At 37.5% G+C, this 542231-nt stretch overlaps 4 protein-coding genes, 1 long non-coding RNA gene, 1 other non-coding gene and 1 pseudogene across 16 annotated transcripts; 2 read left to right on the top strand and 5 right to left on the bottom strand.

Annotated features, from left to right (window-relative positions):
* Window positions 1-56878: 56878 nt before the first annotated feature.
* LOC150008624 (uncharacterized) lies at window positions 56879-88732 on the bottom strand. Its single transcript, XR_016511327.1, has 2 exons — window positions 88294-88732; window positions 56879-57074 (listed from the first exon to the last, which is right to left on the bottom strand). It is a non-coding gene; the product is annotated as an uncharacterized LOC150008624 (long non-coding RNA).
* A 93212-nt stretch (window positions 88733-181944) lies between these two features.
* Window positions 181945-416373, top strand: SSBP2 (single stranded DNA binding protein 2). 10 transcript variants are annotated; one of them, XM_090276438.1, is made up of 17 exons: window positions 181948-182107; window positions 254158-254230; window positions 263785-263846; window positions 272315-272399; window positions 329920-330009; window positions 355833-355892; window positions 364821-364887; window positions 365185-365255; window positions 371033-371124; window positions 376907-376955; window positions 391089-391124; window positions 393051-393105; window positions 396812-396882; window positions 399836-399914; window positions 402478-402506; window positions 408829-408927; window positions 410863-411098. In XM_090276438.1, the coding sequence occupies exons 1-17, from the start codon at window positions 182046-182048 to the stop codon at window positions 410875-410877; spliced, it is 1095 nt and encodes a 364-aa protein (XP_090132564.1). In that variant the 5' UTR covers window positions 181948-182045; the 3' UTR covers window positions 410878-411098. The 10 variants fall into 10 exon arrangements, with proteins under 10 accessions (XP_090132566.1, XP_090132564.1, XP_090132571.1 ...); XM_090276437.1 differs by lacking the exon at window positions 410863-411098 and adding an exon at window positions 415788-416373 and having other exon boundaries at window positions 181954-182107; XM_090276439.1 differs by lacking the exon at window positions 410863-411098 and adding an exon at window positions 415788-416373 and having other exon boundaries at window positions 181956-182107; window positions 371057-371124.
* On the bottom strand, window positions 276561-276667 carry LOC150008623 (U6 spliceosomal RNA). The gene has a single exon (XR_016511624.1). It is a non-coding gene; the product is annotated as a U6 spliceosomal RNA (small nuclear RNA).
* Window positions 416374-427393: 11020 nt separating the features above from the next.
* Window positions 427394-428213, bottom strand: LOC150008621 (vesicle-associated membrane protein-associated protein A pseudogene; annotated as a pseudogene).
* A 20645-nt stretch (window positions 428214-448858) lies between these two features.
* On the top strand, window positions 448859-491327 carry ACOT12 (acyl-CoA thioesterase 12). Its single transcript, XM_090276436.1, has 15 exons — window positions 448859-449150; window positions 454714-454783; window positions 460852-460912; window positions 461469-461570; window positions 468385-468520; window positions 477038-477194; window positions 478899-479018; window positions 479880-480030; window positions 480886-480941; window positions 481226-481289; window positions 481926-482009; window positions 487130-487263; window positions 489013-489141; window positions 490411-490537; window positions 490798-491327. The coding sequence occupies exons 1-15, from the start codon at window positions 449024-449026 to the stop codon at window positions 490945-490947; spliced, it is 1668 nt and encodes a 555-aa protein (XP_090132562.1). The 5' UTR covers window positions 448859-449023; the 3' UTR covers window positions 490948-491327.
* Window positions 491328-495047: 3720 nt separating this feature from the next.
* Window positions 495048-503180, bottom strand: ZCCHC9 (zinc finger CCHC-type containing 9). Of its 2 annotated transcripts, none has more exons than XM_090276435.1 (6): window positions 503138-503180; window positions 501923-502371; window positions 499120-499270; window positions 498785-498877; window positions 496853-496921; window positions 495048-495591 (listed from the first exon to the last, which is right to left on the bottom strand). In XM_090276435.1, the coding sequence occupies exons 2-6, from the start codon at window positions 502343-502345 to the stop codon at window positions 495473-495475; spliced, it is 855 nt and encodes a 284-aa protein (XP_090132561.1). In that variant the 5' UTR covers window positions 502346-502371; window positions 503138-503180; the 3' UTR covers window positions 495048-495472. The 2 variants fall into 2 exon arrangements, with proteins under 2 accessions (XP_090132561.1, XP_090132560.1); XM_090276434.1 differs by lacking the exon at window positions 503138-503180 and adding an exon at window positions 502769-502924.
* A 16157-nt stretch (window positions 503181-519337) lies between these two features.
* CKMT2 (creatine kinase, mitochondrial 2) lies at window positions 519338-534264 on the bottom strand. Its single transcript, XM_090276432.1, has 10 exons — window positions 534182-534264; window positions 530472-530643; window positions 528985-529183; window positions 527553-527648; window positions 526840-527061; window positions 525020-525105; window positions 523960-524083; window positions 523615-523749; window positions 522468-522593; window positions 519338-519591 (listed from the first exon to the last, which is right to left on the bottom strand). Exons 2-10 carry the CDS (start codon window positions 530621-530623, stop codon window positions 519472-519474), a joined length of 1260 nt encoding a protein of 419 aa, XP_090132558.1. The 5' UTR covers window positions 530624-530643; window positions 534182-534264; the 3' UTR covers window positions 519338-519471.
* Between the last annotated feature and the right edge of the window lie 7967 nt (window positions 534265-542231).

The raw sequence follows: 542231 nt of genomic DNA, 5'->3' as shown, positions 1-542231 counted from the left end.
AACACTGATCAGTGATGACCAGGGGAAAGGGTTACCAAAAAGAAGCACGAGGGAAATGGGGGTAGGGAGGATGGCATTATGGAACTTCTATTATCTTCATTATGTTAGTGATTACATCAGTTTTGTTTACCAAAATTCATAAAAAGGATAGATTTCAGTGCATGTAAAATAGTTTTAAATTCAATTTTAAAAAAAGATACTGCTAGTCGAGATGAATTTCCTAACATGTAGCAGCAGCTATGGATATAAATTCGACGTTTTGTGATCAATATGGAAATCAAAACTGTATTCTGTGATTATAATTTTAGATCATATTCCTTAGCTTAGAACTTGTCTTATTTGAAGATTCTAATGTAGAGAGAATTTTGTTCTTTAGTGTTGTATAGCTATCTTTACTAATCAGAAATTAATTCTGATTGTAGGATTCACTGTGTATTGATATTGGTGTGTTATGACGATGTGTTTACATTAAGACAAGTTCAGTTTGCAGCTCCGGAAGACTTTGTACAGATTTAATTCAGAAAACTGCCCTAAATTCAGGCCAGATCAGACGTTGCTGCTAAGGCAATAACTCCCTTTAGGCTGTCTCTTAAAATAAATAACAATAACAAACACTTGCAGAGCCTCTTCATCTGCATTATCTCATTTGAGAGACAGGAGATACACTGTGGGAAGGGCACCAATCTGGAGTCAAGAAGTCGCAGAGAAGCTTTATTTCTGACACTTGCTTGGTATGTAAATTTGGTGTACGTAGTCACCCTCTCTGATCTTAACATCTATATTTCTATAAAATGGAATTAGTAATAATTCTAGCTTTGAAGAGCTGTGGAGAACAAAAAGATATACGTTTTCAAATTTATTGGATTGATACACAGAAGCAATGGCATAATACAGACATTAATATGATCATATAATCTGTGTTTTCCTAACCCAGAAAAAGGCCAAGTGCAAACAATGTGTTAAAGTATGACCTCATTTATGATCCTATAGAAAAACAATAAAGGTTATAACAAAAATGAATAATGGCTGTCCCTAGGTAAGGGGATTATGGATGACTTTTCTTTATCATACTTTTTTTTTTTTTTTGTATTTCAGATTTAAGAAAAATAATGTATTATCAATGTGTTACTTTTTATAATAAAAATGAAGAGTGCTCTCTTCAATATAAAAAATTAACATTGAGGCCCCTGGGTAGCTCAGTTGGTTAGGGCATAATCCTGATATGCCAAGGTTATGCGTTCAGTCTCCTGTCAGGACACATATAAGAGGCAATCAATGAATGCATAAATAAGTGGATCAACAAATTGATGTTTCTTTCTCTCTCTCCCTCCCTTCCCCTTCCTCTCTCTCTCTCTCTCTAAAATCAATAAATTTAAGAAAAAAAACAGGAAAATGAAATAAATAAAAATATTGATATCTGTAATTTTAAATGACAGCAAATTATTTATGATCTTAACATTACTGAATATGTATTTCACACAAAGAAAGGAATGTTAATGGTATACAAATTATATCCTGTTGTCCTATAAATGGAATAACAATGGAGGTAAAGAGGTCAACTTTAAAGGGAGAAAAGCTAAAATGTGATGGCCGTCAAAGGATGATTATAGGACATTCCAAATGTGCAATTTCCTACTTTCTGCAACCCAGAGTTGGCCATGGAGAATGCCCCTGCATGATTCAGTCTTTTTCAAATTGTAACAGTGGAAATTGTAACCCACCCCACCATTTTTTGACATTGTTTTCATTAAGTGCTGACTCTGACTAATATGTAGCTTGCAGATGAATAACATGTTTGTGTAAGAATCCTAGGGACTAATTTCAAAAGATACAGACTCAGACCTTCAAGCATCTCAATTCTGGGAGATTTGCTGACCTTCAGCCATGGAGCCAGGATGACGTGAAGTCAGGATGATGTGAGCCAGGATGACTAAACCAGGGTGATGCACACCGGATGATCACTTGCTTTATCACAATGGACTGTGCTAGTCTGCATGCAGAGAACTTTTCTACCCCCTCCCTTGATCTCTTTATACCCTTCTCCCTCCTGATGGAAAACCTCTGCCTCCACTGAGATGTGGAGATGGGCTTTGAGACATGAGTCCCCCATCTTCCAGATGGTCAGCATTTGCAGGTAAACTACTTTCCTTTACATCAGCACCTGCCTCTCGAGTATTGGCTTTCAGAGCAGCAGGCAGCTGGACTTGCTTTTGGTTACAAAATCAAAGGGCTGATAGTGTAAATATGTAGGCATAGATTGTAGGAAGATGTAAAGAAACACCCTTATTCTATATATACTCAAGGTACATTATGGACCATAAGTAATGACAGGAAGAAAGAGGATAGCATGAAAGATGTCTAGTCCCATTGTAATTGTAATGTTGTTAAAATGCTAACTGTGGTGTGAAACAGGCCACAGTTGAGTAGTGTGGCTACATTTTTTTATGTAATGTTTGCTTTGTATTATGATGCTTTTAATTATTTTTTAAAGATTTTATTTCTTTTTAGAGAGAGGGGAAGGGAAGGAGAAAGAGACAGAGCGAAACATCAATGTGAGAGAGACACATTGATCAGTTTCCTTTTGCACACGCCCCAACTGGGGACTGGCCCACAACCTAGGTATATGCCCTGACCGAGGATCAAGCCAGCGACCTTTGCAGGAGGATGCTCAACCAACTGAACCATACTAGTCATGGCTCATGCTTTTAAATATTTATGCTGTTCTGTATGTGTGATAAAAGAGGAGGTAAACCTTATTTCAATATAGACTTGTCTCTGATATTGGCTCTTAATACACCACATCCTGCTTGGGTTAGTCAGATGTTTACTCTGGTCAGTGAAGAAATTCTGGGATTTTGCTTAGCTGATTTGTCACGATGGTCTCATGAGGATGCTCTATAGGGTGATGTAACAGCTCATGGGTGAAGTACAGCACTTGAAAGGACCAATAAAAAATTGAAATGATTTCTTATATGCTAATTCCAATAAAGCTGTTCAGCCAGAGGTTAATGACTTGTGTGTTGCTTGGCCTAGAGATTCCACCAATCTGAAGCTGCCTATGGCTCCAGCTGGGAAGACAGGTGTGTGGACAGCTGTATGGTGCTAGAGGACATCTCCCTAGAATGAGAACATCAATCCAGATGATATGAAAACAATCCACATGTGAGCTGTATCCTTGTAACATCACTGTGTGCTTTCAATAAATGCATTTGCTAAGTAAAATGTAAGTTATCTTATTTCTTCAGTTTTTAGAAATCTAACTAAAACAATCTGGATTAACATATCCAAAAGGCAACATCCATTCAGCAGTTTAGTGTATAAGTCCAAAACTCATGGAAGAGGTCAGGCTGGAAATATATACAGTGGAGTTATCTCCTACACTTACTTAACTTATATTCTGTCTACTATGTATGCTTGGCAAAAAAACAAAAACATATTTTTCTTATAACTTGGCCCTTAAATGCAAGCCAACAACTTCATCTGGTATGCAATTCAAGAAACAGCCTTCTGTTCCAATAGCATAGGAAAGCTGGCTGTGTAGGATTTCTTGATTGATAGTATATATATTCAAAATCATGTATACAGTATTCAAAGGAGACTTTTCAAAGGTAATTTTAACTCTACTCTATTTTTGTCTTTCACACTGACTTTAGATTCTAACCCTTCTCAGAAAAAGTCACTCCTCTGTATTTGGGTATCGTTGATATTCAGGTGATAGTTGAAGCTATGGTATCAAAAGACACTATTCAAGGATGGTATATAGACTGAGAAGAGAAGAGATCTGAGTGGGGTTGGAATCTTAGAGAACATCAATATTTTAAATGGGGATTAAGAAGTACAAACTTCCAGTTATAAAATAAGTCACAGGGATGTAATGTACAGCATAGGGAATGCAAGGTCTGTCCAGAAAGTATTCAGCCATCTAATGTGAAAAAGAGACATTTTTGAAGAAGATACAAGATACAGTAAACATTGTACATGGGACAATGATGCTTCAGTCCCCTTCTAAGTAGGCACCTTGGGACCTCACACAGTTCATCCAGTCGCTATCAGCTACCACATCTATTTTCCTGAATCTCATTGACAGTCTGAAATATTTTCCCTTTCAAAGGTGATTTTAGTTTCGGGGAAAGCCAGAAGTTGCAGGGTGCCAAATCTAGGCTGTAGGGGACCTAAGTCACTCATGTGGTTTGATGTTCAACCAAAAAACTCTGCATGAGACATGATGCATGAGTGGGCACATTGTCATGAAGAAGCTGCCAATTACCAGTTGCCCATAGCTGCAGCCTTCTGAATCATCTGAATAGCTTCTGTGGAAGAATGTTTGAGCTTCATGCAAAATTTGGTGGGGATTCGTTGCTCTACTTGCTCAGTCATTTTGAATGTGATGGCCATATAGTACACATGCTCACTCAATGGTGTCTACTGACCCCACTGACTAGTACAGTGAAGTCATCATTGTTCATGCATGCACATTCTAGTCCACTCTCCTTGGCTGCCAGGTTACATTGATATTGTGCAAACCATTCTTATTATATTAGCAATGGCTGGACTTTTACCAGATAGACTTTTCTATAGTCAATACTATCATAATAACTTTGTATGGTGACAGATGGTTACTAGACTTATTGTCGTGATTACTTTCTAAGGTATATAAATGTTGAATCACTATGATGTACACCTGAAACTAACATAACATTGTATGTCAAGTATAATTTTAAAAATAAGATATAGTAAAAGAAAAGGCAAAAAAAAAAAAAAAAAAAGAAAAGAAAAAGTAGAAAACCCCACAAGGATTCTAAGAGAATTAGGAGAGGGACAGAAAAGACTAAGCAGTAAAAAATTTAAAAAAAAAAAAAAAAAAACAGAAGAGGAAGAAGAAGAGAGTTTCTGGAGAGTGGTTAACAGTATCAAAAATAAAGCAAAAAAATCAAGATAAATACTCAAAAGCGACCATTGTATTTGGAAATTAAGAAGACATTGATGACTTACAATGCAATTTTGATGATATGGTGGTGGTCTATGTCAGCGTCTGATGGGTTACAGGGTGGATGGGTCTTTGAAACAATAAATAAAAGCAACAGAAAGAGAAGCAGTAAGAAAGTAGAGGCCTCATGGTTTTCCATAAAGAGAAAGAGAAGATGGCAGTTAGCAGAGAATTAGAGCCAAGGGGGCGGAGTACATTGGTATTTCATTTTTTAAGTGGGTGTGACTCAATCCAGTCTATAAACCAAGCACATAAACTAAAAGGAAAGAGTAGATAACTGAGGCAACACAATCCCCTAGGAGAAAGAAAGAGGTTGAGTCCAAGTCTAATTTGCATAATTGGAAGGGAGGCACAGGAGAAAGATGTAGTGTTAAGTGGAAACTAATGCCTTTGTACTTGGGAGGGAAGAAATGCTGCAGAAGAAGAGTTAAGGAAAGTTCATTTCTGATAGTTCGACTTCCTCTGTGAAATGACAAATTAACAGAGCCATTTTCTGAAAGTGAGAGAGGGGCTTAACAGTCTTCAAAGGAAATAAGAGAAGCTGGGATACAGTCTATAGGATTTGAGAGTATAGTTAAGACTGAATTTCTATATTCATGGAGATACTAATTCCCACATTTTGTGTGATTTTTTTTCTGTACCACTTACCCTACTTGGGTAAAGAAGTATAAAATATAGGTGAGTGACTGAGTCCAGAATTACAGGTTTGCTAAAGGGAACTGAACAGGTCGGGTAAATTATGGTTACTGGTAGGACAGGGAGTGGTGCAACCTCTTCGGCATTATGCGCACCTTGCTTACCACGAGGGCATGGTCCGTGTCACAGTCTGCACTGTGGTAGCTGCGGGTGAGGAGGGTGCTGCCAATATCCGTTCTTCTGGTGATGACGAGGTCAAGCTGGTGCCAGTGGCGGGAGCGGGGGTGCCTCCATGACACCTGGTGGATCTCTTTGCACTTGAAGAATGTGTTTGTCACGCACAGGCCGTGGTGACACGAAAGCTCAAGCAGTCGCTGACCATTCTCATTGATCTTTCCTCTCCCAAAGTTTCCGAGGCAGGTGGGCCAGGCCATGTGGTCGGCTCCTACTCTTGCGTTGAAGTCTCCAAGGAGATAAAGAGCGTTACTTCTGGGGATCTTGGATAACGCTTCGTCCAGTGCATGGTAGAACTGTTCTTTCTCTTCGGTGGTGGCGCAGAGGGTTGGGGCATACGCACTAAGAATGCTGACTGGGCCGAAAGTTGTTGACAATCGGAGGGTAAGTAATCTCTCTGTGCCTCCTGTGGGTGGCTCTATGGAGTTAACAAGCGTGTTCTTCACAGCGAACCCAACACCGTGCTGTCTTGGTTGGTCCGGAGACTTCCCTTGCCAGTAGAAGGTGTAGTTGGTTTCTCTAATAGTTCCGTTGTCGGCCAACCGGGTCTCCTGTAGAGCCGCAATGTCGATGTTTAGTCGTGCCAGTTCCCTGTCGATGACGGCGGTTTTCCTGGCACCATTGATCCACGGAAGGTGTGCAGTAAGTCCGGGACACATGGTCCTGATGTTCCAGCTAGCGAGGCGAAGAGCTGGAGGCTTCTTTCTTGTTGTTTGCTTGGAATTGCCTGGTGCGAGTGTTTTGTGGCCCACTTTTCAAGAGACGCCTCTCTGATCCCCACGCACCCAGTGGGGCAGGCGAGCCATGGCGAGACGGCACCTAATTGGCTGGGGGCTGCCCAGCTTGAGGCGGGCGGTAGCTGTCCAGTGAGGTGCGATGACCTCTCCCACCATCAGAGGAGACCCCTGGCGCTCGTTTCCTTCGCCAATCGGATGAGCTTATAACCGGTAACTGTCTCTTCCCGTGTTGAGTCGACATCTTGCGATGACGCTGGAGTGTCCTCTCCAGTGAAGCTACAAAGCCTGGGCAGGGTGATATGGAGGGCCAGCTGTTGCCCATGCAGCAGACCCCCCCTCTCTTCGCAGCTGAAGGATCCAAGGGGAAAGACAGAGTCAATACAGCTTGGCTTCAGGTGCGCCGCAGGAGTTGCCGGTGTTGACTACAACGTCAAACCGCCTTAGGGACTCCGGCTCCGGATTTTCTGTCGTGGTTTACTCCCTTAGCCTTTCCCCTGAGGAGGTATGCTGCAAGGCAGCGGAGGTTTGGAGTCAGAGTTTCCCTTCTCCTTAGCCTTTCCCCTGAAGAGGTATGCCGCAAGGCAGCGGAGGTTTTTTGGAGTCAGAGTTTTCCTTCTCTGGTGTGCCCTGACTGGAAGATCGAACCAGCGACACTTAGCTCGCAGGCCGACGCTCAATCCCACGCATCAACACCAGTTGTGCCAGCAACCCAGTTAAGACCCAGCAATTCATCAACAGGATGGAAGATGCACTCGGCGAGGGAATGGCGGCAGATGACATTATCGAATCCAATTGGCCACATCTCCGCGACGCCATATACAACTCCGCCATTATTGCTTACGGGAAGAAAGAGCGGAAGAACGCTGACTGGTACGAGGCTCACTGGGAAGAAATGGAACCCGTGATCGAGGCTAAGAGGAAGGCCCTACTGGCTTACAAGACCACGCCCACTCCCAGTACACTTCAAGCTCTACAGGCTGCCAGGAGCAAAGTCCAGAAGACCGCCCGCCACTGTGCCAACACCTATTGGCTAAACCTGTGCAGAAGCATCCAGGAAGCCGCCGATATAGGCAACGCACGAGGAATGTATGAGGGTATCAAGAAGGCAACAGGCCCAATCCCCTCCAAGATCGCCCCCCTTAAGTCCAAGACAGGTGAGGTCATCATTGACCAGGAACAGCAAATGCGGCGGTGGACCGAGCACTACCTCGAGCTGTACGCGACGAGGAACACCGTAACAGACACTGCTCTTAACGCCATCCCAGACCTACCAGTCATGGAGGAGCTAGACACCCCACCTACTGCGGCAGAGCTCGGCAAAGCCATCGACCGCCTCGCTTGCGGGAAAGCACCAGGAAGCGACGGAATCCCTCCAGAAATCCTAAAGAGCGGGAAACCAGTCCTGCTACAGCCGCTCCACCATCTACTCTGTCGCTGCTGGAAGGAGGGTTACATCCCCCAGGATATGAGAGACGCCAACATTATCACCATGTACAAGAACAAAGGAGACCGCAGCGACTGCAACAACTACCGGGGCATCTCTCTCCTCAGCGTCGTCGGCAAAGTATTCGCCCGGGTCGCTCTTGCCCGCCTGCAGACCCTTGCTTCCCGCGTCTACCCAGAGTCCCAGTGTGGCTTCAGAGCTGGCCGATCAACAGTGGACATGATCTTCTCCCTACGCCAGCTGCAGGAGAAGTGTCACGAGCAGCATAAACCACTCTACCTCGCCTTTATCGACCTCACAAAGGTGTTTGATCTGGTCAGTCGAAGCGGACTCTTCAGCTTGCTACGGAAGATTGGCTGTCCACCACATCTGCTTGCTGTGGTCATGTCCTTTCACGACAACATGCACAGCACGGTGTCCTACAACGGCGCAACCTCTGAGGCCTTCCCAGTCAGCAGCGGAGTAAAGCAGGGCTGCGTCCTCGCACCTACGCTGTTCGGAATCTTCTTCTCCATGCTCCTCCAATACGCCTTTAAGGACTGCAGCGAGGGTGTCTTCATTCACACCAGATCCGATGGCAAGCTCTACAACCTGGCCCGTCTACGAGCCAAGACCAAAGTCAAAGAGGTGCTCATCCGTGAGATGCTCTTCGCCGACGACGCAGCCTTGACATCACACTCCGAAGAGGGACTCCAGCAGCTAGTCACTTGCCTTTCCCACGCATGCAAGGAGTTCGGACTAGCCATCAGCCTGACGAAGACGAACGTTATGGCTCAAGGCATGGGGACTCCCCCATGCATCACCATCGACGGATACACCCTGGAGGTTGTCAACGACTTCACTTACCTCGGGTCCACCATCTCGAGCTCTCTGTCAGTTGACTTGGAGGTCAACCGGAGAATCGCCAGGGCAGCCACAGTTATGGCCAAACTGAACCGGCGAGCGTGGAACAATTCCAGCCTCACTGAGAAAACCAGACTGCGCATCTACCAAGCCTGCGTACTCAGCACTCTCCTCTATGGCAGCGAGACATGGACCACCTACGCAAGGCACGAAACGAAACTCAACAGCTTCCACATGAGGTGCCTGTGACGCGTCCTGCATGTCGCCTGGCAGGATAAGGTCCCCAACACCAAGGTGCTGAAGCGAGCCAACATGAGCAGTTTGCATGCAGTTCTTAGTGAGAGACGCCTCAGGTGGCTCGGCCATGTCAAAAGAATGGATGCAGGCCGTATTCCCAAAGACCTCCTCTACGGCGAGCTAGCAGAAGGCAAGAGGATGACAGGGCGCCCAAAACTGCGGTTCAAAGACATCTGCAAAAAGGACATGACACAATGCTCCATCAATCTCAACACATGGGAAGTTCAAGCAGACGACCGCCTAGCCTGGAGGCTCGCGGTCAGGCAAGGTACGTCACGCGCAGAGGCTGCACGCAACGAGGAGGTGGCCCAGAAAAGATCAAGGCGGAAGCAGTGTCAACAGCAGCAACAACAGCCATCTGCCTTCACCTGTAACAAGTGCGGCAGGGATTGTCACTCCCGAGTCGGACTGCACAGCCATTCTCGGCGGTGCAGATAGACTCTCAAGAAGCTACGCCATCGTCTCTCGAGACGGACGGCTGCCGATGGGTAGGACAGGGATACCAGTGAGATTCATGGAGTCTGGAATGAATGGTAAGGAAGTGACTTTAAGAGGGGACACAACAGAGTTGGGAAAAGGAGAGGGAGGAATCAAGGAAATAAAGATGATGGTAACAGTAAGAGGGGAAGTAGGTTGTGGAAATAGGATATGTTTAGAGGAAGGGATTGATATTTGAGATTCCAGGTGTTAAGGATAAAGAAACAATCCACTGACTCTCAAACCAGTAGAAGATAATTAACAGATGAATCATGGAAAAGGGGTGAGGAAATGACATTCTGCAGCTCCTCACACATATCTCTGGGATCAAAAGGAGGAAGATTGTTGTCACCAAACAGAGAAATGGGAAGATGTAGCTAGATAACTTTGTAAATAAGTTGGAGATAGACCTATAACTAGATTACCCTTACTAAATCACACCCTGAGCTAAGTAGTTAATTGCGTTAGATTGTGAACCCGGATTAACCAGTAATGGAGAAACTGGGAGAAGGAGAGGGAAGGGGGAGCTAATCGCATTAGGGAGGGGGAGCTAATCGCATTACTATAAAACCAGTTTTCTTTGTCTACTCTGTGTGCACATTCTCCTGGCTGGTGGTATACCCAACTCTTCAGGCTCATAAATAAACACCTCGCTTTGCTCTCAAGTCCTGTGTCCTGGTTTTTATTGTGTTTCTCACACAGGTATATAAGTTAGTTCCAGGTGAGGAAAAGGTCCCAGAGATCAATCAAGGTGGGTTGCTGAAGTAGAGAGGAAGAGAAACCATAGCATTGACTAGACCACAGCACACCCAAATCTGTAAAGAATTTTTATGAGTTTACTTAAGCCAAACTGACAACATATGCTAGGGAACAAGATCTCAAATGTTCTGCATTTGAAATTAAGGAGGAAATGAGGAAGATTACATAAAAGTGGGAAAAAGCAAGGTGGGGATTAGATTACAGGATAGTTTATAAGACTATATGTTCTTTTGAAGATGATTATGGCTTATTTCAAAGATTTGTTAACCTAGATGTACAGAAACCATGGATAGGGCTTGTTTAAGGCAAAAGTAAACCTTTTGCTAAAATGTTATATGCCTGGAATATGGCTGCCCACCATGACCTACCCTGTTAGGAATTTATGATCATATCACCCTGTTAGTTTCTATAGAACCGCTTTTTAGGTCCATACTATAGTAGTCAATGGGCTCATTCATGAAGGTATTGAAATTTCTGCAGTAATTCAGTGGGAGAGAAAGGTAGTGAGCATGGTCCCCAAAACCTAGATGAATGTGGAGGATTAAGAAAAAGATGATGATGAGGAAGGTAGGAAATAGTACAAATGAATTGGTATAAAACCAACTCAAGAGAAATTTTGCTTGATGGGAAACCATAAAATGATCTGGAATTGGCACCTAGTGAATGCTAGTGATACATTTAGACTATAAGGAAAAGAACCAGGCTAAAGTAAATTGGAGACCTCAAGGAAACCTGTGTTTCAAATCGGTGAGTGCCATAGGGGAACTCAGGAGTCAAAGATTTTGACTTCAGTCATAGTTGATAGGCTTAAGTGATTAATGCATATGGAAAACTGTTATTCCAGGAGCTGGAATACATGACTACTGACTCCAGGAGGTGGACAAGCAATTCAACCTTCTACTCCAGGGGAGATGGTATCATTATGTTCCAGGGAAGGAGAGCTAAAGAATTGTTGATCAATAGATAAATAAGTACTAGGAAAATCACCACTGGACTGCAACTTCTATCCAATTAACCTTTTTTTACATACCATTTACCTACCTTTTCTTCTCCTTGTATAAGTATTGGCTTGAGATGAGATTTAAGATGATTTTTGAGGGTACATAACCCACCATCTTATCAGATCTCCAGCATTTGAATAAAGCACCCATAAAAATTCCATCTTTGTCTCTATTTGTTGGTTCTGGCAGTGATAGGCAGCATGAACACTGACTTTTCTGGTCTCAGGTGTATTAGTCAGGGTTCCCTTGAGAAACAGAATCAATGGTAGATGTATAGCTATGTAGAAAGATTACAAGTGATTGGCTCACATGATTATAGAGACTGAGAAATCCCAAGATCTGCAAATTGGAGACTCAGGAGTGCAGTGGTATATTTCCATTTGAAATCTAAAACCTTCCCTGGCTGGTATGCCTCAGTGGACTGAATGCTGGCCTACGAACCAAAGGGTCACCAGGTTTGCTTCCCAGACAGGGCACATGCCTGGGTTGAAGGCCAGGTCTCCAGTTGAGGGCGTGCAAAAGGCAACCACACACTGATGTCTCTCTCTCTCTCTCTCTCCTTCTCCTTCCTTTCCCCTCTCTCTAAAAATAAATAAATAAAATCTTTAAAATTAAAAATAAATAAATAAATAAAACCTAAAGCGGAAGGAACAAGGGGAGTAATGGTGTAAGTGCCAGCTCAAGTCCAAAGGCCCAAGAACTGGGAGCTGATGGCCAAGGAAATGATGAACGTCCCAGCACAAGCAGAAAGAACAAATTTTCCTTTCCTCAATGGTTTTGTTCTTTTGGGGCTTTCAACAAATTAAAGGAATCCTACCACATTGGTTAGGGTGATCCTCTTTATTTAGTCTATGAATTCAAATGCTAATCTCTTTTGGAGACACCCTCCTGTGACACACACCCAGAAATGAGGTTTTATCAGCTATCTGGCTATCTCTTAGCCCAGTAAAGTTGATACATAAAATTAGCCATCTCAGTGAGTCTACATCATACTGGCTCCCTTTGGAAAACTGAAATTGGTAAGCCTGTTAACATTTATCCATTCTTTTTGAAACCGGAAAAGCCTGTGTCTGTGCTGCCTGTCACCTACCAGACCCAATAAGCAGAGACAGGAATTAAATCTTTATGGGCGCTTTATTCAAATGGTTGGTGATCTGAGAAGATGGCTTGTACCCTAACAGACCACCTTAAATTCAATTATAAATGGGCCCTTTTTTATAAGGAGAAGAAAAGTGTAGGTAAGGGGTTTGGAATTCAGGGAAAAGGTTAATCAGATGAAAGCTGCAGCATTCTTTCATCTGTGTCCTGGGTGGTGGTCCTTGTGTCCTGGGGGTGGTCATCTCACCCCCAGGCTCAGATACTATCTTGATTGCTTGCAGTCCTTCTGAGGCACAAAGGTAGAACTTCTTATAGTTTCCTGGAGTCAAGGTGAGTCATACCTCCAGCTCCTTAAACAATAGCTTTTTACATACATTGATTACTAAGCTTACAAGCTGTTACCTGAAATGAAAATTTTCTAACTGTTGAGTCCCCCACCATTTTCACAAACTTATCAAGAATCTAGTATATGCCAGGCACTGTGCAGGGTGTTGGAAATACAATGACTGAGCAAGCATTACCCCTGCATTAATAGAGTTTCTTTAGTCAGTAAGGTCCCAGACAAATATGCAGAAAAGACTTTTCAACCTGAGAATTTTATAAGACTATATAGATCTTGTTGTTGGAGGAGTATTAAGACTAAATCAACCAAAGCTTTTTCCCCCCCCAAGAAAAAAAAAAAATATGTACACAATCTGGCAGATGTTGATATTGATAATGTTGGTAAGCCTTCCCACTCTTCAAAAAAGTCACAGATAGAGAGCTGTTTACTAAAGAGCAAACACTAGTTTACTGTGTCTTTAGGGGTTATTTACATTACAACAAGACATAGAATTGATTGATATGGAAATCAGTTAAGAATGCTTTAGTAGGAAAACAACCACAGAACAGTATAATGTTATTCTAAAACAGAATACCTATGAACCACATGAAAGTTAAATTTAAATGTTATATGCATGTAAAATGGAAATTTTCTAGATGCTTTTAGAAACACTATTATAGATTGCTGTTCTACAATGAGTACCAAATGATAAGAGCATGTGAAAAGAACTACAAATGAATTATAGGTAGGTAATATGTGACTTATATGTAAGTTAGATGTAAGATCATTATTCCTTTGACAAACTTTACCCAGTAATAGTATTTTCAATTACAATCAATAAATTTCAGAGAAAAACAGTCAACCATTTTAGATCTACTTTGAAAAAAAAGTTTCTTACATTGCCGTATCTACAAATGCAATCAATATCTTAATAATTTTCTATAAAAATAGTATTGAGTAGATAAAATGTAAACTAACAATGTTCACATTATCAGAGATAAAACTTTCCATAAGGAAATTTATTAACATAATATGTAAAATTGAAAACAAAAAATTCAAGACCTTTAATAGATTATAATGTTCAATAGAACACAGGAGAAAATAGAAGAAAGAACATAAAGCAACAAGAACTTTTCACAGTACATCCATATTCCTAGAGTACAAAAACGTTCAAGCCTCAAATCCTGAAGCCAACAGTTCCCTTTAGCCTTCTCAGCACATCCTCACAAACCTGAAGCTTGAACATAATCTTTTAGGGCTGAGTGAAATCTTTGGGAGGCTTGCCACCCCGGGTTTCACTGTGGATAAGGCTCAGTGAACAAACACCAGGCTGAAACACAAGCTGTCCTTCCCTTAGGAAGAGGGATTTGGCTTAGAATGGGTTTGGGGATTTCAACCCTGTGTTTGCTTTCCCAAACTCCATGTGATTTTGCCAGAGACCCCCACCCTTCCTGCTGCACTGCAAATTTTTCATTGGTATCACTTTTCTTACAGAACATATGCATTCCAGAAAATGTTCATTAATATTTCATAATATAAATGTTATTCCGTCTTATATTAAATGAAATCAGGAATATGATCACATAGAAAACATACCTGGGCAAGGTATTAAAAAATGATAGCTATTAGTCATTCAACAAATATTGATACTTAGGCAGTAAGCACAGAGCACTTTGAGCAAATCCATATCAAGATGAAGTTCTTGGTCATAAGAAATTAAATTGACTGGCTAATTTTGGCAAGAAAGGAATTTATTGGCAGAATATCACATAGCTCATAGAATCAACAGGAAGACTGAAGAACCAGGCTAAAAAATAAGCAGGAACTAAGGGCAATTAATAGTAAAATGTGACCACAACAAGGTCACATCCAAGTTTGGTTAGGGTGTTACCGCTGACCCCACCACAGGTAAGGGTACTTGCTAGATGCCATGCCAGCCCCACTGGCTGCTGGGAACATATTTTCACCATCCTAACCCATTTAAATGATTCACTTCTGATTTAAATTCCCAGTTCTGATTGGCCGAACTTGGGTTTCATGCTCGTGCCCTCACTGCTGGATAGGGGAAGAGGGAATATTTGGCTTACTAGGCTTTTAGAGAGGGATCTAGGGCCCTAGTGTTCATCAAGATTCACGCAATGGAAAATTTCCCTCAGATAAGAGAGTTTAGATGCTCAATAGCCAAAAAAAATTATAAATGTCTAATTCAGTCCACAACTTTTCTCCATACACCCTTTTCCCCATACTTCCCCAAAGAGATGCGATAGTCCTTGGTCATCACCATTGCAGCTGGTCAGTATTCTGTATTTTTTAAAGGGAGGTTGGCATGAGAGTAATTTTTTCTCCATAGAGACAATTGCTGCTGATCTTGATTTTGAGGTAATATTAAGGTACGTATTCTATATAAGCATTTAGGGAAAGGGTATTATAATGAGATCATGTTCCTACCAGTGAAGAGATCAATTTAAAAAGCATACTTTTTTCAAGGTGATAAAGAATATAATAGTGATCTATAGTGGAAAGGCAAGCCTAAATTATGCAATAAAAAGAGTACAAAAGGGTACTTACACTAGGATTGTGTTAGAATTGCAAAGACAAATAAGATATAGCCCTTGCACTCCGAAAGCTTAGAGTATAGCAGAGTGACAGACTTTTGAACAGACCATTTGAATGTAGTGTGAGAAGTACGGTAATGGAAATATATGCAGAGTTTGATGGAAGCATGTAGGAAGGACCCTAGTGGTGAGCAGGATGGTGAGTGGCAGGGAAGACTCACTGGAGGATGTGAGGACATAACAACCTGATCTGTCTTCTGGAGGATGAATATCTTTTGAGCATATTTTATAATCAAGAGCAATAAATCACTCAGACAGCAATTATGCTGCATTTTTTATTGAGAACAGTTCCAACAGTGCCCTTTATTTCACCTATCATAACACTTAACATGCTATATTGCAATCACCTGTGCTCTTGTCTATTTCTCCACCAACCTTTAAGCTCTGTGGTGATAGGGATGATGTCAGTCTTGGTCATAGTGATCATGTAACACAGTGCCTAGCACAGGGTGATAAATAAATGATTACTAAAGAAAAGAACAGCATCAAAACAATTTACCTATGGGCAAGAAATAATTGCTGGAGAAACAATTCTGACAATTAGTTAAAATATTATTAAACACTGCTTACTAAATAGAAATGCAAAAGAGATTAAAAGTAACGGTGTTCTTATCTTTTTTTTACATAAAAAGAAGAGTTCACTTCCAAACTCTTTATTTTCCCATTAAGTTAAATGACAAAGACTCTTTAAAAAATGTTTTAAAAAGAGTATTATATGCTGCAACATAATAGGAAGAAGTTGAAAGGGAATCTAATAGCACTGTTTTAGCTAGAGAGGCAGTAAACTTAGCCTGGGGGCTAATGCTTTATGATGCATGGAAACGTGCTGTGGTCACCTGGAAAACAACATCCCACTCTATAAAAAGCACTGGTATTTGCAATAAATTAAAACCTAAATAGATGATGGCAGTTTGTTTTCAAACATTAGGGTGTATCAGAATTGCCTGAGAAATTGTGAAAACACAGATTTCTGTCTTCCATCCCTAGTGTTTCTGATTCAGTAAATCTGGGATGAAGCCAAGAAATTGTAACTCTTACAAGTTCTCAGGTATGTTGATGATGCTTATTGGGGGGCTATACATTGAGAACAACTGGACACAGCAATTCCTTACCTTTTACCATAGCTTTAGTGACTTCACTTACTATTATATCCGTCCACTCTTCACTCAGGTTTAAGCATCTCTCCTCATCTTAGAAAATTCAAGATTTTCTTTTACAAACTTCTCTTTTGGGAATCCCTTAGAACTGCTTAAAAATAAGTAGTCATGGACCATAGTAACAAACATATATTTTTATTGCATTCCCTTAATAATAAGATGGGAAGATGAAAGTTCATAAATATTAGAGTATAATTGTATTAGAGTTCTCCAGAGAAACAAAACAAATAGGATTGATTGATTGATTGAATGAATAAATGATTGATTTACTTATTAGGAGAGATTTAGTATGAGGAATTGGGTCACAAATTTTGGAAGCTGAGAAGTCCCATAATTGGCAAGTTGGAGACTCAGGAAAGATTGGTGGTATAATTGCAGTCCAAGCTCGGAGAATCAGCGAGGCTGATGGTGTCAATTTGAGCACAAGGACAGGAGAAGGTCTCAGCTCAGCAGGCAGGCAGAAAGCAAATAAGGTGAATTCCACCTTCCTCTGTCTTTTTGTTCTGTTTAGGTCCTGCACAGATTAGATGATGCCCACCCACATGGGAGAGGATGATTTACTTTATTGAGTCCACTGGTTCAAATGCTAATCTCATCTGGAAATAGCCTCACAGACAGTCAGAAATAATGTTTAACCTGGTCGCCCCTTGGCCCAGTCAAGTTGACACATAGATTTAACCATCACAACGATGAAATGTTAAAGTCAAGATTTGGTATTTGCTTTTCTGGAACTATGATGATTGAAATAACCTGAAAACTCCATTACTTCAAGAAATACTGAAAACAAAATATTACTTTAAATCCATAATTAAGAAGCAGAGTTTTTTTTAATGATTAATGCTCATAACTTAGAGTTATAACGTCTGGATTTGAATTCTAGGTCTGCCATTTAATAGCTGTGTGAGCTTGCGTGAGTTAATGAGCTTACCTGTAGCTCTGTTTTCTTATCTGTGCAGTTGGAAAAATATTATTTCATAAAGTATAGAGGATTATATGAGGATTAAATATAAAATGCTTCAAATACTATCTGGCCCATTTTCTTATTCTTACTGTTGTTGTTAATATTATTTGTTACCTTTCAAGAAAATATACAGATGTTCAAACTAAAATACAACAGAATATCAGACTAGGTACCATGGCTTGCTTGTCTCAACAATCTAACTTCTTGAATTTTTATGCCTATGTAGAAAAATCTGCCAAAAGCTGTATCTCCAATAAGAGTCAACAAAATTTCCACTTACCAGATAAGTTTGTTTACACTGGGCTGAATTTCAGGTAGAAATGTCTCCCTCAAAAATTTACAACCATAGGCCTTTGACTCACATGACTATGGAGTTCAAATTTATACCAACTCTGCTCCTGGAGCCTTTCAAATGGAGAAATTAACGTAAAAGTTAATCCTCAGCTATCATTTTCCCTTGGGTGCCTCAAAAGGAAAAACATAAAACCTCTGTAAAGAGATATGCTTTAACCAGATTGCTCAAGATTATACATATCAAACCCCTCTCAAAATGGGTTTAAAAATATAAAATTACAAAACATGTATGGAAATAATCCACCATGAGTTAAGAGTCAGCAGACACAATAAATATTAAGATTCAGTCCTAAGAATTTTATATAACAGAACAATCTAACAGAGTAACCTACAGTATAAAAATACAGTCATCTTAAAGATATTTAAAATCCAAATTCTTTTTTTTTTAATTAAGAAGCTATAAAAAGAAAAGTTGGATTTGAAAAATAGAACTTCAGGAAGTGAAACATACTAAAGTTTTTAACAGTCATAGCTAAAGACAATTAATGAACTGGAAGATAGACTTGAAACAATTACAGAAAATGCAGCAAGTACAGACATAGAAAATATAAGTTAACAGTGAAATGACAGACCACCCTGCTTTGCTTGGTACATTCCTGGTATTAGTACTGAAAGTCTCACATCTTGGGAAATTTCTCAGTCCTATGCAAGCTAAATGATTGGTCTCCCTACTTAACAGATGCAAAGAATAGAATGAGAAAGGCCAACATGAGATTTGCAAGATGAAAGAATATTAAGAATGGGAAGGAGAAAATACTTAAAGCAATAACTGTCAGTTTTCCAGAATTGATGAGCATGAACTCTAAAAGTAACAGAATAAGAATCTCAATATTCAGGGATCACAGATACCAAGAAAGATAACTTGAAAAACAAACAAAGAAAAAAACCCCAGACATATCAGAGTGAAATTGCAGAATATCAAAGACAGAGGGTAACTGTTCAGAAAGAAAACATTATCTACAAAGGAATAAAATATAGAGCCTCAGGAGATAATACAAATATACAAAAGTCAAGATAATAATAATTATAAAGGCTCAAGATGAAATAATTTGTCACCAAGAATTTCATACTCTAAAAATTATTTACAAGTTAAGGCAACATGCACTCTCAACCTATGAAAGGCTCTTCTCACACTTACCACTATAAAGGGAGGCAGCATCCTTGCCTGTGACCGAGCCACAGGGTACACCCCAGACCAAGCTTGCCTCTTCACCAGATAGTGAGGTACAGTACTTGCTGACCACCTTTGTGATGTGCTATAGCTGGCATTTACCTTGAGCCTATTTGTACAACAAAGGGAAATCCACAGCTACCAAAGCTGAACAGAGAGCTGGAACCAGAGTGGTAAGGAAATACCACAGGCTACTTGGAGGGATTTACCAATCAAAGGAACCTAGAGACTCCTGATATAATGGCAATGTAGGAGACAGGAGAAAGCTTGTACCCATGAAATGGAGAATCGGAATTGGGGCCTTTACAACCACTAGCCAAAATCTTAAAAGGGCTACAGTGAAAAGATAAGAGAGAAGAAAAATCACTGCATGAAAAAGAACCATTGAAGGGAATCTGTCTCTCACAGGCCTTATCATGGGGTAAGGGGGGAAAAAAATTATCTGGTGAATTCATAAGCTCAAACCTGCCCACACATGGGCTTGGTATTCACATTAATTTGTGTGGTCTAGAAAAGCTCATGCCAAGTGCTGCTGGTTCAATAATGCCCCAGGGCATCTGGCAGAAGCAAAGACACTAGAAAAATGCACCTTCAATTCCGGCTTTGCCATTCTCAGGTCTACCACAAAAAAATATTAATGCATGTGTGTATGTTATCCATGTAAATTAATGGTATTATGAAACTTTGTTATTCAAGCAGCTCATTATATCATTAGTGCTAATATTGAATTTCTTTTAGAATACAGTAGCAACCGACTTAATTGCCCAAGTATACATTCCTAAAATTTCTTCCTCCACGTTTTATAAAGGCATTATATTATGTTCGATAAACTCCTTCATTTGTGACAATCAATGTTTGACATTCTAAAAGCTTAAGTCATTTGATCTACAGTTAGATTTTAATAAAATTACACAAGTTTCTGGATTTCTAATTGTATATTTTCCAATCCATATATAACTAATGCTTCCAAAAGGCTTCTTAAATAATCTTATTTTTAGTGTTTCCTTAACATCTACTGGCCACTAATAAAAGTTGTCATGATTGTTGGAGTTTTTTTAAAAATTATATTCTGATACCCCTTTTAATACCTAGCACAGTATGAATTATGTGATGAATTATTTTCTGTCTATGTGATTACAGAAAGACAAGGAAGGAGGAATTCAGTGTATGGATGCAAGTAAAGACAGGTATCAAGGTTAAATGAGGTCATAAGGATCAGTATTCTAATAAAAAGAGGAAAGGACACCAGACCAGACCTCTCTAACCCCTCTGTGACCTCAAATGAGCACAGGGGAAAGACCATGTGAAGATGAAGCAAGGACGTGGCAGTTTGCAAGCCAGGAAGAGTCTCAACGGAAACTGAATTTGCTGGCACTTTGGTCATGGACTTCAAGCCTCCAGAACTGTGAGAAATGAAGTTTGTATAAATCATTCTGTGGTATTTTATTATGGCAGTTCAAACAGACTAATACAATCTTAAAGGGGATTCTGGAGAAAGAGTTTATAAAACCAGTCTTATGGGTCTTTAACCACCTTCCTTTGTTGCTGGTGTGACACCCCAAAATGGACACTGTGTCCCGATGTCTCAGCAGCAACACAGAAGTTCTAGAGATGTTGACAACACAGTCAAAAATTCAAGACTGGTGAATTTCCCTACCCTGAGAGGTTATATTTTGAAATTTTTAAGTTGCTGCAAAAAGACTGCTGTGATATCTATATGTTCCACAGGACCTTTCTAAAAATTTTCTTGCAGAAAAAATACCTCAGAAATTTCAGGAGAAGCATAAAACCATAGCTATAGATGTTACTCTAATGAATATTAAGGAGATACTTATCTTGTTCTTTACTTTGTACTCAAACTAGCCCTTAATTTAATACATTTTCACCTAAGTAGCTCTCATTAATAAGAATATGCTCTAAAATCAAGCCATTATCTATACTAAATTAATGCAATGGAGCATTTTAATTCTAGACAGGTGGTTATCAAACTTTTCTGGCCTTATGAATCATGCGTGGAGATTGTTAAAAATGAAGATTCTGGGTTCCCATCACCTGGGGATTTTGACCAAGGAGGTATCTGCGGTGGGATCAGATTTTTATATTTAAAATATACCCCAGGGGATCCTGATCTAGGCAGTCCCTAGACCACACATTGAGAAATACTATTCTAGGTTTCAAGTAAATTTGAAAAACAAATTATCCTAGTTTAAATGGAAACACAATGTTGTCCACATGCTTACCGTTAGTGTAATTATACTTTGAAATGTATGTAGGCTCTTATTTTTTAACTCTGTTATATCCACAGCAATGGCAATTTTATTTTTATTACTTTTTAAATTACATTTTATTGATTATGCTATCACAGCTGTCCTGATTTTTTCCCCCTTGCCCCCCTCCGCCCAACACCCCCTACTCCCTCACACGATCCCTCCCACCATTGTTCATGTCCATGGGTCATGCATATAAGTTCTTTGGCTACTCCATTTCCTATACTGTACTTTTTACATCCCCACGGCTATTCTGCAACTCCCTAGTTGTACTTAATCCCCTCATCTCAACCATCCACCACAGCCCCTCCCATCTGGCAACCATCAAAACACTCTCCGTATCCATGATTCTGTCTCTGTTCTTCTTGTTTGCTTAGGTTTTTTATTATATTCTATTGCTGATAGATATGTATTTCCTGCTATTTTATTGTTCATGGTTTTGATCTTTTTCTTAAATAACTCCCTTTAACATTTCATATAATAATAGTTTGGTGATAATGAACTCCTTTAGTTTTTTCTTGTCTTGGAAGCTCTTTATCTGCCCTTCAATTCTAAATGATAGCTTTGCTGGGTAGAGCAATCTTGGCTGTAGGTCCCTGCTTTTCATGACTTTGAATATGTCCTGTCAATCCCTTCTAGCTTGCAAAGTTTCTTTTGAGAAATCAGCTGACAGTCTTATGGGAACTCCCCTGTAGGTAACTAACTTCTTTTCTCTTGCTGCTTTCAACCTTTGGCATTTGAATTATGATGTGTCATGGAGTAGGTCTTTTTATATCCATTTTGTTTGGGACTCTCTGTGCTTCCTGGACTTGCATGTTATTTCTTTCACCAAATTAGGGACGTTATCTTTCATTATTTTTTCAAATAGATTTCCAATTTCTTGCTCTTTCTCTTCTCCTTCTGGTACCCCCAGGATATGAATGTTGAACCTCTTGAAGTTATCCCAGAGGCTGCTTATACAATCTTCATTTTTTTTAATTCTTTTTTTCTTGCTGTTCTGACTGGTTGTTTTTTGCTTCCTTATGTTCCAAATCGTTGATTTGATTCTTGGCTTCATCCATTCTATTGTTGTTTTCCTGTAAGTAATTCTTTATTTCATTACAACCAGTGTTTTGAACTCTGCCTCTGATAGATTGCTTATTTCCATTTCATTTAGCTCTTTTTCTATAGTTTTGATCTGTTCTTTTATTTGGGCCATATTTCTTCATCACCTCATTTTAGCAGTCTCCCTGTCTTTGGTTCTATGTATTAGGTAGAGCTTCTATGACTCCATGTCTTGGTAGTGTGACCTAATGTAGTAAGTGCCCTGTAGGGTCCAGTGGCACAGCCTTCCCTATCACTCAAGTTGGGTACTTGAGGTGTGCCCTTTGTGTGAGCTGAGTACACCTTCCTCTTGTAGTTGAGCCTTGGTTGCTGTTGGCAGATCAATGGGAGGGATTTACCCAGGCATGTCAGTTGCAAAGATTGGCTGTGACCACTTATCACTAACCTCCACTCTCCTTGGAGGATCAGCTGTTCAGGGACAGGATGGTGGTGCTTCAACATGGTCTGTAGCTGTCCACTGGGTGCACAGGCTCTGAGGTTTCCAGGTGATGCAGGCCAGTTCAGCCCCCACCTGTGTTTTGCCTGGGGCCACCCTGCCTGAGCTATAAAGCAATCTGAGATGGCTCCTACTTGTGCTGGGCTTGGAGATTCCCAGGCAAAGCCAAGCTATGAATCTAGGCTGGCTGCTGCTAGTGCTGAGCCTGGGGCCACTTAGCAATAAGTATGGGGACTGGGGACTGACTGAGGCCAGGCGTTGCTTGTTTGAAAAGATTTAGGAAGTTGTGAAGCTTGAGCCAAGACCAGCCTTTCATATGGAAAAGCTACTGTTAACAGTTGTATGTTGGGTGGGACTGAGCCTCAAGGGATCACCAGAGTGGGGTAAACAGTATTAGCCAGGTTGAAGGACTCTCAGATATGGCTCAGTGGCTCTGCCCACCTTTCTGTCTGTGAGAAAGCTGTCCCCCAGTTTTCACCTTGATGTCAGACACTTCAATTCCTCCCTGTGTGCCACTAGTGCCTTTCAAGCTGCTACCCCAGTGCTGGAGCTCAGAGGGAGTGAGTCTGGGTAGGTGAGTCTGTGTGTGGGTTCTTTAAGAAGAACTGCTTGGGGCTCCACTGACTCAATTCACACTGGTTTTTGCAGCCAGAAGTTGTGGGGACTTATCTTCCTGACACTGGAACCCTGGGCAGGGGGACCTGGTGTGGGGCTGGGACTCCTCACTCCTGAGATGTCCCTCCCTAAATTTTATCCACCAGAAGCGGGTGTGGGACCAGCCCATTCCATGTCTGCACCCCTCCTATCAGTCTGGATGGATGTGGTTTCTTTAGTTCCATAGTTGTCAGTTTTCCATTCAACTTACTTTCTGAGAGTTCTGAGTGATGGTTGTTCTATATTTTAGTTGTAATTTTGATATGTAACAATGGTAATTTTAATGAAAAGTTTATATGTGTTAACTTCATTTACTGTTTCACACACAAACTATGTACTAAAAATCGTCAACACTCCATCTGAAGAGGCAATTGAAAAATGTGTAAAGAACATTTGCATTCTACTATAAGTTTTGACCTAAAATGAACAATGAAAGGGAAAGGGAAATGTATTTATTCATACAAGTTTATATTAATGATGACATTAGTGAAATGTATTCACAAAGGCAACAAATTTATATTGTGGTGTTGTGCTAGCACCGTGGGAGAAAGATGCATTGGGGAGAGATCTGTCTTCAAGAGGCTTACAGTCTAGCAGGAGAGGTAGGGCCTGGCCACAAATGATAACACAGAAGGTAGGAAGCACTACACCAAGTACAAATTTTAGGGGAGGGTATTAGGGGTGATTGCAATAAAGGCTGAATGTACAGAAATGGTAGAAGACCAAGCCAGAGAGGTAGGCAAGGGCCAGATCATGAAGACTCTTGTTTGCTGAACTAAGGGGTTTGATATTTACCCTAAGAGTTATGGGGACCGGTTGTCAGATTTTAAGGAAAGTGGTGACACACATTCCCTACCTCAATAATTACTAACACTTGCTGCCTGCCGAGCACTGAGTGAAACTTTTGACCCATCACATAAGGAGCTTTCAAACCGTCTCTGAGCCCAGGCCTCACTCAGACCTACTCAATTACAACCTCTAAACCTGGTGAGCAGCAGTGTGTTGTTTAAAATCTCTCTCGGAGATTCTGATGCACAGCCAGGTTAGGCAACCACCATTGAAGGGTGTATTTAAGTACATATATTCAATATATATGAAAAAAAATCTTTGCTTAGGGTGAGCATTTAAGCAAAAGAATCAAACCAGTGACAAAAATCACTTATGTAACACAGAGGCAGCAACAGAAATGCTGGATGGGTGAGGTGGGTGTCAATGGATTGAGCTGCTTAATTCTTGAACAAGGAAGACACTCTGAAAAAAATATTTTAAGAAACTGGTTTGTCTGTGATGTCCAGATAGATTAGAAGAAGAAACAGGAGGCAGAGACGTCAAGAAGAGCTGGACAGAGTAATCCAAGCATAGTATTATGGCAGATGGCTGAGGTGACGACGGAGGGGATGGAGAAAAGTAAATGAAACTGAGTGACAGTGTTAGGAAACGGCCACATGGCTTATAATGTGTGTCACTAATGAGAAAAGAGAAAGACACAAAGGGAGTGGGGGGAGGAAATAAGGCAGGAGAGGAAGAAAGTACATGAGATAATGATACAACTTAATTGTAAGAAATGATAGCACAGCATGAAACATCTAGAAACATAAACTGCTACTTGTTTGTATAGAATACAAGGTATTTGAATCTGCACTGAAAGTTGCTATTGTGTTGATAGAAACCTGAAGCATAAAATGGCAAATACTCCAAAATGTCAAGTAAAAGTGGCAACTTGTTTTGAGACTCAGACTTGAGGTTTACTCTTGCTATTATTTAAAAATAAATACCATACCTGCTACTGATTTATTTTTAAGTTATTGGTATAAATGATTACTATATTACTTTTTTTTTATCATTAAAGAGCTAAAACTCGCTCTCTGTTCCCCTACCCCTTGCATTGTCAAGGTGTCTCTTCATGTCCGTGCTTTGGCCAGAAGTCAAATATGATAACAAGGGTGAAAAGGGAATAAGGAGCTTTTGCCAGGGCCTCCTGCCAGGGACAGATGCACTGACTCTCTGGTGCTTCCTATGCACAAAGGCCGCTTAAGCTTTAAACTGAAAGCCTGAAAGGAAACAAGGCCACATACATGTGTGCCGGCTGTGCACTGCACAGCTCTGGAGTGCTGCTCACTCCTGTAGAGTTGTATATTCAGTGTCTGGCAGATGGAAATCAAATGTGTGAGGGAGGGGTGCCTTTTTCCAGTTCCCACTAAGGCGCTGTATGGGCTAGCAACAATGCTGAAGGAAATCCCCTTTTTTCATTGTTTCTCAAACCATAGTCTTGGCTCTACCTACATTAGAATCTGTTGAGAAGTGATTTAAAAATTCAGATTTCTGTACCTCACATCAGACTAATGAGGTGGGCCTTGGAATATGCATTCTTAAATAAACTCCCATCAGGCAATGCTCACATTTTATTTAAATACAACTTTTCAATTACTTGGCAGATGACCTCATCTTCCCTCAATCAATCACAATGGCATAGAGAAAATATATGAAAAAAATATGAAAAATAATTTTACTACAATATAAAACAAAAGAAACAATATACCAGTTCCTAACTGCCCTTCTGTTGTAGAATAAAAATGATGCTGTAAATGGTGAGAAGTGAGCTTACAACATCAATGTCAGAGATATAAAGAGGGACCCCAAAATAATGTAGAAAATGCTATTCTAGGGCATATGTTTGATCTGCTCAACCCAAAATGTCATATTTATCCCTCTTTCTGACCTCAAAGTCTATACCAGGAATATTTTAAAACACCCCTAACTTGTTTACTGTGGATCATTGATCAATGTTTACAAATGCTCATCAAGCATATTTATATTTTCAGTCTGCACAACACATGAAATAATAGAGTTCTTATTTATTACTTAATGTGTAAATGTCTCCCAGTTTTCTGAGTCCGGAAAGGAGTTTAAATGTCACTACAGTTGCTACACTGTGGATCTGATGGACAAAGTGGTGTCTGTCCTAACTTTCTATTCCTTCCTGATTTATAGGCTTTGGTCCAAGCCCCTTGCATGATGAAGAGACATAATCTCCTTAGTCTGTTCTCATAATGAAATTGCCATCGACCTTTAGTCATTTTCTTTATTTAAAATTTTATTGTATTTTTCCATTACCATTTAACCTCCTTATACCCCTCTCCCCTTGCAATTATCACAGTGTTGTCCATGTCCGTGAGTCCTTTTTCCTTTTTTCTTGATCCCTCTGCCTCCTAATACCTCCTCAATAGCTTTCATCCTACACTATCTGTGAGTCTGTCTCTATTTTGCTTGTTAGTTCGGTTTGTTCATTAGATTCCACACATAAGTGAAATCATGCAGTATTTGTCTTTCTCTGACTGGCTTATTTCACTTAGCATAATGTTCTCTAGGTCCATCCATGCTGTTGCAAAATGAAAGTTTCTTCTTTTTTACTGCTGCATAGTATTCCATTGTGTAAATGTACCACAGCTTTTTTTATCCACTCATCATTTTAGTTGTCCCTGTAACAATATATATTTTTAAATCCATGTCATCTTTTTTAAGGTTTGGTGAGCTGAACTATATAGTAGACCCCCCTTAGAATGGTTTTGCTTTCTGTGATTTCAGTTACCTGAGGTAACCATGGTCCAAACATATTAAATGGAATATTCCAGAAATAAACAATTCACAAGTTTTAAATTATGTCTCATTCTAAGTAGCGTAATGAAATCTCTCACATAACTCTCTGCCCCTCACAAGACGTGACTCATCCCTTCATCCCTTATACCTATGCTGTATACTCTGCCCACTCATCAGTCACTTAGTTGAGGTGTCTGGGTTATCATGTTGCAGTATCGCAGTGCTGTGTTCAAGTTACTCTTATGTTACTTAATAATAGCCCCAAAGCTCAAGAGTACCCATGCTGGGAATTCAAATATGCAAATAAAAAAACAAACAAAAAACATAAAGTGCTTATTACATAATGTCAGAAGGTCAATAGTAGTCTAATTCTATGAAAAAATGCCTACCTCATTCACCTCACTTTTTCTCATCACTTAGGCATTTTAACATCTCACATCATTACAAGAAGAAATGTGAGTACAGTACAATAAGATATTTTGAAAGAGACCACATTCACATAACTTTTATTACAGTATAATTGTCCTATTTTATTATTAGTTATTGCTGTTAATCTCTTACTGTGCCCAAGTCATAAATTAAACTTTATCATAGGTATGTATGTATAGGGAAAAAAAAACAGTATATGTTGGGTTTGAAATTATGCTCAGTTTCAGGGATCCCCTGTATTGGAACATAATCCCCGTGGATAAGGGGCAACTACTATACACAGTCGTCTATATGTATACATATACACCAAAGTCTTCTCACAAGAATAAGATTATGCATGTGTTCCTTCTAATATTGCTTCTCATTATATCATTTTCTTGATATTTTGAGCTATCATTTGTGTCCTCAAAAGCAATCTCAGATATTGAAATATCAGATACTGAAGTTTGAAAAAAATGGAAAATTACCCCTGTAGAAGAGCCAAGATGAATAGAATAACATTAGCCAGCTGTCTTCCCCTGAGCAACACCACCTTCCATCTTACCTAGACTCATCCTCAGCTGCTTGGCTTCCATCCAAGCCCACAGTTTGGCCAGGATTGTCCAAGGCAGAAAACTGCACTGCAGGGACCTGGTGAAAGGGAAGCATCTAACAAAGCATCATCTGGACAGTGATGATACTGCTTCTTCCATATGCCTCATGATTACTTCAGAGATTCAGGTCCTGACCTCTACAGGCATTTGTCCTGGGCATGTAGGGATTGATTAAGTCCTACTTTGGAGGGGAAAAATGGCTGAAAGAACAACACAAAAAGCCCATAACCCTGTGTTTTCAAGCCTTGCTTTACCAGGAGATGTAGACTTAGATGTAATTCATGTTGAAGGTCACTGTGGCTTGCAGTAACCACACCAAGCCCCTGAGACAGCAGCAGTCAAACCCTGTAATCCCTCAGCAGGGTGCCTGATGCATCTCCCTCCCACTTCTGCTCACACACTACTCTCATCTGAGATATTGGTCCATCTGATTGGCTTCCCTATGAATAAACCCCTTGATTCTTTACTTGGTTTCCCCTTTCCACACCTCCCACCCCTCCACCCTAATCTGGTATGATTTAGGAGGCCTCCTTACATGAACAGTAACCAGGACACCACTGTCTCTCTCCAGGCTGCCACTACCCCAATCACAAACAAAGCCTCCAGTAGACAAGCACACTGTCCTAACCCACTTAGTAGGCCCCATTTCTTCTGGACTTATTTGCTCCAGGATATAACTTTTGGATGCTGTCGGTGAACCAGAAAGTAGGCTCTCACTAGACCCTTAACCTGCCCATCTCTTCATCTTGGACTTGCCAGCCTCAAGAACTCTGAGAAATAAATGTCTGTTGTTTATAAGCAACCCAGGCTATGCTATTGTTGTTATAGCAGCCCAGACTGACAAAGACAGAGGCTCAAAGCAGATAATTCAGAAAATTAATTTCATGTGGAAGTGTAACAGAACCTTTGGGCCGCTCCGATTGAAACAGAACCCACGGGCTGTTTAGTTAGGGGCCCGATTGCCCGCCGCCAGAATCATAACTCTTAATACCAGAGTTTGGTGAAAAGAAAAAGAATTGTTTATTTACAGAGTCCTGCCTCCCCCTCCCAGACCTGGCCAGTCTTAGGAAAGTCAGAAACACCGTTTCCCTACTTCCTAGGCACAGTTCAGCTTTACCAGTAGCTGCCAATCACTCAGTTCTGATTGGGGAGGTCCTTTCTGTGCTGTGGTGCCCTTCAGCTCTCAATGCAGGACCGCCTTGAGTCTCAGCCTCCTTGCAAACTGCCTTCTTCCTGCAAACTGTGCGGATCCCCTCTCCTCAAAACCGCGTGGCAAGAGCTTCTTCTTCAAGCAGCCTGGAGACCCCTTCTCCAAGCCACATGGAGGGAGCCCACAAAAGCCAGAGAGTGAGGGCATGAGGGCCAGAGAGAGCCTGAGAGAGAGAGCCTCCTCGAGCCAGAGCCAGCCCAAAATGTCCACAGCTGCTTCTCTCTTCCTCCCTGCCAACTCTCTCCCCCTGCATCCTCTCCCGCAGTGGGTGCTGCAAACAGTCCTGACCATTCACAGAACCCTAGGTAGGCTCTGTCTGCTTTTTCCGTATCAGCCCACAGTCCAAGATCCCTCCCATCTTCCTGAGTCTTGGAAGTAAAGCGGATCTTTGCAACAATGTTTCCAGCCACTAGCTCCAGGCATGCAAGGGCATCCTAAAAGCTGCTTCCTGCTCCCTATCTCCCAGCTGCAAACTGCAAACTCTGGGGTTTGTTTTTGGACTCCCCTGTTTCTGTAACAGAAGGAGAGGTGAAATCAGAAGCAAGGGGGTTCAAGAGGAGGGGAAAGCACTGAGGCAGTGAATTAAGATAATGGGGAGCCACTTTTAAAAGGAAGATCCCCAGGGAGTCCCCATGCTATATAAGCAGCACCTTTCAGGGTTGGTCCCCAACCCTCTCCCAGCCTGAGTTTTCCTCCCTTTTTCTGGATGTCTTCAGCACCAGTCCCTTGCCTCATTGCCTTTCTACGCCTCTCCCTCACAGTTTGTATTTGACCCCGACACTATGGATGTGGTTCTGAACTCTGACTCTCTCCATCACTACAGTTCACATTGATCCCCTTCTGTCACCCAGCTTAGCATCTTCTCCAGGACCCTGGCCTAAACTCAGGCTACTGAGACCAGTATTTTCTCTAGGTTTGTGCTGGTTTCAAAACCAGAACTCAGGTGCCTGACAGATTGGTCAGGCATGAGTGGTAAAATATTAGGAAGCAAGATATGGTCCCGGGGCGTAGGACGTGGGGTTGAGGACTAGATGAACCAAATTTCTCTGTATGGAGGTAGAAAGGTGAAGAAAAGCCATTACTCTGGGAAGAAAGGTGAAGTAATCACTTTTCACACACAAATTAGAAGTGAGAGTGGAACATGCAAATGGAAATGTGCAGTGTGTGCCTACCATGCTGGATAAAACTAAAGAGAGAGATCAGGACCAGAACATAGCATACAGACACAGCCTCTGCCCTGCATAACTCCAGCAGGGTGCCATTCACATAGACTAGGATGTAGTGGCGCCCCCTGGAGTTATACAGAACTATAATCTTGGGCAGGTTAAGGAATTACCACATGGAAGAGATAGGTGAAGCCAGGACATAAAATGTGGGAGAGAGAGCAAACTAGGAGAGGAGCACAGGCTAGGATCACATTTTGGGGAAAACAAAGGGCGCAAAAGAGAATTTCCACATCAGTGGATAGAGAGTGACTTAGAAGTATCGTGAGTGAAGTAGGATTTCAAGGAGGAAATAATCATCTCAAATGCCACAGAAAGGTCACAGAGGGGAGAATCTAGAAAGGACTTTAAGATGAAGCACTGTATAATGCGGAGAAAAGAGGATTGATTTGGAAGTGAGGAATCAGGCGTCCAGTCTTGGCATGGCCACACCTCAGGCAAGGCTCCTTGTATCCATGAAACTTTCTCTTGTCTGTGGGTTGTTATGGATTAAACATTTATCTTTCATTGAATGTTCCTATAAGCACTATATGTATTAACACATTTATTCCCCACAATAATTTTGTTATAGGCTTCCCATTTTATAAGCAAAGAAGTCAATGCCCAGAGAGCACTGAAGTAAAGCCTAAAGCTACACAGCCAGCAAATGGCAGTGCTGGAACCTGTCAAATGGGATGGCCTGGCCTGGTGTAGGAGGACCTTCTAGCTCTGTTATTTTAATAGAGACAGACTAGAAGTTTGCTCATGACCTTCCAGGATGAGTTTTAGATAGAAATGAGAGAGAGAGAAAAACATGATGATAATGCAAGAAAGGGGAAGTGTGGCAGTAAAAGGGAGAGAAAAAGGATTGTGAGCATTAGAGACAACAGGGTCAAATGACCGTTGTTCAGGATAGATGAGACCTGTGTAAAGTGTTCCTTGAGGGGAAGGAGCCAATGTAAAGAAAGAGATTGAAGATGCTGGGGACTGAAGAAAATTGACAGGGCAGGATTGTAGAGAAAATGAGTTAGCCTTGAAAAGGGAGAGAACACCCCAGATGGCATAGAGAGGATAGACATTTAGAGGCAGAGAGCAGGTAAGGTGGGAATATTCATGTCTGAGGTCCTTGCCTTTAAGAAATAAGAATTAAAAGAGCAGTCAACTCAAAGTAGACATAAGGTCCACTGGAATTTTTTCACATTTTTATTATATTATAGAAGTGAAATATACTCGTAGAAAATTTGGGGAAATTGCAGAAAAGTGGAAAGAAGCATCACCTAAGTCCTAGGAAATAACCACGAGAGTGTATTATTACTTCCAGACAATTAAGTGTTTTTACTTCCCTCCACATATTGATATTTATAATTCTAGCTATTTAACTTTCATAATGCTCCTATTTAAGTTCATTTAATATTCTACTAAGTGAATATGCTATAATATCCTTAAGCACTTCCCAGATTTGAGCTGCTTCCAATTTTTTACTATTTCATAAATAAAGCTGCACTGAACATCTTTGCATATAAAATTTATTCTATATTTAGAATCACTTTCAAAAATAGAAGCCTAAAAGTATAACTCCTAAGTCAATGACTTAGTATAACTGCAAACATCTTTAAGACTTTTGACACATTTTATTAGCAATGGATAGGAATAGAACTTTCCTAAACCTTTGCCAGAATGCATCATTTAAAAAAGATCTTTGTTAATTTGACAGATGAAAATAGTACCTTATTATGTGATATTTATTTTACTAATAATGGGGCTGAGTAACTTTCTGTATATTTGTTAATTGTTTTCTTCTCCTTCTTAAAGTATTTTTGTCTTTTGTACATTTATATTTTGGGTTCATAGCATTTTACAACTTTAGGACTTATTTATATAATATAGATATTAATATGTTCCCATTTTAGACCTCTTAACTACTATTTTAACTTTATACATTTTATAAAATATATTGATGAAAATCATTTTCTTCTTATTATAAAATGTAGTATGTATTATGAGCCTAGTTTCTCAATCTCCCTTTAATCACATGAACTCTCCTATTTGCTTCTATTCAGTTCCCTTTTGACTTAAGTTGGTCAGTTGGTATCTGTGGATTACAACAAAGAACTCTTAACAAACCCAGCAATAATCAATTAAGAACTGCAATAAAAAGAAGCTGATATATGTTAGCAACCAGAACCATAAAATATCTAGGAATAAACTTACGAGCAAGCATGCTAGACCTCCAGGAAGAAAACCATAAATCTTTGCTGAGGACATAGGAAAAAACCTGAATGGAATGGGAGCATATCCTTTTCCTGGGGATAAGGACTGACTGTTATGAAGACGTCAATATTCCCCCAGATGGTTGAGTAAATTCCATGCCATTCCAAGGGGGTTACTTAAATATGACAAGTTGATGCAGATCTGGAAAAAATAACGAGAACAGGCAGAAACTTGAAAATTACAACCTAATGTATGGCAGTGATTGATACAGCACTTTGTGCTTAAGGCAGAATAAACGAGTGGAAGAGTCTGGAGATAAACTGGGTAAATATGGAAAATAAATATGATAAAGGTGGCACTTCAGGTCAATGGGGAAAGGGGTGGCTTGTTCAATAAACTGTATTTTGGAATAGTTGCCTCATCACTTCCTAGATACCACACTCTGAGTTTTCCCCGACTTTTATGGCTACTCATTTCCTGTCTCATTTATTGTCTTCTCTGCCTCCATCTCTGCCTCCATTGAAGTTTAGATCTGCCTTATCTAGGAATTTGGCATTAAATACCAGCTCTCTAAAGATGAGTCCTAAATTACTCTTTTTAGCCCTAACATGGCTCCTAAATCCTAGTGTCATACATTAAACTGCTTGAGATATGTAAAATTTAATATTTTTAAATCAGAACAAGAAATTCTCCTACTATTATCAGTCTCTTCACCCTCACCAAACACACATGTCCACATGTAGAGTATAGCTTCACTAATATTTCCAATCTTAGTAAATAATACTATCCACCAAAAACCTAAGTCATCTCTGATTTCTGCTTTTCCTTCAATCTCCAATATTCACTCTACCAGCACATCCATGGACTCTGCAAGAGAGAAAGTAAAAATGAGTGTTTAAAAACACGAGTCCTGGGTTCAGATCCTGACTCTACCATTGACCAATTCAGTACAAACAGCTCAACAGTGATGCCGTATGGCTGTGAAAACAGCGGGGCTGTAGAACAGCTCTGGGGCCACGCGGCCCTGGGGCCAGGCCCCTCTTCCACTAGACAGCTTCACTCTGCTCCTTGATGGTCTTCTCTTCTCCAGTCTACACTGGTCTGCTTCACTCTGCTCTGGTGAGACGTCTTCGATGTTTCAGCTCAGCCAGGAAGATGCAGTCTTCATTCTTCGGTAGAAATCAAAAGTGTACTCCAGCAAAAATCTTCTTTTATAGTTCAAAACTGAACAGTTTCTTCCTATGATCAGAAACATGGCAAAGATGCCTGCTTTCACCTGTTCTGTTCAACATAGTACTGCTGGAGGTTCTAGCCAGTGAAGTCATGGAAGCAAAAGAGATAAAAGGTGTCTATTGAAAAGAAAAAGTAAAACTCTCTCTATTGCAGAGGAAACATTCTTTATACAGAAAATCATAAGGAATCCATTAAAGACTAATAAACAAAAAAGTTCAACAATATTTCAGGATACATGATCAATGTAGAAAAATCAATTTCATGTTGATACACTATCAATGAACTATCCAGAAGTAAAATTGCCCTAGACAACTACTTATCTATTATACCTTCTGTCTTTATAGATTGGCCTATTCTGAGAATTTCCTGTAAATGGAATTATACCGTGTGTGGTCTCTTGTAACAAACTTTTTTTACTTGGCATGATGTTTTCAAGGTTTTTACATCTTGTAGCATGAAATAGTTCTTCATTCCTTTTTATTGCTGAGTAATATTCCATTGTATGAATATACCACTTTTGTTCATTTGTCAGCTGATTTGGGTTGCTTTCCACTTTTTGGCTATTATGAATAAAGCTTTATGAACATTTACATACAAGTTTTTGTGAGGACATATGTTTTCAGTTTTCTTGTGTTTATACCTAGAAGTGGAATTTCTGGGTCATTCGGTAACTTTATATTTAACTTTGTGAAGAAACTGCCAAATTGTTTTCCAAAGTGGCTGCATCAGTTTAAATTTCCACCAGCAGTTATGAGGTTTTCAGTTTCTCTATATTCTGGTTTTCTTTTTTCTGATTCCTTTCTTTTTAAATTATATTTTATTGGTTATATTGTTATAATAATTTCAATTTTTTCCCTTTTGCTCCCCTCCACCCAGTACCCCACCTCCCCCAGCAATCCCCCACCAAATCCATGCCCATGGTTTGTACATACAAGCTCTCCCGCTTCACCCTTTCATATATTCTTTTTTTTAAATAAATAAATGATTAATTATTTTAACAATAAAAAATAATTCCTCCCTGTCAGATATTAAGACCCTTTATAATCTAATAAAGGACAATGGGTGAAGGTCTCAAGTTCCTCTAACTGCTTCAAGCTCTCTATATTCTTATCAACGTTTGCTATTATCTATCTTTTTTATGATAGCCATCCTAATGAATGTGAATTTGTATCTCATTGTGGTTTTGATTATATTTCCTGATGGCTATTCATGTTAAGTACATTTTTATGTACTTATTGTTCATTTGAATAACTTATTTGAAGAAATGTCTGTTCAGATCCTTTGTCCATTTTTAGGTTAGTTTACATTTTATTGTGAGTTCTTTATATATTCTTATGATATATACAATCTGCTAACATTTTCTCCCACTTTGTGGGTTGTCTTAAAGCACAAAAAATTTTAATTTTGATTAAGTCCAATTGATCTGATTTTTCTTTGGTAGCTTGTGCTTTAGGGTCACATCTCAGGAAGCATTACCTAATCCAAGGCCACAAAGATTTGCTCCTATGTTTTCTTCTAAGACTTCTGTAGTTTTTACTCTTACCTTTAGGTCTAGAACCCACTTGGAGTTAATTTTTGTACATTGAGGTAGGGGTCATTTTTTTGCATGTGGATATCTAATTATCCAAGTACCTTTTCTTGAAAGAACTATTCTTTCCCCATTGAAGTGTCTTGACATACTTATTAACAAAAACAAAAAACAAAAAAAAACAAAACTCTACTTTGAAAGCTCGATATTTTGTTCTATTAAAAAGCAGTAGGGACAATGGGTATCTTTCAGCCTCTTGGCAATTTTCTTACATGAAGTTGAATAGTTGTCACAGGTGTCATTAAATCTGTAGATGGTTTTCATATAGAGAAACTGCCAATCTTGCAACTCATCTAATTGCAATGGGATTTTAAATGGGATTCTGTCTCGGTTTCAACAGGGCTCTAAGGCAATAGGTATCTCTGTGCAAATTAACAAAAAAGCAACTTTACTGGGTAGGTGAATTACAATAAAGTGCTCTTTCTGGCACCCTAAGTTGCTAGAGGAGCAAGGGCTGGAATTTAGCATTCATTCATCTCTTTAATCTTTGTGTAAGGTATGGACTGCATAATCAGTTGCAGTGGCCTTGGATTCCATCTATAGAAACATTTCAAACTGAGTGTCAAGGCCATCTAAGAGACTTGCAGAAGAATTGGTAAAATCTACCCAACTCTACCCTGAAAGAAGAGGTTAGACAGAGCAAAGGTAGGGGAAAACTAGTACTACAATGTGGGTTTGAATAGGCAATGTTCAAAGGGGGGAGGAGGAAAAAGTAAAATTTTATTTGTATGCACCTTAACAGTGCCACTTGTTCAATCAATATGTTCAGTCCTGAACTATCAAAATCAATAAACGTTAATATGAAAAGAAGCCATGTCTCTTTAAATCAGATAATGCCATTTCAGAATCTCTGTAAAAATAACTTTGATTCAACTCAAACAATACTTTAAGTAGTTCCCTAAAGAAATAACTGTGATGTAATTTGGGCATTGATAGCTGTAACATTATTTAAACACAGCTTCATTTTTTGTCTTAATAGGATTCCACCCACTGTATCCTTCTGTGTGTTGTTTTGATGATCCTGTCACTTAGGGATCTTTGAGCTCACTTTTAAGGAGTCAACAATGAATGAAATAAACTCAGCACTAGAATACATTTTCAAGAATTATTCCCACAGTATTCATAGACATTATTTGACATGAAGTTGCTTCTGTGTCATGATTAGCTTTCCTGTTTCTACTCATGCTATAATAAAAAATGATGGAATTATATGGAATGATAGAAACCCTTTTTCTAAAGTTAACCACAGAAAGAAGGCTGTTCCCCTTTTTCTCTATCCCAGACCTTATATCTGGTTATTCATAAGGATAATTTGATAATTAATGCAAAAATGACGACCCTCTTTTGTACTATTACTTCATGCTGAGGACCAAGAGGATACAGGAAAATTACTCCTTGGCCCAGGGGTTTATTAAAATGCTAAATAAAGGTCTGGTGAAAGCATCCCATATAATCCCATCATACTTGATTATAACATAATCATGACATAAGAAGCAACTTTGTGTCAAATAATGTCCATGAATGAGCCAATTTAGTAAACTCTGCATTTACTCAGCCTATTTGAACATCCATAAAGGGGACTTAGCAGCAACAGTCTTCCAATATGCCAGGTGAAACCCTCAGAGGGACTAGGCCTCAGTTTAATAATGAAAGAGAAGGGAAAGGGCTGATAATTATTCTGTCTAAACAGTGTTTTGCGGCCTAACATTGATTGTGTCTTGAAATCCCCTTTGGGAATGGAGCAAGCAGCTTTTCTTTTGCATCCCCAAGCCTCATGCAAATTATTTAAACATTTTTGCAATTATTTTCCTGAAACTGAGTTTTGGCCCAAAGCCTAGAAACACTAAAAAGTGACATCACACTGTACCCAGAGAGGCAGGTTCCAAAAAATTCTCTGGGGATCCTTACAACTAACTGTCTTGGAGGCCGATTTCCCTATCACCATGTAAACCTGGGAGACTACTGGTACTGCCCTTAGAGAGACTCCAGATAAGGACATAAGTAAGCAAGCATTTAGGCAATTTAATTCTGGTTATCATGCTATAACTTGACTGCCTGTGCAGTTTCTTTTAATGTCTTTTCTAACTATCTGTGTGAAAAATATTTCTGTTGGCAGTTTCTTAAATACTTGATGTGTCTATGACCCTCCCCTTTCTAACATTAAGCACAGAAAGAAACCCGCTCCCCTTTTTCTCTATCCCAGACCTTATATCTGGTTATTCATAAGGATAATTTGATAATTAATGCAGATGACCGGCCTAAAAATGATGACCCTCTTTTGTACTATTACTTCATGCTGAGGACAAAGAGGATACAGGAAAATTACTCCTTGGCCCAGGAAGTTTATTAAAATGCTAAATGAAGGTCTGGCAGCAGCTCAAAGAACTTTAAATAACCTTGTGGTGGAAAACCTCCAAAACCTCTTTTTACCATCAGCTTAAACTAGGCTGAATGTGACAAACAGTAAGAAAATAAGTAGTTTCAAGAGTGCAAAAACACGTCTATTTTTAAAAGGTAGTCCATCCAATAGTTGCAGTCAAATATGGAACAGCCTTCTGAGGACTGATGATAACTGATTGTTGTATCATGGTTTTGCAAGGTTCAGAGCCAGTCCTGGGCAGAATCCACATGTCAGGCATGGCTGAAGTTGTGCAGAAGGAAGTGTAACTATGCTGTGGTCAATGCAGTGTTTTTTCGTTAGGCAGTACAAAACATGCCACAGAATCTGTGAGTAGCAGTCTTGTGGCTAAATTCCACAGAATGAAAACACAGTTACATGAAGAAGAATGACAATTGCTACTCCGATTAATTCCACTCTAGTACCTGGGGACCCTAACGCCATATATGGTTTGGCTCTGCTTTGGATCCTTCCACATTCAACATGTTGCAGACTATCTGAAAGATAAGAGTCTCCAGGGCAAATTCGTTGAGCTGTGATATCTGTAAATTATTCTGAAATCTATATTCGAATTTTCAGGAAACCCATAGGGATTGCAACATACAAATTGACAGGAAGAGAAGCTCACCTTTTAGTGGGGTCCCGGGGAGAACAAAAGAGGTAGATCTCCACAGGCTCAGAAGAGCCAACAAGGATGGAGAGAAGGCAAGCTTTCCTTGGAGCCCTCATATGGAGAACCTGTGACCTTTCTTTCTGGTCCCACTCCCTGATACAAGATCCAAAACCCCAGCTAACTGAGCTTGTCTCCTGGGACCTTGTTCACAGTCCCTGATGCTGTCCTCACTAGGGTGTTATCTGGCCCTCTGGTTCTGGTTTTTCCCCCAAGATTGGTTCTTAAGGCTTTCCTGTGAATTCCTTTTTACTTAAAAAAGTGACAGCTCTTTCTGTTGCTTGCAGCTAAGAATCCTGACTAGTATATCAATGGTATTTAAAATGCAAAAATGGAAAGACTTACTATGCAGCAAATGCTAATAATGGTTGTCTTTAGGTGTGTGGGATCACAGATCTTTTCTTCTTTTCTCTGACGTGCATTTTCTAAAACTTTAGCAAAATGATTCTACCTTATTAGTCAGAAAAGAAGTTTTACAATTTGAGATTGCTTTGGATCTCTGATGTTTTTAATTGTTGGAAAACAATAAACTTGATTACTCAAATGAAATTCATGTTGGTTCTGTTAGAATAAGGTAGCTGGTGACTTAACTTTGGCCTGGGCAAATGATAAATATTGGGGTAAGAGAAATGCTAATATATTGTGTAAAAAAAAAAAAATCCTTGAGACCAATTCTAAACTCTCAATTTTGATTTACATATATATTTTTTATTTGTTTGAAAACTTGATAGTCCTTTGAAGGACTGAGAAAATTGTACTATGTTTAGGAAACTTTAACACAATCCAAAGCAATAAGAATTTTCTTCTTAGCACTGATGTTTATAAAATTGTGTATTAACCCATAACTCTTATGATTGTCAGTTTCTGTTAAACAAGACATTCTAATAGTTTTGTAAATACTAAGAATAATAGTCTAGACACTAGGGTATTGAACTTATCAGTAATTCATTAATGGTTACCAGCAGTGGTGTGAGTAGCACAGAGGAAAATGTGTAATAGTCTCCTTCCTTAGAACAAAATTCCTGCTACAAAGAGAAAACAGAGGCCACCATTGTTAGGAAGCAGAAATAGTCTTGTTTCTTCCTGTAAGAGTACACAGAGATTGTCTGTATCTCAGCCTCACACTAGGAGACTGTCTGCTTTTGACCATGGGTGAGAGATCAAAGTTACATGGGATAAGTGTCTTCTGCCCTTCTATCAACACTACTGAGAGAGCAGTCAAGAAAACTCTGTGAATCTGAATCAGTTGTAGTCAGTGGGTTTCTACCACCCTCAGAATGTGGGATCCCCATAAATCATGCCAACTGAAGCAGCAAAGCATAGTGGAGTGAAAGGAGAGTGGAATTTAGTCCAACAGATTTGGTGTTCAATACAAGACCAAACATCCATCAATTGATTGCATGAGGTACTTGACCTCTCTGAGCCTCAGTTTCAGCATAGAATGCAGATAAAAGAAACATATCAAGGTGTTAAAGAAAATAATGTATATAAAATTCCCAGCACTCAGTAAATGTAAGTTCTCTTCCATCCATGACCCCTGACCTCCTTATTTTACTGGGAAAATCTTCATCTTTCAGAAAGATTGACTTCACATACAATTTTTGCAATAAGATAGTTATTTTCTTTAAATCTCTCAAATGTGGTAAAATGCTATACATAGTTACCTTCTAATTGTTCCCTGGAAAGAGACACCTTGCCAAAACCAAGAAAAATTATCGATAGAAGTATTCTCTACTAGTTGAGTAAAAGATCTATGTCAATATTGCATGTGACAAATGGATTGTCATTTAACATGTAGGAAAAAAGCATTAAAATTTAGGGAAAAGATATTAGAGCTCATGAAGTTAAATAGTGCAAAAAAAGAAGAATTAACATTTCCTTAGTGGACATGCCAAGGTTTGGTAGACAACCAACACTTTCTTCTGTTCAGTGAGTAAAGAAAATATTCCATATTGAGCAAAATACTTCATAAATTTGCCCTGGCTGGTTTAGCTCAGTGGATTGAGCGTCGGCCTGCGAGCTAAGTGTCGCTGGTTCGATCTTCCAGTCAGGGTACATCAGAGAAGGAAAACTCTGACTCCAAAAAACCTCTGCTGCCTTGCGGCATACCTCTTCTGGGGAAAGGCTAAGGGAGTAAACCCCGACAGAAAATCCGGAGCCGGAGTCCCTAAGGCGGTTTGACGTTGTAGTCAACACCGGCAACTCCTGCGGCGCACCTGAAGCCAAGCTGTATCGACTCCGTCTTTCCCTTGGATCCTTCAGCTGCGAAGAGAGGGGGGGTCTGCTGCATGGGCAACAGCAGACCCTCCATATCACCCTGCCCAGGCTCTGTAGCTTCAGCTCCACTGGAGAGGACACTCCAGCGTCATCGCAAGATGTCAATTCAACACGGGAGGAGACAGATGCCGTGTCACTCCCGAGTCGGACTGCACAGCCATTCTCGGCGGTGCAGATAGACACTTAAGAAGCTACACCATCGTCTCTCGAGACGGACGGCTGCCGACGACGACGACGACTTCATAAATTGTGTAGGTGTGGCTAATTAGTTTGAACATTAAGATACCACTTCCCATGTCCTTCCAAACAGCACTTTTCTTGCCAACGTGTAAATGAGACTCCAGTCTCTGAGAAGGTGACACAAGAACAGAAATACAGAAAAGAAGAAAAATCAAACTGGAGAAGAAGCTCTGTCAAAAAGAAAATCAATAATACTGCTACTGAGAAATTGTTACCCTCCTTATCCAAGAAAGGGGTGGAAAGGTCAGACCAAACTAAGTTGTGTGATAAATGAGTTTATAAAGTAGCCTGTATCAGGAGACTAATTTAAATTGGTTGCTTTAAGTGTGATAATATATACCACATTTCCTACGGATTTTTTCTTTTATAAAAATTTTACCATTAAGCTGAGTGTAAGGCACATCAATGCGTGTCCGCCTTAATGGGACAGCAACACTAAGGACTGCTGGGGCATAAAAGCATTCACTGTTATTATTACAGTATCTACCCAAAATATATTTTAAGTGAGATTTTTTTTCCTTCTTGACGTCTTAGACAACTCCAACTCACACAAGGACAAATAAAAAATATTTTTGAGCCCTGGATGGTGTGGCTCAGTGGATTGAGCGTCGGCCTGCGAACCAAGTGTCGTTGGTTCGATTCCCAGTCAGGGCACGTGACTAGGTTGCACGTCAGGTCCCCAGTTGGGGGCGTGAGTGAGAGGCAACCACACAGTGATAAAAAATAATAATAAAAATTTTAAAAAATATATTTTTTTCTACAACTTCCCCACCCCCACCCCACCACCAGCAACCCAGGACATTTGGAGCCTTACTAATGACCTAACTGTTGTTGCTGCCAAATGAAAATTAAATAGAGATTTAAATTAAGGAGTTTTGACTACATATATATGTATAAACAACTAGATGTGTGTTCTCAGGTTTAAAACTCAGTTACCTTCATCTCTACTAGTTGTGCATTATCAATGTAGTTCATATTCCACTAGCTGCCACTTTCTACATTAGGAGAAAGATATTTGGAAGATGTCAATTTTATACAATTTTACACATATTTCCTAGCTTTTTTATAAGACTAACGGATAGAAGAGCTCTGGATTAAGGATACATTAAAAATAGTATAAAACAATGTAATCCAGACATACGCCTCCTGGAAAGTTAAAAGAAGGAATAAAGGGCAGTGCAAGGTTAAATGCTCACCAAGTTCTCAGGAAGAACTGTCTTGGTGCACTCAGTAAATGATCCTGAGCTCAGGACCTACGAACCTAACTTCCATATGTAAGCGAAATAGAGAGAAACAAGAGGAAAGGCTCCGAAGCAGTATTAGATCATGTTTTCTGGCGATGATAGAGATAATTATAGATGTTGTAAAAAACAACGACCAAAAAATAAATAAATAAAAAGTTTGACTAAAGTTAGGGAACTGCACTTAGAAGGGCAAAACAAGCTTCTTCTCTCCTTTTTCTTTCAATTTCAATAATCTTCCAAGCTTCCAATAAGTAAAGGTTCACTGAAATCTTCAAAACAGGTAGCAATAACAATAGCATTCTTCTTGTGCAAGAAAAAGCTAGGCTTACATATTGAAACAGGTAGCCCACTGAACACTTTCCTGTTTTCTATAGTGAACATGGATTAAGTTTTTCATCAGAGTAAAACAAAATCTCTCTTCTGTCCTTACCCTTATATTCAATCTAATAGTAAGTTCTGTCAGCTTTACCTCCAAAGTATATCCTGAATCCACCTACTTCTTAAGAACTTCCAAGACCACAATCATAGTCAAAGCCTCCATATTCTTTCTCCCAGATTGATGCAACACCCCAGAAATCATCATGGCCACCATTCTTGCCAACCCTCAGCGCATCTGATTCCTCCACAGATCAGCCTGCTGGAGGAATCTCCCTGAAGCATAAATTAGATTACATATTTCCCCTGATTGAAACCCTCTCAAGATCTCTCCCTGAACCAGAATGAAACTCAAACTCCTGCCCTTGGTCCTCAGAGCCCTACCTGATCTGGCCACGGTCTGTCTCCTGTCCTCATAGGACCCTATTCCTTGGGGCCTGTGCTTCTGTCATTAGGACTTCTCACTTTCGCCACACACAGAGCTCATTCCATGCTCTGGGCCTTTCTGCTGTGAAAGAGCTTGTCAGGGCTCCTCACCTGACTTCCTCATTTTCATCTTTCAGAATTAACTCATATGTCACCTTCACAGAGAGCTCGTTCATGACCACTCATTTAATTGAAGCAGCCCCCACCCTTAATCCTCTTCAATAGCGCTTGTTGCAGCCTGAAGTGATCATATTTATGATGCTTATCATCTTTTCTAGAATATTATTAGAATATAATCTCCTTGAGAACAGGGTTACTCAGCTGTGTGTCCAGAGTGCTTAGAATGAAGCATAGCACATAGTAGGTGTTCAACACGCCTTGGGAAGGGAAAACTTAGGAAAAAAGGACATTTATTATACCTCATATGACACAGTGCTAGAAACCTAGTCCTCTGCATAGACTTGTCAGCTGTACAAAACCCTCACTTTACAGAAAGAGAAAATAAGATTAAAAGGTTAAGCAACTTGCCCAGCATCTCACAGCAAGTAGCTGTATGTTATATCAATAACTGGAGACAAGATATCCACTTCAAAATTTTTACTTCACAATCCCCCTAAAACTTAGCAATATAAACTCCCCAACCCCTAATAAATGGTGCCAGAACAAAGCTTGCAGTTTCTCTATTTGTCTATATCGACATTTAATTTATCAGGCTCTTGACTATTCTAAATAAGTGAATTCTTCAGATAACTAAAACTTACCTGTTAACTGTCAGAATTTTACTTATTTACATCATGTTTGGTAAAATGTTTCTAAAAGGTCCTGTATATTTCTCAGTCTTCTTAAACAGAACATATTTAGAATTTCATGTTTTCTGAATAGCACACGGTCATTTTTAGTAACATCAGTTATTGTTCTGAACAAAAAGAACTTCCTATTCACCTAACCAGATTGGCTACACAATGTGCAGGGCCCAGTGCAAAATCAAAATGCAGAGCCTCTTGTTCAAGACTTAGTAAGAATTTTAAGATGATGACAGCAGAATGCCAAGCCAAGCACTGGCCTTGCATGTCTGCACAGGCCACATGCCGTGAAGCCAACCCTGTACCATACGCCACATAGTGTCTTATACAGAATAGGGATTCATACACATTTACTGAATAATGAGTAGTGTCTCTAAGGCATACTGAGTGGTGTAGAGATCTTTTCTCTAAATGAATTCAAATATGATGAAAATAATAGTAATAACACTGAGTTATGTATCAAGCACTGTTCAAAGTGTTTTACATGCATTATCCTTATCTGATCCTCAGAAAACCCTATGAAAGTCATGCAATAAAGTCAAATGAAGTGGCTTAACCAACAGAGGTTCTACTTTCATATATTTTATAAGGGTCTAGTATCCAGAATACATAAATATACACAAAACTTTAACAATTTATGTCAGTCAGGGTTTTCTAGAGAACCTGAAACAAGATATATTTGTATATTGTGTGTGTGTTATGTGTGCATACACAAGGTGTGTCAGAAAAAGTCCAGCCATTGCTAATATAATGACAATGGTTTGCACATCATCAGTGTAACCTGGCAGCCAAGGAGAGTGGACTGGAATGCACATGCATGAACAATGATGACCCCGCTGTACTAGTCAGTGGAGGTGGTAGATGTGATTGACCGAGCATGTATATGGTGTGGCCATCACATTCAAAATGATTGAGTGAGCAGAGCAATGAATTTGCATGAAATTTTGCATTAAGCTTGAACATTCCTCCACAGAAACTATTCAGATGATTCAGAAGGCTTCCGGGGATAATGCAATGAGTGCAGTGCAAATAAGAGTGTGGCACAAATGCTTCAAAGATGGTTGAGAACCTGTTGAAAGTGACCCACATTCCGGAAGACCTACAACAAGCAGAACACCTGAGAATGTTGAACATGTATGGGCTGCAATCAACAAAGATCAGCAACTGACAGTGTGAGAACTAGAAGCTGATCTGGGGATTCCAAAAACTACTCTGTCTGAGATTTTGATGCAGGATTGTGGCATGAAAGGTATCATGGCAAAATCTGTTCCATGGCTTCTGCTACCAGAGCAGAAGGAGCATCATGCTGCAGTTGTTAATGACTTGCTTCAAACCACTATTAGTCAACCAGATTCCCTCAAGAAGCTCACAACCAGAGATGAATTGTGGGTCTACAGCTATGATCCAGAAATGAAGGCCCAGTCATCCCAGTGGAAGTTGTCTGGTTCTCCACACCTGAAGGAAGCATGGCAAAGTCACAGCACGATCAACACCATGTCAACTGTGTTTTTTGATTGGGAAGGTGTCCATTATAAGTACTCCCCTCCAAGCCAAACAATTAATAAGGAGTATTGCCTCAATGTTCTTCATAGGTTGAAAGATGCAATACAACAGAAATGGCTGCAGCTATGGGCAACTGGTGATTGGCAGTTTCACCACAACAATGTGCCCTCTAATGCATCACGTCTCATGCAGAGTTTTTGGTGAAACATCGAATCACCCCGGTGACTCAGCCACCCTATAGCCCAGATTTGGTGTCCTGCAACTTCTGGCTTTTCCCAAAACTAAAATAACCTTTGAAAGAAAAGAGATTTTGGGCTGTCAATGAGATTCAGGAAAACATGACAGGATAGCTTATGGTGATTCCAACAACAGATTTTGCAGAGTGTTTTGAACAGTGGAAGAGATGCTGGGAGTACTGCATGCGGTCCCAAGGGCTTAATTGTGAAGGGAACTGAGGTGTCATTGTCCTATGTACAAAATATTATATTTAATTATTTATCGCTGATTTTTCGCTATACGTATTGCGGGATTTTGCGGTACTATATACGTATGTTGTTAAAGTTTCGTAGGTTTAAGAGTGTAGAATAAATGTAAGGTTCCTACTTCATGGGGGGTTCTAGATTGTAATACCCACAATGAGTAAGGGAATACTGTAGTTGCCTAGAACTGAGGGGGTGGGGTGATGAGAAAGTTCTTGAATTACATAATGGCAGTGGTTGTACATGTACAATGTATACATAGTAAAAACCACTGAATTGTACACTTAAAAGTGAGTTTTGTGACATAAATTATATTTCAGTAAAGCTGCAATCAAAAAAAAAAAAATGAGTCATAAGCCTAAATAGCATGACATTTTGACAAGTTTGGGAGTTTTGAGGCCTTTCTTTCCTCAACTTCTGGGTACAACAAACATGCCAATTGATTACTGTCACTGTATAAGAGGGCTCCAGATAAGGGAGCTATTTCATAATAAAAGTAGGAAACTCAGACAGAAGAGGCAAGAGAAGAAACCAGTTCCTTTTGTTGGAGTCCTTGTCTCCGCTCCTCTGGTTTCTATAATGCCCTCTGAACTGCCTGTTGACCTTTCCAGGTCCTAGAATTCAGTTTGAGAAACACTGGTAAAAGCCATCTGGTATAGCCGAGATGATGTGTATCAGTGCTTCATATTTAATCTGAAGGACTATAATAGGTCATCTGATAGTCCTAGGAAAGGTCTTGCCTTGTTTGACACTCTTGTCAGAGACATAGTGATGAAGGAAGATGTGTTGAAGAAATCTAATTGCCTAGAGGTGTGAAATGCTTTTGTAGATAAATTATCTTGGATCTATACTTTAAAACTAAAACAATCTGTAAAGTCACTCACAAACTTTATAGAGGAACTTGAATAATTTGAAGCCCAGTGATACTGCTGGAGACATATAGCATAAGAGGAAAGAGAAAAGCTCAAAGAAGTGACTCATTTCAGGAAAAAGGTCAGAAAAGATGATTACTGATAATGAGCATAAGCTTCTATGCCAAAACCAAGCTCAAGAGGAGAGATCTGCGTCATCAACAAGAGAGGTGTTGACTGGAAGAGTGTTGTTTTGGAGGCTACTTCTACTGTCCCAGAAAAAGAGACGGCAATCCTGTTATTTGAAAATTAGAATTAAGGCAATTTGAAACTATGTAATATAAAATAATGAAGTCTTCATGCAAAAATGGAAAGAATGCAAATTTTGAAACTCCTTCTAAATTTACCATGAGTCTCAGTTTCAAAGCTAGTATGTCAGGGATTTATAAATTGGGTTTATGCTATTACTCTAATGGTGCTACTTTTAGCTGCTAAGTAGGAATACCTCCCCTGTTTTTGTCACGATTAGGCTAAAATTAAAGGAGGTTTGAATTGCACAAGATCTTTATTCTAAATTTCCTTCTTTATGAAATGCTACTCCCCTCGAAGAAGAGATTGATTATGGGAATTCCTAACCCTGAGGATCTCAACGAAATAATAAATGATGAGATAGGAAGTTCCACAGAGATCCCCTCATCTGATATTCAGGACAGACAGTTGGTTAATGGAGGCTGTTGGTTAAAGAGTTAAATCATAAAAAAATCAGAGCTACGTACATCAAATTTGTATTTTAAATTAAAACAACTGTATTCTTGCATCTCATCTTTCCTGCATATACCACTAAACAACCTTTACTATTTTTAATAATAATTCTTGAAAAGAAAGCAAAAACTTAAAGACACCTGCTGGGCAAACTGAGTACTGAGATTTTTTAGATTTTTATAATTGCTTTTCCACTTTTACCATTGCCCAGAAACTTATTTTCATTGAACCTTTTCAGAATATTCAATCAACTTCATAGAAACAACTTCCTTATTGCATTCACATTTTGTATGTTTATATAATATTTAATTTATTAATAATGACAAGCTTAACTGGCATGAAGTAAGCTGAGGAATAAATAACCTGGGTTTTGGTAGGTCTAGAACTCAGCTGGTCAGAGCAGAAGTGAATGCTGGGTCTAGAGAGCAGCCTCTGGCTGTGAGCACTCAGATTCAGTGGGCATGAGTCAGTACATTCCCCTGCATCACTGGGCATGCTCTCAACATGTCTCAGGGGCACCTGGAGCAGCTCTTCACCACCAACTCTGCCCTGCCCCACTGCCCCCTCCCTCTCACTGCTGAAGGTTTATTTGCAAGCCCAGGCCCCTCCTTCCTCAAACAGCTTAGCTACCAGTGGTGGCCAGTCCAGACCTTCCATGCTCAGTGCCCCTTCCGCCTCAAGACCCACTGAGCATATGATAGCATGTGTCCACACACTGATCAACATCACAATGTGTACTATAAGCTGTTCATGTACATACCCAGTGTTATTCTATTATCTCTGGCTGGTGTGGACACATAGTTCTCCAACATATAAGAAACTGTTTCGTAAAACTGAATGTTAGGTTCAGATGATTCAGCTAGCCCAGAGCAGTTTTGCCACTAGATAAAGCAATTTGGTTGGAGTCTTAGGAGGACATGGTTAAGAGGCACAAATGCAGTGAGAGCCCCTTTTCAGTACTCTTCACCCAGCAAACTTCACATCCTGGACAACTGACCTTTATCACCATCTCAATAGATTTCCCTTGGTGGAAGACAAACCTGATAATCATCTCCCCTCTTCATTGACTACTGTATCATTTAAACTTGGAAGGGTAAAGTCAGTTCGCATAGTGACAGAGTATATGGCTTGCAACCATCCTGAACCCTGGTGCTTGGGGTAACCACTAACTTCCCTTCCTTTTTTCTAATTCCCTTACTGGTCAGTTACCCTAGATTTAGGGGTGGGCTGGGGTATGAAGGGCGGGAGGGAGACTGTTTTTGAAAGGTTTAATGTGAAAATTAAAGAAAATGGGAATCCAAAGGACATGTTGGGCCAAAAAATTATTGAATATCACCAATATTAATAATGAAGTCAAAATTCAAAATGGTGTATGTATAGTAGAAAAGAGGTTAGAAGTACAAAAAAGTGACACATTTCAGAATTTCAGAGGGAGAATAACAGACTTTGAGAAAATGAAGAGACTTGGAAAATGCATATGCAATTGTTATAAAAAAATAACAAGGGCTCCTAGGCCAGAGGTGACCAAGTAAATGAGTCCGGAGGGCCCCATGCCTCTCTGTGACAGAAAGAGGACAGCTTCAAGGTCACAGGACAGGGTGGTGCTGATTTGGGAGTTCAAGGTCCTCTTTCCATGTTTTCACGTTATCAAACTCTATTCAAATCACAGTGTGATTTTTATATTGCCCCAAGTTAGGTAACACAGTACTCCTCTCATGTTACCAGATAATGTTCCTCCCAAATTCTTAGGTATTTGTTCATCTAAGGAGAAAATTTCTTTGTCTGGATCTTTTGACTAACAAATTACAAATTCCCTATTCCTGTCACTCCTGGAAGTAACTCGGTGAACGTTCTACCTGTGCTCTGAGAGAAATTCTTCCAAAAAATCTTTCCTCATGTGATACTCCTCTCCTAGCCCACCTCAAGCTAGACAAGATTCCTCAGGCCTCATCTGGTGTGTTTCAGGGACTCTCACTGACCTGCATTGCCTCACATACCTCTGGGACGTGTTCAGTCTCTCCTCTCTACCTAGTCTTCTGCACCTTCAAACTCTCCATGCATCGTACAACCCATGTAGTAGCGGTCCGTTCTTGTGCAGGGGTTAATTTAGCACAGATGACACTAGTGCTACTGTCAGCCCCATCCTCACTGGCTTTCTGGTGTCTGGAAGCCATCACAGAGTCCCCTCTCAGACACTGTCTCCAACCCCGCAGGACCTCTTCTAGCTCCTTCTCCTGGTTCTACAGAAGGGCTTTTCTCCAGCTTGAAATCGGGCCCTGAGGCTTCCTTCCACCCTGCAGCGGGTTTATCAAAGCATCTTCTCCACAAAAGCTGGTCTCTTCCTACAGGGAAATCTCTCCTGGTAACCACTTGGGAGACTGAAAACACTTTCTTCCTTCAGCTCTGGTCAGAACTGAATCAGATCCGCTCCTACCTCTGATTTCCACCGGTTGCCTACCTTCTGCTTTGCCCACAGTGTCCAATTCTTACCTGGTTCCTCCTCAGGTTCTGCTTCTCTCTCCACTGCAGTATCCTGCCTTCCCCGGGGACTTCTGATTTGGGGCAGCTTCCTGTTTCTACCTCTATCGGTTTACCTTAAGTTCAACCCAAACTGTCACATACTGCCACCTTAATACTTTCTGTGATAAGATTTATCAGCAGTAAGAACTGGCACTCAACCATCATTGAGAAATTACCGCTTACACCTTTTATATTGCCTTCCTACCTTCCCTCTCCTGGGCTTGCTCATGCTTTGCTTCCTCTCAGCCTCTCTGAGTCGCTCACTCTCTCATCTTTATATTCTTCATACTGTTGAAACTGGGAACACACTGTACATATAGATTTTCCATTTAAATTTTTTTTACACTTTGCCATGCTATTAGTCTTTTAAAAAATTATAGCAATGGTTTTACAACATTCCAGCATAGAACAGTAGTTAAAAGTATGTGGGCCAGCCTGCTTGGTTTCACACCTGGGCTCTGTCTTGGGTAGATTATTTAACTGCCCTGTGCCTTAATTTTCCCATTAGAAATAGTAGTGCCTAACTCATAGGATTGGAGTACTCAGATAAAATACTTAGAACAGTGTCTACACATAGTAAATACCTGAGAAATTTAGAGATTATTTTCCTATGTGAATTACCACATTTAAAGCATTCCTTCAACATTTTTTTTTTTTTTTTAATGCTTCATATTCTTTAGAATCTTTGTGGTTCCTATAGGACCTGATTCTGGACTCTGAAAATTTACATATAATAATTTAGAAGGAGCAAGAGATCATATGTTCACTAACACTCGTGGCCTGCCTGCTTCGGCTCTTAGATTTACATTTCTCCTGACATTGACTTTTGTTGTTGTTGTTCAGAATGCCTTCCCATTCTAGCTACTAAGTCTGGCTCAAGCAAATATAACCATTCTCTCACACCAGAGGTTGGACGTTGTGTTCCATCATACATACTTCTTATTGTTTTGATTCTGTGACACAGACAACCCACACAGGTGAGGATTATTCTTTTAAATATGATTTTCTGTCTGCATCTTCTCTTTTTTACTACAACTAAAAGAAGTTTTTAACTTGAAGAAGAGAATTACTACACACAGTTTGGCCAGTCTCTAAGACAGTCACTCTCAATTATTCTACTGAAGAGGGGGATTTATCTTAATCAACCCTACAGGCAGCAAGTCAGCCTTAGCCACTCTGTTACACTTTCTTGCCTGTGTATTTTCTGATCTTGTGGTTTGGACTGTACCCTGGTAATTTTCCTAATATGAGGACTCCCTTTCTTATACTTGGATCTTGCCAACAAAACTGTTGGTGAGATGAGCACAGAAAACACCTACACTCTTTGTTATAGAGACTAAATTTTCCACAGTGGTAACATGCCCCTTTCATCACAGCAGTTACACCTTGTGATTCTGTTGATGAGCTGCGGGGATTTGCTGCCCTTGCTCACCGAAATCTCCTTGGGGAAACCTACGGCAGAGCAAGCTCTGTCTCCATTTGACCTTTTGGCCTGTTTGGTCAGAGACCTTCTGCTAACTTCTGAGTCTTAATCTGCTCAGTGATGACTGGTATCATATGATTGCCATTTATTGTATTTTCTTTTGTGATTCTTATGTCAGATTTATGACCTATTTATTTCTCCTAATCTTCTCAATGATGTATACTTCAGGCTGAAGTATTGCATAGTGAATCCTGGCGACTAGCTTAATAGTCCATGTAGTTAGTGGACATGCTAGCCAGTACCCCTAAGGCCCTGTCAGAAGTCCTGCCCTTCTCCATGTCTGTTCCCACTACCAAGTTTTGTTAAAATCTGCATATAATCTACTTAAAGGTATTGAGGCTGCTTCTGCTTTTTTTTGCAAGAGAAAATTCTTGGTTCTGCGTGTTCTGCTATAGGTGGTAGACATGGGAGAGACTGCATATGACAAAGCAAACTTATTTCTGGATGACAGAGGACAGTGGTGCAGATCTACATCATTGCAAATTAGGAAGAGCACCTAGACCTAGAGCTACAGATACATCTTTATTTCCCTTATCTTCTATTTTGCAAAATTAGAGAACTAGAGAAAGTTTCCAAGAACAGTACAATAAATATCCATATCTTCAGTTATTAACATTTTGTCACATTTGTTTTCTCTCTCAGTACCTGAGTATTTGCTTATGTGTATATGTGTTTGTATACTTTTATGTAAACACACATAAACATATGTTATGTTTATTTTTTGCTGATACTTTACCCCTAAGAATAAAGATATTCTCTTACATAACCAAAAAACTGGAAATTCAACATTGATAACATCATATAATGAACAGGCCTTATTAAATTCCTCCAATTGTTGTTTTTATCTCTTAATGTAAATGAGTTCTCAGTCTTTCTCTTTTGTAACATTGATATACATATTTTGTTGGTGATATTTTTGTATTTTTTTACAGAACGTTTCTCAATTTGGATTTGTTTCATTACTTTCTCATAATTAGATTCAAGTTAAACTAGGATTCGGAGAGTTGGGGCAGGAACACTACTAGATGACACTGTGGACATCAATTTAGGGGCCTTAAAATACTGAATTATTCCTCATTGGTGGTGCTAAGTATGGTCTCTCTTGCTGAATGTGGTATTCACCAGCTTTCTTTATTATTAAAGAATACTCTTTCTTTGTGATAGAAATCTATGGATTAAAATGGTCTGAAATCCCATTTCCTGGTGTTCTTTTACCCAGTGGTTTTAGCATTCACTGAAAATTTTTGACTGAATAATCGTAACTGCTATTACTGTTGTAAATGATAATATTTCTGTTATTCCTTCTACATTTACTAGTTGGCATTTTTCACTAAAGGACTTCTTCCCCTCTCCTTTAAATTTATTTCCTATCTGTATGAGTTCATAGATTTTTAAAACATTCAATGTGTTTAATCAATTCCTGTCATTGTTAATTCTGATGCTCGGTTTGTCCAGTGGAAACTCCTTCAAGTTGTTTGATAGGCTTTTGATGAAGACTCTGTACTCAAAGTGTGAATTTTGGACAATTACATTCAAAAGTAAAAGAGAAAGAGGGCTAGACCTCATCAGCTCTGTGATAAATACCCTATTATTGTTTCACTAATTCTCACAAAGGCCTATAAAATAAATGTGTGTGGTGTATGTGTGTGTGTGTGTGATTGAGATATTTTAATATTCTGCAATTAACATAGAAGTCCTGATATATAGATATTATAGCACAAAGGACATTCCGGATAGAACACTCAAGAATATCAACAGGCAAATAAATAGGAGCTCACAACAGGGCCAGAACCAACATTTCCTTCATCCACACCTGATAAAACTATTTTTGCTTTTAGGTATGTATGTCTGTGTGTGTTTAATCAATTCCTAAGTAATGTTAGTCCAGAATCAATTAGCATTTTCTGGGTAATTAAATATACATAAATTAGCTGCTTAGCTAACTTTCTTCAGTAGAAGCTCTCAACTACTTCCACTTAACTAACTTGCTAGATTCACAGATGCTCTCCATCCGTTTCCTTTTCAAACCAAGTTTTCTGATAAGCACAACATGCTGAGCACTTGAGGGCAGTAACTCCTCTCCAATATACCCAAGGACGTTCTGCTCCCACTGTGGTTTTACTTACTGTCGGTTGTATCTGTTCCCAAACATGTTTAGGGTACGCTACTTGTGACCATGGTATTTTAATTAATTAAATTAAGCATATTTTAGTTATTATGAACATCAACAAACTAGGAGATCTAAAAACAAAGCAGTTATTCTAAAAATTAAGTTGAATACTTTGGAAAGCTTCAATAACCTCAAGTCACTAAAAAAATTACTGTTACAATAGGTGTGAGAAAAAAAGTTTAAAAAACTGCAATAGGAATCATAAAAAGTCCCATCAGAGTCTAGACTCAGATGGCCTCAGAAATAAACTTTAAATAAACTGAAATTAGGAAATAAATAATTATGGATGTTATAGTTTCCAAACTATAGAACTATACCCAATAGGGAAGAAGGCCTTGACTCTGCATAAAAATATTATCAAAGCATGTTTTATTGTTTTTTATTTAGGATTTTAGGCTTTAACCAAATTTTGGGATTAATTGACCCATTCTGCTTTTGGTCTTATGAACTAGTTTCTACAAACTTCTCATTCTACAAGGGTTTCAGGTATCTTTAATTAAGGTTTCTATGTCTTTAAAAAGTCTCAAGTGAAAGAATCATTTCAGGTACTGTTAAAAGTCTATATTTATACTGCAGGAGCCCAGACTACTGCAGCCTGGCTTCTGGTGCCCAGAATGGACAAATAGGATGTACAGTCATCCAGTAAGATGGTCTCTAAACAAGGTTTGTGTGTACTGAACATAATAACACAGCAGAAAACATCCTGGGACTTTATATACTACCTATATATCATGTTATATGGTATATTAGTATATTAGTAATAGATTAAAATTCCTATTGAATTTCTGTGTCTTAAGAATGACTACCACTTTTTTTTGTATCTCCCTAAATACCTAACACTGTTTCTGCTTTTTCTAAATTAGAACTTCAAAAAAATTAGCAGAGAAGCTATTATACAATAATACAGTATTCCATGACCTATCTACTGGCTGCACCATTCTCGGCCTTTTCCTGTTCTGATAGGCGCCCCGCTTTTCTTTGGCTTCTGGCTGGTACTGCTTCTTTGCCACAACCTGGAACAGGACAAAACTGCCGCTGTTCATCTAGGAGGCATTTAAATATTTGTGGATGGTGATTTTTTTTCATTCACACAAAAATGTTCAGGAGCTCAGATGACACCTAAGTAGCCAGATTGTCCCTTGGAGGGTGAAGAAAAACGTATCCAAATGACCCCGACTACACTCTGCCCTCCAAGTAACTCTAGTACAGAACCAATCTTTCCCCCAGGGGCCAGAGGACCAACCTCATCCTTTCAGCAGGAGAATGCGACTGAGTACAAAAGCATGGGCATCATAGCAGAAGCAAAGCTGTGTCATGTCACATTGTGTCACGTTGACTTGGATGGAGCCCCACTGCTGGCTGAATCTAGTCCAGACTCCTTGGGCTGACACTTGAGCCCAGAGACTCTGTGACAATAGCCCACTTTCCCACCTTAGTCTCACAACTCCCATGTATGTGCAGCGTGTTCCAACAAAACAGGAAGCTCCCTTCTCAAATAGGCCCTTGTCTTTCCCTGAATTCCCTTCCACTATACGCAAATCAACCTCATTTCTGCCTCCTGACATCCTCCCCATCCATCATGACCCCAGGTCAAATGCTGCTTTACCTTGAAGCTTCCTGGATTTCTCTAACCAATGGTCATCTCTGTCTCTCCTTTGAACCCTCGGGACATAGAACATATTACACATCACTGTACTATTATTTTTTACTTTATCTTCTATGTTTCCTGGGGGCAGACACTGGGTTTTGCTCAGTTTATCTGCAGTATACCTTGCCCAATGGGTGCTTTGCATATAAAAGTTGCTTAATTTCTAAATAAATGTTTAACGGCTGTTAGTTGAATTGTACATTCTTGACTCTGTAACCAAGTAGTGCAATGCTGGAAGAGTTTAGGGAATATTTTTAGACATTAAAAGGTACACAAATTTGGAATAAAAATATTCTACTCTAAAACATGAAATCCTTTGAGCTGAACGATAATGCTGAAAATTCAGATAAAACATTTGACTTCCAGAGATGTTCCTTTTTGTATTTTATAAATAGATTTAGTGCTTATTCCAAGAAAATTTTTATTTATTGACTACTAAGAAGTATTATTATCCTTCCATTTTTGACATTAAAAAAATCATTTTCTCAATATTTTTGACTCATATTAATTTAATTATTAAAATATCAATAGACTTAAAACAACAAATGACTTAAGAGTGTCTATGGTTTGTTTGTTTTTTTTTTGGCTTTGGGTGGTTAAATACAGAGCCCTTAAGATTCATACTTCAAATAAATACAGGGAACTCGTCGTCGTCGGCAGCCGTCCGTCTCGAGAGACGATGGTGTAGCTTCTTAAGTGTCTATCTGCACCGCCGAGAATGGTTGTGCAGTCCGACTCGGGAGTGACACGGTATCTGTCTCCTCCCATGTTGAATCGACATCTTACGATGACGCTGGAGTGTCCTCTCCAGTGAAGCTGAAGCTACAGAGCCTTGAGAGACAATGGTGTAGCTTCTTAAGAGTCTATCTGCACCGCCGAGAATGGCTGTGCAGTCCGACTCGGGAGTGACACGGTATCTGTCTCCTCCCGTGTTGAATCGACATCTTGCGATGACGCTGGAGTGTCCTCTCCAGTGAAGCTGAAGCTACAGAGCCTGGGCAGGATGATATGGAGGGTCTGCTGTTGCCCATGCAGCAGACCCCCCCTCTCTTCGCAGCTGAGGGATCCAAGGGAAAGATGGAGTCAATACAGGGAACTACTCCTTATATATAAGATATTCTTTTAATTTATTACTGATATATTCTATAATGATATATCTATTTCCTCCTTGCTTTTCTGACACAGTGGCAGGCAGTTGAATAAGCACTAAAGAACTTTCCCTATTAATTTTATTCCGCTGTTCAGGATGGACTGTGACATTGACAGCATTCTGGATCACCCAGCATCCTCCCCTCCCCTTTATTTTTTCTAGTACTTTGTTCTCTTGGGGCTGAGGGGAATTTCAAGGTGGGTTCAGTGGATTAAATATGTGTGTGGTCTAACTACTTTAACAAGAGGGTATACACTCGTGATCTCATTCCAGATGCTGGCTTTATTTTTACCCCTGTGTGTGCAATGCTTTCAGCCAGATCACAATCAGACCGACATTCCCAGTTTCACTCATCTTGCTTGTCTGTGAAAGGGTTTCCGCATGCTCCATCAAGCCAATGTAGTATCTCTTCAGTTTGGGGGTAAGCTCCCTTAAATGTGGTCATCATGTAGAGATATCTGAAAATAAAATGAATGGTTTAAAATTACAAAGGAGACAAAGAACTATATTCTGTTGGTTTTGGCATGATAACTGGGCTCACTGCTTAAATGCAAAAAAATCACTGGTCTTGAGTGACAGCAGAAAATAGCTTAATTACCTCTATCCAAAATTCTGGCCCTGCACACTTTATAACAGGAGACCTTATTCCAGCCTGTTCAACTCAAATATTTATAAACAAATGACTAGAGGTTCTGAAAGACATATAAGAGGTGATCAGCGTTTCTTTGGCTCAATGCTACCCTCATATAAATATGGGAATTTAAGTCTTAAATTCCTGTCTTTTGTCATCTTGGGGTTTCTAGAGCTCTCATATGAGACAGAGTGCTTTGCACTTGCCATTCTTTCCACCTAAAATTCTTTTTGCACAGATCTGCACGGATAACTCCTTCAGGTCTTTGCTAAAAAGTTTCCTTCCTTCTCAGTGAGAGGTTGGTTATATTATGTAGGGTTAAGTGGCTGTCTGATTGCAAAGATTGGATCTATCTTTCTTCTTTGCTTTATTTTCTCCATAGCATCTATCACCACCTGAATGGTGATATGTGTATGTATTTCTTGTTTATAGCCTGTCTCCCTCTACTACTTGAAGCTGCATAAGGGCAAGGATTTTTGACTATTGACCTAGTGCTGTATCCTCAGCCCCTATTAGATGCCCAGCACATAATAAGTACTCAATAAATATATGTTGGGTTCAAATAAGTAAACTTAGCTTTTTTATACCTTTATTTTCCCCAGTCATTTTTGCAAAATATAAATCTGATCACATTAATCCCATGCTTATAAACTTTCAATAGCTGCCCATTACCTACAGAATACAATTCAAATGCCTGAGCTCAGCATACAGAATCCCAGCCCACCTTTCCAATTTTTATGTATTCTTAGAACTTAATCATTTGATATTGTCCAAACCTGCTCTGCTCCTCACATCTCCACACTTCTGTGCACATTATTCTTTTCACTTCCAGTGCCCTTCCCACCTTTCTACTTGGTCCACCTCTGATCTACCATCAGGATTCATCTGAAGGCTGGACTCCTGTGGGATGCTTTCCTCATCTATCCCAGGCAGAATCAGCCAGTCCTTTATCTGGGCCCCTACTTTTATTATAGCACCAATGACATGGGGTTAGTTATTGATACATTCATGTCCTTCTACCGAACTGTCATCCTTAGTTCCAATAATTAATAAAATTATAACTGTAAAGCTTGCATAGCAGTTAAGACGCAGTTGGTGCAAAATCTCCCTTCCCTCCTTTCTCCTGGACTATGCCTCAAAACTGAAATCTGCTCAAGTTATCACATGTAAACTCTTCAATGACTGGAAACATAATAATCTTTGAATCCTAGTTAGTTCTATAGAGATTGACACTTTGTAAGAGTTCTGGATGGACTAAAGGATGGATGGACAAATGGACCACCAGAGGCCCATGTTCCCAGTCCTTTCCAAAGTCCCCCATTTTTATTGCAGTGCTACTTTTGTACGTAACTGCATCATTACCATTCTTTCTTGTGTGCTCATTATCCCCTCATGTGCCCAATTAGGTAATTCTATCACATATATTTGGGGGCTATAAATGATTAATTGCATACCCAAGTGTTTAACTTTGGGGACCTAAAGTTTACATGTTAAAAAAAAAAAAAAAAAAAAGGTTCATCTGAGGCTATGCTGAAAACCTGGATAAAAAAAATTAAAGGCACTGTGCACAAAGCAGCAGCTTGCGATTTTTCAGCTTCTAAATGTATTATTCAGTCTTCAGGGAATAAACAATAAGCAAAGAAAGTTAGAGTTGAATGCATTGGAAATTGTTTCATACTCGATTCCAAAAAAGGATTAGAAGGAGTTGACATAAAATAGAGCGATTTTATCAAGGCAGAGGACACTGTGGAAGAAAGGTCATAGGATGTAGCTGAACACACAAGGACTGCCATAAATCACACTAGCAATCAACACACCCAGCATTCTATGTCCACCAGCAGTGGCCTGTGTTTGAAAGAAAGTATAAATCCCTCATCCAGCACTAAGTTTTGTAATCCTATGCTTGTAAAAACTCTTTCTTTCTAAGACAACCCAGGGATCAGAATATGACCTGATAAAGAGCCCTGATTTTATTTTAGTTAAATACACTGAATGGGAAAAGCAACAGCATATACAATGCAGGATCAGCTGACAACAGTTTTCTGTACTAGTGGCTCCCACATATGAGACTTGTGGCCCAAGGGCCCTGGGCCTCCTTTGCTCTGGGAATCTCATCTATCACCACTTGATTCAGCCAAGTCAATTCCTAGCCAACTCCTACTCCGATACCTGGATCACTGAAAGAGTCCTAACCACAGAGTTCTTTCCTTCCTCATCTACTATCCCTTTCTTCTTCTTGAACCTATCCTCCTCAGGACCTCCAGCACCTCACCGTGGAAAGACAATAAGATGTTGTGGCAAAGAATGCCAGTTTTCCTCCAATATTTCTTTCTTCTTCCTCATAACAGGAGCCCCAAGTTCCATCAGGGCACATAGCTGCTCACATTAAAGGCCCCATTTCCTTGCTTTTCTTGTGACAAGGCGTGGTCTTGTGACTAAATTAGGGTGGGAGTAGACATGATGTGTGCAATATCTAGATTGCTTCCCTGAAAGGAGAGAGCATGCCATTTCTAACTAGAATGTGGACTTAGTGGTGAGTTGTTCTAAACCATGTGGAAGAGGGCAAAGCGACAAGATAAAAGGAGCTTTGGCCTCTGATAACTTCTCAGAGCAGAGATGCCTCCCAGCTCAGTGTGATACATGTGAGAAACAACTTTTATCTAATGTAAGCCACTGTTATTTTGGATCTCTGTTACAGCAGCCAAACCTGTAGCCTAAACTGTACTGTCCTTCACACAGTGACCTGCCCACCAAACATGTTTTCCATCTTTGGTTTACAAATTCTTCCTTACACCCTTCACACCCAACTCTCTACTCATAGAACTTCATGCCTTTTCCCAAGCAAGGTGCTCAAGCATCTACCCTGTCTGTACATGCTATACCTTCCAGCACCAATATCTCAATTTGTCAAGCTCTCACTCAACATCTAAGGCTCATTTTAAATATAGCACTGTCAATCTTATATTGTAACTATCTGTGTTACCTGATATTGTTCCATGTTTTCTCTCTGGCTCTCCAAATCCGCTCTCTACCCTTCTCCATCCTGCTCTGTGCTAAGGAAGACTGTACAGATTGCATATCCCTGAGTCTTTTTTTTACCTCTGGCTTCCAGCTGGATTTGGCCAATGGAATTCAAGAGACTGAAAGTTAAGTGGGGAGAGGGGGAGATGTCAAGGTATTTATTTTCCCAACTTTCTCTCTGTCAGGCCACAAGTTGACAGCTTCTGCCTTTCTCTACACAAGTAAGCCAGATCTTTTTCATAGCTCATTTCAGGTAGCCCCTCTCTGTGGACATCACTCTCATCAGGGTCCAGAAACAGCTGCTAGGCAGTAACAGCTTCTTGCTGCTGTTAGTCTCTGGGTGCTTCATCATATCTTGTGTTTTTTCTTAATCCTATTCATTTATCTGTAAATGGTTTCATCACTAAATTCTCTTCAACTAACCCTTTTGAATCTGTTAGTTGTTTCTCCTAGGACTGTGATCCATACTATATCTCATTAGAGTGCCACTAAACTATGAGAATTTCAAAGGCAAGGACTAAAACTGAGAAAAGAAAAAGAAAGAAAGACAGAAATTTTCCATCCATAATGCCTAGTTCATTCAGCACCTAGTTCATACTTTTTGCAATCATTCTTCATAGAGTAAAAATCATTTCTGTTCATTTAAAACTCTTACTTTCCAAAGAGGAGGACTGTTGACATTGATTATAAAGTTTAACTTACATAAGTCTACACTGTGGATTTAAACTCACTTTAATTTAAAATGAATATAAAATTGTTTTTCCTTTCTCACTCATATAGTCATGTAGCATCTAAATTCCACTCTAAATATTCACTTCATTCATTTCTTCGAGCTTGTTTCATTTGTTTTTCTGATACCTTGTCATATATTAATATCTTCCAATCAAGTCTCCATCTAAATTTTTGACCAAAAATACTGAGCCAAGGACATGGCCAAGGATTGAGATTTGTGAGGTGCCACTAAAGACTTCTGGCTAACACTAACCTATGTAGTAACACTGTTTCAGTACCTTTGAATGGACTTTTGGATTGCTCAATGCTAATATGTAATAATATAGCTGATTTTTAAATATTGATCTTATATCCTACAACCTCACTGAACTCTTTTATTAGTTCTAATAGTTGTGTGTGTCTTAGAATTTTCTAGGTACAAGGTCATGTCATTTACTAATAGAAATAATTTCTTCTTTTACAAACTAGATACCTTGTTCCATCTCTTTGAATTAAACAAATAACTGGTATTCCTTCCAAAATGGACCAGAATGAAAGACTTGGAAAATAGTTTGCTATAAAAATATTTTACTTGATATTTGGTTGGGGGTGGGGGGGACAGTGATATGCCTTATAAGACTTTCATATATATCCTTCCATTCACTTACTAAAGATAAGCAAGGAAAGCCTAAGGGTGTGACTATCCACAAAATAAAACATGGCTTCTTATATGGGAATTAAAAAAAAACAACCTGACCAGATAATAAAGCTCCTATCATGCAGGGTACAGTGGAGAGAATAGATTTCCAGCTCTACCAATTCATAGCTACATAACCTTGAGTAAAATAAGTGAAATGGTACATACTTTCTATGACTCCTATGACTGTTCTGAGAATGAAATGAAGGTAATTTATACATAAAGAGCTCAGAACCCCAGTGTACACTCAAATTTCAGCTCCTTCCTTTCCACCTCATTTATAAGAATACATAGGATTCTTATTTAATTGACATCTCATATTCATATGAGGTGAACTGCCAATAAGAAAAGAAAGATGCTTTACTTAATTTTCAAGAAAGTCTAATTTCTTCCTAACTCCCATCCCTAAATTAAAAGCAAACACTAAAAATACTCCATTCTCTAAGAAGAAAAATAACTAGGATCATGTGGTATCAAGAGATCACTGCGTCTAGAGAGGGGAAAGTGCTGTAGAGAGCATTCGAGAACTTAAAACACGCAACCTGAATAAGTCCTGGAGCTCCATGTGGCTCAACTCTATACTGAGTTATATTTAAAGTCCCGATGCCAAAAGGGATCTTTTTTAAAAATCTGTTTTTAATCTAAATCTTCCAAAAGAGATTTAATTCTTAGTTCATGGAGTATGCTTCCAGGTCTCCCTCCTCTTCCTCTCCAATTATCTCATACCCTACAGATTTAGAATTAAAATCTACTCATCAAATTCTAAAACACCACTTCACGAGAGTCCACCAAATGTTCTGTCCATTCCCACTGTATTATGTGGGTCAGCATAACCTCCTTGGTTATGTCCTTCTCCTTTACTCCTTCCTGTCTATTGGGTCTTTTTTTCTATCCATTCTTCCAATTCCATAGTTCAACAGATCCAGAAACCAGGCTGATAATGTATTCGCCTTAGGGTGAGAAAGCAGAGAACACTCACACACTCATAAATCGTGGCCCTATCATACCACTTAAGGTTCTCTTATAACCCCTCTTCCACCTTTCTTGCCTTTTTCTAAATGCTCTTAAATAAAAATTTATCTGAAATCACAGACTGTGTCCCACTTTTTAATTTTAGTTATTCACTTATTCAAAAATATTTATTGAGAACTTCTGTGTGCTCTTCAAACACTGATAAATCAGGCTCTTGGAAGGAAAGTCCATAAGACTTATCATTACAATCTAAACTCTTCTAATTACTCTATTTTTTCCCTTCCAACTTCTTCTAAGGAGTCTCTGAAGGTATCCATAATAGATGATCAGTTAACTGATTGGGAAGAGAAATTTGTCCCCCTCCTGAGTAGTAGAATTCAACAGAAGATAAATTATTTAATTGGAACTAGAACAGGTTCAAAATCACATGTTAATCTCTACTGGCCACTGTAGATTATAAACATGGATTATCTCTGGCTTAATTTGCTTTCAATTCCATCAAAGCTGCCATCCACTCTCCTTATTTAAATATTGCACTGGTGTAATGGATAATTTTATTTGTCAACTTGACTAGGCCACAGGGTATCCAGTTATTTAGTCACATATTATTTGGGATGTCTCTGTGAGGGTATTTTTGGATGAGATTAACTTTTGAATTGATAAACTGAGTAAAGCAGATTGCCCTCCCTAAAGTGAGTTGTCCATATTAAATCATTTAAAGGATTTAATAGAACAAAAAGACTGATTTCCCACTAATAAGAGAGAACACTGCCTGCCAGACTGTTGAGCTCGGACATCAGCCTTTTCCTGCCTTTAGACTTGAACTGAAAAATTGGCTCTTCTTGGGTCTCAAGCCTGCCAACTTTCCCATTGGAACTTACATCATTAGCTCTCCTGGTTCTCAGATTGGAACTACACCATTGAATTCTCAGCCTCCATAACTGCATGAACCAATTCCTTAAAATCTCAATCTCTCTCTCTCTCTCTCTCTCTCTCTCTCTCAAACCCTAATAGGTCTTTGTTTATTCTGATCTGGCAGAACCTCTAAAAGAACATGTTAAAAGTGGAATAATTAAATCTCTGTGCTAAAAAAGTGGCACCAATAAATTACATGGCTTCAGGCTGGTAGAGGTTAGAAAATATTGAGATTAGATCAATGGTTCTCAACTTGGATTGCTTATAATCACCTTGGATTTTTTTTTTTTTTTTTTTTTTTAATCTTGATGCCTAGCCAGGGATTTCTGGAAGAGACCCAATCATCAGAATTCTTTGAGATTCCCCAGGTGATTCCAATGTGTAGTCAAGGTTTAGATGGTTACATGATCAGTTGGTGTCTTGAGAAGTAATAGAGATCATTTCTACTCTGAAGTTGAAAGGAGGAAAGGAGTTAGTAGAAAGTAGTAAAGTAGGTAAAGAAGAATGATAACTCTTCATACCTTATGCTTCAGAACTTGATAGAACTATTCACTACCTTGCTTGAAGTTTTCAAACTCTCAGTTTACCACAGTGACCATAACTGAATATAAGTAGGAAATACATTCCAAAACAATGTTTTGATGACCTCTTTATTTACTCGTTTGATCTTTCCATGAATCTCACTTCTTTCAAGGGCAATATGAAGTTGAACCACACAATTAATATCTTGCAGAAAACTACACAGATAAATAGAGCCTTTTACCAGGGAGGACTAGATACCAAGCACCCCATTGCCTGAAAAAAGTGAAGTTTACCCCAAGGAATCATTTAAGTACTTGGGAGAATTTTTCATTCAATATTAAAAACATACAAACTGCCTCCTGTTAAGATGATAGGCCCTCATGCTGAGAAATCTGTAAAATGAGAGAGATGTAAAGAGAATAAGAATGGGGATAAAAGTAGAGTGAGGGAAGAAAGAGGGGGTTGCAGAGAGAGGCAGGGAGATAGATGGTTATAGCTCTTAAGAGGTCATTACAGTTCAATTCCCTTGCCACTTACCTCTCCTTCCATTCACTCAGCACCTGTAAATGACTTTCTGATTTACAGAACAGGGGAGGAGTTATTCATTTCCTGTGTATTAGCCCATTACTTACTAATATCAGTAACCAAACTGAGAGATGGTATAAGATGAGAGGAAAGACGGTAAAAAGTTGTAATCGTATGAATTTATCTTTTTTGGAATTTTTGCCAATGGGCTCATTTCATCTGTTATCTGGTGTGACAAAACTACTATTGCAATTTATTAAAACTGTGAGGGAGGAAAATGAAAGATTAAAAAATTTTTAAGTGCCAAAATAAATAAGCAGTCAAATGTGATTCATCACATAAACAAAATAAAGGATTAAAACCACATATCATACCAACAGATACAGAAAAAGCTTTTGATAAAATCCAGCACCCATTTATGCTCAAATTTTTCAGTAAAGTGGGAATACAGGGAACATAACTAAACATGAGAAAGGCCAAATATGACACACCCACTGCCAACATCATACTCAATGCACAAAATCTACAAGTGTTCCCTTTAAGACCAGGAACCAGATAGGGGTGTTCACTTTCACCTCTCTTATTCAACAGAGTACTGGAAGTCCTAGCCACAGCAATCAGACAAGAAGAAGAAAAAAAGGCACCCAAATTGGAAAGGAAGAAATAAAGCTGTCTTTATTTGCAGATGACATGATACTGTACATAGAGAACCCCAAAGATTCCACCAAGAAACTACTAGAACTGATAAATGAATTCAGCAAACTAGCAGGATACAAAATTAATATTCAGAAATCAGTTGCATTTTTATATGCCAATAATGAACTAACAGAAAGGGAAATGAAGAAAACAATACCACTCACAATTGTTTCAAAAAGAATAAAATACCCAGGAATAAACCTAACCAAGGATGTAAAATACCTGTACTCAGATAATTATAAGGCACTAAAGAAAGAAATTGAAGAACATACAAATAAGGGAGTACATACCATATTCATGGATAGGAAGAATTAACACATACTACTCAAAGCAATCTATAGATTTAATACAATTCCTATCAAGATTTCAATGACATATTTCACAGAACTAGAACAAATATTTCAAAAATTTATATGGAACCACAAAAGGCCCCACATAGCAACAGTGATCCTGAGAAAGAAGAGAAAAGTTGGAGGGTTCACTAATATCAAACTATACCACAAGGCCATAGTAATCAAAACAGCCTGGTACTGGCATAAAAACAGACACATAGATCAATGGAACAGAATAGAGAGCTCAGAAATAAACCCACACCTTTATAGTCAATTAATATTCAACAGAGGAAGCAAGCACATACAATGGGTTAAAGAATTTATCCAGTAAATGGTGTTGGGAAAATTGGACAGACGTGCAGAGAAATGAAATTAGACCACCTTCTTATTTAACACACAGGAATATATTCAAAATGGATCAAAGACATAAATTTTAGACCCACAGCCCTAAAAATTCTAGAAGAAAATATAGGCAGCAAAATCTTGGACATTGCTCGGAGAAATGTTTTAGCATTCCCAGGCAAGGGAAACAAAAGAAAAAAATAAACAAACAGGACTACAACTAACTAAAAAGTTTTTGCATAGCAAAGGAAATCATCAACAAAATTAAAAGACAATCCACAGAATGAGAGAATATATTTCCCAATATATCTGATAAGGGATTAATATACAAAATTTATAAAATAGTTACAAAACTCAACACCAAAATAACAAACAACACAAATAAAAAATGGGCAAAGGACCTAAATAGACACTTCTCCAAAGAGGACATACAGATGGCCAATAGACATATGAACAGATACTCAACACCACTAACCACCAGAGAGATGTAAATTAAAGCCAAAATGAGATACCATCTCCCACCTGTCAGAATAGCTATCATCAATAAATAAAAAAACAGCAATTGCTGGTGAGGACATGGAAAAAGGGAACCCTTTGCACTGTTGGTGGGAATGCAGATTAATGCAGCCACTGTGGAAAGCATTATGGAGATAACTTAAAAAATTAAAAATGGATCTGCTTTTTGACCCAGCAATTCCACTTCTGGGAATATATCTGAAGCAACCCAAAACACTAATTCGAAAGAACAGAAGCACCACTATGTTCATTGCAGTGTTAGTTACAATCACCAAGATATAGAAGCGGCCCAAGTGTCCATCAATAGATGAGTGGATGGATAAAATAACTATGGGACATCTACACAATGGAATTCTACTCAACTATAATAAAGAAAAAATTTTTACCTTTTGCAACAGTATGGATGGACCTGGAGAGCATTATGCTAAGTGAAATAAGCCAGTCAGAGGAAGACAAACACCATATGATTTCACTCATATGTGGAATCTAATGAACAAACTGAACTAATAAGCAAAACAGAGACAGACTCATAGAGAGCAGGCTGACAGCTAGTAGGGGTTAGTGGAGGTTAGAAGGTGGAGGGATTGAACAAAAAGGAAAAAGGACTCATGGACATGGAAACTGTGGTTATTGCTGGGGGAGGGAGGGTATAATAGGACTAAATGGTAATGGAAAAATATATAATAAAGATTAAATTTTTAAAAAGCAATAAACATTGAGACTGATCACTTTCTAAAATTTAGTAGGGATTCCAAGTCTGAACTAATACACATTGTCATCAACTTTCTAGGCTGTTCCTCAGCTAATGTTCCTTCTGAAACTAATGTTCCTTCTCAGAGGATATTCAGTGGAATCATGAGATGATGTGTTTCTGTGGCTAGATACAGTGGGGGCTGAAGAGATGGCATTTATTTAAAAAATCAATTTGTCACAACTTAGATCTAGCTTTACCGAAACAGAGAATGATATAAAGTCTGCTATCAATGAGATATAACATAACATGAGAACAAATAGCAACAGCCTTCTCTTTGAGTTAGTAGACAGGAGTTTAATCTTAACTGTTTTTGTTTGTATTAACAGAGCCCAGCCTAGGTTAGGAAACAAAATTTTAAATGGCTTAAGGGAAAAGGCTGGTGGGTTGACAAGAGCTATACACCATGTAATTAATCACAGAACTGATACTTGGATGGGTAAAAACTTGGCTCAAACACTAAAATAACCATCCCAGAGGATCAGTACTTCACAAGAGAGAATGCAACCACTGCATCGCAGCGTGGATGTGTTTCAGGGGAGATAGAGGCAATTGGCTTTTAGTCTGAAAGTATTTTGCTGTAATATATATTATTTTATTTGCTGCCCTACTGGGCTTTCTTTACCAGAAACTTACAATTCAGGTTGTGGTTTTTAGAATCTCCATTTCAAAAGGCAAAACAGTATTTCTTCTAGCGCGTTAACTATTTGTATACATATATTCAAAGTATCTCAGAATGACATCATCAGGGAGTTTTCCAACTGTCTCTCCACTTTACCTTAATTATTAAAAACCTGAATGTGTTTGGCCGCAATGTACCTGGCCCTGGGAAATGAATCATGGTTGGTCTAGGGCCCTTACAGCCATAACCTCTGTTGCTGAATATTTGTTTTCTCAGCTTCCCCTGCAATTAGCGGTAGTCATGTGACCTTGTTCTTGTCAATCAGATGTAAGAGGGACTCTCCAGGGGCTTTCTGGGTAATATTTTGCTTTCTGTTACAACAGGGATAAGTATTTAAGGAGATTTTCTTGGAGTGCTCCTCTTCTTCCTGTCTGAGATATTGATGTACAGGCCTGAGGCTTGGAGCTGAAACATACATCTTGTGACTGCCCATGAGGCAACAACATGATAGAAGATGAAGATAATGTCAATGATGCTAATCCAGAGCCCTAACATTGTTGAGCCACTGAACAAGCCCTGAGATTGCCTACAACTAGACTCTTGTTAAAATAAACAATAAATATCCCTTTGATTTAAACCAATGTTTTTTGGGTCTTCTGATATTTGTAATCAAGAACATCCTGACAATACAAATCTTTTTAGGACATAGTTTTTGTTACTTTGTCATGTGATTATGGAGATGATTCTTGTTTCGTTTGTCCTTTTGGTTTATTAACCCAGTTTTATATAAATTTTAAATAATTGGTAATCCCCTCAAGAATAAAATCTTTCCTTCCATGAAATCAAATAGTTATTACTTAAAAATGTTAACCAGCCATATGGTAACATTAGCCATGAACACTCAAAAGTATTGCAGTCATTTTCAGTTAGAGATTCTGGCAAACTACACAAGCATTCTTCATCTGAAAGGTTGGTAGTATGACTACAGCAATATTGTTTTCATGCTGATGAATAGCCATATTGTGTACTTGTTATAAAAAATAATTTTTTATTGGACTTCAAATTTTACAGAGTGCTTTCACATATATTAAGTCAATTGATTCTCACAACAACCTCACGAGGCAGGTAATATTTTTAGCTCAGTTTCATACATAAGGACACTAAAACTAAGAAAAACAAAGTGACTTGCTCCTGTTAATTCAATTAGTAACTGGAGAAATTTGGATTTAGCTCAGAACCTATGTTCTCTCTATAATATCATGCCATGGAGAACAGTGACTTGGCTACTCTGAGGTTCTTGCTTTTTCAGTCATCAGCCTAAATGTTTCTAGATCTCATGATATATTATTAGTATATTATATTAAACTTCATAGAACTTAAAAATAGATATGATATCAGCCATACCTATAGATTTTACTATTCTAATGTAAGTTTTGGTAGAACTGGCTTAAAACAAATTTTGCAAAACCTTAATAGGGCACCAGGGTGATATTTAGAGGCATTCCCTCTCCTGAAACTTTCACAGTAATTTTTCTTACTGTCTATTATTATATAAGTCAGTCATAATATAATTAATACGTAAGCCCATCTAGGGCAATTAGCCTATATTAGTTGTTTCTGTCTAGCACAGTACCTACCACATAGTAAGTATTCCATAATATTCATTAAACAAACAATGAATTACTGATCTAATCATTCACAGACACAGACACACTTTCATCTTCTCTCTTTTAAGTACATTAGTTTATTACGCAAAAAAAAAAAAAATGCTTTGGAGACCCAATGCTCTCTGAAGTTTCAAGAAAGAAACATTGTAAGTAGCAGCAAGGGAAAGTTTCTTTACACTTTGTCCTTCCTGAACTGGTGGATATATCCAAAAACTAGAGGAAAGCAATTAGTTTTTCAGTAGTGATAGTAGTTCCTAGAAATAGCTTATCCATCTTTCATTGGGAACTGTCTCCTTTCTAATCACCCTTTTCCTCATGCTGGATTAGTTTAAAATATTATCACCAGAGTTTAGTGCATGCCTTTGGTTTTAAATGTTGCAACCACATCACCACAGGTAGTGAAGGAAAACAGTTGGAATGAGGGAAGCGATACATCTACTGAAGTGTCAAAAGAGTGAAATTATAGCTCAGATCATCTTTTTTCTAAGAAGGTTTTAAAAATTTTAACAGAAATTTATGCTCTTGGTATTTTTGAAACATATTTCCATTTTCACAAAACTTAATTGTTCTAATAAAGGAAAGAACCTATTACTGGAATCCAAAATGTTTGTGAATTATCATTATGCAAACTGAGTTTGTCTCAATGGGGAAAACAACCACTTCAAGACATGTTTATAAAAAAAAAAAAAAAAAGTTCATGCTTGGATTTTATTTTTTTTAACCTGTTCAAATTTATTTTGGTGATCAAATCTTTTTTAGGGTTAAGGTAGGATTAAAAGACTAATGACAAATTTTGGTCACTAAATAGTCTGAATTAACTTTGAAAATATCAATTAACTAGAAAGTCAGAAAGCCTACAAGGACTAAAATATAGGTCATCCAATGACCCCAAGAAGACATATATAGCTACAGTCACCATAAAGTTAGAAAGGGGAATATTACTATTAATAATAATATGCAAGATAACTTAGGAAAATATGTGCTATTATTAACCTGATATGAATCAGCATTTGTATTCCTAAGGAAGAAATCCTTGCAGAAAAACAGACCTGTGAAAATAAATGTTTCTGCTACAAAATACTATGAATCTGATAGGCTTCTAGCCATTTATACACAACAGTACATCAGGCTCTCACCAGGTGAGAGCCGGGCGAGTTTATAGAAAACTAAATTTGCTTTAAAAAAAAAAAAGTTTTATCTTATGCCCAGTGCCATATTTTATTTCTCTTAATTTTAAAATAGCTAGGTAGCATGCTGGCTGAGTCAAGGAGAAAGTCACTAATTGTGAAGACAGCAAAAGAGAGGATTTAATCATTTTATCTGCATCTGCATTTTTAAATATTTGTGATGAATTTACTTAACAAATCAACTTAAATAAAAATATATGAATGCAAAGAATGAATATTCTAATTCATAGTAATATTGAGTCGTTGCTATAGAGAAACTTTTCAATACCGTTCAGATAGATAAGGCATGGCTACTAATTTTTTATAAAATATATACATTTTAACACTAAGCTTCTTTCCTTTAATTAAAATTTTTAAGTAGAACCACGACACATAAACCACAATACATAAGTAGGTGAAGAACAATCAATTCTTTCCCCTAAGGTAGTCCTAACATACCTCTAGGAATCACTAAGCTCCCAGAAAGTTTGAAAATCATCGGGTAAGTTGCTTGACCTTAAAACCATGGTCTAGATTTTGCTTAGTCACCAGAGATGTATGACTTTGGAAAAATGATTTTGCCCCCTTGGGCCTCAATTCTCCTACTTACAGAACAAATGATTGCCAAGAGTCCTTCTAGTGCTAATGTTTTATTCTGGTTTCTAAACATAAACATTCACATTAAGATCCTGCAAAGAAATCATTTGGGAGTAAAATATGAAGAAAGGCACCCATGATTTTGATTTACATTAACATTAAAAGCATGTTGTTTTGAAATATGATATACTTACTTACTCTTAAAAGTACAATTAAAAAATCTAAAACCCTACTCAGGTTCACACTTCTTGATCTATGATCATTGTATTCCATCTCCAAAATAAACCATAGCACATCATGGTACATCAAAGGATATATTTGTTAACTCTCATGTCTGTAGTACTCTATATTTTAAAGCCTTTAATATTATATACATAATATTTTCAACAGCAAATTGGCAAGTGTTTCATTTTCACCTGGAAAAGTTACCATTATTATTCTATATGAATAGTAAATTATTTGGTCAGTGGTATTTGCTTCATTATGTTACAGTGTAGTTAAAACATATTTTTATTCTAAAAAGTGTACAACACCTGACAACATTCTTCACAAGTTGAATTTTTGTTCCCCTGCACAGTTGTTCTATACTATGCATCTATGTTGTACAGTATTTGGCATATAAATAAACATAAAAGTACACCTGGTATAATCAGAAATGCTGTGAGTGTTAAGGAAGCCGTAAGGACAATGCTGAAGTAATCAGCCAGGGTGGACAAAAGATAAATACAGTCATAAGGAATTGGTGGATTAGATAAGGAGAAAGGAATGTGTCCAGGGATTTTTATATCCTAATGTGATGCAAGAGCAATGAGAAGGATGGGAGAGATGGCTAAAGGGAGGAAGAGCAGAAGTCCAGATCTCCTGGGCAGACAAGAGCTGAGCTATGAATTCCCAGGTACAGACATGCAGGGCATTGCTGGAGGGGAGTGAAGGAAAGGATGTCTGGAGTCAAGAGAAGGTGATTGCTATATGCTAAATATTTGTGTCTCCCCAAAATTCAGATGCTGAAATACTGATGCCTTTCGAAAGTGAATAGGTCATAAGGGTGGAGCCTTAAGTATTATGTATTGAATGAGGTTAATGTCATTATAAAAGAGACCTGAAAGATCCCTTCTCTTCCCCCATTTGAGGATACAGTGCAAGCACAGCTATGATCCAAAAAGAGGGCTCTCATCAGGCTGCAATCATGCTGCTGTCTGACCTTGCACTTCCCACCCTCCAGAACTGTGAGGAATAAAATTCTGTTGTTTATAAGTCACTCATCTATGATATTTTGTTATAGCAGCTCAAAGGGGCTAAGATATTGAGTCTAGAGACTTTATGAAGCATCACGAAGGATCTAAATGGCTGAGGCAACATTTGAGAAAATATATATAGGAACACTTTGCTTCAGGTACTTACTATTTCATCACCTAAAGTGCTCAAGCACAGGCTAGATGGTGACAAACAGGATGGGATTCCCACATCAGGTAAATGGTTAATGGAATGATTGGAATAATTTCCATCATTCCTTCTTATTCTCAAAATTCTGTTATTTCCACCAGGAAAAAAAAAAAACATTAAGTTAATTTGATCTTGCACAAGGCATAAACATTTATAATTAGGAGTCAAAATTATACAGGGCCTATGGCAGTTAACTACAGGTATGAATGAAGTTTAAAATGCTATAATTCTGAAGATCCGAGAATCCTGTTTCTCCATTCCACAGGAGAGAAAACTGAGGGCCAAGAAGAGCACATGATTTGTTTAACGTACGAGACAAGTTTGACAACTCTGGATTCTGGGTTAATCTCTTTTGTCCACTACACCATGTTGCTTTTAAGCCATTTACATTTTGTACTGATATGCAAATTGGTAATAATAGATGGCATTAGCTGGCTAGATCTACATGAACAAAGAGAATTACAGATTTGAGACAGGAGTGCCCATAATTCTTTTTCCTAGGATGCTAAAAATGTTTTAATGAAAACATCCAGATAATTGAAACCTGGCCATTTTATTTTTAAGGTATTTTAAAAAATAATTATTTATTCTTGATTTTACTTTACTGAATATTCAATAAGTAGAGATATTGATCTCATTTCTATGAGGTTCTCAAAATAAATGATTCACTTGAGAAGTGTATTTTAAAAAAAGAGAGAAAAAAAAGTGATCATACCTAACATAACCAATAATGGAACAACCTTCTCATGCTCTGCACTGAGAAGAAAACATGTAATTTTTAGTATTCTTGCCAACAATGCTTAACCTGAATCCAACCATACACAACAATCAGATATATGTTGTGAGACATTTTACCAAATGATGGGTCTGGGTTTTGCAGAAATATTAATGTCATGAAAAAATTTTGTTAAAGTGGAGGAATTGTTTTAGATTTTAAAAAGACTAAAGAGATATAACAACTAAATTCACTGCATATCTTGATAAGATCCATGTGAGAAAAAGCAAAATCAGATTGGGGACTATTGGAAAATTTGAATATTAACTATAAATTAGATAATTTTATTGTATCAATGTTAAATTCTTTGAATATGACAATGTTGTTGTGGCTGTGTAGAAGAATGTCCTTAATCTTAGGAGATAATCCTAAAGGATGAAGGGGTAAAGTGATAAAGTCTGTAACTATTTTCAGACTGTGCAGCCATTTTAAAAAAAAAAGTGGTATGTGTGTTCCTGTTGGGGAAAGGTAAAGTAAAAGAAGGGAGAGATCACTTATATTGAAAAATATTGGTAACTGATGATTCTAAGTGAAGTGCATTTTATTTTACTTGAAATTTTTCAAAATAAAAAGTTAGGGGAAATATTGAAAGCTTTGGAGGTTATTTTTCTCCATATAAAATATATATGATAGTACGTAAATAAAACGGGACCCTTCATACTTTGTTCAATAAATTATTACTTGCCCTGGGTAAGCATCTATTAACAAGTCTATTACGAAATACTTTGTAAGTGTTGAATAAAATGAAAAATAAATGACAAATCTAGTTGTGTGTGCTTCCTAAGGGAGTCCCTCTGTAGTTATTTGGGAATTCAGCTTTAGGGACCACATGTATCAGAAATGCTGCATACGAGATAATCAAACGTCTAGAATTGCAAAACATCAAGGTTCCATAGTCACAACTAATCAGAAGCAATGAATATGGCTTTTTTTCCCCTTTTTCAAAACCCCACCATACCCAACTAGGTCTACATTTAGCACGTAGCATATATTTTGCTCCCTAAACTGTAGAGGTTTCCCTGACTTTAACTGGAGAAAGAGTAATATAGCAGCCAGCAGGCAATGCTATGTGTGTGTGTTTCCTTAACAAAGGAAGGGCTTCTAATACACCCGGTGTTTAACGGGGTGAGGTTGACTAGGGAGGTTTTCCAGAGAAAGTAGTGATGCCTGTTGAGCTAGTGGAAGGGTAAAAGGATTTTGCAAAATGTGGATAATCAGTTTATCCAAATATAAAACAAGATTTACTGTTCTCTGAATGTCTGATGGGGAGTGGTTCTCCCTCCACCCTATAATTCTTATTACTTTGCCTTTATTCATTGACAACAATCTAATGACTGTTTCCCTCATACATGAATTAAGTACTTCTATGCAGATAACTAAATATTTCTGAGTTATTCTTTGACAAGAATTATCATGGTTGGCTTAGAGCAGACAAATCAAGACTCATCCTTCGGCGCTGGGACAGAGAAAGCCAGCTTTCCCTCAAGCACACGTCTTGACAGAATCATGTGGCTATCTGAGCAAAACAGGGATTCTGTTAGCAAGGAAGAAGGCAAGGAGGATGTATGTTGGGTAGGTGACCATCAATGTCTGCTACAAGGGAACAGACTCAATACATATTTTGGAAGGCCAACAGGTATTAGGAGATGAAGGTCAGAAGACAAAAATGGTACTAATGAATTTGGGCTTGCACCTCTGGGAAATGGTGGTACTATAAACTGAGATAGAGAATATAGCAGAGAAGGCATATTTGGGAATAAGATAATAAATTCTGGATTTTTAATAAGTTAAATCTGAGATATCTTGGAATATTAAAGTGTAAATATATAGCAAACATTACAAGTTCCAGGTAGAACACTGAATTGGAGATATATATATACATACATAGAGAGAGAGAGAGATTTGCGTATCATCAGCATATGGTAAAAATGAAAACCATAGAGTAGTTAGGGCACTCAAGGAGAGTCTATGGCATGAGAAAAGCAGTGGACAGAAGAGGAACCTGTAAGTAAGATAGAAGAATGGCTAGGAAGGTTTCACAGAGGCTTCAAGAGAATAGTTTCTCATTTTGGAACCTAAATAGAGAGCTTTGAGACATAAAATAACAGATGCTGTCAAATGTGGAAGAAAGGTCCAGTTAGCCACCATTTAAAGATGTCATTGGATCTGCTAATATGAAATCACTAATGACTCAGAGGTAGTGGAATGTGAAAGCAGTAAGCAGAGAAGGAAATGGAAAGTAAGGAAGTAGAGAGAATGATATAAACTAATACTCTGAGTCGTTTTGATGAAAGGGGAAACAAAGATGGAGTATATTTGAGAAGGGGGGAAATTAGTATATTATAGGTTAAGAGTAAAGAATCAGTAGGAAGAGAAGAGTTGAAGAGAGAGGAGAGAGACGAAATATGGGATTATGTCTGGAAGGCACCAATGAGGGTGAGATGGGGGCAAAGAGGGAGGGGTGAGACTTGAAAAGGGGGTGGCATTCATTCTCTGGGCCAAGAATAAATGATGCAATAGAGAGAATGTACTGATGAAGCAGGCATCAAGGAAAGCAATTGTATTGCCCTCCATTTTATCAGTGATTAGGAGGCAAAGTGTATTAGTCAGGACATTTTCAAGAGCAAATAATGGAAACCAATCTCAAATAGTTTAAGCAAAGAAGGAAATCATTAGTTCATGTAACTTAAAAGGAGTATATTGGAGCTGCTGGAAAAAAAAAAAAAAAAAAAAAAAAAAAAGGAGTATATTGTCATTAGGTGCAGCCAGAATCGAAACTCAAAGCGATGTCATCAAGATCTGCCTTTTTCTTGTGTCTGTTGTCCTCCATTTACTGTATTTCACTTCCAGGCAGGCTCTGTACATGTGCTCCCACCTCCATTTTTTTTTTCATGCTACTTAGCACCAATGATCTCAAGAGGAGAAAGTGCCTCTTTTCTAATTATGCTTTCAAAATCCCCAAAAAAGATTTTAATTGACTCACATTGGGTCAGATGCCTACCCCTGAACCAATCACTATGGTTATCCACCCAAACCACAGATATAAGAATGGTGAATGGAAGGTTTTAGTATCAGAATAAAAGGGCAATGGATACTGAGCAAGCAATAAGAGATATCCACTTCCAAAGGTATTAGGAGTGAAGACTTGTGAGAAACAGAGATTTGCGGTAGTCCTTTTAAAATATAAAGGAAGAGGACTTCAGGTCAAGATGGTAGCTAGGCAGACATGGCTCGCCTCTTCACACAACCACATTAAAATTACAGCTAAAATATAGAACAACCATCACTCAGAAGCTTCAGAAATCAAGTTGAATGGAAGTCTGACAACTACCAAAGTAAAGAAACCACATCTCTCCAGACTAGTAGGAAGGGTGGAGATACCCATGCATGATGGATAAAAATTAGGGAGGGACATCTCAGGAGCAAGGAGTCTCAGCCCCACACCAGGCCCCCCAGCCCAGGGTTCCAGTGCCAGGAAGATAAGTCCCCATGACTTCTGGCTGCAAAATCCAGTGGGGATTGAGTCTGTGGCAGAAATTGCTGGAGCCCCAAGCAGTTCCTCTTAAAGAACCCATACATGGACCCACCTACTCAGACTCGCTCACTCTAGGCTCCCGGACCAGGGCAGCAGCTTGAAAGGCACCAGTGGCATGTTGGGAGAAACTGAAATGTATGGCATCAAGGTGAGCAGAGGCTATTATCCCTTTTCTAAATCCTCCCCTGGAAACAGAGCCTTAGAGCCAGCAAGCTGGTGCCATATCTGAGACTCCATCAACCTGGCTAACACCATTTGGCCTGCCTTGGAGATCCCCACAGACTCTGCTGCACCCAACTTATGGCCCTATCCAAGCTGCTTTTCCATATGAATGGCTCGGTCTTGGCTCCTGCTTCACAACTTCCTAAATCCCTTCAAACAAGCAACAATTGGCCTCAGTGAGCCCCAGGCCTGGCACTAGCAGCAGCCAGCCTAGATTCACAGCATGGCTTTGCCTGCAAATCTTTAAGCCCAACACAAATAGCAGCCATCTCAGATTGCTTTATAGCCCAGGCAGGGTGGCCACAGGCAGAACACAGGTGGGGATGACCTTGGCCTGCACCACCAGGAAACCACAGAGACTGTGCAACCAGTGGACAGCTTTAGACCCTGACCCTGCACAACTGACCATTCACTGAAAGTGGAGGTTGGTGATAAGTGGTCACAGCCAATCCTTGCAACTGACTGGCTTAGGTAAATCCCTCCCATTGATTTGCCAACAGCAACCAAGGCTCAACTACAAGAGGAACGTGTACTTAGCCCACATGAAGGACATACCTCGAGAACCCAGCTTGAGTGAAAGGGGAGGCTGTGCCACTGGACCCTACAGGACACCTACTACATTATGTCACACTACCAAGACATGGAATCAAAGCAGCTCTACCTCACACACAGAAACAAACACAGGGAGGCTGTCAAAACAAGGAGACAAAGAAACATGGCCCAAATGAAGAACAGATCAAAATCCAGAAAAAGAGCTAAATGAAATGGAGATAAGCAATCTGTCAGATGTAGAGCTCAAAACACAGGTTATAATGGTGCTCAAGGAACTTAGTGAGGACCTCAACAGCATAAAAAAGATCCAGTCAGAAACAAATGATACACTAATTGAAATAAAGAACAATTCACAGGGAAACAACAGTAGAGTCGATGAAGCTTAGAATCAAATCAATGATTTGGAACATAAGAAAACAAAACAACCAATCAGAATAGCAAGAAGAAAAAAGAATACAAAAGAATGAGGATGGTGTAAGGAGCCTCTGGGGCAATTTTAAGTATTTCAACATTTGCATCATGGGGGTGCCAGAAGGAGAAGAGAAAGGATAAGAAATTGGAAATCTACTTGAAAAAATAATGAAAGAAAACTTCCCTGATTTGGTGAGGGAAATAGACATGCAAGTCCAGGAAGCACAGAAAGTCCCTAACAAGATGGATGCAAAGAGGCCCACTCCAACACACATCATAATAAAAATTCCAAAGGTTAAAAATAAAGAGAGACTCTTAAAAGCAGCAAGAGAAAAGAAGTTAGTCCCCTGTGTGGGAGTTCCCATAAGGCTGTCAGCTGATTTCTAAAAGAAACTTTGCAGACTAGAAGGTATTGGTAGGACATATTGAAAGTCATGAAAAGCAGGGACCTACAGCCAAGATTGCTCTACCCAGCAAAGCTATCATTTAGAATCGAAGGGCAGCAGATACAGGGCTTCCCAGACAAGGTAAAGCTAAAGGAGTTGATCATCATCAAACCATTATTATCTGAAATGTTAAAGGGTCTTATTTAAGAAAAAGATCAAAACTATGAATAATAAAATGGCAATAAATACAAATCTCTTAACAATTAAATCTAAAAAACCAACTAAGCAAACATGAAGAACGGAGACAGAATCATTGATACTGAGAGCATTTTGATGGTTGCCAGATGGGGGGGGGAGAGGGGGGATAAAGAAGTACAAATAGGTAGTGGCAGAACAGCCATGGGAATGTACAGTATAGTATAGGTAAAGGAGTAGCCAAAGAACTTATATACATGACCCATGGACATAAACAACAGTGGGTGGATCACCTGAGGGTTTGGGGGGTGCTGGGTAGAGGGGAGCAAAGGGGGAAAAGTCAGGACAACTGTAATAGCATACTCAATAAAATGTAATTTTAAAAAACTAAGAAAATATATAATGGGAGCTTAACTTTCTTTCCCAAGTAAGAAGATTGACAAGCAGAAACATAAAGAATCCACCTCAGGTTGACTAAGTCATCACAGACATGATTTCATCCAACAGTGCTTGGCTACTCAGAGGGTAAACAAAAACACTAGTGCTATGTAGGTGCTAGGCATTGTTCTTAGTGCTTATACTGACTCATTTAATCCTCATAACATCTCACTGAGAGTTTTATCAGGATCAAATTGTGTAGGAGCAGAGGAGGTTGATCATGGTATTGAGATCTCACTGAAGAATGCAGTGGAAGTAGAAGGCTCTGAGGGGATCAAGACTTCATGAAAGCCAAGGGTGGAGGAGGGGTCAGAAGGAGGGCAATGGATAGAAGAAGTTGGTGTTCTAAGGGTTAATTGGGGCTGGGGAGTTAAGAGAGAGACTTGGAAGGACAGGTTGCGGTCAGAGAGTAGAATATTGAGTTTGATATTTTAGGGAGATTTCAGATTCATTTCTGCCTGATTTTTTTTTCCCTGTCACTAGTATCATAAAATACAGCCTTAACACTCATCTAGACCAGAGTCTCTGGTTGAGTCCCAGCTTTAGATGAATAATCATGAGGAAAAAAATGAACTTCTTTGTGGCTCCTATCTCTTCAGCTATAAACTAGATGTGATAAAATGCCTACTTCATTATGTGAAAATGAAATGAACTGGTGAATGTAAGGTGCCCTCAACATACTATGTCTGGTATATAGTAGATGCTCAATCTACTATACACATTAACTATCACTTTTGCAGTATTATCATTGTTATTATCATTAGCTTATACATAGTTAAGAGAAACTTTAAAGAAACCTTTATGAGTGCAATGCTCAGTGTCTCATCATGTATTCCTGAGACTTAGCACAGACCTGACACACAGAAGGGACGTAGTGAATGGATGTGGTACCCAAATTATCTGTTCTTTTTCATTTCAGGAATTATCTACTCTAACATCTTTGAGGGAAAATCTTTTTTTTCACATCTTCTTCTGATTCAGTCCACATTGAAACCTGTTTCTCTGCCTGACTTCATTAAACAAGTATTTACTGAGACCTGCTTTGTGTCTGGCATTATTCTAGGAACTGGGGATATTAATAGTGGCTAAACAGACATGAATTTGCTTTCATGGAGCTTACAGCCAGAGGAAAAGCATATCTTACAGAAAAACCTTACAAAGAAATATAAAATTATAACTATGATACATGCTACTAATGAGAGGCTATCGAGAGGAGAGAAAGTTTCTCTGAATAAATGATAACTGAGCTAAGAATGAAAAAGAACTAATTTGACAAAAGGGACTGAAAGAGCCCTCTAGGCAAAGGGAACAGCATATGCAAAGTCTCTGTAAGAAGGAGCCCATCAAGAATAAGAACTTCTGTGGTTGAAGCAGAGATAGAGAGACTGTGTTGTGCTGGATAATGCTGGAAAGGAAGGTGATGGTCAGAGTAAGCAGGGCTCAGAATTTCCACTCATTCTACCACTAGTGACCACACTGGACTATAGGATATCATTTTCCTTGATAAAGTGCTAGTCTAAGCCATGAACACAAGGCTTTACTTTACTCTTTCCTTAATATCCCATTCACCAGTAGCCCAAGACTACTGAGGAGAATTTTTATAGAAAGTTTAGGAATAAGGGAAGGGGAAATATGGCATAGTTTAGAAGAGGGGACAATTGAAAATGAATAAAGACCATACTGGTCTTAAAATGTCCCAAGGCCATCTTTCCCTCCAACCTCAGCTGTTAGGGTGCTAAGCCAAGGCCATCTACTCTGGGTTTCTACCTCTAGTAATGCACTTGCAGCCTTTATTCCTGCTGGTGTTTGTTCTCTTTAACCTGTCCAGGGTTCAGGTTGTTAAGCATGACTTCCACCACTACAGATGAGAACAGAAAGAACGTTTATACATGAAGGCAGGTCCATTTCTTTGAGTTCATTTCTTCTATCACAATAAATGACCCAGGACTCCTAGGTCAGAAAACCAGTCAGGTGACTTTATACAAATTCTTTTTAACAAAAGAATTCCTGTGCTACTTGAAAACTTTTCATTCACTTAACAAGCATTTATATAGCACTTTAAATGTGCCAGCGGCTGTGCTGGTCCCTGACATACACAAAGATGTGTAAATCATGGTCTTCAGCCTGGAAGTGCCCACAAGACCAATGATTTCAGCAAAATATCTTGTGGAAGGTGCTATAACTGAGGTGTAATTGTGTTTTGTGGGAGCGCAGTAGAGGATAATTCTCCTTAGGGAAGTGGGTTGGCCTGTCTATGCCCAAGTTTCCCCAACTGTAAAATGGGAATACCCGATCTAAGCACTTGGAAAAGTGAGCAGCATAGTTTTTTGCTGTTAGGATTATTTATGCCCAGATTAAAACCTCTCAGTTATCTACTCTGCTGCCAAGTATTAACCAATGTAAAATTCCTAGGTGAAGGCAACAAGGAAGAAAAACATGCCACAGAATGACTACAACGCTTCCAAAAATAACAGAGAAATGACTTTAGATGAAGTCTTTATTCGCCTTCATGATTCGGGGTTAATGGAAGAATGAAATTGTTCTCAGGCTGTGTGGCTGCAGCTCTCAAATTCAGCGTGTATAAAAATCACTTGTGAAACTTGTTGAAACTTCAGATACCTAAGCATATCCCTCCCCTCCCCACCTAAGATGCTGGTTCAGGGGATCTAAGGTGACTACTGAGGTTTACCGTCATGTCTTACTTAAAGAGTGGGGGAGATGTTTTTCTGCTTTTGTTTTTTCTCCTAATTATGTGAGCCACACGCTGAAATCCCTACTATTAACCTGAAGCCCATTTGGGTTCCTGCAAATCCAAAGGTTAATTCTGTTGCTTGTTCACTTGGCTCCAATGCAAGGCCTGGGTTCCTCTGAGTCCAGAATTCTCTAATAAAACTTGGAACTATTTTACCTTTCTCTGGGAGTAGGGAAGTGGGACTGACTTCCCAACTTTTAGAAATAACTGCAGTGGTTTAACGTATCAAAAACATGAGTATACTACAGTAACAGGAGGAGATGGATCACAGTCCTTGGTTTGTATTTTTCTTATAAACAGGGTAAGCACTAAATAGGAGAAATAAAGGAAGAGGCTAAGAATATTCTGCTCTTCACCTTTCTCGAAGAAACTCCTCGAGATAAATTCAGAGGGAAGGATATTCTAACATTTTACAGACATTATAAAGCAAGAGAACCCACTCTCAGAGGGCACTCCAGAGCCCAGACAAAGCTGACCTGGGAATCCTGTTGATGAAGGGTTTCTTCTAGCTGGGTATATGCCAGATCTGTCCTCTGTATCTTCCCGTGCTGGGTCCTTGTGCATGTATACTCTCTGGACTCTGTCCCACCCCCACCAGCACCCCAGGCAGGATGAAAACCAGAATCTGCTCTACCCTGGGTTGCCAATGACAACTGGAAACTCTTGGCTGGGAAGACAGCATCCTGGGCAGCTTGTTTTTGCTCTATTCCAATCTGTTCAACTCAGTTTCCTGCCGGCAGAAGTGTTCTTTTTGTGCCAGCTTCAACCACTGAGTGCCCCAGGCATGGGCCTTGTCCCTGGAGCCGTGCCCAGTGCATGGCCCAGTGCTTGGACCTCTGCCCAGGATTTGTCAAGTGTCTGCACCAGGTATCTGTCCCTTCAACCATCTACCCTCCAATCTTCTCCTTGGAACAATGGGATGAGAAGCATCCATCCTTATCACTTTTCTAAGCTTCTTCATGCCCTTGTTAAGGGAATGGGCCCTGTGTGGTTGCATGCCCTGGTTCAATCAGAGGGCGGGTACTGGGAGTTATAAAGGCATTTAAGGATTCCTTCAGAGCCCTCAAGTGGTCATAAAACATTTAAAGGGCCTTTGGGCCCTGGGCTGTGGATTCTTGAGGAACCAGGACCTGAACGCAGCCTTAGCTTACAGGACCCTTCTAGAACTTCTCCATCCTTGAGATCTTTTGGCTAAATATAGCCTTTCAGAGATGGGGGAGGTGGAACCTAGCTAATTATAGCCTCAAAGAGCTTGTATGTGAGGCTGAACCTATCAAACTACACCCCCAGGATATTATACAGCCATTCAACAGCTGCTTTCTGGGTGCTCTAGACAGGCCCTAGGGGTGGGGGCATGCCACAGGAGAATGGCCTAAAGGGAGAGGAAGAGTCAAATATGTGGAAGGAAGAAGAACCATCCACCACCCACCACCCAGACTGACAGGACTGGAATTGATGCTGGGAGCTCCTGCTGCATAAGAATTCCCACACCAGGTTCCCAAGTGCAGAGATTAATGCCATATTTAAATCTCTATAGTTGAATGGGTTCAGAAAATTGTAGGAAAGTAAACATACTATTCAACCGTTACTAGGTGGGTAGCCATCACATATGTTACATATCTAAAAATTTAAATCAGAACAGTTTGAACCTTTCCATATCTAATTCTTAATAGTAGTTCCAAGCTGGGTTAGTGTTATTTTTAACAAAACCAAGGCTGCTCTTTCCACCTAAAAAAGGTAGTTAGCCCTTCGACATAAATATATATATATATATATATATATATATATATATATAATGCTTTGTTTCCAAAACCATAAGCAAGAGAGCCAGTTTGTTTTTTTTTTCTTCTAATTTAGGAATCTTTGTTTACATATGTAAACAGAAAGATGGGCCCCGTCCGGTTTCTGGAAGCAAGTCTAGTTTGCAGAATAGGCAGTTAGAAAAATCTCATTGGTACCTTCATATACAGCAAATTTGGAAAGAAAAGCACTAGTGGACCAAAAGCCATATTAAATGCTAAATGTAATTGCCATATGACTGACTATAGTCACAATAAAAAAATAGTCTAAACTTTAGACCCACAGTTTCGTTGACAGCTTCTTTTTCATGTCTAATCATTATATAATAAGTCCTGGAGTAAATGGTCATTGACAGCATTACTTACCAAATTCCCACATTCACATTGAGCTGGAACTACTTTCCACATTCCACTTTTAAAAAGTCACTAAAAATTCTTTGGGTCACAGGAGTAAAATTAAACATACTTCCATGGATAATGGTAAATAAAATTGTAATCTCTAGTCCTGGGTGTAAAGATAAGCTTTACTCCAAAGCATTTTCAAGTCAAATAACTTCAAACGATAAACTTTTCTTTAATATACTTATGGACAAAAATATTCCACAACAACTTTAGGGGAAAAAAACAACAAACTACACTTATATGCAGTATGAAAATGTTCAAAATATTTTTCCATAAAACTACAGTTATTATCAAGGGTTTACTAACCATTTAGGATTTTAGAATATTTACTGTCTAATCTTGGCATACTACAGTTTTTGGCTATACACATAAACTCATAATATCAACACAGAATATTTTTACAGCAGCAGCAGCACTTTTAAACATGTAAAAACATGTTACAGGTTATAAAACAGCAATAGAGTCCAAGTACAGTCAAAGTAATCTCAGATTAAAACTGGCATCAAGTTCTAACAAACATATTCACCTACCAAATAGCACTAGAGATTGGATTGATTATTAAAATTAAAAAAACAAGTAGGATACCAGACTATTGTGTAGTATAATGTGTGTTTGTGTGTGTGTGCGTGCGTGCATGCACTGAAAACTCCAGCAGAAAATAGACAGAAAATCCCAACCAGTCCTATGAGAAGCAGTAACATCTTCCTATCTCTCTCTCTCTCTCTCTCTCTCTCTCTCTCTCTCTCTCTCTCTCTGAGAACTGCTTTCATTTTGACCCAAATTTGCTGGCACACTTGAAATGATTTTACCTTTCTCATTACAAATTCATCTGAAGTAAAACTGTAGAATCTTCAAATTTAGAGCATCAAAAATTATTTATCTTAAGGAAATGGATTCTGCTAGTACTTAATTTTATATACTATTTCTTTTCTTTTGTCATTCATTTGGTATTAAATTTTACAAATTTAGTCTAAGGCCAACCAGTGATCTGCCTGGGAAACTTGCCTTAGCAGGCAGATGTCCAAATCAGAAAATAACCCATCCTCATAGAAGAAATATGCACAAACATTTACACATCATACAAAATAAGGTTGAAATGGGCGGGGCCACTTGACTGACATCCATTTGTCACTTTCATTGGAAAATTTCATGGGCAGCTTCCAATATGCTTAGACAAATTTAGATGAATGGAAGCATTGACTAATGATGCCATTATCTATATACCAAATATAAATGAAGGCCTGAAAATCCTGAGTCATTCATGTGAGCTACTAAAATGACAAGGGAGGGAAACTTAGAAAATGATAAAATGTCTTGAGATGGCAAATTAGTAAAAAGAAATAGCATTTAGATATGTAAAAAGAAAATATGCTTCATATCTGGAAAAAGATATAATTCTAGTGAAACAGTCTAGTCTTATGAATTGCAAAAACTGCATTACGTACAATCTTTTTAGCAATAAAATTATTTTAACCATTAGTAACTAAGGGTTGTTATTTTAGGAGAATGAAGCCAATACATTTGTTTTCCTGAGGCAGACAGGGGCGGTATGGTGCTATTCATGAACTTCATTAATATTCATTAATTTTTAAAGCAGTTTGGTTAGCTTTGGTCATTATCTATACAGATATTTTATCTTTAAATAAAAATAATTATAAGAATTTCATTATATAAAAATGTAATTAGCATGAAATTCCAAACCTATGTTTTCATTAGAGGATATTATTCATAGGAGGGCCTATATTTTTCATAAGGGTTTGTTTTAATTGAATTCCTGGAGTAAAATTCTAAAAATCATAGTGACTAAAATAACCTAAAGGTAACCAAAAGTAAACCAAAAATACTTTTGTAAAATTTCTGAATTCATTTCCACTTTAAAGAATACCATAGCTGACCCAATTAGCTCTGCAAATGAATTTGGTTGTTTGACATTCTTTTAGATTTCACAGTAGACTATTTTCACCCATCAAGCACCTTAGATTCCCAAAGATCCCAGTGCACATTTAGAGGTTATTTACCTTATGAAGTAACTAAATCCAGATGAGCATAGAGCTCACATCACTGTAAAAAGAAATTGTTTCCTCATGTTTACCACTCCCATTCAGGGACAAGAAACTGAAAACTCTGAAAATTACCCTTGTGCAACCAGGAAATTGTGGAGAGAAATGCAAAATAGTTTTATAGTTTTATTTGTAAATAAGCCCAGCCATAGAAACCATATAATACTATGCTCTGCAGAAGTCCTCTGGCCTTTGTACATCAGGCTTTTTACACTAGAACAGATTAACAACCAGGGCAAATAATTCATGTGCATGGAGTTGGAAATGGAATCTTCCACATCTCCTTGATTCATGTCCACGCTAAAGTACAATGTTGAGCAGTACTTTGTGGATTATAAGAAAATAAATAAGTAAAAATTAAAATTCAGGGAAATTTTTGAGGCATGGCCAACGGAAAAATTCACTATAGCGAACAGCTAAACTTACAAGAAAACACATTTCTGTGTGTGTGTGTGCATGTGTGTGTGTATGTTAAAGACTGCCTGCTCTGTAACTACATTTGAATTTGTTTTACTTGTGTTTGTCGCAAGTACCTTCTAGTACCTTAAAAACACCTCAATTGCATTTTCTTTAGATTTTGTTTAGACTTTTGCTTTTTTGCTTTGTGTTCAAGTAAACTGGCCCCTTGGGACTAGCACATTTTTTTTCTGTGTAGGGCACTTTGAAAATTAGGGGAAAGCATCTTGCTTCTTGTTATCAAAGATACATGACTGTAGACGTACTTTTTCTAAGAACATGGTTACTAACAGCTGACCAACAAAGAGCAAATCCAGTGCCTGGCTCCCTAAGTGCCTAAATGGAATAAATCTGCCTCCCCACCCCTCACAATATTATAGTGAGATAATGAACAGCATTCTCTTCAAAGATATGTATTCACTCTGACTTATTGTTGAAGAGTAGAAAAGAATGTTGTTGCACCCACAAGTGGGCAGATTTCCAATTCAAGGGAGCAGGCTTTGGTTTGCCCACTTTAGGGGTACTGAACCCTTTGAGTGATCCATATCTGACTTAACATTACATGGGGGATACAGCAACAGTCTCTGATTTCCTGGGTCTGACCGTAGTTAAGGGGCCTTCCAAACTATACACAAAGTTAATGTCAGTGTTCAGCTCCTCCACGAAAACCTGTGGCCCCCAAGTGGCACTACTTCATGAACGCCTACAGTCACAACTCTGCAAGTCAGGCAGGCCTTGGCCTCTCCAGCAGTCTGAGCAGAATGAAAGTGTCCATATGGAAATACGGAATGGAAAGCGTTAATCGGAGTCCCCCAACCCTGGGAGTGGGGGGAGGGCGCCAGGAGCATCTCAGCGGGAGAGCAACTGGAAACCACAAACACCCAAACTGAGCAGCAGCGACTTAAACTGAACCTGGAAACCTGGCTTAAGGTTAAGAAGTCAGTTAAGTTTAGACTCAATGGTGTAATCAAGGTATCAGAACAGACTCATTAAAGACAGAATAGGTGGTACACCACTGCCTTCAAATAGCAAAGACTTCTTTTAGGTTGCAGTTGAAGCCTCAAAATACATTTTATGACTCTAATGCCCTTTATTCCGAATGATCCCTTAAGTGTCTCCAGAAAACCACCCCGCCCCACGCCGCCCCCTCTGGCTTTGCCCTGCTATAGCTTCCAGGTAACCTTTGTTGCATGGTCGGGAATGCAAAGCAACAACCTTCGACCCTGTCTGTGTGTGCATCCTCCCACCATCCGCAGCCAACAGGCTGCAGGACCAATTCACCCCTCCGCAGCCCTAGCCCCCTCCCCCGCTACGCTGCGCCCAGCCCCAACCACCCGCGCGCCCCTCCTCAGTCCTTTCTGCACTCGCTACCCCGGGGGCTGTCCCTTATCTCCCCCACAAAACCCCCGGGCGCTCTTAGCGCCCACCAGCAAATTCCTAACAGCCCCAGCCTTCAAGGAAAACGAGGGGGGGGGGGTAAAAAAAAGGCCATGACATCATGGCAGGTTTATTTGGGTTTGTTTGTTTGCTTGTTGGCGCGATTAAATACTCGTGGAAGGTGAACGTACCCCACACAGGAGAAGTTTGATGTTGACAAACTTCTGGTGGCAGCGAGACTGTGTCAGCACAACTTCCGGGATAATGAGAGCTGCTTTGCAGGGAGCGCGGCAGCGGCGGCGGGAGGCGGCCGCAGGACGGAACAGCAAATGCTATTCAGCCCGAGCAGTTTCAAGCCGCCCGAGCTGGGGAATTACTGTAGTCGAGCTACGGCTCTTACCACCGGCGCTGGATCTGGGCGCGCGTTAGGGGGGGAAACTGCAGGCACAGGGCGCCGAGAGGAGAGCTTTCAAGTTACTTTGCTCCATCCTTGCACTCGGCTGAGGCTTGCAGGCTGCGTCGTAACTGCAAACATCTTGTTCCCTGCTTCTTTGGGCGGCTGCCCTGGACCCAACCAACTTTTTTCTCCCCCCAAACTCCCTCTTTGTTTCAAATAGGACTCTCCAAAATTTATTCTTGGGAAGACTGACAGCCGGGGTCAAGAAACAGCTGTTGAAGTTAATGTTTCTTCCTCCCACTTCGTCTGATGGTTGTGCCCTGCCAAGACAAAGTGAGAGGCACTGCCTGGTGGCTTCTTTAAACAGACATGCATTTAGCCAAAAAAAAAAGGGGGGGGGGCGGTACGGGGGTATTTTCCAGTGTATCATACAATTTGATCAGAAATGCAACAGCATGTGCCTTTAAACTTGTGCTGATTACTTGCTGAAAAGATGCTGCAGCTTTTAGTTTTCAACACTGAGCTTCGGGGGAGGGTATGGCGGGAGACAACGTTGACACTTTCCACGGTTTGGTAAAGGGACAACTATTTTAAACCTTCCTCCCTCTGATCCACCTCTCAACCTTCTTAAAGGTAGAATGGCACAAGGGAGGGAGAAAAAAGTTGCATTCCTTTGCAAGGTTTAATTCACATTTCAAAATTCAAATTATTGTGCAGAACAGGGGTTTTCCTGGAATTAGGTAAATTGTTTCTTATTTGGAGACTTAGGCCCAACCTGGAAGGTGCTTCTGCAAGCTCTTGGTGGCTCTTGGCTTTCTCTAGCTCCTCTTCCCTTCCCCAAAACAACTCCTTCCTGTTTGCCCAGAAGACCTACACTGGGGAAAGCTACCCTGTTCATTCCGCTGCATTCTCTAGTATGAAGGCTGGTTTGAGTCTAGTCCTTCCTCAGTTCTGCTTTTTAGAGTTCCCTGTGGACTGCTGATGGGCCCCTTCGAGCTGTCCTGAGTCTCCATCCCCTTAGACCTCCCCAGGTGTCCATCCTCTGTAGTGGGAGTGGGCAGGTGGGGACTCTATTCCTTCCATATCAAGAGGGTTTAACCACACCTCCAATGAACCCATTCTCTTTTGGGAGCGTTCTGCTTCCTGAGCCTCTTTCATACACAATCATAAAAGGATATAAAAGGCCCTCCGTCCACACCACCAGGTTATCCTGTCAGCACATCGCAATGCGATGCCATCACAAAGTGATATTGCATCAGCCCCAAGGATATTTTAGGAAGCTCTCAAGCTAGGTCCAACAAGCCTTCTTGCATGCATGAGGCCCACACTGCCAAAATCAGGGCTGCAGAGCTGCCAGACCCGTGGCTATGATGCCCTGTTGCTCCCACCCCACCCCCCAAACCAGTGGCTACCCAAGCCTCTCTTTGCCTTGCTCTCATATCACCACCTTGTTTTTCCTCATGTCTCTGCAAAGTGTTTTGGTCCACCTTTTGATGTATTTCCTGTTTTTCTGCCTATCATGGTCACTCGCTGAAGCCTTAATTAGTATTTCTTCCTATTAACTACAAATCAACTGACTTACACTTGGAGTTGCAGTGGCTGCTGCACATACAGCCTGCAACTTGGGTGTGTACAGGCCTCCTTGACTTGTTTGACTTGGGTGAACTTTTCTCATTCTTCAGACTCTGGATCTCCCAGTAGGTTGGCACAATGGCAGCAGCCAAGAATCTGCACTACCCTCAGCAAGTGCCCCCTTCTCTGAGTTCTGCTAATGCAATCCAGCAGCCAACTGACTGAAATTCCTTCTGCTTTATTGTTCTCAGTCCTTAGAGAGGCCAATGCTCAGCATTGAGCAGGGCTGTGAGGCAGACCTCCACTGATTCTGGAGTTGTAATTCCCCACTGCTGGCTCCTGCAGTTTTATTACAGCCTCTTTTTTTTCCCCATAAGATTGACAGACATAAACCTCCAGTGTGAAGGCCTGCAACAGCACCCTTAAAGGCTTCTTTGTGTGGAAATGTAACCTTAGGGCAAAGTCGGCCCAGCTCCAGGAAAGGCACATTATCCTGCTACAGGGAAGTACTGTGCTGGGACAAACCTCAGGATTTCTCCTTCTGGCTGGCTACCTGGGATCCTCTCAGGGACAATGCTTTTTTCCTCTATTTTTTATGGAGGGACTTGGGGGTATTGGTAATGCTGTAAGAGGAGACCTGGAGTGGCTGTCCAGGGAACTCTACATGCGATCAGAGTGATCAGATGTCCTCCCTTCTGTGAGTGGGTCTCTAAATGCAACCGTAGATGAAGGCATCCCCTGGCGGGGTGGGAGTTAGCACCATTTGTTCCTCTTAGACCTGATGCTACCATGCTCAAACGGAATGCCTTTGGATCACTTAGAGGATCTGATCTATTTCTGCAGGTTTCGGGTTAGACAAATTACTCCAAAAGGCAAGGGTGAAAGGTATAGAATCCTAATTTATCATGCAGGATTAAAGTCAGATTTAAATCAGGTAGAATTATTAGAAGATTTAGAGCCGTGTCTTTTTCCAAAGAGAACAAGGACTAAAGAATGCTCTTCGTTTAAGTATAGTGAGGTTAGGAATGTAGCATCTTATGTTTGGAGTTTTTTTTCTCTACCTATTAAATGTTTACTCACATTTTCAATCCGTCAAATAAAATAGTAATAGGAAATTTGATTATTAGATATATATGGATAGGCATTAACTGTTCCATATAGATAAATGGAAAAAAACAAGAGACGAAGGTATACACTTATCATTACAGAGGGCTCCCAGTAGGAACAGAGACTGTGCCTGAATTAAGGGACAGGTGAGATATAGCTAGTTAGAGAAGATGAAATTGGAATCAGGGAGAGCTGAGAAAGACACGAACCGTTCATATGGAATCCAGTTGATATGTGATCATTCAGTCTTATAGCCTCAGGAGCTGGAGTTATTAGTATAGAAAGGTTCATACAATGCTTTTACTCAATGTTTTTGGAAAATGTATTCTCACAGTCAAGAACATGGACAGTGAAGGCAATGAAAACAAGGAGATGTCTTTAGATCAAATTCAAGATTGCAGAATATGAACAGAAATTTTTAAAAATACACATGCAATTCCTCTCCCTACTTCCCCCATTCCTAAATCTAGAGTGGGGGGAGTTTAATTTAGGATTAAAAGGTTCCCTGTTGTTTCTCTTCTAGCTTTTCCTCCAGTTATCCCATCCATACTCCAGTTCTGGTTTTGGGCAGAACTGCAATTATCCTTTGTAGGGAATTTCATGAACTTCTGTGCTGGTTTTCTAGTGTGGGAAAATGTCCAGTGGGGAGGCTAAGACCACCAAACTAGTTTCATTATGACCCAAGGTACACTTAAACTCAACCTTTCAGTGGTACGTGACTGGCCCAGAAAACCCTTCCTCTACAATGCTCATTAAAATGTTATTTACATTTTACAGTATGGTCCCAAGCCATAAATTGGAATTTTATCTTGGCAAATAGAAAAAAACAAGTACTCTTGTGATATCTAGGCCTGCAAAGTTTTAACTTCTACTATGGACCTGCTGGTGATTCGCAAAATAGGGTCAGAGCATTGGAGAAAGCTCTTCCCATTTCAGTTCAGAAGAGAAGGCAGCAAAGTGAAGAACTAAGGTAAAACCCAGGGTCACATAATTAAATGTATTAGTCAAATAGATTTTAACATTTATTTTCCTCTAATAAGTACAAAATCAACAACTGTGGCAAAAGCACATTTTATACTTTGGTCCAGAATCTATGGCAAAGGTGGAAAGTGTTCATAACTGCGCTCCATCTCCTTGCCTTGGAACTCTGTTACGTGACCAGAATTATTCCAGATCAAAAACAATATCATTAATCTCAGTCACTTTTAGATGAACCAAACTGTCTGGATTCTTACCTCAACAGGCCAAATTAAATTAACATTTTAATGATGTGTTTCTGGCATTGTTCATGCTTCATAAAGAGTAACTCACTTTATTTGACTCAAGGCAACAAGGCTAAACGAGTGATTCAAAAAATGGATCTTTTCCAGATCTGGAAATTAAGTTTCCTGCATTCTTCTGAGGCAGCTAAGATTCTTCAGAATCTACAAGTCCAGCTATATGATGCTACCACCTTTCCAAGACAACCATTAAAAATTACAGCTAGAACCACTTATGAAAATAATTTTTTGCAACATCCTCATGAAGGCCAAATGAAAGTTAGAGGACATCTCTCAAATGGCAATAGGCCAAACATCTAAGATCTCTTGAAATGCTTGACATCTTGCCACGTTGTCATCACATTCAAATCCTGGAGAAGGTATTCTCGTCTGAGTTTCACTGTCTACCAGTAAGGGGCGTGTGCAGAATAATAAGTGATCCAACTTTTAGTGCTCCAGTTAGATAGAACCCAACATGCCAAATAACATTCCCAGGAAGAGGGTTTGGGAATGTACATCAAAGATGGTATCAGCTCTTCACTTTTCTACAGCCTGATGATATCAGGTTGGGGAATCACCTTAATTCCATGCTTTGAAAAATTCTGGGATTATTGTAATTACTATATGGAACGCTCAACTGAAGACAATGAGCCTGGTTCTCAGCTGCAGGATGGTGAACAACAAAGTCAACTACACAGGGTATTTTAATAGCAAAATTTAAGTGAAGGCAATCACTTCACTGTCCCAAGAGAGCTTTTGTTGCCAAAGAGCAACCTCAGACCCTAGGATTTACACAGTACATTTTGTTTCCAAAGGTGCTTACCCCTGACAAATATCATAGTAATAAATACTTTATTTTCCTTCTAACAGGTGATATCAGAAGGTGTCTTATCATCCTTGTTCAAGAAGCCACATGCCCATCTGCAGAGAAAAGCCCACATACACAGAAAACCTTCAAATCTGTATGTCTATCAAGAGGCCTTCAACGTCACACATCTAATTATAATCTAAATATAAATATGATCATGCAATTGTCTAAATATAATCATGCAAATTAATAAATGCCATTACTTTTCAGCACTATACAAGCAGTTGACTTTTTTCTTCCAGGGCCATTTTTCAAAAAGAAACAAAGTTATTATCTCTTTGCAGGATTTATTGCAGGTATGACAATTAGAAAGAACCATAAAATCTTGCTTAAGATGTGAATACCAGGTGGATGTCTGGGCCCACTCACTAATCAAGTGATTTCTTCCCAGGCAATAATATTTGGGATTCTGATGCTTGCCTCAGCAACACTGCAAATTATTATTTTTTATCGACTTTTAAGGTTGTCCATAAGTCACTATGATGTTCAATGCCAACTCTTCACATTCTCAGAGATAAAGAGAACAAAAAGGAAAGAATGTGTAGCTCATTATCCACAAGTTATTTTCCTATAGTTTGGGATGTTGAGAATACTTTTTAGAAATTTTTCGAGGCAATGACTCCCAGACATACTTCATAAGAAAGGGATATTTTTGCATTTTATGTACTATCTCAAGAGTACATGTAAGAAGCAGTTTGTTTTCACTCTGAAGCAAGGGAAGTGACCTAAATAACTTATCTTATATTTTATAATGACTATATTTGGTTCTTCTATGATACTTTTTTACAAGCTAATACAAATATAAACTGTACCTAAAAGATCAAACAATTTTTTTTCTTTCAAAAAAATGTACACTTTAAAAATATTTTAAAACTCTTTGTGAATGGTTCATGAATCCAAGCTAAACTATAATGGTAGTTAAGTGGTACTTTCCTTATAGTTCAGAGTTCTAAAAAACCAGTTGTTACAATTAAGTGGTAAATATTATTGCACACTACATTATCACTATAGGTTATGCTATATAGCAAATATAAAGCACTTTTATCCTGGGAATTGAATATGCCATACAAAGAGAGTCCATAACTGAAGTATCTCAATAGCAACTTTTTAAAAAATGATTCTTTTATTTATTTATTTATTTAATGTGTTTTATTGATTATAATGTTACATTTGTCCCAATTTCCCTTCCCCCTTCTCCCCTCCACCCGGTGGCCCCCCTCCCTCCAGTTGTCCCCCCCTTTTAGACCATGTCCATTAGTTGTGCATATAGTTCTTCTCGACCGGAGGGAAAAAAATGATTCTTGTTGCAGCTGAATTCAGAACTCAAAGCACCTCTAATTACCCACAGTTTAGGCACAATACAGGCAGAAGAGAAAGTGTTACTCTGCTAATGTGCTTCAACTCTGCCCTGAAGGGATTACTTCCAAGAGTGGAAAGGAAGACCAAGTCTACAGAAATCTTGGCAACTTCTTATCCAGGAAGACTATAGAGCTTTCATGGATATTTGTTGTTGGCCAGGAGGTATTACCTTTCTCCAAATTCCATTCATGCAGCGGGTTTCCTCTTTCTTCCTGGGGTAAACTGCACAGTAAATACACACATTAATGAGTACCATGTCGAACATCTCTTCATTCTATGTGAACCAGGGCATGATGAACCTCTAACCTACAATGAGGAAGGAGTGGGTCATAAAAGTTACGAGTGCAGGCTCTAGAGTCACAAGTGCTGGGTTCAAATTCTGCTTCTGTCCTTAGCAGCAGTGTAATATTGAGTCATTCTCAGGTTCCTCATTGATAAAATGGGACAGAAGATTTTTAAAAATACACACCTCATGGTTCACTATCTCACCTTATTAGTATCCCCATCAAAAATACCCTGAAGCTCTCATAAGATCTGAATGAAACTCTAACCAGCCTTAGGACTAATTTGTGAATTTCCTTTCCAGTAGAGGTAAAGGGTTGCATTTTTTTCTGAAGGTTAATATCTTATCCTCAGTGTTGAGTCTCATACAATGCTTGACTCAAAAAAACCTAAGTTGGGGCAAAGACTGAGAAATCATCTGGTCAGTTTCTCTGCCCTCATACAGTTGTAGCATTTTGCTCAGAGCTTGGTTACTGATGGCCAGGTGTTGTTTCCGAACCTTATTCACTGAGGAGCTTCTTACCTTCTCCACTGGACTGTTAGGTTTTGGAGGGAAGGAGCTAGCAGGCCTTGTATTCCTCTGAGCGTTAAGGTAACACAGAACCTTGGAAATAACAGATACTCAGCAAATGTTCCTGGATTCATTATTTTGAGAAAGAATTTTGGAGTATTTATAACAAAACCGATCTATATTGAAGAATTCTACTATGCTCCTTCAAAATGGGTCTATAAGATTCTCTTTCTAGGAGTACCGTTTGGACAGTAATGTAGTATGACAGCTGTCTTCTTTTCTCCCTTCTTTCCTTCCTTCCTTCCTTCCTTTCTTTCTTTCTTTCTTTCCTTCTGGTCCTATACTAGTTAAAATATTTTTGATTGACTTTTATCATATTTCAAAGTATAATAAATAGTCATTAAAAATGAGGCTACCAAGATGGAATTTTCCCATTCCCCACACACCTATTAGAAATGACTGCTAATGGTCTGCAGTGAACTCTTCCAGGTTGTTTTATTTATTTATATTTTGATGCATATATACACTTTTATTATTAATTCATAGAAACATAGTTATACTATTCATAGTCTTTTGGAATTGGCTTTTTTCATTTAACAACACATTGTAAACATTTTTTCCACGTCAACACACACCTCATTCCTTTTTAGCACTGCATAGTACAGAAGTTTCTTATTATCCAATTATTCATTATCATTATCTAAATGCCAGTAGTTGCTAAGTTGTGTAGGGAAACAGAAATTGGTCTTATGGGAAAATGCCCACTAATGAACTGGCCACTTAATAAATTAGTCCCCACTCAGCCCTCCCAACTTAATACCAGCAACTATCCCCACTCAGCCAGTCAGTTTTGTTGTTGTAGATGTTATAAACATTCAACAATACAATGTAAATAAAATGCATTTCAGTTGCCATGTAAAATTGCTAATCTTGCAAAAGATGCAGGATTTTATGAAGTCATTGAAAGTGATTTTGGAGAACTGTTCCATAAGTAAATGAGTATCTGGCAGTGTTAGCCCAGTTAACAACTAAAGATGAGAAAAACAACAAGGATGATAAGAGAATAAGTTCTTCAAAAGGAAAATTATTTGAATATCAAAGGATTAAGAGAAGCTCTCAAGAAAACTGATGAAACCCTCACATCTTTTTTCAAAACGACCTTTGTATGATTCTACTACAAATGTCAGTGTGAAGTGAAAGGTGTCAAAATTTGCTATCAAATAATTTTGTTAGGAAATTATCCCCCTCACCAAATCAACACTTTATTCTTCCTTTATTTATTCTAAAAATTACAGCATTGTTGCAATTAGAGTTGTTATATGTATATCTTCAAAGATAAATTATATTTAAATATAAGATAATCTTTATTTTTATTTTTTCAAAACAAAGTCCCATTCAATCCTTTTTTCAATTCTTTATTTTGCAATGCCAGACTCTATTACTTTTGCAGCTTTCAACAGATATTATGGCAAACAGAAACAACAGATGCTGAAAATAAGGCTCCTAAATAGACTAATCAGATTCCCTACTTCTCTCTCCATGAGGCATTTAGAAACAGGACCAGCCACTTTGCAAGGAGAAAAGCCCCAGGGTTCTGGGATAATTCAAGGGAGGGAAGAGACCTTAAGAAAGGAGATAGGCAATGGACTTCCTCTGGCACTAATCCGGCCTATAGATGTTGGGGCCTAATGTAATTTGAAAAAATAAAAAAGATGTAACCTTATTTGTGTCCAAGCTGGTAAAGCAAGTTATACCGGTTAATTGTGGGCATAGCAGGATTTATTTTTAGCAGTTACCTAATATTTGGGTTGTTTCCAATTTTTTGCTACTACAAGCCATGTGGCAACAAACAGCAGTGTACAAATATATCTTGGTGCACTTGTACAAGCATCTCTGTAAGAAAAATTCCTAGAGGTGAAATTCCTGGGGTTGAAAAAGGTATATTAAAAATGTTAATAGGAGACTTCCAGTCAAGATGGCAGTGTAGGTAAACATGGCTCACCTCCTCACACAACCACATCAAAATTACAACTAAATTATAGAACCACCATCACTCAGAACTCTCAGAAAGTGAGATGAATGGAAGTCTGACAACTACAGAATTAAAAAAAACACATCCACCCAGACTGGTAGGAAGGGTGGAGAATCAGAACAGGCTGATCCCACACCCACGTGTGGTGGGTAAAAAATTGGGAGGGATATCTCAGGAGCAAGGAGTCCCAGCCCCATACCAGGTCTCCCAGTCCAGGGTTCCAGTGCCAGGAAGATAAGTCATCCTAATTTCTGTCTGCAAAAAACAGTGAGAATTGAGTCAGTGGAAGAAACTTCTAGAGTCGCAAGAAGTTCCTCTTAAAGAACCCACATATGGACTTACTCAGACTCACTTCCTCTGAGCTCCAGTACTAGGGTAACAACATGAAAGGCAACAGTGGCATACAGGAAGGACCTGAAGTGGCTGGAATCAAGGTGAGAGCAGATGGACAGCTTTGTTCCAGACAGAAAGGCAGGCAGAGTCCATTGCTCCTTTTATGAACCCTCCCCCATACAGAGCCACAGAGCCAGCAGGCAGGTGCCATATCTGAGACTGCATCAACCAACCTGGCTACCACTGTTTGCCCTGCCCTGGACATATCCTGAGGCTCCCTCCCACCCAATTTACAGTTGTTAATTGTGGCTTTTCCATATGGATGGCTGGTCTTGGCTCATGCTTTACAACTTCCTAAATCCTTTTAAACAAGCCATAGTCAGTCTCTGTAAGTTCTCAGCCCCTGTACATCTTGCTAAGTGGCCCCACATGCACTAGCAGCAGCCAGCCTAGATTCACAATGTGGCTTCACCTGGAATCTCCAAGCCCAGCACAAGTAAGAGCCACCTCAGATTGCTTTATAACTCAGGCAGGGTAGCCCCAGGCAAAACATAGGTGGGGGCTGACCTTGGCTTGCACCACCCAGGAAACCACAGGACATGCGCACTTAGTGGATAGCTACAGACCATATTGGAGTACCAGCACACTGCCCTTGCACAGCTGATCCCCCAATGAGGGCAGAGGTTAGTGTTCAGTGGTCACAGCCAATCCTTGCAGATGATTGGCCTGGATAAATCTCTCCCATTGACTTGCTAACAGCATCATAGTTTCAACTACAAGAGAAGGATACACTCAGCCCACATGAAGAGCACACCATGAGTATGCAGCTTGGGTGACAGGGAAGGCTGTGCCACAGGATCCTACAGGACACCTACTATATTAGACCACTCTACCAAGACATAGAGTCATAGCAGCTCTACATAATACATAGAAACAAACACAGGGAGGCTGCCAAAATAAGGAGACAAAGAAACATGGCCGATATGAAAGAAGAGATCAAAACTCCAGAAAAAAGAACTTAACAAAATGGAGATAAGTAATTTATCAGATGCAGAGTTCAAAACACAGGTTAAAAGGATGCTCAAGGAACTTAGTATGGACCTCAATAGCATAAAAAAGATCCAGTCAGAAACAAATGATACACTAATTGAAATAAAGAACAATTCACAGGGAAACAACAGTAGAGTCGATGAAGTTTAGAATCAAATCAAGATTTGGAACATAAGAAAGCAAAACAACCAATCAGAATAGCAAGAAGAAAAAAGAATACAAAAGAATGAGGATGGTGTAAGGAGCCTCAGACAATTTTAAGTATTCCAACATTTGCATCATGGGGGTGCCAGAAGGAGAAGAGAAAGGATAAGAAATTGGAAATCTACTTGAAAAAATAATGAAAGAAAACTTCCCTGATTTGGTGAGGGAAATAAACATGCAAGTCCAGGAAGCACAGAAAGTCCCTAACAAGATGGATGCAAAGAGGCCCACTCCAACACACATCATAATAAAAATTCCAAAGGTTAAAAATAAAGAGAGACTCTTAAAAGCAGCAAGAGAAAAGAAGTTAGTCCCCTGTGTGGGAGTTCACATAAGGCTGTCAGCTGATTTCTAAAAGAAACTTTGCAGACTAGAAGGTATTGGCAGGACATATTGAAAGTCATGAAAAGCAGGGACCTACAGCCAAGATTGCTCTACCCAGCAAAGCTATCATTTAGAATTGAAGGACAGATAAAGAACTTCCCAGAAAAGAACAAACCAAATGAGTTCATCATCACCAAACCATTATTATATGAAATGTTAAAGGGACTTATTTAAGAAAAAGGAGATCAAAACCATGAACAATAAAATGGCAAAAATACATATCTATCAACAACTGAATCTAAAAAACAAACTAAGCAAGCAAGAACAGAGACAAAATCATGGATATGTAGACTGTTTTGATGGTTGTCAAATGGGAAGAGTGTGTAGGAAATGGGTGAAAAGGTGAGAGGATTAAGAAGTACAAATAGGTAGTTATAGAATAGCCATGGGGATGTAAAGTACAATACAGTATTCCCTCACTTACCACGGGTATTATGTTCTAGACGCCCCTGCAATAGGTGAAAATCCGCGAAGTAGGAACATTACATTTATTTTAGTATTTATATATATTTTTAGGCTTTAGAAACCCTTCCCACACACTTATAAACCATTCCCAGTCCCTTATTAACCTTTCCCACTCCCTTATTAACCTTTTCCACTACTTATGTTCTTAAACATATTCTACACTCTTAAACCTATGTAACTTTAACAACATACATATACAGTACTGCAAAATCCTGCGATATAGTGAAAAATCCATGATAAATAAATAAATATAATATTTTAAAAATTCTCGCGATACAGTGAGGCCACGATAAGTGGACTGCAATATAGAGAGGGACTACTGAAAGGGAGTAGCCAAAGAATTTATACACATGGCCCATGGACATTAACAATGGTGGAGGGATTGCCTGAGGGAGTTGGGGATGGTGGGTGGAGGGAGGCAAAGGAGGAAAAATTGGGAAAACTGTAATAGCACAACCAATAAAATATAATTTGAAAAAATAAATAAAAATTTTAATAGGCATTAGAAAACCATTTAATGCCACTTAGTGTCTGAGAATGTCTGTTTCTACACACCCTTCACAAATGAGATTATTATAACTTTTTGTGAAACTGATTGCAAAAATATTCTAGATACATTGTTTTCATTTTCAATGATATAAAGTCTTGATCTGCAAGATAAACTTTGCTCACTGTCTGCTAGGCACTTTAGGGAGAGAATTTGCATAATAGATATAGGGGGAGACTATCTCTGGTAATGGGCAGGAGCTAAAAAATTGAGCACAACATGCTCTTTTCTGTTCAAAAATCCCTCTTCAAAACTACTGTAGTCATTTCTTTCACAAGATAAAATGTTTATTGTCAGTAGTGGAAAATGGGAATAATTATTTTTGCAAATTCCTGATTTCAGGACTTGTGAGGTTCTTTCCATCATGATTTCAGGCACAAAAATTGTTAGCATTCTAACTGAAACACTCTTACCTATATGAGGTCCTAAAAAAGAAACAAAAATATTCACTAGAGTATGCATTTGTCATGACCCATCAAATGGTAGATTAAGATGTGTGCATTTCACTGTTTAAATTTTACATAAAATAAAAATCAGAGGGTGCTCAAAAAATTTAACATATGACTACCATATGATCCAGCAATTCCACTTGTGGGAATATACCCAAAAGAAGTAAAAGCAGAAACTTAAACAGATATTCATACACCTAATGTCCATAACAGCATTATTTGCAATAGGCAAAAGGTGGAAGCAACTTAAGTGTCCATCAGTGGATAAATAGATAAACAAAATGTGCTGTGTACATACAATAGAATATTATTCAGCCTGCAAAATAGAAGGAAATTCTGACACAAGCTCCAACATGGATGAACCTCTAGGATATTAGGCTAAGTGAAATAAGCCAGTCACAAAAGGACAAATACTGTATGATTCCACCTATATTGGTGCCTCAGGTAGTCAAATTCATATACAGAAAGAGTAGAAGGGTGGTTGCTAGGGGCTGGGGAAACGAGAGGTTGAGGGTTTAATGTCCAATCAGTAGAGAGTTTCAGCTGGGAAATGATAAGGTCTGGAGTTGGGTGGTGGTGGTGATGGTTGCACAACACTGTGAATGTACTTAATGCCACAGAGCAGCATACTTCCAAATGGTTCAAAAGTAGATATTACATTATGCATATTTTGCCATACTAAACAAAAATTTTAAAAACACATAAACAAATATTGAACTCTAATGATACACATGCTGAAGTGTTTGGGGGTGAAACTGATGTCTGCAACTTCTTTTGAAATATACAAAATGAAGATGAGTTGACATATTGATAGAGGTATGTAATAAAGTAAATATAGCAAATGCAAATTGTACGTGGTAAATGTGTGGGTGTTCATTGTGCCATCCCTCCAACTTTTCTGTATGTTTGAAAGTTTTTTTCTTAATAAGATGTTGGGGGGGAATGACTTAGATTAAAATAATGACTAGCAAATGAAAGATTCTCTTTACCACAAATTGATATTTTGCTTTTGTTAATTATGGGGAAATAATTTTATCATGGAGAGATCTTCAAGCAGAGGTAAGAAAATAGGACTTTTTTTTTTTTTTAAAGAAACAATGACCAGACAGGTACGTTTATTAAACAAGCATTGAGCACATATCGATTCACAAGTGGCTCCATGATACTAAAAATGAACACAATATCACCAAGGTGAAAGTATCACACTCTACATATCAAAAGCAAGGGTCATAGTTCAGCTTTGTCTTCCATTTGTAGAATCTGAACATGTGTAGAAGGAAAGAATCCCAGCCTACTTGGTCAAATGGAAAAGATGACACAAATAGATCTGCTTTGATGACATGCAACTTTAGAGCACTTGACGGGCTGGAGGTCCTCCTCATAAATATTAGCTCATCGCAGAAGTGTGTAGTAGGTTATAAATAGCAGCTCTTCATTTCCTCATAGAAACATGGTAGAGAGCTCCACATTCCTTTTCTTCAGTTTGTTAAAAAAGTAAACACAGAGAGGGCATTCATTTCTGGGATCTCTACATTGCAGGCATGCTTAGACAGTTTTTAAAAATAATTTTAGAAACGTGATCATCCTGTCCCAGTAACACTCTTATTGCATTGGAGCAAACATCCAAAGTTTCAGAGGCGCAAACTTATTGCCTACTGGGGCAAGCAAGTAATCCTAGTAAGTAATTCAAGTCAGTCCAAGTGGGAACTATGAACTATGGCCTATTGCCTCTTGGAGACTCTTATTCATGACAACCAAAGGAGGAATCCATGACTCAGTTTTAGACAACAGGCCCAAAAAAGCCAAATATGTCTGTTTTTTAAGAGCAATCTAAAATTATATTTTCCAAATTTAAATATGGTCAACAAATTCAAGTATTTTTCAAAAACATTGTGTTGGTTAAACAAAAGATCTTTGTTGACATTCTGGGGCCTGTAGGCTCCTCATGTGTGGCCTCTAATATAAGTATACAAGATGGGATAGACCAACTCTCTTTGGTGCTAACGTCCAGTAGAGTCCAGACTAGCATTGTTTTAACTCTTTGGGTTTATATGCTCATCTCCAGTATCCTCAGTTTCTTCCTTGTAACAGTGGAATATAAATTGTTTAGGTCTTTATCACTTTAAATAGAAAACAAATATTGGACCACTGTGAAATTTACAATATCTATGTAGTAAATGTGTTTTGAAAGTCTACTTTGTGTCATGAACCTTTTGCACCACCACCCCAAAAAGGTAAATCAACAAAAATATATAATTCATGGAGCCCTCAATTTATTTAGATGTAAAAATCAGAAAAACATATTGTTCAGAATGAAGAACATTTTTTCATAGGATGATAGTTATCATTTAATGAGTGTTACCTCATTTGCTGTCTGAGGCTCCTTATATATTTAGCTTCTTTAATTCTCATATCCTTATGCTGATTTTACAGGTGAGGAAACAGGCTCAGAACAATGGCATGACTTGCCAAGCTGGTAAGCGGCAGAGCCAGAGCAGGGTCAGGCTTTAAGGCCTATTGTTGTTTAACTCTTCATCACCATGGTGCATATAATTCAGTGTTCTACTTGTTAAGGCCATCAGGACAGGCTACAAAATACTATTATAGCCATAATATGCTTGTAGAACTATATTCCCAATACATTAATTCCCACAGAACCCAGACTCAGATATGATTATGTTTCATTCTTTCTTTCTTTCTTTTTTTTTTTTTTTTACTTCCCTCACTTTTATGTCAGAAAAATATAATTAATTACCTAGGTGATGCATATAGGGACATTCTCAGTGTGAAATATCCAAACAACACAGTTTCTACACAGCAGGAAGATTCTCCTCGGCTTCCTCCCCAGCTCTGATTCCAATCCCTCTTCTAGCCCTGGCTCTATCACTTTTAATAGTATGGCATGTTTCTTCCAGACTTTTCTGGTCCATTTACATACATATATGTACATATATAAATGCATGGAGCTATGTTTCTATGGTAAATACATTCAGAGTTCCACCTAGGGATGTCAGAACACTTTCCTGCCACAGCCCTGGCAACCTCCCCAACTCCAAGTCAATGTGGGAGGTCCTGGGTGCGGGTTGATAGCTGTATTCGTTATCTACTGTTACACGAAAACCTTCCCCACAATTCATCAGCATTAAACAATGAGCATTTGTTATCTCACACAGTTTCTGAGGGTCAGGAATCTGGACACAGCTCAGCAGGATGCCTCCAGTACAAGGTCTCTAATGCGGTGACCTTCAAGATATCAACTGGGGCTGCAGCCTCTTTGCGGATGGACTGGGGCTGGGAGATTCACTGTTGGTTTGACTCACTCAATGGTTATTTGCTCCAAGGCCTCGGTCCTTCACTGGCTGTTGGCAGGAGTCCACGGTTCCTTGCCATAAGGTCCTCTCCACAGGGCTATTTGAGTGTTCTTATGGCATAGCAGCTCGATTCCTCCAGAGCGAGCACTCCACACCAGAGCAAGCGACCCACATTTGTCACGGCAGGACCAAGAGAAGCCGCAATGTCTTTTATGACCTGGTGTTGGAAAGCACAGACCATTACTGCCACCAAATTCCATTCCTGAGAAGAGTCATTACATCCAGGCAATGCTCAAGAGGAGACTTTGGCTCCACCTTTTGAAGAGAGGAGTGTCAAAGAATTTGTGAACATGTTTTAAAACCACCACAAGGACCATTTTGTGTGGGAAGCAAAAGGGAGCATTGCAGATTCTAAGGTTAGGGTGGAATGGTCTGAGTAACAGGGAAGAGAGGAGAGGTAACAGGGCTGTGAGAAACAGGATAGCACAGAGAGCAATTCTGGCTGCTCATTAGAATCACCTGGGAAAATTTTAAAACCTACTCCTGCCCTGGGTCCCCCAACAGATCAATTAAATCAGTATTTCTGGGACCGAGGCCCAGGCCCAGGTATCAATATCGTTTAACAGCTCTCCAAATGATTCTAATGTGCAGCCTGGGTTGTGAACCATATTAGAGAAGAGGTGCTGGAGTCCGGCTGTGTCTGGGCGCAGGTCCCAACTATGCCAATTAAATAGCTGTGTGATCTCAGGCAAGTTAATTAGCATTTCTGTGCCTCATCTGTAAAATGGGGATATTAATAGTACTTCCTCATAGCGTTGTTGTGCGGATCACCTGGATTAATAACCCATGGAAACGTCTTTGAAGAGTTCCCTGCACAGTAAGTGCTGTGTAAATGTTACTATTGTGATTATCAGCAGCATTCAATGGGCTTTTCCTCCCTCTTGCTCTCCCTTTCCAAGTGCCTAAGCCCAGAGAAGAGTGTGGCTTCCTGTGCCTCACCTCCCTCCTTTCCCAGGAGAGGAAGGTATGTGGACCCTCAGATTACTTCTCAGCCCCTGCAAGCTCTGCTGGGTCCTCAGACAGGTTCCAGGTGAACTAAGAAGCTGAGCTGTTGCCCCTGACATGGTGGAAGTAGCTGCAGAAGGGTCTCCTGCATCTTGGGACATGGGAAGAGAAAGTAGCACCCAGGGGGTAGAGAGAGGAAGGGAAATTCCCCTGCAGCTTTACAGATAATTGAGATACAACCTATTATATATTACAGGAGCAGGATCAGCACACACACCTAGCAATTCCTTCTAGAAGCCTTTCCTGATCTCAATGTCTCTGAACTTTTATGATATTGGCATGGTCCCTAAATTACCGGCTGCCTTTTATATTTATTCATCTACCTCGTGTGTTTTTTCTCCTTCAAACAGTAAGCTCTTTTAGAGGCAAAGACTGTATCTTCTGGGAGAAGTATCAGTGGCAGGAGGGAGGGGAAGATGAAGGGAAAAAAGATGTCTTGCTCAGATTATAGATTCTTCTTTAATCTTTAAGAATTTATATATGCGTAGTGGGAAATGTACCCTGCTTTTTTTCACTCCCTCTCCATTTCCCCTCATACCACTACATCCCTACAACATCCCTTCCCCTAACCACCATTTTCATGGAAAAATAGCCTGAGTGTTCTTTCTCTTGCTTTTATACAGCAGAGGTTAATAGATTACCACTATTCCAGGGTATTCCAGCTGATATTGATGAGGTAGGTACAGAAATAAGCTAATGGGTTAGTTCCTATAAAGAAATGTGTTTCCCAAGCATAAAAGCATTACTCTGTAGGAAAGTAGATTTCAGTTTTTCAAGCCTTCTAGGATAGATGAAGGCGGTAAAAAGAATAAAGAATAAAATAATTAAACTATAAACCAATTGTTGACTAAATTCCTACACAAATTTTTTCTTGTTCTGCAAAATTAAAATAAATTAATGATTTGAATAGGTTAAATCTTTAGTCTCTGTGTTTTTTAACCCCTCTATTCTGCAAATTTATGATTTGACTCCTAAAAGCTAAAGATTTTTTAAGTAAAATGTATTAAACAAAAACATATTTAAAGCTCCTGCTGTTTATTAAGTGTGCTTTTGCAGTAAATGTGGATAACAAAAAACACATTATATTAATAGTTAAAACTATAACATAAGGTGCCTCAATTCAATCACACTTGTATTGAGTTTTAAAATATAGAAATGAACAACATAGCTAAAGAATTTTGGGTAGGTGGGGCTTGATCTCATGTGTATTAGTGGTCTCAAAACATGAAACTATCTTCTAGCAAGTATCTAGACACTAAAAAGAGATCACTCTAGATTCTGATTTCTCCTAGCTGAGTTCATTCATTTCTGCCAATTCAGGGAATCCTGGATTTTAAGCCTTACAAGCTAGAAATAAAATTAGCCCTAAACCTAAAAATTATTTGAGAAAAATATGGCCTTGATGGTTGTGGTTGTAATAACAGTTACTTACATAAATAGCTGATTTTATTGGTCTGGTTAAATGATTCCCATGTGTCCTTCTGAAACTTTCTGCAGTCATTCTTCATTGACTGCCATCTCAGCTCTTAGAGAAGAAAAAAATGATGAACTCAAGGCTTCTTTATCAATGAGCTCAGCCAGTGGGTAGCACCGACCTTCCCAGGAAAGCTACCAGCCTGAAAACCAAAGGAATGTGGCACAGATACACAGCCATGAAATTCAAGAGACTAAAATAAATTCAGGGAGCCTGCCTGGTCGCTAAACACTGAATACATTAAGTGCTATTCTGACAAGAAAACATGGCAGCTTTTAAAAATGTTCATTTTTAAAACTCCAGTATGATTTTGTTCTTCTCACAGCATCATCCTGTGTCTGTGTTTGTTCCCAGTGAGGTCATTATTAAGTGAATTGAATTATTGTTTTGTTCAAATGACCTGTACATTCAACAATGTGTGCCGAGCTCCAGCAAGAAATGTTTTATGTATTATTGGGAGATGGCCATCTGTGGCAGAAACCGGGCCTCCCAACATGCAGAAATGTTGGGAGATAGTTTATGTTCAGTTTTATCTGTGATCAGAATTCCATTTATAAGCTTTTTTCATCCACTTGTCAACACCGTTCACTATAGCAACACTGAAAATGTCCAGAAATGAACAGATTTATCAGAGAAATGTGAGGTCAGACTGTATGTTTCAATTACTGTATATTGGATTTTTATCATACATTTAAAATTTTATCCATAAAAATGGTAACAACGTAATAAAAATAAGAGTAGTTTTCTTGGATCAACCTCCTGTTATTATAAGTTACAAACTGAAAAAGTTAGATTTCATGATTTTTATTAGATATTGGGTCTCACATCATATATGTATATTTTAAATATAACATTGGTTATCCATGCCAAGAAACAAGGATTAATTTCTTTCAAGTCTAAAGAATACTGTTCTTCTCTTTTCTGTATATATAATAAAACAGCATGGTGATATGTAAAATTAAATTTCAAGATTGTAGATTATATTTAAACCACACACTCCCAACCTTTTCTTATCTTTTTAAAGTGAACTATTGGTGATGCCAGGGGCATGTTGGACCAAATGAATAATTTCATCTAGGTAAATATACCCAGATATTCTGTGTTACAGAATGAAGTGATTTTTGGTAGCTTTTTTGTTTGTTGCTGTTATACTGCAACCTCATTTAACAATAGAAATCTCTTTTATAATGAAGTATAAAATCTTACAGGTGGAAAAGAACTTTTACAAGTGATTTCCTTCTTTCCTTCCTTCCTCCTCCCTTCCAACCCTCCCTCCTTCTCCTTCCATGTTTCCTTCCTTCCTTTCTTTCTTCTTTTCTTTCTTCCTTTTTAAAAAACCTTCTAACTGTTTAAAGTAGTGTTCACTTTGGACATATAGCTATACAATTTAAATATATTTGGATTTTATTTTATTTGTAAATGAGAGATGTTGTCAGAAAAATGACTAGTATCAGTAAACAAGTAGAGATAAGCTTTGTTCACAAATGTATCCCTGGAGTCACATTAATTTCATTCACCTTGAAAGTATCATAATGAAAACGATGATGGTAATGATGATGATGATGATATAGCGGTGATAACTAGCATTCAATGAGCACTTTATCTGTGCCTGAAGCTAGGCTATCAGTTTCACAGGCATTGTCTTATTTGCTCTTACAGCAACCCTACGAAAGCAGATAATGTCACTTCTGTAGATGAGAAAACAGAGTCTTCAGAAGCTAAAAAACTTAGCCAAGGTCACTTATTAGGACCCTCTCCTAAGTCTCTGTGACACCTCAGTCTTCTGGAGAGATGGTGGAAAGGGTAGAATGCATGTGGGACTATCCTCAGTTTCCTCCACCCGGTCAATGCCGTAGAAGTCAAGCAAATATGTGGACAGTGGCTTCGCTGGGTCTGTGAGAACCTCAAGCTTCTGAGCTGAAAAGTACTCACCCTGCTCTCACTGCCTCTCCTAGGACATGAAGCCCTTGGCTGTGGCCCAGATCATCACAGCAGGTCTTTTTCCTGTATCTCCTCCACACCCACCTCCCGGACACACTTTCAATTTTCCGGAGCAAATGTTTTTATTTAATATTTGTTTGGTGTTTCATACTATGACTTTTCATTGCTGGTATTCTGGAACACATCTCTTACAGTGGGCACAATGGAGTGTCTGCCTTATCCTAAATTCCCCAGCTTCTGTTATTGTTGTTCAGGGTTGGAACCCTGATAGGACTAGAGATGAAGCCTCAGCCAAAGAGTGGCCACAAGTGGCCAGGAACAAAGAGCTCTGCACAATAGGAACAACAAGGTAATTAGCTGACCTCCTGGGATTTGGACTAGAAAGTCAGGGAAGTATTGATAAGATAGGAGTAAATAGAGAATGGAACAGACATTCTGAGGACCAGAGGTGACATGGGATGAGAGGCCAGGGGAGTAGCTGGCCCTAAACCTGTCTCAGCCTTTGGTGGCTTTATAGTCTCCACATATGTGTCCTTGCACTTTTTCTTAGGAAGACCTGAGAGATGTTCTGTTCCTTGCAGCTATAAGAGCATGACGGTCCATATGAGCATTACCCCCACCAATATCCTTTTGTTGCTTATTTTTCCTACCTCTGTTCTTGATGGATTGATTACAAGAAGGATTAGTCAGGATGCTTTCCTTTGCAACGGACAGAAACACAGCTAAAACCACATTAAGCAAAAACAAAACAACAACAAAAACAAATGCAGGGGTGGGGAAGGGAGTTGGGAGAGGAATGGGAGTGAGAACTATACTGATAGAGAACGCAGAACTGAAAACTTGTTAGAGAACCCAAATAGCTCTGAGCCCTTTGTGACTAAAAGCAGAGGCACTGCTGACACAGTCTTCTTCTGCTCCTTTTCCTCAGCTTTTGTCATTTTCATTCTCTCGTACAGTCTACATGGTGGATGGTATGGCTGACAGCAGCTCCTGAACCCATTCTTATAGCTCTGTGACCAGACCAGAAATAATTGAGAGCTTTCCCTACCAGTGAAACTTACAAATTTCTCAGGGCAGGAACCCTGGCTGGCTAGGCTTTACTCATGTACCAAAGGAATACTGTCCATGGAAATAAGGTCATACAACCACCCATTTGGCCTAGAAGCATAATGGTCTGATTCTAAACCCACAAAAAAATGTATGATTGAAATGGGGAAAGAGAAGTTCTGGAAAAGAACAATATCTTGTGCATTTATGAGAAGAGGTGTATCTATACAACTTTACTGTACCATTTACAACAAAGCAGAAGAGCAAGTGGAACTTTTTAATCTAATTTCTCAAGGTCTCCATACGGATGTATTCCACACTGCTCCCATCTCAGATTATTGGTTCATCTCAGGACATTAGATTTATTCCCCTGAAGACATCCACTCACCTCCACCTGGTAGTCATCCTCACCACTGGGCCAGGCAACTTGAATGAAATTGAAGACCTCAGAGGGGGTGGTGGAGTCTCTCTCTCTTTACACCATGGGTTTTCAATGTGTGATCCCTAAACCAGCAGCATCAGCATCACCTGGGAAGTTGTTAGAATTGCAAATTTTCAGGCTTTCCCTAAAATATGCTGAATCAGAAACTCTGGGGATGGGGCCCAGAAATCTTTGTTTGAACAAACCCTTCAGATTAACATTTGAGAATGTCTGCTTTAAGCCATCCTTTCTACAGCCTCTTGTTTAGATTGTTTCTAAAGCTTTCCTGAGTGAAGACCATTGGGTCCAAGGATGTTGGCCTATTATCATCACATGTCATTCAGCAGACCTCTATGTGCCCACTTTGTGGTGCCACTATGCTTCCATCCATTGCCATTTGGGTCATGCAAACAGATCCCAGAGTGAGTATAAGGAAAAGGGGAGGGCAGATGAAACCATTCCATAGGATTCTCTCATATGGCTCACTCACGGCAAGGCATTCCTGCAGTGAGAATGTACCCTTTCCTGTGCAGGCACAAACACACCTACAGTGCAATTGGGGGAACTTCTTTGTGTCAGCTACAGAGGCTCATCGTAGCCCAAGAGGCTTTAGGGGTGACTCTTGGAGGAACACTGTCTTCTCTATGCACCCAATGGAACTTTTTTAAGAGACTGCAGGGGCTTAAAGAGGAAACTGAGCCCCAAGTGTTTTTCTGCCCTGTTTTTCTTTTTGTATTGTTAGAAATCTAAGATCATGTTTTCTTCACACTTTGAACATAATTATGGTATCTTGTAAGTTCTAGGTATAAAGTAAATGTGAAAGAGATAAAATCTGATGGCATCAAACCATTAGTACTGGTTTCTGGCCCATTCAGTCAGAAGCAGATACTTCTTTGCATATCTGAAAGTTTCTAAGATTAAAATATCCCACTTACTATCCAACAAAAAAAAATGTTCTTAAGATTTCAAAAAGCTTTATATATAGAATGTGAAGTCATCAATATGTACAATATAGAGCCGTATTTTGGGCAAGCAAAATTATTCAAAAACCAAAGACCATGAATCTTAAAAAACAAACGAGTTTTAATTTTTGTCCTTAGAATCCTCTGGGTGCAAGAACCCTTGTACAATCATCTAATCTACAACTTCACCTTCAAGCAAAACTGCTTCTGCCAGGAAGGAGTTCTTATCCCAGAGTGAAAGGATTTGCAAGCAAGGATTCAAAACCGAAGTGCCATTTTAGCCTTTTTGATGGGATTGAAAAGTGATAACTTAATTTAATTACATGATAATTTAATATCCCTTGTGTTGCCCTGCAAGTACTTTGAGGACAGTGTTTGGAGTCGCAGCTAGGACTTTGACAGCATAGTTATATTAGTGGAAGGGAAGGTTATACCACAATTACTAGCTAGGATTTTTTAAAAATCTAAATCTCTGAAATATTTAACTCATGGTAAAAAAACAATTTTCTTTTTATATGAAATAACAACATTCTTTTTCAGGGTTATTCACTTGCATTCTTATAAACAGAGTTGGACTTCCAGAGAATAGTTGAATATTTATTTGCCCAACCAACAACTCAAGCTTTCTTCTCTAAAATAGGAAAAAGAGACAGCCACTTCCCCATGTCTTCGTTTTACCAAACCAGGCCCTAGAAACTGCCTAGAAATCTGTTGTTTTGGCTTCTTCAGTAATTCAGGGAGTAAAAGACAGATAGGACTTATGCCAGATTTCACTTTGTAGTGAATTATTTAAAATTGCTTAAAATGATAAATATGCTGGAAATTAAATGTGACAGACTGTTAAAAATCGCCCAAGGCAATTTTTAGAAATCTTCAGATCTCTATCTACTACCTTGGGTAAGGAAAAATGGTGATGCTGATAACAAAGAGAGGAAAGTCAGAAAGAAACTTTAACTTCTTAAGAGGAGGCTGAGCTTAGTTCCCACATGGTGCATTTGTGGCGTTACCCAGGACAGTGGGCTCTGTGGTGTTCCTCTCACACTTACTCTCCCAACTAGCAGGGCATTACCTGTTGCTGGCTCACAGCTGTCTCTCTCTCTCCAGGAAGTTCCCTTATAGCCCAAGGAGCTGTCTTGCCCAAAGTTTTGTTTTCTCCCACAGGGGTAGCCATTAACCAATGACTGGTCGATGAAGGGTACCCGGTCCAAGCTCCCTTGTCTCAATATGGGGACCTCACTGACAGGCCGTCTACATTCAGATCAGACTCCCAGTGGGACTGGTTGAGACCTTGTAACTGCATCGCAGTTCAACCAACTTCTTCTGCCCAATCCTGCTTTCTTTACCCACTTACAAGTGTTGTTTTTCAAAGCACACCCTGATAAAAATGCTTGTATACATATCTTCATCTCTGTTTCCTGATGACTCAAACCTAGGATACCCAGGAACTAAACAAAGATCTTAATATGGTAGGGGTAAAGGGAGGGATAAAAAGAGTTACTTCTTCACCGTAAGCCAATCTTAATAAATTTCTTTTAGGTTATAAGCTTTCAATTTGTAGCATCCCTTAAGGCTGATTTGATGTATTAATGTAAATAATGCCAGTATAATTTGATTAATCAAATATTTACTAACCACCCATAAGATAGCTAGTTTCTGACTGACTACCCCTATTAACAATCTAATTGGTTTATAGCATAACCTGTTGGTACTATTTGGATGATTTTCAGTTTTGACAATAACAAGCTTGTTTTAAAAAACTGCATTAATAATAAAATCATGTGATTTCAAGGGCTCAAAAGTGAGTTAATGACCCAGTGTGGACCTCATCTGATAGAGTCCTGTAAGCAACTAGTCATATACAATTAGCTCCTCACAAAATCTGTTAAAAATGTACTTTTTTGTTTTTTAATCACCTAATGGGACAAAATCCCAGGTCAAAGTCCTCTGTGTAGTGACTATATTCACTGTGATCAAGACATGCAGATAATATTGTGAGAACCATGCAGGAGCATTGAGCGGCAAGAGCCTGGACGGAGTCTCTCTTATTTCCTAGCCTCTTCCTCATTAACGCTTGTCCCAGGGCAGCAAGAGCTGCCCTAATGTTCTCCTGTTACCTCCAGCAATGGGAGCCCAGCGCAGCTGGCACAGCAGGACTAGAGAGGCCACAGCGCTGATGCCCAAAGCTTACAACCTCCAGAATGGCTTCCCTGAACCATTTCATTTTTGTAAGCCCAGCTGCTCAGGTTTTGCTAGCTTTGCACTGATGTCCTGCTTGGGTTTGGAAACCCAGAAAAATAGCTAATTATCCCAATTTTAAAAAATAATGAAGAAGCTCATATTTCCTAGACCTCCGTTATTTCCTGGGACCCCCGGAATCTGTGGTATTTCCTGTGTAATGCAGTACCTCTCAACCATGATAGAGCACGTGCACTAGAATGTTGCAGAGCAATACACTGCACGAAAAATGAATTTTAGCAGTTTTTTTCTCTCTCTGTGTGTGATTTGATATTAAAATAGTGATTTAACTTTTTAATGTGGCATGGTTGACAATGCAGGTTTGTGCAATGAAAAGATAATTGCTATAATGTTTTAAAATATTTCATTATGGCATTTTAAAATAATAAAAACAGTAAAATGCTTTTGCATTTTAGACTCAGCCTAAACTTTAATAATTATTCTTATTCAAATGACAGGATGTAGAACACTTGAACGTTGGATGTATACCCATGAATGATTTAGGGGAACTATGAAATTATATTAAATTCAAAGAACACAGTTTAGTGTAGGAAGGAAAAACCTTAATGACTTCACAAGAGAAATATTTATTGGAATATCATGTTACCTTTGTTTGTAGCATAATGGCCTCAGAGGGACCAAGTGAGATTGTTTTGATGGTAAATTTATTACATAGTTTTTAGGGGCCTGGGCCTGAGGGATCTTGTTGAAAAGGGTTTTGTGATGCCAGAAGCTATAAGAAACTTTGGCCTCTCCCAGAGAGAGTCTCTCCAGAGTGAATCAATGTCCTTAGAGAACCAAAACAGATGCCCAGGGGGGAGCAAATGTTTCAAGTTGGTGTCAGCTCACCAAGGAAGGGAGCAAACAGCACATATTTCACTCCTGTCAAAATGCTGTATTTCCCTTCATATGGCAACTCCAAAGCTTTTTTTTCATTTCTTCTCATTAAAAGCTCAGCCTCAAATATTGAATTACTTGAGCTGGAATTCTGGATGTATTTACTGGCCATTTGACCTTAGCAAGTTTCTTGACCCTCGCCTGCTTTCTCATCTGCAAAATGGGAACAATAATAGGACTTCCCTCACACTGTGGTGATGAAGACTAAATGAGGTAGGTCATCAATATGTGGCACTCAGGTCACAGACACATGATTAAACTCTCCGATAGTAGCCTTTATTATTATTACAAAGAACTCTTTTTTAAAACCCTGTTTTGTCTGTAATGTGTATGAGAGGGATTCATGACAGCATGACTTGTAAAATCGAGTCTGTATTCTGTACTTTAATGCCTGCCTCAAACTCCATCTCCACTTTGGGGCCTGTGAGTCTACCAGGAGGGTCAGCGGGAGGCCAGAGGCAGATGATCTGCCTCATAGCCACTGCACGCCCTGGAGGTTTCAAGGAGCAGCCTCTGGCAGAGTCCCCAGGATAGCAGGTGGCCTTCCAGACTCTTCTTTCCCACTACTCACATCCCTAACATGACCCCCAAGCCAGAGATTCTGGACAGGCCATAGGGCACAATGTCTGTGCATCAGTTTGCCATAAAAGAAAGTGCCACTCTTCCAACTGCACTTACAAGAATTTGCTCCTTCCTCTGCAGATATCTTTTCATTTTATGACCCCCATCTGGCAGCTTAGCTTCACACTAGACCTGTGACCCATCTTGTCCTTACTCAGAGAAAACTGAAGGTTAAGAATAACTTTGGTGATTCCATATCAGGAGCATCCTGTGACTTCTGCTTTGATTGTGCCATTTCTAGTAGTAATAACTAATATTTTTAAACACCTACTTTGTGCTAGCCCTGTTCTAAACATTTTACATATGTCAGTTCATGTATTTCTCCCAAAAACCCTATAAGGAAGGCATTGTTGCTATTCTCATTTTAGAGATGAGGAAACTGGCCCAGAGAGGTTAAATAACTTGACCAAAATCACAGAGGCAGTGAGTGACAGAATGGAGATTTGAACCCAGGCAGATTGACTGTACAGACCATGCACTGAACTACTTCGTCCCTGACAGACTTCTTTATTCCTCTGTCTCAGCCTCTTACTTGCTCTCCCATTCTAAAGACCAAGTCTCCAGCTTGTTTAGTCAGCCTCAAGCACTATGGTGATGAGCTTGCCTGGGTCCTTAAGTCCTCAATAGAGACCCCTTAGGGCTGTTGCCTGATCCCTGATCCCTTGGCCAGTAGCCCTAATCCATCTACTCAAGCACAGGCCTCTTTGCCTAGATCCCTGCTTTGGATGCTGCTTAAGGCCTGTCTCCAAACATTCTAGACTCTGCCTTTCTGGCAGGATCCTCTCTATCACCCACAGGGACTTTGGTTTCCCAAGCCTCTCACTCACCTGCATTGGAGGTCCTGAATCTGAACTCCAGTAACTCCATGCAGAGTTTTTACCACAATGGCCCAAGGTTCATTCCTGATGGTGCCATGCTGGGGCTTCTCTCTTCAGGGGAGTAACCTGGCTGTGAAAGAGCATGGTCACATCATTTTCACACCTGCTAATTCATCCCCCTTTTTCCACAGCTGAGTCTGAACCATTACAGGGAGCCAGCGTTTTAGCCTTTTTTTAGACACGCTGAATGAGTCAAGAACCCCCCAGAAGCTCCTGTGGACTATCGGGTATTAAGGGTATTGGTCTGTTCGGTATGTGCAGACAGGACTCTAACCATGTACACACGAAGAGCAAAGATGACTAAGCCCTACAAAGACCAGTAAACAGTATTCAAGATGTGATTAAGTTAAGGAATTTGAGAAAAAGGCATCATCCTAGGATTACTGGTGGGCCCTAAATACTATTATACAAAGTATCTTCATGAGAAAAAGAAAGGGGGAAGTAATATACACACAAAAGAGAAAGTACTGTGAAGATGAAGTAGAAAAAGAGTTGAAGATTGGAGTGATGAGACCACAAGCCTAGGAATGCCAGCAGCCACCAGAAGCTTCAGACACCCTGATTTCCATCCAGAGATACTGACTTCAGATTTCTGGCCCCCAGAATTGTCAGAGAATAAATTTCTGCTGCTTTAAGTTACCAAGTTTGAGATAACTTATTACAGTGGCGATAGGAAACTAATACACACTCCTAATTTTTAGATTATTATTTTGGATTATCCTGGGAATGAAATTTTCTCTCCTACTAGAGGTATCCCAGCTGTCAAAATGTCTTAATTTTCAGTTAAGCTTCTTATTTTGAGGTAATTGTAGCTTCATATGCAGTGCTAAGGAATCAGAGACCCTGTATACCTCTCACCCAGGATACTAGGGGCCAGCCTGCGAAATGCTAGTCTACTATCACAATGAAAGAGTCAATGAACATCGTGTTTCCTTACTTTGCTTTCTCTGACCCCTCTCAGCAAGAGTATTGGGGTACCTATTACAACCTCATGAGGGTAAAAGTCTAGGGTCCTACTTGACTTTCATTGGTATGGGTATGGGTTACTTCTTTGTTTTTTGGATAGAGTAGCTGGATCATTGTTTAAATTTTTTTTCTTTCCTGGGTACTTGTTTTCTTGCCCTTTGGCTAGAGGGAGCAGGCTTTTGCTGGAGCTTTTCTCATCTGTGCTTATTGGTGTTTCTGGATTCCTGGCTTCTTCAATTCCAAGTCTGGAATAAATGAGCAAAAAGAACCCAGGGCACCCACCACCACATTATTTCTCAGATTCTGACATCCTTATTAAGTCCATCTTTTTCTCTTTGCCTTTCAGAGTCTTCTTATCTCTGCTTTATATACAATGTCCAGGGCTTTTAATTGTGTTTAGTGAGATGAATAGGGAAAAGTATATCTACTCCATCTTCCCAGAAATGGGAAATTCTCAATATCTTTGAGTGTTTTATTTGAGGTTTTCCACATATAAAAAGAATATAGAAATAGAATATTCAGAAAGCTCTGAAAAGCATAAAAAGCCACTTCTGTTCAAGGTTTCCAGTCCTACAGTCATGCTGGCCTTCTCTTAATACTTAGATGCATAGTTTCCTTGTATAATACTGAACTTGCACATGTTTTTAGCTCTTTCTTATAAGCTCAGTTCCACTGTGAAGTCTTTGACAAAGACCACATCTTACACTTTTTTTTCCCTCAACATTACCCTGTTCTCAAGACCCTTAAAGTCTAGAACAGAATGAATTACCTTTGGCCTCTCTTTTATGTCAAGTTCACCAGCTCAACTTTGTACAACAGAAATGTAAAGTTTGTCCACTCTATGGGATAGGAAACCCAATCCTTAATCATAGCATGTGGTATTCTGGACTATTTCATAAGTCAACTGGTGCTTGGAAGTGATGAGACTGGCAGATCCTATAGGTTCATTTGCATAAACATATTTTTAATAGAGATTTTGCTTTGAAAAAGGCTCAGATATTCTGTGATATCTGAAATAGGCAATTCTTAGAAAGTAAGCTCTTTAACATGCAGTGAGGCATGTAGGCTAATCCATAGTTTAGTTCCATAGAGTACTTCTGACTGGGCCTCAGGAAGACCAGAGCAGATGGACCTAAATGTAAGCCTTGTACTTGATCTTATTCTGCAGACTGAATTTTTAAAAAATTCTCACTGGAGGGCATGTTTCTTTTGATGAGAGAAAAAGAGAGAGAGAGAGAGAGATGAATGTGAGAGAGAAGCATCCATTGGTTGCCTCCCACATGTGCCCCAACCAGGGATCAGACCACAACCTGAGTATGTGCCCTGACTGGAACTAGCAGCCCCTTTGGTGTATGGGATAATGCTTCAACCAACTGAGCCACGTGACCAGGACCAGACTGAATTTTTTTTGAGCAGTGGCTGACAGCTTCAACAGGACCTCAGCAGTAGAGAGAAATAACACATGCCTACTGACCATCTGTATGTCCTCTTTGGAGAAGTGGGAATGCAGATTGGTGCAGCCACTGTGGAAAACAGTATGGAGTTACCTCAAAAAATTAAAAATGGATCTGCCTTATCACCCAGTGATTCCACTTCTGGGAATTTATCTGAAGAAACTCAAAACATTAGTTGAAAAGAATATAAGCACCTGTACGTTCATTGCAGCATTATTTACAATAGCCAAGATATGGAAGCAGCACAAGTGTCCATCAGTAGATGAGTGGATATCACCCCTTGCAATAGCATGGGTGGACCTGGAGAACATTATGCTAAGTGAAACAAGTCAGTCAGAAAAAGACAAATACCATATGACTTCAATCATATGTGGAATCTAAGGAACAAACTGAACTAACAAGCAAAAATAGAGACAGACTCACAGACAGCAGGCTGACAGCTCTGGGGGTGGGGGCAGGACTGGAGGGTGGAGGGATCGAGCAAAAAAGAAAAAAGATTCATGGACAAGGACAACAGTGTGGTGATTGCGGTCGGGGGGCAGAGTTGATGGAGGTAGAAGAGGGTATAAAGGGAACAAATGATAATGGAGAAAAATACAATAATAAGAAAAAAGAAATAACACAGCAGTAACTATAGCCTTCAAAGTTTCTTTTTGAATACTAAAACCCCATTGATAATAACTTTCTGTCTCTGAGTTTTTAACGCTGAAATGTCTTATCCGTTATAGACATTATCACAAATGGGCAAAGGGACGAATTATCTTTGCATCTAGAATGCAGATAATGTCAGCACTGGGGCCATATTATTCTAATTTGGACTCCTCCTTGACTTTTGTATAAATTGTTTAACCTTTTTGTACCTTCTCATTGGGCCATCACAAAGATTACCTCCTCACTTGAATGTTGTAAATGAGACATATATATCAGCAGAGATTTTTTTGAGGTGGGGTATACTCGCAAGAAAAAGTACTGTCCTTGGGTTTCTAAACTATGAAGTTTAATCTTCAGTCCCCAGTGTCTGAACTCTTGGTTGATTAATTCATACAAAATCTTCACACTTTCAGCAGTTTTCTCCTTTTCATTCCCAATCCAAATCTCAAGGACAACATACAGAAATTAATTTTTGAGTCAGAATGAGAGAAGTTGTGTTAAATTTCTTCAGAGAATTAATGTGGAGTTAAATGTAATTTGTCGAATCTACAATGCTTTTGCTAGCAGTTGTCCTTGTCATTTTAATTTTTTATGTCTGCTTTTCCAGCAACTATTTTAATTAAGATTTTCAAGTACTTTACAATAATGTTTAGTAGAGGGGGGAAAATGGCCCGTGTACAGAGACAGTTTACCTGGGTTGAGTGAGCATCGTTGAGGACGTTGAATTTTCACCATTGCTACCTGGAATATGGAGCACCTACCTGAATAATGTAAAGGACCACTTTCTGACTAAGTCATTGTCCTAGAAAAAACATATAGTTAACTTTCTTGCAAAATCTTTGTTTTGCCAGACACCTGAGAACACGTTTTACATTTAAAGTGGTGATGAATCTGAAATAGTTTAGTAACCTGGCCCCCACTACACTCCCAACCCTCTTTTCACCCATGCCAGTTTTGATATTGACAGTTTTCTTTTAAAAATGCATTCAGTTGGTGAATTCTGATTATTTGTTTACCATCTCTATGTACCTCCAGGGCACTATGGGGAGAAATAAGTGAAAGGATAAACATGAGAGTCATTTGTAAGCTGTAAGGGTAGCTGAATGTTATAGTCTGAAATCATTGTCATCATTGTCATCACACCTCCTTCACCAGTGTCAAGTTGTGCCTCGACTATGGCAAACTCATTTTCCTTCCTCTTCGCTTCAGTCAGTTCAAAATGCTCTCTGAGTAATCTTTCTCTCCCATCACTCCAGTCTTATTCTCCTCCTTCAAACCCCTCTTCTGTCTTCTGGATTAAGCAACCTGCCATGTTTCTAAAAGATTCATTTTCTCCTCTAAGAGTTTTTCCTTGACCATCACAACAATCTCAGAAATGCACAGTGTCAGTGATGACTAATGGGTGACAGACGCTAACCTCTCCCTGCTGTCTGTGGGCTCTGCCTTTCACACATTTCATTCTTCTCAATGCAAATACCCTCTATTTGAATGGAGAGTTCCTGAGGAGGACTGGCCTCTCTCATTTAATTTCTTATCAGCACCGTCATTGCTATTTATGGATGAGGCACAGTACATTTTCACATGCCATGTTCTTGCTCTAGAAAGATGCAATTGGGTACCAACTTTTCTGGGCTACCCGTTGGGGTTGTTTCTGAGTTAAGGGGGTATGGTGCACAGCCATCACCCATGCTCTGTCTCCTTTTGCTCATAGGCATACATTTGAGAGACAGGTATTGTAAAGTCCCTCTGTGACCACAGAATAACGTTTTCCCTTGTCTTCTTTCCACATCCCTTTCTGTACCATTCAGCTCACAGTATATCTATTACCAAGTACCCCCTTTTCAGAAAGTAGTTGGCTCCAACTTTGACACCTTAGTGATAATCTAAACTGTAGGTGCTTTAATTACAAGTTTCTTATGGAGTTGAAGCTTATTTATATGTATCTTGATTCAGAGCATGTCCCTCAAGTCTTTTCTGCTACCCTTTCTTTCTTTCCAAATTATAACTACTATTTATTGCACAGCCACTATGTATTAGGTTTTTTTCAGGTGCGTATATGTCTTTACAACAATCTTGAAATTTTTGCAATCCTAATTTTATGGTAGAGAAAAATTGGCATCTGAGAGGTTAAGAAATTTACACTAGAAAGCAAAATTAGCAATGACAAAGCCCAAATTTAATCCAGGCTGCCTTTCCTACCAAGCCACTTTAGAGATCCATCCTCCCACTCAAATTTGGTGTCCCGTACTACAGAAAAAGCTTACCTTTCATCTCTAACGTATATCTTTTATTCTTTAAGTTTTTGTTGTAAGGATAAAAGCAAGATAATAGACTGGCTAAATTAGTCTATGTTAAAGTATTGATGACTCTTACCCTTACAAGAAAAATTTGTCAGGTCAAGTTAGTCATTAATTTGTGGAACATGTGAGAAAACTGTCTTGGCGGAATGCCTTTCTGTTTTCCTTTACTTAGCCTAAGTCACCAAAAACACCCTCACCAATACATACAAACTTGTGCACACATACACACACATACAAATAAATACCTGGAGAATAAGAGGTTAACAATTTGAAGCTTGCTTTGTGCTGACCCCAGATTTAGCCAATTGAGCTAAGTGGTTCAGTAAGTATTGACAAAATAAGACTCGAGTCCTGGCTTATATATGGGATTCAAGGTTCATTTTAATATTAGTCTACTCAAGAAGTGACTGGCCTTTCCAATTAGCCAGAGAATATAAGACATTTTATGTTCAATACTTCAAGTTTATCCACTGGAGAGAAATTATTTGAAGAGAGAATTGCTAAGGGACCTGGCAGAGGAGGAACTACATCAATATATAGTCTTTTTCTCTCTCAATCTCTCTCTCTGACGCTTGACAGCCCCCTCTGAAGTCCACTGCTGAAAAATTTTAATCCTCTCTGTTAAAGATATATAATAAAATGCCTAATAATATTCCTAAATCTCTTTGAAAAAGTCTTTTATTTTAAATTATACAAGGAATATATACTTACATGCTGATAATGAGAAAACTAAAACAATACAGAAATATAGAGAACAAAAAAATAAAATTCTTTATCATCTTCATCCATATTTTATTCCCTTCCTCCCCCAAACATAGTATGCATAGTTTGGTGTACAGCTTTCTGGACTTTTTTCTATTATTTACATACAGTTAATTTATACACGGATGTATTTTTTATGTGATGGAGTTTATATTAAATATGACCTGAAATTTACATGTAATAGACATGTATTTGTTGTATGTTCTTAGTCAAGTCCTTTAATCTCTTAAGCCCCAGTTTCTTCCTTTTACTTTAAAAAAGAAGCTCGTGTTGGCACTGGCTCTTAAAAGCCAATTGTGTGTGTCTCTTCCCAACTTCTTGTTCAGATGTTGGGCTGGTAGCTTGAAGTTGGCCATGGTGGAAGTATTTATATATGGCAAATACTACAAATCTGGGCTTCCCTAGGCTATCAGCTAACTCTAACCCTTGGATCTTCATAAGCATGGCTAACCCTAACCCCTGCTCTTTACTTCCGGTTTACAGTACCACATTATTCAAATTCAAATTTGCTTCTTCCTTTCTGCTTTCTCTCTTCCTCTCCCTTACTTGCCCTTATTTCCCTAGACATGTGCTTCTTTTCTTACCCCTTCCATATGCCCTGGGGTAGAGGAAGGGGAGAGCCCCAAACAGAGACCAGTAGTTTAAGGCCAACCATACTTTACTGACTATATTTTACAGCATACGTTAAGAAAATGTTTTTATTAATGCAATAGAGAGGTTTATGGAAAATGCAGGTTCCTGGTTTAGTATCTCATGCCAAATCACCATTCTTCATAGGGAAGAAATAATAGGGGTGTTCAATGGTCCACATAAGAAGTACATCAAACTGGTGTGTGTCATTCTGGGGCTCAGTGTCCTACTCTGCAAATGTGAGCATCTTGGACCAGTTCCTCTTCAGATATTAAGCACTTACCACCACAAAACAGCTTAGATTTTAGGTTGTTGTGAAGATTCAATTAGCTGATATATACACTGTGCCTGGCCCATAGTTGGTGTTTGGCAATATGTTAATTCCTTCCCTTGTTTAGGTGAGGAAGCTGCAGTCCAGAATGGTTTAGTGACTTGTCCAGGATGGCACAGCTGGTTACTGAGAGCACAGATCAGGACCTGGGGCCTCAGAGGAAGAGGTTCTCAAAGTGTGGCTCAAGTCTTCCCTTTCCATCTAAATCTTTGTGTGAGGCTGGGTTTCCTTCATATACTTTAACCAAAACAACATAGCAGAACAGGTTAAATGCAGACTCATATATGATAATTCTTACATCTTCTATGAAGCCATTCATTAAAGAGCTTTGCAGAAATGCAAAAGAGTGATATCCTTCTCACCAATTATTTTTGTTTTGGAAAACAGTTACCTTTATAAGAATACTTTATCTCTGCTAACACATTTGTTAGCGTTATTATTTTGAAAGAAATTCAGAAACATATTTTTAAATATCTCATTTCTAACATGATATTTATTTATTTATTTATTTATTTCTCTAAAGCATGGCATCTAAAGCTATGACCCATGAAAACAAAAGCTCTGTTACAGCCTTAAATTTTAAGAGTGTAAGAGGGTCCTGAAAGGGAAATATATATATCTATATATATATATAGATAGATAGATAGATAGATAGATATATTGGTCAACTGCTGACCAATACATTAGTTAAGTGGGGGACAGATTACAGATTAGGGCACAATGACCTGTGGGGTGAGGGCTTTTACTTCTTGTTAGACAGGTTTCAGTCCTGGAAAGGTGGAGGCATTTTTCTCAATCTTAGTTCCTTCAGGGCCAGAGCAGAGGATCTTCAGTTGGGGAGGGCATGCCCCGTGAGTAGGCAGGCCAGACCATGGGCCTTCGGGCCCTCTTCCCTTTCCACTCCACTCCCCACCTGCTATGCCATACTAAGAAGCTAAATAAGGTTCTTGTACAACCCTTGCCCTTGACCCTGTTGGAAATTTCTTGATGAAAACTACACACACACACATGCATGTGCACACACGCGCACAAACATATATAAAAACAAATACATGTGTGCACACATATGTGTAAATATATGTGTGCATATATGCACACACATATTTATGCACACACACACGGGAGCATTTCAGTGAGAATGGGTTTCGTTAAAGTGTCAATTACTTTACATGCTATCAGAATCTTCTAAAGGCAGTTGGGGGTTAGCTTGTGAAAAAAGCACGAGGACAATCATGTGCTCAATGGGAAGACTGTCACCAGGCTCTAAAGGAGGGATCAGGGCAGGCAGGCAGGGGGCTCAGGAACAGATATTTCACCACTCCCAATTTTGCTTAGGGTTGTGTCCATGCAGTTTAATTGAATACAGTACTTAAAATATATATATGTATTAGAGCTAGTTTCCTGGAGGATTCATCAGTTGAGGAATCTTAGACCTTTGGCCATGGGCCATAAAATGCACTCGACCTGAGTATGATATAAATATCTTCCACTCCACTGATGTATTGATTTGCTTTCATTTAGCCCTCTCTATGTACTATATGCATCCATATCCCTGCCTAAGTTCCCAGAGAGTAAGGGCTGGCTTAGAGAAATTCTTTGAGCAACATAAGAGCTCAAAGAATAAAAGACTTCATCTTTATCCTGTACCTAAAATGTAGCATTAAGGCATTTAAATATTAAGCTTATTTGATCTTCAGCACATTTAACAAATAAGGAAATTTGAGTGTCAGCTAGGTTGTATACATAGTGTACAGTGTTATTTTAAAGTACACTTTCTGCTGTCTTTCCCCTTCTTGGCAAGTTAGGGGTTTACTGTTGGTTGGTTGGTCTCCTTGAGGCACTAATACCATTAAGACAAAGCAGTGAGATTGAGACTGACTAGACGAAGGAGGGGGGAGAAACAGAAGTAGGAGGAGGAGAAGGAAGTAAAAGGGGAGGGGGAGAATGGACATAAATATTCTCAACATAGACATTTTGAAACTGAAAGATGCTGAGTAGTGTTGAATGTACAATTTCAACATTTTTCCTACTTCTGAGTAGGAATGGGAGCTAGAAACCAAGTTATTAGTATTTTTCAAATTTCTTTGAATAATACCTACAATAGACAATGCATTTGACATCATGACCAGTACACACACATATCTGAAGCTAGTTTCATGAAACATACTTAACCCTTGCTAAAGAACTCTAGTGTTTTCTATTCTATTCTATTTCTTTTTAATTAATGGTAGTTTAGCCTATAAGTTGATTTCACAACCCATGAATGATTGCCAATCTTGGAAAAACACAGTTATAAGCAAGTTATTTTTGACCCACTTACATAACTTGTTAAATGGTGGTTCTAGATTCCCCCTGCCCCTTTTCTTGCGCTGAATGTGAATGAGTTCCAGGGAGGAGAAGTTCCACCTGCCAGTCAGAGGTACCCAAGATACAACAAGTCCATCTCACAGACTTTACCAGTTCATAGGGCATACACGTTTCCTCCTGCTACTACAGGGATCCCATCTGTTTTCAGCTACAAAATTTTTCTTCCTAGGCAAGTTACAGAACTACAAAGCTGCAGGCAAAATATGAAGGAACTTTAATCAGGAATTATCAAAGAGAATAAAAGAAAATATTCTCCTCACTGTAAGGGAAACTTCCTATGTGGGTTTCTTCATTCAGGAGAAAAATATACACCAAATTCAAGGAGGATAGCATATAAAAAACAAACAAACAAACAAAAACTCTTTCCTCTGGGCCCCATAATGTCACATGCAGGCAGTTTCATCTCCATTAGGTTGCGGGTGATGGGAGAATGGAGCCAGGGGCAAAGAAAAAGGGGGGAGGGGTAGTTCTCCTTTTACTGACTTGCTTTCTCCACCTCCCCACACTCTGCACATTCTTGGCAACATTTTCTCCTTTTTGTTTACCTTTCCCATTTTCCTCCCTGTTACTTTTGTGTTGGGGTGGTCTGTAATATTTAATAAAAATAAAAACTAAAACCCTTCTCTTTCAGTGAGGCAGGTGAGTGAGACTTCCTAGGGACAATGGCTGGTGGTCCAGGAATTGACTTCCCAAGCATTTCCTTTGATAAAGTCGAAGTCTTTGTCTTTACTACTTAAATTCCTTTCCCTTTGGAGTGTTTCTAGGCTATGGTGAGCCCTTCTGGAAGGCCTAGCGTAAATCTGATTGGAAATTCTCATACTTCCTGTTGCTTGTCAGTTCTGCTACCTCTCTTAGATTCCTTTCATTCCTCCTGCTGGAACAGGGAAAAAGTGTTGACTGGGCAAAGCTGTCTGATTCCTGATCTCCCAGCCCTGAGTGATCTACCTGGCCCTCGCCTCTGTTATTTTCTCACTCAGGTTTTGAGTTCCAGGTCCTCTGGTCTTCTTTCAGTTTTTGGAACAAAACAACCTCTTTTCTGCTGAAGGCCTTTTGCATCACCTATTCCTCTTCCCGTAAAGCTCTTCCTTTGGTTTTTCACATAGTTCCTCTCCTTCTTTGGGGTTCAGCTTAGATATCACATTCTCAGCGAGACTTTTCTCAATCATATCCTCTTTAAGTCGTCTCTTGTTATTCCCTACCTTGGTTCTTGGCTTCTTCCATGATACCAATCACAACTTGTTAAGAGTTTACTTAATTGTCTTTATTTCTTCCTCCTCTACTACAATGAAAGCATCCACAAGGCATAATCAATCCTTTGAAGTAGACAGTGTTACCCTCTTTTATACATTAAGAAATCTTATTTGCCTTGTGATTAAGATACTGTTGGCAACCTTCAAACAAGTGAGCTCTTTGCCAGGCTCTTCTTTCTCCCCCACTAAAATGATTCATTCAATCATTTATTCATTCACTCATCCAGTCAGCAACTATTTGTTGAGCACCTACTTATTTTGTTCCAGACACTGTGCTGCAATGATGAACAAGGCAGTCCTTGTTCATTTCACTCCATGTCGCAGTCAGCCAGAATGATCATTCTTAAATGCATTTCTCTGTTAAAAATCTTCATCAGCTTTCAAATGCCTTCTGAATGAAATCTGAGCTCTTCAGTGTGGAGAGCAGTGCAGGCCCTCTGTGACCCAGCCCCTCCTTCTTCCCCAACCACATCTTTTAGACTCCTCTCCTGACCTAGGCTCTGCTGGGTAACTAACGCAGGAGCTCCTCTGGAAGGCAGGGAGTAACCACAAAAGTCCCTTGAGCTAGCTCTCTCTCTTTCTCTCTCAATCTCTCTCTCTCCCATGCGCGCGCACACACACACACACACACACACACACACACACACACACACACACACACAGAGCAGCCTGGGACAATCATTTACAACAATGGCTTCTGGGCTGCTCATAGAAAATCTCAGCAGGTATCTTTTTCTGCTGGTTGGTCAGAAAGCCTTTTGATCCTACCTGCTGGGCTGTGGGTTTTTTCTAATTGAGATCTCAGTTTCAGAGCAGCAGGTCAAGGGTGAGTTGGTCCTATAACTTAAGGGCAGGCCTCCATAAAGGAACCCCACTTTGCCATGTTGCATTGTAGCTGGTAGTGTCAACAATGGCATAAACTTTGCTCGTTCCGAGGATGCTAAACATCTACCAAGTGCTAAAAAAAAAGGATGTCAGAAGCTAGAAAACTAAGAGTTTTGTAATAAGATTTTCCTCTTGATGAGGCAGTACCTTGAATCTGTGCCTTATCACAAGGACCAGAGAGAAGGGAATTTGTCATTGCAATTGTAAATATTTATCTACTTTCAATGCCACGCCTCTTCTGGATCACTGGTGTAGAGACTTATAAAACTTAACCCTGTTCGTTTTGTTGAATTTAATATTTTCCCCCTTGGGGGAATATCATGAACAAAGAACTAAGAGGAAAGGAATTTCTTCAGCTTTTCTGGAAACCTGCAGTAGCTTGCTTTCTAAATGCTTTATGCTTCAGTTTCTTCATCCATAAAATGGAGAATTAGCAAAATTAATGAACCTTTGTCTTTCATAAAATGTCTTATAGGGTAGATGCTGTGCAAGTCATATGCTATAGAATGATAGCATTTTGTTAATGTTTATAAACATAATTTGAATTTTCCATTAATTGGAATTAATCCTATTTATAAGGAAAGACCTTTCCAATTAAATCACTAGTGTGTGACTTTCGGTGGCTGAAATCTTTATTTTGCTCTACTTCTAATAAAATGGGTTCCGGCTTTATTTTAGGTAAAATTTTAATTTGCATCTTCCTTGGGCCAATGAAGAGGCCTCATCTCTTATGCAGTCTTTCTAAACATCTTTGTATTACAAAGTTTTCTTTGCTATTATGCCTCTTCTCATTATTGAAAATCATTTTACAGCTGAAGGGTAATAGCAATGTTTATTCAAGGTAATACTACTATGTGCTTTATTTTAAAGAAAAACAAATAACCTTTTATTAAACCACTTTTTAGTAAACAATATTTTATTTTTATCTTAGATTCATGATTTTTCTTCTTAATAATTAAAATGACTTGGAACACTACTAACCCCAAATGGTAATGAACTACAAAGCTATTTATACTTCTAGTTTTTTCATAAGTAAATGTCCATCTGGTTCTAACAGTGACCTATACTTTTATGCTACACCCCACTTACAAGCCTTTTAACCCTTGTATAATATTTTCTTTTCTTTAAAAGTAAAAGACTTTTCAACATTTCTGGATATGCCTTAAATCTAAATATCAGTTACTTTCAGTTAGTCATTGAAGGCACATACATGACTCCAGGTTAGGCAAAAGGTGTTTAACTTTATTTTCCCCTGAGAGAGCAGAAGAGTTCTAGCATCCACATCTCTTGTTCCTCAAGAGACTCCAATATCCCAGCTCTGCTAGCTGCCACCCAGCTGTGCTGACTAGCTGGGAGATGAAAACCAATACTGATTCTGAACTTGTTTCAATGCAAAGTCTGAAGTGATGATGACCAAAGCTCCTGAAAAAAAGAAAGTCTTCAGGATACGTTGAAAAGTGGGGAATTTTGAGCAGTAATTTTCTGCAATCTGAGGAGAAAAAAAATTGTGGAAAAAATACTGTTATAATTGCCTTCTCACAAAGGTTTCTGTACCGTCCTTATGGTCACTCTCAAGTCACTTATAAACACTGGTGGTGTGAGATGTAATCCACTCAAACCAAAGAAGCCATGTAAAACTTACTAAAGTTTTTAAAAGGAAGGTCAAGAAAGGTTTTACACTGCACCCTGCACAGTCTCGTAAACCCTCTCTTTATTCAACGGGGCCTCTCTGCTCAAATCTCTCTGGCATGCCACTAGACTGACACTACAGCAGACCTCTCCTTTTGTGCCTCTTTCTCCCATTGTAATGCAGTGCTGGGCCTTCCAAATCCTCCGACCCCCACCCCCACGGTCTCCTACTACTTCAATACAATTACTTTATACATAAGCCACTTCACCAAGCTCCTCCCGTGTCTCCAAACTTGCAGGTGCTTAGCACAAAATAACTCTTCAGAGTAACCTTGAGTTGTGTACAGTTGTATGATAGGTTGGGATGGGTTTATATCCTCAAGATATAACCAAGTGAGCCAGCTGATCCTGGCTGATTCCTGTCTCCCAAGGAAGAAAGATAGATCCACGTGATCGAAGGATGACTTCAGATTATTAGTACCTCCACGTTATAAGCTCTTAGGAGCCTAAATTTTTGGAAGTCCATAGAGAGACTCAGGAAGATATATACTTAAAAAAAATGTGTAATAACCACATTGATATCCCACTTGTCTTCTTTGATCTTCCCAAATCACAGAACTTTTTACACAGAAGCATTATCAAAGTAAACCTACTGAAGATTTAATAGGATGTATGGAGGAAAGAGTTTCTATCACACACCACGTAGGAAATAATTTAATAAAACTCCCATTATGCGTTTTATCCCAAAGTCCCCTTACAGGTAATCTATGAGCTGGAATCTTCTTTTCTTTTACTTCTTTTTTTTTCTGTTTTTTTTGTTTTTTTTAATTTTGGTTTTTCAATTACAGTTGTCCCTTTTCCCCCTAATTTCTCTCCCCCACCCAACCCACCCCCTCTCCCGCAATCATATCCCTCCCCGTTGTCCACGTCCATGAGTCTTTTATACAGGCTCTTTAATTAAACACTTCCCTTACTTATCCCCTTTCTCTCCCTCTCCCCTCCCCCATATTGACTGCTATTCTGCTCTTTGTTCTATTTAGTTCCTTTGTTTGTGTTGTTCTTTAGTTTCCTGTATTAGGTGATATCATATGGTATTTTGCTTTCTTTGCCTGGCTTATTTCACTAAGCATAATTCTCTCTAGTTCCATCCATGTTGTTGCAAATGGCAGGAGTTCCTTCTTTCTTTCTGTACATAGTATTCCATTGTGTAAATGTACCACAGTTTTTTGATCCACTCATCTACAGATGGGCACTTAGGTTGTTTCCAGCACTTAGCTATTGTAAACAGTGCTGCAATGAACATAGGGGTGCATACGTTCTTTTGAATTGGTGTTTCAAGATTCTTCGGGTATAATCCTAGTAGTGGAGTCGCTGGTTCAAAAGGCAGTTCCATTTTTAATCTTTTGAGGTAATTCCATACTGTTCTCCATAGTGGCTGCACCAGTCTGCATTCCCACCAACAGTGCAGTAGGGTTCCCGTTTCTCCACATCCTCGCCAGCACTTATTGCTTGTTGATTTGTTGATGATGGCCATTCTGACTGGTGTAAAATGGTATCTCATTGTGGTTTTTACTTGCATCTCCCTGATGGCTAATGATGTTGAGCATTTTTTCATGTGCCTATGGACCTTCTGTATGTCCTCTTCAGAGAAGTGTTTGTTCAGGTCCTTTGCCCATTTTTTAATTGGGTTGTTTGTTTTCTTGATGTTGAGTCGTATCAGCTCTTTATATATTTTGGACATCGGTCCCCTGTCTGTGATGTCATTGGCAAATATGTTTTCCCATATGGTTGGTTTCCTTTTCATCTTGCTGATATTTTCTTTTGCTGAGCAGAAACTCTTCAGTTTGATGTAATCCCATTTATTTATTTTTTCCTTTATTTCTCTTGCTTTAGGAGATGTATCCGTGAAGAGATTGTTACGTGAGATATCTGATATTTTCTTGCCTATGTTTTCCTCTAGGACTTTTATGGTGTCACGGCTTACATTTAAGTCTTTAATCCATCTTGAGTTTATTCTTGTGTGTGGTGTAAGTTGGTGGTCTAGTTTCATTTTTTTGCAGGTCCCTATCCAGTTCTCCCAGCACCATTTGTTAAAGAGGCTCTCCTCACTCCATTTTATGTTCCTTCCTCCTTTATCAAATATTAGTTGACCATAGAGGCCTGGGTTTATTTCTGGACTCTCTATTCTGTTCCATTGATCTATATGTCTGTTCTTATGCCAGTACCATACTGTTTTGATTACAGTGGCTTTGTAGTATTGTTTGATATCTGGTGTTGTGATTCCTCCTGCTGTGTTCTTCTGTCTCAAGATTGCTTTTGCTATTCGGGATCTTTTTTGGTTCCATATGAATTTATGGAGTATTTGTTCTAGGTCTGTGAAATCGTCATCGGCAGCCGTCCATCTCGAGAGACGATGGCGTAGCTTCCTGAGAGTCTATCTGCACCGCCGAGAATGGCTGTGCAGTCCGACTCGGGAGTGACAATCCCTGCCGCACTTGGTACAGGTGAAGGCAGATGGCTGTTGTTGCTGCTGTTGACGCTGCTTCCGCCTCGATCTTTTCTGGGCCGCCTCCTCGTTGTGTGCAGCCTCTGCGCGTGACATACCTTGCCTGACCGCGAGCCTCCAGGCTAGGCGGTCGTCTGCTTGAACTTCCCATGTGTTGAGATTGATGGAGCATTGTGTCATGTCCTTTTTGCAGATGTCTTTGAACTGCAGTTTTGGGCGCCCTGTCATCCTCTTGCCTTCTGCTAGCTCGCCGTAGAGGAGGTCTTTGGGAATACGGCCTGCATCCATTCTTTTGACATGGCCGAGCCACCTGAGGCGTCTCTCACTAAGAACTGCATGCAAACTGCTCATGTTGGCTCGCTTCAGCACCTCGGTGTTGGGGACCTTATCCTGCCAGGCGACATGCAGGACGCGTCGCAGGCACCTCATGTGGAAGCTGTTGAGTTTCCTTTCGTGCCTTGCATAGGTGGTCCACGTCTCGCTGCCATAGAGGAGAGTGCTGAGTATGCAGGCTTGGTAGATGCGCAGTCTGGTTTTCTCAGTGAGGCTGGAATTGTTCCACACTCGCCGGTTCAGTTTGGCCATAACTGTGGCTGCCCTGGCGATTCTCCGGTTGACCTCCAAGTCAACTGACAGAGAGCTCGAGATGGTGGACCTGAGGTAAGTGAAGTCGTTGACAACCTCCAGGGTGTATCCGTCGATGGTGATGCATGGTCTGTGAAATATGTCATTGGTATTTTAATAAGGATTGCATTGAATCTGTAAATTGCTTTGGGTAGTATGGCCATTTTGATGATGTTGATTCTTCCCATCCAAGAACATGGTATTTGCTTCCATTTATTTGTTTCTTCCTTAATTTCTTTCTTCAATGTTATGTAATTTTCAGAGTACAGGTCTTTTATCTCTTTGGTTAAGTTTACTCCTAGGTACTTTATTTTTCTTGTTGCTATAGTAAATGGTATTTTCTTTTTTGTCTCTGTCTCTGCTATTTTATTGTTGGTGTACAGAAATGCCTTAGATTTCTGCATACTTATTTTGTACCCTGCGATTTTGCCAGATTCACTTATTATATCGAGTAGTCTTTTAGTGGAGTTTATAGGATTTTCTAGGTATACTATCATGTCATCTGCATATAATGAAAGTTTTACTTCCTCTTTCCCAATTTGGATGCCTTTTATTTCTTTTTCTTGTCTGATTGCTGTGGCTAGGACTTCCAACACTATGTTGAAAAGGAGTGGAGAGAGTGGACAACCTTGTCTAGTTCCTGAGTTCAGGGGGAATGCTTTCAGTTTTTGTCCATTGAGTATGATGTTGGCCTCAGGCTTCTCATATATAGCCTTAATTATGTTAAGATATGCTCCCTTTATTCCCATTTTGCTGAGTGTTTTCATCATAAATGGGTGTTGTACTTTATCAAATGCTTTTTCTGCATCTATTGATATGATCATGTGATTTTTGTCTTTCATTCTGTTTAGGTGATGTATTATATTTATTGATTTGCGAATATTAAACCATCCTTGCATCCTTGGAATGAAGCCCACTTGATCATGATGTATGATCTTTTTGATGTATTGCTGGATCCTGTTTGCCAATATTTTTTTGAGGATTTTAGCATCGATGTTCATCAGTGATATTGGCCTGTAGTTTTCTTTCTTTGTCGTGTCTTGACCTGGTTTGGGGATTAGGATAATACTGGCTTCATAGAAAGAGTTTGGGATTTTCCCCTCTTCTTGGATTTTTTGGAACAGTTTGAGGAGGATAGGAGTTAGTTCTTCCCTGAACGTTTTGTAGAATTCGCCTGTGAAGCCATCCAGTCCAGGGCTTTTGTGTGCCGGGAGATTTTGGATTACTGTTTCAATTTCCTTTTTTGTTATTGGTTTGTTGAGACTTTCCACTTCTTCTTGATTCAGTTTTGGAAGGTTGTATGTTTCTAGAAATTTGTCCATTTCTTCTAGATTGTCAAATTTCTTGTCATACAGTTGTCTGAAGTAATTTCTAACTATCATTTGTATTTCTGAGGTATCAGTCGTGATTTCTCCTTTTTCATTTCTGATTTTGTTTATTTGTGTCTTCTCTCTTTTTTTCTTGATTAGACTGGCTAGAGGCTTGTCGATTTTGTTGATTTTTTCGAAGAACCAGCTCCTAGTTTTGTTGATCTTTTGGATTGTTTGTTTAGTCTCTATGTCATTTAGTTCTGCTCTGATCTTGATGATTTCATTCCTTCTTCTTGCCCTAGGCTTTGTTTGTTGTTGTTGTTCTAGTTCTTGTAGCATTAGGGTTAGGTTTTTTATTTGAGATTCTTCTAGCCTTTTCAGATATGCCTGTATTGCTATGAACTTCCCTCTCAGGACTGCTTTTGCTATGTCCCACAGGTTTTGGGTTGTTGTGTGCTCATTATCATTAGTTTCTAGAAATTTCTTGATTTCTTCTTTGATGTCATTGTTAACCCATTCATTATTTAATAGCATGTTATTCAATCTCCATGAGTTTGGGTGTCTTTGATTTTTTTCTCTGAGGTTGATTTCTAGTTTCAAGGCATTATGATCTGAAAAGATGCTTGATATGATTTCAATTTTCTTGAATTTGTTGAGGCTTGTTTTGTGACCTATCATGTGGTCTATCTTTGAAAATGTCCCATGTGCACTTGAAAAGAATGTATATTTTGCTTCTTTGGGGTGAAAAGTTCTATATATATCAGTTAGATCCATGTGGTTTAGTGTGTTGTTCAATGCCTGTATATCCTTGGTGTTTCTTTGCTTTGATGATCTGTCTATTGTTGATAATGGAGTGTTGAAGTCCCCTACTATGAGTGTGTTGTTGTTGATATCCTTTTTGTGGTCTTCTAGTATTTGCTTTATGTATTTGGGTGCTCCTATGTTGGGTGCATATATGTTTATCAAAGTCATATCTTCTTGATGGATTGTTCCTTTAAGTATTATGAAATGTCCTTCTTTGTCTCTTTTTATTGTCCTTGCTTTGAAATCCGTTTTGTCTGATATGAGAACTGCTACCCCGGCTTTTTTTTCCGGTCTGTTTGCGTGGAATATTTTTTTATATCCCTTTACTTTCAGTCTGTGTAAATCTTTTGTTTTCAGGTGTGTTTCTTGTAGACAGCAAATATGTGGGTCCTGTTTTCTTATCCATTCCGTTACCCTATGTCTTTTAATTGGAGCATTTAATCCATTTACATTTAAGGTTATTATTGACGTGTATTTATTCATTTCCCTTTGTACCTCTGTTCCTCTCCTCTTTTGTTTTTTTTTCTTCTTTTTTCTTAGAACACTCCCTTTAGCATCTCTTGCAATGCTGGTTTGGTGGCGATGTATTCTTTCAGTCTTCCTTTGTCTGAGAAACTCCTTATTTCACCTTCTATTTTGAATGAGAGCCTTGCTGGGTAGAGTATTCTTGGTTGTAGGCCTTTGTTTTTCATTGCTTGAAATATTTTTGACCATTCCCTTCTGGCTTGTAATGTTTCTGTTGAGAAATCAGTTGATAGCCTTATCGGAGCTCCCTTGTATGTTATTTGCTGCTTTTCTCTTGCTGCTTTTAGGATTCTCTCTTTGTCTTGGAATGTTGCCATTTTAACTATGATGTGCCTTGGAGTGGGTTTTTGGGGTTCCTCTTGATTGGAACTCTCAGTGCTTCTTGGACTTGCATAGCTTTTTCTCTCATCAGGTTCGGAAAATTTTCTGTCACTATTTCTCCTATCAGATTTTCAATTCCATGCTCCTTTTCTTCTCCCTCTCGTATTCCGATGATCCTTAAATTATTTTTTCTAATGCTATCCTATAATTCCCTTACATCTTGTTCATATTTTTTCAATCGTTTTTCATTTTGCTGTATTGTCTGGGAGTTTTTCTCTACATTATCTTCTTTTTTTTTTCAGATTTAATGTGTTTTATTGATTAAAATATTACATTTGTGCCAATTTCCCTTCCCTCTGCTTCCCTCCACCCGGTGGCCCCCCTACCTCCAGTTGTCCCCCCCTTTTAGATTATGTCCATTAGTTGTGCATACAGTTCCTCCCAACCTCTCTCCGTCTATTCCATTCCCTCCTACCTTGATCCCCAATTCCTATATCATCTCCCTCCCTTTCCCCACTCCCCCTCCCTGTTGACCTCCCCCCAATATGCTTCCCGTACCCACAGTTCCTTTTCCACTCTCGTTGCCTATTTAGTTTGCCTTTGTTTCATCTCCCTAGCTTCTGTTTTTTTAAACCAGTCCCTTTAACATCTCATATAACAGTGGTTTGGATCTAATGAACTCTTTCAGTTTTATTTTGTCCTGGAAACACTTTCTCTGTCCTTCTATTCTGAATGACAATTTCGCTGGATAGAGTATTCGTGGTTGTAGGTTTTGGATTTTCATTACTTTGAATATTTCTTGCCAGTCCCTTCTTGCCTGTAGGGTCTCCCTTGAGAAGTCAGCTGATAGTCTAATTGGGACCCCTTTGTACATAATTCTTTTCTTCTCTCTTGCTGCTTTTAAGATTCTCTCTTTATCTTTAATTTTTGACATTTTGATTATAATGTGTCTTGGAGTGGTTCTCCCTGGGTCCAGTCTCTTGGGAACTCTCCTTGCTTCCTGGACCTGCAAGTCTATTCCCTTCCCCAAGTCTGGGAAGTTCTCCTTTATTATATTTTCACTCAATTTTTCAAGTTCTAGTTCATCTTCCTCATTCTCTGGCAAACCAATGATTCTTATGTTGGGCCTTTTATAACTGTCCCAGAGGTTTCTGATCCTCTCATTGTTGCTTCCCATTTCCTCTCGCTGCATTGGTTGACTGCTTGTTCCTTCTCCATATTCCAGTTTGTTGAAATGAACTCTGGATTTTTTCTCACCTTCTATCTCGTATGCGGTTTTGTTCCTTTCGTTATGAAATTTTTTCGCTTCTTTCTTATCTTTTTCCAGATCTTTTGTGAATTCTGTAAGCCACCTGATAACAATGGCCCAGAACTGAGCCTCTGACAGGTTTCTTATCTGTTCATCTGTCAGGTTCTCTATCTGCTGTCTGGTGAGTTGTGTCACCGGTATTTCTATAGTTGTCTGCCTCATTTTGACAGATGTGTTTTGTTTTCTTGGGCCGGCTTTCGGGGGCAGTGCCTGTGTACTCGTAATGACCCAGCGACCGGCGGGCGCCGTTTGGCGTCACAAATCAGCGACCGGCGTCTGCCTGTCCGCGACCTATTTCGCAGCCCTGTGGTGCTTTCTTTGGGGGCGGGGGTCCAATATGGATTCACACAGTTATTCAGCTAGGAGACCGGGATCCGTCCTCCCGTCCCCCTGGGCCTCACTGTTCAAGGCGATGCGGCGGCCGCTCTCCCCAGCGCCGGAGTCGCGCACCGCCAGGGGCTTGCGCAGCCGGGATTCCTCGCGGCCCGCCGCTCCGGGTGCTACCGCAAACAGCACTGCCCTCTTTAACTCTTACCTGCCCAAATGGCACCGCTGGTTTATAACTTCATATGTTGGACTTCCGTGTAGTTTTATTTTCTGGAATTTCTAGTTATCCTTTGTTTTGAAGTAGTTGTATTCCTCTCTAGTTGTAGAGGGAGACCTAGCGTGTCCGTCTAAGCCTCCATCTTGGCCGGAAGTCCCTACATTATCTTCTAACTCACTAATCTGATCCTCTGCTTCGTTTAGTCTGCTTTTGACTGATTCTACTGTGTTTTTCAGTTCAGAGATTGCATTCTTAAGTTCTTCCTGGTTCTTGTTAACAGTTTCTATGTCTTTTTTTATGCTGGTGTAGTTCTCTGCAAGTTCCCTGTAATTTTCTTGGAGCTGCTGGTAACTCCCTTGAAGGTTGTCATAGTTGATTTTAAGGATGTCGAGTATATTGAGCTTCTTTACCACCATTGTTTTGAATTCCATGTCTGACATTTGGGCTATGTCTATTTCATCTATCTCTCTTTCTGAGGATTCCTCTTTTCTTTTCATTGAGGGGTTATTTTTGCGTCTTACCATGTTGGATTCTTTTTGTTTGTTTTTATTTATTTATTTATTTGGTTTTTTTTGGGGGGGGTAGTCTGCTTTGACTTCCCTCCTTTGTGGTGTAGTATTCTTTATCGAAGGTCTGGGAGTTTCAGTGGTGCAGTCTCTTTGATCTCCTGAGCCTGATGTTCTTGGGTTACCCTTTATGTTGTTTGTTTATGCTGTTCGGTTATATTTCAGATGTTCTTTGATAGGATCTTCCTTCTGGCTAGTTGGTTGAGAGTCACTCTATCCGCTTTGTCTTGAGTTTTGCCTGGCAGCACGCTGTCTCCTGTCCTTCAGCGCCAATGCCACTTGGTCGAGTCCCGTCTCTGCCAGCGGGCAGAGATCTGCTCTCCGCCTGACTCCTCTCCGGGGCAGCTTGGTGTCCCTCTCTCTGATTCTTCGTCAGTGAATCAGTCACGCCGCTGCCAGAGGGTATGACATTCCACATTTCGCTTCCTCATCACTTTTCAAATGCCATCTCTGTGTGACGGTTAATCTTACATGGTCAACTTGACTGTTCTTTTACTTCTTCATCCAAGAAGCTCTTGGCCTTCCACCTGCCTGCTCTCTCTGTCCTCTATGAGGCAGAATCTTTTTCATCTCCACAAAACCTGGACCCCAGCAGGAGCCTTGCTTCTACTCCACATTGCAGGCTTATCAGAGTATTTATAGCAAAGCAAACCTCCTCCTACAAAAGAGTTCTCACAGCAGCTGGCAAGGAGATAGTGTTTTCTCCATATGTTACATATCGTTTATTATTTGAAAGGTAATATTGTGTTTGTTGAATTTAAGTGTATAGATCCAGATTCATTTTTTCAACAGGTATTTACTAAGGATCTTTTACCTGCTGGGGCTATCGCATGAGCAAAACCTTCTACCTGCCCTGAATGAGCTTACGGTCTAGGAGGGAAGGATTAGAAACATGCATTTCAACTCAGAGTGCTAAGTGTATATTGGGCAAATGCACTGGTTGTGAGAGAACACTTTCAAAAGTTACTCCACCCCTTTCTGAAAGAGGAAGGTTTAGGAAGGTTTAGGAAGGGTGGAGGCAGCATTCCCTTAAGGAAACAATAGATTCTGAACTCAGGGGACAGAAGGAAGAGAGCTGGATGGTTCACCTTTGCAACATGCAAAGGGAGGGTGGAGGGGGAGGAGGTGTGGGTGGGGAAAGAATGGGAAAAAAATGAGCCTAAGGAAGAAAGCATCATAAATGGCCTGCAATGCCACATTGAAGAGTTTGGGTTGTTTGTTTGTTTACCTAAAGTTAGTGGGAGAGATTTTGAGCAGACAGGCAGCATATTAGCACATTTCTATTTCAATTCGTCGGCAGCCGTCCGTCTCGAGAGACGATGGTGTAGCTTCTTAAGAGTCTATCTGCACCGCCGAGAATGGCTGTGCAGTCCGACTCAGGAGTGACACGGTATCTGTCTCCTCCCGTGTTGAATCGACATCTTGCGATGACGCTGGAGTGTCCTCTCCAGTGAAGCTGAAGCCACAAAGCCTGGGCAGGGTGATATGGAGGATCTGCTGTTGCCCATGCAGCAGACCCCCCCTCTCTTCAATTATTTCAATTATTTAGGAAAAAATTCATTGGATGAAATAAAAGCCAAGCCAAACCAAACCCAAACCCAAGGTATACAGTATTCCCTCACTTATCGTGGGTATTATGTTCTAGACTCCTCCACCCCCTGCGACAGGTGAAAATCCGCGAAGTAAAAACCTTACATTTATTTTAGTATTTATATATATTTTAAGGCTTTATAAACCCTTCCCCCACACTTATAAACCATTTCCAGTCCCTTATTAACCTTTCCCACTCCCTTATTAACCTTTTCAACACTTTTATAAACACTACTTATGTTCTTAAACATATTCTACACTCTTAAACTTATGTAACTTTAACAACATACGTATACAGTACCGCAAAATCCTGTGATATAGCAAAAAATCCACGATAAATAATTAAATATAATACTGTTAAAAATCCCGCAATACAGTGAGGCCGCGATAAGTGAACTGCTGTATGTTTGATAACTGCTATGTTTGGATTGCATACCAAGTGCTGTGAGGGGCTGGGTGACTCCTGTGGCAGAGAAAGCTCAGAAAGACCTTCTAGGGCAAGTGATTTGGGCAGTAAAGGGGATATTTTGGCAGTGCAAATACCTCACCCCTTAAACTGGCTTTATTCAGATACACATCTTTTAATTCTTGAGAACTTTGAAGACAGTGTTACTCAAGAATATTCTACAGCCACAGTCCCATTTATGATTTATTTGAAGCTCCTGATGTCTTTTTTTCTTGTTGGGGATATGAATCTGAAGAAATTTTAGAGCTCCGATGATAATTTCTTTGAATAAATTATTATGTTTTCAACTTTGAGGAAAACGATCAACTACAATAACACTGTTAAGAACCTCCATCTAATTTTGGTGTTATTTCTTGAATGATCTACAAAGTCCAAATATCCTACAAAAATGTTGAAGAATGAAGTTTGCATAATCATTAATTTATCTTTTTTCAAGAGAAAATGGCTTCTCTTCTCTGATGAGAGCAATATAATAAAAAATGAACCTAGCGAGAGAGAAATGTATGTCAAATTTTAATTTGTAAACAAATAGCTATTTAAAATAATAATTAAATGATATCGAACACCTGTGTGCCACGTGTGATTTTTGAATTTTGTCATTTAATACTCAAAATAGTCCTATGAACTACATACTGGTAGTACCATCATTTGCATTTTATTAATAAAGAAACAGGTTTGGAAAGGCTATGATACTTGTCTAAAGTCATGCATTACTAAGTAGAAGAGCTGGGATCTGAGCTAAGTCTGTCCCCACAGGTTATGTTTTATTGTTCACTGGAGCAATCCTTCTTCTTAGAAATCTTGGGGATCTTATCCCCTTCCTTTGGACAGATACCATATGATTTCACTCATATGTGAACTCTAATGAACAAACTGAATGAACAAGGAAGATGGGGTCAGACTCATAGATGGAGAGCAGGATGACAGCTAGTGGGGGGAGTGAGTGGGAGGAGGGATTGAGCCAAAAGGACAAAGGACTCATGGACATGGACTACAGTGTGGTGACTGCTGGGGGGAGGAGTATAAGGGGACTAAATGGTAATGGAAAAAAATACAATAAAGATTAATTTTTTTTAAATAAACTTTTTTAAAAGGCAAAAAAATAAAGTAGAGACATATAAGTAGAAGACTAGGACAGAAAGGATAATGTATTTAATAATCTTATAGTTCCATCGGCAATTCAATAATTTAATTTTAATGTTAACCTCCGTAGCCTTTCTTTCTGTCAGAACACCATCATCTTCACTAAAGCCTGTTGGGTATGCCCTTAAATTACTTATTTTTCTTAGATATCTATAATTCTGTCCTATCAGATTATTTTCCATTCTCATCAATTTGTGGGCCATGATTGATTAAGAGGACTGACTACTATTCCTAACATGGTTTTCAATGGTTGGGAGGTAGTTTTCTGTAGTGCAAGGAGGATATTATAATGGTGAAGAGCTGCCCTAGCTTTGAATTCTATCTCTATCATTTCCTAGCTGGATGTGCTTAGAGAAATTAAACTTCTCACAGCGTCAGTTTCTTCAACTGTAGATCTGACTAGTTGACATCTGCAGGCACCTGTCAAGCATTTGATAAGGAGTAGCTTTATTTATAGGGAAATCTGCTTTCTCTAATGCTACCACAGATTAAACTGTTGCAATAGGTTTCTCAGTTCTGGTTTGGTTTGTTCACAAATACATCTCTTCCTTACATGGTACCATATGTAGAACATTTCTGAATAAATGATTGATTAAAAGGTTGGCAAGTGATTGTAGTGGGTCTGATTAGGGAGTAGGGTTCACTGGCTCAAACTGCCATATATAAAATCTGTCTATCAGAATCAAATGCCCAGTTGGCTCTGTTTCATGCTCAGGACAAGGTGGTTTTTTAGTAATATGTCATTTGTTAGAATTCTGGAGTCCATGGTCAGCTCACTCTCCTGTTCACAGGGCTAACTACTGGCTTGAACCTGTCCCACAGACTTAAAGGTTATATTTTCCTTCACAGCTCAGAAAACAGGTTGTTTTTCAGGCACTATGCCAAGCATTAGGGTGTAACATACACTTGAACTCAGACAAATGACAAGGGTATCCCTTATTTGTTGGTTTATCAATTGATTGATTTTTAGAACACAAGGCTTCTGTCTCAGGATCAGCCAGGACTCCTTTCCTGGAAATCTTCCTGTAATAGTGAGGTTTTCTTTATGATGGTATTTATTGTAAGGGGATATAAACTGTAATATAATACAATTACAATCATAAATATAATTATGACTTTGTAAGTGCTAAGGGAATACAGTAGAGGAGATTAATTAGAGACAGGTGGTTCTAGGACTCCTCCAAGGGTTTCTGATTGATTCAAAGGGAGAGATCCTGGTTCTCTATGCTCCCAAGAGACTTTCTTCCACTGAGAGCTTATGTTGGGGAAGGTAAGGGTCTTTGCATCTGCATCCAAATCAGAAGGATATTTGGGTTTCAGCTTTTAAGTCTCACCTTATTTCTTTAAAATAACTAATATTATTAGAAAATATTCTGTTATCCATTAAAGAACTTATATCTGAAACCTCCGATTATGGAAGTTTTTCCCAATTTTGAGAAATAGCCTTTTAAAATAAAGTGACATCCAAAAGACCAGGGTTATCACCACCCCCCCAACTCTGTTGAAGAGAAGCATGCTTAATGACGGACCCCATAAACTATGAGACATTAACGCATCCTGACACGGCCCTCACTGGGGCACCGTGGTCACTCTCATCTGGTTGGTCATGCATGAGGTCTTGCTCACATTAGAGCAGGGATGTAACTACGCCACATCCTGTTGTCTTCCCATACACCTACTCATTTCGCAGCCTTGCATGTTTGGCAAGAGACTCTCCCAACATTGAGCAATAGATGAACTGCTAGAGGTGTAAGGTAAATTTTTCAGTAAGTTATTTTGGATGGATGTAAACATTTTGATCATCACTGACACTAAAGCTAATTTAACAACTAACTCAGGAAATAAAGATAGCCCAAGGTTTTCTGGGTACTCTTAGTTCTCTATGATTTAGGATGCTTACGCACAGCAAGCAGCAATTATAAGTTCCTGTGTAACTTATCAAGACTGTCCTTGGTCTTAAGGTTATTTTAATGTATAAATACATGTTTAATTATCATCAATAAGAAGCTGAAACGAAACTAGTTAAAACCCAAGTTATACCAGCAAGGAGAATTCTATGGAGTTCTAACTCCAAAGGTAATATAATCAAGGGTACTGCACTGACCATCAACTGTCAGGACTGCTGAGTACCTACTTCAACTTGGTGATGACTCACTCTGCAATCCCGAATGGGTCACTTAAACCCTCTCCTCCTCAGTTTCCCCCTTGTCTCCTTTTAATATGAACATAAGACTTTTTAAAAATGACCTGTTTTCAAGCATTTGAAAGGGAAATCATTTTACAGGAACAAAGAAAAAGAACTTTTAAAAACCCAACTTCTAGCCTGGGTTGATTTTCCATCAGTACCAAATCACAGTCTGTTGCCATATAGGTTTAGAAATCAGCAGTTTAGCAAAAGTGAAGTTCCAAGAATCTGCATTATTAAAGTGCCAGCAAGCAAAAGGTAGCTTGTCATGTTTCTAAACCACTGGCAAGATGGGAACAGGCTGAAGCAGGCAGCTAGGAAAACTGTAGTCAGGATGTAACAGAGCCCCAGGGCTAAAAAGAGAAGGGAAGGGTGAAGTGGGATCTATGGCATAACAAAGTGGTTAATTGTCATCACGTGATCCAAATATGATTAATTCTTAAACATTCACCCCAGACGGAGGTGGACAAAGGCCTCTTTTTAGTTACAACTATTAACAACAAACAAGGTGAGAGAAAGGAAAAGAATGAATGAAAGAAAAAGACTGTTATTATTTGTATTATTAAAAGTGACCAACAATCGATTCTTTAAAGACTGTAAGTACGACATTTCAGCATCATTTTATAGCCATGGCTACCAGCAGAAACTCCCTATAGAAGGAGACTAATAGCTACGCAGACAACAGAGAAAGAAGCTGCTTGCTGTACGGGCACCCTCAGGACGACAGAGAGCCGATAGGGCATTTCACCCTGAAGGTGTATGTGTGATTACACAGAACCTTCACTTGGTCATTTTTTAGGTGTTTTAATAATGCTGATGCAAAATAAGAGTAAAATTACAGGTGCCAGTTCCCAGTGTGGAATGGTGATAAACAACTTACCATTTTGCAGTGGCTGGTCACATCTGGAGCCTTTTGGGATGCAAAAGTACTGGAAGGATTATTGCAAAACTTAAAGACACTTTTGCTGCCTTTACTTTGTTTTTAACCTAAATTAGTGAGGACTTTTTTAGGGGTGGAGAGGGAGCCCTTTTTTAGAAAGTCATAATGCTTATATCATAAATTTATTTAGTTAACACTAACCAAATAGCAAAATAGAAAAGGGGGTTAGATTTAGAGTAGTTGCTTGAAAACTTTTCTAAATTAACCTTAAATAGAGGCTGGTGTAAAGCTATGGTTTGGTGGATTATGGTTTATTAATTTTGATATGCTATTAAATTTTCCAATTTAAATAACCTGCTTAAACTTGATTTGTCATTGTTGATGCCCTTCCTTACAATGTTGAATGAGCATGTAATGTGCACAGCATAAGCATAATAATATAACTATAACTGCATTGCTCTTATTCTTTATGGAGTCATGTTCTTCCGTAACCACAAAAGAACATTAACACGAGGATACAATGTATTAGAGTATAGTTGACATTTTGCTCATTTTTAATAAAGCTCTTCTTTTAGAATATAAATATTTCTCTATATCTACTTTAAAGTTATTTGGGTCTGTCACCAGGACTAGACATGGATGAAGAAAGTCTGGGTCTTAGCCTTTAGAAAAGTATTTCTTGATTCTTACACACTTTCCATCAGGTTGCTCAAAGAATAACTACCCATGTGTATTTAGCTAGTAGTGTGTGATCCTCTCTTTTCTTTTTGTATCCCTGAGTTGCAAACATGCATCCAAATATTAGGCTTCAAGATGGTCATAGTCACTGATGTCTGGCTTCTAGGAGATTATTTGCTATATGTGTCATGTAGGAAATCAGACATTTTAATGAACACACATGCTTTTCTATAGCATTACATGGACTGACAGGGCTGGAGATGTCGGAGATGATTTGGTGAGAATCATCACAGCCCTCCAGAAATCATTTCCTGTGATATCATGGAGTACATTTCTCACAGGGATTCCTTGTCAAAAATAGTCCTCTTATAAGCTAAATAATAACTTAGGAAGCTTAATAGATTTTATTACTGAACACTGAACCAGTGAACCTGCTTGCTGTGTGAAGCGTTCTAGCTTTCTTCATGCAAATGAGCAGATATATTTCACAAGTCAATCTTGAATTTATAGGATGAAAAAGCCACTGTCGGCTGCGCCCTGTTCGTGCATGTAGGCACAAGCACACACTGGCTTGGACATGTATTAGCACCAGATGTTACTGCACTAAGAAGATAATTTGTTGACTGAAATATGTGTATCCGAATTAAATGGGGCCTCTATGGAGCTCTCTTCAATTCCAGTCCCTTCTGCATAAAGTCTTATTTTAAGCCCTATTTCCTCTTTTTGACAATAACGTAAGGAGATTTCTAGCTCACTAGCTCAAGAAGTCAAAAAGAAGTTTTTTTTTTTCCTTATTCTAGTTTCTGCTTATTAATTTGGAGCGATACTATATGGGTTTTGTTTAAAAAAATAGGACTCGCATGGTGAGTGAGGAGAAAGAGGAGATGAACTATGTTGAGTACCTGATACAGTCTAAGCTCTTTGCATAAATTATCTCATTTATTTCTTACAACAAACTAAAAGGGAAATATTATTCACAATGTATAGATGAGTAAACTGAGGTTAAGAGTGGTTAAATAACTTGACCAAATCCACAGAGCTCATCTTTATAGGAGCCAGAACTTCCATCTGGGTCTACCTCTAAAATTTATGTTATTTCCATTATACTATGCTGCCTTTTATGAATTCTGAAACTTCATATAGGGAGGCCCAGAGTGAGAGAATTCATTTGGAGGGTAACATCTCATATTGTTTGAAGTGCATTTTCAAACCTAGTTAGTAAATCTATGTGTGGAAAATTGGGCCTGTTCTTGAATCCTCTATGGTCCAGTCTGTAGCTTACAGCTGGAAAACACATACCTGGAAAGAGTTTCGTCTTGGTAGATAAAAACAAAAACAAAAACAAAAACAAAAAAACAGTTGGAAACTTTTGTTTCGGGTACAATAAATCTACAGTGTACCTGGTAGTGACCTTTTCAATTGCGGTATGAATGTTTTAGCCAAAGCTCTATTCATTGCCAGAAAAGAAAGCCACTCAAGGGGAGTTGACTATGAAGTTAAAATGGACCATCTTCTGGACATCCTAGAGGGGGGAAAAATCAATGTACACAATGGACTAGATTGAGAGCTAGACCTAGAACCAAGGTACTTCTGTCTCCCATCACTTTAAGTTTACTGTTTTTGCTTTTTTCTGCATATTGACCCCATTCTCCAGCATTCTCTCTCTACTCATCAGCATGCTCATAGTTAACAATGGCCACTATAGGTTTCAAGTTCTCATAAACACCAAACTGCCACCTGAGAACCCTCTTGAATTTCTTGAATTTCAAGAGAAAATCTGATTCCTCACTGCCATTGGGTGTCTTTGGTCAAGTGTCCACTTGTGTCACAGGGGAGGAAGGCACAAACATGATTGTTCTGCCCGTTTAGTAAGGGTTACAGGTACCAACAGTTCTTAAAGAAAGGGGCTCTGCATGAAGTGTGTACCCCAAATTCATCTCCAACCATGAACAAAAAGTATGTGAACATGAGTTTATAGTTTTTGGAGTGTTTTCACATAGTTTCCTTGGATCTAGAAATATTTATCCCCATTTTACACTTAAGAAAACTGTGAAGAAGTGGTTGAATGATTTGCTGAAGGTCATTTGGCAAAGTAAATAGAGCACCCAATACTAAAGACCAAAGTCTAGGTCTTTCCACCCTATTAGGCTGCCTCTTTGTCCATGGAAATGGACACAATCTATGGATGAATGTTGTGGTAGTGGTCTTCAATCTATAGTTTAATTCACAATTAGCATTCATGAATAAATTTGCTAATTTGAAACCCCAGTGGGTTTTGTCTTTCCTTCATGATACCACATTATTGTGTTGTACCTAAAGAGTAGAGCTACACTCCATTAGAAGCTTGTAAATGCATTTTCTTATCCTGATATTGCACAAACTTTTAGAAATTATGGATACCGTGGAAAAATAAGCTGAACAGACTGTATGGGGATGTAGAGTAATTGTAGTTCAATTTTTTACAGGTAATTGAATAGGCCTTTAATACTTCATGTCACAGTCTGGGGGTGCTGAAACATTTTCTTGAAGTACAGGCTCTGTGAAGGTGAGGATGTCTTGAAGTAATGTTTTGAAAATGCATGGAGAACTGAAATCTTAGTCAGGTCTACAACCAGGTATACTTGTGTCAGGTATTTTTTTCAATGACTTCAGAAACTCAAACTAAAGATCAAGAAAAAAATTGAATGAAAATGCTTGGAGTTATCCTCTTTGCCCAGAGATAATGCAACGTTCCTGTGCCAAATCTGTTAATTTTTCCAAAATGTAAAGAAATGATAACATTTTAAGAATGAAAGGAATTTATTTCTGTATTCAAGAAAAGAGCAGTCTAGTATAATGGACAAGTTGAAATGCATCAAAGTATAAAACATTTCTTAATTCCATTCCTAATGGACATATCTACTGGCAATGACCACCTGGTAAGAAATGGACAGCAATTTTTTTCATGCAAGACCATTACAAATAAATTCCTGTAGTGCTTTAAATGTCTGGAGAAGTCTCTATAAATGGACCTTAAATGGTTACACAGCTAACATTCAGATATCAAAGAATTCAACAAAATAGAATCTGTTTAAATATTAAACATCATATTTTCCTTCTTTCAAAGGACTAATAACTTAGCAATAAAATTGTCTTTGAATTTTGCCATCACAAGATCTTAGTCAGGCAGTGCATTTTAAATAAAAATTTGCAAGTAGTTCTTATTTAAGCAAAATTAATAACTGAGAAAAGAGGAATGAATTAGTAGCCTGCCTCAAACTCACCTTGACCAGACAACAGTCTGCCTCTGTTGCAGCACAGGCTCCTCCTCTGTGGAGCTGCCTGCAAAGCAGAAGTGCCCAGGATCGATGCTTCAGGGAAATGTGTCCGCACAGAGGCAGGGCACCAATCCAGTTCTCTGCAGCTGCGGACCTAGCCCTCATCATTAAAAGAAGAAACATACAGCCATGAAAGAAAAGTACATGGAAGACAAGGAATCATTAACAAAAAAGGAAAACAATAAAGGAAGAATCCCTGGGTTTGAAAACAATGGGGCACCCCAACAATAAAAATCCCTTTAATCATACAGATGAGCAAATGATTCATTAAGATGTAGATAGAGAGGCAAAGGAAGGGTAAGGTGACTTGATAAAGTTGTTCCTGAGGAAGAACCAGAGCCTGAGTATCAGTTCCCTAATGGTGGCCCTATTATTGAACCAAAGAGGGAGGTAAGAACCAATCAAAAGTAGCAGAAAGTGTCATAACCAGGAAGGAGTGGAGAGTTAGGGAACATCAGCATATGTTTTCCTGTACTTGTGACCCTCTGATTCTGTTTGGTTCTAAAGAGAACACTCATAGAAAAAAAGTAAAACATCATTGAATTTTGAAGATGACAATAACCTAAGCCTTTCAAGTTCAACCACCTTATAGATAAGGAAAAAAAATGAAAAAGACAAACAAAGGAGATTCAGGAAGACCCAAGAGTTCCCACAGTCACATACACATCAGGGCAGAGAGCTAGAGAGAACCAAAATCCTAGGACAGTGCTTTTGGAGTTCCAGTAAATTTTCCACACATTTGAACCCCTTTTAGCTATGGTTTTACAGTGAAACACTTCATTTTGATGAGTAAGTTAAAAATGAAACACTATGGAATAGTTAATATATTAAAAATGTTTTTTTATAAATAATGACTTCTATAGGAAATAAGACTCCAATCAATTAACCTATGAAGTACATTTTGGTTTTGCAAATGATGAAGCAGTGGTGTGCTGTTGGATGTTGGAGACCCTTTCCCAGGTATTGTCACCTAGCGAGTTAGGCGTTATATAGTATAGACTGACATTTGAACTAGTAAATTTCTATAGTGAAAACCAGGAATCCAGAGAATCTAAGTGGTATTGTAGGCAGTACCATTGCTTCCAAAGTACTCACTTTATTCTCCTCTTTTATTTGATTAATGCATTCAAAAACTGTAAGAATTGTAAGGAATCAGGAGAGGAGTGGTTTAGCTGGAGTAGTTTGCATATTGAAAGCCTCTGCTCTGGAGGTCTTTAGACACGTGTCTCATATTTTCATATCTAGAAGAATGAGTCATTGCAGAAGCAACCACATTTTTTTGACGCATCACATATCTCATTTCATTAATTAATAAGGAAACCACTAAGATGTTACAATGAATTCAAAGGAGAATTCACAATACCACACATATGTGGTCAAATAAGGTATGTTGAAATGAATTTAAGACATATCTAAAAATAGAAAAAATGTGCTAATATCCACAGACAAATAATTATTGCATTCCACCATACACAATTTAGGCTTTTATCATCAAGACTCAATGGACAAAAACTGAAAGCATTCCCCCTGAAATCAGGAACTAGACAAGGCTGTCCACTCTCCCCATTTCTATTCAACATAGTGTTGGAAGTCCTAGCCACAGCAATCAGACAAGACAAAGAAATAAAAGGCATCCAAATTGGGAAAGAAGAAGTAAAACTATCACTATTTGCAGACGACATGATAGTATACCTAGAAAACCCTATAAACTCCACTAAAAGACTACTCGATATAATAAGTGAATTTGGCAAAATAGCAAGGTAAAAAATAAATATACAGGAATCTAAGGCATTTCTGTACACCAACAATAAAATATCAGAGACAGAGGCAAAAAAGAAAATACCATTCACTATAGCAACAAGAAAAATAAAGTACCTAGGAATAAACTTAACCAAAGAAATAAAAGACCTATACACTGAAAATTATGCAACATTGAAGAGAGAAATTAAGGAAGATACAAATAAATGGAAGCAAATACCATGTTCTTGGATGGGAAGAATCAACATCATCAAAATGGCCATACTACCCAAAGCAATTTACAGATTCAATGCAATCCCTATTAAAATACCGATGACATATTTCACTGACCTAGAACAAATACTCCAAAAATTCATATGGAACCAAAAAAGACCCCGAATAGCAAAAGCAATCCTGAAACAGAAGAACACTGCAGGAGGAATCATGATACCAGACATCAAACAATACTACAAAGCCACTGTGATCAAAACAGTATGGTACTGGCATAAGAACAGACATATAGATCAGTGGAACAGAATAGAGAGCCCAGAAATAAACCCAGGCCTCTATGGTCAACTAATATTTGATAAAGGAGGAAGGAACATAAAATGGAGTGAGAGGAGCCTCTTTAACAAATGGTGCTGGGAGAACTGGACAGGGACGTGCAAAAAAATGAAACTAGACCACCAACTTACACCACACACAAGAATAAACTCAAGATGGATTAAAGACTTAAATGTAAGCCGTGATACCATAAAAGTTTTAGAGGAAAACATAGGCAGGAAAATTTCAGATATCCCACATAACAATATTTTCATGGATACATCTCCTAAGGCAAGAGAAATAAAGGAAAAAATAAACAAATAGGACTACATCAAACTAAAATGTTTCTGCTCAGCAAAAGAAAACATCAGCAAGATGAAAAGGAAACCAACCATATGGGGAAACATATTTGCCAATGATATCACAGACAGGGGACTGATCTCCAAAATATATAAAGAGCTGATACAACTCAACATCAAGAAAACAAACAACCCAATTAAAAAATGGGCAAAGGACCTGAACAAACACTTCTCTGAAGAGGACATACAGAAGGTCCATAGGCACATGAAAAAATGCTCAACATCATTGGCCATCAGAGAGATGCAAGTAAAAACCACAATGAGATACCACTTTACACCAGTCAGAACGGGCATCATCAACAAATCAACAAACAACGAGTGCTGGCGAGGATGTGGAGAAACGGGAACCCTACTGCACTATTAGTGGGAATGCAGACTGGTGCAGCCACTATGGAAAACAGTATGGAATTACCACAAAAAAACTAAAAATGGAACTGCCTTTTGAACCAGCGATGTCACTGCTAGGATTATACCTGAAAAATTCCAAAACCCTAATTCAAAAGAACGTATGCACCCCTATGTTCATAGCAGCACTGTTTACAATAGCTAAGTGCTGGAAACAGCCTAAGTGCCCATCTGTAGATGAGTGGATCAAAAAACTGTGGTACATTTACACAATGGAATACTATGTAGCAAAAAGAAAGAAGGAACTCCTGCCATTTGTGACAACATGGATGGAACTAGAAAGAATTATGCTTAGTGAAATAAGCCAGGCAAAGAAAGCAAAATACCATATGATATCACCTAATACAGGAAACTAAAGAGCAACACAAACAAATGAACTAAATAGGCAAAGACTAGAATAGTAGTCAGTAGGGGGGCGGGGGGAGGGAGAGAAGGGGGATAAGTAAGGGAAGGGTCTAGTCAAGGAATGTGTATGAATGACTCTGGACATGGACAACGGGGAGGGATATGATTGTGGGAGAAGAGATGGGCTTGGTGGGGGGAGCAATGGGGGAAAAATGGGACAACTGTAATCGAAAAACAAAAAAATAAAAGAAAATAATAAACAAACAAATAAATAAATAATTAACTTAAAAAAAAAAAGACTTGCATATTTATCAATTTTCTACAAGTAACAGAATTGTGAAGCAGCTCAAAGACAATGGAAGGTCCCATAGAATCAGTAAAACTAAGATGTGTTAAACATATATGACTTGTTTTCACTGAAGACACTCTGTAATCTTTTAATCCATTAAAATGTATAATATTTCTTACAATTCACATTTATAGATTAAAGAAACTCAGTATAGAGAGGTAATAGCCTAACATGGATCCCTTGGTGATAGAGTGTGAATGGGAACCAAGATCTTTCTGATTCCAGCACATTGATCCTAACTTAAAAGGCAGTAGTTTGGGAAAAAAGTGGAAAAAAAAAAAAGGGCAGTAGTTCTCAACTAGGAGTGACTGTGTATCTCAGAGAGTGCGTTGGCAATGCCTGGATACATTTTTGGTAGTCACATTTTGGGGGTACTCCTGGATTCCAATATGTAGAAGCTAGGGATGCTGCTGAACATAATACAATGCATAGGAAAGCCCTCCACAATAGCAAAAAACCCTCCTCTTTTTGAAAAGTATTTGTTTTAAAAGGTGCTATTTCCTTTGGAATTATGTAGGTTATGAATTACTAAGAACCTACATGCCAAGGCCACTATAAAAAGCAAAAAGTACACTTTTTAGAGGAGTATCTATTTAAGCATCTTCCATTAGTATGTAAATCATTAAAGAATCGAAAGGGCTAAGAGCAACTGGTAAGATTCAATAAGAACTTGTGGTAATTTGCACAGTACAAACATTGGCTAATAGCATCACAGTAGTACTTATTCAACTTTCCCCCAGGCACCGCTCAGAGGGTAGGGGGTCATGCCAGGTAAAGTATTCCATTGGCAACATTATTTTGAAACTTACCTGCATTTGGAAATAAAAGTAAATGAGATGTATATATTTCAGTATTAGATGCAAAGTAAGTTAGATTCCGGTAAACACTTAAATTTTCTTTTAGTACCTATCATGCACTAGATGTAATGGTAGGTGCAAGAGATACATGAAGATAGAAGTTTACAAGCTAGTGGGGAAGATGAACATGCATACAGAAGATTATAATGAAGTATGATCAGTCCAGGATTCTAAGGGAAAGCAAGCTTAAGATTGCAAAGAAGAGCGAGGGAGGCAACTCAGAGAGCTCAGGCTGATCCTGAGAGCATGGACTAGGAGAAGAGGAGTAGAAAGATGGAGAATTCTGGGCAGATGGAATTGTACTGTTCAGAGGCATGAATGTGGGAGAGATTCATGTGTTCTGAGAGTATAAGTGAAAAAGTGGGAAGAGCAAGGGGATTTATGGATGACAATGGACAGACAACTAGACATCTGACCAGAAAGAGCCTCTTACCTGAGTTGTTTCCAGGTCTTTTGTTTGTTTGTTTGGGGGAGTAATTTTGGTTATAATAAATAACATGACAAAGAATATAGCACAAGTCTTTTACAAACATATTTTTAAAAATTTCTCATGGATAAACACTTAGAAGTGAATTTTCTGATATATGTGTATGTATGTATATGTATGTATATAAATTTATAAGAAATAGCATACAATTTTTCAGAGTGGTTGTACCATTCTATACACTCATCAGCAATTATGAGGATTCCTGCTACTCCATATCCTTGCCAATATTGAATATTGTCAATGTTTTAAACTTTAAGTCATGTTAGTGGGGTCATAGTGGTATATCAGTGATTTTAATTGGTATTTTCCTGATGACTAATAATGTTGAACATATTTTAATGTACTTATTGGAGATTTGTCTTTCTTTTTGATATTTCCAAGACTTTTACTAGTTATTAAAGTATATTATCTTTTTATTCTTAAATTATTGATGTGCTTTGAATATGTCATTTGCAAATACATAGAGTGAATTTTTCTCCCACTCTCTAAACTGCCAATTTATTTTCTTAATAATGTCTTTTGATGAGCAAGAATTTGTTGACTTTGATAAAGTCTAATTTGTCAATATTTCCCTTTTATGAAAAATCTTTGCCTACCCCTCATCATGAAGATTATCCCCTGTATATGTTCTTTCAACTGCTTTTTAGTTTTAGCTTTTGTATTTAAGTCTATTGTGCAGATCAAATTAATTTTTTGAATATGATGTGAGACGAGTCATTTCACTTTTTTTCACATATGGGTATCCACTTTCCCAGAACCATTTACTGAACAAAACCATCTTTTCAACTCCACTGAATTTCTTTGTCATCTTTGCTGTAAATCTTTTGACCCTATAAATGCAGGTCTATTTCTGGACTTCTCTATTGTGTTCCATTGATTTATCTGATTATCTTTTTGTCAACACTACTCCATTTTAACTATCATAGCCTTATAATAAGTCTTGAAATCAGGTAGATTAAGTCTTTCAACTTTGTTCTTTTTTCAAAATTGTTTTGACTATTCTAGGTCCTTTGCTTTTTCATTTATATATTTTAGAATCAGCTTGTCAATTTCTATCAAAATGTTTTTGGTTGAGTTTGCCTTGAATTTATAGATCACATTGGGAAGAATTGACATCTTGACAATATTGAGTGTATCAATCCATGAACATGTTGATCTCTGTTTAGGTCTTCTTTTCTTTTCAAATATCTCAGCAATACTGTATATTTTTTCAGCATAGAAGTTTTATACTTATTTTATTAAATTATCCGTAAACAGTCACAACATTTTGGATACTATTGTAAATTTTATTTTTCAATCCTATTTGCTTTGAAAAAAAAAATCTTACTGCTTTCTCAACGTGGAAAATATAAAGGTATTAAAAAGGAAGTATTAGTTATAACACTACCATCCAAAGATAATTATTTTTAGCACATTGGTACATATCCAATAGACTTGTTTATATACATAGTGACATTCACATATTTAAAATATATAAATGGTAAATCTAAGTTGTCCTTTAAAATAAAAATTAAATCTAACCAATACCAGTATTATTCAAGAAACATTAAAAGGCAACCTTAGACTTACTTTGAGTTATCTTTTTAAAATCCCTATATACATTTTTTTTTTTTTTTTTTTTTTTTGGAAATCAGAATACAATTTTCCCATAGAAACAATGTTTAAATGATAGGTTGTCAATTCAGTTAAAAAATGAAACAAAAAATTCCTACTTAATCTGTAATAAGGGAGCATGATTCCCATATCGTTATTCCCTATAAGTTTGGATCTCTTAAAACCCTATAAGGAGAGAGACACAGGATGGAGCTGGTGAGCAAGGGTGGAAAAGACTTAGCAAGAGCAGGGCATTGGAGTTGTATAAGGAGTCCTGTACCAACACCGTCTCTGGGGTACTTATGTGCAAACGTCAGAAGTCAGATGGACTCTGGCAATAGGAGAACTAAGTAGTAGCAGCAGATAATATGTCGATCATTCCCTAAGTAATTCTACTGAGGCAGAAAATCAGAAGGTCCAACCTCAGGGTCATCGAATTGTCAGAGAAACATGGCCCAACAACTAAGAAGAAATCTCAAAATAATTTAAACACTTGCCTCTCTCAAACCCTGTGCTGTCAATGCATAGTCAACAGAACCATTTTGTTTAAGTCTTTTGCTCTCCTGTTGGCTTCATCCTATGGGTTTTCTAGAATTCCCTTCACCAAGTCCTATTAAAACTTTATTCCTAGCTATATCCCATGCATCTTTTTTTCTTTCTCCTACCCCTTTTCTCCCAACTCTTCATTCCATAAGTCCACAGAAGCATCCTGGCAATGGTAGAACCTTCTATGGGTAGAAGGGGACAAGGGAAGTGCTGGGAAGGACTCTGTCTCACAGCTTTCATTCCATCTCCCAGTCAAGCAGAGCCTATGTAACTGGTAAGACTTCTGGGAAGTCCTTGAGGCTAGGGAAAGAAGACATTCCTAAGAATGGATTTATATTCTTACATGTAAAGGAAGCAGATATAGAAGCAAGCTATTTTCAAGAACTTTACATCCTATTTCCTTTAGACCTCCATTATTAAACTATGCAACAAATTGGCTCAGCCTATGCTCCAGATGGGCCTAGGTTTGGAATTCCTGGGGCATGGCAGGTCAGGAGGGACCTGCTTTGGCAGTGAAAACAGGGGAGCTGGCACAGGGACTGTCCACGCTGTGTTGATCTTTTGGTCTGATTCTTGTTTTTAGTTTCGCTTTCTTTTCTTTATGGTCTCTTCATATCTGACCTGAACAGCACCATTCTTCTAGTTTGTTAGTTAATTTTAGTGATAACACCATATTACCATTAAAGTGGCTTCTCAGGTCACAGTATATTGCAGAGAGCAGATTGTTAATTAAATGGTAATGTTTTCTAAATTTAGAAGTAATTCCCAAAGTTAATAGTTATTAGTTACCTTGAAATTGTAAAAAAAAAAAAAAAAATCAGTATATAAAATCAGTACATAATTAGTAAGTTGCCCTCCAAGAAGCAGATCACATCATACTGTGTCCAAAAGAAACAGCTTTGCTGACGAGGCACTGATATAGTTAAGAGAAACCATGAATCATAAGGGGCCAGGAAAATGGTGCTGCCCAGCTCACATTCAGAGGCAGCATAATTGATGAAGCACTGAGGACAGTGGGAGGTAGGCTGTCAGAAATGCTAAGTTCTCTGTGGAATTATTACATTCCCTTTGAAAGATTCGATGTCATTGAAACGAGGTAATCTGGGGAAGCTTAGAGGTTCTGTGCAATTGGGAAAAGTGCAAAGATACTTGGAAATGAAACCAAATTTCTTCAGCCCTTTTCCCACTGGAAATCAGGCCCAGGCTCTTATGAAAACAGACTTTCTTTTCAAGCATTAGGAGGAAATACTGCAAGGACGCCCATGGCACATGGAAACTTCTGATCCACCAAGACCAGACTGGTCAGAGCTATGCAGAAATTGTATTGACTCTGTTTTAAGATTTATGTTTGCTTTATCCCTCACACATTTCTTTTCAATTATTTAAGATCACATATTGCCTATGGATTCAAGGGAAAGAGAGGATATAAAAATTAACAATATTATGTTGATGATGAGCAAACTTATTATTAGTTATATTTATTATTCCTTTTGATAAGTAATTTCTAATATTTATTATTGGGTGCTTACTAGTGCTGAAGACAATGTTGAATGTTTTGCATGGGTTATTTTATTTAATCCTGCTGTAAATATAAGCACTGCCTTCAATTTAGAGATGGGGAAACTGAGGCCAAACAACTCGCTCAAGATCACACAATTTATCAGAAGTGGAATTTAAATTAAAAAAAATAGGTGGAGCCTTATATTTCAGTCCTTTAGCTTTTATAAAGGTATCAAGTTTTAATCTAATAAAAAGATTAAAATGACTAAATCTACTTGACATTTTGGGATGGAATATGATTCACCTTGAAGAAAAGCACTCTGGATTTTGGCATGACAGACTGGCTATTTCTTTCTGTCGAGTCCTTTTTAAACAACTCCTGTCTGGTCCATAATGGCTCTGTGGCATGTACTCCCTGAATATAGATGAAATCACTATACTGTTAATGCCTCAATGGAATGTTCCCTCAACAAGGGAAGAAGTTTACTCAACTTTGGAAAGTGGTATCTGCAACCTATTCCAAAACCATTTTGTATGTTCAGGTCCTTTTTCTCCTCACGTGTTCATGTACTCAGCTCGTCCGTTAGGACTTGGATCATAAAGAGATTTCTTTTAATGGGTTACATTATTTTCTGTCAAGCAGCCATTTATTTCCTTGGAGGTCCATTGTACCCACTATCCATTTCCATAGGGGTAGGTAGTCCTATTTCTGAGGTATTTATAAGAAATTTTACAATGGTTTCTATGGTGACAGAGGATGAGAACATTACTTCCAGCCATTTAAAATGATAATTTACCAAAACAAGTGCATACAATTTTGTTTACCACCTGGCCATTTGTAAGGTCTAGGGTAACTTGGTTGGGATTTTGAAGAAACATTTCACTCCTCCCTTCTTTGCATCAGGTAAGCTACATGGCCAGAAAATTGAATTCCAGAAGCAGGAATGGCCACTGAGCAATTTTAGCAACAGTTTTAGCTGAACCTTTGCAATAAACAATGCCATTTCCTGGGTGCCGAGTGACTGGACTTCAAAATGAACCATCAAGCCCACAGGCAAGCTTAGTACAACAAGCAGGCCTGCTTTCCAGGCTAGGAGTTAAGCTTTTCTCTTCTGAATCAAATATCAGAAATAAGCCTTTCCTATGTATGTATGATACCAGAATAAATAGAGGTCCCTCACAAGGGGAGCCCTATGATTCAGTCCAGTTTAACAGAAGGTTAGGGGGAGTCTGGCATTGTGGAGAGAGAGCATGCTTTGTGCCGCCAGAGCTGGGTTCAAATCCTGGCCTTAGTTGTGCAGCCCTGTGAGAATCATTCATGTGCTTAAAGGCTCTTTCTTCACCTAGAAATTAAAGACAATAATGTCTCCATTGCCAAGGTGTTTTAAGGATTAGAAATAATATGAATGTAATCCAGCCCCCCACCCCCACCCCCACTTTCTTATCTTGGAGAAGAAACAAAAGCTAGAAGCAATTAGAGGCAAATTCTATCCTTGGGTTTCTCAGAGCACAACAAAAGAAGTCCTATAACAGTGCTCCCTAAACTAATGTCTCTCCATTTGTCTCCCCAAAGTCCCACTCTCCACCATTCCTCCCACTCCATTAGTTCTGTTTCTCTGGCTCCCAGTCTCTCATTTCTGTATCACAAATTCGGAATCTGGCAAAAGTCTGATTGTCCTCAGAGGGCAGAAAATAGACTATCTATACAGCAAAAGCCAGAATTCTCTTTAGACTGCAGCAGGGGTGTGGCGAGGGCTATGAATATGTCCTCTACAAATGCCTGCTCTGTCACATACACATAGCACTCACCTCAGTGCAGGAGCCTAGCAGGTGCTGGATAACAATGTTCTAGACTAAGGTGCCTCTACAATGTGCCAGATACTTGATCTCAAGAGTGTAAAGGTTACAGCACAATAATGAGTAAGATAAGACCCTTGCTTCAAGAAATTGACAGTGTAGCAGTCATTCTTGAATTCAGGTATTTATTTTAAGCAGCTACATTATCAGTAAAACAATGGACATAAACTCAGTCATTTCCATCAAATACGCTAAGCATAATAAAACATTTTCATGGAATAAATGATAAATTAATATATTGGTTATATCACAGAGCAGTAATTTCAAAATGAACAGGTAACATTTCTTAAAAAACAAACACACACACACACAAAATCTGCAAGTTATTTAGGGCATGCATTTACTTCTTTTACATGTAGTAGCAAATGATATCAGTGAGTTGTAGAATAATTGAAGTGTTATCAATGTGCATAAATTGTGTTATTGCTTTCTATCAATGATATCATGCATTCTTGGATTACAATGATAAACACAGATTTTTCATTCCTCAATTTTTTGCTTCTTTCCTTTTCTATAACTGCCACTCTATTCTAGCCCTAAATGAGTTGTGGAGTCTAAAATCACTACTTATTAATTATATTTTCAGCAAATTACTTAAACTTCCTATGCTTCAGTTTTGATATCTGTTAGAGGGAGTTAAATTTAACTTCATAAGATTGTTGTAAGGATTAAATGAAATAATGTATCTTTACTACCTAGCAGAGTCTGGCACACAGTGCCAACAATTAATAAATGGTTATTATTATTGCTGTTATTATGTTTATTATTATTTCTGTCATGTCAATTTATTATAGGAACTGGGCTCTGTGAGGTACAAACAGGAAACAGCTTTATTTTAAAATTTCATTGCCTTCAAACATGTTCTGTTTTTTATCTCCTTTTCCTGCTCCTGGATGATACCTCAGACAGTCTGTGTACTTTCCTGTTACATTAGGATACTATACAACAGTCTTGTTTTCGGGATTTAAAAAGTCTAGTTCAATCTAAACAAAACTCCCATTTACCATGCAGTTTAAAGCTTCTCTCCTCTCCCCAGTTCAGGCCTGGCCAGTGAGTCCACAGATCAGGTGGCCCTTCCTTGCTGTATTTTCTCTGTCAGCTGCTTCTGGCTTTACCTGGATGGGGGTTGGGTGGTGAAAGGGGTGGGGGGGACTGGAGGAGATGGTAGCTGCTGCTCCTTGTACTGCTTTTTTGGTTTTCTCTTGATATACTCTAAAATGGCCTCAATCCTAGCAACTATTCAACCCTCCCTCTCTCTTTTAAGGAGCACTTGGATGGCTTCTTCTGAGACTCTCACTTCTCTACCTACCTCCCTGCTGTGAAGAGTGTCAGACATTGCTCTTTCCTCCCAAGAAAGTGATGCTCTGAGCCAGCATGCAACCTTGAAACCCAGCTACCTCCTATGCTCTCTTTTTGGTTTATGGGAGAGCCCCCACCCCCATTTCTGCCAAATTCTGGAAGGACAGACTTTGCCATTGCTGTTCTCTCTGTCTCTCTCCACGTCCAGATGAGAGTCAGAATCAGACTCTCTGTTCCTCAAACTCCAGGAAACATGTGAGTTGAGACAAAAGACAAACTATAGTACTTTCCATTTTTGCAAATTCCATTCCATCCCAGAAAGTTTTCTTTAATGATTCACTAACTTCTCTTATACAGAACGGGAGCATGATAGAATGAATGGACAGACAGTCAAAGAACCAGTTAGCAAGTCCTGTGTGGATGTGTTTAGCAACTGTCTTTAGAACGTGTGGTGTCCTACTGCCTATTGTCCTCAGTCCTCGGTGCTTGGCGCTTTGGCGGATACTCTGAGACAACAGGAAAAGTCCCATCCAGCATCCTGTTACATTTTTATTATGCCTGAACTTTTACAACAGTCTCTTAATTAGTTTTCCTGCTGCCTATCACCCACTATTTCATTCCAACCAATACCTAACTGCTAGATGAATCTTTTTAGAAAAACACTGAGTCTTGTCATATTTTTCTTTTTTTATCCACCACTGTGGCTTCCACAGGTTGGCTACAATTTCAACAGCTCTTTCAAAAATAAAAGAGAAAGCTTAAGGTCCCCAAATTGAATGTTATCCAAGAAGCATAACTTATCACAGCAGTACAGATTCTGGGAGCCCCAAAACTCCTGAGACACTGGTTTGCTTCCAACACTTATTATGTCAAATAAACTCCCCAGGCTACGAGCATAAACTGCACTAATTCAATAAGGTGTTTACAGTATGATCAGAGATCCCTGAGGCACTAGAAAGTATGTCTTAATATACAACTCCAGCTTCATTGTTTCATTAAAATCCTCTAAGTTTTGAGGAGTGACCCGGTGACTGAACATTATCCAGGTCACTGAGAGCCACACTTGACATCAAGAAAGTGTAAAATATGAATTCTAAAGAACTAGAATTTTGGAACTCAGAGAATCTCTGATTCAACTTTCTTGTTTTGCAGATTAACAAAATGGTGACTCTGACTTGTCCAACATCATCAGGTCATTTGAGGCACAACTTAGTCAGTACCCAAGTTCCTAGATTGTTGGAGATAGGATGATTTCCCCATCCCAGGTGATACCGTGCCAGTTGATTTCAATTCTTCGTAAACCACTGTCCCATTAATCCCTGTATTATAGGTCACCCACCTGTTATGGAAAGAGGATGTTCTCTCTAAAGTTGGCATTAAAGCCTGCTCTAATAGCATGTAGGGAGAAGAAAAGTATTACTATTAAAATGGATTGCAGACACAGAATTTGTCTCCAAAGATGTTGATGGACCTTTTTGGTAGTGAAAGAGAAGGCTCAGGACATATGTTAGATGAGAAAGGCTGGGACAAAACAAGCCAAATTGCTTTAAATAATAAAGTAACAGGAATTTTCCATTTCCAGTGAGGCTCAGGAGGAAGGCATTTGGCAGGCCAAGGGCTTGAAGAAGACAGAATAATGATGAAAAAAAGGTCCCTGGAGATGGGGAGAGTGGGCCAACCAGAGGGGGAAATGACTAAAAGAAACTCCCTGAGGCTGAAAACTTTAGAAGCACAGACTTTTTATATTCGAATTGAAGTGCTTTTCTCTACTGTGCTGTGATCACTCATGGTGATCTACAAATCTTCAGTGAAAGTATGTTATAGAACTCAATGAGTTTTAGAGGTGCCTTAAGGAATAAAGGGTTCAGTCATTTGCCCATGCCTGGGGCAAATGGGAATGGGGAGAGTGAAAAATCATGGAAGATCCTGACTGCTGGGCTGCTGCATAATCAGAATAATAGCCCCCAAAGAATGTCTGTGTCGTAATCCCAGGAGAGTGTGTTGCTTGCATGGCAAAGGAGAATTAAGGTCATTAATCAATAGATAGGGAGATTCCCTTGGATTATTCAAAAGGGGCCCAATATTACCACAAAAATCCTTAAAAGTGAAAGAAAAGACAGAAGTGGAAGTTGAGTAATACAATGTAAGTGGGTTCCCCCTACCATTCTGCTTTTGAAGATAGAGGAGGCCATGAGCCAAGGAATTGGAATGGCCTCTAGAAGCTGAAAACACAAGGAAACAGACCTTCCCCTCAAGCTTTTAGAGAAGAACGTAGCCCTGCTGACACCTTGATTCTAGCCCATTGAGACTTATGTTGGACTTCTAACTTACTGAAAGTTAATTTCTACTGTTTCAAGCCACTAAGTTTGTGGTAATGTATATGACAGCAATAGAAAACTAATACAGTTGTCTTAGATTTGATAGAATCTTAACATTTGTATTTAATCCAAATGTTTCCAAGTCCTTCAGCTTTCTAGGTTCAACCTTGTGAAAGTGCAGGGCTGGCCTCAACATTTCCAAAGATTTCCAAAATGCTAAGGAGCTGGATTCTTCTTGGTGGTTGTCCCAGACTGCTACTCTACAATTAAAAGCCTTTCATCATTTCCTGAATTTAATTATTTCCACTTGATTCATGTTGGAATTTGAGTCCCTATACAGGCTTGTCCCAGCCTGTGCTCCCCGCTCCATCTCACACTATTTCTCTTACAAATGCTATACTCCTGCCAAATTGGGCTACTGGTACCCCAAACATGCCACTCTGTACTTTTGCTGGTGCTGTCTTGTCACCTGCAAAGCTCTATCTGCACTTCCCTGCACCCCAGGCATGTTAATAACCTGTTTGTCCTTCACAGACTAGTTCAAACATTGCCCAAATTCCAAGGCCTCCCTAGCTCTACCCTCCTCAGAACTTTCCCAGCATTTTCTTCTTAGCTCTCTCATGGCCATCTCCAATCGTTCACTTGCTGCTTGGCCACTTGAGTGCATCTCCTAATTCATTGTGTTGACTGGAAGCTCCTCGACAGCATTAATGTGTATTGCTTATCTTCACATCCTCCACAGCACCACACACACTGCTTTTCACAGCACAGATGCTCAATACATGTTTGATGAAGAGGGTCACAAAAACACTTTTGTCTAAACAGCTTATTTAAAGTGGAACCCACTATAATCCATGCTGTCAATACATACATATCTATCTTTTTTTTTTCCTTCTGAATGCCATGGTTCTTAGTTCCAAAAGGAACAAATACCATTTACAAATAACTCTTCCATATTTTTGGATATCATTTGTATTGGATAAGATGAACACATATCTTCGTGTGCCTGGAATAGTCCTTGTTTACATCTCTTGTTCTCACATGGTTATTAATAGTGCCCCTGCCATTCCAGAAGTGTCCTAATATAGATGATACATTGGATGGTCATCTGACTATTGGAGGACATAGGCTTTTATAAGGACATCCTCTGGCTTCCATCCTTTTCTGAGCATGACAATAAAAAACTAGTTGCTCCTTCCAGGTGTTTTCTTCACTCCAGCTGTTCGGCATGCTGTTCCTCTCTGTCTTTACCTTCCATGGCAGCCATTAATGCTTGGGTCTCATCCCTTCTTTCAGTCTCATCCCTGCTTCTTACCCTTGGTTTGGTTCAGGGCAGTGTCTTCAGTAGCAGGATTTCAGGAAGAAGAGAGAAGGCAGGACAAATCTCCAAATTAGTCACTCTCTTGTTACACTCACCAGTCGTGTGTCCCCAGCCCCATCACTCTGTTTTAATCTCATTCTTATCCTTTTTTGTTCTGTTCCTTATCCTTCAATGTCTGATTCTGCTTTAAGTCCAACATCTATCACCAACTTTAGTCCCAGAATGATATCACAGGAATGATCATGGGTATTTATGTTACATTCAGGGCAATCCCCAACCTCAGAGCAGCAAAGATGCTCCTAACATCTCAAATTGTAACTCAACATATTTTCTTACAGGAGCAATTTCCAAAATGCACTTTGGGGAACTCTAGTTTTGGGTGTTAATATCTGTTACTCAGTAAAAGGGTTTCAAAGTCAAAGAAAATCGATGAATTCCAATGAAACAATTTTAAAGTTTTCCTTCCTGCAGAACTTCTTAAAGTCTTTAACATGCAAATGTACATTATGAATCTCTGAGTGGGATATATGATGTGCAGTGTTTCCCAAACTTATTTGACCTTGGAACTTTCTTCCTTGAAACTTTCTTGAGGGAAATTCTTCTGTGAAACATATTTTGTCTTAAGCAACATACTTAATTCTTGTGGATTAGGCATAGGTTCTTGTGACTTGACACAGGGATATAGGCATTATTCTTCTAGTGAAACAATGCATTCTAAGTTCTACAACTGCACTTTTGCGACACAGAAGGTTCTTAACTGCATGTTAGACCCTTTCAGCTAAGAGGTAGGTGATTGTCCAGAGAGTAGAGGCAGATGAGCAAGTAGGAAGTATCTGGGACCACAGATCAGAAGAGCTGGTATCTAGTTTCCAGTTTACCACTATTGGCTGTATTACTAAAGAATAATTAACATTTTGTTCTCAGGTTCTTCACCTATAAAATAGAGTGCTTAGTGATGATATTAAGATAAAAATAAATAATACCTGCTTAATATATATCATAGGGATTTTAGAAGGACCTAATGCGATGATTATATGAAAGCACTTTGAAAACAGTGAGGTTTTTCTTAGTAAGTATATATAAAAATACCATATTATTTCTTAAATAACTTGGTTTTGCAATAGAGACAATCTCATAGATAAATGTCAAGTCTTATTTATTTTCAAAACAGTTCAATCCAAATTATTTTTTACAACACTGGTAATAAAGAATAATTCATAAGTTTTAACTTAAGTTTTTTTCTCTTTCTAAATCTTCTCTGTGATGGAGGAACAGTACAATGGCTAAGACAAAGAAGAAATCAAGGAATGGAAATACAAACCTGACATTTAATAAACTAGATAATCAGGATAAGATAAGCCATTGTCACACTGGAGCTTCAGTGGGGTCTGATTTATTTGAGACAATGCAGTTGGGGCAAATTCTATCCAAAGTTATTAGCTGTCACTTAACATTACATTGGCGAAAACTGAGGGCATGCCCCTGTTGACAAAGTCTAAGACATCATCTGTGATGCCATGAATGTTTCACTCCACAAGAGAGCAGGGAATTGTACTTATCACCCTTCTCCATTGTCTATGTCATGTGATGTGGCAGAACATGTCACTGGGTCCTGGGCAATAGTAACATGGGTCAGTTGCTTGGCCCTCTCAGCAATAGGACTGGAGTAAATTGTTAAATTATTTCACAGCATTCTGGATATTCTTGAGCAATATTCAATCTCTTTGATTAAGGAACTGACTTGGAGGGGACACTAAGTAACCTGTTAAAATATCATTTATTTTGAAATATTCTGTTATGTTATGTCTGCATCAGAAATGAAGTTTAACTTCTTGTTCCATTTGTTTGAAAATAGAACCCTCAGCAAAAGTGAGTCTGCTGTACTGACAAGTACATTTTAAAAGTAATCTCATTGTTTATTACTTCAATGGTAGAAGTCATAGGTGATTCTAGGAAGATGAATTATACAGGGAAACATGTGTAAGAAGGGAACTGCCTTATCATGGTCACATATGCATTGAGGTTTAGCAGCTACCTGGGGAAGAGGAGTTTCTCTGTAGATAACACAAATTAGTGTCTAATTTAGAGACATTTAAAAAAAAATCATCAGGTTGCTTTCTCTTACCAGAAATTGTACTTTAGATATTCCTTTCTTTTTAACTTCTATAATTTGATGTAAAATGAGTACGATTTTATGAGCTAGCACAGCTTATACGGGACTCTTTCCAAATTGTTTTATCTATATCTTACCAACTTTATTTGTCATTCTTCTTTTTAGACAAAGGATCGCAAAGTATATTATACAAATTTGTTAATCTGAATATAGGGTGAACCACTTATTTGCCATTTCAGACCTTTAATTACTCTTGGTTTTACCCACAACGACTCAGTGTTAAAAAATGAAAACAGACCCAGTACCTTTTATTTCTCTGCCTTAGGGTCTACTTTGACCACTTAGCACAGGCCACAGTTTCTAGGTATTAGATTGAATTTTTCAACAGTGAATTTATTAGCACAAATTCTTTGTTGTGATTGAGGAGGGGGAGTAAATAAAATAGAGAAACAAGATTGAGAAGAGTTGAGGGAGGGGCACAAGTCATTTCATCTCTCAAAGATAAAGTTCTGTGGAAGGAAGCTTCTTCCTGCTCATTAGGAGCACAAGCCTCCATACATGCATGGAAGAATGGGGAGCAAAAGGAATTTGAATTACTTTTTCATGAAATCTGACCCAGAGTTGAACAAAGAGAATTCTAAAGCTCTTGCATATGCCATTTTTAGGGAGGGGAGAATCAATCTTTTCCCCTTTCTCTGTTGTTGCTTGAACAAAAAGAATTATTGAAATTGGACTTGTTCAGGTTTTTATAAATCAAGATGTCAACAAATACAAGCACTAGTCTAGTTACAACAAGAGACTGTAGTTTACAGAATAAAACTAACCTTGTTTCTTTTTTTTAAGCTCTACAAAGAACACATTGTTTATTCTTGTGTAAAAATGTCATGTAAAGATGCTCTCTGTCAGGTACTCTGTTTTTATTTAGTTGTTTCATAACTCAATTATAATGTTTCCCTCTGTCTAATAATTAGCATATGCATAGTAACAAGGCTTAAAAACCTGTTCTTTTCTCCACTGTGTGTCAGCTAAATTGTTATGGATAACGAGTTGTGCCTTTGTAGGTGAGTTGTCTTTTGCTGCTGCTCTGGCAGTTTGCCCCTGTGCAGTAGTTAAGGGTCAGCTCTTGGAGAAAGGCCCAGCCAGAGGCCTGATACAGGGACTTCCTGCCATCTGGAACAGTCTGGAGCACAAGGGAAGATGTCAGCAAGAAGCATTCAAATGGCTCCTCTCCAGCTCTCCTGGGATGATGAGTATTTCCCCCAGTTCCATGACTGGAGAAATTTAACAGTCACTACCAGTATCCTGATGCACAAGTTTTGAGCTTTGCATTTGGTCACATTTCATGCCTAGGCTTTTGTGGCCACTTACTATCTTTTAAACACCCTTTCTATGTCTGAGGAATTACCCACAGTATGGATCCTTCTGTCCCAATGTATAAGACCCAATTGCACTTCCCCACCTTCTCTTATGGCAATGGAGCAAATTTGTGACCTCAGCTCAGCCAATCCACGTTGCTTGTAGGAGAAATGGTTTTGGAAGAAAACAATGAGAGGAAGTATGTGCCTCACAGAATCCATTTTCTGGGAAAAGTGGCAGTGGAAGTGTTTGACTTTGGGGGAGGGCAGTGATGAAGGTTCCGGCATCCAGGGTCCACTACAAACTGTGTTCACTGAGATAAAAGTGTTGGGGCTACAGGGATCTTCCTGTGGCAGCTGTGATAGGTGCAAGACCAAGATTGTCTTTGCAATAAAAATAAATAAATAAATAAATAAATAAATAAATAAAGGCATCTAATGTAATTCTTTATTAGACACACACATTCTGAAAACTACAGCATTTAACTTGATTTGTTGGAATTTTAAAAAAGTTATTAATATGATAATTTTTTAGTGCATTGTTTTCCATTAGTAAGTAATACAGCTTGTGATAAATCCAAACACCAAAGTGTAGGTGGGCAGCTGTTGTGCCTGGTCACTCCTCAATATTTGAGGGCACGTGGGAGTTTATATTTAGTTTGGATGTTATCATTGACCTGTTTCTGAGCTTCCTTCTCCCTCTCTTTCATCTCACATCTGTATTACTGCACTAATCTGATTTTTTTCATAGGATTGGATGGGCACAGGTTTTCTGATACACAGTATGGCGTCCAGGCAGGAATGCAGAACCCCATTATTTGGGTTGAGGAAAAAGTTTACAATGGAACTTACAATAAACCTCCTACTGTGACAGAGGAGCAGAAAACCCCAAATCAGTGAAAAATTAAAAAAAAAAATTTAAAGTAAATGATATTTTGTTATTTTCCAAATAAGTTGCATAATGTAAGAAAAATAATATTTGTTTAAAAAGGTCAGTTTAAAAAATACAAGTCATTATTGGCCCATGGTAATGGATCATGACCACCCTTAACATTATGGAAATAATAGCTGGACCCAGAATTCCAAGATATGCTTGAAGAATATTAGGAGACACCCTTCTTCTCAGGGAAAAATAATTATAAAATGTTTTCTCAGCCAGAATGATACACTACAACTGTGTTACTGCAACATTACAAATTTATGGGAGTTAAATCAATGAGTTTTAGTCATAGAGGTAAATTCTGAGGGATGAGGAATTTACTAACTCACTACATAGTACTTAGTTACAGAAATCACAACTAAAGATCTTCACTATTTTCTGCCCTTCGCTCTGTCATGATGTTCATAAAGACTGATATTCTACACACCAGTAAGCTCTTCTTCTTTCTTTAATCATCCTACTGGTTTAAAAATGATCTCTTCTTTCATCCTGTACCTTGTGCCATAATTTCCACCTGTTCTGAGTACTGTTCAATTATTGGTGAATCAAAGAGAATTTAAATGTTTTGGTAAAGGTCCTTCAGGTGAGGCTATAATTGACTGGATGGAAAAAAGAAACCATAGTTTTCCCCTCTAGTTTAGGAGTGCTCTATATCACTTTTTAATGTTCCTTCTAGTTCTATGAAGCTACATGATTGTTCTGAATGGTGTATTAATTCTGCAATATCCACTTTATATACAGAAAAGAAAACAATGTCTTCACATCAATATTAATTTTTAATTCTCACTGGTATTTTTATTATGAATAAACTATTTTAAACTCAGTTTTGAATTCTTTTCTCAACACCATTTTGATATTTTTATAATTCTGAAATGGCATTTCTAAAGGTAGGAGATATAGCCATGTGCCTGGAGTGATGTACATTTATTTCTATGAAGGCCCAGAAAAAGGTCTTGTTCTGTCTTTGAGCTCCATCTAAATGGTATGCAAGAGTGGGAGACACAGAGATCCCCTCTCAAGAAAGATATGCTACCCAGCCATGGGGTGTGTCAGCATCTACAGGGTCTGCTGCATCTGCTAAGAACTAGTTCTATGGAGATTAAGCCCTTCCTGAGGCAGTTTGCAGCTGAAGAGTAAGAATGAAGTACAAAAACCAGGGTATTTTGGCAAGACATAGACATTGCCAAGGATAATATTTGCTCCAGATATTTCCAGCAGATTGGCTTAAGCTTTGTCAGACCTGCATTGGGATTGATTTCTTCCTCTGTCCAATTCTACTTCCACCCTTTTCTTTTCCCTGATAAACATATTGTATTCCAAACTCATCTCAGGCTCTAAGACTCTAACCTGTGACAGCAGGCAAGTTGTATAGGATCTGGAGGTTTTTCCAGTTAAGATCTGAACGACCTAGGCCAGAATTTTGAACTGCTCCTTGTCTTCAATCTACATTTGTACATACATATCTATCTATCTTTTAAAAAATAATTTTTCATTTGTTTGGATGTGGATTTAGTTTTCATTTTGTTTTTGTTTGTTGGAAGGAACTATAAAAAGCTCTTTATACATGAGACTAAAGAGGGTAAAATGCTGACTTCCCCAACAATTTCTACTGTAACTGAAAAGATGTATTCTCCCTGAAAAATTTCAATATTTGGTTCTATCACATGAAGTGATTTATAGGTAATGGGCTGTACATGCAATCTCAAGACTAAATTTTTTGCCTATGTAAAAAATCTATGAATGTTTAATTAATATAAATCTTGTAAGCAGTTGCTCAAATACTCTTTGCCTACTCTTCTGAAATGGACAGATAGCAGTTCCAGTTTTTCATTTTTCTCCATCTCCAGATCACACACAGCACCTAGCTGGGGTCCTTCCTTCATCAGGCCTCACTTGGATCCTTGTGATAATCCCTCCACTTCCCCGCCTTTGCCTCCTCTTCTTTCTTTCCTTCACACAACTTTCAGAGTAACTTTTCTAAATTGCAAATCTGATCAGGTCATTCCTCTGCTTAAAATCCTCCAGTGGCTCTCCAATTATTCCATGATTAAAAACCCAGTCTTTTTCATGGCACATATAAAGCTCCTCATGTATCAGTTTTTTCTTACTCTCGAGCTTATCTCTACAACTGTCTTTGGGTCACCCCACTTCAGGCGCCTTCCTTGTAGCTTCTGGAATGTGCACGAACTTTCTTCCCCATTTGCCTTTGTACATGCTATTCCCTTTGTTGAAATGCCTTTCCCCTTGTTTTTAAGTTAAAAAACATTTTTTAAAAACTAAGCTAAGTCTTATTCTTTCTTCAAGGCTCCACTCAAGCATCCAGCAAGCTCTAGGTAGAGGTATTCCTCTGCGCCCCCAAAGTATGTATTGCCACTAACATCATTCATAGCATTTGTTATAAGATTGCTGAACTTATAAGACTGTTATACTGCTCCCTAGACTATGAGCTCCTCAAAGGAAGAAATGTTTCCTGTACAAGAGCAGTGCCCAGCTCATGATAAGTACTCAGAAAACTTTTGTATCTCTAAACTTCTTTAAGGTAACTACTACTGCTAACAGTGTTTTTGCATCCCCCACCCCCACCCAACCAAACAAAATACTATGTGGCTTATACTAGATTACTGTAGGTGCTCAATGATTGTTGAGTGGATGACTATACCACTGTTGTTTTAAGTATTACTATTCTACCACCAATAAATGCTTAAAAGATTGTAGTTACTGGGAATAGGTTAGAAAAAACATTTTAAGTGTTGATTGACCAATAGAAGTCTCCAAAGATGTTTTTATTTCACTCTAGAGCAGTCACCTAAACCATGAACTACAAATTAATAGTATTTACAGGAGAGCGACTTTGTTTGCCTAGACCGTTTGTGATATTAGCTATGCAAATAAATATTTTGATTTCTCATTGGGGAGAAGAGGATTAGTGGATGACTGTCTTGAAGTATATGTAGCCTTATTATGAGGAGAAGGATGACTAATTTTTTTCACATTGCTATTGCTGATTCAATGAAGAAAAGTACTTACATTGATTGTATCAATAGTTAAAGATAAGACTTTCTTCACTGGAACTAAGGGATGTTGTGGAAAATTTCTTTGCAGATGTAACTAGATGACATCAAAATTCTCATGTTCATCCTAGGATCTATTAAATTTGAAATAATGTCATTATAGTGACCAACTGTCACCAATAAAGAGGCTGTTGAATTTGGCATAAAATTCTCCAGTAGTAACCTTGAGATAAGAGTTAGTGCATACATGCTATGAATGTAGGACCATCCTGGATTCTCCTGAAGAATCTTAGCATTATCGTCATACTTTTATCTCACTAGAGAGACAAGACACAAGAAAAGTTAAGTTCTACTAAAAGGCAGCTTATGATTATATATAACACAGATTATAAGACCAGAGAATAGCTTTCAAAAGAGTCAGGGGTCAGGGAGGAGTAGGGAAGGCCATTCAAAGCAAGGGAACAGCATGTACAACATGATATAGTGTTAACAGATGTGCCAAGTACATCTATATATGGTTACAGACCATATAGGGCATAGACCAAGTCCACTTAGAAAGAATATTCATAAACATTCACAAAGAACTCATGATGTGCCAAGCTCTGTGCTAAACCTAGTACATGCATTCTCTCATCCAGTCTCATACTAGCCCTAATACCTACTTAGTAATACCATCTCATTTTACAGTTGAAAAAACTTAGGCACAGAAAAGTTAACTGACTTGCCCAATATCATGTAGGTAATGATTAATGGAGCAGAGAGTTCACACCCAGGTGGTCAGACTTCAGCTACTGGAACTAAAATTTAATTCCAGAAATATTAGTAATCACTTCCCAAAGGCAAGACACATTGAGGCAGTAATTTTAGACCTTGAAAGCAGAGAAATGTCTTCTTCAACAATATATTCCCCATGTCAAGCTCAACATGTAGGTATACTGTAAATGTCTGTGAACGAATAGGCTTTTTTCAAGGAGTATATACTCTGGCAGGGAAGGCAGACATGTATAAATAGCTATGATGTACTGAAGGCTATAGGTACAGATAAATCAGATTGGGTAAAAATCTGAGGGGAGAGAAAGCTATGCAATAAGTGAGGAAGCATTGAGGTTTTTGAAAGGAGAGTGAGATGATGACCGTGTGCTACTTATTTCCTTATTGTCAATAAATTGAGCCACTTGGAACCCCAAGCAAGTTAGATCTGTGGTGATAGAAAAGAGGAGGAAATATTCTCCTCTCATGTCCTGCTCACCAAAATTCTGCTAAAGTGGTTTAGATGCTGGAACAATAAATTAGAGCCAGACAAATCCTAAAATCTGAAAGTATGCTGATGCTTTCTGTCCAGGCACTATTGTTCCCGAGACTATAAGGAGGCTCCAGCCTGGAGGGGAAATGTAGAGGGCTGGAAATATTATATGTTGCAAATGTCTAAGAGAGCTGGGATCTAAGGTAACTCACATATGAACCTCTTAGAGTTATTCAGCCAGTCAGCCAATCAGTCATTCAATGAGTATTTGCTTATTGATTGTCACTGATTACCTGGCACTGTTCTAGGTTTGGGGATGTAGGGATCTAGTATGAGAAGCAGCACAAGACTGCTGTCCCCATGGAATGTATAAGCCAATAGGGTAATTCAGATCATAAACACTTCAGAGAGTGACATATGACTATAGAGAAAATAAAACAAAGCAATATGATGAAAAGGGACTAAGGATGGGAGAGTAAGCATTTTAAAAAGGCTCTCAGAAAGAACCTCTCTGTGGAAATGACATTCCAGAGGATTTCCATAATGAGAAAAAACCAGCCATGCAAAGAGCAGAAGGAAGAGCATTCCAGGCAGAGGAAACAGCCAGGACAAAAGCCCTGAGGTTGCAAGTTAAAGGAAGAAGCAGCAGAAACCACAGCTCTTATCATTAACTACATTCAGAACTTTGAAAAGTGCACCTGAAATACTTCCTCTTCAAATACTATGCCAGTAAAAGATATCAACAATTAACAATTTGATGGTTCTCATTATTACCTTTGTTCTTAAGAACCAACTAAAACTTTTCACCTGAAAAATATGAATATTAAAAAAATTAATTTGAGTGTGAACTGACAAATAAAAAAAAAATACAAGTCATAGATAATAAGTCAAAAACATGGATAAAGGGTTTCATTAGATCACCTTGCAGAGCAGGGGGTGGTGGTGGTGAGAGTTGGAAATGAAAGGCTGAAAATCATATACTATTTATTAATTTAATAAATCTGTTTTGATGTCAATGTAATCAAATGTTGTCATAATATAATGGTCTCCTGCTGCTAAATAAATGTTGAGGCTAAGCTCTGATGTTTATTTTCAAGATAGGAGACATTGATCCATCATTAATATAATATTACAAGTTTATTTCTGTTATGCTAAGTAGCCAAAGTTGATTTCATTGTTTGATTTGATGGATGTCGGTGCTGTCAGTGTTCAGAATGCTGTGGGGCTAGGAGGCCAAGAAATGAGTTTGTTGTTTTTCCCTAATTAGGCATCTTTGGATTTCATTAGAATATAAAATCAATACAGGAAAACTTTAAGGATACTTAGTTTCTGGGATCTTTCTTCTGATGACCTAGGATTGGGACTATTTGGCACAAGATTGTTCTCCCCTGGGACCAAAGGATGCTGGAGCCAGACTGTGAGTGAGTTGGCTGGGGGCCCCACCCCATTGGAAAGGCAACAGGAAAAGTGATGAGAGGAAAAAGACAGCTACAACAATAGAAGAAGGAAGTGAACCCCCCAAAAGAGAGAGAGAGAGAGAGAGAGAGAGAGAGAGAGAGAGAGAGAGAGAGAGAGAGAGAAGAAGGAAAAGTAATAATGAACTAAAGTAATCCACTAGGAAAGGAAAACCACACATGAAAAAATAAAAGGGAGGGGTATTGTAATCTGCTGATTGAGATGCAGGGAACCAGCTTTTGACCATTTCCAGAGGTGGTGATGTGATCCAGTGATCCAGATCTCCCTTTCCTAAGCAGAATCTGAATTATAGATCTTGGCTTTGGAGTTTTATCTACTACAGATCACACAACCACATAGATCTGGCAGTTTTGATGACTGAAAGAAGAATGAACAAAGTTGATGAACAATGAAGATTGAAAAGAAGACATAAACTGATCAACTTAGCAGGAATATGAAGAATACTTGCCTCTTTTAAATATCAAAAAGAGAAATAGATCCACACCAAATTATTTCACCTTTTAAGATCCTATAGGGAGCCAAGCTATTTATGTTACAATAGTCAAAATGGGAGGAAATGATGTACTTGATAAAGGACAAGGATGCAATAAAGCAGGGTGCGGTTCGGTGTTTCTGATTTAAGAACATAATTCATTGCTGCTTACCATGCTGAAGCAAGACCCCATAAACACTACTCCAGGAGTCCCACCTGAATTCCAACCTGAATTCACAGAGAAGCTTGTCCTTCCAGAATCATAGTATATGAAAGAGTAAATGTTAAGGGGCTAGTGTGGTTGGAAGGATCTATGTATCAGATTCCTGAGATGACCTGAAGAGACAGGCTGCCTAGGTACAAAGCTAAATCTTGTATGAACTAGAAAATTTTGCAAATAATAATACCTACCTTAAAAGATTGTGAAGAGCATTAAGTGAGATACTCCATGTAAAGCACCTAGACAGTGTGTTGCACACTGTTAAGGCTTGATAAATGTTAATGTTCTTAATATATAAGAAATCTGTGGCATGACTTGCAAGAACTGAAATTCTTGCATGGCTGAACCACATAACATCAGGCAACCTTTTTTTTAAAAAAAAATCCTCACCTGAGGATATGCTTATTTATTTGAGAGAGAGAGAAAGAAAGAGAAAACATCAATGTGAGAGAGAACATTGATTGGTTGTCTCCTTATGTGCCCCTACTGGGAATTGAATCTGCAACTTTTGGTATACAGGGAGACACTCCAATGAACCTAGCCATCCAGTCAGGGTGGGCAACCCTTTTTGACTTACAAAAAAAAAAAAATAGTAGATTCATACATTTCAGTTTAATATGTTCTCTTACATGTTGTCATTTGTCAAGTGTTAAGGGGAAGAGAAACAAGAGTGAAGGGGGAAGACAGAGGAAGAACAGGTAAAAGAAGTAATGCGGGTGGGAAGTAAGATGGTAAAGTCCTTTGAAGGAACCTGCACTGACTGGAAGCTGAAGTGATGAGATGTCATCATGTACCCCAGTGCCCCAGCACCCTACAACCCCTTAGAAAATTCCTGAGACATGGATGTGGCATATGTCTCCTTGTGCCACAAAGGATAAATGATCATTTAAAATAAAGAAGACACCCAAACTCTAGACCAGAGCTGGGATCTCCTAAAAAGACACAGGGCTGAGGCAGGAACAAAGGAAGCAGTACAGGAAAGTTGGGGAATAGGAACAACTCTTCCAGAGGGGTGGGAAATAGTACTCAGAACTATTTTACCATCCTTCTCCACATACTACCTGCATCCATCCCCAGGGTGAGCTCTTTGTCAACTGTCTCTCTTCCAGAAACCAGACTAGGCTGAAAAGCCAGGGCAAATGGATGTAGTGCTCCTAAACCCTTTAATTTTCACCTTAGCATCAAACATAGTACCAAAGAAGAATTTTCCAGAGGTCAGTATCTTGGTCAAAATGCTCCTTAACCCAGAGAGTAGCAACAACTTTAGCCTCAAGTAGTATTCACTGGGCTGTAGCCACTGACTAAGGTTCTCCTCAAAGAATTAAAAATCCCATGAGTGTTAGAGGAAGGACAGACTAGCAGTGGCAGGTCATAAGCCAAACATGTATCCTTTCTTAACTTTCTTAACAGCGGTTCCCAATACCACAGACAACTTGTGTCTTAGAAGCAGAGTGAGGCTAATGGGGATTTGCTTTACAGTACTCAGTAACTTAGTACGCGGTGGCAGGGAGATCTTTCTATCCTCTGCCTGAAGAATTTAAGTCTGAGAAAAAAATACCTGATGAGCCTGGGAAATTGATGATGATGAGATTATAAAATTATTTATCTAATGAGGAAGCTGATCTGTACGTGCATAATCTAATGCTGCTGCTGCTAGCAGGTAGCAATTACCACCACAGAATACTTAGGAATTTTCAGGAATTTCGCATAGTATATAGGATGGGGCCCAGTTGAATTCAAAGACTTTTTGAGCAACCAAAAATGAATTATATAAAGTGCCCTCCATATCTTTGGCAAGTGTATATGATCTTGTTAAGACTGTTTATACCTTATAGCTTACCGTTGGAAATGGATATATTCAGCATGTCTTAAACAGATTTATGATATTGTTAAAGAGGTTAAAAGCATAATATATGAGGTCTGTCCAGAAGGTATCCAGCCATTTAATATGAAAAATGGAGATATTTATTGAAGAAGACACAAAATACAAGAAACATTGTATATAGGACAAAAATGCCTCAGTCTCCTTCAAAGTAGGCACCTTGGGACCTCATACAGTTCTCCCAGTTGCCATCAGCTGCCCTGTTGTATTTTCCTGAATCTCATGGACAGTCTGAAATCTCTTCCCTTTCAAAGGTGATTTTAGTTTTGGGAAAAGGCAGAAGTCACAGGGCCTCAAATCTGGGCTGTAGGGGGGCTGAATCACCTGGGGGATTTGATGTTTTGCCAAAATACTCTGCAGGAGATGTGATGCATGAGCAGGCATGTTGTCATGATGAAGATGCCAATCACCACTTGCCCATAGCTGCAGCCTTCTGAATTATCTGAATAGTTTCTGTGGAAGAATGTTCAAGCTTAACACAAAATTTGATGCAGATTTGTTCTCTGTTTACTCAGTCATTTTGAATGCAATGGCCACACAGGACCTATGCTTACTTAACGGCATACTGCCCCCATTGACTAGTACAGTGGAGTCATCATTGTTCATGCAGGCACATTCCAGTCCACTCTTCTTGGCTGCCAGGTTACACTGATGTTATGCAAACTGTTCACATTATATTAACAATGGCTGGACTTTTTGCAGACAGACCTCTTATTTATAATTTCTTATTCATAGATTATTTCAAGGTAAATGAAATACAATAGTAACACATTTCCTCATCTTCCCTTTTTGCCACACTTGATTAAGAGGACCCAATTATTTTGGAAAATTATGAAAAGCAAATGTACTAGGTATTTTTTCCTATGTTTTCCTTCCTAACAGAAGGAAATGACACTGCATGGAATGGTGTCTCTTGAGACTGGGGCTTTTGTCAACTCCACAAGTGCAGGGCCCCATTGGTCTAACCTTAGAAGGTGAAAAACTGTTGTGAAGATTTAAGAATGCACTAAAACATATAGAAATACTTTTGAATAAAAAACACTCTTTGACATACTTTACATTACATAACTTTCAACACTGAGTGACAAAAATCCAGCCAGTGAACACTGCAACACTTGGGATTTGTTTTGCAAATGTGCCAATGTGGGTGAAATTGCTGTACATGGTAGCCATGTTGTCCCTCCCCACCTCCGTTTTTCTTCATCTTCAGTTTATGCACAATTCTTTGTATCAGGATTAGTTAATTTTGTTCCAAGTCACTAAATTTCAAATTCATGGTTGTGTTAAAAAAGTCTAGGTACTCTAGAGATGGAACTGTTTAGAACTGGTAGATCTGCACATTGTCCTTCCAAACCCATTGGTAAGTGTTTATGAATATCTAAGTTAAGATTTTAAAAATTCAGGGCAATAGGTTAAGAAAATAGTCATTGCTTCAGATTAACTGATGTTAAACCATTAACAGTGTGTCAAATTATGTTAATTTGCAGCCCCATTTCATTTAATATTCTGGTTTAAGAGGCCACATTGCATAGCATTATAGTTGTAATGACTCCGTTCATTCAATTACTTTGGTACATGGCATGTAAGCAGTTTGTAAATCTGAGCATGCTGGTCTGTTCTTTCTGGGAATGAAGTTTCGTATGGTAGTTTGACAAACATCTCAGAGCTTGCTCGCATTCCTCTGTGGAATAGTCACTTCTGAGAGAAAGAGGTGCGGCTTCGTGGTCTGGGAACAGGACTGTCAGCCAGGAACACAGCGTTCTCATCCTGGAACTAGTTCTATCTTCTTTATGGATCAGATCATGCTAATAAATCTTTCTAGGACTCAGTTTACCATGGTTGGAAAAATCTAATTAACAGGGATATATTGAGTATTAATGAGTGGATGGATAACTGTTAAGTGATTTGAAATGAAAAGCGATATGAATGTAAGGAGATGTTATTTTCATAAACTAAGTGGTTTTATGAAATAACTAATAGAACAGTTTTGTCACTTGAAAAAAATTACCCCAAAATAAGAAAATTCATTTTAATGTTTGAATAGTTTAATTTTTCTAAATAACTATTTACCTTAAATATGTTTCTTTAAGTAAACATGCTAAGTACTCTGTGTGACACAAATAATTAAATTCATGATTATCTTCCATTTAAACATAAAGAAGTAATCCCTTAGTTCTATATAGCAAAAGGAAATCTTTTCTTAAGTTTCATGTACTGTAAGAATATATGCTTCATTAACCTTAATGTTTTAGAGAAGAAATTAGGATCAAAGCGATGTATAGTCAATCTAGAGCTTGAGTAGGATGGTACAATGAACTGCCTTTTTTAAAATGATAAAGACTTGCAAGAGTAAGATGAAGGTTTCAGAAAGGGAAAATTGTGTATAAGTGCCCAAACAAAATGGGGGCAAGTGGGAGGAGATTGGGTTGGATGAGACCTAATGATTGAGTATTGTGGTGTTCTATATCTGAAAGAATAAAGTTAAAAAAAAAAAAAAAATCAGCCTCAAATGCAAATGCTCTATTCTGGTGGCTCAGCTAGTCAGCATTCCCCTACCACAAATCCAGCCTCCCAAAATTAATCAGCCTCATGTGTAAGATTTTTAAAAGCCGAAAACATCTAAAAAATAGTGATTCTTTACATTAGGAAGCTTTAAATCTTCTATGTTTTCCCCCTTTGTGAAAATGAAAATAAAACAATGGATCTTCATTTCTATACCTGGATCTCAAATTTGGCTCTGAATATGTGTTTCAAATCTCATTAATTACAATGTTGGCCCCACGAGATATAGTTGCTGATGCAAAGAACATTGTACTCAAAATAATTTGAACAAGGGCAAAGAAGCATTTTATTTACCTGTGTAAACATTAAGAGGAAAATAAAACAGAGATGGTTCAGGTAGCTGCTGAGATGCTTTAATGGTAATTGATTTGATTACTTAAGCTGTAAAGTTACCATGTATAGGAATAGTCATGTTTTCACTTTGTATATTTGTTGGCTAACATTCTTGTAAAAGGTAACTGACATTAACTTGGCAAGTTCTGAACTAAGACCTTTTAGCATTTTATTCTTTGCATATACTAAGAACAAATTGTTCTAAATTCCATAACTCGCTGTGCAGATCTATAATTTATTTATTTTTTAAATATCAGAAAATATACCATTACACAAAAGACTCTTCCATATAACAAATCTGGGTAAAACACAATCAAATGAGTATATAACAGCAGTAGACAGCAAACAGACTGTCTTGTTTTCTTTCACTTTCCTTTCTCTTTAGGAAATAGCAAATTAAACCATGACTATTTGTGGTCTTGTACTATAAGAACACATGTGGTCATACATTTTCATGCTATTAACAAATTTGTTGGCTCAATGAGTAGAAAGTAAAGTACACTGTAAAGATGGCTTAATACCTTACATGGGGAGGGTCATCTGCTATGCATAGCCACGGCCTAAAAAATCTCACTCTGAGATCTGATGGTGCCCATTGGCTGTCTTTAAATGGATACTGAAGAGCAGAGTTAAGCAGCTCTGGTTACATATAAAAATCACTTGCAGCTTAAAAAATACAGATGCCTTCCTAAGGCAATTCTAGTGTTCCACAGCTGAGAACCACGGTTAGAGAATCCCAACACTGGAGTAAGGATGATAACTAATTTGTTTTTAGATAACAGTACAAAGCCCACTCTTAATTTTTAATGGAAACCTTACCTTATTCCAGGTATGCGTGGGAGCATGGATAAGCAAGCAGCTGCCAGGAACTCCCTCTATGACAGCATTCTCTAAGCAGCACCTTATGGGGAATGTTCAATGGGTAATGGAGCTCTGAATGATAATAATTTTTTGGGTTAAAGTCAATGAAAGTAGATAATTGAACAACAAATAATTACATAATGTTAACCTGAAGGTAGAGTCTGTAAACAGTGGAAGCCCTATACACATTTGAGCGTCTTGAGGAACAGTTCAAAAGAGAGAGGCTTATTGGCTCAGTATCACTCCTAGATCTTCAGGCTGTGGATGCCAACTCCCCACCACCAAATCACTGTAGACACTAGACAGAGAAAGGAGAATTTTGAATTAGGAAATGGTGAATTAATTCTCTTGGAAATTAATCAATTTACACTATTGTGATTTTTTTCATTCTTTATTCTTCTATTAACTGAATTTTTGTCCTTTTAATAAAACACTTGTATTTTTCTCATAATGTCAGTCTTCCGTTGTTTTGATCATTATCTTTTGCTATCATATTCCATTGCTTCTTCATCTAATCCTGTTTCTTTTATTCTTCCAATTTTTTTTTCATTTTCCTTAACACCACTATAGCAGATCTTTTCTCTTCATTCTTTCCCCCCAGTTTTTTTATTTGTTTGGTTGCCAACCCCTTTTCTGATTCGTTCTCTCATTTTTACTAACTGCCCTTCCTTAACCTTCTGTTGATGTTTTATTCCTATCACTTGCTGTCAGTGTCCACACAAGCCCATTTCTTTCTAGTTCATCTATCTCATCTTCATATGAATTTTTATGATCCTACTACTAAAAGCATAAAGCTACGTGTGAAGAATATGAGTAAAAGGTACACTTTTTCCCATTTGAATCTATTTCGTCTTTCCTCCCATAGTTGTTTCATGTCCATTCATCTTTCCTGGTGTTTACTTTGGTCTGACCCCCATCTGCACACCTCTTCTCTGTCACTCCGTTTGGTGCTCATCTGTTCTTTCTAAACCAACTAGCACTGTTTGATTTTACATGCAGAGACAAGAAAAAAAGTATGGTGTTCTATCAGGAACTAGTTTGTTTCAGAAATTTTTGCGCATTTACTGAAATGGGATGGGATTAGGGACTTGGATTCAGAAATATTTTCTGGCAGCCTTTCAATTCTAGTACAGCTTTACACACCTTGAAGCCTGGAGAGTGACTGGGGCCTATTCTGCTGGACAAGGACAGGGGTCTCTTTAAAGGCCATCTGTGGCTCTTCCCACTTCAGAGCTGGTCAGGATGAGCAGGCATCACCCATCATCGAAGCTGTAAAGCCAGGCCAGGTGGGGATGACTGGGGCCTTCTTCTGCAGCAGATCTGGCAGGGGAGCTGGTGCACAGTGCGCCACGGGGCTCTGGGCGTGGAGTAGCAAGGGCAGGGTAACACTGAGGCCTTAGGAGTCACCGGGCTATCTGTGGGAGGCAGGCCCGAGGCCGGGTGCTCCCTAGGGGCGCAGGGCGCGGTCCCAGGAGCCAGGCGACGCCACCCCAGCGGCGCCAGTGACCTGAGGGGCAGTCACTCCCCTGGAGGGTAAGCGAGTTGCTCCGGGTCGCTTTGCCAGAAGGTCGAGGGAACAGCGCGTGCACCCCTCGCCAGCCTGTCCTCAGGGAGCAGGGCAGAGGTGACACCCCAGGGAGGAGGCTGAGGGCGGCTGAGATCAATGCTGGGTACGGGCGCCGGGTCACAGACAGGAGAGCAGGAAGGAAGAGGAGGCTGGTGGGGGGCCCCCAGGGCGGCTGGGACTGTAGGTCTGTCAGTGTACTCGGCCGGCGCCCCAAAGTCTGGGGCCACCACGGTTCCAGCTCTGCCGGCTCCTGCCAGAAACTCCAGGCCGCACTTTCCCCTCCTCCCGGCGCCTTCTCTCCAGTGAGGAGCCGAGCGCGGGCGGCGCGGGGGGAGGGGCGGCGACGGAGAGAACAGCCAGTTGTTTAAAATCCTTCTAGAGCAGTTTCTAATTCCCCCCTTGCGCCGGGGTTCGGAGGGGGGAGGGGGGAAGGAGAGCGGGAGGAGGGAGGAGAGCTGCGAGGGAAGGAGGGAGGGAACCCAGGAGGGAGGGAAGGAGGGAGGAGACTGCCGCTTAGGCTGTGGCTGCCGCCGAGCACTCCGGAAGGCTGAAGGGAGGGGGAGGCCTGTCAGTCTCGCACGTTGCCTGGGCGAAGGGGGTGGGGCTTTGGCGTGGAGCGGCCAATAGTGGGGGTGGCTGCGTGGGTCGCCATGGGGACGGGGCTGTTCCCGAGGAGGCTGTGATGGGTTGACAGGTGCGTGACAGTGGGAGCTGCTCTCGGCACAAGCATGTACGGCAAAGGCAAGAGTAACAGCAGCGCCGTCCCGTCCGACAGCCAGGCCCGGGAGAAGTAAGTGTCTCCGCTTCTCACCCACCTCCGCCTGCACACGCGCGCACACACATGCACGCACTCGCGCACTCTCTTGGAGACACACAGATACACAGACACTCTCTGCCCGGGGAGAGCCGGGGATGGGCTGGCCGGGGGAGGGGTACGCGAGCTGGGGGCATGTGGTGCGGGGAGCGGCTGTCTCCCTAGAGGTGTTCCTCGCGGGGCGGAGGCCGTGGGGGGCTACGGGCAGGAGGGAGGGAGTGTGTTGGGGGGCGGCGGCGGTGCTGGTGGCAAGGAGGGAAACTTGTTTGGGTGGTTGAGGGAAATAACCCAAGGGTTCACCTCCCTACAAAGTAACTTTAGAGCTGGGGTCCCGGGTTGCGGGGACCCGGAGAGCCGCCGTGGGTCGCGGGGCTGGTGGGAGGGGGCAGCTGCATGGAGGAGGGCGCGTGGTGGGATCGTAGATGTTTGGAGGGGTGGGCTGGGGTCTGGCGGACTGAGCGGGGGATACCACAGCGGGGGCTCGGGCGCCGGGGCTCTGGGCGGAGAGTGCCGGGAGAGGCTAGGGCGGCGGTGCCGGTTGCGAGGCGGGCGGAAGCCGGGCGCGGAGCGGCCGAGCGGGGCCCCGCGGGGCGCGGAGACGCGCGCGGGGCGCGGAGGGCGTGTGCGGGCGTGGGGACTTCCCTGGACGGCGGAGGGACGCGGCGCTCCTAGCTCCCCACACCTCGCGGGGCTGGGACGGTGGGCGCCCGGGGCGCCGCTGAAGTTTGGGAGTCTGAGAAGGACCGAGTTCCTCGGGAGGAAAAGTGTGCTGGCGAGAAGCGGGATCTGCTGGAGCAGGCTGGCGTTCCTGCTTCTCGCAGCAGACTCAAATCTGCGGCAGCGGTGGCTGGCGAACTTTTTGGGGGAGACTTGCTGCTTTCCAAATACCTGGGGGCTTCGGTTTCCCCGGCGGCGGGCGGGGCGGTGGTCGTGGGTCGCTTGGGGGAGGTGTTGTGTAAGCTGCGGCAACGAGCGAGAGGAGGGTTGTCTGTGGTGGGGAAGGGGCAGTGGTCCCAAAGGGATTTTCGGGGAGGGAGAAGCCTGTAGATGTGGGAAGGAGTTGCTCGGTTGAGGTTATGCAGAGATACAGGTGTTAACTTCGGTGGGAGTCCAGAGGAGGCTTGCGAGAAAAGAGCCCCTCCGGCCCGGGATGCCACCGTCACGGCACGCTGCTAAGCAGGGCTGTTTGCTGCTATTCTTATGCACTTGCAACGGTGATTTAGTGGTTACTAAAAATGAGAGCGAATAGTGACTGTGACCACTGAGGAAGAACCCCTCTTTTCTGTGCAGCAGATCTGTGATTCCCAGGAACCACCTCCACTTCGAGGGTGAGGCTTACCTTGTCATTGAACGTGCTCTCCGGTTCTGACGGTGTGTAGACTGTGGAAAAGTCTGAGAGCATCTCCTAATAGCTACTTTGCTTACCTTGCGCATGGAAATAGCTGCTTAAATAAAAACTGAATTCGCGAGTTTCTCTCTTTGCTTTGGGCAGTTAGCATAGTCTCTTGAAAGTTTCTTATGCCCTAGGGATGGGAACATTTCCTAATCTTCGAGTTGGCTGCAACACACAATTCCCATAGGATTTAGGGGTGGCAGGTCTTGATATAGCAAAATAACAATAGAAAGTTAACGGAGAGATGCTGGTTTTTCTTGTTGTTGATGATGTTTGTTTGTTTTCTCCAGAGGTATTTTCTGAGGAGCTACATTCAGGATCTTACTGCTGTGACAAGGAATGCGTAAAAGACAACATCATAGCCTGGTTGAGAAACAGCAGTTACTAGAATCAAAGTTTTGCAATAACAGTCTAATTTGTGTCCCTTAATCATTTAGTTGTAATATATCTGATAAAATAAGAACATTTAGGGGAGGCTGTTTTAATGATTACAGAGCATTTGGATTTCATGTTATTGGGAGTGAAGGGGTTGAAATGTGTTGAGACATAATCATTTATTTTGAGGGTAGTTGGATTTGAGAATAAAAGTAAATTTAAATTTTAGTTGGACTTTCAGGAATCTAATCTGTATCCTGATAACTTTGTTTAAAAAAATTTAGTATCTGACATAATTAACGAGGAAGTTGGACCTGGTGTGTCTGGACCTTCTTAGCTCTAATTCAGTGATTCTTTCATGAAAACAAGTAATTGACACTTCTGCTGTCAGCTCTCCCAAACTGAACCCCAAGTAACATCTACGTTTGTAAGCAAAGTAGTGAGAATCCTGCTAGATGGTGCTATTTGATTTAAATCTATTTCTTCCATTCATTGTAATTGGCATCAAAAATTCTGGACTGGCTTGCCTTATGAACTAAATATAGGTGAAGAGGCCCCTTTTGGAAAATTGACAATGACTCTTCTGAGTAAATTGTTGTTGCATTAATTTCTAGGTGAATGTTGTTGTTTGAATCCAAGACAAATATTGAGGTAGATCTGATTTCATAGAATAAACTTAGTTTTATTTTGGTAAGAGAGTGGATCTGATCGCTCTTTTTTTCCCCCTTTATGTTTACTTGGAACTTTAATGGCACTATTCTACAGCAGTGCACTAACTTCTGAAGAGAGGAATCTTGAAGTTGTCTTTAAAATGGATGTCACCATATTTAAACACAAAATTTTAAGGTGACAGATTAAAAAGGTACCTGAGTGAAAAATTCTTTTAGTAAGCAAATTAGAATTTTTCTGATCTTAAAAATCACAGAAATAATTTTTCAGTAATGTATGAATCTTTATTTTACTCTAATAAAAACATTCTGAAACATGAGTCATTATTATAAGTAATAGCATGCATGTAAAATAAATATTGGTTTTTAATCTATCAAGAAATTATTTTCTAATAGCAGATTATAGTGGGTACGTGATAAGTGCTTACCTATACTATTATATATTTACTTTCTTTCATTAAGAAGTCACCTTTGGAATACTTGAAATTAATTTGTAGTTTTACAACACAGTTTTAATAATTTTAGTATACAGTTCTGAACGTAAAAATGGCATAGGGAATATAGTCGGTAATATCATAATAACTATGTATGGTGATGGATGATTACTAGACTTACGGGGGATCACTGCATAAAGTATATAAATGTCTAATTACTATGTTGTACACCTGAAACAAATATTGTATGTCAACTATAATTAAAAAATAAACTTAAAAGTGGCCAGTCAGGTTAATTACTTATTTTATTGTTTTAAAGAACCAGACAGATCAAGTCTATACAAAGGTTTGGATTAGGTTTAATTATAGAGGGAATGATTGAAAATCCCTGGAGGGAGGTGGGATGTTTGTGTAGAAATTTAAATTCTGATTCTGTTAGGTCATTTCTCTCTTTAGCAGGCTATCTTTGTAGCACACACAATCGTATTTCGGTAACTATGTAACTAGCCTCCTCTAAGATGTAAGTTTCTTGAAGGGAAGGGTGATAGCTCTAATTTCTTCTATGAGGTATCCTTGATATTAAAGGTAGTGCCTTCATATGTCAAAAGCACCAGATAACTCTTAGAGTGAATGAAGATGTTAGACTCAAAGGAATTTTTTTTCAATGTGAAAAATTCTTCTGACCTTCAAAATGACCTCCAGCATAAGGACTTTGACAGTTTGAGTCCCACATTCTATAGCTTATTTGTATTTCAAAGATAGCCAATAACAAAAAAAAATAATGATTATTTGTCATTTCATGTGCCAGTTACTGTGTTCATCGCTTTATTCATATTTTCTCTAATTCTTCCAACAATTCTTTAAGAGAGTAGTTTTTTTTTTTTCTCCATTAAAGGAATAAGAAAAAGAAACTTGCCCAGGAATGCCTTTCTAGCTGGGTTTCTAACAAAGATTTCTTTAACTTTAGAACCTGTGGTTGAAACTGAAAGGTACATTTTTTTCTTTCTGTATACCAGATTGCCTTCTGATCTAGGTTAGGATGGTACAGATTTAGGGAATAGTATTGCATAATCAGATAGAAGAGATTTTAAAGATTTGATCAAATATGCAATCTTAACCATTGGTTAACCCTGATGCTTATACCCTCCATTCCCATGGATGGCAGATGTGTGTGTGGTGTGAGGAAGGCAGAGAAATTTTATGGGTGAAAATTGAAAGTCTAGATAATGAAGACTTTTTGTTTATTCAGGTTTTTTTTTCTCCTAGGAATTTTGTTTGATCACTTAACTCTTAACATTAGATGTTGTAGTTGTGAACAATTCCTATATGAGATGCTACTAAACTTCAAGCCACACTGCCACAGAAAGAATAACTGCCACCTACTAATTGCTGAGTAGCAATACTACTTTTTTATTAAACTGACTTGATCCTTTCAAATTATGTAATAGTACAGAAAGGCAAATCTGCTATAAAGCAAAGTTGAACCTCTTATACACATGCCAGACAGTAACATTATATTAAGTAAACTGTCAGAAACTACAGAAACCAAGTGGTATTTTAGCTTGGACTTTGAAAAGTAACGTTAGTTTTTAAATTATGAATCTTTTAGTTGAATATATAAATAAACAAATATCACATATACTGTATGCCCATTTTATGTGATTATAGAAAGGAACACTTATATACCATTCCATATAGACCCTGAGTGGGTACTCAGTTATGTAGAGCATCCTGCCAATAAGCTAAGGTTGTGAGTTCGATCCCGGGTCAGGGCACATACAAGAATCAACCAAAGAATGCACAAGTAAGTGGAACAACCAAATAAGTGTTTGTGTCTTTCTCTCTCTAAAAATCAATCAATCAATAAATACTCCTACATATAAAAGAAAGATTATTGGATTACTATCTGCCAGCATCACCTTATTATCCCTTTATACTATTTTGTCATCCCCCCTAAAAAGTTATAAACCCTCCTTTTCTTCCTTTCTTTCTGAAGGAAATAAAGTTAAGCAAGTTAAGTAATGTTAATCTCTTTAGAAACTTGATTGACCAGCAGTTAACAAATTCACAATTTCTAAAAGCAATGAAGGAATACCATAATGGGAATGAAATTTTCTGTAAGATAAACTAACTGTCCCCTTTTCAATATCCAGGATGTTTCTTCCAAAATGCTAAACGAGTCTTATCTAATGTGTCATCTTGACTGTGCAACTTTTTCCTTGGATTGCTCTCTTTTCTATTATTTTAGGAGAAGTATCTCCTTTCCCCAAATGAGTTTTCAAAGGAATAAACCTAAAGAAAAGAAAATGTGTAAGATGTTGAATTAAATCTTAACATTCTTTATCCAGATATTTATCTTAACTCTTAGAAAAAGTGTTAATATTGTAATGTATTTTTCAGTTCTGTGAAAGAAAAATGAAAGGTTTACTCCCACACTTTAGATCCAGTTTGCCCTGTAAACCCAATTCCAGATGGAAAAAACCATTACTACATTTTAGTTGCTTTGCAGTAAGTGGACCATGTGTGTCTTCCATCTTCAATTACCACTAGAAAATGAAATTGTTTTGTTTTAAAATTAAAACATACACTTTGGGCCAGAGCTCAGACTACATATAGGTTGCAGTTTATTAACATTTTATCCTAACAGTTTGTAGTTGGTAGTAAAATTTGTGGGAAAAAAATATGGGTTTAAAATCTTTTTTCTTTTTTAGGGATCACAAGTGCTACGTTAATGTTGGTACACAGCATTGGGGATTAAAGTAGTGGATTTAAAAGATACTGCTGCTGAGAATATATAATTTAAACATATGTATGAAGATAATTATAATTTTATTGTGGAGTACATAGTAATATTCTCCACTATTGTGTACATTATTGCTTTGATAAAATGTTTGCATGCTAGTTATATGTTAGTAATATGTGAGCCTTTGGAAACATGCCAAAGTATTATATTTATTAATAATTTATGGTTTTCCCAAGGAAGGAGTTAAAGTAGCAATAGAGCAATGGAATAAGATATATTAGTTAACATATGAAGAGTTTGGAATAAAAAAATAAGTGGTTATATTTAAACTTTATATTTTAAACTTTGCTTATATTTTGTATACATTTTACATATGTAACATCTGTCATGTAAGGTTTTGTTAACATGTATAGAACTTAACATGACTAGGACTGTGAGAGTTACTTGACTATTATATTAAAATCCCATATTCTCTACAAAAAGTGATCTGAAGGGTGGTCTACTCATTTTCTCTAATATTAGAAAAATAATAGAGGCTATTTTTACCTGCCCTAAACTGCATATCTTATTAGTCGTGTGAGGACATTGAAAAACAGGAAAAAAATGGTCCACCCAGGGAAGAAAAGAGTTTTTCCAAGCAACTTTTCATAGTCCTGCAGCTGCCGAAATTTACAGTTGGTCATAATGGATAACATAAATTTGTCAGAGTAGGTTAATAGTTAAAGATTTTTGAAAAGTAGAGCTAATAATGTTTTCATAATATTGACAGGACCAACATTCATCTGTACTCAAGAGCCTGGATGGTCCCAGTACAATGGAGGATTCAATATTTGTTTCCTGTCCTTTAAAAGAGAAACTTCAGTTGGTGTCACTTTAATAATGACAGAATGACCCTCATCTTTTACTTTAAGAATTTTCATTATTCTTAAAGTAAACAGCTTTCTGACAGTAATGAACCATCATATTTTGAATCACAGTTTAGCTGGAGTGAGCTTGAACCAATGACGTGGAGGTCTTCTCTTTTTGATCTTCTGTATTAATTTTGTTTCATGGCATATTGAACAAGTAGTTTGGCACAGAAAACAGTATAGAGACTGCAGTATAACAATTTGGTCTTTTTTTTTTCTATTTTAAGTATTTTTGTACTTTACTAAAATAGTTTTAATTTTTGATTAATCTAAGTCATACTAAAATAGTGATAAAATATTTGTGAAGGTAACAATAGAAGGTAAGATGAAAATTTATATGTGGCTCTGTCCATGTGAGTTAAGAAAGGAACTGATACTACAAAGAGCCTCTTCCCTAAAATTAATATGATTATTTTTCATTAGTGATCTGGTATATGCCTTGATTCTCCTTTTACTTACCTACTTCAAACTTGAGAAAGCAAAACACCAAGAGCTACTGAGAGAAGAAAGCTAGTGAATGAGTTATTCTTTTAAACATGATTTTATTTAAACAGGATTAAAGTGAATGTTTTCTGTAAAATAACAAAATCCTAACTACTACTTAAAGACCTTGCGGAGTTTTGTCATTGAAGGTTATTGTTTAATAGTAACAATAGCAACAATGCTATCATTCGAGTATTTTATTTATGTTTGGCCTTTATTTGCATTGTTTCATTTGATCCCCTCAAAAATCCACTAGACTGTAGGTACTATTTTCTGTTAATGTTACGGAAGAAACAGAGGCTTAAGAATTTATCATGCTTTTGGCTGCAGGTATCAAAACAGGAGATAGAAAATGGCTTAATTGATCAGGATTTAAAAATAAGTCTCACATAACAGGATGTCTGGAAGAGGTAGTTTCATAGTTGATTCAATGAATCCAGATGCATCCAGAGTGCAGGATCAACTTCTTTGCCATCTTCATGGTTTTCCTCTCAGGAATACAACATCCTTACATCAGATTCCCAGCACTCTTTTCTCATACAATCAAGTATAAAGACAGGGAGAAGGGCAAGGTTTCTCTTTCTTCATGTCTCTTAATCAAGAAGGAAACCCTTTTCTTGAAGTTGGTTAGCAGATAGCTCCTTGCCTTATTGAAGAGAACTGTCCATTCCCTCCCCTAAACCAATTATCAGCAGAGGTAATAGGATTACCATAATTGGTTTAAATCAGTCATCCTTCATCCCCTGAGCTGCAAACATTGCTCCCTTGTACCTGAACTACCTAAACAAAACTGGGGCTATTTGGCAAAGAATATATATCTTGAGGGTATGGAGAGAATAAAATGGGCCCCTGCTTTTATGAAACTTTCCAGTTTGAAGGTGAAACATATAAACAAGTAAATAAATGTCGTAGGCGATTTAAGTACTGTAAAAGTAATGGAGTAGGGTGAGGTAATTTAGAGAGTGATTGGGAGGCTACATTAGAGTGGGTGGGTGGTCAAGGAAGGTTCTTGGAGAAGGAAACATCTAAGCACATACCTGAGTAATATCTAAAGACTCAGTTATATGAGAAGATTTGGGGTTAGAGCATTTCAGGCAGGTTTAAAGTATTGTTGAAGAAACCTTGCAGCATCTGCGTAATTGCTTAAGTGTATGTAAAGTACCATATGAGTCAACTTTGGAATGAGAAGCTATACTTCCTGGGGCCTTTTTTTTTTTATTTAAAGATTTTATTTATTTATTTGACTGGGTATCAAACAGGTGACCCCTCAGTTCGAAGGCCGGCGGGGCCCTTAGTCCACTGAGCCACACCAGCCAGGGCTGGTTTTGTTTTTTACCGAGGAATTGGATGATAGGTCTAGTTTATCTGGGTTTTCCTAGATAATAAGGTTGACTACCTCTTATCTCCCAAACACCAGGGATACAATTGTTCCTAATGAGGACAGTGGAACATGGGGCTTTTAAAATAATGACTATAGAAACAGCTAAGATTTATTAAACACTCAAAGCTTATTGGGTTGACAAAGGATGGTCCAACTGGCATGAAATTTCCAAAATTGGATTAGACACCTATCATATCTTAATGAATTATTTGCATGATCTGTTGTTTAATGTCTTATCTCCTGATTATATTGGAAGCTCCCTGAGGACAAGAACCAAGGTTTTATCTTCTCGCTTGTATTCCCACTGATGAGCACAGTGCCTGGAATTCAGATTAGATGTTTTTGGAATAAATGAATTGAGGCTATAACATGTTATAACAGGCTATCACTACATCTAGCTCAATTTCTTCCCAGTATTTCTAATATTTGGCACCAGGATTAATATGTAATCTCTGAGAAGTTTCTATCATGTGGGTATTTCAGTAGTCTTCCTGTGAATTTTAGGACAACAGATTACCTAATTGTTTTACTATGAAATATATATGTAATTTTGATATGAATTTTTGTTAGACTAATCTCCTTTGTGTTTTAACAAATTTAGTAATGGAATTGTACTTTATCGTTTCAAGTGCTTTATTTTAATTTGCTTTATTTTATTTAAATTTTAGAATGATTCTGTGAGGTAGGTGACAATTCCCATTGACAACTGAGATTTATAAATGGAAATAGACTTACCCAGAGAAGGTAATACAGATACGGTGTGGCGGAGCCAAAACATATTAAGATTTTTTTTTTTTTTTTTGTTTCCAAGGTCATTGTTTTTTTCATTGTACTGTAAATGTCTCTTTTCAAACAAGGTTCATATATATATATATGTATATGTATATGTGTGTATATATATGTATATGTACATGTGTATATATATATATATATATATATATATTTTAAAGAAGTCTTGGGTATAAATTTGACTTAACAGAGAATCGTGGATTAGATGCTAGAAGTTTATGCCAGTACTCTGATTAAATAGAAGATACTGCTGTTGTGCGAGTTAAACACAACTCTATGCAATTACTTAACTACAACAGTGTTATAAGTAAAACCCGACTTTTGTTTGAAATCCTATGCTTTTGTTACATAAGTTGATTGGTTTGGGATTTAGGCAGTTTGGATTTCTAATTTGTGAAGTCTCAGGCCAATTTTGATCAATACTCTTCTCTATTTCTTTATCAATTAGCTTCAGTTTGGAGTGTTGGGATTGGGTAGGGAAAGGGAAGTTGTGTTATGTGTGTTTTTTCCTTTTGTGCCTCTTGCCAACATAGAAGGGAAAGTCTCTTGATATGTATTATTGATAGAATCATTCTTTTCTCGTTTTTGTTTTTATAATGGTAAAAGATATATATAACAAATAATTACCATTTTAACCATTTTTAGGTGTACTTTTCAGTGGCATTAAGTACATTCACATTATTGTGCAACTGTCCCTAGCTATCTCTAAAACTTTCATCTTTGCCAACTGACACACTATACCCATTAAATGGTAACTCCCTGTTTCCTTGTCCCGAGCCCTTGTCAATCACCACTCTATTTTATGTCACAACGAATTTAACTATTCGAGGTACCTTGTATAAGTGGAATTATACAGCATTTGTCTTTTTGTGTTTGGCTTCTTTTTTTGTTAATCCCTCTAGCAACTTCTTGTGACTCCACTGCTCATTTAAACTTTTGCCTCAATGTGTTTTACTGCTTAATGGATAAGAATAATGGGAGTTGTGAGGCTGGGGGAGGGGGAGGGACGCTTGGGTAGTTCCATTTTTAGTTGGGATGAGAGGCAATAGAGAAGAGATAGGTTAAGGAAAAACATTTATAGCTGCCAATAAGTCGGGCAGAAATGTAACTACAAAAAATGCTGCACGAATAGCTCTAAATTCTTTAGCTGGTATCTGAGATTTAAGAACTTGGATATAATGCTTGTCAGAGAGGTATGTACCCAGTGAGGAGCTCAGGTTATAATTTCAGGTAGAGCTGTTCCTTCCTTCTTTCTGTATCTAGAGGCAAAGTAATCTGGCATAAATTATTACTTTACTTGGTAAATTTTAGAGTCAGAAATAAATAGAAGAGGACTATGTAATGTCTAGGAAAAAACTTTTTCCTCTAATTATGAGTCTCCTCCACTTACTGTGTCAAGGAGCAGTAGTACAATCATATTGAATCTATTACACAATCATTTCTGTAGTACTGACAATTAGAAAAAAATAGAAACAATTTCTTTGTTTTATTTTTTTCACACATCACATGCCATTTCTTGTTTATAATTCAGTTCAAATTATGTGATGATTATAGTTTACCATTTAATTTAAGCAATAGCTATTATTAGGAAACTATTAAAGGATTTTCAATAAGTATTTTTAAACCTTGAATTAAACTGAGAGACTGATGATATTTTTCTTCTATTTAGAATATAGCAGTGGAAATACTTGAGTGAGGTTTCTTACCGTAAAATACATTATATATACACACAGATATGGATGTGTGTGTGTTTGTTGAGAATAGTTTTCAGGTAGTTTATCCTGAGAAATGAGTTACTAATTCATTTTGAATTCAAATTGCTGTTGGGTAAATTATATACATGAGTTGGACTTATGAATTTAGGGCTAGAAAGATTAAGGTATAGGCATGTTTCATTTTTTATTTTTTATTTTAGAGAGAAGGGAATGGAGCGAGAAAGAGATGAGAGACATCAATGTAAGAGGAAAACATTGATTTGTTGTCCTCTATACATGCCCCAAGGGACCGAACCTGCAACCCAGGCATGTGCTGTAACTGGGAATCAAACTAGAGACTTTTTGGTTCTCGGGACAATGCCCGACCAACTGAGGAACACTGGCTGGGGCTGGGATATAGGCATGTCTTTATTAAAACATTAGAGGCTGTTTGTTGATGCTTTTCTGTAAGATGGGGCTATCATTAACAAGAGAACTCATGCTATAGCAAGCACTGGCAAAAATGCTGCTAGTTGATTAAGTGTTTCTGTATTTGTATTAGTCAAACCCTTAGCAAGATAGCTTCCTTAAAAGGATATTTGAGGAGAGTTCAATGAAATATGTGCAGGATTAAAACCAACAATGGATGGAGAAACACCCAGGAATTAGAAGCAAGGGAAGCGTTGCCCACCTTAGATTTGAAGGAAAAAAGGGAGAGGGCAGTTACCAGAATCCAGCGAGCGCTGTTGTCGCTGCAGAAAGCTGTGGTTTGATGAAGAGGACCACAGACACTATGAAACTCTCTGTACGCCGAAGCTGGAGGCCTAATGGGGAGGGATCTTCCTCCTTTTCCTCCCCTCTCATCAGCTGAAGCCTCATTTCTGTAGAACCCAACTGGGAGCCAGAGGACAAGGGAGCCAAGATGATGTACTCTGTAGCTACAGATTGAAGTCCTAGGTCTCAGCAGGGCAGAAGGGCCACTGGAGGATATCTAGAAAATATTGTTTTAATGTTTAAAAAACTTGCAACAAGTTTTCTACCTCTTTGTATAGAATGACCTGAGAAAATAGAGCTTTTTAAAGGCGAGTTTTGTCAAAATACCATTAAAAATTAGTTTTAAAACCCGTTTAACTTTTATGATAGTATAAATTTGTATACATTTTAAGAGATGGAAATAATAATATTCCTGCTTTCTCCTGTCTCCTCATGCCTTTATTCATTTAAGAAACCTTAACCGTCTCTGCTATGTCTGCCTCTTTTGAGCCCCCTGAAGCTGAAGTATGAATAGCAGGGCAGTCTCTGTCCACCAGGAGCTCACTGTCCAGAAGGGGCTCACTACCACTGATTATCACCCTGGTAACAAGCACTGTAACAGTATGCAGAAAGTGCTATAGGAGTTCTGAAAAAGGGCATTGAACCCAGCCTAGGGCTATGATAGTCTTAGGAGTTATTTCTAAGAATATATTTATTAAATGAGGAATGAGAATTAGCCAAATTGGGGGCGAGGGCAAATAAAGAGTATTCTAGGGAGAGAAACATACAGGAACACGGAGGAATTAAAGCACATAGTGAGTTGCAAGAAAGTTGGTTTGGCTCAATGTACTGTAAGGGGTAAATCTGACAAGTAAGATTAGAACTTTTTCGAGAATCACCTTGAGTGACAGCTTGACCTGGGAGGTAAGCAATTTTAAGCAGAGAAGCGACATCTTTTGAGGTGCAGTTTAGAAGAATCATTCTGGAAGTAATATGGAGGGTAGTGTAAAAGGGGAGTCAGATATGTTAGGAAGCTATTGTAATAATTAAGCAACTGTAGTAATACATCATTTTTCTATACCACTGGCAGCCCAGTGGATGTCTTAGGATATAAGTACGTAGGACTTGGTGGTCTAAATGTGAAAATTGGGATTTTTAAGGTGGCTGTAATTGTGGGTAGAAGTTTCAGTCATAGACTTCAAGAGACTACAGAGAAAGAACAGATAATTGTAAGGAGGAAGATGATGAGTTCAGTTTGAGATGCCATTTAGATCTAGAGATGGATCACTTTGGGAGGAAAAGTTTTGAGCTGGAGTGTAGAAGAAGTCTGTCTAGGCTCGAGACTCAGAATTGAGAAAGCATGGGAGAAGAGAAGTAACATTTGTAATCACAAGGTACCTGTGTGCCAGGTACCTTACTTGTATTTTATTTCATTCTTTACAGTGCTGTGAAGTAGGTATTATCATCTGCATTTTAATGTGAGAAAACTAAAGCTTTAATAACGTAAGTAATTTGGCCAAATAACACATGTCAGACCTAGAATCTGAACTCTGATTTAGGTCATTCTTTCTCTTTTTAAAAAATAACTTTATTGAAATATGACATTTATATAGAAAAGTGTACATAAGTATATAGATTGATGAATTTTCACGAACTGAACACACCAGTGTAACCAAGTGCCCACAGCAAGAAAAAGAACATTACCAACACTCCAGAAGCTGCACACATGCTATGTCTCCCCACTACTCCCACTTTTAATGGCATGGATTAGTTCAGCTTGTTTTACCCCTTATATAGGGCCCATTTTTATTGCTTGTCTATCATTTGAAGCCTTGAAACAGGAGCGAAGTCATCTTTATAGGAATGAACGTCCAGGGAGAAAGATGGGACCTTGGGGAATATTTAAGGGGTTGGTGAAAGAAGAATTTGAGATTGAGACTGAAACAAAACACTGGGGAGATAGGCAGGAAACTTGTTCGGGGTTGGCATCACAAAAGTGAAGGAAGGGGACTTTTTAGACTTAAGAAATCATCTGTGACCTTGGGGAGAAAAACTTCAGTGCAGTGAGCCCAAGCTGACATGCCATGCTTTCAGGAGTTGGCTACGAGGTAGGGAAGTGGGGACCTCAAATACAGACAGCCTCTACTTGAGATCAAAGCTTGGAGAAGACTGACTAGAGGAGAAGATAGATTTTGTACTTAGGTAATTTTGTGTGAGGTGGGGCATTAGTTGGGGAACACTGTTTGGTTTTATCTTGTAAAGAGGTTTTATCAATTACTTTGGACCTTTCTTTTTTTTTAAATTAAAGGATGATATACTGGAATCCTCTAGGGGACATGGAAGGGAAAAAGAAAGCAATAGATAAAGTGGTTTTCGCTTTAGTAGATGGGCTTAGAAAGTGACTGTGGATTTTTAAAAAATATTTTTAAGAGGAGGTAAGACACTTTGGTGGGGTCACATTGCTAGCTTTTGCCAACTGATTTTTAAAAGCTTTTTTGACTTGGAGATTAGAATAAAGGGAACCTTTTCAAGTGATGACTGGGAAATGACTTTGGAATAGTTGAAAATCTTAACAGCTGCCTACTGTGGCTACCAATCAGTAGGCTATTAGACTTAAAGCAAAAATTTGATGGGAAAGTATTTTTAAAATATCTCCTGGTTAGCATACTCTTAACTCCTCCCTGTAGAGTATCTCCTTTTTCAGTTGGTAGAAGGGGTAACCGACAATACTTGAGTAAAACCCCTATTTATAGGGCACACTAGTAGTCTTTAAAATACTTTTTATAAAGTACATACTGATTGACTCTCTTTATATACAATTCTAGAAAGTACAGACTAATTTAAATCAACAGAAAGATCAGTGGTTTCCTGGAGGCCGAGTGGGTGGGAACAGAAAGAGTTGGTAAGGAGAGATTGAAAAAGCTTTGGGGGTGATGAATCTGTTAATTATCTTGATTGTGATGATAAGTTTCATGGATGTATACACATTTCAAAATGTAGCAAAATGCACACACTTTAGTATGTGCAGTGTATTGCATGTTTATAAAGCTGTTCTTAAAAATAGTTTTTGTTATTTATTATTCAAACTAAAAATGTTTAAAATACAAATAAGCAAGATGAAGAAAATAAAAATAATCATATAACATTCCTGATTTTTCTATATTCATACCTGCAGGTAAAAATGTTGATATTATTTACTAAGAAAAACATAAAAGCCACTTAACTAAAAAGTACTCTTTTAAATAAGGGGGGGGGAAGGCAACAGAAGAATAACTAAAAAGTACTCTTTTAAATAAGGGGGGGGAAGGCAACAGAAGAATACATTTGTGAGCATTTGTCATTTTCCAAGTTCCTAGTAAATTCCTCCTTCAGAAACAAAAGTTAAATAAAAACTTAAAATCATTTGCTTAATTCACTCATGAACTACTTATTCAAGGTTCTGCTCTGTGACAGGCACTGTATAAGTCCATGGAGATACAGCAAGATAAACCCTGGGAGAGAGAAGTAAACAGGGTTTTTGGCTTAGGGAACAGTTTTGTTGGGGAGAAGTCTAGAAGTGAGGTAAACTATCATCCTTTTTAGCAACAGAAAAATCAGTAGCGCTTTATTTATGTGTGTGTTTGGGGAGGGGTGATTTTGTAAGGTGGTAGAAGCTACAGATAAGCAAGGGCTATTATCCGAAAGCGAGGCTTAAGAATTCTGGGTTGATCCTGAAGCTACTGGGAGTTCACTATAAGGTTTTTAAGCAGGAAAGTGACTTGATCATTTTTCTACCATGTTGAAAACAGGAAACAAGTCACCTGAGGTGCTAAACAATACCAATTTTATTCTACCCAGATGTACTAAAGCACAGATGGATTGATAAGTAATTATAACAGGAAAAGTTTAAGCTCAGAGGAAAGCAGACAGACATAAAATGATACAAAGTATCATGATCATTTATCATTTATTATGTTCTATTTTTATATAATATTTTATGAAATTTTGCCCTGTTCAATAGAGAAATTTACATAATATTTTGTGACTTATCATTTAAAGAACACTAATTCTTCAATATTATTTATTCAAAACTATACTTGAATTAAAACATTTAAAAATATAAGTTCAAATGAGTCCTGTGTAACCTCATTAATAGCATATATGCCTTTAACATAAATCTCATGACGGTTCCATTAGAGCTTTGAAATGTAACTGACAGGATTAGCATTGTTATTTATTTTTTGTTATATAGTTATATAGTTATAAAAACAGTATATTAAGTTTTGTCAGTATATATTTAATGTAATTTGCAACATCCAGCATGCGATGCATTAACTAAAGTTTGCAGCCATTGCTGTTCTAAGCAAAATTCATTAAGTACTTTCTCTTGATCATTAATTTAGTATGCTTATATTCATTTAAAATCAACAGTGAGGAGCATATGCAGATCAATTTGATTTTTCTCTTGGGAACTTGAATAAAGTGGCATTTATATGAAAAATCTTCCAGTAAGGGCAATGGTCTTGATATCAGTGGTAAAACAGTCAGTTATTGATTGGAGAGGCAGTGATGGTACTGTTTAAGAGTATATCATACCATCTTTAAATGTTTTCCTTATAAATACTTCTTAAATATAGAAAAATCTATTTAACTCATTCATGAGGCTTTATAAGTCTGTTTTCCTTTGTTGGCTGGTTGCCATATGTTGTGTATTGAGAATTTGTTTATGTTATGGACATATTTTTCATTTATCCATATTTTCCTTGTCTTTTTGGCAAGGTTAGGAGTTTTGGAATGTATACAATTATGTATGTTTTATAGTAACCTACCATCATTTAGAATAAAATCGAAGGAGAGAGATATTGTATAAAAAAAAAAGATGAAAAATACCTTATTTTGGGTTTATCAGTCTTTTAAAGTATTAAAGATCACTTAGAGATACTTCATGTTGTCTATTTTATCACATTATTTAGTTATTAATATGGAAGTAATACACAAAATTAAAGTAAAAAATGATCTTTTTAAATTGATGTATTTAAGAAATTATAGCCCTGCTAGTGTGGTTCAGTGGATTAAGTGCTGGCCTGTGAACCAAAGGCTCACTGGTTTGATTCCCAGTCAGGGCGCATGCCTGGGTTGTGGGCCAGGTTCCCAGTTGTGGACACATGAGAGGCAACCACATCTTGATGTTTCTCTCCCTCTCTTTCTCCCTTCCTTCCCCTCTCTAAAAATAAATTAACGAAATCTTAAAAAAAGAAAGAAAGGAGATTGAAAAAAAAATTACAAAAGACAAAGAAATAGGTACAGGTTGGTATTACTGTTTTATAAACAAAATTTTATTTATTTTTAGAGAGAGGGGAAGGGAGGGAGAAAGAGAATGAGAAAAATATCGATGTTAGAGAGAAACATCAGTTGGGTTGCCTCTTGGATGCACACTGACTGGGGACGAACCCACAACCCAGGCATGTGACCCAACTGGGAATTGGCTGTTGGCTTTGCCAAATGACTCCCAACAAACTGAGCCACAGCGGTCAGGGCTGGTATTGCTTTTTCATGTCATCTACCAACTCATTTAAGTAGCTTTAACTCTTGATTCTAATGTCATCCTGTCCATTTACTTTAGGAATTGATGATACAACATGCACATCTCTGATGTCTCTGTGGTTACAGATAGTTGCAATAATGATGATGTTTTAAAATTTTACAAGCTTTATTTTTACAGGACAGAAAATAGTTTCATATATTTTTAATTTCATGGACTTGAACAAGTTGAAATAAGTACCTGTGTTCAGGGTCCTACTCAGACAAAAATAGCCACTGTGACAGGCTTATGGAAAATCTTTCAGTTTCCTAAATTACATTGCTATAGGCAAGTGCTGTCTAATTGTGACATTTGGCCAGATCAAGAAAAAAATGAGCCCTGGCTGGTGTGGCTCAGTGGGTTGAGAGTCGTCCTGCCAACCAAAAGGCCACAGGTTTCATTCCCAGTCAGGGCACGTGCCTGGGTTGCAGGCCAGGACCCTGATTTAGGGTGCGTGAGAGGCAACTGATCGACGTTTCTCTCCATGTCTTTTTCTCTCCCTTCTGCTGTCTTTAAGAATAAATAAATACAATCTCAGAAAGAGAGAGAGAGAGAGAGAGAGAGAGAGAGAGAGAGAGAGAGAGAAAAGGAAGGAAGGAAGGAAGGAAGGAAGGAAGGAAGGAAGGAAGGAAGGAAGGAGGGAAAGGAAGGAAGGAAGGAAGGAAGGAAGGAAGGGTTAATAATTTCTTAGATTTCCTAACAGATAGAATCTGTCAGCAAGTTGGAGGACTATGGACTATAAAGGACAATTCTTGGGCCTGTTTGATATTAAATAACCTAACATAGGTAGATTATAATAAATTCACATTATTTGAAATATAGAGCTTATCAGCGAGAGTACTTTAAGTCTAATGAGTTTCTACCTGTGTGGCTGTAATGGGGATTTCTGACCCTTTTCTTTCAGCTTTTGATGTATTGATGGGAATCCCTACAACCATAATTTACTATGACTAAGGGAGACTCATTTTTCTGATGTTGGAAGTCATGGGGTAGCTTAGTGAGGAGGAGCATCATCCCCATATGCCAAGGTTGTGGGTTTGATCTCCAGTCAGGGCACATACAAGAATCAACCAATGAATGCAGAAATATGTGGAACAACAAATCAATCTCCTTCTCCCTTCCTCTCTCTAAAATCAATAAATTTTTTAAAAATTAAAAAGAAAAAGAAAATCATGAGAGCCCTCTCTATTATTACTGTATTTGTTTATTACTGTATGACTTGTTATCTTCTCTGGCTGACTTTCAAGTTATATTTTCTATTCAGTGGAATCCTGAGGTGGTGGTGGTTGTTGTTTTTTCTGTTGATGACTGATAGTATTTTATCTTACTGGTTGACATTTAAAAGAGCTTAATAAGACCTGTATTTATTATTGGGGGATTCTGGGCATATTTGTTTTGTCTGACAACAAAGGCAACAATATTAACGAGTCTACTAGTATATTTTACACATTAAAATTTTTTGAAGTTATCCAAGTTGGAGAGTCTTAATTGAGTGATGAAAGAATTATTGAGGAATTGAATGATTCTTGAATATACTGTCTTCTAATTCTCTAAAATGACAAGAAATCACTTATCCAGCAATGCATCAGGCTAATAAAATAGCTGAGGAAAGGGGGTATCTTTTTTATGTTTACTAGAAAGGGCATAAAATACTTTATTTTAGTGATAGGTGTATCTGTACAAAACTCAGTTTTACCTGTAGTTAGGGTTTCTTCTAAACGAAACACTCAAAGTAACCAGGCTGTGCAAAGCTTTATTATACATATAAAAGCAGCATTCAGATTGCTTGTTTTCCTTTTATTTATTTGCATATGTAATTTATTATACCTGTAAAAAGAGAAGTTCTTATAAAAAGCAGCAGAACAGGAAAAACAGGCAAATTATCATTTCTTCTGGTAGATTATAATTCAGAATTTAGCTAAAAAAAAAAAGTTTGATGGATTTCATTTCATCTTGCTAGAGTTTTGATGGGAAATTGACCATGTTAAAACACAATGATTGTATTTAAAACCTTAAAAACATTATTTACTAGATGCTAAGAGTAAATTTACAGAGTGCTTTGGTGTTACTATTTATTGTATTTGTTGGATTCCAGGCTGTAAAATTATTATTACTTTGTTTTGTAAGTCTAGTAATTTTTAATATGTATTTATGTTGAAGTATTTATCCATACTCTGGGTCATGGATTACCACTTTGAAGAAAAAGGAATTATAGTTTTCATATTTAGAAACTTGAGAAAAAAGAATTAAGAAAAAAAATTGAAGAGCCAGATGGTTTAATATCATATGCCATTCACTTTTGCATATTTTAGTTTTTGAAATAATTTTATATTATGATTCTGATTATGTGTTTCTACTTTTGGTGTAGAATTTTAAGGTTTACTTTGAAGATTTTCTAATTTACACAAGTGGATGATATCAGAGATAACCTTGGTTTGACGTAAAACATCAAATTAAAGACCATCTTTAGGGGCCTGTTTTAAGGTTTTGAACTCTGATGCTTCAATGCACTGAAGAGTTAAAACAGAATATTTGTTTTTATTCTGATATGATAACTGAAGTGAAGACAGACCTGTTTATTTTTCCATTTAAATTAATGTTATAAGAAAATTTCATTTGTGTTTTATCTGATCACCCTCCCAAGTTATACAGAGCCAACTGTGAGAAGCAAAGTTTTGGATATTACCCTACCAAGTTATCTACAAATAAATGGTTCATTGTTCTTAAGGGAAAGGAAAAGGATATCTTCTAACTCGGGTGGTGATCTCTTCTATAGATGTGTTGAAACTTGAAAATTGAAAAAAAAAATCATATTATTGAACTCTGTTGGATAAGGTTATTGAACTTTTATTTTTTAAGGTTCTTTACTGGAATGGTTACTGGAACACTTGAAATGGATAAGCATTTTTGCCTGAAGCTTATTAAGGCAGCCAGGAAATCTTTCTCTTTTACTTGGCAGAAGTAAAGATACTTTTCCATAGGATAGTGCCAAAGATTCATTTGATTTGGCAATCACATGGACTGTTTAGTGATTACTTCTTTTCATAATTCTCCATGAAAATATTAGTTATTATTTTTTAAATCCATGGTGATTTTAAAAAGGTAAAGGGTTAATGTATAATTTCTTAATAAACTATTAACATGTTTGAATGACTTAAGGAACATAAGATGTTGAATTAATGACTTCATTCATTATCTTACAGTCCCAGTTAAGTAGTTATTATACTCTCATTTATGGATAAAGACTCTGAGGTAAAAGTGGTTAGAAACGTATGGTCATACATCTGAGTATTTATAGAATCCAAATTTGAACCCATTGAATGCTTATTTTATGGTGGGTATAGGGTTTCACTTTTGCTATGTGAAAAGGTTGTGAAGATTTGTTTCACAACAAAGTGAATATACTTTACTGAACTGTACACTTAAAAATAATTAAGATGGTAACTTTTTGTTTTTTACAATAATAAAAAATTCTAGAAGTGGTTTTATTTTTGTTTCCTTATTAAATATATTTTAAATGAAAACTAAGGGGAGATAAAATACTCATCTTTTGTAATCCAGAATTAAACTTCTGAAATTTTACCACTTAAGAGGAGCCTGAGTCTCTACTTAAGTTTGAACTGAGATTTTTTCTTTAGTATGAGATGACAGCATTTCTTTAAAAACTTCTAGTCAGCCCTGGCTTGGTGGCTCAGTTGGTTGGAGTGTTGTCCCATACACCGAAATATTGCAGGTTTGGTTCCCGGTCAGGGCACATAAGTAGGTTGCGGGCTCTGTTTCTCTCTCTCTCTCCCCTCCTTCCTCTCTCTATTAAATCAATAAACATATTCTTAGGTGAGGATTTTAAAAAGTCTAGTCAATGATGTAAAATAAAAAGATATGATATAAATCAGAATTGTGTTAACAGGGAATAAGTGTATTTCAGTTTGTTACTCTGAAAGAGAATTTCATTTTTCAGCAGAGATAAAACTCAAGTAAGCCTGCAGATTTTACAGATGTGTTTTTGACTATGTAAAACTTCTTTTAAAAATAGTTATTCTGTAGCTGCTTTTCAGTAATAACATAAAGCACTTGTTATAAAAGTAGAATTAAATGTGTATATTTGACATAATTACAAATTTTGGTGGTTCCAAGTTATTTGTGATGCTTTGTCATGTAACAGGATATAAATGCAGTCTCTCACGTAATTAAAACAAAACAGAACAAACCAATCACTGGAAAAAGCCAGTGTTTTTTCTGTCTTTCCCCACGTCTACCAAGATTTATTTTATGCACCTATATTTTTCTAAAATTATTACCATTTACTTTATCTTTTAGATTAAAAAGTGAAATTGAGCCATGGCTGGTGTGGCTTAGTGGATTGAGCACTGGCCTGCAAGCTAAAGGGTCACTGGTTTGATTCCCAGTCAGAGCACATGCCTGGGTTGCAGCCCAGGTCCTTAAGGCAACCACACATTGATGTTTCTCTTGCACATGGATATTGCCCTCCCTCTCTCCCTCCATCCCTTCCCCTCACTCTGAAAATAACTAAATAAAATCTTTTTTAAAAGTGAGATTGATAATATCAGGCTAATTGTTTGGAATTAGGTCTTTAAATTATGAGAGTTAGTCTTTTCCTATCTATCTATCTTCATCCATCCATCTATCCATCCATCCATCCATCCATCCCATAAGTTAAAAATACCCCTCAGTGTATGACACAGTAGCATCTTTGGTTCATGTCAGGCCTTTCTGTTTAATTCACATTAATTCATTTAGGTCTATTCATCTTTTTATATGTGTGTGTATATATATATGTTATATATATGTAAATCTCCAGTATATATATTGGAGATTTACTATTTTATATTGTCTAACTGCTTTTTTTTTTCTTCATTTTTTTTTTTAAAGAGAGAATCCAACCTATTTGAAGATAATCTAGTTCAGGTAAACTATTTAAGGACAAAATAACCTAATTCAGTCATTTATAAAAAGTAAGTTTAACATGTTGAAAGCATTAAGAAATCTAAGGGAATATATTATTTACTCTTTTAACTCATTAACATTTTTAACTCAATAAGTAATTAAAAGATAAACTTCATTTTCCATTAAGCACCAAATTTATTCTTTGCAATTGGCTATTGCATTCCACAGGACCTCACATGTAGTAGGGATCCAGTAAATGTGTTGATTCCATTTGGTGCTACACCTACCAATTTGTAAATTGGCTTGCCATTTATAACTGTTAATTCATGCTTGGGGGCGTTAATATTTCAATATGGTTTGGACATCAATCAAGCAAACTATTTATTAAAAAAAGCAATAAAAGATGTAGTTTCTAGTTTATAATCTGGTTGATGACTATCCTCCCTCATGAACATTATCACTTTTGATCCACACTTCTATTGTGTGTGGTAGGCATGTCCAGTAATATCTCTATTTTAATAAAGGAGAGGTTGAGACTGAAGACATTAAATAGCTTGCACAAGGTTCCTTTGCTGTGAAGTTAAGAGTCAGGACTAGGACTGGAATCTTCTGATTCCTAGGCAAATGTTCTTAATTCTATATGCATGTTTTCAAACTCTTTTCTAGAAAGAACCGAAGGAGGTAGAGTAGCTCCATTGTTAATGTTTTTATATAATGGGGTAAAGAAATGTTTCATTATTTTTTAAAAAGCGCCACTTCTTTAAATAAAACTTGGAAAATCATTGCTCTGTATCACTGTTCTTGCTGCTTTTGTTTTGGGTTGAAAGCTGTAAGTCAAATTAGCCAATATTAACTCCACAAAAGAATGAGAAAAAACGTCTACAATTGCTGAAATATTTGGTGCATTTACATTATGTGTCTTGTCATGTTGCACCCCTCCCCATAACATCGAGAATAAAACTCATACTCCTTACCGTGGCCTGTAGAGCCCCTAAGGACCTAACCTTTGCCTAATTTTCTATCCTATAACACAAAATGAAATTATTTAAGGACTAGTAGACTCTAAACTTCATGACAGCATGTTTGTGTCATTCACTGTTAAATTCTTAGTTACTGTGCATATAATTGGCCTTTGATAAATATTTATTTATATTTATGTTTACATGTATTGTTATCCCAGTATTAGTAATACAGTTTTCCACCAGCTTTTCTGTGATATAAATGATATGTAATATGTGAGTTTAAGGTGTACAATGTGTTGGTTTTGTATGCTTACACATTGCAAAAAGATTACCACCATAGCATTAGCCAATACTTGTATCACTTCACGTAATTACAGTTTTTTTATGGTGAGAACATTTAAGATCTCTCTTAGTAGCTTTCAAGTATGTACAATAATGCAGTATTATTAAATATAGTCTCAATGATGTACATTAGTTTTCCCATAACTTATTCATCTAATGACTGGAGGTTTTGTACCTTTTGACCACCTTCACCTGCTTAGCATGAACTCCACCCTGCACTCCCCGCCTCTGGCAACCACCAATTTGTTTTCTGGATCTTTGTTTTTGTTTTGTTTTTTTAATTTTTATATTCCACATGTGACATTTGTCTTTCTCTCCCTGACTTTTTTTCACTTACCATGTTGCCCTCAAGGTTCATTTATCCGTGTTATGGCAAACTGCAGAATGACCTTTCTCATGGCTAATATTCCATTGTACAGATGTCATATGTTCTTTATTCATTCACTGATGGACAATTAGGTTATTTTCATATGTTGGCTCTTGTGATTAACACTGTAGGGAATTTGGAAGTGCAAATATCTTTTTGAAATCTTGTTTTTATTTTCTTTGCATACATATAGTACGCAGAAGTGGGATTTCTAGATCATACGAGAGTTCTACTTTTAATTTTTTTTTACAATTATATGTTTATAAAGAGTTAAAATTTAATCTATTTTAACTTTTGGATGACCTTTCATACTGTTTTTCATAGTAGCTACACCAATTTACATTCCCATCAACAGTGCACACAAGGGTCCCATTTTCTCCGCATCCTCACCAACACTTTTTATCTGGTCTTTTTTTTTCTAAGGGAATTTTTGTGAGAGTTTATTAGAGCCAAACTGATGACAGTGGTCATGAAGCAAGATCTCAAATGTTTTCTCTCTCTTGTCTTTTTGATGATAGCCATTGTAACATGCATGAGGTGATATTATTCCATTGTGGTTTTGATTTGCACTTTCCTATACACCTTAACTATTTGATATCTTCTTTGGAAAAACGTCCGTTCAAGTCCTTTGTCATTCTTTAATCTGTTTATTTGGTTTTTTTTTTTTTAGCTATTGAGTTGTAGGTGTTTCTTATATATTTTGGAAGTTAACGCTTAAGATACTTGGCTTGCTAATATTTTCTCCCATTCTTCAGGTTGTCTGTTCACTCTGTTGATTTTTTTTCCTTTGCTGTGCAAAGGCTTTTTGGTGTGATGTAGTCCCACTTGTTTATTTTTGCTTTTGTTGTCAAAAAATTATTGCCAAGACTGATGTTAAGGAGCCTACCACTTAAGTTTTCTCCTAGGAGTTTTATGGTTTCAGGTTTTACATTCAAGTTTTCATCCATTTTGAGTTGATTTTTGTGTACGGTGTAAGATGAAAGTCCAGTTCATTCTTTGGCATGTGGCTGTCCAGTTTCCCCAGCACCATTTATCGAAGAGACTGTCCTTTCCCCATTGTACATTCATGGCTCCTTGATTGTAAGTTAATTGATTGTATTTCCCGTTGTACATTCTTGGCACCTTTATTGTAAATTAATTGATTTTATGTTCATGGGTTTATTTCTGGGGTGTCTATATTCTCTTTCATGATCTATGTGTCTATAGCTTTGTAATATACTTTGAATTCAGAAAGTGTGATGCCATCAGCTTGGTACTTTTTAAAGATTGCTATGGCTCTTTGAGGTCTTGTGGTTTCATACATATTTTAGGATTTTTTTTGTGTGTCTGTGAAAAAGACCATTGGAATTTTGGTAGCAATCACATAGACTCTAGACCACTGTGGGCATTATGGACATTTTAACAGTATTAACTCATCCAATCTATAAGCATGGAATATCTTTCTATGTATTTGTTTCTCTTCAATTTTTTTCATCAATGTCTTATAGTTTTCAGCAGACTTTTCATTTCTTTGGTAAAACTTATTCCTAAGCATTTTACTCTTTTTTATGCTATTATAAGTAGGATTGTTATTTAAATTTCTATTTCTAATAGTTCACTTTTAGTATATCAAAATGCATTTTGTATCTTGATATTGTGTCTTACAACTTTACTGAATCCATGAATATTTATTGAATGAGTGAATGTTGAATGAATTATCAAGAGATGAATTACATTCACTGTACTCTTAAGAAAAATTTCAAAATATGTAATATGCTTGATGCATATTTCCATAAAAATGATTTTGTTTTACTGTATGATAGTAGTTGGAGCACTGTTTTAACCATGATTTAAAGAATGTTGTACCACATTCTTCACATGTGATTTCTTTAGTACCAACGACAACTTTGTGAAGTTAGTAGTCTATCCTCGCTTTATAGATGGTGAAACGCAGAGTTAACAACTTGTTGGAGCCACTTAGCTAGTAAATGGAGGAGCTGAGATTTGATACTCAGGCTATTTGTAACTAACGTCAGCAATACTCTACGTTGCTGCTTCCTAAATTAATACTTAAGTTGTCTGGAAAATTTGTTCGAATGAACACTTTGCTCTCCCAATGATGCTGGATAAACGAGGTGTTACTGTAATACGTGCTAATTGAATGGCACAGTGATTAAGTGCAAAATAAATTAAAAGGAGGAAAAGGTGTGTGCTGAAGTCATCAGGGATGCTTCTTGGAGTAGCTGTGGGGCTTAAAAAAATTTTTTTAAAGATGTTATTTATTTATTTTTAGAGATCAGAGAAGGGAGAGAGAAAGAAAGGAGAGAAACATTGATGTGAGATAGAAACATCGATGGGTTGTGTCTTGTTTGTGCCTCAGCCAGGGACCAAACCTGCAACCCAGGCATGTGCCCTGACTAGGAATTGAACCAGCAACATTTTGCTTTGTGAGATGACACCCAGCCAACTGAGCTACACTGGTCAGGGCAGCTATGGGACTTTAGTTAGTGCTGTGAAAGTGTAGAATACTGGATATTGCAGGATATATGGGATATAAATAAGTATAGAGGAAAAGAGAGGTATTTCAGTTTGGAGAACATGCTTAGAGCATTTGAGGTGTTGTGGGTATCCTGAAAGGACCAGTGTAACTAGAAGAGAGAATATATATTGGAGAAAAGTAGGATATCTGTTGAAAAAGTGGATGAGGATGATTGGGTATATAATCTATACAGAATTTATTTTTTTTTCTGTGGTTGCTCAGAACAGTGGCATTGTGGGAAAAAGTAATATTTTAGGAAGTTCAATTTGGTAGCATTGTGCAGGTTTTAAATTATTACAGACTAGTGCAGCATTGGTAGCACAGTAAGTGGCAGTTCTGGCCCTGGGCTTAAATTCCACCATTTCTGCTTGTGGGCTTCTGAGCATGGAGTGTTATTTCACTTACCGTCCTTCAGTTTCACCTCTGTGAAATGGGAATTGAACAGTAGTACCTTTTTTCCAGTCTCAGAGATTCTGATTCAGTGTGTCTGTGGTGTGGGGCAAGAATATAGTACTGCCTCCTCCCAAGTCAAATTTATCATAGTTATCCCTCCTCTGTGATCCTAGGGCACGTTGTATTGACTTAAGGTTGTCTTTCTTAACCTCAGGTGAAAAAAATTGAATTAAACTCCCCAGATAATAGCACACTGTCAGCATTGGCAAGTACAAGGCTCCACTCTTGTTTTATTTAAAATTGTTCTTCTCATTTATCCACAATTTCCATTTTTATTTTTCTCCCTTCATAGATACCCATTTTCTGTAACATTAAAAAATACGGTGATATGGTGGTGTTTTATGCACATATGTGTTTTTAATTTATATAAATAGTATTCTGCTATACATCTGTTTCTTTCACTCAACACTCTAAAATGCATTTCATGATGGAAAACTTCAAATATACATAAATGTAGAGTGAATAGTATAACAAAACCCCATGTATTCATTGTTCAGCATCAACAATGATCAACTCATACCTAGTCTTACTATTATTTTTTAAAATATTCACCCAAGGATATGTTTATTGATCTGAGAGAGAGAGAGAGGAAGAGGAAGAGAGAAAGAGAAAGGGAGAAAGAGAAGGAGAGAGAGGGAGAGGGGGAGAGAAAGAAATATTGATAGGTTGCCTCCAGTACCCACCTGGACTGGGGATTGAACCTGCTACCTAGGTATGTGCCATGAACGGGAATGGAACCTGTAACCTGGTGCAGAGGATGACGCTCCAGCCAACGGAACCACTCAGCCAGGGTTCACACCTAATCTTGCTTATTAAAGATTTCTAACCACTCCTTCCCTTGGTATCCCCTCCCCACAACTCCACCTCTACAAACTGTGTTTTTCCAAAGCAAAGCTGAGATATTTTTTATTAAGTATTTCAGTATTCAATATTTAAAGAAAATCTATCCACTTGAATTCCTGTCTATATATTTCATAACTTGTAACTGCTGCAGGTATTTTAGAAAGGGTATATAACCGCATCTTATTTACCTGGTCCTCTGATACTGGTCACCTAGATTGCCTCTAACTTTTTGTTACCACAAACCACTCTGTGATTGCCGTTTTCATAGATGTCCTCCTCTTTTAGGAGAACTCTGATTTTCTAGAGTAAGATCTCGGCATCACAGGGTATACATATACTCCATTTGACCAAGTACAACCAGACTGTTTTCCAGAATGGCTGTACCACCTGACACTGTCACTGGCAGTACATGAAAGTTTCCTTTCCTTCCATTTCTACTGATACTTGGTATTACCTCACATTGTATTTTTACTGGTCTGATATATGTAAAGTGGTATATCATTACTTCAATTTTTATTTTTCTGATTATTAGTAAGTTTGGTTATCTCTATATATTGTACAACGAGCATATCATCCTTAGAGTTTCCTGTTCTTGCTGTTTCTTCTGCCTGGAAAACTCCTGTTATTCAGTTGGCTCGCTCACTCACTCACTCAGATGTCTGCTTAAATATCATCTCCTTGACCATCTAATATAAAAGAATACTCTTCATCCCCTTCTGTCTTTTTCTGCTTTACCTTTCTTCATAGTATTTATCACAAGAAAACATAGTATATGAATTTTATTATGTATTTATTTTGTTTCCCTGATCAAGTTTCTTAAAGGCAAAAGATCTTATCTGCATTGTATGTACTTGTAACCCTAGCACTTAAAAAAGTAGGCACTTTTAAGTATTTGCTGAGTGAATAGATGTGAACTTGCTATTCATATCCTTTGCCCATTTCCCCTACTAGCAGGAGTTGCTTAAATATCCTATATATTAATCCTTGTTGATTTTCAGCATTGTAATCTGTTACTTTTGTCTGTGGTATCCTCCTTTGATAAGGAATTGTTAATTGTCAAGTGGTTAAATCATTACATTGCAACACATAAATCAACACATTGTAGTTTGTGTTCATGTGGTTTTGAGAAATCCTTTTCTACCCCGATATCATGAGTCCCCCTACATTTTTAAAAATCGGCTTTACAGTTTTATATTTTACATTTGGGTCTCTAATCCCTCAGAAGTTTACCTTTGCGTAAGGTGTGAAATATAGTGTTTGGTTTTATTTTTCTTTGTGTAGAATATACGCAGTTTATACTTTTCCTGATGGTTTGTAGTAGGCCCTTACCATATATGAGTTCTTTCTCATATATCATTGACTATTTCTGTCTAGTGTCATTATGTTTTTTGACAGTGGCTCTTTGCACTATGTCCTAAAGTCTGGTAGGGCAAGGCCTCCCTCTTTTTAAAAACTAACTTAGCAACATGCACAATAGCAACAAATATGTCAAGTAACCAATCTAAAAAAGAATGCACATGATTATAATATGGAGGAATTTTAAAACTTGATTAAAGGACATAAAAGAATACATAACTAGTAGGAGAGATATACCCTGGGATGTCTTAACATTATAAAGACATCAGTTCTCCCCAGATTAATCTATAAATTTAATACAACTGCAAATCAACATTACAGTAAGATTTTTGCAGATCCCAACACATTTATTCTAAAATTTATGTGGGGATTTTTTTGCATATATGTGTCAATTATATTGTTTTTTAGTGACTAGTTTGCATTCTCATGGATAGGCAGTTGATGTGAGACAGCAGAGGAGAGGGCAGAGAGCAGCCAAAATGAACGTTTTGATTAGCAGTGCTAGACATTGTGGTGGAAGCAGCAAGCAGCACTCTCAGCAGAGCAAGATAGGAAAGAGGAAGGTACAGTAGAAAAGTGAGGGATTGTGGGATAAATATGTACTCCTTCCTCAACTCCAGGAAAATAAGAACAGAGGACAGACAGAAACCTATGAGGAGGAACTCCCCTGCCAAAAAAACAAAAACAAAAACAAAAAAAACACCAGAATTTATTTATAAAAAAATGTGTATTCTTACGTGTTAAACTTCGGTCACCTTCAAAGTACTCTCCATTTGATGCACTACACCTATCAAGGCTTTCTCACCCCTGTTCGAAACATTTTTTTTTAATTATTTATTTTTATTTTACATTTCGAGAGAGGGGAAAGGAGAAAGAAAGGGAGAGAAACATCGCTGTGTGGTTGCCTCTCACTCGTGCCCCCAACTGGGGACCTGATATGCAACCTAGTAATGTGCCCTGACTGGGAATCGAACCAGCGACACTTGGCTTGCAGGCCGATGCTCAATCCACTGAGCCACAGCAGCCAGGGCCTCAAAACATTTTTTGAACTCATCAATTTTGATGCCTTTTAGTGCTTCTGCCATTTTTTGTTTCACCTCTTTCACATCTGTAAAACATTTCCCTTTGAGGACTTTTTTCATCCTGGCAAACAAAGTTACTTGGGGATGCGATTGGGGAGAGATTGTATGAATAGGGAGGGTAGGGCACGGGCACCATGCTGGTTTTTTCTTTTTCTTTTTTGGTCAAAAACTGCGGTGTGGACAAGTGCGCTTGTAAATCACCCATCATGAAATGGCAAATGTGTTAAAAAAAATTCACTGAAGCCGAACGCAGCCTCTCACAGCAATGCCAGCTCGTACGCTGATGCAGATGGGTTCCTAGAACACTTGCTTAGTGGGGAAAGCTTGTTCTATAAGGGACCCGCCTTCCAAAAGGTAATTCCAGTTTTTTTGGGTCCCCCCTCATAGAATGTTCCTCAATATAGTGCCCTTTTTGTGCCATGCTAATGACATATGCCATGTACTCATATAGTTCAATGGTCTATACAGATACTTACCTGTCTGGGGTGTAGCATCCATTGGAGGTATCTCTGAGATATAGCTGATTAATTGAGGCTCATAAATGATGGTGATCCTGAGTAGTCAGGAAGAGCTTTATATATATACTCTGGAAAGCAGCAGAGAAATGAGCTTTAGAGAATTTCAATAAAAACTAGTTAAAGTAAAAATAATATCTGCACTTGGATTAATGCTCTTCCATTTGGAAAGCAAGGGCATCCAGAGCTACTAATCCCCTCAGTTTTCATACAAACTTATTTTGCAGCTGTGCACATATAATTGTGTATAATCACAATCTGAACACAGAGTAAAGCCACTCTACATTTTAGTGGGGACCATGAGTTGAAGAAAAATGGAGGGGGAAAGAACCTTCATACTCTACTATCAACAACAATCAACCACATCGATATGGTTATATTAGCTACTTATTATGGATCTTTACTCTTCAAGAAAACCAAGATACTTCTCAAGGGACAAATATACATATTACAATGTATAACAGTTTGGAAAGAAGTTTTGTAATCTCAGACAAGGTGCCAACTACTCTTTTTTAACTTGTATAGAACCTTCTTTCTATTATTTGATGTATTTAAAGAAAAAAGAGTTTCTGGTTTTAAGTTGATTTTTTTTTTCACATGGAAGAGATAAAATATGTATACAAATAATTACAGTGTTATCAGAGAGATACTAGTGAAATGTTGTAAGGTTTCAAAAATGGAAAAAACACTTTTGCTACAAGTATCAGAGAAGGATTTGTTTGAGCTGAACATTTAAAAGAAAATAGAATATTGTAATTGTGTGTGCACGTGGTAAGGTAGGTGAGTCAGAGTTCATTCTATGAAGCTGGAATTTTTAGGCATATTTAAAGGAAGAGATGTACTGTGTGCTTCTACCATGTAGTACACTGTGACGGGTCCTTCATTTACATTGGTATATTTTGCACTTAACAACTATATGAGGTACATCTTAGTAACATTATATGATGAGGAAACAAAGGTTTAGAGAAATCAAATACCTGCTCAATGTGTTGTAACTAGTGCCTGGGGTTGTTTTTCTATTACAATAATCTTAGGCTATGCATTTGCTTGCTGTTATCTGAATGCTTCCAGAATAGTTAAGATGATTACTACTTCAAGAATAATACACAGACTCTGTCTCAATTCCACAACTGTTATTAAGCCTCTTCTAACTTTTAATGTTTAAAAGGGTTTGCCAACGACTGACAGAGCCCTTTGTCTCTGCCCTGCGGCCTCATCCTTCCTCCTCTCACTTCTCCACTGCCCCTCTTGAGTAGGGCGTGCCATTCTTGTGAAAGAGTGTTACAGTTGTTAAAGAGGAGAAAGGGAGGTCTCCTTGTCCAGAAATGAGAATTAAGTGGCAGGATTAGAATTATTCTCTTGAACTTGGTATAGAGAGAATGAAATCAGGGCAAAGAGAGTAAGAAGATTGACCTTCAGCTGGAAAGCACGGAACTCACAATGTGGCTGAACAGTTATATTTCAGCTTTTGAGGGCTGTAGTGTAGTTATTGTAGCCATATTTCTGATAAGTCTTTCATGCCATGGACATCTGCTAACTCTAGTAAGAGCCTAATGATTAATTAAAATGTATTTTTGTTGTTCATTTCCTTTTTATTTTCTGTTGGTAAAATCTTTTTGAAAGTAATAAGATAGGACTTGGCATACAATGTCTGTGTAGTAAGTGTTAGTTGAATGAATGCTTGAATGTGTCAGGAGTCCCAAGAATTGAGGATTTTTTCTGTGTTCAGACCATAACTTAAAATGAGGACCAGTGCAGAGGTGGAGTGGAGGGACTATATAAAAACCCTAAACAGGAAGTGATATTAATGGGCACAGAGTCAGATTTTGTTGGGCCAGTTGTCCTTTTTTCATCAGGGAACCTTGTCAATATTTTATTTCATTTTTACTGAGGTATTTGATTCCTTACAATGACATTGATGAAATGATTCAGGAAACCAAAGCATCATATCTGTGATCTCACAATCTATTAAAAAATTCCATTGTTTGCTTGTCTGAATTGGAAGAGTTCTCCAGAAGTTAAGACATTTGGGAATATTTTTAGATCCTGTGATTCTCAAGCCTGATTGGAAAGGATTAAAGAGCATAGGGCCTGGAATTCCAAGTTTTGTTACTGTGACTAAGCATCCCATCAAGTAGTAGTCTTAATATTTTTTATGGTATTCATCCAAAAGTTGATTAGTAGCTGGCAGACTTTAGGTCTCCTATTGTTGTGACAATTTTGTAAAACCCATGAAAATGCATTAATGTACCAGAGGAGCGATTTTCAACTTTTTTCATCTCATGGCACAAATAAACTAATTACTAAAATTTTGTTGATCTGACAAAAAAAGAAAAAGGTATCCTTTTGATCCATTCACACCAGTTGGCTATTGTGTTGGCTGTTGGCATCTTTTTGTTTGACAACCTAAGGGAAAAGAGGTCAGTGCCCTTGACTAAACAGTCAGGTGTTGCATGTTTTATAAATTCTTGTGGCACATTGGTTGAAAATTGCTGCTATATAGGTTTTTATGTATTTGCTTCTTTTTCAATTTATTTATTCTACTTCTTTTCTCATTGAATTTTAAACTTCCAGAAAATGGGGAGTGTTAACTCAATTATCCATTGAGAGATTATCATAGCTTTCAATTTCTTATTGATGTCAGTAAACAAAGAGGGTGATGAAGACTTTTTAAGTCATTTCACTGTTTCATGCTTACTTTTACACTCCTGTGTAACTTGTCTCTTAGATCAGACTATTCGTTGTCAACCTTTAACTTAGATTTAAAATAAATCAGTTATCTCACATATTTTTCATAAAAAATAAAATCGTTTTTCTTGTGGATTTAATTGTCTTTGAGTTGACTTTTAGCCCCTGCCTCTCACAGCTATCCTCCACCAAGGGGTAAAGATCAACACTCTTCTTTCAGTATTTAAAGGACCCTGCCTGGATCACTGTTATCCAGCTGACTCCTTAGGAACTTGGAAAATCCTTAGCCATCAAAGACACCTTGAATTGGGATACACTGCCCATGCATACAAACTAGAGAAGAATGGGTATATTTTAGAAGCCTTTTGAGTAAGGGTTGAAAAGTTACTTTTTTTTCTCTTATGAAAATAAATATCCACTTGGTGTTAACTATAATTCTCTTCCTCAGCACAAAAAGATGATAATACAAATGCAGCAAAGTTAAAGAAAAACAGTTTTTGTGTAAGCCTGCTTTAAAAAACTCTGGTAGATAAAGTTCTCTACTTAACCTATAACACTTTCTAGTAAAAGAAGGCTGACTGGAGCTGTGGAGATGACTTTTTCCTTCCATTAACTTAATGGATATGCCTCATTGGATCCTTATTGCTCCGCTGTCTCTTAGATGAAATTAATTTAATAACAATGCAAGGCATTTTTGCAGAACCATCCTTCTGCTGGGTTTTTGAGCCATAGAGTTGTTTAATGATTAGCTTGTGGAAATACCCATATTTATAATTTTATTTCCCTGGAATTTTCTTAAGTTGGAACACACAAAGTTAATTGAGATCTAAGCGCTTCTCTTGGGGCTAATCTCTTGAAGTAAATCTGTCTGTCACCTCATGCTCCAGCCTTTCTCCTGTGGTCTAAAGGTCCCCACCCCCTTGAGGACTTAGATGACAGAAGAGTCTCAGAAGGAAAGTCTAGTTTAATCAGACTATCAAGTGGCTAGTTTTAAAAAAATATTATTCCATAAACAAGTGGTGAGAAACTCATTGAACAGTAAAATTCAGAGTAAGACAAGGAACTCTTTACTGTTATTTAGATAAAATCCTGATTAACTAGAACATGGGTAACAGGCCTATTTAGTTGAATTGAATCCTACCTCTTCCTGCCCCACCACCCCCATCTAAAAACCCAACCCCTGTTTCATGGTTTAAAGGAAGAAGTTACACAAAATAAAGGCTGTTGTGGGATAGTAAACATTTGACCAGATCATCTACATAATATATGTGTTATAATATGTATAATAACAATTATCATCATCCTCTGGATGGGCCAATGATTAATACGGAAGAAATGGTAATTTTGAGGCAATGCAAAGTTCTTGGTTATATACACAGGTTAGCTTTTTGTATTTATTAAAACCAGAAAGTGAACAAGTTTATTTTAGCATAATTTCTTTAACATGGGCTAAAGCAAAAACCACTAGATTAGTTTTACATTCTTGGGTTCTTGCTGGGATTCAGTTCCTAACTAACCTAATACCTTTAAGCAAGTTATTTTACCTTTCTAGGCTTCCTTTTTTATCAGCAAAATGAGAGATGTGCAGATTCAGCTATGAACTTTTATTATTCTCTGAAATAATTTGTTTGCTTCCTCTGTTCAAAATGTAGTGTCAGAGTCAAAAAAAGAAATGTACCTAGATAGATGGAAAGCTATAATATGTGAAAAGTTAATTAGTAGTATAAAGTAAAATACAAGTTATAACATAATACATGCTATAAGGGATATGGGCTGTAATGTAAGTAGCATGCATTCTGAGGTGGGTATGGTGACAGATATCTGTTGGGTAGAATCATCTGAAAATAACTGCACAGAATTGGAGACTCGAACTAATTCCAGGAAGCTGTGTTGACCGGGCATCATGAAGGGAAAAGGTGTAGAGGTGTAGTTCAAAACAAGTATGTATATTTATCTATTACAGCACAGACTCATCATAGGTGTGTTTGGCTACCAATATGTCCAATTTAGAATATTTGACCTTGTTTAAGGTTTATGTGATATGAGAACTTATGGTCAAATAATTTTGAGATTATTCCTATAGTTTCACAGCAGAAAAGTCAGGAATAAGATAGGCAGCTGAGAGAAGCACGTGATGTACTTCTGACGTAAGGGGTTAATTTTGATAAGGGATTAATATCCAAAATGTATAAAGAATATACAAAACTCAACATCAAAAAAAAAAAAAAACTAAAACAACCCAGTTAAAAAATAGGAAAAGGACCTGAATAGACACTTCTACGAAGAGGACATACAGATAGTCAATAGATATACAAAAAGTTGCACAATGTTACTAATCACCAGAGAAATGCAAATTAAAACCACAATGAGATACTGTCTCACTCCTGTCAGAACAGCTATCATCAATAAATCAACCAACAATGGTGCTGGCGAGGGTGTGGAGAAAAGGGAACCCTTCTGCACTGTTAATGGGAATACAGACTGATGCAGCCACTATGGAAAGCAGTATGGAGATACCTCAAAAAATTAAAAATGGATCTGCCTTTCAACCCAGTGATCCCATTTCTGGGAATATATCTGAAGGAAGCAAAATATTAATTTGAAAGACCATAAGCACCCCTATGTTCATTGCAACATTATTTACAGTCACCAAGATATGGAAGCAGCCCAAGGGTCTATCAGTAGATGAATGAATAAAACTACTATGGAACATTTACACAATGGACTACTACTTGGCCATAAAATAGAAGAAAATGTTACCCTTTGTGACTGTATGGATGGACCTGGAAAACATTATGCAAAGTGAAATAAGCCAGTCAGAGAAAGACAAAACCATGTGATTTCTCATACATGGAATCTAATGAACAAAGTGAACTTACAAGGAAAATGGGGACAGATTCAGAGATGGAAAGCAGGATGACAGTTGGGGTTGGGGAGGTTATGGGGTAGAGTAATTGAACAAAAAGGAAAAAGGACTCATGGATATGGATAGTAGTATGGTGATTGCTGGGGGGAGGAGTGTATAAGAGGATTAAATGGTAATGGAGAAAAATACAATAAAGATTAATTAAAATAAAAATATTGGTTTGCACAATTGCTGATTAGTTAAATCTAATTAGGATACATTTAATTGTCTTGATGTATTTGTTTTTTATATCCTAAAGTATACAGTTATTTTAATTACATTAAAAATTTTTAAGTCTTTATTTTTATTTTATTAAAAATATTTTAAATTATATTTTATTGGTTATGCTATTATGATAGTCCAAATTTTTCCTCTTTGCCCTCCTCTACCCAGCACCTCCCACTCCCTCATATGGTTGGGTCATGTGTAGGTTCTTTGGCTACTCCATTTCCTATGCCGTACTTTACATCCCCACGGCTATTCTGTAACTACCTATTTGTACTTCTTAATCCGCTCACCTCTTCACCGATTCCCCCATGATCCTCCCTCCCATCTGGCAACTATCAAAACTCCCCATATTCATGATTCTATCTCTGTCCTTCTTCTTCTTTTTTAATATGTTTTATTGATTATACTGTTACAGTTGTCCCAATTTTCCTTCCCTCTGCTCCCCTCTACCCGGTGGCCCCCATCCCTCCAGTTGTCCCCCCCCTTTTAGTCCATGTCCATTGGTTGTGCATATAGTTCTTCTCAACCTCTTTCTGTCTATTCCATTCCCTCCTACTATGCTTCTTAATTTCTGTACTATCTCCTTCCCTCTCCCCCTTCCCCCACCCTGCTGACCACCCCCAATATGTTCCCCATACCTGTAGTTCTTTTCCCACTCTCATTGCCTACTTAGTTTGCCTTTGTTTCGATTCCCTAGCTTCTGTTGTTGGTTCTTTTGATGCAGTTTTCATTTTAATGTTCATAGTTTTGATCCTCCTTTTTCTAAACCAGTCCCTTTAACATCTCATTTAATAGTGGTTTGGATCCAGTGAACTCTTTCAGTTTTATTTTGTCCTGGAAGCACTTTCTCTGCCCTTCTATTCTGAATGACAGTTACACTGAATAGAGTATTCGTGATTGTAGGTTTTTGATTTTCATTACTTTGAATATTTCTTGCCAGTCCCTTCTTGCCTGCAGAAGTCAGCTGATAGTCTAATTGGGACCCCTTTGTACCTCTTTTTTTCTCTCTTGCTGCTTTTAAGATTCTCTCTTTATCTTTAATTTTTGACAATTTGATTATAATGTGTCTTGGAGTGTTTCTCCCTGGGTCCAGTTTTTCTGGAACTCTCTGTGCTTCCTGGACCTCTAAGTCTGCTTCCTTCCCCAAGTTTGGGAAGTTCTGCTTCATTACTTTTTCACATAATTTTTCAATTTCTAGTTGTTCTTCTTTGCCCTGTGGTAATTCTATAATCCATATGTTCAGTCGCTTATAGCTGTCCCATAGGTTTCTGATCCTCTCCTCATTTTCCTTGCTTTCTGTTTCCTCTTTCTGCACTGGTTGTCTGTTTGTTCTTTCCGTATGTTCTGGTTTTTTTGATCTCTGGAATTTATTTCCTCACCACTTGTCTCATATGTGTTTTCATTCTTTTCAGTATGAGTGTCTTTCAATCCTTTCTTGTCTTGTTCCAAATCTTTTGTTAATTCTGTAAGCCACCTAATGACTATAGCTCTGAATTGAGCCTCTGAAAGGTTTCTTATTTGTTCTTATTTGTTCGTCTGTCAGATTCTTCATCTGCTACCTGGTGAGCTGCATCACCGGGATTTCTATAGTTGTCCACCTCATTTTGACAGATTTGTGTTTTGCTTTGCTTCTTGGGCCGGCTATAGCAGGCAGAGCCCGTGTACTCCTCACAACCCGGCGACCAGCGGCCATCCGCTATCTTTTTCGCCGCGATGTGGTGCTTTGTTGTCACTACCCGGGGACTAGTGGTGATCTGCAACCTTTTTCGTGGCACTGTGGCGTTTTTTGTGGGGGAGGGTGCCCAAGATGGATTCCCACCGTTATTCTTCGCTGTGAGACTGGGATCCGTCCTCTCACCCTCTGAGCCACACCGTCCAAGGCAATGGGGGGGGGCTGCCTTTCCCAGCGTTGGGGTCGCAAGCCGCCAGGGCTTGACTGCAGCCAGGATTGCTCTCCCTGCTGCTGTCCCTGGTGCTACACAAATAGCACCGTCTGAATTCCGCTCTTCCTACCCGTCCGACAAGCACCGCTGGTTTATAACTTTGTACGTTGGGCTTCCGAGTAGTTTTATTTTCTGGAATTTCTAGTTAACTTTTGTTTTGAGGTAGTTGTATTCCTTTCTAGTTGTAGAGGAAGACCGAGCGTGTCAGTCTAAGCCTCCATCTTGGCCAGAAGTCTCCAATTATGCTGTATCTGTTCTTATTAATTGCTTAGTTTGTTTTTTAGATTCAGTTGTTGATAGGTTTGTATTTATTGCCATTTTACTCTTCATAGTTTTGATCATCTTCTATTTCTTAAATAAATCCCTTTAACATTTCATATATAATTATGGTATGGTGATGATGAACTCCTAGTTTTTTCTTGTCTGGAAAGCTCCTTATCTGCCCTTTGATTCTAAATGATATCTTTGCTAAGTAAAGCAATCTTGGCTCCAGGTCTCTGCTGTTCATGACTTTGAGTATGTCATGCCAATCCCTTCTAGCTTGCAAAGTTTCTTTGGAGAAATAAGCCGACAGTCTATGGGAATTCTCCTGTAGGTAACTAACTGCTTTTTTTCACGCTGCTTTTAAGATTCTCTCTTCATCTTTAACTTTTAGCATTTTGAATCTGATGTGTCTTGGAGTGGGCCTCTTTGCATCCATCTTGTTTGGGACTCTCTGTGCTTCCTGGACTTCAATGTCTACTTCCTTCACCATATTAGCAAAGTTCTCTTTCATTATTTTTTCAAACAGATTTCTAATTTCTTGTTTTCTTCTCCTTCTGGTACCTCTATGATGCAAATGTTGGAATGCTGGAAGTTGTCTCAGAGGCTGCTTATACTATCCTTGTTTTGTTTTCTTTTTTAATTCTTTTTTCTTCTTGTTCTGATTGGTTGTTCTTTGATGTTCCACATCATTGACTTGATTCTCAGCTTCATCCATTCTACTATTGTTTCCTTATAAATTGTTCTTTATTTCAATTAGTGTATCCTTTGTTTCTGACTGATCTTTTTTATGCTGCTGAGGTCCTCACTAAGGTCCTTGAGCATCCCTATAACCAGTGTTTTCCACTCTGCATCTGATAGGTTGCTTACCTCCATTTTGTTTAGTTGTATTTCTGGAGTTTTGATTTGTTCTTTCATTTGGGCCATGCTTCTTTATCTCCTCATTTTGGCAGCCTGCTTGTGTTTGTTTCTATGTATTAGGTAGAGCTGCTATGACTCTGTGTCTTGGAAGTGTGACCTAATGTAGTAGGTATCCTGTAGGGTCCAGGGGCTCATCATCCCCTATCACCCAAGTTGGATGCTTGAGGTGTGCCCTTCATGTGGGCTGAGTAAACCTTCCTCTTATAGTTGAGTCTTGATTGCTGTTGGCAGATCAATGGGAGGGATTTTCCCAGGCAAGTCAGCTGTAAGGACTGGCTGTGACCACTGACCACCAACCTCTGCCCTCTGTGGAAGATCAGCTGTGTGGGGACAGGGTGATGGTACTTTGATGTGGTCTGTAGCTATCCACTGGGTGTACAGGCTCTGGTGTTTCCTGGGTGCTGCAGGCCAAGGTCAGCCCCCACCTGTGTTTTGCCTGGGATTTCACTTCCTAAGCTGTAAAGCAATCTGAGATGGCTGCTACTTGTTTTGTGCTTGAAGATTCCCGGGCAAAGTCAAGCTGTGAATCTAGGCTGGTTGCTGCTCTTACCAGGTTTGGGTCCCCTTAGTAAGAAATATGAGGACTGGGGGCTCACTGAGGCTGGCAGTTGCTTATTTGATAGGATTTAGGAAGTTGTAAAGCATGAGCCTTAAAAGGATAAGTTGATTATTTTTTCTTCAGTTGCTTCTGGTTAATGTATAGAATAAATATAATTTAAATATATCTGTGGCATTTTGTACTGAAGCACATTTGTGAAGTAAATATTTCCTTGGCTTACTATTTATAATTTCTTAAGGAGGATCAGTTCTATTATGTTTTATGTTAATAGGTCTTTAAAATTTGTGTCATATTAAGTGGCTTTTAAAAGCTCCAATGTTTTATATAGAGATTAATAAGAGAACGATAGAATGTGTGTTGAACGTATTTCCAGGTTTCTCCACTTCCCATAGTACTAGACATAGGAGTGCCCTGGCTGGTTTGGCTCAGTGGATTGAGCGTCGGCCTGCGAGCTAAGTGTCGCTGGTTCGATCTTCCAGTCAGGGCACATCAGAGAAGGAAAACTCTGACTCCAAAAAACCTCCGCTGCCTTGCGGCATACCTCTTCAGGGGAAAGGCTAAGGGAGTAAACCCCGGCAGAAAATCCGGAGCCGGAGTCCCTAAGGCGGTTTGACGTTGTAGTCAACACCAGCAACTCCTGCGGCGCACCTGAAGCCAAGCTGTATTGACTCCGTCTTTCCCTTGGACCCTTCAGCTGCGAAGAGACGGGGGGTCTGCTATCACCCTGCCCAGGCTCTGTAGCTTCAGCTTCACTGGAGAGAACACTGCAGCGTCATCGCAAGATGTCGATTCAACACGGGAGGAGACAGATACCGTGTCACTCCCGAGTCGGACTGCACAGCCATTCTCGGCGGTGCAGGTAGACTCTTAAGAAGCTACACCATCGTCTCTCGAGGCTCTGTAGCTTCAGCTTCACTGGAGAGGACACTCCAGCGTCATCGTAAGATGTCGATTCAACACGGGAAGAGACAGATACCGTGTCACTCCCGAGTCGGACTGCACAACCATTCTCGGCGGTGCAGATAGACACTTAAGAAGCTACACCATCGTCTCTCAAGACGGACGGCTGCCGACGAGACATAGGTCTGTTCACATATATAGCACTGTATATATGTATATGCTCTTTCTTGGATAGCTAGTGGGATGGGTGTGTAAATGGATGAGTGAATAAATAAATATATTTGGATTTGTTGTATATATATATTTATATTTGTGTTCTTATTTATACAACTATACATATTTGTTTTATAAAATAAAGTTATAAAATAATATACATTATTCCCTCACTTATTGCGGGTATTACGTTCCAGACCGCCCGCGAAGTAGGAACCTTACATTTATTCTACACTCTTAAACCTACGTAACTTTAACAACATACGTATACAGTACTGCAAAATCCTGCGATATAGCGAAAAATCCACGATAAATAATTAAATATAATATTTTTTAAAATCCCATGATACAATGAGGCTGCGCTAAATGAACCATGATATAGAGAGGGACTACTATATTTTGTTTTGAGTAGTTTGGATAAGTTTTCCAAGATGTGTGCTGCAAAAATGTTTCATGATAAAAGGTCTCTATAGCCATATATATTTGGAATGTGACATACTATATTATATTTTTAATATAAATTAGTACATTAAAGGTTCTGAGGGGTCTAACAGTACAGAAATTTGTTTAAATTTGGCCCAGAATTTCCAAAATGAATATGGAAAGCTTTTTAAATCCTAAATTGTATGTGTTTGTGTGTGTGAACTATTTGTATGTGCATTTATATGTGTATGTATGTGCAAAATTTGGGAGACAGTGGATTTTTATGTAATGTAAGTGGTAGAATTGAACAGGCAAGGAAATAGGAGTAGCTGCTGATGGTATTTCATAAGACTTGTAGGTAACTGGGAAAACATATGTAAGATTACAGTTTTTATAGGAGTTAGTGAACTAGAGATAGTGAAAGCCTACCATACATACCCTTTATAAATTGTATTCATGTCATCATTAAGTATATATCACTGTGGGAGGATTAAGAAAAGAGAACAAAATAGTACCAGATGATTAAGAAGGAGAATCCCCAACCCTTCACCTCATCTCTTTGAAAGGACAAATACCAGCGCTGCTCTGTGACAGCAGTAATCATGTGACCATTGGCTCAGATTGCCTGGCTTTTTGCCTGGTGTGGGTATTTACTCACTGCCTCAGCTCAGTTTTCTATTCACATGTTGAAGGAACTAAAGCAGCAGTCCATAGCTAGGTAGACTTGGCATTTATTCATTTTAGGTAGCAAATATTTTCAACGCTGCCTCAACATATTTATTATACAGGAAAATATAACAAATAAGGAAACAAAATGTAGAATTTGTCTACATTTTGGGAAGTGTAAACAAGGAAATCTTGGCACCAAATTCTTGATCTGTGGGTAAACAAAAAAACTAACTTAAAGTGCAAGATAATCTGAAAACAAGTTGATTTTATTAGGCTCTTTTTGTTTTTTTCTTATTTAAGAGAAAATATTAATAAACATGAATATAGCCAGTATTTTCTATTACTAGGAAAATAAAGATAAAGACTTAGACTCAGTATTTAACAAATACCTGAAAAAGGAATTAAACAATTGAATTTAAAAATAATTTAGACTTCTTTCCTGGAAATATGTGGTGTGTTTTCCTCTGGGCCTCCTCAGACAACCTGTTGTGCTTCTCCTGCTCAGGGAATCACTGTATCAAGGTCGAGTTTTATGTGTTCATCTGATGGATATGGCACTTATGGTTCAAGAATGCCTAAGCTTTGGAGATCCTCCTGGGTTGCTGGCACTACATGTGTGTTCTTTCATTACTGGTACATACGTTCTGTCATGGCTTAATATCTTCACAATGTGTGTTCTCAAAGCTCATTTTTAAATCTAATTTTTAAACTTTTATTAAGTTACTTAAATAATTTTAAGAAGCTCTGTAAACAATGAAGGTTTATACAATTTAATGGGCAAACCTGTTTACTATTTCGTCGTCGGCAGCCGTCCGTCTCGAGAGACGATGGTGTAGCTTCTCAAGAGTCTATCTGCACCGCTGAGAATGGTTGTGCAGTCCAACTCGGGAGTGACACGGTATCTGTCTCCTCCCGTGTTGAATCGACATCTTGCGATGACGCTGGAGTGTCCTCTCCAGTGAAGCTGAAGCTACAGAGCCTGGCCAGGGTGATATGGAGGGTCTGCTGTTGCCCATGCAGCAAACCCCCCCTCTCTTCGCAGCTGAAGGATCCAAGGGAAAGACGGAGTCAATACAGCTTGGCTTCAGGTGCGCCGCAGGAGTTGCCGGTGTTGACTACAACGTCAAACCGCCTTAGGGACTCCGGCTCCGGATTTTCTGTCGGGGTTTACTCCCTTAGCCTTTCCTCTGAAGAGGTATGCCGCAAGGCAGCGGAGGTTTTTTGGAGTCAGAGTTTTCCTTCTCTGATGTGCCCTGACTGGAAGATCAGTGGATTGAGCGTCGGCCTGCGAGCTAAGTGTCGCTGTTTACTATTTAATCCTTAATTAAATATTGAACCACTTTAATAAAGTAGCCACCATGCAAAGAATAATGAATAAGATATTTGGGGATAAAAAGGGGGGAACAACAAAAATCTCTCATTAAAATCACCAGCTTGTCTGTTGTAGTAAACAGCAGGGACTGTGTAAATATCTGCTCTTATTCCCAGTTATTGGAGCTTGGGTATGTTAAGGTTAAGCTATAATATGAGAAACGAAAGTTCTATTGTCCAGTAGTTCAGTATGAGGTTTTAATGGCAGTTTGGAGAGTAGGTCACAGATATCTTAGCTGGCTAAAAGCTATTAAGATATGAAGTAGTTGTTTAAGGGGGCATAGTAAAATGAGGCAAAAAAGAAATAATTTATTTTCCCATAATAAAACTACATAAAACTGTAGTGACTCATTTTGAATTGGCATTCAGGTCATGTGACAATGAGATTCTCTCTACTGGGATTAAGCACTAGTAGAGAGCTCATGCTCAAATGTCTGGATTAAAGTGTGAAATATAGATTTAGCTAAAAAGATAGCAAGCCTGCATTCATTCAGTACTTATTGCCATTGTGTTTCTTATGCTTTGTATTTTCAGATACATATTTTAGTGATTCCATTGCTCTGCTTTTATTGCTTTGCAGGAAAATCCTGTCTGTGTTTAAGTGGGATTGGATTGTAGGAAGAACCTAGCTATACAATTTTTCCATTTTCTAAATACTACTAAATGTTTTTTATTAAAAATATATTTATTTCAGTGTATGCCTCATTAGTCTCATAGAGCTTTGTTTCCAATTATCCCTATTAATGATAAAGTTAAATTTTAAGTATCTGTGAAAACATGAATTAACATGTAAATTAGTCTTCTAGGATAAAAGAGTTCAGGGGCAGATAGGTTTATGGAATGATGCATACTATATCTTTTTTCAGAGATTCATAATGTACCTTAGAATGTCAAAGACTCTGAGAGTTGCCAAAGTAAATACTTAAGTTTAGTTCAGAATTTCTTTGAAGGCTAATGATAAAGTGAAAAGAATATCTATTGCCTTAATGCTTTTGTAATTTGGTGGGCTTGTTTTGATATGACTGAAATAAAAGTCCTCATAAAATTAGCCTACTCAAAAAGTTCTTTCTTATTTGCAACATATTTTGTGGAATCATCTAATACAGTGCTTCGCACATAGTAGATGCTTAATAAAAGAATTTTTGTTCCATTGATCAAGGATGGGCAGTAGGATACAAAGCCTTTAGCATTAGATTGGCCTCTTGTAGTATTTAGTATTTCTATAGAATTTTCCTTCTGTGATTGCTATAGCTTACTTATTTGGTTTTGTCTGGTTTTGTGTATGGGGCTTGGAGGTGGAGGGTGGGGAGATATAGGGGCAGGGACACCCAGGAGCCCGGGGACCCTGGAATGCTGAACCCGGATACCCCAGGGACTGTTATAGAACTTCAGCTGGGGCTTATTTTTCCTTCCATCCCTATGCTTGATGTATTTTACCTGTGTCCTTATAGGGCTGCAGCTGAAGGTGACTGGAAATATCAGACCAATTGAACTTACCACTGTACTATTCTTCTGTCTTACTTTAGAAATCTTAAAGGTGTTCACAACTTGGAGGGTTACATTTCAGGCTCCTTACTTTCTGCTCAAAGGGGAATAAACTATACTTTTATAATGTGATCAAGTTTATATATTTATCAATACATCCAAATAATCATAATAATAACAGTTCCTATTTTAACCACAATGTACTAGGCATGTGCTGGGCACTTAACATAGATGAACTATAATTTTCATAACAACGCTAAGAACTAGTTATTAGGTAGTGCAATTTTGAAGGCAAGGTATGGTCTGTGAGGGATTTATATTGTTTTGTTGCAGTTCTTTCCATATAATTGTAATTCCTTTTTCTAAAAAATGTTTTTTAAAGTTTTTAGTTAGGAGCAAACAGACTGGAGAGTAAAGGGAGAAACCCCCCACTTCTCATTTTTTAAACTCACCCTATTTTTATATATTTTTATTTTCTCATTTTTTAGCGACCCATTGGATTAATTGTTTTCTTTGTGGGGGGTTTCCTTTTTTGTATGTATCTTGCTTACAAGCAACCCAGTGGAACATAAAGATACTTGCTGAGACCGAACATGCAGCATTTGGCCTCAGCATGCCTCATACCTCTCGCTAAGTGGCCCCAGGCCTGACACGAGAGGCAGCCTGGTTCATAGCTTGGCTTCTCCCAGGCACCTTCAAGCCCAGCATAAGTAGCAGCCATCTGCAGATTGCTCTGTAGTTCATGCTAGATGGCCTGTGGCAGGGCAATGCCAGAGGATGATCTTGGCCTGCAGTTTCCAGGACACCTTGCAGATGACTTCAGACCATACCAGAGCACTACCCTACCACTTGCAGGAACGATATATTCAAGGGGTGGACTCATTGGGCACCAGGGACCCACCAAGGTGAGTCCTTCTCTGTGGGGTCAGCCCCTGCATAGTAGCTTCACACCATAGTTTTAGCTAGTTCTTGCAGCTGATCAGCCTGGGAGTAAATCCCCTCCTACTGATGTGCCAACAGCAATCGAGACTCAATTACAATAGGAGGATGTACACAGTTTGCACAGCGGGTGTACCTGGAGTGCTCAGCTCAAGCAATAGGGGATGCTGTGCCATTGGGCTCTGTAGGACACTTGCTGCATAAGAACCCTCTACCAAGACTGAGACATGTATCAGCTCTAGCTAATATATAAAAATGAACACAGGGAGGCAGCCAAAATGAGGAGAAAAAGAAACATGTCCCAAATGAAAGAACCCAAGAAAACTCCAGAAAAGAACTAAATGAACAATCTATCAGATGCAGAGTTCAAAACACTGGTTACAAGGATGCTCAATGACCTTAGGGGAAGAGTAGATGAATTTAGTGATAATTTCAACAAAGAGATAGGAAACATGAAAATTAAGATAGAAAACATAAAGAAGAACCAGTCAGAAATGAAGAATACAATAATTGAAATGAAGAATACATTATAGGGAATCAACAGTAGAGTAGATGAAACGGAGATCAAATCAGTTATTTAGAAGATAAAGAAGCAGAAAACACCCAATCAGAACAGAAAAAAATAAAAAAAAGTAAGGATAGTTTAAGAAGCCTTTGGGACAGCTTCAAGCATACCAACATTTACACCATGGGGGTACTGGAAGGAAAAGAGAGAGAATAAGGAATTGAAAACTTGTTTAAAAAAATAATGATGGAAATCTTCCCTTACGTGGTGAAGGAAACAGAATACAAGTCCAAGAAGTACAGACAGTCACAAATAAAATAAACCCAAAGAAGCCCACACCAAGACACATCATAATTAGAATCTTAAAATCGGCAAGAGAAAAAGTTATTTACCTACAAAGGAACTCATATAAGACTATCAGCTGATTTCACAACAGAAACTTTGCAGGCTAGAAGGGATTGGCATAAAATTTTGAACATGATGAAAAGCAAGGACCTACAACCAAGATTACTGTAACCAGCAAGGCTACCATTGAGGATGGGAGGACAAATAAAGAGCTTCCCAGACAAGAAAAAGCTAAGAAAAGTTCATCACCACCAAACCAATACTACAAGAAATGTAAAGGGTCTTCTAGAACAAGAAGGAGAAGACAGATGTACAAATAATAAAATGGAAGTAAATACATATCTATCAACAATTAATTTAAATGTAAATGGATTAAATGCTCCAATCAAAAGACATATGGCGGCTGAATGAATAACAAAATAAGGCCCTTACATATGCTGTCTACAAGAGACTTGCTTTAGATAGAAAGATACACACAGACAAAGTAAAGGGATGGGAAAAAATATTTTATCAAAATGGAAACAAACTAACAAAAAGAACTGGGGTGGCAATACTTATATTAGACAAAATAGACATTGAAGGCTATAACAAGACAATGAAGAACCCGGTAATTCAGTTTCTGGGTGTTTATTTGAAGAAACACAAAACACTAAATCAAAAAGATATATGCATTCATAGGTTCATTGCAGCATTATTTACAATAGCCAAGATATGGAAGCAAGCAACCTCAGTATCCATCAATAGATGAGTGAATAAAGAAGAAAAGGCATTTATATACAATGAAATATGATTCAATCATTAAGAAAAATGAATTCTTGCCATCTACAACATGGATGGACCTAAAGGATACTGTGTTGAGTGAAGTAAATCAGACAGAGAAAGACAAGTGCTATATGATTTAACTTATATATGGAATCTAAAAAACAAAATAAATGAACAGAAACAGACTCATAGATACAGAGAACATTTTGATGGTTGCCAGATTGGGAGGAGTTAAAGAGATGGGTGAAAAAGGTGAAGGGATTAAGAAGTACAAATTGGTGGTTACTGAATAGTCATGGGGAGGTAAAGCACAGCATAGGGAATATAGTCAATGATATTGTAATAACTATTTATAGTGTAGATGGATTCTAAATTCATTGGGGTGATCACTTCATAAGCTATGTAAATGTCTAATCACTGGGTCATGCACCTGAAACTAATATAATATTATATTCCAGTTGTAATGAAAAATAAACAATTAGTTTTTTAGAAAGCATAAAATTTAGAGAATCTAGTTACTTTTGTAAGCAATTCCAATTACCGTAAGAATGTTCCTTTTTTTTCCCTCCTGACTTCCATACTCTCTAAACAATATGGCATGTTGCCATTTCTTCCTCTGAGCCCACTGGCAGTGAGAGATTTCTTCACCTACTGTGGTAGTGGCAATGGCAAGAGGAGAGGTGTCCTCTGCAGCTGTGACAGGAAGGCGTTATGGACTTCTGGAAGTTAGGGAAATGGATGCAGTATTACCTGGACACAGATGTGTGAAAGATGATTCTGGAGGTGGACAATCTTTGGCACCTAGAAAAGGAAGGATGGGAGATTAGGGAAGACAGAATAGTGTTGGGATATGGTCAAGTTGGCATTAAAGGAGTGGGGTAGAGTAAGTTGGATGTGGCCAAAAGGGAATGTTTAACAATAGCTGCACAAAAGGGAACTGGAATCTTGGCAGTCAGCCTAGCCAGGGGCTTGAATTTCCCAGATGCAGCAGATTTGTGGGATCAACATTTGCAAGTCAGGCTCTGCCTGTATAGGGTTTCCTTTTATTGATACTTCCTTTTTATTGTAATATTATTAGGAAATATTTAAATGTCCATAGAACACATGGATCAGCTTTTAAAATGTTACTTTTATGCATTTGAATTTCTGTATTAAATTTTCCTTTAAATTACATAATCTTTTGAAGTCCTTTCAATTATAAATATTATACCATTATACCAAAATTAGTTTATACTATTTAGCATAAACTAAAAACAGTGTAAAATAAAATCTGTTATAAGGAAAAAGCAGTATTAAATAAAAAGTAAGCCAACCAAACCTCATTTTGTGAAAGTAAGGGAGAAGTTTCTAGCAGTAATAAGCTGACTAGCTTACATTAACCATCTAATTCTGCATGTTGTCTATGTTTTCCATTAAAGCCCTCTGCATAGTGATCATAGTTTTTTTCAATTCCTGGTCTGATAACTCCAACATTCTTGCCATATCAGGCTGTTTTCTGTTGACTAGCTTGGTAGGTCTGAGGAAAACATGGAGAACAAGAGGACAATGATGTAACTTAGGGAATGCCAACATTTTAGGGGTGGGTAGAAGAAGAAAAGCTGGTAGGAAAAACAAAGCAGTGATTTAAGATATGGAGGGGGATGAGTAGACATTGATTTGATGTTTTAAGTTTGAGGGAGTTGTCATCAGAATCAAATACACTAAAGAAGTAAACTAAGAAAAGTATTGCACAGTGACCACTTTTGTCACTGTAGCAAGAGCAGTTTGGGGAGAGTTGCGTGGAAGTCATATATGGGAAGATTGGAGAGAAAGCCAATTTATCAGCACCTATATTACTTAGGAATTGACTGGGTTGCACATAACTGAAAACTTAAATGAAAGAAGTCTGAAGGTTGAGAATCCCAGCCTGAAATGGTAATTCTATGAAGTTGTCAGGGATCTATATTCCACCTTTTTATTCTAGTATTTTAGTCAGCTCTATGTGCTCTAACAAACTACCATAGACTGAGTGGTTTGTAAGAACAGACATTTATTTCTCACAGTTTGGGGAGCCAGAAGTCTAAGATCAGAGTGCCCTCAGGGCGTGGTTCTGGTGAGGACCCTTTTTAGGTTGTAGACTGCCAAGTTCCTGTTACCTCCTTACATGGAGGAAAGCAAGCTTGCTAGCTGTCTGGCCTTTTCTTGTCAGGGCACTTATCTCATTTATGAAGACTCCACCCTCATGACCTACTAACCTCCCAAAGTCCCTACCTTCAAATACCATAACTTTGGAATTAGAGTTTCAACATATGAATTTGGGTAGGAGTGAGACACAAACATTCAGTCTATTGCCATCTGGTGTTCCTAAAGTGATTTTTGTATCGTGGTCTAAGATGGAGGCTGAAACTAGCCATTGCTGCCACCTTACTGACTGATAGCAGGAAAAGGGAACTTGGAAGGATCTACCGCCTTGTGTAAGTCTTCCAACTTAAGAGAAGCAAGAGATTGTTATCTTTTAGCTGGGGAACAATATGTCCAGCAAAAATTTTGTTTCTTAATACTCAGTTGACGGACCTTGGAGGCAACCAACAGTCTCTGATACAGAAGAGGTTAAAATTGTGTGTGTGTGTTTGTGTGTGTGTGTGTGTGTGTGTGTGTGTGTCTGAGTTTGGGGGAGGAGAATAGAAACTTACTAAAGCTCTGTAAATTTGGCTACTCTGCTGTATTTCTCCTGGACATTACTGGGGATAATAAAAAGAGAACTGTTAAAAGAGAGAGGAATAGATTGTACACGTGACAATATTTTGATCTACAAACCATTCTGCCTTCAAACACATTTAACTCTGTAAATATTTAGGGAAATCAATTAAGGAAGGCAAACCTCTACTAAATATTTTACTTCAGTTCTGTAAATTATATTTTGATATGCCAAGAAAACACTGAAATGGCATAGTAATCTGATTTAGTACCGCAAACCTATTATAACACATTTTCTATTTAGCTGGCTTTGTAGTTGTCAATACAGTATTAGTGTAATTTATCCCCTTCAACTGTTTTTGAGTAGAAAGTATGGTTTCTAATTATAGAGTAGATTAGGTTAAAAGGATTAAACTAATATAGGATATAGCAGTTTTCTGCTCTTTGAAAAGCTAACATCTGGGGGAATTTGGAAAGAGTAAATGTGTTTAGAAATTGCATATTCTTTTAGCTGGAGTTTTATAGCAATATACAGTACCTCTTTCCATTTATTAATTGGAATTCTGCTTGTCTGATTTTACCCATTGAACCACTTCCATGAAGTGAATTGAATAATCTTTGATTGGTAGGGCCAGATTTTTTTCCATAGTTATAGTTAGCATGCTTTTATCTCATATTTTTGGTTTAAAAATTTTTGAACATTGGTCCACACTGATCTATAGGAACTACACACATATTGTGGAGTTTATTTTCCTAATATTTGAGTAGAGGAGCACAATGCTGAGAGTGGTGGTTGTGCTAGCAGTTGCCTTAGCTTTAACTTTGACATTTGAGCTTGCCATTTCTCTGTCCTTTACTTGGTCACAGAGTGATATATCCTGGGTGATATAATTTCTTCCAGGAAGATATTGAATCTTAGTGGACTAAGTTAAGATATTGAAAGCTCAGTGGACTAAGCCTTCAGAGTCATACATCTTAATCTCAATTCTTCTACCAAATAGTTCTGTTGATCTGGAAGTCACCCAATTGCTCTGGACCATATTTTTGTAATAATAGGATTATTTAATCTTATACTTGAAAGGTATTTTAAAGGTCACATGGTCCAAACTTCTGTTTAATGAATAAAGCCCCTACAGTATCTCCAAGTTCAACCTGTACCTTTACTTTTTCAGAGACTGGACACTCACATTTCCCAACCCCGAAATGGTTCATAACACTCTTGGATAGCTGTAATGGTTATAATAAAAGGTCTTTGGTATATAGAGTTACAATGTACTTTCTTATCACTTTAACTCATTGGTTTTAGTTCCACCCTCTTTTGCCATGTGAAATAAGACCAATCCCTCTAATTGCTGACAACCTATTAAGTATTTGAGTCTTTTCTTTCTGCAGGATATGCATCACTGATAATTTAAACCCTTGCTCAGGACTTGTTTTCCCCCTCCCCCAATCTTTCTAAGATTATCACCTCTCCTTTTCAAGTTCTATACTGTATCAATTCATTTAAAGATAAAAGTAGCTCTATGGGCAGGGCAGTCAAATACACTATTAATTTTGTAGTCAACCAAAACCTGTCTTTTCAAAGGGGCTGTTATAAAGTAATATCTATCTATCCTGTCACAAGTTTTTTATTCAAGCACAGGATTTTACATTTATTTTTATTAAGTAAATCTTATCAGATTGATTGCTGTCTTAAAGAGTGTATATTATTTTGGGATATGAATTCAGGAATCTAGATAATATATTAGTTACCTCCTTAGTTTTATTTTTGGATTTGATGGTTATGTTGTGATTGCTTATCTAAAATCAAGGAGTTTGATTATTTTCATCTGGATGTGAAGAAGTCAAGATCTTTTAGTCCACTCTCTTTTTATTGACTTAAGCACCCATGAGTACCAAATACATCTTAAAGCAGTTGATTGGAAACTGGTTATCTGGAGATTAATTTAGTAGAGGTTCATGTTGTGTTTAATCCTTTTTTCTCCCCTTGTTTGTTTTTCTTTTTTATCTGTTGGTTATTTTTATTAATTTTTTATTCTGGAATATAAAGCTCTTTTAAGTTAAAATATAGTTGACATATAATTTATTAGTTTTAGGGATATAACATAGTGAGAGTTCATATTTATACTTCTTACAAAGTGATCACCACAAAAAGTCCACTATCATCCTGTCATCATACAATTTTAAAAAATTATTTTAGATACAAATACATTATCATTTTTATTCTGAACTAAAGTATCAGAATAACTTTAAATTAAAAAATGGTTGATTCTACTTTATGATGTTTAAAAACATTGTGGCTTTTTGCTTATGTTTTGGGGTACAAAATAAATTTCTGCATGCCAAAGTTTTTTATGGCATCCTAAATTATAATTAGGAAATACCATAGGGGATGCCATGTAGGTGAGCATTTCTTCAATTACATATTCACATAATAAGGCTTATTTTAATATAAGTGTAAAAAAGAATTAAAAGAGAACTATGTGAAACATGAAACAGACTGACAGCTGCCAGGAAGGAGGCAGGGGGTGGATGAAAGATGGTGAAGGGATTACCCAAAGAACATTTATGCACAGCCCATGGACATGGACAGCAGCAGTATAGCGACTGGCTTGGGGAGGGGAAAGAATAGAGATGGGGGTCTGGGGAAAGGGATAAAAAGTGGGAATAATTGAACAGCATAAACAATAAAAATAAAATTAAGAGAAATATGTAAAGATATTTTTAATAAAAATATTACTAGAAGCTGCTACTAAATAATAATATACTTTCATATGTGAGAACATTTTATAAGCTATAAAACAGCATACATATAAGTTGCTATTATTATTATGAGGGGGAACTTAAAAAAAACTGGAATTATCTTCTGGTGGGTGGGCCCCTTGTAGGTGAGGGTTTTAGGAACCCATCTGTGTCAGTGTACCAGTTGGTATTATTGTGAGAGGCTGTGTTTGGCTTCAGTGAATTTTTCTGAACACTCTTGCAACAGGTTTGTCCATTTCATGATGGGTGATTTACGAGAGCACTTGCCCAGACTGCACTGAGCATTCAGTAGTTTTTGACCAAAAACCAGCATGACCTATATACCCCACCCTCCCTATTCACTCCATCTCACCTGGAGTGACTTCTTTTTGGTTTCCCTGATGAAAAATGTCCTCAAAGGGAAATGTTCTGCCAATGTGAAAGAGATGAAACAAAAACCAGCAGAAGCAATAAAAGGCATCAAAATTGATGAGTTCAAAAGCTCTGTATTGCATCAAATGGAAAATACTTTGAAGATGACTGAAGTTTAAACATGTAAGAATAAATACACAATTTTTTAGAAATAAATTCCAGTTTTTTGGATCCCCCCCCCGTGCATATTATATTTAAATAATAGAGTAAAATTTTTCTATTTCATGTTGATATATAGAATATTTTATGAAAGCATTTTATTACTTGCAGGTACATAGAGAATTTTATTTTAGCCACCAGTGCCCATATAATATACAGGCATACCTTATTTATTGTGCTTCACTTTATTGCACTTTGCATATACGATGTTTCTTTTACAAATTGAAGGTTTGTGGCAACCCTATATTGAACGAGCCCATTGACACTATTTTTCCAATAGCATTTGTTCACTTCGTGTCTCTGGCTCACATTTTGGTAATTGTCACAAATATTTCAAACTTCATCATTATTATATTTGTGATGGTGATCTCCGATGTTATTATAATTGTTTTGGGGCACCATGCTCTGCTCCAGCATATGACAGTGAACTGAATCGATAAATGTTGCGTATGTTCTGACTGCTCCACCGACCAGTCTCATTTTTCTCCTTCTCCTTGGCCTCCCTATTCCCTGAGACACAACAATATTGAAATTAGGCCAACTAATAATCATACAGTGGCTTCTAATTGTTCATGTGAAAAGGAGACTTGCACATCTTTCACTTTAAATCAAACACTAGGAATGATTAAACACAGTGAAGAAGGCATGCCAAAAGGTAGGCTGAAAGCTAGGCCTCTTGTGCCAAATAGCAAAGTTGTGAATGCAGAGAAAAAGTTCTTGAAGGAAATTAAGGTGCCACTACAATGAACACATGACACATAAAAAGTGAAAAGTTGTAGTGATATGGATAGAGGATCACCAGCCACAACTTTCCTTTAAACCGAAGCCTAATTCAGAGCAAGACCCTAACTCCTCTCTTCCATTCTGTGAAGGCTGAGAGAGGTAAGGAAGCTGCAGGAGAAAAGTTTGAAGCTAGTAGAGGTTGGTTCATGAGAAAAAGAAGCTGTCCCTGTAACATAGAAGTGCAAAGTGGAGCAGCAAGTGCTGATACAGAAACCATAGCAAGTTATCCAGAAGATCTAGCTAGAATACTTACTGCAGGTGGCTACTAAACAGATTTTCAGTGTAGATGAAATAGCCTTATATTGAAAGATGAGGCCTTATAGGATTCTCATACCTAGAGAGGAGAAGTTAATGCCTGGCTTCAAAGATTTAAAGGACAGGCTGATGCAGCTGGTTAGTTTAAGTTGAAACCAGTGCTCATTTCCATTCTGAAAATTCTAGGGCCTTTAAGAATTATGCTAATTCTACACCGCCTGTGCTCTGTAAATGGAACAACAAAGGTTGGATGACAGCACATCTGTTTACAACTTGGTTTACTGAATATTTTAAGCTCACTGTTGAGACCTACTTCTCAGAAAAAAAGATCCTTTTCAGAATATTGCTGCTCATTGTCAATGCACCTGGTCACCCAAAAGCTCTGATGGAGATGTACAGTGAGGTTAATGTTGCCTTCATGCCTGCTAACCCAACATTCATTCTGCAGCCCAGGGATCAAGGAGTAATTTTATAGAGCTACAGCTGCCTGAGATAGCAGTTACTGTGATGGATCTGGGCAAAGTAAATTGAAAACCTTCTGGAAAGTATTCACCATTCTAAATATCATTAAGAACATTTGTGATTCATGGGAAGAAGTCAAAATATCAGTATTAACAGGAGTTTGGAAGAAGTTTGTTTCAACCCTCATGGATGACTTTGAGGGGTTCAGGACTTCAGTGGAGGAAGTAACTGCAGACATGATGGAAGTAGGTAGAGAACTGGATTTAGAAATGGAGCCTAAAGATGTGACTGAACTGCTGTAATTTCATGATAAAACTTTAATGGATGAGGAGTCACTTCTTATGGATGAGCAAAGAAAGTAGTTTCTTGAGATGGAATCTGCTTCTGGTGAAGATACTGTGAAGACTGTTGAAATGACAACGAAGGATGCAAAATATTACATAAACTTATTTGATAAAGCAGTGGCAGGATTTGAGAGGCTTTACTCCAATTCTGAAAGGTCTACTGTGGGTAAAAAGCTATCAAACAGCACTGCATGCTACAGAGAAATCATTCATGAAAGGAAGAGTCCGTCAATGTGGCAAACTTCACTGTTGTCTTTTTTTAAAGAAATTCCTACAGCCACCCCAGCCTTTAGCAATCACCACCCTGATCAGTCAGGAGCCATCAGCCTTGAGGCAAGACTCTGAACCAGCAAAAAGATTATGACTCACTGAAGGTTCAATGATGGTTAGTATTTTTTAGCAATAAACTATTTTAAAATCAAAGTATGTACTTTTTTAGGCATAATGCTATTGCACACTTAATAGACTATAATATAGTTTAAGCATACATTTCATATGTCCTGGGAAAACAAAAATCCATGTGACTCACTTTATTGCGGTGGTCTGGAATCAAATCAGCACCAACTTTGAGGTATGCCTGTAGATGTTTCATGCTATTATTCTTTCCTTAAAACGCCCCTTTCTTCCTGCTTATACTATTTCCCTTAATAACCTAGTTTGAGTGCCATTCCCTTTGTCTCTTAAAGCCCCTTTGCACAAGCATCTCTTACAATGGTCTCTTCTTATTCTGCATTTCTGATGTTTTTGTTGTCTGCACACCCTTCATATGCTACTTTTTTTTTATTACTGATCTGATCTTATTTTTAATGACATATTGTGTGCCACCAACAAGTCTGAAAATTACTTGAGGGCAAAATTTGTATCTTTGTTTTATTTTTGACTAAGACCTAGAAAATAACAGGAACTTACTATTGATGGTGTTGAGCATAAATGTTTATTTGTAGTCTCTTAGGATGTTAAAAAAATTTTGTTTTTGATACTAGATCTTTAGAATTATGTTTATGCTGCTAATTTGTTTAACTCTTTCTTGATATCTAGATGCATTCTCTGACTGTATTGCCACAAATTTTGCATTAGTGGATCCTAAATTAATGATGTTTCATTGATTCTCAATACTTTACACAAAATGGATGCCTAAGAGTTGTGTAATAAAGAGATGCATAAATGACCGGAGAGACCAAATGCTGTACATGTCTAAATGTTTCAGCTGAACGCTGGGAAATACATTAAACTTTAGGGGTGGGGAAAGCTTGTGAATCTGATTATTTTATATGGGACTTTAAAAAGAGTTCCAAATAGTAATTTTTAAATGACCATACATTTACACCCTCTGAAAATCAGAGGGAAAGAATTATCTTGTGTTTTTCCCGAGTTGGGGTTTTCCTTTGAACATCTGTCCACTTCCTTCAGTGATAGTAAGAGTTCTGGGTCCTTGTTTTTATAGGTGTGCTCTTTTGAAGCATTTCTTTCCTGTTCTACCTGTGCCCTAAGGAGCACAGATCAGAGACATGGCTGGAATTTGTTATGAGGAAAATGTCTTCCAGAATTGCTCTAGAGAAGGTGAAAGATGGATTATAAGCACTAGCCTCACTTAATATTGCATATTAATGTGGGTACTTTAAATATGACAATCATGAGGTACACCCAACTAAGACATCAGCAAAAGTATCATAGCTAGATGAGCATAGGAATTTGGCTGTGGTTAAGGAAGTGGAAGAAGGGGAAATGTTAAAAAAGACAGTGCAAGAAATGGTAGGGAATGTAGTATGAGCGGGAAAGGAAAGCAGATGCAAAGCAGAATAAATCTAAATGCCAAAATGGCATGTGCAAAGACTAGAAATGAAAATAAACTGGAAGAATTAAGAAAAATAAGAGTGGTAATGCCAATAAGAAGTTCTGAATAAGTTATTTCCCATGTTTAGTAATCAGAGGAAAAACAGACTGCTTTTAAGCATTTTCCACTTATTTTATTTTCTTGGAATATGTAATTTACATTATTTGAAAAGAAGATATTTTCTAGGTTATAGTATATTGAAAGAATTTATCATTAGAGTAAGCTATTACTGTTCATCTATACTTGAAAATATTACATGTAGGTTATAATTGATCATAAGCTTGGTGAAGATACAAACTTGTGACTATATTTTTAAATACTTTTCCTGACTATAGAAAACTTTCAAAATACAGAACAATGTAAAGAAGGAAGTAAGAAGCTCCATTATGCATTGCCATCACCTTTAAAAAAAAAACATTTTTAAAGAGCAGTGTTAGGTTCAGAGCAAAATTAAGCAGAAGGAAGAGAGTTCCCATATTCCCCATGCACCTACATGTGCATTGGCTCCTCCATGGTCCACACCCCACGCCAGAGTGGTATGTTCATTACAATTGATGAACCTACATTGACACATTATTATCACTGAAAGGCCTTTGTTTACACTAGTGTTCCCTCTTTTGTTGTACATTGTATAGATTTAGATAAGTGTATAATGACATGTATTTACCACTGTAGTATCATACAGAGTATTTTTACTGCCCTAAAAATCCTCTGTGCTCCACCTATTCATCTTTCTCAATTTTCCCCTACCTCTGTCAACCACTGATCATGTTAACTGTCTCCCTAGTTTTGCTATTTCCAAATGTCATGTAGTTAGAATAATACAGTTTCCTTTTTTCAGATTGGCTTATTTCACTTAGTAATATTCATTTAAGGATCTTCCATGTCTTTTCATGGATTGATAGCTCTTCTTTATCATCCTGAATAATATTCCATTTTCTGGATATACCACAGTTTGTTTATCCATTCATGATTTTAAGAACATCTTGGTGCTTTTAAATTTTGGCAATTATGGATGAACTTGTTGTAAACAGCCACGTGTAGAGTTCTGTGTAGATATAAGTTTTCAGTTCCTTTGGGTAAATACCAAGAACATGATTTCTGGATTGCATGGTAAGAATATGTTTAGCTTTGTAAGAATACCACCAAACTGTCTTCCAAAGTGGCTGTACCATTTTGCGTTCCCACCCGCAGTAAAATGAGAGTTCCTGTTGCTCCACATCTTCTTCAGCATTTGGTGTGATCAGTGTTCATTATTATTATTTTAACATTTTACGTACACACATATGCAAATGGTGTACTATAATCTAGTGAATTCCATAATCTTGAACATATAGGTTATTCCCATTTATTTGCTATCAGTAAAACTGTCATGAAAATGCTTATATAAATTTTTCTTTAGTATATAAATTCCACAGGTAGTATTGTACTATCAAAGGCATATATATATATATATATATATATATATATATATATATATATATATATAATCAGAGAAGGAAAACTCTGATTCCAAAAAACCTCCGCTGCCTTGCGGCATACCTCTTCAGGGGAAAGGCTAAGGGAGTAAACCCCGACAGAAAATCCGGAGCCGGAGTCCCTAAGGCGGTTTGACGTTGTAGTCAACACCGGCAACTCCTGCAGCGCACCTGAAGCCAAGCTGTATCGACTCCGTCTTTCCCTTGGACCCTTCAGCTGCGAAGAGAGGGGGGGTCTGCTGCATGGGCAACAGCAGACCCTCCATATCACCCTGCCCAGGCTCTGTAGCTTCAGCTTCACTGGAGAGGACACTCCAGCGTCGATTCAACACGGGAGGAGACAGATACCGTGTCACTCCGGAGTCGGACTGCACAGCCATTCTCGGCGGTGCAGATAGACTCTTAAGAAGCTACACCATCGTCTCTCGAGACGGACGGCTGCCGATACGATACGATACGATATATATATATGTACATATATATATATATGTGTGTGTGTGTGTGTGTGTGTGTGTGTATATTTTAATTTTGAAAATTCTTATTTAAAATTACTTTTTATTTAGCTAGAATTATTCCGTTGGGCCCTTACTGGTGTGGCTCAGTTGGTTGGGTGTCATGTGGCAAAGTGATTCCAGATCAAGGCACATGCCTGGGCAAGCAACTGATTGATATTTCTCTCCCTCCCTTCGCCTTTCTCTAGAAATAAATAAATAAAATATTTTAAAAATTATCTCTTGGGAAATAATTTGCAAAGATGATTTTCTTTTCTGCCTTTAAATTTTCATCTGTACGAAATGTTGGGAATCTTGAATAAATTTAATGGAAAGGTTAAAAAGACTTTTATTTCAAATGCACATGCCAAGAATCTCCTATAGAAACATTTAATATTTTTTTACTGAGTTTATTAAACTCTATGCTTTACTTGCCTATTTTCTGGTAGAAGTGCTGTTATGCAATTAAGTTGAGGAAAGAACATTTAAGTGAGAAATTGGTTAAAGATAATTGAAACTGAATAATAAGATGTGAAATTAATTGTTCATGAGCTAGAACATAAATTTAACATGGTTAATTCTAAAAGTAAAAATTAAGTTTTACCATTACACTTAGTCTTCTTCCTTTTCTTAAAAAAGAGGATAATTAGTCTGGATAAAGCCTCACGGCATAATCATTTTTAAGCTACTTAAGAATATTTAGTTAGTCATTGTGCATTGCTATTGATAGTTGAATGCATGAAGAAATATTAATTCTGTTGTAAAACTGATAGGAAATTTTTTAAAAATTGTTTTTTAAAAAAATTTCTGTATAACTTTTGGCTTTAATCTGGATCTATGGGGTAATGGGGAACTGATGCATTGTGTCTCTTGATTTGCATTTAACTCTTAGGAAATTTCTATCAATGGTAATTGTATCTTAGTTAAATCTTGATACCCACTGTGTCCCTAGTACAAAGGGTTGCTCATTTTCTCAATTTGGGAAAAAATAACTCATTACCATTTATACTATTGTTCTCTCAGGTGGGGAAATTTATTTTACCTTGGCTCTAAATTTAACTGCACGTATTCTTTGACTGGTAAAGTAACTGTTCTAGGACATTTTGGCACCAGTTGAATTTTTAAGTGAACCTCTTTTCTCATTCTAAAACTCAGAGATATAACCAACTAGGAAACCATGCACTCTCCAGAATGTTGCAGCATCAAAATGCTTAATATGAAAATGTATAACAAAATATTTTTTCTTTATCTTGGCTTTGCTTAGTATTTCGTATTTGCTCTTACTGAGAAGGTAGCAACTTTAGCAATTTGGCCAAGTCTTTTTTCATTCTGAAAGTTATTTATTTGTCTTTTAAGTTTTTCATTTACTTTTATTAACAACAATACAAGGCTGTGCTGAGTGGGGAAAAATAGGTTTACAGTTGTTCATATGGAAAATAATACAGTAATTAACAAGTAATATTACAAGAATAAACTCAGTTTTGCATAGTCACAACTGTAAACCTACTTTTGCCCCACCTGGTACATTGTATGTGCTGAAATCAGCCCGAACCTGAAAAATTGAAAAACCAGCATTTCTACTGCAAGTTATTTTAATACCCTGTTTTGCTTTGTTTTGGGTACTTATCTTTACTTAAAGCTGCTTTCAGTCCCAATTAATCTGGCTATACTTGTTTATTGTTAAATACTTAGTTTGGATTAAAATCACCTGCCATTAGTAGGGTAAGTCTACTTTGACTCTAGGGCTATTTTAGTCCTACTTCTGAAGTGTGACCCACGAAGTCTCTACTGAACGTTCTTGGTGTTCATTAAGGTCTTTCTCAGCCCAGCATGAACAACGATTCTCCTCTCTGATATTCTACCCACAGATTCCAGTTGCCTTAACCTCCCCTCAATTTTGTCTCTTGATGTCCTCAACTCAAAAGATCAGTGTACTCTTTTTAGGTTTCTCCCTCCCTGAATTGTTTTCTAGACTGTGCAGAAAGCTAGAGTGATGAAAGACTCAGTTAGTTTGTTCCTCCTGTCTCAGGTATTATAGGCCTGCTCTGCCTGTTGCCCAGTATACAAAACAATTGTTTAATATATTACGTTCAGTTTTCTATTTGCTTATAGCCAGAGGGAAAGTTCAGTCCCACTTGGTCCTTCACTTCTGTCATGGCATAAGTGGAGGTATGGTGTCTGATGTTTTTTTTAAATCCTTGCCCGAGGATATGTCCATTGATTTTAGAGAGAGATGGAGGGTTTGGGACAGGAGGGAGAGAAAAAGAGAGAAACATTGATGTGTGAGAGAGAAAATCGATCGGTTGCCTCCCATACACATGCCAACCAGGTATCAGACTCTCAGCCTAGATATGTGCCCTGATGGGAATTGAACCTGCAGCTCTTTGGTGTATGGGATGATACTTCAACCAGCTCAACCACCTGGCTGGGGCTGGTGTTAATTTTGATGTTAAAACATTAAAATAGATTATGGGAAGATCTTCAAGATTAGTCAAAAAGTATTAAGAAACTACTAGGGTTCTGGGTGGATATAATGGAAAATCTATTCTCTGGTAGGGATAGTAAAAAAAGATAGAAAGTAAAGACCATGAATTAAACTGTGTATATCAAGGTTTTATAGGCAGATGGGAGCCTGAGTATAAAGTATATCTTCAAAGTGGATTAAAGTGAAGTAGACAGCACTGTATTTCTAGTGTATATAGCTTAGCTAGAAGATTGGATGGAAAATTTTACTAAATTCTATGAATAGCCAAATTTCTACAAATCATTGATGAATTAGTTTTTTCATTCATTCTCATTTTTATAGTTTAACCCTTTTTAATTCCCCAAAATTGATTGTAGTTATTTTAATTATGAACTTGCCTGTCTGTATAAGGCAGTTATTTCTTTTTCTAAGCACACCAAACTACTTAATTCCAAATCCATAATCATAGCATTACTTATCTATAACATAGGACATCAGTGAGACATCATCAAAGTAGTATTTTTCTATGACCCATTATTTATTGTTAAAATTTTTTCTTTCCTCTCCCTGTCTTAACTGATGCAATTATCCCTGTCCTAGAACATTTAATGCCCACTAGCTGTATGTATATCAGGTATCTATTTCCCTAAAACTGAAACTGAGACTATACAAAAAGAAAAAATAAATGTTTTAAGTGTGTTTAAAAGAAGGGCTGGATATTAGTACTATTTCATGGTTGCACAGACACATTTTTAATACTGTAAATCTGATTTTTAGCTCCACTGTTCATGGTGGAGCACATGAAGAAATGTTAGAAATAGATTTTAATTTTTTACACCGCCTTACCACCAGGTTTTATTTAAGCTCAGTTGAAAATTTGACCAGGCTGATCTAGTTTCACTACTAATAACTATTTACAGTCTCATGAGCAGCCTCTCAGGGGCTGCCAAATCTCCGTGCTACTTGTTAGCTAGCTGTGATCCAGCTAACTATTGGCATTTTATCACTGAGGAGCCGCACTTGGACACTGATACGTGTTGTTGATCAACAATGGAATTATACAGTGGCTCGGGAATAAGATTTCTTTTTGGACCCAACATGACTTAAAGACCTGAGGCATCTCTGGTCACTGACATCGGAATTTCAGAACAAAAGCTGGGGGCTGGATTTTGGGTGCAGTATTTGGATGCATGCCACTCACCAGGGCTAAATGGCAACTGCTGGACAGATTTTCTAAGAAACCCTCTTCTAGCCCTCTACCATCTTTTTATTGTTTCTTCACTAAACTTGATTTATTTCCTCTTACATGGAAATAAAGAGAAAATGAGTAGTATCTTTAGAGGATTTGTTTCATTAAAAATGACTAAAACAATAAAGTTTACCACTTACAAGTAAATGGACTGGCCTTTTTTTTTTTTTTTTTTTTAAGTCACCTTTAAGTATAGGAATTAAGAATCAGGGTGAAGGAATTATTTTGGTAACATTTATGTTAACCAGAACAATTTTTTTTTGTTTGTTTTTTGAGAGGCAGCATCTTAAGGATATTGAGAGGATGCTAATGCTAAAATAGGTTATCTAAAGGGGGTATCTTATACTTCATTTCCCCTTTGAATGCCTTGATTGAGAGAAACCAAGGTTGTATAAGCGCCTTAAGCTTGATACAGGAGTCATTCATTAAAAAATATGTATGGGAGCGCTTTTCGGTGTGGCTCCATTGGTTGGAGCATTGTCTCGTAAACCTAAAGGTTGTGGGTTTGATTCCTGGTCAGGGCACATACATAGGTTGTGGGTTTGGTCTCCTAGTCGGGGTGCATTTGAAAGGCAACCAAATGATGTTTTTCTCCCCCTCTCCCTTCCCTCCCCTCTCTCTGAAAATCAATAAGCATTCCTCAAGTGAGGATTTAAAAAAATGTATTGGGTACTTTCCATTTTAGGTGCTACAGATACAGAGATAAACAAGAAAGATAAGATGCATTAGAGTTGTTTAATTTCAAGAGAAATTAGGAAGAGCTGTTTCACTTTTGCCAGATATAATGAATTAACAATTTTTTTTAAAATTACAAATGGGGAGCCATTAACTGGAAAGCTTTATATTTATATGAATTTTTTTCTTTTTCTTTTTGATAAATATAAGAAGATGGCAAAATGCTAACAAGGTCAGTTTTCATCACTCAAGTTTAGGACGAATGGATGTTTTCTTCTATGATATGGCTATTTTCTCTTGCTTTTCAGTTTCAACACTACATCTTTTTATAATATTAAAAAGATAGCTTGCCTCATTGACACAGAGAATAGATTGGTGGTTGCCAAAGGCGGTGGAGTGAGGAGTGGGTGAAGTGGGTGAAGGGAGTGAAAAGTTACAAACTTCCAGTTATAAAATAAATAAGTTATGGGGATGTAATGTAAATCATGGTGACTATAGTTAATCATACTGTATTGCATATATTAAAGTTGCTCAGAGAGTAAATCTTAAAAGATCTCAAAACAATAAAAATTCTGTAAATATATATGGTGATGTATGTTAGACTTATTGTGATGAGCATATCACAGTGTATACAAACATCAAGTCATTATGTTGTACACCTGAAACTAATAAAATGTTGTATGCCAATATACCTCAATTAAAAAAAAAAAAAGATAGCTTGGAAAAGGCAGATTCTTTAGTAGGTAATAAGCAGACCTAAGTGTGAGAAGTAAATGCAGGATATTATGGTGAGGCTGACAGAGATAGCCATTTATTGGTAGTTGGACTTTTCATTGTATAGACATTTACCAAATGATATATATGCATAGTTCATAACTCTACCTCACAGGAATATTGTGAGTCATAATTACCTGGGATCCACAAGTGGCACACATTATAATCCTGATTCCTGAGAAGTTTTATAAATATTAAACCATGTTATTAGAAGTAACAGTGTAATGTAAAGGAAACTTCATGAATCCTGTTTACAAGACTAAAAAATCCTTTTTATGATATAAAGAGTCATATCCACCTTAACTGTCTTATAAATTCAGGTTTTTTAAATTAGGCCATTTTTATTAGCTGATTCTTATGAAATAAGTGTTTTATATAGATATAGTATATATACATAAATAGATATTGACATATGCACATGTATGTATATAGAAAGAGTTAGGAATTAGCTCTGAATTATAGGCAGTATTTACTTTTTATTTATCTGTACCATGGAAAACTTATATGCAAGTTAACAATACTGTCTTAGAAACCTTCTATTTTTATATCTTGCCCATAGTTCCTTATTTTCTGCATTTCGTTTAGAGGAACAAATTTAATATCAAATTAGATAGCTAGATTATAGAAAGAATTGAGTGAAGTAAGGCCTTTACCTTTCTCCCAGAATGCAAAGTACCTTCATTTACAAGAATAGTTGAGAATTTATGATTATTAGACTCTCAAGTGACAGTATCTGTTGTAGGTGTCTTATTAGTTCAATACTTAATCTATCCTAGTTCTCTTTGATGACACCTGTTGGCAAGCATGTAATAGATTTTGTTGATGTGAATGGTAAAATTTAAGCCTTTTTGTTATATTTTGTACAAGGTAAATTTGAGATAACTTCAGTTGGTGGTGTGGTAATGACATTTTCTCAGATTTTAAAGTTTAAGAATTAGGCAGAAAGAAGTCACTTAAGTGCTTATTGAATGAGTATATGATATCTAAATTCTGAGTTATATTTTTTAAACATGAAATTAATGTGAAATATTTTACAGTAAAACAGCTAGTTTCCTTCTTAATTATTTTTAATTGTTCTCCGTATCCTTTGATTAAAAATCTATGTGCATTAAGTTTTTCTACATTTAGAATAACATTTTAGGCTAGATTTCCAGTAATGGAATTATTGAATCAAAGTGTTTGAAATTTTTTGAAAGTTCTTGATGTATATTTATTGCAAAATTGGTTTTATAGAGAGTTATACCAATTTATTGCCCTCAGCAGTGTTTGCATGTCTATTGCCTTACATAGTATGTATTTAAGTGAGAATTTAAATGTAATTGTTGCTTTAACATATATTTATTTGATTCCTAGTTATGTTTAACATTTCCCACATTTTAAAATTAGTTGTGACATTTGTTATTGTTTCTGCTCATTTATCTATAAGGGTTTAGAACGTTTCTTTTCATGTTAGTTATTCTATATTTAAATAATCAAAAGTGTCTAAATGACTCACCCTCACCAGCCCCCCCCCCCAAAATAGAAAACCCTGACCAAGTTTAAGTCCTATCAAAGTGGGTAAAAAGTTTGCAGCCAATACATCAGAGGTTTAATTCTTTATGTAGCTAAATATCTTAGAATTTTATGTAGCATGAGTGGCAAAATTTAATCTCTTACTGGAGACACAAAGCTACCATTATGATTGTTGGAAGAGAGGACAGTGCTGTGTAACAAGAGCTGCCCTCAGGCTTCTGAAGGAGGCCCATGACTTTCGCTCCTGTTCTTACTGGGCTTCATCTGTTACTTATTGTTAGCAATGTTTATACCAGTTAAATAGCCTCCATATACATTATCAAAAGTAGTTGAATTTCTTAAAGGATCCTAAAGAGGAAAAGGGAAATATTAACTCAGAAGTATACACACTTTAAATATTTGTATATTTAATATTTGTCTTTAAATTTTTATTGTTCAGTAGAAATTGGATCCAAATAAAATGCTGTCTTATGTTTGGTGATCTTATGTCACTGGGTAAGGAATGATGCTTGCTTTATTTACCTCATGGATGGACAAGTGTCTCTCCCCTGGAATCATTTTTGTTCAAACAGTATCTGTTATTGCAGGGCCTTTCCCCCGAAACCTTCTGGAGATTCTTATTTTTGGACTGAATGCCTCTCTTGTCAGGAGCTTATTGGAAATATACAGTGTTAGTACCTGAAACTAGAGCAACTATTCCTCTGGCCCTAGTGGTTCCTTGGGAGCAGGAAGGGGGATAGAAAGAATGGTAAATATGGGAGAGGTTGCAGCATTGAAATCCAGTATATGACTTGGTAATGTGTTACCGGATGTGGGAGAATTGAAATGATAATAGTGGTTACTATTATTGTGCTAGTACTTTGAACAACACTCAAGGAAACTGTTATTCTTCCCACTTTACAAATGAGGAAACTGAGACTCAGATTGTGTTTCACTGAAGGTGAGCGCAGGTACTGGACACAGATGGAGAAGGCAGATTTAACTTTGGACATCATCAGTTTAAGAGAGAAATATCTTGTTAGATACTTCAAACAGTAATTTGGAGAAGCAGGTTTGGAGCTTGGTAGAGATGACAGGGCTAAAGAAATAGGTTTGGAGAATCCTGTGCACACAGGTGATTGTTAAAATATCGGAGGTTTGCTGGTGATGTATTATGGAGTCTTCGTGGCAGTAGAGTTTAATTAATTGTTCACCCATGTAGTGTTCCCTGCTGCTGCCAGGGAGGCATTAGTTTTGTTCAAGGGAGGTTGCAGTAAATGGATATTTGAGGTGGTGTTATAGATAGATTTTCTCAGTCCTATCCTACTTAATCACCCTGTTGGTAATGATGTGCTGGTATAGATTCTAAAGGTAGAAGGACAGCCACATCCGTTAGAAGATGCTTCAGAGTCTCTAGTCATGTAGTTTGAAAGCCCCTATTCCCAATAATTCTGTGTCTTTTCCAGTACATTTTTTTGAGAATCAGTATCCTGGACCCATAGAAAGAGCAGGGATTGTTGCTTTTAATTCTACTGGTGAAGAGATACCCTTTTTGTTACCTAAATAACTGGGAAAAACAGAAGAACTATATGAGCCCCTTTAATAGTACAAGGAAGAGATTACAAGGAAATGACATAACTTTAAGGAATGTTTATTTCAAGGACTCAGTAACAGTTGTGCTCTGGCTTTAGCTGTTTTCTTCTACCACAAGTACCTCTGCTTCACTCTCTGCCCCTCACTTCCAACTTTCACAAGCTTGGTGGGATGTCCTTAATGTTCAGCCTTTGAGTTAGGCCTGGAAACTTTGTCTAGCCTGCACCACTGATTTGGCTGTAGGCCCATGATCTTACAAGCCACAAAGAATTACCTGAGGCTGTGTTTCTTCTGAGGCTGTCAGTAGGGTGACACTGCCACTGGCAGGCAATTACAAGGCTTCACAGTCTCTCTGGGAAACTCCGCAGATAATCTGCTTTTTCAAGGTGAACTTCGCCATCACATCGTGGTCAGTGAATCATGTGATATGGTTGGGAGTGGTTAATGGTGGGACAGGGTATTTGGAATATGCATGTTTGAAGAATGGTAATAAGAATCACCAGTGGGAATTGTTTGTTTGTTTGAAACTATACGACTATTCCAATTCCAGTATTCCACGTAATATACTTGGGGGATTAGCAACACCTCTACAGGGAGGTACTGCTACCAAAAAGGAGCAAGTCCTAATCCTCACGTGTGTTAGGGCAGAAAAAGAGTTGAGAAGCACAGATCTAGGAAGTGTTAGGAGATATTTCTCAATTACATACATGACTTCTGGTCAAGATGGCAGTGTAGGCAGACATGGCTTGCCTATTTGCACAACCACATCAAAATTACAGCTAAAATATAGAACAACCATCACTCAGAACCATCAGAAATCAAGTTTAATGGAAGTATGACAACTACAGAATTAAAGAAACCACATCCATCCAGACTGGTAGGAGGGGTGCAGACATGGAATGGGCTGGTTCCTAACCCACGTGTGGTGCATAAAAACTCAGGAGGGTTATCTTGGGAGCGAGGACTCAGCCCTCCACCACGCCCCCCCCAGCCCAGGGTTCCAGTGCCAACAAGATAACCCCCACAACTTCTGGCTGGAAAAACCAGTAGGGATTGAGTTAGTGGAAGAAACTGCTGGATCCCCAAGCAGTTCCTCTTAAAGAGCCCACACATGGACTCACCTACTCAGACTCACTCCCTCTGAGCTCCAGGACCAGGGTAGCAACTTTAAAGGCACCAGCGGCATACTGAGAGAAACTCAGGTGCCTGGCATCAAGGTGAGCAGAGGCCACTGCCCCTTTTCCAAACCCTTCCCCCAACAGAGCCAGCAAGCTGGTGCCATATCTGAGACTCCAGCAACCTGGCTAACACTATTTGACCTGCCTTGGAAATTCCCAGAGACCACACCACACCCAACTTACGGGTCCACCAAGCTGCTTTTCCAAATGAATAGCTGGTCTTCGCTCATGATTCACAACTTCCTAAATCCTCTGAAACAAGCAACAGCTGGCCTCAGTGTACCCCAGGCCCAGCACTAGCAGCAACCAGCCTAGATTCACATCTTGGCTTTGCCTGGGAATCTCCAGGCATAGCACAGGTAGCAGTCATCTCGGACTTCTTTATAGCTCATGCAGGGTGGCCCTGGGCAGAACACAGGTTGAGGATGACCTTAGTCTGCACCACCCAGAAAACCTCAGGGCTAGCACACCCAGTGGAAAGCTACAGACCAGGTTGGAGCACCACTGTCCTGCCCCTGCACAGCTGATCTTCCACGGAGGGTGGAGGTTGATGGTAAGTGGTCACAGCCAATTCTTGAAACTGACTGGCCTGGGTAAATCCCTCTCATTTATCTGCCAACAGTAATCAAGACTCAGCTACAAAGAGGAGGGTGTACTCAGCCCACATGAAGAGCAACCTTGAGTATCCAGCTTAGGTGATAGAGAAGGCTGTGCTGCTGGACTTATAGGACACCTACTACATTAGGCCACACTACCAAGACACAGAGTCAAAGGTGTTCTACCTAATACATAGAAATAAACACAGGAAGGCTGCTGAAACAAAGAGACAAAGAAACATGGCCCAAATGAAAGAACAGATCAAAACTCCAGAAATAGGACTAAAGAAAATGGAAATAAGCAATCTGTCAGAGGCAGAGTTCAAAACGTTGGTTATAAAGATGCTCAATGGACTTAGTGAGGACCTCAACAGCATAAAAAAGATCCAGTCAGAAATTAATGATACACTAGTTGAAATAAAAAACAATTTACAGGGAAATAACAGTAGAGTGAATGAAGCCAAGAATCAAATCCATGATTTGGAATATAAGGAAGAAAAAAACAACCAATCAGAACAAGAAGAAGAAGAAGAAAAAACACAAAAAACACGAGGATAATGTAAGCAACCTCTGTGGCAACATCAAGAGGTTCAACATTCGCATCATAGGGGTGCCAGAAAGAGAATAGAAAAAGCAAAAAATTGGAAATCTATTTGAAAAATAATGAAAGGAAACCTCTCTAATTTGGTGAAGGAAATAGACACCCAGGTCCAGGAAGCACAGAGAGTTCCAAACAAGTGGATGCAAAGAGGCCCACTCTAAGATATATCATAATTAAAATGCTAAAGGTTAAAAATAAAGAGATAATCTTAAAAGCAGCAGGAGGAAAGCAGTGAGTTACTTACAGCAGTTTCTGTAAGACTGTCAGCTGATTTCTCAAAAGAAACTTCACAGGCTAGAAGTGTTTGGCAAAAAATATTCAAAGTCATGAAAAGCAGGGGCCTACAGCCAAGATTTCTCTACCCAGCAAAGCTACCATTTAGAATAGAAGGGCAGATAAAGAGCTTTCCAGTCAAGAAAACTAAAGGAGTTCATCATCACCAAACCATTATTATATGAAAATTAAAGGGACTTATTTAAGAAAAAGAAGATCAAAACTATGAACAATAAAATGGCAGTAAATACTTATCTCTTCAACAATTGAATCTAAAAAACAGAGTAAACAAGAACAGAGACAGAATTATGGGTACAGAAAGCATTTTGATTATTGCCAGATGGGAGGGTGGGTGTGGGGGAATGGGTTAAGAGGTGAGGGGATTATGAACTACAAGTAGGTAGTTGCAGAATAGCCATGGGGATGTAAAGTGCAGTAGAGGAAATGTAGAAGCCAATGACCTTATATGCATGACCCATGGACATGAACGTTGGTGTGGGGATTGCCTGAGGGAGTGAGGGGTTCTGGGTGTAGGGGGGCAAAAGGAGTTATTAGGATAAATGTAACAGAGGAATCAATAAAATATAATTTAAAAAATAAATTACATACACATACTATCAATAGCATGGTTTTCATCTATGAGCAAGTCTCTTATGCTGCTTAATTCTCAGAATAACTCTAATTTAAATGTTTGGCAGTTTTGGAATGGGGAAAGAATCAATGGACAGAGCAACTATATTTGTACAGGCTTTTATTTTTATGACAAATGGATGATATGTTTTCACGAAAATGAAGAAAATACTCATTTTTGCACATGCCGTCAATCTTTAACAATCAGAAATTCACTTGGCAAGAGAAGCAGTGCAGCTAATCAAAATTGTGGTTATTGTTACATTGTTTTGTTTACTATAAACCTGGCTCAATATTGGTAAATACAGTGTAGCAGAAATTGAACTGTTGTGAGATATCTGGGCATTGACCCAAGATATCATTAAAAATACTGCCTCAGACTAATTTGGGTTTATGAATAATATTTTGCTAACAGCTCAACTGAAATTGAGCCACATGGTGTAGCTTAAAAATTCTGAATCCACAAGATAATGAGAGTAGTATAAGTATATGCTGCATACTTAATATTGGATATTTACGTGATACATTTATATGTAATTTTGTGTTAACATTTAAATTATAAGCATCCAAATGCTTAATATGATCTGATATCTTTAAAGTTTACTTAGTAATGTGGTTTATTGTTACATAAATGCTTTATAAAGTAAAATATTATTGGTTTAAAAATCAAACCTAAAAAATAAGGGGAGATTGCAGAACAGGTATTAAAATGGACATTCAGCACTTGTTTTGGCATATGGACATGCAAATAGCTAGAGTTTACATTAACATTGACCAAAAAAATGGAAGGACATAATATTGTTGAAAAGGTCCAATGACTTATTTCATTTATTTTATAATGAAAGATTATAATTATACCTTAAAATAGGTTATAAGGATTATTAATATTTGGTTATAAATTATTAATTACAATAGGTATAACAAAGGGAATGAGGTTATGGTAAGTGAGATGATCCAAGACAAAATCTACATTTAGATGTTTCTTGCCAATAAAGGATATATTTGTCTTTTTCTTTGAGTGCTATTTTAGTTAAAGTTCTTTTGGACATATAATATATAGACTCCCATTGAAAGAATATGGGAAGGGTTGATTTTGTATCATCACTAAGTATGTAAAACATTTTTGTAATATAAAGGTGTATGCATTATTTAAAGAATTAATTTTAAATATTTCTCTTTTCAATAAATATCTTATTCATTTTCAGGTTAGCACTCTACGTATATGAATATCTGCTCCATGTAGGAGCTCAGAAATCGGCCCAAACATTTTTGTCAGAGGTATGTTTTATTTATTTTCTGCATTGTATTTTGATATCTTATATAAGCAAATGAAAAATATACTGTAATGAATATTGAAAGAAATTGTTATATATTATATAGTGAAGACTCAGTATTATCAATATGGATATTATAGTCTTTGTAGATTATTTATAAACAGTTTTAGTATCTCAGAATGTCATTTTCATACCAATAACCTCCTGTTTAACAGTCTTAGCCATTTTCCCCTTTAGAAATGGAAACTAATATTAGCCTTGGCAAAAATAATGAAGAGAGCAAATTTGCTTTTTTAAAAAAAAGACAAACACCATCATTTCTCTAGTTCCAGCAGTATCTTATTTTGGCATTATTCACAATATTGGAAAATATATTTTTGTTTGTATGAATAATAGTGGATTGATGGCTAGATTTCAGTTAGAAAACATTTGATATTATTTTAAGTTCTTATTTCTCTACTTTTTTCCTTTACTTTTTTGTAAACCTTGAATTTGAACTTTCTTTCAATTACATAATGTTGAGGTTGAGAAGGATTTTATTTAGTTTTATAATGTGCAGGTATATAATGTGCCAAGGTGATTTATGTATATTATCTCTGATTCTTATGAGATGTATGAGGTAGAGGGTATTATTTCTGTTTTACTAATGAGAAAAGCAGGGATCAGAGAGTTTCAATAACTGGCTCATGATCATACAGCTTAGAGCCAGAATTCAAACCTAGGTGTACATTACTTTTAAGGGTCTTGGTTTCCTGTTATATTCGTGCTTTCCTGTGTGGTAGCCCCCAGCCATATATGCCTTTTTGAGTACTTGCAGTATGACTAATACAATTAAGAAGTGCTATCAGTGTGAAATGCACACTGTATTTTAAAGACTTAGTCTGAACAGAAGAATATAAAATATCAATAGTTTAAAAAATTTGATCATATTGAAATACTATTTTAGATATATTGGATAAAATTAAAAATGTATTAAAATTTATTTTACCATTTTTTCTTTTTAAATGTGGATTTTGAGAGGTTTGCTCACAGCATATAAGAAGTTAATTGTTTAACCATACAAAGAATATATCCATTGAAATAACAATTTGATTTCCAAGTTAATTCAAATCAAAAGCGAAGTTTAGTGTATCTTTATCTTATTAAGTTATTAATTAGAAGACTTCAGTCTGTGACCTTTCTAGTCACATTTACTGTAAGATGGCAGAGGAAATGATGGAGATCTCAAAAATGATGTCCTTAATATTTGTACTATTAATCATCACCAACCTAGATAGTACGTATATTTAAAAGAATATAAGCTGTCTATAAAGATTTAAATTTTTTTATTTTAATGCAGTTGAAAACTTGATGAAACAACAAAGGGATGTTCTTTTTTATTTATTTATTTATTTTTACATAGAGAAAGGGAGGGAGAGAACATCGATCTGTTGCATGGGAATTGAACCAGCAAACATTTGGTTTACAGGCCAGTACTCAGTCCACTGAGTCACACCGGCCAGGCTGGGGTTTTCTGATCTCTTTCCTTAGAGGAAAGACAATTTTGAATTGGTTCAATTTGTTGAATCCTCAGGGGGACCCAAGACCATATTTTCTTACCAACATCGTAAGATATCTGATCCAGTGATTAATAAACTTCATCTGAAAAGAAAAGTGTTGGCTAACTTCTGTAAGGGTGTTCAGATATTTGTATTCAAGTGGGTTATATGGATTTAGCAGACAACTAGATACTCTATTGATATGGTCTGAGCTCAACAGAAAATGGTTATATACAATTTTTAGGGCTATTTGGTAGAAGTTAATTTCAGAAGAATTTACACATTTTTGACTAGTATCTACCATGATTTTGTTTTCTGCATCTGCATTTGGAGTAAAAAACTGAGGATTTCTCTGAATTATCGATCTGTTTCAATTTCACAAAAGGAAATCAGTCAAGCTGAAAACAAACTATTGCCATCAAGAAGAAACACTATTTCTGGACTTGAGAGTGTATGTGATTCTCAGAATTATTCTTCACTTTCTAATTTGCCAAACTGTGAAAATACTTTCTCATTGCTTACATAACCAATATAGGGTTGGCTAAATATAAGGAATGGCTTGGTGTGCTTAACAAATAAAATTGAGAATTAGAGTATCACAGAGATTTAGATTTCCTTTCCTCTTCTTGAAAATTTTACATTGTTTATACTATATTACCAGCCCTTATTTGCCATAAATTAGTCAATAAGTTAGCCAGAAACAGAAGTTTAAAAACATTTACCACCCTGACTGGTGTGGCTCAGTGAATTGAGCACCACCAGCCTTGGACCTAAAGAATCATCTGTTTGGTTCACCAACAGGGCACATGCCTGGGTTCCAGGCCAGGTCCCCAATTGGGGGCGAGTGAGAGGGAACTGATTGATTTATCTCTCACACATCTATGTTTCTCTCCTTCTCTTTCTCCCTCTCTTCATCTCTCTAAAAATAAATCAATAAAATCTTTTAAAAAAATTACCAGATTGCTTCTTCAGATTTAAGTAGGAATGCTAAATTATTGAACACCATAGACTCAAATTTTGTTCTCTGTTTAATCTTTCACTTACATAAAGAGAGAAAATAATAATTTTCTAACCCATTTCTTGAATTTTAATTTGGAGACAATGTAATGTAGTGGTGAAGATCATATTCTTTGGGACCAAATTTCTGGGTTTGAACTTCGTCCTATATATTTACTTATTCAGGTTTCTTAATTATAAAAGAAGATAATCGTAATAACAGTTGGAAGTTGTGCTGAGGTTAAATGAGTTAGTACATATAAAGTACTTAGAAAGGCCTGGAATGTAGTAAGTTTTCAAAGTGTTAATTTAAACATTCTTGGCCAATTCTTTTCTATCTTACGTAGTTTCTTTCTTTAGAGTATAAATGTGTATCCTATGCATGTGTGTCTGCTCCAAGTATCTGTCATTTGAATAGCCCACATTCCTCCTACCTTCTGGGGTTACCTTTTCTAACAACATGGCTCAAGCTCTAATCCCTATATATTATGGGTTGTCTCAAGACTTCTCTAGTTTTTCTGGGCCTTCCAAGGGGGAGGAGTGCTTAGGGTTCTTTTGCTGTAATTTCTTGCTCACACTAAATATTACTGCCCCACTGCTTCTCCTTATGGTTGATAACTTCTTTACCAGAAGTTTTCTATTTCCTGTACTGTATAGCCTTAAAACTCCACTAGCTCATTGCTCTTGGTATAAAAGATTGTTACTGATGGTTGGGAGAAAACTGAAGAATATTAAGAATTGTACAGCAACATTAACTATCCTTAAGTTCTTTGGTCTCCTTGCCACAGGGACTTTCTCACTAGCTATTTGCCTGAGGGCTCTCTTTGCCTTCCATCTTGGCTCCTCACAATCTCTCCTATTTACTCTTTTCCTGAATCCTCCCAGACACCCCCTTCCTCTCTCCCCACCCCCAAACCCACCGGTTTCCAACCTCTTCTTGAGAGACAATCAGCAATCTCCTGAATTCTTATTTTATTATGTACAATGGAATATTAAGTATTTGTTCTCTACTTTCAAACCATTCCTAGGGGGCTTCTGCCTTTCTGGGCCAAAAATTAAAAACAAAAATAGAAAGGATTTATCAAGGGGCTTTTCTGATAAAAAGTATTCCTCTTTAAGAGGACTTCACCCTTTTTCTGAAGTAAAACAGTGCTATTTAATAATAAAACTTTATGTGATTATGGAAATGATCTCCCATCTGTGCTGTCTAGTAAGTTTTCCACTAGCCACATGTGACTATTTAGTCTTTGAAAAGTGGCTCCTGCAACTGAGGAATAGTCAACTAGCTTAATTTAAAATTTAAAGAGCCACATTCTGGTCAGTGAGTACTATGTTGAACACCACCACAGTTTTGCACTATGTGCTTCAAAGTGCAGACAGATTTTTCTTTCTGTTATACATCTATTTGTTTTAATTTTTTGAATTAAAATGAACAAGTTTTAACTTTATTTTTTTACATTTAGTTTAGTGTATAGATGCACCCATACTGCTATACATGGAAGCTTTTAGAAAAGCAGTGGGAACAGTAGCTTATATCTAAATTAGAAGTCTCAGGAATTTTGCCTCAGGAATTTCTTAACACAGGAACTGGCTTTATCCTTTTGTGGTATTAATTTATTTTAATTCTCAAAAAATATGGAAGGATTTAGGAATACTCTGAGAATGTGGAGCCTATGAGTCTCACACCTGCTGCTGTGCCGTTGGAGAAGCTGTTGGAGGGGGTCTGGGTCATCTAAAGAGTCCCACACTGACAAGGCTAAAACCTCCAACAAGCTGCAGCTGACCACCAGCACCCCACCCCTGTTCTAACTGCTGCTTCTACAGCCAGCAACTGCTTCATTTGCAGAACCAGGGGCAGGAAGCTTCTCTTCTTCCTCTTGCCTTTTGATCTCCTGCTACTGTCTCCTGATGGCAGAACCTAACAGGAAACCAGCTGGCAAGAAGCCCAGGAAGTGTAATTTTCAGAATCCCAGCACCCAAGTGTAGAATGGAATATAGGAGGGCGGGTGAGGGGCTGGAAGGTAACAGGTAAATGACCGGTGTACCTTGCCAGAAGTAAATAATGATGAAAAGTTAAGCAGGTCTGTTTGTATATCTGTTCCTGTGTGCATGTGTGTATGTTGATCATTTTTCTTTGTTTACACAAATGTTAGTTTCTTATACATACTGTTGTGTGCTTTTTTGTTTCACTTGTTTGATTTCAATAATTTTATATTGGTTTTTGAAACTTCATAGTTGTCGTCTTATGGTTATAGGGTATCATTCCATGAAAGGTGCCATGACATATTTCACCAGCCCTCTACTTATGGACATTTAAATTATTTTCAGCCTTTTGCTATTACAAACAATATTTCAGTATAAATTGTTTTGTGTGTATGGCACACATGACCATATTTATAAGATAAATTCCTAGAAGAATTGCTATATCAGATAGTATGTGCATTTGTAATTTGTAATTATCATTTATAAAACATAATAGTATGTCTTACCCCGTCCTTATGATTCCATGTTTGGTTCTGCATTTATATAGAATGCTGAAAAGACCAGATCATGTGATAGAAACACAGTATAATCATAAATGAGAACCTCAAATGCAGAATATGGCTGTGGGAATGGGCCTACAGATTTAACTGTAAGTTATAGGAAAATTCAGCTTTTAGCTGGGCAAATGGTGGAAGGAAGAGAAGTGGATGATTAAATAGTAAAAAGCCTAAGGACACTTTGAGCCTGGGATTTGAGAGAAATTGATAGATGCCACTCAGGCATTTAAACAAGCCTAAAGCCTATGAATCTCAGTAAGCAGAAAATGCCTCTTTATGGAAGCAGAATTATTTCTAAAATGACTATTGCCATTTAGAGGTATTTTCTGGCCATTCCTCAACCCCATCCATCATTAATGCATCTTAGCTAAAAAGTTAAACTATAGAGTTTAATATGACTTTAAAATAAAGAACCTTATTTACCCTTTTTAGAAATTATAGTTGTAAGTTCGGTGCTATTTCTTTAATGTGAATACACCCAAATGCATGCATATATATGCACACATTTTTCAAAACAGAAAAGGTTTTATACTATGCATATTGTTCTCTAACCTTCCAAATCTCCAACTTGAAAAAGCAATATAGCATGGCCCTTTCTCTATGTAGATATATCTTATTCTTTTTAATCATTGCACACATTTCTATAGTATGTAAGTATCAAAATTTATTTTACAATCGCTGTTGGCGAATGTTTTTCAGGTTGTTTCTAATTTTTATTGTTCCTAATAATACTCAAGGAATGAGCCTTGATTTTCCATAAATCAGGGTTCTATTTTCCTGACAATAATTTTATCCTTTCTGTAAACAAGTAATAGTAATTAGTTTGGAGACAAAAATTAAAATTCACTATGGAAACATATTCCTATGTAGATTCATCTCTTCTTTGGAAATACCTAAAGCATTCATTGTTTATTCATTAACCATAAAAGGATAGCTTTTGTGTTAAATTCAATATGATGGACCAAAGTTTCAGCTGCTTCTGCCACAGTTTTACAATTCAAAGTGAGAAAGATGAACTTTACTCTCTGTACAGTAAAGAATATTATGAAGATGAAAAGATGATGTATGTGAAGCATTTTGAGTTTCTCTGAGGAATAATATATTGTAATATTGTTTAAAATACAAATGCATTCCCTTCACACTTTTTCTGATAAAAGACCATATCAAATATAAACCATATAGATATTTTCCTAGAGTACTTTATTTTCTGAAATAGCTGATGACTGACTGTGGACATTGTGTAAGCTGCAGGAGGGAGATGTAGTGTAGTGGGGCTCAGACTGTGAGTCTAATCCTACCTCATCAAGCACAGGAATATCAGTGTGTTTGGGGCACATCTGTGAGGCCCATTATTATACCTTTGCAAGAAGTTACCATCTAGTGAAAAAATGTCAAGACAAAAAGTTGAGAGACAGATGAGACACAGGTTTTTGATTAAATTATAACTTTAGTAGGATATCAGAGTTATAATCCTCATAAGATTCATTAAATACTACTTTTTATTTTTTCATGAACCAAGAAGATACAATATCTATTGATAAGTGGAAATTATCAGATGAAAGGTAGTATAGATATAAAACTTATTTGTTACTACTTAGAAGAATGAAAGGATATGGCTTACATTTATATAACATGTTCTGGTTATTCGTATTGAGTCTTTATAAATTCAGTTTCATGAATGCCTAGAATTTCTCTTTTTAGCTCTTTTTAAAAATAGCTATCATATATGTAATGTTCTAATATTTTAAAAATTTCTCTTTGTTTTTTGAGAAGAAATTACTTGTCTACTTCAAGGTTCCCATTGGTTTACATTTTGTGTTCTTAAGAACTCTAAAATATGCCATCAGATTTAGTCATTTTAATTGCTCTTAAGTTTTTCCATTTCTTCCTCAGAGAGTTTTATGGGTTTTCTCTTTCTTTCTTTTTTACATTTATGGCTACCTTCTGAGTTTCTGTCCTACAACTTTTTAAAAAATCCTTTTAGGATAAGAGGTCCATAGTAGGTGATAGAAAACATTCCTTAAATTTATAATTATAATTATAGTTGTTTACTTCCTAGTAGTGTTAGGGACATATGGGTATCTTTTGTTGGTTGGAGTGTTTTTAAATAATTTTTACTTTAAATAACTAAAAATTAGTTTGATTTAGTTATTTAAACTAAAAATCTAAGGCATACAAGGTCTGTCCAGAAGTATCCAGTCACATGCTATGAAAAATAAAAATACTTACTGAAGAAGATACAAGAAACATTGTACATAGGACAATGATATCTCAGTCCCCTTCAAAGTAGGTACCTTGGGACCTCACACAGTTCTCCCAATCACCATCAGCTGCCCTGTCATATTTTCCTGAATCTCATTGATGGGTTTGAAATCTCGTTCCTTTCAAAGGTGATTTTAGTTTTGGGAAAAGCTGGAAGTCACAGGGCAACAAATCTGGGCTGTACAGCAGCTGAGTCACCTGGGTGATTTGATATTTCACCAACAAACTGCATAAGACATGAGGTGTGAGCAGGTGTATTGTCATGATGAAGCTGCTAATCACCAGTTGACCATGGCTGTGGCCTTTTGAATCAGCTGAATAGTTTCCGTGGGGGAATGTTCAGGTTTCACACAAAATCTGATGCAGATTCACTGCTCTGGTGGCTCAGTCATTTTGAATGTGATGGCCACATAGTACACATGCTCACTCAATGGCATCTACCACCCCCACTGACTAGTACAGTGAAGTTGTCATTGTTTGTGCATGTGCATTCCAGTCCACTATTCTTGGTTGCCAGGTTACATTGATGTCACGCCAACTGTTCTCATTATATTAACAATAGTTGGACTTTTTCTGGGCAGACTTTGTACTCATAAAGATTGTGTTTGAGGTTGGATCAACTTCATTAAATTATAATTCATGTCTTACTGTGGGTTTTTTTTTTTTGTCTTTATTTTCCCTTCTCTACTTTATTTTCCTCCATAGCATTTTTCACCTTCTAATGTAAATACCTTCTCTTTGTGGGGGGGGTTCTTTTTTTATGGTCTATCTTCCCCACTAAAGTGTAATGTCTGTTTACTGCTATTCAGTGTGTAGAAAAGCCACTGTATAAACACCCACCCATTTCTTTTTCAATTTGTCAATTTAATTTTTGAAGACTATTTAGAACTTTAAATTTGGGGGAGATATTGAGCTAGTTTAACCCTTTGAGTGCCAACATCACTGTGAGCAACACTGACAAATTTTCCCCAAAGTGCCAGCATCGCTCCCAGTGACTCTTTTTTATGATGACTATAAATGTAAATCACAAAGAAATAATTTGTATTTTATGTTTTGTTCTCTTTTTTGTACCTCAGGTTATATATTGATATACCTTTTTCTCATGTTGATCCAAATTTCAAATTTTTACACTTGTTCAAATACTGACATATTAATTGTTATAATTTTTACTTATATTTTAAACGGCCCTTTTAATTTCATTTATCTTTGCAATAATCGTCGAAACTATGCAGTGTGCATGATAAGGAAGCTTTTGCTGATGGAAATTTTCAATGCTTCACGGTATAGCATTAGTATTTTGTTTATAAATTTTTTCTATTGATACATGTCTCTAGTGTGAATGCTATTTGTGTTCATTTTTTGTATGTTATTAAGTTCTCTTTTTTTCAAAAATTTATGCAATATTTGGCATACTTCTTGTTATCCATGTTGCTATGTGTTTTTTCAAATTATAATCATAGGTTTTATGTTATGCCATATATTGTACTTCAAAAGCCATATTGAAGGAAAGAATTTATTTTTTCTAAAATAATAGTTATAATAAAATAATTTTAATGCAACGAATTTTTTCTAAATTGTGTAAAAGAACACTGCTTATAAAAGAAGGGTTTATTTACTATATGTTGTGAAATTTTCAGCAAATTATTATGAATAATAATGTTATTATAGACATTTTTCATAAACTCTTCATTTCTCAGCAAAATAACCTGGCATTTCTCACACGAATTTTAGCAATTACGCATGGCACTCAAAGGGTTAAAATTTTTAATATAGTGGACTTCAACTCATCTGCAATATAAACAATTGGAAAGTTAATATTTGCATCTTTTTAAAACTCAAATTAGGAACTTATCCAAAAAAGCAATCCTTAAGGCATAATTTAGAATTGGTATATATTAAGCCCAGTCTCTTTCAAATTTCTGGGTTAGTGGTGATAACTGGTTTTGATGCTGAAATACCTTAAGAACCTGAAATACCTTCTGAAATTCTGGCACAGAGGGAAGCAAAGTAGGAAGATAATGGTGGCATCTTCTCTCATAGACTGTTCAGTCAACAAATTACTATGTAAAATGAGTACTTGTAAAACTTGAGAAAAGAATAATATGAAAATGTTTAAAATCTTATATATTACCTTAAGATTTTAAATTGAAAAATACTGCCTTGTAATAGGTGTGGGAAAAGTGTTATTAAAAAATATTTAATATTTCTTTTATTCATTTTAGATAAGATGGGAAAAAAACATCACATTGGGGGAACCACCAGGATTCTTACATTCTTGGTGGTGGTAAGTATTTTTTATTTCATTTTTACCAGGTTGATGATATATTTCAGTAGGCCTGCACTAGAGCTGTTCATGATTTCATGCTTCTCTTTCATTCTTTTTCATTTTCTACAATTGTTTTCTGAAAGGTAGCACTAAAAAACACACAACAAACTCAAAACCAGTATTAGTGTTATTTAACTTAAAGATATTCAATCAAGCTGGAATTAGGACCAGTATGTGGAATCTCCAACTGTAAGTATGATTCTGTATTAGGCAACTTGAGCTGTCATAATAAAATACCATAGACTGGATGGCTCAAATAATGAAATTTATTTTCTCACAATTTTGAAGGCTTGAAGTCCAAGATCAAGCTGCCAGTATGATCTATTTCTGGTGAGAACTCTCTTCCTGCCTTGTAGCCACCTTCTTATGTATTCTCATGTGGTGGTGGTGGCGGGAGGGCACGTGGGTGCTAGCTACCTAGCTATCTGGTATCTCTTTTTATAAGGGCCCTAATTCCATCATGAGGGTTCTACGCTCATGACATCATTTAAACCTGAGATACTGAAGGTGGTGGAGGTGATGGTGAATTTTTAGGAGAATGAAGAATAGTAAAATACAAAATTGAAATGATTCTATGTAGATTCAGAGATAGAACTGATTAGACACACACAAAAAGATTGTAAGGCAGCATTGAAGGCCCAGTTGATGTCAGAACTTATAAATTTCACTGTGGCATCTGCATGCCCAGATATGTGACTTTTCTACAGCAGCAATTGATAATCCAGGTATTTGCATGAACACGCTAGGCTTTTCTTTTTTTTCATTTGTTCAGTTAGAAGCATTTCCTATTCAGTACCTTACACACTCATCTCTCAGTATTTTATTTAAAAGAAGAAACTAAAGCTCTCTTCTAGTACTTTGCACATGGTTTCCTTGGTACGTTATTAAATACCATTATCTTTTTAATCTCCCTCCTGAAAACATGCCTTACTAGAAGTTCTGTGGTGAATGGAACCGCACTTGGCCAGTTGTGGTTGTGGGTTTCCCCTGTTTGTCTCACATATGTATGGCAGGAGCAGGTGCAGTCCTTTGGTTAGAGTTGTTCCTGTATTTGGAACAACGGTTCATTACAGTTAAGCACTATCATTGGGCTGCTTTCCTGGGGTGTAAGACCAATCTCTTGTAGTGTATAATATTGTGAAAGTCAATTTTTCATTTTATATAGTATGTATTTATAATACCTAGATCTAGACTGTAAATACTTAACTGTTTATTGAATGTAATCAGGTCTCTTCACCTCTTGACACCCTTACCTTTTGTACATTTCGAACTAGGTCTACAAAGTGGCATAAGAAACCATTTTAGAAGTCTATCCTATTGGATTAGTGGGCTAACAAAGTGAGGGTTTTAAGTTTTCTATTATATGATTAATTCTATTTTTTGTACCTATTTTCCTTTTACTCCCTTTCTTATTAATTTAACCTATTCTCATATTGCAGATGGTTGATAATAACTAACTGAATACTTAGGCTTTTTGCTTCTGTAAGACTTTAGGTCTTTTTGTCTTGGCTATCAGAAAGTGCAGCTCTTAAATACAATTTAATAGTATCATAACTAAGATATGTACTGGTTATAATAGCAGTAAAGGAGGAATACTCATGTCAGCTTGGCGGAATCAGAAAAGCATGCAAAAAAAGTGAGTCTGAATTGAGTTGACAGTTGGGTGAGCGAAGGGTCTTTGGCAGAGGAATAGTTAGAATGAAGTCTTGAAAGGGATGATCATACATTCAGGGAATGACAAATAACTTGAACCAGGTTGAACTGTAGGTGCAGTACTATGAAGTGATAGAATATAAGGCTAGAGACAAAGGTAGAGGCTAGATTACAAAGTCTGCTACTCCAACAGCATTGACCGTACTAAAACTACCCAGTGTGAAACACAAGAGCAGCGCCTGGGGTTGGAACGCTGGGGAAAGTCAACATCTAAGCATGGATGGATGAAGAGGATCCTCAAAGGAAAATAATTGGAGAGGAAGGAGGGTAACAAGGAGAGAATAATGTGTATGAAACAGGAAAAGCGTTCAAAGAAGAGAATAAATTCTGCAGCAAGTGTGACTAAAAAGACCCAAAGGTTTTTCTGAATTGGGAAGTAAGGTGAACTTGGGTGGTCTTGGGGAGAACGTTTTCAGTGGAATGGTGAAAGTGAAATTTAGAAGGCCGCTGTAATGCATTGGGGCAGTTCGAGGCTTACTGCGAGGACCTGAAATGTGAGGTGGCAAGTGTAGTAGACTTAGGGGTAGCAGTAAGGACCTAACATTTTAGATTTTAAAATAGAATAATGTTAGCATTTTATATAGACTGAGGTGGAAAAAGTAGGAGAGGTTTAAGATGTGTGAAGAGAATACACATGCACAAAAATGGAGAATAAAGTACAGAAGAGAGGAGAGGCACAGGCCCTAGAGAGGAGGAGGGGAATTTCTGCCTTTAGTGAGGAATGGAGTGTATGTTTTTACTTTCTGGAACTGTTTTTCCTCGTTTCTGATATGATTTCCATTATCACTTATTTTCTTTCTCGTTTTGTGCGGTGCCCGTTGCTGAACTATTTCCCATGGCTCCATGTTCATTACCTTTACCTTGTTCAACTCTTCTTTGAAAACTTACTTTTTGTTTGTACACTTAGGTAAAAGTTCCTAGCTCTTTAATGAATTTCAGAAATTGAAATGCCAAGAAACTTCTTTCCTCTGAAATTAATGTCCTTTTCTATTTGTGTAGTTTAAAAATATACACTTTTAAAAACTTCATTTTAAAGTTTTAATGGCTTAAACTATGTTTCATCTTTAATTATATATATATAACACCTTTTGAAATAACCTTGGGCCATTGTATCTATCTATATCCTGAAATTAAATATGTATCACATTTCAGAGAAAATACAGTTTCTTTCACCAGGCTGTAGGAGGGACAGATCTCACAGTTTGCTGGAACTCTTGTGACTATAGAATTTAATGGATGACATCAGGAATAGCTAAAATAACCAAATACCCATATAAAAAATAGCATTGAAATTAGTCAACTGGCTCACTAGAATGGCATAACATTTATAATTGGCAAACTGGTTCTTACTCATCACGTATATCTTGCCTGTAATAGGCATCACATAGCTAATTGTTTATTTGAATAAAGTTAAACTAAACAGCAACATTAGACAGTGCAGGTGACAGTTAGGATAGAAGGAGTATAATCATGGTGAGAAGGGAATAAAAAGTGTTGGCAAGAGAGTAAGCAAAAAACAGAGGTGGTCAGGCTATAGAGAAAAGGCAAACTGTGTCTGGGAGAGTAGGAAAGGAGCGTGGAACACAGAGGAAAATTTGTGGGGGGAAAGACATTGTAAAAAATATTGATGGAATATTCCACTAAATGCAAAGGATTAAAAAGTAAATTAAGACAAATTTTATTCAGAGAGAACTTTTTTCTAGCCATACTACTTATATGAGACTTTCCTAGAATATTTTTAGTAACTTTATACTTCGTTTAAAAGTACTTTTGCATATGCCATTTCTTTTTATCTACAAAAACCTGTAAAATATATAACAGATATTTCTCTCTTTTTACAGAAGAAAATAAGGAACCAAACTATTTGCTGAGGGTCAAATTTAGAATTAGAATTGAAGCTGCCTGATTTGTAAACAGTGCTTGTCTCTGCAACAAATATTATTTCATAAACACAGAACAGAATTTAGTGGCCCACTATTAATAAGAAATTAATTATAGTTCCCCTTTGAGCATCATGAGTGGTTAATCCCAAACAGTAGATATAAATGGGTCTCAGAAAAGTTTTCTCTTCTAAGTCTAGTCTATATTGAGGCATCCACAGACCACTGCCAGCTGCTGGTAGCATGAGGGGGTGGTTGCCGTAGGATACTCAGGAAATGAGTTGGAGTGCAAGGGTCAAAGGTACGATAACAAAGTGCTTGCTGTCTTATCTAGGATGGGTATCTACCACATTCTTAATAACAGCTGATGCTGCTCAGACTGCCAGAGCTGTATAAACTTGCACATAATCAGCATAAAGCATCTTGAAATAAGAACTCTTAGTACCATACTCACATGGGAGGAAAAATAATGTAGGAATTAAAAAGTTCAAGCCCGGCTCTGCCACTAACTAACTGTATTACCCTTGGGCGAATTATTTAGCCTTTCTAAGCCTCAGTTCCCACATCTATAAAATGGGAATAATAATAATTGGAGGATTAAATGATGAATATGTAATGCTTAGTATATGATGCTTGAATTTAGCACATAATTATTAAATGTAAGCTAATTTGATACTTTAAAGTATGGATTTATTGCTAACCCAGGATTATTTTGAGAATTCTATGACAGTGGAACAAAATTTAATGCTTGCATTTTAAAAGTATTAAGTAATGCTAAGAAATAAGACAAGTACATGTACATGGAAGGTCTAAGGTGATGAGTAGGTACATGTACATTTCATTTAAAACCCTCCTTAGTATTATGAATGGATAGTTTTCTTCATTCCTTGATAACATAATTTTTCTTTTGTTATTAGGACTTGAATTTATAATAACATGGCTTACTCTTCAGAAGAAAATGTTTTTCCCAAAAGGTTATTCTTCTTTTAATTTTATTTTCAGATAGCCCTAAATCTGACCAGTGGCATAAAGCTTACATAATTATGTTAGCATCCCATCTACTGGGACACATATGGTATGTTTATTTATCTTTGTAGACTTCTTTGACAACTGTTTTGCTTTCTATGTTCCCTAGAGATATTGACAACTAGCTAAGTCATTTCGACTCACATCCTCAGAATAGAAGGAAAACAGTTTTTGGATAAGAAGTCTCAACTTGGGAATCCTGTGTTTTCCTTTGTTTCTGTGGGGAAAATTTTTAATAATACATAAATGATATAAGGACAAAGATTTCAATACTTTGCAATTTTGCTTCTTTTTCATTTGGAGAATACAGATTTTTCACTTGTGTCTGCTTAAGAATACAGAGACTCTAAATCTAAAGCATTATTCATGATGATGAATACACCACATTTCAAGGATAATATTTTGGTTTCAAGCTTAATAGACGTAGGGATTAGAGGAATTGGAAAGCTTTTTAGCAACCAACATCTCAGGTTGTAGAGAAAAGAAGTCAGTGTCTATTGATTACTACAGCTTTGAAATATAGTTTGAAATCAGGAAATGTGATGCCTCCAGTTTTTGTTCTTTTTTTCTCAAGATTGCTTTGGCTATACAGGGTCTTTTATGGTTTTATACACATTTTAGAATTATTATTTCCAGTGGAAAATGCCATTGGAATTTTGATAGGGATTGCCTTGACTCTGTGGATTGCTTTGGGTACTTGACAGCATTAATTCCTCTAATCCATGGCATGAAGTATCTTCTCATTTGTTTGTGTCTTCTTCATTTTTTTTCATCAGTGTCTCATAGTTTTCAGTGTATAGACCTTTCACCTCCATGGTTAAGTTTATTCTTAAATATTTTATTGTTTTTGATGCAATTATGTTTCATAACTTCTCTTTCTGATAATTTGTTGTTAGTATATAGAAACTAAACAGATTTTTGTATATTGATATTTGTATTTTGCAACTTTACTGAATTCATTTATTATTTCTAACAAGTTTTTGGTGGAGTCTTTAATAATTTGAATCTTTATTTTTTTCCTTAGTCCATCTGGCTAAAGATTTGTCAAGTTTGTTGATCTTTTTAAAGAACCAACTTTTGTTTTCAGTAATTTTTTTAGTTTTTCTGTATTTCATTTATTGCTACTCTAATCTTTATTATTTCCTTCTGCTAGCTTTGGGTTTAATTTGTTCTTTTCTAGTTCTTTAAGTTTTAAGCTACATGGTTGATTTAAGATCATTCTTATTTTTAAAAGTAGGTATCTATAGCTTTAAATTTCTCTCCTAGCACTGCTTTTGCTGCATCTTGTAAGTTTTGGTTGGTTGTGCTTTTGTTGCATCTCTTAAGTATTTGTATTTCTCATTTCCCTTGTGATTGCTTCTTTGATCCACTGGCAGTGTGGTGTTTAATTTCTTCAAATTTGTGAAATTTTCAGTTTTTCTTCCATTACTGATTTCTAATTTCTTCCTATGTGGTTGGAGAAGATGCTTTGTATGATGTCTGTCTTTGTAAATGTATTGAGACTTAATTTATGCCATAACCTATGGTCTATCCTGGAAAATGTTCCATGTGCGCTTCAGAAGAATGTGTGTGCCATTGTTCTGGGTAGAGTGTTCTGTATGTATCTATTAGATTTTGTTGATGTATTGTTTTTTTATGCCCTCTATTTCCTTGTTTATCTTCTGTCTAGTTGTTTTATCCATTAATGAGAATGAAGTATCAGTGCCTGTTAACTATTACTGTAAAACTATGTATTTCTCCCTTGGGTAAATTTCTTTAAAAGGATATATTTCTTTACCATTGTTCAAAGAGATCATGTATAGGTAATGTAGAATTGTTAGAAATGTCACATATAAAGTTAACCTATTTTACTAATTTGTTTTATTATTCCTCATCTTGATCTTGTAAATTTTTCACCTCCCCTTAAATCTATAAAGGAGAAACTTAAAAATAGAAGTAGACCAATGTTATTATTCAAGGATAAGTATTTAATTATATCTGTGTAAGTAATTATTTATGATATTTATTTAATAATGTTTAGGAATACTCCAATAACAAATTACTCTTTTTCTTACTGTCAATTTTGTAAGACAGACTTTTAAAAGTAACATTGAAGTAATTCTTGAAAGAGAAGGGGCAGGGTCTAGTCAAGGAACATGTATAAATGACCCATGGACATGGACAACTGGGTGGGGATTGACTGTGGGAGAGGGGTGAGGTGGGTGGGGCAGGGGAGAGTGGGAGTGGAGGGAATAAAACCACTGTAATAGAACAACAATAAAAAAAGAAATTGATTTTAAAAAGAAAAATCCTATGGTATTTGCTAGGAAATTAGGAAACAAGAGATGTTAGTTGTTTGTTGTAATATCGCATATGATATTGTATGTTTAAACTAAATATACTTTATAAAGACTGCCATTATAAAATCTTTATTTTAAGAGCTTTGAAGTTCCTTAGGAACATGAAAGTAGAAATAACTGCAACATCATGTAATTTATAACACACCTGATCCAAGTAGAAAACGTATTCTTTCTCTTATGTCTACAATTCTTATACTTTTTTTCCCAAAAGGGGCATGGGTGGGCAAAGTACAACTTTTAACTGCTTTCTCTCTCCTAAAACAATTTAAATTTACTTAAATTATTTTGGCCTTTATTGTGTTCTTTCTGTTTCTTGCTTATTGTAACAATTTAAAGGCAGTAAATGCCAATACTCAGTCTTCCATATTTTTCATTTCTGAAGGTAATCTTATTTTACTGAATTAACTGTGTTGTAAGGCCTATAGACTGTGTTCTCCTACCTGAGGAGAGTGAGAACCAGACTAAATGAGACTTCAAGGGTCAAAAGAAAGAGACCAGGTTTAACTGACCAATTTTACTCTACCATTGCTAATGTCGCCCTCAACACAATGACCTGCCTTAACAATATATATGTATTTTAAGTTTTTATGCAAACTAATTACAGTGTTGATATTATTAATACTATGCTTACTGTGAGTCAGACACTGTGCTTATGTTATATAACTTAATTTTCTAAACAGCCCCATTTTATAGAGGAGGAAATTGTGTTCTGGCATGTTTAAGCAAGTGGACCTAGTAATTAGCTAGGACTGGCTTATCACCAGTAGCACTTTTAGACATTTGCTTTCCTGATTTTTGAAACCCTTGCTCATGTTTATAATTAATTTTATAATGGAAGGATGACAAGAGCCACATGTCTTGTTAGCAGTATAATTATTTTTCCCAAACTGTTTCATCTTGCTTTGTCCCATTTTTCTTGGATAGGAGAAAAAAAAAACAGTATGAGTTTTTTAATTTTCAAAATTACTAACATGTTTTAGTAATTGCAGAGGAAAACAAGAGGAAATTTTAAGAAAACATTTGTTTGATCAGTGTGAGTTAATGGTGAGAGCCTCTGAGTTGGATAACAAAATTGTCTTGAAAAGATTAATGAACCACTTCATTCTTTAATGATTAAATTAGGATTTTTTTTTTTACCATTTTTATTCTCCATGGGAAAGTTGTGAAAATTATTATAATTATTTCAATCATATGTCTGTTGTGTAAACAGACAAGAATGACAGTTTTAAATTTTTAAAAAAATCATTTTCTCCTTTTAGAAAAATCATGTTAGCATTTCTGAGCAATGGCTAGATTATACCCTATTATTGTATGAAGAGTCTTGCCTGAACTTAAGTCTTTCAAAGAAATATTTTTCCTGAAGAAAACACATTTTATCTAAAAAATAATATGTCTTCTATTTTTAGAATTGTTATCTTTCATTTGGTGTTACATAATTTTTTTAATGTTACCATAATTACTTTTTTAGTGTATTTTGGGATCTCTACTGTGCAGCTCCAGAAAGAAGGGAAACATGTGAACATTCAAGTGAAGCAAAAGCCTTCCATGATTATGTAAGTTAATATATAATTTTACTGTTATATTGTCCATTTTCTTTTTAACCACTGCTCTGGAAAAATGCATTGGACCACCTATTCTTTTCCTTTGGTGCTTAAAAAATTGTTCTTTTTTTCTTGAAAAATAGGCTCATAATTTTAAAAGTAAATTACAAATAGGTGTTTGAGTCTTGTTGAAAAAACTTAAGGTAAGAGAGTAGTCCAAAGTCCAACTTATTCAAGATATTTCTTTAAGCATGATTGATTTGTGAAGTTTTATTTTTTTAAAGATTTTATTTGTTTACTTTTTAGAGAAAGGGGAAGGGAGGGAGAGAGGGAGAGAAACATCAACATGGGAGAGATACATGGATCAGTTGCCTTCTGCACACCCCCAATTGGAGACGTGGCCTGCAACCCATGCATGTTCCCTGACTGGGAATCGAACTGCCGACCTTTCAGTTTGCAGGCTGGCTCTCAAGCCACACTAGACAGGGCGAAGCTTTAGATTTATAAGAATTAAGTAATAATTATTTATTTCATGTAGATTTGTCATAAAAATTATATAAATGATATTGCATGTAAGAAATATTATATTTTTCTCTTTTTCCTAATTTTGGTTACATATCATAAGAGCTTTGAGTCTCCTTAAGAACATGAAAATAAGAATAATTTTTAGTCCTAAGGCTAAATATCCCCTTTACTGAATGCAGTTTCATAAGTAAAATTTATTGTGAATTAAATAAAATACAAGATTCTGTGCAAAAATGAAAATGTGATTTAAAATAAATTGTTAAAGAAGGGCAATGGATTATCTATCCTTGGATTAGTGATGTATATTATTAGAAGAACCACAAATGCGACTTTAGAGTTAATGGTAGGGAGAAGAATTGTTAAAAAAAAAAAAAAGATAAGAAAAAGGCAAGGAAACAAGGAAGATTTTCTTTAGGAAAATAGGGAAAAATTGCATTTAAGAATGAAGAGACAGTATTGTGAAGGGGCTGGGAAAGCGCTGTGCTTGCAGAACTGACCATAAAAGAACAGATTTAGTTTGGGACTGAGGAAATCCAGTTCCCTTGGTTTGGAGGAAGCAGAGTTGGGGCTGCAGCCTGAGGAAATATCTGATAGTAAGTACCTAAAACTTAACCAGAGGGATACTTGTTTAGTTGGTAGAAAGGAGGCATCAATCTGTATAAATTGTATAAATAGCCTTAAAAACCAGAACTAGGGTTCAAAAGGGAAAAAGACTGTGTTCTTCCAAAGGAAAAACTTCAGCCTTACCTGAAGGGTAGAAATAGTCAGAAGAATTATAACCCCAAAAGTAGTGCTAGGAAAAGTAAGCAGACTTAAGAGAAGTGAAAATCTTTGGCATGCAGGGACTATGTAATGCTTGAAACATTTGCTAAACTGATTTAAGTGAGACTGCTTGTGATTACCTCCTCGGGTATGGATTGTACTCATTTAGCTTGCCATGAACTAAACAATAGCTCTCGAAGACAAGATGAGTGAAACTAATGCTGCTGCATATAGAGAAAAAGTGGAGAAAGGCAGATAAGGCAGGGCCCAGGACACAGTATTTTCTGAATAATCCCATGTTCCTTTTTCACCTTTGGCTGATGGCAGATCTAACGTCTCTAGCAGAGGGCTTACCAGGAGGAGTATAAGGAACCTGGCTAGAGCAGAATACTCTCATCTCTCTCGTAGTCCCAGAAAGACATGCCTAGATTCAGTCTGCCAGTAATGGGAAAAGTTTTTAAAATACCCACTGATTTTGACAACTAGATGACATTAGATACCTACCACCAGTGTTCTCTTCTAAAGAACATAGAATATTTGTTGATGTACATTTTAAGAAATTAATTAACATCACTACTCTTTCAAATTCCATTGTATGGAAACACACACCCTACTGCTGACTGTGAAAATCTTACAAGGACCACAGAATTAATTTAGCATCTCTTTCATCACCATTGTTGCCATAGCCATTATCATCATCATTATTATAATCATTCTGGATTCATAAGGCATTCTCAATGTTTCAAAGAGTATTCACACTTACTAGCCTTAGAAACTCACTTCAATATTTCAAAGCTTCTGAAATGAGCATTGACCAGAAGTAGGAGTGAAAGTAGAGTAGATTTTAAAGGAAGAACAACCTCTTATTGTGTAATTTGGTCCTAAGAAAATGTAGTTGTAGAAAAGGTCAGTATTTTGTTCTTTAATTTATTATAAATATTAACACATGTTTTATCTGATGTTTCATAATTTTATCTTAAATATTAGTTTTAAGACATTTAATTTATTCTTAGATAACATTTTACTGTAGATTTAAGCCAATTGATTTTCAGTTGTAATATATTTTCAATTTTTTTTCTTTATTTTTCTATTACAGTTGTCCCACTTTTCCCTCCATTACTCCCCCTCCACCCCGCCTACCCCTTCTCCCACAGTCAACCCCACCCCATTGTCCATGTCCATGGGTCATTTATAGTAGTTCCTTAATTAAACCCTTTCCCTACATACCCTCCTTCTCTCCATCCCCCTCCCCCCTGGTAACTGTTAGTCTGCTCCTTGTTTACATGTCTCGGGTTCAGTTTTGCTTGTTTGTTTGTGTTGTTCATTAGTTTCCTGTATTAGGTGATATTATATGGTATTTGTCTTTCATTGCCTGGCTTATTTCACTAAGCATAATTCTCTCTAGTTCCATCCATGTTGTTGCAAATGGTAGGAGTTCCTTCTTTCTTTCTGTTGCATAGTATTCCATTGTGTAAATGTACCACAGTTTTTTAATCCACTCATCTATAGATGGGCACTTAGGCTGTTTCCAGCACTTGGCTATTGTAAATAGTGCTGCTATGAACATAGGGGTGCATAGGTTCTTTTGAATTGGTGTTTCAGAATTCTTCGGGTATAATCCTAGCAATGGAATTGCTGGTTCAAAAGGTAGTGCCATTTTTAGTTTTTTGAGGAAATTCCATACTGTTTTCCATAGTGGCTGCACCAGTCTGCACTCCCACCAACAGTGCACTAGGGTTCCCTTTTATCCATATCCTTGCCAGCACTTGTTACTTGTTGATTTGTTGATGATGGCCATTCTGACAGATGTAAAGTGGTATCTCGTTGTGGTTTTTATTTGCATCTCTCTGATGGCTAGTAATGTTGAGCATTCTTTCATATGCTTATGGACTCTGTGTCTTCTTTGGAGAAGTGCTTGTTCAGGTCCTTTGCCCATTTTTTAATTGGGTTGTCTTCTTGGTGTTGAGATATATAAGTTCTTTATATATTTTGGAGTTCAATCCTTTGTCTGAGGTATCATTGGCAAATATATTTTCCCATACAGTTGGTTCCTTTTTCATCTTGCTGATGTTTTCTTCGGCTGAGCAGAAACTCTTTAGTTTGATGTAGTCCCATTTGTTTATTCTTTCCTTTATTTCCCTTGCCTTAGGAGATATATCAGCAAAGATATGGCTACATGGGATATTTGAAATTTTCCTGCCTATGTTTTCCTCTAGGACTTTAATGGTGCCATGGCTTACATTTAAGTATTTTATCTATCTTGTGTCTATTCTGGTGTGTGGTGTAAGTTGGTGGTCTAGTTTCATTTTTTTGTACGTCCCTGTCCAGTTCTCCCAGCACCATTTGTTGAAGAGGCTCTTCTCACTCCATTTTATGCTCCTTCCCCTTTTGTCGAATGTTAGTTCAGCATATAGACCTGGGTTTATTTCTGGGCTCTCTGTTCTGTTCCACTGATCTGTATATCTGTTCTTATGCCAGTACTAGACTGTTTTGATTACCGTGGCTTTGTAGTATAGTTTGATATCAGGTATTGTGATTCCTCCTACTACATTCTTCTGTCTCAAGATTTCTGTGACTATTTGGAGTCTTTTTGGTTCCATATAAATTTTTGAAGTATATTTGTTCTAGGTCTGTGAAATACATCACTGGTATTTTAATAGGGGTTGTGTTGAATCTATAAATTGCTTTGGGTAGTATGGACATTTAAATGATATTGATTCTTCCCATCCATGAACATAGTATATGCTTCCATTTATTTGTATCTTTCATAATTTCTTTCTTCATTGTTACATAGTTTTCCGAGTATAGGTATTCTACCTCCTTGGTTAAGTTTATTCCTAGGTACTTTATTTTTCTTGTTGCTATAGTAAATGGGATTTTTTCCTAAAAAATATGGAACACTTCATGAATTTGTGTGTCATCCTTGTTCAGGGGTCATGCTAATCTTCTCTGTATCATTCCAATTTTAGTATTTGTGCTGCCAAAGCGAGCACTTCAATTTTTTTTTTAAATGGAGGTTAGTGAAAAGATAGAGTTTGACTTATGTAATTTTGTATTATGATTGGATTTTTAGAAATACATTTGTTTTCTGTAGCACATTTTTATGGTAATTTTCATGAGTTGGATTTCCTGAATTCTTAATAGACAATTTCTGAAAATTATCACTATAACTCATGTTTAATCTATAGACACAGAAGTGTGAAGACTCAGAAGAAAATGGTAAATAGAAACACAATACGATTTTGGTATAATTTTAGAATGTTAATGTTATATCCCTTTATAAGGATTCATTGGAAACCATTTCCATAATAGTTATTAATATGTACACCAACTGAATTTGAAGTAGTCGTAAGGAAGCTTACTGAAAAAATATTTTTTTCATTATCTGATTCTTTATAAAGAAAAAAAACCCTCTTTTTAATATAAATTTTGGAATTGGTCTTTAATTTTCCACAAAAATACTTCTGGAATTTTGTAAGAACTTTATTGAAGTATAATCAACATATAATAAACTGTGTTTTTAAAGTGTTAAAAATAACAACAACAAAAAACTCACTTGGATGTATTAATTCTGATATGTTTAAAAAGTAGTCTTATTATTTTATAGTCTATGCTTATCTATAAGATTGAATGGATAATGAAAGATCAACTACTTTTTTAAAGGAAATAGTGGAGGCATAATGAGGTAAATAATGAATAATTAAACAATAGACTAAAATGATAAAAGTGATTATCTTTTGATACTGGGATTATGCATGATTTTTGTATCTATATACAGTACTTCTGTGTTTTCCAAATATTTATACTTAATATTAATTTTATATTCAGGAATGTTACTTTAAAGCAAGTTAAAATTTACCTTTGATTGAATTCCAATCTCTCTTCTGAAATTAGAAAATAAAATACTTAGTAAAATAAAATAGAGGTGGTCATATATTTTCATACCACCGTGTTTAGTAATTATTATCCCAGAAACATTTCTGGCTTATGGTTTTTAAAATATTTTTCGTTTGTTTTCTGAACATTGTTTCTTTAGAATGGGTTTTTGTCACTTTATTATTTTATTTGCGAAGTAGTTAGAGATGCAGTGTCAATATCCTTTTCCTTGAAAAGTCATCCTGTGAGTACTTACTATGAAAAAAAGAGAAAACATTTAAGATGGGTAAAGCTTTGATTTTCTTGCATTTATACTTTAAAATATGTTAAATAGTAGTTAGCAACTGTATGCAGTGCTAAATGTAAAATAATAATGAATGTAGAAATCAACAATTAACAGTGCATAAGGATGTACTTGTGGATGACAAAGCTATAAAAAACATAAGGAAATGATTACTGTACAAGTCAGGATAATGGTTGGCTTACAGGAGGTGGGAAGGTTATAACTGGGATGGGACTCATGGAAAAAGGGCTTCTGAGAGGATTGGCAGAGTTCTGTTTCTCCTGATCACCACAGTGGTTACTTTATAATAACCAATTGTTTGTTTTATAAAATTTCATAATGTCATAAATTTATTTTGTGTGGTTTTCTATATTTTTCTTAATTTAAAAATAATGAGATTTTTAAACACAATCGAGATGATTAACTTTAGAAAAAGAATATGCACAGTAGTTTCTAATGTATTTCCAGGCATTGTTATGGTCATCCTGCAGTTTATGGCAGAAAGTCTAAGGATGATCTCCAGACAAATCCGTGTTTGTTTCCTCTCTGTTATCACAGATACTATAAAGTATGCATACCTGCTGATTTTCCAGAGGGGAGTAAAATCTGAAATGTTGGAGGAAGATTTAATAATTAGGAGTTTACCTTATAAGAGAACCTAGAGATTTTACTATAGAACAATTATTTTGTCACATGGCTGGGAGATATCTAGCTTGGCCCTATTATTTTTATCCTGAGTGTAAATCAAGTTCATCTGAGCTGTAAAATTATTATTATCTATTAACGTATTAACAATATTATCATTAAAAAGTAAACCATCATTTCAAGTTATTAAATAAAATACCTATTAACTTGTAAAGTTTATTGGACTAGCTTTTATTTTCTTCCCAGCCGTGTGTTTTTACTTCACTCTAAAATCACAGGCAATGCTTTTATGTGGAGTTAATTCATGTACCAGATTTTTTTCTCCTACAGCTTAACATAGAGTTGTTTTATTTAACGATTATTTTTTATTTCATTCATTTCAAAAATATCTAGGGAAAGTATTAATATATACCACCAAACTTTTAATGAAAAACATACACCGTGATTATAATTTTAGCTCTCTGGTATGAATGGACGATTCTTTAATGGTTCTAAAGCAAAGATAGAGCCAAAATATATTATTGCCATAGTGTAATGGTAATGAATCACATTATGACAATGAGCTTTCTTTAAAAAAAAAATAACTTGTTTGTTTGTTTGTTTATTTTTAGAGAGAAGGGAAAGGAGAAAGAGAGAGAGAAACATCACTGTGTGGTGGCCTCTCACTTGCGCCCCCAACTGGGGACCTGACGTGCAATCTAGTTATGTGCCCTAACTGGGAATCGAACCAGTGACAATGAGCTTTTTGAGAGCAGAGAATTAGACTTGTTCTTCTCTAGGGTCTGTCAAATAATAGATGGTCAATAAATATTAACAGAATGCAGTGGTCTGGGAGGTTGAAAATATTTCAAATATTCAGGTAAAGTGATAGGGTTGCATCATAATTGTTGATAACAATGTGGCTGATTTTTGTACTCTGGCCAAAGAGAGTGTTTATAACATTTAGAAAGTATTATGTTTCAGGTTTGTATTGATGGGCTACTTTTTGTAAGTGATATATAAACATGTGATACTATATAAATAAAATAATAGGAGAAGATTGCTTTTATTCACACATCAAGTAGATTTTTTATAGATAATCATATTATTTAGGAAAATACTTCTGTAGAAACTATTGCAGAGAGTTGGGTGCATTCTTTGGTATGATCCGGTAACATCCTTTGTGTCCCTCCTTAATGTCCCTGTTTATTAGAAGTTTGTAATGAGATGTTTTCTTTAATAATTTGTGAGCTTCCTCAGGGAATAGGCTTTGTCTTATTCATCTTTTTTATTCCCAGTGCCCGGCATGGTGCCTGACATGAGATGTTCAGTCACATTTATTGTTTACAGAAATTAATGATTAAATAAAATAGTATCTAATAAGTATTTGTCATTTCTTGTCGTAATATAACTGAATATGTAGTTATGGAAAGGTCATTTAGTGCTACTTTTATTCACTTTCTATTTCAAAACAGATGAGACAGCAACTTGTTAAAGACATAACAAGTGAACCAAAGCAGAGAGCAGAGGCTCTGTCTCTCAGGAGGCATGGCACTAGGGACTGTAGCAGTGAACAAAATAGATGTAGTCCCTATTCTTGTGGGCTTATCATCTAGCAAAGGAGACCTTTCTCAAGAGGTTTGAAATATCAAATAGTAAAATACATGTAGAGAGATACAGTGTAGTAGTACATTGCTAGATCAGTGAAAATTTATAGCTACGAAGAGAGTAAGTACATATAACATTTTATGTATATTTAGATTTTGGCGCCTAGCAGTGAGGAGGGGGAGAACTCCCTACCCGGAAGGCTCTTGGCCTCCTTCTGTTTTAGATAAAGCAGCTCAGTTCTTTCCCTATTCCTTCTATTTTCTCCTTTTAATTAAGTGGAATATTTATTTAGCTAGTTATTAATGCCATAAATGAATCTTCTTTTTATTCCCTTTATTGCTCTTCTCCTTTATCTCCAAGTGGCCATCAAAACCAGTTAATTCCATTTTCTTAGCACTTCCTACATATGTCTTCTCTCTAATCCCACTGCAGATGCCTTAGTTCAAGTTCAAGTCTTCATCGTGTTGCAACGCGATTACAACAGTTATTTTTGCATCTGTCTCTCCCCTACTTCCTCAGGGTTGAAGAACTCTTTTCAGGGTTCTTGGTAAAATTTGTGTATAAGCAACTGTTTTTAAAAAATATTTCTTTTGTATATTTACAGCATCAAAATCTAAAACAACCCAAAACCTTTAAATAAAAAAGTTTAAAAAGTGCTTACTTGGTCCAACATTGTTATTTTAATAGATAAGGAACTTGGTACCCAGAGAAGTAAAGGATATGCTATTGTTTAAAAATCAAGTGAGATTTTTCCAGGAAAACTCAGGTTTTCCAAATTTTCATTCAGTACTTTTTAAACTACACTGGATAAAACTTTTGTTTTGTCTTCAATGGAGAGTCATTTTTGAGCATATTAAAAAGAGAAAATTATACTTTAGGATGATTAATCTAAGGGCATTGTGTAAAAGGGGCTGAAGAAGGGAAGGGACTACAGGCAAAGAAAGACTGTGAGGACGCTCTCTTGACAGTCTTGGTCTGAACTAAAGAGTCCTTGAATTAGGTAGGTGGAAAATGAAATTGAAAATAAAGAATGAAAGTGAAGATTCAAAAGGAGATATTCTAGATGTAGGGACTGAGGAAGAGAGAATAATTTAAAGTCTTTTGTAGTTAAGATGACTGATGAGCTGAGACTTGTAATACCATATCGGAAACCTGAAATTTGGACGGAAGAACATAGAGAAAGTAGGTTCAGCTATAAAAGTGTAAATAAAGGTGAAATAAGAATTTAGGCCTGAGGATACAAATTGGGGGGAAATGCTCACTTTAGGAATGACAGGAAGGGGCTAGCACCAAGATGGGAAAAATACAACACAAAAAGGGATAAATACTTATTCCACTCCAGACTGGCTGAGATAGCATGGATGTGTTTTCTAACCCAGTAAATTTACTGAGTCTCTTCACTGTTTCAAGATGCTTCCAAATTGAACTCTATATCCTAGGGCAACTAAGAAAATGTGTTTAGTATTAGTGTACTATCTTGAATTCTTAAGATATTCAAAAGCTGTTTATGGTTTTTGAAGCAAGTCTTGAACTCAAACTTTGTCAATGCCTGAATGATTTCTTATAGGCCAAAATTTCATTTCAGAAATCAGTCATATATTATATAGGTGGGGGTGAGGGGTAGATTCAAATTTAGGAAGAAAACTAGCTGGACTTAAATGATCCTTGGCTTCTTCCAGTTTTTGAAACTTAGATTAATAGGTAGGGGAATCTAAATATATCAGCCCTCTTTCTTCATTGCAGTTTTGTTGTAGGTGCCATCTGTTGAATTGCCTGTGAAATAAAGAGCAATATGAAAAAATCTCAAACCTTAAGGAGTTAAGCATATGTAAAGACTGAAAAAAAATATCATGTTCAATTTGGTAGTCTAGTGGCTTATATTTACGTACTCAGTTAATATTTGATGAAAGAATGTACATGCATCAGGTATGTTTTTTCTAAACAAAGTACCCCCACTTCCATGGGAACACTGACTACTCTTATGTGACCCTCTCAATATTCCTTCTTCTTGCTTTCCTTTAATGATTTCCTTATCCTGGGTGTCACCTTATCTTATCCCTCTTCCTTATCATTATCCTTCCTTTGTCAGCCCTAAGATAGATATGAAAAGGGAAAACATTTCAGAGCTGAAGTCATATTATAATTTTTATTATGCACAAAAGCTCAAACACAAAGGAAGTGGAAAACCTTTAGCTCTCACAAAGTGACTTCTATATTGTTTACAATAGTGCAGCTTAATTTAATGTGTATTAAAAACTATGGGGCTATTTCCCATATGCAAATCTTATCAACACATAACCACATACACCAGACTAACTTCCTTCCCTTTTTCTTTAACCTAGAATATCTTTGTGAAAGAACCCTGGGAGCTAGCTGTACCTTACATCTGTAGACCTCTTCCATCACAAGCCACCTACCTTCTCATCTTTCCAGACGATGACTATAACCTTTGATCTTTTCTTTCCATTTTCCTTTCTTGATACTTTCTCCCATAGGGCCTACTTTTTTCTTTGTCTAGGAGTTTAATTTCATTCCCTACAGAGACATAAGGAGGTAACAAACACTGGGAAGTTTTCAGAGAATTAGGAACCTCAACAAAATTTTATGTTTGAAATATAAATAGAACTTACCTCGTTTTATCTTGGTTATTCATTTATTTTTATATGTATTTGTGGGATTTAGGGGAGACTGAACTGGGTAAGGCTCCTATTTGGGGAATCATTCTCACCTAACTCCTATCTTAATTGGATGAAAGCTCAAGCTTCTTCAAGTTTAGATCTAGATGGGATTGAGCTGGCACCACTTGTTGGTGTCCTTGGAAACCTCTTGTTTCTAAATGGTCTCTCTGGGAGGGCAAATTGAATAAGGAGGGCACTTTCCTAGCTGACTCAGAGGTTCTCCTCCTGCTCCTCAGCTGCCTTTTATTGCTTTTCTATCAGCTTGTTCTCTTGCTGGGACTTTTAGGCTAATTCTACCTTGGAGAGAAACAAGGCTGTTGTGTTCTTGATGAATGTTTCTTCAGTGCCAATGAGGCTTAATTTAGGCAGGTGTTACTGAGGGAAGCTTTCTGCCTTTTATTACTAACTCCCTTCAGTTGCTCTTAACCAGCTCCTATATTTTCCTGTGTCAAAGTTGGGCATCCAGTTGGATTATGTACTGATTTCCTCTGTCTTGCCTGAGAGGTACTCATTTCCAGAATAAAAATTTTGTGCACTTGTTCAGGAACTTAACTACTTAGTTTCCCATATTCTCTCTGAATCAACTTCAGCCTCCTTTTCCAAATTTAAATTCTATTAAAAAGTATTTAAGAATTTTTCTCAAGTTATGAGTCAGGTGATTTACTAAGGAAAATCTTGTGGGTTTGTGTGTGTGTGTGTGTGTGTGTGTGTGTATGTGTAAAGCCTGCAAAAGCAAGTGGAGACATCACAACAATTATACTCTTGATCAATTGAAGAAATGCTGAAGATTTTATATAATAGTATCCTTCCTGATTAATCAATGAGCACAATATTTCATAAATTCTAGAAAGCATTTCTTCAAAATACATGTATTTTAAAACATTTCTGAAGTTGATATATATCTTGTAATCAGTAATGAAGTTTCTTTTTTTAAAATCCTTACTCAAAGATATGTTTACTCATTTTTTTTAGAGAGGAAGAGAGAAAGAGAGACATCGATGTAAGCAAGAAACATGGATTAGGTGCTTCTTGTATGTGCCCCAACCTGAGATTGTACCCGCAACCAAGGTATGTGCCTTGGCTGGGAATCAAACCCACAACCTTTTGGTATACAAGATGATGCTACAACCACCTGAGCAACCCACCAGGGCAAGAATCAGAATTCTTGTATTAAAGATTAAACATTCAGCCCTAGCTGGATTGGCTCAGTTGGTTGGAGCACTGGCCCATGCACCGAAAGGTTGCAGGTTCGATACCAGTCAGGGTACATATGCAGTTTGTGGGATTGATAACCGGTCAGCATATACAAGAAGGCAACTAATCCATGTTTCTCTCTCACATCGATGTTTATCTCTCTCTCCTTCTCCCTCTTTCCCTTCTTCTCTCTCTAAAAGCAATGGGAAAAAAATGTCCTTGGGTGAAGATTAAAAAAATTTAAAGGATTAAACATTTATACATTTAATGGAAACAAGACAAAATAGGTAAGAGTCTATGTCAGGGGTCTCTAAGTCCACCCAAAGGTATTTGTTATTGAAGCAATTATATGACCTCATTTTTTATTACATTTTTTAGTGTAAATCCTTGCTGAAAAGGAGGCAATCAAATGAGAAATATTGAGGAAACAGGGCACAGAGATTTCATAATGAGAACAAGACTACTCTTGTTAACTTTTCCTACAAAATATAAAATATACTTTATCTCCTATACTTATATACTTAAAAAATCATTGTGTTGTATTGTGCTCAGTTTTAGACAAGAAGCCTTAAGTGATAGCTTCTTCCAGCAGAAACATTTCCCTCTGTCTTCTATGGGGAAGTTATTTTTTCTCTCTACTATATTTTTAAAAAGTCTGAAATTGACTTTTTCAACTCAGTAGAGTTACTCTTGTTCCTACTGGTTCTTTTCTCTAGGCTCTGAAGATTTCTATTAACATTGTACAGCCTCCACAAAACTGTTAGGTATAAAGTAACAGATTTTTAGAACTAAAAGTGATTTTTTGGATTATCTAGTCAAACATATTCATTTTACATTTAATCCAGACGCCAGCTCAGGCCTTCTATCCTGCCTATAGCCTCCAGTGTTGCTACATACCCTCAGGGACTATATACTCATGGTTACTTCCAGCTTCAAATTTCTGACTCTTGAATCTCACCTACAGTGTACCTCACCCACTAATCCTTTTCTCTCTTTTTTACAGACCTAGGCGAGAAATGCCATAACTTGCAATTAGTTGGTACCTATCAGGTACCAGAACATTAATATACCTACTAGAAACAGAGCAGTGGACTGTATGCTTGACCTATAATATATATGCTTTTACCTAACATTTTCTTGGATTTCTTGGTATTCTATGTAGAAGAGAAAAATACTTTGTATTTGGTCTATATTTTTTCCTTCATTTTCAGATCTGAGATATTAAGTAGTCTCTAAAGACCTTCCTTATGAACACAATTATATTGGAGATTATCTTTAATCATTTAGGCCTTAAAAATAGGGTACTTGGATAATAGTGGAACCAGAAGTTTAGCACTATAAAATCAGCATTTTGTGTTAACTTATGATGTCATTGATATCCTTGTCTTTGATTCACAAAATATGTTTTTTTCTCACCTACATGTGGGATGTTTTAAGAAGTGACTCCCGGTTAAAATGTTTTGCCCCATAAATACCTTGACATTGGACAGATAATTATATGTACTAGGCCTGAGGCTCTACTAATATTTCTGTATTTTATTACCTATAACACGATACCAGTATCTTCCATTCAAAACTCATCTACCAGGATTATATAATAATTCTAATACAAAGCAGAAAGAGACAATAAAACATGGGGATATGAATATACAAGATTGGAGACTAGACACAGTGATACTTTTTTCCCAACCAAAAGCTAAAGCTTATAGTCTGAAATTGGACTAAATAGAAAACTAGTATGTATTTTGATTTCCATTGCATATCTTATTAGGTTATTATCACTGTGATTCTGTTTCTTTCATCTATTAATACAACCTCTTTTTTTCCTGAAATGGGTAAATCCTGTCTAATTTTTGTACAGTAGATGAATTTTTCTGAAAAAAATTTAACAGTAGTAAATCATTTATATAGTTCTGCTTTAATATCTTTCATCATAGAGACCCTAATTTAATATAAATACAGGAGTTTTTATTCTACAGAAAAGCCTCTTTACACAAATTCATACTATTCCTTTTCTCACGATTCAAATTTTCTAAGTGGAAACCAAGAGATAGTAATTTTTGTTTGTTTTACACAGTTTTCTGCAAGGCTTATTGAAATGGTAAGCTTCCTTAATACACTAAATATTATTTATAAAACCTTAACCCATAACTGGGGGGATGAGAGGGCAGATAAACTGAAAGCTGCTGTTAAAAGTCACTGCCAGATTAAAATCAGAAATTAAGATTAAAGTGTCTCTTAAATTTAAAAATTATATTTACTGGCAACTTCTTATAAACTTATCTGTGGTGCAGAAGAGGTCTATTTGTAATGCATCCTTATTGTGAATTTAATGACCATATGTTTTAATTAATTTGAAAACTGTTGCTGGCAGTTGGTCAGGACAAAAACTGGTAAACTATTCACCAGGTAGTACAGAGGGGCTGTTCGACAGTTTTCTTCCCTTATTGTAAAATCTTTATCTGATTACATGATGTGTGTGTGGGCTGAGGAGCCAGGTGCGATTACTGTCAGCTACTTGAAACTATATAGTAAGAGCCATTACTTTTATAACTAGAATATTTCTACTTCTATTTCTACAGTGGATAAGGACAGAGCAGTAAGATTAAAATTAAAAACATAATGAAGTATCTCATCTTTAAATCATCCTTAATGAGGGCCACACATTTTAATGTAATGTGATCTCTCCTTTCTCCTTTGTCAATCCTCATCTTATACATTAACATTCAGAACTGCTATTATGCTGATTTTTCTCTTTGGCCCTCATAATTTATTCTATCTTCCTTATCAGAATGATTCCCAATTTCTCTTTAGCCTTACTTCTCCAGTAGGTCTATTGAACATTTGTAGTTGGATATCATTCTGCCACTTTAAATTCAATGTTCTAAAGATAATTAAAATCACCCAATCCTATGCCAAACCTAAAAAACAACAGAATAAAAACCTGAGAAAAGAGTCAAAAACTCATTTCCTCTTCTAGCTTTCATAATTCTATTTATAATATCATTTTTGTTCTATTCTTCCATGATTTGAAACGTTAATGTTTTATTCTTTTTTCTCTTTCTCTGCCAGTATTTTCCAAACTATATTCTGCCTCTTTCCAATTTTCCTCCACTCAAAATGTTTAATAATTTCTTAGTACTTGCAGGAAGAAATCTAGATTTCTTTATCTGCCATTCAGTTTCTTGTTTATCTGCTTCTTTTCTCTGTATTTATTATTAAATTTCTGTTTCCAACTGCATCAACTAAGTTTTCTTGCATATTGTCCTGTGTATATGCATTAAAGCTTTTGCCCATTTTTCTGTTCATATATTTTTTTTTCTTCTGAATTATAGGCTTCTTATTTAATTTATTTATAATTTATAATTTATAATTTATAATTTACAGGGCACGCACCTTAGATGTGTAGATGGACTTTTACATTTGTGCCCATCCATTGTCTTAGTCTCTTTGGGTGCTATAAGTAAATACATTGTCTGGCTGACTTATAAGCAATAGAAATTTGTTTCTTGCTGTTCTAGAGGCTAGAAGTACATGGTCAAGGGGCCAGCACTGTCGAGTTCTGTTGTGGGCCCTCTTCTGGGTTCATAGCAGTGCCTTCTCTCTGTGTCCTCACGTGATGGAAGGGGCTAGAGGTCTCTCTGGAGCCTCCTTTGTAAGGGCACCAATCCCTTTCATGAGGGCTCCACCCTTATACCTTAGGCACCTCTCATAAACCATACCTACTAATACCATCACATTGGGCATTAGGATTTCCACATATGAATTTGGGGGGACAGAAACATTCATAACATAACACCCATGTAACTACGCCTTGATCAAGATGAACAACATTAATAGCACTCAGAAGACTCTGTCCCAGTCAGTAACCCTCCACAAAGGTAACTACCATTTAAATCAGTAAACTAGGTATTTGAAATACTCTTTTGTCTATTGTGTGTACATATGTTAAATATTTTCTCCCGGTTTTCTATAGCAAATGATTTTGGAACATTTTTATGGTGTTGCTTGATGAACAGAAGCTTTAAATTTAATGTAATTGAATTAATCATTTTTTTATTAGTGCATTATGCGTCCTTCTTAAAATTTTTCCTACCCAAGAGCAAAGTCAAACAACAACCAGAAAAACCTTTTAAACCAATCCAGCCCTTTCTCAGTCACATGACTTGGACATGTTTTCCTGAGGTTTTCTAATGGTCAGATCCTTTATCTGTTAAACTGAACCAATCCTTTGAGATTTTATCAGAGATGCCATTTTCTTCATAAAGCCTTTCTTGAGCCCTTCAATGGATATACTTCTGTATAGGGCTTAATTTTTACTTTTTCAAATATAGCAATGGCTATTAATAAATTTTAATTATTGGCATAATTCATTACCACTATGTAGTTGTAAGTTTATGGTACCTGGAACAATGCCCAATGCATTTCTTATATGCATTTAATAACTGTGGAATGATTAATTATTTTTGTTGTACTTATTTTGAATGGAAGACAGTATAGTATTATTGCTAAAATCAGACAGTGACTTTAGAGTCAGATAGGTAGAGTGAGGTTTATATCCATGTTCTGACATTAATATACCATCTGACCATGTACCATAAGCAATATGTTAATGAACTTCTCTGAGGCTCCTATCTGAACTTTAAAATAAAAAAGTGAATTTTAATTCAAGTATTACATACACACACAAATATATAAACATGTATAGATATTTTTAATTCATTCAACCTGCTTTTCATTTACTTTGTGCTGATACATTCATGTTTTAAGAGATTATTTATATATTTTAGGAGCTGGAGCAGATTTATTATAGCAAGTTGATCTATTGGCCCCATTTCCCAGGGAGATACATGCTGAGGGGAGAGTATGATAATGACAGAGAGGCAATGTCAGAGAAGGTAGCCATTGCTGTGGGGTCTATCTCTTGCCTAAAAGTGATGGCAAGAGGTCATCCCACGTCACTGTATTATTCCTTGACTGTCCCTTTGTATTTTCATCCTTCAGCCTGGACTGGGTAAGTAGGTCATGCATGGTAAAAGAGTAAGTTGGTTATTTTCTAAGATGTTATGGTGTTAAGTAGTTATAAAATAATTTCTACCTGACACATTCTATTCCTAGGTATCAGTGTCTTTAATGACTAGAGTTCTTTTTATTTTGTTTTGTTTTGTTAACTTAGGAACCTTTTGCAAAGTTACATAGGTTAGTATTTAAATAGATTATTTAAATGTATTTTCATTATCTAATAACTTTTTTGGTACATTATAATTTGCTCTTTATTTTTCAAAGCTGAAGTCATAATCCAGACCAAGTTTCAATGGCAAGAAGGTCATTATCATTTTAATTGTGTGCTACAACAAATCCTGGTGTCTTAAGAGGATAATCAAGCATTCTTGGTAGCTGCTTTGAACATATGTAAAACCAAGTGTTTTTTTTCCAAAGGGAGTTGTATTTTATGTCTGTCTCTTTCCAGCTAGCTTCTTTGGACATATTTTCAAACTGCTGAGAAGTTAATTTATAAATATATTCATACAGTTGTAGATAGGTGACTATATAAATATTCTTATAAAGGCAGATTTTGTTTATAATCAAATTTTAATGTACACTAGAAGAAATATCAGTGATGTTTTTAAATAAGCTATAGTATCATCATACATTCTTTGAATTAAAGTTCCTTATGGTTGAATATGGGCTTACATTTGGTTTAAAGTGTCATCCTTAAGTTTTGTTCATAAGTAATGCATTCCAGATTTTAGGATAAATGGAGGTATCTATATAAATTAGTGTTAGTGTGGAAAAAAACAGACAGGAAAGCATCATTCTTACTAATTTTAGTTTCATTACAACACATATATTATTAGCAGGTAGGAAAGAATCTTAACTTTGTCTATTATAAGTAATATGTATGTTTAACTTTGAAAGGAAGCATACTTTCTAATATTACATTGTAGAAGAGCAATATAAGGTGATTAATAGTATATTAAGAAAATACACTTAAAATAAGATAAAGTAAAATACTTTTTAATATTTCATAAAACCATTTAGGCTCTTGAATTTTAGTGTATATTCTTCAAGAAGAAAAAAATGTTAACAGAGACTGTGATTAAGAGAATAGGATATCTCATTATTGTTTTCCTGACCTACAAAATAACAAGCATTGTGTCTGAATAGGTACCAAAGACCAGACATTTAGAAAAAAGTAATGAACAGGTCTCTAGTGAGTAGATGCTTGCAAGAAAAGGATGGTCACAGACACAGACACATTTTTTTTTCCTTTTTCCTTTCTCATTTTTGCTATTTGCTATGTGTAAATTATTTTTGTAAATGTGTAATTTACTTTGTGTAATCTTTCTCATTCTTAAATACTCTTTTTCTATTTATCTATTTTTTCTCTTTTCCTTTTTTACATCTTCCCTTACTCATCTTTCTTTTCCTTTTATTGCTTTCTGTTCCATTAGTACTTTTTCTCTTTGGCCCTTTTCTTTGTTCTTATTAAATTACATACATTTTTTAAAAATCTAGAAACAATTTCAAATCAGTCATACATATAGCAATTCTTTATAAGTAAAATGTATTTTCTAATTAACAATAGATTGATGTGGTTTTTGTATCCAATCTAATTCTTCTGAGAACTGAAATTCTTTGTGATTTTGGAGTGGCAAGAGAGAACAATGAAAAGAGAGTGCTTCAGAGAATAACTCGGTGTGGAACTCTCATGGCTCTGTAATCCAAGCATCCACTGACTCTTATCTGGAAGTAGTCACTAATGTGTACCTTTGACCTGTTATTTAGTTGATACATGTGTAATTGCTGAATGAAAGAATGAAAGAAAATTATTCTAAATGAGTAATTAGAGAGTTATGACATGCTCTTATTATATTTTTGAAAAGTTTGCACATGTGCTCTTTCTCAGTCTGTCTCTCTGGGTTTGAATCCCATTTGCACCATTTGCGAACTGTTTCATTTTGGCAAGTTACTTAATTCCTGTAAATCTTTTTTTCTTTGTGTTAGATAGAGCTAATAATAATATGCATCTAATAAAGATGTTAGTAGGATTAAATATGGTAATCTGTGTGACCTTTTTAGCACAATCTGGTATATAGTATATACTTAATAACCTTAGCTGTTCTTCTGCAGTTGCCATTGTAACTATACTTCCACTATTTTTATTAAGTTCTTGGATTGCATTTAAAAGCTAATCAACATGAAGCAAGGGAAGTAGAAAAAGGATGCAATAATTTATGTGGGGTTACTATTAAATTCTTTTTGCTTGACAAGTTATGTAGAAATTGTCATTTTTCTATGGGAAAATATAATGAGTTTCATTGTTCTTAAGACAAATGACTTTGCCGTCATTCTGATTCTGTTTTTATGCTTTCCTTATTCTATTTGCAAGGCACTATATAGCATATTTTAAGCTTATTCTTTGGAATTCTTATTTTATTTGTAAATAATTCACTGATGGCCACTGTTAAGGTGTGATTTCAGAAACACTTAAAAATAAATAGAATAGTGTATTTACTACACAAGATTATCTTTCTTTTGCAGAAATAATATTTTATTTCCTCTATAAATAATTAACTTCTAAGTAATCTTTAAATATTGGGAATCTTTTCACTGTATGGCATGTGAACATCTAACTAATTTGATAAATATGTATAAAAATAAAAGATTTATAGTAGGAAAGAAAAATAGTCTCCTTAGGACCAGTAAGTTACTGAAAATATACAATCTTAAGCAATACAAGAAGGGAGCTCAGATTAGTTTAGCATGATTGTGTAACACTAGGAAATGGAACACTGTACTGATTAATGTAGCTCCAATAGAAGAGTAATGTTTTTCTTTTTTCGTTAATTTATTTATTTTTATTGATTGATCTGAGACACACACACACACACACACACACACACACACACACACCAATTTCTTGTTCCACTTATTTATGCATTCATTGGTTGCTTCTTGTATGTGCCCTGACCAGAGGCAACTTGGTGTGTTGGGATGATGCTCTAACCAACTGAGCTGCCTGGCCAGGGCAAAAGTGATGTTTTTCTTACTCAACAGAGACAAGTGCTTCTCCTGAACAAATGCTATGAATCACAGTTAGACAAAAGATGAAAGAACCTCCAGACTTAAAGCAAAAACAGAAAAAATTAATGTATTACAAAGTGGACTGATATAAATGGAAAAATTTGAGGTGAGGTATTCCTAAAGTCACTATGCATCTGGACATGTAGACTAGGGTGGAACCCATAATTCATGGCTCAAGAAGGGAATCATACAAGGCCACATCTAGGACTTTACCTCTGTGCCTTAAAAATTTTCTTTTCAGTCTAGTATGTATACTATGTATGGTTCTGTGATTGGTAGTTAAACCACAGTTCTGACAAAGATGGCAAATAATTCTGTACACATACCACCCACGGAGTTCTTTTGGTTCTCTCAGTAATTCTGAAAATAATTTTTTAAAAACTGTCTTTAGGTGTTTATAATAAACACATGAATCCAGGTGGACCCAGCCACTTAGATCTAATGCACTTTCATTTAGAACTCTAGTCAGTATCCTGCATTAATCACACATAGCACATCAAGTTTATCATCAAATGCCTAACTAAAGGGTAGTAAAGAAGAATTTCAGGGTGCTTTTCTGAAGTACAGCTGTCTAGTCAATAAAATGATTGCATTTGGTAAACTATTTGAGAAGGAGAAATTATAGAGTTTCAGCTTCCCTGGACTGGTTTTTAAGAAAACAAGGGAATCAACATTACAAAAATAAACAGAGAAATAAGCAAAACTTCCTTTAATGAAGTCCAAAGGGCAAGCAAACTTGATAATTAAATATTTAGTCAGATTATAGCTGGTATGTTAATTTTAGGTCACATTTATGATGCCATATATAATCATGATGCCTATATTTTTATGTTTACATGTATAAATTCTGTAAGCGTTAAATAATGTGCAGAGCATATTTATAAATCTTTTTCATAGTAACATATGACTTTTTGTCTTTTTATTTGTACTTACTGTCTTTTTATTTGTATTTATTATATTTATTTTGAAGTTAAGACTAGGAATAGGAACATATTTCCTGATTATAGTTTTGAGTGAAAACACAGTCCACTTTATGATGATTTACTTTTGAGTTCTAAATTAGTTAGGATTAGTGGTCAGCAGCTGAAATTAAGAGACTCCTCCCCCCAATAAAATAGAAGTTTATTTTTTATTGCTATAAATGTTTGGGGTGATGTAGTGGCTCCACGGATATCAAAGACTCAGGCTTCTCTTTTCCTGTTACTGTGCCAGCTTCAGCACACAGTTCTCATCTAGTTGTCCAATTTCACTCACACGGCAGTGAGCCAGAAAGAGGAAAGAAGGGAAAGGAGAGGGCACGCGCCTTCCTTTGAGTGGAAGTTGCGCATATCGCTATGCTCAGATCTCATTGGCCATTACTCAGCTATATGCCCTATCTAGCTACAAGGGAGGCTGGGAAATGTGGTATTTAGCTACTTGAACATGTATTCAATTGAAAATTTCTATAATTTGTAAGAGAAGAAGAGATTTGGGGAGAAAACTAGAAATCACTGTTAGAAATACATTGAAGCCCCAAACAACTGCCTTTTCATTGGAAAATACAAATGCCTTTATAATGATTGTCCAGAAAAATATTGCAGGAAACTGTGCCTGTGTTTCATTAATAGTTTTTCCTTTACTCTTACAATAATATTAATTTGAGTTATGTTATTCAGTAATCAGGAAACATATAATTAAACTGTCTAAAGAGGCCTGGTGTTCATTTCATTTATCTAGGGTTAAAGATATAATTATATAATAAAGTAGATTTTTAAAAATTAAAATAGACTTTAATATTTGGTAAAATTCTTCATTTCTGTGTGTTAGGAAGGAGATATAGAAATGTGAAGTGTCAGAGACCATGCAGCTGCGCCTTAGGGTGTCTGTATGCTAATATGAAGTAAACTCTCCACAGATTAGCTATGGAAACTGAAACTAGGTATATTATAATCTCTTTAGAGAGCATATAAAAGAAAATCTCAGTTTTCTTTTATATATGGAGAATTGAGCTATAGTATCTCTAGCATCTCAAGTCTGATGTTAAGATATGTAGTATATGCACTGAATTGACAAGAATGAAAGGCATAGAATTCTTGCACAAATTCCACTTTCACCTATGCCTTCTTTCCCATTACTTTTCTAGAACATTGTCCTGGAGTTCAGCAATCACATTTTGCCTCAAAATTTACTTTGTCTGCTATTACACTGGCTTTCTTTTGGTTGATCCTTTTTCTATTCTTTTACTTTAAAATTTCCTACATCCTTATATTTAAGGCTTGATCCCTGCTACTGGCATATAGTTGGATTTTTTAAAAATCTAGCCTGACAATCTTTTCTTTTAATCAGAGTATTCTGTTTACATTCAATATAATTACTGATATATTTGGGTTTAAATCTGTCATTTTACTATTTTCTATTTATTCTGCCCTTTTTTTAAACTTGTTTCTTTTTTCTTGTTTTATTTTTGTTTGATCTTTTTTTCTTATGGCATCTCTCTTCCTACTTCCCATCATTAGTTTCTTTAATTTAAACCTTTATTATTTCTTCATGGCTACCCAAGAGGCTGCATTATTCATCTTTGATTTATTCAAGTATAATATAAAGTAGTTATTATTTCCACTTCCTGAGTTATGAAAGAATCTTCCACTTTCGTACATTTAATAATCCCTCCAATTTAAAAGCTATCATTGTTATATGTATTTTATTTTTTTAATTGAGTGTTGTTATCACTGTGTTAATAGAAAACATTCCTACTGCATCTCTGAGCTTTCTTCTTGAAGCATTCTTTTTTTACCTGAAGAAGAAACTTTTTGTTAGTGTATCATAATTGTGTGAATCGGTGATAAATTCCCTCAACTTTAGTTTGTTTGAAAAATGTTTTTATTGCACCTTTTTTTGAAGGACATTTTTGCAGATGTAGAATGCTAAGTTTATAGGTTTCCCTCAGTGTGTTAAAGTTGTTGTGTATTCTGGCTTTCATTGTTCCATTTGAGGTTTCAGCTGTCAGTCAATATACTTGCACTTTTTTTTTTTTTTTTAATCTCTGGCTGCTTTTAAGATATTTTTTGTCAATTGTAATTGAAAAGATCTTTAAAAAGAAACCAAAAAAAGATATTTTTGCCTTTGGTTTTTGTCAGTTTTTGCTATCATGTGACCACACATTATTTTTTTTGTATCCTGGTTGGAATTTGTAGTGCTTTTTAAAGTTGTGCTGAATGTCTTTAATCAGTTATAGAAAATTTTCAGCCATTATATATCTTCAAATATGGCTCCTGCCTCTTTTTTTAAAAAAAATAAATCTTTTTATTCTGGGATTACAGATACCTGTATCCTAGATATTTTGCCATAGCTTATGCTCCATTCAGTATTTTCCATCTTTTTTTTCATATTATAGTTTGAATATTTTCTTCTCACTTACCTTCTAGTTCACTATTTTATTCGTGTGTGCATAATTTGCTGTTAAAATTCATGGACTAAAATTTTAATTTTGATGATTGTCATTTTTAGTTCTAGGATATTCTTTTAGATGGTATTATTCCACCTTTTTGCTGATGTTGTCAATGTTGTTGCTTAATTCAGTGGTCATAATAAGCATAATGTTTGTTAAGCCCATCTCTGATATCCCCAATATCTGAATCCATGTTGTGTGTAATTCCTATTTTCTTTTGTTTCTCTTGGTCTACAGGTGTTTAGAATCATTGTCTTCTCATATACCTGGATATTTTTATTGTGTACTAGAAGTTGTATATAAAAATGATAGATAATTACAGTGCTATTCCAAAGAGGATTATCTGTGCCTCTGGCAGACAAGTCTAGAGTCTCTAGCAATTCCAGATCATTGTAAACAAACCAAGGGAGTATGATAATTTAAAATAGCCCTTATCTCCTATGAGTGATGGTCTGTTTCATGTTCATGGCCATGTGTATAAGTTCTTTGGCTATTAACTACAAAAGTATAACCATTTTAGGTCCCCACCGATATCAGCCTTTATGTTCTTTATGGTGGGCTCTGAATGCTAATTTTTAAGCCACAGTACTGTAAGTTTACTAAAACCTCTGCTCCCCTTCTCAGCCTCTGAGTCATGCTTTTGTCACTAGCAAAAGCCTTGAGCACAATATTGCCCTCAAATGCCAGGCTCACCTCTCTGAGTTGACTTCCCTTCCTAATAATGACAATAGAGTTCTTTACTATCTCAGTAGCCTCTCATGCCTTAAATTAAAAAAAAATTCTATCTAACATTTCAAGATGTACTTAAATAGGATTGGTCTAAAGCATCTAGTTTGTTATTCTGGAAGTGGAACTCTTCATAGAGTATATTTTAATAATGATAATTAATATAATGATAACTAGTACCTTACTAAACACTTATATGCCAGGTATAGTGTTCATGCATTATTTTATTTAATCTTTATAGTACTTACACAGCACTGTAACTATTCCTGCTACTAAAGATTAGGAAACATATTTAAAAATCCAAAGTGCACAGTTAATGTATGGCAAAATTAAGTTTTGAAGCTACGGCAGTTAAAACTCTAGAAACTACAGTCTTAACCACTTAGTACTCTATATTACAAAGTACATATGAGAACTAACTAAATTTATGATAATAGTGAATCACTGATCTATAATATCAAACATCTGTGTTCATGACTAGGGGTTTTAGTCATTTTGTTTTATTATCAAAATTTTTAAAATATTTTATTGAGTATATTGGAGTGACATCGGTTAATAAAATTGTATAGGTTTCAGGTGTATAATTCTATATCATCTGTATATTGTATTGTGTGTTCACCATCCTAAGTCAAGTCTCCTTCATCATCATTTATTCCCTCTTTACCTTCTTCTACCTTTCCTTACCCCCTCTTACCTCTGATAATCAATATACTATTGTCTGTGTCTATGAGGTTTTTTTCTTTGATTAATCCCTTCACTTTTTTTTACCCACCCCTAATGCCCTCCCTCTGAGAGCTGTCAGTCTGTTTTCTATTTATGAGTCTTTTTCTATTTTGTTACTTTATTTTGTTTATTGGATTTCATATATAAATGAAACCATATGATACTTGATTTTCTCTGACTGGCTTATTTTACTTGAAAAATTACTCCCCAGGTCCATCTATGCTGTAGCAAAAGGTAAGAGTTCCCTCTTTTTTATACAGCCAAGTAGTATTCCATTGTATAAATGAACCACAGCCTTTTAATCAACTCTTTTATTTTTAAATTATATTTATTGATTACGTTATTACAGTTCCCCTTAATTGGGGGCAATATTGCCCCCTTCCACCCAGCACCCCCTACTCCATTGTTCATGTCCATGGTCATGCAATTAAGTTCTTTGGCTACTCCACTTCCAACGCTGTATTTTACATGCCCACGGCTATTCTGTAACTACCTAATTGTAATTCTTAATCACCTAACCTCTTCACCCATTCCCCTACAATCCTGTGCCAACTGGCAACATCATTATGCTCTCAAGTATTCATAATTCTGTCTCTGTTCTTCTTGTTTGTTTAATTTGTTTTTTAGATACAATTTTTGATACGTATGGTTTTTTTTTTTTTTTTTTGCCATTTTATTTTTTATAGTTTTCATCATCTTCTTTTTCTTAATACACCCCTATAACATTTCATATACTAATGGTTTGGTGATGATGAACCCCTTCAGTTTACTCTTGTCTGGGAAGGTCTTTTATCTGCCCTATGATTCTAAATGATAGCTTTGCTGGATAGACCAATCTTTGCTGTAGGTCCCTGCTTTTCATGACTTTGAATATTTCTTGCCAATCCCTTCTAACCAGCGAAGTTTCTTTTGAGAAATCAGCTGACAGTGTTATGGGAACCCACCTGTAGGTAACTAACTTCTTTTCTCTTGCTGCTTTTAAGATTCTTTCTTTATCTTTAACCTTTGGCATTTTAATTATGATGTGTCTTGGAGTGGGCCTCTTTGCATCCATCTTGTTTGGGATTCTCTGCTTCCTGGGCTAGCATGTCCATTTCCTTCACCAAATTAAGGAAGCTTTCTTTCAACATTTTGTTCTTTCTCTTCCTCTGGAACCCCTATGATGTAAATATTGGACCTCTTAAAGTTGTCCCAGAGGCTCCTAACACTATCCTCATTTTTTTTGGATTCTTTTTTCTTCTTGTTCTAATTTTTTTTTTTCTTCCTTATGTTTCATATCATGAATTTGATTCTTGGCTTCATCCACTCTACTGTTGTTTCCCAGTAAATTGTTCTTTATTTTAATTTGTGCATCCTTCATTTCTAACTGCATCTCTTTTATGCTGAGATTCTCATTAAATTCCTTGAGCATCCTTATAACCAGTGTTTTAAATTCTGCATTTGATAGATTGCTTATCTCCATTTCATTTAGTTCTCTTTCTGGAGTTTTGATCTGTTCTTTTATTTGGACCATGTTTCTTTGTCTTCTCATTTTGGCAATCTCCCTGTGTTTGTTTCTATGTATTAAGGAGAGTTGCTATGGCTTCCTGTCTTTGTAGCTTGGCCTGATATAGTAGGTGTCCTGTAGAGTTTAAAGAAACAGCTTCTCATATCACCCAAGTTTGGTACTCAAGGTGCACCCTTTGTGTGGGATGAATACACCCTCTTCTTGTAGTTGAGCCTTGATTGCTATTGGCAGGTCAATGGGAGGGATTTACTGTGCCAGTCAGCTGCAAGTACTGGCTGTGACCACTGACCACCAACCTTTACCCTTCGTGGAAGATCAGCTGTGGGGGCAGGGGGCATTCAGTGTGGTGGTGCTCTGACATGGTCTGTAGCTGTCCACCAGGTGTACCAGCTCTGGTGTTTCCCAAGTGGTGCAGACCAAGGTCAACGTCCACATGTGTTTTTCTTGGGGCCTGCCAAGATCTCCCTTGGGATATGTCACATGTGAAGCTAATTGTATCCTGCTCTCATGTCGTATGAAGTATATTGTTTCTGGGCCTTTTGGGAAGGACTCTGGTGCAGTCCAATGCCGGATGCCGCCTGTGACTGGCTTTGGCAACCTGTTTGGAGCTACAAAGCAATCCACATTTTGTGGCTGCCTCTGCTGGACCTGGGTATATGGGGGAAGAACAACGCTGTGCACCAAGGCCAGCTTTATCAACACTGGGCTCAGAGGCAGGTCAGTAAAAGTCCCAAGGCACCTGGAGGTCCATATCTGGCTGTCTCCACCTGTTGACTGCCTGTTAGGCTCAGTCACTGAAAGAGCCTTTAGTGGTACTTGAATTGCATGAGATAGATTCTCCATGAGTCACCAGGCAGGGGCGAGTGTTGTTCACGAGATTGCTATAGGATCAGACTTAGTGCCAGTGCTGGGTCTGAGGCCACTCAGCAAGTGTCCCAGGGTATACCAAGTCTAGCAGCCACTTGCTTGGGGCTTGCCCACCCTTCAGATCTCAGAAGAGTGGTCAGGGTGAGGCCACCAGTTTATTAGAAAGAAGAGATCAAGATTTGTCCATGTGAATGGAAGGTACTGTGCTATTTGGGTGTGCAAGGGAAGAATGGCCTCTGTCCTACAGTCACATACCTTCATCTGTCCAAGATTCTTCCAGGAGCCTAATCTGAGCAGGGTGGGGCCACTGGGTGTTGGGAAGATGGGGTCAGTGGATCTCCAATGAGGGGGTGGTGGCAGTCAGGCTTGGGGGAAGATGGGAGGAGTGGTCCTTGGCCCACATCCATGCAATCAGCTGTCCTGGATTCTGCCCAGACCTTGGCAGGGTGGAGCCACCAGGAGCACAGAGAGTGGGGCTAGCAGTTCTCCCTGGAGGGGGAGTAACCAGTCAGGTTCACAGGAAAGTGGAGGGAGTGGACTTGCCCCAAAGGCACACATCTAAGTCACTGACACCCCCTGAGTCTGTCCAGAATTCTACACCTCAGCCAAGGTAACTGACTCCTCAGCAAGGCACAGACTCCACAGGGTGGGGCTACAGGGAGTCCAGAGGATGGAGCCATTGCTTCCCCCCCAGCTGATGTCACAAATAGGGGAGTGCCCCATCCAAAAATGATGGCATATACAGTGTGCGAGAATGACTCAGTACATGTACCCTGGTGGCTGTCCCTTCAGCTCTCTCCCCAGAGCCACAAACCCAAGTCTCTCCTCATGTGACTCTAGTCTGTTCCACCCTCTCTCCACTGGAGCCCAAGGTGAGTGGCTACAAATGAGATTTTGTGTGTTGGCCATTTAGAGGGTGCCTATGTTTCTAGTGAACTCCTCTCTCCCCCTGGCGGACAGAATTCCAGCTGATTTTCACAGCCAGATGTTATGTGGGCACCTCTTCCTAGCTCTGGTGCTCTGGGCTGAGAAGCCTGGCTTAAGGTGGAGACCCCACACTTCTCTAGAGGAACCTTTGCAGCTGAGATCTCTCTCCAGAATCTCAGCCACCACCCATGGGAGTGGTGCCAGCACTTTTCGTGTCTCCACCTTTCCTACAAGTATTGATGTGGCTTGCTCTGTAAATGCTTGGTTACAAGACTTCTCAGCTAGTCTTCAGTTGGTCACTCAGGTTGCTTGCTCTATGTTTTAGTTGTAATTCCAATGGGGTCCTGGAAGGCAGTATGTAACATCCATGTACTCTGCTGCCAACTTGGATCTCCACTATTATTGAATTTTTATATAATCCTGAAGTCATTCAGTATATATGTACCGCACTTTTACATCAGCACAGAGATTCTCAAGCTGTCTCACTTCACAGAGTCCTTAGTATCCTATTTTAGTTACTTTTTCATGGGGCCCCTCAGCAAAAAACAAACAAGCCCTAGCAGTTTATTAAGTAAATAAGTATCCATAATCTAACAATTTAACAATACATTTAAAACAATACACAAATATTGAAAGAAAGATTTTAATTCCTTTTTAAAATAATCACAATTACTTATAGGACCTGAGCATGTTAGGCACCCCACAACTTCTCACCTTGATTTTCATGTGACCTAATAGCAAAGTGTGAGCTCGAATGAGCTAGTAGTCCACACATTTTTTAACATATGTTGAGTATACTATATTTCCCTCAAAAATTTAATATATACCACAGTGCAAGTTGGTAGAATGTGGCCTTAACACATTTATTGTTAAAGGCCGTAAGTTTCAAAAAGCCCCTTTGCTCCCTGATTCTAGGATCTCTCAGGGAATATTTCTTCACTTTCCAGAAAAGAATTCAAGCATTAGAGGTAGGTATTGATAAAATGTTCAGTCAAAATAGGTATTTTGTAAAGGTAATTAAATGTTAAAACATTTAAAAGAATACTTTTGCAAAGAATCTTTTGGTCATCTCAATAATAGCCTCCAATATATTTGTTTACATCCGTCTGGGGATGATGAAAAAATGAGTTTCTTCTGCTACTCAGTAGAGTAACTAGTTGCATGCACATAAAGTAGATGACTATGAAATACAAGACTGTACTTTTTAAAAGCTTTCATAATTGATTGACCATTTGTGGCACCATGGATTTGTTGGGTCATGATGGAAAAAGGCTGTCTGTCACTGTCTGTTTTTTTCATTATTTATGCCTTGGGGCACAGGTTTGGTCTAGCATGTCATAGAGGTGACATCAATGATAGCAGTACATATGTTGCATTCTTATCCTGAAAGCCAATTATGTGTCACAGACCGTGGGGGTGGCATTCTCTAGTTAGGATGAGGCATGTTAAAGGACGAGAAGTGCAGAAGTCAAATTTTCACTTGGCTGTACTCTGGACAAGTCACTTTATCTCTGTAAAATGAAGATTTTCCTGTATACCTCTTATATAATCTCTGAAGTTCCTTTTCAGCTCCAAAATGCATCAATCCCATGGTTCACTTAAAGCCTCTGCCAAATTCCTTACACCAGTAGGCTATTTCTATACTGCTACAATTTATTGTAAATTTGTAAATCTAATGTAATAAGTTGCCTTGTTAATGATCATTTAAATCTTCACTCTGGATTTATCCATGGAGCCGTAATGTTTACTGACATTCCTTCTTGTGATGTGGTCCTGAATTGCAAAGCACATCTTATAAGAGAATTATGGTTTCCAAATAGGATAAATCCTGTGGTTTAAAGTTGCCACAAAGGAATTCACTGACATTAGAAACCAAAACAGATTTAGTCCTCAATACTTGTGTCTGAGGCTCTAAAATGTTACTATAAACTCAGAACTTTCCTATAGTTAATGAGATTAATGTTTAGGTTCATTGGTTATTCAGTATTTTCCTGGAAACTTGTTAATTCATATCCTTTAGAAAGTGAGTATGTATTGGACCATCAAAATCATGTGAGAAGCAGAATGCTCTTTCCTTTAAATGTTTTGTATGAGGCTTGTAGCTGATTTTTTCCAATTGATGATTTCCTACCCTTTGGAACTTTTTTAATTAAAAAAAAAGTGCTAATATTTTTAATTATGTAACTAATAAATTTCATTGATGTAGAAGAGGTAGAAAGCACAGAAAAGTGTAAAAGTTTATTTTGAATTAAATGGATTACCATGATTATATAAATATATTTCTCATTTTCTATAAGACATTTTTTATTTATTCTGTTGTTAAAGTTTAAGTTCCTTTTAATTTGTTAGAATTCTAGTAGGAAAGGCATATAGAAGAATTGAAAACATTCTGCCTATAGAACTTTCTGACAGTTAATACTATTAAATACTTTATTTTATTTATTCTTGGAATCTTTCTCCTAATAACTACAAAGGAAACTGAGTCTTTCATGTACCTATTTGAACTAATGTATTTAAATTTTACAAAAATATATAGTTCAACAACCCAGTTACATAAATAAAGCCAGTTTATATTTAAGTTAGAAAAGAAATGTATCCATCAGAACTGACTAGCCAGCAGCTCATTAGGGAAAAAATAATTTTCTAAAGCCACTCCCGCCAAAAAATTAAAGAAAAAAAAGAAAAAAAAAAGAAAGAAAATCAAAGTTTGTCTAAAACTTGTAAGCCAATGTGTCAAAGCTTGATTTGTGGAGAAACCAAGTAAATGCTATAATCTATCTTTGGCATAATTGGATGACTGTTAGGGAGACAAAAATAGTGTCATATAAAAGCTAAGCAGAAACTGTGTGTTTGCTCTGCTCAAGACAGGTTCCTTAACCTGTCCTAAGTAGAAACACCTGGGTAGCCACTCTTTAGCAATATCATTTAATAACGAGTTAAAGGAACTGAATTGATTTACAATGAAGGAGGAAAAAAACAGATATGATATTGTCTTCAAAAACCCTTTAGGGTTATCATGTATAAGAGCAATAACTGCAAAGGACAGAAATTTTAGGGAGATGCAGCTTGGCTTGTAACAAAGACCTTATAATATAATGGTAATTCTTGTCCATGGAAGAACTCACATATGGATTAGAATGGTGTATGATGGATTTCATTAGGAGGAAGTGGAGAGCAGTGACCTCAGAATCATTCTGGCTTTAAGGTTCTATCTGAGATCTTTCTCCAAAAATACCATATTGAACTGCCTTAATGATGGGCAGTGTATATTTTTCAGACATTTTCTGAATAGTTTACCTTTACATTTCATGTGGGCTGCTGTGCAGACGCATGGCATAACTAGTGAAGTTCTGGGCTCCTCTGCTTCCTCAGTCAGATACTCCTATGCAGGAAACAGTGGTATACCCTGCATAAGCATATATATAGCATTTTTGATTGTTTGGTGATCAGTGTACTAGAGTATTTTTCTCTAGAGTGATGTCAGGTGTAATGTGATCTTTTATACATCTCTGATTGCTTGTCTTATTGTTGGAGTAATTAAAAAAATAAACAGAACTGAGGTTTATAACTCAAAGACTTATTTCCTCTATTTCTTTTTAATTTTCCTGATTTCAGATAACCAGAGGGTTTAATTTTCAAGAATTCTGGCACTATTCATGTTACTAATCAACTAGAAAGTATTATTTGAGCCACTATGTTTGATTCCAATATTTCTAACACCAATTATAGTATTAATATTAGAGGTGGCTTTGGGGACTTCCCTCCCTTCCATATGTGTGTATGTGGGTATGTGTGTATGAATATATATTTTCTAACATATAGATGTTCATGAAGTAAAGCTAAGATACAAAAAACTGCATATTTAATATATAAAATTTGGTAAGTTTTCACATATGCATACATCTGTAATACTATTGCCACAATCCAGCTAACATATCTATCGCCTTTGAAAGTTTTCTTGTGTCTCTTTGTTGATAAGAACATTTAATGTGAGACCTACGTACTCTCTTAAATTAAGTGCACAATACCATTTCAATAAGTATAGGCACTATGTTGTAAAGCAGATCTCTAGAACTTACTCATCATACATGATGGTAACTTTATAGGAGAATAACTCCCCACTTCCCCCTCCTCCCTTTACCTAGAAATCACCATTCTATTTTCTGCTTTTATAAGTTTGGCAATTTTAGAGACCTCACATAAGTGTAATTACACAGTATTTGTCCTTCTCTGACTTACTTATTTCACTTAGCGTAATATCTTCCAGCTCTATTTATTTTGTTTTGCTTCTTTTTAAGGGCTGATTAATATTCCATTGTACACATATACCACATTTTATCTCTTCTTCTTTCAGTGGATATGTGGATTTCTGTATTTTGGCTGTTTTGAATAATGCTGCAATACACATGAGAGTGCAGGTATTTTTTTTTTAATATCGTGATGTCAGAAGTGCGATTGCTGCATCATATACTTATTCTATTTTTACTTCAAGAATTGCCACACTGTTTTCCACACAGCAGCTACACCATTTTATACTCCCAATGACAATATAAAAGGGTTCCAGTTTCTCTACAATGTCGCCAACACTCATTAACTTTTGATTTTTTTCATAATAGCATCCTAAGAGGTGTTAGGTGATATTTCATTGTAGTTTTGATTGTAATTCCCTGGTTATTAGTGATGTTTTGCACCTTTACAGATGCCTGTTGATCATTTGCATATCTTCTTTAGAGAAATGTCTGTTGAAGTCATTTGCCCATTTTTTGATCAGTGTATTGGGAATTTTTTCTGCTATTGAGTTATAGGAGTTTTTATATGTTTTGAAAGTTAACCCCATATCAGATATAAGGATTGCAGATATTTTCTTCCATTCCATAGGCAGCCTTTTCACTCTGTTGAGTGTTTCTTTTGCACGTGGATATTCAGTTTTCCTAGCACCATTTGCTAAGGAGACTGTTCTTTCTCCACTGTGCAGTTTTGGTACCCTTGTTGAAGATTGGTTGACTGAATATAGGTGTGTTTTTTTTTTTTTTTTTGAGCTCTTTTCTATTCCACTGGTTCTGTATGTCTCTCTTTATGTTAGCACCATACTGTTTTAATTACTTTTGGTTTGAGATATATTTTGAAATCAGGACATGTGATGCCTCCAGCTTTGTTCTTTTCTCTCAAAATTACTTTTCCTATTTGAATTTTTTTGTGGTTTCATAAGAACTTAAGGATTCCTTTTCTATTTCTATAAGAAATGCCAGTGGGATTTTGATAGGAACAGCATCGAATCTGTGGATCGGTTTGTGTAGCTATAAACATTTTGACAATTTTGGGATATTTTTCCATTTATTGTGCCTTTAATTTCTATAATCAATGTACTGTAGTTTCTATGTACAGTTCTCTCACCTTCTTGGGTAAGGTTATTTCTAAGTATTTATTCTGTATGAAGCTATCATAAATGGAATTATTTTTATTTTATTTTCTGAAATTCATTGTGAGAGCAGAGAAAGCAAGTGAATTTTATATGTTGACTCTATATCCTGCACTTTTACTGAACTTGTTTTATTATTTCTAAAAGTTCTTTGGTGGGGACTTAGAGTTTGATATATAAGAGTATATATATCATGTTACCTGCAAACAGATCATTTTACTTGTTCCTTTCCAATTTGTATGACTTTTATTTCTTTTTCTTGCCTAATTGCTCTAGCTTGGACTTTTGGTACAATATTGAATGAAAGTGGAGAAAAGGGGTATTTTTGTCTTGTTCCTAACCTGAAAGAAAAAGTTATCAGTTTTTCACCATTGAGTGTGATGTTGGTTGTGAGCTTGTCATATATGCTTTTTATTATGATAAAGTATATTCCTTCTTTACCTAGTTTATTGAGTGTTTTTTATCATGAATGTTAAATGCTTTTCTACATCCATTGAGATGATCATATGATTTGTAACCTTCATTCTACTAATGTTATATACTGCTCTTATTGCTTTGCATATGTTAAACCATACTTGTATCCCGTGGAATAATCCCATATGATCATGGTATATGCTTCTCTAAGTATGATGTTGAATGTGGTTTCATCATTTTTTTTTAGGATTTTTGCATCTATGTTTATAAGGGATATTGGCCTGTAGTATTTTTTCTTGTGGTGTCTGTGAGTGGCTTTGGTAACCGGGTAATGCTGGCCTAGTAAAATGAAAGTTTGGAAGTGTTCCCTTCTCTTCTATTTTTGGGAAGAATCTGAGAGGGATTAGTGTTAATTCTTCTTTAAATGTTTGGTGGAATTCACAAGTGAAGCCATCTGGTTCTGGACTTTTGTTTGTGAGAAGGTTTTAATTACTGCAATTCAATCTCCTTAGTCATTATTGGTCTGTTCAGATTTTCTATTTCTTCATGATTCAGTCTCAGTAGTTTTTATGTTTCTAGGAATTTTCTTCGAGATTATCCAATTTCTTCTAAATATATCCAATTTGTTGGCATATAATTGTTCATAGTAGTCTCTAATGATCCTTTCATTTCTAATTTTGAGTCTTCTCTCCTTTTTTCTTAGTCTAGGTAAAGGTTTGTCAATTTTGTTTACCTTTTAAAAAACCCAACTCTTGGTTTCATTGATTCTTTATAGTCTTTGTAATATCTACTTTATATACTTCTTTGCTTATACTTACAATTTATTTTCTTCTAAATTTAGACTTGGCTTATTCTTCTTTTTCTGTTTCTTTGAGGTGTAATATTAGGTTTTGATCTTTCTCTTTTTTTGTTTGTTTATTCTTTTATTTATTTATTTTAAATAAACAAAGATTCTCAGAAGCCAGGGAAAGATTAATAAATTTGACTACTAAAATGAAACATTTGTGTGGCAAAATAAACAGGGAAGGAAAAAGAAATGAAACTAAACAATGAACTAAGAAAGAATTACAACACATAGGAAAAACAGACTAATTTCCTTACAATATAAAGGACATCTACAAATCAGTATGAAGGTGAAAAATAATCAAATATGAAATTGGCAAGGGACATTGTAACAAAGCAGTTCACAAAAGAAATACACATTATCAATAAAAATATTTTTAAAATACAACTTTACTTATAATTACATTAATACCTGTAGAACAGTGAATTATATTTTTCAGACTGATGGAAATTACAAAGTGAGATTATACATCATGATGGTAAGAATTTCTAGAAAAAGACACTCACACACTATGCATAGAAATTTAATTTATTGCCATCTTTTTAGAGAGCATTTGACAAACTTCAAATATCTTTTTTTATATCCTAACAGTTTCATTTCTGTAAATGTATCCTATAATTATCCTTGCACAAGAACAGAATGGTGCATTTAAGAAGGAAGGCTATCCATACAGCATTGTTATAAGTATCAAGGAAAAAAGCAACTTAAATATTTATGAAAACAGGATTGTTTAAATATATTTTTCTACACTTATATGTTATGCAGTTGCTTGAAAGAATGAGAAAGATCTATGCATACTAACATACAAAGTTGTCTAAGATACTTTGATAAAGAGCAGAGGCAAAGCCTAGAACAACATGCATCACATGACCCTGTGCATATGTGTACATATTCACTCAAGTACTATGCTAGTTCATACACAGTGATTATCCTGATATGCCTCTGAAGAGTAGGAACTAAGAAGCGACATGGAACATTATTAATATTTTGTTTTATACCCTTCTGGAATTATTTTTCCAACCATGTTAGGCCCTGCAAAACAGAAATAAAAGTTACTCACAATGACGTTGAGCAGCCCCACACAATTCAGACAGGAATATAAACAGGTTGGGTACCATGTTTTAAGAGTAACTGAATAGGCTTGGCCTTCCAGGAGGAGAAGAATGGGGCAGCCCACTTTTTTTTTTAATTAAAAAAGTTTTTAATTTATTTTTTATTTTTCAACTGTAGTTTACATTCAATATTGTATTAGTTATAGGTGGTTAGACACTAACTTATGAATTGTTCCCCCTGTTAAGTCTAGTAAACTCCAGCCACCCTACATAGTTATTACAATATTATCGACTATATTCCCAGTGCTGTACTTGTATCCCTGTCTTTTTTCTTAATGTAGCCATTTATTGCTATAAAATTCCCTCTTAGAACTGTTTTTGCTGCATCCCATATGTTTTAGTATCTTCTATTTTCACTTTCATTTGTCTCACACACTTTTTAATTATTCATTTGAATTCTTTGGTTGTTCAGGGGTATGTTGTTTAATTTCCACATGCTAATTATGAATTTTCCAGTTTTCCTCCTGTTATTTATTTCTACTTTCATACCATTATGGATGGAAACAAAACGATATGATTTCAATCTATTTAAATTTGTTAAGGTTTGTCTTATAGCCCAACACATGATCTGTCCTGGAGAATGTTCCATGTGCACTTGAGAAGAATGTGTATTCTGGTGCTTTCGGATGGATTGTTCTGTATATGTTTATTAAGTTCATTTGATCAATAGCGCTATTCGTGTCTTTACTGATTTTCTGTTTGAATGATCTATCCATTGATTAAAGTGGGGTATTGAAGCTCTTTTTTATTATTAGATTGCCATCTATTTCTCTCTTCAGTTCTATTAATATTTACTTTATATATTTTGGATTCAGTGTTAGGTGCATATATATTTATAATTAATTGTTGTACCTTGTTCATGAATTGACCCATGTATTATTATGAAGTGACCTTTTTGGGGTTTTTTTTTTTTTTTGTGAGTTATTTTGACAGGAAATCTATTTTGTTTGATTGCCAACTCTTCTCTATTTTGGTTACCATTAGTAAAATATCTTTTAATATCCCCATACTTTCAGCCTTTGTGTATTTTGAAAGCTAAAAAGAGTCTCTTATAGGTATGAATAGTTTCTTTTTTTAAAATCCATTCCACCACTCTGTATTCTGTTTTATCTATTCCGCTATTCTGCATCTTTTGATTAAATAATTTAATCCATTTACATTTAAAGTAATCATTGATATAGAAAGACCTACTATGGCCATTTTGTTAAAAAAATTTTAGCTGTTTTGTTACACTTTTGTTCCTATCTTTCTCTCTTGCTGTCTTCCTTTGTGATTTGATATTTTTTGGAATGGCATGCTTGATTCTTTTATCTTTTGTCTGTTTACTAAGGTTTGTTTTTTGTGGCTTTTTCAGTTCAGTTATTTTATACTTTGGCTCCAGAGTTTTTGTTTGGTTCTTTATAGTTTCTCTCTTCGTTTGTATCTCATTTTGCTCCTGTGCATTTTCCTAATTTTATTTAGTTGTCTGTGTTTTCTTGTAGTTCATTGAGCTTCTTTAAGATGATTATTTTGATTTCTTAGTCTAGCAATTCATGGATTTTCATTTCTTTAGGGTGTGTTACTGGAGATTATTTTCTTCCTTTGTTAGTGCCATATTTCCCTTATTCTTTGTGTTTCTTATAAGCTTTACATTAGTGTCTGAACATTTGGAAAAGAAGTCATTTCTTTCTGTCTGTATGGATTGGCTTTGGCAGAGAAAGACCTTCACCAGTCATCCCAGCTAGAAATTCTAGGAGTCTTTCAAAATTTGGTTATGGATGTGTAGGTTCCACTCTGCTCCTTTTCTTCTGGAGGAGGATTCTCACGATTGTACACCTTCTCACAATCCCACAGAGCCATTAATGGTACTGACAGCCAGTCGCCCATTTTCCCTTTGTCAGTCTACTGAGTTGCAGGGATGTTAGGCACAAACTCCACTTCTCTCTCCTCTTCCTTCTGAAGAAGCATCAGGATTGTGAGCCTTCTTCCAATCCCACAGAACTAAATGGGCTGCTGATACCCACACAGGCTACTGAGAACCCTGCCAGCTGCTGAGATCCTCTCTGACTGCTAAGATCAGTGCAGGCCGGTATGTTCTGTGCTGTTTGCTGAGATCCTTGCTGGCTGCTTCAGTCCATACCAGTTGCTGGGGCCGATGCCAGCTGCTGCCATCCTTTCTGGCAGCTGTAATCCACACTGGCTACTGTGGAGCTCACTGGCTGCTAAGAGCCACCTACCCTTCTTCCTTGTTCTTAGCTACCCTGAGGCATTCCAACTATGCTGGATCTTTCAGTACTCTGTGTGAGGAGAGACTGGAGCAGTTCTTTCAAGTGGCACCTTGAAGGACTGGGGACATTGGATTTACATTCCTGGCTCTCCCTTTCCTCCATGATAGAAATCACTTGCTGAAGGGATCCTTTCCACACTGACCTGTGCTGACTTATGGGAGGGGGACTCAGGTAAAGTGAAACTGCTCTCCTTACCTGATTCAAGCAGCTGTTTTTTGTTTTTGTATTATCTTGGATGCTGCATCCTCTTAGCTGGATTCTGGGGTGCTCATAAAAGTATTATGGTCTTTATATGCTGTACATGTTTATTAACTAGCGTTTCTGTGTAAGGACAGGGGCTGGGACTTCCTATTTCTCCATCTTGCTGATGTCACTCTGTATGTTATTTTTTAACTGTTGGAAACTTGAGAAAACTATAAAGTTAGGTACCAAGCCTCTGAAAAGGAATTTACACCACCCTATTCCTATTTAGACAAGTAGTGTATCAATTAAATGGAAAGGTTTATTGTTAATTTATTGTGCATTTATGGGAGGCCTTTTTTTTTTTATAAATCTAAAGTTTTATCTAGAAGTAAGGTTTGAAACTAGCCAGAGTCAACAATGATATAATTGAAATTATATAACTGAAAACTCAGACTTCAGATTTTCCTAAACCACTGTACACTGCCATGATTATTACCATAACAAGCTTTAATTTGGTGTCACTTTGAATTTAGGCCATGATGTCAAACTGTGCTAAAAGAAATTCTCTAGTGACTAGATCTGTTCATTAACAGCTGTTGCTCTACCTGTGAGAGGATTTAGGGGAAAAACACCTGCCAGCAAAAAGCAGTCTGATATGCCTTTTAAATTATTACTGTATTAATTGCTGCTTATATGTAGACTTTAGTTGTGGAATTGTTTTTAGGATAGTACTGATTTAATTTTGTAAAACAAAGTAGATTTGGTATGACTATACCAGCAGCAGAGACTCTTAGTATTGAAGAGTAATCAAATGTGTAGAGGAATTTACCAATCTGATTCTGTATTTTATTTCGCTTTGTAACATCATGGAGTCATGGAGGATTACTTCTGTAATATAAATGTATCTCCTGTGTAAATGATTTTTAAGTGTTTAAAAGAAGTAGCCCCTCCACACACACACACACTCCCCAGTTTACCTTTGTTAAACTGTTTTATTAAGCAACAGTTATCTACATTTAAAAGTAATGGTTGAAATAAGACTCAGGATACAAAGGGACAACACAGAGAATTTTTTGGTGATAGAACTGTTCTCTGTTGATTATGGTAGTGGTTACACTCTGCATTTGTTCAGAACTCACAGAAATTTAAACCAAAAAGAGTGAATTTTACTGTACATAATTATATTTTACTATTTTATTTATTTTTAATCCCCACTTTAGGCTATATTTATTGATTTTAGAGAGAGAGGAAGTGGGGGAGAGAGAGAGAAATATCATGTGAAAGAGAAACATCAATTGGTTGCCTCCTGTATGGTCTCCAACTGGGGATCGAACCTGTAACCTACATATGTGCCCTGCCCAGGGATCAAACTCACAACCTGTTGGTGTGTGGGCTGTTGATCCAACCATCCAAGCAACCCAGTCAGCGCTGTACATAATTATAAAATAAAAATTAAAAATACAACCATCCTAGAAGAAATGAAGAAGTTAATAACTGCTCCTATTATGAGTATATGGTAAAGAATCACTAAGCATCATATATGATGTTTATATATTCAGAATACAAAAACTTTACATAAAAAATGTGATTTACATGTATTTTCTCCATGTGGTGACTTGCCTTTTTATTTTTTTAATAGTGTCTTCAAAGAGTAAAAGTTCTTACTTTTGATCATGTCCAAATTCTCAATTTTTCTTCCTTTTGGTGATATCCGTATGGAATCTGTCTAGACCAAGTTTCCTATGTTTTCCTATCTTTTCTTCTATGGTATTTTTTTTCCTATGTTTTCTCCTAGAAGTTTCATGGTTTTAGGTTTTACATTTTGTTTCATGATCCATTTTGAGTTAATTTTTATATATGGTTCAAGTTTTGGATTAAGGTTTATTTTATTTTTACTTTTTTTTTGTATGTATACATTTATCCACTTATTCCAGCACCATTTGTTGAAAAGACTCCTTTCTCAATTGAATTCATTTGCATCTTGGTCAAAATTACCATATGTGTGGATCCCCTGTTCTTTTTTCATGACCATGTTATCTGCTGTGCTTTTATAAACATTGAAATCAGTTAATGTGAGACCTTTAATATTGCTCTCCATTTTAAAAATGGTTTCTGGCTATTCTAGCTCTTTTCCATTTTTATATTAATTTTAGAATTAGTTTTGATTTCTATACAACAATTATGTTGGGATAATATTGATTCAAATTGTGTTGCGTCTATAATTTGTGAAGAATTGAAATAGTAACAATATTGAGTCTTCCCATCCTTGAACACTATACAGAGTGGGGCAAAAATAGGTTTACAGTTGTTTATATGAAAAATAACACAATAATTCATAAATAATAATACAAGAATAAACTGCGTTTTGCATGCTCAAAACTGTAATCCTACTTTTGCCTCACCCTGTATATCTCTTCATTTATTTATGTCTTTTCTCATTCTTTTTATTAGTGATTTGTAGTTTTTAGCACACATATTTGTTATATTTTAGCAAATATTTTTATTATATATATGGTATAAAATAAATGGCATTTTCAAAATTCCAGTATCTAATTATTCATAGCCCATGTATAAGATATTGATTTTTCTACCTTGTTAAACTACTAAATTTTAGTTTTCATAGCTTTTTTTTCCGTAGTTTCTTTTGGAGTCTGTATGTAAGCATTGACAACTATGTAGGATTAAAAAAAAAAAAAAGACTACATTTTGTTTTGTTTTATTCATGAGATCTTCGGGACATGGGATAGTTCCTCTTACAGATACTTGGATGGTTAAATGATTTTTATGGCTTGTTTTGGCTTTTTTTCTGCTTGGTAATTTTTAATATCACTAATATGGTATCAGGAACCTATTTAATTACTTATTTCATATAAAACACCGTATTCTTGTCTAGTTGGGCTATGTGTTTACATGAAAAATAACAGATAGGCAAATGAATGTTTCTTATAGTCCTCTCTGTTAATGGGATTCCGAAGAATGTGTATCTTGCATAGGGAAGTAAGATAAATTTTAAAAATGGAAAATATCTTCTTCTGGAATTGCACTTCGTTTTGCATTGCTTAGTCATCACTGTTATATAAGTATCAAAAGGTTTAAGCATTTGAATCATGCTCAAAACTGCCTTCATATTTTATGTGACTTTTTAAAAAAGGAGTCATGAAATTGCTTTAGTGAGTTCTCAAAACCTTAAAAATAAATCTTTAATTTGAGCAGATTATGATGAATGAGAGGCATTTACAGTGTACAATTGCTATCTAGATGCAATTCTACTCTGTAGTGCTTTATTGATTTCTTTCCTTCTGCATTACCAAAATTCAGGATTTCTTCTCAGTAATATCAGGCCATTGAAAACAAAATGCAGTTGATTCTAGCTAGTTTTTGTTTTCCTCAATCCAAAGTTATTTTCATATTTAGTAGAAGACATTTATCTCATAATTTTGCTCTCCTATTTAGGTATTTAATTATTTAACAATACTGTTTGATTGTGGGCATGTATCCTAAGGCTACTGGTTTAGACTAGAAGTCATGAAGTAGAATTATTGTTTTAGAATTAATAAATGGAAAAACATGGAATTTTTTTCAGGTGCTGCATTGCCATTTATTATTCCCATGAATAAAAATAAAGATTTTTAAAGATACTTATAGCTACATTTAATACTCATCAACAGACTGTTAGGAAAATTTCTGCTTCTTTCTGTTCTCATCTCTTCAGCAGTTATTTTCCAGTGCCATAGGGTGGTCCCATAATAAAGCAAAAAAGAGACATTCTTGGGGAGGAATATCAGCGGATTATATTATTTGGTGTGTTATTTTACTCTAGCATTTTAAACATTTATTTACATATTCTTTTTTCCTAAATATTGTTACCCATTGTAATACTTAATGAAAACAGACCTTGTTTATGAAACATAACTTCATAATCAAGTCTATTAAAATAAATCCTTATGAAATTTAAGAGTTCTGGGGCTTTCCAGTGCCGCTTCTCTTCTGATGATGTGTGAAAAGAGTAAGGGAGGAGGGAGTCTGGGGGCAGAAAAGCATGCACTGTGGTAGCATTCTAGCCACATCTCTCTAGAATAATGCTTCTGCTACCTGCATTGCATAGTACCCGCTCTGCCTACAAGTCAATTGTGAAGTTCTTTCAAAGAATTATTTTCCTCTGTTTTGACAAACTAAGCATCAACTTTGGCTGCTATTTTTCGCCCCTATAACCCTTTAGCAATAGTTTACTGTCACATCTCTGTTCCTAGGTAAACAGATAGCAGGGAAGTGGAATAAAAAGGTTTTCTGGGGGCTTGATATTCTAAACCCAACGAAAATTATCCATATCCTTGAAATTTAAACATGACCTTTTAAAAAATAATTGAAAATGACATAAGCATCTAATAGCAACATGACATTTTTTCCTAACTAAATAAAGATACTGTCAGTTCCATCTTTTACTAGTTATCATATCTGTTTACTTTTCTCTATCCCTACTGTTCCTAACACCTTAGTTCTTTCAATGATCATCTTTACATTACTTCTATAGACTTCTATCTGAAGTCTCTGCCTTGAGTCTTAAGGCTCTCTTCAATACATGCTCTACAATGCAATAGAAATATATGCTTAATTGCAGATCTAACAGATGGTTAGTTTAATGGTTATGCATTGCCTTTATAAAACTCTAGCACTCCTTAATGTGGTTTTGAAAAGCTTCCATGGCCCGGCCCCTATTTACATCTTCAGTTTCCTGTCACATCCCTATCTTCTCCCCACCTCAGATATTCTACATAGATGATCATGTCTTCTGAAAATAAAGACAATTTCATGTCTTCCTTTCTATTTGTCTTTCCCCCTTTTTTTCTTGCCTGAGTGCATTGACTCCTCCAGTATGATGATGAAAAGACATAGTAAGAGTTGGCATCTTTGTTCTATTGAATAGTATGTTGGTGGCAGGATTTTATCAAATTGAGAAAATTTTCTTTCATTCCCAGTTTGCTGCAAGTTATAAAGACTGAGTGTTAGATTTTTGTCAAAAACTTCTTCTGTGTTTACTGAGATGACGCATTCTATTGACTGATTTTAAAATGTTAAACCAACCTTACATTCCTGGAATAGAACCCACTTACTCACAGTGTACATTCTCTTTATATATGGTTAGATTCTGTCTGCTAAATTTGTTGTTAAATTTTTTGCATCTGTTTGCTTGTGGGATACTGGTCCTTAGATTTTTGTTGTTGTTGTTGTTGTTGTTGTTGTTCCCTTTTATTGGAATGTCTTTGTCTCATTTTGGTGGCAGGATAATGCTAGACTCATAAAATGAATTAGGAAGTATTCTCTCCTCTTAAATTTTCAGGAAGAGTTCATGCAGGATAGAGGAGCCCTAACAGGAGAAAGACCTCTTTTATTGTCACAGTGGGGAAGGAAGCATGGAGAGGGATGCATATAAACTTGTAGGTTTCCAGCTATTCTAACTCATTCCATCTTCATTTCTCTGTTTTTCATAGACTTGAAACAGGGATGAAAATTCTGTATCAACAAGTTATTTACCCATTTAATTTGGACTTCTGTTGGCTGAAGGGGAGAAGGAAGAACATCCTTATACTTTGCTAAAGAAATTAAGGTTTCTAAAACACAGACTGAGTTGAGGAAACCTTTCCAGTACTTTTCCAGTATGGAAGATTTCCTACCACTTTTGAAGAATCCCATTTGCAAATTTGCAATTACCACAAGAAATGAACATACTCCTTGGTGTTGTGTGCTGAGTTAAATCTATATTGATAAAAAAAAGTCTAGTATAAAGATACTCTGTAAAATATTTCGCTAGAGCTGATAGTAATCAGGATATACAATATTTCTATAAGCAATTGTCTAAACTGTGGGGTCAGCAAATTATATCCCAACACCTGTATTTTTTTTTTTAAGTAATAATAAAGTCTTATTTTGAACTTTATTGGGGAAGAGCCATCTTGACATGTGTCTGGGACTGCTTTTGCATTATAATATCAGAGTTTAATGGTTTCAGCAAAGACTGTATGACCTGTAAAACCTAAAATATTTTACTATTTTGACTTTTTTAGAAAAAGTTCTCTGACTTTTTATCTAGAATAATAAAGTAGTAAAGACTGGAAAAAATTGAGAAAAAGAGAAATTAAGACACTAAAAGTGTGAAGGGAATTAGAAAAGTAGAGATATTTAGGATATTTTGCTAAATGCAAATAACACTTATAAACTGATATAATTGATTATACATTAATCTCATTTTTATTTTTAAAATTTATATTAAAAAGTTAATAGTAGTTGCTTCCAAATGATGAAATTATACTTGATTTTTATTTTCTTGCTGGTTCTTATGTGCCTTCTGATTTTTTTTTTTAACAATTAACATGTGTTACTATATTGTTAATAAAATGAACTAGTAGTAGACTAGAATGAGAACATGAAAGCAAATCGGAACAGGAAGTATAGTGCATTTGGCTGGATCAAACAGAGATGAGATACCCCAGAAGATGCATAAAGAAAATGCTTCTTGTTCATTACTTGAAAAGTTGGAGAAATTACTTGATGATGCCGCTAAGAACACTTTCTGATCCTTTAATTCCTCCTTATGTTTAGCCAGAATCTGATATGAGAACAAAATTTCCCACAAAAAAAGAGAGAAAAGATAAAGATTTTTAAGTTGTAAATTACATTTAGACTTTGTTCCTCATTTCCAAAGGCATAGATTTTTGAAGTTTGTTGAAATTTTCCTAATTTTTGTGAATTGTACATTATGTTCTATGTTAGTGATTTGTTTCTAATTCAAACAATTAAGCCCAGTTAATTATCTATAAGTAAAACCTACACTTGGGTATATTATAGAAGTTAAGGTAGTTTTCTTTTTAAGAAGTCACAATTATGCCTTTAAAAGAAGGTGAACAGCTTTTATTTGGGCAAAAATCAGTCAGAGATAACAGAAAGTAATCTTTTCAATGAAGTACTGTTATTCACCAGATGAGAGTTGAAGTTGTTTTACTGTAATATTCTATTCCAACATCTGCACTGTGGCACTTCCCAGATGCTCACTGTAAAGTTCAATGGATCTTGACAAGCATTAAGTTAATTTCAGCGGCTGTACTATGTTAGGAGCCATTGAAACAGAAAAGAAACCCATTTGCCAAGTCTCATCTTTTAAGTCAACATATTTTTATTTCAATTATCACTCTGAATGGTACTTATTATCTTTACAATGACCAAATGAGTTGTTGAGAACAGTCTCAGGATTTAAGCTTAAGATACAAACTATAGAGACTTCCTGATAATTTGTCATGAAAAACAAACAGAAAACAAAAGAGGAAAACAAGCCAAAAACCCTTGTTCTACTTGCACTTTAAATATGAGTGAAATAAGCTGATAATTCTTAACTATAAAACGTAACTTGTAAGAGGAATTTTTATATACTCATGTAAAAAAAATCAATAAAATGAGTGTCAAAAAAAGAATATATGTGGATATACACAGTATTTGTATATAAAATGTAAAATTTGGGCCCATTTGTAAATATGTAAATAATTATATAAAATAGATTCAATTGTATATTTATAATCACATACACAGACATATGTGTTGTGTATACATATGTACATATATGTATGTATATCATTATATCCACTCATTTCACTGACTAGTATGGCAATAATGGAATGATTTTGAATGGAATATTTCAGTAATAATTATATATAAAAGAAATTTCCTGCTAATGAAGTCCATTATGATATGAAACTACCTTAAAGGCAACTGGTATAAGCCCCACTGCTTGTTATTTGACAGACCACTGAAAAAATTCACACATTGTTGGAGGCAAACTTCTTTGGCCATAGAAGTGCAAAATGTCCTAAAAGATCTTATTCATGTCTGACATTTATTATTCAAGTTGATTTTAATCACAGTGTAGACCGAAATCTGTTTTTGTTGCTTACAGGAGCACCTTTTTTTCCTTAATTAATGTGTTTCTCATTTATTCAGGAAGTCTCTAATGGCATTTGGGGGAAAGGAAACTTATTAGCTTCCTTCCTGAGTAATGCAGTTTTTATTTCTTGTTGAAATTGTAGTCTCAGCCAAAAAACAATGTTGGACAGAAGGAAAGAGTAAGGAAGGGAGGAGGGGAAGGAAGTAAGGATGAACGGAGGAAGAGATAGAAAGAAAAGAAGTAAAAGCAAAAAAGGAACACAAAGCCAACTATACAAATGTTTAGTTCATGTGTATAAAAATAAATGTGCAAGTGTAAATGTTCTGCTAAAATAGCAAGATCCTGTCATTGTTTCATTTCTACTCCCTGCTGCCCTGATGACATAATTTTATTCATATATAAATAAATGAAGCAATATATATGTTTTGATGACAATGTTGCTGTTACTAAATTTCTAAGAAACTGAAACACAAGAGAGTTGTTCTGCTTAAACTTTCTTCTGAATTTTCATATGACTACTAGAAAATAGCCATCTCATATAGATTTCTAAGTTTCCTTCAGTAATGATACTTATTAATGTTGTGAATAAAAACAAAATAAATATCTTACCCAAAACCGGGATTTGGGGAATAGCTAGTAGGGTTATGAATGGAAAGGTAGAGGAGGGAGTGCATCAAAATATTGTTTGGAAAGTGTTTAGTGAGTTGAACATACATATTTGATATAAATATTTTTATGTTAAAAGCTATGTAGAAGACAAAATTTAACAAGATCTTAGCTGACAGGGATATACAGAAGATAGAGTGAAAAAGTTCCTTTAGGGAGATGGATTTTAAAAGGCCAGCAAACACTTCTGAGGTATTAACGTGACACCTTCTAAATCATCCTTAGTATTTTGAAAGATAACTATTTCAGTAGTCTTTTCTCCAAATTATTATATGATACAAGAGTTAGGTTGCATTCCACTCTTCATCAAAGATCAAGTGTCTCGTCCATTTTCACAACTCTGCTTTCAAATTTTATTCCACATGGAATAAGAAAAAAGTAAAACCAATATTTTGAAGGGTTTTTCTCTCTTTCCCCTTCTTATGAGAATCTCATATTTTCAGAATTGATCTCTAAGCCTGTGTGATTTATGGAAATATGCAAGTTGTCTTAGAGAAAATAAAACGTTAAAAGGTAGTTACAAAGTCTAGGGTTATGAGTAAAGGAATATGTATTACATGCATATTTCATCATGGCTATATTTGACCTCACATTTGTGAGGAAGGTAAACTCGGTATTACTGTTTATCAAATGACTGGGAGTCTAAGTGACTCACCCAAGGCCACATGAAAATACGGCCTTGGGCGGGCCATTGGACTGGACTGAGAAACAGTCCTCGTCTGATCTCAGCAGCAGTGCAGCCTCATTATTATCATGATTTCTTGAATTCCTACTGCCTTTTTATCCTCTGTCAGAAGCTGTGACCTATTTTTAATGTTGCCTTTTCAAGTGAAGAGATAGTATTACATGCTGTGTTTATATATTGCTGTGAAAAATGGATGAGGAAAAATTTATAAATTCTGAACCTACTTGACATTTTCCTGCTTTTTTTAATTACCAAAAGTCTTATCACCATTTGAGTCATGTTAAACAAAAAAATAACTATCCCAAATTGTATTGTGTTCTACCATCCACACATGCACACCTTTACATAATTTCCTGTAAATTTTGTTTTACTTTGTTTTGACTGTAAATCTCTGGTTTCCTCATATAGTTTCTGGTTATAATTGAGTATGTGGCTTATTTTGCTTCTTAACTATGGATATTTATTCTAAATATGTACTTGGAAAGCCAGCTGAGTCATATGATGTAACTTATACTAAACATACTTTTTAGACCCTTGTCTCTTCAATACAACAATCAACACAAATGTTCACACATTCAAGTACTTACCACATTAATGTTATTAGCTTCGTGCTACAAAACAAAATAAATCTGTATACAATAGTTTTCTAATCCCACATGATTGTAACTGGAAAAGGAATGAGTGATCACAGATATTTACTGTAGAAAGTGTTTAGTGAAATGAGAGTTAACAAACATATCTTTTGATATTCAATTAATTTTTTCTTAAAATAACCTGTTCCACATTCTTAGAAATTCCCCAAAATGTATAACTAGCATAAAACATCTAATTACTTTAGAAATACTTAATAAGTGTCAACATGTTTTGTTTATTTATTTTATACTTTAATAGTTGTCAACATTTTAAAAGAATGATCTCATAGCTTTTTTAAAAGTCCATATGACATCAAAGGACAATGACATAAAAATAAGCCTAAATTCTAAATGTTTCTAAACGTGATAAACTATATATATACCTATATATATATATATATATATATATATATATATATATATATATTGATTTGACAGAGAAAGAGGAAGAGAGAAACAGAGAGAAAGAGAAACATTGATTTGTTGTTCCACTTCTTTATGCACTCATTGGTCGCTTCTTGTATATGCCCTGATGAGAGATGGAACCTACAACCTTGGGATGATGCTCTAACTAACTGAACTACCTGGCCAGGGCTAAACTATATATTTTTAATTTTTTTAATTTATGTTTTTATTGCTATTCTATTACAGTTGTCCCAATTTTTCGCACATTGCTCTCCACTGCCCCGCCCACCCCAACCTTGCTCCCACAGTCAATCCCCACCCTGTTGTCCATGTCCATGAGTCCCTTATACTTGTTCCTTGACTGACCCGTCCCCTTCTTTCACTACTCTCCCCCAAACTATATAGTTCTAAATTCTAGAATACTTAATTTATTCAGTACTAAAATATAATTACAAAATCCTTTACTTGATAGGTGACCATCAAAAAAATGTAAACAAGATTTACATTAATAGCTTTACTGGAGGAAATTCAGTTACATTTCTTTATGTAAAAAAATATTTTTAACAAATAGTAGAATCTACATAGGAAATTTCCCTTTTTCTACTTTATTGACTTCTCCTTTTATCTTGATTCTTTCCTTTCTTATGCTTACATTGGCATTACTTACTCTTCTTTTTCTAGCTTTTTAATGTGGAAGTTTTGGTCATCTTCCTCTGATGACTAAATATCTTACAGATCTCAGATCAGTGAACATCAGTGATTACTACAGAGCACTGCAGTTGAAGGTTAGAAAACGTGGATGAAGTTCGGCCAAATGTGTCTCAACCACTCACTGTCCAATGAAATTTATTTTTTTAATTTTAAAGTAAATATCTAATCATGATTGTCTTTACCTTTACTTCTCTGTTCAAACATAAAGTAATGACTGTTTGATGAATTTCTTATTTTTTAGTCTAGTTAACTGCATTTTTATGGTTATTGTCCTTAGGATCTTTGTTAAAGTGTATTTAGGTTATCTCTCCACCAAAACATTACACAGATATAAAAGCACCCTTTGCAGGTATCCCTTAATCTCTAGGTTTATATGTGCTAACATATGGTAATGTTTTAATTTGTTTTGTGGCAGCAATTAAATAGTTTCAAACACAGTGGCAGAAGTAGGTAGAATTTATACTCTGTATTAATAAAAAAGATTTAGGAAGCTGGTTCAGTGACTTAGCACAGTTTCTAGTTTGGAGCTGATGTAAACAAGTATTTTTATTTATTATCTTATTATTTTCATTTTGTGTCTCATAATCCATCTGTTATGCCACTTTTAAGAAAGCAGTAACTAACGTCTTTTAAACTAAACAGTAATATTTCTGCTCAACTTACTTTCAAGTTCTCTTTTTATCCATAATAACAACTTCTTGGAGACAAGAGAGATTTTTAATGAAATAAATGTTGAAGCTTTAAAATTTTATCTTAGTATGGGAATCACCCTACAATTGTGATATAATGAAATAATTTGAAATATATATTTTTAATCAATTAGAATACCTACTTAAGCATATTTATTTGTTCTAGATAAAACTAAGCTTTTGGAAATTTTTTATGTTAGATACCTATTGTTTCAGATTCAGCTGATAATGTATTAAAGGAAAAAACTCAGAGTCATTGACTTTAAATTTCTTTCTAAAAAGCTGTAAATTTCAAAAGAAAATATTTCAGAGGAGATATGTCTTTTGTGTAAATATTTAACTGACTCATAAGGGATATGACTTTTTAAAAGATGAATATATAATAATTAACTTCTTCCTGGAAAAAAATCAAACAAAAATTGCAGTGATTCATGCTAGTGATACAGAAATATACTTCCATGGCTGTAATCTGTTCTGTGACAAAAGTTTTTTTAAAAAAACTTAACTAGAGGTTCTGGGTAATGAAATCAGAAAAGTGTGCCTTGGATTCTCAGACAAGGCCATTTTATGATGATAAGAGTAAGCAAATGAGAGAGGTCCTACAGCAGACAGTAGAGTGGAAGTGAAGACAGGTTAGTAGATCTGCCTTGGAGATTTTGGAGACTGGTAGCAGGCAGCAGGCAAAAGTATGTGCAAGTGGTCATCATTTGGATGGTATAGAATGAGTAATGGGAACGCTCTGCAGGTGGAAAGTACTATGCACCGGGGGTCACATGGCAAGAAATAGAGTGGAGACCTAGAGAGGGAAACTGTTGGCATCAAGGGACTCCAACTGCAAGTAGTGAGGATTCAGCTGTAGAAATGGAAGTCTAGTGGCAGAAAGTATTCTTTCAGAAGTAATATCAGGAAAGAACTCAACAGAATGTGTTGCTCCAATCTCTGAGACATTGAGATCCTAGTTAGATAGAAACCAAGGCTGGAAGCCCAGCAAATAGAAGTAAGAAATGGACCCTCTTTGGGCACAAGGGTTGACTCTGCATTCTAGTTACTTTGAATCAGTGTGCAGGGTCAGAACAGGGACCATGGTGGTGAACTCTAACCTATGGTTTCAGTTGTCTTTGTATTTTCCCTACCCTAGGAATTAGCTTGGCTAGTGTCTAGATGGGATTCATAGAAACTTCTGTTAACAGTTAAGAAGCTATATTCCTTCATGAATAAGAGAAAAGCGGGGTCAGAGGTCTGGCAGACAATTATAACTGAAGAAGAGATGCTGCATGTGCCATTCCTCTCACTATGCTTCCCCACTCCTCACTGCAGAAAGGCAAAAAAAAAAAACAAAAACAAAAAAAAAACTGATTCACATGGGCTCAATTCAAAGCCATTAAAATAATTGTGAGGCCAGGAAAACCACAGAAATAAGCTTTGTTAAAGCTGGGAGATATTTTTATTTTTAATCAGAACGGAAAATTTAATTAAAATGAGAATATTAGCAAATACATACTGTAAACCAGGTCAAGTGCAATTACCTTTAAGGATCCAGAGGTTCCTAGTTTCTAGATGCCCAACGAAAAGTGTCCTTCAAAATGAAATAGTCATTTGAGGGGAGAGGTGTATTATAATAGTGTTCTACTGCTGACATAATAAATTACCACAAGTTTAGCAGCTTAAAACAACTTAAATTTATTATCCCACAGTTCTTTAGGTCACTCGGATTTGACTGGGCTGATTTCTGTACTCCAGATCGCACACAAGGCTGAAATCGGTGTGGTGGCCAGCTGGGTTCTTATCTGGAGGTTCTGGGAGGGATCCGCTTCCAAGTTTGTATATATTGTTGGTAGAATTCAGTTTCTTGGGGTTGTAGTTGTAGGAGTCAGCCTTGGGCTGCTCTCAGCTTCTATAGGTCACTACCACATTCATAGGCCCTAGCATTAGCAGATGTATCTTTGGGTGGCTATTCTGCCTACCACAGAGGCAAAAAACAATTTTTTTTTAAAGGATGACTCATCCTTAATTTCTCTTTAAAAGAGTACTTAAAATACCTAGACTCTAAAAAGAAGAAGCCCAGGGGTTTTTACATTGAATCAATAGTGTAGGGAAAAAAAAAAAAAAAAAATGAAGGCTTCCACCTAAGCCTTAAAAAAGGAAAAACTAGGGTAATGACCAGTCTGTAACAATTAAAAGCTTGTAAAAGAGGGTACAACATTAATATTCCTAACTTCCTAACATCCTTCTGTTTAAACTATGGTATTTTGAGGTACTGTTGAAGGTTACTTTATTGTTTGACTAGCTGTTAATTTGTGGATGGGGGAGGGGTATTTAATGGAAAAGCTCACACATATGGTGGCCCACAGTGTGGCCATGTGGCCATAATGTATGCTTATTGCTCCAATAACAGTTTTCATAACATCTGAAATTCATACGAAGACAACAAATGCTTCTTGAGGGCTGGACTTTATAAATACAATATGTGAATGATAAGATTGTTATTATCAATATCCCCATTTCATTTTTAAACAGAAAAATTTACATGCTATTAATATGAGTTTTCTTAATAACTCATAATCATCATTTTGGGGAGTATCCACATCAAACTGAAAATTTTATATGATCAGAATGAATGTTTGCATCTGAGAACAGCCCCACACACATAGTAAGCACCTAATATTTTGGATGCATGTACAAATATGAAGATACCACCTAGAACTTAATAGTCTCAAAATAAACCCTTTTTTCTTATAACTTACCATTTCTGATTAAAGTTGAATATAAAATTCAAGGAACCTGAATTCTGAACCTGGAATTATGGCTGTGGTCCTGAAAAATAACAATTAAATCGAAGTCTGCCTTCTGAAGTATTCTTAAGAATGAAATCATCACTGTGTTTATTGGGGTCTTTTGCATTTCTCTTGTACTGAAACATTTTTTAGCATCAAGCACTGTTTCCCTTCTTTTTTTCTGTAATTTCCTATGCTTCTTGTGTTTCCTATGTAAAAGTTATCATTTGTAGAAATTGCCTGCTCATCAAAGCACTTTTTTTCTTCTTTATGGCAAACATCAGCTGTAATTTTTAGATGACCAACTCTTAGCCATCTTATATTTTTAGGGGCTCCTTCTTCACTGATGTTTCGTTTTTGCTTATTTGATTTTGTTTTTAATGCTATTTCTGGGTGTGTCCCTCATTTTGGAAGCCTAGAAGTTTGAATACTACTCTCTGGATAATTAAGATTTTGTGAAAACAGTATTATAAAATTGTTTTGTGTGATTTAAAAACAGGCCTAAAAAAGTATCACAACAAGTAATCATGCTGGTACTCCAGATTTTCAGAGGGTGACTGAATGAGATATCCTGGGGTAGAGTATGTGATGCTAAAAAATGAACTTGTATAGTCAATGCAAACAAATGCCCAAAGATAATGTAAGTGATTTTTAGATTGTTTCTAGGCTCTGAATTTCCAAAACAGAAAAACTGGTTTTTCATAGTCTAAAAATTAAAATGTTTTATATCTTTTTTTTTCATTGAAATAAGAGTTCTTTTTAAACTTAAAAATATCTGCATTTAATTTAATCTTAAATTTTAAGGATTAGGTTTGTCTTAGCATCTGGTCATATTTTATAGCTATTGACATAATTGGCATTGTGTGTGTTTAACCAATAATAATTGGCTACAGTTCTGTGACCATGGGAGAAGGGGAAAACGGATGTTTGTGGTCTACTAGCAGACTCTCTCATGGCTGCTTCAGAGGACCCTTTTACCATATGTGAAAGTAGTATGTATATGAATAAAACTAAAGAATCTCAATGAAATGAAGTGCTCTGGGGAAAATGTAAATGAATACAATTGAAACAAATAGAAGTAGAAAATAGAAAAAGAGTAATGATCATAATTATTTCCAAACTGTCTTTGTGTTCAGGCAGTTTTGTTGCTGCATATTTTTTTTAACTTTCAAAAAGCAGATAAGCACAATATTATATAAACTACTTCAGAGCATTATCAAAGACAGTTTGCCATCCAATTCATTTTGAGAAGATAGAATAATCTTGATTCCCAAGCTTGAAAATATATAATACAGCAAGGAATGTTCTAAACCTATCTATATTTTGAATATAGATATAAAATCCTAAATAAAAGTTTAGCAAATATAATTTATTAGCTTATTAAAAGGGTCACCCATGATATTCTAGCTTATCTCAGAAACACAATGACGGTTTAAGTTTAAGAAAACTATCAGAATATGATTACTTATATCATGCTTCCAAAAGAAAAACCAAATAACACTCATCAAATATGAAAAGTCAAAAACGTTCTTTTTTTAAATTCCTGATTTCTTTGAAAATTGTTTTTAGAATACTAGGCCTAGGAAGACTTCTTAGTATGATTAAGAATATGTCTTTGACAACACCTAAAATATTTAACTATGTTTTGCATTAAAATTATGAAGATACCTACTATCATCATTTTATTTTTATTTCTTTATTAAAAAATTTATATTACAGTTTACATTTAATATTGTTTTTATTATTTTCTGTTGTACAGCACAGTGGTTAGATAATCATATACTTTACAAACTATTCCCTCTAATATTTCCAGTACCCAACTGGCACCATACATAGTTATTACAATATTATTGACTATATTTTCTATGCTGTATTTTACATTCCTATAACACTTTTCTAACTACTAATTCCTAACCCTTATGACCTAGTGATTCCACTTCTGGGTATGGGGGGGGGGTCCAAAACAGAATTATCTTCTGGAGGGCGGGCACCTTCTAGTACAGGCTTTCCCCTGTTAGGTGAGTGTTCTACGAACCCATCTGTATTAGTGTACTAGCTGGCGTTATTGTGAGAGGCTGTGTTCGGCTTCAGTGAATTTTTTTTAAGACTCAACGCATTGCCCATTTCATGATGGGTGATTTACAAGCACACCTGCCCACACTGCGCTGAGTGTTCAACAGTTTTTGACCAAAAACGGCATGACCCCCATGCACCACCCTCCCTGTACAGCCGATCTCACCCCAGGTGACTTTTTTTTGTTTGTTTCCCTGGTTGAAAAAAGTTCCCAGAGGGAAATGTTTTGCCAGTGTGCAAGAGGTGAAACAAAAAAATAGCAGAAGCAGTAAAAGGCATTATTTACAATAGCCAAGATACTAATTTGAAAGAATATATGTATGTACACCTATATTATTGCAGCATTATTTACAATAGCCAAGATATGGAAGCAACCCAAATGCCCATCAATAGATGAGTGGATAGAAAAGCTGTGGTACATATATACAATGGAATGTTACTCAGTCATTAAAAAAAAAAAAAAAGAATGAAATTGTACCATTTCAACAGCATGGATGGACCTAGATGGTATTATACTAAGTGAAAAAAGTCAGCCAGAGAAAGAAAAATACCACATAATTTCACTTATATGTGGAATCTAAAGAACAATATAAATGAACACACAGAACAGAAATAAATTCATAGATACAAAGAACAGAACAGACTGATAGTTGACAGAGTGGAGGAGGGTTAGGGGACTGAGTGAAAAAGGTGAAGAGATTGAGAGGTGCTATTACCCTTTTAAATATTAATAATAAAAATGAGTTTTTCTTGCCCAGTCTCTTCTTCCTCACCCCTCCCTTTAATCCTCTTTCCAGTTTCTAATAAGTGTATCACTATATTAGTTTCTTTATTATTACCTTCACAATTTTATCTAATTAAAATGTTTTCCTATTCCACCTAATACAGATTTTCTACCTTAATTTCCCAATATATAATTAGGCAACTGGTTCTCTAACATTCTTAGTAAATAAAACTATTATTTATTTAATATATGGAATCTTGATAAATGCTAATTTTGTTTAGCAATCAATTGCATCCTAATTTTATTATAAGCAAAATTTTATTGTATGCTGGTTGTTTAGAAGCCTCCATACTGAAGTATATATAACTTTTCTTTTTATCTTCTGGAGGCCACTTGTGATAACTAAGGCAAAAATAAAAACTTTTTCAACTTTTCTTTCAGATTTTTATTTAAGAAAAGAAAATACGCTGAATTACAGTATACTTCTGTGTCCTTAAATTCAGAAATAGGGAGTTAGAAAATAAAAGTATTTTTTAATTCAATTATATAATAATATTTAAGGGAAAGGAGAAAGTGAAAAATGGCGCTGGACATATATGCAAAGGAAAAATAAATAACACAAAAAGAGGAAGGAGCAAAGATTGACATATGTCATCTTAGAGGGTAGAATGATATAACCATAAAAAGTGCAAGAGAGGAGAATATCACACAGACTTAAACAAAGGTAAATATACAACAACATGAAGAAAGATTTTATAGTGACTCTCTAAAGTTCACTTTAATATATCCTTGGGAAAGCAAATAACCATTTCCTAATTAAGTTTATTTGAAAACACCAAACTTGATATATTAGATTTATAAAAATAGGTGAAATTATATTAGTGATTTGGGATAATATAAAAAAATTAAAAGTAAACTCGTCACTCTCAAAAAAATCCTTGAAACTTAAGTCACATGACAAATTATTTAAGAGCAGTTAGAAAATACATACCTGAAAATATATATTAAAAGCATAGAAATTAAGTCATTACAGAGACATTTTCAATGATAATATTTGTACACTTGTCCTGAACTTTTATATATTCAGTTTACTTAGAAGAAATACTTTAAAGTCATATCATTTGTATGTTTTTCTTTTTTTTACAAGAAAGATAAAAATAAAAAGCCAACACTAAATAGTCATGGATATATTGCATAGTGAAGGATTTTCCATGGTATTCTAATGGAAATTCACACAAATCCAGTGCAACTAATAATGCTTGGTAGCAGTTCTTAATATAATTATACAAATACAGTAGATCCAGGATTTGTTTTGAGTTCTTTTCATAGCAGAACTGTTGGATTTGTACTAATCTGTCTTTAGCATATTTCTGGTTCCTTTTAGACTGTTCTGAGTGTTTGTAATATGTCTAACCAGGTTGAGAGATGTAAGAATTACATCTATGTAAGAATTAAATCTAAAACTTTGATTTGATTACAAAGAGTCTGGCCCCAAAGTTTTTCATACTCCTATGTAAGCAAGCCCTAGGATTCCATGAAAGTGTGAGTAAAGCAGACTTCGAATTTTTCAATCTGATTTTTTTCATAATCTGTTTATATGAGACTAATCTCTCCAAATCTAATTCCTTTCTCTTGTTCAATGTCCTAATTACTTTTTTTATACTCACCACCTTATTTTTGCTATCCCATTGTAGTCTATCAGAAAATGAATAAATAATGTATGTTGCCACCTATAGGCAGAAAATTAATTACACTTGTTTATGACATAGAAAAGTGTAATCTAAAGAGTTCCTTTTTCCAACTCCTGTATCTACCATTTTCAAACTTCTTACTTATATATTTACCTATTATTAACTGATGTTGCCATTTAAGATGCCTGTGCCTTAAAGCATTTGCTCAAACTTACCATTTTGTCATATTATTTGTCTTTTATATATCATCAAAATATAGCATCTTATTAAAGTTTTGTGACTTCAAAAAGTTTAAAGAGACCTGTTTAAATGAAATAACTTTTTAGTCATATACTAAACTAACTGTTGTATTGTAATTCACCTCTGTAGTGGGGGAAGTTACCAGTATTTGTTCCCAGGAATGAAAAGCCTCCCCCCCCCAACTATATATTATCATTAGTCTTTGGTTTTGTGCCTTCTCTGTAATGATATAGGTTTGTTTCTCCTTTATTCTTGCAGAGTGCTGCAGCAGCTCCCAGTCCAGTGCTAGGAAACATTCCCCCAGGAGATGGCATGCCAGTAGGTCCTGTACCACCAGGGTTCTTTCAGGTACTCAGAGACACTCTGACTAGGAATGTTAAGGCCTAGGAACTCCTGTTTGATTTTATTTAAAGATATGAAGGAGAATGAGGCTATTTTTATTCTAAGGTAAACATAATGCTGTGCAGCCAACTCTTGATTATTCAAAGACCTGTTATTTAGTGTATAGATTAGCCCTTCCTTCCTGTATTATTGTAAAATGTTATTCATGTATTTATTTTGCCATTTCATTGTTTAAAGAGAAAGAAAGGAGTTGGAATGGAAATTAGCCCATTAAGTTAACTGTAGTAAAAGGGGGGAAAGAAGGGGAAGGGCCTAGTCAAGGAACTAGTATGAATGACCCACGGACATGGACAACAGGGTGGGGATTGACTGCGGGGGTGGGGTGGGGTAGAGGAGAGCAATGGAGGAAAAATGGGACAACTGTAATAGGAAAACAATAAAAAAATTTTGGATATATATATAAAAAAAGTTAACTATGGTAAAGATTTGGTGTGAGAAAAGGCTAAAGATGAAGTTCTGATATGATATAGATTTTAAATATCTAAGCTAGCCATTATCACCAGAGACTAAAGATAATCAAGATTTGGCTGTACTTTTAATAGATGACAAAATCATAACCTATTTACTTATCAAGATTATAGGCTATATCAAAATATTTAAGAATCATCTTTGAGGCTTTTAAGCTGAAATTTTATTAATATCATTACATCACATTTTAAAATCAGATTTTGAGATATGTATGTTAGTATTTTAAAATTTAAATAAGACTATTTATTTTAGCAATGATAATACGATTTTAGAATTATAGTACAGCCCTTTTAACTCTGACAGTTTTCTAACCCAAACCAACAAAGATTCTGAAGTTGTCTTTCTTACTACATAGTTAATTTTATAACATTCTGAGAAAATTAGCAAGAATTTAAGGAGTTAAAAACTAGAGTTGGAAGGCATTACATGAATTAATATAATATGCTATAATAATAATAATTAATACAATGACTGCTTACTCTATGCCATGCTTTGTTCTAAATGTTTTACATATGTAAACTCTTAGTTCTTACAATAACCGTAGGTGTGAAGTGTGTGTTACTATCATTCCCACTGCACAGTTGGAAAAGCCAAGGCTTGATAGATAAGTGGTTTGTGTAAAGTCAAAAAGTAACTGGGCTGGATTCACAATAAGGCTTTCTGGTCTTGTGCCTTTAAGTTTACATTTTCAAGTTCATAGTCAATCATTACTCATAAAACATTTCTAGCTCATTTTATTTTTTTCCTCATGCTTTTATTCCTCTTGCCAATGATGAACATCAGAAGAGTTTACTTGTACAAATTAGTAGAAGCGGCCTTTCTAAGTGGCACTTTTTCAAAAAGAGGGTAGTTTGGATAGGAAGCCAAATTCTTCTTAGGGTTAAGCAAGTGTATAAGCCTATACATTTTCAGTTTTACATTTTGTATAATGAACTATTCTTCCCATACCTGCCTTCTGCCTTAATCTTGATACAAGCTGTTGAAACAGTTAAATTTGTTTTCATTATTTCAATAGGATAAATAGTCGAGTACTACTAGATGCCAGGCACTGTAGCAGACATCTAAAAATGAGTATATATTTTATGTGTCTTCCTGAAGTTCATTGTCTAGCCAGTGAGGCATTATTAAAAATAAGTAACTGTAATATAGCAAGATAAGTTCTGTAACAGAGTAAGATGTAAAGTTCAGTGATGACCTAGAAGAGAGCTATTAAGTCTGCCTGAATTGGAGCTAAGGGTGGTTTAGAAACAGTTCTTCAGGGAAACCAGCAGAGGGTTTCAGGAAGCGGGAAGAGTATAAGCAAAAGTGTGGAGTCATCAGAATAACTGTGCAGAGGTGTTCAGAGTAATGCACACAGAAAGTAGAGGGAGGGGAGGCAGGAGTTCCTGGACTTGAAGTTGGGAAGATATTTCTATAGCATATTGAGAAAGGCCTTACTTGCCATGTTAGGAACTTGAATCTTTTTTTCAGTAGGCATGGAAGAGCTATCAGAGATCTTTAAGAAGGGTGGTGATCTCAATTCAAACTATAGGTAGATTCAGGTTTGTTAAGCACCTATGATACAGTTGATAGCAAAACCCTTGCCCTCAAGAAAACTTATGGTATAACTAATGAAAGAGAGAAAAGGCAATTAGAGAATAGGACGAAAATGTCTATATTAAACGAGTAGTGTGCTCTCAGAGCAAATCAGAAGGCCACTAAACCCAGTCTTGGGAGGGGCATTTCAGGGAAATACCTCATTTTCTGGAACAGGAACCACAGATGAGGAGTAGGGTGGAAGTGGGACAGATGATGTTCCTGTGGGACCTCCACTGAGCATACAGGTTTAAAGCCTAAAACAATGACCTAGGCTAGAGATAAAAATGGTAGGATTAGCTTCATATTAAGGGCATTTGAATCCACCGAAGTACATTAATTATCCAGGGAGAAAGTACAGAATGAGAGAGTAAGACGATATGCAACAGAACTCCAGAAACACTAACGCTTAAAAGAGGAGCAAAGACAGCAGCATCCATTAAAGAGACCTGATGCAGACGTATCGGTTAGTTGACTATTACAGTAGCCCAAGGAAAAGAGTTTGTGGACATATTCAAAGGAGTGGCAGTGGGACGGGAAAGGAAGAAGCAATTCAGTTATGTTTGCTAGGCCTCAGCTGATTAACCAAATTAGGGATAAGTGAGAAAGAGCTGGAGGAATCAAGAATGAGTCTGAGGTTTCTACTCTGGGCCTCTGGAAAATTTTAACATCTTTATCTGACTTAGGAAAGAAAGGAGGTAGAGAACGTTTTGGATATGTTCGAGTTTGATAACACATCATTCTTCTATCCAGAGAGACCATTTCAGCTAATCCCAAATCCTCTTTCCCCCTATTTAACAGGCTGAAATATGGCCAGTCTCCCTAGAAATGCTTCTCTGAAATATTGAAAAACTCAAACTATCAAACTTTTAAAAAAGAAATAACATGTTATTATTTTGGGTACGTATGGGATCAGACTAGTCAAATAGTTCCTAAATACCAGCCTTGGTTTCCTACTGTGATTGGGCCATACTTAGCATGATTCTGGCCCTAACCATTGTTAATGAAGAGTAGCTGCTTTCTAGGAGTAGAAATAGCAACAGACAGTCATAATTCAAGGTCTAACACCAGTTTCTAATCCAGTTCCAAAGAGATACGTATTGCGGTTCAAAAATTATCTAGGGTGTGAGAATAGTTTCAAATCCCCATTCTTAGTGAAGAAGTGCAAAGCTTATTTGGAGATAGCTGTAGTGGGACTAGAGCAGGAAAGGACTGAACCTATTAGAATTTAATGAATAAATGAAACTAAAGAAAGAAGAATTTATAACAAGAGCATAAAACACTGGCATCAGTAGTTCTGAGCTTCACACACTATGTGATCATATTATAAAAAACATCAAAACAGTTCTCTTAAACAGACATACTCCTTTTATTCCATTTACATTGCAGAACAAGCCCCCTCTTTTCCATTCTGATATAAGTATAGACTTAAATACATTACCAAATTATCACAAACAAAATTTGTGATTTCATAGCAACTGCATTTTAATAATAGGAATTCATTTTAAAATGAGTAATTATGATTAATATCTCATACATTTAACAAGTCCATCCAGGAAGGCAGTCTTTAGATTAGTGCCTTTCTATTTATGACAGATATTAACGTTGTTCATACTTACACTTTGACATTTGTATTGAAATGGGAGAGCCTTTGTTGTTGAATAGGAAACCAATTAAGTAAAATCAACGGGAATAGTTGAACAGACAAAAGGAGATATCAACTTAGTAAAATAAAGTCATTTAAACTAAGTCACAAATATATATTTACTTGGAGTCTTTTATTAAAGGAATAATTTGTATACAGAACCCTATAAATTCTCAAAGGGACCTACCATGGGACTGGTGAATGATTTTAGAGCAATTTTCTTAAATTGGGAAATCTTATCACTGGGATCAGAGGGAAGACTTTCTTCAATTTCTAGTAAGTTTCGAACCTGGATGTTCAGTAGCCTGTATGTTCATGGGCAGCTTTAGTAAAAGAAAATACAGTATTGTGGTGTGATGTGAATACACATGGTAGACTCAGTACACCCAGAACTGAGTCTGTACTCTATACTAAGACATTTGAATTATACATCAATCTTCTGTGATCCATTCTCATAGCATTCTTACTAAAAGATAGGCAGTATGATTCCTGTAATTTTATTGACTAGGCAGCAGTGTTCCTTGACCCAATTACATTTTCTCCTCACTTATATATAATAATCAAAATAGTTTAGTAAAGTGCACAAAATAAAGTTCTCATTCTTTTGTGTCTTAAAAGAATTAAGACTTAACTCTTTTACCTTATCAAGTTCTATAATTTTATAGATTTGAGTAACAAGAAAACGTCTCTTGTGAACTTACTATAACTTGTACCACATTTTAAAAATAAACATTTCTTATTTCTACCAAAAGCTATTGGAAGTAAAGGTGAAAATACTTTATTTTTTTCCTCCTTTCTTCTTTTTACCACAAGAAAACTTTTAGGAAGAAAACTATAGCTTTTTTTAATCATTCTCCTAGACATATCTATATCTTTCCTATAAAAATACCATATAATAGTTTAATACATATTGATATAGATATATTTGAGTGTATACCTAATATGGGATATACTTGTAAATATCAATTTTGAACTCTGTAAGGCTTTTGTTTATTGTTACTATATTATGTTTTGTTTAAATTTTTATCTTAATATCTATACTGTATTGTAGTCACTGGATCTTTAGTTTTCTTGACTGAATCTGTTGAAAATTAATGATCTATTATTGATGTGCAGTTGTAAATTTAAGGCTTAGACATATATAAGATTAAAAATACTTGTTAAAGATAATGTATACCACGTAATTTAGTTTCCAGCTAAGGTGGTCATCCATATTTTAAATTCTAAATTGATTCCAACTCTGATAAGGTAGCAAAATCCATTGCAGCAGGTTTGTAAGCCACATTTTCTCTGCCGGCACCATCACGACAGCAAAGGTAAAGCTGCTTTGCCATCTAGTGGAGGTTTGCAGCCGTGTCTGTTTGTTTGGGGATATTTTCCAAAGGTTTTATTTTTAGCAAGACTGCACTGTAGCAAGCTGACCTCACACTTTGACATAGTAATAACGCAATAAAGAGAACAAAAAATAGAAAGAAATGTCCCCTTTTCTCCATGGGGTTATTGACTAGGAAAAGCTCTGTATAAGTCACTTTCATAAAGTAACAAAGACAAAAACAAAGCTTAGGATATTAAATGTTCTTAATATTTTAAAAGAAAAAATCAAAACGAATAAAAAATGAGAAGAATGGTTGTTTAATCTGACACTTGAAACTGAAAAGGAAAAAATAAGAAGTGTTTTGCAAGTTCTGGTTTAATGTTTCTGGAGGTCGATTTATTTAACCTATATCTGGAAATAAGTCCTACATTTTAATGATACCTTCACAACTAAGTATACCCATCTGCTCTGCTATTCCTAAGCAGACTTTCAGAATACATCTATTTTACAATCAGTGACACCTGTTTTACCCTATTATTTATTTATATAGTTAAATAGTCTACATGCCTTCTCAATTCCTTTCTGTTTTTATTACTCTTCATATAGTCTTTACTCTCACTGGTTTACCTTTCCTCTTATCCTTCCTGACCACGATTGGTTCAGAAATTACTCTTAGGAAATATTCTAAACATTAGGAAAAACTCCCTTTCCCTCTCCTCAGAAGTTTTAGATACTCTTTCTTTCTTTTTCTTTTTTAATTTTGGTGTCTTATTTTATTTTTTAATTATATTTTATTGATTATGTCTCAATTTTTCCCTCTTTGCCCCCCTTCACCCAGCACCCCAACTGTCTCAGGCAATCCCCACACCATTGTTCATGTCCATGGGTCACGCATATAAGTTCTTTGGCTATTGCATTTCCTATACTGGACTTTACATCCCCAAGGCTATTCTGTAACTGCCTATTTGTACTCCTTAATCCCTTCACCTCTTCACCCATTCCCCCACACCCACCTCCTATCTGGCAACCATCAAAACACACTTTATATCCCTGACATTGTCTCTGTTCCTCTTGTTTGCTTAGTTTGTTTTTAGATTCAATTGTTGATAGATATGCATTTATTGCAATTTTAGTGTTCATAGTTTTGATCTTCTTTTTCTTAAATAAGTCCCTTTAACATTTCATATAACAATGGTTTGGTGATGATGAACTCCTTTAGTTTATTCTTGTCTGGAAAGCTCTTTATTTGCCCTTCGATTCTAAATTATAGCTTCGCTGGGTAGAGCCATCTTGGCTGTAGATTCCTGCTTTTCATGACTTTGAATATTTCTTGCTAGCCCCTTCTAGCCTGCAAAGTTTTTTTCAAGAAATCAGCTGACAGTCTTATGAAAAGTCCCCAGTAGTTAACTGATTTCTTTTCTCTTGCTGTTTTTAAGTCTTTCTTTATCTTTAACCTTTAGTATCTTAATTATGATGTGTGTTGGAGTGGGCCTCTCTGCATCCATCTTTTTTGGGACTCTCCGTGCTTCCTGGACCTGCATATGTATTTCCTTCATCAGATTAGGGAAGTTTTCTTTCATTATTTTTTTCAAATAGATTCCCAATTGCTTACTCTTTCACTTCTTCTGGCATCCCTGTGATGCGGATGTTAGAGCTCTTGAAGTTGCCACAGCAGCTGCTTACACTCTCCTTTTTTTTTTTTTTTTTTAAATTCTTTGTATTCTGATTGGTTGTTTTTTGCTTCCTTATGTTCCAAATCCCAAATTATTGATTTTGATTCTCGGCTTTATCCACTCTACTGTTGTCTCCCTGTAAATTGTTCTTTATTTCAATTAGTATATCATTCATTTCTGACTGGACCTTTTTTATGCTGCGCAGTCCTCCCTTAGTCCCTTGAACATCCTTATAACCAGTGTTTTGAACTCTGCATTGGTAGATTGTTCATCTCCAGTTTGTTTAGCTCTGTTTCTGGACTTTTGATCTGTTCTTTCTTTTGGGCCATGTTTCTTTGTGTCCTTGTTTTGGCAGCCTCCCTGTGTTTGTTTCTATGTATTAGGTAGAGCTGCTATGACTCCATGTCTTGGTAGTGTGGTCTAATGTAGTAGGTGTCCTGTAGACTGCAGTGTCACAGCACCTCCCTTTCCCCCAAGCTGACTACTCAGGATGTGTCCTTCATGTGGGCTGAGTACATCCTGCTCTTGTAGCTGAGCCTTTGTTGCTATTGGCAAATCAATGGGAGGGATTTACCCAGACCAGTGAGCCACAAGGATCAGCTGTGACCACTGACCACTACCTCCAGCCTTTGTAGAGGATCAGCTGTGCAGGGGCAGGGTGGTGGTTCTCTGACATGGTCTGTAGCTGTCCACTGGGTGCGCTCGCCCTGGGGTTTCCTGGGTGGTGCAGGCCAAGGTTTGTCCCCACCTGTGTTCTGCCTGGGGCCACCCTATATGAGCTATAAAGCAATCTGAGATGGTTGCTACTTGTGCTGGACTTGGAGATTCCCAGGGGAAGCCAAAGTGTGACTCTAGGCTGGTTGCTGCTAGTGCCATGCCTAAGGCCACATAGCAATAGGTTTGAGGGCTGGGGGCTCACTGAGGCCCACTATTGTTTGTTTGATAGGACTTAGGAAGTTGTGAAGCATGAGCCAAAACCAGCCATTATTATGGAAAAGCCACTGTTAAGAACTGAAGTTAGATGGATGGAGCCTCAGGGGATCTCCAAGGTAGGGCAAAGAGTGTTGGTTTGATGGAGCCGCAGGTCCGGCACCCACCTTCCAGCTCTGTGGCTCTGTGGCTCTATGGGCAGTGGGTTCAGAAAAGGGATAATGGCCTCTTCCCACCTTTCTATCTGGGAGAAAGCTGTCCTCTAGTTCTCGCCTTGTTGCGAGACACTTCAGTTCCTTCCCATATGCCACTGGTGCCTTTCAAGCTGCTATCCCCAGTGCTGGAGCTCAGAGGGAGTGAGTCTAAGAAAGTCCATGTGTGGGTTCTTTGAGAGAAAGTGCTTGGGACTCGAGAAGTTTCTTCCACTAACTCAATCCCCACTGGTTTTTACAGCCAGGAGTTAAGGGGACTTATCTTCCTGGCACTGGAACCCTCAGCTGGGGAGCCCAATGTGGGCTCAGGACTCTATGCTCCCAAGATATCCCTCCCCAATTTTTATCTTACCACAGGTGGATGCAGGACCAGCCTGTTCCACATATCTGCCCCTCCTATCAGTCTAGATGGATATGGTTTCGTTAGATCTGTTGTTTTCAGACTTCTATTCAACTCAATTTCTGACAGTTCTGAGTGATGGTTGTTCCATAATTTAGTCGTAATTTTGATGTAGTTGTATGATGGGGCGAGCCATGTTTATCAATGCTGCTATCTTGACCGGAAGTAGATTAGTCTTTTCTTAGTTTGAATAAATAGGATACTGAAAATCTCAAGCAAAACCGACTTACTGAATTATACCATCTAGCATTATCTATATATATAGTTTAAAAATTCAAGCATTAAAAATAGTATTTTTCAGAACTAAATATACCATAATTTAGAGAATGGAGTTGGAGAAGATTACTTATTTATCAAAGTTCAAGAAATAAGAATTAAGCTTTTATATTCTTAGAAATGTAATTTTGAATCTTTAAAAAACAGAGATTGTAAATATTAAAAATAGAAGTCTTTCTCTAGTATAGAGATAAAAGCAGTCTGAAAAAATAAAGGTGCCTAACAGCTGCAGGCTTTGATAATGCTTTCCTGCAGTTGTGGTAATAGTTTTTCTGGCCTCAACTATTAGAACAAATTAAAATTGCTCAGCTTGAGTGAGTAAGTGAGCAATTAAAAAAAAAAAAAAATCTTCAAACAACTAAAGGCCTTACAGCAGTGACTTGACGGACAGAGAGGAGAGGAGGGAGTGTCAGGGGTTCAGAGACTTTACTTAGGTTTTCCAATTAAGATGGAATGAAAGACTTTCCTCTTAGAAACCCTTCTTTTTTGTTTACTTGTTTGTCAGAATGAGTATTCAGGAAAAAGTTAGCTTGGCCATCCTAAACCAAAATTGTTTTGTTTGGTTTTTTCCCACTTTCATGCTAAAGGTGTCATTATTTAAGTGAAATAATAAAATATCACATTTTTAAATTATATCTGTGATAAAGCTAATCTGCTTTTCAAATAATTTAAAATTACAGCTTTTCTTCTAAAAAAATACCTACTGAAAAAATTTTCCAGAGTGCTGAAGTTTTTATTAAAATCTCATGGGGGAAATATATATACCAAATTGCAAATATGCAAAGCTATTTATAACACAACTTAATTTTTTTATTTAATGTTGGTTGCAGAAATAAAAATGGTCCATTGCTAAGTAAACTAAAGAAGGAATATTATAAGTTCCCTATATAGGTGGGATAGATTTGCCTTAAGTATACATTAGGATGCCTTCAGCTTTCTTTAAAAAAAAATGGCTTATCACTAAGTGGTGTTCAGTAATAACTTATCTGGGGTCCACAAACTATGAAAGCCAGACAGTAAATATTTCAGGCTTTGAAAGCTTTGAAGGCACACCTCCTTAGCTCTGTTGTTGTAGTGTAAAAGCAACCATAGGCACTGTGTCAACTCATAAGCACAGCTGTTCCAATAAAACTTCCTCTGCAAAAACAAGGGGTGGGTCATATTTGGTCCGTTTGCCACTCCTGTCCTATAAGAATCTGGTCACCTCTAGAGAGCCTGTAAGACATCTGGAGGGCGGGGATCAAGAGCAGTGTTTCTCCAACTATGTCCTGTGCACTGCTGACACGGGTGTCCTGGAAGTCACTCACTCCCAATATTCCCAGATTCTTGGGAGTGGGGGCACGGGACTAGAAATTCTTTATGTTTTGTTGTTGTTGTTTGTTTTGTTTTTGACAGATGAATCTTACAAACTAAAAATTGAGAACCACTGACTAAGATTGGTGACAGCATTCATAGTAAATATTCATTGCTTCCCCCTACCTCCACTTACTAGAGTAACTACTGCAGTGAACAAGGTAAATAGAAATCCTTGCCCACATGGAACTTAGAGTCTAGGGAGACAGTCAATAAACAAAATAAGTGATTATTTTAAAATATATGATACGTTAAATAGTGATAAGGGCTAGGGAGAAAAGTAAAACCAAAAGGGAAAGTAGGCAGCATTGCAGAAGTTTTAGGTAGCGTGTCCAGAGAAGCACTCAGCGAGAAGATGCCATTTGAGTAAATATCTGAACGAAATGAAGGAACACGCATATGATATCTGGGAGGAGTGCTCTAGGCTGAGGGACAAGTAAGCGAAAAGCCCCTGAGTCTAAAGCATGGCTGGCTTTTTGCAGAGATGAGAAGGTCTGGGTAGCTAGAGTGTCAGCTGGGGAGAATACAGTGGAGCCTTGTTTCTCGAACTAATTTGTTGCAGAAAACAGAAGTGATTTGTTCAAAATCAAATCTCTTTTGCTAGTCACCTGAGAGATGCATGACTGATCATACAGGTATCGGCATGAAAGGACTGTCAGATAGAGACTTGAGACCAGAAGTCTTGTTAGACAACTGAGACATATGTCCGTGAACAACCTGGTCGATACCCGGATTGTTTGAGAACCGAGACTTTCAAGAACTGAGGTTTTACTGTAGTTAGTTATGAAATCTTAGATAACAGAAAGCCATATCACTTAGTCTTTGTAGGCCATTGTAGGGATTTGGGGTTTTACTCTGATTAGAAGTTTTGAACTGAGTCATCTGGCTGCTATACCCAGATTAGTCTGTAGGAGGGAAGGATGGAAACAGGAAGATGAGTTTGGATGTCACTGCAAAATGTTGACAAGGGAATTATTATGGCCTGGACTAAGGTGGTAGCAGTGGTAAAAAATGATTGAATCCTAGATACATTATGAAGCTAGAGCCAACATATTTGGTGATGGTTTGGACATGTGTGTGAGAGAAAAGATTAATAAAGGGTCCTATTCTGCTGGGAAAATGGAGTTTTTACACCAAGAGGAGGTATGAGGGGAAATAAGAAGTTTAACTCATGAGAGATTAAATAGGAAACAAGATATCAGAGTTTGGAGTTTTATGCTGAAGGCTTGAGCTAGAGATATAATTTGGGGGCTCATTAGCATATGCATAATATTTAAAGATACGAGCCTGGGTGACATCACTAAGTGAGTATAGATAGAGATAAGAATCTTGACAAGGGTCCTGGGACACTATAATGTTAAGAAGTCGGGGAGATAAGAAGGAACGAGCAAAGAAAAATGAGAAAGAGCAGACCATGAGATAAGAAGAAAACCAGGCAATGTGGTATCCTGGAAGGCAAATGAAAAAAAAAAAAAGTTTCAAGGAGCAGAGCAATGACCAGCTTTGTCAAATAATGCTGAGAGTACAAAGTGCTTGAGGACTGACCATTGACCATTGGATTTAACAAGAAGATTATTGGCAGCCTTGATAAGGCAGTTTCAATGAAGTGATGGAGGTGAAAGCCTCATAAAAGTGGACTCAGGATAAACTGAAAAGAAAGAAATTAGAGTCAAAGAGGATGCCCAACTCTTTCAAAGAGTTTTTCTCTAAAGGGAAGAGAAGTGAGACAGTAGCTGGAGGGAGATGTCGAAATATACCTGCTGGGAATGGAGTGCTGACCATTACAAACTGCTCATCCCTGTAGGGGGACAGCTCTGCTGGCAAATGTGGAAAGAGAGCATGTGTAGGCTATTTCCAGGTACTATCCATTCCACCCAGCAATCAGGTATAATCTTAAGATATAATGCAATGGAATAGAGTAATCAGATATCTTTTATGCATAGTAGGATACATATCAAAAAAAGTAAAACATAAGTGATTACTTAGAATGCTGGACTTCTAGTCAAGATGGCAGCAAGGGAAGACATGGCTCACCTCTTTGCACAAGCACATCAAAACTACAACTAAAATATAGAACAACCATCACTCAGAACTGACAGAACAAGTTGAATGGAAATCTGACAACTACGGAATTAAAGAAACCACATCTATCCAGGATGGTAGGAGGGGCACAGACACAGAAAGGACTGGTCCCTCACCCATGTGAGGTAGATAAAAATTTGGGAGGAATAACTTGGGAGCAAAGAGTCCCAACTCCACACCAGGCCTCCAAGCCCAGGGTTCCAGTGCCAGGAAGATAAGTCCCTACAACTTCTGGCTGCAAAAACAGAACAGATTGAATCAGTGGAAGAAACTGCTGGAGCCCCAGTGACAGTTCCTCTTAACTGACACATGGGACTCACCTACTCAGATTCACTCCCCCTGAGCTCTAGCACTGGGTTAGTCACCAGTGGCATACTGGGAGAAATGGAAGTGTCTGGCACCGAGGTAAGCAAAGGTTATTATCCCTTTTCTAAATACTTCCTCCACAGAGCTAGAAAGCTGGTGCCATATCTGAGATTCCATCATCCTGGCTAAGACTGTTTGACCCACCTTGGAGATCCCCAGAGACTTCACGCCACCCAGCTTATGAGCCCACCCAAGTTGCTCTTCCATATGAATGGCTGGTCTTGGCTCATGCTTCACAACTTCCTAAATCTTATCAAACAAGCAACAGCTGGCCTCAGTGAGTCCCAGGTCTGGCACTAGCAGCAGCCAACCTGGATTCACAGCTTGGCTTCCCTGGGAATCTCCAAGCCCAGCACAAGTAGCAGCCATCTCAGGTCAGGCAGGGTGACCTTGGCCTGTACCACCCAGAGAACCACAGGGCCTCTGCACCCAGTGGACAGCTACAGACCACATCAGAGCATCACCACCCTGCCCCTACACAGCATATCATCCATGGAGGGCAGTGGTCACAGACAGTTCTTGCAGTTGACTGGCCTGGATAAATCCTTATTTTGACCTGCCAACTGCAACCAAGGCCCAACTACAAGAGGACGGTTTATTCAGGCATACAAATGTCACACCTTGAGTACCCAGCTTAGGGGATAGGGGATGCTGAGCCTCTGGGCCCTACAGGACACCTACTACATTAGACCACACTACCAAGACATGGCAGCTCTACCTGATAAATAGAAAAAAATACAGGGAGGCCACCAAAACAAGGACACAAAGAAACATGGCCGAAATGAAAGAATAGATCGAAAGTCGAGAAAAAGAGTTAAATGAAATGGAGGTAAACAGTCTATCAGAGTCAGAGTTCAAAACACTGGTTAAAAGGTGCTCAAGGAACTTAGTGACGAACTCAGCAGCATAAAAAAGATCCAGTCAGAAACAAAGAATACACTAATTGAAATAAAGAACAATTTACAGGGAGACAACAGTAGAGTAGATGAAGCCAAGAATCAAATCAATGATTTGAAACATGAGGAAGCAAGAAACAACCATTCAGAACAACAAGGAGAAAAAAGAATTTAAAAAAACAAGGATAGTATAAACAGCCACTGTGACAACAAGAAATACTCAAAGTCATGAAAAGCAGGAGCCTACAGTCAAGATTGCTCTACCCAGCAAAGCTATCATTTAGAATTGAAGGGCAGATAAAAGAGCTTTCCAGACAAGAAAAAACTAAAGGAGTTCATCATCACCAAGCCATTATTATATGAAATGTTAAAGCGACTTATTTAAGAAAAGAAGATCAAAACTATGAACAGTAAAATGGCAATAAATACACACCTGTCAGCAATTGAATCTAAAAAACAAACTAATCGAACAAGAACAGAGACAGAATCATGGATATGGTGAGCATTTTGGTGGTTGCTAGATGGGAGGTGGGTGTGGGGGAATGGGTGAAGAGGTGAGGGGATTAAGAAATACAAATAAGTAGTTGCAGAATAGCCATGGGGATGTAAAGTCGTCGGCGGCGGCAGCCGTCCGTCTCGAGAGACGATGGTGTAGCTTCTTAAGAGTCCATCTGCACCGCCGAGAACGGCCGCGCAGTCCGACTCGGGAGCGACACGGTAGTATCTGTCTCCTCCCGTGTTGAATCGACGATGACGCTGAAGCTACAGAGCCTGGGCAGGGTAACATGGAGGGTCTGCTGTTGCCCATGCAGCAGACCCCCCCTCTCTTCGCAGCTGAAGGGTCCAAGGGAAAGATGGAGTCGATACAGCTTGGGTTCAGGTGCGCCGCAGGAGTTGCCGGTGTTGACTACAACGTCAAACCGCCTTAGGGACTCCGGCTCCGGATTTTCTGTCAGGGTTTACTCCCTTAGCCCTTCCCCTGAAGAGGTATGCCGCAAGGCAGCGGAGGTTTTTTGGAATCAGAGTTTTCCTTCTCTGATGTACCCTGACTGGAAGATCGAACCAGCGACACTTAGCTCGCAGGCCGACGCTCAATCCACTGAGCTAAAGCAGCCGGGGCTTAGGGGATGTAAAGTACAGTACTGGAAATGGAGAAGCCAAAGAACTTATATGCATGACCCATGGACATGAACAAGGTGTGGAGATTGCCTGAGAGAGTGGGGGGTTCTGGGTGGAGGTGTACAAAGGGGGAAAAATTGGGTCAACTGTAATAGCATAATCAATAAAATATAACTAAAAAAAAGAATGCCTGCAAATGTGAATATTGTTTTCTATCATTTTTATAGACTATAAATGAGCTCTGACATTACAAACACCTTTGACATCTGTAAATTTTTCCATTTGATTTTGTCTTATAAATTTTATTGTGTACATGTATATATTTAAGACATGCATGTTTCAAATGCATATTTTAAATATGAGATGTAAAAATAACTTTAGTTTGTAGTTTGAATTCTTTCATCTTGCTTATTTTTATACTTTTTAAAATTAGTCAAATTAGTGAACTCTAGTTTCAAAAGACTTTTTCATTCATTAATAATCTATGAAAAAATTTGTTCCATAGAAAGAGTATTTTATATAGTTTTCATATGAGTTGAGTAATTTTAAGTATAGACTTCACATTTACAGGTAAGTAACTAAGTGCATTAGAGTATCATTTCTAACGAAAGTAAAAATATACAGGGGTAGGCAAAGGTAGGTTTACAGTTACGAGTACACGAAAGTTTATTCTTGTATTATTATTTTTTAATTTTTGTATTATTTATTTGTATTATAACTGTAAATCCACTTCTGCCCACCCTTGTATATAATCTGCCACTTGTATCAGAAGACCAACCCCATAGGCTAGTTTCTTTAACAAAGGTTGTTATCTTTTCATGTGAATTTGAAAGGATTACTTCATAATCAGACCTTTCTCTAGCATATCAAGATATGTGAGGGGTGAGAACAAAGTAGCATTTTCCTTTTGCAAAGATGCATTGAGGTAAATTACCTTTCTCACACACTTGCATTTGGGATGATTTATATGGAAGTCTCGTCGTCGTCGTCGTCGGCAGCCGTCCGTCTCGAGAGACGATGGCGTAGCTTCTTGAGAGTCTATCTGCACCGCCGAGAATGGCTGTGCAGTCCGATTCGGGAGTGACAATCCCTGCCGCACTTGGTACAGGTGAAGGCAGATGGCTGTTGTTGCTGCTGCTGACGCTGCTTCCGCCTCGATCTTTTCTGGACCGCCTCCTCGTTGCGCGCAGCCTCCGCGCGTGACGTACCTTGCCTGACCGCGAGCCTCCAGGCTAGGCGGTCGTCTGCTTGAACTTCCCATGTGTTGAGATTGATGGAGCATTGTGTCATGTCCTTTTTGCAGATGTCTTTGAACCGCAGTTTTGGGCGCCCTGTCATCCTCTTGCCTTCTGCTAGCTCGCCGTAGAGGAGGTCTTTGGGGATACGGCCTGCATCCATTCTTTTGACATGGCCGAGCCACCTGAGGCGTCTCTCACTAAGAACTGCATGCAAACTGCTCATATTGGCTCGCTTCAGCACCTCGGTGTTGGGGACCTTATCCTGCCAGGCGACATGCAGGACGCGTCGCAGGCACCTCATGTGGAAGCTGTTGAGTTTCCTTTCGTGCCTTGCGTAGGTGGTCCACGTCTCGCTGCCATAGAGGAGAGTGCTGAGTACGCAGGCTTGGTAGATGCGCAGTCTGGTTTTCTCAGTGAGGCTGGAATTGTTCCACGCTCGCCGGTTCAGTCTGGCCATAACTGTGGCTGCCCTGGCGATTCTCCGGTTGACCTCCAAGTCGACTGACAGAGAGCTCGAGATGGTGGACCCGAGGTAAGTGAAGTCGTTGACAACCTCCAGGGTGTATCCGTCGATGGTGATGCATGGGGGAGTCCCCGTGCCTTGAGCCATAACATTCGTCTTCGTCAGGCTGATGGCTAGTCCGAACTCCTTGCATGCGTGGGAAAGGCAAGTGACTAGCTGCTGGAGTCCCTCTTCGGAGTGTGATGTCAAAGCTGCGTCGTCGGCGAAGAGCATCTCACGGATGAGCACCTCTTTGACTTTGGTCTTGGCTCGTAGACGGGCCAGGTTGTAGAGCTTGCCATCGGATCTGGTGTGAATGAAGACACCCTTGCTGCAGTCCTTAAAGGCGTATTGGAGGAGCATGGAGAAGAAGATTCCGAACAGCGTAGGCGCGAGGACGCAGCCCTGCTTTACTCCGCTGCTGACTGGGAAGGCCTCAGAGGTTGCACCGTTGTAGGACACCGTGCTGTGCATGTTGTCGTGAAAGGACATGACCACAGCAAGCAGATGTGGTGGACAGCCAATCTTCCGTAGCAAGCTGAAGAGTCGGCTTCGACTGACCAGATCAAACGCCTTCGTGAGGTCAATAAAGGCGAGGTAGAGTGGTTTATGCTGCTCGTGACACTTCTCCTGCAGCTGGCGTAGGGAGAAGATCATGTCCACTGTTGATCGGCCAGCTCTGAAGCCACACTGGGACTCTGGGTAGACGCGGGAAGCAAGGGTCTGCAGGCGGGCAAGAGCGACCCGGGCGAATACTTTGCCGACGACGCTGAGGAGAGAGATGCCCCGGTAGTTGTTGCAGTCGCTGCGGTCTCCTTTGTTCTTGTACATGGTGATAATGTTGGCGTCTCTCATATCCTGGGGGATGTAACCCTCCTTCCAGCAGCGACAGAGTAGATGGTGGAGCGGCTGTAGCAGGACTGGTTTCCCGCTCTTTAGGATTTCTGGAGGGATTCCGTCGCTTCCTGGTGCTTTCCCGCAAGCGAGGCGGTCAATGGCTTTGCCGAGCTCTGCCGCAGTAGGTGGGGTGTCTAGCTCCTCCATGACCGGTAGGTCTGGGATGGCTTTAAGAGCAGTGTCTGTTACGGTGTTACTCGTTGCGTACAGCTCGAGGTACAGTTCTTGTGTTTTTATTATATGGAAGTATAGTAAAAAATAAAACAAGGAAGGGAATACTTACATTCTTTAATGAATAATTAAGAGTGGCTTTTAAAAATTACTGTTCTAGCTTCTTTTTGGTTGAGTGAGCTGATAACTTATTCTAAATTATAAATCTCAAATATTTCCTTTCATACCCGTTTTTTTTTTTTTTTTTTTTTTTTTTTTTTAATCCACTAGTGCAGGTTGGTCTGTCCTTGTGACTCAGTCAGTAGTGGGAGGCAGCACAGAGCCGGATTCAGCTCACACAGGACTCCAGCTGCTTGTCTCTCAGACACCATAAAAAAGTGTCTGTGAGTGTTTGTGAATATAAACTGATTTAAAACAAATTATTAATGTTTTTATGGAATATTATCAAACTTTTATAGTTTATTGGACCAGCAGCCAGCATAGTCCCCATTCACAATCCACAAGTCCATTGTCACATACCTGTATCTAATATATGGTAGTGAAGACTTCAGGAATAGAATCTTTTTGAAAAGTCCCATAATGTAAGTGAGCAATTTTGATGCTTCAGCTTAATCCATATCAAAATAATCGCCCTAAGTATAAATCTGTGCTGAATTGCCAAAATAACATCTAGAAAATCGGATCTGTTGATATTTTACAGTTATTTTATGAGTTGTTTTAATTGTTTTGATGATGACAGGATATACAAGATGTGCGAGAGATAAACTACATATTTATGCTTATCAGCAGACTATGCCAGCACAAGTATGTCATTTGGTGAGCTGAATTAATTTAATAGTAGTTGGAATTAAAATGTGTTAATCAACAGTGTCTTATCCACTGGGGTGTCAGTAATGTCTGATGGAGATTTTCATGAAAAACAGAAAAGGATTATAAAGTAACTTTGGTAAAATTCATATGATGCATAATATATGCTTCATTACTTTTCTACAGAAAAAGAAAACCTCATAAAGAAACCCCATGAAGCATTTTACAGAATTCTAAATATAAAAATATGTGAATGTTCTTACTATGTCTAAGATGTATGAAATGAAATGCTAACATCACAACATTCTGCAATAATTTTTCTAAATAATATTCTCAGAAGCACATGACTTCAAGGAACTTAACACATTTAAGAAAAAAAGATTTTTTTCTAAGGAAATTATAGAATAGCAAAATAGAGAATAGAAATCTATAGAGGAAAATCTGGTACAGCAGTGGGAATTTAATTAATTAAAAAATGGACTCAGAATGAATAAAAAGTAATATTTAGTTTTTAAAAATGTTTATGCTTTTGTTTAAATCTTACAGTAAATATATTTGCATTACCTTTCCAGGACTATAGATTAATAATGATAACCTGCCATATTTATTATTTTCTAAAATGTTTGGATGTTTTTCCCCTAGAAAGAGACTATAATAATTTTTATGCCATACAGTGTGTCTTATTCCCTCTGTTTACTTGAAATGGTACATTAAAATATCAGAAGAAAGATTAAATCTGTCTTAAGCCATGTCTTTCCAGGACCACATAAGGTAGATATTTGATCTTTATGTAATTAATATGATTACTGAAGATAACCCATATTTTATCAGGCTCTATATCACTTTGTACTTTGTGTTTTTGCTAAATGTTGATGGAAGCAGATTACTTTTTGGCAAATAACCATTTTCTAACAGATTTTTGGACTAAAGATGGTTATTCGCTAAAGACAATTTGATATTAATGTTCTTACTTAAATGATCTTAAGAAAGCACAGTGCTTATTGTTCTTACTTAAAAGAGCCTTTTCTTAATGGAAAGAAAATATGTAAGCTGGGTAGGGAAGGGGGAAATTTTCCTTCATTTTCCTGTTCTTCTGGCTGGTCTAATAATCAAATTGACTTGAGAGAAATTAACAGGTGAAAACCAAATTTACTTTATATGTACATAAGAACCTGAGACCTGAGGAGAAATCTGGGCAGTTGAGGCTTATATGTCATCTTGAGCTAAGAGGAAGAAGGTTAGGGGGAGAGGTAGTGGTCTGAGACTTGACAGGGGAGGAATGCAATTCACAGTTCACATAGATGGAACAATAAATGTTTGGTAAACAAATGTTTGCTGGGTCATTTTTAACAATGGGACACACAGAGGACTGTCGCTGGTCCTTGCTAGGTTCCTCCCTGTCACCCACTGCTTCATATTAAATTATGGTTGCCTATAATGAAAACTCCCTTTCTGGAGCAGGTTCTCTAGCTAATTTTTTTAGGCAGTTAGGGGGGAGATCAAAGGTTCCTCCTGAGTCTTTGGTTTCTTAAAAATAACCAGCTTAAAATAATCAGTATCTCAAAGAGGAATATTTTGGAGTGACAAATTTTGCTCCCCTTCAGCTAAAACATGTTGCTTCTGGGACCTAAGAATTACAACTTTTTGACTAGTGTCTCTTGGATACACACTGCCCTTCAGGAGACAAACAACTGAGAGGTGGGCTGCAGTAGGGAATCGCTAGCAGTTTTCATGGCTGGTCTATGCTTCAGAAAAAGATCAGTAACTTACCACACTTTCTTTGCCAAATCATACATAAATTAACCTGTCATTCTTTTATACCAAAGAGTGATTACTAAATATTGGTACTCTGTAAAACTACCTAAGAATTATTTTCAATTCTGACACCCCAGAAACAGTAAAAGAAACCTAAAAGCAGTAGAGTAAAATAAAAGGCCTTATTAATCATCTAAATTATAAGTTTTCTTATATGTTGTTCATATGCGTCTTGTAATTATAACTCAGTATCTTTTGGGGATCTCCAACACTTGTTCCTTGCCTACTTTTATTAGGTCCTCTGGAAGATATAATTTACTGTATATAAGCAAGCCGAATTTTCCCCTCTACACATACTTTATAAGCATTTACCCACTAGAAAAGCAGATATACTATGCCAGTACTATGGCTTACAGTTACAATATCAATAAATACTACCTATTTTTAACAAGACAATATTTCAAAAAATAAACTGGTCAGGTGAGATTTTAAACACAAGAACCAAACTTCATTATATCTTTTTCTGTTTCTTCAGTCTTCCCATCCATGTTACTCATCCACTGTCAATCAGCCAGCTATGGAACCAACCAAGTATCTATTGAATGCTACTCTGTAATGCTCTTTAAGAATATGCTCACTGCTTCCTTCCCTCCTGAACCTCATTAGGAGTTATCACATTATAATGAACAGTTTGATTATAATGATGATACTTTTCTAATAATACCACATTCATTTACCACCATTTCCCATCCAGCTTCTACTATTCCTTGTCGACATTTGACTTTAAAAACACAAACTAAAGACTAGATATATATGCAAAACTCCACCAAAAATGTTCAAGAAAAGACTGATAAAGTTCATTGACTTTATTTCAGTTTTCACATTTCTTTTAGTCCAGTGAATCAAGATCACATGCTAATTACTGCTTTATATGCAAATTAACTCGCTTACCTGAAATACCACTGCCTCTTCAGCTTTTCACCATTGTGTGGTGGCTAGGGTAAAGATTTCTGCATTAAGTGAATGGTCGCACCGTTGCTGGGGGGCTTAGAGGAAGTGCGAAGTCGCACAATTCATTTGTGGTCAGCTGGTTATAAGAATGAGGTATGTGTACCTGCCTTTATAAATATATTTCTGTAGCAGAATGTTGCAGCACTAAAAAAACTAAAATGGCAGTTAAGAAATTTGGTCTGTTTTGTTTTACATAAAATAAGGAGGTTGAACTGGTTAACTCTAAAAAGTAAAACTTTCTAGTCTAAAAATGTGTCAAAGGACATATTCCAATAAAATTATATGTCAGACTTTACTGTAAGTGTACAATACAGGACTTGTAAAACTTAAGTGATCTTTTGAAGAAGTTATTTTTGGAGTGTGCACTTGCTAAATTGTTTAGTAAGTTCATATTTTCATAGACTTCGTAATTGTGTAGAATTTCAGTCATTTAGAAAGATATTATTTTTTCAAAATTTGAAGCGAATTGCACATGAATAATTTTGTATTCAAAAAAAGTTCAAAGTTACTTGGAATTACATCAGTCTTGCATAATTACATATTTTCAAATATACCTCAAACTTCTAAATGTTTAGAAGCATAAGCTAAATGCTACAGTTGTCCAGTCCGAAGAAGTTAGTGTCTTTCTTCTCTTCCTCATTGATATGTTCTAAATTATGCTCATAAAATAAAATATAGTATATAGAAAGTGCTTAAATGGTTGGCATTTTTTAAAAGATTCTTATTTATTTATTTTTAGAGAGTGGGGGAATGAGGGAAAGAGGGAGAGAAACATCAATGTGTAACCCAGCTGGGGGCCTGGCTTGCAACCCAGGCACGTGCCCGATCAGGAACCCAACTGGTGACCTTTCAGTTCACTGGCTGGCACTCAATCCACTGAGCCACACCAGACAGGGCTTAAATGATTGGCATTTAAAATAACCTTTTATTTTTTAATGGTTTAAAATTTGATTTCTTATCCATTCATAAAGACTATGATTTAAAGAGTTTCTAAAGCCATGTTGAAATATTTAAAATAAGATTTAAGGTGATTTATATGTTGCTACATCAATTTTAAGGATTCTGGGACATACCAATTTTATTTTATGGATAAATTACATTTTGCAGCCTCACATTAAGGTAATGACTTGCTCTGATACAGTTTTGAGTTCTTTCCTCTCAAGTGGGTTTTTTACATATCAAGATACATGTTACACTGCAGTGTACTAAGTCCTCTATGATAATGGTATAAACAAAGTGCTAAGGAAGTAGAGGGAAAGGAGACTAGAAAGATTCTTTAAAGAGAAACTAACATTTAAACTGGCCCTTGGAGAATTAATAGAAATATACTTGGCAGAGAGTATAGAGTAATCTCAAGAAATAGATATTGATAAATCATATTTATAGGTTTTTTAGAAACTAATAATGTTAGAAAATATTAACAAAGTTAATAACATCTGAGCAATGTAACATACAAGATGTCCAGTTTGATCTTGTAGATAGTAAAAGAAGTGAGGACTTAAAATGGTTCTTATCGGTAATTTTAGCACTGATAAATTATTTATAAAACCATTTCCTTGGCACGGAGGTCTGGGATCTTCAGAGGAGGAAAGAATTGGACTGAAAAATGAACCTTTAACTAGTGTGAGGAAAGAGCTGGTTATTTCTGATTCTTAGGGAAATTAGATAAAACTCTAAGGGCTATAAAAGACCAGGTAAGACTACTTTCCACTGGCAGGAAGGGCAAAAAAGAAGGAAAATCTCTCTTTAGAAAAGAAGAATTAGGACAAGCAGGTCTAAAAGTCCATGAATAATTCTTGATACAATGAAAAATAATAATCCTTTAAAATTGAGTGATATTTATACTGAAATAAATTATGGTTATAAATGTTGTGATTCTTTCTCTAAAAGACCATTTGGAGGAAATGAGATGAACACAATTTGTATTTCTGTTTTTTCCTTTTTTTAGTCATCAAATATTGATTTTCTGGCTTTGTATATATTTTTATTCACTTTGGGTTATTCCATTCATTCTGGGCAGACAACTGAAACATGTAGAAACAAAAATTTATGCCTATAAATGTAGTTTCCATATGTCACAGTGCTAACTCTACTACTCAATTTATTATGTAGTAAAGAATCTTACTCTGTGACTTTTGTCTAATTTGGAAAACTTTTTAAATAACTTAACTTTGATTTTCAGTCATTCATAGCACTACATGTTCTATTAAGTCAGGATGATGTAATATGACTTTTCAGAGAAGGCACCAGATTGAAATATTATTTTCTTTGGGTTTTCATTGATACTTGCCATTTGGTGAAGAGAACATTCTATTTGTTCCAGATTAGTGGACTGATAGTAGAAAACAAGTCCCAGAAAATTGTTTCTTCTATTAATTACAAAACTGTGACCTTTGAAAAGTCCTAAGCAGCAGGGTGATCTTTATCTGCTTTATTCACTGATATGTCCAACCACTAAAACAGTGCCTTTGTAAGTATTTAATAAATATTTGTTGAATGAACTAATCTCTAGCATACATTTTAATCAATAAGTGAAGCTTTTTAAATTCTCCCTATTGACTTTTGATCTGAACAAAGCATAATTGTCAGAGTATTATTTTTCTTTAACTGGGATTTCCTTTTTTCTCTGGAAAGCATGGAAATAAGTTTCTTCAGCTCCTCAGTAAAGGTGGTTTGTGCCTTAGGAGCACATGCTTATGACCCCACCCTCCAGCCCACCCCCACACACTTCAGATACTTATATTTACAATATACTAACATTGATTCCTAAGGGTAATGCTGGGAATAATCCACACAGAATCATGGGTTTTTATTTTGTTCATTTTTCTAAGGAACTTAGTATTTTGATGCCCAAACTATGAAGAAAAACTTTTGTCCCAAATATAGTTAGCACATTTCATAACCAAGGACTTTTCTGAAGAACATGTTCTTCTGAGGTTATTAATGCAGAGAGTACTCACGTGTCTGTCAGTAAAGGAATTTTATATTTTATAATATTAGTGGGTAATCTCTTAGATTCATATTTTACCATAAATAATTTAAATGTCTTAATATCTTATAAATTATATTTATAAGCACATACTTCTGAATAGTGAAGTCCAAATATTTGTATTGAATATTCTCATTTGCTGGTATGCAAACTCTTTTGGGTTCTATTGCTGTGTCTATAACCCAACCAGTAGGCAGCTGAGAACCTAGGTGGTTCACTAGATAACTTAATGTAAGGATCAATCTGGATATTAAAAGCTTATGTTTTAACAGCACTAATTTAGTATTAAAAATGCTTTACCTATAGCAATCTTTATATTTTTGGTAAAAGTAGTAGATTTTTAAATCTAAACTAACTAGATTTTTGCCATTTTTTGCTTTAATTATATATAATAGATGGGAATTAATAAGCGGTTTTCCTCCTTTTTTCTCTGCCAAAAGAAAAAAATAAACCATAAAGTCGAATGACTTGGAGGAAAGCACTCAGAAGAAATACCTAAAGAGACAACCTGTCTGTCTTGCAGTCTTATTCTGTAGGCCTGGCCTGCAGGATCCCAGCTGCCTCAGGCCCTGCCGCTTGCTCTCAGCAGTCCCTTGATAAGGTCTCAGTCAGATGGGAGAGGACCATGATCCCGTTAAAGTACATTTATTTGCACTGCCTTCGATACAGAAAAATTTCTACTTTCAAATAATTCTCTTTCACCATAGCATCATTTTAAATTCAGAGGAACATAAAACTCTCAAATGCTTTATTTCAAATAAGCCATTTGAAATAAATTTTATCAATGTTCATCTCAGCAGTTGGTATTTACCAATATTTTAAACAATTTCTACTTCATATTCCATTTCAAAGTGAATTTCTTATAGGCAAAAATTATTAGTAAGCCATTTTTATTCTCCATGTTTCAAAAACTACATAGAAATTATACTTTGGATTAGTGAGTATATCTTTGTGAAAGAAAGGCAACCATTCTAAAATTCCAACACTATATTTAATTATTAAATTTTTAAAATGAGTCCAGAAGTTGAAAAAAGTTTCATAAATAAAATTTGGTATCAGGAAAATAGCAGAGGGAGTGTGAATATTGTGATACATTTCTAAATAGTTGGCAATAAACTTCATCTGGTTTGGGGTAGAGTTTCCGAAATGATACAAGAGAGACAACTCTGATCAGATAGATCAGACGTGTAAACTATGCATTTTTTAAATGTTAAACTTGAAAAATCCACTTATGTTTCATCAGGTTATAATATCACCTGAATAATCCACCCTTTCTGTTCGTTTAAAACAATTTCCTGGGACAACATTAATATGTAAGACCACAGTGAGCAAAAAGCCAAACCGCTCACTTAATTCTAAAGTTCCTCTTACTGGTTCATCAAGACCCTCCATAGATATTACGAAAAATAATTGGGCACACCATGCAATATACATTTTGTTAAAAATACACACTTCATAATCTGCTAGGCTCAAAATATACAAAGAAATTTCAACTTTAAAGTTTATAATCAATTTTGAATCATAACTAATCCATGATTAAGTAAAGCCAAAGCTCTTTTAACCACAGTGACTCTTGGAAAAGAAATATCTTTACCATTTTAAACAGCTACAAAACAAAAGGTGAAAAAATTTGGCAACTTTAAAATCATTGAAGGAAATTGATAACCGAACTGGATAATTCAGTCAAAAGTATATACTTAGAACATAATTTATATAATGACATAGCCAGTAAGCCTCCTCTTGAAGTCTTTACTGAGATTCAGTTGCCTGTATTTCTTAATTCTTTTTGCTAATTTGATATCATTATCTTGAAAATAATTCATGTTTTTAAAAATTTAGTTACTTTAGTCATTTTTGGTATTTTTACAATTTTCTTGGAATATTTTGCAGATAATTCTACAAAAAATAGAATACAATATAATTTTTCCTAAAAACATTTATTCTACTGAAAGCTATAACATATGGAAATTGATTTATGTTTTGTATAATTCTAAAAAATTTTAAGCAGTTTATTTTCAGATCTGTATTTTACATTGTGCTTTTTTTTTTTTTCCTGTTTTTTTTGGTTTGGTTTGTTTTATTTTAATAGCCTTTTATGTCACCTCGGTACCCTGGCGGTCCAAGGCCCCCATTGAGGATACCTAACCAGGTAAGATTCCTGTGCTGCGTACGTTTTTTGTTTGTTTGTTTGTTTTAAGAATCAGTAAATATCTAGAAAATGTCACAAATACTTTTTACCTATAAAAATATTAACTTATCCTTTCTCTACCTCATTTAACGCTACTTCTAGTAATATATAATCTACTTCAACTGTTGGCCTACTACAGTCCATAGGTTGGATGACTGATTTTGTAGATAAAGTTTTATTAGAACACAGTCACACTTAATTCATTTATGTATTGTCTGTGGCTTCTTTTACACTGCAAAGGAAGAGAGTGGTCATGATAAAGACTGTATGTGTCCTGCAACCCTAAAATATTTACTGTCTGCATCTTTACAGAAAAAAAGTTTGCTGAACCTCTGAGTCTACCATTTATTTTGAATCTAATTTTAAATATGTATAATTTTTGTAAATGCTGATTATACTCTCATTTCAAGGATGGAAATAAAATTTTCTATGAACATATTTTGGTTTATTTTTAAAATATATTTTCAATATCATCACTATAACATTTATATCAATTTTGTCTAATTATATTGACATACCAGACATAAAATTAGCTGTTTCTAGAAGGGTTAGAGCTATTAATAAATAATTAACAATAGGTATATCAATTTTTTTATTTACAAGAGCTGAGATTTTATAAATGTTTGTCCTCAAATAGTTTTTATCAACATCATAAATATTTGTTAAAGTGCATAAAGCCTAATTTTTACTTGCAAGAAGTTTATAGTTTAATTATAGGATACAGATAACACAAAAGAAATGCAATGCTTAACTGTATGGAATAGTTAAGATAATTGTTCTGTCGCTTTCTCTAATTCTTTTATATACCACAGCATTTTCCCAGATTCAAAGTACACCCATTATCACAATAAATTCTCTTTTTCATTCTTATTCTCTATTCCACCTTTTTCCTGACCAATAATAGAAGAATGTTGCACTTTCTAACATTTTATAGCAACAGCATTTGTTTCTTCTCTTCCAACTCGTAATGAAATTATGCAGTGTCCCTGAAATGTCCTAGTTTGCTGCTGTTGTCTGCTGGTAGTGCACAGTAAGGGGTGCCAGCACCCACGTTCTCCCCCAGGTGACATCTGTAAGCGGAAAGCAGCACTGGACCTCCCCACATTAGCAGCTGGAGGAGTTTTCTTCTTCAGACTGAATCTGCATTCAGAGCATAGGACCATAGGAAAGGGCATGAAATAGGAAAAGGAAGTGCACAGATGCCAAGCGTTCAGATGTCTGGGAATCTTATTTTCTCTCGGGGTGAACCTCTATATATTGACAGTCAGATCTACTTATACAGGTGCCTGAGTCTTTTAGATTTCTTTTCAAAGGACAAAAAATTGCATGTTTTATTAAAGTATTCATGGTGTATCAGACATCCCCTTCATAACTTTATATATTACATACACCTAAGAGGTTCCTGAAAATCTGACTTAAAAGAAATGTGCATTTCTTGTACAAGGGTATTGTTAGAGTTTTTTTCACTGTGATGGGCTCCATACCTATAGAGACTGACAAAATGAAACACTTTTAGAAAGAGGAGTGGGTTGGTGTGAGGATGTGGTTTTGTAAATCTAGATTGTTTTTTTAAAGAATAAGTGTATAATGGATTTGGATTTCTAAAAGAGGCAATTAAAAATTTAAGCATAATAAAGAGTTATAATATAGGCTCCTTTTCCTCATGAATTTTAAACAGTCTTTACCTAAAGGTATTTTAAAACAACTCTACCCTTCTGTGAGTGGCTCCTTTTGGCCCCCCTCCCCACAACAGATATATAAACTTTACTAGTTCAACCATCTAACTTTCAGATTTTAATAATTTATATTTATACTATTTTCAAGAATAATTTTCTAAGAAAATTAATTTTGTAAACATATAGTTTTAGGAAATGTTTAACATTTAGGAGCATGATCCATTAAAGCAACAGAACAATTCTTCAGTTTCATTATGCAGTCATTAAAGTAGAATTGGCAGAACTGTTTTTGGTGATTAATTCAAATGATGAATACAAAAACACAAATATATTATATACTGTTTATTTGGTCTTTACTTATAATGGTTGTGAACTAATGAAATTTGGTTTTATTGTTAGATTACATCTAAGAAAATAAAAACTGAAATTAAACTCTTCAATTGTGTTGACTAATCATTTTGAATATGTAAATAGACATTCCTTTAATAAAAAGATCCTTCAGAACTTATAATTACTGATGATTAGCCTACAGATTTTAATATAAGTTCTTCTGAGATGGTTTTTATGGTTCTGGACTAAATTCATAATGGCTTATAATTATACTGTTTGCATATTCATAGGATTAAATACTTGGAATATGGTATAATATCACTGTGCCAAAAAATATATGAAGGGGTAATAGTCTCTAAAATGATGAAAAGAAAGTCAAATTATAAAAATACACAGTTTGACAAAGAGTGAATATATATGAGAAAACATATATTTAAGTTCAAAAACCATTTTTGACTCTACAATTTTACACTGGAATTGGTTCAACTATCAAAATGGGCTGTTTGTATTGAAGTATCCATGACATGGAGTAGAGCAGGTCTTGATTCTTCTCATAGATAAAATGTCTAATCAGAAAAATTCACAACATTCATTCATTTCCTCATCACGCTGTGATGAGGAAAACTGCGGAAGTCAGAAATACAGACTGTTAATGAGTGAAACCAAGAATAAACTATTGATTTATTGATCCTATAGAATTTTGAGAATTTATACTCTATGTCTGACCATTCCTGAAATTCTGTCAACAGTTATGTGAATTGAAATAATATATACTTCATGCTGTTGACTACTTTATAATCGAAACCTGATTTGGGTATTGTAAAAGCACATTACATCAAACTATTTTACTGAAACTCAAAGATATTTGTCCAATAGTAGGTAAGTGGTTAAATAAACTATGGTATATCTAAATGGTGAAATAGTATGCAACTATTAAAAGGCATGCTATTGAATTAAATTTAAAGATATAAAATTTTAATTATCTATTATCAAATGTGAAAAAGAAAGCACAAGATGTATATAGTACATCACCTTTGCTATATCACTACACATTCGGTGAGTTTCTCCCACTCATGCGCCCCCCTACATATGCACATATTTGTCAAAAAGACTATAAAGATTATATCCTTTATTTCTAGGTGGTAAGATTATGAATGATTTTATTATTTTCTATATTTTTAAAGTTTGCATTGAGCAGGTAATAATTTGTTATTAGAAAAAATGTATTAGTTCTGTTTATTCAATATAAGGTTATCCTTTATTAATAGTGAATGTGTAGTTTTTACATGATAAAAGGAAAAACATAATGGATGCAGAGGATAAGCCAATCTTAAAAAGACTTCACTTCATCACTTTTCAGATAGGGAACAAACCAGCATTTGGGCGGAAAAAAATATGTTATTGGGACATTGACTTGTATACTGAAATAAATTTACTATATCCCCATATTTCCAAGATATTTTGAACAAACTACATACTTTTTGGAAATAAGTCAATACAAAAAATGCATTGCCATATATTTGATTGGACATTTCATAGAGCTGTACAAAATTTCCTTTAGGAATATTCACTCATTCAACAAATATCTGTTGAGGTTTACTGTGTGCCAGACACAATTCTCGATGTGTAGCTACATCAATAAACAAACTAATCTGTCATTCTAATGCAGCACTGCCCGATACAACTTTCTGAGATGATGGAAATATTCTCTATTGACACTGTCATATGCTGTAGCTTTGCTATTGTACTTTGAGTACCTAACATGTGGTTAGAGTGACTGAGAATCAAAAATCTTAACTTTATTAATTTTAATCAAGGTAATTTAAATAGCCACACATTGCAAGGGGCTACCATATTAGTGCAGTTACAGTGGTTGAGGATGGAAAAAAGAAAAACAACTAAATATATATCAAATGGTGAGTTGTGCCTTGAAGACAAATTTCTTCCTACACTGAACTTGTAACATTTCTGTGTTTTAATATGTTATCTATTTTTACTGCCATTTTATAGAAAAAAAGGACAGTGTTATCAAAAGGACCTTAATTGTGTTGACTATCTTAGGTCCAAATGCCAGCAATGCCCAGCAATGTTTGACTTTGAGCAAGCCACTTATCATTTCTGGGCCTTGGTATTTTTACCAGTAAATGAGAGTGTACTCAGTTATTTCTGAAATTCCTTCTAATTCTAAACTTTATTATATTATTCTACTTCATTTCATATTGAGGAGGCCCATTAAAAATTTGGTTATATCAGAATTGTTAACTGAATTATATCATAAAAGCATTGAAAATTAATAAGTGTTTTCATCATTGGTGAGCACTTAGTTTCTATGAGTAGAGTATATAATGATTTTCAAGGAAATATTCTGGTGTATATTCACCAGAATCTTACGTTCCTAGGGAAGCTTAGCATTAGTTTCATATCCTTTTAAACAAAATAATTCTTTTATGAAGCAAGAAATGAAGCAAGAAATTCCTTCATTTAATTGTTTCTGTTTTATTAAAATTTTGTATTATTGTATTATTTCATGCATTTTAAATTCTGGAATTTAAAGCTTGCCTTTTAGAATTTTTGGAGTATGTTGATCTGATTTGAAGCCCTGGCTTTGCTGCCTACCAATTGTATAACTATGGACAAATTAACAAATTACTTGTGTATCGAACCTCGGTTTCTCATAATCAAAAAGAATTAATGATAGCTTCATAGTACTGTTGTGAGCATTGAGTAAAATAACAGATATAAAGAACTTAGCACAATTCATGGCACAAATATATTGTTTCACAAATTATATTATTGTTAATATTATGCTTGTTATTATTAAACACCCTTATCATGAGTGATATTTTCTCTGTCAGAGTGAAGATCTTTTTATAGAACAAAGAATGTATGCCGAAATTCATTAAACAAGTCTCAATGGAGTACATTTCACATGTTAAAAATATGAAAATAATGACAAAATGTGATGTATAAATTTGTTTTTCCCCTGATATTAAGGGTTTAAAGAATGCAGTGATTATGATCTTGTTGCTGCCCTTGTTGGTCATCCTGGGACTTATAAAAAGTGTTTTAAAAGTTAGAGATTTGACCTATTCTAAAAGACAAGCTCTGGGGCCTAAAGAGTTTAAATTATATAAATCTTGACATTGATCAGTTTCTGTAGGATTATGATGTATTTTTAAATGATGACTAAAAACAGAGAAAGACTTGTCAATTGTTCTGATATTTCAAGATAAACAACAAAGGTAAAATTTTGAAGAAAATGGTTTCCAGTGATAACACATGATATCTCCAGTGAGACTTAGAAATTCAGAGTCAAAGTCCAGAGTATAAAACTCTAACCACTTGGAGACTTTAAAAAGCAAGAACTTCAGACTCACAATTGAAAATAATGTTGATTAATCATATATTTTCAGTCCTCCTCCTAATTCACTTTTATTTTTGTCTAAGAATGTGTTTTTAAATTGCATTTGTTGGGGTGACATTTTCTGCATGTTGCTTGTGTGTTTACCACCCAAAGTCGAATCTTCTTCCATCACGATATATTTGACCCTTTTACCTTTTACTTCCCCCCAAGCCCCCATCCCTCAGTAACCACCATATTGCTGTCTGTGTCTATAAGTTTTTTGTTTTGTTTTGCTTATTTGATCATTTGTTGCTTTTAGTTTTATATATCACATATAAGTGAAATCATACAGTCTTAACTTTTTCTGTGACTTGTTTTGCTTCTTTATAACTTTTGACAGAGTTGGCCACTTCTTCCTTCTTGAAACTCTCATGCTTTCTGAAATATTGGTCTTTGTCCCCCTCTTAGTTTCATAGCCATTCAGTTCCAACTTCTTCTAGGTATTTCTAAATAATTATTTATTTGACCTTATTCCCACTCTTTGAAGCCTATTCCTTTCTTATGAATTTATCACTAATGATTCCTAAAATTGCCCAATCTAAACCCTATTCCTTCTATTTTTTCAATAAATATTGATTATTCTGAGCCAAGAGAAACAGAAGGTTGCACACTCAGAGCTGATAGTCTATTGGAGATACAGAGAAGAAAACAAGCCTTGATCATATTTAAGTACTATGGAAGTGGGGTGTAAGATCCTACAAAAGCACATAAAAAGCTTTCCTTTCCTGCATGCCAAAACATTCAGGGATGCAGGGAGGAGTCACACACAGGTACCGGAAAGAACAAATGGTCATTATTGTTGGTTTGGAGATAGGTTATATTGACCAAATAATTACATTGATTAAGCAAATAAGTAAAAAATATTGAAGATAAAGCTTGTTTCTCACTGTTGGAGAAAATAGAAACATAGGAAGAAGCCTGAAAATAATTCTTAAGGATTGTGATTGAAAGTGTTGAATCAGTGTTGGAGAGTATAAATTTTGGTTCATGTATGCACCATACAGAGAGAGAGAATTAGTCACAGGTGTAGATATGTGTGCATATACATGTACGTACGTAGATTTTAGAGCTCAGAGTCTACTAAGAGGGTCTAAAAGCAATACACCCAACTAATAACGCATACTCTTAACAACCCAGATCTTGATGCCTACACTCTGTTATTTAATAGAAGGAATTAGAGCAAAATGGAGAAAAGATCGATTCCAGAGGTAGACCAGAAAAAGTATGAGATGAATATGGAACATCTTTTGCCGTTAAGGAAATGCTCAAAATATGATGGACCTTTATTAATAGTAAATGATGATAATAATAATTATAACCCATTGAATGCAACAGGAATCCATAAGTCTATAATAAATAAATAAACAAACAAATAAAGGAAAGCTCCTCCTTAAGGTTTATAAGCCTAGCAAGAGTCCAATTGGCAACTATTATAGTGCTTAGGAATTGTCAGTGGATACTAAGAGTGGTGGGTTGATAAGCTGATTGATAAGGAGTGGGATACTGACAATTTTAGAATAGCTCTAATACTAAAAATAATCATTTGCAAAGAGGAAACATAACGATCTTATGGTACAGGAACCTGTCAGACACCAACACAATCAGATGATAAAAGTCAACATCATCAATAGTAGGATGAATCAATATCATGTGCCCTCTAATGTAATCACCGAGGAGAGCATAGCACCATTTCTGTGGTATTCCTGATGGGAGAATTTTACCTTAGTCTAGGCATGAAGAGACATGAGATCTTTCTGTAGAAATCAACATTCATTCTCTTTAAAACTGTTGAGGTCATGATAGGGAAAGGCTAAGGAATTATTACTGCTTGAAGAACATGAAGAAACATGACAGTGGAATGCAGCATGTGTTTATTGAGGTCCTGATCCCAGAAAGAAAAAAGAAACATTGTGGAGACAAGTTGCGAAATTTAAATGAGGTCTGTGACTTGGATGATAGTGTTGTATCGCTGTTGATTTCTGTCTTGAGAAGTTGTATTGTGGTTATGCAGGAGAATATCCTTGTTTAGGGAACTACATTGTGCAATACAATGATGAGGGCATGATGTCTGCAACTTGCTCTCAAGTGATTCTGAAAAAGAGTTGGGGTAAAAGAGAGAGAGACAGACAGACAGAGACAGAGAGAGAAAGACAGAGAGAGAGAGAGAGAGAAGGAGAAAGGGTGACGCAGCCAGTGTGGTGAAATGTTAACAGATGGGCAGCCTGTGTCAGGGAATATGGGGATTCATTGTACTGTAAGTTTGAACTTTTAAAAAAAATTATACATGTTATAAAGCAAATAGAAGGAAAACTTGGATCCCAGACTAGGTTCATAGGAAAGAATTTTATTAGGCAGTGTTAGCAACAGGCACTTAAGGCTCTGTGAGCTCCCTGAAAGGAGAGAGAGTTTAGTTTATAGTTTGAATTTTGTTTTGTTTGTAATGGTTGGCAATTAGATATTATTGTTGATTTAATGCATGAATTGAAAAAACTGAAACAAAAATTTGTATGGCTGGAAATTAGAATGTCATGTGGCAATGGCAAAAAATTTGACTGGAAAGGTAAGTCAGAACTCAGTAAAGATGTATTGAGTGTGCTTGTGAACAAAAAAAAATTCAAGTAATTATAAAAATGGCTTGAGAAATAGTAGCTCTCTACTGCATCCCAAGTGATTGTTAAGTAAATAGTATATAAATTCTTTAAGATTAAATTTCCTTTGAAATACTTGAAATTTTTAACTAATTGGACAAGACTTATGCTGTTCTAAGTTACATTAATGAATCTTCATAAATTTTTGCCAGTTGTCAGGATTATGTATCTATATGTATACATACATAATTCATAAGCCCAATGGGTTGTAAGAACTGCTCAGACAACTGTGGAAACTTGCTGTTCAGTATGTATCCAGTATCACACCCTGCTTAAATAGTCTGTTAATCTCCGTCTTTTTCAGTTCTAGTAATTTTTGATACAGCCAAATTGTTTGAACTTAATTGGACTATTATTTTACCGAATAGTTTCTTACGGAAAACGTGACTACAAAAAATCATTCATTGGCCCCTTGGCATTTTAGTGCTGCTGCTCGTGCAATCCCAAATGAGTAAAGTAATCTGCAGAAACAGAGCTCATGTTTAAGAAGCAAAATTACTTACCTCAGAAAGTACCTTTAGTAAATTAATTTGGAGCAAAGACATTATATTTATTAAAAGGATGTAAGACAATATCTTGCCTAGATATTTGTTCCCCCAAAATACATATTTTTTTGCCACAAAATTGGACAAAATGGAATAATTTTAGAAATAAGAATTTACACTAGGTATATACACCTATAAAATTATAAATGAATGTGAAATATAACAAATCCTGTGAAATACTCAAAGGCAGTCTGTAATTATAAGAATTTTAAAAGAGAATGGTTAAAGCACTTATTTTATAAATATTTACAATATTGCTTTTTATTTTGTTTGACTACATATTTCAGGCACTTGGAGGTGTCCCAGGAAGTCAGCCTTTACTTCCCAGTGGAATGGACCCAACTCGACAACAAGGTGACAAATTTAAAGTGAAATAGATGTGCACCATCTGAAAGGAAAGTCGTTATTTTTAAAGGAAATTTTTATTTGAATAAATCTTTCAATAATTATACTAATTGCATTTTTGCAGAGAGCATGGCCAGATGATTTATATTTTTAGCTAACACTTAATTATGCATAATGGTGATAACATAATGGCAGTGGTAACACCAGAAACAGAATAATTAAACACCAAGCAGAGAGAAGACTACTAGCCTCTGGTTTAGCATCCGTGCTCATTACATAGCTAATACCTTTATACTTTTATTTTAGGACATCCAAATATGGGTGGGCCAATGCAGAGAATGACTCCTCCCAGAGGAATGGTGCCCTTAGGACCACAGGTAAATAATCAATGCAGAAAGTAGATGCTGAGTTTTTTTGCCTTAGTGTATATAAACAAACTATGTTATTTCCTGGTTTTTGTTATTTGCATTAAGAGCTTGCTATAATATGGTTGTTAGGCTCTTAGGAACACAATCTATGACATGTCTAAATCGATGCAACTACAAACATTATTTACAGGTATTGACACATATGCATTCAGTACATTTGAGATAATACATTATAGTAATTATTATTAAAAGATAACTATTACCCTTTCATTAGTTATATTGAAGAAATATAAAAAATTTATAGAAAATTATTATAAAAGATTACAACCATGTAAGTAAAGTAAAACTGAGTTGATTTAAAATATTAAGTAGAATTAAACAGCATAAAATATATTTCTGTAAGCCTTTTAGAGAATGTCATTGACAATTTATTTTATACTATCATATTTCTTTATATAATATGAAAATCATAAAGAATCATTTAGAAATAACCATTAAAAATTGGTCTTGCTCAACAAGCATAATGCTATCAGTATACATTAGATGTTAACTTACTTCTTTACCAAAATTTCCCTGAAGTATCCACTGAGGTCAAATCTATCCTAGCTGTTGGTGACGTTTTTTAAGTATCCTCTTCCAGGATATCATTTATGTTAGCTAAAACATCATTTTTGTCTTCCCTGGAAAAACAGCATGGGGTAGAAATTAATTTTATAATGTTATATTTTTAAGAAACTAATCCAAAATCCAGAATTTAACATTTCTACCTCGTGAGTCAGAGGTTAGCAAGTCATAACACTGGTTAAAAGAATTAATTAATTTATTTTATTTTTCCCTTCCAAGGACAGCAATAAGTGACAGTTTTAGGAGCTTGTCTCATGTATCTACCTTTTAAAAATTAAGTTAATATTTCATTGTGTGCCCAAAGAAGTCAGAGAATTAGAATCTAATACTTAGATAATGTGACTTAGACCTAGAAGTTTCTAAACAACATACAATAATATATATATTAACTATATTGAAACATGAAATGCATGTAACTAATTTTTCAGAAATACCATATTACATGGGAAAAACCCATTATATAAATATATGTGAGATCCTCAAAGTGAGAAAAAAATTTTCTTTAATTTAGGGTTAGTCTTTTTCTATGTGTTTTCTTAAGATATGAAAAAACCCTGATTTAGATATTTAAATTACTTTCCCCTGTTCCTACTTATATTAAGGGTATTAATTTATATGACCAACCATCATTAAGCTATTAATAGCAATTGATTTGTAGAATATTTCATTTATTGAATATACAGAAGTGTTTAACAAACTAAATATTTAATGAACAAAGCTGGTCAATTTGGCTACACTGAACTTAAAGATTTCTATTCCAAAACATTTTCATAATAGATATATTTTAAAGATACATCTAAACTCCACATCTATAATTTAATTAGTCTTCCTTTAGTTCACTTATTTTTCAAGTAGCTACTCTTTAAGCTTTTGTCATTCCTAGGCCAATATTTTTAATACTTTAAAAATTAGAGTCTGATTGAAGAGTCAGTTTTGCAGTGTTTGAAAGGTATAGCAACGCTTACCTAAGTTATATGAACACTTAGATTTCATTTGAAAAGACAAAAAAATAGCATACTGGTCTATGTTTTGTTTTATAAATATCTGTATGTTTGTTTTGTATTGTAAGTATAAAACACAAAGCAAGATAACGTATTTCTGGTGATTAACCTCTTATTGATGAGTTTTAATATCTAAGCTTATGTAAGTTTGAATTCTTTCTTTACCTATTGAAACTCAAAGAGAGTAGTTTATTTCTTCCATTTGGACTGGTATCCTTGCTATCTATTTCTACATAATTTGAGGGAATTAAAGTATTTTTGTATGAATTTACCCCAGAAGCAGGAAATACCTGCACTCACTTAGTAGAGTCACAGTATATAAAGTAGGAAAGGCTAAATAAAGTATTTATGCATATCATGTATTTAAATGAAATAGGAATCATACGAATGATACAATCGGTAAAACGTGAGGTAAAGTCATCTGGAATGGGGAAATTTTTTTTGAGATACTTACTTTTAACATCTGGTACAGAAAACATAGGGATTATAAACGGTGAAATTTGTAGTAACGTTTAGCTGTGTTTCTTGAAAGGGAATAGGAAAACAATTTTCACAACAGACATTTAGTCATATAGATACTACCTCAGAGCAGAATGCATGTGCTTTTTTTGTAGTTGAGTTATAGAAACAGTCTCTGGAATATTGTCTCTAGCTTTATGCACAAACAAAATACACATCTTGTTCTTATCATAGATATTATTTCCACTTTTTTTTAGCTTAAGATCAGTGTGGTGAAGAGGAATAGTTGTTATCCATTGGAACAATTTAATTACTAGAACAAAGAAATATATATTGTCTAGTGATTTTTAGATAATGCCAATTTAGCCAAAGTGTATGCCTAGAACAGGGTAAACATATGATTAATACTTATTGCATAGATGAAGAAATAAAGGTTTGCTCTAAATCCTGACCTATTTTCCCCACCTGTTAACCTATTTTAATTACAAATACAATGCTAATACATGATTTTTGAAATTGATATCACTCTTCAATAGAAAAAAACAAAATTATCTATTTAATCAAGAAAAATATCTTCCTAATACCAAATTGGAAGTCATTTTTCTCCTTGTTTTGTGCTAAAATATACCAAGCTTGCCTGTGTTCTTATGCTCAGCAGGTGCCGTATAACAGAAAAATTAACTGAAACCACCCAACAATTTCTAGTTCCTCTAGAAAGCTTAAGGATAAAAGATTTATATCCAAGCAAAAACATACCATAATTTCAAAGCAAGATACTTGAGGTGGAGAAATAGTGAAATGGAAATATGTGATGGTCTCTCATGTAGAGAGAGAGTAAACTGATTTCTGTATTTTCAAATATAAGATGGGAGGTAGAATTCAGTTCAGGATAAGGAACAAATTTCTAGAAATTAAACTGCCCAATCATGGAAAAAGTCTTTATGAACTTTCCAAGCAGAATCTGAAGAGCCATTTTGTCAGGAACATTGCATTGGGAGTGAGATTAAACCAGATGGAATTGTATAGCTACCACCAAATTTAAAATTCAGTGATTCTAAATTAGCTCTTTCTGTTTGCCTTTGTTAATACCACTTGGGAAGCCACTTGTTAGTCTTCCTTATATTCCTGTTTTCTTTTTGCTTCAGATTATTACAAAATGGAAATATTTAAAAATATCAAATTACATATTGGATAATTTCTTACTCATTTGCTGTGATAGCTGATAACTGGGTATACAAAGAGGAGTAAAACAGACTCTGCCTTCAAGGTACTCATTTAGCAGGAGGTGCAGAAACATAAAGAAAACTATTATGCAGCAGAAAAAAAATCTAGCAAAGAAATATGGATACTCTGTCAGGGAATCATTGCATAAACCAGCAAAGTAATTCTGTTCGGTTTGAGAGCTCAAGGGAAGCTGATGGGAAGAGAACTCGTTTTAAAGTTGGTCCCTTATTACTGGTGACAAGAAAGAGCAGCTATAATTTTTGAGCACCAGGTATCATGCTTTCAATACACCAAGCATTATCATAGGTGTTTTATATGATTTCATTTTATCTTCCAACATGCTTATAGGGGAAAAGATATTATCACTTCACAGATAAAAAAAATTAAGGTTGAGCAGGTCATTGGGAGAATCACTGGTCCAGGATCACACATCTGGGAAGAGGATTAGTGGAAATGGGGCAGTGGCAACAGAGATTCAACCAATGTCTTTCTATGTCCAGAGCTATAAGGAAAACTAGTGTTTTCCTTGATAATAAAAAACACAAATCTTCTAAGACCAAAACTGAGGGGAGACTTTTCTTGTGAAGCATTTCTGTCATACTTTACTACTCAGATTTTGTTCCCAGTGACTTTCTTCTCAGGGACTCCTTGCTGCCTCCACCATTCTTGATCTGGAGGTTAAGGGCATAGCTATGCCTTTAATCAATGCCTCAAAGTGTGGACAGAAACCTTTCTACTACCCCACAGCACACAGAATCAGGATGTTTAAATAAGATATCCTTAAAGTAAAAGAAATAAACAATGAGAATAGCTTGTAACTACGTAATTCATCTGTAAACCGGGCTTTCTCTCTGGAGTTAAGAGACTTTCATTGAGTATTTCCTTGTCCTCTCAACACCTACTACACAGAAGGCCACAGCACATGAGTTAACATGAGTATGAATTTGTATTGCTTGTTTCTGAAGTATGAGATGAATTTTGTAGGCTGTAGGATGTAGTTGGAATAAAGGGAAGAAGGTAAGAATTATGGGAAATGAGGACAGGAAATATAGGCTGGGCTGACCTGGGAATAACCTCACAGAGCTGTGCTGAGTCTAGTCTCTATTTGATAGGCAGCTTGGGTGTTCATGGCTTTTAAGTGACTTAAAGAAGGCTAAGTTTTAGAGGCATAGTTCTAGAGGGCAGTATGAAGAACAGATTGGGGGGGGGTGCTGAGTCAGAGAGAACAATTAAGACAGTAGAGTAGTCTCAGTAAATGACAACTATTAGTGATATGAAAGACAGCAGTATTTCAAGAGCGGCTTCACAGGTAGCATCAATAGGCTTTGTGGTAAATCACTGGGTACAGGAATTGAAGGAAAACGTACAGACATCAATGCTCCTGGAGGGTCTTAGCTGGACTTGTGTAGAGGTCATACCACAGAACTCAGGAAGGCAGTATAAAGAACAGTCATGAGAAGATAATATTCAGTTTACTTTTAGTTATATTGAGTATGAAGTGGTAATAATTCATGTGAAGTTCAACATATGAGTTAACTAGGTGCTTAGGAGATCTGTCATGACAAAATATATAAGATTTTGGATTCTAATATAAATAGTTGTTGAACTAATGGTAGCAGATGAAATTACCCATAAATGTATACTTATTGAAGTAATAAGAATTATTATTCTTAGAATATTCAAATAATGCTATGGCTAGAATAGAGTTAGCAGAATAAAAGGAGCCAGCAAAGAAAATGGAGACAAAGTAGTCAGAAAAGTTTAAAGGAAAGCAAGCATGAAAGTGGTTGATGGTGACAAAATGTATCAACATGATAATGTTAATTTTAATCTTTTGGCTCTTATGGAAACCAAAGTAAGCTCATATGATATGCATGTTAAAACATTAAAATATTTTTTATCATTTGAATACACATACTAGATATTGACAGAAACCTATTGGATCATAATTTATGCAGACATATTCTGAGTTTACCTTAGTTTTCATATACTTTTGTACATTTTTATTAGTTAATTTCTGTGATAGATTATTTTGTGAACAGAAGTTTGCATTCAACTTTCTTATGTTGGGTTCACATGAGTTTTTTTTTTTCCAGATTTTATGTAACTGTTCTGGGTCTGACAATTTCAAACATGTTGATTAAGTATTTTCTTTAAAAACAGTTTTGAATTTTTGAAATGTTTTATTTTTAAAAGTTCACTGTTGTACAGCTATTAGGAAATTAATAAAGATAGATTAAATATCATTGTAACTATATCTTAATTATTTAACATGCTACAATGATCTTATAGATTCATATAGTTTTTAAAAGACACGAACCAAAGTAATTGTTAAAATGAAGCAAAAGTACAAGAGTGGACCCTTCAAAGAATGAATTGCACAGGCCTTATCCAAGCAGGAGTTGTGTAGGGAAATCATTAACCTGCTCTCCTTTCTTTCCCCCTTCTCTTTGGTTTTGTTTTTTTGTTTTGTGGTAGTCTGACCCTTGGTTATCATTACAGAGCTATGGAGGTGCAATGAGACCCCCACTGAATGCTTTAGGTGGCCCTGGAATGCCTGGAATGAACATGTAAGCAAAATGCTGTATTATCCTGTTTAGTAAAGTGCTTTAATTTACGTCTTCGAAAGTCACACTAAGTTTGAAAAACAGCTTGAGCCTCGCAATTTCTGGGTCGTATACAAATGGGCTAAACATGAGCTGTAGCGTTTGCTTCATTTTCAGAAGATATTCTCTATGTTTTTCTTTCTTCCCTTGCAACCTTCTTTTTTCATTTTCAGATGCCATAAATGCCAACTTTTAACCTGTTTCTCTTTTATTTTTATATTTTATTCAATTGTCATAAAAATGGGATTTTTAAGTGTAAAGAATGCTGACACCAGCCCCATGTCTTAACTGTACAGAGGGAACAATTGAACATTGGTAACTTCATTTTAATAGGTGCCTAGTGATTCCTAAGAGTGACATTTTTTTAGTTCATATGTGTGTCTGTACTTTTGCTTTGTTGGGCTCACTCTCAACACAGGAAAAATTCTCTCTAGTAGTATCATATATTAAATAACTTCCATGGTATAGGATGAATTTCCTTTTGAAAATTCAAGATGCACTTAGATAAGGAGTAAATGAAGTTTTTGGTTTTGGGTTTTTTAAAATTTTCTGAAAAGGCCTTTCAAACTCAAAGACAGCAGGTTGTTTCTGTTGGCTGATATAATGCAGTTAAGGAATTTTTATTTATTTTTTACTATCTAACTTACCCTCAAAGTTCCATAACAGATGCTTGTTAATGACTCTGATTAATTCACTAGGGGATTAAAGAGAGCTTATAAAAAATAATGAAAATATTAAATACACGTATAGGGTTGTGGGTAGTCTCTCCTAATCCATTCCCATCCATCCATGTTTTGGTCACTTACATATCAAATTAAACAGCTCTGCCATCATTTAATGGCACTGAAGTTATACTGTGAGATAAGCTCTTTTGATGTACATAGGGATTTTCATGAAAAGCAATTTCGTCTAAAATAGAAAATAGGTTAATAGGTGGGTATCAGCCAGACTGAAAACTAAGAGAACAAGGGAAAAAAAGTAGGTCGAATTTTTCTGTAACATCTTTTCACTTTTAAAGTAAAAATGGATAGACATGAAGTTTAACTTTTCTTAAATTCCTCAAAGGCTTAGCCTTTATTAATGGTTGCTACAAAGAGGAGTGAGTGATATTTTGTGTTAATATCAAAGCTTAAGCTCTTACTAGTAGGATTTAGATATGTACATAAAATTTACCTATCTACAATTCTGACCTTAAAATACAACAGCCTTTAAGGAATATAACTTTGAATACTATGTATACATGTAAGGAGTGTACATTTTGAATACCACGATCAACCCAGAGTTATAATTAAATATCAAGAATGTATCTAATAGCATTTTATATACAGTATTACTCTTTGTTGTAATTAAACACACATGCTGTCGTGAGACTCAAATAGCTGCTTAAGTTGTCTAGTTCCTTTATTATACCCTCTTAAATAGATATATATGGGTACATTCAATTCCCTAGACTATGGAGAATAAAAATAGGGCTGAAAATTTTAATACAATTAGTTTTGTATATTTAAATTTGGGTTTCTCGTTTAAATATCCCAGATACTTTTTAAATTTTTTTTTTAATTTAAGCATTTTATTTATTTCTTTTTAGAGAGAGGTGAAGGGAGAGAGAAGGAGAGGGAGAGAAACATCAATGTGTGTGGTTACCTCTCTCACCCCCATCTGGGGACCTGGCCCCCAACTCAGCCATGTGCTCTGACTGGGAATCGAACTGGCGACCCTTTGGTTTGCAGGCCAAGGCTCAATCCACTGACCCACACCAACAAGGGCTAAATATTTTTATTATATAATATTATACTACTTACATAATTTCTGGTGTTTAAAGAATCTTTAAGCTTTCAGATTTCCATTATTTGTTACTATTGACTTTTATTTGGGGTCTTAAATATTATTTTCAGTTTTCTGTAAATTAGGATTCTCTTCAAGGACAATGAAAGTATAAATATGTCCATATTTACATTTGTAAATATGAGATCTGTCCATAAAGTATCCAGCCATGTACTATGAAAAAGAGACATTTATTGAAGAAGATACACGATAGAAGAAACATTATATGCAGGATAAGAACACCTCTGTCCCCTTCAAAGTAGACCTTGGCACATCACACAGTTCTCCCAATAGCCATAAGCTGCCCCATCATATTTTCCTGAATCTCATCAATGGGTCTGAAATCTCTTCCCTTTCAAAGGTGATTTTAGTTTTGGGAAAAACCACAAGTCACAGGGCACCAAATCTGGGCTGTACAGCAGCTGAGTCACCTGCGTGATTTGATGTTTTCACCAACAAACTTTGCATGAGACGTGATGCATGAGCAGGTGTGTTGTCACAGTAAAGCTGCCAATCACCAGTTGTCCATAGCTGTGGCTTTCTAAATTTCCAAATAGTTTCTGTGGAGGAATGTTCAAGCTTAAGGCAAAATTCAGTACAGATTTGTTGCTCTACTCGCTCAGTCATTTTTAATGCGATGGCCACAGTACACATGCTCACTCAACAGTGTTACTGCCTCCACTGTGAAGTGGTCATTGATCAGACACGTGCAGTCCAGTCCACTCTCCCTCACTGCCAGGTTACATTCAGTGTTCCACAAATCGTTCTTGCTATATTAACAATGGTTGGACTTTTTCCAGACAGACCTTGTATATCCCTCTAACAGGGAAAGTTCTGATGTATGGAAGATTAAACCAGAGAGAATAATTTTTATATTGATATTGGCCCCAACAAAGCAAAAGTGAATTTAAAGAGACATTAAAGAAAAACATATTATTATTTCCATTGTACTCAATAGGGTAAACTTTACTGAAATTTACTTTATAATTTATTATCTTTAAAACAAAGTAATTCTTACTGTGTTATGATAAATAAGTATTTCTAACTGGTATTTGTTATTTTCTTCATGTCACTTTTTACATGTTATGTAACTTAAAAATGAAAGGAAATGGCATTATCATAGCATATAGCTTAAGCTACGTTTTTAGCAGTCTAAGTAAGATACTTGAGTGTTGAGTCAAGAGGGAACTTCCAGAGGATCATTATCTGAATGAGTTTTCTTTGGCTTTTCTTGTTTGCCATGAAAGTTTAATGACAATGAAAAATACCAAATCCCGGTCACTAAATTAATGAAATACTATGTTTTAACTAGCAATTTGATCTTTTTTTTAAGAATAAACTATTTGGAACTGAATTTTAATAATTTTGTTGTTAAATATTGGTTGCCTCCAAAAAAATGGTTATTCTGATATAATATTTACATGTTATGTTCTAAACTCAGGATAAATTATTTACAATATCATCTAAAAATAAAACAATATATGCTTTTGTTATTTCTATAATTAGTATATCTTTAGAAATAAAATCTTAATGTCAATCTCAGTAATTTAAAGTAGAATTTACAAACCACGGCCACAATATAAATGTTTTCAACTAAATTGTGTATAGCTTCAGAAGGAAACTATGTTTCTAAATTAACTACATTTTTATAAATTTTCAGAGAATTTAGAGTTCAGCATTAAAGCACTTTTAATGCAGTATGGTATACTTTGGTATTTTAAAGAAATTAAGGACAAAGATATGTTCTAGATCATACCTTACTGAATTATAAATTTTGTTTAGTTATTATTTGGTAATAAAATCACAGTGTATTACAAAAGAAAAGAGGATTGGTAATCAAGGTCACTTTAATTTCATCATATCCATATAACCTTAGCAAAAAATATACACTTCTCTTAAGTTCCTTTTCTCTTTATTTGCAAATGAGGCTAACTTATATTCTACTCCAATCTATACCAATATACAAATTTTCATTCAAGACAATGCCTATGTTATAGTTCATAGATTATTTTCTTGATGATACTGGTGGCCCTCAAAAGTGGTGGGAACTACTAAGCCTGGTAGTTGTTCTAATAGAACTACTCACTACTATCATTACCACTTTATTTAGCACGTTTGTGAAACTTTAAATGTTTTCAAACACAGTGGTAAAGTTGGGAACTTTAGCTTATCCATATAAATACTTAACTAATTATATTAAAATGCAACTTAATATGAGATACGTAGTGTACTGAGATTAGATTAATATTTGTCAGATAATTGAAATAAATAAAAAGTATTTTGTTACTTATAAATTTAACATTTAATTAAATATCATTTACTTAAAATGTTTAACATTTAGCATGCTACTGTAACATTAAACAAATTTTAAAATAAATAAATATTTTTAATATATCTTATTCATACAGTTCTTATTTAAACATAATATATAACATAATTGTATATAAGTTTTTGCCATTAGTTGGATATAGTATTTTTATGTTGTTTTAAGATAGATATTTCTCAATTGTTTTACTGTATTTTATTTAACATCAAATAAATCAAATGTTTTACCTGATCAACATATATTGTTTCACCTCAGTTTCTGTCCATTAGGACATTGACTCATATATAAAATCATCTTTCTAAAGTGTTTCAGTAATTAATTGTAAAATCATCATCGTCATCACCACCATCATCATCTTAGAAAAGCAACAATTTCCAGAGACAATTACAAGTGCTCCTCGCCTTCTCCCTATGCACAGTACTTTGACCAAGTCCCCTCTGATATCTTTTCCTCTTCTCTTCCTCAAGCAGAATTGGGAACAGTTGCATTTGGGAATCCGAATAGAGACCAAGGACAGACTTTTCATGCCCTTTTCTATTTACATTCCCAAGGAATCCCGAAATTAAAAAAAAAAAAAAAAAAAAAAAACAGTCCTAAATATTTCAAGCAAACATGGGTAATACAGCTAACTTGGACAGCCTCTTTCTAACATTTAGAACTTTAGGTTTTAAGGTCCCTAGAATAAGAAGGAACAAGGGGACTATTTTTAATTAAAAGTTTTCACTGAGATTAGAGGGAAAGGGAAATTTTGAGTGACCCTAATTACAGAGGACTAGCTGACTGTAAGTCTAGTCTTTATCAAAGGCAATATTTATTCAGGTATACTTAATACTAAAGCATGAGGACAAGGAACCTTTCTGACTTAATTAGGCCATTAATGTTTAAACTATGGAATGCAAATCATCCTCCTTTACCCTAAAATTAAGTAATATATTGACATACATTGGCACAGGTTATGTTCTGTTTTTCCCAAGATTTATAAGAAATATGATTCTCTTGTTTAATAATAACTGAATTATCAAGAGCACTGAAAGATAGATTGATAAATAAATGTATAACGTAATGTGTCATAGTCTGAGATCTTTCTAAAAGAGGGCAAATTTATTCACCTTTATGTACACTTATTTGTAGCTTAAAAAGAGCAATAATTTTTATATATTAGATATCTTACAAATTTTATTTTGAATGAGAGACAGGGGGCACTTATGTTGATGTAACAAGATTATACTTTATAGTATTCATTTCATAATTAGTGCTTTTTACTGCATGTGTTTTTATAATTATTTAGATATATGTATCTATTTACTGTTATAGTGATTACAACTTTTAGTGGTTATTACAATAACTGAACTTAATATTAAAGCAAAACTGTGCTTATTGAAAGTAGTTTGATTTGGAAAGAAAATTGCTTTGTGAAATGATAAGTTTTTGATTTAAAAATTAAAAAGCCATAAAAATAAGTATAAAGAGTAATTTCGTTGTTGAATTAGAATCATGGTAACTGCATTATAAATGTTAATATTTCATGATTTGTTATTGCCTATTGTGAAATATTCAAAGCTAAATTAAAACTTTATTTATCATAATGTCTTGTAGGGGTCCAGGTGGTGGTAGACCTTGGCCAAACCCAACAAATGCCAATTCAGTGAGTATATGTACTTTTAAATTTTCTTTGCACTTTATAATGTTTAACAGCAAAAAAAGTAGGGTGCTTTGGAAAGCCCTACAATTGGTTATATTAACTTTTTTAAAAGTAATCACTCAAAAGTATATATCTGTGTATGTCCTTTTAAATACTCATAATTATAATTTTTTTCAATTCAAGTCCTAATGCATTCTATGTAGATAAGCAGACCTTCAAAAATATAGAAAGTGTGATTTAAGTATACTGCAGTAACCTGTTTATCATTAAACGATTTGATCTTCTAAAATAACTATGTAATCACTAAGTTGTCAGGTAAGATCAATATCAATCAGGGTTATTGTGGTTTTAATTTCTGTACTGGTTACACCTAGGTTTGCTCTCTCACTGCCCCAGGAAGCAGGTGTACATTTGCCTTGGGCCTGTTGGCTACATTGCCGTTCTTACACATCTCTCTATGTATCTGACATCCAGGGATTTTTCTTACATGTGTTGTGGCAGTGGTTTGACTGCACAGATATTTTTCTCTCTTAATAATGTCACATATATTATGCACAGGTTAAAAATTAAGCTTACAATCTTAAAATTAATATGATTTTAATTTAAGGATCCTGGAGGTGTTTTTTTTTTTTTTTTTTTCTTGACTCTGAAATCTTGTGTTCTTCAGTATGTGAGAGAGATTTCCTGTGTACATGAGTGTAGTGTGTGCACTGCACAAAGGTGCCTGAATCAAGGAAGTCAGCAAGGGACTGAAATACAGCTTGTGAAGTCTATGAATATCTGTCCAGAGGGATTGCCTTTTGCTAATACATACTGAGATAGCTTCATTAGGCAGTGACATTAATGCCTAGTAAGCATGAAACTGATCAATTCATAAGGTTAATTTAAACTTCAAGAAAATTTGAAGTGATGTGTGTGTTGCATACAGGAAGAATCATCCTAAATACATTGCTGTTCTAAAACATAAATTACTCTCTTCTCAGTTAAGTAATTGACATATTTTTAGAGAGAAATATTAATTTATATTACCTGCCTCCTTCTTAGTTTCAATAGCTATGATACTTGCTAATTAAATAAAATAATTTGGAGTCGAGAGAATGATGATGTTGCTTCCATCTGGCTTTTCAGTGTACTATTTAATCTTAACAAATCTTCGTAAAATACTGTTTTGTCAGATTATGTTATAATGTGAACATCTTTATTCCTCCAAAAATTTTTTAGTTTCCTTATATGCTTTTGAAGAATTCACATTTCTGTTTGCTTCTTGCTGTATGCCTTTCAAATTCATTCAAGATTTCACTTTAAAATGGCATCTGACTACCAGTTCCATATACAGTTCTTTTACTTCTCATTAAAGTATCCATAAAGATACAGAAATAAAACATTTTCTTTATAACTCTGACAACTTCCTATTGCTAGAGTCTGAAATTTTTTATATTATCTGCAAGTCTGATGAAAGCAGATTAAAAGGCACAATTAATGGTCCACCTTAACTATATAAGTCTTCCCACCTAGAAGCAAGAAAATTCTTCTCTCCTTCCTCACTGTCAGCTCAGGTAGCCACCCCTCTGCTTTCCATTGTGAGCAGCCAGAGTGCAGTTCACACCCACCACTGCCTACCTGCAGCAGTACCTCCTTTTATACTCTCACCTGGAAACTATTATCCCCCAAAAGCAATGGGAGAAAATGGGCATGACTTGGTATTGAGGACAGTGCATTGTACCTCAAGTGTATGCTATAAGAGTAGTAGAGGCAGAGATGAGGAGAGAGTTCTACACTCTGATGAGTTTTACTTTTGGGTACTCCATCTCTTCAGCATTTCATAGAGCCAAGCACTATGGATAGGGGAATATACTGTATTGGGTCAGCAGCTCTGATATTTCAGACCCTGGAAAACATTAGAAATTACAGTGGGAGCTGTGCACATCAAACTTGCTGTCCTATAATTACTTTAAAATAAATGTTTGACCAGCACACATGTGGGAAAGTAATAGAGTTGAAACAGTCCCTTCTGTTAATATATACCACAGGTAGGTACAGTTTCCCTCCCTCAAAAAATGTGAATAGGAAACACAACTTGCCTCCTTGCCCAACCACACCAAATTATAACTAAAATATAGAATAACTATCATATGGAACTATCAAAAATCTAGCTGATGGAAGACCTACAACTATGAAATTAAAGAAGAAACCACATCAAGACTGGTAGGAGGGATGGAGATACAGAACATGCTGGCCCCACACCCATGTGTGGTGGATTAAAATCGAGAGGGATATCTTGGGAGAGAGGGGTCCCATCCCCACTCCAGGTCCTCTGCCCAGGGTTCCAGTGCCAGGAAGATAAGTCTCCATAATGTCTGGCTGTAAAAACCAGTGGGGGATTAAGTCTGTGGAAGACAGAAACTTCTGGAGTCCCGTGCAGTTCCTCTTAAGTGGCCTGTGCACAGACTTACATGGATTCACCCCCTCTGAGCTCCAGTTTGGGGGCAGCAGATTGAAAGGCATCAAAGACATATGGGGAGGAACTGAATTGTCTGGCATCAGGGTGAGAACTGGGAGGCAGCTTTCTTCCTGAAAGAAGTGCTGGCAGAGGCCATTGTTCCTTTTCTGAGCCCTACTGCCACAGAGCTCCAAGATAAGTGCCATATCTGGTTCACATTGTTTGCCAAACCCTGGTGATTTCCTGAGAACTGGCCCCGCCCACTTTCAGCCCCACCCAAGCTGTTTCCACTGGCTTTTCTTATGGAAAAGAGTGTCTTGTCTTGGCCCATGCTTCAAATTTTCCTAAATTCTCTCAAAACAAGCAGCATCTGGCTTCAGTGAGCCCCATATTTCTTGTTAAGTTACCATAGGCCTGGCACTAGCAGAAACTGGCTTTGGTTCACAGCTTGGCCTCTCCTGGGAACCTCTAAGCCCAGCATAAGTAGCAGCCATCTGCAGATCACTTTGTCGCTTATCCTGTGTGACCTTGGACAGAAGATGGGCAGTGGCTGACCTTGGACATGCTGACAGCAATCAAGGCTCAACTATAATAGGAGGGTGTACACAGCCCACACGATGAGTGTACCTTGAGTACCCAGCTTGGGTAATAGGGGATACTGTGCCAGTGGATCCTACAGGGTGCCTACTACATTAGACCAGTCTGTCAAGCCTGGGAGATGTAGCAGATCTACCTAATACACAGAAACAAACACAGGGAGGCTGTCAAAATGAGGAGACAAAGAAACATGGCCCAAATGAAAGAACCAATCACAAATCCAGGAAAAAAACTAACAAAAATGGAGATAAGTAGATCTACTAGATGCAGAGTTCAAAACACAACACTGGTTATAAAGATGCGATGCTCAGTGAACTTAGTGAAGACATCAGCAGCATGAAAAAAATCAGTCAGAAACAAAGGATACACTAATTGAAATAAAGAACACTTTACAGAGAATCAACAGTAGAGTGGATGAAGCCAAGAATCAAATCAGTGATTTGGAATATAAGGAAGCAAAAAACAACCAATCAGAACAGCAAGAATAAACAAGGATACCAAAAAAAAAAAAAAAAAAAAAAAATGACAGTAGTGTAAGGAGGCTCTGGGACAATTTCAAGCATACTAACCATTCACATCATAGGGGTGCCGGAAGGAGAAGAGAGAGAGCAAGAAATCGAAAACTTATTTGAAAAAATAATGACAAAACTTCCCTAACTTGCTGAAGGAAATAGACATACAAGTCCAGAAAGCACAGAGTCCCAAATAAGGTGAAGCCAAAGAGGGCCACACCAAGATACATCATAATTAAAATGCCAGTGGTTAAAGACAAAGAGAGAATCTGAAAACCAGCAAAAGAAAAGCAATTAGTTACCTACAAAGGAGCTCCTATAAGACTGACAGTTGATTTCTCAAAAGGAACTTTGCAGGTTGGAAGGGATTGGCAAGAAGTATTCAACATGATGAAAAGCAAGGGCCTAGCAACCAAGATTACTTTACCCACCAAAGCTATTTTTTAGAATTGAAGGACTGATAAAGAGCTTTCCAGACAAGAAAAAGCTAAAGGAGGTGATAACCACCAAGCTATTATTATATGAAATGTTAAAGGGTCTTCTTTAAGAATAAGGTCAAAACCATGAATGAAAAAATGGCAATAAATACATATCTATTAACAATTAAATCTAAAAAGCAAAATAAACGAACAAGCACATACAGAGAACATTTTGATGGTTGCCAGATGGAAGTCAGTTGGGGACAATGGACTAAAAAAAGTGAAGGGGTTAAGAAGTATAGATTGGTAGTTACAGAGTAGTTATGGTGATACAAAGTATAGAATAGGTAATACAGTAGCCAAAGAACTTATCCCTATGACCCATGGCATGGACAACGGTGTGGGGATTGCCTGAGGGATTGGAGGGGTCTGGGTAGAGGGGGCAAAGGGGAAAATTGGGACAACTGTAATAGCACAATCAATAAAATACAATTTTTAAAAGAATTGAATGGGAAAGGAAATAGGGGAAGGTCCACACTTTTCAGCCCAGAAAGTGAAAGGGATCATCATCATCCAGAACACAGAAAGGAAAAAACCATCCCTCTGAAAAAGGAAAAGAATCACAGAGAACTGATGACTTTCTAGCAAAAACATAGGGTTTACATGAAACCAAGCAAAAAGTATTAAAGAGGGATGTTTTTGCTAAATACCATTGATTATGGTAGTGACAGCTCATCTATATTATTTTGAATTCCAAATTTCTTAGACTTCCTGTTCATAATTACAAACACTTTTCATTTTGTACCAGTATTGGAAGTCTCTAGCACCTCAGCACAGCGTATTAAAGTGGTTGTTTGTTTTGTTGTTTTCAAATATGTTCTACATACTATTTTCTTCTTTTAAATGTTTATATTGAAGTAACTTCAGATTTATAGAAAAGTTACAAAGAGAATAGAAAGGGATCCCACATGCCCTTCACCCAGATTCCCAAGTGTTAAAGATTTGCCACATGTGCTTCATGATTTCCACTCTCTGCATATACATATTTTTTCTGAACTATTGGAGTTGCATTTAAATAGTAGACATGATGACCCTTTCTCCCCGAACTCTTCAGTGTGTGTTTCCTGGAAACAAAGGCACAGTCTTTCCTAAACACAGCATAAGGATCAAAGTCAAAAAAAATAACAGAGATGTTACGCTATTTTCTAATCTTCAGTCCTTATTCAGCTCTTGCCAGCTATCACCAACAGTATCCTTTGTAACGAAAGAAAAACCCAGTTCACTTGTCACATAATCGTCATGTCTCTTTGTCCCCTTTAATCTGGAAGAGTTCCTCAACTTTTCTTGGTCTCTCTTGACCTTGCAGTTTTTTTGTTTTTGTTTTTTTTTTGACCTTGCAGTTTTGTTGCATGCAAGCCAGTAATTTTGCCGAATGTCCCGTAATTTAGTTTTGTCTGATGTTTCCTCATAATTAGATTCAGGTTATGCATATTTGGCATAAATACCACAGAATTAATTTTGTGTTTTTCTAGTACGTGATTTCTGGAGGCATATGATGGTGATTCATCCCATTACATGTAATGTTAACTTTGATCACTTAGTTCAGATGGTGCTGATCAGGTATCTCTACTGTAAAATTAATTTCCCCTCCGTAATTACTAACTTGTGAAGGCATACTGTCAAACTACAGTAAGTATCCTCTTCTCATATTTTCATCTGCTACTTTTTTAATTCATTGATGATTCTTGTCTGAATCATTGTTTTACTACATTCGTCGCCAAATGGTTACTTACTAATTTGTCTTTTCTTTACCACCTATTGGTTTACTTTCTACTTTAACAAAGAGTTTTTCTTTCTTTTCCATTTATCCATTAATTCATTCATGCATATCAGATGTACTTGTGGATTCTTATTATATTCAATCGGTTTTTTGATGCTAAAATTATTTCAGATTTTGTCAGTAGGAACCTCTTCAATCTGGATCACTTGTCTGTTTGACATGCCCCCATTATCCTTTGAACATCTTACATGTTCCTAGCCTTAGCCCTGGGAACAGCCATTTCTTTAAGGAGTCCTTGTTCCTTTTAGTGGAGAGTGGTATTTAAAATCCATCCAAGTAATGTTGCTTCTGGACCTTCTCAACCAACACAACTAGGATATAAATGTATGTATATGCGCACACCTACACACATCCATATCTTTCTGTATCTACCCATGTATGTATATTAAAGCCATGAGTGCACACCAGTGCTTCATTTTCAGTCTGGCACAGCTGAGTTTATTCTAGACTTTCTGCTTTCTAAGTTTGTAACTTACTTCTCTGAGAGAAATCTGCCTACCATTACCCGCCATGCATTTATTTATTTGCTTAATCTTTATCCAGAGTTTTCTTTTGTAAAAGTGTTTTGGTCAAAATGTTTTGGCACCCTTTCACATGGCAGTAAGAGAAAAATTTTAAGGAAAATGTCCTGTTTTTAATTTGAAATAAAAGGATGATTTTTTACTTTTAATTTTCTTTAATCTGAGCATTCCAGTATTGGCCTCATTCTTACTTGGAAGTTTACTTACAGCTCACTAACTATTTTTCCTTTTTTATATTTTTCACATGTTACTGCATGCATATGGATTTAGCTATATAGCAAATTCTAATCATGAAGTGGTAAGCACTTGTATTGAAAATATCCTCATTATCTTTGGAGGCACTTTTAATTAGAAGGTACAAAAAGTACCCAAACTGGGTTCAATATCACTGGATCACGTATCTGAAAAATCCAGATATAAACTTGCTTTTGGGCACACTTGCTTCCAAGGATTCAAATAATGTCATCAGGATCCAGCCTCTATTCATTGCTTACCTTTGTTCCCCCTGTCATGGCAAGAAGGCTACATGAAGCTCCCGATACATATCCTCAAAGCTCCCAGTTGAGCCCAAAGAGCATGATTCTTTATCAATTAAGCACAGGTAGTGGGAATAACCAGCTGAACTGGATTTTCTCAGCTTGATCATATGCTCATTTATGAACCAGTTATGACCAAAGGGTACAGTGATGTATTGGCCAAACCAAGGTCACACGCCCCTTTCTGAGCACCATCTAAACCAAATGGAAAAATAAGTCAGATATGGTTCAACAAAGAAAATTCAAGGACTTGTTAGCAAAAGGGATAAACAAAACAATAAATATTCAGCATAGCACTGTAGTTGTCAACTTACTTGCTTGACATAAAAAAAGCAAGAGGAAGCTCCTTTAAGGGAAAAGAAAATGAACTTCTATTACAGTGATTAAGCCTAAGTGAATTCACATACTCCAAATAGCTTCTGTTCTGTGCATATAGATGCTCATTTTTTAAAAACTAAAGAATAATAGAATATTTTCAACTTTATACTGACACAGATATCTTGAAGTTGCCCTCCCTGATTTCTAGTAAACCACTGCTTATAAAGTATTAAACATCTGAGTTGAAGAAAGTTACATAGGTAAAATACTACTAATCATTTTTTTTAAATCTAGTTATTCTTTCATTGCATATTAATGGATATTTTGTATGGAGTATGGGGGGCATGGAGGAAGGAGATTTATTACATTGGGAAGAATCTGGACACTGGAGTTGGAGAAAAGCTTGGACAAAAAATGCAAGAAATGTTAGAGGAATAATGATTAGGGAATTAAGGAGGATAGATTAGAAATTGGGATTATTGCATAAAGGATAAAAACAATTAAAAAGTAAATGCATATAGGGCTTTGGATATTTGAGAAATCTGGAATTTACCATCTATGTGGAAGGAAGCTGTGTTTTAAAAAGATAGTATGTATATCAAATGGATTCAATAAGGAAACAAAATTAGGAGATTATGGTAATAGGCCTTATAAAATGTTATCAGAGTCTGAGGTATAGAGGCGGTAAAAGGAAAGGTGCAGCTACATTTCAGAAATGAATCAAAAACACTTGGTTGGCCTGCTGGATTTGGGGATAAAGAGAAGGAAAAAGTTGAAAGTGGCTTCAAATGTTTACATCCAGTATCAGGATGACTAAGAACAACACAAACTGAGTAGAAACATAGTGGAAGAAGGAGGTTTAGAGGGTAGATAGTGAGGTTTGTTTTGGAAATGTTTAATTTGAATTATTTGTAGAGCACCACCGTCAATTTTTTTACAATGCCTAATGCATATTTCTATAACTGTTTAACACATTATGTGATCATTTAAATCTATAGCATCCAACTTCTGCTGAGTCCTCATGGTGCTAGGTCAGCAATTTTTTTTATTTTTTTTATTTTTTTTTATTTTTGGTTTTTCAATTACAGTTGTCCCCTTTTCTCCCAATTCTCTCCCCCACCCAACCCACCCCCTCTCCTGCAATAATATCCCTCCCCGTTGTCCGTGTCCATGAGTCATTTATACACGTTCTTTGACTAAACCCTTCCCTTACTTATCCCCCTTCTCTCCCTCCCCTCTATTGACTGCTATTCTGCTCTTTGTTCTATTTAGTTCTTTTGTTTGTGTTGCTCTTTAGTTTCCTGTATTAGGTGATATCATATGGTATTTTTCTTTCTTTGCCTGGCTTATTTCACTAAGCAAAATTCTTTCTAGTTCCATCCATGTTGTTGCAAATGGCAGGAGTTCCTTCTTTCTTTCTGCTACATAGTATTCCATTGTGTAAATGTACCACAGTTTTTTGATCCACTCATCTACAGATGGGCACTTAGGTTGTTTCCAGCACTTAGCTATTGTAAACAGTGCTGCAATGAACATAGGGGTGCATAAGTTCTTTTGAATTGGTGTTTTAAGATTCTTTGGGTATAATCCTAGTAGTGGAGTCGCTGGTTCCAAAGGCAGTTCCATTTTTAATCTTTTGAGGTAATTCCATACTGTTTTCCACAGTGGCTGCACCAGTCTGCATTTCCACCAATAGTGCAGTAGGGTTCCCGTTTCTCCACATCCTCGCCAGCACTTGTTGTTTGTTGATTTGTTGATGATGGCCATTCTGACTGGTGTAAAATGGTATCTCATTGTGGTTTTTATTTGCATCTCCCTGATGGCTAATGATGTTGACCATAGACACATAGGTCAGCAATTCTTTTACTCTTTCTTAGCTACCTTTTCTGCTCTTATCTTTGGCACTTTCTCTATCAGCTAAAATTGTCTCATATTTTACAGAGAAAAAATAAGACCATGAGACTCAAATTTCTTCAGACTCTAGCCCTCACCTCCAGTGTTATCAGACCTTCAATATTTCTGAGACCTTTTGTCTCAGAAAAAGAAATGTTCTTTATTTTCAATGCTAACCCTTTTATCTATTCTCTTTATATCTTCCTCATTCATTCTTCCAAGAGGCCTCAGTCTGTTTGTTTCCACTGACTAGAATATTCCTCTAATACCACTCCAGTGAACAAAATTCCAAGCCATCCTGAAACCCCTCATCCTCCACTCCCCTCGAGTTGGGAGGGTGTAGCTGATAGAAAACTACCCTCTACCTTTCCTCAGTCTCAAAACATCACCCTCATCTCTCACGCTTTCACTTTCCTACCACCATTCTATCGGACAGTAAATTCCTTGAGCTTTCTGTCTTTTTCATTCCTGTATGTAGTAGTGCAGTGCCTGAAACACAGCAGGTGAGAAAGGAAGATTCACTTACTTGACTTCTCAACAGTTTCCATTCCCATGAAGTCCTACTTTGAAGGTTACTAGTGACCTATTTATCAACCAACACAATGACTTGTTTCCTCTTCTCAATCATACCTGACTTCTGAAATATCTGATACGTTGATTTTCTTTTAAGTATCTCTCAATTTATTCTCCTCATTTTAATAATGTTTCTTTATTTTTATATTTGTATTAACTTGTTTATTTTTATGATTTATTCTTATTTGTGTCACAGAAAGGTTGAAAGGCTTGGGCCTGACAGGACTCAAGAATAAGCACAGTTTAGACATTTCCTAGCCAAGCTGCACACACTTCCTGCTTTATAAAGGTCTGTCTTGCTTGACTTTTGTAAAATATTTCCTCCTGATTTTCCTCTGGTCACATTCACCCTTTCTCATTTGGTAATGCTCTCTCATTTCAACCCTGAGATTGCCTTTTATTTTAACATTTTTCTGTGATTTCAACTATCACAATATGTAATTGAATCCTAGATCAAATACTGTGCCCAACACAAAATATTTATTCTATTGAAGTTGTAGCTCTAGTCACAATCTCTGATAAGTTCTAGACCTATGTTTCTAAATACTTGTTGATCAGATCTGCCTCAGTGTCTACTACAGCCTTCAAATTCAACATGTCAGACATTTCTTCAGTCTTGTCTCTATTCCTGAATTCCGTTTATAAATCAGTAGCACCATCATACACCCAGTCACTGAATCGGAGACCTAGGAATTACCTTAACGTTTTCCTTCCTTTGTCTGCCTCACCCAGTTTGTCACCGGGCCCTACCTAGTACATTTGCCGAAAGTCTCTCAAATTCTCCTCCTACTTAATCAGCATTGCATAAAACCCTCTTTTATCATCTCTTGCCTAGACTTTTTACAGTCATCTCCTAACGTGTGTTTCTGTCCCATGATGTCTCTAGAGTTATCTTACTAAAACATAAATTTCAATATGTCTTTCTAAAACCTGACTCCCTATTTCCTACTGCTTAAATTCATTCACAGTCTCCCATAAACCTCATCATTTATTACAGCCCCTGTAAGTCTCACACTGCAGCAGCTGTATAAAAATCACACAATGATTTCCTCAGTAAACTATTTCCTTTCCTTTCTTTCCTCCCTCCCTTCCTCCCTCTCTCCCTTCCTTTCTTTAATACCGTTCTTTGTCTTTCTGGTGGTTACCCACTTTTGATAAGTCTCAGCTGCCCAGTTCAAATATGTCTTCTGTGCTCATATAATACTTCTACATACATTGTTCTATTTTATGTCTCTCATACTAGGGGAGATTTTTTGAGTTATGTTTTTATTCTTAGAAATTGAAAACACATTTCTGTTATTATTATTATTAACTTTCAAGAGTGCAGGTTCAGTAGAGTGCAAGGGGTAGGAGCCCAAATGCTCCTTTTCTTTTGATGAGGGCATCAGGGAATATAAAGTAGAAACCATGAGTATGAGACAAAATTAAAGACCTTAACAGGGAAAAAAATGGAAGGAAATTGAATAACTAGATGAAATAAAATTTTAAAGTATTTTAAAATGTTTATTATATTTAACTGTATTTGAAGGAGCCATGAAGAGGGAGAAATTAAAAACGCAAAAGGAGTAAGGACTTAGTACAAATGGGATGATTGGGAGGGGCTAGCTTTGGAAACAGATATTTTTTCTACCTGAGATGAAAGGATAAAAGTTAAAATCTATAAATAATAAAGTATCGAGGTAAAGATGAAGGCATAGCAAATTTTTGGTGCCTTTAGTATATGACAGAAGGGAAAGGTACCAATTCAGGATGGTATAATCATCATGAGAGTGAGATCACAAAAGTCAGTTGTTAAATATTCAGGAATTTTGTGAGCTGATTGTTAAATCATTGGTAGCTTCAAATCTGCCGTATAGAAATATATATACCACAGAAGTTGGCTACAAAATGGGGCTTTTCCCCCATGAGTTTGCAGGATTTACTGGCACACTGCTGGGTGCCTCAGGACTTCCCTAAAGGTTGAGCCAAAATGCTACCACATATTCATGAAGATTAGGTTGAAGCTGGATAACATGATTATATGTTGGACCTTGTCGAGCTTGTTTTGTGTTTCTCTCCAGGAAATTTCTACTGGAAAACAGAAAAGGTAGCTAGGAAGTGATCAACGAGGTGGAAATTAACAAAGTAGCTCTAGGATAATGAACTTAATCTTAAGATATTGGAGAAAGAAATAAAATGCTGACAGTGGCATGACAGAGGCAGAAACAATTTAGTAGGAAACAGGGAAAAATTGACTTAGTAAACATGGAGGAATTGTGATGGAGAAGATTCTGGTTGAAATAGAGTAATTTTTTGTGAGCGTCATAAGGAATAAGAAAAATGTCAGGCAAAGGAGTTGTTTAAATCTCTGTGTAAAGAGTTCAGGATGTGGTCATACTCATAAATGGAAAAGAAGGAAGTGTATTGTAAATTAAAGGAAGGCAGTGAAGTGTAATTTCCAAAGATCTAAAGAGTGGTGGGTGGTTAGAGCAAATTTTGAAGTTCCTTAGGAATGATGATATACAATAGAGAGAGGTGGGAGAAAAGGAGCCAGTTATAAGGAGATAAAAATTAGAGCCAATGCATAAATTGGTCATTTGGAAAGGGCAGATGCACAAGTTTAACACAAAGCACAGGATGGATGGTAGATCATGGACTCAAAGGGGCCCAAGAGAGAAAAGTTGTATTCATTCACTGAGTTCAGTAAATATTTACTGACCAGTACTCATGGTGAAAGTCATCCTCATCACTAGTGACCCTGGGCACTCTGGGAGTGGCCTCTGCAGTGCCGAGCTACCCATCAGCAGACCAACTCAGGGCCTCAGACACACCTGCTCTGTGCTTAAGCCAAATCAAGGTCACCAACCAGTTAGGAGAGAATTTTCAAACTACAATATTAAAGATTTCCCCAATCAAAGACTTATTTACCAATGGAAAACCATAGCTTTTTTGTGCTTCCTTCTGGTCACTTTATGGTTGTATATTGTTTCTATGTTTAACTATGTGAAATGTGTTGTGGGGAAGAAGAGTTACAGGTACAGGCACTATAATCTTTTTGCAACTTCAAAGGTGATATTCTGGCCCTCACTGTCTGACTGCAAGAAGATAGAAATTTATTGATTTTCTTGCATTTTCTCAGAATAAGGCAAAGATGTCTATTCTGGATGTAGAGAATCTGTGTGAACGAGTCAGCTTGTGTGAAAAAATAAAATATTTGGATTTAACTTCCCTAATATCCATACTCAGAGTGGTTTATTTTTATATCTCTTTTCCAGTTTTTAATTTTTTAATTATCATAGTAATGTTGCATTAATACCTTCTGCTCTCTAGAAAAGAGCTTGGTTAAGAGCTTGATTTGAAAGGAAAGAGGGAATTTGTTACCTATATCTGATCCCCAGAAATTAGTAGTTTTTGGAGACTTATATTACAAAATCATTTGAATTTATTATATTATTTTCTAGTGGTTAATTAGAAAGGAAAGGAGAAAAGATGAGGTCTATATATAGTACTGCTTGAATGTAGTACTCTGATACCTGTCTTTAAGAAAAAAATAATGTTTCACAGAGTGCACACAAATTAGAAGTCACATATCTTAAGGTTACTAATTTGAGAAGCTCTGGTTTCTGGTTTTTAGCTGCGTAAATATCTATGTTTCTGATTACAGAATAAGTGTCATTAGTATCAAGCAATGAGCACAACTGGCCTGAAACCAATATAATTTAAAGCTACCTGTAATTCTGTCTAAATTCCTCTTGACTAAAGTCTACTCTTTTTGTCGTCGTCGTCGGCAGCCGTCCGTCTCGAGAGACGATGGTGTAGCTTCTTAAGTGTCTATCTGCACCGCCGAGAATGGCTGTGCAGTCCGACTCAGGAGTGACACGGCATCTGTCTCCTCCCGTGTTGAATTGACATCTTGCGATGACGCTGGAGTGTCCTCTCCAGTGGAGCTGAAGCTACAGAGCCTGGGCAGGGTGATATGGAGGGTCTGCTGTTGCCCATGCAGCAGACCCCCCCTCTCTTCGCAGCTGAAGGGTCCAAGGGAAAGACGGAGTTGATACAGCTTGGCTTCAGGTGCGCCGCAGGAGTTGCCGGTGTTGACTACAACGTCAAACCGCCTTAGGGACTCCGGCTCCGGATTTTCTGTCGGGGTTTACTCCCTTAGCCTTTCCCCAGAAGAGGTATGCCGCAAGGCAGCGGAGGTTTTTTGGAGTCAGAGTTTTCCTTCTCTGATGTACCCTGACTGGAAGATCGAACCAGCGACACTTAGCTCGCAGGCCGACGCTCAATCCACTGAGCTAAACCAGCCAGGGCACTCTTTTTGTAAAGTCGTTATAATATTGCATTCATTCAGTTTTCTAGCACTCAGACAGATAACAATGCCTTTATCCTTTACTAACCTTTGTGATACATTTTAAAACTTGGTACAAGTTAGAAAATAGGTTAATTTTAGTCATTTTCCACACTGCCACACAAATTTTAAAAAAATTCTTATCCTGTTCATGTTCCAGATACCATACTCCTCAGCATCTCCTGGGAATTATGTAGTAAGTACATTTGGGTTTCTTTGCTCATAAGAATTGATGTTACATTTTATTTGGGCATTGAAATAGTTGTCCAGATGTTAAGAAGAGCTCCTGTGTATTGACCAAGAAGTGAACATCTGATTTGTATTGAGTTGTTTATCTGCCGACCTTAGTACATATGTTGATGTTCATTAGTGAAACAGTTATCAATCTGGCTAACATTGCCCTGAGTACTGTGGCTTACTTTAGCATGTGTTTCTGTAAACCAATACAGTACACTCTGTCCAATCACGAAGAAAGCCATTCCCAGTTACACAATAACATGCCTGAATTTGCTGCTCTTTGGGAGAATAATCTACACCCTTACTTCTCCACTCACCACACAGGGTCTAAGAAGACATTAAACTCTCGCAGTTGCAGAGAGAATCAGATAGCAAAATAATGACTAGCAATGAGGGGGAACTTTTTTTTTCTAGTTATGTTTTCATTCTTAGAAATTGAAAACACTTATTTTTCTTATTATTTACAATAATTTGTATATTCCTGAGTCAAATTAGCAAATCTTCCATGAGCTCTTGAATTTACAAATGACCATTTAACCATCATTACATTATAATCCTTGCTGCATCTCAAGGCCATCATAGAACATAATTTGTTATAGTATTGGGGGGATGTTAAAAGTAGGTTTACAGTTATGAGTATGTGAAACATATTCTTGCATTATGACTTATTAATATATTATTTTCCATATGAGCAATTGTAAACCTACTTTTGCCTCACCCTGAATTTAGGGGGAAATGCCTGACAGAGAAGTAAGGAAAAAATAATAAAAAGAAAAATCTTTCCTGAAGAAATTTTCAGAGGTAGTAGCTAACTGGGGTAGGAAAAAGGAAATACTTATGAATATCAATGAGCACTTTACCCTCCATGGAAATAGTATTTTATGAATGCAGTGAAAAATACACCCTGCGCTGGACCTGTGAACTTCATGCTCAATGTTTCCTAAGTTATACACACTAAGAAAGTCTCATTTTTTTTCATATTTTCTATGAAACAAAAGTGAAAGTAAGAAAATTTGGGTAAAACCTATTTTTTCTTAAAAGTCACTTAAGAATAAGCCTGATATATAGTAGTTTTATGAAATTGTAGAAGTTTATTTGAATGAGAATTTAAATTGCTTATTAAGTAGCAAATACATATGTCATTAAAAATAATTAGTGGACTGTGTCTACACACTCGTAATGAAGTGAAATTTAGCCACATAAGTTAGTTTTATCACTGTACATCTGAAAAACTCTAAAACCCATTATCTGAATTATTCATTTTGGTTTTCTGAAATTACTGAATAATTTTAGAATTACCTAATCTCCATATCAGGCTGATTGTGTAGCTTCAGCCTTAGTAACCCACAGCATTAGCCAACACTGCCTCTCATTTCTAATTGATGTGATAGATGGAGGTACAGTGCTCCCAACGTTTTGCAATTGGTACTGACAGAAGAAAGAAATAGAGTCTATGTATTTTTTAAACACTTAAATATCTTTTGTGTTTTCTATAGAAAGCCACTGATACAAAATATAAGAAACTTACAGTAAAGTAAATCTCAAATACACAAATTATTTCTTTTTTATGGATTTCTAGAAGTCTTATTAAATGGTTTCTCCTTAACCTCATTATACCTGGAGTGATTAAGTCATGAATAATAAATCAGTATTATAGGCTCATTGTTTTGGGAAATTTGTCAAAACAACCTCAAACACATTTAAGCTAAATTATACTTAATATAAGATTGAAATGATTATGCATTTAAAGAAAATAAATTGTGGAGAGTATAAATTTCCTCTGTTATTTTCAAATTGGACTATTATAAAGATAAGTCTAACTTTTTTCCCTTATATTGTTTAATGAAATGACTTATTTTTACTGAAATTTTGTGTAATTGTTTAGGGTCCTCCGGGAGGTGGAGGGCCACCAGGAACACCCATCATGCCTAGTCCAGCAGGTATTGTAATCAAACTAGCCACACTAGCTTTTAATTGTTAGAATAAAATCACAAAATAGAAAAATTGTTCTGAAAGTTAATAGTATTCAATGCCTCATTGATTGATGCAGTAGAGTAGAGGTAGCAAGTAGGAAGAAATGGTGTTCTTAAGCAACTGTTGTCCAATTACTTTAAGCATTTAGAAAATTTCTGTTGTGTGGGTAAAATATAGTCAGGATGCAAATTGTGTTGATCTGTATGAATTCCTTGATAATTTATATGACTGAAAGATTTCTTGAGGCTGTGGAAAAGATCCAAATCTCATAATTTAGAAAAATTATGCATAAGTAACACATGAAATACATGGATCCATTAGGTTTAATATAGCAAATCAAATCCACCAATCTATTATCTTACTAAGATTGATGTAGATGTGCCTACAATATCATTTACCCTACCCATCTATAGGTATTTATTAGCTAGCTAAAAGATCCACACTATGTAGTATGGAAAGAGTTTTTGTTTTTCGGGTTTTTTTAACCTTCTAAACTAAAATACCTCAGTATTCCCGTAATCATTTAATGTAAGTATTTTAAATAGCTTTATCCTTCCTTGTTGAGACTTTAATACAGACTATTTAAATGTGTTGTGTCTTGAGGATTCTAATGGTGGCAGTTTACATTGGCATAGCTCTCCTATGAAGTGCTCTGGCAGCATGTATGAAGAACCATGAACAAGTTTATACCACTTGACTCTATATTCCTAACTAATAGAAATGATTAGAGATGCAATCTAAGACTTATGTAGAGGGATGCTCATTTGTTATAGTCAGTAGAGAAACAGTAGACACAACCTTCAAACCAAATCTAATTTTAGCATAACAAAAATTAATTTTTATGTAATACAATGTAAACATTTAAATTATTATCAAAGAATGTTTAATTATGTGGAGAATAGATATGCACAATTCAATACAATATGATCACAATTTTATTCAATATTTTAAATGTATAACAGAAATCTAGAAAGCAGAAAATAAAAAATAGGCTAAGACTTTATCAGTGATAATTCTGGGTAATGAAATAGATGGGAAATTTTTATAATTAGGAAAAATTTTAATTTTTTTGCACTGTTAAATTCATATGTTTTTAACTGGTTTGTTTAAGTTGAAGCTATATGGAAGCTTGAAATTAAATATCATTAATTATACCAATAAATCATGATTTTTAAGTTTTGAATCTAATTTAGAAAAGGCATAAATTTAAGAAGTAATGCAAATTTTACTTTGCTTCTCTAACTCTGAAATATATCATAAATATTTCAAAGATCTCTGTTCTCAGAATATTATGACTGAAGCAAAACAGAATTACTGAAGATAGAATTATGTGAATTGAACATCTTGCCCACATTTGCATTTGTATTTGCTGAAGTATATTTATGAAGGTGGCTTGTGATTAATAAACACCTCACTACAATACTAAAGGGAATTTTTTTTTGAGAAACACAATTTTACAGGCAATACATAATTTAATCACTTCCTTTCAAGCCGAAATTGCCACCAGTATATCTTTGTCTTTTTTGCCTCTTCTTTTATGTACTTGTTCTTTATCACAGTCCTTCTACTATGAAGCCAACCCCCCTCAAAAAGATAGGTGCCAGACGATCTACTTTATTATAAAGTTTTTCCATCTACAAAAAGAAGTGGGATGTTTTCTGGATAATACCAACTTTATTTCCCCCAATACTGTTTAGATAAAATTATATTATTGATTGATCTTAAAAACAATAATTTCCTTTTCTTTCTGCATATTTAAAATATACAGCCCATTTTCCTTTCAAATTAATTACTAATATTAGTAAGTATAATTACTAAGGCTAATAAAAATGAAAAACCATTTGAAGCTTTCCTGTGTTTAAAAACCAATCCAAGATTTTCTGAAAGATAGGTTTTTATGGTATAGAATTTATTCCATTAAATTAGCAGATATTTATTGTCTGAAGTACACATGAGTTAGATATATTGTCTTTCCTTCTCTTGATGAACTTACTGTAACCTAGTTGAAAGCAAGAGAGGAATAAAACAAAATATTAACTATAATGCAAAGCAGAATTCAATGGTGGCGACTCGTTCACTTAGAACTATCAGAAAAAAAACTTCGTAGCATTTTCCATGTGCCTTGAAGAGTGAGTAGAATTTGGTATGTGGAGACTGGTAAAAGAGGTGTGGAGGAAGAAAGAACAAAGAAATATGTGGAGATGCAAAAGGTTGATCATACGCCAGAGCAAACAAGTACTTGGGTTGACGGGAGTGTGACATACGTTAGGACATAAAAAGAGTTAAGGCCACAAAAGGCGGTGGCCATTGCAACTTTTTCAATGTAGTATGATGCAGTGATTTTCAGCTGGTGTGCCACAAGTATTTTTAAAACATGCAGTTCCTGACTATTTAGTTAGAGGCACTGGCTTCTTCTCCTTAGATTGTCAAATAAAAAAATGACAACAGCCAATGGATCAGTGTTAATGAATCAAAATTATACCTAATTTTTGTCAGACAGACAAAAAACATAATATTTTTTGCTGTGCTGCAGAATTTTAGTACTTAGTTTATGTCTTCCACGAAATGAAGAATGTTGAAAATTGTTGGTATAATGTATTAATTTAGAAGTGAAAAATAATGTTTAGATTTATGGATTACTCTCTACAGACAACTGATGCATGACATCTAACCTAGAGTCCAAGTGGTATGCACTAAAATAATAAACTTATTAATGTCTATTAAGTGGCCACAAAATAAGAGGAAAATATCTTTGCTCATTTCCCACTCTATTGTTATTGCTATGAGGAAACAATTGATTTTTATCTTCTGCTTTGAATCGTATAGAAAATTTGAAACACAAGTTTCAAAATGGAAAAACGTATATTATATTTAAGAAAACCATGTAATTATAGAAAAGCAGAAAAACTTATTTCATAATTAATATATCCCAAATATAAAATATCTTTTTACTATAGATTATACATTATAAAAACATACATATTTATAAATTTAGACTTAGCTAATAGACATAACATGTAAATTTTTAAAAATATTATGAAATATTGTATATATCAGTATACACTACAGTTATTTTTATTATAATGAATCAATAAATGAGAAAAAATTTTATCAAAAATTGTACTGGAGGAAGCTAGCTTTCACTTCAGGTAAGAGAATTTTCTATCCAATTTTATAATTTTCATCTACTCTCTGTTGGAATTAAGCCAGGATATTTCACCAGCTTTTATTAATTATTAGCTAAATAAATATCATTTTAAATTGGTGTAAAGAAGCCTAAGGAAAAAATGAAAACTGAAAAGCTACTGAATCTGAATTTAAGAGATTTTTGTTATACATATATGTATAAGTTGCTTAGAGAAGTAAAAAAATATACATAATTTTAAAACTATCTTTTTAGATTTTTAAGGTAATTTCTTCTTACTTGAATTATTCAAGTGGTCACTCCTAACATATCAGGTAAATAGTCCTAATTTACAACCCCAGAATAATGATTCTGGGTCAGAAAATGACTTACAGGTATTCATTTATTTCTGAACATTAGCAATTGCTATTTCAGGTGCTGCAGCTATTAATATGTGTATGTGTCCAGACCATCTCCAGTTATTATTTTGTGGTGACTAGGGTATAGATTATAAAGAATGATATTAATTAAGTAATATTTTGTTTCAGATTCAACCAACTCGGGAGACAACATGTATACTTTAATGAATGCAGTACCTCCTGGACCTAACAGGCCTAATGTAAATATGAATTTTTAAAAATTTCTTTAATGTATTTGAAGACAAACTTAGTGCATTCCATTTCTTGGATACTCTTTAAGCTTTATATTGCATATCCAGGTGCTTATTGGATATCACAAAAATTGAATTCTTTCTGTGTTCTGGGTAGAAAAAACATATAACAAAAGATTTCATATCAGTATAATTTAAATGCAAAAGTGAACCTAATTAATTATAAAATGTTGGTTGTAGTCTTATTTTATCTCAAATGCTTAATAGTTAATACTATTTAAAAATGACAGGTAATATATAACTGTTTATTTTACTGTCACTAACTTCTTCATTGTGATCCTATTTTATTTATTTTATCTTGACAAATCGACAATAAATGAGAAAGTTGGATATGCTTGTTTTTCTTTAGATTTGGAATCTGGAGTTTAAATATGGAACTGAAAGCAGTTCTGCTGAAAGAATTTGAGTGTTTTAATTAAGCATATGGTTGTGATATTTCCACAAATGCTTACAGGAAAATGATATTTTATTTACCTATTATATAAGACCTATATGTTAACAAAAATTTCTAACAAAATGTCATTACTACACATACACATATTCAAATTAAAGAAAAATCAGAAGACATAAAAGAATTTTTATAAGTATACTGAAAACTGAGCATGAAATAATTGTTATAAGTGAGCTTTCTAGCAATAAAGACAGCAAAGGGAAACTTTAAATCTCTCCAATACAGTATGGTACTTGAAATACAGCTAGTCCAAATTCAGATGTGCTGTAAGTATAAATACTGCTAGTAAATAGAAATTAACTGATGTAAGTTCACACTTGTGACTTGCGTGTGACAGTGGACCCACACTTCTTGAACTTAATTTGTTCCAGAAAACTGAGAAACCATTTGTTCGAAAACTGAATTTCCTTTTTTTGTCACCTGAAGACACATGAATGATCATATAAGTATTAGCCTTTATGAAAGGGTTGTTTGGTAGAGAAACAAGACCCAAAGTTTTGTTATACAACCAAGACATTTTTTTCCAATAAACAACTTTGTCAAGAACCACATTGTTCGAGAACTGAGATTTAACTGTACTTCAGTTATCACTATTTTCTTTATATAATCAAATAAATTGTTTTTCAGGAAATTAAACAATTTCCTATCAATTATGTCTAAAAGGTGTTTTCACAGAGCTCTTAAAGAACATTGAATATGATAAAGAACAATGTTTATTTTAGAAATTCAGCAAAAATAAAAAATAGAAAAGCTCTTTACACTGCAATTTCGTATCTGAAAGTTGATATTTAAAAGGCGGGGAACAAAGGAGGAGACAAATAGCATATGGTACTGAAGACATTGCCGGGGGCAGCTAAACTAATATCATCCAAGTGTGTTCCACTCTGGCTCTCTAACTCCATACAAACATAAGAGATCCAAGAAAAGTAGGTGAACATGGCATTTTCATATGTCATTTATCTCAGCCAGAGGTAGTAAAAGCAAATGCCTGCTGAGGGCTAGGTCAAGTATATAGACCTGTCGTCTTAGTGTCTTTTAAAACACTGTGGGGCCAGATAAAAAGACCAGACAAACTCATATAGACTGTTGGCCTCACCAGCACCAGTTTCTCAGCCCAGATCTATGCTTTTGATAAAAACTGAGTAACAACAATAAGTTCAAAGATAATTTCTTTTGCCTATCATTTAAGGCATACATATTCCAAATTGTTTACTGAAAATCAATGCATGTGCTTTTAGGCAACAAAATTTTAGGAAACATAGTTGACATTTTCTTGGGAAAATGTATAAGCATGTGATTTGTATGATCATAGATGACAGATAGCCATCTTATTTCCACACAGAGTTGATGGCATACAAGCTGTTTGCTGAGGGGAATTGTTCCCCCGCAAAAGCCTATATGATTTGCAACTACCACCACCCGACCTACTCACATAAATACATATACACATGCACACACTACATTCAATATTCTATTTTGCACAGCGTGGAAGAAATGCTTTTGGATGGGAAATTTTAAGAGCAAGTGTTTTCAGTAGGTTGTCTTAACTGTAAACATAAGATAATTATAGATAGCATCTTCAAACTCAGGTCTGGGTTTCCTCAAAAGTGTTTCAGGGAGATGAGGGAAAGACTGTGTGGGTAGCCTGAGCTCCAGATCTGCCACGGCACATTGGTTCACGTTTGTTTTTCACTAGGCTTCTAACGTAAGATTTCACTTGAAAATAAAATAAAATAATACCACTGCTTTTTAAAATGTTAATTATAACTGCTGTAGAATGATTTTCCTTGAACTGAGAGAGTTGCTGCCAAGAAGAATTAGCTACATTCAGCTGTCCCCAAGGAACGAAACGTACAGGGAGGGGCAAAAGTAGGTTTACTGTTGGGAGTATCCAAAACACAGAGTTTATTCTTGTATTATTATTTATAAATGATTGTATTATTTCCCATACGAACAACTTTAAAACTAATTTTTGCCACATCCTGTATTTAACCTATAAGATTAAATTATTTATGTCCATTTGAACAAAAGTAGGTTGTCTGCTAAGAGTTCATGTTGAATCATTCTTATTAATAAGATAGTAACCATCTTTAGCAGCTTTATAAAAATCACCTCCTGTTTGTAATAGCACAGTTTGTCAGTAGCACAGAAGGGAATGATTATCATTTGCACTGGAATGTATTTGCTTTCTAGTTGAGGGTATCTGAAGAAGAAAACTTTGGTTATGAATAAGGATTAGTCTGAAGATCGAAACAGAGAGAGTATGAGATGAGAGAGGACAGTCCAGTTAGAGAATCTACAAAGCTGAAAAACATCTGGGAAAATAATCTCAATAACTTGAAAATGAAAATAAGCTGTAGAATTGTCTTAAAAGGTGGAAGGCAAATATTGTAACATTGATATAAACAGTTGTTTTAATGACATCATTCTTTTTTTCATTTTTAAAAATAGTTTCCAATGGGCCCTGGTTCAGATGGACCCATGGGTGGATTAGGAGGAATGGAGTCACATCACATGAATGGCTCTTTAGGTAAGGATATTAAATTTTATGTTTAAAAATAACTTGAAAAAAAACCTTAATTCTACATAGCAGACAACATGATTTGCAAAGTTCTTTTGTATTCAATAACTCATTTTGAAGTGCTTCACCTTTTACCTCACCTTGTTAGTTTAATCTATTGTGAATTATTTATGATGACTGTAGACCATTTGAAAATAAGAAATGTAAAAAATTTGTTCTAATCTAGCGCATACCCACAGGTATTTACGTTAACCTATCAAAATCTGGGCGTTTTATGATAAAGGAGGCATTGCTGTTTTGGACAGATACAGCTTCCCTTCAGGACTATAGGATCCTCCCAACTGGTTTATTTGTTTCTAAAGGTCTCTAGATACAATCTCAGAGAACCTTTAGTTCTCTGCAAGAACTTCTTAACTTTTTTCTGTATTTTAATGTTTGCCTCTTTTAAAATAAAATTAATATGATATTCCAGATAATCTGAATGATTCTCTTAAAAGAGAACTCTCCCAACGTATTTTTGTGTTCAGTGATAAAGCTAATTTCAAGTAGTTGACTAATGGTTGAAAACATACTTCATGAATGATGCCTCCTTGCCAAATGAAGGCAAATACCTATGAAGTGAACACAAGGTTTCACAATAGTGAGAAACAGAGACAAATGGTACAAAACTGATTGGTCATGGAGCCCACTCTGTGTATCAGCAGGCCGAATGCAAACCCAAAAAAATTTATTTTATGTTTATATATGTTTAAGTAACATCATTATAAACTCATGTAAGAGTTGATGATGGCGAGTAAATGTTTGTAATAATTTTCTTTTTCTTTTGAAAATGGAACATCTTTTACTTAAGTGGAGAAACTAGGCCCATAAGTAACCTAGATTATACATACACAGATTTCACAGCCCCACCCAAGGTCAGGAAATGCCACCCTCTGATACTTTGAAAAGCTATGTAACCTCAACAATCAAGAAACTATTTACAACACATTGGTAGATGTTCAGCTTTTAAGGATCCATAACTATTTTGCCTACATTTCAAATTCTTGTTTTGCACTGTCCGATTATGGTAACCACTAGCCACGTGTGACCACTTAATTTTAAATTTAAAACGAATACAATGCAGAGTTCAGTTCCTCTGTTGCACTGCCACCTGTCAAGTGCACAGAGCCACGTTGGCTAATGGCCACCATAGTGCACAGCACAGGAACACATTTCCATCACCACACAGAGTTCTGATGGACAGCTCCGTTCTACACTTGTATTTTCCAATTTCTTGCAAAGTAATTCACTTTACAGTCTTTTGTTTTTTAAATTATTTTATTTATCTGTTTTTAGAGAGAGGGGAAAGAAGAAAGAGAGGGAGAGAAACATCAATGTGCAGGTGCCTCTCATGCGCCCCCAATTGGGGACCTGGTGTGCAACCTAGTCATGTGCCCTGACTGGGAATCGAACCAGCGACACTTGGTTCGCAGGCTAACGCTCAATCCACTGAGCTGCAGCAGCCAGGGCTCTCACTTTCCAGTCTTATAATTTATAAAATTGTTCACAGAAAAGATGACCTTTGGTCAGAGTTAGAGGATTCTCAGTTATATTATTCACTAAAATAGAATTTACAGAAGAGTTTCATATGCTTGACATGTGGTTCATTACTTTCTATAATGAACGTTATTGTGCATATTTATATGTGCATAATTAGACACATACATTTACTATTTAAAAATTTATTTTGTCTGCTTATTTACAAATTAATCATGTTAGTAAGTCCTGACTTTATATGTGACTGTTGACTAAATGTTGTACTGTTAAAACATTATAATATTTTTATGTCAGGAGATTAATTGTTAAAATAATTTCAAACAAAGTTAATATCGGGGCAAAGATCTGATTATTCTTTATACCAGTGAATAGAAAGTATGATTCCATTTCTTAAATGAGAAATTAGTACCGGTTGTTCATTTCACCCAAGCATCAAAATAAAACAAAATTATATTTTGAAGACATTTTTACTTTTGATAGATTGCCATGAATATTGACTGTTGTCATATATATGATGCTATTAAAAATAGTTTGTTTTTGGTTATTATACTAAAATGTGGTTTAGAATAATGTCAGGTATTGTTGCAAATCTCCATTTTATATTTTATCAGATTTAGAAGCACCATGTTAAGAAATATATTTAGAGATTTTTCTCTTGCTCTCTAGTTAAACATACACACACACACACACACACATCTACATTTTAAAATTTTGAATTGAGTAATATATATAAATCTCCCATTATTTTACTTTCAGGAACTTATGATAACAATAGTTTTCTTCATTCTGCCATTTAAAAAAAAATAAAAAGACTACATGATGGGAAACTAGAGAGGCACAACTCTTCCCTGCATTTGCCATTCAAATGGTACTTATTTGATGGTGGTGTAAAAAGAAAAGGAGTTTTTAAAGATTAAAATTTCAGGAGATGTGCACTGGAAAACAAGTATGCTGTATTTATTTATATTAAAGAAGTACTTCATTTATAAGTGAAATCAGTACCTAAGAAAGACTTTCTTTTTGTATTTTGTTTCAGGCTCAGGAGATATGGACAGTATTTCCAAGGTAAGTACTGTGTGTTCTCTGTTGTTTTTTTGCCTGTATTTTATTCTACTTAGAACTCTCATTAAGATTATTAGAGTAACATTACGAATTTTTTTCTTGAACAGGAGTTTGAAAGTGGAAGGCCAGATATAATTAGCTGCAAGTTTAAAATATTAATGTATATAATTTGTGGGAAAGGGTAAAAATGAATCTTTTACGAATGTTTCTAAACATGCTAAGGTTCGTTTACAAGACGTACCATACCTGATTAATGGGTACCCAAGTAATAAACAATTTAATCATATTATGGTGTTATATATTTGTAAAGCAAAATGATATAGTTTAGATAATCTTTTAAAAATGTAAAGACCTATAGAGAAACATGAGAAGAAATAATTTTGAAAAAGTGATTATTATAAGGGCATTGCATTTATGCATTTCATTTGTCTGTAAAACCTTCATTAGGCAATGCAGATGTCCTCAATCATTATTCTAGTTCCCCCAAACAGAATAAGAAAATAGAGGAAAATTATATTAATACAAGTAGGAAAGTAAGCCTTCCGATAGCATGTGTCTGCATTTTTCTTCAAGAATTTCAGTATCTAAAATTAATCCTTCGCTAAGATGCCTTACATTTTTTGAAGAAGAGTGCCTAAATACTTTTTAGGTCATGATGAGTTTAAAATAGTTCTCTGTGGGTCAAAAAATATATTTAGAATGGCTGATAAGAACTAATTATTAACTACCACTAAAATAACTCTCTTGGAAGTCTACATCATAGCAATAAATAGAGAAATTCATTAAAGGATGACTTCATTTTTAAGTCTTCTAATTTATGTTCACGTATAATAATGTAAAATTCCTGATGCTAAAGAAATAAAATAAGATTGAGCTACAAAACCTTTTAAATTAAGACTTCAAGCTTAAAGGGGGGAAAAAAGAGTAAACAAGTTTAATTGGCATTCTGACATTAAATCTACGTTGCCTAGCTTATAGGTTCTACATACACTTCAGATGTCTGTGTCTAGGAACAATCAGAAAGGTCTTTTTCTTTTTGAAAAATAGATAAATATTTATAATGAGCACTAGCTTACTTCTGCGAGACATAGTATTAGGTAAGCCTTCAAAAAATTTGTTTTCAAAATCAGATTCACTGTATAATTCCATGAGAGCCTTTCTCTGGGAAGCTCCTTTACAAGTCAAATGACTATGATTATATCAGCTACCTTAGGTATCTAACAACTGATAGTAGTTAAATTGTGCTTCATGGTCACCAGTGAAATTTGTTATATTTGAGTACCATAGTCTAGTATCTAAAGATGATTCTTCATTACACAAAAGTGGGATCATCCAGATTGCTTAAGGCCTTTTTTTTTTTAAATTTCTACTAACAACCCATAGCCTTGTACATAAAATAGAGGTCAACAGAATTCTATATGAGAGAGTACTTGGTAATTTATAAAGTACTTTAAAATTTTTAAATAGTGCCATAAGGACAAATGAAATCTTTATCTTTATATCAGGTCTATTGCTTTTCCTTCTGTGCTTATTTTCCCAGTCCTATTCCCAGAGACAAGTTTTTCCACTACACTGTACCTACTGCTGATAACATTCTCTTGCCTAATGAGGTATTGCTTATTCTTTAAGCATTTATTGATCACCCATTGTGTACTTTTATGTACTGGGTACTGCCTTGTGCACTGTAGAGAGATACTAATGACTTCTTTAAATACAAACGTAATCTTTGCCCTCAAATGATTCATACTTAGGCAGCAGTTTCTTCATTCAGTAAACTAATGCACCAAGGCACAATTCTGAGCTTTCAAAATCCAAAGATAAACAAGATAAGGTCTCTGCCTTTAAGAAGCTTAGTATAACTAGAGACCAAACAAAAACAATGAGGAAAAACTTTTTCAAAACTGAATTCAAATACATTTGATAATAATTATCTCCAAGTAACATACATGCCACTTAACAGTGTGCTAGAGATGATTAGTTGCATCCACCTTCAGAGGAGCTCCTAAGCAGCTCATTCCTGCGCTGCCCCCTTTCCAGGCTGCCTGGGTGACGGCACCTTTGGTCCTGTCACTTCTGCAGTAGTCTGTAGTTACTTTCCTCTAGTCAGCAGCAGTATGCGTGTTCTTCCCCTGCAGACACCCACCTGATTGTTTTCCTCCCTACCCCTGTCCACTCACAGCCAAATAAGTTGTTTTTACTCCAAGCTGTGCACATTGTCACTAACTCAGCTCCCCCACCTTCTTCCTTTCCCAGCACATGTCCAGCTCCCTCACAAAACTCATTCCTCTCTTTTCTCTTATATCCTGGGTTTGTTCCTTTCCATCCGATTCTTTTTTTCTAGTCATCCTTGGTTTTGAATCAAAAGATAATCTTGACCACTACTGCCTAGCAGTTTGGTTCAGAATCCCTGTTAGGTTTCCAGATACCAATCCCTAGTTTCCCGATTAAACCTGTATTTTGTCAAAGACCAACATTACATATTTTTTAAAAGTTTCTTTTCCGTTTTTAACTGTTTATTAGTACTATTTCATTTTTTTCTACATTTTTATTGAAAATATACTTTACTTAATGCATTTTATATGTAAGATGAAGAGTGCTGAATTGAAAATCAGAAAGCCTGGTTCTACTACTTACTTGATTTCTCGTCTTCGTTTGCTTAGCTCTAAAATATTTTCTTACCTAGTTCATAAAATTGTTGAGAATCAAGTGTGACTATATGCTAAGAGCTATGAAACACTATGCAGATAGTAAACATCTTCCTCCTCATATAGTCTCTTTTGTGGGCAAGGCTAGGAACTCACCGTCAACTCCACTTTGATGGCACTGCTCCACTGGCAAAATGAGCTAACACTCCAAACAAAGAGTTTAAAAATTACTGCTTGCTCATTTGAGGATTACCTAGTAAAACTCAGGTGCATCTTTCTCAAAATGTAGAATTTACCTTTAATTTAGAAGCCTTTTTTTTTCTTATGAAAAGTGAAATTCTTATCATCCCTTTTGCAACTGAGAAGTCGTTCATTTAATCAGTGGAACAAAAATATTATGCCTTGGAGTTGTTTTAGGGATTGGGGGAATAGAGCATATGGTTTGTTTTTTTTTTAGAGGGAACTCACCTAAATAAATGTCTCCGTTCAAATTAAGATACTTAACATTTATATTTTTGAGTTTGAAAAAAAAAACATGTAAGAGCAGGCAAGATCTGATCATGTCATGCTTAATAAATTATCAAAGGAGTCCTTTCAGCCTGAAGCTGTCTAACCTCATGAACCCTGGTTCCAGTTAAATATCCCACACCATTCACAGGGAAGCAAATGGACAACTGCAGGTTTCTGCCATCATCTCAGTTGTGGGCCTGAGTTCTAGCTCACAGTACCCACTGAGAGAACCAGGACTGGCAGGTTATTCTTTTGGGTAGATGGCAGAGTCAAAACAACACTCTGTAAACCTTGTTACTGGCAACCTGTGAGAAATCAATTCAAAAGTCACTTCCAGAGGGCTTAGAGTAATGTCAATAGTATTTTCTTTTAATTATAGATAGAGCCAAAATTTTTATAAGTGTTCCCTTTTTTAATAGCAGTTCGAAAGTTTTGAAACGATTTCTGGGGATAGGTGGAAGAAGGAATAATAACTTAGTAAATAAAAGATAGATATGGAAGAATACTTGAAAGATAAAATCAGAAAACAGAAAGCAAAACGTGTGTATGTGTGCCCATGCACAGACACATGTATATACCTAAAAATAACATTCATGTATGATGTCACAGCTTAAGTAAGGAAGAAAGGGTAAATGAAAATATAATAAAAGTCCCTTGAAAATGGATCAATATAATACTAACTAGAGTATAAGTAGGGAATAAAGTACCTGTTAACTGAAGTAAGAAATGCAACCAAAATGCTTAATGTCACTGAAAAGAATTTTTACTTGTATTCTTTTGTGTTCCATTCTCCCTAATTATGTGTTCAAGCATTTGGAGTGCCTTTCTGACCAACCTAAGTCCTTTTGCGCATTATATTCTTGCCTTTATGATGAAATTTCCTGGACACTGCACACAAACATACCTACAGTTGAATGTTCATTGCCACCTACCCTCATAACCTGCTCTGGCCTGGAGTTTGGAACCACTGTCTCAGCTGTTCCTCAAATGCCAATATTGAGTGTAACTTTATCTTCTTCGTCACTCAGTGATCATAGACAGCACAATATCCTAAAGACACCCTGTCGAGAAACTTGTTTTCACAACATTTTGCGGAGATCACTTAAGATTTTTTAATTGTTTTATCATTTCAAGAGCTTCAAATATGCCCAGTGAGCTAGATAGGAGTAGGCTTCAGAGATCTGATATTAGTTCAGTTTTGTATGTTGAATATGTTCTTTCAATCTTCCTCTCAGTTTTCTTAGATAATCCCACAAAAAAGACTATAATGCTAGGTCGTGATATGAAATAATGCGTGAAAAACAAAAATAATAGCACTAGAAATGTTTTATAACTATTTCTTCTAAATATTCTTGTGAATATTTCTTTCTAGATATTTAAACAGTAACGCAATGTTACTTTAAATTTTTCATTATTTTTAAATCAGTTTGAGTGAGGAATCAGATTTAAAGTTAGCTAAACTTTCAAAATGGTAAATCAGGAAACGAGATATGGCAACAGTGCAGCAGAGCTGGAGATAAACTGCTCCTTGCAGAGCCCCTCAGGAACTGCTGAGGGTGTGAATGTCACACCAGAATGGAGAGGGCTCATTTCAGGGAATCATTTGAATATACAGAAGTATTCGGTTTCCAAGTGCATCCTCGCAGACCCATATATAGGTATTAGATTATTTTTATTCTAAGATTACCAATTTCTCCATATATTTCAAATGACAGAAATCTGCCTTCACCAAAAAGACATAGTATAAATTTACTTTTATTTTTTTAGCTAAGTTAGCATTATCATTCCTATTTTCAGAACAGAATGATTAGTTAGTAACTTTAATAATGAATAAGCTATAGCTTAGTTAGTTGCACTTAATTAAATTTTAGAGAAAATTTTGTTTTTTTAAAAAAGAAGTTCTTTTTGTGCTATTAAGCTATGATTCCCCAGCTGGTGTGGCTCATTGGCAAATCAAGCTCCTAGGGACTTCCGGGAGTCCTTGTTGTCAGATTCCCTCTGGGGGATGCACAGCAGGACAGCACACAAGCCCTATTTCCACCACGCCATTTACCTGTGTCTGCTTTACAGTTTAACCACATATTCTCATTCATGAAATTTTAATTTTTATGACATAACTTGGTTTTAGTTAAGTCAGATCCTCAGAGCAATTTTCTTTTTAACAGTTAAAAACATTCAAAAACAGAATGTATGATGTCAATGGCTTAGGGTAAAAAATCTAAAATCTTTCTCCCACTTGAAATAACATAAAAAAATTAACCTTGAAGTTTATTTTTACAAGTCAATCAATTGGATCTCGTAAAAGCCCCTCAGTCACAGTTGCAGTACTATGTGAACATGCTTTATATGCCAATACCAGTCTGTTCGCATTTCCTATAGCTCTAGAGTATCAGACAACCTCACAGGGCTAACATGGTGTGCTGATAGTGAGACTAGCAAATTTAAATAGAATATGAAGGGATATACTGCTACCTTTGTGTTTGATTAAATTGCTAATATTAGCCATTCTCTCTTAAAGGAAAGTTTCAAAGTAACCCTACTCTTAAACTAAGAAAAAAGTTCTAAAGCAGGTTTACCTTGTAGCCTTCTTTTCCTCTAAAAGTACATACTGAATTCTCAGGTCTTAAGGTATTTCTCTTGTTCTTAACGATAGTTGTTAACTATTTTCTTTTTTTTCCTTATGGTTTATATAAAAATAATAGTTAAAATAGTGTAATTGTGCAAACCGCATGTGGAATTAAAAGGAAATTTTATGCAAACGGTGACCTTTTGAAGTTTGATTAGTAAAATTACAGAGGGAAGTAGCTGTTCTGTCCTGCGGGATCAGCGGGCAGGTTCTCTCTCTGCTGGGAATGTTTTTAAACTCTCCAGAGTTCTAGGAACTCTATAAGCTGAGGGTGGGAAATTGAATAAATATTGATTCTGAGACTAAAAAAAAAGGTTGTGGTGGGTTATTCTGGGTTTTCTCTGTGTGTTTTAATTTTCATTTGGGAAAGCATTAGTACTTGTCAAGGTTCAAAGAATGAACTAGAATACATGGTCTAAGATTAGAATCACAAGTTGGCTTTGTCCTTAGAGATGCTGCTATAGATTCCATTTTTGAAACAGTACAATGCAAGAGGGAAATTAAAATCTTCAACAATGCCTTGTTTTCTAAATCTTGTTTACAGAATTCTCCCAATAATATGAGCCTGAGTAATCAACCGGGCACTCCAAGGGATGATAGCGAAATGGGGGGAAATTTCTTAAATCCTTTTCAGAGTGAGAGTGTAAGTATTCCCTTGACTACATTATTATATCCAGATTTTATTTCTGAAGCTCTTCTATTAGAATTCATGCATAAAGCTGTTATTACAACTGTTTAGAGTTCAGTAGTTTGATCTTTTAAAAGTTAGAAAATTAAGTGAAATTTCATTGAAAAAAATTTTTAAATAAACTTATTTTTTACTCCCATGTACATAGTTACAAAAATAAAAATTATGATACTAATTTTCTTATAGAGAACATCCACTGGTCAAGGAACACACTGGAAATAGGTTGCATATTTGATAGATTTTTTAAGTTTTCACATTACTAAAATGGCTTGGATCACTGCAAAACCAGGGTTGGGCAAAAGTAGGTTTACAGTTTTGAGGATATGAAACACTTTATTCTTGTATTATTATTTATTAATTATTGTATTTTTTCCATATGAACAACAGTAAATCTGCCTTAGACCCACCATATATATACAAACACATACATGTGTGTATATATGTATGTATGTGTGTATATATACACATCGTGTATATATGTATATGTGTTTATGTATATATACATATATGTGTATGTGTATATATGTGTTAGTGAGGACAAAGGTATACATAAAAATTCATATTAAAAAATTCAAAAGTGTAGCCATCAGTGATGAGGAAATGGGAAATACATGAGAAACTATGTAGTTTGTCATAATGCTTAAGATTATGGAAATTATATTTTAGAACCTGGTTCTTTCATTGTTTGTTGCAAGATTATGGGCAAATTAGTTAATTTTAATAAATTCATTACCGTTAACTTTATCTAATTAGACACATTTCCTTTCCTGCTAATTCTTCCAGCAATAAAATGGTATGATTCAATGAGATGTAATTAATTCAGTTTAATTCAACATTTATAAAACCTGCTTTTATGCAAAGCATTATGTTAAGGACAGGTATTCTGAGATAAATATAACACACACCTAACCTCAACTATTGTAATCAGATGGGGGAGAACATACTCACACACCTAATTAAACCATATGTCAGATTATTAATTACTATTATAGATATAAACCAGGTGTTTTAAAAGCATAGAAGAAATTATTAAGTTTGGATTGGATAAGAACTTTAAAAAGTTTCCACATGACTTGAACTCCAGAGGAATCTCCCATCTCCTTCCTTCCCAGAGTTGTCATGACTGGCTGCTGCTTTGTTCAGCAGTCGGAAGAGGGGTGTCACTTCTGACTTGGTATCAGAAACCTCTTTATGGGGATCAAAGATTCAGATATAACAGGACTTTAAAAACTTCTTTGTGCAGAATAAATACCAGCCTCACCCTTTAGCCTCAACTGGAGAATGCATGTGTAAAACAGCGGATCCTTTTGTGAATTTGTGCATAGAAAAGAGAGCAGTTGGATCAGGGCCTCTCCTGTCCCTGACTCCTGGCCCAGCCTCACTACCCCTGAGGCCAAGGAGAAGGTAAAATGCCAGACTGCTTTGCAGAGTTAGCAGAAAACAAAAGTCCCCACCTTTCTTCTCTCCCTCTCTCTTGCCTCCACCAGAAAAGTTCCAAACAGCAAAATAATAGGATGGTGGTTGAGAAACCACACCGCCACCAAGAGGTACAGCAGCCTTAGTAGCAGGTCGACACAGACTGGCTGCTCTGTTCTTTTGTTTGCCTGGTGAGGCATCTGCCATATTATGAAAGATATCATTGTTATCTGTGGTTTTCTCTATCACATCACCACACATTTTTGTTTAAACTTTTTTATAACATCAAGAAATGAGAGCACAGAGGAAGGAAGACAAAAGGCAAATGTAAGGCCTTAGGAAGAAACAGACTAGGTATCTTCAATAAGTTATCTTTACTATAATCAAGGAAAAGCATAACTATCTAAAGAATTCAAAAAGAAAATGGTGCCCACTCCCTCCTGGGAGCACGCCCATGCCTTTCTTCCCTTTCAGATGTGCATCCCCTAAACTCTTCAGGGTCCCCACAAGACTTGCAACCAGAAGATCAATGGGCAGCAGCAGCTCGCCCCAGGCTGACCCCGTGAACCTGTCTCCAAGGCCCCTTTACTCTGGCTTTGCAGTGAGCCACAGCAGCCCCGCCTAGGCTCATTGCTTTCCCATAGCATTTCTGAAAAGCCAGGGCAGCCACGCCTCGTCTCTCTCCTGTTGCTTCTTCTGTCTTAAGTCCTTCCTTGTTTCACTGTCCCCAGCTTTAATAAAAGTACTATCAAAATAAAAAAGAGAAAACATTTTCCAATGAATGCATTTGTAAAATTCTAGTGTTTTTTAATGCATATAACTCTGAAAAGCACATATTGTTGAGCGGTCTGCCTTTTGAGAAATTGTTAGTCTCTATCTTGAAGTTAAACCACAGAAGGAGGCCTGGGAAGGGAGCAAACATCTACTGGGGCTTGTTATGTACAGACACTTTCCTGGTCACTTCACACATGCTACTTCATTTAATTAATATACAAACAAAAATGCCCGACCCAAGGTCAGAAACCTTGCAATGCCAACATGCTTTTACACAGAAAAAGGTGAATCAAAAATGCTTCACTCTTCACCTCCTGTATTTTAGATAGTAAACAAAGCCTTTATTTCAAGACACAAAGAGGTCCCCTAATGTAAACTCTATAAAATTTTTTTTGAAAATACAGAATACAAAAAGGCTTAGTTCAAAAAATAGTACTTCATGCTTCTCAAGTAAAAAAAAAAACACATCTTATTTCTTGAATTAATTTAGCAGAATATTTTCTCCATGGCATTGAACATTAACCAACTGAGAAAACTTGATATTAAAGTCATGTTATCAAATAGAAATTATAAACAAGGTGCAAGATCATCTCCTCCTCCCTCCTTACTGCCCTTTGTCATTTTCTGCTATTGTAAAGAAATCACATATGGCCATATTTTTTACATACTCACATACAGACTAAATTTATCTCACTTCAGTTCAGAGTAGCTGTACTGTAGTTATCTCTCATTAAGAAAATGAAATATTACATAGATATTTAGAAATAGAAATATGGTGAGATCTGAAATATAGCTCAGAGAAGCTGCACTTTACTTATCTCTCATAAAGAAAATATAGATACTTAGAAATATAGTGAAATCTAAAGTGTTCTTGAAGTGTATAAACAGGAATTGACACACACCGTTCAAGGATTTAATGGATATCTGATGGATTCCATGGTGCATGAACTGGGTATAATAAAGGGAAAATCACAAATTCTCTAGTATATACCAAGGTCTGTCATTTCAAAAATATTTTACATAAAAAGGTAAAACAAACTAGTGTGTGTTGAAAATTATACCTTTGGGTTTATTTATTTTAATTAATTTTTTTCTAAACCAATCACTAATGCTGTCAACAGCTTTATAAGAGCCATTTTATCATTTGCGTGAGGAGAAGCAGACTCAATGGTTTTGAAATGGCAACCTGATATCATAGCATTCTGGTGCAGACATTACAATATGCCTTTGTATAGCAATGCAGCTGTACAATGAAAACATTGCAGCATGGTCTTAGGACAGTACACCATAAATATTTAATGTCTCTAAATCTGATAACCCATTTAACACCTACTCTTCCTTTTCTTCTGGAAAACTCTAAGCCACTTCTTTTTCACTCTGAGGAATAGTAACCAATAGCGAAATTCCTTTTTTTCCATGTACATTCTGTGAGTTGTTCTAGAAATTGTGTGATGTCCCTTAATTTTATGCAGTCGAAGCATTTTCAATAAAGGCAGAAGTAGATCAAGATCAACAGGTTGTAGCCTCAGCAGTGCAAACAGCACATTGCTTATGTGGACACTCACACATCAGTACAACCCATTACACTGCACCAAGTACACGTAGAACATCATCTTTCAGTTACTTCTACTAGTCAAACATTAAATGTTATTAGACGCTTGCTCATTTTTCTGAGTTATATTACTTGGAGCTGCTGCTTCCTTCCTTTCTGACTGAATCTAAACCTTTATTTTCTCTCTTTCTTAACCTCATTTTTCCACTTAGTTTCCTCCCTGGATAAGCCTAGCTTTCCTAACTTCCCAGTGAATCTGTAACAAGTTTTCATTTTTCTGTAAAGCATTTGAAATGTCACAGGTTACAAATCTTAACAATTGCCAGTGTGAAGAGACGATAGCAACCAACAAACATGCTTGACATGCAGAGAATGTGCATATATATTTATTTACATAAATCCCATACTTTTAACAGTGTATATTAGAATGAAGGCTATGATATATTTATAACTGTATCCCCTAACATTACATGACATCTGTGACATGTGAGTGAACTGGAATAATCTTATGAAAAAAAATTCAAGAATTTAAAAAATCCCAATGATTTAGGATTTGCATTAAATAAAGGTGGTCTCTAGGGTTCATTACGACTTCTCCAGAAAATATTTTTCAGACATTTCCTTTTAAGTTCTTCCTGCAGTGCTTCAGTATCTTTTACAATTTTTAGATTATTGGCACAATATACCCAATAAAATATTTGTCTTAATGATTGATCTAGCTGTGTTATTTAAAGTTAAATTAATTACCATTAAATACAACTAAAATTTCACTTCCTAAGTTGCACTAGCTGCATTGTAAGAGTCCAGTAGACATGTGGTTAACAGCTATTGTATTGGACAGCGCAGAAAACGCTCCATGGTCACAGAAAATCCTATTGGATGGCACTGATGGGATCACGGATTCTTATTGTAAATACCAGTGTCTATAGAAAGCATAGTTTTTAAATTTCTCTGTGCCCATTTTGCCACATTCTCTAAATTTGTTTCCTTTTAATAAAACCTTGGTATTCATTTAGTTTCCTGTTGTTTATTCTTACCACTGAAAGTCAAGTACCAGAATGTAATTCTGTTTCATCAAAAGCTATGGATAGTTCATTGAAGCTTGCTGTCATTATTTATGATGGGAGATCTGTGTGGTATCTTCTGATGAAATGGGGGGTATATCCCCTTTCAGGACAGGGTCAGGGGTGAGCTCCATTTCATCAGTCCTTGTTGTTGGTTTTTGGTTTTCATTGGCTTTGCTTTTCTGCTGCCACTATCAAGGCTAAAGGGGAGAAGTTTTCTATCAGACTGAATCTCCTTTCTCTTCTCTGGCAGTCTCCTTTTTTAAACCACCCACTTATTGTAATACAACATACAGAGTCAGTAACATGTATAGCTTAGCTTTCTTATACTGAAAGGAAATTCGAGGCTAAGTGATTAACAAGTATATATTTTTTGATTTAACCTTTGTGTAAAAGACTAACAATCCTCCCCTATGATTCAGTGATCTATTTTCAGGCCTAGTCATCCACCTTTATTCAGGATCAATGCTTTTTTCCCCTTATTTCTTTGAGCCCTAGATTTATGCCTAATAACTTTCTGTCCAGACTTTTGCCAGCTAGAGCCATTGTTGCCCTGTGATCTTCTTTGGAGAAATCTTGTTTTCTCTATATTAATAAATCCATCCTTAGCTCATTCCTGGTTCCTGCAGTACCTCAGCTCATGTGGAATTCACTTCATTCTGTCCCATCAGCTCCCTTTTTAAAACGTTGATGTTCCCTGTCCCAGGATCATCACTTTTCCAGATTAAGTCCCTGAAGCCTTGGACCAATCCCCTTGACTATAGCTGCCTCTTCCCATGAGGCTCAATCATTATTACCATGGAAAAAGGAGCTCCCTTTTGCCCTCGTCCTCGTAGGTTCCTAATAAAACATTCATAATATAAAGGGTCCACATGTGTATTTTAATCTAGAAACACTGTTCTCTGGAGACCACTGCCATTTGGGATTCCCCTCCCCTCATCTCAGAGGATCTAGAACTGTGTTGTCCAAAAAACTATATGAGGTATTTAAACTTAAATAAATTAAATAGCACTAAAGTTTTAGTTCCTCAGTGGCACTAGCCACATATCATGTGCTCAGCAGCCACGTGTAGCTAGTGGCTTCCATGTTGGAAAGCACAGTCTTAAAACATGCCTTTCATTGACACAAGTTCATGCTGCTGTAGAACTTTCCTATCAAGTCTATTCCTCAAGAATAAGAGAGCAGATTGGCATAATTATCAAAATAGTTTCTCTTGGTTCCTCTCTCAATCATTTCTGAGGCCACTTCAAAATTTCTGAAAGCCTCACCTTTTACCAATTGTTACCCTCACCAGACTGACAAGTAACGTAACAACAATGCCCTGCTCCCACCCAGAAAGGATTATGGGTTGAGGTTGGATCAGGGAAAGATGTTTATATGCTAAAGTATAGCTAGACTAAAAGTATTCTAAATACTTTAATGATAACCTCTTAGGGCCAGCTGGGGCTTGGTTTCTGTTTTGTTTTCTTTCCCTCACACTATTAATCAAATATTTACTGAGCACTTTCTGTGTATTCAATAAATACATGGCTTTAAGGATTATATGTGTAATCCTACCAACACCCTTTTTAAAGGGATGCTATTGTTAAACCTGTTTTATAGGTGAGGAAACTGAAGCACAGAAAGGTTAGGTGACCTCACAAGTTTACATAGCTAGTACATAGCAAGACTATCCCTCATACTTATTTCATTTTGATTTAACCTGGTAGATTTACCCAAATTGTAACAAATGCCCATGAAACATAAATCTGGCTGAGGGACTGGATAATTATCATCCACCTACGTCCAGGGACAGAATGTGACTGGTTATTTTTCAGAGGAAATGTTAAAAATTTCGGGACTAAGTCAGTACTCCTTTTATGCTTTATCTTTGTGTTGTATGAGGTTAAAAGCTTGAATGTAACAGATTATTAAGACATTAAAATTCATGGTTACTTTATTTACCACGAAGAACATTAGTGGTCTGTAAAAGAATTGTTGTTAAAATATGGATTCTTCTTTCTTTCTAGTACTCCCCTAGCATGACAATGAGTGTGTGATCCATTACCAAGTCTCCTCTGACAACCACAGTGAGTCAGCCCTTCACAGAACTTCTAGGGAAGAAAATTACTCATCACAGTGTACAGTTAAACAAAGGAATCTCAGTCACACCAAATCAACATTTTTATTTCCTGCTCTCTCCCCTATTTTGTGAAGAAAGCGGGTCCAAACATGATTCAAACAACTGTACGGAGGGGCATATTAGAATTGCCCTAAAAGGAACTGCAAATAATTATCTGTGTATGTATATGTGTGGGAAAGAGAATGTATTGTATATGTGTATGTTATATGGACATATACACATGCATACATTGACCCACAGGACATTGTAAAATATTATCCCATGACATCTTAAGTAGAAATAAGTAGGGACTTTTATTCCATCCTTTTTTTCACGTTTACATTTTAATTATTAAAAGTTGCTCCTGCCCCTCCCTCAACTATTTTGTGCTGTGTATATCACTGCTTTATATAAGTTATTTTTTAAGGTGAACTCAGATGTTATGGTTTTGTAAATGTCTGCAATCATGGATAGGAATAAAATCGCTTATTTGAGAGCTTTCATTAAATTGCGTCTGATGCACGTTACCCTGTGAATCACAAAGTGTACTGTCTCCAAAAGAAGAAGAACAAGGAGAAACTGCGTCTTCATCTTTATGTCAAATCAAATGATTTCTCATTTACTTTCAGTGAAAATATTTTTGTACCCTTTGTTTAAAAAAAAAATACTTCAACAAAAACCTAACTGGGACCTAACAGTATATTCCTTCAATAACTACTTTAGATGGAATTCATGATTTGTTTGTCTTAGATAATACAGAAAATTATTAATTAATACCAGTTGCTTAGACCATAGCAATAAAGTGACAGGGCTTATCATGTTTGTAGCAAAATATTTTCTCCTTAACATGATAAAGACCAGAAGTGATAAGAAAACCATTTGTTTGAATTTGTCACTTCTCACCAGGAAAACGAAAAGTCAATTTTTAACAAGTAGTGTGAAATGGTATCTGATTTTTTTTCTGAATTCTTGTGAGCATTTTCACATAAACATTGCAAAGAGGATGTATTCAAATAACACTTTCAGTGCACACGCAAGGGGCTCTGGAGTGCTGCCTTTCTGTCCAAGTATCCTGCTCACTAGCAACAGAATTGCCTGGTAACGGTCCCTTCTGTGCATCGCTTTTCACTGGCAGCAGAGCACCTGCTCTCTTCCCGGGATATAGAACTCTCATTCAGAGGAAGATCATTTAGAGTAACTGCATTTCATTTGGCCATTGACTTCAGCAGGCTAAATCTCCACTGTGTAACTGTTCAGAAATAAAATGAGTAAATGTTAGAAAAACTTTAAGCTACTTTTCTTACAAAAGCCCCTTGCTCTGTGGCACTTTCCAGACCTTTTGGAGTTTTTGTGTGTAATCATACGTACAAACACCAAAATCATAATAGAAGAGTGTGACAACTTCAATTGTAGACTCTAAAAGATAAGGTGGTGATCATTTCTTGTTAAATTGTGATGAAAATAGCCATTGATAAAAATCAACTGTATTTCCAAACTCCAAAGACTCTGAAAAGCATTGTTTAATTTCAGGTAACAGGACTCATTCTTTCTTGAGGCTTATGGTCTCTAACATGAAAATTTGGCAGTATATTTGCAAGTTCCTGATCCCCGATGACTTATTTCTCTCAAATTTTTTATGATTTATTCCTTATGAAAATAAAGATTTTGCCTGTGCATGACAGGGATGCTGGGCAGAACTATTGAAGGGAAAAAGGTAGGCTGAAGTAAATTTATGTTCCAGATTCAAATTCTAATCAAATGAGTCACCATTAATCACATAGTGTGCGAGAATCTAGGACTGTGCACTGGAGAACAAACAGCCTCAAACTTTCAAGAACTTTAATGAAGAATTCGAACTAAAAGGTCTTTAACTCAAGCTAAGGTAACCTGAAGATGACACTTTGTATTGACACATAAATTTACCAAGAATAATTTTAACTTTCACCGTTTGTGATGACTGTGTGAACATTGACAGTCCTATGATTAAGCTTAATCTAGAATTTGCAAATGTTTGGTTGAGTCTCTTCTTTATTGTTACTGATCTTGAATTTATTTTATTTGCCTTCTGTGAAGGTATTGTTTCTTATTACCACAAAGAATCATGGATCTTATTTTACTTGGCCTTTTTTAGGGGTAATATTAGAATATGAATAGCAGTATGGGTCCCATTATTTCAAGCCTATTTGGTCACCAAAAGTAAAATTTGACTTTTTTCAAGCTATAGCAATCAACTTAACCCAAGGATTTATTCACTTTTCACTCTTGAAATCCAGGTTAAAAATAGCTATTTCAAATTTTATAAATTCCTGAAATAGTTGAAATTTTATTTTTAAGATGAAAATTATATTCAAGAAAATCAGAAAATAAGGATACATCATTTTAATATAAAATAATTTTCTTGTGTACCAGATGGAGGATAGTATGCCTGTATATTAATTTTTGTTTAGGTTTGAATCATTTAAACCTTTGCCTTTTCTCTTATAAAAAGACCACTTAATCTTTTCTCTCATATTTTTCATCTCTATCTATACATTTGTTTGGTCTTGATATAAAATACCTGTTCCTGAGTTATTTTTACATATTTCACCTCACAGTAATAATATCAGCAATTCTTGTCTACCTTGAACATATAAAATGCTCATATGAAATGTGAAAATAAGTTATAGATGAAAACATTACTTCTCATGACTCTGCTTTGCATTCTGCCTAACTCACACAGTTGAAGATACATGTCAGATTCTTTCTAAGGTATGTATATTCATAACCAGCTGTCGTTCCTCTAGCAAAGCTGGCCACGGGAACAAGGGCCGTGGAGGGCCATTGATCTGGTAATACACCACACACTCAATGGGTGAACCTTTGTGCTCCTTTTCAAGTGTTTCAGTTCCAACTCAGTTGCTTATGAATATGAATTACACAACTAGGAATCTGAGGTTAAGATTTCTCTACTGCCAAAGATTAATATATTAATGTTGCTCCCTGAGCCATGGAAAGTTCTCAAAACACCCCTTTTCTTCTAGGAATAAAAGAGAGAAAACGTCTCATTCTATTTTTAGAATTCTCTAACATATCTGAACTCTGTTGCATTTCCTAGAACCACTCAGTTACTACTCTTCCTATTGTTTAAAAGGCAACCAATGAAATCAATGAGTTCCGTTTGGGACATGAAGAAGCCCTGCATCTGTCCACACCATTTCTTCACATTGTCATTCTGGAACCATCCCACAAAGCATTCAGAACTGCTCCCTTGGCAGAAAGTTTGCCCTAGTCGTCATACTATGATGTCTTGATTCGTTTCTTCCGTGGCTTCCTCCAGGCCTCCCTCCCAGTCCTTGCACGCTCCGGGAGAAATAAGACACAGACTGAACCTTTTTAACTTTCTCAGCCCTTACAATTTTCTTCTTCATATAGTACATAGTTTTCCCAGGGGAAGTCACTGCAATGTGCATTTCTTGATTATTACTGTTAATAAATAGTGTCACAGATCATAGCTACTTCTCTTTGGAAAGCATAGTAGTTTGACACTGGATTTTCCTTCATATTTCTGTGTTAATATACTGTAATTCTCTTTCCATAAAAACGCTAACTGGTGCAAGTAGTGCGGGAATGTATAGTGTGGAAGATGTTCAAGACGGAGGGGGAAAAGTTGCCAAACATATTTTCCAAAAAGTGGATTCATCCTTTTTTAAACCTCCTGAAATAAGTTTCTTGTTCGCTATGAGGAGCAGCAGTCTGTGCCTGCTTGTAGTACCCAGTTGTAAGGGGCTCCCTGGGTCTGTGAACCACACTTTGAGAAATATTGGAAAAGTAAAAGAAAGAATGGTGAACCTCTATGAATACACTTCCATTTTACATACTAAACATGTGTGTGCACATGTGTGTTTGGGTGATAGTATAAAGTGTGCTCACAAGACACTCCCACTATGATTTACATTGTGTTATATATAGCACAACTGGTAGCTATTAAAACGTAATTCTTTCCTTTGATTACATTGTATTTTATTGGTAAAGTAGGTGATGAAAGTGATTTGGGATTAAAAAAAAAGTAATACCAGACATAACAGATGGATCTCCTATGCCCAGCTTTAACATACCCCTATTAGCTTACCCACATTAGGCCTCCTTATGAAGGTTCTGCACCTGAAGGTAAGAGTATAAATGATCATTTAATCATTGGTCACTTCCTGCCAGGAATCATGCAATAATTACATATAGCTCTTTTTTAAATTTTTATTTAATGACTTTGGAGAGAGAGGAGGAGAGAGAGGGAGACATCGATTTGTTGTTTCACTTATTTATGCATTCATTGGTTGACTTTTGTAGGTGTCCTGACCCTGACTGTGGATTGAACCCACAGCCTTGGCATATGAGAACAATGCTCTAACCAACTGAGCTACCCAGCCAGGGCCTACGTATAGTTTCTTGGTGTTGACATTCGTTTACAAGAAATAAAATTGACATTATTAATTTATTTCAATATTACCCATGGAACTGTTATTCATATTGAAAGAGATCACACAGATGAAAAACACCTGAGACCTCTCTAATTACTCATCTACACTATTTTTTTAAATTCTCAGTTGAATAAGTCTCCTAACCAGAATTTCCTCTCAAGTTTTTCCTGTTAACTTAGTATAATTGGTCTTCCTCAATAAAAGAAACATAATTTCTATAAGTAGCTTAATGTGAATATTTTTGCTGTCTCCATCCTTACAAACTAAATACAGTACTCTCTATAGATATTGTAAATTTTAGAGTGGGACTAAGTGTTTTCATGTACAGAATTAAAGCTCCTGTCTTCCCTCTTTGTAGATTTACTGTCTCCAGGATAAATTGGACTCATTTTGATTATTTATCCTAGTCATTGAAATGTTACGATCTGTTCCTAGGAATATTTAGCATTTCATTTTCAATAAGCTGTGCAATTAACATGACAAAGGTGAGTGTTAATATTCCTAGAAAAAATGATATCAAAGGTTTATTCCCAGTTCACATTAAAACTTGATTCCACCTTCTGATGTTCATCAAATGACCTTGGTACATTGCCAAGAAAGTGAAATTTGGATTCCTCACAGTGTTCTCAGAATGCAATATTATACATTGTCAGCTCAGTTTCCATCATGTCATGGTAAAATTACTCATAAAATATAATTGACCATCTACTTATTAGGAAACAACAATTCAAATAATCTGTCTGGTTTACTTACTTTGAAGTTAGTAACACTCTAGAAATTTTCTTAGTGTAGACTGCTGATGAAAATTGTGTATGGCTTTCTACCAGATCATATCTCAAAATTTTTTACTTTCTTTACATTAAGACAATTAGAAACTTAACAGAAAATGTGTTAGAATGAATAAAGGACATGCTATTGTGTCAAACATGAAAAACAGAAAATTCTTTATTGTGAATTCTTTATTCATAATAGCCATCAGCTTATTGAACTGTTCCATTTACCTCATTGTGATTATATGAATTTAAGATGTTTTCTTACTATATATGTTAAATTGTTACCTATAATTGTCTTCCTGGAAAAATAGGATTATTTGTAAGATTTTTATAAATGTACAATGTGTGTGTAAATACAGTTGCAATCTGGGATGACTCTCAGTAATCTTAATTCAACCGTTGCCTCCAGTTACCTGACACATTTTGTAAACTCGGCACCTGTGTGCGTGTGCGTGTGCACGTGTGCCTGTACCACATGTCCACTGTTGCATTTAGTCTCACAGAGACTTAGCACGTACTGTTTTTCTCCAGATATTTGAGCTATTCATGTAATGGGAAAAGTTGCCATACATAAACGTTTCTTAATTTGGCACACGTTTTCACATTTAATTTAAAATACAACTTTTCATTTAGTTTCTATGCTATTCATTTAGTTTTTAGCTTTTGCTTTATTACTTATTGAAAAAGTAAAGGAAATTGTCCATATGAAACTAACATAAATACAGGGTGGGGCAAAAGTAGATTTACAGTGTGAGTACATGAAACAGTTTATTCTTGTATTATTATTTATTAATGTTCATATTGTTTTCCATATAAACAAATGTAAAACTATTTTACCTCACTCTGTAATGTGGACATCTGTGTATATAAATAAAATAGACATTCTGCCTTATATAAATATCAGGAATCTGCAATATAAAAGAATTTATATGCATTTAAGAAAAGGCTATGATGAGTGGCTGGCTCTGTGTGGTCAGATAACTAAATTTTGAATACCAAAAAACAACTAATGTTATTAGCAAACAGGTATCTGTTAATAGATAAAAGTTTGGTATTTTATTCCAAATAGGGTTATGTATAATGTGGAAATCTGAAGCCATTATGCAGATAATTGATGCAAAACTATGCACCTCCTTGGTTACATTCATCTTTCTGATGACTTTTACACATGGTTGCCTCAGCTCACTGTTGCCCAAATGAAGGCTCTGGTGTAGAGCTCTGCATACTACTCAATGGATGAATAAGAATATAACTGAAGTAAGACATAGAAAGACATACTGTATGTTCTCTCATATGTAGAGTCTTCATTTTAAAAACGGTCATAGCTACAGAGAACAGATTGGTGGTTGCAAGAGGCAGGGGTGTGAGAAATGGATGAACTGTTTGAATTTTTAATTATTTTAGTTTAAATATATTGGATCAATTAAAGAATATTGGAAGAGGAAAGTATAATTTTACTTAAGAATCAATCTTAGATATCAATTAAATATATAAATCACTTATTCAAATACTGATTTCACAGTATTTAACAATATTTAAGTATTAAATATTTCTAGTTATGGTTTTGATCCAAATAAGGTCTTCCAATTCAGTGATACAGCACATCTGTAAATAGTGATTAGAAAAGAAAATGTATATCCCAATGGCCAGGTACCTATTGAGCCAAAGGTTACCTCAAATAACTCATCAGGCAAAGATGTCTGTATTTCTGGGAAATGGAGTGTAGGTAGCAAGGGAGCTGAAGGGTCCCTGAATTTAAAACAAATGGAAGTCACAAAACTAAGAACTTTTCTGGAACTATTTCTAAATAATGCAAAAATCGTTATTAATGACAGCAGCATTGCACAGATTTGGGGCAAGAGTAGCAAAGATAAATAAAAGCCAACAGAATTAGTTGAATTCCCCCTTACCTTCTCTTGGTGACTGAAATGACAGTGTGAGAGTCATAAATGAAGGGGGAGGGGCTAGATTGTCTGCATCCCCAACCCAAAACTAGATGAATAATCAAGCATTTGTCCCCATAGCTCAATGTATTCTTAAAAGTAAAGAAACCATTTATCCTAAAAGATGTATAAAAAATAAAAGAAATTGCAGGAGTTTATTCCCTACACAAACTGTCTGATGACAAATATGGTGTCACTCTTTGGAAAAATCTAGAGCCAATATCCATTGTACATATAAATGTGTAGCTTTCTCACTCACTTTTCAAAGCCTCCCTTGAAGTATATGTTGGGCTTTGCTTGGCTGTATCTGCATTTCTCAGTGTACAGCGGTCTCAGATTTTCCTCACAAGACTGTGTCTTTGCATGACAGCTTATAATTCTTGATGGTAATAGGAAATAAAGTCTTGATATCTAGTCATGTCATGAAAAAAGTTACTTATAAATGTGTTTGCAATGTAATATCAGCTATCACATACGACATAAATTAGTATAGGTTGTATAAAAGTACTCAGTATTGCTTATCTATGTAAACATTTTTCAGAGAAAGTTTAAGAATTGAAAAGTCAAATGTATTCTCTACATAGTCTCTGTTGCTCACCATTTTTTCATTAGGTAAATCATTCTCATGATGGAAGGGATAGTACATGTACTTAACAGTCTCAAAATTGTTTTAACAACACATTGTTAACCATTGAAAGTGATGTGAATTTTAATTTTGAGAACTTCGCTTGCTATTACAATGAACAATTACTACCAAGATTTTCATATATTTCCTCCAACTTTATCTGAGAAATACTGAAGTACACTTTTTGATTGAATGAAAAACCCCATACCATGTGAATAAAGAAAATCCGGTTAACACTTTGAAAAATATAAGCCATGTATGAATAGGTTAAATGAAAATAGAAACAGTATCACTTGAAGATCAGTGTCACCATGGGACTATTCAAACTAATATTCAAATTCAAAATTGAAATGCTCACGTTACCTCCTCCTTGGGGCACACCCACTTGAATCTTCTCTTGGAGTGAATTTTCTTCCTAAACTCTAAGGGTCTCCACAAAATTTGCAACCAGGGGAGCTATGGGCAGTGGCAGCTCATCCTGGGCTAACTCCCTGGATCTGTCTCCAAGACCTTCTTTTCTCTGACTTCCCAGTGAGCTGACAGCAGCCCAGCCATGGCTCGCTTCCTTCCCATAACTAGGGAGCCAAAGCAGCCCCACCTAAGTTCTCTCATGTTGCTTCTTCTATCCTAGGCCCTTCCTTGTTTCACTGTCCCCAGCTTTAATAAATGTAGTCTCAAAATCAATTTAAAAAAAAAGAAAGAAAAGAAAAATGGAAATGCTCAGTATAACAGCCACTAATAAGACATTTGTTGAACTGAATAAATAACCAAATTAAAACCAACAGAGGAGCCATATCTAATTTGTACTACAGGTGGATTAGTAAATTCACTGCCAGTATTTCTAAGATAATTTTCTCCACAAAATCACACCATAACCTCATTCTCAATACTCTCAGAGTTTAAAATTTTAGTCTATTAAGTGCAAATTGGTAGTTACAAAATAGTGACAGGAATGTAACTATAGCACAGGAAATATAGATAATACTGTAATAACTGTGGTGCTAGGTTGGTACTGGAAATATCGTGGGAACACCATGTGAAGTATACAGTTACTTAACCACTATGCTGTACACCTGAAAGGAATACAGAATAATATTGCATGTAAACTGTAATTGAAAAATAAAAGTTAAAAATCTTTAAATAAAAATAATTAGGCTCATAATTTAATAAAGCAAAAGAGAAAACTGGCTACAAAAGAATAAAAACTTTTAATTTAAAAAAATTTAAAAATAAATATTTAGTCTATCAAAAATACCATGTGAAATAGGCAGCACAGTAATCTCAGGCTCTTCTCAAAAATGGTAATCTTCCTGAAAGATTTGAGTGCAGAGCTACATAGTCCAGTGAAGCTCAGTTTTGAATGTAAAGCATTCAAGGCTCGGTTTCTGTAGAACTTGCATGCTCTGAGTGTCTCCAAGATGGGCCTCTGAATCATCTCAGAGGGGAAGTGCTGCAGGGTGAATAGAAGTCTGGCAAGCTTGTCTCTGATTACTCCACTCCCCAGTAGATTTGAAACCTTGTTTGGAAAGGTTTTTACTACCGTATTTTCAAGTTCTAGAAAGATTTGCATATTTCTGTGTAAGAGTTACTGAACTGTGTGTTTGTAAAAATGAGTAACTATTAACATTTTTTTCCTTCAAGTAACCAGAAATATTTTGTTTTGCTGTGGCAGGAGGCACTTCAGAAAACACAAAGGTTGGAAAAGTGTACGAGTATGTTCCAGAAACCGTTGATGTTCATTTGAAATCTGTTCAAAATAAAAATATCTTCCTTTCTGGTTTATTTTGTAGTGTTGCTTTCATCCAGTTTACCGTGACTCAAGCTCTTGCATTGGGCTCCAGAAAACAAAGTTCTGGTCATCTCATTTGTGCATGAGAGGGGCAGTGGAAATGTGTAAGTTTGTCAAACTAGAGTTTGGGAGCAGCTAAATGATTAACCTACGTATCTTTCCCATTTGAGTTGCACAAAGAGATGTTCTTACTCCTAATGAGTAGAAAAGTGGCATTTACCAAGATTCCTGATTAATCACTAAACTGCCACGTAAATTTCAGAAGTTAAAGTCATACCATAATTCCTAACCTATTGTGGGGGATTTCTTCCTGCTCAAAATGAAGATGTGTACTATAGGTTTAATATTGTAGATCCCTTTGTGGTGATTTTTATTCTGCTTGCCAAAAATAAGCTACATGATTCCAACTGTTTTCAGATGTAGATACCAACAATTAAAAAGCTACAAATTATTTTTGCCATAAAAGTCTATTCACAAAAGATCTATAGAATTGGGAATCTAGGAACTAACCAAAAGAAAGTTGTGAAAAATACCTAAGTAATTTTGGCCTTGGACATAGAGAATATAGTATATATGTGCAAATAATGATTTATTAATATATTTCAACTTTCAAACTCTTTAAATGCTTTCTTATTTCATAAATTTGATTTAGACTTTACCATTTGTTTAAAAGATAAAAATCAACTTAAATATTTAGAATGTGCTTAGAGTGCAAGACATTCCTTAGTTACTTGACTACTAATTTTTATTTTCAGTGATTAGGTTAAAAAATAAATGGAAAAAATTTCAAACTCTTAATTATAAGACAAATCAGATATGTAAAAAAACAAAACAAAACAAAACTGGTTTCTGAGGATGTTTGTATGCAGAACTATTTCAATGGGAAAGCACAGTCTGCCCAATTCTGGAATGCAAACACAGAATTATAAGATTAGTTTCCCGTTAGGAAATCTTTATTCTCCTGAGATATTTAGCTGGTGCACTGAGATATGAAGGTGGATGTGGAGAGTTTTCTTTGACCTTTACATCCAGAAGAAATGAGACCAGGAGAGGAGTCTTACTGCAGAGGACCTGGGAAATGTATTTGCAGAATTGGCTCCTCTGTCTTCTTTGAATGAATTGCATTTGCTTACCCTATCTGAGCACAACGCTGTTTTTTCCTGGAGCTCAAAGCTGGACAGCTTCTGCCTGAATCACAGAGACTCATTTCTCAAGCCATGTTTCAGGCAAAGAGCATGGGTTAACGTAGGGGGATGGGGATTGTAACTTCAAAAGGCGGAAAAAAGAAGTCGTATTTTCCTTTCACAACAGAGCACATAGGAAATACTCTTACAGGTCAGTGAAGAAATCAGTTATCCAGTCATTCATTATTTGATCAACTGAAATCTAACTTGCTCAATAAGAAATTCACATAATTTTTATAGTTTTTTTATGTTAAATAACATAGGACAGAATTGTAAGGATGAAAAACTCAGTTAACAACTGCCTCACAAGGGATAAGAAAAAGTCTATCTTGATATTAACAAAGGTAAAGGAGAAAATTAACACTGTAAGAGGCACCATTTCCTCACAGAATACCTCTGGGCTTTTCCTGAATGAATGGGATTAGCAATCTAAATAACTAATATTTCAAGAGGTAATAGCAACAGATAAACTTTAAAGGGATTATTAAAACAACATTCACCATACTGAACAATTCTTGAACTTTTATTAAAACCACAAAGAAACAATTCCCTTTTAGGCACTTATGAAATAAGGGACTGAATGTGCAACTGACGCGTGCTCGTGATGATCTGGTAATATACAATTTGTCCAGTAGCTGAAAGGTTTGTCTCATTGTGTTTTCTAACCCTAAGAGATCATTAAAGGCAGAGCCTATGTGATGCTGTCACACACACACACACACACACACATGCACGCACATACGCATTCAGTCACCGTGGACCATACTACCAATGAAATGGTAGGTAAACATACTTTTTCTGGTCAAGAGAAAATAAAAGAAATAGTACTCTGCATGCTTTACTCTGTACAGTGAATTTCCCAGAAAGAATCCAACGAAAATGGCTACAATTACAAGAAATGAAGGAAGAAGACAGGTGACGATTACCTCTGAAGGACACAGTTGAAGTCGATCCAGGTTTATCCAAGTGTGCTACCTTTCTTTGCAGAAAGCTTTCATCTCTCAGGTGTTGATTTTCTTCTGATATCTTCATCATTCTTCCTGAAGTCTTTTCCATTCCTGCCTGAGTTTCCTTGTTTCAGTATCACTGAGTGAAACACTAGGTGGTTTTGCATTGTATTTAAATGAATTCAGAACAGCTTTGCTAGGTTCCATATCATTCCATTTATCATTTTCATGGGGCATGTCAAAAACACATCTCAATGAGAATCCATTAGCTCATCGGATTTTGCCTCTTTCCACAGAGCTTCCATTTCTGAAATGTTTGGTGGAGCAAAAATTGTACCATAAACTTATGTTTACTTTTCATTGGTATCATAGTCAAAAGGCTGCAGCATTACTGAAATAGTCACAGTCTAGCCTGGGTGGTATAATAATTCCACTGTCGGGCCTCACACAGTACGGTCAAGGTGCTGTATGTAGTCTTCACTCTGAAACATACTTTTCTGTCTGATGGATTTCACTACCTAAGATTTGCAGTGACTGCATCTGTGAAGGGGCCTTTGAATTTGAGGTCTGTAGGAAGGTCAAGATCCTGATTCAATTCCTTTCGATAAGGAATTGACATATGAATAGCTAAACCATATGGTAGTTCTACTTTTAAGTTTTTGAGGATCCGAAATACTGTTTTCCATAACGTTGTACCAATTTACATTCTCACCAACAGTGTACAAGTTTCTCTTCTCTCTACATCCTTATCAAACTTCTTATCTTTTGATTTTTAATAAGTGACATCCTAACAGATCTACTGTCTCGTTGTGATTTTGATTTGCATTTCTCTGATGAATAATGATGTCCAGCACCTTTTCATACACCTGTTGGCCATGTATGTCTTCTTTGGCAATATGATTATTCAGGTTCTTTGCCCACTTTTTAATTGGGTTATCAGTATTTTTGCTTTTGAGTTGTAGGATTTTCTTTTATATTTTGAATAGTAACCCCTTATCTGATATATAGTTTGAAACTATTTTCTCTCATTACATAGGTTGCTTTCTTGTTTTGTTGATCCTTACTTTTACTTTTAGTCTGATATAATCTCAGTTATTTTGCTTTTACTGACGGTGCTTTTGGTGTCATAAAGAAAAATTCATTGTCAAGACCAATGTCTGGAAGCTTTTTCTCTTATGTTTCCTTCTAGGAGTGTTATGGTTTCAAGTTTTACTTATAAGTGAAACAAAACATAAAAGTTTGACTCTCCCCAAACAGGAAAATGGAGATATTCCAAATAAGGAATATGTGTAACCTCTAGTCAAAACAAACAAACAAAAAAGCAACTCAAATATTGACTTCCAAAGTTGTATTACTTTTGCTTTTTAAGGTATATTTAATCTCTGAAAAAATAAGAAATAAAAGACCTCTTACTAGAATCACTTTAGATGGTGTCACAGAGTAACAGACCATAGTGTCATTAGACAGAACGTGTGGGCTATGGTCCTGCTGCCGCTACACGACTCTAAACAGGTTGTTTATGTTCTCTCTGAGACTTGGTATGTTTGGCTCTAAAATAAGCGTATTGAGCTGAAAAATGTCTAAGCACCATAAATTTCTCAAGGAGTAACAATGATAAAATATCTCTTCTCAATGCTATTACATTTTGATAATACTAATAATAATGCTATATCTAACACTGCTAATGTCAAAATGAGATCTTATAAATAGCTAGAAAATGGTATTGATGTAGAGAAACAATCTGAAAAAAATAACTTTTAAATCTCCTTTTCTTCTAATAAGAGCAGGTTAGGGAGCCTAATTTTCCTAAAAATTTATCACCATTTTTGGTTCACTTGCCTATGTTAATGGTTGATTCTCATTGAAAATGCCAGGGAAATAGTCTAATAATATCAATCTTCTCAGGTAATTTTAGGTTCTTAAAGAAAGAAGCAATTAATAGGTGATGGGAGTCAGAAGTGATGTGTTTAAATAAGTTCCCTGCCCAATGCATTAAGCGCATTCACATATTTAACAAGAATTTTAAAAAATATATGCCTGCATTTTTATAAGACTAATTTTTGTCCCCTGGACTACATTCTGAACTTTCATTACATCTAAGCTCTAAAACTCTGACCTCTTGAATAGCTAATAATATTTGAAGAGCTGAGGTATTAAAGCATAAAAATATTTTTTTATGAAGTCATCTTCTTCTGGTGGAGATTGTCTACTATACTTTTTCATTCATTTGAAGAGAGCTCTAAATGTACCCTGTGGGAAGAAAGCTACCATGACAATACATTGATGCAGTAATGATATTTTAGTGTCTTAAATGTTTAGAATATGAATCTAGAAAACATACTGATGAAAAAAGGTCACAGGAAAGAAAATGTAATGAAAAGATATTAATTAAAGTGGCCAAAGTCTTAATAAGCCATGCAGTGGTTAACATCAGACTAAACAGAATCTGATATACTTTGGAGGTAGCAAAAGCAGAAAAGGAGACAGTTCCCTGGTCATATTGGAGACTTTGGATACAAATCCTTTAACAGTCATTTTTTAAAATCTTCATTCATCACTCTATGATTTGTTTTGGATATTTTTCTTTAGTTCGTGTACAGTTTGTTCTGAATTAGACTGCAATTAATTTGATGCACTCTACAAATCTGCACAGATTCAACAAATGTACATATATATGTTGGTTTTGTACTTGAACTCACTGTTTTGTATAGTTTTGTATTTTCCTTTGACTATGTTCTTGTAATTATGCTAGAGTTCATGTATATAATTTAAATTGTTTTAAAACAGAAAAACTCCTTATGTTGCATTTTATTGATGAAGACTTCTTAAAAAGGTTAAAATTATATTCTTTATATTCCACCATTCTCTATACATACACAGTGGTATTGTGTATGATACATTTTAGGGTACATTTTAGAATAAAGTTTCATTTTACAAAAAAATATTTTTATAAACTACACTGAATTTCTGTAGTTATAATTATTTAAGAAAACCTATAAGGATAAAATTAATTTTATATTAGTTTTGAAAATAAGAATGTAACTAGTAAATAGTACAAAATATCTAGAAAAGTATTGTCATGATCTCAAGCATTAGGTTGACTCTGAAGTCAGACTTCTCAAGTCCAATTCCTGGTTCCACCATTTCCCACTGTGTGACTTTGGACAAGATACTTAACTTGTGTTTATTTTTATCAGACATAAAATAGGAATAAAATAGTACCCTATACCAATCCAGTGACAATTACATGAAATGATGCATATAACTCACTTTGTATATTGCCTGACACACATAACAATAAATGTTGCTGTCGTCGTCGTCGGCAGCCGTCCGTCTCGAGAGACGATGGCGTAGCTTCTTAAGAGTCTATCTGCACCGCCGAGAATGGTTGTGCAGTCCGACTCGGGAGTGACACGGTATCTGTCTCCTCCCGTGTTGAATCGACATCTTGCGATGACGCTGAAGCTACAGAGCCTGGGCAGGGTGATATGGAGGGTCTGCTGTTGCCCATGCAGCAGACCCCCCCTCTCTTCGCAGCTGAAGGGTCCAAGGGAAAGACGGAGTCAATACAGCTTGGCTTCAGGTGCGCCGCAGGAGTTGCCGGTGTTGACTACAACGTCAAACCGCCTTAGGGACTCCGGCTCCGGATTTTCTGTCGGGGTTTACTCCCTTAGCCTTTCCCCTGAAGAGGTATGCCGCAAGGCAGCGGAGGTTTTTGGAGTCAGAGTTTTCCTTCTCTGAAATGTTGCTGTAATTACTGATAATAACAAAATCTAATGAATCTCTATTATAATTAGAAAATATTAAAAGAAAAACATTTCTTAGATTGATTCTATTATAGGAATAAAATATTTAGTGCTTATTTTAAAATCCCAAAATATGCATCATATTTCTCTTAAAACCAACTGATAAGTTTCCTTTTTAAAATTAAAAAATGTTAAATGTTTTGCTGTTTCAAGGAGGTACATTAGCTGACTAAAAACTTTAAATTTTAAGTATTCTTTAAGTAAAACCTTAATGATATGTATAAGTGTAAAGTTTCCAAGAATTACATTCTATGTTGATTTAGCTTTTCAAAAACCTACCTAGGTAAATGAAGTCTTTCATATTAAAATCAGTTAGAAAAAGAATCAGAAGTCTGAAAGATTTTTAATTTTTCATTACTTCATTGCAATTTGAGAAAAAGAAACAAGAATAGCTTATATAAAAATTCTTTTGAAGCAGTGTTTTGTAGGATATATTCTGAATTCAGGTCATATTTGGTCTAATCACAACATATTCCATCTCTGTATTCTGTCACTGAGGTGATGGAAAATCCAGAAATTTGAAAGATTTTATATTTATTACACTATAGACTGTATCCAGGAAGTGGGCCAAAGAAACATGTTCATCAAGTATTGAAGTTTAAAAAATGCTGCTTTTTTTTATTGATGAGTAATGTTCTATTGTATATATACCACATCTTCTTTATCCATTTATCTATTGATGGACACCTAGGTTGCTTCCATGTCTTGGCTATTTTAAGTAATGCTGCAGTGAACATAGGGGTGTGGATATCTTTTCAAATTAGTGTTTTCATTTTCTTCAACTAAATACTCAGCAGTGGAACTGCTGGGTCATATGGTAGTTCTATTTTTAGTTTCTTTGAGGAATCTTTATACAGTTATCCATGATGGCTGCACCAATTTATGGGGTTTGGGAGATGAATGAAACGGGTGAAGGGGAATATAGTCAATAATACTGTGTTAACTGCACAGTAGCAGACAGTTACTAGATTTAGTGTGGTGAGCACAACGTAAGGTATATAAATATCAAATTTGTACATCTGAAAGTGGCTGGTTTGGCTCAGTGGATTGAGCGTCGGCCTGCGAGCTAAGTGTCGCTGGTTCGATCTTCCAGTCAGGGCACATCAGAGAAGGAAAACTCTGACTCCAAAAAACCTCCGCTGCCTTGCGGCATACCTCTTCAGGGGAAAGGCTAAGGGAGTAAACCCCGACAGAAAATCCGGAGCCGGAGTCCCTAAGGCGGTTTGACGTTGTAGTCAACACCGGCAACTCCTGCGGCACACCTGAAGCCAAGCTGTATTGACTCCGTCTTTCCCTTGGACCCTTCAGCTGCGAAGAAAGGGGGGGTCTGCTGCATGGGCAACAGCAGACCCTCCATATCACCCTGCCCAGGCTCTGTAGCTTCAGCTTCACTGGAGAGGACACTCCAGCGTCATCGCAAGATGTCGATTCAACACGGGAGGAGACAGATACCGTGTCACTCCCGAGTTGGACTGCACAGCCATTGTCGGCAGTGCAGATAGACTCTTAAGAAGCTACACCATCGTCTCTCGAGACGGACGGCTGCCGACGACATCTGAAAGTAATATAATACTGTATTACAACCATGCTTTAATAAAAAAATTTTAATTAAATAACCATTTTTTTAAAAGTGGTTCTTCTTAAACCTCCAATATCAGAAAATCCAGTTAGCTAATCTGCCCAGTGCTCACTCACATCATGGCCTCTTCCTGTTATTCTGTGTCGGCCCGAACGTCACCTCTCTGAAGAGCTCTTCCATGACTCTTTTGCTAAAGTCACCTGCTCCCATTTTCTGCTTTATTTTCTTTGTAGCGTTTATTTCTAGAGTAAATTACCCTACTTATTAGTTCATGTGTCTTTTCCCACTAGAATGTGAGCTCTATGAGAGTAAGAACTCAGCCTTGCTCACTGCTGTGCCTAGAACAGGGTCTGACAAGTGAATCAATGAAAACAATGGCTGAATGTGAACCACTCAAACGTATGTTTGCAGCCTCATCAGTGTTTGTTGTTGAGGGTCTGGGGGTTAGGAGTGGACAGAATCCCACAGTTAGATTCCTATCACTGTTTCCCAGACACCTGTCCCTATAGCATGGAAAACTGAAGAGGCAGTGTCCTTGCAGCAGAAAAGACCCCTGCCCTCACCCCACACTTTAAAGGGCTCTATGTATCACAAGCACAGTCCCCCAGATTTTTATTAGACCAGAAGGGATACTCTGCCTCTTGGGATCTGGCACTCAGCACCAACATGGCACCATCTTTAACCTTAAATCTCCACTCAGACAGTGAATACTGTCCAGTCCAAGAAAATGCCTCTCCACCTTGCTTGCCCTATGTCCTCAATCTAAAGGGGGCTGTGTCTTTAGTTAGTAAAGGTCTATGGTATTTCAGTGTCATCAATAAACTCTGCTTTAGAGTACGGGAGAATATGAGGGGGAGAATTTCTCAGGTAGATGAAGAGAAATTAATTCACTTGACAAAACTTAACTGTAGGATGGTTGTGTGTAAAATAGATTCTGTTGCATACCAAAGTATTTCCCAGGAGTGCTGTCTTCCTTTTTCTTTTCTTTCTTTTTTTTTTTTTTTCATGTTCTAATTCCTGACTTAACTTGGAAATTAGGACAGAATTTGCAACAGCAGCACATAGCAGCTGTGTAAATCTCTACATATGAAACAGTTACTCATCCAAACATCACCAGCCCATCAGCAGAACAGATATGTGTGATAATAATTAAATTCAGTTGTGTTTTCTATTTTGCCAACTCTCTATTTTGTCATCATGAATGTAGTTTTTTTTGTTTTGTTTTTTGATGGGAGAACAGGGTATATTTTATTTAACAATTTGCTCACTTATAATCTTAACTATTTAGACATGTATGTGGGTCTCCATTTGGACTTTTGCTCTAAGAATTACAATTTTTAGGCACAGGCTTGCCTCCAATGATTCTCTTCATTAAATATGCCCTACACTGGCTCCTTGTAGAGGTTACTCTTATGGCATAATAAAATTACCCAAAACTCAGAGGGAAAGTCACATGTAGGTTATTGTCTAGTCATGTTTAGCTGGAGAAACCTAAAACTCTTCACCACTAAGTTGACTGGATCCCCCACCGGATTCTTTCTCTCAATCGAATCTGTCTACATGTGGGATATTCCCTGGGGAGCAGACTCTGAGCAAAGATTTGCATGCTGGAAGTTTTTAGAATGTGCTTTCCCAAACAATATCTGTAAGGGAAAGATATTAGTTTCCCATTGTTGATGTAATAAATACCCAAAACTTAGTGGCTTAACGCAGCACAATTTATCTTCTTACAGTTCTAGACATGAGAAGTGGAAAATGAGTTGACAGGTCTGTATTCCTTCTGGTATTCTTTAGGAGAATCTGCTTTCTTTACTTTTTCATCTTCCAGAGGTTGCCCACATTACTTGAGTCATGGTCGCTTCCTCTATCTCCAAAACCAGCAGCACAGCATAATCTGTCTTGACCTCCTAATTCTCTTATAAGGATCTTTGTGATTACCTTCGGTCCACCAAAGGTAACCTTTCTACAGATCTTGAACTTAATCACATGTGCAAAGTTCCTTTTGCTGTGTAAGGTAACATATTCACAGGATGTGGGGAGTAGGTGTAGACCTCTCTGGGAGGCCATTCTGCCCACCACTGAAGGGAAGGAGCAGGGCCAGGCAGAGGAGAGGCTGAACTGTGGTGTACAGTAGATGCAACAGAGACCTCAGCCAAGCCCATGGACAACCTAAGCCACGCATGTTCTTCAAAGGTCTCCCAGACTGAGACAAGAGACCAGGCCTTTGTACTCCCCAAATTAACCAGTCAATGAATACTGCTGCCCCAGAGATTAAGCCTGGCAGTTCCCTTCTACCAAAGGCAATTCCTAGGGAGGTGCCCTAGGAGTAGGGACACTCTCGGTGGATGGGGGAAATGAATGGGTTCTGAAGATTGTTACCTGTGCAGCACACCACAAAATCCACTGAAGTTCACCCCTTGCCCTGCTTAGACCCACTTGCTTTGTACAATAGTAAGTCATACCATCTTGGAATAGCTGCTCCAAAATTCTGGTTGGTCTTTTCTCCTGGAGAAAATTTTTAAGAAGTTAAGTAGGACAAACTGTGTAGCCCCACTGCTGCATCTGGTTTCAGAACTGTGACTGACCCTAACAATCACCCTTTTCAACTACTCATTCTAGATTACCCTTGACTAGCACCGCTACTGGTTTAGGTAAACCAAACCCTCAACTCGGAGAGATCTGGTTCATCCCTGCTCACCATGCCCTTCACAGGCCACAGCAACCGCATAGGTCATTTATCAGCAAAACTGGGCAAAGGAGATACTCTGAGAATCACTGCATGCCAAATGCATTTTTGCCTTTCCCCAGAAGTCACACCTCCAGGAGGAGAGTCAGGTAACCCTGCCAGGATGGTGACACCTTTTCTTCTTGCTGGTTTCTTGGCATAAGGAGCCCAAAGTGACCAGGACTCTTGCTCAGCCCCAAGCAGAAGTGTTTCCCCTTTGGGAATCAGAAGCTCTAGATCCACGAAACCTAGAGATTTTCAAGGACTGGAATCACACATTTCCAAAGTGGGTCAGCAGAAGTTATAGTAAGTGGGTCCATTCCTACTTCCATCCTTTGCTTCCCAGACCTTTGTGTTCTATGAGGGACACATATGATGACCTGCAATGGCCTCCTAGTTCTGCTCCTTCCACCTCTGACCCCCGCAATCTATCTCAACGGAGCAACCAGAGTCATCCTTTTGTGATGTAACGCAAGTCATATCATTCCTCTGCTCAGAACTCTACCCATTCCTCACCTTATTCAGATTAAAAGCCAAAATGCTTACAATGGCCTTGAAAGCCCTATACAAGCTCCCTCTCCCTTTGTTACTGTTCTGATTTTACCCCACTCTTCACGCAGCCTCTGTGCTGTTCCCCAAACATGCCAGGTACACTTCTACCTACAGGCATTTGCACATGCTGTTCCTTCTCCCAGAACACTGTTACATTAGAATAACGCGGACACTGCATTGTTGCAATAACAAACTATCCCCAATCATCAGAGTTAAAGCAACAGAGCTCATGGGCCAGGTGTTGGCTCTGGGCCACATCACTCTGATTGAGATGCCACATGATGGAGCCTCTTCTAACTGGAACTCTGCTGGCTGAAAAGAAGGGAATACAACAAATCATGTCCTGGCTCTTAAAGTCCTTCACCCACTTCTGTCCACATTTCATTGGACAAAGCATTCACATTCAAGGAGATACAACACGTAATCTGGTCATGTGGCCAGAAGAAGGATGAGAACATTAATCTAGTCCTAAACACAACTACCTTCTCCCTCAGAGGCCTCCTGGCTCTCTTTCTTTCTCTCTCTCTCTCTCTCTCTCTCTCTCTCTCTCTCTCTCTCTCTCTCTCTCTCTCTCTCTCTCTCTCTCTCTCTCTCTCTCTCTCTCTCTCTCCCTCCCTCCCTCCCTCCCTCCCTCTCCTCCTTCAAACTTTTGCTCACAACTCAGGTTCTCAGCCAGGTCTTTCCTAACCATTCTGTGTGAAATAAGAGCAATGCTCCTACCCTGGCTTAGACTGTCCATGGGCTCGGCTGAGGTCTCTGTTGCACCTACAGCGCAGTTCAGCCTCTCCTCTGCCTGGCCCAGCTCCCTACCTTCTGTGGGGGGCAGAATAATGGCCTCCCACAGATGTCTACACCTACACACACATACATGCACACACAGATTTACATTTTTACTTCGTTCATTGTCTGCCTTCCCTGACCAGAACATAAACCCTGTGAGAGCAGGGAATTTTGTCTGTGTGTGCTTGTTTCCCTGCCCCCAGGGCACGGTTCTTCAAAGGGTAAGTCCTCAGTATTTGCTGAAGGAGTATTCAGGATGCATTTTGATTCCCATTCTCATTCATATTAGGATTTTGAGAGATTAATTTATGGTGGTCATTTATCTCCAAACTTCTGACCTAGTTTAAGTGGTGAGAAAAGAAACAAAATAAAAAGGAAACGGTGCTTAATTTTTATGTCCCTTGGTAGCTGAGGCTTTGTGTGTGATTCTATCTAGGAGAGGATGTGCAAGAGAGTTGTGGGGAAAATAATTTCCTAAGATTCATTAAAACGTTTGTCTTTATTAGTTCCGACATTTTTCTGACCTATGAAATACTGACATCTAATGTGAAGTAACTTTTAATTGAATATGAAATATTGTTAAAATGTATATAGGGGATCAATCACACAGTAAAAAGCAATTCTTAAGACAATGAGAATTTTATCAATCACAACCACAGTGTAGGATACTACTTATCATGCTAGACAATGAGCAGTGATTCAGATAAATTGCTGTCAGTTGGCACTAGGTTACTTCCCACATTTTCTCCTCTTCCATTTTCTCTGCAAGTGATAAAACTAAGAGGAAAAAAAATCCCCAATTAAAAATCCATATCTGCATTATGGGAAAAAAAATCTTATTTTTAAATACTTTATGATAATATTGGACATGATTAAATATTATCTAAATAATATTGTAAGTGGCAAGTGTTGTTAGTACCTTGGGCAATGTGAAACAAGAAGCAAAGTTACTCAACTGTTGGACTTCCGGCCAAGGTGGAAGCTTAGACTGACATGCTTGGTCTCCCTCTACAACTAGAAAGGAATACAACTACCTCAAAACAAAAGATAACTAGAAATTCCAGAAAATAAAATTACACGGAAGCCCAACATACGAAGTTATAAACCAGCGGTGCTCGTCGGATGGGTAGGAGGGGTGAAAGCGGGTAGTGCTGTTTGCGGTAGCACCAGGGACAGCTGCAGGGAGAGCAATCCCAGCTGCAGTTCAGACCCAGCAGCTCGTGACCCCAACACTGGGAAAGGCAGCCCCCCCATTGCCTCAGGCAGTGAGGCCCAGAGGGCGGGAAGACGGATCCCAGTCTCCCATTGGAGAATAACGGCAGGAATCCATCTTGGACCCCTGCCCCCACACAAAGCGCCACAGCGCAGCGAAAAAGGTTGTGGACCGCCACCAGTCCCCAGGTAGTGACAACAAAGCGCCACAGCAAGGCAAAAAAGATAGTGGATCGCTGCCGGTCGCCAGGTAGTGACGAGTACATGGGGCTCCGCCCCCTACAGCCTACTCAGAAAGCAAAGCAAAACACAAATCTGTCAAAACGAGGCAGACAACTATAGAAATCCCGGTGACGCAGCTCACCAGGCAGCAGATGAAGAATCTGACAGACGAACAAATAAGAAACCTGTCAGAGGCTCAGTTCAGAGCTATAGTTATTAGGTGGCTTACAGAATTAACAAAAGATTTGGAACAAGACCAGGAAGGATTGAAAGCCACTCATACTGAGACGAATGAAAACACATACAAGACAAGTGGTGAGGAAATAAATTCCAGAGATCAAATCAACAAACCAGAACATAGGGAAGGAACAAAGAGTCAATCAGTGTGGAAAGAGGAAACAGAAAGCAAGGAAAGTGAGGAGAGGATCAGAAACCTCTGGGACAGCTATAAGAGATCAAACATACAGATTATAAAATTGCCAGAGGGCAAAGAAGAAGAACTAGAAATTGAAAAATTAAGTGAAAATATAATAAAGCAGAACTTCCTGAACTTGGGGAAGGAAATAGACTTACAGGTCCAGGAAGCACAGAGAGTTCCAGATAAACTGGACCCAGGGAGAACCACGCTAAGACACATTAGAATCAAAATGTCAAAAATTAAAGATAAACAGAGAATCTTAAAAGCAGCAAGAGAGAAGAAAAGAATCATGTACAAAGGGGTCCCAAATAGATTATCAGCTGACTTCTCAAGGGAGACCCCGTAGGCAAGAAGGGACTGGCAAGAAATATTCAAAGTAATGAAAATCCAAAACCTACAGCCACGAATACTCTATCCAGCAAAGCTGTCATTCAGAATAGAAGGGCAAAGAAAGTGCTTCCAGGACCAAGTAAAACTGGAGGAGTTCATCAGATCCAAACCACTGTTATATGAGATGTTAAAGGGACTGGTTTATAAAAAGGAGGATCAAAACTATGAACACTAAAATGAAAACTGTATCACAACAACCAACAACAGAAGCTAGGGAATCAAAACAAAGGCAAACTAAATAGGCAACGAGAGTGGAAAAAGCACTATAGGTATGGGGAACATACTGGGGGGAGGTCAGTGAGGGGGAGAGGGGGAGATGGTACAGAAATTAAGAAGCATAGTAGGAGGGAATGGAATAGACAGGAAGAGGTTGAGAAGAACTATATGCACAACCAATGGACATGGACTAAAAGGGGGGGACGACTGGAGGGAGGGGGCCATTGGGTGGAGGGGAATGAAGGGAAGGGAAATTGGGACAGTCAATAAAACATATTTTTAAAAAAAGAAGAAAAGTTACTTAGGAATTCAGATTTTATTACTAATTAGGTGGGCAACTTAGAGTAAACTCCTAGACCTCAGTTTTCTCATTTAAAAATTAAAATAATTATAGTGACCAACCCCATGCAGAATGTCTTGTGAATGAATTAACTGTTCTAAAGCCTTTCAGGATAATGTGACACTGTAAAGTTGGGCTACTTATTTGGTCTCCCATGGGGACAGGAACTGACCTGGATCTGTTTGCTGCCGTTCAGTGTGCCCCACAGCACCCATGCAGGCTGGTGCAGGTGAGACCCGGTGGTGACTGACCAGCTGTCTGGCGTGAGGACACACTGATGACTATGTAGGTTTTGCATCGCCAGCAGGGTTAGCTGCGTGACTGAAAAACAGGTTTCAAAATTTCTATCAGAAAAAACTTTTTGAATATAATGTTGCCTTTGTTTTATTAGGATACTATAAAGGGTGCAAGCAAACATCATTATAAACGTACACCACCTATCTGAGAAAAACTGTTTAACAGAAAAGCGTGATATACCCCCAGGTGAGTAGCTCAGCTGGTAGAGCATCCTCTCAATATGCCAAGGTTGTGGGTTCAGTCAGGGCACATACAAGAAATAACCAATGAATACATAAGTAAATGGAGCAAATTGATGTTTGTTTCTCTCTCTTTCTCTCTCCCGCTACAATCAATACATTTTTTTAAAGTGTGATATTATGAGCTGAATCACTCACCTGATATGAGCTACAAAAGAGCAGCACTGAGGTCTCTCAGAGATTGAAAAAATAGAAATTAATAATTCCATAGGAAATAAAACACTACCAGCAATTATAGGGCTATCTCAGAAATCTTTTGGTTGTACATGACAGATAACCAAACTCAAATGGTCTTAAAGCAAAAAAGAAGGGAAACAGGGAAGACGTCTCTGTTCATGTCATTGGTAAGTTCTGAAGTATCCACTTTCAAGTGAGGCTTCCTTTCCACATCATCTTCCCATGCTGTCTATGAGTCACTGGTAATGTTTAAAATGTGTCTAGCTTCCATTCTCTATTCCTAATTAGAACTCAATTTCCTTCTGAGGAATAACTTCTTGCCCACGGTGTTTAACTTTAGTGAGAAGGTAATGCCAGCAACCTATCTCATCGCCGCTGAAACTGAGAGGAACAGATTTCACCCCTCCCTGTGTCCTTCCCTTCCCCAGCCCCGGGGGCAGGGGCAGACACGTTACTTAAGCTTAGTCAGGCAGCTACTGTCTCCTGAGATTTTTTGAGCTTGATCAAGTTCCACAAGGAAGGAAGGAGCAGGGACAAGGCCATACCAGCGTTTTCTTCATGAGTGACATCTACTGTGCTTTTCAGCCCTACAGCAAAGTCTTTGCTCCTGTCCACTGTCAAGCCTGGTTTTTCATATTTAGTCAAATCTGGGAGTCCCAAAGCATTTTCCTTTGCTTAGGATGTTTAGGTGCTGTGCTTGATTGACAGGGTGATGAAGACTATGGGGATGGCCATGTGAAGCAGAGCTGGTTCCCATGGCACTGTGCACTGTGTCTTTTGATATGCCCTTATCACATTACACCACTGATTTGCCCATCTGTCTTCCTCACCACACTAGGAGTACCCTTATGCTTAGCCAGGTGTCTGGTCTTTGTTGAATGAATAGATGAATGAATGAAAGAATCTCTTTGAAGAGAAAAGACATGCTTACATTAAACAATTATAACATTTAAGGCAGTACATTATCATGCACAGATCAGAAAGGCTCTTTACAAAGTGTTGAACTTGTCAGAGAGAATTTTTTAGGCTCTTTTATGAGGAATTATTGCACATTCTTTGAGGATCTATATACCTGTCAGGACTAATCTTGTTGCATCCCTAAAATTTAATCTGAAGGTTTCTTCAGGGTAGATTGATGCCTATCTAATAGAGATAAATATTATCCATTTGCCACCAGAAATGCCTCTTCCTAAATTAAATAAAGAATCAAAATCCCCAGCTTGGTTTTAGCCTGCCAGCACCGCTCCCAGGAACCACACACCCCAGATGAGGGGGAAAAGACCTGCTGTGTTGCTCAGGTGCAGCACTGCCCGGTGGGCGCTGCACCTGCTGCTCTCCCAGGTGACGCCTGTGCCCTTCCATCACAGAAGCCACAGGCTTGGCCTCACTGCAGGGTCATGGCCAACTCTAGTACCACTGTGGGTGTGCAGAGCGCTGTGGTGGGCATCAGGGTGTTAAGGGGGGGGCATACATCCAACAGGGCCTTCTTCTTCCTCTACCCCATTGCCCTTCCTTTCCCTTATCGTCCTGAGCAATGCAGGCTGAAGGCCATTCAGGGAGGTGGAGCAGGATGGTATATAGGGGTGCCCCAGCAGGAGGTAACCCAAGTTTGGAGGTGAGCCCCAGGAGACAGACCCACTTGGTTCCAGAGCCTGGACACAGAGTTCTATAGATACATAGTATATTAGTTTCCTAGGGCTGATATAACAAGTTACCAAAAATTGGGTGGCTTAAAACAAGTCATTTATTCTCTCACAATTCTGGAGGCCAGAAGTCTAAAATCAAGGTGTAGACAGGGTCACACTCTGTCCAAAGGCTCTGAGAGAGAACCCTTCCCTGCCTCTTTCACCTTCTGGTGGCTCCATGTGTTCCTTCGCCTGTGACCACATCACTCCAATCTCTGTCTCCTCCTCTTCTCTGTGGGTTTTCTCCTCTGTGTTTCTATAAGTATACATGTGATTGCATTTAGGTGCACCTGGAAAATTCAGGATAAGCTTCTTCTCTCAGATACTTAATTATATTTTTTCGATATAAGGTAATACTCATATGTTCTGGGGATTAGGAAGCCTTGTTCCAGGGATAGAGAAGAAAAAAATACAAGATGAAACAGAAACATCTGGTTATATTGGAAAATAAGAAATTACAAAAGAATGATAAAGACATGTCAAAAGGGCACAGAAACCAGCTTGAGGAGGCTCCCTCTGACCCAACTGGAAACAATTTTAGCATCAAAATGAATAATGATAATAACATTGAGAAAAATAAGAAACCATGGGCCCATGGAAATAAAAATAAATTAATGAATCAATCAAAACTTTCCTGAGGAATGACTATTTACATAGTTTCAAAGTACTTCCACTCAAAATGCTTATTAATTACAAAAGGGGGCCTTTCAGGAGAAAAGCCTAGAGACATCACTTTAATGAAATGACAAAAATGAACATCAAAATGGTACAGATTGAATTGTGTACTGCTAGATAAGATGCACAAAGAAAAATACAGCATCTTCTTAATATCCCTGCCAAAGATGCATAAACTCCATTGGTTATGACAAGATAGCAGGCAAACCCAAACTGAGAAATAACTGACCTGGAACCTTCAAAGTGGCAAGGTCATGAAAGTGAAGACTTGTTTCAGGTTGACAAAAACAGAGGGCAGTAAAAGAGAGAAAAATAAAAAAGAAGAATAAAAAACAAAAATGAAGAAAACTACAGACCAATCTCTCTCAGAAATGTGGATATAAAAATCCTTAACAAAATATTAGCAAATAGAATTCAGCAATATATAAAAAGAATTATACCCCATGATTAAGAGGGTTTTATTCCAGGGATAGGAGGCTGGTTCAATATTTGGAAATAATCCGTACAGTTCAGCATGTGGACAATCAGTGTTGGTGGCAGCCAGTGGACTCCAGTGAGCAGTGCCTGGCACGAAGGTGAGGCCAGGCAAATCGGCGAAAGTGAAAAATTGGACTCCGCGCAAGTGGCTTTTGTTCAAAGGAAAGTGCTGCACAGCACACACGTTCAGTGACTCAGAGGTTATACATCAAATGCCTTGTGTCTGACAGCCAAGGCCACTGCAAGCAGAGGGACACACAGGAGAAGGGTTGACTTGAGGCTTCGAGTGCTAAATGGGACAGTCCATTTCCCCAAGGTCAGCGTGATCCTGAGTGGAGGGTCCAGGGGCAAAGAAAAGTGAGAGACCCTGGCATGAAGTTAGCGACCAAAACGTAAGAAAGCCCATTCTGGAATGTTTGCTTAGGAACTCTGTATTTGAATTTTAACCACATCCATATAAATTTCAATTTGAATTTGAGAATATTGACCTGACACCTTTCATAGCCTATTGCAAAGGTGAAGATAGAGTCTGTTAGAGAGAGGATCTAATAGCTAATTTCAGACCACTTCTTTCATGAACTGCTTATGGATGCCAAACATAGAAAAGTATTTCTGCATGAAATACTTTCAATTACCAAATCCTCTGCCAGGGACTCACCTCCTAAAATGAAAAGGCTCCCAGCTGCCAATGATGTTCCGAACAGTGGAAGTATCATGGCTCTCTGCCATATTGGCATCCCTTCAGTATTCACTGTTCCAGCATCAGTGACAGCTAACAGTGCCCTCCTGTCCCCCTGAGGTGAACCTCTGCCTGAAAGCCCATGTTCCCCCCAAGTCAGTTGAAGTGCTAGGAGCTGAGGCCCTCGAGAGCAGCCCTTATTCCATTAAGGATGGGAGTTGGAGGGTAAAAACCCAGCTTCCATGTCTCTGAGAGGCTGCGCTTCACAAAATTTAATGTGCTTATGACTCACCTGGGTATCTTAATAAAATTCAGATTCTCATGCAGCAGGTCTGGCTGGGGCCTGAGATTCTGCATTTCTAACAAGTTCCCAGGTGATGCCGGGGCTGCTGGTCTGGCGGCCACACTTGGACTCCCCAACAGGCACTTTCTGCAGTTTCCTCCCAGATAAACTACTTGTTCTCAGGTTCGTGTTGGAGGGGCTGTTTCTGGGGGAAGCACTTTCTTCTATCTTATATTTCATTCTCCTTGTTCTTGGTCTCTCTGAAGCCCAACCACTACCTTGCTCTGTGACTCAGAGCAAATACTTCATTTCCTCCTCTCCAGAATGAGGGGTCAGACTGTCTAGTTCCCTTCCCACGCCAACATTCTAAAGATGTTCTCATGACCATCCGTCCCACTCTCTTCCCAATCAGCTTACCTGCGTTTGTGAGTGACCTTTTAAAATCAAGCTGGCTTCACATTCTGCTCATCTTCAAAAGATGTCTCTAAACAGAAATGGGAAATGGAAGCCTTTTCTTCAAACATAATAGCAAAAAATAACATTTTTATTGTGCAAGAGAAAAAGAGACCACTCAGAAAAACAAGAATAGTAGTGTTAGGCTGAGACTATTAAAATGAAAATTGGTGGGAAACAAACAAAAGATATGAAACCATTATCAAAAGACATCTAAACAGGAGATAATATGTTAAGAAAACACAATAGTGGGTTTGTGTACTGTGTCTACTTTTTGATCAAACAACTCTAAGGTACATATACAAGCTGTCCCCTTCCAGATAATGACTTTGGAAAGCCAACTTCTCACACCTATGCTTAAAACAATTTTGAAATTCCTCAAATTTACAGGAAACCAAGTATAGGAGTATATACATAGTATTACTGTTACCGAGCAAAGCAGGGCTCATTCACATGGCCCCTTTGTGTAATTCACAACAATTAGTGTTCAGAAAAACAGGTCTTTATTTACAATATTTCAACCTTGGGGGGGCTGGGAGCACCTCAGCTCAAATCCCTGTTCTCCCACGAGACCCAGTACTTCCCTTGCTTCCCAGAAGGCTATGAGCCCAAACCAAGCCCACTAGTTCCCCATTCCTTATCTGTCAGCTCTCTCCTTCAGGGTCTGGAGTATGATGTCATCAGCCTCCATATAATAGTCCAGGAAAGCATGTGCCATGTTACACTGGATCATGGTGAAGTCCAGGAAAAGCACAAGTCCTAAGAGAGTGTCCTCTCCACATGTCCCGAGTTCCAAGAGCCCAGATAGAGTCCGGATGTGCAAGGCAGAGTCCTTGGTGGTGCTTCGGAGGCAGTTAGAGCAGGCACAATCAAAGCAGCAACGTGCCTGCTTTCTCACTGGCCCAGGCTGCATGGCCAGATCCTGACTGCAAACAGCACAGCTGCTCCTCCCTTCTAACCTCGAACAAGCTTCAGTATACAAACTGCATAGCTGCCACTTCACTACAGGCAGCCTGGCTGAGTGCCCTTCCAGCTCAAGGCTCCTTCCTCATGGCTACTCCTCCTCTTTCTCTTCTACACTCACTCTGCCACGTGGTCCTCTCCCATGGCAGATCAGCTCTACTACAAAGCCGCCTGCCTGCTACATCATGGCTCTCTCCTTGCCCACCAGACCTCCAAGCCAACTCCCATCTACAGTATTCCCTCACTTATCACAGGTATTACGTTCTAGACCCACTCCCACCCCCCACACGTGATAGGTGAAAATCTGCGAAATAGGAACCTTACATTTATTTTAGTATTTATGTATATTTTAAGGCTTTATAAACCCTTCCCACACACTTATAAACCATTCCCAGTCCCTTATTAACCTTTCCCACTCCCTTATTAACCTTTTCCACACTTTTATAAACACTACTTATGTTCTTAAACATATTCTACACTCTTAAACCTATGTAACTTTAACAACATATGTGTACAGTACTGCAAAGTCCCACAATATAGTGAAAAATCCACGATAAATAATTAAATATAATATTTTTTAAAATCCCGTGATAGTGAGGCCACGACAAGTGAACCGCGACATAGAGAGGGACTACTGCACACCATTTTGGACTGCGTGGCTTCTCTACTTTTATCCTCATGGCTCTCACTAATTTTAAATGCTGGCCCATAGTACCATATGTCATTGTTATGAAAAGTATCTTAAGCCTATCACCTGCCCTTTTGCCCTGGGCTGCGACACAGCTATTATCTAGTTACCAAATTGCCATAGGTATGCAAAGTACCTTAAAAGCTCTATTACCTCCTTCCCCTATCCCTAAAACCATGAACTGTTGGGATTTTGGGGACCCATCACCCTGCTATGTTACATTACCACTTTGTCACCAATTTTACCCAAAATAATATAACCCAACTTAAACACAAACTCTAATTCCAATAACTTAATAAATTTCCTAAAATATTAATAAGTAAAATTCATGCTTGGACCTGTCAGTTATTGCTGTATAGCCTACAACCTCTAATCACAGTGACATACAGCAATAGGCAATGTCCCATTCGCTAGTCTGCATGTTTGCTGGTGGCTCAGCTTCAGGTGGCAGGTCTGCAGGGTGGCCAGCAGGGCTCTGCAAAAGGTGAATTCAGTCTGGCAACCAGATGCTGAGGGGCAGCTACTCAAGCATATAATCTCCTCATGGCAGAGGTCAGACATTCCTAAGGACAGGAACATATGGTTCCCAGAAGGGCTAGGCTTGGAACTGGCGCTCTTTTAGTTCCATACACTCCATTCCAAAGCAAGTCATATGGCCAAGCCCAACATGAATAAATGCCTCCCATGGAGTTATTAGTAGATTAAGTAAATATTTACTGAACAATAATCTAAACTACCAAAATAATATTAAGAACTCTAGAGGCATTTTCCAAAAAGAAGTGCCAAAAGTGATATGAGTGATAACATTGTCATTGAAATAAGTATATAACTATATGAGAGGACCGTCTTGGAGGGATAAGTTTTTTTTTAAGTATATTTTATTGATTATATTGTTACAATAGTTCCAATTTTTTCCCCTTTGCTCCCCTCCACCCAGCACCCCCCGTTCCCCAGCAGTCCCCCCCAAGTCCATGCCCATGGGTCATACATACAAGCTCTCCTGTTTCACCCTTTCATATATTTTTCTTCTTTTTTTAAATAAATAAATGATTAATTAATTATTTTAACAATAAAATTGGAGGGATAAGTTTTAATTTGTTTGGTTTTTTAAAGTTATTTTTGTGCTTTTTATAAAAGTCAAACTTCATGCTTGCTTAACTGAATACATCTAATTCTTATTTATGTTTATGTGGGATGGAAACCTACCTAGAGAGGATCCTAGAGGTTACCAAGTCCATGTTTCCTTAGTTCTTTTCTTTCACAAAAAATAAAATAAAAAAATAAAAATAAAAACAATAAATCTTTTAAAGGAAAAGCGAAATTAACAGACTTTCCATTCTGATGTCTCCAGGCTGGAGCTTGGCAGGCCTTCTGCACAGGAATGAGAAAGCACTACACGTTTGTTGGCGTCATTTAGGTTTTGTGGTTGGCTGGTTTAGGCAGTCAGGAGCCCTGAGTTAAGCCAGGTGTCCTGCTACCTTAGCTGCTGCTTTCGAGTCAGTTGCATGCCTGGCACACTGCCTCAGCTCTCAGGCTTCCATTTACTTCCTCACTCCTAAAGGCTCTCCCAGGTGCAGCTGCCCCTACGGAAAAGACATCTATGAATATTACATATGGGCAGTTTTCTGGTGTCCCTTTCATTAATGAGAACTGCTGTGTAAAGTCACTGATTTCAGCTCTAGAAAGTGTAGTAGCTTTTATGTGCTAAAAGCTGAGAATGAAAACTGTCATTTAATGTTCTAGGTTTTGTCTTCCGTAAAGAAGCGATTCTCTTGGGATTTGCTGGGCTCATTAGTAATCAGGTAACAGTTGCTAATCATTAAAACCTAAAGTATGCCTTAGTTTGTTGAGTGACCAACATGTCTGCAAAAATCTGCACTTGTTTTTTTGTTTGTTTGTTCGGCAGTGGGGGGTAATTTTATATTAAAATGATGGATTAACTATAAAGGGTTATTTGGAACCATTATAATATGTTAAGAATCAGAAGGTGGATTTCGAATGAAGGCTTGAGACGTGAGTACACATTCTACCTGGCAGGTAACAGCCAGGAAAAGAAAGAAAAAAGGGGCGGAGGGAGGAGAAGGAAAGGAAGGAAGGAGGAAGGAAGGAAGGAAGGAAAGCTCTAAAATCAGCTTCTAAAGCAAAAGTTATACATTCTCTGGACGTCATTTAACTAATCAGTTCTTAACTCTCCATCACCTGTCAAGTTCTTCAGACCTCACTGTTATGTTTACTTACCAAATACACCGGCACATTCTGTGAATTTCCTACATTATCTCATTTAATTCTCTGCACAGTCCTGAGATAAGTGCTACTGCCCTCCCTTTAGGGGTGAGAAACCCAGGATGTTCGCAGCTCTGTCAACCTAGGTCGCCTGGCTTCTGAAGCAGAAGAGTTCGCCTTCGCCCTCCTCGCGATATTCCCGGCACCTGAAGCTCACCTGCCACAGCACCGGCGGGCAGGGAGCGGGACTGGGGCCAGAGCGGCGGCGCCACAGGTGCCCTTTGGATCCGGAAGGGCCCGATGCGGACCGGGCGCACTCCGCCGAGGGGCTTCTCACTCTGCGCCGAGTCATGGAGCGGCCGGGGCCGGGCGAGGTGCAAATGAGCCAGGCCATCCAGCCGGCCCACGCCAACTCCCGCGGCGAGCTGAGCGCGGGGCAGCTGCTCAAGTGGATCGACGCCACCGCCTGCCTGGCGGGTAGGAGCGCGGCCGGCCGGGTAGTCGAGGAGCGGGGCTGGAACGGGTACAGAATGGGGGTGTGGGTGTCTGGGAACTAGGAGGCAGGCTGGGACGTGCGGGTGCAGGATGGCGGGGACGCAGGACAGCCGGGGTCAGGACCTGGGAGGATTCTGGACAATCCATCCCAGCGCGGAAGCCGACGCCAGGCTCCCCGGCCCGCGCCACGCCAGGACCAGGACGAGGACCCGGGACGGGACCCGGGCCAGGACCCGGGCCGAGTGAGGAGCGGAGGATATTTTGAGTTGTGAGCCCTGTGCAGCCGGGACCATAAGGATTAAGCTAGTTCATCCAACACTGGCGATGACCTCGGTCAGTAGGTCTAAAACATTTTAGTCTGAGGAATCCTTTACCCTATTAAATAAACGAGGACCCCGGAGAGCTTCTGTTTATATGGGTTATGTTTATCCATACTTACCTTCTACAAAATAATTTTAAATCAATTCATTTAAAAGGAACAGAAATGGCCCTGACTGGTGTGCCTCAGTTGCTTGGGCATCATTCTGCCAACCGAAAGGTCGCTGCTTCATTCCCAGTAAGGTCAGTGCACCTGCCTGGGTGCGGCCAGGTCCCGTTGTGGACAATCGAGAGGCATCTGATGATGTTTCTCTCCCCCCCTCTCTCCTCCCTTCCTAACTCTCTAAAAGTAAATAAATAACATCTTTTTTAAAAATTACATGAACAGGATTGAACTCATTACATATTTTTATTGAAAAAAAAAAAAAAAAAGCCCTATATTCTCAACAAGAACAAAAATCTACTTAAAGGAGTGGCTTTGGTTACATCTCCAAAAATTTAATGTCTGGTTAAGTAGAGGATTACTCACTTCTCGTATCTGTTTCTGCATTCAATGTGTTGCCTACCACACACTTATTTAGTCTCCGTTCAGGTCCTCTGTGCCTGATTTCTTCTTTGTCATTTATATTCTTCCATGCATTGCCTCTCAGCTTAAATATCATTACCTAAGAGAAATCCTTTCCAACCATGCTTACATTTGCACCCTTTTTGTCAATTTCATGGCAATGCTTTTTCCAGCTTATACTGTCAAGGTAAGAAACATCCAAACAAACCTGCAAAGAATATTTATAAGAGTTTATTTGAGCCAAACTGATGGCATATGCTGGGAGCAAGATTTCAAATGCTTCAGACAGTAATTGTTTTACATCTTCTTTCATGCATTTGAAATTAAGGAAGGAATGTGAGGGAGATGGGAGAAAGCAAGGCACAGATTGGATTGCGGGATAGTTAAGATTATGTGCTCTCTTTAGGGTTAATACTCCCTTCAAGGGATATTACTTCTAGAATCTCAAAGATGTACACAAGAACAATGGGTGGGATTGGCTTAAAAATCTTTCACTAAAGAAGTTACATGCATGGGGCATGACCTGCCCAGTTAGAAATTTAGGATGAGATCACCCTCTGAGGTTACTTTCCATAAATCGCCCTCCCCCTTTTTCATCCACAATACTACTTAGCACTGTCTGTAATTATTTTGTGTATTGATCTGTTCACCTATTTATTTCCTGTCTTGCCAGTTCTCCAATGCTTGGTAAGCACTAAATGAAAACCTCCTGATTATATGGATGGGTAGATGGGTTGATGGGTGGATGGTTCCAGGAATTGAAATCTCATTTCTAAAATGAAGACAGGCTTTGCATAAGGCACCTAATAGATTCAGCAAATGTACCTTTTCAAGTAAAATATGTTAAGACAAAATATTAGAGCTGGAAGGAGCTTTAAAGATCATGGATCCCAGGACTCTTATATTACAGAGAGCAAAAGGAAATCTCAGATGATTATAGAGCCCTGCTTTACTCAATGAGTGTTAATAGAGTTTATATTCCCTGTGTGTTAACCACCTGCAAAATTTAGTCATATATCTGGTGCCATATGTTTGTTTGTTGGTAGATCTGTTTGGTTTTTGTCTTAATAGTTTTTTTAAATCAGGATTTGAGGTGGGTTGTAATAATATAATGGGAACATCAATATAAAATTAATCCACATGAAGGAGAAACAAGTATAGAAATCATTGAAGTTGCTAATAATAATGATGCCTGTTGCCAAGGCAACTGAATACATTATGTGTATATTGAAGTAACTTTTAAAGTTACTTCACTTAATGCCTCTGTCCTGTTATGGAGAAACAATTTCCCTCCTATCATGGTCCTAAAAATTTATACGGTTTCACATCTTTGGAAACTTAGACCATAGGATGATTCCATTGATAACCAATTACTCTGGACCTTAACAGTTGTGTTACTAACAATACAGTTTTAAGGAAACCTTTATGATTAAGTTGGCTTTGAAACATGGATAACGCCTGTGTTAAACACTCCATGCTGAGAAGAGACACCACCTAAGCAAGGGACAATTATTTAGCCAAGGCAGAGAAATGCCCCCCCATGGTGCTTTACTTTATACAATAAAAGTAAGACAAAAACTAAGTTTTCTGGCATTTTCCCAACCAGAGTTCTTTATTGACCAGCACTTCCATATAGCCACAGTGCTATGATAAACAATGACTATAGCCATGGCCCCAAGTCATGGCCCCAAGACATTCTAAAATGTCCTCTCAATAATTTAAAGGAAGATTAAATACATTCACTATCATTTTGGCATAAGGATTTAGCTGTCATTGGCCCCACTATTCTTTTAGTCCTTTAAGCCTAGAGGCTTGAAGCCATTCTGAGTCATTCTTCACACTCCATATCCATTTCTTACTTTGAAATATGCCAGACTTACTTTTCCCTCCCTATTTCATTTGTGACTCTTTCTCAGGGTTCATTCACTCTCACAAGAATGGCACCCAATCCATCCAGTTATGCACGTCATAAATCTAGGAGTCATCCATCCTTGGTAACTCTTATCTTGCTTCCCCCTCCATATAGTCTATCCATGAACCATGTCCTATCAATGTCACATGAAAGAAATCTCTCAAGCTCAACCACTTTGCTATGCCTACACTGCCACCACCTAGCATCAAGGCCTGGTTCCTAAAATCCAGGTTTTCTTCAGAGTGCTTAATTATTATTTATTATTAATGTTATTATTCATTCATTTAATTAATCCTGGCTCCTCCACTAGACTCCATGAGAACAGGGATCATGATTAATTTATATTTTTAGCACCATACATAGAGGCTGGCATAGCACAGTTGTTCAATTAGTTAAAAGAATGAGTGAATGGAGGTACCACAATTTTTATCAATCATCATTTTATATGTAGAATATAATCACATAACTAGTCTGTGACTTTTCCTCTCAGTTTCCCTAGGAAATCAGAAATAGTTTGAAGGTTTTTCCACTTTTATTGGCATATAGTACAAACAACAATCAAAATCAGGAGCCAGAACAAGTTGGTGCTATCGAATTCATATCTGATACACTCGTTAAAAGAAAACAATCACATATAATCACATGTAAAAATTGTGACCCTATATTGGTTTCTCATATTTTTTTATTTTTCTCTTTGGTTTAATGGCCTTGAAAGTCTAAAATGTAAACCATGGCTCTTGAGACCCTGAAGCCCCTATTTAGCCAAGTACTTCTCTAGGGAGCATTCCTTGGGTGGTCTTTTCTGAGTTCCTATTGCTTCTGTATTTAAAGTCACTAGTTAGAACAATGTATTTAATTTTTCTAAGTCTAAATTTCCTCATTTGTAAGTGGAACTAATAATTATACCAATATCATGTAATGGACATGCATAAATTCTTAGCTCAAGGCCTGGCCAGTAATAAATGCTTAATAAATTGTAACTATTATTATAGTTATGTTTCTTCTTGGACCCTAGTGCAATCTAGCATAGTGCTACCTATACATAGTAGATACCCAATATATACAATAAAAATGTAGTCTTTTACTGATTATTGCACTTTAATTATCATTTAATTCATTCAAAATTGATAACTCATGTTGGTGTACATAGTAACACTCCATTAACAAGAATAGATAGATAAGCTCAACATCCCATTCCCTCATGTCAGATAACTGGAATGAGTGTGTATTAGGTACTCTTTAGCCAATGTTTTACAGCATGCACCTGCAAGGCTTCATTAGTTCTCTGGAAATCTTAAGCACTAAAAGATCACTGACTGTGGCTGGATCTCTGCCACTGAAGAGACTTGTTAAAATATAGGACTGATTCATCTCATTCTCTGGAAATCAGTGGGAACTGGACAAATGTCTGATACACTGAATTAAATTGATCTTACCTTAAGTGCAAAGTGGGCAAAAGTAGATTTACAGTAGTGAGTACACAAAGCAGTTTATTCTTCTATTACTATTTATTAATTCTTGTATTACTATTTATTAATTCTTGTATTTTTTATTTGTATTACAACTCTAAACCTACTTTTGTCCTTCCCTGTACTTCTAGAGACTGATACCTCTACATATTCTTCCTCTCACTCAGCTTTATAGCTGGGAAACCCATCCTCCCTACTTCATCAGTCACAGAGTTCTGCTGTGGTTCGTTTTCTGGTAACTCAGTTTATGTGCATGTTTGGAAGAACAATGAGTTATTTCCAGCTAGTAAAACCAGAATGTTCAATTTTCCACAGAATTGGATTATAGAGAGGAGTGTTTTAAATACTTGCTCTCTGGAAGATTTTTCTTACCTCTCTTTACCTGGGAATATATATTGCAGTTAAAGCAATCCACTACACACAAAGTATATAAATTCAGTATAACGTGGCATCAAGAGTGAGTTCTCCAAAACTGAAATAGGGTTAAACGTTCTTAAAAAGGCAATACTGTCTGTTTGGGTTTTAATTGACTGTTGCTCAAAATCAAATTCTGGCTGAAGCATATGTCAAAATTTTTTCCCAAAAAGAATAAAATCTGATATTTTTACATAAAGTACTTATAAAATCAACAATCAAGCTATCTCAACAAATTAAATGCAGACATGGGATGTGAAAAGAACTGGAGCTCCTCCCTAATCTCTCTCCACCCTAATCAATACTCTCTTCCTTCAACATAATTACTGCATAATTAATTTGGCAATAAAACATAATAAACGTTGGCTAAATACCTGCTGTGTTTCTCTGATGTCCAGAGCAGTTCTTCTCTGATTTGGAGTGTGATCTCAGGGTCTCCCACATGGTCCAGCTCAGCGCTTACACTAGCTAAGTGGCTTACATACATTCGGCTACTGGTTGTGTGGGATAATGGATACAGTTTTGATTCATTGTTTTTAAAACAAAAGGAAGGTAGTACTTAATAAAACATTTAAAGTTGGCACCAACTTACTAAAATTGATAGTTGAATAACTAGATATGCTGAGTACTGGTATTAAATTTCAAATCAAAGAGAATGTAAATTAAAATGTAAAAAGACACTACAGTAATTTCAATGCAGTAGAAATATAACTGTTATGATTCAGATCATTCAGAGTGTGCGCATGGTGGTCTTATACTGAACTAGAAGATGAATTACAAAAATAAATCCACTTAAATTTTATTCCTTTCCCATGCTGAAATATTCAAACATTATTAATACAACATATTTTTACCTATTCTTTGAAGCTGAGAAACATGCTGGGGTTTCCTGTGTTACAGCCTCCGTGGACGACATACAATTTGAGGAGACAGCCAGGTAAGTGAAATTGCTCTTTCTCACCTTTCTCCTGAGTGTATTGGTTTATTTGCAGCACGTAAGCTTGTTCATGTTAAGTCAGTAACCAATTCATTAATAAAATAAATAACACTTGACTCAATGTAAATTGGTAAAAGAAATTTGCAGGACCAACCTACTTGTTTTTTATTTTTTTAATACTCACCCGAGTATTGATTTTAGAGAGGGAGGGAGAGAGAGAGAAACATTGATGTGAAAGGAAAACATTGATTGGTTGCCTCTCATACATGCCCTAATCAAGGACCAAAACAGCAATGCTGACAAGGAATCTAACCTGTGACCTTTTTGTTTACAAGATAGTGCTCCAGCCAACTGAGTCACCTGGTCAGGGCAGTAGGACCTACTTTTTTTTTTTTTTTTTTTTAAGATTTTATTTTTTATTTTATTTTTAGAGAGAGGGGAAGGGAGGGAGAAAAGGAGAGAGAGAAACATCAGTGTGTGGTTACCTCTCATGTGCCCCTAAATGGAGACTTGGCCCACAATCCAGGCATGTGCCCTGACTGGGAATTGAACCGGTGACCCTTTGGTTCACATGCCTGCTCTCAATCTACTGAGCCACAACAGCCAGGGCAGGGCGTGCTTTTAATAAACGTTTTTAACTGTAAATTCAGTCTTGACTTTGTTGAGAAATAGCTCTCAGCATTATATGCATTCCATTATAAGGCATAGCAGGATTTCTTGAAGCTTATTCTTAATGGCTCTTTCCTCTACTAAAAGAATAATTAATAATAATAAGTGTCTCTATGATGGTAAATTTCATCATTAGGTTGTTGGGTAAACATTAATTCATCTGACTAAAGTTGTTAAATTATGAAAAAAAATTTATGTCTGGGATTCTGTATGTACTTACCATCACTTATCGTAGAAAATTTCAAGATACACAAATATTTCAAACATACACATAAAATAAGAGAATAGTACCATATATCTTCAAAGACCCTTCACCTAACTATGACAATAAGCAACTCATGGAGATTCTTGTCTTATCAATACTCCTCCAGATTCCCCTGTACATCTGAATTATTTTGAGATAAATCCCAGGCATCATTTGTGAAAAGTAAAAATTACTGCATATTCAGACTTATTTGGAATAAGCACCATTATTAGATTGAGCAATGCCAACAGTATTTTGTAATAAAATATCTATTATATACTTTCCGTCCTAAATTCTGAAACCTAGACTTAACAAGTAACCTAATCATTGAAATGTGGTTTTGCCATTTTGTGTTTGTAGAAGTATATATTTCTAAAAGATAAGATATCTTTTAGAAACCATATAATAACAATCACTATACCATTAACAAAAAAGATTCCCAATGTTTTCAATTTTTTTTAATTTGAACAATTGGTTTATTGAATCAGGATCCAATGTAGGTGATATGTCTTTGAATGTATAATTTGTCCTATAGAATTTACCACATTTTGTATTTTCTCATTGTATCCCTGTTTAGCATGTTCACCTACCTTTGTATTTCTTATAAACTGATAAACACATCTAAAAATTGATCTGATGGAGGTTTGATATTTTGGTAAAACTCTTTCTTGTCAACAGCATATACTATCTAATGATCATTTCCTAGGACATTATTTCATTAGATATTGGTAAAATAGCAATGTGCTAATTCTATCTTTTTTTTCCATTTATTTTCTGAAATATTTGTATAGATAGATCCTTACCTCACTAATTAGTTAGTTACGCTGAGTTAACATTTGTCCAGGAAAACAGGCTTAATTCTTTCTCTTTATTTAGTATCATTGAGAGCCCATGGATTTTAACATGTCTGATGCATTTCAATTCTAATGTGATTACTCTTATGTATGCTCACATTGCCCCATCTTGGGACAACAGAAGCTTCTTCAGTTTGGTTCTAAGTTTTGGACATAACCCCGAAGTTAGAAGTCTTTAATAACTTCTTTGCTTTCTAGTATGAAAAATTGGGTCATTTTATACATTTCCTCACATAAACTCAGAATCACAAATTTCCTCAAAAGAAATGATAAGTAGAGATCACAATCTCTTGGCATGAAAGATGCTTATCAATATAGAGTTGGTCATTATTTTTAGGCCTTTGCAGTGGAATTAGTAATTATGTGTCTTTTTTAAAGAGTTTCTGCTAATACCTGTAATAGATTAGGATTATATGGTTTTACCTGATTTCTTTGATTTTATGTTTGTATCTCCTTTTTTTTTTTTTTAATGTGAAATATCTTGATCCTTAAAGACATATACAGAATTTACAAGAAAGGAAGAGAGAAATTTGTTTATTTCTGGTCTGGGATGGTTCTCACGGACTGTGGGATAATGACTGCCAGTTTTTAAACCCCAAATAGTCTTGTCCAATGAAATGCCCAGTTCATCTCTCCAAACTTGCTGCTTACATTTATCTATTTAGCACTTATTTATTTATAGACAAACAAAATTAAGTTAAATAAAACCACGTGCATTGACTAAACTCACATACTAGTAATGTGATTTTTCCTGTAGTGGAAAAAATTGTCATGTGATTGTATCTCAGCAGAATTACAAATTAGTGTAAATTAAGACTTATTTGGAAACAGATTAAAGCACCATTATTAAACTTAAGAATGCCAGTAGTACACTGTAATAAAATATTTGTAATAAAATATCTATTATGTACTTTCCAATCCTAAATACTGTGAAAGGACCTAATCATGGAAGAAGAAGTTGTACTTTTTTTAATGCAACTTGCACCATAAAAAATGAAAATTGAAAGCAACATATTGAAAGCCATATAATTAAGCTACAAACTATATTAAATATTTTTTAAATTCACACATATTCATTGCTTAGATAAAAAAAAAGTACTGTTATAACTCAATAGGAAATGTGAATGATTATGGCATAATTCCAGGGTGTGGCAGTTGCTCAGTCTGGTGAGTCAAATAAATGTTTAATCATCAGAATAGAAAATATGACAGGTACATGCCTAGGATGAGCTGTAAAACTCAATTCTCTGGGATAGTTAAAAAGAACATTTTGACTGGAAAACTAGTAGAGTTTCATGATAGCGGGTCTTCAATGACATGTACATTTTCACTGGTGAACAGGAAAAGGACTTCACCAGATAAGGTGTGTAGAAGAGCCTCAGCACCTCAGTGGAAAGGGGCTGGTCCACTCCGGAAAAACCTAGTCTGCAGAGGGATGATGCCCCAGCTGGAGACTGGGTCTGGGCAGTAGAAGGCCTTGAATGCCATGCTATGTAATTGGTTTTATTCAATTGAGATTTTAGTTATTTCATTTATTTGAATTCAGTGTCAGGAGTTTGGTTTGGTGGAGAGTTCCCTACTTTTAAAGTCAGGGCAGAGCTCACAAAAGAGACAAAGAAATGTGTCAGATGCTTTCCTTCCTCAAAGTCTGACAGGCAGACATCAGACTCTAGTACCATCTGAGCATAACACACTATAGTAGCTTCAAAGAGGGACTCTAACTCTGCTAGATGCCATTACTGTAAATCTTTGCTAGAAACCCTACCAAACAGATCTGGGAAGTCTAGAAGGGAACACATATAAGGAAAAAGAAAATTGGTTTGGATTTGCATGTGCTAAATATGGGGAACACGTTAAATTAGGTAACGTGTGTGGAAGCAGATAATACTGAACCTAGTAGAGCCTCCCTAACTATGAGTTGAATCTGCTGAGAGAAGTGTGCAAATATGGCTCTGAGTTTCAAGAATGAGGCCCAGGAAAAGTTATCCCCATAAAGATGATAAGATCATGGAAGAAGAGGGTGAAGTGAGAAGAAAATAGGACAAAGGACAGAAATTGAGGAGATGTTGCCACGTCAGGGATAGATAGATTAAGGAAGAGAAATCAGTGAAGGAAACTGAGAATGAAGGGAGAACAGTATTTTGGAAGCCAAGGGGAGAGAACATTTCCTGAAGAAAGAGGTTGGTTAAATGAATGGACTTGCCTGTTAGGAAGTGACTCTGGAGAGATCGGGAGTAAGAAGTGGAGGCAACAGCTAGATTACAGCAGCTGAGAAGGGCATGGGAGATGAACCCCCTAAACTGCTATACCTGGGAAAATCCTAATCTTTGAAGAACCATCTCAAATGTCACCTCATGGTGACTTCTTCTCTGACTTTTGAAATTAGTCATTTCTTCTGGGTGCCTTTGCAAAACTTGATTATTTTTCCCCCCAAAATTGCATAGCATTGCACTTCACTTGTGGACAACTTGTGTCCCACATGAAGTTTCTTTGATGTCATGAATCGTGTATCTTGAGGTCTTAGCTTAATGCCAGCCTTGTCATAACTCAGTAAACATTGTTAAATGTATTAGAAGAGGAAAATATTAATTTAGGAAGTTTGAATATGGAAGAGAAGAGAAAAATCTGGAGATAGAATAGGGTTGAGAGAAGGATTTTTAGAAAGGATAAGCCTTGATATTTTCATAGATAGACACAGAGTCAGGGACAGGTGAAGTTTGAGAATACAAAGAGGAAAGAGCTGACTAAGCCCGCCATTGGTGGAGGGAGGGGGATGGGATCAAGGGCTCACGTGAAGAAAGAGGTCTGGAAGAGATCTTTCTTCCTCTGAAACAGAAAAGTGAGGAGAACAGTGACAATGTAGTTCAACTTTGAAAGTAAGGGAGAAACTTTGCAGAAGCTTCCATTGGGTAGACCCTTACCTTCTGCCCAGGTGAAGGAATCGGAAGTGACCAGAAAGGTTTGGAACAACTTCCAGCTACATGACCAGAGTTCCAGCAATAAGAGGAGTGAATGGGTCACCTAGCAGCATTGAGGGCCCCTGTAAACCTAGTGAAGCTGATCAGTTTTAGGACCTGCTTGTTTGTATGTATATGCATTTATTTGTTAACTAACATTTTAAAATAAAGATCAATTGTATAGGTTTATTTGTGTTTGTTTTAACTTCTCTTAAGGCAACAGCTGTGATATTGTCAAAGTGTCTGTTGTGGATTTAGAACTTGTTTTGCACACAGTCTTTGCCAAAACCCTCTTCTGTTTAAATGTAGGTAGTCAGCTAACATATGTGTAGTTCACACTAATTCACATCTGTTTTCAGTGCTGTTTTTTTTTTTTTATCATTATCTTGAATTTTTCATGCACAAGCAGCATTATCAGCATAGTAAGGTGAAAATCCTTTGTGGCACATACATTTAACTAAATCTTTAAGTATGAAATGAGGTGTGCTAGGATTGTTAGCATAGATAGTATTAATAAAGGAAGGGAACAAATGTAATAAAATATTAAACTTAAACTGGGAAAATGAATCAGATATTGGGCCTGCTTCACTGGGAAGTTACAGCTTTCCATCAAGCTTGATTTACCAGGAAGCCATACCATTTACAGGCTTATTCACACACTCCATGAGACCGAGGCATCCTTTGCCCTCTGGACTTAATCCTTGAAGTGGGCAGAAAAAAAGTCTCCCCAGGAATCTGCAAGCTTGGTACCCGACCATTGGGGTGAGGAGAGAGCAAGGAAGGAAATTTCTCTACTTTGAGGCATGCACAGTAGCAGCCAAGATGGCACAGGGGGAGGCAGGCACATGAACAGTAGAACCAGGTGATGCAGCAGAAATTTTTGGCCGTGTACAATAGAAGCGAAGATGGCGCAGCGGTAGGTGCTTCAACTTTGAGGCATGCCCGCAGTAGAAGCCAAAGAGGCAACATGGAAGAGAGAAGCCTAGCTTGGAAAGAGGATTGGGTTGGATGAAGGCACAGAACCCCAGAAGTTCTAGGAAAGAGATTGATTAGGAGGGCCCAACACAAGCCAGGGAAAGATCAGGAAGTAGATTGGATGGTTTCGATAACAGCTTGCTCATTACAGAGAACCAAGAAAATATATGGAAGATTATTAGGAATTTCCAGGCAGTTGCTGCTAGAGCCTGCCTGCCCTCTATACCTTCATGGGTCTATTTTTTCCCTTCGCCCCCATAAATCTTGCTGTGCATATGCCCTTTGAAATTCTTTTCTTGCAACACCACAAAGATCCCATTTTTGTTGGCAACAGCATTACTGAGGTCTTTCTTTTTCTTTTTTTACTAGAGTTGGACAAGTTATAACCATCAAAGCGAAAGTTACTAGAGCATTCAGCACAAGCATGGAGGTAAGAGGCACCTTCCTTACTTCTGTCTGCTGGTGCTAATAATGAAATTAGAAAATGCGTATCACATAATACCAACCTAAAAAGTATAATATAAAACTGCAAATAGAGTACAATAATTTTATGTGCATGTGTATACATATTTCATATTTTATATATTAATAAATAATATACATTTTATAGTTCACATCTATACGTCATATAGATGTAACTAGAAGAAAATTCACCTAAATGTTGGTAGTTATTAATCTGAGTGGTAGGTTTACTATTACTGATAGTTCCTCTGGGTAGTTAGATTCCAATTTTATCATTTATTGATTTTTATATTTACTAACTTTTCCATGGTAAATATATATATTTCTATAATCAGAAAAAAGTTCTGTTTCCAACTTTATAGAATGTAAGTAAAACAACAGGATTGCTTAAAAATAAATTAAAATGCTGGCTTCATTCAAAAGCCAAAAGAAAAAGAATGTGAAGTGCATAACTGAATTTTGAATGCTGCAGTCTCATCTGTTCTCGGGATGGCTGAAAGTTTATTTATTTCTTTTCATTTTAGATCAGCATCAAGGTCATAGTACAGGACATGTTCACTGGCATTGAGAAACTTGTTAGTGTGGCCTTCTCTACGTTTGTAGCCAAACCAGTTGGAAAAGAAAAGGTAAATTTTTTATGTGAAGGACATATTAAAAATTGAATCAGAATATTGATTGAAAAAAGGACATTCAACTTACCATGAAAAAATTCTTTCCCAAGATTTGTTGTTCATCAGTATTTATCATGAAAGTTATCCTTGTATGGTAATGTCATAGTATGAAGTACTTTGGAGAAAAGAAGATATAGCCAGTTTGTGAAAGAAGAAAAAAATACATTGTACCATGTTTTAAATTATCTAAAGGTCATATCAGTTTCTCAAAAATATTGCTTACTGTTTTAGTTCTTTCTTTTTGGAGTTATATAACTCCAAATTGAGTTAAAATATTTTTTTAAACAAGAGCAATTTAGTAAGCAGTTTCAGGATATGGTTCCAATCCTTTTTTTTTAATACCTGAAGGAAGAATGTCAAAGTTGCTGAGTTACTGAAGTTTAAAAATAGGTTTCAGGGCATATAGGGTGAAAACACCCTTAAAAGAAGTACGTTGGCCTGATGTACAGTATGTGCCCAATAGACTTGCCTGGCCATTGGCCCAGAACAGCTTGTCCATAGTTTTCTGGAGAGTTATTCATTATAATTTCTTGGCTTTCCTTTTTAGGGTCAGCGTGCCTCAGGGAGGGTCCCAATTTAGTCGAAGTATTTTTAAATGTAATAATTCAATTTAGAATTTAAATATTTCACTGCAAGAATTGCTCCAGAGGTGGGCACAGTGGCTTCTCATAGCTCCACTTTGAAGTGACAGGCAGTACTTTTCACTCTGCCAATGTGTTCTTCACAGACTGCCTGAAACTTCAGAGGTAGGGCAAAATGATGTTTTCCTTATACTCATTAGAAATAACAACAGGCCTGCACTCACCAGCTACACCTCACTCGAGCAAGGAGGTACAGAGATGAGCCAGGCTGAGTTCACCCACCACGGTGCCTGGGCAGCAGGCATCCCCGCAGAGTTTTGTACACTGAGACACTTCCCTACTCTCTGCCCAAATTAAACAGGCCACAGGCAAATTCACATTGCCCAAAGCCATTGTTTTTCAAACTGACATTCACATAAGCTATTATGTTACTTAAAATACAGCTTTCTGGGTCGTATCCCAGACCTATTTAATTAGAAGCACTCATATGGGAACTTGGAATCTGTACTTTGACAAAGTATCCAAGGGGTCCTGTTTGTTGAAATTTAAGATGATGAGCTAGATTTTGCCAAGCACTGTTTTTCCTGGAGTCCCCATAAATCTCCAGACTCTTGGGAATGAGAGAATGTGGGGGTGGGTGCAGAGTTCCCGTATCTACGAGCAGGTGACCGAGAAGAGTCTACCTCACCATCCTCTTTTTCACATGAAGAAAAAGAAGAGGACATCACTTTCCCTCCGGCTTCAGACTTCTTACTCCAACTTCAGGGACTCAGGAATAAGAATGTAATAGTTACACCACAATCTGCTGAGACTGAACTGTTTTTCTGAAAGAATTTCTGGGAAGTCAGGAGCCTTATGGTTCTGCCACAAGTGCTTGTTGGCTCAGATAACCTTTAATGTAAAGCAGAGTTTCCTAGACTAATTTATTTTCCAGCTGGTAACATTCTTGTTCAATTGAACAAGCTGGGTCAGCTGAACAGTCTTGTTTAGCACATCATAAAGAGAGGCATGAAAAATCAGTGGTTTGGTTTGAAGAGATAGGCCTACCTAGATCTCTGTCCAAAGTGAGTTTATTCTAAGATAGGATGGGCAACGATTAACTAAGACTTAGTTCAACATGCACAGGCCAGATCACTGAAGGACCCATAAGACTCCATGGAGTACGCTCATGTAAAGCCTACCCAAGCTAACAGGAAGCAGTACAGCTGGGGAAAGAACTGCAGGACGTCTGGTCCTTTACAGAGCATCCACTAAGAGCGACATTTGCTCCATGCCAGAAGCTCCTTGATGTCTGTGACATGACCAGCTAGGCTACTAAGGCAAGAAGGGTTATTATTGGCAATATAGCCGTCGTCGTCGTTGGCAGCCGTCCGTCTCGAGAGACGATGGCGTAGCTTCTTGAGAGTCTATCTGCAACGCCGAGAATGGCTGTGCAGTCCGATTCGGGAGTGACAATCCCTGCCGCACTTGGTACAGGTGAAGGCAGATGGCCGTTGTTGCTGCTGTTGACGCTGCTTCCGCCTCGATCTTTTCTGGACCGCCTCCTCGTTGCGCGCAGCCTCTGCGCGTGACGTACCTTGCCTGACCGCGAGCCTCCAGGCTAGGCGGTCGTCTGCTTGAACTTCCCATGTGTTGAGATTGATGGAGCATTGTGTCATGTCCTTTTTGCAGATGTCTTTGAACCGCAGTTTTGGGCGCCCTGTCATCCTCTTGCCTTCTGCTAGCTCGCCGTAGAGGAGGTCTTTGGGGATACGGCCTGCATCCATTCTTTTGACATGGCCGAGCCACCTGAGGCGTCTCTCGCTAAGAACTGCATGCAAACTGCTCATATTGGCTCGCTTCAGCACCTCGGTGTTGGGGACCTTATCCTGCCAGGCGACATGCAGGACGCGTCGCAGGCACCTCATGTGGAAGCTGTTGAGTTTCCTTTCGTGCCTTGCGTAGGTGGTCCACGTCTCGCTGCCATAGAGGAGAGTGCTGAGTACGCAGGCTTGGTAGAATCTTCTTCTCCATGCTCCTCCAATACGCCTTTAAGGACTGCAGCGAGGGTGTCTTCATTCACACCAGATCCGATGGCAAGCTCTACAACCTGGCCCGTCTACGAGCCATGACCAAAGTCAAAGAGGTGCTCATCCGTGAGATGCTCTTCGCCGACGACGCAGCTTTGACATCACACTCCGAAGAGGGACTCCAGCAGCTAGTCACTTGCCTTTCCCACGCATGCAAGGATTTCGGACTAGCCATCAGCCTGACGAAGACTAATGTTATGGCTCAAGGCACGGGGACTCCCCCATGCATCACCATCGACGGATACACCCTGGAGGTTGTCAACGACTTCACTTACCTCGGGTCCACCATCTCGAGCTCTCTGTCAGTCGACTTGGAGGTCAACCGGAGAATCGCCAGGGCAGCCACAGTTATGGCCAGACTGAACCGGCGAGCGTGGAACAATTCCAGCCTCACTGAGAAAACCAGACTGCGGCAATATAGCCACTACACAATTATTGAACCAATAAAACAGTGTAGTATTTTTAATTTGTTAACTCTGTAAACCAAAAGTCTAAGAAAACATTATGGGCTTTTTGAACCCAGGGACATTTTCTAAGCGTGGATGTTTTGGACAGGACCAAATTTCAAGGGCCTTTTGGCCTGGACTAGATGTCTCCATGGACGTTCTGGACAGGACCACATGTCTGCGAATGGAGAAAGGAGTAACAGGCAAACATCAGAGAGAAGTTTAAGACTGGCAGGCATTGCTCTCAGGATTCTCTACAGTCACACAGGGATACACTTTATCTACAGACCAGAGAGCCAAAGCATTAGTTTACCAGGTAGTCTTTTGTACCCCTCCAGTCGCACAACTAAAATAAGGCTGTGTAAGCAATTAACCCGTGCAAGCTATCAGTCTATATATTTTTAAACAAACTGGACAAGGCAATCCAGGGGAATTTTAGACTTATAGCAGCATATTATAAATCACTAGCTATTTCATCCTTATCTTGGCCAAGGCTTAGCACCAGCCTTTGTTGTTCTGGAAATAAGCACGGAGTTACCCCAGTCCAGCTGCTGGGTGCCTGTTCCTGATACACACAGGTCAGCAGGCAGGCGTTGCTAAAGGGACTTTATCCCTCAGTTCTATTGCATCATATTTTCAAGTTCCTGGAGGTTGTTTAAAGCTTGATTCTGACCCATTGATTTTTTCAGTTTGCTTATCAGATAATGTTTTCATCGGGTGATGAAATTTCCAAATTGAGAATATCTCTTGGTACATGATAGCTTTCTCTAGAACATCTTTATTCTGTCCTTTTGATGTCTTAATTTTGGAAAAGGTAGAAAAAAATTCTGGGTAAGAATTCAGTGACATCAAAATATATCTGCCCACCCATTAATCTGAAGAATTTCTTATTTTGTATTCTGTTGAAAATTGTAATAACCGGGAAAAAATTGATATTTGAAAAACTGTTTAAAGCACATATCATGTTGTACAAAGAAATAATTGTCTGTATTGATCTTTTTAGTTTAAAAAATTTTTTTTAACCCTGTTGAAAGTTTTTTTAATGTGTTCTATTGTTTATGCTATTACAGTTGTCCCAATTTCTTTTCCCTTTGTTCCCCTCCACCCAGTGACCACCCTCCCTCCAATTGTCCCCCCCCAAGTCCATACCCATTGGTTGTGCATATAGTTATTCTCAACATCTTCCTATCTACTCCACTTTCTCCTACTATGCTTCTTAATTCCTGTACCATCTCTCTCCCTTTCTCTCCTCCCCCCTCCCCACTGACCTCCCCTCAATATGTTCCCCATACCTATAATTCATTTCCCACTCTCGTTGCCTACTTAGTCTGCCTTTGTTTCAATTCCCTAGCTTCTGTTGTCGGTTGTTGTGATACAGTTTTCATTTTAATATTCATAGTTTTGATCCTCTTTCTCCTAAACAAGTCCCTTTAACATTTCATATAACAGTGGTTTGGATCTGATGAACTCCTTCAGTTTTACTTTGTCCTGGAAGCACTTTCTCTGCCCTTCTATTCTGAATGACAGCTTTACTGGATAGAGTAATCGTGGTTGTAGGGTTTTGATTTTCATTACTTTGAATATTTCTTGCCAGTCCCTTCTTGCCTGCTGAGTTTCTTTTGAGAAATCAGCTGATAGTCTTATGGGGACCCCTTTGTATGTAATTCTCTTCTTCTCTCTTGCTGCTTTTAAGATTCTTTATTTTTAATTTGTGACATTTTGATTCTAATGTGTCTTGGTGTGGTTCTCCCTGGGTCCAGTTTTTTTGGAACTCTCTGTGCTTCCTGGACCTGTAAGTCTATTTCCTTCCCCAAATTAGGGAAGTTTTGCTTCATTATTTTTTCACATAATTTTTTCATTTCTAGTTCTTCTTCTTCACTTTCTGGCAGCCCTATGATTTGGATGTTGGCCCGCTTATAGCTGTCCGATAAGTTTCTGAGCCTCTCCTCGTTTTCTTCACTTCCTGTTTCCTCTTTATGCACTGGTTGACTGTTTGTTTCTTCCTTATGTTCCGATTTGTTGATTTTATCCCTGCTTTTCTCTCCCTCACCACTTGTTTCATATGTGTTTTTGTTCATTTCAGCAGGACTAGCCTTCATTCCTTCTCTGTCTTGTTCAAGATCTGCTGTTAGGTCTGTAAGCATTTTTATGACCAAAGCTCTGAACTGAGCATTAGAAAGATTTCCTATCTGCTGCTTCGTTAGATTAGATATTTGCTGTCTGGTCAGCTGCATCACCAGGATCTCTATCATGCCATCCTGACGGTTTTGTATTTACCTTTGCTTCCTGGGCAGGGCTGTCACACCTCCTACACTATAAGGAGTGGACCCCTTTGCACTCATCACAACCGGGCGTCCTGTCTCACCACGCTGTGGTGTTTTCTGTGGGGGTGGGGGGCCCAAGATGGATTCCTGCCCTTCACTCTCCGCAGAGAGACAGGGAGCCTCCTCCTCCATCTCCACCCCCTCTGGGCCTTACAGTCCAAAGCAATGGAGGTCTACCTTCCCTGGCTTTGGAATCCCAAGCTGACGGGTCTGGTCTTCAGCCAGGGGTGCTCCCCAAGCACTTCTTGCCTCCCCCTAAATATGGGTGTCTGTGGACAGCACAGCTTGAACTCTCCTCCCTGGCTTCACCCCTCCTACCTGTCCGGACGAGCACCACTTCTTTAAAACTTCATATGCTGGACTTCCATTTATTTTCTTGAATTTCTGGTTATTTCTGGTTTTGCGGTAGTTGTATTCCTTCTCAGTTGTGGAGGGAGACAGAGCGTGTCAGTCTAGGTCTCCATCTTGGCCAGAAGTCTCCTGTGTTTGTTTGATTTTGTGTCCCAGGGAGAGCTGTCGCTCCTACTACGTTGTAAGGGGTGGAGCCTTAATTATTCGTCAGTAATGGCGACCTGTTTCACCACGTTGTGGCGCTGTATGTGGGGGAGGGATCTGAGAAGGAACAATGCCTCTTGCCTAGCACTTGCCCCTTTTCCAGGCACCTCTCCCACTTCCGCACTGGACTGGCACCCCACTAGGTGCTGCCCTGGTCATCATTCCCAGAGTGGGTGGGTCTGCAGATGTTCTAGGACTGTGGGGGCCCTTTAAACAAGCTGATTCTGCTGAGAGACCAGCAGTTTATGCCTGTGTCCCAACCCCCACTGGTTTGCACAGTCAAAAACAACGAGGCTTGATTTTCCCTGGTGCTGGGAAAGTGAGCTTCGTGGTCTGGTGAGGAACTGGGAACGCTCCCCAGGTGTCCCTCCTGACTTTTTAAAACGTGTAACTGCACTTTCCACCAGCCTGCTGCTGCCGCCACCACACTGCATCCTCTCCGCCCCAGCTCCACCCCTCCTACCTGTCTGGATGAGTATTTCTTCTTTATATCTTTGTTTGTTGGACTTCCATGCACTTTGATTTTCTGGAACTTCTGATTGTTTCTAGTTTTGAGGTAGTTGTATTCCTTCTTAGTTGTGGAGGGAGACGCAGCATGTCTGTTTATGCCTCCATCTTGGTCAGAAGTCCTAAAAATATTTTAAGGAAAACTTTTAGTTAAAATTAAATGCATGTGAAAACACTCAAATCATTTACTTAATTTGAGTTAGAAAATAATGTAACATATTATTTGTTTTTACAAAATTCATATTGTGCTTGAAGAAGGCAATGAAAGATTTTTTTTTTCCCTCTAGATTCATTTAAAACCAGTGACACTCTTAACTGAACAAGACCATGTAGAACATAATCTGGCTTCTGAGAGAAGGAAAGTTCGATTACAACATGAAGATACCTTTAAAAACCTGATGAAGGAAAGTAGCAAGTTTGATGGTCAGTAAACCTACTTATAGGGATTTTAATTTTATGACTATGACAAGTGAAGGGGTTCTTTCTAAGGGCACATTTATTCTCACCTAATTATTGCAGTTCAGTCTTGGTGACACTAGAGATCTTTGCCAACAACCTAGTAGCTGGAGAAAAAAAGGGGCTGGCCATTCAGAATAGAACTGCTGACATCTAAGACCTCTTTAAATCAGGGCATCCCCAGGGGAGGAAAGGTGAAAAAAGGGCAGGGGACCAGGCAGTGCTTGTTTGTAAGTGTGTGCTCGGTTCTGATAGATGAATGAAAGAATGGCAACGCCATACGTTGGTCTGGTGCTTCACAGTTTACTAAGCCATTTATCATCTGTTATTTCATATGAGCTGTTTATAATCTCAGCAGAGGACGAAGCAAACTCTGAGTAGTGAGAACCTTGCTATAGAGATGACAGGGAACATGAATGGAAGTGATAAGATTCTACTCCTATTGCTCTTGCCCCATAACACTATGATGAGCCAAAGTTTCTCATTTCTTTGGCAGTGATTTTCTGGGCTCTTTGAGACCTCATGAGGCAAGAATGGCAGGAAAGGGAGGCCCTCCTTGCCCCTCACCTCTCCTCCTGTCTGACCCCATCTCTGGCAGCCCCAGAGGAGATGCCCTATGGTGCAGAGCCAAGTGTGTGAAGTGGAGGGGGACATGAGTGATCCAGCCTGAGTCCCTCTCACTCTACACTGCCAGGGGGGGCAAAAAGGCTCACAGAAGATGCAGCTCCCTCCTCTTGGCTCCCAAAGCAAACACAGGAAAAAGGCAAAGAAAAGAAAACAAAGAAGGGTCAGGATAAGAATGTGAAGAAAGGAGACGGAAGAAGAACACACACAACAAACAAAGGCCAGAGGAGAGGGACAAGGCAGAGGCAAGGGTGCCTGACACCTGAGGGCACCTGGGAGAGCACCCACAGACATCCTCTCAGTTGGAAACACATTTTTCAAATGCTTCTATTCATTGATGACCTTCTAAAGACAATGCCCATTACCAAGTTATTTTTAAGGAAATGAAGACTTTATCTTTAAACTACTATGTTGAGGAGAGTGAGTCTCCTTTTGTAAAGATGGCCTCAGTACTAAAATGCATTTTAACTGCATTTTGCTAAAGTAATCATATAATTGAACCATGAGAACAAGGTGATTACAAGAGAGAAAATTCAAGGTGGAAGGAGGCAGACATAAAAAGATAGAACTGTCACGAAAGCTCCATCAGACCATGCTAAGAAGCTTGACCTTTCTTCTGTCCTTGATGGGAGCCAATGCAGGGTTTTTAGCAGGGTTATTGCATAATTAGGCTTGCAATTGATATCATGCGGAAGAGATGTCATCATTCTAGAGGGCTAGAGACCAGGCAAGACATGAGGAGTGGCTTCACCAGACAATTATAGTAGGGACAGGGAGGAGGGAAAGTGTTTTTTAAAAAGAACGTACAAGAGGTAAAATCAGCAGAATAGGATCACTGATGTGGGGAGATGGGTGAGGAAGAAGAGTCTAGAATAATGCTCAGGTTTCTGGTGTGAGCAATTGGTTAATTGATGATGCTATCATGCACTGAGGTCATGAATATGAGGGGCTGAGGGGCTAGTTTTGATGAGGTAGATAATGAGGTAGATTTAATCTGACAAGCCTGTGGCACAACCAAAAGAATGAGACCAGGTCTGGGGAGATTAAGTGTGAGAAACAACAGTTTACAGATGTAAATTCAAATGAAGATAGTACCTGCAGTCACCCTGTGAGGGCTCCTGGGGACACCAGGGCTGTGGGCCAAGAATGGAACCTGCAGAACTTGGCCATCTAAGAGATGATCAGAGGAAGAGGGTGAATCTACAAAAGAGAGGGTAAAGGAGAACTGGAAAGAGTGGTGTCAGAAGTCAAGGGAGTAGAGTGACGGAGAGCAATGAGTGGTCAGCTGTGTTCCAGGGGGTGAGAAATAAAAACTTTCTGCTGAGCTGGGAATAAGGAAGTCATTGGTGACTTTGGCAAGAGCGTTTAGTGGAAGCATAAGTGCAGTAAATAGGTGTGGGAAAAGAGGCATTCTGATGATCCTGTATTGATTAGGTAGAGGGGAAAAGGGGATGCAAGGAGCTTACTATAGCCTCTATGTCATATTCACCTGCCAAATTAAACACTCTGAACTCTAGGCTTCATTCAAGTGCATTTATTAGGAAGCAGTGGAGGCTGAAGGGAGCAGAGCTACCAGCCTCTGCCTGAACATTGTTCTTTGCAGTAGATGCAGATGGTGAGGGACACGGCGGGCATCACAGCTCTTACAGCAGCTTGGCTATTTCAGAACCCCTGCCTTCAGGGGAAACTGAGGCATTGAATTAGATCTCAAAGTGTCCTTCAAACCAGCTAGAAATATCCCACAATAGCACTGACACTTGACAGACACTCAATGTCCTCATGGTGTTTTCCTGCAGACCAACCATCAGAGGGGGGCCTCCTCCTCTCTGGTCCCTGACCTAGTTCCATAGGAAGCAGGGGCCTTTCTGTCACCCCACTCACCCCTATGGTACCCACAGCCAACATAGCCACTTCCTCCCATGGTTTACTTACTCCTATGGCTGCACCACTAGATGTTGGCCAGTCATTTATTCACCTGCTTCCTCTTGCAGCCAGTGGTCCCTGGCCAGCAGGAAGTTGTTCTTTTCATTTTCTTACTTCAGTACTTGTTGCCCATACTCAAACCACTGACTTTGCTCTGTTTTTCCCAGCTCTCTGAGGCAAGGGTAAAAATAAACAAAAAGAACTGCAAAAATGGGAATATTAAAAGTACTTCTATGATACATTTGTGGGAGAATTAAATAAAGTAATATAGATAGATTCTTGAGAACAGTGTCAGGCATGTGGAAAATGCTATTAGTGCAATTGTTATTTAAGAGATCCCCATTCATGGGTGGGACTGGAGTAACAGTTGAAGACTATCCTTTCAAAGAACTTGGCTATAAATGGTGGAAAATAACAGCCTGGAGATAGAGGAGGCTTTCAAGGTCAAAGGGCATTATTTTTCAAGATAGGAAATATATGGTCATGGTTACAGGCTGATCATGGCTGATCTTATAAAAATCACTATTGAGGGAGAGGTTGATTATAAGAGAAAGAGATAATTGTTATCAAACCTGTACTTAAAATACCTGGAAACTGTTATTTCTTTGTCTTAGGAATAATTTACCATGATCTCTGCTACTCTAGCCTTTGTCACTAGTGTCAGTCTATTGGGAAGGGTTGCAAGGCCTGGTGACCTGAGCCTCCTTCACTTGCCATGTGAGCCAGGTGAATTTGGCTGCATGGGCTGGTTCTGGTGTTGTGCAAGTTGTTCTAATAAACAAAATCAGCAGCAGACAGTTTTCTCCGCCTGTCTCCACAACACCAACAGTACTTTGAGTACTAGAGACATGCTGAATTAATTAATAACAGGCACATGCTCCAGTCATTCAAATGTAGAGGTAGAATGATTACAATTGACTTTAGTTTCAGTTTGTTAGGAAGTTGGGCAGATCAGATATATGTCTGGTTCAGTTTAGAATTATAGATTTTCATGTCTTTTTCTAAATCATATAATCCTCCCTAAAATAGATTATTCTACATTCCTTTACACAAAACTTTAACCTAGCTTCATTGATTTGGTTTTCTTTTTAGAAATTTTACTAGCTTTCATACCACCAAAGGTACCACAGAACTTAAAAGCAATTTTTCTTAAGTATGTACTTAATAAGAGCCAGATCCTAGAACTTGAAGTTGCCATAGAGCATATGGCCTGTCCACCTGCTGCTCTGTGGATCTGATGGAGTTTGCTTTGAATAGAATATAACGTTCAAAAGGAAGACAGCTAGATCATCTTTGTCATTGAACTGTTTTTAGAAAAACCAGGGCTCTATATTAGTTGTAATATCAGACATAAAAGATGGGAATTTTTTCAAGATGTTGTATGATTGAAAGCATAGCATTAGAACAGTGAGGAAGTTGAATCCAAATCATACTTTCAGAAGAAAAGGGAAAAAGGTGAGATTCAATTATGTATAAGCAACACTGTTTTGGAATGTGCTATTATACTACTGGTATGTGGATGCTAAGCATGTAGGGAAAAACTTAAATCTTTTTAAAGATTTGGAGCATTTTCATTATAATATTTTAGTAAGAAATCAAATCTCTATGAGCATTGTCCTGTGTTGATCCTTCCTGGTATAGGAATGAAAACTAGCACTAGAATGACCTGAAAATATGGCACGAATGTAAAATTGTCCAAGCAGAATGATGACACAATACTTAATAAACATCCAAAGTACAAGTATTGAAAGAGACTGCTGGAGCATATGTCTGTGTTTGGAAGCCTGCAGAAAGGATGGGGTCTGTTTATTGTACTTAACTTGTGTACACAGCCAGAACTAGAGTCCCTGAACCTGGGAGAGCCCGATTTCTCCATTTATTTAGGTAACTATCTGCAAATAAGCTTCTGCACTGAAGTCAATTATACTCAGTATATTTCTGCATACACGTCATAGCTGATGCTTATGCACATATGACTGGCGCTATTACCCACTTCTTTGTCCCAGTGTATGCCATGTATGCCTTTATAGGAATTGAGTAGATTATTTATTTTTTGAAGTTATTCCTCAGAAAAGAAAGAATTGCCTTATAGTTGAGTGTTTATAATGTCTCTCATATTATAAGGCCTTCTCTCAATTTTTATTTTATAATTATTTTTCAGTTTAAAAATAGATGGTACACATGCACAGGGTGAAAAATTCAGAGGATATAGGAGAGTATTTAGTTAGAAGGTAAATTTTCCTACTATCGGTGTCTCCCAGTTATTCAATTCCCTTCCTCAGAAACAACCACAACATGCTCGCACATATTGGTAGCACAATATTCAAACAATTATACACCTTTCTCTTTTTCATTTAACAACATAATTTAGGGATAGTTTATATTAATTTATTTTGAACAGAAATGTACCATTTGAGTAAGAAAAATTAACCTAAAATACCTCAATCAATAATAGTTTTAGATATTTATATAGAACATCATTTAACAAAAAAGAGAAAGAGAAGTTGGAAAGGATTTAAGATTTCATACACCTTTTAAAGATCACAGGAAGCAATTCTATTCTGATTACAGCGATATGGTGGACTTGGTGTCTGGAGAAAACTAAAATTTCTGGATAAAATATTTACAAACATATTTGCAAACACATCTCGGCTGGCAGAAAAATGGGAGAAAACTTTTGAAGTCTAGAAACAATTAGAAAGCACAAGTGCAGCGGTGTAAGGAGACACAAAAGCTGCCATTTGCTTTGGGAGGACTCTGTAAGTGCTAGAAGACCTAGAACTTGTGTTTTAATGGGTCTACAGGGCTCAGAGACCAACCCAGAGCCCATGGAGGTGGAGGGTTGGATCAAGGAACCTCACCTGGAGCTGCAACCCCCTAAAGGTGATACCCTCCATGAGTCAAATGGAAAAATCCCAGCCCTGGGAGAGCTCTGTTAGCGGTGCTTTCCTGTCTCAGTCTTGATCTAAGTGCAATGACAAAACACTATTTCCCTTTGAGAATTCACCCAGAAACACATTCTCATGCAGAATTGGTGTCAGAATTCACATTACTTGTTTGGCTAGAAATAGACCTCGTGTGAAATGGTACTATGTTGTAGCACCCCCAGCTGATCTGCAGCCAGAAATGCACATCCTTTGCTCAGAGATGACTTTAAACCCAGCCCTCGAGAATTCCCACAGATGAAGATACAAGGAATATGAGCTCCTAGTCAAAAATCATACAAGACAAAAATAAATAAGTCACCAAAATCCAGGCGAAGCACCAGACAATAGAATAGGCTTACAAAGACTACAAAGATTGAATTTATTATATAAAGAATATGAAGTAAATATGTTAATATATTTTAAGAAATAAAAGAGTATAAAAGTATTTTTCAGGAACAAGAAAATGACCTAGAAGATTAAGCAAAGAAACAGAGAATTTCTACACAAAAAGATACATAATAATTAAAATTTAAAACTCAATGATTGAATTAAGTAACAGATAAGACAATAAACTAGAATATAGATCTGAAGGACTTCCCAAGAATGCAGACAGAAAGGCAAAGAATGGCAACTATAGAAGAGAGGTCAGGAGACATAGAGAATGGAGTAAAAAATCTAACAAGCATCATATCAAAGTTCCAAAAGCAGAGGATAAAAAGAATGTGAGAAAAGTAGTATATTTCATTGAGACAGCAAGAAAGTTTAATGTACACATGAAAAGTTATCAGACCTCATTATTAATCAGTGAAATGCAAATTATAATCATGAGATATTATTTCATACCCAAAAAATTGGGGGCAAAATGGAAGCATATACAATCCTGTTAAGTAAAAATGGGGGAGCAGTGGAACTCTAATAAATAGCAGACAGAAGTATAATTCAATCCAATTATTTTGTTACTTAAAAAATATTCTGTTGATAATAAGGACTATGAGTGTAAAATAAATTGGCCAACTTAAGTTTATTCAGCTCTTCATTCAATAAATATTTACTGAGCACCCACACTCAGGAAATATCTTAGAATAAAAAAGAATCACTTTTTGCTCAAGCTTAGGATCTAGTGGGTCAGATAATAAAAACGTCACACAAATAAACATAAAACTATAGCTAGAAGAAAGGGACATGTAAGAGCTCGTAAGAGTGAGGATGACCATGGAGGTCGGGTTGGCTTTCCCGAGAGAATCATGACTGTGAGAAGCCAAGAGAAAAGCGGGTGAATGAAAAGAAAGTGGCGGTGGTGGTGGCCTGGGCAATTGTTACTGGGAGAGAGACCAACGTGTGCAAATGCCTGATGTCGAAGGCACGATGGAGTTGCATGAACTGGAAAAAGGCACTGTGGCTGGAATAAAGAGAGAGAGAAACTGAGAGAGAGAATGTGATGGGGGAGGGAGAGGTGCTGGTGGTAATCAGACCAGCTGGGACTGGAGAGGTAGGCGTAAGCCAGACCTGGAAGGAAGGGCTCGGAACAATGGGAAGTATGTTTTGCTAGGACAATGGGAAGTTATGGGAGTGTTTTTGAGCAGGTGACTGAAAGGGTCAGTGAAATGAAGGGGAAAAAAAGGAAAGAAAAAGGCCATTAATTAATTATAAATATTAAAATTCCATTAGGAAATGGAATTAAAATGTCTCTATAACTACACTCCTCTGCTCAATTATATGTGACGGTGCCAGGAATAGCCTCAGTCCCAGCTGCCAACAGCAGCTAGGCACGTCTGTCCTCTCACACTGCAAGTGCGGCGCTGCCTCTGCCTGTACAACCAGGATGGCACCTCCTGGTTGGGAAGTCGTCCCCCACCGCCTCGACAATAGCAAGTGAGATTTAAGCCTCGCTGGTGATTCACCTGATGATGCAGGAAGCAAAACTGAACACATTGACTGCTTTGCAGGCAAAGTAAATGACTTCTCCATTGTTGAGAGCAAAAACCAATTTGTTGGTAAATGAAGCAGATATGATTCGAAAGAAGCAGAAGGACACTGAGATGTATGACGTATTGTGTCTTCTCTGCTGGTGGCTGCTTTCATTACAAAACAGCAACCACGGGAGGCCACATTCTGTTCTGAAGCTTATATGGTGCAGCAAACTATTCCACATTCTCAGTGTCTGTGACCCTTTATAGCTCTCGGTTCTTCATTTTTAACAACTTTATTGACAGTTCGATAAGCTTTTTGTTGTTGTTTGGGTTTTTTAATTATTTTTATTATTTTATTTTATTTTTCTGTTTTTAGAGAGAGGGGAAAGGAGAAAGAGAGGGAGAGAAACATCAATGTGCTGTTGCCTCTCACGCGCCCCCAACTGGGGACCTGGCGTACAACCTAGTCATGTGCCCTGACTGGGAATCGAACCAGCGACACTTCGTTCGCAGGCCGGCGCTCAATGCACTGAGCCACAGCAGCCAGGACCTGTTGTTGTTTTTATATTTATTTTTACTTACAGTTGATATACAATATTCTATTTGTTTCAGGTGTAAAACAGTGATTAGACATTTATATACCTTACAAAGTGATCACACCAATACAATTTGATAAGTTTGCAGACATGTATACACCCATGAAGCCATTACCCCAATCGAGATAATGACCTATCCATTAATCACCAAATTTCTTTCTGCCCCTTCCTGCCCTGACCTTTTACTCCTCTACTCCAAATGACTCAAGTTTAAATTTAATCGTTTTTTGTCAAAATTCCTGTGGACTCATAAGGTATGTTGGAGTACATTCTCTAAAAGGCCCTTTCTGACCTGTTATCCAAAACACTGTAAATATTCACCATTCAGATGAAAGTCACTCTGTAGAATAAAACCTGTTTATTTCATCAGGAATTTTAAGTCTTTGGGAATAATAATTTTTCTAAAAACCTCATGACTTGAGAACGCTGCTGGGAAGGGAAGGTTGTACATCTCAAGGTCTGTGGTGAACTCCACCATCATTAATGTTTACATCCACCTTTCAGATTTCATTTGTGATGAAGAGGAAGGAACAGTTTCCACCAGGGGCACCTCTGTTCAGAGCATTGAACTTGTCCTCCCACCCCATGCAAACCATCATGGAAATACATTCGGTGGCCAGATTATGGCTTGGATGGAGACGGTGGCTGCTATTTCTGCAAGGTTCTTGGTTTTGACCTTTGGCGTGTAATGTTGGGACCAGTGGGGTGAGAGTAGAAAGGGTCTGAGACCTAGTTTTGGGCAAGTCAAGGATGCAAGGAGAGGACAGTGTTGTCTCTTATCAAAATGAGAAAATGATAAGTCATTTACCTGTTTACCTTAGGATTAACCTGTCCTTTTGTTTGAAGATGAATCTAAGTTCTTGGTTCAAAAATAAAAATGAAATGACAGTTCTCATACTTTATTCTGAATTAGAAATGTTGATCTTGTGACATTGCAAATGTTTGTAATGATAGTTATGACAAAGTACCAATAAATGCAGAATAGAAATAGAAGACAGCCTTTACACTTAAAAATAGTCATTACAAACTTTTGAAAAGGCAATTTACAATTAGGTCTGACCCTCAAAGGTTTGTTAGAGTCATGGACAAAGGACAACTGAAAAATAAGAGGATAAAGGGAACAACTTGGGAGAATACTTTTAAATGCACCTCAGTTTCAAAAACGTTTATTTTATTCTTAGTAGGACATGGAGGTAACTGAGTAGCTTTAAAGAACATGTGTACCCTGAAAATGCATTTGAACAAGACTTTCCCTTCTGACAACTTTTCTAACCACTGAAAACTGTTACAGTTTTATTTCCCCAAAACTACAAAAAATTTATTATTAATATGCCTGTAGTTATGACTATAGTTAGAAAACTGTAGTTATCCTTCCTATAAATTATGCACAAAGAGAGCTTGTTTTTAAAATGAGATTGTCATTCTTAATGGCAATAAAGCATTTGAACCTGTTCTATTGTAAAAACGTACAATATAATTAACTATGGCAGAATCTGTTCACTAAGTATTGACACAATTCTTTAGAGTAATTGAATGACTATGGTGGGAATCTAAAATGTAGAAAATAATAGAAGTAACTTTCTGAGATTAAACATTCTTTTTTTCTTAAAAATTTTATTTATTTTTAGAGAAAGGGGAAAGGAGGGTGAAAGAGAGGGAGAGAAACACCAATGTGTGGTTGTCTGTCTTGTGCCCTGACTGGGAATCGAACTGGCAGCCCTTTGTTCCCAGGCCAGCACTCAATCCACTGAGCCACACCAGCCAGGGCAGACTAAACATTCTTTATAGATATTTCAAAAGTTCACACACGCAAAAATTGTAAAATGTGTACCCTGTAGCAGTTCAAGCTTTGTGCAGCAACCTAGGTCATTTTTCTGTGGGGGGAAAGTTAGTCCTTTGGTATGTGGGTGACTCAGGTAACCCTAAAGCTAAGGAGCTGGTGTGAATGGCAGCAGTCAGCAGTTCCCTTCATGGCGCCGCACTCCGCCCTGGGAGTCACCGCTTCCTATGATTGTAGCCATGAGCTGCCAGGCTGAACATAATCCTTGAATCAGAATGAAAGACATTGTTTTCCGGAGGGACTTCCACAGGAAACAAAGCAAACACAGGACTATCACCACAGGAGCAGAAGCACCAGCTTCTTGGTAAAGACCCCACGGCTTGGGGACATGGTATTTCTCCAAATGTTTGCAGGGAGTCCACAGAACCACTCTCAAGACCCACGATCCAGTCACTGAGTTCACTAGAGTTCAAAGATGTTTACTTAGAAAATACATTCAATGCTAGTCCGTTGTGCCTGTTAAGCGAATCAGCAATTCCTGAAAGTATTTTGGAGAATGATCCATTTTTTTTCTTGACTCATCAGCCGCCTCTGTCAAGCACATCCACTTCTGAAGTCCGTGGACATGTTTAAGTTCCGAGGACCATCTACTGTTGGAGATCGTCTTGTCTTCAATGCCATTGTCAACAATACATTTCAGACCTGGTAGAGTATGTCTAGTGCTCTTAGGCTGCTATAAATGAACTCAAACTTGCACATAAATATGTTTTTAAGTTTTTATTTCAATCTGGAGGTGAACATAGGAACTATTTTAAAGCAAACAAGTTCCTTTTTTTTTTTTTTTTTTTGAAACTTCACTCAACCTTCAAAATTCATAGTCACACATTTTAACCTTGTATTCTGCTTGAGGCCTCCATATACTGAATAAATTGTAATAGGTTGGTTTTTATCTCTCATAATAAGGGTGACTGTATGTCCCAGCTGACTCAGGATGCTCCTGGTTTATACCTGTTGTAATAATGCTTCTTTTCACTCTCAGAAAAGTCCCAGTGATTGTACAGCCAGCCAATTAATAATGGACCTATCATTTATCACCATGAAGTCCAAACCACTTTCTAGGGATTTTTTTTTCCCTTGATATAAAATAAAAATATTTACTTTGGTATTTTTTTTAATGTAAAAAGAATATCTGTATTTCCTATCCAGTTTTGGTAGTTGATGATTTTAATTACAGAACTGTTTTGAGGGGAGAAAACTTGACTTTGGCACAACTCCCCTTTCATTACCATAACATGTTCATGAATAAATAAATATAGACAAATATTCACAACTGGCCTTTACCCACTTGAAATTGGGAAAGTAAAGCAGAAATGCTCCCAGGAGCTTGGACATCAAACCTCTTACCTGGAGAAATGGATTTTAACAGTTGCATAGATTTGCAGACAACAGAGGAAGAACCCAGGACCTCCTTCTCTTCCTTGCTTGGAGGAGGAGGTGGTGGTGTTGGGCAGAGGAGGCCGAGCGCGCTCTGCTTCCCTGCCCACAGCCGTGTGTCACCCTCTGCAGCGTGGAAGTGGGAGTGCGTGTGGAGGCCTTTGACTGCCAGGAGTGGTCTGTGGGCCGGGGCCGTCACATCAACAGTGCTTTCCTCATTTATAATGCTGTGAATGATAAGGAAGAGCTGGTCACATTTCCTAGAATCAAACCCACGTCAAAGGTAAGTTATTAGCACAACAGACTTTCTTTTTTACCAAATCATTCCAGTCATTTGTTGAAATGATGGTGTCACTGGACCTTAAATGCCAGGTCTTTCAGTCTCAATGTCATAGAAATGAGCACTGAACTCAATACAAGATCAAGCACATAGAGTTTACTGAAAAGAGCTTGTGCACAAGGGAGTCGACCAGAAAAGTTGAGCTCCCTAAGGGTTCTTGCAGTTGGCTTGTATATAAGGGCCCTGGCATGGGTGTAGGGCTTGGGAGTGAGGATGACATCAGCTGTCCCTCGATCATCAGTAGTCACAGATCTTTTCCATAGTCAGTGGACCACTCAAAGGGCCTAGAAAATAATTCTTGCACAAATATTCTAGTTACCATATAATTGACAACACAACTATTTTGCAGAACATGATATTAAGAAAGGATGATATCATCATACATTTTTCCCTTTAAGGATATGATTAGGTTAATTTAAACTAAGGAATTTTACTGACAACAAAGAGTCATAGTCAGGCCTCCAAGATGGAGTCCAGGTGTTTCCGCTTTACTGGCTCAATGGGGGCCCTGAAGACCTCACCTCAGCTGGGCCATGTGCTGCTGTTGCAAGCAGAATCTCTTCCTCAGCCCATTTCTGACTCTCTCCTCCCGCCTTACATCCAGTTCTCTGTGCTGTTCCACATTCACCAAACTACCTGCAGTTGTCCTATTGCCAACTCTCACCTGAAAGTTGCATTCATGCAAACATACCGGGTCCCCGTTAGGCTTTCCAACTGACTTAGGAGAGAGAGAGAGACTTAAAATTGTAACACTAAAATATTAGAAATGTATTGATTTTACTTTGTTTTATATTAAAGGATGACTTCAGACGGTATTGTGGAGCTATTGCACGCAAGAGAATTCGCCTAGGCAGGTAAGGGACCTAGGTGTAAGGATTTTATGATGTAAGATCTTACCTGAAAATTATATAACAAAGAGCCGCTCTCTGGGTCTCTTATTCCCAGGTAATGTTAGAGGAGAAGGTCTGAAATTTTCTGAGGCGGAGGCTACAATGATGAAAATTACTCTTTCTGATTGTTCCACCAGCAAAAGCAGCTTTTAAAACTGCTGATTTCAGTTCAAGAAAGTGTCATAGTTACTGTTGTGTGCTAAATGCAGGGACGAAAACTGTTATTTAACATTTTAATTTCTTTCCAGAAAATATGTTATTTCCCACAAAGAAGAGGTTCCACTTTGCGTACACTGGGATATTAGCAACCAGGTGACAGTTTTATAATTTGGAGCTCTTAGTGTAAAAATCACATCATTACAAAAATGAAAATTCCCTTGTCTGATAGATTCAGGTTGTGCCTACACAGGCTAGATGAAAAGGTCACCTCAAAATGAAACAAAACCAAACTATTGGTAACTGGTTACCCCTTGTTTTAATAATAGATACAGTACCCAAATTACAGATTTGGGATCCTCTGCCATCAAATGCACTTAAGCAGCATGGGATATTGAGATCTGGTGTCTTGGCACAATTTTTGCTAAATAACATAACATGCCCCCCTACTTGCATTTTTATTACACAACAACAAAGTATTAGTTGTTTTAATGTTTTTCACCACAAATGTAAAGGGAAATCCAAATTTACTTCTAAGTCATACTGAAGGGCAATCTTGTCTTTGCTCAGGACACCAATTAAAATAATATTTATTTGCTAAGCGTTACAGGCCTCACCTTACCTTGTCTGAATTCTGAATTAAGAGTTTGAGATGGAAATTGTTACCTGTAGCATAGTTCAAAGCTCAACATTATCACTTTTCCTTGAACAATGCCCATTTTCTTAAGCAGGAAATGTTTGATCATGTATCTCTGTGTTGAATTCACAGCATTTTCAATACTTGCATTTTAGGAATCCTTGAGTAATGGCAATGTGGAGGCCTTCAAAAAACTGGTGGCCAAAAGTGGCTGGGAGGTTACCAGTGCTGTGGAAAAGGTAGGAGGCAACAGGTGTATGCACGAACAACTCATGGTCCATCACAAATCAAAATTGTCAGCTGTTGTATTATAGAGTTATACATCTGAAACTTATATAATTTTATTAACCAATGTCACTCAATAAACTCATTCTAAAAGTTTAAAAAGTTTTTTCATGGTGGTGGTGGTTCTGCTTGTCCTGCTGCTTTTAAGAAGGTAAAAAATCTTTCTGAAAAACTGTTTCATCCCTGTCTCTACTGGTCCATTTGGGGTCCTTTTGACATGCCCTGCACCCTCTCACCTCTCAGCTCATTCTCATATCCGACCTCTCTCTGCCCAGATCCTACCTGGTCTTTAAGCCCCAGGGCAAATGCTTCTCCATAAAGCCACTCCTGTCACTCCTGATTGAAGGAACTTTCCTAGGAACTCCTTTGGCAATTACTTCTTTAAAATTAATTTAAATTAAGAGCCATCAATAATTAATTTTAAATTTTTGTAGAACTATTAGAGGATATTGTATAAAAGAACATTCTTATGTTATCTCTGTTTAATATGAAACCCTCCCTTTTTTCAGATTATATTTATGACAAAGATCTGATATTTTTCTTTCTGAGTTATCCCTACTCTGTGCACTACCTTGTGACATTTCTTCCACAGATACATTGAATTGATAATAGTCGTAATAGGAGTAGAACTTTTTATACATGGCCTTTTCCCCTGTCTAGATTATCGACTTTTTAAGAAGAAAGCCTATTTTCTTTGTATCTCTTTTAACACTTTTTCCAATATTTTGTGTCATCAAATTTTAATAAACATGTGTCATTTGGATTTTAATTATATGTAGCTTCAGAGGTGTATTAGGAGACGCTTTGAAGCTGATGGCCGCACTAACTAGGCTGTGAGCTCTCTGAGGGCCATTTTGCTCATCACTATCCTTCCAGAACCCAGCAGGAGCCTCTGGTCCTCAGAGAATGCTCAGTAATGCCCCTTTTTGTGTTCACATTTCAGCGTGCACTCTTTTCCTTGTCAGAGAAGCAGAAGCCTCTAAAATTGGGTAACTCTGTGTTCTGGTTTTCCTGAGGCAGTCCTGGCTGTCCCATTATTATTAACAGTGCCTCAGTGTTCCAGTTCAGATAAATTATATGGTCACTCACCCTGAAATCAAAGCAAACTCAGATGCTATTTCATTGATTCTTTTCAACTCTGACTTTGACCTCCTCTGTGTGTTTTGTTGTGGGCTGCTGGCTTTTATTATGTCTTTGTTTTCACATCTGAGTCCTTCCAGGGTCTCTTCCTTGCTCCCTTTGGATCCAGTTAGGTTTCCAACTATGCCTGGTTCAGTGATGCAGAAACACAGGTTTAACATAACAAAGTGGTTTTTTTTTCTTTATTTCTCAAAAAAGATACTATAAGACTTTGTTTTCTTTTACAAATATGAAATCTGCTTCTGCCTCATTGCTGGCATCTGAGCATTCCTGAGCAGACTGGAAAAATTCATGTCCAAAATGAAGGAAGAGAAGATATTTAGTGAAGTCATATAATATATTAAAACTTCAGTTCTTTGGGATCTGGGGGCCAGAAACAAACCTAAACAAATAAATGGTATATTTGCTAGTATCTAAGGAGAACCATCAATAATTAATTTTTAATCTTTGTAGAGATATTAACGGATATTGTATAAAGAACAATCTTATGTTATCTCTGTTTAATCTGAAGCCCTCCATTTTTTTTAGATTACATTTATGATAAATATCTGATATTTTTCTTTCTGAGTTATCCTTACTCTCCTACTTTTAAACCTTCTATATTCTTTTAATTTTAAAATACCGTTCTCTTACTTTTTTCCTGTCATCTTTTAGTTGAATAATTCTTACAACACAACTGTTAAGAATCATAATTTTTAAGGGTTTAAAATTTTATATATTCAATATAAATTTGTTAAATGACGAACATCTAAGATTTCTAGCATTTGTAATGAAATTGGGCAATACTTACTGTTTTAACCTTTATTTTATTTTCAATGTGTAATAATGGAATTAATAATAGTTACAATACAGGGAACAAAAGATTTACTCTCATCTTAAAAGAGTTTTAGTTTATTTTGGAAACTTCCACATATACCTGAAACAGCTGAAGAATAATTTGAAGATAATTTGTAAATAAGTGAAAGATTATAGTGTTTAATCTGTAAAGATCAGCTCTTAGGCAATTAATTCAAAGTAAAGGGAGACAGTTCTTAGAACGTTGGAGAGGGGTGAAACTTTTCTCCTAGGAGATAGTGTAAGTGGATTGCTGGAGGGGTAAAGGGAGCTTTCTAGGCAGAGAGTAGCTGGAGCCAGATCCTCATGGTAGAAATTAGCATGGGTAGGACACTGGCCTGGCAGGAGTATCTTTTTATTTAGGGAGCAGCTGAGGGGGTACTACAGAAGTTATGGTGAAAGTCAGAATGGCAACCTTTACACGGGACAAAACCCACTACAGGGAGAAGACCAGAGGGAACAATTCTTATTGAGGCTGGGGAGGGGCTGGACCCAGAGCTTCACCTGACAAAGTCTCCTCCTGTTGCCCTCTAGGAAAGTTAGCCACCCCCTTCCCAGGCCTCTGTAAAAACCAGTTTTGTCCTCCTCAGAACGTAGTCTCAGTAATATATTTGTCAACAGATAGTATAAAATGCTAAAATTTTGAGTTATTTCCTCTTGTTATTTTTATCAGACACCCAAACCCATTAAATGGAATCTTATTTGTTGAAAAAATACATTATTAATAAAATGTTAGCAAGCTCCAGCAGATTTTGAACCTACTTACCTTAAACGTCATTTCATAGAATAAAATTCTCCAGGTACCACGTGATAAAACGTTTGAGTTGGTTACAAATGGAATGTAGCCTGTAGTCTTCTGAGAGTCAGAGGGAACTTTATTCTTGGAGAGCTGGTCCTGGAGAATTTTCTCACTAAGCCAAAGCTGGCCTTTCCAAGAGAGTAGGGTTGGAAGAGAGCCAGCATCACTACTGCCTCCTCTCCTTGTCTGCTTCATCTGCTTCGCTGCCATTGACTCCCACAGCGGAGCAGTGAGAGGATTTTCTGCTACCTTCCCCTTCTGGGGGAAGGGTCCGAGTATCATCACTCATGCAAACTGTACTCAGCACTCCCTGGGTCAGTCTGGAGAGGTCTGGAAGGGCGGGATTTAATGGTGACTGCTTAGCCCGATGGTTGCTTTGGCTCTAGAGTGGGAAGCAGCAGCAGCATTGTGTCTGCACCTGGGGAGCAGCTTCCTGGGAAAGGGCTGTCGTAGTTCCCCAGAACTGCTGTAACGTTTACCACAGACTGGGGGCTTAACCACCAGAAATATATTGTCTGGCAGGTGTAGAAGCTAGAAGTCTAAGATTAAGGTGGTGGCACGATTGACCCCTTCTGAAGGAGTCAGCGAGTGAGGGAGAATCTGTTCTAGGCCTCTCCCCTAGCTTCTGTGGCTTGCTGGCAGTCCTTGGTGTTCCTTGGCTTGAGGATGCGTCACCCGATCTCTCCCTCCATCTTCATGTAGGGTCCTCCTAAGGTGCATGCCTGTGTGCACATTTCTCCTTTTTATAGGGACACAGATCCTATGGATTAGGGGCCCAGTCTGCTGCAGTATAACCTCATTTTATTTAACTACATCTGCAATGACCCTGTTTCCAAATGAGGTCACATTCTGAGGTCCTGGGAGTAAGGATTTTAATGTGAATTTGGGGAGGTCACAATTCAACCCTTAGGTGCCAATGTTCCATCCCAGGAATATCAAGAACCATGGCGCTTCATGCCTACCCCCCAAGGCCAGACTCTGATCAAGGCTGTGGAATTCGGGTACTTGCCCTCACCTCCTCTGAGGTTGCAGAGTCCCAACAGCCTGGCTTAGAGCCACATGACCACCAAGCTTTGATAAGGTGATGTCACTCTGGATTTACACCAATGAACCTCTTCCTACTCCTGCTGTACAAGGGCAAAGCCTGCGTTGGGTGAGTCTCAGCCACCAACTGGAGCCCTAGCTGTGGTTTTTGTTCTGTTTGGTAAGTACCCAGAGCCGACACCACATCCTCCTTTGCAGGATCTATTGAAAGACAGACTTGGCACTGTGGTCAGTTGGAGAGGTAAAACAGCATAAGCAAATAGCCTTTTCTTTCTAAGCTGCTTTCAGTCCATTTCTCATTTCTTTATTCTCTTCTTGAAGATATTTAGGTTTAAATAAAGGTTTTCTCCCTCACAGCCTGATTTTTCCATCTGCTTGATTCTTGCAGCGAAGGCTTAACCCTATCTTTGTTTGTCTTCTTACAGCTTGTTGCCATGGGAATTATTATAAGACGGCAAATTTCAACACTAACTTCAAAACACCCTGAAAGAGATGGAGATTTAAAATGGACAGGATAGAAACATGCTCTTAGCGAAACACATATCTCTACTCATTGGCAAAAGCGTAGGAGAGAGTTCAGAGTGACAAGGGATACATTAACGTTTCAGTGTATGTCAGATGGCTCCCCAAGACAGGCCTCCTCTCATCTAGGGAATAACAAGCATTAGAAAGAAACCTGGGAACTGGCCTGCTGGTAGAGAGCCTGTGATTCACAAGGAAAGAATGCTTTGTGCTGAAGAACACGGTGCCTCAGCGGCCCTGCTGAGAGGTTAAGTTGGCTCTAGAGATGGGCAGCTTACTTCCTGGGGCCACTGCCGCCCAGTCGAAGACACAGCTGACTTCTTGGCAAAATGGCCAAGGTTGTAGCCTTGGCTCCAAGGTCTTAGGGGGAGATGAGGCTCAGCAGTCTGAGGATTATTTTCTTTTGTTCCTGAATAGAAGCAGGGAAACATCACAAAAAGATAAACAGAGAAAGGCTGTTTTATATTTTTCATGAGAAAAACTACTGCACAATAGTTAAATAACCCATTCTTGAGTCCTATATTGTTTGGAGGACACAGGAGTGTAGCATCCTGGTCAGAGCTCTAGAGAGCCAAGTATTTGAAATGAAATCTCCATCATTGTTATGTGGGTGCCAAGATGCCTTAGCTAGTGCCATCAGCCTGTGACTACATATATGTGTCTGGGTTTTTTTTTTTTTTTAAGTGAAAACATCATTTTCCTTTTGTAATTTATTTTTCTTGTTATTTTTTTTAGATAAAAATATATACCCTGGAAGAACATGATGTTTTATCTGTTTGGGTTGAAAAGCATGTGGAAAAACCAGCACACTTGGCTTATCATCTCTTGTCTGACTTCACCAAGCGACCTTTGTGGGATCGCCATTATGTGTAAGAATACATTTAAAATATTTTCTTAATCAACCCTGACATCATGGGAAAGATGACCTCCGTGTTGCAGTGCCTCTCCATTGCCCAACACACGACCTCTTGTTTTATTCATTAAAGTGTATTTTTAAAGTTTGCTCTGCACAGAAAACTGCATCAAATGCTACTGAGAGACCAAAAAAACAGCATTATAATCACTTATTTATCACGCATATCGAGTTGGCATGCTTTACCCTATTATAATCATACCAGTGACTCTCCAAGTTTGATAGTGTTTTCATTCAACAAGAATGGTTACCAAGCTTGCACAGCAATAAAGCAACGGAACCCAAACCGGAGCCCGGGTCTGTCAGGCTCTGAGTTCCTCACTCTTGTGCATACACAGTCTCATTGCCCTTGAGGAAATGATTATTGAATTGTTCTTCTCATTTCCCACTCTTGGTATTTAATTGGCGGTTCCTTTTCTTTTCGGTGAAGCAGCACTCCCTGGCGAGAAGCTGGGGGGAGGCTGTGTGAGTGCGGAGGTGAAAGGCAGTCCTTCCTGCCCCCCCCCCCCCCCCCCCCGTCTGATCAGACGCCACTCCTGTCAGCCTACAACTCTTACCTCTGTCTCCTGCAACCCTAACTCAGTCTCCCCTACCCTCCCACCTTTCCTGGAATACAGAGCTGTGCACTTTGTCGATCACTGACAGGGACTGACCGCACTCAAGCTGCATCACTTTCTCCAAGGAGTTCCGGCTCCTGGGCATGCTCAGCGCTTCTAGCATACCTTGCTGAAGGGAAGGATTGGCGAGGTGGGCTTCCTTTCATAGTAAGCATTACTGTTTACTTCCTAATGTTGAGGATGTACATACAGGTTCACCTTTAAAATGACTAAACCTCATTATAATTAATACCATGTAATAGACAATTTAATACCATGAAAGTAAAACATCTCTGGGTTACATTTACATACATGCCGGAATGATACAACGCGGTTAATGCTATCATAATAAAACACTCCAAGTGAAGAGGAAATACTTCACGATTTTCTTGCATCAGTATTTGTAGATAATCTACAAGTACAAAGCTTTTAGTGAGAATAATGTCTAAACTTTGGTGTTAATTCTCTTCAAATGTTTCTCCCACTATTTTCTATTTCACCTGACATTCTAGCCAAATTAAACTTGAATGAATGGAGGAATGAATGAATGAATGAATGAATGAATGAATTCGAATTCAACTCACTTTTCTTATGCACCTACTACATACAATTCAGGTACTATGCCAGGTGTTTTAATTTAATCCTTACAATAATTCCATAGGTATTATTATCTATCTACATTTTATGATGAAAAAAATAGAGTGATTTGCCTGACAGATACTGAATGGCAATCTGGGATTTAAAGGCAAGTTGTTTGATTCTAAACAATGCTCTTTCTAATATACCATCTTCCTTTACCTAAGAGTTCTTCTTGGTCTGTCCATATAATTCACTAGTCTTTACAGAAGAATAATTTTGTGGAAAACAGCTAACTGCTTTTCCCTAAAGTGTTGAGGCCAATGGCCACCATTCTCACCATCGCATGCAGAATTATTTCTTCTGACCAAACAGCTTTCTACAGACAGACTTTTGGGAAATGATGCTAGCTTTGGACAGAAGGGTGAATGCAGAGAGCAATAATGAAGATATACAAACAAACAAAAGAAGTGAATGCCTTATTCTATTAGGTAGAAAAGTACAGCCTTTTCTTCACTGTTCCATTTACATAGGTCCTGTGAAGTCATAGACTGGGTGAGTGAAGATGATCAGATATATTATATCACTTGTCCTATTGCAAATGGTGACAAACCCAAAGACTTGGTTGTACTTGTATCACGAAGAAGGCCTCTTGAAGATAGGTGAGTAAATGAAATTCAAGTGTTATGGCAATGTTTTATAGTATAGAGCAGAAAGAAAAAGTTGATATGAAAATAAGGAAATCAATGTAAGCATTTCTGATCTTGAATGATGTTTGTCTGAAATTTTTCTAAGTGTACCTTTTAGTTACTACAAAAAAAAAAAACCCTCAAATTAATCATATATTAAGTGTCAGCTGTGTGCAAAGCACCATGAAAGATTCCTAAAGCAGTCCCCTTTCCTTTTGCTCCATGCAAAAGATGTAAAACTGATATTTAACAAATTTTTGAAATAATCCATTATCAGTAAAAATGTAGTAAAAGCCAAATAAAATACCAAGAATTGATTTAGGATTCATAAAAGGCTTGATTGTGCTAGACATCCCAAATGGCGACTGCCTGTAGGGCTCTCAAGCAATCAGTGTTTGCCCATGGCTTCTCTGTGAGTACTGGGCTTCTCCAAGCAGTGTCTAGGTTCTAAGGAGAAGGGTCCCAAGGGCAAGCATTCAAAGAGACAAGAAGTGGAAGCTGCCAGAACAGTTAAGGTCTACTTCTGGAACTGGCCAGCATCATTTCTGATGTCAAAGTTGGCCTGTACAAACAATCCCACACATGTGTAAATATTGATGCCCATGAGTGTTCAGTGTAGTATCATTTATTATGGAAAAAGATATTAGAAATAAACCAAAGCTCCATCTTATAAATTATGGTAGAACCATGTTATGGAGTACTGTGCCAGCATTAAAAGAGTAAATTAACTATAGAGGCACCTCCAAAGATTTATTGTTAGGTGAGAAGTTAAATTATAGACCAATATTTGTTAAATGATTATATTTATGTAAAAATATGTATGTGTATTTGCTTACATAAATCTCATATATTTATACAAAGGCTGGAGTAATACACACCACAATGTTAAGTGATCATCTCTAGGATGGGGGTGTACTGTGACTAGGGTGAACTGAAAGAAAATTTCTGTATTCTAGTCTGTAAGGTTCCCTATTGTTTGAGAGTTCTTTAAAACAATGGGTATTATTTTCTTTTATTTAAAAAAAAGAGTGAAATTACAACCCATTAGGGCACAATAAAACCCGTTTGGAGATTGATTCCAGCTTTGTGGATTTCTGCAAAGCATTCATAATTCTCAGGTAGAAAACACGTGTGGCCCTTACTACTATTACTATTGCTTGAATGTAGCCATAGACAATGTCTTCAAATACATTCCTAACTATAGGAATTTCTTTTCTAGCAACTATTCTTCATTTCTTTCAGTAACACTTACATGGTGGCAGTGAAGTCAGTCATTCTGCCATCGGTCCCACCTTCTCCGCAGTACGTCAGAAGTGAAATCACATGTGCCGGATTTCTCATCCATGCTATTGACAGCAGTTCATGCACTGTAAGTTTGATGAAACATCTGCAGGTTAATTTGCTCCTACAGACATGAGAAATCGTTTACTCATATTTCCTAATTAATTGTAATTCTGCAACATGTGTCCACACCAAGGGAATCCTAAGGTCATCCTTTCAAATCCATTCCAGAAGGTCCCCAGAAGAGCAGGGTTATAGCCTCTCCTATATCAACAAGGTTCAGCTCTCTGCTTGAAAAAGCTCCATGTCAATAAGAAACTAAAATATTGTGTTTTCTTTTTGAAACAGGTATCTTATTTTAACCAGATTTCTGCTAGCATCTTTCCTTACTTTGCTGGAAATCTTGGTGGCTGGTCAAAATCCATTGAAGAGACAGCATTTTCCTGTATACAATTCATAGAGAACGCTACTGATGATGGGTCAATAAGCATGTTTTAAGTGGTGAACTGAATATTTTAAATGGTAAACTTTCAATTATCTATAATTGATTTACCACTTATAATTGCAAGCACCCTTATCTCTGACATTTGGCAAGCTTTGGGGCCACTAAATAATTTAATATTGACCTAAGCAAAATGCACTTAGGAAGAGGTTAACAAAGTGCATCTCAGGTCAAGCGCCATTGATTTGGATGAGCATTAAAAGAGCTTTAAGACTTCTAGATCATTCATAACTCTGCTCCGTTCCAGGGGCACAGGCATTAGAAAACTGCCCATAGACAATCGCAATACTGTGTATTCTGTAAAATGGTACAGATGTGGTTAAAATGATTATAAATATTTTTAGGCTACAGAGATGAAATGTGTTGTTTGAAATTTTATAAAATTTTATAAAGTCAAAAATGATAAGTGGGCTAGTTGATTAATAGTGTGGAATTGATTGTTCCATGTTCAGCAGATATCTGTATGTCAGGAGCATCTGACAAGATGTATCACCTGTCTTAGAGCTTTAAATTAGGGAGACATTAAAACATAATGGGATTCAATCAATTTTAGTAATAGGAACAACTTTACTAGTGTCATTTAACATATATTCAAGGTGGCTCACCAATTTAGCATCTGTTGCTATCTATACACATAAAAGTACCTGCAAAATGTGTTATTACAGAAAAGGAGAATATTAGCTGAGCTCTTCTTTCATAACCATCTTCTTTCATTACATTAGCACTTTATTCCCTAGACTTCGACATTCATTATTCTGCTCTGTGATTTGCCTTAACTCATAAAACGAACCAGCACAGAAGTCAGCCTCCTCTACAGGATAACTTTTAAAAGTTGAAAGACTTCTCTGTTAGAGTTTAGAGCGCTTAAGAGGTGAGCTACATCCTGCTGTTCTTTTGTCAAATCTCTACCTCTGCTCAGCAAATGTTATAGTTCTGTGTTAAAAATATAATCAGTACCTGAGCCCTCCTAATCAACTCCACCACTACAACCCTGATCCAAACACCAGCGTCTCTCACCTGGAGTATATGCTTTCAGTTTCTGTTATTGCTTCTCCATTCACTCCACTCTCAACCCAGCAGTCAGATGACGTCATGTTTCTTCTCAAAACCCATGAACAATTTTGCATATCACACAGTAAAAGCCAACACCTTTTAATGGCCAATAAAGCTCTGTGTGGTATATTAGATTATTTTTCAGAAATATTCCCTCCCTCACCACCATCTCCACCTCTGTGAATGGGGTGTACTATTCTACTTCCTGTCTTCATGACCATGTGACTCATTCATGGAACATTAGCAGACGTGATGCAAAGAAAGGCTTGAAAAGTGGACTTGCCCTCACATATCTCTGCCACTGTCATGAGAAAGACATGTCAGGGCTAACCTGTTAGTCCCAGGACAAGGAAGAGAGACATGGCACAGAGCTGCTTCACCTGAGCCTAGCTTAGATCAGCCAACCCCAAACCAAACTTCACAGAGATGTGAACAAGTCCCACTAAGATTAGCAGAGAACCAGGTAAACCTAGCCTAGATGTGACTCACAGGCATGAACTAAGTAAAGGTTTATTCTGAGATCTGTGGTTGTTACACAGCAGAAACTAACTGGTAGAACCTATAAATTATGACCCTTATTAACTATCTGGCCTTTTCCTACCAGTTTGTCCCTCTCTCTTTTCCAGTCATCTTGGCCTCTTTGCTGTTTTCCAACTACCCAGGTCTAGTCCTTCCTCAGTATAATTACATTTATCCATTACCTCACATCAAGATACCCAAGGCTTACCCCCTATATTCCTCCCTGTATATCTGTACAATGGAGTATTATGGATGAACCTTGAAAATATTGTTAAGTGAAGGAAGCCAGTCACAAAAGACCACATCTTTCTGCCTCTAAAATATGAAAGCCTGTTCCCTATTTAGGAGCTTTGACTATTCCCTGTCCCTAAACGTTCTTCCCTATATCTTCACAACTGGTTCCTTCTTGTCATTATTTCAGCAGAAAAATCTCCCCCTCAGAGGCCTTCCCTTGATTATCTAAAATAGATACATAGTCATTTACAACATCTGTTAATTCCCTTTAAACACTTACTCATTTAACTCACTAACGTGGCTACTTCTATGTGCTGAGTACTTCTCAGGATAACTATAGCAATGAGCAGGTCAAAATTCCTGCCCTTGATGTAACCTGTAATCTGGTGGAGAGGGGATGGCTAGTGTTAGGTAGGGCTATAAATTCTGTAGAAAATTGGAGTAAGAGAATAAAAAGTTATTGGGATGAGGCAAGAACTACTTTCTCTAAGGCTGGCCACAGAGAGCCTAGTAAGCTGAATGGAAAGCAGAGGCCTGAAGGAAGCAAGGAAAGGTTGGCCATGGGGTTGGGAGTGGGGAATGTCAAAAAAAGAACAAATTGAGATTCAAGCCTAGTGGCTTGGAATATAATTGTCGCAATAAAATAAAAATAAAAGACAAGAAGGGAAATTTGTTTTTTGGGTTTACTCCCCCAACCCAGGGGGAAGGAATGATTGTTTAAAGCCATATTGAGTTTGAGGTGTTATGTGTAACACCTAAGTGGGAATGTCCAGCAGGCAGGTGAGAACATGGGACAGAAACCAGGGATATTAGGGATAGATGTGGATTAAGGAGTCAGCCATAAAAAAGTGAAAGATAAGCTTAAGAGGTACTTTCAAAGGACTGAAGGAAGAGTGCTTCCCAATAAGTCCTAAGGGATTCAAGAAAATATTTTCAAAATGTAATAAAATATGCTTCTGATATTATTTTTCTGATATATATTGATATTTCTGATATGTATATTTTTCCCTACGTTTCTTCTCCATTCTTCAGCCCTATTAGGATGCATATGGCCTCATTCGTCTTACTCCCTGCCACAATCCCATGTGCCTAAGAAAGTATTAGGAACATAGTAGGTTCTTGGGAAATAATAATGAATAAATACATTCAGTTTGTCCTCCTCTTTAGGCCTTTTTAGCTAAGAAAATAAACATCTATCATTTCTTTCAAGTAAGGGTCTTTCCGGATGTCATAATTTGGTGAATTCCTCTGACAAAGTGTCCATACACTTTTTTAATGTTACATTTGATACCTGCAGTTTACTTCTAATGATTTCACTAATTTATAGATCATTAAAATGTGAACAAATTAACTTGGGGAAGACAAAAAGGACACTAACATCCCTGCTGAAGACTATATGAAAACACGAGACTTGCAGCCAGGAGTTTTGACTCTCCAGAGCCTTTTGCTCCTGATAGGACAAGTGAATAAGTCAGGTGTGTTTGGGCTAAGTGACTACAGCAGCACTGCTGTCCTTTTCCGGCTGTATGACTTGTGCATTTCCTGTTAAGTGCACCTATTCTGTAAGCTCTGGAATGCTCAGCCATATCCTGTCTTGTTTTTCTCACTGAAAATGGAAGAACAGCTCCTATTAAGACTAGAACTGTTGAGTTGCAGATATTAAAACAGGAAAGTGTTTCTTATTTGGTAAATATTTTGCATTTGAAACATCAGTGACTAATCACAGCTGTTTCCTTTAGTTACAAATGTATCCAATCAGGTGAAATTCCAAATGAAATACACCATCCACTAGTCATTCCATTACATAGTACAATGAGAGCCTTAAGCCTTATGAAATATATGTATAAGTATGCATGTATTCATCAAATCAAAGAAGCTAATGGGTCTCTGATTAGTGTTCTGACTCTATTATGCTGATACTTGCATCTCGCCCTGAGTCATCTAAACCATATGAACAAAATGCTGTTATGTTTGATATACAATCTGTATGTGCCATCATTCTGGTTAAATACCTCAAACTGAATTTTGGCTAGAATTTATTTCTTGAAAATCAAGGGCAAAGAAAGAGCTGCTAAGGTGAGGTACTCTTCAATTTTAACCTGAAAAATACTCGTATGTAATTCTTTATGTGAAAACTGAAACAAAAATTAACCCAAATTAACCTCATTCAGAATTCATAAAAGATTGTGATTCCAGAGCTTGTTAATGGACAATGGCTAGTTGAATCCAGAATTAGTTATTCAGAAAAACAGAAAATAAGTTTTTATTAAATATTGTAAAAATACAGATTTCATGTCAACTTATAAATAAGCTGATACTTGGAACCTAAAAACCGATATAACTAAAAATTCATTTCCAAATGCAAAGCAGTTGCCCTTTGTTTAGGGGTGGTTCAGATGAATGCATAATTTTGTTTTTAAGGAAAAGATGGTTATTACAGTTAGGTATGTAACCACTTACATACACACCTAAGTTCTGTTAAAAAAGTTCTTTTAAAGAAACCAATTTAAGCATCTTATTCTTTTCTTCAGTGATTTTCTCCACACAGAAAGTAGTACTCCTTGATAGACAGAACTCAGGAAACTATTTGAACACCCAGGTCATACTGGTATCTACAACATGGGCCTCTCCAAGGGGGCCCAGCTCCAACTCGTGAAGAAGGCCCAGCTCAGACTGTGACAACAAGGTGGTAACTTATGATAATACTAATCATTATCAAAAATTAACAACTTTAGGTATCTTTGCTTGGGGTTTCTGTGGTTTAGGCACATCCAAAATTTCTTCATAGTCCGCACTCATTCCCTTTGCCCAGCGACCAACTGTAACCATTCGATCTGTAAAGAAAGAGAAAAGTCAGAATGTAAGAAAAACGGTAATCAAACACAACCACCCAGGTTGGTTTTGATTTAGCAAAGAAACTAGTTTTGACATGAATAATCACAAGGAGGGAATACTCTGTCACGAAAGGAAAGTGAGCAATTCTGTAATTGATTATAATCCTTGATTTCCGAGTACTACAGGCAATTTCTCATCCCAATTAGGGAAATGCAGCAACTGCTTCACAATGCACAAATTGATGAGAAAGCACTTTCATTCTTTCCCAGAGTTCATCATTACAGAGTCAATGAATTCCAAGAGTCTGTAAACAGCAAGACTTATGAAGCATCACTTTTAAATGCACAAGATTCCACCTGTGAAATTATACAACATCTGCTTGCCAGTCTTGTCATTTAGGAAGTGGCAATCCTCCCAGGAGGGAGAATTCAAATTCCACTTCATCATTTCAATCTTACTGCCTACAATGTAGTACAAACTGTCTTCTAGACAAGATTATAAACAAGAACTCTTGGTTTTCAAATTTAAATATTGGAGGTAGAAGTAAAAACGGGCAGACTTACTTGTGTAGTACTGTGACTATTTGAAATAAAAAGAAATGCGTTTTTCCTCCCCTAAGAAGCACTACTGGGCTATCTGATGTCCTGCTTTCTCTCACACAGGATTATCATCATTCTAATCTAGGTAAACTAATGTAATAATGGTCTCCACTTCCCCCCAAATCTGCCATAGGTATAATGAACATTTATGAAGTTTTTGATGACCAAGGGTAGTATTTCATTAGGAAGAAAATATAACTGGGCAGATAACATGTGGACAACACAATTTTAATATTTTTGGCAGTTTTTGCAACCAACTCTGAACCCTTCAGGTATACACAAAGCAAAGCACACTGGAGAATACTCAATTATAAGAATATTGAAAGTTATTTTCATATTTCTTATTAGTGAATCCATACTTTAAGTAACAGAGCTGGCTCTATTATTAAATTAGTTAGCAAATATAAATGTTTATTAGTAGGATGCTTTATAAGATCAAGGTCCTCTAGGGCTTATTGGTCACTTTTTTTTCTCACCTGAGAACAGCAGCTAATGCTTAGTTAGTACTGTTTCTACTGCTGACTGAAAAATGAATAAGTCATCATTGCAGCAGGAAACCAGGTTCCCTTAAAATCAGTAATACCTCAAATAATAACAAAATGCAGCAAAAACAGAGGATTATTAATCTTATCCCTTCTAAATGAAAGCCCAGAGATCTCACCTGAGTTCTGACTTTGAGGGCAATCTTTCTTAAAATGTTCCACAGAGCCACAAAGTCTGCAGCCACCGCCTAGAAAAAGAACAAAGTCATTGAAAACCTCACACTGACATAGGGCTCTGAACATCTCAAAGCACTTTCATCTCTTATTTGGTCCTCACAATCTTGTCAGTTGCAAAGGTAGCTGGAGCCTGGAACACAGGTGGATGCCACCATTTCCTATTAGTAAGTTCCTTCTCCATTCCCCTTGGCCTCACAGAGCACTAAATTGAACCTACTCATTTGTTGCACCTGGCCTTCAGGGCAGATGTGGGAAAGAGAAGAGAGGTATCACAGAAGACACTTGTCTTCTGGAGCGTCCAAGAGCCACTGCACAGAAGACTGGACTGTGGTTACATAGGCAAGAGTTTGCGAACTCTTAAACCTATGAGCAGAATTTGTGTACTGATGCCATTCATTGAGAATGTCTACAATTTTTATCACATTCTCTTAATGATCAATGACTCCTCCCCTCCACCCAAAAAAAGGTTAAAGACCACTGCTCTGCACTATAGGTCAGACAGGGGTGATCAGTTACAAAAGGAATAAAAATTAACTTTTGTTTTCATGCCTCCTATCTGCCAGGCAAACTAACTCTAATTAAAATGCCTATTTACCTACTTTAAGAAACATTCCAGGACTGTGGTTTCTAAAATGAGTGTTTTGCATAATGGTCAAGCATTATCATGATCATGCTCATAATACTGAGTAACTCAGAAAAATGACCCCACAGAATATAAACCTCTCAGTTCTATGTGATCTACTCTTCTTGCTGCACTTCTAAAAATATTTAATCATTTTGGTTGCCCATCCAAAACCATCTTTGCTCATTAGTCACATTGTAGGACCTGCTTCATAGGTTCAAAATTGAAAAGAACTTTTGAGCATTCTTCCAGGCCCAGGCCTCTATACTGTCTGTAGAGCCATGGTGAAATAATATATTTTGATCCTCATAGTTTTTCAAAATAAATGTCACAAGTCATTAAATCTAAGATACCACTGATTAAAAGATGTATCACTTTTACATACCTCTCAGAAAAAAGAAAACATGCCAATTATGTGGGACCTACCAATGGTGAGATACATTGAGTTCAGAGATATTAAAATGTGAAAAAATATGCATCTCAGAATCAAATGAAATATGTACATTTTTTTCATCTCGATTTCAGAGATGAAGAAACTGAGGTGAGAGAAGTTAAATAACATGGCCCACGTCCCACAGCCAGTGAGCGGCAGTGTGCAGCTCTAACCAGTGTGACTAACTCCAAAAGCTATGCTTTTCCACTGGGCTTCTCCAGTGGACCCCAGAACATGACACAAGAGTGTCTAGAACCTAATGGGACCAGCCATCACAGTAACAGATGACAATCTCCTTAAAAGATTTAGACATCACGCTTTATTGTGAGGACCTTAAGACATTAACTGAGCTGAAGAAAAGAAAGTTACAGGAACCCATGCCAGACGATAAGGAAAACATTCAGAAACAAAAATTACTAAAATATGATAGTGTAAGAAGCCCTTTACACAAAATGGGACGCTAGAGTGACATTAATTCACAACATTGTTTTTTAAATCTTATATTTAAAATTTTATATTAGTTTGAGATATAATCTCTTTGCTTCTGTTATGTTTAAAAGTAGAAATTTATAATATATTCTCATAATGATGCTATAGCTAGCACAGAGTTTGAAATACTCACTTGAGTTTTTCTGATTTGACTTATCAATATATAAAGTCATATTATCCCAAAAGTCCAGTACATAGAATAGTACATAAAAATAATGAAATTCTCAAGGTTTTGCTACTTATTCAAAAATGTATCCAAAAACACTGTAAATTAAATATAACCTGCATGCCGACTCATCATTTTTGACACACAAGGGTAACAGTACTCACCATCAGCATAGATTCCTTTGGAATTATCAGGGCAAGATCTGGACAGGTGCCCCATTTCCCCACAAACAAAACACTTTGCGAAAGGAAATTCACCTATAAGTATCAAACAGTTCCTGTTAAGTTGGTTATGTATATTACAAGTCATGTAATTCATATTATTTTAAAATACTCTGAGAAGAAAACAAGTTTTCACATAATTTAAAATTAATTTTATATGATTTCAAAAAGTGGTACACTCATAACCCTGTCAATAGAAAAACCCAGTTGACTACTTACTGGCCACTTGCCCACTTTTGATAAGCAAATCAAAAACTAATAAGAAAAAAGAAACATACCAAGAGCTGGGTCTACTTTAGCCTTGCACTTGGTTATTTCATGCTCTGTGGATCCACATCGATAACATATTCCAGTGCCCATGTCATGATTCTCAAGGGCGGCTGGGCAATCTGCAATCCCATGGCCAGGTTTCCTACAATGAAAACATACCTAGGAAAACAAAATGTGAGTTACTGCACCGGCTTTATCAATTCTTGGTATCAAAAATAGCTTTAAAACATTTCTAATTTTAAGGTTATCTAGCATTTTTTCTGAAATCTCAAATTTTGTCTGGATAAAAAAAAGCATTTCACACAATCCTAAAGAGTAAGAATCATCATTTTCACCAGGGTCTCAGTGTTTTTGAAAACCCACAATCCATCACTTTCAGACACAAAGTTAGAAGTGGCTTTGTAGGAAATAATCACTTAAATGAATTAAGCAACTATGGACTACATATTCATTAATGTGGATGTCTGACTAGAAAAACTGAGTTTCTTGGAGTAGACAACAGCCATAAAAATTATTACTCAAAACTAGTACTTACACTTTTTAAGTGAATTTTAAGTACATTTCCATTTAAATTATGATTCAAATCATAAAATCAATTTCATATAAAAATTAGTTTTTATATCTTTATAATACATTTCTTTACTATTCAAAAATAGATGTTTCATTTTTAGAATGTATACACAATTCACTTTAAAGAAATAACTCTAAGATGAACTATTTGACTCCAACATAACACTGGACAGTGGTTTGCTTGTTTTACGTACGATCTAGCAATTTGGAGAATTTTTTGCTGGAATGAATGAGAACATCATCCATAATCAAGTTTAAACTTTTATTTAAACTGGAAAATGATATACACAGTTCTTGGATAACATAGAGCTCATCTATAATTTTTCAAAATAAGCATAAGTTTTTAAAAAGGCAAATTCAACAGGCAAAATAAAACATAACATTTTACAACTATGTCCCACTTTCTTTTTTTCCTGTTTAATAACAATGTAAAAAAAAATAAGTCTCTTTATTCTTCAGTATCTTTTACATTTAGAATAAACTGGTTCAACCAAAGAAAATGCATTTATTTATCTATCTATCTATCTATCTATCCATCCTCACCCAAGGATATGTTCGATTTTAGGGAGTGGGGGAGGGAGAGAAAGACACCAGTTGCCTCCAGTATGCGCCCCGACCAGGGATGGAACCCACAACCTATATATGTGCCCTGACCAGGAAGCCAACCTGAAACCTGTTGTTGTATGGGACGACTCGCCAACCCACTAAACCATCCAGCCAAAGCAAGGAAATGCATTTATTCTACCACTGGAGGAAAAGCTAATACTAAATTTTGGATCACCAACATAAGAGGTCTTAGATTTTTGGTGAACTCAAGGTGGTCTCTAATAACCTGACAGCTCACTGTTTTTATGTAAACTTCAAATACAAGTTTCTTGAATGATCCTTAGGTTTTATGTAGATGAGGTGTGGAAAGCAGACTAGTAAGTATCTATATCTTAATTAGCAATTAAAAACTGATGCTAAGTATGAGGTATTAAGAAAATTACAAGACAAACAGTTGAAGGTAGGTCACAACAAGCCATACTATTTAACGTATATGCTTAAATATAAAGCATTCCTTTAAATAAACAACAAAAACCAAAAACAATGTCTTTCCCCCTTAATTACAAACATAAAACTTCTCTTAAAAGGTAACATATTAAATTTTTTCAAATAGTATGCAGTTCACCATGTTGTTTATGTCAATGAAATTATCTTTAAATTATGTTTAAGTTGACTTAAAAATATTTTTAAATAATTGTACAATCTAAACAAAACTATCCTGATACAAATAGAAATGATTCCCTTTTCTACTCCCATTTATCCTTAAGAAGCTACATTTATGGCAGCTGTAACATTTCAAACCTGCATTGGTACAAACAGTGCTCTACATTTAGTAATTGTAATTTAAAAAATGAAAGTATAAAATGATAGCTGATCCTGATTCGTATGTAGTATCCTGCTAGAAGACGGGAAATTCACTTAGAAAAGGGAAAGAATTATACGAAGTATTTCACTTACCGTGACTGACATATCTGGGCACCCCAGAAATAAACTTGCAGCCCCCAGGGTGTGAAATGGGAGGGATGGAGCAATGACTAGGGAGTCTCAAGAAGTTTTAACTCTGCTGCTCTATTACTAACTACTATGATTTGCATCACAGCTCCTTCTTGTGTCTCAATTTTTCATGGATAAAGACAAAAGCACAACCTTTCCAAGTAACCGGAACCACACAAATTTAACCTGTTGTACTTAACCTTCCTACTTATTTTTATCTTCTTTAAGAATGGCTGTTTGAAAAGAGCTATTTGAAGGCAGATGTGAGACATAGGTTTTGAGATCAGACTCTGGGTTTGAAAAAATTTTTTGGCAGCACTGCAGAGTAAGCAGCCCATTTAGGTTCATATTTATTTAATACTACTACTTACATAGTACTGGCCAGCATTCTAAGCAGTCAAATATTAACACTTTTTTCTGGGTTTGAATTTCACATTTGCTACTAGCTAAGTGGTTTTCAGCAAGATACTTAACCTACTTGCATATTACTGTTTTCTACCTATAATATGGGAATGCCACCATGTTTGCAGTATTGTTCTGAAATTAATCAGTACATTAAGTACCTAACACAGTTACCAGCCCTCACAAAGATGCTTTATACATTTAGTACATAACAGCAATCAGACTGCTAAAATATGTGTGAATATATGATTAAGTTTCTAGCCATATAAAGTAATACTTTGCTAGAAATGATAATCTTACCATTGCGTTTTTCTTTGCTGCTTGTCTTTTTAATCGTCTTCCTTCCCTGCGACTATCTTTCTTTAAAGCAACTGCAATTTCTTCCCTTACTTCCTGACTGTCCGTTGCTATTATCTCCCCATTGTGAACCATCTTTGAGTTTTGTCTTAGGTAGTCCATGAATCCATTCACATCTTCATTTTGTCTTAGGTAGTCCATGAATCCATTCACATCTTCATTTAAGTACTCCTTTTTCTTTCTGTTCTTTTTGTGTTTTGCTTGGGGTGCATCATTTTTAAGGGACAGCCTATTGGCTTCAAGTTGTTTACTCTTCGATAGGTTTTGGCTTTTTTCCTCAAAGGACCCCTTCTTCATATCCTCCCATGACGTTGCACGCAAGGGTCTTTTGTTGCGTTTGGTAGTAACTCGCGCCCACCTGGTCATGGTTTCATCAGAGGTAGTGTATCAAGCTTTAAGACAAGCATGGCAATGTCATCATTTAAAATAAATAAATAAACAAAAAAAACTAAAGATAGATGCTATATAACTATATCACATATGTTAAAGTTTGAATTACTAAAACATGTTGTTGTTGGGTTTTTTTTACTTCATTTAGGTATCTGTACATTTAATTCTATAATGTGCTGCATAGATATGCCTGTAATGTAAATCTAGCCCTTACTGGAGAAGCTACACCAGTAAAAACAAAACAAGAGCACACCTACTATAATATAAATACTTGCTTAAAACTGGAAATCATTCATTAAGAACCCAAATTATTTTGCAAAGTTTAAATCACAAAGTAGTATTAGTGAATGAAGTTACTCTACCAAACTTTGCTGCTTTCCTAGACGTTTATTTTCCTACCTCTGCGTCCCAGGGCTACTCCATTCCAATCTCGTTAATTTGCTATTTCAATGCAAACCATCCGCATTGGCAAACTGTATACAAAAATCCTGCGGTTTCACGTAAAAGTGTTCACAGTCACGTGATGACACCGGGTCTAGCAAATCACCCTCAATTAATTAAGCTGCACTCCTCCTAAGGCAGCATCCTGTGCAACAACCAATGTTAAAAACCTCAGCTCCTGGGGTCGAAAAGCCCCGTGAACACAACCTGAGGGGCGGAACCAATCAATAGGTGAGAGGCCGTACGTCACTGCACCACGCGCACACACTCGTCACTGCAGACCCAGAGGCTGTCACAGTGCAGGTGAATTATCCTTGCCCGGAGTACCTGGGGAGGGGGAAGCGCTGGGAATCAAGCCCAGGCCGTCCGGGTCTACTCGCTCGGCGGGGGCCGGAGGGACCACGCGCCGGCCCGAGTGGGCAGGGCCATACAGCTGAGGCCGGTCCCCGCGCCGGCGTCTCGGGCAGGCCACTAGCTAGGCATTCGTGCGCTACCTGGTGCTGAGGGCTCCTGGGTACCCAGCAGCCAGGCCCACTGCCCTCCAGCCAGGTCCCCGGAAACCGCGGAGGACACTCTACCGCATAGTGGACGGTCGCGGGCCCCCTCTTAGTCCGTCATCCGTACCCGCTTACCTCGCACGAATCCTCCAGAGGAGAAGAGTTAGCTTGCCAGAGAAGCCCATTCCCCGGCGGCGGCACTCGGGACCGGAAGCACGTGGTCTGTGAGAGCGCGTCACTTCCTGCCGGCGGGGCTGGGGCTGGGTTGTTGCACAGCTGACTGACTTAGGGGCCTGCTCCCTGGCGGGTGAACGTGGCTAAGTGAAGCTTTGTGGGGCGCCTAGAACGTGAAGGGCGCAGTACCGGACGCCTCGGACACGAAGCTGAGGGGTGCTCCCTCCGTGCTGTCTGGGACTCACATTTCAGTGGCGAGATGGGAGGGTCGGTGGGGTGGGGCCCAAGGAACGCTTCCTTGAGGAGAAGACGTTTGAACTTCGAAAAGCAAACATTTGGTGAAATCGGCTGCGGGAGGGAATTAAGAGCTTTCTAGGCAGATGTAAGGTAAAAGCATTAGCGCAGTGGGAGTGGGTCACTGTGCTAGAACCCTAAAAAAGACTGGGGGCCCTGTTGGGTAGAGGGCGGAGCCTGGTAGTCCGCCTGCCCAGTGCTAGTTAAGCATTCGGTTGAAATACATTACACTGTAGCCAAAGTTCTCTTTTTAAACCCTGGTCCCCGAAACAGCCCATTGTCTCAACAACCCTCCCAGCCGGCTACCACCACCTGTCTTACCCACCCAGTTCACCAGGACTGCTGCTCCCATCCCCATCATCATGCTGGATCCGTTTTATCACTTAAATACCCGTCCACTTCTTTGTCTCTGCTGCCACCTCCCTTGTCACAGGTTTCAACATCTCGCCTGGGTTACTGGCAGCTGGTGTGGACATTCCTACCAGCACGCCCTCAAACCCATTTTCTATGCCTCAGCCATGTGCACTTGTGAAAATGTAAATTAGATGTTGCTCTCCTGCTTTGATTCCTTCTGTAGTTCCCCATTGTCCTTAGGAAGAAGTTCGAACTCCTTAGCCTGGTATCAAGTCCCCACGTGCTTCACTAGCTTCGCCTTCCACAATCTTCCTCTCTGAGGTCCATGCATAGGAACCTTCCCTCAGTTTAGCAAATGGTCCATGTACCTTGCTGTCTCCAGGCCTTTACACACGCTGTTCTTGTATGGTACTCTTTTTCTTTCAATTAATTTCTACTAACCCTCCAAGGCTTTTAACATTTTTTATTTTCAATTCATCTTTTCAATGCCTCCTCCCCCAAACTATGTCAATTCCCTATTGCATGCTCATGGCGGTTTATGCTTCCTTACAGCAGTTTTCATGTTTGTAATTACATAAAGAATTGTGTAATAAGTTGTTTACTGTATGCCCATTGCCTGGTGTGTAGTTAGTGCTCAGTTCATTTTTGATAACTAAATGAAGAATAGGTACTTTGCAATGCTTGTTGAAGCAAACTAGAAAGTAACCCACTTTAAGAGGAAAGAATAAAGTCAATACCGTGGAAGTGGTGGAATTTTGTATGTAGATATCATCACAAATATCCTAGGTCTTATGGTAGGGAAATTTTTAAAAGACATGTCCTCCAGCTCTTGAAGAGAGGGAGCTTCCTAAAATATATAGTGTAGTGCTGCTTATACTCTAATGTTTCTCAGTCAGCTGGCTTCAGCATTATTAACCTAGTGATATTTCATAAATGGATTTTCTTCACAGAAGCTGGGTACCTGCACCTAACATAAACCACTAGAGGGTGCATTCAACTAAAACTTTTTAGTACTGTTCTGAATTTTAAACTGTAGGTTGTTAATTCCTGGAAGTGAAGAAAGATGATCTCAATTTGTTTCTGTGAAACTACATCAAATAAAGATTAATAACTGAATAAATAGGTCATAGAAATCCTTGGGATTCAGCAGACAATGTTACTATTAGTACTATTAATAGCTAACTTTGGCCATTTTATAAGTACCTAACACTGTGTGCTGATGCTTTACATTCATCACCTAATTAATTCACCCAGTATCTTGAGAGGTAAGTACTATTGTTTTTTATCCATTTAACAATGAGGAAACAAGCATAGAGAGTTGGAGTAACTTATCCAAGGTTACACATCTAGTAAGAAGTAGAGTCAGGATTTGAACCAAGATCTCAGTCAAAAGGTGTGGGCTCTACTACTTTAAAATACTGCAGGGGATTATTTGCTTGCCTTAACCCACTTTAAAACAGACTTTATTAAGTTATCCTCATGTAATATTTCTTTTTGAAAATGTATTCACTTTTACAATTCAAGGGATTATCTTTTTATTAAATGTTTCCATTCAAATATAATTGGAATACTGTATATGTGTTATTTTCATAGCAGTTTTATCCACAGGGTAAGTTAAGTGAGAAGCTAGAGTTTTGATTATTAAGGGCTGAAGTACCTCATTTTTAGGTAATAGTGTGTTATGCATACAAATATAAAACATGAGATAATTATAAAACACATGTTTATGAAAACACTACACAGTTTAACAAGCTGACCATTGCCAGATACTGTTTTAAATTATTAATGTACTTTTTTTGCACAGGCAATACATTTTCATGTTTTAAAGAAATTAGTTTGTTATGATGATACAAAATTTCTACAAAACACCTCTTATCCTGATAACCATACATCCTGGGCAGAATATAAAAAGCAACAATCTGGGGATTCTGAAGAGTAAATAAAAGCAGACACTTGTGGAGGGGAGTCAAAATTTGAAAAAGCAACTAGTACGTGGGTGAGTGTCCCTGTGTGTATGTGAGAGTGTGTGTGTGTGTCTTTACCCCGTGGGTGAGCCACAGTCACAAAGTGCATGAACAGCTAAAACTGGAATAGAAAGCCCACCATCATTTTTCTGGCTGAAGAAACCAGAGAAAAAAGCATGCAGCAACCATACCTGGATAGTGAGGGGAGAATTCTGGAAGGAAGAGAGCCAAAATGAATATTCATCTACTTCTGTATATAAATCCCTCGCAAGTCTCAAGCTGGGCCTTGAGACCACATGCACAAGGCCAACTCAGAGGCTTAATGAAATGAATTAATATTTGAATTGCTACCCACGAAAAGACAAAGCCTATAACACAAGTCTTAAAAAGTTAATAGCCTGCTGAAATTTTTTTTTCCATGAAGAATAAAACAACTCCAAAGTATATACAAATGGTGTCCACAATGTCCAGGCTAAAATCCAGAATGTAAACTTAAAACTGGTTCAGTGGTATTTTAAATTTCAGTCCTTAAGAATTATACCTCCTCGCCCTGGTTGGTGTGGCTCAGTTGGTTAGAGCATCATCCTGTAAACCAAAGGGTCACAGGTTTGATTCCTGATCAGGGCACATGCCTAGGCTGCGGGTTCATGCCTGGGTCTGGGCGTGTATGAGAGGCAACTGATCAATGTTTCTCTCTCATATCAATGTTTCTCTCCCTCCCTTATCTTCTCTCTGAAATCAATGATCTATGCATTATGTTTTATAGCTGCATTTAGTGGGACACATAGGGGTGGTGTTCTCATTCCATCTTACCTGGATTTGGAACCACTAGGATTAGAACTGAAATCCTCACTCTTACCTAGATTCTCAGAGTAAAAGGTGCTTAGCCAGGTTGGCTAGAGTGACTAGCAGGAAGTGCAGGACTAAGAGTGTCCAAGGCCCGGCCTGGGTGAGCCAGCTCTCTGGCTGAGTCTCGCACTCGTGTGGGCTGCTCCAAAGCAACCTGTTTAACTCTAGAGTAATTTGTGAGGGAGGATAGTGAATCTAGAAAGGAAGGCTAGGACCAGATTTTGCCAAATTAAAGTAGTCTTTGGGTTTTCTTTTTTTTTAAGCAAAATTAAAAGTACATTTTATCTTTTAGAGTTTAAGCAGTGAAGAACTATACATAGCTTTTTAGCTCATACAGTAGATTCCATAAAACACATCCAGAGAAGAGGGTTGTGTATAGAAAAAAAGTACTTAATGCCATGCTCAGAATTGTCTGGACACTTATTGAATTTCATTTAAATATACAGAAAAATAAGCAGGAGAGAGAGGAAAAGGATTAATGACCTTACAATTGAAAATAAAAATGAGATCCAGACCAGTAACACTCTTAATAGCGTCTTTCTTAAAAATCTGTCAGTGATTTTCTTACCTGCTTTATGAACCCTTGGAATAAGGCCTGTGGGTTATAGAATTATGAGTTTCTTTGTCATTTTATAAATGTTCTTTAAAGAGTATGCATTACAATTAGAACAATTATTTAAAAGCTTTTTAATCCATGGGAGTTTTGAGACAGCACATGAGAATTTCCAATTACATATAGATTCATAGAAATACATACCTTTAAAAATCTTATGTTACTGGTTGACAGGTCAGTAAACAAAATGTCAGAGAAGTTAAGTGATTAGTATAGAACACATTTCTAGTGACAGTTTTATTACCTGATGTGAAAATATAGATAACCCTATGTTTTTATTTTTTAATTTGTATTGTTGGTTTTCTCAATAACTAAGTTACAAGCAGTACAGGCATACCTTGTTTTTTTTTTTTTTTTTTTGAGCTTCACTTTATTGCCTTTCACAGGTGCTGTGTTTTTTACAAACCAAAGGCAAGACCCTCACCAACAAAAATATAATGACTCACTTTATTACTGTACTTGCTTTATGATGGTAGTCTGGAATTGAACTTACGATGTCTCCAAGATTACTTTATTTCAGAAGAGAAAGAAAATGGTTTCCGAAGTGTCTAACAGGAGAAACCCATTAGTAGAAGTTGCTTGAGGTTTTACTAAACAATGGGAATAGAAATAAAATACAGTTTGCATCCTCCCCTGAAAAAGCTTGCATCTTTTTCCTATTTTTTTCTTAAACATGAGAAATAATAGTATTGGAAATATTAATCACAAAAACGATATGGGCTTCTTACTCACACCCTCTTCTGGTTTGTCTCTCAAGTTCAAGTTTCTAATCATGTCTTTAAGTGGTTGAGTGTCAAGGACTTCAAATGAATACTTAAACCTAAATTACACGTAAGTAGCAAGATTTGAAAGCTCTTATCTGCAATGAGCACTTCCTCCCTTCTTTCTTATATCTGAGAAAATGCTACCTGATATGAGCCTTAGACTGTTCCTTCAGAGGGAATAATGGGAAGTCTGTAGTTACCAATAGGGTTCTATAAAGTAGGGTAGGTAAGGAAAAAGCATTTTTTGATATCTTATTGTTTGCCAGTACCTTGTTAAAAGCTAGATATATAAAATGACAAAGAGTCCTTACCTTTAAGCAGCCCACAGTCTGTAAGGGTAAATGTGCAGTCCGATAAACCACTAGTAATGTGATAAGTGAAAAAATTACACTGGTAGTACAGATTAAAGATAGATTTACTCTTCCTGAGAGATTTTGGAAAACTTTACAATAGAATTTGTTGCTGACAGCTGGAGATAGAGATAAGGATAAGGGAGGTGATGGAGAGGAGTCAAAAAAGAAAGAATCTAACTATCCTATCCAATAAGCTGAAGTGCTCTGTGTTAATGAAACACATGCATGCACGCACGCGCGCACACACACACACACACACACACATTATAGGAGTGAGAAGAATTTAAGCTAATACTTTATAAAGGATGAAAGTACACATACCCAAGCTACCAAAATGTTTAGTACAGATTTAGTAACTAAGAAGTAATCTACCTGTGAGTCTCTGGGAGAAAAATAATGACTTAGAATGAACTAATTTAAGAGCACCACACAGTAGGGGGAAAGTAGCCCCCCAAAACATATGACATAGAAAATAAATGATCTTGGGAAAGAGGTTCCACAAACATTTTAAGAAATATTTATGGACCAGGAAAAGGTTCAAAGTCATACTTTATGTATTCTGGAATATGTGAGTATATGATGGTGAGCTCTATGAAGATGAATTGGGTACAGTCCATACTCCAGAATAATCAGTAATCTAATGGAGGAGACAGACAGTTAGGCCAGCACTACCCCAAGGAGTAAATGAAGGAGGGCAAATGGGGATTCGTGCTCAGGTCTGCCCCAGGCAGCTCGACACAAATATCACTGGCAAGTTTTTCAGTAGAACATTAGTGACATTGAGTGTATGTTCTTTAAATATCCAAACAGTGTGTTTTGGAGCAGGAGAGCAAACCAGACAGAGGGACTTCTTTTCAAAGCTGATCCCAATGTACAGTCTTCCATCTATTATAAATGCATCGCTGCTTTTCCTGTAGTGGGTATTTGTCTCAAATATCTATTCAGGGCAGTGGTGATGTTACACAGCAGCATGATTGTGCATAGTACTGCTGAACTGTACTCTCAAGGTTGTTAAAATGGTAAGTTTTGTGTATGCTTACTACGAACTTAAAAATAGGCTGATATTTAACCTTTTGACAAGTAGTATTTTCATCTTGATTCTCTTAAAGCTCACTTTTACATCTTTCCTTTATTTACTATTTAAGAATCAAGTTGTTAGCCATATATAATCTCCCTGTCTCATTTCTCAATTTCAATTTAGGAAGTGCTTTTCGAGGAGCACAGAGCTTTAAGAAAATAATAATAGCCACTACTTATTAAGCAATCCTATGCTCTGAAGCTTCCCAAATAGTTATGAATGGTAGTACTCATTATATACTAGTACTTGAGAATAGTAATACTTATACCTGTGGAAAACTAAGATACCAACAGCTTAACTGACATTAAATTTGTCAAAACTGGGCAATATAAAATGTCTGACCCTTCTGCTGTGCTCAGACTATTGCTCATATAGTTACTTTCCAGTGATTATCTAGTACAGTAGTCCCCCCCTCACCCTTGTCCACAGTTTTGCTTTCCACAGTTTCAGTTACTTGCAGTCAACCTTGGTCTGAAAATATTAAGTGGAAAGGCCCAGAAATAAATTTAATAAACAATACATACATTTTAAATTGCACACCATTCTGAGAACCGTAATGAAATCTCCCACCATCCTGCCCCAGATGTGCATCATCCCTTTGTCCTGTGTACCCACCATTTAGACACTACCTGCACGTTATTTACTTAGTAGCTGTCTTGGTTATCTAATCCACTGTCAGAGCAGTGATGCTAGTAATTCAGAAATGCCAAAGAGAAGCCATAAAGTGCTTCCTTTAAGTGAAAAGGTGAAAGTTCTTGACTTAATAACAAAAGATTAAAAACTATATGCTGAGATTGTTAAGATCTGTGTTAAGAACAAATCTTCTGTCTGAAACTGTGAAGAAGGAAAAAGAAATCTGTGCAAGTTTCACTGTTGGCCACAGTGCATGCTAAGCTAAGATGGAAAGGCATTAAATTTGTGGGCGGAAGACATGAACAGAGAATGTGTTCAGATTGCTGTCAACATGTTGCACCAGAATATTGTAATTGTTATATTTTATTATTAGTTGTTGTTAACCTCTTACTGTGCCTAATTTATTTATTAGACTTTATTATAAATATGTGTGTATAGGGAAAAAACATAGTGCATGTATATATGGTTCAGTCAGCAGTTTCAGGCATCCACTGGGGGTCTTTGAATGTATTCCCCATGCGTAAGGGGAGACTATTGTATTTCATTCTATTATTTGCTAGGCTAATATTAAAAAACACACCGATACCTGGCAATTATTCATATTTCCTTACCAGTTTCATTTTCTGAGTCTCATAGTAAAGCCCTATTTGCAGGTGGTTGGATTCCTCCCCCCACACACTCATGATGAATATAATACTTGAAGAGATAAAAAATGGCCTTATTGGCTTTGAATGTGCTAGCAGCTTTAAAAGAGGGAAAACCCACACCTCAGCAATATAACGGAAAACTTGGAATCTGAGAGAGAACAGTTGTTTATTTTTTTATTTAAAATAAAAGCCAGGGTGGCAAAAGATAAGTTGACCTTTGTTTTAATTAAGCTAAACCATTAGGCCATTTAAGTGAATGTTGAAGAGATGTGCTAGGGAGTGTGTGTTACTTAAAACCTTTAATAACCAAAACTTTTTACCTGTCTACTAGAGAAAAATGTGATTGCACCATCAAGCAAATTGTTGTCAAATGAATAAAATGCATAAAAAACTTTAAAACCAACCCTCTTTTACTCATTAAAGTCTTCTAGTGCCTCATTAATTTTAATGGTATAATCTAGTTCTGATTGAAGTGCACCTGAATGCAGTTAGTGCCTCATCAGTACTGATGAGTTCCGAGTAATTCAAGCCATATCTGCAGAGTGATCGCAAATCACATGTCTCTACATCTACACTTGCGTGTTTGCCCATGTCTTCAGCCACACAGCTTTTACATTCCAGGAGCCCAGTGTCTTCCCTTTTAGCCTCACCTGTGTTATTTAAAAGACATTTCTATTTTCAGAGCTGATTTTGTACTAACAACTGAGTTTTGTGCAAACAAAGATTTTGTGGACATGCCAAAATATGGCCTTTCTTCCCTGAAACTTTGAATTGAATGTAGAAATATGAGTCGATTACATTTTGAAAAGCGAGGAGACTGATGTGTATGTTAAAAACTAAATGACTGTCAGTTCATTGCATTTTTTAAGCGTAACTCTTTAAGTTTCATAAAACTAATTTAAAAAAACCCTCTTTTTAATTCCTACTTTTACAATTCCATCATTACATCTCTCAAATTAGATTTATTCATTGGCAGAAAAAAGGTTATGCTTACAGAATGAATACATGATTAATTATGGCACACCTCTTTAACCCTTGACCTCTCCCGTGGGTATTTTTGGCACTACGATATGTGACTTATTGAAATATGGTTCCAAAGCAAGAGGGTCAGACAATCCAACCCCACACCCACCATTAGAAACTGAGGTTGAACTGCATCCAACGCCCCTGCTCAGTTGGAAACTACTCTGTCCAGCAGAGGGTTCACAACCACGACAGAACAAATTTATCCAGGACACTGTATTTTGTCTGGAGGGGAAAAAAGGAGCCGGCTGTTCCCTCTAGTGAAGGAGCAAGACCTCCGTACCCCATGCTTTTTATTGAAAAAGGTATGCATAGGAGATACAAGGTCAAAATTCACAAATCATGAGTTAGCTTTTAGGTGCATGGGTTAAACAGTTGACAGTTACAGATTACAGATATCAATATAGAGGGCACAGTGACCAGTCTGTGTCAGGGTCTATTAAACATCTTGATGCCACACTGGCATTAGGTGCAAGGTTTCATACATTCCTTGCTCGAGATTGTTTATAGTTAACTAAAAGAAAGGCAGAGCAAGCTCTACAGCATAATAAGCATTCTTTAAATCCAATTCCCATGAAAACCATCTAAGTGGCCTTCAGTCCTGTCTGCCTCCGCCTTCCAGTTTTCCTTTGAGACTTAGAGGCTTCCCTGGGGGGGGGGGGGATTGTGGAGGGGGAGGAGCACCTGGCTCACGGCTTGGGCTACAGTTCCCAAAACCACAAGAAGTGGTTCCCCACAGGAACAAACAAGAAATTGGTCATTAGTCACATCTGGGTACGGCCTTCTCCAGTGATGCAACAGACCAATCACCAGATGTGATCCCTCCAAAGTCTGACAAAGTGATAGACGAAGAATGAGGGAAATTTACAATGGATAATGGAGGAGGTTGAGCAATGGGACTTTAGTTTATATTGCTAACCTCCCTTTTCCTTCTTTAAGGTTTTATTTATTTATTTTTAGAGAGAGGGGAAGGAAGGGAGAAAGAGAGGGAAAGGAACATCAACATGTGATTGCCTCTCACACACTCCCAACTGGGGACCCGGCCTGCAACCCACGCATGTGCCCTGACTGGGAATCGAACCAGAGTCCCTTTGGTTCACAGGCAGCGCTCAATCCACTGAGCCACACCAGCCAGGGCTAACCTCCCTTTTCTGAGATCTTCCTTAGGAAGTCAGATCCATGGAAGCCACCAGGAAGCTTCTCCCAGAAGTGAGTCTGTGTGATTCAAAGAGTGGACTGTGGTGGCCATGAAAATGTATCACTGAGATCTTCTCTTGCATAATTGAGCTAACAACTCCAGTTACTTCCCCTGTGGATTAGCCATTGTGTTCATACTAAAGCCAGGCTTTCATCTCATAAATGAGCAAGGCCCATTCTTGCCTTAGAAGGTACAAGACTCTTCCAACAGGCATGAAGCTTCCCTACTGGCCTAAATGAAAGTTCTTGAAATTGTAGTCTGAGACTTCCTATTCAATCTTCTTTTCTCCCCTCGCAGTCTAGCACCATGGTTTAAAGGCATCTGCCTCCTCCTGTTCCCACCCCACAAAAATCACTTTCATGTTGAATCCTGTCTTGGCATCTGCTTCTAGACAGATCCAAATACAGTAAATATTCTTAAGTCCTCTGGGTTCTTCCTGATAATTTTTCTACTTGTTCTTTGGAATACTGAGAGAGGAATTTATGTATTTGTCTATCTCCTCCTTCAGCCCTGTCAGTTTGGGCTTCGTGTACTCTGAAACCTGTTATTAGATGGGCATGTATTTAGAATTCTTAAGTCTTATTAATGAATGTATATGTATTTACATATGAAATGTCCTCCATTCTTTTTTTCTGTAATCTGCTTTAATAATTGAATAGAGCTTGTGAAATAATAAAGTATATATATCTTCCCCCAGTTCCTAGCATAGAGCTCCTAAAATTCTTGTAATTTCCTAAGTGATTAGAACACTAGGAACATTTTTTGTTGTAATATTTGGTCTTTGACTCCAGTTCCTGACACTCAAATCCCTTAGAATTTCCTAGGGGATAGGATTGTCTTCTGTTCTAATGAGGTGATATTGGTGGGTTCCTAAATAGCTTCAAAATGAGAGCCGGTCACCAGAATCAAGCCATGATTAGACGCTTGGTGCTTTCCACCCCATCCTTCATCCTCTGGGAAGGGGAGAGGGACTGGAGATTGGGTTAATGATCAATCGTGTCTCTCTGGTGACATTTCCAAATAAGGTAAATATGAAGAAAACCAGTTAGGCATTATCATAGGGAAACCGTTGAAAAACTTAAGTCAGAGAAAAATGACATGTTACATATAGAAGAAGAACTGTTTGCATAACCACTAACTTTTCATCAAAAACCATGGAAATCAGAAGACAAGGGAGCAAAATATTTAAAAAGCTGAAAGAAGGGGAAAAATAAGGGAATTTAATGTTTTTCAAGCAGATAATCAGGTCTATGACTTCCAAAATGTGAATTTCACCCCATTTATGTGTTGTGAAATCAATTTAATGGATCACAATCAACATTTAAAAAAATCCTCACCAAGGATATGTTTATTGATTTTAGGGAGAGAAGAAGGGAGAGAGAGGGAAACATTGATGAGAGAGAGAAACATTGATCAGTTGCCTCCTATACATGCCCTGACCAGGAATCAAACCTACAACCTAGGTATGTGTCCTGACCAGGACTCGAACCCACAAACTCTTGGTGTACCAGATGATGCTCCAACCAACTGAGCCACTCGTCCAGGACACAATCAGTATTTTTTAAAACTAAAAGAAAATAGAGTAGTATAGAATAGAAAAATGTCTGAGTACATCTCAAATAGTAAGGATAAATATTATATGAAATTTCTTTTGGGTTTTACATACATACACATGCCCATTTGCACAGCTATATGTGTGTATTGGGTTTTAATGTATTTCTTCTCATAGGTTACACTAAAAGAAAAAACAAATTAAGCCACAGCCTTATGTTATTTAATCACAATAAAAACTTAGTAAGGGACAAATTCTTCCATTTTAGCAATAAAACCAAGACAACTAAATTAAATAACTTTCCTTTTGTCATATAGCTGGTTAGTGGCTGAGCCTGATTTTAAGGCAAATCTTTTGACCTCAGAACAACTTATTTCAGCTGCTGCAAAATATGCTCTTTTATGAATTTTAGCCAAGGGTAGTCTAGACAGTTCCCCGTAAGTCAACATACAGTGGAACTTTGGTTCTCAAGCTTAATTTGTTCCAGAAGGCTGTTCAAGAAGCAATGTGTTTGAAAAATGAATCATGCCTGAGAGACGTGAGGCTGGACATACAGGTATTGTGAGACATGTGGCTGAAAATACAGTTGTGTATCAGCATGGAAAGGTTACCAGATTGAGAACTGAAGTTTTCTTCCACACCCAAGACATTTTTCTGTGAACAACTTGGTCAAGAACCAAATTGCTTGAGATGGCAGACATTCAAGAACTGAGTTTTGTACAATGACAACCCAGAAATTAGGAGAAGGAACAATGTTCCTCTTCCCCATAGAAGAGAGCCAGAATGATTTCCTAGCCATTGAAACCTACTTACTCTAGCTGCAGTCTGCCTCAGATGCAAGGAATACATATAGCAAATTTAAAAAGGTCCTGTGATTCAGAACCATGCTCTGTTCACATCACTATTTCTTGAATATTTTTGTCTTATTTATCTATTTTTTAACATTTTATTTATTTTTAGAGAGAGGGGAAGGGAGGGCACGCTGAGGCCAAATGCTGCTTGTTTGAGATAGTTTAGGAAAGTCTGACACATGAGCCAAAACAGGCCATTTGTATGAAAAAAACCACTGGAAATAGTTGGGGCGGGTATACAAGTTGGTGGGGTGGGATCTCAGGAAATCACCATTGTGGGGCAAAAGTCTTATCCAGGTTGATGGAGACTCAAATATGGTGCCCACACCTTCCAGCTAGGTGGGGGAAGGGCTCATCAAAGGAATAATGGCTGCTGCCAGCACTTCTGTCTGGGAGAAAGCTGCCCCTCCAGTTCTCACGCTGATACCAAACATTTTTGTTTTTCCCCATATGTTCCTTTTGAGCTACTGTGCCATTGCTGAAACTCAGAGAGAGTAAGTCCAAGTCAGTCCACGCATAGGCCCTTTAAGAGAAACTGTCCTGGACTCCAGAAGCTCTCCATCTCAGCCACAATCCCCACTAGTTTTTACAGCCAGAAGTTATGGGGACTTCTCTTTCTGCCACTGGAACCCTGGGCTGGGTGCACTGGTGTTGGACTGGAAGCCCTTGCTACTCAGGGGGCGGATGTCTGCAGCTGAGATATCCTTCCTGGTTTTTATCCACCACACATGAATGTGGAACCAGCATCTTCTGCATCTCTGCCCCTCCTACCAGTCTCAATGTAGCTTAAAAAAAAAAAAAAAAAATCCTTAGCTGTAGGACTTCCATCCCACTAGATTTCTGAATGATGGTTGTTCTGCACTTTCATTGTATTTTCGGTGTAGTTGTGGGAATATGTGAGTAGCGTATTTACCTATGCTGCCATCTTGACCACAAATTCTGCTTCCTGAATATTGATTGAACTAGATGTTAGTAAACAGGGACTATTTTCCTACTATGACTACTTTGGCTTAAAGATAAGGTATTTGATTAGAATTTTAATGGTTAAAATTCTATTTATCTTGTCCAATTAATTCTTCTTTCACATAAAAAAAAAAAAAACTTACTTTCACTACAGCACTGCCGAAGTGCTTGCTTCAGTGTCAAAGTATAACTTACCACAACTTCTGCAAACAGAATCATTTAAATGCTTGGCAATGCTTGAGGAAAAAGGATATTCTTGTATCCAATTTAAGTGCTATTACATGATCTGAAAATTGTCTGAAGAGCTGTCAGGGAAGGGTACTTGATGAATATGGAGGATTTCAACAAAAAGTGAGGTGCCAAATTGAGTGTTTAGAAATTCATTTTAGACTTAGTTTAAATGACTGTCTTTAGTTATGAAAGAGTAAAGTCACACAAGTACATTTCTGCTAATATAATAAGGTCAAATAGCACCACAAATCAAGAGTTTCAAATGTAGATAAAATAATTTAAATATTAAGTACTAATAGTCTGCTTGCAAACCAATATTGAATGCCAATGCTGGTGTAGTTATTGATGAGTAGATCTAATGGCTAAAGATGAGAAATGAATTAGGTAAAAATGCAACAAAAAAAGAGAGAGATGTTAGCTCTGTTACTTAGATATTGAGTTAATTCTTATTATAAATGATGTTTTTAATGTTGCTTGGGATGTTGTGATATAGGTGATAAGGCTTGCTTGCTTTTTAAAAGACTTTATTTACTTTTAGAGTGAGGGGAAGGGAGGGAGAAAGAGAGGAAGAGAAACATCATTGTGTGGTTGCCTGTAATGCAGCCCCCAACTGGGAACCTGGCCCACAACCCAAGCATGTGCCCTGACTGGGAATCGAATCAGTGACCCTTTGGTTCACAGGCTGGCACTCAATCCACTGAGCTGCACCAGCCGGGAATGCTTTCTTTTTATATTGGTAGCCATATGTATTTCTATGCCAGGGCTTAATTTTCAGCTTCTAAAAAAAAAAATGTTGGTATATGCTGTCTATCTAGTCTCTTCAGCTCATTTATGCTTATGTTTCTTTAGCTGTATGAATTTGCCTTCCTTTACCATTTTTATGTGTAAGATCTTTCAGAATAGAAACTGTCATGTCTGTGGGTTTGACCTCAAGGATGGTTTTAAGGGATATTCAGTTAGATTATAATATTATAATATTCCTTTATTATGTTTTCAGCAAACCTTCACATAGTACTTACAATGTATGGCACTTTAACATTATTAATTACTTTTATCCTCCCAACAACCCTATGTGGTAGGCATTATTACTGTTGTCATTTTATACAAAGGCAACTGAGGAACCTAGAGACTAAGTAAATCATTTAATGTCATCTAGTGGAAGAATGAGGACTTGGACTCAAGCAATGTGGTTGTAGAACCAATGTGCTTGGCCATGACCCAGTGTTCTTGACTCTATCCCTCTTTCCCCATGCTGCCAGTCACGTCCTGAGGTTCTGATTCCTCTATTGTGTGCAGGGATTGGTTGTACAATTCCCCTCCACTCCATCCCATTCAGGGGTTTTAGCATGATATCGTGAATTATGATATATTGAGTGTGGTTTCCTCTTCTAAGTTTCTACCACGTATCAATTTGTCACTCACAAGTTAGTGTGCTGCCTATTAGCTCCAGCACAAGTATATTCTTTTTATACCTTATTTTCTCAATATAGCAGGAAGGAAGACAAATGCTTACATAACAGCAGAGATTTACTTTAACTGGAGCACCTAAAGCACTCACAGAATTCAGAACTTGAGTTCATTTCTGTTATTCAAACTAACAATATTTTTATTTTGTATGTGAAGTGATTTTATAACTTGTTACAGAATTAGTTGCCCCCACCTCTTCTATCATGTCCCTTCAGGTTATAGACATAACAGGATGAATGGAAAAGAATAACAAAATTTGAGATAGGTTAAGGGTCTGCAAGCTGAGGGAAGAAATCAGCTTTCAAATTATAGTAAACACATTTTCAGTATTTCAGACATCAAATTTTGGACTGCTTTTGGAGACTGAATATATATAATCAATGGTCAGGCCATCTGATAACAGAATTCTAGCCCTCAACTCTGCAGCAATCAGTTCATGAAGTCAGACAACAATCTCTGTAGCAATCAGCCCAGAGACTGGGCTTAATCAGTGACTGCCAGCTTCCCCAGATTCTGTCCCTGCTCCACTTCAGAACCAACCAGAGAATGTCAGATATACTCCCCAAAGCAATTTCATAGGATACCCTGCTTCTAGTTAGCCTACCTCCAATTTCCACTCAGAGCATACCCGAAGCCTTTCCCTTTTTCACCATAAAGCTTTCCTGTGCCTGCCTCGAAGTTTCTGACAAATTCAAGTGGTGGTTGCTGACTCCCTTGCTACCGCAGGCCCTAAATAAACAGCTTCTGTTTTTTCTACACATTCAAGAGAAACGAATCTCCTCTTGTTCTATTTGCCAGAAAATTATATCAGTTCACCATTTTCCAGTGGTGCCCATAGGGATTTATCAAAGCATGGATTGACTATAGTAGCATCTAGATAATTAGAGGGTTTCTAGATTTGTGTGTAAGTAGTATTACAAATATTATTTGTATCGTTGCCTTAAAATATTTTTGCTTCCTGTTATTTGTAATTGGATGTTGTTTGCCCTTCATACTAGCATTAAAAAATCAGAAAAACCAAAGAGATTAAGGAGAGTTTTATTGTAAAGATAGACAGGATACACAATTTTACATTTTCCCAAGTCTACAAAAACTCTCAGAGTTTATGTCTGTCATACCAGCAGACAGATTATTTATAAATTGGGAAGGGGAAAGTTTACTTCCTGCCAAACTGAGGCAAAGGTGGTGGCACCCTAATATCTTGACCTCTCTCCAACTTCTTCTCACAATCCACCAAGTAATTGACTCCATCGATGACTATCTGAACAAGCTCAACCTTTGATAGTGAAAAAGATGAATGATTAATTTTCATAGAAGACACATGCAATGCATTGATCAACACTAGCAGAATGAGAACATACATTAGCTAGAATTTATAACCATTTATTCACATTTCCCTATGGGGTTGTGGGAGGAGAGATATCTGACAGTCACTGTCAAAGATGGGAAGTACAGATATTTTACAGGGTTTCTCCCAATCTTCTTTAGTTAGAATAGTTACCACTTTGTGTGTGAGAACTTCCTTTATACAGTAGTCCCTCTCTATATCGCAGTTCACTTATCATGGCCTCACTGTATCACAGGATTTTAAAAAGTATTATATTTAATTACTTATTGTGGATTTTTCACTGTATCATGGGATTTTGCGGTACTGTATAGTTATGTTGTTAAAGTTACGTAGCTTTAAGAGTGTAGAATAAATATAGGGTTCCTACTTCGCGGGGGGGGTGGTGTCTAGAACGTAAAACCCATGATAAGTGAGGGAATACTGTATATGAAAACCATCAGTTTACATCTCAGAAACTTTTTCCCCATCAGTCTCAGCTGTAAAACAACGGAACTTGTCTAAAAGTGAAAGTACACAGTGACACCCTTGTGTTGTTATTTGGCCTGGATCTGAATTCTGACCTCCCACTAAGCTCCCCAAGCACTGAATATGCTCTAGTTCAGATATTATCACTGACACAGTAAATGTCTTTCTGAAAAATGATTTAAAATCAAATGTTTGGCAGTTGAATCATGTTTTTACTGTACCAGAGAAGTTTGCTACTTAAAGGAAACTTTGTGAATTATACTGAGATAAACTTGTTAAATTTCTGCTTTTTTGAAAGATGTTAGAACTTTGGTTTATAATTTGTTTTTAAATTAGAGCACATCTACATATGAATTTTTTCCTGGGGTCATCTCCCTAACAAATCACTTGTACCATTCCTGTAGAGACAACACTAAGTTAACAAGCAATTAGTTAACTTCAGACAGCACTAAAATACATAATGCAAGGGTGAACAGTAGAGATGGAAGGGACTGCTGAATATTAAATCTGAACATACCTTAGGCATGGGGGAGTCCAGCCCCCTGCCCACCTCTTGTCACTCATAAAGAAACTGAGGCTCCGAGAGAGGGTTGGATCAGAAAGCTAATCAGTATTAAGCAAAGAAACACATATTTTCTACCCATCCAATCAACCCATCCCAGTGTTGAAGAGGGTGTGGTAAGATGGGTATCACATTCATTGCCAGTGGAACTTGATCTTAGTATAAATCTTCTGATAGGAAACTTGGTTATAAGGACCCCTCATTTTTAACTCAGAATTTCTTTCCTAAGAATTTATCCTAACTAAATAATCAGAGTTGTAATTAGGGATATGTAAAAAGATTGTCATAGAGTTATATATAGAGATAGCCAAACAAAACATCAAATAATCAGGGAGATATTAAGTAGATAATGGACTATCTTTAATGGACTGTTATTAAACATCATATTTTTGAATATAGGAAAATGTTCATAATAGAATACATTGGGAGAAAGCTTTGTTTTAATATCAAATATATATATTATAATACCAAATTTTGTAAAAAACCTTTTTGAATAATTGTAAGAATGGAAGGCAATTCAGAATAATGTTCACAATGGTTATCTCAGGGTTATTAGTTAAATTTCAATACTTTTGGGGCATTTTTCTAACTTTTATAATGATCACCTATTAATTATACATGTAAATATTTTTCAAAGAGATGACTACCTTGCTTTCCATTAGTAAAAATCTAGTTATTATTTCTCCTTTCTTTTCCTCAGTTTATTGGTAGGGATGCCAACAGGCAATGAAATATTCAAAAACTGGCCAGAAGAAGGAAGAGCATCGATAATCCACAGATTTAATAAATGATCACTGAGTTATTAAGAGTTGTATGTAATAATAGGAGGTTTTTAAAAATTAATGATGGGTATAATACATTCAATGGAACCACATCTAGATAAGTTGGTACAATGTACTGAGATCAGTATTTGCTCAGGATTCAGATGCATGTCCCTTAAGTGTGCTCTCTTTTTTTAATCCTCGCCTGAGGATATGTTTATTGATTTCTTTTAGAAAGAGAGGAAGGGAGAGAGAGAGAGAGAAACATCAATGTGAGAGACAGACATCGATTGATTGGTTACCTCCCGTACACGCGCCCCAACCAGGAATCAAACTCACTACTTTTTGGTTTATGATATGATGCTCCAACCAACCAAGCCACCTAGCCAGGGCCTTAAGTGTGCTCTTTATGCTTCCCCTCATGCATTGCTCCAGGCCTGTATATAGTTTGCGAAGCCTTTTCATCCTATGTATTCCCAGAATCCTAAAGATTATTTTATGAGCATAATCTTATGTATACCTAGTACATACCTCATTTCTCTCTTTAGCCCCCCAAAAATATATTTCAAAAAGGATCAAGTATCTAAAAATGCCTAAATGAAGATGACAGTATGTGGCCTTCACCAAAGGAAATTCACTCAAGTCCAAATTCCACCATTTTACCACCCTCCTCAGAGAGAGCAAGCACACATATTCTCTGACTTTTCAGTGATGAAATACTACTGTCTCCTTCTGCTGAAAATCACTGGAATAGCCCCAGGGGCAAGGGGGTGACCACAGCCCCACTATGAATTCTTTTACTTGCCTGTACATTCTCAGCCCACACTGTGTGTACCTTTATGCAGTTATTTCCTGTGGATGAGCAGAATGCAGAGTGAAATACTAACCTGACTCGGGACTCAATGGGGAAAGAGGAGGTTTCAGATTTTGTGAATAAGGGAGAGTTGTTTAGGCTACTTCTCTTTCTCATAGGCTGAGTTTGTTAGTTCGTATTCAGAGAGGGAGAGAAATGTTACCTCTGACCGACCGATTCGATCTATGTTGGAAATGTCATACACATCTGCCACTGCTGCGGTGTCCACACCCCCTGTGCCACGCTTCTGCAGCCTCAGGTTCTCCAGGATCTTAGAAAAGCGAGGATCCTGGGACAGGGGTAATGCAGTGTTGTAAGAAGCAAAATCGATTCACTGTCATTGGCACATTCACTTAGAAAATGAGAGTCATTAACAGTTAATATTCATTAAGCATATCTTTACTGTATACCAGGGTGCTGTGCTGGAACTTTTAAATTTACAGCATCCCCATGAGGTAGGTATTGCTTTCATCCCCATTCACAGATGAGGAAACTAAGGTTCAGAGGAATTAATTTGCCCAAGGTCACACATCTAGAAGATTGCAGAGCTGTTATTAAATTCTTTTTAAAAAAATTTTATTAAATCTATGGGGGTGGCATTGGTTAATAAAATTATATAGGTTTCAAGTACACTGTTATTAACTTCTGTACTGCTTTTTTGGCATCTGAATGCCAGCTTTGGTGAGTTTTTATTATTGACCTATATAATAGTTCACTGATAAAATTAAAGTCATGAAGTTAAGTCAGGTCAGATAATTTTTTAGCATTGGAATTTTGAACAATAAAAACTTTTCATACTTTTTTGGCAGGAAGAACATTTTCTAAAATTATTTTCAAGTATTTGATTCACTTGGTGTGCTATTGCAGAAATTATTAATTGCCCACCAGAATCTTTTTTCCCTCCTCTTCCACAGTGGAGCTGAGGAAGTGACCACTTGCTAAGTTTGAACAGAGTGATGTGTGCCACTCCCAGGCCCAGGCCTGAAACCTTTACATGGAAACACCTGCATGCTCTCTGCCCTCCCCACAAGCTAGAACTTGGGACCTGACAGTAACCATGTGAAGAGGACAAAGGGAGAATTTAAACTTTTGTTCTTGAAGCCACAGCCCTTCCTTACAGTCCTTTATCCTTCTGTCCTATTGATATAAATGTCTTTGGAGATAAACTTAACCCTTTCTCACTATTTTCAGTTGTATGTGCAGAAAGTACAGGTTCCATCATGGGCAATGACGTGTGCTCCCTCCACAAAGCAGTCCCATCTGTGCTGATCCTGGAAGAACCCACAGGGCTGCTGGATGTATGACATTACCTTGCTGAGCTTTGGGATCTTGACGTGGACACCAGCCCGTAATCCCGTGCCAAGGTTCGAAGGGCAGGTCAGAATGTATCCCAGGCGCTCATTCCACATGAACTCCCAACCTCGTTCTTGGATTAAGCGTTCTACCTACAACAGTGGACAAATGATGGAGTTCTCAAATATCCATTCATTCAGCACATCTCAAACATCAGGGAGAAATGTGTGTATGTGAGTGCTATGATCCCAAGAAAAAATTATCCCCATCCTGGAAGCCATTATAGTGTCTTCTTTTAATAATGAAAAAAATAAAGATATTTTATTTTAGTGAATATTCAGAAATCTCTAATAACATCTTACTTCTTTTAGTCCACGACAGAATCGCTCAAATACTCTTTTCATATTGCCTCCTTTTTCCATAGAGATTACCCTGGTGTGGTCTTCCTCATTAATCCAGATGAGAAATGTCTTGTCATAATTATGCCTAATGAAGAGAGAAATATGGTGTTGAGTGTTAATTATATTTGTTTCAACACATGAAAATTCCCATTACCTCTGTAGCTTGATTGCTTCATTTCACATTCCTCATTTCCTAGATGGCCCTAATCTCTTAATTGTGCCTGAACAAGTACTACAAAATACTGTTACCATGACAGAATGAAGAATAAGACCAACTCAAACTCTTATAGATGTCATGTTTTTGCCCAGCAACAGGCTAGTATGACCATAATTCAACTATGGTAACATTTGGCTTTGACACTAATAAGGGTATTTTGTCTCATAGTAGATTCAACCAGAATCTTGTTGGTCCTTTAAAAAAAAAAAAAAAAAAAAAAAGATTTTACCTGCAGCCTAAGGTATCTGTGGTGCAGAAAACTTCACTTCTGTTTGCTGTATAGATCCTGCCTATCCACCCCCACTGAGCAGCTGCTCACGAACAGTTTTATCTCATCTCTTTTGGGCAGTGTCATAATAACCTACCAAGATACAGGAATCAAAGTGGACTGAGGACTGTTGGCCAAGATAAAATATATGTATATTCGATATCCATTCTTCCTTGTAGGGTTTTGCTTAAATCCTCAATATTTATTTTTCATTTTCTGTTCTTTTGTTTTAATGTCATGAAACAGATTCTCTGTGAGGTCAAATAATATGAAGCTAATTTTTTTCTTAAAAATATAGTCTTTTTCTCATGCATAATTCATGCACACCAGCAAACATTCCTATACTTCTTAAAAACATTACAATACTTAGATATTTTAAATACACACACACACACACATTCTAAATATTCTTCTCCATTTAGCTGAAGCCAGGCATGCTGTCAAGTGCAAGTCACAGCAACTTCAGGTTAGGACAAGTAGAGGATCTGAAGGAATTCCTCTGCACACATTGCAAATGGGAAATGCTATGTCCATACCAGATTCCCCGGGCGTCTGGCCAGTCACGGGCCATCCCAGCACATGTTAATAAAGGGGATACTGGTTTATCAAACAGAAAGTGATCCTGCAGGCCAAAAGGGACAAAGCAGAAAGGAGAAACTGGTGAGATCAGACATGACAGCAAATGCTAGGTATCCAAGTTTCAACTAACTAATAATGGCCAAGGTCTCTCAGGCAGTGGTTCTTAGCCTTGGCTTCCCACTAGAATAACCTGAGAACTTAAAAAAAAAAAAAAAAAAAAAAAACTAATGCCCATTCCCCAGAGACCCTGACTATTTTTTATGAAGTGTATCCTGGACATCAGGATTTTTAAAAGCTATTCAGGTGATGATTCTAGTGTATAGCTAAGGTTGAAACCCACTGGCTCAGCCCAGAGGGGAATACATCATTGCTATGGAGTGTGTGAACCCCACCAGCACCAATCCTAGGCAATGGCAGTGTGGGCAGTGAGTAAGGGGGGCTATCCTGAAAAGTCTGTCCTACACAGCCACCATTCCCTGTTTCTAACATTATTGACTCATTATCATCCCTTTCATTAAAAAATATTAAAATGTAAAATAATGATCTATAAATAAAAATAGCCACTATTAACTTAATGCTCACTATGTGCTGGGCTTTATGCTATGTGCTTTTATTTCCTGAATTCTCACAACAACACTAGGAGGCAAGTGTAATCATGCTATTTCATAGGTGAAAAAGAAAACCTGAGATTCAGAAAGAGAAAATAACCTACCTGGTATCACAAAGCTAGGAGGTGGCAGAATCTAGATTCAAACCTATGGCTCCCAAGCTTGTGCCTTTAACTACAATATACTATTCTACATATCAAAACAAATATCAAGTGACTGACATTTTTTCTTTCTGTGTGTACACAGTAAGAATATGAATATGGATACCATGTATTCAGTTATTACACTGAAGTAAGAAATCAAGGGGATATGGAGAAGGAAGTCTTTCTTCCATCTCTGAGAAGTAAAAGAGGTCAGAGACTTGAGCCAGGATGGGCTTGTAGACTGTCACCGCCCATGAAACAGTGTGTCCCTTAACCTGGAATTGAAAAGTGACCACTTGAGGTGCAGGAGGGCCAGTTTTGTAACCAGACAGGGGGAAGCTTGGCCCAAGGGCTGCAGAGACAAGGCGTGGGAGGCCCACAGACCATGCAGCTGCCTGTGAGGTTTGGAAATGAGGCATAGTTTGTGGCACTGCATCTTCTGAAATGACAGGTTTTGTTTCTGCTGCTTCTTGGACTTTAATTAAAAGTTTCTTCTGAAACTGCCATCCAGTTTTAGCAAAGATAAATAAGAAACGTGGGTTTTGTCTACTCTGGAGTTAGAGTGAGGCCGGCAGGCTGAGGAGGCAGCAGGAATCCCAGAGGCTAGCTCCAATGCCAGTCAGGGCAGGCCTTCCACCTGGATAATTTCCTTTCCAGGTTTTCCTAATTTCCACAACTTTCTTCGGGTGTGGTAATGGGGACCATCCGCAGGACCCAGACTGGCTTTTCCACACCCAATCCTTCCTATTTACCAACAGGAGATGAGTCCTCCATTAGCCCTTACCCACGGATCCCCAGCCCACCAAATCCATATAGGAGTTTCCTCTGCAGAGTTTACCGTTAGAGTATTTTCCTGGCTTGACCTAAAGTTTTGAGGCCTCATCTTCATTATTCTGAACACGCTGAACACCAGCAAGCTCCCAGCCGGGGCAGGGGTCCGAGCGCAGGGAGAGACCGCACTGCGTGGGCGAGGGCTCCTGGCTCAGCCCCACCCCAGGCAGCCCGGGTGGTTCAGGGGCCACTCACGTCGATGAGCCGCTGCTGGTCCTGCTCCGTCATCTCAGACAGCCTGTAGTAGCGCCCGGCCAGGTCCCCCTTGAGGCCGTCCAGGGCCGTGACAGCCACGTTCTCCACCTCCCTGCGCTCGGCGCGGCTGCAGGCCGGCGGCAGGCTCAGCCCGCGGATGCTGCGGCCGGTGCGCACCCGAGAGGACAGCACGTAGCGCTCGTCAAACTGCCCGTGGGTGATCTGCAAGCAGAGCGTGGGGTCACCGCAGCCGGCCTGGGGCGACGATCCTGCCACAACCACCACCCGCTGACTGGCAGTGTCCCTGAAGGGGCCCTCAGGCACCGGGCACATATGCACAACTAACATGCTGGACACATTCTGGGATTCGAGGTGGGGGGCAGGTGCTTAGGAAAGTGAGCTGAAGCAGAGCTATTTGTACAGCGCTGCCTGGAATCCCGCCCCCGTCCCCTAACGCAGTTAGGTGTGGTATGAAGAAAGGAATTGCTTTGGGAAAGGCTTCAAGTTAGTGACCCCAACGCCCTAGTAGTACTTATTAAGGAAAACGGACTTTGGGACTTTCCTGACCTTCTCAGGGGCCCTCTAGGAAGTATGCTTTACTAGGGGATCACAGAACTTTTAAGTGGCATCTGACCCAGGGGCACTTCGGTGTTCCTCCCTGTGGGCCCTGGAATGCCAGCTTCATAGGGGGGTTCAGAGGAGGCTGAGCCTACCTTGGATGCGTCCAGATCCGTGGGGTGCTTCATCGCTCTGGGGTCATAGCCATTGTGCCTGAGTTTGATGACAGGGTCAAAAAGGTCGGCAAACACCTGCAGGAGGAAAGGTGCTCCTGTTTCTTCTTTCATTGGTTTGTCTACTAGTTAAAGACTACCATGCAGAAAGTGGGTGTGAGAGCGGATTAGTGGTTGATGATGATAATGAGGAGGATGATAGACTTATATCAGAGAAAACCTCTTGGAAGCACCTTGCCCCTTGGGAGAGGAACAGCTTGCAGGACTCCGTCCTTGTACCTTCCTCCCTAACCATTCTGCCAAGCTCACTGCCATCAGACTGAACAAGAAAACCTTGCGTTGAAGAATTTGAGGGTTTTCTCCTTTGTGGGGTAAAAGAAGCTGCTAGATCAGAGGCTAATCATTTTTGTGGTCAAAATGGAGTTTTGCAACATAATAAATTCATGGAAAGCTGGCTGCACCAGAAGGAAAGCACACAACGCCAGTCAGGGCAAAGCAGAGACCTCTCACCCTGTGAGGACCTTCCCAGCTCAAAATATCTCTTGCAAAATCTATTTCTTGAGAACTAAAAACTTCAAGAACAACCTTTAGGTAAAAGAACCTTAAAGGAGTCATAACCGAACAGTCTGCAGGCTTAGGGAGCTGCGGGAAGTAGGCGATGGGGTGGTGGCTGCAGGGGGCTAGCTCTAGTTGGGACTCCAGGAGCCCAGTGTGTGCCCTTCTGCGCAGAAAGGAGAGACCAGTCCTGCTTCCTCGGGAGCACCCCTCCATCCTGCTGATGGCTGCCTCCCAGGGCCCTGCGTTCAGCTTCCTGAAGCAGAGGTGCTAGGAGGGCGGGCCTCAGGGAGGCAGGCTAGTGGCATCTGCCATGACCAGAAGCTGCTCTATGGAGAGGCCCGCATGGCGACTGAGTTCCCTTAGCAGCATGCCATCCTGTGCTTCTGTGCCGAAGACAGGGATGTGAAGATCATGGGATTTCTACGAGAGACTTGAACTCAGAAGTCTGGGATCCAGTGGTTGGGTAATCAGTAATTCTCAAACTAAAGACACACCATACCATCTTCCCCCCTCAATAAAGCCCAGCCACTAACATGTCATCTCCTAATGCCTTGCAGGTGAATGTATATCACCAATGAAATCAATTAAAATATTTTATTTTTTCCCTGTACCCATTTATTCCTTTGCTAATCTCAGAGAGCTTTGTCATGCAACCCATTCTAGAGCAACAGCAAAGGAGGCCTTGACCTGGGAAACTGTAGACGCATTAGAAAGCATTCCAGGTGTTCTGAAGCTGGCTTCTGTTTCTGGGAGCCCTGCCTGAGAAGGCAGAAAGCTGGCCCCATAGAGAAAAGGACTCTGGAACCTAGAGTCTCCCCCTGCTCACTGTTCTGGAACCAACAGCTGGCAGTTTTACCTCATAGGACTCCTCGTCACCAGCCACCATGCCCACAGTCTTTATGAAGGGGTGGCCGGGGTTGTCCACTCCAGTCTGGATGCACTGGTCCAGGGTGTAGCCTCCAGGCGTCGCCTTGTTGCGGAGCTTGGCATAGATGGAGGGGGTGAGGCACTCGGCCATGCAGTTGTTGTGCTTGCGGAGGTCAGGGTAGTCTGCACTGCGTACGGAGGGGGCAGGCTTTCAGTGAGCAGCCCCTGAAGGCGGGGCCCTGGGAGCGGGCTCTGCATCTGCCCATCCTTCCACCAGGCTCTCTCCAGCCAGGAGGCACAGGGGCACTTGGCTAGGAGTCATGACTTAAGTAAGTCAGATTTTTTTTTTTTAAGTCTCCTAAACTGCCAGGGAAAAGGGACCTGGACCATGATGCTGGCTGCAGCAGCCCTCGACGGTGGCTCACATTATGTAAAGAGGCAATAGAGTGAAAATAATTAGAAAATAAATTGAAATCACATGCAGATTTTTTTAAATCATAAAGTTTTGGTAAAATACAACAGGCACATTTTGGCCCCTTCAGTCTATGGTAAAGAGGCTGAAACCCTGCAGGTGGGACTACATAGAAGTGCAGTTATTTATCTGTCCTCTTCCTGTGATGCCAGCTCTGTGAGCACCTGCTTTGTTGAGAATAGTGTCTGGCTATTGAAACAGTCAATCTCTGTTGGAATAATACATAGAAAGAAATAAAATGGGGTGCTATTCTACTCTGAGATATGAATTGGTTGAAGAATAGGATTCAGGACCACCACAGGTTCAAACACAGGTAATCTCACTTCCGGAATTCCTGAGGTGCATGCTGGGAGCCGCTCACTCCCACAGAGATCCTGATTCCCACAGGAGAAGCCCTCCAAGTTTTCCCTGTCTCTCCCATCTACACCTGCCTATGCGGGATCCCTTCAAGTCAGCACCACACTCCAGCTCCGTTCAGGGTGCTCTCTCATTCACAGCCAGATTCAGGGCTGAGAAAACATGTCCATCTTCACCACGTCTCCATGTCCCACCTGCAATGTCCTTTAAAGCTGATCCTTAAAATCAACACTGTAACATCACATTTTCCAGAAGGCATTATAGCAGGGATGAGACATGAGTCCAGAATCAGTGTCCCTGGATTTGCATTTGACTTCACTAGTTGTGTGAACTTGGGCACTATTTAATTATTCTAAGCCTCCATTTCATCACAAAGGGATGCTAAGCTGACTAAAATATATTCTCCATAGGTAGCGCTTAACACACATAAAAATGCTCAACAGATGTTAACTATGACTCCCATTACTATCCAACGAGACCGTGAGCTCTGGGCAGGAACGGGGCTGCTACACTGCCTTGCATTTGCCGCAGGTGGCTGTACCCTGTACCTGCTGAGGCAGTTTGACTTAGTCTCCAAGACAGTGTCCAGTGGGGGAAAGCACAGTTTCGCTGGCACTTGGAGTGTTTTCAAAGCCAAGATGACTCACCTTGGAGGGAATAGCTTGTGCTGGTCCCGGGTCTCAGCACGCACATTCTGCCGGTTCAGCAGGTACCCAGTGGTCAGGGCACTGGTGCCCATGGTAGCAAATAAGAGCGAAGCATTGCGGCCAGTTAGCAACTTCGAGAAGGCACTGGTCATCCTTCCTCTTGGGTGAGTGTCTGGGAAGCAGAGAAGCAGGATTAGACAGCCCTGCCGTGTGGCCTGGAACCACAACACAGAGCTCAACGGGCAGGAGAAGGAGCTACAGGAGCCATAGGCCATCTTGCGGTTTGTTTTGTTTTTCTCTTTTCCTTTCTCCCCCACACCCCTTCATAGTGCCTGGGAAAATCTGGGTAGTTTTAGACATTGTGGATGTCAAACCACCTGAAGTCTATGACCATTTGTTTCTCTAATAATATGATATGGAAAAAAATAAACAAAAACAGAGGATTCTGGCTTTGTGGCTCCCTAGAAGGGCTCTTCCATCCCTGCACACCCAGTCAAACTTCACTGTCTTTTTTTTTTTTCTTCTTTAACTAGTATTTATTGAGCTCCTACCATGAGCCATGTACCATGCAAGAGGCCTTACATTGTCTTCAGTCTTTGCAACAATCTTCCCAAGTGAGCATTATTTTACAGATGGGGAAACTGAGGCTCAAGAGATGGTAAGTGGCCTGCTCCATATCTCAGGGCCAGCACATTTAAAGAGCTAGGATTTGAACCCAGGCTTGTCTTTGGTCCTGGATTCAGGGCTCTTGCAGTCCCCAGCACCTTTTCTGCAGCTCCCCACTGACCAGCAATTGCAGGGAAATGACCTTTGTGATTTAGGGCTTCAGAGTGCCAGTCATCACACTGCTCAGTTAAACTCCCAAGACTGCAGAAACATATTTATCACAGTAGCTCCTAGTCACAGGATTATCACCTCAGAGCATATGACCCTCCTTGAGTCCCAGAATATAAGCCTGTTCTCTTTCCTTGTCCTCAGACTTCTGCTGCTGAAGTGGCCCTGATGCCAGGGTACCTCTGCCCACTCTACTTTGATGCCAAGTGCCCAACAGGACAGCTAGCCTTGCTGGGGACTCTAGGCTGGTCTGCCTTTCTCTAAGGAGAATTTGTTCTTGTATTCTCTTTCCATCCCACCTCTCTCCTCCATTGTACAAAAGTAGGGATTGTGGGGTAAGGAGTGAGGTTATCTCTAGCTCTGTAGAAGCTGTCTGCCTCAATTTCCCTAACCTTCGGAACACGTCTATGACTCCTGATTTGTAAAACATTGCTTACAGCATCAGGGCTAAGTGCCACAGAATTCCCGGGCTCCAAGCCAGGGCGATTTTTACATGGGGTACAAGATGACAGACAAAGTCAACAATGTCATTTTACTCCTACACTTGCCCTCTCCATTAAAAAACAAGAGCCAGACATTAAGCCCTTTTGTCACAGTGCTCAAGAGCTGTCTATCTCTCAGTCCCAGGCAAGTGCACACAGGGAGTCTGGGCCCTGGTCCAAGGGTTTTGTCTGGTTTCAAGACATCCTGAAATGTGGGGGCCTTCGGTTCTGTTACTGCCTCAATTCTGAGCCTCCTGGTCGTCCTGAATATCCTGGATGGAGGCACCACGGGTGCCTTTCTGCTGACTCAGAGTTATTTCTGGTCCAGCTGTACATGGTGTCCACGTGCCTGAGCTCCTTGGGGACAGAGGACAGTGCCAGGACCATGTGACAGCTTTCCTTCCAGAGAGTCACCCCCAATAGTGGACATCTAGGGCTGGACCAGCTCCACAGAACACCAAACAAATGCCCACGATGGCCAGTCTCCTAGGCCAGCAGAAAACAGCTGCCTCCTCCCGTTCTAAGAGAGCAAAGGGTTCATGTTACTCCATCACCACCAGATGCACTGTCAGCCTAGTTGGCACCCTTGGCATCTCAGCTTTATTCAGCAAGTAGAAAGTAGTAGGCGGGAGGTGTTCACAGTCTACCCACAAGGCAGAGGCCTTTCCTAGGATTCCTTGTGATGAAGACATAGGAAAATTACCCGACTCTTAGCCAAGGGTAAATTGTTTTTAAGAAAATAGGAAGTTAGAACCATCTAGTCCTTTGAAATGCTGTAAAGGAGTGGGTGCCTCCTTCCCTGCCCAAGGTTAGGATTCTCTGGCTTCTTAGGCAGGGGTGGGTGTAACCTCTGACAGTCACCTTCAAGGCTGGTTCCCTTCGGGATTCCTAACTCAGTGGGCAGGAACTCCAAGAATGCTGGACACATGCTTCTGCATGACTTCTCTGAGACAACGGATGGATCCTTCTCTAAGCTGCAGCAGAGAGGGAGACCAGGGCCTCCAGGCCAAGCCTAAGTCTGCACCAGAACTGATTCCCATCCTGCCTCTGCACACCCAGGACTCCCCATGCCTTATCCTCCCCCAGAACCCTTAGTTTCCTGAACCTTCCTCAGATGCTGCTTCAGGAAAACTGACCTGGCCCACTCTCTGAGATGGTGATTTGATCCTGAAGCTGGCAGAGTCCACAGGAGCATGTGGCATGCGTGTGCTTTGCTGGAATGGTGCCTTAGCCCACAGAAGGTTTAACTCTAGAGGCTAAGGTCTTTGGAAAAGATGCTTATAAATGCAGAGGAGGACATGGGGTGCTCCTACCGCCGAATAAGCCCAGCTCTCCTGAGAGAGCCTGCGTGGTCAGGAAGCCCTTTGTCAAGTTCTCATGGTGGTCTTGTTCTTCTCCATGAGAACAGAGAGAACACGCCAAGGACAGAGGAAATGTGAGATCTGCGGGCAGGAAAGGGCGCTCCTGGGAACAGCACACCAGCTGAACTGGCTCAGCCTTGTCACGGGGGCACTGACTGCTGCATCCCATGATTCCGGCTGACCCTGGAGGGGTCACAGAGTGGGCAGGTCTAAGGGACAGCACTGAGGAGAGCCAGGAGGGTTTGGCTTGTTCTGGCCGATGTGACCATCCACACCCACCAGAGCCTTCAAAGCTGGAGATGTCACCCACTCCCGCAGCAAGAGCAGGGCTGACAGCAGCTCCCTGAGAGTCCACCAGCCATTAGGAAAAAACAGGCTTTTGCCAGAGATAAAACACGTGTAGGCCAACACTGCAGCATTTTTACCTCCAGCAGGGAAGAATGGTTACTTGGCTCATCATTAATGTGTTAGTAATTTCAAAACTGAATCTCTGGCAACAATATGAACCAGTTTAAATTGAATCCAGTTATTTTGCCAATTAGTAATTAGCTCCTGCGGTGGACCTCGCAGTGTTCATTTTTCAGTTAGTGTACCCCAAGTCACTGATCTGCACCCCTTCTGATACTGCTGAGGGAAACCATTCCCAGAAGCAGGTCGATTAGCCTCTGTAAATTACAAGGGAAAGAAAGCTGAAGGTTCAAGTCCCACATTTAGTGACATTTAGACATTTTTTCCATCAAGAAAAAATCTTGATTCTCTATCAAAAACAAGCTTTGCAAGCAGGGTGCTGGTACAGGTCGGCACCTCATGTCTCACAGAATGGACTTGGCACTTCACCTGCGCCTGTGTGCAAGGGACAGCGTAAGGCTTCGGTACAGGACTTCTTTAGTTACCACAAAAGTGCTAGGGAAAACCGCCCTATATTTGGACCCGGCCCACAGCCCTGGGTCCACTACTCGCAAGACCCCTCATACGGTTCGAGCAATGCCCCCCGCTTAGGAAGAGTAAAGCCGAGTTGCATGGTGTCACTGACCTTGGAGCTGGAGTCTTCCGCGTCCTGCTGCAAGCACACAGCCAAGCCGTGTAAGGGGAGCCGGCAGGGCCTGGCCTGGAAAAGGCTCCCCGGCTGGGCGGGGCGGGGCTAGAGCCCCTCTGGCCAATCCCATCCAGGACCTCTGGCTGCACTTGTTCCCCAGCTGTGCCCTTGAAGGCCAGCCACTGACTTCTTTGCTACCCAGCCCTGGGCTCTTTCTAGCACCTGCCGTTTCTCTGAAATGTTTCGCTACCCCAGGTCCGGTACTGGAAGCTGCCTCTCCCAGGGCTCTGTGAGGCATTTAGGGGCCGGCAACCCAGCTCACCGGCTGCTGAGTCCTGCAGGAGCTGTCATCAAGGTACAAGGGCCTGCTGGGGAAACTGTCACACCTGTCAGGGGACTTGTTTCTACTTTCCCTCAAGTTTGCCATCTCTGGGGCCGTGGTTAGGTCTGCATAATGACCCCCATCCCACCCTAGCCGAGCTCTGGGAGGAAAAAGATGTCTAAAGCTCCCACTCTCCTGCTGCTAACCCAGCCCTGAGCCAGGGACGAGGGACCCCCTTCCAAGTTGTCTGGGACCAGGATTCAGCGACAATAACAATCACGTTTCTCTTTTGAAGTAGATTGCTAGACAATCTCACTTTCTATCCACACCAGCTTAACATGTCACCCAGAAAACCCAGCAGGCCATATTCCTGCTTAAAAATAGCCCTCCTTGGGATATCCGCCACGAACCGGAAAGGTTGACCACAAATAGCAACGACCCACCAGGACTCTGGGCAGCAGCCCTGCCTTTGCAGAGGGAGCTCTCCTAGGCCCCTGGCCACTGTCACGTAGGCAGCTTCTGTGGCCACGTGCACACCAACAACTGAGTCCTTTCCCTTTTTTCTCAGCGCCCACCCCGTGCTTAGAAGAGCTGACGGCGCAGTGGGTGGAGCCTGGGAACAACCTTCCACCTAGAGGAGCTCTCTGTCACAGTTTCCAATTATTTTAAATATAACCCATAGCAAAAATATCTATTTTCCCTCTGCATGGGGGTACCGACTGGGAGAGCCCATGAGGGGGCCTTCTGGGGGCTGGAAAATTCCCCTTTTGGGGAGCGTTGTATGGGTGTACACACATGTAAACATTTCTCCCGTTGTACATTTAAGATTCAAGCACTTGACTGTGTATTTCTCATACCTCAATGGCTTCATATGTTATCATGATGACCTAGCTTACATTAAATTGAAATTTTTAAAATATGCTTTATTGTTTATGCTATTACAGTTGTCCCAATTTCTTTTCCCTTTGTTCCCCTCCACCCAGTGGACCCCCTCCCTCCAGTTGTCCCTCACCCCTTAGTCCATGCCCATTGGTGGTGCATATAGTTCTTCTCAACATCTTCCTATCTACTCCACTTTCTCCTACTATGCTTCTTAATTCCTGTACCATCTCCTTCCCTTTCCCTCCTCCCTCCTCCCCACTGACCTCCCCCCAAAATGTTCCCCATACCTATAATTCTTTTCCCACTCTTGTTGCCTACTTAGTCTGCCTTTGTTTCAATTCCCTAGCTTCTGTTGGTTGTTGTGATAGTTTTCATTTTAATGTTCATAGTTTTGATCCTCCTTCTCCTAAACCAATCCCTTTAACATTTCATATAACAGTGGTTTGGATCTGATGAACTCCTTCAGTTTTACTTTGTCCTGGAAGCACTTTCTCTGCCCTTCTATTCTGAATGACAGCTTTGCTGGATAGAGTAATCGTGGTTATAGGTTTTTGCTTTTCATTACTTTGAATCTTTCTTGCCAGTCCCTTCTTGCCTGCAGAGTTTCTTTTGAGAAATCAGCTGATAGTCTTATTGGGACCCCTTTGTACATAATTCTTTTCTTCTCTCTTTCTGCTTTTAATATTCTCTCTGTATCCTTAATTTTTGACATTTTGATTCTAATGTGTCTTGGTGTGGTTCTCCCTGGGTCCAGTTTTTTGGGAACTCTCTGTGCTTCCTGGACCTGTAAGTCTATTTCCTTCCCCAGGTTAGGGAAGTTCTGCTTCATTATTTTTTCACATAATTTTTTCATTTCTAGTTCTTCTTCTTCACCTTCTGGTAGCCCTATGATTCGGATGTTGGCCCGCTTATAGCTGTCCGATAAGTTTCTGAGCCTCTCCTCATTTTCCTCACTTCTCATTTTCTCTTTCTGCACTGGTTGACTGTTTACTCCTTCCCTATGTTCCAATTTGTTGATTTGATCTGTGGTTTTCTCTCCCTCACAACTTGTTTTGTATGTGTTTTTGTTTGTTTCAGCAGGACTAGCCTTCATTCTTTCCCTGTCTTGTTTAAGATCTGCTGTCAGGTCTGTAAGCACTCTTATAACCAAAACTCTGAACTGAGCCTCAGAAAGATTTCCTATCTGCTGCTTCGTTAGATTAGATATTTGCTGTCTGGTCAGCTGCATCACTGGGATCTCTATCATGATCTGTGCCATCCTGACGGTTTTGTGTTTACCTTTGCTTCCTGGGCAGAGCTGCCACACCTCCTATGCTATAGGGGGCGGAGCCCTGTGCACTCATCACAACCAGGTGACCCGTCTCACCACACTGTGGCATTTTGGGTAGGGGTGGGGGTCCAAGATGGATTCCTGCCATTCACTCTCCGCTGAGAGACTGGAAGCCTCCTCCTCCATTGCCAACCCCTCCGGCCTCACAGTCCAAGGCAATGGAAGTCTGCCTTCCCCGGCTTTGGAATCGCAAGCTGATGGGTCTGGTCTTCAGCCAGGGGTGCTCCCCAAGCGCTTCTTGCCTCCCCCTAAATATGGGTGTCTGTGCTTGCCGCTGTCCTGCCTTCGTCACTGCTGCTGCTGCGGACAGCACAGCTTGAACTCTCCTCCCCGGCTTTGCCCCTTCTACCTGTCTGGACGAGCACCACTTTTTTATAACTTCATACGTTGGATTTCCATTTATTTTCTGTAACTTCTGGTTATTTCTGGTTTTGCAGTAGTTGTATTCCTTCTCAGTTGTGGAGGGAGACAGAACATGTCAGTCTAGGTCTCCATATTGGCCGGAAGTCTCCTGTGTTTCTTTGTTTCCATGTCCCAGGGAGAGCTGTCGCTCCTACTATGTTGTAAGGGGCAGAGAATTAGGGATTCATCAGTAATGGCGACCTGTTTCACCACATTGTGGCGCTGTATGCAGGGGAGGGGTCTGAGAGGGAACAATGCCGCTTTCCCAGCACTCGTCCCTTTTCCAGGCACTTCTCCCACTTCCACACTGGACTGGCACCCCTCTAGCTGCTGCCCTGGCCATTGTTCCCAGAGTGGGTGGGTCTGCGAATGTTCTAGGTCTGTGGGGGCCCTTTAAACAAGCAGACTCTGCTGAGAGACCAGCAGTTTTTGCCTCCGTCCCAATCCCCACTGGTTTGCACAGTCAAAAGCAATGAGTCTTGATTTTCCCTGGAGCTGAGACAGTGAGCTGCGCAGTCTGGTGAGGAGCTGGGAATGCTCCCCAGGTGTCCCTCCTGACTTTTTAAAATGTGTAACTGTGCTTTCTGCCAGGCTGCTGCTGTTGCCACTGCTGCCACCACCACACTGAGTCCTCTCTGCCCCAGCTCCACCCCTCCTACCTGTCTGGATGAGCATTTCTTCCTTATATCTTTGTTTGCTGGACTTCCATGCACTTTGATTTTCTGGAACTTTTGGTTGTTTCTGGTTTTGAGGTAGTTGTATTCCTTCTTAGTTGTGGAGGGAGACACAGCATGTCTGTCTATGCCTCAGTTTTGGCTGGAAATCTAAATTGAAATTTTTACAAAGCAATAGTTACCCTTTCTACGTATGACATATTCAAATATTTTCTAGGCCCTTCTTTGTTATTTCATTAAAACGATTGCGATTGGGACCAACCAAACTGATTGCGTGATCTTCTAAGGAGTCCGAGTTTCCAGTGTGCACACTCTGTCGCAATGGACCAGGTCCCTCGCGCCCTTGGTAGCCTCGCCTGGCAATGAGCAGTGAACTGGAGGTCTTGTGGGGCTGACCAGCCGCTGAGGAGACAACTCTGCGGGTTGGGATGGGGGACAGGGGTGAGGGGTGTCTAGGCTTATTTCTTCCCAAAATAGTTCTTTTGCACACCTACAGTTTCAGGTCAGTTCAAGCACTGAGTGAAATAAATCCAGTGACCCTAAAATAACCAGATCCCAGATGCAGAAAATGATGAGGCCTTGAAGAGCAAGGGAACATCAAGTTTAAAGAATGGTGGTTACCACAGGAAATGCTTCTTCTTTTTCTCTTTTCCCTATTCCTTACTAAGGGACAATTAGGGTGCCCACCCACACACCTTACCTCCCTTCTTCATCTTACAGTGAATAAGGTCAGCATAAGAGAAGTTGGAACAGGTTCAGTAAAGGGGGTATCACTCTTTGGGGCCCAGGCTGCCTTCAAGCACATTACAAAGGTGGTTGGTAGGGGTGGCAACTTCTGCACGATTCACAGCAGAGATTCCAGATTCCAAAAAATCCTCCAAGCGCGTTCCCTGCCCTATGCCTTTACTTCTCTCTCATCGTTGCCAACTCTCTTCACAGTCCAGGGGCTCCATCCATCCCTAGTAGCCAGCGTGGCCATGTGGCTGACTCTTGCCATAGGGACAGGAAGAGATGTGAAATACAGAGCTGCCGTGTTGTTTGCTTTAGAGGGAATCTGTTTTGGGCTTATTTCTTTTCTGTCCCTAGATCCTGTTGGAGCCTGGATATTGCAGGACCCAGATTGACTGACAGGCAAGGATGGCCAAGAAATGAGATGAGAGGAACCACGCTCCCCGAGTCCCCGCCAGCCTGACTGCTCATTTCAGGAGTGGAAAAGGAAGCCAAGGGGATAGGAAGTACCCCAAATCTTCCTTTTCTCAGTTCTCGCTTGTGCTTAACGGCTGCCTCATGGTCTCTTCAGCTCTAAATATTAGGGCAACATTATCTACTTGGAAAAACAAAGTATTTTCATATGTATTATTTCATATAAAAATGCAACAATTCTAAGGGCAGATATGAGTCTTTTTTTATGGATGGGGAACTTGGCCTCAGAAGGGCAAGGAGCCCATCCAAGGTCAGAGCTAGCAGGGGCTGGTCTGGGCCTCCCCCTCCACAGCTTGTCTTCTCTCTGTGTTGAGCTGACAGTAGGTGAACAGAGTTGTTCGGGCAGTAGTGAGTCATGTGTGCCTGGAGGTAGTCAAACATGGGCCAGGATGTCACAGGAAAGATTTACTCCCTGGAAAGACAGTAGGACTAGATGACCCTTAAATTCTCTTTTGAGGTCCATCAAATTATCTAATTTTGAGCACCTGCAACATGGACTTCTTTTAAACCATTCCCCCCCTAAACTTTAAAAGTAAAACATTCTGAAGGAGCTCATTGCTACAAAGGAGAAAAATACGAAATGAATTCAATGAAGAGGCTAATGAGACGTTTGAGATTTCAAGAAAGGCAAAGTTTAATTTGCATATAGGCATATAGGCCAGTGTCAGGCCACAGCACAAATCCCTCTGTCGGTATCACAAGTCAGAAGATTTCCAAAGTAACTGGACACAAACAATATGCTTCTCAGAGTGGCTCATGAGTTTGTCCATCACCCACACAAATAACAAAGAAATACATTTAAATCTTCTGCAAAAGCGAGATGAGGATGCTAATCATGTTCTCTCACATCTGGACAGCATCTACAGTTTACAGTCTAACCCACTGTCCTCGTGACAGACCTGTGAGGTAGGCAGCACAGAAATGACTGTTAAATCCATTTTGCAGGTGAGGAAACTTAGGCTCAGAGAGGTTTCAGCAGTGGCCTAAGGTTCCCAGCTTGTGGCTGTAGAGCTGGGCCCAGGACACAGGGTGAAGGAAGCCTAGCTCAGGGCTCTTTCATAACTGCCTTTCTAGGGGGAAATGAAGTGGGTTGTATAAAAGACAGTGGTTCAGCATCATTAAGTAGAACTATTATTTTTCTTGAGATAAGTACAATCAATCCTAATGTTAATGTCATGCTGTGAGGAAGCCTAGGTGAAGAATTTTCTAAATCATTCATGTATTTCTCCTCACAACAAAATGGTTGTTTTCTACTTTCTATTTTCTCTTTAGCTCTGCTCTGCCTTAATTTTAAGTCGCTAACAGAAACAAAGAAATGACACTCGATTAGATTTCATCAGTTCAAGTCTTATTACCAGAATTCACATAGTGGCATCTGTAACCAAGTCATTATTTAAACTTACAATCTGTTGTCTTCCTGAAAAGAAAAGGAATCTTACTCATTTATTCCTTCAGGCTGTAGACATTAACCAGGTTCTATTATTTAGCCATAAATAATAGTTTTTTGATCCTATTTCAATAGTAGTAAAAGTAATAAACTTTACAGGTTGATTAAAAAAAAAACTTATACTTTAAAATGAAGGGAAGGATTTCTTTTCAGAAAGAATAAAATCAAACTTTGAAAAGAAAAGCTAAATAAAATCCTTTATTTTAAAATAAAAGTTAATTTTATTGAGAATAATCCCGCTTATTGCATTTCTCTTTTTAGTTAAGAATTTAAAAGTGGTCAAATCATTGCAGACCCAAGGTCTTGTCTCATATAATATCGTGAGAGAAGAAGAGGTGTGGTCCATCGTCACACACGCTCCAAATTGGAACATCATGGATTTTTCTCTTTCAAGTTATCCAGTATCTATGAATTTCATTTGTTTTTAAGTAGTACTTTAAGATGTACTGAAATTTAACAAACGGTAACTGGGACTTTGTGTGAAAGCCACTTGAAACTATTGCAACAGTAGTTTAAAATTCCCTCTTTAAATTCCTTCAAAGAAACACTAAGAAAAAGTGACAACATTCTACTTCATGCCTGAATCTGTCACATAATATATTGGCCTAAGGAAGAGATTTGTCCCTGTAGCAAAACTAGATATCTTAGTTAATAACCAATGGCATCCTCTAAAAGCCCCTAGGTAATTATTTTGACTACAAAATGTGGATCTTCATATGCAAACATGAAGCTGAATTTTACTTCTGATTTTATGGGTTAATTTTGCAATACTAAAAGTGTTTGCTGCTTGATTGTTCTACTCTTAGAAATGGGTCTCATATTGGAATATAGGCAAACGCAGCCTGGAGTGCAGGCTCCAACAATACGCACAAAGCTTGCAAAACAGAATGGGGCGGGTGCTTTAATAATTGGAAAAAACATCACAAATTGTTCTTGGGGATTTTAATTGTGACCAAATTGAGTTCTTTAAAATGTGCATTCTTATCCACACTGGCCCAGAAATGGCGCAGGTCATCAAAAGGAACTCCGTTGGAGGCGGAATTCTCTCAGTTCCGGCAGGTGACTGACTCCAGGAAGCAGGAGGAACTTACAAAGCTCAGTAAAAACGCTTAAGGTCTACATAGCAACTGACAGTGCCCGTAGCTGACCACTTGGGGGCGCTCCCAACATTCTACAGGACTACTTGAAAACCTGAATGCCAAAAGCGAAGGAGCATTTGCAAATTCCTCTATCTCCTATTTTTCTTTAATAAGAATGGCTGCAGTGGCTCTGGAACATGTGAGTAAGAGAAATAAGGGTCCAATCTTCCAGGGAAAGCGCACACAGAACCACCCCCTCCCCTATGGAAGACTTTGGGGACTCCAAGCAGAATCTAAGACATTGACCTTTCCACGACTTGTTTTGCCTGAAAGTACTGTGTCTGGTCCTTTCACTGATTGTCCTGGTTTTCATTCATCTTCCAGAACTATGTTTTTGAGTCGAGAAAGTTAACCTTTACGTTCTTTTCTTCTGCAAGACCTTGAGGTGCTTGGTGCAGTTGACATATTAGTTCAAACCCTCAGTTTCTGAACACAGAAATAAATTGCAAGTTATGCATTGTTAGAATCCAAACAACCCATGCTTTTAATCATGCATCAAGATGCTCCAACCTCCTTATTGAAACTAAAGAGAACAGGCAACTTTTTGTAAAAAAAAGAGAGAGAGAGAAGAAAAAAAGAAGAAGAAAGAAGAAGAAGAAGAAGAAGAAGAAGAAGAAGGAGAAGGAGAAGGAGAAGAAGAAGAAAGCA

This window comes from Furipterus horrens, unplaced genomic scaffold (genome assembly GCF_987537825.1).
Source record: "Furipterus horrens unplaced genomic scaffold, mFurHor1.1.pri manual_scaffold_5, whole genome shotgun sequence".
Taxonomy (NCBI): domain Eukaryota; kingdom Metazoa; phylum Chordata; class Mammalia; order Chiroptera; family Furipteridae; genus Furipterus; species Furipterus horrens.
This window is presented reverse-complemented; position numbering and strand designations above follow the sequence as displayed.

Bases quoted from the DNA above. Each gene is read 5' to 3' on its own strand.
- SSBP2 (XM_090276437.1), top strand. From the start codon at position 182,046: ATGTACGGCAAAGGCAAGAGTAACAGCAGCGCCGTCCCGTCCGACAGC. The intron at 272,400-329,919 runs GTAAGTTAATAT...TTATTCTTGCAG, and splicing joins CAAAAGCCTTCCATGATTAT to AGTGCTGCAGCAGCTCCCAG. The intron at 408,928-415,787 runs GTAAGTATTCCC...CTTTCTTTCTAG, and splicing joins ATCCTTTTCAGAGTGAGAGT to TACTCCCCTAGCATGACAAT.
- ACOT12 (XM_090276436.1), top strand. From the start codon at position 449,024: ATGGAGCGGCCGGGGCCGGGCGAGGTGCAAATGAGCCAGGCCATCCAG. The intron at 477,195-478,898 runs GTTCTTGGTTTT...TTGACTCATCAG, and splicing joins GTGGCTGCTATTTCTGCAAG to CCGCCTCTGTCAAGCACATC. The intron at 480,031-480,885 runs GTAAGTTATTAG...TTTATATTAAAG, and splicing joins GAATCAAACCCACGTCAAAG to GATGACTTCAGACGGTATTG.
- ZCCHC9 (XM_090276435.1), bottom strand. From the start codon at position 502,345: ATGACCAGGTGGGCGCGAGTTACTACCAAACGCAACAAAAGACCCTTG. The intron at 496,922-498,784 runs GTGAGTACTGTT...TTCTTTTTCTAG, and splicing joins CAAAGGAATCTATGCTGATG to GCGGTGGCTGCAGACTTTGT. The intron at 495,592-496,852 runs GTGAGATCTCTG...CTTTCTTTACAG, and splicing joins CCCTCAAAGTCAGAACTCAG to ATCGAATGGTTACAGTTGGT.
- CKMT2 (XM_090276432.1), bottom strand. From the start codon at position 530,623: ATGACCAGTGCCTTCTCGAAGTTGCTAACTGGCCGCAATGCTTCGCTC. The intron at 527,062-527,552 runs GTAGGCTCAGCC...CTCTGCTTGCAG, and splicing joins CGGATCTGGACGCATCCAAG to ATCACCCACGGGCAGTTTGA. The intron at 523,750-523,959 runs GTAAGATGTTAT...CCACTGTTGTAG, and splicing joins TCTGTCGTGGACTAAAAGAA to GTAGAACGCTTAATCCAAGA.